This window comes from Crocodylus siamensis, chromosome 10 (genome assembly GCF_052110815.1).
Source record: "Crocodylus siamensis isolate JL-2025a chromosome 10, ASM5211081v1, whole genome shotgun sequence".
NCBI lineage: Eukaryota > Metazoa > Chordata > Crocodylia > Crocodylidae > Crocodylus > Crocodylus siamensis.
In genome coordinates, this window is record NC_143404.1 from 37,327,011 (window position 1) to 37,903,726 (window position 576,716).

Here is a 576,716-nt window from a genome sequence, read left to right on the forward strand (position 1 = left end):
CTTTCCTTCCCCACTTGCTCTGCAGCAACACTTCTTTATCTAAGCTAAAGATTCCTGTGAAGCCCTGTGACAGCTGAAAATTTTGTTTGTGTGATAAAGGTGCTCCCCACCCCAAGGGAGAAACTCAGATAAATTTTTCCCATGGTGATAACTCATTCAAGGCCACAAGGAGAGAATCCCCAAACAGAGCTGCATTCTTTTACCCATGTGGAAATTAAAAATATTCAAAAGCAGCAGAAGTCCAAGCCAGGAGAGCCAGTAATAATACACTGGCTAGTTCAAATGTATAGTAAAGAGGCCTCTGTTATATCTGTGAGTAGGAACAAATCACCACAAATTGTTCTGCTCCTTGAGCTCCAGTTAAATCAGTTTGTAGGAGGTGATGAAAATGTTACTTTGTTGTCTGCTTCTCTCCAAGGCACTGCAGCCACTTATAGTAATATGGGAGAAGCACTTAAACCTGCCCCTCAGGCGTGGGCCAATTTAGAAGAGGCTGTCCGTTGCTTGTATCAGTTAGCACTAATGGAAATTATTCATGCAGCAGTTTGGACTCACATGCCAGGTGCAGAAGTTGTGACAGCACCATTGTGAAGGAGGTTTTGCCAACAAGCACCAACAGAGTGCACCTCAGCCCTGTTGGCCTTGAAGCCAGAGGCGGTGAATCACCCGGCAAGAGATGTGATCTAGCTATTAGTGCAGCTTTTACCCATTTTGCAAAAGCCAAGGCTATGGCAATGGCCTCAGCGAAAGATAAATCCCCTGACCCCCACCCTGAATTGTTGAGAAAACCCGGGAAAGGCCAGCCGAAGACTCTGCAAGCAAAAATGTGGAAAGACTTGTTAGCTGCCTGTTTCAATAAGGTGCAAATTAATAGATTGCCCACCAATGTCTTGCGAGGGCTGTGGGGTAAACACTGTACCAAAAGGGCAAGCCCAAAAGCAAAGCCTTCTGCACCACAAACAGTGTCACCAGAGAGATTCTCTGCTCTGAGGGCAAAACTGTCAACATTTTCTCAGGCACAAGCGGGGCCGCCAGCCTTTACCCTGCCTGTCCACATGGCCTAGGGAGTCTAGCCAGCCCAACCCACAAAGAAAAGAGCCACAATGGGAGCAGTAGCAAGCTGGAGACCAGTATCTGAAGTTAATAGTAGCCCCTTAATTCATATACCTGTATGAATTCAATTAGGTAAAAGTGAAAAGTCAATTGATATGCTATTAAACATGGGTGCCCAGATTTGTATTTTAGATTCTGCAGATTGGAAGAGGGAGAAAGGAACCCCTTATCAAGTAACAGGAGGCACCAGACGACCAGAACATCTGGTCTGAGCAACTTTTGTGTTACCTAATGGCTCTAAGGTAATGGCAGCAGCAGTAATACTTACAGAGAGAACAAACTTACTGAGACTTAATGTACTAAGAAGACAGTGGTTTGCCCTTGAGCAAAAAAATTGGCAGTTTGAGTGCGCAGTGCCTCACCGAAAACCAGAAGAAACAGCTGTAACAGCTGTAACTTGATGTAGCATGATCCCACTAACCCTGTCTCCCATGAAAGGAGTACACAGACCCCAGTATCGAACTCCCCCACAAAGCCACGCAACCTATCCAGTGTATTATCAGCCAGCAGTTAAAAGATGGGACTATTATCCAAACCCACTATTTGTATAACAATCCAGTGTGGCCAGTGCATAAGCCAAATAGAGAGTGGCAGCTGACTATTAACTTTCAAGGTTTGAATGCTAATACTGACCCCTTGATGGCTGCCATCCCATCACTACCAGCCTTGACAGAAAGCATCCGGTGTTATAAGCCTGCATAGATAGAATCCATTAATATCAAAGACATGTTGCAACAGTATGTGTTTGTAGCCACAGAAGTTATCACGGGGATAACATTCAGCCATGCCTCAGGGAGAGCTACAGCCCAAGACACTTGTGCAGCACTGGAAACTCTGCTAGCTGTGTATCCACCACCTATAGAACTACAGAGCGACAATGGCCCTCACTTCTGCAATCATCTTGTGTATGACTGGACCGCGAAACATAGTATGTTATGGACATATCACGTCCCATACCATCTGCAGTCTAACGGATTGGGAGAGAGCCAATGGCATGCTCAAATGCAATTTGCAGTTGGCTGCTGCCCTGGCTCTTAAGGAGTGGAACTTGCACCTGAATCGAGCTATCAGTTGAGCCAATAACTGACCCCATCCGGGAAGTAGCCCTATGCAACAGGCCTTTGGATTAGGTGGGTCCCGTGAGCTGGCAGTAGAGTGACCTAGGGGTGGTGACCTGGGAAAGCTCCAGGCAGGAGATTTGGTGGTAGTGAAGTACCCTCAGGGAGATAAATGGGAAGGGACACTATTAGCAAAAGGTATGCATAATACATGGTGAATGTTTAAGTTAGATTCATCTAACAAGAGCCAAGCTCCTTGTTGTCTTGTTCCTACAGATTGGATCTGTCCACAAGTGCAGCCATAACCATTCCTAATTGAGCCTGCCGCTGAAGACAAGTCCTGCTCTGTCACTGGTCTGAACTGACTAGCACCATGAAGTGGTAAACTGTTATAACTGTACTCTTTTTATTAATGCCTTATTGTGTTTCCTGGGTAGGGCATGTCTACTATCCTTCTTATTACCCAGATTTTAATAAACTTGCTCCTGAAGACCTCAAGGAGTGGCCTGACCCTGAATAGCATCCCCTGGGAACATGCTCAGATGACCTTCATGTGGTCTAGCTGCAGTATCCATACTGGAAGAAACCCACCACCCCAGAGCAAGTGAACTCCTGGTCTCTGATTAGAAGAAACAGGATAGTTGACTGGCAAGGTGGTAACTGTCAGTGTACCTGTGGCACCAGTTATTATCTTGGGTACATTCCCTACCTGAAGGCTGGAATGGCTGCCTATGGGAGGGGAGGTTTATGGGTTTGTTGTTACACACTTCCTGAGGGAAACCCCATTGAGCTCAACGCCCCTGAGTTTGTGTCCCCAATTGTGCGTTCTGTCTCTCGAGCCGCTGCATTTATGGGAAAATCTTCCCTCTCCTATTCCTATGGCTGACAACACTCTCCAGCAATGGCATGAGGCCCACCAGGTGGGAGAGTGCATTACAGGTTGGAACAAAGTTATTACATGGTTAGTGAATCATACCTATACAGAGGAGTGCTAGAATACTACACACTTTAACACAACTAGAATCTGCAAGTCTCCACCACTTATCCCCATCCTTTTATACCAGTAGAGTTCCTAAAGAAAATTAGAGCTATGATTCTGCCAGGGCAGTGCCATTTTATCAACCCAGTACAGCATCGTCCCCATGAGCGACAGTGAGAACTCTTTCACTCTTGGGGAGGTGAAGCATAGTTACAAGCTCCCGAAAAGGGAAGAATAAATGTGATCTGTAAGAGAATAGGGTGTTCACTATGGTCTCTGGCTGTTCCCCCATGGGAGGCCCTGACACCACCCGTGAATGACTCCACACTCCGGTGGAGGTCACAGGTTAAGGTCCCTCCCCATTCCCTGATGTAGCACATATAATTTTGACATCTCAATTGTAGCTATCATAGTGCTTCAGCAAGCAAGGGGTGGAGTGTGACAGCTGAAAATTATGCCTTTGTGATAAAGGTGCTTGCTGAAGGCTCTATGAAGATTAGACCAAGTGTTTTTTCTGTATTTGTTTAAATATTAAGCTATATGTTGTTGCTAAGAGCCTAATTAAAGTTTAAGATGTAGTCAGGCCTTGTATAAAGTAAGGCCTAGTAAATTTAGCAAAGCTTTGAAGAAGTAAGGCCCTGTGGCATAGCTAAAATTAACTTTATCAAAGGAATGCAAGGCTTGTACTGCTATTGGTCAGTCTAAGGACAGTTGAAGTAAAAAGAATCTGAGTGGCTGTATGTTATCAATACTGTTCAGAAGCTATAAATTGACTGGAATATCTGGAAATCATTCTGAAGGAAGATACAGCTCTGTGAAAAGGATTAGTTAGCTGTTGGGCTGGATCAGTGGGCCTGTAGATCTCGAGGAGCCCATGGACTGAACTCCAGGGTCCTTCCCGGTACCTCTCAGATAGCGCTGATTGGGGACGCCTGACTTTGCTGAACTTTGTGGAAAGAGAAACTTGTTGTACATCAGGCATCAGAGGGGACTGCTGATAAGTTGCCAATGCAAATTATCCTTGTCTGTCATTGTTTGTCTTGTTACTACATTTAGCTGTGTTTTTGTTAAGTCAATAAACCTTTCTTACCTTTCTACTCCTGACCATACTTTCAATCCTGAACCCTCTGCAGGCAGCTAGGGACAAAGCCCAGAAAAACTGTGGGGACTGCTCATCAAAGGCTACCACTATTAAGGACAGTTAGGGCAAAAGATTGGGATGTGCTGAGTTTGAAACACATAAAGGGATCAGCTTGTACAGAGTGATTGACCCAGTTTGGCTCAGACGTGCTCTTATGAACTGAAACTGGCGCATGAGAGTGTGAGCTAGACACCCAGCTGGATTCAGAGTTATTCTGTTTACCTGTGTGCTTGTGTCTGACTGCATTTTATTGTTACCTTAATGAACTGATTCCTGGCATATGAGGTTGCCAGCCTGTCCATGCTGATCAACCCGGCCGGGTCAAGTGTGTCACAGGCCAGCTGGGCACAGCGAGGGTATCAGCCACTGGGCTGTTTGGTTCGGGATCGAGGAGGCAGAGTTGGGAGTGAAGCAAATGACAAATTTATTATAGCTTACACACACACAACAGTTAACAGAAAGATAAATGCAATAAGCAGATAATGCAGTATTAAAGCGCTAATAGTAAATAATAACAACAGACAATAACAACAGATAGCTAGAACAATTCTGTCACAGGCCAACTGGGCACTGCGAGGGTATCAGCCGCTGGGCTGTTCAAAACAACAGATAGACAGACATGGGTTGGCAACTTATCGATAGTCCCTCGACACCTAGGTATGCGTCAAGTGATTCTAGTGAAGTCAGGCATCCCCGATCGATGCTGTTGGAGGGATTACCAGGGAAGATCCCTTGATCAGGATCCGATCCTCCCTCACACCGGAAGTCCGGGGTCTGGGTGTGGAACAGAAATGACTGTTCTGTTCCTTCCTTCTTGCTGGTCAGCTGATGCACGCTCTTTTTATACCTAGTCTTACACTAATCTGTTGGCTTTAGAGCCACTCACAATCTTGCCCTATAGCTGTTACCCTATGGGATTGGAAGGTGTTAAAAATTATCATAAAAGGTTACTACCTAGACTCAGGTTTATCCAATAAGCAAATTACAATGCAGCACCTTTAGGTTTGAAATTGACATTGCTCCACCTAAGCCCCAACCCCTTTTAGGTTTCTCTGAATATGCTTTCCTGGGATGTGCTTTCCTGGAATGTGTTGGGTGTGCCAGGCAGCTGGATCCAGTTTTTTATCATCAAAGCTGAACTCTGGCCAGAAACCGTTAGGTCAGCTAATCTTGCAGCTACAGCTTTGCCTATGGGGCCCAGTCAGTTCCATGAACAGTTAATTTGATTATTTTGGTTAAACTTATGACAGACAAGTTACATTTGCGGGTTACAAATTTACAAGCTATATAGTAGCTAATGTCATCTGTTTAGGCAAAATACCAAATGCCTCCAAGAAGCACATATTTATTGCTTATTAATGCCTCTGGTTCTGGCTGTTACAGGCATGTCATGTTAATCTGTGTGTGTTTGTGTGTATGACTGATTTGGTGACTGAAAGAACCCAGCCCCATTGAAACTGAGTCCTGCAAGGTACGAGGCCCTGGCAACTCTGGAGGAGAAGGAAGGAGAGGAGGAAACCGGGGAGGAGGCAACTCCATGCTCTCCATGTCCCGAGCAAGCCAAAGGACATAAGCAGGCCAGGAGGAGAAAGCGTCGCTTGATCATCATAGGCGACTCCATCCTGAGAGGTACAGAGGGCCCCTTCTGTTGCCAGGACCCCTTGACACGCACGGTCTACTGCCTACCTGGAACAAAGATTCAGGACGTGAAGGGGATGAGCCAAGCCATGATCCAGCCCACCGATTACTACCCCATGGTCCTAATCCATGTGGGTACTAATGTTGCGGCCAGGAGAAGCCCTGATCGCCTGATGGCGGACTACCATGCTCTGGGGTGCGTGCTAAAGGAGATAGGCACACAGGTGGTTTTCTCTTCTATCCTACCAGTGAGTGGACATGGAAGACGGCACGAAACGTGCATCACAGAGACCAACTGGCAGTTTCGGGAATAGTGTCTTGAGGTGGGCTTTGGCTTCCTCAACAATGACCAGCACATCATGACAAGAGACATGCTCGGCTGGAATGGGCTCCACCCTTCCCCTAAAGGTAAGTGTGTGTTTTCTTCTAGGTTGGTGGGCCTTCTCCGGCAGGCTTTAAACTAGGCTCATTGGGGGAAAGGGAAGATGAGGGTGGAGGAATCATCGGACTGCCAGACCAAGCAACACCCACAAGTACAGCCCAGCCTAGACCAATAAGTGAAACATATACACAGGTAAGCGACAGGGGCCAGAGTAATGCTGAAAGTAGGGGGCCAGTACACACATCCCAGGAGGCCTCAAATGCCTCTACACAAATGCTCGTAGTATGGGAAACAAGCAGGAGGAACTCACCCTCCTGCTAGCTGATACCAACCCAGACATAGTGGGGATCACTGAAACGTGGTGGGACTCAACACATGACTGGGCGGTGAATGTCAAGGGCTATAGGCTGTAAAGGAGGGACAGGATAGGAAGGAAAGGTGGGGGCATGGCACTCTATATTAAGGAGGAATACCCACCCTCGTCAATTAATCAGAGGAGGGGCACTCTGAAGTGCTTTGGGTTAGAATACAAGGCAGTCAAGGGGAAAGAGACATAATGGTGGGGGTCTACTACAGACTTCCCAACTAAGGGGAAGAGCTCAACCAGAAATTCTTAAGTCAGCTTACGGAGGTAGCGAAGTCAAAGGATGTGGCAGTCATAGGGGACCTGAACTTCCCGGACATCTGCTGGGAAGAGCAGTCAGCCAGATCTGACTGCTCACGTAGCTTCTTAGCCAGAATGCAGGATCTCCATCTAACCCAGGAGGTGCACAGGGAGATGCCTTGTTGGACCTGGTGCTGGCCACAGGAGATGACCTGGTGAGGGGGTGCGGGTGCTCGACCACCTGGGCAACAGTGATCATCGCCTGCTGGAATTCACCATCCAGCTCAAGGTGGCAAAGGCCTGCAGCAAGGCAGCAGCCCTAGATTTCAAGAGGGAAGACTTCAATGAGCTAAGGAGAATAGTCGGGGAAGCACTGAGGTCCCAGAGGGGAGGGGAGCCAAGTGTCCAAGGAGAGTGGTTGCTTCTTAAGGAGACGATCCTCCAAGCCCAAAGGGAGGTAATCCCAACACAGATCAAAGGGAGCAGGAGGGCACACAAGCCCCTGTGGCTCACCAAAAGCATCCAGGAATGTCTCCGAGCAAAAAGGGAGGCGTACACCCAATGGAAAGGAGAGGCCATCACCAGGGATGACTATACCGAAGTTGCTTGGGGATGTAGGGGGGCAGTCAGGAAGGCCAAGGCAGAGATGGAACTGGAACTAGCTTCCGGGATTAAGGACAATAAGAAGTCCTTTTTTAAATACATAGGGGGCAAAAAGAAGGTTCCGGGTAATGTGGGGCCCCTGCAGGACACGTTAGGAAATTTGGTCATCACACCAGATGACAAAGCCAACATAGTTAATGATTTCTTTGCCTCCATTTTCCTAAGCAGGGACAGGAACAGTCCCCACCTGCTGGGCCCCCCTCAGGCCCCAGGGGAGGCACACCTAAGCCAAGGGTTAGTGAGGAACTAGTTAGGGAACTTCTGGAGGGACTGGATGTATTCACGTCAGCTGGTCCGGATGATCTCCACCCTAGGGTACTGAGGGAATTGGCTGAGGTCATTGCAGGACCCCTGGCATGGCTTTACGAGCACTCATGGTGCTCTGGTGTGGTGCCAGAGGACTGGAAGAGGGCCAACATGGTTCCCATCTTCAAAAAGGGGAAGAAGGAGGACTGTAGGCTAGTTAGTCTTACCTCGATCCTGGGCAAGCTTTTTGAGAAAATTATTCTGGCGCATATCCACGAGAGGTCAGCAGGGGAGATCATGCTTAGGGGCAACCAACATGGATTCATTAGTGGTAGGTCCTGTCAGACCAACCTGGTGGCCTTCTATGATCAGATCACCAAATCATTAGATGCAGGGGTAGCAGTGGACGTAGTCTTCCTGGACTTTCGGAAGGCCTTCAACACTGTCTCTCACCCTGTTCTCATTAAGAAACTGGGGGACTGTGGTGTCGACACTCACACAGTCAATTGGGTCGCCAACTGGCTGGAGGGCTGCACCCAGAGAGTGGTGGTGGATGGGTCATTTTTGAGCTGGAGGGATGTGGGCAGTGGGGTTCCACAGGGCTTGGTCCTTGGTCTTCATCAGTGGCTTGGATGAGGGGTTAAAAAGCACCCTGTTCAAATTTGCTGATGACACTAAGATGTGGGGGGATGTGGGCACACTAGAAGGGAGGAATAGGCTGCAATCAGACCTAGACAGGTTACAGGGGTGGGCGGATGGGAACAGGATGGGATTCAACACCAACAAGTGCAAAGTGATGCACCTGGGGAGGAACAACTGGCACCATACCTACGGGTTGGGGAACTCCCTTCTTGTCAGTACAGAGGCAAAAAAGGATCTTGGAGTCATCATTGATGCCAAGATGAACATGGGCCGGCAGTGTGGGGATGCAGTCAGGAAGGCCAACCGTACCTTGTCGTGCATCCACAGATGCATCTCAAGCAGGTCCAAGGAGGTGATACTCCCCCTCTGTGCGGCACTGGTCAGGCTGCAGCTGGAGTACTGAATCCAGTTCTGGGCGCCACACTTCAAGAGGGATGTGGACAACATGGAGAGGACCCAGAGAAGAGCCACTCGCATGATCCGGGGGCAGCAGGGCAGGACCTATGAGGAGAGGCTATGGGACCTGAACCTGTTCAGCCTCCAGAAGAGAAGGCTGAGGGGGGATCTAGTGGCCTGTTATAAACTAGTCAGAGGGGACCAGCAGGCATTGGGGGAGTCCCTGTTCCTCCGAGCACTGGCAGGAGTAACCAGGAATAACGGTCACAAGCTGGCAGAGGATAGATTTAGGCTAGATATCAGGAGGCGCTACTTCATGGTCAGGGCGGCTAGGATCTGAAACCAACTTCCAAGAGAAGTGGTGCTGGCTCCTACCCTGGGGGTCTTTAAGAGGGGGCTAGATGTACACCTTGCTGAGGTGGTTTGACCCCAGTACTCTTTCCTGCCATGGCAGGGGGTCAGACTAGATGATCTACTCAGGTCCCTTCCGACCCTAGAAACTATGAAACTATGACACTATAAGATAGCTCCACTGGGGTTGAGGACTTGCAGAAGGGAGAGATACAGCTCCATATAGAAACATAAGTAGCACAAGCAGCAGATTGATAAAATTACAAAGACCCTAGAATTGTATCCCTAATAAATGAGCGCACCCCAAAGTGATGGGAAAGTCTGGTAACAGGGGAACATGGCAGGGCAGGGGGACCTGGCACTAAATTTTGCGCCAGGTCGACACATGCAGACAACTACCCAAATTTGCTTACTTTGAATTAGCTGAATGCACAGTAAATCTAGTCACACCTAAATGCACATGTAAATGCACCCACTGTTATTGGATATGGTATGTGAATTAACAGACCCAATGCAATGTGAGGATGCATCACATGATAACTTGATAAGCACAATCAGTAAAAATGAACAAAGTCATGTGACCAAACTAATTTGTGGTTTGTTTTCAGCAAACAATTTAAAGGACCAACACAGTTGCTAGGTTTGGTACAAATCTACAGTGATAATAAATCCTAGAAAAGATCTAAGTTCTGAACAGCAGCATAGTGACATAGTTGGGTGCCCAGGGCACCAGGGACAGAGATGATCTCTGGTTGTGGCTGCACTCCTTTTTTTAAGGAGAGAAATACTAAAAAACAGCCTGCCATGTGGAATATATTTAGAGGGCACTAGAATCTACGCTTTGCATGGGACATTCACTGATTGAGGAAAGAACTGCTATGCAATTCTGTCTCACTAGTGGACACAATATGAGATGCTTTACTGCACAGTAGGCTAATTTGCTGTGCAGTAAAGTATCACCATGTACACATGCACAGTAGGGTGCAGTAGATTAATCTACTGAACTTTCTACTGCACTGCCAGATAGTCCTGTCAGATACAAGTGGTATCCAGCAGCATAGTAAATTAGTGCACTTAAATACACATGTAGATGGGACATTAGGATCAGTTTACACTGACCCAAATTGAGCTGGAGTATGTTCAGTTGTATTAATTGCATGTGTAGACATGCCAACTGTGTAAGTATTTTCATGCATTATTTGCAATGACAGAAGCTATACTTTATTTAGTGTGCACATTACTAAACCCTGGCATTCTCCATAGAGTGAACTTTCTGTTGAAATTATTTGGCAGAAAATGAAAAGTGCCCTGGAATACTAAGGAAAGGTGTTTTTTCTTTTCTTTTCTCTAAATAAATCTATTAATCTGTCTAAAAGAAATTTCCAGATGAAATAAAGAACAAAAATAGATTTGAGAGTAGAAATATTGCAAATCCAGAATATGTTTGATATTGACCACAATCAATTTATTAAAGGACACAATACAGTTGCTAGGTTTGGTACAAATCTACTTTAATAATAAATCATAGAAAAGATCTAAACTCTGAACAGCAGCATAATGACATTGCTGGGTGCCCACATCTCACAATCTTAACTTTTGCATTCTTCATTTAACAATCTTAACTTTTGCCATGGAAGGCTAAGGAAGATAAAAATGTAAAGGGGTGGATCCAAGGCCATACAGTGGTACAGCTGCATTTTCTCTTGATTCCTAGTCCACCCATACTTTAAAACCAACTGTCGGGCAAGGCAGCAGTGTAATGGTGGAAATTGGGGCTTAGCTTATTTAGTTTATGTTAAGTAGGTCAACAGATAACCTTCACCTGACCCACCCTCAAGAGACCCTGGAATAGAGTGCTGTGCGCGCACCACACGCTGTGTGCAGAGCCCTGGCGTGCCGGTACACTAACCCTATAAAGGGCTCTTGATTGACAGAAACTGTGTGTGTCTAGGTGTGTGTGGGACTCGGAGCACCTGATCTTGGTATGTAGGATGCATGTGTGTGGCTGAACTGAATAAAGTTCCCCTGTCCTTTATAATAGAGTTCAGTCCTCCTATTTTTGTTGTTGTACTTAGGATTTGATAGATAATTAGACTAAGCCTGTTCTTGTGTAATTCTATACTTACCTGTTCTTGTCAGTGTTATAATAAACCGTCTTGTTTACGTACTGTTACCAATTCTGTTCGTTATTTATTTAATAAAAGGATGATTAGATGAGCTGTGGGCAAAGAACCACCCCACCTCTCGGAGGGTTAATTTATCTACAGAGAGAGCCGCTGTTTGGGCTGGATCAGATAATTAAAGACTAAACTGATAATTAACCCCTAAGAGCAAAATTTCTATTCAGGCAGTGCAGAAAGAGTTAATTGACTTCATGGCTCATTATCACTACCTTGATGTTTTATAATTTCTCTCCACTCTGAAGGTGTTAAAGACCCTCTTTCCTTTTTAATGGTCTAGATGTTTCACTATTGAAACTATCCTTTCTTTTGCAATTTGGCTGTCCGCCATTCCTGGTAGTCTCTCTTCTATTTCATTGGCTTGCGGACTATTTTTAGCTTTAGTGAAAAAACTGTCTCCCAGGTGTGGTAATATTAACTCAGGTGTACAAACCAGGGACAGCGAAGTATTGGAGGCACTGTCAAGATGCTCAAGAAGGCTGAATATTGGGCAATGAATGTATGTCTGAATGTTTAACAGATATACATTTAACTATAATGACTACAGGACTTTTGACTATCAGTATTTTTACTATTTTTAACTTTTTAATCTAGCAAATTAGTGCACATTCCAATCATTATATTTGTTTTTCTTTGATTTTAAACTGAATATTAGTGCTAGCTGCCTAGTATATTACTAAAGTTTCTAATTTTTCTTCGATTGGAGAAAAATATGTGTTGTGTTATATGTAATGATTTTCCAAAGCATCTGCACCCCCCTTTAAAAATCCCAGTCTGTACCTGCATGTAAATATGAGCCGTCATGTGAACCCCAAGTCAGGAAATCTTCATTCATTTTGAAGAGACTGTTCAACAATGGAAATTACTGTTGGAATAAGTATGTACAGAAAGGAACAGCTAGTTATGGAAGAAAGAGGAACTAGAATAGAATCCAATTTCACTTTATAAACCCAGATGTTATATTTCCAGATGCATAGCTGCCATTTTTGGCTCTTAGATACACTGTCCTGAGCTCAGTCAGAACAAGAACTTTGGAATTCTATTCTCTGTGCACAAAAGAACTAGGAGCTGCCATTTACTGGGTCCATCCTGCCCAATATCCTGTCACATACAGTGACAGAGTGGATGCTGAAAGAGAGAGTGACCTGGGTATGACCAGGGAGACAGAGTTCTTTGGGCAAATGTGACATCTTTTATTAGACCAACGCCCCTGGGTATGACCAGGTTATTTTTCCCATTGTTCCTGTCGCTTGCAGCCTCCAGCATTTAAGCATTAAGGAAGTTCCGATTCAGAGACTGCAGTCTGTATTGCTAACTCCCGTTGCACGTGCCCGGTAGCTATGTGGATGCTTAGGCGGTGACACTGCGCAGTCACTGATCCTGCTCCAGGTGGAAAGGGCAACAAAACGTCCATTTAAGGTTAGAAGACTGACATTTGGGCGTGGGGAGGAAACAGGGTGGTGCCCTGATTGTCTCTAGTTTTTGCACTTGCTCGAGTCTCACGTGCAGCAGACTCAGAGCCTGGACAGGGCTCCGCTTCGTCCATCCTGAACCGGCGCCGAGTTTCGCTGAATTCCCGTGTCATTAGAGCTTGCCACCGCGCTGACTCCAGGTGTCGCTGTTGCCCAGGGAACCTGTGACGAAAGCAGTCGGGTTCCCCTCCCTAGCAACGCAAGCAGAAGGGCATCACTGGAGAGCGCGATGGCCGGGCGGAAAGGCGACGCGCGCCCGGATTTCAACCCGGGCAGGTCGCAGGCGCTCGGACGCTCCGTTTAAAAGCTGTTTTCAGGAGGAGAGTGGACGAGCAGCAGACGAGAGGCACGCGGGGTCCCCGCCCTAAGCGGCGGAGGAGAGCTCGGCTGCCGGCTCCGGGGCTGCTGGCTCGCAGCGCGGGGTCCTGTCGTCTCGGGGCAGGATCCGGAGCCCGGCGCCTTTTGCAGGAGCGTTGCCCAGGGCTTGGGGCTGGGTGTGGGAAGGGCGCCGGGGCGGAGGGCGTCAGGAAAGGGGAGGAAAGGAGCGGCTCTGCGGTCACTGAGGAGCCGGGGACCAGCGGGGACTTGCGTGGGAGCCCACCCGGCGGAGCTGGGAGCCAGGCTGGAAAAGCGGATTCCCGCCGCGTGGAGCTGGCGGGGCGTGGGGCGAGAGCAGGGCGCCGGCGGCTGCGCGCTCCTCACCCTGACGTTGATATTGGTCCCTCGGTCTCCGGCGGCCTGAGTTGAAAGTTGCCCTTAGAAGTCGAGCCGGGTGAGGAGCGGAGCGGGGCAGGCCCGGCGCCGGTGCGGGGAGCCCAGAGTGAGCTCCAAGCGAGAAGCAGCCGGACCCGAAAGGTGCGCCCTGTCCTAGCCGCCTCCTGCGGCAGCGTCGCTGCTCTGGATCCCAGCGCCAGGGCCTCCGAGTTTGGTCACAGCTTGGCGAAGAGGGAGCTTTCCAAATTAAAGGGTCCTCGGAGCTCTTCTCCAGTTAGATTCTGGTTACTCGTCGATCACTCCCCGCAGTCAATCCCGCCGATTCTGACGGCCCGCAGTGCTTTTTGGGGAACTCCTGGCTGCGGAGGTGCAGACCGCACCCTACTCACCCACTGCTCTGTGGCCTCCTTTGCCGATTCACACTTGTCGCTGCTTCTCTTGACGACACTCTTGAGAAGAGGAATTCACCAGCCCCTTCGCTGAGATTGTGGGCTCGTATTTGCCGTAAAACGCTGCAACACACGTACTCTAGGCCGTCCAGTGCCTCTCACTTTTGTGCGCGCTCCAGGTCACTTGGGATTTTAAAGCTGGTCACTCTGGAACCCGTTTGTGCGGGAGTCGGTCACCTTACGTCCAGTCCGTCCTGGCAGGGGAGATCTGCAGTCTGTGTCAGAGTCATCCTCGCGAAGACATCGGGGTTTTCCCAGGTGCCAGGTTTAGCCGGGTTTAGACAGATTCCCTGCCTTACTGGAAGCCCGAATTCAGGGCGCCTCCCACAAGGAAGGAGAGGTTTGGTATGAAGACCTGAGATTGGCCTTGTGCTTTCCAATGGGCAGATAATTCTGTTTCTTGGTCGGATGATATAAAGTTAAGTTTTGTGTAGATTACTAGGTTCTTTCAGCACAGGTTATATAAAATGCACAATATAAAGTAGGACTTTCTAAGGCTTACACCTAATACCTACATATGATGACAAATACTCAGTCGCTGTACTTAACCCCTAAAATAAATTGAAGGGAGGTATGTCTGTATCTTGAAAATATGCTTCCCTTCTTCCCTAATCTTGGTATGTGTTAACGACCCTGGTGAGAAGAAATACGTAGTTGGCTCCCGATCTCTCTCTTCATTTGGATTTACATCATTCCAGCACAAACACTCAATCCTCAGTGAATGACACATTCAGAAACCGGTAGCTTATCTTCCCATTCAGCGGTCTGGGGAGGAAAATCGGGAAGAAACGTTGCGGAATGTATTAATTCAGTTAGGCATCTGAGATTTACACCCAGATGTCCGGCAGCGGAGGCACGCTGCCTACAAAATTTACACATTCTTTGCCAATATTGTATTTGGGTTTCCGTCCAACATCTGGGTTCTGGGTATAAGTTTGCCTTCCTTTTCTGCAGAGCCCATCAGGCCGTGCTTTCAGAAGCTGGCAAGTAATTAATGTGACGTGGCGCAGGCTGGTTATGCTGTGCTTAGTCCTAGGACTGAGGCACAAACTAGATCGGCTACGGCATCTTGGCCATGAGCAGTTATTCGGTTGAGATGTCGGTGTTCTTGGAAGGACATTAACACGTGCTTTTAAAAGCGAAAACACTTAGCCCGTTTGAACAGGAATCGCAGTCAGATCGCAATCACAGCCTTTTCTTCAGTGCCAATTACCTTTGCGGAAACTGTCATTTCGGTAAGGCGGGGCTAGTCTTTCTAGGAACCCACGGGCCGGATACTGGGGTGATTTTTACATGTTTGAACTGTTTGCTGTTGACATTTTCGGCAGAGGGGCAGTGTTCGCGCCTGTGTCCGAGCAGTTTGAAAGGTGCGGGCTGGAGGTGCCCTTTGTTTGTCTGACTCCCGATGTCGCTGTTGTCCTCAGGCGGGACTCGGCCACGCTCCGCAGCAGCGTTTCTGTTCGCTGCACAGTCGGCGCCGGCCGCGGGACTGAGCTGGCGGAAACGGAAACGTGCAGCTGCTTTCAGAAAAGGATCCCCTGCCAGAAAAGGCAAGAGATTCCTTCATTCCAGTATTTGCAGTAAAGCGGTGCCGAGGAGCAGCAGCGGCACGCAGGATCCCCGCCCGGCCGCGCGCGGCGGCCCCGCTAGCAGACTCGTCGCTCCGCGCTGGAGGATCCGGAGCCTTTGCGGGAGCCTTGCCCAGGGCTTGGGGCTGGGTGTGGGCAGGGCGCCGGCGCAGAGGGCGTCGGGAAGAGAGAGGAAAGCAGCGGGCCTGCGGCCTGCGATCACGGAGGAGTCGCGGGCCGGCAGAGAGCTGTGCGGGAGCCTAGACGGAGACTCGGAGTCGCGGGTCAACACACCTCTCAGCTACCGACCGCGTCTCCCCAAGCCCCAGCTTCTCCCTCTCCTCCGCTGGCCCCCATACCCCTCCGTCGGCATCGCTGCACCGGGTCCCAGGGCCAGGGCCAGGGCCTCGGGTTGCGTTCGCCTGCACCCGCCCGGCCGAGCCTGAGTGAGCGCCGGGGCCGAGGGGCAGCGGCGGCCCCGGGCACTTTTGTCAGAACCATTTTGCACGAAGGTCGGAAGTGGCTCGCAGGGCCGCCGCGGCGGGGCGGGGCGGGGGAAAGCCAGGCGGGGTCCGGAGCGGGAAGGGTAGCGGGGCGGACCGAAGGCCACCGACTCCCGTCGTGGCACCAGCACAGGCAGGGCATCTCGTCCCAGCTCGAAAGCGGCCGCTTGTCTAGGCCGCCGCGTTCCCGCCCCCGGAGTGACGCGGAGGCGCCCCCGGCCCCCGTAGGGGACTGGCAGGTTGGTGCCTCGGAGCGGCTGCAGCGCTGGAGCTTCCAAGCCAAGCGCGGAGCGGCGCGGCCGTGGGTCACATGCCAAGAGGAAGGACCGCGTGGCTGGGCTTTTAAGCCCCTGAGCTCCGGGCTTAAGGTTTTCCGGCGGCCATCTGGGCTCCAGCGCGGTCTCCTCCAGCTGCTGCGGGCAATGCACGGCGGATGGTCCGTGGGGGTGCTCATGGTCTATGCCGATGCTGCTGTCATTGAGCTCGTAGCTGCGCTGATCGCACGGGGCCTTGGGGACGCAGCCAGATGGGCTCAAAGCCAGCTGAGGGGCCAAGTCTCCTCAGGCTTCTCTGCACTTCTGCATCTCCGTGGCTGGACAGCAGCATGGGCAACAGGTGAACTGAGTTTGTGACCCCACAAGTGGGGCGGGGATGAAAGGAAGGGGTTGCCTGGTCTGAGAGACCAGCCTTTCTGTGTGTGGTGTGCTGTGGGGATACCGTAATGGGTCTGGTGGCAGGGGGTCTTTGTACGGGTGTGCAGGCTGCGTGGGTGCAGTTTTTGTAATGGGTTAAGGTTTTTCTTTGTGGAGTGATACTGGGAGTGAAGATATATATAACCTTATCTATCTATCTATCTATCTATCTATCTATCTATCTATCTATCTTTACGGTTATATATATTTCCGCTCCCAGTATCACTGCACAAAGAAAAACCATAACCATCCAAAAATTCTGCATCTCTGTCAGGGCAGTCTGGTGCCCTGCCTTTGTTTAGAGTCATCCTAACTGGACATCTTTTCTGCCGAGCTCTCTCCATGCTTGAGAATCAATCAGCTGATAATTAGGAACTTGTTAGGGCCTTTTCTCCTGTGAGAAAGCCTTGTTTTGTGTCCAGGCATCCTTCTACCTCCGCGTTGGCTGCCTGGTCCCAGCTCGGCTGCTGTTTTGAATGCCAGTGAAGGTCTAGGAGGGGCTGTGACTGGGGTGTTCTGCCTCCCGGCCCCCTGGCCTGCACTGTGCTCGGCCCCTCCCTTCCTTTGGACGCCTATTGCTGTGTCAGGATTCCCTGGAGGTTTCACTGAGCGCTAGGTCTCCCCGGGAGCTAACAGGATCGGAAAGGAGCTTCCGAAGTCGGAACTGCCTCTGGCGCCTTCTTCTGGGTTTTTGTTTGCGCCTTCATCATGAATGCACTGCTTTCCTATTCAGATTGGTTGCCAAGTGGGCGCGTGTCTCTCCTTCCCATTAAATACAATGTTTTACCGATGTGATCTGTTTTCCCCCTGTCTTCAGTTGCATCAGTGACATGTTCGGCTCCTAAGACACAACCATCCATGTCTTTATCTTCTCTTGCTTCCTACTGCAGCAGGCTGTGCTTCATTCCTGTGTTGATGACCCCTGGGAATAAAGATCCTTTCCAGAATTTAGTTGGTCTTCGTATGAGTCGTTTACTTTATTACATACACATAATTTGCAGGTCAAGAATCTTAGTAAGGCCTCGAGGTCTAGGGTCTTCCTTAGGTTCACAGAGTCTGATGCAGAGATCTTTGAAGACAATGGAAGGATCCTTTTCTAGTCCAGTAAACTATAGATGGGGCTCAATGTTAGCACGGATGATTTGCTCTGATTAAGAAGGCATAACGGAATACTCGGCCTCTTCTTTTCATTACGATCTTATTTGAAGGCCTCAAAGTCTGAGATTTTCTCTACCTCTCTGATTAACTTCAGTGTCTCAATTTTCTTATTATGGGACAAACTATTTCCACTTTTTCTACCTAATATACTTGACAGAGATATGTTTTTTGACTGGTAATATAGATAATGAAAGGTTCTTAGGAAAAATGAAATATTTCTTGGCCTCTTTTACTATCCATGCCAACCATGGTCTCCGAAATATTAAACCATCAATACAACAATAATGGAGCTTATCGTGAGAGTTTCTAGGGTTCTTCTAGGGTATTTAATACAAATCTTGTCACCTGAACTCGAGCTCTTGTATCCTTCACATACTCGCCCTCCAATTCAAACAGAAAGATCATACAGGGAAATATTTGAAAGAACAAAATAACAGCTAAGCATAAGCGGACAGCAGAAAAATGTAATTTACAAGTTGATCCACATGATGTCGCTCCTCACAAAGAAAAAGATATGTGAGGATTTGAAAACAGAGATCCCCGTCATGTGACTGCAAATGCAGGCAGCCAAGGAGTCCGGAGAAGACAGCGTTCATGGCACCGGAATAAACGTACCGGTTCTTATATACTGGGAAGCTTTCCATTAGACAGAATTGTGCAGATCTGCGGCACATAGGAAAAGATGCCAGAGTTTGCCATGTCCACCTCCAGACTAGGAGGACCAGCGGCGAGGCAGCTGCTGCGGCTGGTGCTGCTGCAGGCGGCCTGGGCGGCGGGGAGCGGCCCGCTGCAGTACTCGGTGCCGGAGGAGGCCAAGGCCGGCACGCTGGTGGGCCGCCTGGCCCAGGACCTGGGGCTGGAGGCCGGGGAGCTGGCGGCGCGGAGGCTGCGGCTGGTGCGCAAGGGCGGGCGCGACTCGCTGGAGCTGAAGGCGGAGAGCGGGGCGCTGGTGGTGCAGTCGCGGCTGGACCGGGAGGAGCTGTGCGGGCAGAGCGCGCGCTGCGCCCTGCACCTGGACGTGCTGGTGGACAAGCCGCTGCGGGTGTTTCACGTGGAGGTGGAGGTTCAGGACATCAACGACAACGCGCCCGTGTTCCCCCGGTAAACGAGGAATCTTTATTTATTGCTGAATCGAGACTGCCGGGATCCCGCTTCCCGCTGGAGGTCGCGTCCGATGCGGACATCGGCACTAACGCTCTGCTCACCTACAAACTCAGCCCCACAGAGCATTTCTCTCTGGATGTACAGAGTAAAAATGACAAGCTTGAGTCCGCGGAACTTGTGCTAAGTAAGCCTCTCGACCGCGAGGAGACCCCCGTGCACCGTTTGCTGCTGACGGCGACTGACGGGGGCAGACCGGAGCTGACGGGCACTGTCGAGGTGGTGATCACGGTGCTGGACGTGAACGACAACGCGCCCGTGTTCAGTCAGGCGGTTTATGAAGTGAGTTTGCCGGAGAATGCGGCTAACGGGACCTTAGTCATAAAACTCAACGCCACCGACTTGGACGAAGGGATTAACGCGGAGTTTCGTTATTCGTTCAGGAGCTTGGTAGGATCCAGAGTAACAGAAAAATTCGGGATAGATTCGCTCAGCGGAGAGATCAAAGTGAAAGGAGCATTGGATTTCGAGGACACGGATCTGTATGACATTCACGTCCAGGCCGCGGATCAGGGCCAAGCTCCCCTGTCCGGACACTGCCGCGTTGTGGTGGCGCTTGTGGACGTGAACGACAACGCGCCGGAGCTGTGGGTGACGCCGCTGTCGGTGCCGGTGGCGGAGGACGCGGCGCCGGGCACGGTGGTGGCGCTGGTCCGCGCGCGGGACCGGGACTCGGGCGCCAACGGGGCCGTGACGCTGTGGCTGCGGCCCGAGGCGCCGTTCCGGCTGGTGTCGAGCTTCCGCGACTCCTACTCGCTGGTGCTGGCCGAGGCGCTGGACCGGGAGCGCGTGGCGGCCTACGAGGTGGAGGTGCGGGCCCGCGACGCGGGGGCGCCGGCGCTGGGGGCCAGCAGCCGCCTGGCCGTGCCGGTGGCGGACGTGAACGACAACGCGCCCGCCTTCGCGCAGGCCGTGTACACGGCGTTCGTGCGGGAGAACAACGCGCCGGGCGCGGCGGTGCTGACGGTGCGGGCGCGGGACGCGGACGCGGGCGAGAACGGCGCCGTGAGCTACTCGGTGGCGGGGGGCGGCGCGCAGGGCCTGGTGGCGGTGGAGGCGGCGAGCGGGCGCGTGCGGGCGCTGCAGCCGCTGGACTACGAGGAGGTGCAGGTGGTGGAGTTCGAGGTGCGGGCGCAGGACGCGGGCTCGCCGGCCTTGTGGGGCCGGGCCACGGTGCAGCTCTTCGTGCTGGACGCCAACGACAACGCGCCGGCCGTGTGGGCGCCGGCGGCGGGCGCGGCGCCCGTGCTGGTGCCGCAGTCGGCGGGCGCGGGGCAGGTGGTGGCCAAGGTGCGCGCCGTGGACGCGGACTCGGGCTACAACGCGTGGCTGCGCTACGAGCTGCAGGAGCCGCGCGGCGCCGGGCCCTTCCGCGTGGGGCTGTACAGCGGCGAGGTGCGCACGGCGCGGCCCCTGGACGAGGCGGACGGGCCGCGGCACAGCCTGGTGGTGCTGGTGCGCGACCACGGCGAGCCGGCGCTGTGCGCCACGGCCACGCTCAGCGTGTCGCTGGTGGACAGCGCGCAGGCGGCGGCGGCGGCGGCGGCGGGGGCGGCGGCGGCCGGGGCGGCGGGGGCGGCCGGGGCCGAGCGGCCGCTGTCGGAGCTCAACGCCTACTTGATCCTGGCCATCTGCGCCGTGTGCGGCCTCCTGGTGCTGGCGCTGGGGCTGGCGGCGGCGCTGCGGTGGCGGCCGCGGGCGGCGGTGCTGTGCGGGCCGGGCCAGGCGGCGCTGGTGTGCGCCAGCGAGGTGGGCAGCTGGTCGTACTCGCAGCGCCACAGCCGCCAGCTGGGAGTCGGCGAGGCGGCGGCCAAGGCCGACCTCATGGTGTTCAGCCCCGGCTGCCCGCCCGCCGCCGGCAGCGCGGAGAAGAGGACGGGAGGCGGCGCCGGCCCGGAGGGAAGCGCCATGGTGAGATGTCTTCATTCGCCTCTTCCCTTGCACGGCTCCCAGATTGTCGTTCCCCTCTCCCGGGCCGCGTGCCCTTTCCTTAGAAGAGATTTTGTCCTTAAGGGTTTCTTGGAACGAAGCCCTTCCAATTTTCAGCCTTGATCAGAGAGCCCCCATTCTTCCTGTGCTTTCTTTATGAATTCGTTAATTGATTGATTGCTTGATTTTTGCCGGAATGAGTGGGCACGTGGTGTGTCTTAGAAAGAGGCGATCACTCTTTGTACCTCGAGCAGAGTAATTACTCTTGTGGGTTCATTTTCTCTCATGAGGACCCATAACATACACTTTGAAGAAAGTTGCTTGTATTTAAGTAATGGGTTCTTACAATGAGTTGCAGAGGTAGCCTGTGTGTGGTCTAAACCTCAATTTTCTTCCTCAGTTTTTTGAATATCGCCTCCGGCCCATATTTCAGAAGACTTCTCTGTCCTTTGTGTGAATTGTGCATGTACCATCATCCTGCCTCCAATCCCCTATTTCCTTCCTGAACAGCCGTACTCATTTTAGTATTTCTTCCTGTGGAAATCTTTTCATGATGATGTATTATTTTCCCTGGGTTTTTGAGCCCCTTTATTTTACTGAATTTTCTCATTGGAAATTTGAACCAAAATACTGTTGATTAAAATCCTGCTTTCAGTTGTTTTGCTTATGTTTTGGGTAGTTGGAGCTATGGCTGAGAGGGTTTGTCAGCTGCTTTTAGGTTATGCTTGCATCTGTGAGAAAGTAGGAATAATTACCACAGTGAAATAGTTCTAAATGTACCTTTCCCTGGATAGTGTAAGTGTCAGAATAATTTTCTAATTCCACAAAGGCTGAAAAAGGTAACAGGGGCTGACACTTTTTTTGCATAACTGGTTTGCAAGACAACCAGGTATAGCAGAGAAACGCCTTTGAAGGCATTAAAATGAAATGACAGTTACTTTGGTTTTGAGCTAGTGCTTGAAGATGTAACCAAAGCATAAGTTTGCTATTGGTAGTGAACCAATGGCAGCATTATTCCAGGTTCAGCCACACAATGACTACTCTCCCCATCTTTTAACCTGTCTACTCCATCAACACATTTTAGGTAATAACAGTTGTGGAAGAAAGTATTAGAGATTTTTATGGTAATGGGTTTGAGTTTTAGAAAATATTGCAGTTCTCTGCCTCCTGTCAACTAATATATATGATAGGATCCAATATATAATGCTTCGGTGTTTGCCTTTTCTGTTGTCTTGGTCATTTAAAGCATAGCTAATTGGTCATTTTGTTTCCAAATAGGTTATTTAATTTAAGCCAAATTGAACTCCAAAATGCAGGTATCTTTTGAGACAGGTGTATATTTCTCCAGAAGGAGCAAAGGGGATCCTAGATGTATTATGCTGTATCTCTTCTGGGTAGTATTTTAGATATTGTTTAATTACATAAACTAGAAATTCTTTACTACAAAAGCTTAAGGGTAAATCCAAATATTTTTATACATTGACCTAAAACAGGCTACTCAACCCAGTCAAATGCCCCTTTCTATGCAGAATGAACAAAAATGATTTCTAGATTTCTGTCTTCAAAATAGGAAAAGAAATGCATTCTATGCTTATAGGTCTGGGATGATACGCAATTCTTCATTTGCTTATTACCTTTCAACTCCTGTAAGTTATTATGCTGGTATAAGTATTCAACAAAAATGGAAGACATTCAAGATTTTCCTTTTTTAGGCATCAACTTCACTAGAGCACCCTTGCTGGAGAGAAGCAGGACACTTAAAAGCTGGAGAAGCCCAGGCTAAGGGCAGCCTGTTTAAAACTTACAACATTCTGTAAAAAGTTACGTGCTTGCAACTGAGGCTGTACAATTCTCAGGTTGGCACTAATAGGCATTTCCCCCTGTGAAATACCAGACAACACTTTTAAGGAAGTGTTCCCCTAACATATTGAACAAGCTACCTGTGTCTTCTCACGTTTGTTATTATGCACTCCATCCTCTTTTGAACCCCACTTCAGGCAGGTGAAGGCTGCTATGAAGTCCTCTTTCAGTCTCCTCTAGAGTAAAAGAGCCGAGTTCCCTCAGCCTTTCCTCTTAATTCATGTCCCTCTGACCCCTCTCCCTTTTTGTTGTCCTCGCCTGGACTCTCTCCAACTTGTCCACATCCTTTCTGTAGTAGGGGGCCTAAAACTGAACCCGTGCTGAATAGAGGGGAATAATCACTTCCCTTGACTTACTAGCAATGCACCTACCAATACAGCTCAGTATGCCATTAGCCTTCTTGGCAACAAGGGCACACTGCTGGCTCATATTCAGATTATTGTCCACTGTAACGCCCAGGTATCCAGGTCCTTTTCTGCTCAGCCAGTCAGGCCCTAGCCCGTATTGGTGCATAGGATTGTTTCATCCCAAGTACAGGATGTTCTTGTTGAACCTCATGAGATTCCTTTTGGCCGAATCCTCCAATTTGTCTAGGTCACTCTGAATCCTAACCCTACCCACCGGCATATCTACTACTCCCCACAGCTTGGAGTCATCTGCAAACATACCGAGGGTGCACTCTATGGCATTTTCCAGGTTGCTGATGAAGACGTTGAACAAAACTGGCCCCAGGACTGACCCCTGGGGCACTGCACTTGATACTCTGCTGTGAACTAGAACTCGAGCCATTGTTTATTACTCACTGAGCCCAATGCTCCAGCCAGTTTTCTATCCACCTTACAGTCCATTCATCCAGCCCATACTTCCTTACCTTGAATGCAAGAATGTTGTGGAAGAGTGCAGTGGCAATGCACAGGGAGTGCATGGGGGTGTACATGTACCCCCTGAGAGCACTGGTACACTGCATGACAGCAGCATTCCTGGGCAGGGAAGGGGGCAGGCAGGCAAGAGTGCTGGTGCCCTCCCTGAGAGCACCGCCTGGGGAGTGCACCAGGAGAAGTGGTCCCCACGTGACCAATTCTGCTGACCCAAAAGTACCAGTGGCATGCGTGGAAGTGCCAGGGGTGTGCTACTGCCAGTTGTGGGTCATAGGTTCATGGATTCCTAGACGTAGGTTTGGAAGGAAACCTTGCAGATCTTCTAGTCCAACCCCCTGCCCTGGGCAGGAGAGAAAACTGGGCTCAAATGACCCCAGCCAGGTAGACGTCGAGCCTCCTCTTAAAGACCCCCAAGGTAGGAGCCAGCACTACTTCCCTTGGAAGTTGGGTGCAGATCCTAGCTGCCATGACTGTGAAATAGCGCCTTCCAACGTCTAGTCTGAACCTACTCTCTAACAACTTATGGTTGTTATTCCTTGTTACTCCAGGAGGCGCTCGGGGCAACAAAGGTTCTCCCATTCCCCACTGATGCCCCCTTGTAAGTTTATAGACGGCCACTAGGTCCCCTCTCAGCCTTCTCTTGTGAAGCCTGAACAGGTTCAGGTCCCATAGCCTCTCCCAGTAGGGTCTGCCCTGCTGTCCCTGAATCATGCAAGTAGCCCTCCTCTGGACCCTCTCAATGCTGTCCACATCCCTTCTGAAGCGCGGCACCCAGAACTGGATGCAGTACTCCCAACTACAGCCTGACCAGTGTCGTAGAGAGGGTCAGCAGGATTAGCTGTGGGCCCCACCTTCCCCCAGCCTGCAGGATTGGCTGCGGCCCCCCACGTTGGTTGCTGACTGTCTGCTGTGGGGGAAATGAGGAAACCCAATCAACCAGATGAAAAGCGTCCCCTGACTCAGAAGGCACCAGTTACCCATGGGAGACCATATCAAAAGCCCTGCTAAAATCAAAGTCCACCACATCCACTGGGCTCCCCGCATACACAGAGCCAGTCATCTCATCATAGAAGGCAATAAAATTAGGCAGGCATGATGTGCCCTTGATGAATCCATGCTGACTGCTCCTAATTTTTTTTTTTTCTCCTTCAAGTGCTTAGAAATGGATGTCTCAGGATCAGGGACTCAAGGAAAGAGATGGTTTCCATTTTGCACAGCCCTGATCCTCCCATTTCTTCTTTACTCCTGAAGCTAATGGAATTACACAGGAAGTGGCATTTCATGGGAGAAAACAATTCAGCCTCATGTTGATTTTAAATGTGACATAAACTAAGTAATCTATTTAAAATTACTGAGAGCCATTTTTAATCTTTTTAAATTTTGGTGCTGAAATCTTAGGAACCTGTCATGTGAGCGAGGTGGACTTTTGCTTTATTACTCTTTTAAAATGTAAGTATTAAAACTGACCCAATTTAAGAAAAAAGTATTCAAATATATGATGACAAGGTTTTATCAAGGATTAAGGTTGGAGTCTTAGAAGAAAGTTGGCCATTCAGGCCATGGACTAATACCGCTAGCTTTTTGGTAAAGGTTAAAATCTTCCAAATTAAAAAGGAACTTTTTTGTTTTAAATTAATCTGAGAAGAATACTAGGAACAGTCTTTCATTCTCAGTGACTAAAATTGCTTGGAACTGTTACTGAATTTAAAAGTATGCGTTTTTTCCTCCTTTACTTTGTGAAGGAGTGAGAACAGTAAAGGTGCTATTCCTTTATCAGCTTCTGAATAATTGTTGAAAATTACTTTACTGTCTGTGGCAGTGCACTCAGGTGCCCTGCGCCTGAGAGCAGAGACTGCTGTGGGGAGACCCCTGGTGGCGGAAAGGGGGAGGCTCAGCTGCCAGTCACCAGGGTTGCACAGGTGCTGGTTGCCGAGGCAACTGGTAAAACCAGCTGGCAGGAAGGGGCAGGGCTTATCCCTTCTTAAGCCCCGGTAGGAGGCCAGGAGGGCAATCCCTCTCCAGCAGCCGTGGGAGTAGGGACTCAGCTCAGACAGACAGAGGGTGTTGGGGTACGCCCTTACAGGCACCCCGTGTCGGGGCCACCTACCGGTCACCAAGTCCACTCACCTCAGGTTGGGCGTGTACCACGCGCTTACCTCGCCTGCCACGACTCTGATGTTAAATGGAGTTGATCCAGATGTATGGCGCATGTCGTCCAAAAATGAGACTCCTCAGTGTCCCACGGGTCCCGCGTTTCTGAGGGCTCCACCACCCCTACACCCTCGCCCGTTCCACCGGGAAGTGGCTGGCTGTCTTGTCAGGCCACGTATCCGTAGGTCCCACAGATAGTCGGCAAAAGAAATAGGAAAAAGCAACACAAGAACTTTGACCCAGGGACTCCCTTGATAGGAGCGGCTGCTTCAGCCATCAGCAGTCGTCCTTCAGTCCCCACCTTACCCCCTGTGGGGTCAGATGCTCCTCCTTTCACTCTCAAAGCGTCCCTGTGGAGGGCTTGCTCAATTGCCCTTTTACAGTTGAAGACTACTGTTGGGCTGTGCCCCTGTTACAGGAGCAACAGTCTCTACAGTGAAGTAGTGCCCAGCTATCAGGGTCATTACGGTACCCAGCTCCAGCCAGTTCCTGCCGCTGCCCGCTGGTAAACAAAACAGTTCTATGCCCCGCAAGGGCCAGCAGACTGAGCTCAGTCGCCCCACTGGGGCTTAGCCCTTCCCCAGAGGCTCCTACCGGCACTTAGCGCTGCTCGCATCCGCTGCAACGTACACCGGCCTGCTCCATCAACTCCACGCCCTCCTTCCGGTTCCGCATTGCCCACGCTTGCCTGCTCTGGCCTCCCTTTTATGCCAGCCAAGGGAGTACCGGCCCCTTCATTCCCCACACACCTGGGTAAGGGGAATTTTCGTCTGTCTTCTTGGGGCTGCGAGCCTGAGGCCACTGGCCCCCTGCTCAGGCTGGGGCTCAAGGAGCCTTTCGGCTCTTTCTCTCCCTGACAGAGGGGAGGCCTCTGGCAGTGAGAGCATCCCACGGTCACTGCTGGGGTTGGGGAGCCCTCCTTCCCCCCGCTCCCTCATTTTCTAGTAGGGAGTAGATTTTGTTTGACCGGACGGTCTAGTTTTTATGTTGTAGCCCAGGGGGTTTATGTTTTATGTTTACTGTTTTGACCGGAGGACCGGGTGAGGCTGTAAGGGTTGGAGGAGGCCTCATAGGGACTCCCCAGTAGTGTGGGGGTTCCTGGCACCAGAGAAGGGGCAGCATTTGCGGGGTGTAGTGGCCCTAACCCCAGCGCGAGAGGCGGGCAACAAGGAGCCCCAGAGTGAGAGAGGGGGCAGCGAGAAGCCCTAGAGCGAGAGAGAGGGGGCAGCAAAGAGCCCCAGAGTGAGAGAGAGGGGGCAGTGAGGAGCCCCAGAGCGAAACGGGGGCCAGCAAGGAGCCCCAGAGCAAGAAATGGGGCAGTGAGGAGCCCCAGGAGGGCAGAGGAGTGCCAGAACATAACAGGGCCCAGGTCAAACCACGTCAACTCCATCTGCGAGGCTTAGGCTGAGGTGTAGGGGAGGAGAAGGAGCCGCAGGTAGTGCTCCCTGTCACTGGGGCGTGAAAAAATGGGCAGCCTCCCGCTGATTAAAACCATCTTCTAATCAAGTAAGATCAAGGCATGGCAGACGAGTAAGCAGGTGGTTGGCCCATTACAGGAGGGCAGAGCCACCCTGGAAAAGCTCTGACAGTGATACTCCGGTCACACTGTCCTTTGGAATTTAACATCTCTTCAGCTTTTACAGTGCCAGTGCAGCCCTTATGTGAAAGGGCTGAGTAGTAGCATATTTTCAACTTGAGTGATTATGTTTTTTCTTCAGAGGGAGACTGGAAGCATTATTTTCTCATTACCTTTGTGTTATTTAAATATCTATAAAAATCAAGACTGCAGGTGGACAGAGGTATAGTTCCATTCAGATTTTCCTTTTTTAAGCATCACCACCACTACAGCAGCCCGCCAATGGCTCTGCAATCACATTAGCCAACTCCTTCAGCACTGCCAGGTGCATCCCACCTGGCCCCATGGACTTGTACATGTCCAGCTTTCCTAAGTAGTCCCTAACCTGTTCTTTCACCCCTGAGGGCTGCTCACCTTTTCCCCAAATTGTGCTGCCTGGTGTAGTAGTCTGGGAGCTGACCTTTAGTGCGAAGACCGAGGCAAAAAAGGCACTGAGCACTTCAGCCTTTTCTCCATCCTCTGTCATAAGGTTGCCTCCCCGACTCAGTAAGAGACCCACACTTTGCCTGATCCTCATTTTGCTACTGACATACTTATAGAAACTGTTCTCATTAACCTTCACATCCCTTGATAGCTGCAGCTCTAGTTGTGCTTTGACCTTCCTGACTTCATCCCTGTATGCCCAAGGAATGCTTTTATATTTTTCCCTAGTTTCTTGTCCAAAGGCTCTATACATTTGTTTTACATTTTTACATTTGTTCAATAGGTTGATTGTGAAAACACTTGTAGTGCCCTGGAGAGATGTTTATATTAGATTCTAGACCTGTTTTATTTTAATTCTCTAGTAATTTGGGCTTCTTTGTGATCCGTCAGTATAATCGAAGGATGACATTCCCAAGTTTTGAAGAAATAGACATTTTTAGTAAAGCAACTTCCTTCCTTCCATCCTGTCTGTCCACCTTCCCGCTCTTAGCTTACAGAGGAAAGACTCCCTGACTTTCCGGCTTTTTGCCTACCCTGTGCTACTTATTTTGACACTTCTGCATTCAGGTGTTGCTTCTCTGAGTTTGGGCATATGCTAGTATTTATTATGTTTGTGATAACATTAATACATTTGGTGTGAATGAGAAAACAGTGGCTGGACACTAACAAAGGAGAAGTATGTAAAGACTGTTGACATAGGCAAACCCACCTTTATATTTCCTTAGTTGTTGTAAGGCTGTGAACAATTTTAAAAGTTTGGAATATTTAAGCCATGGTTTGCAATGATGGGGTTGGTCATGCTGTAGCTTTTCCTGTATAAAATGTGGTGTTGATGCATGTAAGAAAATGTGCTTTATTAGGACAGTAAGAACGATGCTAAAACCTAGCTCCAAAATGCACTAAGATGTGTGAAGGTAAAGGAGAGAAGATGACTCATCTACAGAGGGGAAATAACATATGGATTGTGAAGAGTTGGAAGACGCAAGGAGAGCCGATGCAGGCTATACTGTATTCCTCATTTGCTGGGTGCTATGATTGAGACACCTGTGTTTGATTTGTAGAGCACTCAAACCTGGAGCTGAAGTCAGTGGGAGCCTGTGTAAAACTTATAAACAGTTAAACAGTATTAACTTTAAACAGTTAAATAATTGAAACTGAGATTGCATGCATCTCATAGTTGAACGCTAGTAGGCATTCTGCCTTGTGAAATATCAGGAAAATGCTACCATGGAAACTCATAGGGAATTCTAAAGATAAAGCCATTAGTGTTTCTAAAGAACTGAGTTATTTTATGGAGGGCTCTATGGAGTGTTAGGACCTTAATTTTGGCAAGTAGTTAATTCCGTATTTGTTGCAGGTTTTCATACTGTCCACTGAATAATTCATAAAGCACACACTGCAGAATGTGGGCAAGAATGCTGACTATTCTTCTGTCTTAGGCAATGTTCTGCAGTCACTGATGATTGTTTCCCATGATTTTCTTATCTGAGTGTCTGAAGATGGCTGCTGAGGTCTGGCTGGCATCAGCAGCCTTTACTGCAGCTTAGGTATCTGTTTCCATGTCAGGTGGGTGGTGCTACATTCTTGATTTGGTCCATAATACACTGTTTGTGCCACTCACACTTTTCCATCGCTTGTTGTTGTCATGAGGTTTCAAAGTACTCAGATCGTGGCAGCAGACTCTTCCTCCGTTTTGGGGTGGTCCTGGACAATAGTCTCCCATGAGTTGACATCAATGTTGCTTTTTTTTAAGTTGACCTTGAGGAAGCCACTGGAGCACTTCCTCTGCCCTCCTCTTCAGCATACACCTTGGCTGAGCTGGAATAATAAACCTTGCTCAGGAGTCTGGACCTAGATATCTGGATGACATGGCTGGCCTAATGAACATGGTAGTGCATGATCATTGCCTAAATACTCATGGTGTGTACTTGAAGGAGGACGCTAATGTCGGTGCATCTGTCTTTCCACTAGATTCAGAGGATTGTTCATGGGCAGCATTGATTGTACTTCGCAAAACTTCAGTTATCTCCTGTACAGTGTTCACATGTCATCTCTGTACAGCAGTGTGGAACATGACTGCTTGATGAACCATGAGCTTGGTTTCAATTCTGATGTCATGATCTTTGAACACCCATTTCTTCAGGCATCCAAAGGCTGCACCTGCACACTTGAGGCAATGTTGGATTTCTTCATCGATGTTACCCTTTTGCTACAAATGGCTTCCAAAGCAGGGAAATTCATAATGTTTCCAGTCGTACCATGGTTCTGGATTACCAGAGTTGGGGACTGTTCATTAGGATTTTGTTGATGGAGGACCTTGGTCATCTGAATGCTAAGCATCAGTCCTATTTTCTTATATGCCTCATTAAAGATGTCAGCGATTGTCTAAAGGACTGCTTCTGAGTAAGCACACATAACAACATCATCAGCATATAGGAGCTCAATGACTGAGATCAGGTTGGTCTTGGTTTTGGCTTAGAGTTGGTTGAGTTTAAACATTTGTTAGTTTAACTGCACTCTAGCTGGAAGTTTGTTGTTTGTCAGATGTAACATCATGGCAAGGAATAGTGAGAAGTGTGTTGGAGCAATGATGCAGGCTTCCTGATCTCCCCTCTTAAGTTTAGAGGGATCTGTGAGAGCTCCATTACTGAGAAACACCACTCACATACCATCAAGCAGCAGGCAGAGAATGGTGACAAATTCCAGTGAGCATCCATAATTTAGAAGAATTATCCAGAAGACTTTGTGTGGTCAAAGGAGGCCATGTAGGGAGACTGATGTTATTTGTGGCATTTCTTCTGCAGACTGAGAGCTGTGAAGATCATGTCAGTTGTGCGTCTTGATGCCCTAAACCCATACTGAGATTCTGGAAGGAGCTCTTCAGAAAGTGGAAGGTGACTTTTGCACTACAAAGCAGGATTGAAACCTGGTGCAGTTAAGGATGGACACGACACTTCATTCAAGTAATGGCAGAAAGGCTTGAAGAACAATACCACAGACAAGCTATGAAACTAAATGAGAAAAGGAGTGCTTCCTAAAATCCAGTAAATAATCTGTCACAAAAGTCCTAATATATATTAGCTTCAAAAGTGGTTTTCACCAGTGAAGGCAGGAAGTGGTTTTCAATCTTTACAGCTTTTACTGAGCATGGATGTATTTCCTGGGAGTGATAAGCTGGGTGCAGAATGATTTCTGTATGTCTACTGGAGTGCAAACCTAGCTGGCAACTCTGTTTTGTCTTCTACTGTTCATTTGTACAGCTTCAAAATATTCCTCTTTGATAGTTGGTTGATTCATGACCAATCAAAGCAGGTAGGAAGGGAGCATCACATTACAATTTTGGACTGTTCAGATGCTGTTTTGGAGCATCCAGGTGTGAAACTTGTTTTCGCAAGTTTTCGCTCAGTCTGGAGGTTAAACTTCAAACAACTGTGATGGGTCTTGTTTGATTGAATGAAATACCTTGGGGCATTGACCACAGGACACTGTCTCTGGGCAGTTGTTTTAATACTGGGGCAGTATAACCAGTGATGGTCTATGGAGACATTTGCAAAAACCCATACAGGCATTGAATGCCTATTGGAGAAATATGCCTTAATTAGAGGGGAATGTGTCAACCAGGGTATAGTCATAGTCAAGTATGCATGTGCATGGGGGTGCACAGGCATCCCCTGAGAGTGCTGGTTCACTACATGACAGCAGCTTTCCTGGGGAGGAGGGGCAGGCAAGAGTGCTGGTGCCCTCCCTGAGAGCACTGCCCGGGGAGCGTGCGAGGAGAAGTGGTCCCCCCGTGACCAATCCTGCTGTCCCAAAAGTACCAGTGGCATGCGTGGAAGTGCCAGGGACATGCTGCTGCCAGTTGTGGCTCATAGATTGATAGATGTAGGTTTGGAAGAGACTTTGTAGATCTTCTAGTCCAACCCCCTGGCCTGGGCAGGAGAGAAAACTGGTCTCAAATGACCCCAGCTCAGTAATCGTCAAGCCTCCTCTTAAAGACCCCCAAGGTAGGAGCCAGCACTACTTGGAAGTTGGGTGCAGATCCTAGCTGCCCTGACTGTGAAGTAATGCCTTCTACTGTCTTGTCTGAACCTGCTCTCCAACAACTTACGGCTGTTATTCCTTGTTACTCCGGGAGGCGCTCGGGTCAACAAGGTCTCTCTCGTTCTCTGCTGGTGCCCCCTAATAAGTTTATAGATGGCCACTAGGTCCCCTCTCAGCCTTCTCTTGTGAAGGTTCAGGTCCTGTAGCCTCTCCTCGTAGGGCCTGCCCTGCTGTCCCTGGATCATGCAAGTGGCCCTCCTCTGGACCCTCTCAGTGCTGTCTACATCTCTTCTGAACTGCTATACCCAGAACTGAATGAAGTACTCCAACTGCGGTCTGACTAGTGTTGCATGGAGGGTCAGCAGGGCTGGCTGTGGGCCCCACCTTCCCCCCGGCCTGCAGGATCGGTTGCGGCCCCTCCGCGTGGGTTGCTGACTGTCCCCTGTGGGGACAAGTGTCAAGTATGTATGAATGGTTAAGAATGGTTTTTATAAGTATGTCTGTATGAAAATGAGTATCAGGGAAAGTTTGGGTCCATTACCAACTGGGGGAGGCAACCTTGTGACAGACGATGCAAAAAAGGCTGAAGTGCTCAATGCCTTTTTTATCTCAGTCTTCACAGGCAAAGTCTGCCCCCACAGTGGGCAGTCAAGTATGTATGAATGGTCCAGCATAATAAAAGACTGGGTACATTAGCAACTAGCACAGGAGATGAAACGAACTGGGATTGCTCCATTTTGCACAGTCCCAGTCTTGATCTTGCATTCTTGTGCAAGAAGCACTGTTATTTTAATTTGGCCATTTAAATTACATGTGTAGGTCCAGCCAAGGTTTTTCAGTCTTCACAGAGACAGCTCAGGGGGTTTCTCACAAAGATCTTTCTGTGATGGACAGCAAGGTGCTCCCTTTGTAGATTCCATAGTCAGACTTGAAGATTTCTTGAAGACTGTCAGAATCATGGCATCCCCAAGGTCTTCTGGGATTTCCTTGTCATTTGGGATCAGTAAGATGAGGGCATGAAGCTGTGATGTGAGCTCCTCACCCCCCATATTTAAGATTCCCACAGGTATTCCATCTGCCTCAGGTGCCTTATCTTTTTTCATCTGGTTGATGGGTTTCCGTATCTCATCAAGGGCTGGAGGGATTCCAAGATCATCTCTGACTGGCTGCTGTGGAACAGAATTGAGAGCAACAGACTTGTCAACAACAGAATCTTGACCAAGAGGGCCTTCAAAATGTTCCTTTAAATGGGCAGTAATGGCTCCCCTTTACCTGATTAGGTCTCTTCCATTCATGGGTCTCAAGGGTGTTGGTCGCTGAGTACTTGGACCATAGAGAACTTTGGTGGCACTGAGGAAACTGTACGCACTGTGGATGTCAACAAGGTGTTGAATGTCCTTAGCCTAGTCTTCCTACCATGTGTTCTTCGTATCACAAGTCAGTGCCGTACCAAGGGTGGGGTGAGTGGGCTGACCACACTGGGCACCGAAGTGAAGCGGGCATCAACAGGCACTGCCCAGCTGGGTCAGGAAGTGGGACAGAGCCACGAGCAGCTCATTTGGGGAGAGTGGGGACAGCGGAAGGGCAGCACCTACTGCTGTGTTCACTCTCAGCAGTCATGGGGGGGTGCCCCCCCAGATTTGTGCATGGGGCAAGGGCAGGCTGCGGCTGTGGGCTTTGCCCCAGGTGCCAAGCTTTGGTGCTTTGGCACTGTCACAGTTACTTCTTTAGGGACCTATGTCTTGGCTTGTTGGAGGTTCAGTTTCTTTTGCTCAGAGTTGGCATCATTTTGCCAAGCATAAAAGGCCTTGCTCCTGTTTTTGATCAGCTATTGGATCTTCTGGTTATTCTCATCAAACCAGTCTTGATGTTTACTGGTAAAGAATTCAAGTACCTCTTCACAGGAGCTGATGACAGTGGCCTTAGGGGCCACTTACACACAGATGACGTTTTCCCATTGTTCTTGGTTGGAACTAGCCAGTTTTTCATTGAGGCACTGGTGGAAGTGGTCTCACTTACTTGGATCCTTGAGTCTCTCGACACTGACCTTCTGTCATGATTCATGTTGCAGCAGCTGTCATTTGGGAGCCAGTTTGAGTGACATACCTGAGTGGATGAATCGGTGATCAGTCCAGGAATCATCAGCTCTGAGCATGACTCATGTGATGTAGACATATTGGGATAACAGGGAGGATGATGGCATGATGGCACTCAGGTGTAATTGCTTAGATAACTGGTGTTGCCACGATGCCTTGTGCTTGTTTTTCTGGTCCAACAGGGTGTTGGTGATTGGAAGGCCCTGTTCTGTGCATTTGGTTGAGAGGAAGATGCCATTGGAGTTGACCTTTCCTTCTCCTTCCTTGCCAATTGTTCGATTCCAGAGGTTTGAGTCCCTTTTTATTTTGACATTCAAAATCACCAAGAAGAATAAGCCTGTCCCCCTCCAGGATGTCAGAAAGGACTTGGTTAAGGTTGGCATAGAATTCCTCTTTGGTCTCATGAATGGCATCAATAGTCAGGGCATATGCCCTGGTGATAGTGGCATATTGGCTCCCCACCAGTTTAAGATGGAGAGGTGCTCTTTGATCCTAATAGGGATCATGCAGTTGGCTTATCAGTTCATTCTTAATGGGAAAATCAACTCCATGAAGCTGTTGTTCTTCTTCCTGTTTACCCTCCCAGACGAAGGTTGGGTCTTGCTCAGTGCAGCTACACTGACATTGTGTCACCCGAATTCTCAGGCCAAGGTTGCAGTGCAGTACTCTTGGAATTCACTATTAGGGTTGTCCATGAGGGTCCATATTTTCTAAGTCCTGAAAATGATGGTATGTCTTCCCTGCTTTTCTCAACTGCAGTAAATGTGATGCCACTGGATGGAGTTACTCAGTCAGGAAGAAATACAGAATACTGTATTAGACATGCTACGTTTAGGACACCTTTTGTAGCCCCCTTGCCATGTGGCCTGAGCAGAATGGATCCTGAAGAGGGCCGCTCAGTCACAGTTACAGCTGCCAAATTGCACTCCTGTCTCATGCAAATCCTGCTCCCATCACCATTAACTATATACCAAAGGACTTTGGGAATGTGCTGGAAGAGCTGTTTTTGTGGAAGATTCCTGTGTGTGACTTACTTTATCATGGAGAAGCAGCTGAACTCACCTTCACCATGGCTTCTGATGGAACAAGACCTTGATCGAATGGCAAGGAGCCCAAGACAACTGGGGATCTTGTTCTACTGCAGCCTTCATCTGCCTTCATAGTCATTGAGATTCTCACATCTGCTCATGCCTGCTCTACCTCTGGGACCTGTAGACACATGGCTGGGGGCAGGGCAGGCTTATTACAGTGATGACCTGGACTCGCCATGATCAGTTGTTCTCACCACGTCCTGGTGGTGCTGCCACTGTTTGGTCTGTGACTGCTTATTCATCATAGCTACCCCTGCTTATTTCACAGGTACCCTTCCCTGAAGGTCATTTTACTATCTGCCACTTGTGGATGCACTGGGTAGCAGTACATCTTTGACACACAGATTGACTAGTAACCCTTCAGTGAATACCTTTCTTCTTTTGTAGTGAATGAGATAGGCATCATATGGAAAAATAATATGTGGTCATATCATTAAAGTTTATATCATAATGCCCACAAGCAAGGGAGCTGGATGCATGTTGCACGGACAACCTAAATGCTGACATTTGCTAAGTTTTCAGTGCTTTTCTCTGAAAACCTAATATGTATTTTGAAATTTATGTTGTGTAAGGAATTATGTTTTATGTATCATTAGGAATTAACTTTCCCATTCCATCCTTTCCGCCTGAGAGTAAAGCATATGCAGGGGTTCCTCTCCTTTTCCATTCTCTGCTCTCTCTTCTCCGTTTCAGGGACAAGACAGTTTACCTTGAGGTGGGCTACTGCCTTGTTGTGGTGCAATACAAGTTGGTTAGCGCCTAGTTCCTACCAGCTCTTGTTGGCATCCACTTTCTTGAGGTATGCCTTCAATGTGTCCTTCATTACACCCATAGGAAATTGTAATGCCTCTCCACAGCCTGTGTTGGGGTTCAATATAGATGAACAAGAAGGGCAGAAGAGGATATCTTCCTGAGATTGATACTAATACTATGTTCCATTCTAGTCACATCAGAAGATGGCATTGCTTGCACATGAAAACCTTCAATATCCCAGTAGGATATTGAAAGGAAATAGAGAAAGACCGGTGCAATTTCCAGATGACATTTACATGTCGGGACACAGGGTGTCGCTGTTCTCCGCAAAAAAATCTTTGGTGGGCAGGAAAATCGCAGCTCCGCCCCGACTCCGAGCTGACAGTTCAGTGCGAGTGCAGAGGACAATGGCGGAGGCCCCGGGTGCCGGAGTCGTGGATTGAAAGCGGCTCGGGGGGACTTATGCAAGTCTTCTGGTGTGTCACCAGCCACGCAAGTGCCGTGTGGAGTAACAGCGGCGAGATCTGCCATGCCGGCGCCCCGGCGCGGCGGCCCGGCGGCGAGGCAGCTGCTGCGGCTGGTGCTGCTGCAGGCGGCCTGGGCGGCGGGGAGCGGCCCGCTGCAGTACTCGGTGCCGGAGGAGGCCAAGGCCGGCACGCTGGTGGGCCGCCTGGCCCAGGACCTGGGGCTGGAGGCCGGGGAGCTGGCGGCGCGGAGGCTGCGGCTGGTGCGCAAGGGCGGGCGCGACTCGCTGGAGCTGAAGGCGGAGAGCGGGGCGCTGGTGGTGCAGTCGCGGCTGGACCGGGAGGAGCTGTGCGGGCAGAGCGCGCGCTGCGCCCTGCACCTGGACGTGCTGGTGGACAAGCCGCTGCGGGTGTTTCACGTGGAGGTGGAGGTTCAGGACATCAACGACAACGCGCCCGTGTTCCCCCGGACAGAGAAAAGCCTCCGTATTGCAGAATCCAGGCTGCCGGGATCCCGCTTCCCGCTGGAGGTCGCGTCTGATGCGGACATCGGCACTAACGCTCTGCTCACCTACAAACTCAGCCCCAACGACCACTTCTCTCTCGATTTACAAACTAGGGATAAGCAGAGTAAAGCTTTAGTGCTTGTGTTAACTAAACCGCTGGACCGCGAGGAGACCCCAGTGCACCGTTTGCTGCTGACGGCGACTGACGGGGGCAAACCGGAGCTGACGGGCACTGTCGAGGTGGTGATCACGGTGCTGGACGTGAACGACAACGCGCCCGTGTTCAGCCAGGAGGTTTATCGTGTCCAGGTGGTTGAAAATGTTCCGAATGGGACCCTAGTGCTGCAGGTGAACGCGACGGACCTGGACGAGGGAACTAACAAGGACATCATATATTCGCTGAGCAGGGCTACTCAGGTCAGGTCCGGGGCCCTGTTCAGAATAGATTCGACTACGGGAGAGATCCGGGTATATGGCGACGTGGATTTCGAGGACACGGATCTGTATGACATTCACGTCCAGGCCGCGGATCAGGGTCAAGCTCCCCTGTCCGGACACTGCCGCGTTGTGGTGGCGCTTGTGGACGTGAACGACAACGCGCCGGAGCTGTGGGTGACGCCGCTGTCGGTGCCGGTGGCGGAGGACGCGGCGCCGGGCACGGTGGTGGCGCTGGTCCGCGCGCGGGACCGGGACTCGGGCGCCAACGGGGCCGTGACGCTGTGGCTGCGGCCCGAGGCGCCGTTCCGGCTGGTGTCGAGCTTCCGCGACTCCTACTCGCTGGTGCTGGCCGAGGCGCTGGACCGGGAGCGCGTGGCGGCCTACGAGGTGGAGGTGCGGGCCCGCGACGCGGGGGCGCCGGCGCTGGGGGCCAGCAGCCGCCTGGCCGTGCCGGTGGCGGACGTGAACGACAACGCGCCCGCCTTCGCGCAGGCCGTGTACACGGCGTTCGTGCGGGAGAACAACGCGCCGGGCGCGGCGGTGCTGACGGTGCGGGCGCGGGACGCGGACGCGGGCGAGAACGGCGCCGTGAGCTACTCGGTGGCGGGGGGCGGCGCGCAGGGCCTGGTGGCGGTGGAGGCGGCGAGCGGGCGCGTGCGGGCGCTGCAGCCGCTGGACTACGAGGAGGTGCAGGTGGTGGAGTTCGAGGTGCGGGCGCAGGACGCGGGCTCGCCGGCCTTGTGGGGCCGGGCCACGGTGCAGCTCTTCGTGCTGGACGCCAACGACAACGCGCCGGCCGTGTGGGCGCCGGCGGCGGGCGCGGCGCCCGTGCTGGTGCCGCAGTCGGCGGGCGCGGGGCAGGTGGTGGCCAAGGTGCGCGCCGTGGACGCGGACTCGGGCTACAACGCGTGGCTGCGCTACGAGCTGCAGGAGCCGCGCGGCGCCGGGCCCTTCCGCGTGGGGCTGTACAGCGGCGAGGTGCGCACGGCGCGGCCCCTGGACGAGGCGGACGGGCCGCGGCACAGCCTGGTGGTGCTGGTGCGCGACCACGGCGAGCCGGCGCTGTGCGCCACGGCCACGCTCAGCGTGTCGCTGGTGGACAGCGCGCAGGCGGCGGCGGCGGCGGCGGCGGGGGGGCGGCGGCGGCCGGGGCGGCGGGGGCGGCCGGGGCCGAGCGGCCGCTGTCGGAGCTCAACGCCTACTTGATCCTGGCCATCTGCGCCGTGTGCGGCCTCCTGGTGCTGGCGCTGGGGCTGGCGGCGGCGCTGCGGTGGCGGCCGCGGGCGGCGGTGCTGTGCGGGCCGGGCCAGGCGGCGCTGGTGTGCGCCAGCGAGGTGGGCAGCTGGTCGTACTCGCAGCGCCACAGCCGCCAGCTGGGAGTCGGCGAGGCGGCGGCCAAGGCCGACCTCATGGTGTTCAGCCCCGGCTGCCCGCCCGCCGCCGGCAGCGCGGAGAAGAGGACGGGAGGCGGCGCCGGCCCGGAGGGAAGCGCCATGGTGAGATGTCTTCATTCGCCTCTTCCCTTGCACGGCTCCCAGATTGTCGTTCCCTTCTGCCGCAGCGCGGAACAAGTAGTATTTTCTGCTGATAAGTAAAGTACAATGTTGTTTACTTTGGTTTGTTGAGTGCAATTCGTGTGATCGCAGACTTTGAGATGCATCTTCACTGTATTGTACCCAGTGTTTGCACATCTATTGTCCTGGATGAGATATTGAGTGATCACAGTACAAGAGATTGTTCTATGTTCCTCTGGCTACTTATCAGTAATCTTACTGTCATTTTGCAAGGATCTTTATTTTATGTGATGTAGGTGCAGTGTCTTGGTAAGAATGATTTTCAAACCTGCATGTCAGCAGAGGAGAGGGCCAGTTTGGGTACAGTGGCTAGTTGCCAAGAATAATGTGCTACAAGCTGCATGCATTGTTCAATTGGGAGCTTCTTTCTTGTCTACCTTCTCTCTTTTTTTCATTCCTGTAAATGGGTCTTTTTTCCATTACAATTACTTCCAACTCTTCTCATAACAATGTACAAGAGTCGCAAGTCATTTATTTCCTCCGGTACATCTGTTACTGTCATTTTGACTACCCTTAGCTGTATTCACTAATAGTTGCAAAAACTCACCACACAATTATTACCTAACATGTCTTCTTTTACCTGTTCTATGGCTTCTACACTTACATATCCATGTTCCTGAATAAGCAAATGTTCCCTAAAGTATGAAAAAGTCACTTCTGTCTCCACATGCTTGTCATTATGCACTCATCCACGTTGACATAGGTGACATTAAGTGTTATTACCAAATTCCAGCGATACCTAATTTTGAATATTTTTTTATTGTACAACAAACAGAACTTGCCATATCCTGTTACCTTTTCCATAATGAACAGTACGGATTTTATACTTTTCCTAACTATTGACTGCTTCTGAGAGCCCGGAGTTGCGGCGCAAAACTTATTTTAAATCTCTGTACAGTCCATTCTTGTGCTCTCTAGAAAGGTAAGTCTATGAAAATTCCCATAAATACCCAAAATCCTTAATTCACAATATATTATCACTTATCTCCAATTACTTCCTAAAGGTCATTTGAAATGGTAAAAGTTTGGTGTCCTAACTTACCTGATGCCAGATCTTTACATTTGTTTTACATTTGTTACATTTGTTTAGTCAGTATATTATGACAATTCTGATACTGTACTGGAGAGCTTTTTTTCTATTAGATTGTAGTCCTGTTTCATTTTACTTCTCTAGTAATTTGGGCTTCTTCTTATTTATCGGCGTAATTTATGGATGGCATCCCCACATGTTGAAGAAATAGATGTTTCATGGTAAAGTAACTTCCTTCCTTCCATCTTCTCTGTCTGCCTGCCTCCTTTAGTGTTAATTCTTGTGCATAGGATTCATTAGTACCTTCTGCATCCTTGCCTTACTGCCTTTGGGGCTCCAGCTGCAATAGATTAGAAAGAATATTTTTGGGGATGGCAATATAATATTTTTGTTTTGTATGAAAGTTGGATCCAGATAGCAGGGAACCAATCCTGTCAAATATTTCTACCCAACCCTATCAAAAGCTTTTTCATGCTTCTAGTAATGGGAGAATTTGAAGATTTCTATTGTTCTGGAAGGGTTCTAGAGTTTGGCTTCCAAGCTGCTTTCTCTTCTTCATTCCAAAATGCTGGGATTATTCAGCTAGATGGCATATATTTCATTATGCCAAATAGTTGCTTGCTCTCTCTCATAGTTCCATTTATGGCCATAACAGAGATGTAAGTGGGCTATTTTTCCTGTCTTAATTACAGCCTGCCTTTTAGTGCCTTTCATATAGATTTCTAGGACCTGTTAATATAGGCTTTTTGCAATTATTTAAACTGAAGCTCAAGTGTGTTGTAAGTCTCCCCTTTGTGTACTTTCATCCATATTTTATAGAGGAGTAGTATTGAACTCTATGGGCAGATCTACATGAGACTTGCTCATGCACATTAGCCTAATTTAATTAGCATTAGGGGTGCATGTTTACACATAGGCACCCTTAATGCATATTACAAATGGCAAAATCAAGCTTATCACACTTAAATTTGATACCGGCAAATGCAGATATCAAATTTAGGCATGATTAGTTAAATCACACTAACGTACGTGCCGGTGTTACACTGCACTAAATTTAGTGCCAGGTCTGCCTAACTACTAGGGGGCCAGTATGAGCCCAGCCCCAGGGGTCCTGGCTGGGCACCTCTCCTCCCCCAGTGCTGGTCTGCTCTTTATATAGTTTGCCACTTGTAAGCTGATTTATTTTATTGGTTGGTGGGGATGGTGGTGGAGGAACAGTTTTTTGAAGGGGAAATAGGGAGGAATGGACGTGAGGGTGGTCTGGGTAATAGTTTTGGGGATTTTTGTTTCAACCAGGTACATGTCCTGAGAGTGGTACTGGGGGTGGGCAGGGGATAGAGAGTGTGTGTGTGGTAGGGCAGGCAGGCTGGAGGTGGGAGTGCAGGAGAAGGGGGTCAGCCAGGGCCTCCTGGACTTGTTGCCCTGGCTCATGCTGGCGGGTACATGGCTATCCTGGGGACTGGCTGAAGGGTTGATGGGGAGGTGGGGGAGGGACACAGCAGGGCCAGCCCAGCACCATGGCCAGCAGCAGTGTGGAGCTCTGGGCTGGCAGGGGCTGGGCTGGAGCAGTGGGGCACTGGGCATTGCGGGCAGGAGTAGGGGAAGCCCTAGTGTGGGGAGGCAGGATGGGCATGGGGAGACCTGGCCTGTGCTTTGTATTGGGCATACTGCTCCTAGTCAGGGAAGGAGCTGGCAAGGGTTTAGAGTTCCCAAGGTGTCTGCAAAGTGCTGACAGCTGGGTTTGCCTTCAGCATGGCAGCCAGGTTCAAGCAGCCATGTGGCCAAAGGCTGGTGCTCTCACCCCCCCCCCCCCAGTGGCCCCAGGGGCACAAGACAGCACTAGAAGGACTTGGGACTAACTTTAGTTGTAGGAAGAACCATAGTGATATAAACATTCTGAAGCTTTGTTGTTGAGTTTGGTGATACCCTGACTTTCTGCCGTATGTATCCTGCTTCTTTCCTATCTTGCTCTATTTATTCTGACACTTGTGTGTTCAGGTGTTTCTTATCTGAGTTTGGGAATACCTTAATAATTATTATATTTTAATGATAACAACAATCAAGTTGGTGTTAAAGGGAAAACAATGGCAAGACATAAAACACTAACAAAGAAAGAAATGTGTAAAAACTGTTGGTATAGCTAGGAAAAACACTTCTATATTTAGTTAGCTGTTGTAAGGCCATGAAGAGTTTTAAAAGTTTGGAATATTAATGTCATGTTTTGCAATCTTGGGCTGCAGATTTGCCTGTAAAACATATAGTGTAGCTGCCTGTGAGAAAATGTTCTTCATTAAGAAAGTAACAATGATGCTAACGCCCATAAGTGGGGCTTCACATGATGGGGATGATGATGAAAGGGGGAGAGACTAGAGGTAATAAATATAAAAAATTCCTGATTCAATCTGAATATTAATACAGCCAAAAATAACAATACATTTTCAGTGGTTCAGTGGACAGCCCAAAAAGTTGCTTCCGTTTTTCCTGGATTTGAACAGCAGTATTTGAGACCCATTGTTTTTGTCAATTTTCTGGTCACTACAAATATTTTTGAGATCAGCTAGTTTCTTATATGTTCACAATGCACTAGATTGTATGGAGGAAAAGGAGAGAAGGTGACTCACCTACAGAGGGGAGATGACATGTGGAAGGGGAAATAGCTGGAAGGAGAGCAGATACAGGCTAGTGTGTATTCCTCATTTGCTGGGTGTCATGGTTGAGACATCCGTGTTTGATTTTCAGAGCACTTGAAACTAGAGATGAAGACAATGGGAGCCTGTGTTCAACTTATAAAGTATTCTAAAAAGTTAAATTCTTGAAACCTGGATTGCATGCATCTCATAATTGAACAGTAGTTGGCATTTGCCCTGTGAAATATCAGGGAAACAGTACCATGGAAAGTCATCGGGAGTTTTCAAGATAAAGCCATTAGAATTTCTAAAGGGCGAAGTTATTTTGTAGAGGGTTCCATAGAGCGTTTGGAACTTAATATTGGCAAGTAATTACTTCTGCATTTGTTGCAGCTTTATTCATAGAGTCATAGATCCACAGACTGGAAGACTGGAAGGGACCTCAGAAGATTAACGGGCCTAGCTCCCTGCACCAGGCAGAAAAGACAGCTGAGGTCACGTGACCTCAGCAAGGTGACTTTCAGGTCTCCTTTTGAACATTTCCAGGATCGGCGATTGCAGAATCTGTGGAGGGAGCTTATCACACAGTATGCACACTCTAACTGTGAAGTTTTTGCTAATGTTGAGCCTGGAATGGTCTTCCAAGAGTTTGTGGCCATTACTCCTGGTTTTCCGCAAGGGTACCCTGGTAAGCAGTTGTTCACCAGCCCTTGATGTACTCCCCTGATGTAGTGGTAAGCTGCTACCAGGGCCCCTCTCAGCCTTCTGTTTTTTAGGCTGAAGAGTCCCAGGTCCCTCAGCCTTTTCTTGTATGGCTGGCCATGCAAGTCTTTGATCATATGGGTGGCCTGTCTCTGGACTCTCTCAAGCTTTACCACATCCTTTTCAAAGTGCAGTGCCCAGAACTGGACACAGTACTCCAGCTGCCGTCTCACCAATGCTGAGTTCAGCAGAGGAATCACTCCTTGGTTTTGCTGAAGATGCGTTGATTGAAGCATACCAGAGTATAATTTGCCCTGCTGGCTACAGCATTGCACTGCCGGCTCACATTCACAGTGTGGTCTATTATTACCCCCAGGTCCCTTTCATTAGTGGTTCTTGTCAGTTTGGCACCGCCAAGCCCGTAGGTGTGCAGGAGATTGTTTGTCCCCAGGTGGAGCACTTTACATGTCCCAATGTTGAACTGTATGTGGTTCCAGCTCACCCAACTTGCTAGTCTGTCTAGATCTGCCTGTATCTGCAGGCTATCTTTAAGTATGACCATGCTTCCCCATAACTTGACGTCATCCGTGAACTTGGCCAGTGAGCTCTTCACCTGCCAAATCCAAATCATTGGTAAAGAGGTTAAAGAATACTGGACTGTGAGGGCACAGGGTCCTACAGGATGGCCATGATCTCCCCAAGGCCCCCTTACCGTGCCAAGTTGGCCCAAAGGGCACCCTTCATTCTCACCCGCCACATCTTTGATGGAAATTATATATATATGGGAGGCTGTGTTTACGCCCTCTTGGTCATGGTTTGCTGTACGTTCTGACCCCGTGGACTCCCGGACCCCGGTGAGTCCTGCTCATAGGAAATTGTAAATTGTAAATTGTAAAGAAGAAGAGAGAGCCCAAGGTCACCCCTAATTCCATGTTTCAGGGGTACAGGTTGTAGCTGTGCTGGTCTAAGGATATAGGCAGACAAGGTTCTTTGGGTAAATGTGTTATCTTTTATTAGACCAACTCAAAAATTGGAAAAATTCTTCTTTGGAAACTTTTGGGTACAAATACCCTTTGTCAGCCTGAGGCAAAGCATCTGTGGTTGATCTGTGCTCTGCCTGGATTATTCATTTAATCCAGGAAGATCAGAGTACAATTGATGATACTTCCTCAGCCTGACAAAGGATATTTGTACCCAAAAGAAGAATTTTTGCAACTATTTGAGTTGCTCTAATGGAAGAAATCAGATTTACCCAAATAACTTTGTTTGCCTCAGGACACATGTTGACATCCAATGTTCAGGCTCCCCCCCACCACTTCAGTTTTCTGGACCAATTGTTCCGGGGTCCCTGCAGCCTGATCTCACCTGTGTTACTTTCCTTTTACATCTTCTGGCTGTATCCCCGATATAGACAGTTTCTTCATTGGAAAATGAAATACTGTAGGACAAGATGTGGCCTCACAGAAGTGCCAGTTTAACTTATTGGCTCCTTTTGTCTATATCGGAGTTTTCCATTTCACTGTGAAGTACAATACTAAGAAGCCAATATTTATGATGGCTGTGGTTGATTCCAGAACATGAGAAGACCTCCACATTCACTGTTACTGTCTGGCTCCTTCTTCTCGAATACAGTCATCAGTCACTAACGCAAATACTGATACTTTCCGGGTATCTAGTTCATTGCACGGTAGACTTCTTAAAGGATAAAAGGTAAGTGCCAATGTTGCGGGACAGTCTGCAGTGGAGTAGAGTTGATTGGGCTCGATGCTGAGGACCACCTGCTAGTTTTGTAAAAGACCTCACAAAACAGTTACAGTCCTTCAAAGTGCCGGGGTTTGGAGACAGATGACTTTGAACGATTCTGTCTGTCGCCACCATTCCTCCTAAGACAACATCTTCCCATCAGCTTCCAGTCTATTTCTGCGGTATCTCAGTCCCTTTAGGCACGCCGCTAGTACGGACAGGAAGGGCAGCACATCCCAGATTGTTGTTCCCCTCTCCTGGGCCACGTGCCCTTTCCTTAGAAGAGATTTTGTCCTTAAAGGTTTCTCGCAATGAAGCCCTTCCAATTTTCAGCCTTGATCAGAGCCCCTATTTTTCCTGTGCTTTAATTGCTTCATTTTTGCCGGAATGAATGGGCACATGGTGTGTCTTAGAAAGAGGTGATCACTCTTTGTACCTCGAGCAGAGTAATTATTCTTGTCGGTTCATTTTCTCTCATGAGGACCCATAACATACACTTTGAAGAAAGTTACTTGCATTGATGTAATGGATTATCGGAACTTCCTTTTTTGACAATGAAAAATTCACTTTTAGCTCCTTATTATTAGATGTCACTTGTTCCAAACAAGTAGGTTGTGTACTAGTTACTTGTGTATTATTTTCTCCTGTGCAGTGGTTCTAATGCAAATTGTCAGATACACGTCTTGTCCTTTTTTCTGTTTCCCAGATAGCCTATTCCTCCTTAAGATCTGGTAGCAGTGAGTTGCAGTGGTAGCCTGTGTGTGGTTTAAGCCTCAATTTTTCTTCCTCGATTTTATTGAATGTCGCTTCCCTCCCATAATAAAGGAAGTGGCAATTCTGAAGACTTCTCTGCTTTCTGTGTGAATTATGCACGTGACTTCATCCTTTCTCTTTTCCCTTATTTCCTCCCTGAGCAGCCTTACTCATTTCAGTATTTGTGCCTGTGGAACTCTTTTCATGAAAATATATTTCTTCCCCGGGGTTATTGAAGCTTTATTTAACTGAATTTTCTCATGGAAATATGAACTGAAATACTGTTGATTGAATTCCTGCTTTCGGTGGTTATTCTTATGTTTTAGGTACGCCATGTAGATTCGGTTAGGCTATGGCTGAGATACTTTGTCAGCTGCTTGTAGTTGCAGTTGCTAGGGAATACATACATGGCTAGTGAATAATAGTTTGAGTTGTAGAGCATGGTAATTTATGCTTGCATCTGTGAGGAAGGAGTAATAATTACCAAAGAGAAATAGTTCTAATGTTATCTTCCATTGGATAGTGTAAGCTTCAGAATAATGTTCTACTTCCATAAACACTGAAAAGGTAACACAGGCTGACACTTTATTGGAAAAAAAAAAGGTTTGTATGACAGCCAGGTGCAGCAGAGAAATACCTCTGAAGGAACTAAAGTTAGACAACTGCTTTTGTTTTGAACTGGTAATTGAGGATGTAGCCAGAGGGTAAGTGAGCAATTGGTGGTTAGTTTCCAGGAAGAGGTTGGACTTATTATTGTATAACTGTATGTTTCCCGGAAGTATGTATAGCAGAAAGAGTTTCAAATATCATGACACTGTATTTAAAGGAACAGAGTACTTTTGTGATACCAGGAGTACTCTGTTGGTGCAATTGCAATACTGGCTCTCTCCATTTGTCAGTATAACACATCTTTATAACGATCCTCAGGTTTCTTCTTTACTCCTGCAGCTAATGAAATTAGACAGGAAATGGCATCTCATGGGAGAAAACAGTTCATCCCCATATTAATTTTAAATGTGACATAAATCAAGAATTCTATTTAAAATAATAGAGAGTCATTTTAAAACTTTTAATATTTGGGTGCTGAAATCTTAAGAAATTGGGATATGAGAAAGGTGTACTTTTGTTCCTCTTATAAAAGGTAATTATTAAAATTGACCTAACCCAAGAAAAAAATTAAATCCAAAGTGACTATGTTTAAGGAAGTATTAGGGTTTGATACTTAGCACTGGGGGAGCGAGTGCGCAACCAAGCCAAGCGTTAATAGATATCTTAGAAATTAAAATATGACCATCGTTTCCACAATGGGAACCTGTTAATGATTTTTTTTCAACGTAAGAGTTTAGGATTCTCTCAGTGAAGTCAGAATCGGGATGGATACCACCATTCACCACAGCATACAAGGAAATAGAGAAAGACCGGTGCAATTTCCAGATGACATTTACATGTCGGGACACAGGGTGTCGCTGTTCTCCGCAAAAAAATCTTTGGTGGGCAGGAAAATCGCAGCTCCGCCCCGACTCCGAGCTGACAGTTCAGTGCGAGTGCAGAGGACAATGGCGGAGGCCCCGGGTGCCGGAGTCGTGGATTGAAAGCGGCTCGGGGGGACTTATGCAAGTCTTCTGGTGTGTCACCAGCCACGCAAGTGCCGTGTGGAGTAACAGCGGCGAGATCTGCCATGCCGGCGCCCCGGCGCGGCGGCCCGGCGGCGAGGCAGCTGCTGCGGCTGGTGCTGCTGCAGGCGGCCTGGGCGGCGGGGAGCGGCCCGCTGCAGTACTCGGTGCCGGAGGAGGCCAAGGCCGGCACGCTGGTGGGCCGCCTGGCCCAGGACCTGGGGCTGGAGGCCGGGGAGCTGGCGGCGCGGAGGCTGCGGCTGGTGCGCAAGGGCGGGCGCGACTCGCTGGAGCTGAAGGCGGAGAGCGGGGCGCTGGTGGTGCAGTCGCGGCTGGACCGGGAGGAGCTGTGCGGGCAGAGCGCGCGCTGCGCCCTGCACCTGGACGTGCTGGTGGACAAGCCGCTGCGGGTGTTTCACGTGGAGGTGGAGGTTCAGGACATCAACGACAACGCGCCCGTGTTCCCGGTAGGAGAGCGAAATCTCTTTATATTCGAATCGAGACTGCCGGGGTCGCGCTTCCCACTACAGGTCGCGTCTGATGAGGATATCGGTACAAATGCTTTGCTGAGCTACAAACTCAACCCTAGCGAATATTTTTTTATCGACTTGCAAACCAATGGGGACGAAAGCAAATCCGCAGAACTTGTGTTGAAGAAACCTCTCGACCGTGAGGAGACCCCCGTGCACCGTTTGCTGCTGACGGCGACTGACGGGGGCAAACCGGAGCTGACGGGCACTGTCGAGTTGGTGATCACGGTGCTGGACGTGAACGACAACGCGCCCGTGTTCAGCCAGGCGGTTTATGAAGTGAGTTTGCCGGAGAATGCTGCTAACGGGACCTTAGTCATAAAACTCAACGCCACCGACTTGGACGAAGGGATTAATAAGGATATTTCATACGCCTTCAGTAGTCTTGTTCCTCCTGTTGTCAGAAAATTGTTCAGTATAGACCCGGGAAGTGGCGAAATCCGAGTGAAAGGGGAACTGGATTTCGAAGACACGAATTTCTACAGCATTCAAATTGAAGCTACAGACAAGGGCGCTTACACCATGTCCGGACACTGCAAAGTTTCCGTGCAACTGTTGGACGTGAACGACAACGCGCCGGAGCTGTGGGTGACGCCGCTGTCGGTGCCGGTGGCGGAGGACGCGGCGCCGGGCACGGTGGTGGCGCTGGTCCGCGCGCGGGACCGGGACTCGGGCGCCAACGGGGCCGTGACGCTGTGGCTGCGGCCCGAGGCGCCGTTCCGGCTGGTGTCGAGCTTCCGCGACTCCTACTCGCTGGTGCTGGCCGAGGCGCTGGACCGGGAGCGCGTGGCGGCCTACGAGGTGGAGGTGCGGGCCCGCGACGCGGGGGCGCCGGCGCTGGGGGCCAGCAGCCGCCTGGCCGTGCCGGTGGCGGACGTGAACGACAACGCGCCCGCCTTCGCGCAGGCCGTGTACACGGCGTTCGTGCGGGAGAACAACGCGCCGGGCGCGGCGGTGCTGACGGTGCGGGCGCGGGACGCGGACGCGGGCGAGAACGGCGCCGTGAGCTACTCGGTGGCGGGGGGCGGCGCGCAGGGCCTGGTGGCGGTGGAGGCGGCGAGCGGGCGCGTGCGGGCGCTGCAGCCGCTGGACTACGAGGAGGTGCAGGTGGTGGAGTTCGAGGTGCGGGCGCAGGACGCGGGCTCGCCGGCCTTGTGGGGCCGGGCCACGGTGCAGCTCTTCGTGCTGGACGCCAACGACAACGCGCCGGCCGTGTGGGCGCCGGCGGCGGGCGCGGCGCCCGTGCTGGCGCCGCAGTCGGCGGGCGCGGGGCAGGTGGTGGCCAAGGTGCGCGCCGTGGACGCGGACTCGGGCTACAACGCGTGGCTGCGCTACGAGCTGCAGGAGCCGCGCGGCGCCGGGCCCTTCCGCGTGGGGCTGTACAGCGGCGAGGTGCGCACGGCGCGGCCCCTGGACGAGGCGGACGGGCCGCGGCACAGCCTGGTGGTGCTGGTGCGCGACCACGGCGAGCCGGCGCTGTGCGCCACGGCCACGCTCAGCGTGTCGCTGGTGGACAGCGCGCAGGCGGCGGCGGGGGCGGCGGGGGGCGGCGGCGGCCGGGGCGGCGGGGGCGGCCGGGGCCGAGCGGCCGCTGTCGGAGCTCAACGCCTACTTGATCCTGGCCATCTGCGCCGTGTGCGGCCTCCTGGTGCTGGCGCTGGGGCTGGCGGCGGCGCTGCGGTGGCGGCCGCGGGCGGCGGTGCTGTGCGGGCCGGGCCAGGCGGCGCTGGTGTGCGCCAGCGAGGTGGGCAGCTGGTCGTACTCGCAGCGCCACAGCCGCCAGCTGGGAGTCGGCGAGGCGGCGGCCAAGGCCGACCTCATGGTGTTCAGCCCCGGCTGCCCGCCCGCCGCCGGCAGCGCGGAGAAGAGGACGGGAGGCGGCGCCGGCCCGGAGGGAAGCGCCATGGTGAGATGTCTTCATTCGCCTCTTCCCTTGCACGGCTCCCAGATTGTCGTTCCCCTCTCCCGGGCCGCGTGCCCTTTCCTTAGAAGAGATTTTGTCCTTAAGGGTTTCTTGGAACGAAGCCCTTCCAATTTTCAGCCTTGATCAGAGAGCCCCCATTCTTCCTGTGCTTTCTTTATGAATTCGTTAATTGATTGATTGCTTGATTTTTGCCGGAATGAGTGGGCACGTGGTGTGTCTTAGAAAGAGGCGATCACTCTTTGTACCTCGAGCAGAGTAATTACTCTTGTGGGTTCATTTTCTCTCATGAGGACCCATAACATACACTTTGAAGAAAGTTACTTGCATTGATGTAATGGATTATCGGAACTTCCTTTTTTGACAATGAAAAATTCACTCTTAGTTCCTTATTATTAGATGTTACTTATTCCAAACCAGTGGGTTGTGTACTAGTTACTTGTATATTATTTTCTCCTGTTCTAATGGAAATTATTAGATACACACAGAACCATTGAAAGTTAGGACTGGATGGGACCTCAGGAGTTCATCTAGTCCAGTGTTTCCCAACCTTTTCCCGCCCGAGGCCGCGCCTCCATTAATATCAAGTTTGGGCAGCACACGTGTTAAGGCATTTTGCAGGCTCATACCTGTTCTAGCTTATTATAGCTCGTTGCCTTGGCAATATTTCCGGGCACACCTGTTCATTTCTGACAGCACACTTTTGTGCTGCGGCACACTGGTTGGGAAACACTGATTTAGTCCAACCCCTGCTCAGCGCGGGACCAGCCCCGACTAGATCATGCCAAAACCTAATATATATTTTAAAATGTATTTTATGAAAGTTATTTTGTTATATATGTCAATAGGAATTTCCTTCCTCCTTCCATCTTTTCTGCCTGAGAGCAGGCCATAGGTGGTGTTTCCTCTCCTTTTCTTTTCTCTGCTCTCACTCTTCTGTGCTTCGAGGACAAGGCAGTTCAACCTGAAGTGGGTTACCGCTTGGTCGAGGTTATGTTGCCATAGGAGCTGGGTAGCAGCCAGCACCTCCCAACTCTTGTGGTTGGTACCCATTTTCTTGAGGTATACCGTCAATGTGTTCTCCATTACACCACAGGAAACTGTAATGAGCGCCTCTCCCTCCACAGCAGGAGCTGGGGTTTAATACAGCTGGACCAAAAGTGCAGAGCACGGCATCTCACAGAGGTTTTTGCTAACACTACTTCCCCTTCTAGTCCCATCAAAAGACTGCGTTTCCCGCAGGTGGTGCGAGACCACGGCAAGATGGCGCTGTGCCCCATGGTCATGTTCAGCCATTTGCTGGTGAACAGCATCCAGGCCTGGACAACAGTGTTGGGGCTGCAGCAAGGGGTTGCCGAGCTACTGCAGAGAACAGGGAGAAGGAAAGGGAGCCCAACGACGTCTCAAATGCCTCTGGCCCCAGAGTTCGTTCAACACTGGCTAAACCCCACTGTCCAGACGGCCTCGGAAAGTACAGGCTGTCCCACCCCCCTCCTCCCCCCCGACTATGAACCCAGAACTGAAGGAGCGAGGGCGCTCAGCCTGTGGAGACCTCAAGAGCAGGGAGTGGGGGAAGGGTGCCTCCGCAGCTCTCTGGCACATGGATCTCCATGTTTGGAGCCGGCGGTCTGGAAGAGAGTGGACTGGACTTTATATTTGGGCACAGCCTCAAGAGCCCCAGCGAGTCAGCCTGGACATACCCTCGGGGCAGCGGAGTGTACTAATCACTTAATGGTACGGGAACAGCTTCAGCCTTCTGGCTCCCTGCAGCCTGATTTTGGCTTGTGTTGTGTTACTTTCCTTGCGTAGCTCCTGGCCGTGTCTGTATCTGGCGGTATCCCTAATACAGACAGTTTTCCCCATTGGAAATGGAATTATGTGGAACAAGACGATATCCTCAAAGAAGTGCCAGTCTGTTACTGGCCATATCTAAGTAAAATTAGTATTTTACCATTTTTATCATCATTTTATCAGAAAGCCAATACTTTATGATAGGTTTCGTTGGGGCGCCAAAATGGGAATACCTTTTAGTGCCTGGTCCCTTTTTCTCGACTATAGTCATCAGTGGCTAACCCATTCATACATCCTGGCTAGGAATTATGAATGTAGCTGGTTCATTACACAGTAGACTCCTTAAAGCATAAAGCTCCTATGCAAGTAACACAGTTCCTTAAAGGAGGAGGTGATTACAAAATGCATCGAAGTGCTCAGTCAGACTATGCCTAACCTAAGCGAGTTTTTCTGTTTCCCCTTCTAGTTAAGGGCCCAATCCGATGCCTGCTGAAAATAATAGAAAAGGTTCCCCACTAACTTACGTAGCTGTTGGATCAGAGCTAGCTTGAACACTTCTGGAACAGCTCTTTAGGAGATCCAGGTTCTCCAGATGTCATTTTTCTTTGAACGTCCAAACTCAAGACTAACAAATTTAAGATTTTTTCCAAACAACCTTATTTTTGAAACATAAATTCTTGCTTCTTCTTATCGTATATATACGTATAGTAAAACCCCGTGTAATCTTTCCGGTCACCTCACTACTGGACGGATGGAGACCTGTGTTGTATAAACAGGAGTTACAAGAACATCAAGAAGTCCGATGCATATAGTTTTCTTGCTTCAAATATACAGCCCATCCTGTAGAAAATAATATACTGTTTTTTATACTGCCATGTTAAATTAGGTGGATTATTTTTTAATGTTGGTGTCAGAGACTAAAAGCTTTTGGAGGCGGTTTTCTCTGCCATTGTTCGAGGAGGCAATGGCAGCATGCACGCATGTAAGAGAATTTCTGGCGGAAACCTTGTGCTAATTGAAGCATTCGCTTCCTTCTGCTGCGGGAGAAGGCGTGAGCGTTTGTTGGAGCTGGGAGAATCTTTCAGGCACAGAGACCTTTCTGTAAGTGCCAACGTTGCGGGACAGTCTGCAATGGAGTAGAGTTGATTGGGCTCGATGCTGAGGACCACCTGCTAGTTTTGTAAAAGACCTCACAAAACAGTTACAGTCCTTCAAAGTGCCGGGGTTTGGAGACAGATGACTTTGAACGATTCTGTCTGTCGCCACCATTCCTCCTAAGACAACATCTTCCCATCAGCTTCCAGTCTATTTCTGCGGTATCTCAGTCCCTTTAGGCACGCCGCTAGTACTGACAGGAAGGGCAGCACATCCCAATTATCACAGACAGCGGTCGTGAGGCAAACTCTACTCTTCCGGCACTACACATAGGAAGGCGGGATCATCGTTGTCACTTTCTAGAAGAATGGCAATGAAAGGGAATAATGATCAGGGAGAACAGTGGATATCAAATACTTTTTTAAAGTAGTGACCATGGAATATAACCCGACCATACGCCAAACTTTGGAAGATCTTACTGTCGGTGGGCTGTTTTTCAATCCATCCCAGAGCAGAGGAAATAACCACGCTAGGATAGGATTCCACCGAGATCCACCCCATGTAGTTGGTGCAGAACTGCGTCGCCGGGCAAGAGCTCCAAGACCTGGGAATGGAGAATTGGATCTGAATGGAGGAGAAGGATTCGGTACTGGTATGTTGAGAAATCTCTACAAGGCCTCGGAGCGTCCACATAGTTCCTCTCACTTGCGTCCCGATGCAGAACAATGCCGACTGGGGACAGATCCTAAAGCAATTTGCTGATGGAGGCCTAGCATGCGGTGGGAAAAGGATGAGGCGGAAGAAAGCTAGTGGCTTTCCATTGGGTAACACCGCCTTGTTGAAAAGGGGAAACTTCGTGAATGTTGAAACGTTTCCTTTCAAGAAAACAGCTGCTTCACGGGGAGGCTAGCATTGAAAGAAACATTGGCAGTTTTCCTTGTTAGCCGGAATAGGCGAAAGTCCAGGTCAAGAAGAGAAAATGGAAACAAGTGACCGGAAGCTGGATGCGGCAGGTGAAAAGCGGGGTGCCCAGAGTTGCGTCTTCCCACTGCCCAAGGAAACAGAAGGGAGGAGTCTTCCTAGGGAGGAATGAGAAGCGGTGGGGTGGGATGTTCCCAGTAAAGCCCGGCCGTGGGCAGGAAGAAGCAGCGGGCCTTTGCACGCCGGGCGGGTTGCCCTGGAAGGGCGCAGACGGAGTCCGAGTGAGGTGGAGAAAAGGCTGGGGGCTAGTTCTGGCAACAGCGTCAGAGCCTCCCGCGCCATCTGGCCGGGCCCATATTGCACAGCGATGTGCACTGCGCTTGCCCAGCCTGGGCAGGGAACACGCTGGAGGGGAGCGCCGAGGTGGCGGTTCTGCATTCCCGGGAAGTCCCGAAGCGGATGAGGCTGAAGTTGGTTCCTTATTCCAGGTTCCTGGCGCCTAATGAGAGCAGCGGGTGTTTGCGCTATGGCGAGCTGGAGGGAAGCAGGTGGGGAATGTTACCGTTTAAAGAGTCAGTTCCCGTCGTCTCGGCATTTCTACGCAGCCCCTTCCCACGCGCACAGCGCTGAGGTCTCACTGGAGGAGCCAGGGTCGGTCAGCCATCGAGTCCAATGCTCAGTCCCATAAAGAGGAGGGGAAAGCAGCTTTGTAGAGGGTCTGTACTAGTGCTTTTAGGGAAGGAATCCTCCCTCGGTCCCGGCCTTCTGGGCGTCCTTCTTCAGCCAGGCCCCTGGCTGCAGCCAATGGACTCCGCTGGTTTCTAGAAGCACGTGCCTGTTCTCTGAGAGCCCAAGAAAGTGGCGAAGAAGCCTATCTTTGCTTTGCCCCCCCACCATTGTTGTCGTCCCCGTGCCATCCAAAATCCTGCCTGTGAGATCCTCTGTCGTGGAGTCCTCCTTGCCCTTGGAGTCATTATGCTGAATGCCCCGTGTCCGGAACCTTCAGTTCCGTGGCACGTAATCCGCTGGTGCGTCGTGTGTCTGCAGGCGCAGCCGGAGGGCGGTCACAGCCGGGAGAGGCCCCGCCGGGAAAGGAAACGAAGCAACATTTCCCGTTCACGGGAAACGCGGCGGCGGCGGCTACTGCTGCAAAGTGGTACAAGTCGGGCAGCGGCGTCCTGCTGACTGCGGCCCCTGTAGGGCCCCGGCCGCATCCTCAGGGGATCCGGTCCGATGCGGTCCCTCATCCCCTTCTGCCGCCTCCCCCCGCCCGCACGCACGGGAAACTTCAGCTGTTAGAGATCTGGGACCGTCCTTCGCCGATGCCACTTCAGCACCTCGCGGGAAGGCATTACCGCTCCCCCGGCCCCACCAGGAGACAGCGCGGGGCACCTGTAAAGGGGCTGCATAGCAGAACGAGGGTCGGCTCTCTTTGCCTGCGGAACGGTGCCCACAGCCTTTCCTTCTGACCCGGGCTCTGCACGGCGCACGTGGAAAGGCATCCGCGGATGCTCCCAAGCGTCAGAGCTGCAGCGGGCGGGGAGCGAGTGCGCAACCAAGCCAAGCGTTAATAGATATCTTAGAAATTAAAATATGACCATCGTTTCCACAATGGGAACCTGTTAATGATTTTTTTTCAACGTAAGAGTTTAGGATTCTCTCAGTGAAGTCAGAATCGGGATGGATACCACCATTCACCACAGCATACAAGGAAATATAGAAAGACCGGTGCAATTTCCAGATGACATTTACATGTCGGGACACAGGGTGTCGCTGTTCTCCGCAAAAAATCTTTGGTGGGCAGGAAAATCGCAGCTCCGCCCTGACTCCGAGCTGACAGTTCAGTGCGAGTGCAGAGGACAATGGCGGAGGCCCCGGGTGCCGGAGTCGTGGATTGAAAGCGGCTCGGGGGGACTTATGCAAGTCTTCTGGTGTGTCACCAGCCACGCAAGTGCCGTGTGGAGTAACAGCGGCGAGATCTGCCATGCCGGCGCCCCGGCGCGGCGGCCCGGCGGCGAGGCAGCTGCTGCGGCTGGTGCTGCTGCAGGCGGCCTGGGCGGCGGGGAGCGGCCCGCTGCAGTACTCGGTGCCGGAGGAGGCCAAGGCCGGCACGCTGGTGGGCCGCCTGGCCCAGGACCTGGGGCTGGAGGCCGGGGAGCTGGCGGCGCGGAGGCTGCGGCTGGTGCGCAAGGGCGGGCGCGACTCGCTGGAGCTGAAGGCGGAGAGCGGGGCGCTGGTGGTGCAGTCGCGGCTGGACCGGGAGGAGCTGTGCGGGCAGAGCGCGCGCTGCGCCCTGCACCTGGACGTGCTGGTGGACAAGCCGCTGCGGGTGTTTCACGTGGAGGTGGAGGTTCAGGACATCAACGACAACGCGCCCGTGTTCCCGGTAAAGGAACATCATTTGAGGATACCAGAGTCAAGGCTGCCGAGCTCGCGCTTCCCGCTGGAGGTCGCGTCCGATGCGGACATCGGCACTAACGCTCTGCTCACCTACAAACTCAGCCCCAACGATCACTTCTCTCTCGATTTACAAACTAGAGATAAGAAGAGTAAAGCTTTAGTGCTTGTGTTAACTAAACCGCTGGACCGCGAGGAGACCCCCGTGCACCGTTTGCTGCTGACGGCGACTGACGGGGGCAGACCGGAGCTGACGGGCACTGTCGAGGTGGTGATCACGGTGCTGGACGTGAACGACAACGCGCCCGTGTTCAGCCAGGAGGTTTATGAAGTGAGTTTGCCGGAGAATGCGGCTAACGGGACCTTAGTCATAAAACTCAACGCCACCGACTTGGACGAAGGGATTAATAAGGATATTTCATACGCCTTCGGTAGTCTTGTTCCTCCTGTTGTCAGAAAATTGTTCAGTATAGACCCGGGAAGTGGCGAAATCCGAGTGAAAGGGGAACTGGATTTCGAAGACACGAATTTCTACAGCATTCAAATTGAAGCTACAGACAAGGGCGCTTACACCATGTCCGGACACTGCAAAGTTTCCGTGCAACTGTTGGACGTGAACGACAACGCGCCGGAGCTGTGGGTGACGCCGCTGTCGGTGCCGGTGGCGGAGGACGCGGCGCCGGGCACGGTGGTGGCGCTGGTCCGCGCGCGGGACCGGGACTCGGGCGCCAACGGGGCCGTGACGCTGTGGCTGCGGCCCGAGGCGCCGTTCCGGCTGGTGTCGAGCTTCCGCGACTCCTACTCGCTGGTGCTGGCCGAGGCGCTGGACCGGGAGCGCGTGGCGGCCTACGAGGTGGAGGTGCGGGCCCGCGACGCGGGGGCGCCGGCGCTGGGGGCCAGCAGCCGCCTGGCCGTGCCGGTGGCGGACGTGAACGACAACGCGCCCGCCTTCGCGCAGGCCGTGTACACGGCGTTCGTGCGGGAGAACAACGCGCCGGGCGCGGCGGTGCTGACGGTGCGGGCGCGGGACGCGGACGCGGGCGAGAACGGCGCCGTGAGCTACTCGGTGGCGGGGGGCGGCGCGCAGGGCCTGGTGGCGGTGGAGGCGGCGAGCGGGCGCGTGCGGGCGCTGCAGCCGCTGGACTACGAGGAGGTGCAGGTGGTGGAGTTCGAGGTGCGGGCGCAGGACGCGGGCTCGCCGGCCTTGTGGGGCCGGGCCACGGTGCAGCTCTTCGTGCTGGACGCCAACGACAACGCGCCGGCCGTGTGGGCGCCGGCGGCGGGCGCGGCGCCCGTGCTGGTGCCGCAGTCGGCGGGCGCGGGGCAGGTGGTGGCCAAGGTGCGCGCCGTGGACGCGGACTCGGGCTACAACGCGTGGCTGCGCTACGAGCTGCAGGAGCCGCGCGGCGCCGGGCCCTTCCGCGTGGGGCTGTACAGCGGCGAGGTGCGCACGGCGCGGCCCCTGGACGAGGCGGACGGGCCGCGGCACAGCCTGGTGGTGCTGGTGCGCGACCACGGCGAGCCGGCGCTGTGCGCCACGGCCACGCTCAGCGTGTCGCTGGTGGACAGCGCGCAGGCGGCGGCGGCGGCGGCGGCGGGGGCGGCGGCGGCCGGGGCGGCGGGGGCGGCCGGGGCCGAGCGGCCGCTGTCGGAGCTCAACGCCTACTTGATCCTGGCCATCTGCGCCGTGTGCGGCCTCCTGGTGCTGGCGCTGGGGCTGGCGGCGGCGCTGCGGTGGCGGCCGCGGGCGGCGGTGCTGTGCGGGCCGGGCCAGGCGGCGCTGGTGTGCGCCAGCGAGGTGGGCAGCTGGTCGTACTCGCAGCGCCACAGCCGCCAGCTGGGAGTCGGCGAGGCGGCGGCCAAGGCCGACCTCATGGTGTTCAGCCCCGGCTGCCCGCCCGCCGCCGCAGACGTGAGGACGCGCGCGGAGCTGCAACCCACTGTCTGTGGAACGGTTAGTTCATAACGCATCTACGTTTAATGATGTTGATGTATCCATTCAAGTATAGCATACTTGTTTTGGCTTTCCGTGTTTTGGCCACCTTCCTTTTATTTTTTTTCATGATTTACGTTGATTTCTTAATATTTTCTGTTAGACCAGCTTTCCTAGATACGTTTTGCCTTATTTTATTTATTGCATTTCCCGCCCCCTATGAATTTAATTCAGCGGTTTGGTTTCGGATTTCACGTTGGCTTCTTTTCTGTAAAAAGGGAGACTGGATCATCAGGCATGTACTATTATTTTAAGACACTTTAAAATCAGTGAATGGCTTAATTTTTACGTCTTTAAAAAAACCCAGAAGTTAGCAGGTAAAATCTGAAAATGTTAGATCCTCCTCTGAGAGACTTAAGATATTTCAGGACCTCCTTTACATCTACATTGTGGTTGCATCTAAGTGCTGGCGTCTGGATTCAGCGAGCCAGTTCCCAGCCAGTCCTATGTCCCTAAGAATTATTTTAGAAAGCTACTGTCCATTTTCTTTTCTTAATTTTAACAGCATTGCAAACTGATAATATTGAAAAGGGTTAACAGATCTTAATATGCTTTCTCTATTATTTCCCCCCCTCAATGTCTGAAATAACTTTTTTGGGTGATTTATAGATAACATTATTGAATTTTCCCACTTAGGTCTTCAGTGTCTTCAGTGACTGATTTCTTTGTTTATTACCTTCTCAAGAAAACTTTGTATGGTGATTATCTACATGTGTTAGAGAGATTTCCGCCAGGAGGGGACAAAAACTGTCGAAATCATTTCTCTTGACTAGACAGATATCATAATACCAGATGTTTCCTGGGGTTTTGGGAAAAGTTGTTTACCTACCGGAGGGTCTTTCTTGCACAATTAGAGGATGGTGACTGTTGCCAACCCCTTCCATTTTAGGGATGCCAGCCTAACGTACTCTGTTCTTGAAAAATTTAATGTATCTTTTACCTGTGTACTTTTTACACTGCAAACTTCTAACCTTGTTTTTGAAGTAGAAGGGCTCTCATGCATGCTCAAACTTTGAGTGTAAATAAACATTAAAAAATTGGGAATACATATCAAAGGAATGGGGTTGTGGCTGCCTTTCATGAAATTTGGTGTTAGGAAAGGCCTCAAATGTTAAAATGAAAAATTATTATTTATACTGGCTTAGTTTATCCACCTCATAATATAACACAATTTCAAGGACAGTTTTTGCTACAGTATAGTATATTACTAATACCTCAGTACCATTGCCTCCAGGATTTTATATATATATATATATATAAAACTATCTAGGAACATGTATTTTTAAATTTCCTATATTTCAGCATTTCTAAGGGTTTTCTAGTCCTTGAAACCATTTTCTAACATTAAACATTTGGGGTGAAGTTTTGCAAATTTATTTATCAACAATGATTTTTTAAAAAGATAATTGTAATATAGTCATTATAGTTGTTTTCAGTCAAATACAGACTAATATATTTTTCATCATAAAGAACATTTTTACCTTGTCAGCTTTTGTGCTTATAGAAACTTTACATTTAAATTATATTTGTATGCTGCTATCACAGCTGTTAAGAACATCTCATTCAAGCTGTGTTGTTGACAATTTGCTTGCATTCAAAAGAAAGTAGAGAGGAGTTTATATTGAGTGCACAGGCATAGATATAGGGTGATCTCTTCTTCTGGGAAGTGCTTTGCACATGAAGATATTTGGAAGTTGAATGCTCACACCGGTTGCAGGCCTGCTGGTAATTAATCAGTCCAGCTGCAGAGAGGCAAATCCTGCTGCAATGGTTGCACATGTATGGTTGACTGCTGCTACATGAAGGTGTGCCTTTCCTTGTTCTCCTCTTCCCCTCGATGCTGGCTCTGAGCTAACATTCAAAGAGAGCTGTTTCATTTTTTGATTTGGAGCCACCAGGCATCACAATCTACAGCCCGTGTTTCCCACAGTTTATAGTCAATACCTCAGGCAGAAAAGGACCTCTTCAGGGTGACAGTGAAATGCTTGTGTGGGGCTGCTCTGTCACATTTTCCAGTCATCAGTTCCCTGTACAGCATGGCCTTTGGTATGCAGTTGTCATCTATCTGTGTCATGTGGCTGGCCCACCACAGCTGAGTCTGCAGGAGAATCACCTCAATGCTGGTGGTATTGGCTCTTTTTAACACGTCCACATTGGTGACATAATTCTGCCAGCAGATCTCGAGAATGGTGCAGAAGCAGTCCTGATGAACATGCCCAAGGAGGCATTGGTGATGCATAGAGGGTGCACATGGGTGCATATACACTGTCTGAGCATGGCGGTGCACACCTGTGAAAGGCACTGCTGGTGGTGTTTGTGGGTGGTTTGTGATCACCACTGGCTGCCACCGACATGGCGCTTGGTCTGTACCAGGCTGTGACTGTTCCAGACCCACTTGAAGAGTCTGCCAAAGGCACCACTAGCTTTTGACGGTCTGTTGTCTACCTGCTTGTTGATCATGGCATCATAGGAGATGACACTCCCCAGGTAGATGAACTGCTTGACAGCATTTAGCTCAGTTGCTTCTACAGTAATCTTCAGTGGCACATAGCTTGGCATGGAGCTGGTTGATGAAGAACTTCAGTTTTCCTCAGGCTGATGGTGAGTCCAAAGAGTTGTGTTGCAGTAGCAAAGCAACTGGTGTATGCTGGTAATAGTGGTGGGTGTAGGTCACCAGGGCACAATCATATGCAAATAGAAGTTCATGGATGAGCTGTTGTTGCAAAGTTTTGTGTAGGCCTTTAGCCATCTGAGATTGAAAAGGTTTCCATCTGGTTGGAAGCAGATGTAGACACCTTCCTCACCTTCCCCAAGATTGTTTGATCCTTGCTGCAGTGTCATGATCAAGAAAACAGTGAACAAGGTAGGGGTGAGCCTTGCTTAAATCCACTGGAGATCAGGAAAGGACCTGAGAGGCTGTTGTTGTACTTGACCTGTCCGTGCTGCCTGTCATGGAGTTGTTTGACCATGGTGAGGAACTTGGGTGGGCATCCAAACATCTCAAGAATCTTCCAGAGCCCATAGTGGCTTATGGTGTCAAATGCCTTAGTAAGGTCCATGAAAGTAATATACATCCCCTTGTTCTGCTCCTGGCACTTTTCCTGTATTTGTCTGAGCACAAATACCATATCTATCATGCCTCTGTTTGCTCTGAAGCCACTTTGGCTCTCTTGGAGGGCCTCTTTTGCTATGGCAGGCACCAAACTGTTGAGGAGGATTCTAGCTAGAATCTTCCCAGGGATGGACAGAAGGGTGATCCCTCAGTAGTTAGAACAGTCTGATTTGTCACCTTGATTCTTATACAGGGTGATGATTGCAGCATCACACAGATCCTGTGGAATTTTCCCCTGTTCCCAGCAGGCTATGAAGAGTTCATGGAGCTTGGAGTATAGAGCAGGGCCACTGTATTTCAGGGCTTCAAGTGAAATTCCATCAATTCCAAGGGTTTTCTTGCTTTTTATCTGATCGATATAGCATATAGCGTGATATATGAAAGGATAAGCAGATAGAGGCAGGATTCTATACAGCTCTGCCTGTTCCCCTATAACCTTTGAATCTAGGTATGTAATAAGCTGATAGCCCTCCCCACCCCCATTCATTCTATGTGATCTATTAATCTGTGTAAGGAAATATGGAGGGGAAGCAGAGCCCACCTCAAAACACAAGAATAACAAAAATTGAAACAGCTTTCTTATTTAAAGAGTAATATGTATCCTATTCTATCATGGAACCATTCAGACATATACTGAAGGCTAAACCTATTTTCTGCACAATGTCTGCATCACTTTAGCTTTCCAATAGAATTAACTTGCTCCTCTAGGCTCTGAAATATAGAATCATAGAATCATAGGAAGAAGCACCCGAAGGAACCTGTAAGATCATCAAGTCTGGTCCCCTGCCATTGGCAGGGGATAACTGGGCTCAAATCAGTTCAATGAGGTATTTATCCAGCCTCCTCTTAAAGACAGCCAGAGATGGCGACTGCACCACCTCTGCTGGAAGTGTGTTCCAGATTCTAATTACCCATACAGAAAAGAAGCTTTTCCTTATGTGTGGGGGGAGGGAGGGGGGCTATTTTGAAAAGTTGTTCACCTAGGTCCTGGTGTTCTCCCTTGACCTTTTTGTAGGCAGCTATCAAGTCACTTCTCAGTTTTCTTTGCTCAGGCTGAACAGTCCCAGATCCCAAAGTCGCTCCTCATAGATCTGTCCCTCAGGCCCTTGATCACATAGGTGGCCCTTCTCTGCACCCTTTTGAGCATGGGCAACTGGTGCCACCTGAGTTAGGGGGCCATGTGCCCCCACAGGGCCAGTCAGCAGCCGGGGGGGGGTCCCCCACAGCTGATCTCACCAACCAGGTAGCGCAACCCCTGTGCACCCCTGTGTGTCACCACTGCTTTTAAGGTTGTCCATATCCTTTTTGAAGTGTGGTGCCCAGAACTGGATACAGTACTCCAGCTGAGGCCTCACCGATACCAAATGGAGGGGGAGGAGCACCTCTCCAGATCTGTTGGCAGCACACCTGCTGATGCATGCCATAGTTCTATTTGCTTTGCTGGTGATTTGATCACATTGGTGGCTCATATACATCATCTGGTTGATTGTCACCCCTAGGTCCCTTTTGGATGCAGTGCCAGCCAGTGGGCCACCACCCATCATATAGATATGGTGTGGGTTCTTCCTTCCCAGATGAAGGACCTGACATTTGTCCCTGTTGAACCTCATCTGGTTTTGTTCAGTCCATGACCATCCTGTCAAGGTCATCCTGAATCCTTGATCTGTCCTCTGATGTGCCCACTTGTTCCCACAGTTTGGTATCATCCATAAACTTAATTATTGTACTTTTCACTCCCTTATCCAAGTAATTAATGAAGATATTAACAAGCATAGGCCCAAGCACTGATCCCTGGGGTATACCACTGGAGATGCCCTTTCAGGATGAGGCCACCCTATCAGTCAAGACTTGTTGGGATCTGGGGCTGAGCCAGTTCCCAACCCACTTCACTGTAGCCTGGTCTAGGCCAGAACTCTCCAACTTAACTGAGAAGATTTAATGGGAAACAGTATCAAAGACCTTGCTGAAGTCTATGTAGATGATGTCCACCTCCTGTCCCATATCCAGGAGGCTAGTTACCTGGTCATAAAAGGACACCAGGTTTGTTAGACAACACCTCCCAGCTACAAAGCCATGCTGGGTGCTTCTCAGTACCCCACCAGATGCGAGCTAGTGGGTGATGTCCTTCCTTGACATTTTTTTAAAGATCTTTCCCAGGAACCAAATCAGACCTAGGGGTCTATAGTTGGCAGGGTCATCTCTAGTTCCCTGAGGCAGTCTTTTGCAATATTACATGCAATTAGGTAATTAAAAATAGTACCCAAATGTGAATGCACAAAGATGTTTGGCATCACCTGCGTGTAGAATACTTTTCTTGGGATCTTGATATCTGGACACGTTTTTCTGTGAGAGATGAAAATAGCTGGACAGATGATAAAAATAAAGTTGTAGGGGTGTGTGTGTATAGAAAGCATAGCAAAGTAGTTTAGCGTGAAATTATAACATATACCAATGTGAAAGGGAAGAATTTTATAGCTAAGGAGTTCCATCTGAATTTCTCCAACTCCTCTGGGCAGACTAAAACAGTTCCTACTTAAACCAAGACATTCTGCGAACATGATGAATACGGAGAAAATAGAGAACATTTCCGGGTTGTTCTGCAAAAAGAAGACGCCATACATAAACGGAAAATAGTTCGAGATAGTCACAAAAGGGGAAGTGGTGAGGCACAAGGTGTCGCTGTTGACTAAAGAGACATTTTAATAGGCAAGAAACGTGGACTCCTCCCTCAGCCAGACAGAGAGTCGTTCGCCAGCGTATCACGACGCTCATCTGTCCCGGATGAGACAAGGACTGGAAACAGAACATTTTCAAACAGGACGCAGGCACCTCGCTGAAAGACTCCGTGGCTTCGATCAGATGAACAGCCTTCGGATGGTCTCTTTTTGGCTAAATGCTGAAATACGTTAGAAAAAATTAAAGGGAGCATTGAGTGTAACGCCGTGTGCGGTATTTAACCACTGGAAAAGCCGAAGACACAAGATGTCGCTGTCCACTGAAGAGAAGTAGATGCAAGAAAGAACCACACAGCTCCTCTTCCAGACCCGCTGCAACTCCAGGTTCCCGGCGCATGCGAACGTTTCGCCTCCTCCGGATGTGACTATTGGCTGTCAGTGAGGTGCTTTCGGAGATACCAACCACCCTGTCCCTAAGACTCTGCGCCTACGATAAAAAACAAAGCAGGGACTAAAAGAAACAGCAGCGGCTTTCGGAACTGCCATGTTAGCGCCACTGCGAGGCGGCCCGGCGGCGAGGCAGCTGCTGCGGCTGGTGCTGCTGCAGGCGGCCTGGGCGGCGGGGAGCGGCCCGCTGCAGTACTCGGTGCCGGAGGAGGCCAAGGCCGGCACGCTGGTGGGCCGCCTGGCCCAGGACCTGGGGCTGGAGGCCGGGGAGCTGGCGGCGCGGAGGCTGCGGCTGGTGCGCAAGGGCGGGCGCGACTCGCTGGAGCTGAAGGCGGAGAGCGGGGCGCTGGTGGTGCAGTCGCGGCTGGACCGGGAGGAGCTGTGCGGGCAGAGCGCGCGCTGCGCCCTGCACCTGGACGTGCTGGTGGACAAGCCGCTGCGGGTGTTTCACGTGGAGGTGGAGATTCAGGACATCAACGACAACGCGCCCGTGTTCCCGGTAAAGGAACATCATTTGAGGATACCAGAGTCAAGGCTGCCGAGCTCGCGCTTCCCGCTAGAGGTCGCGTCCGATGCGGACATCGGCACTAACGCTCTGCTCACCTACAAACTCAGCCCCAGCGAATATTTCTCTCTGGATGTAGTAACTAATGACGATCAGAGCAAATCAATAGAACTTGCATTAAAGAAACAATTGGACCGCGAGGAGACCCCCGTGCACCGTTTGCTGCTGACGGCGACTGACGGGGGCAAACCGGAGCTGACGGGCACTGTCGAGCTGGTGATCACGGTGCTGGACGTGAACGACAACGCGCCCGTGTTCAGCCAGGAGGTTTATCGAGTCCACTTACGAGAAAATTCAAAGAACGGGACCTTAGTCATTAAGCTCAATGCGACAGATAAGGACGAGGGGATTAATAAGGAAATCCAGTATTCCTTTCACAGCCTTGTTCCAGAAAATATAAAAGCAAAATTTGGCATAGATCAAGGGACGGCAGAAATCAGAGTTAAAGGGGTAATGGATTACGAAGAGATTAATTCATACGAAATTCGAATTGAAGCAAATGACAAGGGTTTCCCGCCCATGTCAGGACACTGCCGCGTTGTGGTGGCGCTTGTGGACGTGAACGACAACGCGCCGGAGCTGTGGGTGACGCCGCTGTCGGTGCCGGTGGCGGAGGACGCGGCGCCGGGCACGGTGGTGGCGCTGGTCCGCGCGCGGGACCGGGACTCGGGCGCCAACGGGGCCGTGACGCTGTGGCTGCGGCCCGAGGCGCCGTTCCGGCTGGTGTCGAGCTTCCGCGACTCCTACTCGCTGGTGCTGGCCGAGGCGCTGGACCGGGAGCGCGTGGCGGCCTACGAGGTGGAGGTGCGGGCCCGCGACGCGGGGGCGCCGGCGCTGGGGGCCAGCAGCCGCCTGGCCGTGCCGGTGGCGGACGTGAACGACAACGCGCCCGCCTTCGCGCAGGCCGTGTACACGGCGTTCGTGCGGGAGAACAACGCGCCGGGCGCGGCGGTGCTGACGGTGCGGGCGCGGGACGCGGACGCGGGCGAGAACGGCGCCGTGAGCTACTCGGTGGCGGGGGGCGGCGCGCAGGGCCTGGTGGCGGTGGAGGCGGCGAGCGGGCGCGTGCGGGCGCTGCAGCCGCTGGACTACGAGGAGGTGCAGGTGGTGGAGTTCGAGGTGCGGGCGCAGGACGCGGGCTCGCCGGCCTTGTGGGGCCGGGCCACGGTGCAGCTCTTCGTGCTGGACGCCAACGACAACGCGCCGGCCGTGTGGGCGCCGGCGGCGGGCGCGGCGCCCGTGCTGGTGCCGCAGTCGGCGGGCGCGGGGCAGGTGGTGGCCAAGGTGCGCGCCGTGGACGCGGACTCGGGCTACAACGCGTGGCTGCGCTACGAGCTGCAGGAGCCGCGCGGCGCCGGGCCCTTCCGCGTGGGGCTGTACAGCGGCGAGGTGCGCACGGCGCGGCCCCTGGACGAGGCGGACGGGCCGCGGCACAGCCTGGTGGTGCTGGTGCGCGACCACGGCGAGCCGGCGCTGTGCGCCACGGCCACGCTCAGCGTGTCGCTGGTGGACAGCGCGCAGGCGGCGGCGGCGGCGGCGGCGGCGGGGGCGGCGGCGGCCGGGGCGGCGGGGGCGGCCGGGGCCGAGCGGCCGCTGTCGGAGCTCAACGCCTACTTGATCCTGGCCATCTGCGCCGTGTGCGGCCTCCTGGTGCTGGCGCTGGGGCTGGCGGCGGCGCTGCGGTGGCGGCCGCGGGCGGCGGTGCTGTGCGGGCCGGGCCAGGCGGCGCTGGTGTGCGCCAGCGAGGTGGGCAGCTGGTCGTACTCGCAGCGCCACAGCCGCCAGCTGGGAGTCGGCGAGGCGGCGGCCAAGGCCGACCTCATGGTGTTCAGCCCCGGCTGCCCGCCCGCCGCCGGCAGCGCGGAGAAGAGGACGGGAGGCGGCGCCGGCCCGGAGGGAAGCGCCATGGTGAGATGTCTTTATTCGCCTCTTCCCTTGCACGGCTCCCAGATTGTCGCTCCCCTCTCCCGCAGCGCCTCATGAGGAGCGGCTTTTCCCGCTTTTTCTTTTCTTGCTTTCCCCAGGTTGCATGGCCGCACCTCAGCCCTTCCCAGCTGCCTGCCCGCCACAGACGGCACAGAGGCAGCTAAGGGGTGCATGTTGACTCTGGTCTCGCTGCTCAGGCGGGTGTCACAGCCTCTCCTGTTTTCTCTTGCATTAAGAATTTGGATGACAGTGCTGTCCAGTATCAGAGGTTAAGAATTATTCTTTTCCTACCTCAAATCCTATGTTGCATATACCCAGCGTTGCTTCTTCCTGGGAGCTCTAGTGGTTTCTTCCCAGCCTGGTCATTGCCTATTGGAATGAAACCTTCATGCTATGTAATTTTGATCAGAGCAGTCACTATTTTGTGAAGCCATTTTCTGCGATGATGAGCAGGAAGTAAAGTGCCAAATGGTCATGACAATATTTGCAGGTAGACATTTAAGGGTATTTGAACTTAGTGGTAGATAGTCTGAAGCGTAAGAGATGGGAAGAGGACTCTAATGCATTTTAAATATAACATAAAACAGGACTCTTTTGTTTAGTTTTCTGCTGCCTGGTTTGTTTATTGGAAGGTTGAGTTGCTCCCTTTCCAGGGTGTTTCTTCTTCCCATCATTGTACATGTTGTAGGAAGGTGTTTTTCTTTATACTGTTGGTGACATCATCCACCAGTACTCACTGGTAAATGGGCATGTGGTCTTTTTGTGGTCCTAATTTAGTAAAGCCTTACCTATAAATATTGGTGCAATTGATATGATCAATGTCCTTGAAGGTTCAAAAGAAGTAGTAGCCCACTGAGGCCTTTTGGAATGGGAAGACCTTGCTGCTTTTTTTTTTTTTAAGGTAAACTTGAGATCTTATTGTATCATGTCCACATATGCTAGTATTTTTAGGATATGGCCCCCCCACCTGCTCCCCAGACCTGTTAGTGCCCCTTGCTCCCCACCCCCAGCCCCCCAGCCTTACTGGTGTCCCTTGCCAACCACCCACAGCCCCTGCTCCCTCAGCCTTGATGGAGGGGACCTCAAGCTGCCAGGGCTATGAACCAGACCACTGCCCCCGTTCCTTCCTGCTGTGGGCTCAGGTGGGGCAACTCCCCACTGCCATGTGTACTCCCAGAGGGCTAGAGGGACCCCCACCCCCCAGATCTGTATCTAGGGCAGGCACAGGCTGAGGCTGCTGCCCAGGGTTGGGCTTGGGGCCTCAATGCACAGCTGCAGGGCCCCAGCTGGGAGCAGGATGCGGCTGTGGGTGGCTTGGAGGAGGAGGGATAGGCCCGGCACCCCACTGCTGCATGCACTCCTGGGGGAGAAGGGGGGACCTGTGCCCCCCAGATCTGTACCTGGGGCAGACACAGGCTGCAGACTCCAGCTCCTGCCCCGCTTCCCTCCCCTGGGGCTTCTGGAGCCCACAGCGAGAGTGACCTAGCATGGCTGGGGACAGCAGGGCCATGCAGGGATTCCTCGATGCTTCTCACCCCCTGCTGCCCCAGCAATGTGCCCCCTGCTTGTGCCAGTGCTTTGACGGGCACAGCCCTGCTGTTCTCAGCCATGTCATGTCACAGGAAGCAGGGCAGCAGAGAACAGCGGGCCTCCTGCTCACTGCTGTTCCCTGCCACCTTGCTCCCTACCCCCATGACCTGGGAGAGGAGTCATGCGAAAAAGCTCCTCACCGCCACTCACTGCCCCCCACCCCCCAGTGCCCTGGCAATGCACCTCCAGTGTGCAGGACTGCAGTAAGGGCAACAGCATGGGGCTGTTCTCTTCAAAGCACTGGCATAAGCAGGGGGAATGTTGCTGGGGTGGTGGGGTGGGAGTAAGAAGCAGCAAGGAGGTTTTTTGCTCAGCTCCTCCACTGTTCTCAGCCATGCCAGGTTGCAGGTTGGGGGCGGGGAGGGTAGCAGGGTGGCAGGGAAAAGTGGTGGCTGGGAATGGTGGCAAGGAGCCATGGCCCCACTGTGCCCTGCTGCCCTGCTTTCCTCCCTCAAGACCCGGCATGGCTGGGAACAGCGGGGCCGCTCAGGGATCTCGTAGAGGCTGCTTATCCTGCACTACCCCAGTGATGCACTTCCTGCACACTGGGCTGCACTGAAGGAAGTGGATGGCAGGTGCAGGAGGTACATCACCGGGGGTGGGGGATGAGGAGATCCCTGCACCGCTGCACTGTTCCCAGTCACTCCAGATCATGATGGCAGGGCTACAGAGGCCCCGTGGAAAGGAAGCAGGGTGGGAGCTCGAGCTTGCAGCCTGCCCCATGGACAAATCGGGGGGCAAGGGTCCCCCCTTCCCCTGAGTGAAAGATATGGAGTGCCCAGCTGGGTGCATGTGGACCACCAATGGTACTATGGGCCTTAAGGGAAGCCATGCATGGAGTCGCCAAGCCTGGTCAGGCCAATAGCGCTGCTGACAGTTCACATGCTGCCAGCTGGGCACACATGGTTCACCAACACCCCCCCACTCCCTCAGCCCCCAGACAGCTCCTTGCAGCCAGCTTCCCCCACAGCCAGCTCAGCCCCCAGCCCTGCCTGCCCCCCCCCCCCCGCAAGCCCCACTTACCTAACTTTACAGGCTTCAGAAAGAAAGTGAGTCAGAGGTAAGCCTTCGGACTAACAGGCTCAGGCTCCTCCCTTCTCCCTCTCCCTCCCCCTCCAGGCAGAGCTGGGGGTTTCCTGCCCTTTTTGCAATCAGCTCCTGCAGGCTGGAACTCTACTCACCTGCACAGCTCTTTGCAAAAGGGGGAAATCCATGGGTTCATGGGCAACTGGTGCCTCCTGACTCTGGGGAGACACCAGCAGCTTATTGTCAATGGTGGGGGATGGGGAGTCCCTCAGCAAGCCAGTTGCCAATGGGGGGTCCCCCTGGAGCTCTCCCAGTGGCCAAGTGCCAATGGGGAAGGACCCTAGAAGTGCCGACAGCAAAACCAGAAGTGCCGCTGGCAAAACTGGAAGCGCTGCTGGTGCTTCTCAGTGGGTGGCATTGGCCCATGCTCCCCACTCCCTGGCCAGCGAGGGCCAATCTCAGTGGAGGGCACATGCCCATGTGCCCCTGTGTCCCCTACACATAGCCTGTGTGTGGGTTTCTCTGCTAAAAGAGAAAATCTGCATTTTCTCTGATACAAATGGGAAATCCATGGTTTTCTCCATTTTTCCATGGGAAATGGAAAACCTGGAACCCTGCTGATGAGATAGTTCAAGTACACTTTGGCCCATAGCTCTTTTCTTAAGAGCAGGCTAGTGAAAATTGTGATCAACTGCAAGACTTTTCAATCAGCATTTTCTTATTCCCTCCCTCCCCTTCTCCCATTCCAGTGCTGCATTTTCATTAATGTCTGGCATTGCAAAAGAGTATTGCAATGTGGATTCTTCAACTACCTTGATATAAACACACTTGATACTTAGCTCCTAACATTGAGCTGTGTAACACAGGCAAACCAATACACTGAATATTCCTTGCCTGGAACTTGTGGCTGGACTAGACATATTGCTTAATAATATGGTTAATGATAGGTCATCATCATCATCATCATCATCACCATCATCATTACTAGCGGCAATCAGTTTGTCTTGGCTTCCAGATGTTGGCATCCCTTCGAGTCATAAATGATGTGGTAGCTTGAACTGAAGTTTTGGGTGGGCTGCAGAAAGTATTGGGTGAAATTCTTGGGCTGTGTTGCACGTGACCAGATGATTGATAAGAACAACTTCTTTAGACTAGGAGAGTACACCGCCTCTTCATTTCAGAATCTCCACCCAACATTTGACGTTATGACGTTATGGGAATTTTGCTTTAAATACATGAATGTTTTGGGTGGGCTGCAGAAAGTATTGGGTGAAATTCTTGGGCTGTGTTGCACGTGACCAGATGATTGATAACAACAACTTCTTTAGACTAGGAGAGTACACTGCCTCTTCATTTCAGAATCTCCACCCAATATTAGACGTTATGACATTATGGGAATTTTGCTTTAAATACATGAATGTTTAATTATTTTGCATCACTTTAAGCTTTGTACTTCTGGCCCATTAAAGACTGTAAGAAATTAACTATCAGAGTTTGGGAGGGAGCTGCATGTATTAACTGTAACCTGTGAAAGAAAACATTTATAGTACCTTTGATTTTCTTGTTTCTTCCATCAAAAGGCAGTTACTGAACATTGACAGAGATGCCAAAATTTAGGTTCAGAATACAAAATACGAAGATTTTTTTTGTGCTATGTAATCTAGAAAATATATCACCACAAGTGACAGAATTACAGTTAAGAATTTATTTGCATAGGTAATAATAGCAGTGACAAATAGTGAGAAAGAAGCAATGGAAGAAATATAAAACCTCTTATTTCCTTTTGAGATATGTAACAACTTGACATGATGGAACCAGAGGTCTGACGAAAATTGATCTGTAGGTATAAACCTGGACATTGTAGGGAATGACATGCTGAATGAATGGACGCCGTGGAAAGTGTGGGAGAGGAGGTTCTTATGAAAAAGTGGACCAAATCTCTGGAAGATTTTAAAAAGATTTCATAGACATTAGGGCTGGAAGGGACTTCGGAAGATCATTGAGTCCAGCCTCCTGCCCAAAGGGCAGGAAATCAGCTGGGGTCATAGGATTCCAGCAAGATAAGCATCCAATTTGCTCTTGAAGGTGTTCAGAGTAGGTGCTTGAACAACCTCCGATGGCAGACTGTTCCAGACCTTGGGGGCTCGGACAGTAAAGAAATTCTTCATTATGTCCAGCCTGAAATGGTCTCGCAGTAGTTTATGACCGTTCAACCTCGTCATCCCTTGGGGTGCTCTGGTGAACAAATGTTCCCCCAGATCCTGGTGGTCACCCCTGATAAACTTATAGGTGGCCATTAGATCACCCCTGAGCCTGAGCTTTTCCAGGGTAAAGAGCCCCATGGCTTTCAGCCGGTTGTCACAAGGTCTGTTTTCCTGACCTCTGATCATGCAAGTGGCTCTTCTTTGGACTCTCTCAAGCTTCTCCACATCCTTTTTGAATTGTGGAGCCCAAAACTGGATGCAGTACTCCAGCTGCTGCCTCACCAAGGCCGAGTACAGGGGGAGAATGACGTCCCGGGATTTGCTTGAGAAACATCTATGGATGCAAGCCAGTGTTTTGGTCGCTTTAGTAGCCGCAGCATCGCATTGCAGGCTCATGTTCATCGTGTGGTCAATGATGACCCCCAAGTCTCTTTCTTCTGTAATGCTATCCAACGTAGCACTGCCGAGCCTATAAGGATGCTGCAGGTTTTTCTTCCCAAGGTGGAGAACCTTGCATTTTTCGGTGTTAAACAGCATGAGGTTCTTGTCTGCCCATTTGCTGAGCCTGTCCAGGTCAGCCTGGATCACCCGCCTTTCACCTGGCATGGATGCTTTGCCCCAAAGTTTGGTGTCATTGGCGAACTTGGCCAGTCCGCTCTTGACTCCAATGTCCACATGTCATTAATGAAGATGTTGAACAATATGGGTCCAAGGACAGAGCCTTGAGGGACCCCACTCTTCACAGGACACCATGATGAGTGACTGCCATCAATTACAACCCTCTGGGTCTGACCATGGGGCCAATTTCCCAGCCAGCGGATCATAGTGGATTGCCAGCTCTTTGAGTACCCTGGGGTGTAGATTGGTGTCCAGCTGCTCAAGGTGTTCCTTCATGAGATCGGCATTAATGGAGGGCAAGGGATTTCCCTCATCTGGACCTTCCTGTTCCCTAGTGGGCATGGGCGTTCCATGGGACTGATGAAAGACTGACGCAAAGTACCCATTTAATAGGTTGGCTTTTTCCTGGGTGTCAGTTGTCAGTTGTTTCATCTGGTTCAGCAGGGGTCCAGTGTTGCCCTTCGTTTTCCTCCAGCTCCCCACGTATCTGAAAAAGGACTTTTTATTGTCTTTGATACTCGAAGCTAGTTGGAGTTCAGTTGCAGTCTTGGCTTTCCTGGTTCACTCCCTGCAGGACTGGATCAGTGCAGAATATTTCTTCTTGGAGGTAAATCCCATCCTCCATCCCTTGTAGGTCTTTCTTTTTAGCCTCAGGAGATCTGCTGGATCACTGGAGAGCCAGGGTGGCTGCTGTGCCCTCTTGCTGCCTTTCCTCCAAGATGGAATAGACTTAGCTTGTGCATTGAGGATTGCTCCCTTGAGGAGCAACCACTCTTTGTGAACTCCCCTCCCCCTGGGGTCATGGTCCCTTAGGGCCTGACTGACAAGCCTCCTGAACTTGTCAAAGTTGGCCTTCCTGAAGTCAAGGACTTCAGTGTTGCTGACTGACTTGCCAGCTTTATGGCAGTTGGTGAAGGTGATCAGCTCATGGTCTCTGTCACCCAGCTTCCCATCGATCACTAGATCACCGATTAGGTCATCCCCAGTTGCCAGTACCAGGTCGAGCAGCGCTTTACCTCTCATTGGCCGGTAGACTTCTTGAGTCAGGTAGAGGTCATCCATGCACGATAGGAAGCTTTGTAACTGCTCGGATTTTGCTGAGTGATCCTCCCATGAGATGTCTGGGTAGTTGAAGTCATCCATGACAACCATGGTCCTGGAGCCTGTGGCGTCAGCCAGTTCCCGGGTGAACTCCTGGTCAAGCTCTTGACTTTGGATGGGAGGTCTGTAGCAGACTCCCACCGTTGTGTCCCCTGTGCCGTGTTCCCCATGGATTTTAACCCAGAGGGTCTCCAGTCATCCAGCCTGGTCACCAATAGCAGTTTGCAGGGATGTGTAGCTTTCCTTAACATAGAGAGGTACACCTCCCCCCTTTTATCTACTTGATCTGTCCTATACAGGGTATATCCATCTATACCCGTGGTCCAGTCATGGTGGAATCCCACTAGGTCTCTGTTATCCCTATGATGTTGTAATTATTTGTGTTAAGCAGGAAGGCGAGGTCCTCCTGCTTATTCCCCAAGCTCCTGGCACTTGTGTACAGGCAGGCAAGTGTCCCCTTGGGGGGCTCATGCCTTGCCCACAGATTGTTCCAGGGCTGGGGCAGGGGTGGGCTCCCTTAAGTGCCTTGGCCTGCTGGCTTTTGCAAGGGTTGTTCATCAGGCCAACAGTGGCAGTAGTCTCCCCATCCCCTGGTGGGCTTAGTTTAAAGCCCGGTGGAGCAGGTCAGCCAGTCTGGCTGAGAAGAGCCTCCTCCCCAGCGGAGAGCATCTCTTCCCAGCAGCTCGCTGCCTCTCTCACCAAAGAGCGGGCTATGGTCATGGAAGCCAAAGCCTTCCCGATGACACCAGCACTGCAGTCTTTGGTTAACTACCTGGATCCTCCTCTCCCTACTGAGCCCATACCCTGAGACTGGGAGGATCGAAGAAAACACCACCTGTACCCCCAGGCCCTTCAGCCCCACTCCCAAATCCCTGTAGCGCCTTATGACCTGGCTGGGAGCACTACGAGTTGTGTCATTGGTGCTCATGTGGATAAGAAACATGGCATAGTGGTCTGTGGGCTGGAGGAGCCTAGAAGTCTCTTTGGGTCTGCCTCTGGAAAAGAAAAAGGTGGAGCCACTCAGTGTGCCTGCAGATGACAGTTATTTGTGCAGTAGAGGAGGTCAGCAGTGCTGGGTTGTCCCTACTTGAATCAAGAGGACTGAGGTCAGGAAAGGGTGTAAAGGAAGGAATTCTCTTACTCATGGTGGGAAGGAAGGTGAGCTCTCCTGAGGTGGTCTGAAGGAATGGACTCCAGGTCATTCTGTGCCCAGGCACTGCGTGTGAAGGGGAAGGTGGAGGGTGAAGGATGGAAATCCCTGTGTTAAGTTCTATACCACAGCCCCCAGCACAGGGTTGTAAGTGGTATGTAGATACTATTCTGGACCTCTGGACAGGGTTTCATTTCATTCAGAAAGTGCAGAACCATTCTGGAAGATGGCCCCAGCTGCCCTCCTTGGGGGATGAGGGGACAGAGGAACCAGCAGGTACCCAGATAAGCCTTACTCAGTGTCATACAGATAATTTCTTTTCCTCTGTAGGACAGGTGCAGTTTGGTGTCTGCACTGCTCTTTTGTCTCAGCAATAGTGTATGTTATATCCCCTGTACTGAACATGTGTAGGGGTGTGCAGTTGTCACCTGGGTAGTTCTCTGTCTCTTGGAGGGGATATTATGTGAGGAGAAGGTCCCAGCAGGGCATATGTTCTTTCCCCATTTTTGTGCCTGTTGTTGCCATAGGGAATTCAGCCCCTGCTTTGTACACACCCCGCTGAGCTCCCTGTACCCTCTTGGCCTGCTCCTCCTGCATTCTTGGCATGAAGGAGGAGCTGGTTCTGAATAACCAGTACCTGAAAATGATTGTTTAGTATACTTGTTACATGGCAAAGAGCCCAAACGCCAGAAAAAAGAGTGATGGAGACATTTTGTGATCATAGCCAATCAAATTCCTCCGTCTCAGAATTGGCTCTTCCCATCTCACCCAGGACACATTCTAGTTCAGAGCTTCCTTTGGATGTGGGTGGATCAGACATGATAGTGAGGACTTAAGAAGCCTTCCATAACAGCTGAGAAAGAGGCGGTTTTTATCAGTGTCTCCAAATCACCGTGTTTACTCCGTAATCTGACATATAACAGCCATGGTGCAGGGATGAAAGGCTGTGGAGCTGTAAATGAGGCAAAGTGGTGGACAGGCAGGTGTAGGAACACTCATAAGGAAGTGCTGCATAGCAAGGGAAAGTGGTTGCAAGGAGCTAAAAGCAAGAACAGGGTGGGAAGTGAGGAAGCGCCTTGTTGGATTCTTCCAGATCTCATGGCATGCAAAATTCTACTGACCTTAGAAAGAGATGGCTAGGGCTAGTCAAGGAGTCCTTATGAGGCAGACAACTGTGTTGTTATTTGAAATGATAGCATCTGTTAACTGTACAGTAGCCTGATAATACTGTGTAGTAGTGCATCACAGCACAAACAGTGCTAATATGCTACTGAGCAGTATTATTAGGCTATTGGGCAGTACTGTCACTAAAAAGGCATTTGGCAGTGCTACTGCACAGTAACTCTGGTTACTGCATATTTAATTTAGTACTTTTATACAAGTACTATATTAAATGTGTAGTAATCACTGCGCATCAACACAGACAAGTGCAAGATGATGCACCGTGGGAGGAACAACCGGCACCATACCTACAGGTTGGGGAACTCCCCTCTTATCAGCACAGAGGCGGAAAGGGATCTGGGGGTCATCATTGACTCCAAGATGAACATGGGCCAGCCATGTGGAGAGGCAGTCAGGAAGGCCAACCGCACCTTGGCATGCACCCACAGATGCATCTTGAGCAGGTCCAAGGAGGTGATCCTCCCCCTCTATGCGGCACTGGTCAGGCCACAGCTGGAGTACTGCGTCCAATTCTGGGCGCCGCACTTCAAGAGGGATGTCAACAGCATGGAGAGGGTCCAGAGGAGGGCCACTCGTATGATCAGGGGACAACAGGGCAGGCCCTATGAGGACAGGCTGCGGGACCTGAACCTGTTCAGCCTCCAAAAGAGAAGGCTGAGGGGGGATCTTGTGGCCTGTTATAAACTAGTCAGTGGGGATCAGCAGGCATTGGGGAAGTCACTGTTTCCCCGAGCACCGCCAGGAGTGACCAGGAATAACAGTCACAAGCTGGCAGAGGGTAGATTTAGGTTAGATATCAGGAGGCGCTACTTCACAGTCAGGGCGGCTAGGGTCTGGAACCAGCTTCCAAGAGAAGTGGTGCTGGCTCCTACCCTGGGGGTGTTTAAGAGGAGGTTAGATGAACATCTTGCTGGGGTCATTTGACCCCAGTATTCTTTCCTGCCATGGCAGGGGTCGGACTAGATGATCTGCTCAGGTCCCTTCCGACCCTACAAACTATGAAACTATGAAACTATGTGTAGTTGCGCCCATAAGAGTAACAGAGAGGACAACTGTTATTACAGAGATGCCGACGATGGGAACTAAAACGACAGCGGGAACAGCACAGATGAAGGTAGATTTTGAATAGGGTTTGAAATCACTTTTCTGTTCATATTTTCTGAAGTATAAGGATTCCTTACATAACAATAATCATTTTTGGCGTGCATGGTTGGTTTTACTTTAGGCAGAAGGCAGGGTAGATGTGCACATTATGGCTTCAGAAGGAACGAGTTTGAAGTCTCATTCCAAACTTGCATTGATGTGTCTCCCCAGTTAACTTAGCTGTGAGGAGTTGGTCATTCAGGCTGGTGAGTACAAGGTAGCTGGACATAATGTTAGTAGTCACTTCTTTGTGTGAGGCAGGCTACAGAAACTGGCTCAGCATAACCATAGTAATTCTATGAACTCTTGGACTCTTGCAGATTTTAACCTTTGATGTTTACATTGTGGAAGGTATTGCTATACTGAGAGGTCACATGCCTGCTCCCAGTGGACTGGTGTAGGGATGCATTTGCTTATTGAGACAGGCAATGCCCAGCATTAGGGGGTTTATATTGCTTCCAGTTGCAACGCTTGCATAGTATACAAAGCCACCAGACCATATTGTCAGTATTCTGTTGAGATAAATGTTGCCACTATGCAAGGCAGCAAGTAAATGGTGCAAAAATTATTTTTAAGTTAATTCCGAACACAGGAGGAAATACATTTTCTCAATAGAATTATGCATTTTTGCTAAACAATTTTAATTTTAAATCTAGTAGGAGGCTTTAAAACTCCATAAATTTATTTAAACAGGGTAGTATTAAAAGAAGCTTACTCAACATGCAAAGCTACAGCTCAGTTGGGTAGTCATTTTTGCACTTTACCAGTCATTTTTCATCATTGAATGAAGCTTGTTTAGAAATTCAATCTGATTCTGTTTTATTTTATTTCTTGTTTTTAAGACTCTCCTCCCCAAGGAGCCAACACAGTCACTGAACTTAATTCAGAAAAATAGACACAATGAATGCATACGCATGCACAGGTTAAACCCAACAATATCAGTCATACTGTGATTGAAGAAAGTCAACAATTTAGCACCACTGATTAATTTTAGTCCACTTTTTGTAAGAGATGCAATATTCCTCCTCCATCTTGTTGGTGTGGGATGGCCCTTAAGTTCTCAGTCTATTGATGACACGTGAATGTGAACACTGATAACTTCTTCACTGCTAATCATTTTGGGCATAGTTTGCATAGTTTCAAAAGTTTTTTCTGGCCCTGTTGTGATCTTGATAATGAGAACATTTAGAGAAAATGTATTTGTAATAGACACTTTTGAGTGACATATTTGCATGTTTCATACTGAATTAACTAGCTTGTTTTCTGTTTTCGTAGATGGATAGGGTTAGAAGGGGCTTTAGTAGATCATCGAGTCTGACCCCCTGCCCTGGGCAGAAAAGAGTGCTGGGGTCAGGTGACCCCAGTTAAGTGCCTGTCCAGGATCCTCTGAAAGATCTCTGAGGTAGGGGAGAGCACCACCTCCCTTGGAAGCCCATTCCAGATTCTGGTAACCCTTCCATAAAGAAGTTCTTCCTGATGTCTAATCTAAATCTGCTCTCTGTCAGTTTGTGGCTGTTGTTTCTAGTAACTCCAAGGGGTGCCCTGGTAAACAAAGCATCTCCTATTCCTTGCCCCCCCCTCCCTCCCCCGACAAATTTGTAGATGGCTTTCTCTTGTTTTGTTTCACAGGCATGTATACATGCTTGACAGAAAAGGCAACAGTGGCATTAAACTAGTTTCATATTTTAGCATGACTAGCACCTGTGTTTAAAAATGCAAGATAAGTACACATCTTAAGTCGTATAGTAAAATCATTGTGGTTCAGAGAGCAGAAAATCTAGTCAATGTCTCACTGCAATAACTGTTTAGCACTGTTCTTTTAGCTCTGCAGAGATGCTTTAGGGCAGCAGGTAGACATGTTAACTGGAAGATATAAATAGAGAGGAAGACTGTCTTCACAGCTAGAATCTGTAATCCAGAGCTGACTTTAGTGCTTTGCTGTAGTGAGTCTCCAAGATGCTTCCAGCTAGGTTGCCTAAGCTGTCCTGGAAAGTTCAGGAACTGAGTTGATTTTTGGCAAATCCCTCCAGGGATCCAGGACTAGCTGGTCTACAAATGGCCTCCAGCAGAGATCTCCTGGCCTCCAAATGCTGCAAGCACTGTTTTCATATGTATGCTACAATGGGCATTTGCTGTTGAATGGCTGTATGGATGGGGAGTTGTTCTGGGAGTCTGAGAGCTGATGCCCTATTAACCAGAAGGGTGTGATGGCAAATACTTTGAAAGTTTTTAGGACAGGTGGGGAAATACAGGCTGGTCACTCTCTAGCATAATTACATGAAGATGGTTCCAGGTTCAACTTCCATAATTGCACCTTGCTCTTTCTCTTTGATAGAGGGGAACCCATTATGTTCAGGAATGACAAGCAGGGCCCAGTGGATTTTGGATAGATGTGGAGGACTCCAGTTATGATAGCAGTTCACTTAGCCTAGTGCTGGGGGCAGCCACTAGATCATGAGCAGCAGCCAAATCACTCAAGAATCCAGGATGCCCTGGATGCTGGCAGCCCCCTCATTTGGGGTCTCAGTGTGGTGAATGGTGCAGAGGCCAAGGATGCCACCCCTGAGAGAGTTCATGTGTGGGAGGCTCAGTGTGCATGTAACCTGCTGGGGTCTTACCAAAAGAGAGGAAGTGAAGTCCATCTCCATTCACCCACCACAACTTGATCACAAAAATAAATTAGATCAAAAGGGAGACTCCAACACTAGATGGTTTGTGACCCTTTGAAAGAGTGATTCTCCCTGTTAGCATATTTCTTTGGGCTCCGCCTCCCCTACACCCCATTCATATGCCTACCACATTGTAAACCAAGTGGTAATGTCCCATTGTGAGATTAGTGATGTAACCTACAGCCTTCAATACTAAGGTGTACACAGGACTGTCAGTCCAAATATTAAATAGTAAGGACTAGGCATTTATTCTTTGAAGTCACCTTTCTGTGACTGGGTCTAGAGTGACAACCCATCAGCAGCCCTTCCTGGGCTATTGTCTCTGCCTCCAGGTCCTCAGAAACAGTTTCCTAGGATGCCAGCCTCCTCACTGAGCCCCTGCTGAAAAACCTGCATTGATGGTGCCAGCTGAATATCAGTCCAGGTCTCTCTTAGACTGCTATCTGGTACCATGTACAACCTGTTCCATGGTCAAGCTGATGACTAGAAAATGGTATTTAGAGGTTTGCTTTTGGGAATTGGCTTGTAGGTAAAGTAGATATGCATTAGAATAATGGTCCAAGGGAACAGCAAGAGTCAATTGATTTCTAAAAACCTGTTTGTGACAAAGTTTCTTTCAAGGCCCAGTGTCTGAAACCAGCAGATAAACAGGCTGGGAAATTGAAGACATGAACACTGTTCCGTAACAGAGATAACGGACTATGCAGCATTGGTACCAGGTCACAGTGCCCAACTGCAGGGCCCTTGGGATTTCCAGTTTTGGTCGATGGACAATTAGGAGAAAACAGTAAAAGCCCAAATTAGAATGTGTGCATGTGATGGGTTTGTGAAACAAAGAAATATGCTGACAGGCCTGAATGTGGACACTATGATGATCACAGGGAAACCAATCAATGATGCCCAGAGACGAAGAGTCACCAGAGGGGGAGAAAGAATACCAAAGGAGGGATTTCAGAACAGCAAAGGGTCTCCAAGTGGTGAACCTGAGGCCACAATGGAGAGAGGGCACACCTCCACCCTGCCTCACCCACCCCACTGGGGGTGGGGGATGGGCCTCGGCCTTTGATTTACAGGCTGCTGACATCTGATATTGAAGAATCTCAGGATGCAGCTCACGTAGTGGCCAGACATAACTTCCCTCTCTGAACCCTGGGACTGGTAAATATAGGATTGTTTGTATTATTCTTGTCTGCTACCACTGTGTATCAATAAAATTAATCTGTTATCAAATGGAGAGATTATGGCCAGTCTGAGAGTTTGGGTCTGCCTGGAACAAGGCATCTGGGTCATAAATCCAGTGCCAACAGGGTTGTCAGTGACTAAACTGGCACCCCCCACATAGGTTAGCCTGGGTGAGAAGGGTGTGTGAACACCGAGCAGGATTAAAAACAAGACTTGTCAAAGGGCAGATGAGCTCCTTGCTGTTGTGTCCGATGACCAGTGTACCCTTGACCTGCGAACCTGGGTCGGCACGACCGGCTGGACACGGATGGGGTAAGGTAGTCGGACAGGTGGGAAAACGAGCGGAGTCAGGAGGTTTTAAGGCTTATGGTTATACAAAAAGTTTATTTTTACTTACACTACAGGAGATTGCAGCGTAGGAAGGAAGTTGTGGTTGTGCGGTGTAGAAAGAAGTTGAGCTATTCAGTTCAGCATGCGGATATTTTCGTTGCACAGATTACAAACTGCGTGGTGCAGATTTTAAGCAAAACATACAGGTAACTTTGATCTGAAGATTTTCGTGAGCTCTTGACGAGAATGAACGAGCCGGCAGAATGAATACACCTGAAAACTTTTACCATCGGCGGGGAGAGGTCAGCGACTGGCCAAATCGCTGACTATGTCTCCTGGGCGTGCGTGGAGGTCTCCACCGAAGGCGGAAATCTTTTCAAAGTTATAGTTTATAGGGTAGCCTATTACAACACGCCAGGCCTGAATAATTACAGGACTGCCAATCATGACTGTGAACAGACTCTGTGTGTTCTTAGGTTTCATGTGAGATTGACTGCGCATGTGTTTTACATTTAAGCTGTGGGGGGTGGTTTGGATACGGAACTATAATGATGAAATATGTTATGTTAGCCTTTTGACCTTTTTGCCATCGGCATCTGAAACCAAAGATTTTTCTTTGACACTTGCGACCCAATGGCCATACATACTTGGAGAGGAGATGGGCATCACCAGGTCACTCTGCCCAAAAATCACCAATGATGTAAAGCAAGTCAACTAATCGCATACTAGATCTGGAGGCCTGGATCTACAATAAATTCATCTTTCATTGGCATTAGCAGGATGAAGTCAAAAAGCATCCTACTGTTGAGCTGACCTCCTCTGCTAAATGCACCCAGGGTAGAGAGGCCAACAATGCTACTAGGTCAAGAATCAAACTCACCAAACAAGAAATCACAAACAGAACTTGGAATGTGAGAACACTGCATACAACACGTGAACTTGGAAAACTTGCTGTTGAGGTGAGCTGTTACAAATGGAATCTCCTTGGGCTTGTAGACATAGGAGACACATGGAGGGGGGTGGCATGTGCCCCCTGAAAGTGCTGGTGCCCCCCCCAAGAGTGAGTGCTTTAGTTGGTAGGTGGGCATGGAGAGTGGTAGTGCTCCCCCTGAAATTGGGTGGAAGTGCCGGTGGCAAGTGGCCACTGGGGAACCCCCTTCACTCAGTAGCTGGCTGGCCATCACCCACACTTGCAGAGGTTCAGTGGAAAAATTCAAGAGAGCTCCTAACAGAAGACAGACGCAAGTTTTGGCACAGAGGAGAGGAGAATGGTCATGAGAGGGGAATTGGATTTCTGGTACATAAAGACTTAGTCAAATGTAACTTAGTGTGCAAGCCAATTACAAGACAAATCCTTTCTATCCAAATGTCTGCCTCACCAGACAACTTCACTTTCATCCACAGTCTGTTGGCCAAAATCTGGAACCAACTTCCCAGGGAAGTGGTCCTCACCCCTACCTTGGGCAAATTCAAGAGGAGGTTGGATGATCACCTGTCTGGGGTCTTGCGAACCCTGCATACATTCCTGCCTGTGGCAGGGGGTCAGGCTAGATGATCTGTTCAGGTCCCTCCTGACCCTAGCTACTATGAAACTATGATTTACAAAACATTAAAGGTGGATTCACTCAAGTGATCAAAGAAACAGTAGAGCTAAGAAAAATAACCATGGATGAACTACAAAATCATGGACGTGTGACGCACAATGAGCACTGAAAGCTAAACATTTTGATTCAGACTCCAGCAGTCTCATTACAGAGAAGTAAACAGGAAAAGAAAATGAAATAAGAAAGGTGAAAGAAAACTAGATTGTAAACAGGTGTGAAGAAATTCAATGCAGTTTTGAGAACAACATCAAGAAAGCATTTGATAGCCTGAAGAAAATAACAAACACACCAAGCAAGAACAATGACACTAAAATAAAAAAAAATGAAAACTTCTTACAGAAAACAATATAATACACAAGAGATGGGCAGAGTATGTAAAGGAACTCTACAGTCACAGCATTCAAATGGGGCCCAAAGTACTTGACCAACTAGAGAAAAGAGGACCTGAAACAACTGAAGAGGGCAACCCAGACATCTCAAGAGAAGAAGAAGAAGCCAGTGGAAGCCTAAAGAATTGGAAAGCACCTGGGAACTCATACCTGTAGAACTCTTGAGAACAGGTGAAAACATAAGAAGTATGCTTTACAAAATTTGAAACATGATATGGAAGGAGAAAACTTGGCAAACTCAGTGGATGACATCAGTCATCATTCTGCTTCCTAAAAAGGGGAATCTCCACCAAAGCAAAACTACTGCACTATCAGTTCCATTAGCTATCCAAACAAAGTACTTCTAAGAATAATACTGAACAGACTCAAGCCTCAAGTAGAGCCCATGCTGGCAGAAGAAAAAGCTCCGTTCAGAGTGGGGAGAAGTACCACAGAGCAAATCTTCAGCATCCAAGTACTGTGTGAAAAGTACCATGATCACCAAAAAGAACTTCAGTATAACTTCATAGACTTCAAGAAAGCTTTTGATGGGGTGTGGCACAAAGCACTTTGGCTCACAATAAAGCAGCCTAACATCAACAGATCCCTGATAATTAGGGCTGTGCAAAATTTCACCGGCTGTTTCATTTCAACACTGTTTTGACTAGTTTTGAGCTTGAAACAGTGAAATCAAAATGAAACAGAGGGCTTCAAAACAGCCTCAAAATGAAACAAGTGTAGTCAAAACATTTTGAAAGTTTTGAAACATTTTGAGTTTCAAGGCAGCAGCTCAACCAGTTGGTGGAAGGCAGGGGAGAGCCAGGGCTGCACTCCCAGTGGCTCTGTGCAGCCCCATGTAGCTCAGCCCAGCAGGGAGCACAGCCCTGGCTCTCCCCACCTCCAGCCACCAGGCTGTGCTCCCTGGGCTGGTGGAGCCAATTGCAGTGCAGTGCTGGCTCTGCCTACCTCCTGAAGCTGGGCTGTGCTCCCATTGGCTCCACCAGACCCATGGAGCTCAGCCCAATGGTGGGAGGCAGTTAGAACCAGGGCTGTGCTCTGCCTCCTGCCACTGGGCTGAGTTCCACGGGGCTGGGAGCTGCTGGGTGTTGAGCCTAGTGGAGGGAAGGGGAGCACAGCCACAAGGCTGCGTCTGTTCTCCTTCCACCAGGCTGCAAGCTGCTGAGAACCCAGCCTGATGGAGGCAGGTGCAGCACAGCCCTGGGCTGTGCCCTGCCCACCTCTACCTGGCTGCAAGCTGCTGGGAACCCAGCCTGAGGCAGGGTTCCCAGCAGCTTGAAGCCCAGTGGAGGCAGACAGGGCACATCCTGGGGGCTTTGCTGCACCCGCCTGCACTGGGCTGGGTTCCCAGCGGCTTGAAGTCCAGTTGAAGGGGGGAGGGGTGCAGTGCAACCCCTGGGATGTGCCTCATCCACCTCCACTGGGCTGGGTTCCCAGCGGCTTGAAGCCTGATGGAGGTGGGCAGGGCATAGTGCAGGAGCTGTGCTTCGCCTCCACCTTTATTGGTTTCCAGCTGGTTGCAGTGCGATGGAACTGAGCCCAGTGAGGGGTAATGGAGCACAGCACCACTGTGCTCAGCCTCCCTCCACCAGCTCAGCTCCCAGGGAGGCAGCAGCAGCAGCCTCCTGCCTGCACCCCCAAAAGGGCTGCGGGGCTCTGCTGGACTCCTCCCTGGGGTGCTGTGTCTAATCTGCCTGTTGGTAGGAGGAGGCTGCTCCTTCTCCAGTTTCATGCTCCCATATTATAGCTTGGGCAAAACATCAAAACAGTTTCAAAACTTCAAAACTGTTTTGATTAAATGAAATGGAACAATGCGTTCAAAATGAAACTAAACTCGAAATGAAAGACTGTTTCTCACCATACCTTTTCAACTTCTTCCTTCAGCAAATAATGTCAGACACCTTAGAGAATTTCACAGGAACTTGTCAGCTGGGAGGTGGAAGATCAACAACTTGTGCTTTGCTGATGATATTGAACTGATAGCAGGGACATCTGAACAGCTTCAAGAATTTACAGAAATGCTAGGCAAAACTGCAAAGAGCTATGAAAAGGAAATAAGGACTGAGAAAAGCAAATTGGTGACAACCTCCAAGATCACCAAGGGCAATGTTGATGGGAAGATCAGCAATGAAAAACTAGAAAAAACAACAAATGTTAGGTATCTAGGAACCACCATCATAGAAGACTTAACATCTGAACAGGAATTCAAGACAAGAATAGCCATTGTCATGAGCCAACTAACAAAGCTAAAGCAAATCTGGACAAGCAGTGATATTACACTGAAGGTAAGGTTACTTCTGTGGCATGCTATGGTCATCTCTATAATGCTTTATGGATGTGAGGCATGAGAACCCAAAAAAAACTTAGAGAACAGAATTAAGGCATTTGAAATGTCCTGCTTCAGTAGACTGCTGTGCGTCTCGTATCAAATTTGCCTGTGAAGCAGCAAATCAGTTAAGAAATTGGAATCTATGAACTGTTGTTGGAGGTTGTGAGACAAAGGCAGCTGCAAGGGTTTGGACACATCACAACCTTGCCAACACCACAATGGAGGGCATAGGGAAGGGAAAGAGAAAAAGAGGCAAACCCAAGAATAGCTGAGGAACCAATATTAAGGACTAGATGGGGCTTCAACTAACAGAGTGCACAAAGCTAGCTAAACACAGGGCAGAGTGCAAGAAGGTTGTTACAGCACCTAAGGTGCTCCAACAATCTCAGCGGCCTAGGGACTGACCAGACCTGACTGGATGGTGCTGGCAACAGAGGTGTTCTGAGTGTACCAGAGGATATTCCTGGTCAACATCACTCATATTGGAGATCTTCTCAACTGTCCCAGGCAGAAGTGAGTGGTTCCCTCGGTGCTGGCCCAGCACTTGGAGCTGCCTATGCTGCATACTTCTTGCTGCTTACTCTAGAAGGTCAAGGCTTCCCTGCCTCACACTGCCCTTGCCTACCTTGACCAGGTCCTGCTCAAGTGCAGTCCCTGCCCCCCTGGTATCCCTCAGCCCTATGGAGCTAGTTGTGGGGCTGCTTCCTTGGCCCTGTCCTCACGTCCCACCCTGACAACAAGTGACAGTACACCCTAGGTGAGGGCCAGGGTACACAGTGGACAAGTGTGCATTTCATCTTTATCCCACAAGCCACTAGGGACCTCAGCCAGTGGCTCCTACATGGAGCCATCACCACAGGCATGTATCTAGTGTGCTTTATGGACACTCCCACCACCTTACCATTTTGCCAACAGAGAGAGACCCTGGGATATGCTTATCTCAAGTGTGCCAGGTTGCAGCCCCTCTTCCCCTTCTGCCAGAACCTTTTGCTGAGGTTCTGACTGTACTTCTTCCTGCACATTTTTTGTTATGCACTTCCTGTCTGTCTCCACATCAAGCCCTGGGACCTCCTAGTCAGCCTCCTCCTGGCTTTGGCCAAACTGGCTATCAATAAGACTAGGAAGAAAGCTCTAGCCAACGGGAACTCAGGCAAGTGTAGGACTATTTTTCTGTCACTCCTTTGCTTACATCTCTGGGCAGCATCCACAGGGTCTATCAAATCAGTCAGGGCACAGTGGGTGTGCTCTGCTTGGTGTCCCCTTCTGAATCCCTTGTTATTAACTTATGACCTCACTCCTACTCCTGTTTTCTTTTTAGTTGTCTCAAGAAAGTTGATGTGTCCTGTAACAGGGAACCTTTACCCTGTTATGGAAAAGTGGAATGGGACCCTTAATAAAAGAGTTTTTATGAACCAGACAAAAGCAGCCAGCAAGGTTGTGGTTAATAAGCAACCTTGCAGATAGGTCAGCTGATAGGTTACCTGACCAAATGTGGGCAGGGCTTGAGCGGGATATAACCCTGGGACTGAGCCAAACCAGGGAGTCTAGCCCTGCAAGCCCCTGGATGAAGAATTCCCAGCCAGGAAGACTGTAGGAGGGTGCTGGGCTGACTACTGAGGTGCTCTAAAGACTGCCAACAGAATACGGGTGTCCTGGGAAGGAACACAAACCTGGGAAAGGGAAGTCTTGTTGCAAGACAGTGAGCTATTGTCATCATTAGCTACACCTGGAGCAGGTTAAGTTTGTTCAAGCCAGTGTGCTATTTCCCTTTTGAGTTTTGAATTGGTGGTTTGAGTTTGGGACTACTAGGAGTTGTTAGAGTGCCAAATACTGACTGAGGCATGCAGGTATCCTGAGCCCACCAGGGAGTAGGAGCTCAGGACACAAGAGTGGGCTTTGGCACAGAAGCAGGCTTATTGCTCAGAACAGGGAAGAGACCAGGGCCAGAGGCTCAGCAGTGATAGAAGGGCAGAAACCAGGGCCAGGGGCCCAGAGTAAGAGACATAAGGGCTGGAAGCCCAGAGAGACTTACAGCTAAGGGCTAAGGCTGAGAAATCCAGACCTGAATCAGTGGCGCTGGGCTGGAGGCTTGCAGGTAAAGAAAAGGGTCAGAGGTTGAAAGGACTAGGGCCTCAAAAAGAGAGCAATTGTGCAGTGACATCTGTGAGGAATGGGCATGGAGTAAGGCAGTGATTCTCAACCTTTTTTGTACCAGGACCCATTTTTAAACATCAATGCCACTCCTGGCCTGGTAAATAGTTTAAGTAGAAAACAGTCCCCTGGCCTTGCTGGTGCCACTCACTCCCAACCCACTGTCCCTTGCCCTGGGTGGCAAGACTCATTCATGCCATTGCCACTGCTAGGACCTTTCACCAGCCATGCTGCCAGCAGCACAAGGAATAACAGATGGATGGGGGAGGGGGGCCATCTCCTTCTGCCACCAGCTGCTTGGCTGCTGGGCTATGGTTCTACCCCACTGCCATGGTCCAGCTGTTGCTGCCACACCTCTCAGGCTGCCTGCACTGCCCACCACTCTACCTCCCCTCTCAGGTAGAGCCACAGCCTGAGGGGAGAAGCAGCAGTGGCCAAATCATGGCAGCAGGTTAGAGCTGCAGCCCAGCATGAGTGGCTGGCAGTAGGAGGAGGTATGGGCAGGACAGCTCCCCCCACCCCACCTTCTCCCATGCATTACTCCTTACACTGTTGGTAGCACAGCTGGTGCAGGAGTCCTGGCAACAATAGGAATAAATCTTGCTGTCCGGCTCTGCCCTTCTGCACTGGGTTTTACCTTCTGGGCTGCAGAGGCAGCTTGTGCCTGTGCCAGTCCAGTCAGGCTGCAGCCCCATGCCCACTGTGGGTGCACAAATGTAGGGGGATGGATACATGTGCCTGTCCATACCTCCCAATATACTGTCTGGGGCCCCGCTATTCCCCCAGTGCATTGTCTATGCCCCCTTGCCCCATAGACTTACCTGTGGGGAGCTGCAGAAGCTGCCTTCCATGCTGCCTGACTGCCATGTGAATAAGTGCACGCATATGCACAAGTGGCACCCCCTGGCTGATTCCCCACCCCCTGCCGCTCCAGCCCCAAGCAGCCCATTGCAGGCTGGAACTCTGCCAACTTGCAAGGGGAAAATCATGGTTTCCCAAGATTTTATCCTTTGAAGGAGACTCCATTTTTAAAGTTGGCTCTAAACATCCTTTATTGTGATATGACCAATTATTACTATATATATTATAAACCTTATTTCTTTTTTACTGTGTTAATTGTGGACCTATGCGCAACATTTTTATAGATTCATGATCTGATTTATCACCATATTTGTACTTGATTTTCTTAGTTCTAGGTGTAGAAATAATGCTTTTATAATGGTTGGCCCGTTTTATTATTATAGTTGCATTTCTGTTATTTTTGTTTAAATTTAGGTTATGGTTTATGTGTTATGTTGTTTTTGGAAGCATGGCTTCCAGCCAGAATCCTTAATAATAATAAACTGAACTGAACTGAAAGCAGATCCATTTTTTAAGTTTGTTCGTGAACCTTTCATATACTCTTGCAACCCACTTTTGGCTCATGACCCACAGGTTGAGAAATGCATTTTCTTTTTCTGTCAGGGTGTGTTATTCACACTCAGAACCATGAAATCCCACACTTGCAGGGAAATCCAGGACCACAGCTTATCAGCTGTTCATAGATAGGCTAGCTGTAAGGTTGGTAAATATGACAGTTTCCCAATCAAACTGATCCTAATTTACCAGGAGGCTCTGCAAACTCTATTAAAAGAACTAGAGCTACAAGGTTTCATGGAGCTCAGTGCTACAGTGGATTCATTGCCTAGATCAGTGTCCAAAAGATTAATAAAACATCTTCTGAGATAAGATCCTCATTAATGTGAATGCTTATGCACAATTAGGTGTTGCATGTACATAAGTGTACATACTTATGCTATGTATAAGCAAGTAAAATCTACACGATTTTCTGCAGAGCCAGGAAAAATAAAACACCTTGCACTATTCCCTAGCCTTTACTCAATAATCCATTTCTGCTCATACTTACTATTACTTCAGCCACCCAAGTGATTTTAATCAGCAATTGTCTTTTTACATATTCACACATAGAAAACATTTGCTTTCTTTTCCTCTATCAAAATAAAATCAAACAAAAATTGTCTCCAAAATCAAAATATTTATTTCTGTGTGAGATTTATATAAAAAAACTGGAGATCTTGATTGCTAGAAACTGAACCTTATATTACAGGAAAGAGACATTTCCAGATTTCCAAGAAGTCTGGACATTCCAGTAGATCTAGAATGGCTCTTAGTAGCTTTCTTCCATGATTATAAATACTTTCATATCACAGCCTAATGAAAATATGTAGGACAAAGGGATTGAATGTTGGAGTAAGCCTGCCATCCTCTACACACAAAGTAAGACATATTTCTTGTTTTGAGCAATGATTTGCTTACCTATTTTTCTATTTACTGACCTCTACAGTATAGTATCCAAGGGTCACAACCATGAACTAATGGTAGAAGCATAGAAAAGACAAGTGAAAAAAGAAAAAAAAAATAGGTCCATTTTTGGAGAAAGAGAGGGTAGTGGAGCTTTCATAATGAAATGATGAAGGTAGGAAGTCTTGCTGAACATTTGGGGAAAGCGCAAAGGAAGATTGTGTTGTCACCTTGCCTTAAGAACCGGTGGTAAAGTGTTTCTCTTCCCAAATGAAGGGCAAGCAAGCAGAATCAATATTGCCTTAAATCTTTCTCCAAATGAGAATATTTTTTATGTCTCCAAACAAGAGTACTTTAGTTCCTTAATAAATTAGTTTATAAAGTATTACAAAGTATCACCTACTCGTATGTATAGAGACGCAGTTTTAGCAAGCAATCAAGCAATTTATTTTTATATGTATATTACTAGTCCTATAAACAGAGATGTGGGTTTTCCAGAAACTTTTGAATTGGAAAATTTTCCAATGCCCTAAATAGAGCATGATCTGATTTAGCCTATATGTTTGATTTATATTCAGTAAACAAAACTAAAAAAGTACCCCCATGTTAATTTTATGTCCCAATAGCACAAGTATTTGAACTGAAATATTTGATTAGGAAAAAAATTAAATACAGCACACTTAATGTGGTTTAAATGATATTTTCAAACAAATTCAAAGCTTTATGTGGAAATAAATTATTTTTATTGGAATAGTAAAAATGTAAAGACAATACACAAATAGCATATATTTCCCTTGCATTGTTTATTTAAATTTAAGAAAACCCCCCACAAAGGCAGTGGAAACTGTTGACACACTAATTTTAGTACACCCAAAGAACTGTGCATGATGTGCTGTGGTTTTCCACTCATCTACTTCAACAGAGTTTAACTCTCTTCCACTGAGGTCATTGTGGCACCTTCAGTTTCACTGTCACTATCTGTAGAATCACTTGCACTACTTATTAGTTCCATTTCAGAATCAGATTGAGGAATACTTGAACCACATTCTCTTTCCCTAAAGAATGGTTTTACCAATGAATCTATGGGCAAGGGCAACTTACCATCACACTGCATCTTCTTCAGTAATTGTGCTTCTGACTGTTTCTCCAAAAGCAAGAGAGTATAAGACATGGAAACAAGCTTAGCTGTGCTTTCATTTGTTAGTCAGTTCCTGTTTTTGTCTTGATTGAGCTGAAAGCCTTCCAGTTCTGTTCACAAGAAGCTGCTGTTGGTGGAATGCTTGGGATCCTTGAGCAATCCTGGACAACAGTCGGGTATTAGAGTATCCCTTTCACAATGTGAGAGGAAACATATTCTATGCTGCCTGCCAAATGATGCCAGTGGTTTTTCTTTTACATGGTACTCAGCAATGTCTGTTAACACAGTTATTTCATTGATGCTGGGGGCTGTAACATGTTGCCCTCTCCAGTGGCATCTTTTTGCTTGCTCTCTGCAACCTTTGAGGGGTGCCCTTGAAGTCCCTTAATTTTTCTCATGTCCCACTTTTACTCTCCTGCCACGTCTTGATGGAAATTTTATACAGATGTTCTTGTAAGTGGGAGACTGCCTATTGTATTTTTATGTTGGTGTTCTCAGCAGCCATGTGCCTTGACCCCTGTCTTTCTCTAGCTAGACCTCCCAGTCTAAACCGACCAGATAGGGTTTGATTCCAAAGCTCTTGCTCTTTGATTTTGGGGCTTGTGGCCCTCCTTTTTGCCTCCAATATGGTGCCCCGACTCTCTGGTCTAGAGGCCCCATCCATTGGCCCCCACAGCCAGGGGGCCGCAAGTTCAAAGCTAGGCAGCGGTCTCAAACCCTAGCCCAAAAGCATACACCCAGTGCACCAGGCCACTGTGGCCTTTTATGACTGTGCCCAAGGTGCTAATGAAGTCTTCTCTACCCCTACAGCCTTGTCTACAAACCACCAGTTTATCAAGCAACCAAAGTTAGTTAGTTAGTGAGTTCTAACCATAACAAAAAAAAATAGAAATTGAAGAAGGCAGCAATGCCAGCTTATGTTTTGCTTTGTGGCTAGATGCTTCTGCTTCCCCACTGCCTGTGATGCTCCTCCCAGTGGCGCTGCCACCACTTCTCAGAGGATCAGCAGCAGTTCCCTTTTTACATCAGTTGGACCAGTAGCCAAGCCTTTCTGGGGAGCTCCCATGAACAACTTTGTTCCCCTTTGGCCGCTGCCCCCTACTGCTGCTAAGCCCAGGGTTTTTATAGTTCTGGTCTGCCCCTTCCAGTCACTTGATTCACTGGCTAGGCTCAGCTTTTAACCCCTTCCCTGCTAGCAGGTTATGCCCAGAAAGTTCCGGTCTTAAAGGACCGACCTGCCTTCTGGTAACAGGGATAGGGTTCCCTGTTACAGGGGCATTCTTAGCTACTTCCGTAATTGTATCAAGAGCAGTAAATAATTCATTTTCTGATAAATGTTGTCCCCTGTGTTGAGGATCCAAAAGGTTTGCTGCCAGATGAACTGGATGAGAGCAAAACTCAGATCTCTTAGTAAACATTTGTTTTACTAATACTACTTTTTTGGATAGAGATGAAGAAGGAAAAAGATCAATTAGATTTTAATTCAGTTTTCTGAATATCTCTGGAATATTTGAAAGGCTTTGTGTATCTCCTTCAAGTTTCATGATAGCCACTGAAATTGGTAGTAGCAAATTGAATGGTCCTGGAACTCAAACCTAGAACACAACCTTGTTGAGAATCTGCTTCCGAATGTTCATGGGAATAATCTGGGATACTGTGTTATCTGTTGAAGCACACTGCAAACAGTTCTTTGTGTGCAGCAAACGATGCAAACACTTTGTAGCCAAGCCCTACCTAGTTTCTCCTGGCAATAAAAGTACACTTTCCTTCCCTTGTTTCTCTTTCTGTAATTTCTTCAAAGTCTGATTAGCAGCATGATGATTGTTGAATGCCTTCACAATCGCTTTGTCAATATTGTCTTAATTGTATTCACACTTACTATATCCTTGGCCAGAAGATTCAACCCATGAGCAAGACAGCCAAATACTATTAAATGAGGATACATACTTTGCCTTTAATATTTACCATGTAGCTCTCATGTTTGTGACTGCTGGGCTTCAACTACCTGCTCTCGGGTGACTCTGATCTCCTAGTGCTTGTCCCCACCCCTTCCGGGCTGGTTTGTCACTGGGGTAGTTCTTCCTCCTGCATCGCCAACCCCGTTCTCTCCTGCCACGTCTTGATGTTCCTCAGTTGGTGGGGCTAGTTAGCGGGTCCCTCGGTGGCCCGGGCTAGGCCTGACGGTTGCTCACGGGGCTCTGCCACCCCTACACCCCAGCCTCACACTGCCTTTGGTGCACCGCCTTGTAGTTATCTGTGGTCTTCCCCGCAGACCACGACCGCTGCTCTGTGTCCTGGAGCCAATGACGGGAGACTCTGCTTGCCCTGGCAATGCTACATGCCCTAACCCTGTCCCGTGAGGAACCTTCCCCACTGTTGCCTCTATCAAGGTTTCCCTACGATCCCCACCATGGGGCACACCTCTGGCCTCTGTCCCCCTAGTTTGGGGACTCTGGAACAATCACTGCAGCACCGCCAACCCACCACCTATTCCAAGTTCCCGGACCCTTAAAGGGGAGGGAGGGCACTCCCCTCTATCTGCCACTTCCTGACCAGTTCCGATCCCTCGTTCAACATCCTAGGTCCTGGTGTTGATTCCCACCCTGATTACCCTCCTTCAGGGTTGTCCCCAGCTCTTCACCTCTTGGCTCGGTGTCCTCCAAGCCCACCATCCCAGCACTCACTTCTGAATCCAGCGGCACCCCCAGGGTTGCTTCAGCTTTCCCTCACTCAGTCAGCCAGTCACTCCTTTGATGGTCAGCGGGGTCTTCATCGTGGTGTTTCTCTCCTCAGCCACCATTACCTCCTGCTCGCTGGATCCCCAGAGGCTTGCCTGTGGAGCCCACTCTGCCGCCAACATTGGCTGCAGTTTGGTCTCCGGGTTATCCTTCCCCTCCACAGCAGCGGCCACCATTTTTAACTTTGCTGGCCAGTGTCTGATGCTGACGTCACTGCCCAGCCGCATCTGTACAAAGAGGTGGCTAACAAGCCGCGTGGGTTTCTCCCTCCACTCCACACGTGATCCATCCCGGGCTGCAGGTAAGTGCCCTGCATTACTTCGGCTCCCAGGACAATGTTACTTACATTATCAGTTACAAGGGCTTGTACCCTGGAGGGACCTGCACTTTCAATCTCTTCACTCAGTAATTTGGCTATATATTCACCTGTATGACGAGAAGATTTGGTAGCAATTGCTTTTAGGAATATTGTTTCAGGTGTTGCTAACATAATGTTCAATAAGGGATTTCCTTGTATATCAGTCCATCCATCTGACATCAGAGTCAGTGATTCTGCTCAACCAATCCTTTGAATAACCATTATTTGAACTCTGTCATACTCTCTATCTAAGAGAGAATGTGATCAGCGATAATGTGACAGTAACTTATATGGGCGAATTAGTTTGTAATATTCCTTCCAGTATTAATTTTCAGTTATGGAAAGAGGTGTACCACTTGCAATATAGCTTGGGCTAAAATCTCATATGCTTTTTCTTGATCTTCTTTTGACATTTGGTCCACAAAGCTTGATAAAAAGCATTACTGTCTTGAACAGCTACTCATGGTGGATCACGTATCTGGTGATAGCGATCTTGAAAGCAAGAATCCTGCTTTTTCTTCCCCCAGACCTGTCAGCTCAACATTTTCATTTTCCATTTTTTTGAAAATCTGCTATTTCACTTGAGCTACCAAGTTCCTGCAACAAAAGAGGGGAAAATATATTTATTTTAGCCTATTCTAGTCTGACCTCATCCATCCATCAGAAGAAGGAGAAACGGCAGGGAGCTTGCTTCTCCCCTCCCTGCCAGAAAGAACACTGCTGCTCAACTTGCTGCTCAGTTGCCCTAGGACTGCAGAGCCAAAGGGAAGTATAATCTGGCCTCTGCCATTGGCCAAAGGACTAAGCGCACTCTGCTGGGTTGAAATAGTTAACTATTTATCTATTATGTAATTAAAAAAATATTATTAAGCCTATGCCACTTGGGGTGCTTAGTGCAAGCAGAAAAGCAGGATACAAATATTTTAAATAAATAAATAAATAATAGCCCAGAGTTGCATTAACAACTTTTAACATTATAATGTTTAAAAACAATATAAATGCAAGTCTATACTGTGTGTTGTTTAACATTAATTTGTTTACCTACATAGGATTGCTGAAGTAGACTTTTCTCAGATGATGTTGTTCAACCACTTTGTTGTATTAGCTTTCTGTATATGGCTTGTACTCTTTCAAGACAGTTTCTACACATTGTTAAATGTTTCTTCATTCTGGTTGCATTGTTAACATACTCCTGTCCACTGTATTTACATCTACCAACTTTCTTCCTTCCTTCAGTGGCTTGAACTTCACTATGATGATGCCACACACTATTTTTCTGATTAGGCATTATTATGACTAATTCAAACCAAAAGGACTAAAAACTAACAGATCTTATGCAAATACTTCTAACTTCTCCAACTCAAGAAAAGAAATGAGACACTGCTCTGTGTGTTTGCTGAACTGAAAGTGAAACAAAAATGAATCACAGTTTTAGTTTTGATTTTGCTTTCACTTGCAGTCTGAGATGAAATACAAATTTTAGCTTTGGTTTTGATTTGACCTGCATAGCCAATTAGGTGAATTTATAACTTGATTTTTGGTTTGGATTATTATGTTGAGTGTATTTACCCTCCTGTTTACAAATCAGTAAAACATATACAGGTGACCCTTACCATTCACAGGGGATATATTCCTATGATCCCTGCAAATGGCAAAATCTGTGAATAGGGCACTGCGTTCATGAATGCAATCTGTGTTCATGAACTCAAGTGCCCACAGTGCCTGGGGGGTGGTGGGGGCAGGAGCAGGAGCGTGGTAGTGATGGCGGGAGCCCAGCAGTGGTGGGTGGGAACTGTTAGCAAAATTGAGTCAGTTGCCCATACACTGAAGGACAACTCGGCCTTGCATCGTGGGCACTAGCCGTGATAATATAAGTCAAGAGACATAAGAGTGCCAGTAGTAAATTTATTACTTCTGCAGAAGGGTGGTCTCCCGTCTTAAGGACCAAGAGCTACCCCGATGGGTTTTTAACTTCCGTATTTATATGTTCCTCTTATATATGGTTAGTTGCATGCGCAATAAAGTTATTGTTATATAACATGTTTTTCTGTTAGTTATGATTATCTCTCGCGATTGAAGTCATCATAAAAGCGCCTTTCTTTTTCCAGTTGAATCAGCTTAGGCCCCAGAATAAATTTCTTCTGTATCAGCGCTTATGTTTCCTTACTTAAAATTATGCTCAGTATTACACATATATCTGAACTTACGAACTTATGAACTACTCATACTTAAACTTATAACCTACTCAATAAGCAAGCTAACCCATCATCTATATCAGAACCTGGCAGCAACAGTGGGAGCCTGGCGGCAGCAAGCACAGAGCTCCCAAGGAGCTCTGGTAAGTGTTTAAAATATATTTAAAATGCGGGTTTGGCATTTGCGAATATTTGAAACTGTGAATGCTGAACCCACAAATACCGTGGGTTTTCTGTATGTACTCTATCACACACTTCTTAGGGATAATCACCTGGAAAATATTAAATACAACTTTGAAACTACCAAGCTTGCCTAATATTGTATTGGCATCCATTCATTGTTACTAATTAATTTTATGAAAAAATGAATTTTTAGAAATGGAAAATTTCCCATGGAAAAATAAAGCTGTGGCCACCGGGCTTTGAATAACTGCTCTCAAGCAATCTTTGCTCTGTGGATGGATGTCAACCACCTGTTGGGATCGTGTCTGTGCCAGAGTAGCTCTCTTCTTCCCATGTCACCAAGCCCGCTCTTACCTGCCACGACTTGCTGTTCCTCAGTAGGAGGGGTTGGTTGACGAGATACCCGGTGGCCCGGGATTCACCTGGCGGTCACTCATGGGGCTCTGCCACCCCTGCCTCATGCCACCTTCAGTGCATCACTTGTCTGTTGTTCTTGTTCCCCACTGTGGGGCAATGCCTCCTGGCCTGCCTTTAAGTGCCCGCGGCCCCTAGCCACTGTGACCGCTGTAAGGACCTTACTAGCTACCCTCCTCACCTTTACCCCTTTCTTCAGGGGGGGACATATACAAAGAAAAAAGTAAACTTACAGAGACTTCTCTTCAGCCTTGGTCCCAGGGGTACACACCCCTAGCTCTCTGCCCCTTTGTCAGGGGTGACTAAATAAACAGAACAACAAAAATGCAAAACACCAGGTCCCTCCCTATCCTCTTATTAGCCTACCCCAAACACTCCCTGGGTTTCCTTCTGGTCCACCCCGGACCAATCACCTCCAGTGTTCATCTCTTCTGCCCATCTGGAACTGGCAGCGATGCCCGCCCCAACTGCACCCTCTCAGGGCTCTCTCGGGATCTTCCCTCCCTGGCACGGCTTTCTTCGTGCCCCATCATCCTGGCACCCCACCTGTGGGTCGCATCGCTCCCAGATGCTACTCTAGCCGTGCCTTCAGGTGCCGTGCCTGCAGTTCCCATGTTGTCTGGCGCGGGCTCCTGTCGGGAGGTTCGGCCTTGCTCTGCCCGTGTCCCTCCTGGCTTTCCTGGCTTTCCTGGCTCTGCAGGTCTTGTGGCGAAGGTTCGTCTTATCACCAACAGCAGCTGCAGCTCCTCGCCCATGCTATCCACCCCCTTTGCTGTTCTTATTGCTGCCAGCCGGTGTCTGACACTGACGTCATCAGCCGGCTGTAATTGAACAAAAAGGCAGCTAATGAGCAGCACGGGTTCCTCCTTCTGCCCTGCGCACATCCCATCCCAAGCTGCTGGTAAGTGCCACTCATTACTTTGACTCCCGGGACAAAAGCACTGGAAAATTTTCTACCCCACGTCTCTGCCTATGAATACACTCCTCTGTCAGACACAATTAGGATCAGGAAGAAAAAGACTATTCTTCTGTCTTTTCAAGGTAGTGATATTTATAGTCCTTTAGTCACATGGTCACCAATTAGACATGTTTCTGTTTTTCATAAACATACCAATTTCTGTCCTCTCTCCCTCCTCAATAACCAGGATCCTCCTGCTTCAGATATGGGTAGAATATACACCCATTACTAAGCCATTTTATCAGACTTTTTTGCAGAAAAACAAGTTATCTAATGGTATAACTTGTGCACAGGTGCTAACTCCATAAATGCATTCAAGTCAAGGCTAAGCCTTGTGGGCTTAATGGACAATTTGAGTCCTGTCAGGCATCAAGAGGCTGAACTGTCTCCACAGTGTTTACAAGCAGTGTTCATAAGCAGCATAATCTGTGCGCCATCTTTCAGGAAGATTCTAACGTTTTTTATATTATTTTTTCTCTTTATCATATCATGCTTTATGGGCCTTGTGCCCTGCAGTTTTCATTATTTATTCTAGTCCTGTGCTGGCCTTTTCAGGCTTTTGAGTATTATGTTGGTGGGTTAGGCTATTTTCTGTATTGTTCTCTCTAATGTTTCCCCAAGTCACCCTCTTTTTATCTCTCCCTGTAGCGTCCATCCTATCACTTGAGGAAGCCCTATTGATGACATTCTTAGCAAGGTCTACATGTCTATCATGTTCTTTATGCCATACCTAATTTTCAGGTTGGATTTCTCTATTTAGAATTTCTGATGTAAGAAACATTTTCTAATGGACTTCAGGGAATTTTTCGAAGCTATTTACTCTGGAATAAAATTGCATTAGGAAGCAGGGAGAGACGGAGGCACCAGTCCCTGGTGTTGACCCTGGAGGAATGGAAGGGCAAGCAAAAAAAGCAGCAGCTGTCCTGCTAGTCCAGTGACTGCTGTATCACAGGCAGCAGTCACTATCACTGCCTCATGTACAGTTGTTGTCTAGGGTGCTCAAGCATCCAGTGACATCTCTGAGTAAACTTATCATTTCACATAAATAAATTAATAAATAAACCCAACTCCCCCAAAATCTGAAAGCACAACAGAAACCAAAACAATAATATATGGTGGTAAGAAGGTAGAGAAAGAAGGAAATTTAAAAAGATAAAGGGAATATAATATAATTAAATATAATTAGATTAACAAGCAAAAATGAAAAGAAAAAAGGTTGGTGGCAAATTAATTAGTGTGGAGCTGCATAAATCAGCCAAGATAATATTAAGAGTTTTCCAACAATGGTATGTACAAAGTAAGAAAGGAATAAAGCTACAGTTTTTGGTCAGTATTCAATGAAAAGACCATTTAGAGAAGGCAGAAGAGAAGCAATGCAGTTGATAAGTAGCACTTTATATCCATCTTTAGTACTGATAACAGGGTTGTTTTGCACAAGTGGGATAATACAAATATGATATAAACAAGCTAGTAAAATATTAGCACAGTAAGACAAAGATCCTGGTCCAAGCAGGATGTATCTCTGCTTGTGAAAGCCAGCAAGTAAGTAAGTGACCATTTCCATTTATTTTGTTTATTACCATATTTTTGTAATATTTCTTTAGAAAGTTATCCAGAGACTGAGGAGTGGCAAGTACACTCACATTATATTTTTAAAAGGTTTTAAAAGAAAAACTTCTTTGGTTTGGGTCTAATGGTCAGTGTAGGGGGCTTAGGCCCAAGACTTCTCTGATCCATTGGGAACCCAGTCACTGATCCCTTAGAAATGATCTTAGAATCATACAAAATTAGGGTTGAAAGGGAGCACAGGAGGTCACTTAGTCTAACCCCCTGCTCAAAGCAGGAGTCCCCAGATGCATTGTCCCAGCCAAGGCTTTGTCTACTCAGGTCTTAAAAACCTCCAGGCTTGGATACTCTGCAGCCTCACTGAGTAACCTGTTCCAGTGCTTTACTACCCTCCTGGTGAGAATGTTTTTTCTCATATCTAACCTAAATTACCCTTGCTGCAACTTGAGACCATTTCTCTTTGTTCTGTCTTCTGGCATCACTGAGAACGGTCCAGATCCATCCTTTTTGGAACCACCCTTCAGATAGTTGAAGGCTGCTATTAAACTCCCTCTCAGTCCTCTCTTTTCCAGACTAAATAAGCCCAGTTCCCTCTGGTAGGTGATGAAATACAATTCAGAACTAGTGTGTAAAGGATTGACATGACAGCTTGTTCAATGATGACAAAAAGGCTTTATTTACGACAAATATTCACTGTTAAATGAGTCTAAAGCAGAGCAAAGCCCAGTATATTTAGCTGTAAAAGTGATAGTTTCTCACCAATACAGGCAAGAGGTGGTCTCAGTCTTGTCATCTTCTCAAGGCATGGATCTGTTCACCAGAAGATCAGCTGGGTGCAGTAGCAGTTCTTGTCAGAATGATTTTTCATTATTGAAGCATGAGCATGTGCTGTTAGCTGTTTCAGGAGCCACCTATCAAAGCCCATGTGGAGAATGTCTCTTCCTACATATAAACACGAGTTAATTGCAAAGAAATATTTACTATACTAATTCATCAAGGATAGACATTTCACATAGATCCATACCAGACAAATAGGAGTGTGCTTAAAATCATCATAAATATAGTAAGATAAACTGGAAGAGTAAGAATAGTAAGATAAGCTGGGCTGCAGTGAGTGCCTGCATCTGTCCTTGAAGCTACAGGGACAGTTTCATGTAAGATCCAGACTCTGGACAGAAAGACACTTTTCAGGCATATTGACCAGATGCAGGGTCAGGTTTCTCAGACAGTATGACCTCTGTAACATCAGAAGGTGTGGCATCAGCTGTTTTTTTTAGACCAGTTGTGGAAACTGCTCAAGAAGAGCCAAAGAAGCCTGCTGCTGTTGCTGGTGAAAACCTGGCTACCCCTCAAATGGGCTGCATGAGAAGGGGCACTGTCCAGCCCAAATACTTACAGGACAGTGTTACTTAGGGGAAAGGGTGTTGTGTGTTGAGTGTCTGTAGATAAGCTTTGTACTCCATCAACAAAGGGTGCTGCCTGAACTGCATTATCTTGTGTTGCTGTTCACTGTTTTGCTTTAGTGTTAAGGGTAGTTAGTTGTTGTGAGTAGTTCCCCTGTTCTTCCCTGTGTGATCTCCCTGGGACAAGAACCACCACATACAATAGCTTTAACTGGATGTGTTGATTGCTTCTTTTACTTTTTTGACTAAACTCATGGTCATATCTGCAAAGGTTCATTTTGTGGTCAGTAAGAACCAGGTTTTGGGAGTGTTTTTCTTTTACCACACTTCTCTAGGCTGTTCTGTCCAGGGGTGGATCCAGGGTTGGTGCAGCAATGTAGTCACACACCCCTTTCATAGATTCATAGATTTACAGATGCTAGCAACTGCAAGGGACCTCTTGAGATCATCAGGTCCAGTTCCCCTGCATTTGGGCAGGAAAGTCTGCTGGGATCAGATGACCCTAACAAGGTGTGCATCCAGATGTTTTCTGAAGATATCCAGAGTAGGTGATTGTACCTTCTTTGGGGGGGAGTCTATTCCAGACCCTGGACACTTAAGTTATAAAGAAGTTTTCCTTATATCTAATCTAAGGTGGTCTTCTAGTCTTCCCTTGGGGAGCCCTGGTGAACAGATGTTCTCCCAGTCTCTGATGTGGGCCCCTTAAGTACTTATAGACTGCCACCAAGTCCTCTCTGAGTCTTCTCTTCTCCAGGCTGGACAGACCCAAATCTCTCAGCCTCTCATTGTATGGCTTACTCTCCACACCTCTAACCATATGCGTAGTCCTCCTTTGGACTCTCTCAAGCCTCTCCATATCCTTCCTAAAGTGTGGTATGCAGAACTGGATGCAGTACTCCAGCTGTGGCCTCACCAATGCTGAGTAAAGCAGGAGTATGACATCCTTAGTCTTGTTTGAGATGCATCAGTAGATGCATGCCAGTGTTTTATTTGCTTTGCTAGCTACGGCATCGCATTGGTGACTCATGTTTATTCTATGGTCTTTGGTGGTATACCACACCCGCATTTTAGCACAGCTCTTTCTGGGTGCACTGCATGTGCTGCAAGCTCTATGAGCTCAGTGCTGGTTGGCATGGCCTCTGCATGGAGTCCCTGCTTTCATGCACCTCTGGAGCCTGGTGCTCTTCACATTCCCCCTCCCTTCTGTTCACCCCATGCTGAATTCAGCAGCAGGGGAAAAAAGAGGAGGAGCGAGCAGAGATGCTCAGCTGTTTGATGCACCACTGGAAGGCTCACTGCTTGTCTGGTTTCCACCTCTCCCTGCTGCTGAATTTGATGGGAAAGGTGGAGGGAGAGAGAGAGGGAGGGAGGGGAAGAACAAAGAGCAGTAAGTTCTAAGAATGGGTTACCAGCAAATTCTAAATATGGATTAGCATATTTCCAGCATCAAAAAAGAGGACACCTGGGAGGGGGATAGAGGAGGAGGGGCATATAAATGTGGGAGTCATATGCTCACGCCCTGTCCTTTACTCCTAAGCCCCTGCCCCCCCAGCCCTGCTGGTGCCCCTCACTCCTGATTGGCAGCCCCCTGCCCTGCCCTCCCAGTCCTACTGATGCTCTTCACTCCTGACCTGCAGCAGCAGCCCCTGCCCCCCAACCCTGCTGGTGCCCCTCACTTCCAACCCGCAGCAGCATCCTTGGCCCCCCAGCCCTGCCATTGCCCCAAACTCTCAACCTGCAGCCCCCTTCCCTGGCCCCCAGACCTACCAGTGCCCCTCACTCCCAACCTGCAGCCCCCTGCCCTGTCCCTGAGCCTTGCCAGTGCCCTTCACTCCTGACCTGCAGTCCCTGCCCCCCAAGCATTGCTGGTGTCCTGCACTCTGGACCTGCAGACCCTGCCCTCTCAGCCCTGCCAGTGGCCCTCACTCTTGACCTGCAGCCCCTCCTCCCCAGCCCTGCTGCCCAAGCAGCTCCCCCATTGCATGCATGCTCACACACACATTCTCCCTCTCTCAGTCTCTCTCTCTTTCTGGCTTGCCTGGGCCTGGGCAGGAAGCACGTGACCCCCGAAAGCCAATCGTCTTGCCTGCTGCTCCCAGCCCCAAGCAGCCAGGCCTGGAATGCAGAGGAACAGCAAAAAACCCAGACACTTTGCACTTATTTTAAAAACCTGCCTCGATGCAGAACAGGGAACCAAAAAAGAGGACATGTCAAGATATACGGTAACCCTACTCTGGGCAGCCCTTGCGCTAGGGAGCTCAGAGATCATAGGCAGAGCTCCAACAGGAGTTGCTGAGAGCTCATTGGCATCCAGGATCTAATGAGGGGTAGTGGCCACATGGCCTTCAGCTGTGTGGCACATGTACACTGATCTCTCTTCACAGCACATGGACCACACCTTCAAAGGGAGTTTGGTCACAACCCTATCACCACAATCCTGGATTTGCTCATGCCTAGGCCCTTTGAAAATGTCTAACACTGTCAACAAATGATCATATATTTTCACCTAACCATATTCAGTTCATAAGAACAAACTGTGATTTTAATTGAATTATAGGTGAATACACATAATCCAGTTTTCCTCATCAAATGATAAAATATCAAGTTACTGTAGCTGTTACTTTTCAGTGCTGCTAGAGCTTTCAAAAACAATTATTTTTAACAACTATTATTATTTTCCAACACTAAAATACCTGTAGCAGGCCTACCCCAACACTAATGGTCTTGACTAATAGATTTTATTCTATACATAAGACAAGGATCTTTGTAGGTGATATCTTTTTTTGGACCTACTGCATGGCTGGGATAGATTTAGATTAGAGGTATTCATCCCCAGAGGCTAAATCCAGTCTGCAGAACAACAGTATCTGGTCTGATGATCTCCCCATGTGTCAGGAAATTTGATACTGTCATGCCTCCTCCACGTGGCAGATTTAAGAGCCAGGTCACCCTCTGTGGATGGCCAGAAGTGAGTCAAGCCACATCTTTTCCCACCCCTACAGCCAGATTGAGGCCAGGCCATGCCCCCTTCCCCTTGAATGGCCTGGCTGGGTCTGGGCTATTCCCTTTCCTGGCCATCACACAGCTGGATTGGGGCTGGGCTTCCCCCTGCCTTCCACCATGTGGCCGGATCAGACCTACCACTGGGATTCAGGCCACGGATGGTCTGTGCACCATCTCTCTGGCCCATAGGCAAAAAGGTTGAGCAGTACTGATTTAGACAGAAATGCTTTTGAGTGTAGGACTGTCAGGATCAACTGGGCAAAGGTGGTTTCTCAGTGAATTATTGTAAGCAGGATGGGGTCACACCAGATATCTGTGTCTGGCTATCTGTCAAGGTTTGGGTCTTCATGCCAAGTGCTGAAGCAGTATCATAATCAGGGAGTAAGTTAGATAGATCATAGCTGGAGGTCCAGAGTTAGGGCAAGGACTGTGGTGAGGCTGGGATCAGGCAGGAGCAAAAGGAACAAGGCAGGAGCAGGGCAAAGGTCCAAGGAGCACACATACAAGCTGTGTTGCTGGGACAAGTCTCACAGGAAGTAGGAGGGGTTTTATAGCACTCCTGTCAGGGGCTCACAGTGCCTATATGTTTCCCCTGGTCATAGAATTATAGTGAAGTAGGGCTGGAATTGACCTATAGAGGTCATCTAGTTCAACCCCCTTGCCCGAAGCAGGATCATCGCTATCCAAATTATCCTATACAACCATCCTGATTCCTTATTAATATTATGGGAGGAACAAGGCTGGGCTGGGGCTGGTGTCTGACCAGTGGTACTGAGAACCCAGCCCTCTGTCTCTGGCCTGGCCACCCTGAGTTCAAGTCTCATAGTTCTAACAAAGCCACTTTTCTTCATGTCTGAGAAAAAAACAGGCACAGGTAGAGTTAAGCTCTGTGTAAAAACACATAAATAAATAAAACAGTCTTCTAAGATGTGAAACTGGAGAAAAGAAATATTACCAGGAGTAACTAACAGACAAGACAATTGCAGAAGAAAGGATAGCTTAATTGGTGGAAGATCAAGACTATTCAAAGGACAAGAGGAACTTCACCCTACAGATTGAAGAAAAGTTAGTAGGGATCAGGTAGATTATAATGAGCCATAAAGCCAATGTCTTTGTGTAGTCCTTGGTTCTGTGTGTCCAGCAAGCTTATGAATTCTTGTTCCTAGGCTCTCCTTTTGAAGCTGTTTTATAGATTTCCTTTGAGTGCAAAAATTATGAGGTCACAGAAAGAGTGGCTATTTTATGAAAAATGTTCTATTGGTGTTGATGTGTCTGTCATGTTATTCTTGTGATCATCCATTCAGGTGCCTAGTTTTTGTCTACTTTCAATAATATAATTTCCATTAGACTATTTGATGCACTGGATGAAATATACCATATTCTGGGTTAGATATGTGTAGGATCCATGGATTTTCATGGTTTGTTGTAGGGTCAAGGAGGGGGAGGTTGACTGATTGTACAATTAGAGGTCTGAAGAGTAAGTCATATGAGGAAAAGGCTGAGATATACAGGACTGTTCAGCCTAGAAAAGAGAAGAATTTGGGGGGATTTGGTGGCAGCTTACAAATATATCAGGGGAGAGCATGAAGGGCTAGGCGAACAACTAGTCACCAAAGCACCCCAGGGGGAAATCAGAAGCAATGGTCATAAACTCCTAGAAGAAGGCTTCAGACTGGATATAAGGAAAAACTTCTTTGCATTTCATGTGATCAGACTCTGGAATAGACTCCCAGCAGGTGTGGTGCAGGCACTTACCCTGAAGATCTTCAAAAGAAGACTGGACGTACACCTTGCTGGGGTTATTTGACCCCAGCAGTCTTTCCTGCCCAGAGCAGGAGGGGTGGACCCAATGATCTCACAAGGTCCAGCCCTAAACTTCTGTGAATCTGTGATTATTCAGTGGGAAGACCCCTCTATCTGTGCCATTCTTTATTTTTTGTCGAGGCAAAACATAATTTGTTCAGATGGAATCACCTTTCCTGTTGTGCAGTGAAATTTGGTGCTGTAGAAAATAAATGTCTGGGAAGGACATGAGTGGACTTGCTTAGAAAGAAGTATAATTTGCTCTTTTAGTATGACTCTTGGTGTTGAATGATTATTGTGAATAAAATACCAGTACTTGTTTGACAGCTCTAAATGCAAGAAATAGGTAATCCCATCGAAACAGGATCCATTGGCACAGGACCAGTGAACAAGCCATCAAAAAGGGGAGTTTGAGTGGGGAGTTTTTTGGGAAGTTTGCCCAGGCATTTTCTTTCTCATCCTTTCTTCATTGTAAGCTTGCTGAGTAGAAGGAGAAAGAGGATTTTTCCCCCCTGGACATAGCAGCAGAAGAGGAAGAATGAACTAGTAGGAGGATCAACAGGAGGACTAGAAAAAGCTGTAGTGCCAAAGCCCCGGCCACTGACAGCTCTTCTTCTGCCTATACCGGTGCAGGATCTGTTCAAGGTATGGCCACTGATCACTGAGGGCCTGGCCTAGCTTTGAAGAGACTGGGATCTGAATGTCTCTGCCAGGGACAGCCAAGTGCTGGAGTGCTTGTGGTGTGAGACATGCCTCCTGGTGGATTCTCTCAAGAATCTGGTAAGGGAGCTGCAGATGGAGGTGGACTGGCTCAGAAGCATCTGTGAGGATGAGGCCTCCATTGATAGGATGCACATAGAGACCCCCATCATCATGGACAAGGGACAGCCAGGGAAAGCATTGACACACAAGACACAGGTACTCTGCTGGAAGCTGGCAACTTGTCAGCTCTAGCAATACACATCCCTCCTCTTTTGCACCTTCAGCTGTTCACCTGGAGAACAGATATGAAGCCCTGGCATCGGATGAGAAGGAGCCCACTCCAGGGGCAGGAGAGGCCAGGTCACTGAGACGCTGCTGCCAAGAGAAAGCAGCAGGTGGTGGTAGTTGGTGACTCCCTTCTGTGGGGCAGGTATCCATCTTCCAGCCTGACTCGTTGGCTTGGGAAGTTTGGTGTCTTGCCAGAAGCCTACATCTGAGGCATCATGGAAAGGTTGCCAAGACTTACCAGGCTCTGTAACCGCTATTCCATGCTACATGTGGGTACTAATGATATAACCGGGGTGACCTTAAGCAGATCAAAAGTGACTACTTGGCTCTGGGCACAAGAGTGAAGGGAAAGGTGGCCCAGTTGGTGTCCTTGTTGATTTTTTCAGTCAAGAATAAAGGCCCAGATTGGAGCAAATGCATACTGGACATCAACACATGCCTGCATAAATAATTTTTGCCAGCAAAGCTTTGTTTTCTTTGACCATGGAGTGATATTCCAGGAAGATGAGCTGCTGGGAAGAGATGGGGTCCACCTGATGAAGGGAAGGAAGAGTGTTTTCAAGGCTTGGTAATTTAGTGAGGAGTGTTTTAAATTAAGTTCATTAGGGATGGTGACAAAAGCCCAGAAATAAGTAAAAATCCAGGGACCTGGAGGCAAACTTAGTAAGGGGAAGTGACACTAGAAGCCTTAGCAATGTTCTCAGGGAGAGGATAGGACAGTCCGTTAGATACCTGGAATGTTTATATGGTAATGCAAGAAGCATGGGGAACAAACAGAAAGAATTGGATGTTCTTGTACAAGCACGGTTCACTTGAGTAGAGTACAGTCATGGATGAGCTTAGCTCATTCAGAGAGCATAGGGGCATGGGAGAAGAAAGGTGTTGCTCTATCTTATAAAGTCAATGTACACATGTTGAGGAGGTGCAGTACAAGTTGGAAGATAGGCCTGTAGAAACCTCTGTGTAAAGGTCAGAGGAGAGAGTGGCAGGAGGAATGACAGTGTGGGTATCTTTTACAGGCCACCAAACCAGGAGGAAGAGGTAGATAAAACCTTCTTTTAACAATGGATGGAGGCTTCCAAATTGCAGGACTTGGTTCTCATGGGGAACTTTCATTATCGGGACCTGAGAGGCAAGACTTATGAAGAAAGGCTGAAAGAGCTGGGCTTATTTAGTCTGGAGAAGAGAAGATTTATGGAGGCTTTGATAAAAGTTTTCAGATAGTTGAAGGGCCATTACAGAGAGAATGGAGATGGGCTTTTTTTCTGTGGCTGTAGTGGGGCGAATTAGAGCAATGGCTTCAAGCATCAGCATAGGAAATTTAGGTTGGAGAAGAGGAGGAATTTTCTGACTATGAGGTAGCATTGGAACATGCTACCTAGAGAAACTGTTGAATCTCCATCTTCATAAGTTCTCTATAAGGTTAGACACTTGGCTAGGATCGTTTAGTCAGGAATGATCCTGCCTTGAACGGGGGCTGGACTAGATGACCTTGTGAGGTCCTTTCCAGCCCTATGATCCTATGATCCCCAGTCATTGAAATAAGATTAAATAAATGGCTGTGTAATTAATGCTACTGGATTAAGGGCCTGTTGAAATTCATGTTACAAATCACGTTCTATCTTTTCTCAGTAATATGATGATGGAATGCTCACTATTGATTTTAAGACAAACCTGCTTAACAGAAACATGAGTGTATTTCCCTATTCGATATTACTACATATTTAAAACTCTGTATCACTCTCCAGTTACAAAGAAAAAGAACTACAGTTTCATCCAGTTTACTTTCATTAAGGAAAACTCAGGCACGAGCCTCTTTCTGCTACTGTCTTTACTGCTTTACTGCTTATCTTGAGAGTCATAGCTATTGCATTATGCAGTTTCTTTGCCTTTTAAAATCAGCATCCAAATGTATAAGGCAGTGGTTCTCAGCCTTTTTAGACTCACAGCACCCTTTGGAAATGCCGACTTTTTGTTTCCCTTAACGTTTTGACTATGGGAAAATAATACAGATTTTTTCTGTTGTGAAAACTCAGAAAGACCAGAAAAAGATTTGACTTGCATCAAAACAAGAGTAAGACAGTCATTTACACAGGAGGCTTAAATGACAATTAACTCAAATTAGCCACAATTGTTCCAAGGCAAACTACAAATTCTGATATTTCACAAGTAGTTAATAGTGGGCTTGTCCCTCTGTAATGTCTTTGGATTGCTGTGAGACAAAATGCTCAAACATGTATTAAACCGGCAGTCTGTTTTTAGGGTAAAACAAGTGATTAATCTACCCTGGGACAAAAACTTTTATCCTCGGATCCTACACGCCTACAAACTCATCATCCCATTTTACTTTCTGTGAAGTACCTGAATTAAAACTTTGCCCCTGGATAATCAAGGCTAATTCTAATTATTGCCATTCATGCTGCTTATGTAAACAATTGTCCTGGCCTGTTTTGATGCAAGTCAAAATTCTGAACAATCAGCCCTGGATTGACTCAGCCATCTGTTTTTACCCTTATATATGTTGGCAGCACTGGAGGACCATCACAAAGTGCTGTCTCCTGTGTCATTTTCTTTTATGTTAGAGCTCATATTTCCAAGTATTTGCAATGAGCTTTGCTCATGAGCCCATCTACTGACCCCAACATGACTGGACTGCTTTACATCTTTGGTGAGCACTTTGGCACTAGATTTCATATGCTTCCTGAAAACAGATAAGATCCATCGTGGGCAACTGGTCTAAGGATTTAGAAATCAAGGGCTCCAGGACCCCTCAAACACAAACCAGTGCTGCTTTCACTTGACTTCAAATAAATTTTAGCATGGACTGAGAATCCACTTGTGACTCTGAAGTAGTCTGCCTCCCATACCTGCAAGTCAGAGCAGAACATCCCTTCAGTGTTCTGGCTGTTCCAGTGACTAGTATACTACAACAAAGGCCCTATTTTCTGCATGGATAGCGCTAGCCAATGCATTACTGAGTATGGTTCCAGCTTCAGGTTTTCCTTTCTAGCTACAGAGAAGCTGAGGACTCAGTAGTGAGCAATGACTCCCTGACAGCCTGTTAGGCCAGTGTTTTTCAACCTTTTTTCATTAGTGGACCCCTAAAAAATTTTGAATGGAGGTGTGGACCCCTTTGAATTGTAAGTGAAGGTATTGACATGCTTTTGATTGATCCTGGTCAACTTTCACAGACCCTTTAGATATAGTCTGCAGACCTTGCCCCCCCGCCCCCCAAAGGCCTGTGGACCACAGGTTGAAAACCACTGTGCTAAGCCAACTCAAATGAATAATCAGGGGCATGGCACTGGCAAACAGGAAGCACAGCAAGTATATTTCATGTTAGCAGTTGTGAAGACCCTGGACCGGAAAAAGCAATCAACATAGATGACATCTAAGCAGCACTACCAGAGAGTAACTCCATGGTAATGCCAACTGCTGTTGCAGTACCAGGTGTTAGTGACAGCCAGTCTGCCCATAAGGTCTTATCAGCTTGTCACAGAACCTGATTTGCACTCATTCCCAAGGGGCGATGGCAGGAGCACAGGACTCTGGGCAGTTTGCAGCTTGCAACCCAGATTCAATCTCTGGGACAGAGGAGAGGGGCTTTTGACTTTCCCCACTGTAACTGGTTGGGAAACAGTGAAAAAGGGGTGTCAGTGAGGTCTGTGTGTTGCAGAGGGGTGGCTAAGACTGCTGCGGAGAGTGGTGGCTCTCTGGGAATCCTGCTTTCATGACTGAGCATCAGTGCCTAAAGCATAGTCTGGGAAGGGAGTGGATTGCATTAATGTGAGGGAGAGTCCTTTGCATGTGTCTGTTGGGATGGAAGGCTCTAGGAAGAGGCAATCTTCAGCTCAGTGTGACATGCAGGACTATGAGGCCAAATCACAGGACAGAGACCCACTAGCCTGGGGGACCAATGAATCTTCTCTTCTGTCAGTAACATCCTCTCTGGGTGAGTCAGACAGATGCCCTGCAGGGCTCCAGTTTCTTTCCACACAGGGGAAGAGCCACTGCTGCAGGGCTAGAAGCCAGAATAGGAGGTATTGCCTCTTGGAGAAGGCAGAAGTGGCTCTGTGTTTATGTCTTGTGGGGGAGATCTATTCTCCCCCAAGCTGGAACCAAACAGTTACCCTTTTATTCCCAGCATCATTAAGAATTTCATATCCAAGTTAAAACTTGTGAGTGTTGACACATAACACTTTGTCACCTGTGTAACTTATCCTGGTTTAATACATGTCAGTTCTACTGGTGTCTCCAGCTGACAGACTCTCAGTTCTCTGGAGGTTTCTGGCCACAGTAGGAGCACTTGCCCAGTAGGTGGCAGGGAAATAATTTATCTGCATTGAGCAAATAGGTCCCCAGACAGAACTGACTAGAGCTCTGGACATAAGACATCCACTGGCATAATTTACACTATTTTCCCAGATGTGACTTTAATTAGCAGTACAGGTTATCCTCACTTTATGTGGGTTCTGTATGTGTAAATTCTCTCTTATGTGATGACCCTTTTTATATAAAAAATTCATTATATGCATGGTAAATTCACTCGTATGTGATCGGTGTGGTGGAAGCCCACAGTCAGCTGGTTTGTGCAGTGCACTGTGGGAGTGACACACACCAAAATATAGTCTTCTGTGTGGATCCATGCTCTTCGCTCATTGTCTGTGATACGTTTTTGTAGTTGCCCTCCCCATTATAGTAACATTCACCACTAGCCTGTGTTTGTGTGTACTGTCTGCTGTTGGCGAGTATCAAAATTGTCTTGTAAAAGTGGTAGAAATGGGCCTGGGGCTTAATACAGTCAAGGTCTTGGAACCTATTCCTATCTGTTACATTGTAAAGTGGGTTCCCTTTATGTGAATTTGAGTTATGTGCTTTTTCCAGGAACGCATGTACAGCATAAAGTAAGGGAAACCTGTAGAGTGACTTATATTATGATAGGGTTGTACTTTGTGTATTCACTTCACATTTACACAAGCGTGAAGGCAGATTACGTTGGTGTAATTTTGTCTTGTGTCCACATTTCCGTCTAATGCAGTTGTAATTTGTATTATCCAGTATTGCCATTTTCCCCTTTGTTCCAGAGTAGACAAAACAGATGGACTTCTCAGGGAAACAAATTGAGAAAATAGTGGTAATGGTGAACCTGTTGTCTCAGCCATAGTTTCTGCTGGCTTGTTCCTCACTGACTGGGTTCCTTTTGGATTTAAGGCAAGTGAAAGGAAATCAGACTCTACTTATTAGGCTGGCTTCATTTCTCTTGTGGTTTGATGGATTTTTAGTTATTTCTGCAGCAAAGGACCACTCTTAGAACTGGCTTTGTATAGGAGAAACTGTTGTCTAGGATATAGAGTCCAGTGACCACAAAGAGTTTGTTTCATCCTTTCAAAAATATTACACACCAGCTAGTTTCCTGTAGGGGAAGAAGTAAAGTTGTCTCTGATATCTGTGGCTGTAGGTTCATTATGTTGCATCCGTCAGGGCACAGGACCAAGTGCAATGTGAATGCAGCATTAGCAGGGGAACTTGAATATGTCTTATTTGAAAATTCACCTGGAGAAGACCAAATAAATAATACTATCTCGCCCATTAGTTGAATACAACTATCAGGACAGAGTTAGTTTTTGGCTGAAATATCATTTTTATTTTTAATAATCAGTTCTTGTTTCTGTTGTGCAATGAAAGAGATATTTGCTTTCAATGCCATCTTTAATGCTGCTTTCTGTTTAGATTGGTTTAGTTATATTGTTGCTGCCTTAATTTGAAATAAAAGAACATTTTTTTATTTCTATCAGGGCAGCTAATAGTCCTATTAACATGGGAGCTGAGCTAGGCTGGGACTAATAAGAGTGAGTCATGGGCTCATCATCTGACTTCCAGCAATTCTCAAACTGTTCATGACTGCAAGAGGTCCCTAGGTCACCCTAGTTAAACATACCAAGATAGAGCCATTGGACCCAAAAATTGTAGTTTGTCCATGTTAACTCCCAAACCAAACAATCAAACAAAGAAACGTTCCCATTAATATGGTAAGTGAGAGAAAGCCGGGTGGTTTGTGGAGGGGTCCGGGCCTGAAAACATGTTGCAGCAGTTCAGCTGTTTCCAATGGGATAGCAGGAAATTCAGACAAGGGGGAGCAGGAAAACCCTGCTCTGTGATCCTGAAGCTGCTTTATCTGTCCGGCTTCACAACATGACTGACATCCTCAGGAAGCACATGGGCAGGTCACTTCTGCAGTGCTTGTGGTGTAGGAAATTGGCTCCACTGCCGAAACTGTCTGAATCACTCTCCCTTTTAGCAGGGCATAGGGCCAGTTCTCTGAGATTTATTGTACCTTCAGTAAGCATATACTGTGGCACAGACTTCTGCTCTTAACCAGATGAAGCAGCTCACCCAAATAGGCTTCATCTAGTTCAGCGTATAATCCTGTGTCCACTAAAATCAATGAGAGCTCTCTAGTGGTTTAGGTGACCACATGATTAAACATTCAGTGAGCTGATCACTTCCCTTTCACCCCAGACCTCGGGGTTAATATACCCAGAGCACAAAAATCAACAGAAAAGGAAAAAGAAATGAGCAACATGAAGTCAAAACTGACCTTCCCGTTCTTCAGATGGCTTAAGAACCTGAAGAATGTTGTGCCAAGGGTGAGCTGGCCAGAGCTCTGCTTTAAAAAGCCTGTGGCTTCTCGGGTACGCCTCACTTCTATCCACACATGAACTGACAGCGCGGCTTGGGCGTTTTCCCTTGCTAACGCTGGTTTTGCTTTGACAGACCTTTAAGCGACAGGCAAGATCTCGGCAGGAAGAATTTCCATATCTTCCCGACTGTTTCATTTATGGAAACATATTCAGCCTCCGGAAATAGCTCGCACACGTTCCAAAGGTTTCCCTTGAGACATTTAAAAATGAAGATCGGCTAATTTTGTAACAGTTTTTACAGTTTTCTTTAATCCAGTGCTGTTATACAGACTGTACTTTCCTGGCTGGCTTACAGTTAGCCGTTAAGTCTCTAGGTGGCACTGTCCACCACTGAGGTACCCAAGAGTAATAGGAGCTTTTCCCATCCACATGATTACATATAGCAAAGGCAGCTGCAATAAAAGACCTGGCAGTGGCTGGCTCAGCAGACGATAACTCGGTCATGATTTCAGGGAGCACGAGAAAGAACACATGCTCTTTCCCCACATTTTAGCAAAAATGTATTGTTGTTTTTCGTTTTTTTAAGTTTTCTTTCTGACTATTTTACCAGTTTTCAGAGGTGGGATGACGTCAGCTATTTGCTGAAGTATTGGATTATGGTACTGTTGAACCGGTCTGCAGGGAGCTGAGCCAGGGAAGGAAGAATGCGGGTCTATCTAATGGTGCTCTGCCTTATTTCCTACTCCGTGGATGGGCAAATCGAATACTCCATCTCCGAAGAAACGAGACGTGGGGTATCTGTTGGGAATATAGCAAAGGATTTAGGAATAGATGCGGCTACACTTTCATCCAGGAAATTTCGCATGATCACCAGTTCAAGTAAGCAATATTTTAATATAGATGTAAGCACGGGGGCTTTGTCCGTTAATGAGCCCATAGACAGAGAGCAGGTTTGTGAATTAAAAACGACCTGTTTTCTGAATTATGAACTTGTTCTAGAAAACCCTCTAGAGCTGTATAAAATGGAATTTAAAGTGTTGGACATAAATGACAACTCCCCCAGCTTCCCTTTAAATGAATATCGCTTAAATGTAGCCGAGTTTTTATCACCCGGGGCTCGATTTACGCTCCCCGATGCCCAAGATCTTGACGAAGGCACCAACAGTGTCCAGATCTATACTTTGAGTCCAAATGAACATTTCCGTCTGGAAATGCAAATACGCGGAGACGGGAGTAAGTATCCTGAACTGGTACTGGAAAAAACCTTAGACAGGGAGCAACAAGCCCTCCACAAACTCGTAATTATAGCCAAAGATGGTGGGACTCCCGAGAGGTCCGGTGATGCCGACGTCGTTGTGACAGTTCTCGATACCAATGACAACGCTCCAGCGTTTGAACATTCAGTCTACAGGGCAAGTATCTTGGAGAACTCCCGCAGCGGCACGCTGGTAACCAAAGTGCATGCCACTGACTTAGATGAAGGTCAAAATGGAGAAATCAGGTACTCATTTAGCAATAGCACTTCTGCTGATCTACAGAGAATGTTCCTAATTGATCCCCAGACTGGGGAGGTAAAAGTGAATGGCATTTTAGATGTCCAGAGACCCCTGCTAGAGATGTTCATCGAGGCCAGGGATAAAGGAGCGTTCGGAATGTCCAGCACAGCTAAGCTGCTGGTGGAAATCACTGATGTCAACAATAATGCCCCCGAGATCACAATCACATCTCTTTCCAGTCCCGTCCCCGAGGATGCTTTGTCCGGGACTGTGATAGCTCTTTTGAGTGTTGTGGATAAAGACCCTGGAGAGAACGGGAAGGTAACCTGTCAGATCCCTGCTAACATTCCCTTTCACCTAAAATCGTCTTTCGACAATTACTATAGTCTGGTCACGGATGGGCCTCTGGATCGAGAAGGGGTCAGTGAGTATAACATCACCGTCACTGCTATGGACCTTGGGTCCCCTCCCCTGGCCACTCGGAGGACACTGTGGGTGCAGATCTCGGACGTGAACGACAACCCTCCCAAGTTTGCCAGCTCAGCATGCGACATCTCTGTGACAGAAAATAACCTTCCTGGGGCGTCACTGTACCAGGTATCAGCGTCTGATCCCGATGTGGGGGAAAACGGCCGGATTTCTTATACACTCAGGGACATGGGTTTTGAAGGCGGTGCTTTGTCCAGCTTTTTTGCTGTTAATTCAGAGAACGGAAACATCTATGCAAAAAGCACTTTTGACTTTGAACAGCTCAGGAGTTTTCATTTCCAGGTGGAAGCCAAAGATCACGGATCTCCAGCACTGAGTACGGCCTTAACTGTGAATGTCCTCATCGCGGATCAAAACGATAACATCCCCGTCATTCTGTATCCTGTGGCCAGGAACGGGTCAGTGGCTGTGGAAATAGTCCCCAGGTTAGCCGATGCCGATTACCTGGTGACTAAAGTGGTGGCGGACGACGCGGACAGCGGGCATAACGCCTGGCTGTCCTACCACCTCTTGCAGCCCTCGGACTCCGGCTTATTTCGGATTCTGGCCAACACGGGAGAACTCCGCACGGCTCGGTCCATGAGGTCCACGGACTCCATCAAGCACAAAGTGATTGTCCTGGTGAAGGACCACGGCGAGCCATCGCTCTCCTCCACCATAGCCTTGGGTATCCTGCTCGCGGACTCCCTACCCCAAGCTCTGCCGGACTTCGGCGAGGGGCTGGAAGTAAGAGGACAGCTCACCACTTTAAACCTTTACCTCATCATCTCTCTCGCCTGCATCTCCTTTGTGTTCCTTGGGTTTATCCTCTTCCTTGTCCTCATGAGGCTCCTCCATTGCAGAACTACTCACCACCGCAGCTGCTGTTGCTCAGGGTGCTGCCCCGAGGATGAGAAGTACGAGAAGTACCGCTACAATGTGCGCATGCTTCCGAGCTCTCACTTCCCTTCAGAGGTGGTGGAGGTCTCAGGGGTGGGCAAGCTTACCCACACCTACTTGTACAGGGCGTCTCTGGGCATTGGGCCTAGCAATAACAATTTATTGCTGAATGGAGACGCCAGAAATATCCCCAATGCTGCAGGATTACAAGCGCCAGCATCCTGTATTCAGATACAGAAGGTGAAAAGCGATCACTTCAACGCTATTTTGTTGGTAAGTAGTTTTCGTTTCAGTAGTTCTGTGTGCCCCACGGGTTCCCAGACTCCTTCATTTGTCATTTTTATACTTGATGGTAACAGCATTGATCTTATGCCAGCGTGAAGCCAATATATTTATTTACCTACAAGGTAGAGGGTAGCATTACGGCAACACGAACAAAATCTCCAATCGCTTATGTCCCCCCCTTCCCCCTAAGAACCGAAAGCGAAAGAGACATATCCCCCAGGAACACTGGAATGATCTGCCATATCTAAACGGGGGGGTGGGGTGCTCAGTAACTACAACTTAGTGTGTGTGACTAAAAGAAAATACTGCCACAGCGCCATTACACTACATAGGAAGCCACAAGAAAAGACGAAATGAAAAGAGTGAAGAATAAATTGACTAGCAAGTTCAAATACATATACACGCCTGTGCGCCTGCGTGTACGCGGGAGCCTGGAGGCTGCCCAGACGCTGGAATTCCCGGCAGCCGGAGCGGTCGCCCTCCCGGGTCTGGCCGCAGCCGCCGCGCGCTTCCAAACGGTGGCGCCGCACTTGGGGTAAAGCGCGGAACAGGAGCTTTCGTTCAGGAGCCCCGCCGCCGTTTTTAAGCCCCGCTTTAATTAGAGCCGCTCTAATCAAAGCGCTGCCCCACCCCAAGTGGCAAAGGTCACGAGAACAACAAATCTGCTTCATCAATTATAAAGTTTTCTACTCCTTGAGGTTTTCCTTTGGGAAAGGGAAAAGTGTGAGAAGAGAATTTGCGGTGGAAAGGTGGTATTTAAGTCGTAAGAATAACAGTTTCAAAGGATCCTAATAGTCCTCAATTTCCTTAAGTCCTTCAGAAATCGGTACAACATATTCCGTTTGAAATGAAATGAGATCTTTTAAAACAACCAAAAGAATTTGTAAACCTAAAAAGTTTTCAAGTCTCTTCAGCTAATGACTTCCTTTTTGGAAGGAAGCCTCTTGTTATGACTTCCATTTTGCTGTTTCAAAGCACTATTCTGTTTCATTTAATCAAAACTGTTTCGCTGTTTCAACACCTTTCGATGTTTTGCTCATAGGCTATAATGGGGAATTGCAAAAATGCCTATAACTTTGTCATTTCTTGCCTGATTTGGATGAACAGTGGGGAGATGGTAGCCCCATGTAAGGGTATGAAGTCTGCCAAGTTTCATGGAGATAGGTGAAGGGGTTTTTGTGACACTGCAAATCAAACTGTTCAAAGCAAAACCAGTATGGTTTGCCTGTAGCAGCATCCAGCTGTCATCCCACACGAAGATCCAGGGCCTGTGGCCCCTGGGAGGAGTCTGGCACAGCCGTGCAGCCCTCCCAGGGGGCACAAGCCACTGGATCTGCATGCAGGATGACAGCAGGCTGCCACTGCCAGTTGGGGCCAGGGCCAGCACTAGGTTCTTCCCAGCACTCAGCACAGGCTATGTCAGGTAGACTCAGGTGCTAGCTGGCCCCAGCCAGCAGCTGCAGCATGCTGTCATCTAGATGCTCTGCAGCCGGTGAGTGTGAAGCTTAAAAAAAAAAAGCCATGCACTTGCCAGTTCTGGCAGCAGCGACTGGGGCCTCTGAGGGTTCATAGAGCTCCCCATGCAACAGGGGGAGCAGGGATCGCCCACCCCCATGTGGCAGCTGCACCATCACACCGGTGCAGTGTGGGTCGGCAGGGTGGTGTGCACTGTCTGGTAGCTGTGGTGGCTCTACCTGTCAGCCAGAGCTCCTGGTTTAATTCCCCAGCTCTCTGATCATTCCCCCAGCTTTTCCCTGGGGCTGCAGCCCCTGGCTCTGCATGTGGTTTCAGCAGGCTGCTGCTGCTGGCTGGAGAAATAGGCCAGAGCCATCACTAACAGCTGGCAGCCACAGTCTCCTGTCATCCTGCATCATCTGGGGGCCTGTTGGGGGTCTCGTATCATCTGGGGTCCTGGGAAGTCAAAACAGCTTTGAAATGAAACACCTGTTGACATTTTGCACAGCCCTACATTTTAGCTCTTTTATCTATGATTGAATCAGCTTTAGCTAAAAGCACTGAAAAGCCCTGCTGAAGTGCCCAATCTATATAGATGCTGTAGAGCCAGGTTAAAATAAGTGCTGCTTCTTCTGGTGAAACACTTTTTTAAAATGTCTTCAAGCAGCCCATATGTGGTAGAATCCTCCCTCCAATATTTGCTGTTTCTGTACCATAAATGCATTGCACTTCTTCAAAAGATCTAAATATATTTTCTTTGAATAACTATGCAGATTATTTTACATGTACATACTCCCAGATGTTAATGTTTCCTAATGAATTATTATGGTTAAATTCAGTATTATTATGTATAGGTGCTAAAGGTGACGTTTTGAAGTTAATTTCTCAAATGTGTTATCCTAGGTTTTCATTGTTGTTTTCATGAAGGGCCGATTATATGCTGAATTTGGCCTGGAAGGTTTCTTTAGCCATAGTACTATATAAGGGTTGACTATCCTTTTATGGATTTTGAATTGCCATCTTTTAATTTAATCGATTGTGTCTGTGTGCTACATTATGAGATGGGGAGAACCTGATTTCTACAGGCTATTCATTATTTTATTACATTCCTTCGTATTTATTTCTTTTTATAAGGTAAATAACTAGTCTTTTCAATTTCTCTTTACATGAGAAATTTTCCATGCCACTAATCATTCTCTCACCCTTCCATGAACCCTCTCTACTACTGCAATTAAATCTTGACCTATAAATATATATTAGTTCTGGTTTGCAGTTTTCTGATGTACTCACCATTAGCTGACTAATTTTTACCAAAGCTAAAGCAGATTTAAAATCCTCTTACAGGCTACAATTCTGGGTGCAATAATTCTACATTAACTTATATAAACTGAGTAATAAGAAACCATGTATTGACTTTGATTTTCCCATCAGAGGTCACCAAAAAGTCATCATTATTTATTATTGGATATCAGTCAGTCACATGCCTTTAAATCAGAACCTTGAAATATGATATCCTTATTCTTATGGGATTTTGAGAATGGGAAAAACAACTCTCAGATGTGACCTTTGGTGATTTTATTAACACCCTTTAAACAGAAATTGTAACCTAGGATAGAAGCCTCCTGGGAAGGCCAAAGGACACATATGAATATAACTGAGCAAAGTTGGGCAAGTGAATGAAAGGCTTCAACATTTACAGCCACATCTGTCCTTAACAGTAGAGTACTGTCACTTGATTATTATTGCTGATTCTCTTGTTGCTGATAATGAGGATTAATCTGCGAAGGAATCAACTCTGCATGTATTTCCACAAACCTGCAGTCCATTAAAACAATATAACAAGTCAAACAGTACAAACTGGAAATCAGTACAAATTGGAAATATATATACAATCATTTGTTTGCTTTAATTTCTAGTGAATGTTAGATATACCAAATAAATTTAATATGACATCTAATCTAACCATAATAACAATGTACTAGAAGATTAAGTTTCCTCTAATCTGATATGGTATATAACAACATGGTTGGGGACCACAGTTTGAACTAATTTCTGCAAAATGATCCATGAACATATATTTAGACATAACCTATTTAGACATAACCTAAATAGCAGATATAAAAACACACAAGAGTCTCACCTGAATCATATCTGTTCAACTCAGATATGATTTCTGTAAGTCAAAGAATCACAGAGACCTCTTATTAATAAAGAAAAAAAGAAGCAAGATGAATAATTGACTACATTATGCACTTTAATGCATGCACACTGGCTTTACTGGCAGTTGGATATGTATACCTAAGAGCTGAATTTTAGCCCATATTTTTCTGAAGGGGACTGTAAAATTACTCCTGATTAATATTTAATAATGTGTTATTTAAGCATTGCATATTATTAAAACATTAGTAGCAGCTCCAAATGTAAGGTTATATCTACATTTTGCATACAGTAGGCTGTAAATCACTTTTTGAACACTTTTTGACATGCATTCATGACTTGTTAGTCCCCCCCCCAAATCTCAGTATTGAACTATACCAGTAGTTATGTGTAAAGAGGGAACATGAATAGAAGTGAGATTTAAGGGGAAATTGTTTTTGATGATGTATTTTTGTTTATTTGGTGGTGGTACATTTTTTACTATTGAATGAAGTGAGTGACTTGGATATTCTTTAGAAATACAGAGGCAAGACTCTTCTGTGTTTTTATATCTGCTATTTAGGTTATGTCTAAACTAGAACTACAGAAAGCTTCATGATAAAATAAATCTTAACTATATGTTTTTAAAGATTTTTCTGCTTTTTGTGCAATGTAGCATGCATAACAATTAAGTGAAAAGCATGTTATTCTCTGCTTCTATACTAAGTCTTGCTTCCAATAGACACTTTGGAGTGGGATTACTCAGGTGTGCAAAGTCTGTTTACCTGAATAAAGATTTCTAAGATCATGGTCTACCCATGCCATTCCATACATTTGTTCATTTTATCTTTTGTGCTTGATGAATGACATGCATTGTTGAGTGTAATGACCCTTGAGTGCTTTCACATCTAATATTTAGGTTACATCTAAAAATAGAACTAAATGACCTAGCAACAGAGAATATTTTTACTGTGTCTTTTAGACCTTCATGGGGTGGAAACATTTTATGCAATTTGGCATGGACATGAAGTGACAAATGTGAAATATACTGGCATTTTGACAGTGGCATGCCATTTAGATTATGCTGCCCCAGGCTAAAGCTTTAATAGAATTTCTCACATGAGTAAGGACTATTCATGTGAACAAGGCATTCCTGAATCATGCTTTCACAGTTGTATACTAGAGCTGTAACAGCATACCCTACTCAGAACAAAGAGTGGTATATGCTATCTAGGGCTTTTCTGTTCTTACCCTATGAGGTCTTCAGAGACTGCAATTTCATGTCTAATTCAGATTATATGACTTGACAGTGTTAGGCAAGAATTCTTGTGGGTGATAGCTTTGATATGGTTGGGATAGACATAGGCAAGCTTTTGGGTATCACAGTACCTTTCCTCAGGCCTCTGGGAGAGAAGCAGCAGAGCTAAGTAGTAGATGGAGTAAAAGTTGTGTAAAACTGCAGATATAGAGATATGGTTAGTGATAGTGTTAGTACACTGAGTTCAGTTGACTTCACTAAGTAATTTCCCAAGTTTATCGAAGTACATCTTCTGGCAATCAATAACCTCAGTTACAGGCCTATTTGCTTAAATTTCCAGTTCATTTAAATGGAACTAGCTTGTGATAATGTAATCTGAAGTTATCTTCTATGATTAGCTTGTATAATATCTTCAGTTCTACCCAAAACAAGCCTATAACCATATTCTCTTGGTTGGTTCACTATTTAGTGAAATCTTTAAGACACCACATCTAGGAATATGTGGGCCTGTACCATTATCGATGGTATTTGTTCTTTACTCTATACAGGCATACCTCATTTTATTGCGCTTCACTTTATTGCGCTTCGCAGACATTGTGTTTTTTACAAATTGAAGGTTTCTGGCAACCCTGCATTGAGCAAGTCTATCGGCGCCATTTTTCCATCGGCACCATTTTTCCAACAGCATTTGCTCAGTTCACAATTAAGGTATGTACATTGTTTTTTTAGACATAATGCTATTGCACACTTAATAGACTACAGTGTAGTCTAAACATAACTTTTATATGCACTGGGAAACCAAAACATTTGTGTGACTCGCTTTATTGCGATAGTCGCTTTATTGTGGTGGTCTGGAACCGAACCCGCGATATCTCCGAGGTATGCCTGTATTTGTTAAGTTAAAGGGTCTGATAATAGGTAAATTATGTAAATACAAGTACTATCCTGCTGTGGAGTGTTTTAGTCCACAGCAGCTCATGTTTAGATGCTGCCCTGGCTGGCTGGGGCATGAGAGTGCTTCAGTGTGGGGGCTGTCTGCTGGCTAGCCCCACACTGAAGCACCCTTGTGCCTCAGCCAGCCCCTCTGTAGCACACTGAGCTGGAGGGAGCAGCTTTGGGCTGACAGGCTGACCCCCAGGGACCCATGATGGCTGGGACTGCTCCGACCTGGCTGAGTGTGCTGCAGTCCCAGGCACATGTACAAATGGTGCACCCAGAGTGATAAACTCCAGTGCAATAAGTGTCAGCGTGTATTGCTTTACATTAATATGCACGTGTAGACATGTCTGCTGAGAACCCCATGTAAACACTGCATTGTGTTGGCTGATTAGAAATTGGACATTACAGTCATTGCAATGAGGATTGTCAGCATTTAGGTGGTAGACCAGTGTGATATGTATGTTTAATGATGGATAGATGAAAGTAAAAGGTTAGATGGCTTTGTGTGTAGGGATTGTAAAAATTAATGGATGGGATACTTCTAAAATGGAGAAGACTTAAGAGCTGGACCCTAGGAAAGGTATAAGGAGCTTTTCTTCAATTCAGTACAAAGGCAGAATGAAAGTGTTATTTTAATTGTACTGGAGCCTCACTCAGAGTATGGTTAAGTTTGTGTGCATCTTACTTCTTCTTTTCCTGGTTTTCAGGAGTTGAATTTTGTTGAACTCAACTTTTTGGAGCATAAGGTACCACTGGAAAACGTTACCTTTGTATTAATGAAGTTTTTCATCACTGCATTCCCTAGGCATTTTTTAAATGAAAGAGTCTTTGTAGGAGGTAGTGATCCCTCGCACACTTGAATTTATTGCATAGACTTGCATTTGAAACATTGCTTGTCACTAAGTAGAGATGAAGGATGCTGTGTCATTCCTAAGTGCTCCTCCTCTCTCCTGTACATTTTGCTGTAGCAGAATGGGAATTATCATCATGTACTTAAAGGTGTAGAGTGTAGCGTGCCTAACTGAAAGAACAGTTTGTGTTTCAGAATATTGAAAGTTTGGTTAGATATTAAGTACAGTACCTTAAATGTGTGAGAAGGCTGGCATGTCCCACTTCCTAATCCTCTCCACAACCATTCACCACAACATACATCCTGCCTTCATTTTCAGCTCACCCTCCTTTTTCTCTCATGAAGCCATATTTTAGAAACAGTAACATAAAAAAGTTGCTGTTTGCTGTCTTGTGCCCTCCGTTGTTGCATACATATATTGATAGTAGCAATTTACAAAATTATTATACATTTCCTTTGTTTTGTAGCCTGAGGTCTACACCAAAGCTTTGCAGTTCACATTGTGTTCTTCCTGCTTCAGGAAGATTTCCTAGTTATGGCCTTGGCCCATCTAACATCCCCATCATTACTGACCTTTTCTCTTGACCTGTGTTCCCCAATCAATCATGAAGATAACTTGTTTGTGTAGGTGAGATCTGAAACTAGAGAGGTGTAAGTTAGGTTCATTAGGTGCTATCTGTTCCCTTGAACTAGTCATGAAAACTGACAAGCTCAAAACCTTCTTGTCTCTAGTTTACAACATGATCTTTTAACCTCTTAAGTTAGGCGTACACCTATCTAGAGGCCCCGGCTCTTTCTTGCATATGGTATTCAGTGTTCTTTCCTTCAAAGGGACAGTGTGTGCCATGCTTAGGATGAGCAAAGTGTTGAGTAATTGTGTCCATTTTGGATGCAGTCAGGATAATGGTCTGATCTTCAGGCCTGTGCAAAAAATAATGGTAAAATCTGTCAACCTTCAGAAAGCTGATTTTTTTTTTCTAGGAGGCCTCTATCTCAGGAACCCCTTAACTCTAGTATGTAGCAACTATAAGTTACTCTTCTAAAACAGTGGAAAAACATCAGGAAGGTGTTAATTCTGTCTTTGGAACTGGTTTTAAGTAAGATGCAGTAAATATAAATAAATGTTCTCCATACTGGGTACATCTACATGAGATGCTTTACTGCTCAGCAAACTAAATTTGCTGCACAGTAAAATGCCACTATCTACACATGTGCAGCAGTTATGGTGCAGGAGATTAATTTACTGCACTGCTGCATAGTCCCACCAGATACAAGTGGTATCCAGCAGTGGAGCAAATTACTGCACTTAAATGCACATATAGATGTCTCCAGTTTGAGCTGGAGTATATTCAGTCACATTAATTGGATGTGTAGATGCACCCCTCAAATATAGGTCAATATATAATCCTTTACTACCAGTTCCATTTCTGGAACTGAAGACTGATAGGAGACCTGGCTTTTCTGATACTACAACAGATAATTTTAGTCATCCTACAATTATATAAGCAAGCATGGGTCACTTTTTAAAGGGAAATATTTCACCTCCCTGCCACAACATGTTTATTGCTAATATTTCAGCAAATTCTTAATCACTTTTATTTGAATAATATTTATGTCTTTTGTTAGTTTTCTTTTTTGCCACATTCATATTACTGTTTTAGATGGGGTAACATTATATGGACAAATGTGGAAGTGTAAGTCCATGGATAGTGAAAGCCTGACAAATGCCCATAAAGATTCATATAAAAAATTTTTGAGTAGCCATAGAGTAGGTCATCCAATCAGGAACAGCAACAATGCCATTTGTTGTCCATGTTCAATCAAACCATGTTAATATCATCCTGCTATTTTTAGAAAAAGTTACAAATAACATTCATGAGCAACCCTGAGGCAGAAATTTGTTCACACAAATATTTGACTAATAGCTAACAAATTAATGCATCACAATCTGTTCACAGAGAATTCACAAAACAGAAAAGGTCTATATTTGCTGGAGAGAATGTGTGTTACAAATCTTCACTCATCTTGAGTAATAAACTTTTAAAAATGGGAGGATAAAGTTTGCCATGTCATATCAAACATGATACATTTGTTGTTTGCTTTTGTTCTCTGCTGATTTCTTGAGCAGTATTCAGTTCCCAATAGGAACATTTCATCCTATGGCTCAAGTAGCTTATTTATGGCTATCTGATAAATATAGGTATAGCATTAATGTCTGTCCTACATGTGGAAATGGTTTCAATAGGTGTGTCTACATGAGATGCTATGGCAACACGCTACAGTAATGTAGCTCATCGCTACGGTGATGTAGGCACAAACCATGACGCTGACACTACATTGCTGTAGTGATGGGCTACTTCACTCTAGCGTATTAATATGGCAATGTAGCTGCTAAAAATAACTGTGCGCCATTGGGACGGTACAGTAATGCCTGTTACTGCACTGTCATTTAGTACTTCCTAAAGCAAGTACTACATGACGGTGCAGTAACAACTGCATTGTGGGTGGCACATGTAGATGCACCCACTGACAAGTAGTTAAATACATTTTGCTAATACAAAATAAGTTTGCAAATATTAGGGTCCCCAGTTACAGTGTGACTTTGCAATAAACCTTATATATGAGAAAGCACATTGTTGCACTGTCCCAGAAACAGACTGGGAAACAAATTATGAATGTGAGCCCATATGCAATAAAAGCATTTCCTTTTACTCACTTTAAATTTGCCATTTCTTAATTACAGTGAATAGCCTCTTCTTTATGTATGAGGAAAGGATGAACTTGTTTTTACCTCTTTGATACTATTATATTGATACATAGTCGTACAGAATAGCCTATTCTTTATATATGAGAAGGTAATTTTGATTTTTTTGTTTGTTTGTTACTATCTGTGGCTAGATAATTCTATCATCTTCTCCCATATTAGAGATGATCCTGAGCTGGTTCAAATGCTTTTAGCTTTGTTCCGTTTAATGGGACTATGTCAATTTTTATCGCCTAATGATTTTCCTCTTTACTTCTGAACTGTTGCATTCATTTTAATATCCCTCTCCTAGTCCTAGTCTTTGCATGTAGGCAGTTCCTTCACTCAAATATGGAGTTCTTCAATTTCTACTATGTCTTTTTATGACCAATTAATTAGAAATAAACTTAGATTCCAGTCCTTTTCATGTACTTTAATAATGTCACATATTACATGTTCTGGTAAGCTTCCATTGTGTGCATGTACCTGTAGTCCTAATATCTGTACACACTAGCTCCATCTAACACTGTTAATTACAAAATCATGAAGACTCCAAAATTTTCAACTAATAACTTCTGTTTGACCCTCTGTTAGCTTTCATCACCACAAGGCTCACCATGTGACCTACCTGAATCCATGTTTAACCTTAGCCACAGATCTTCCTAACCGAAGGTGTCCAGTATTGTCCCATTTGCTTTGTTAATTATACTGTTTGCAGATACAATATACAAATACTGAATTTTATATAACTTAGTAATATTATCTAAGTCAACTCAAACAAGTGACAGGAATGCTAGGTGTAGCCTGGATGGAGGACGCCTCCATCCCCTAACAATGCATATAATATATTTGGGGTTGTAGATATGTAAAAGGGCGGTGTCTTGCATCATTAAATTCAATGCATGTTTTTCCACTGATTTCAATAAGTAGTGTTCATAGCAGAATTTGGGATTATTTTTGGTGTAAGACTGGATTTATCTTATATATATTGGAGAAAAAATGTCCTTTCCATGACTGTTAGTAGTAAACAGAGTAATTTCTGGGAAAGTACTTTTTGGTGTTAATAAGATAAACATAAGTAGTGGTTCTTCCCTAATAATAATACTGTAAGGTAAACAGAGATGGGGGGAAGATGGAGGGACATGAGAACTGAAGAGAGAGAGTCTTCTCCAGGTAACTGTAGGCCTGTAAGCCTCACCTTGGTGCTTGGGAAGATCTTGGAGAGAATCATCAAGGAGCACATCTGTGGGGGGCCAGCAGGGGAGATCATGCTCGGGGCAACCAGCATGGGTTCATCAAAGGCAGGTTCTGCCTGACCAACCCGGTTGCCTTTTATGACTAGGTGACTAAATCCTTGGATGATAGTATCGCTGTGGATGTAGTCTTTCTAGACTTTAAGAAGGCTTTTGACACTGTCTCTCACCCCATCCTCATCAATAAATTAAACGACTGTGGCATTGATGCCTACACAGTTGGATGGGTGAAAAATTGGCTGATGGGGCGCACCCAGAGAGTAGTTTTGGATGGGTTGTACTCAACCTGGTGAGATGTGAGCAGTGGGGTACCCCAGGGCTCAGTCGTTGGGCCCGCACTGTTTAACATCTTCATCAGCAACTTGGACGACAGGGTGGAAAGCACGCTGTCCAAGTTTGCTGATGACACTAAGATGTGGTTGAGGTGGACACACTTGAAGGGAGAGAGAGGCTGCAAATAGATTTAGACAGACTACAAAAGTGGGCAGATGAGAATAGGATGAGGTTCAACACAGACAAATGCAGGGTGCTGCACCTTGGGAGAAAGAATCCACAGCATACATATAGGCTGGGGAGTTCCCCTCTTGAAAGCACAGAGGCAGAAAATGGGATCTTGGAGTCATTATTGACTCCAGGATGAACATGAGCTGCCAATGCCAGACCACAGCCAGCAAGGCCAGCCATACCTTGTCATGCATCCAAAGATGCATCTCAAGCCGGTCCAGAGAGGTGATATTTCCCCCTCTATGCAACTTTGGTCAGGCCACAGTTGGAGTACTGCATCCAGTAGTGGGTGCTGCACTTCAAAAGGGATGTGGCCAGCCTGGAGAGGGTTCAGAGGAGAGCCACCTGCTTGGCAAGAGGGCAGCAGGACAGGCCCTATGAGGAGAGACTATGGGACCTGAACCTGTTCAGCATCAGCAAGAGGAGGCTGAGGGGGGCCCTGGTGGCTGCCTACAAACTCATCAGGAGAGATTAACAGCAAATAGGTAGAGCCTTTTTCTCCCCCACACCACCTGGCATGACGAGGAACAGTGGTAAAAAGCTGATGGAGAATAGGTTTAGGTTAGAGATCAGAAGGCAATTTTTTACAGTTAGGGTGGCCAAAATCTGGAACCAACCTCCTAGGGAAGTGATCCTTGCCCCTACCTTGGGCAAATTCAAGAGGAGGTTGGATGATCACCTGTCTGGGGTCTTGTGAACCCAGCATTCATTCCTGCTTGTGGCAGGGGGTCAGGCTAGATGATCTGTTCAGGTCCCTCCTGATCCTAGCTACTATGAAACTATGAGTCACAGTGGTTTTGATTAATTTGAATGACTTCAAATTAGTAGGGCCTGAGAAAAGTCATTCTAGAACATTGAAGGAACTGGCAGAAGTGATCCCTGAAGCTGCTAGTGATAATATTTACAAAGTCATGGGAGAAGGGTGTGGTTCCAGAGGACTGGAAAAGGGTTAACATAGGAAAAGGGGGATTTGAGGCATTATAGACTAGACAGCCTGACTTCAATATCCTAACAAATACCGGAGTAAATTATAAAGAAGTCAATTTATAAACATACGGAAGAGGAAAGGCTGATCATTAGCAGTCAGCATGGATTTGTTAAAAAGAAATGTGCCAAACTAATTTGATCCCCTTTGACAAAAACTAGTTTAGTGGATGAAAGAAATGCAGGGGACATAGTGTTCTTGAACTTAAGCAAGGCTCTTGATGAAGTCTCACATGACATTCTTGTAAGGAAACTGGAGATACATGGGCTAGATAAAATTGCTACAAAGCACATATGTAATTGGCTTAATAATTATAAGCAAGAAGTTATTATAAATGGATAAATGTAAAAATGACTGGAGGTTTCAAGGGGGTTTCTACAAGGATCTGGTCCCACATGTGGGGTAAGTCTGCAGGCCTGATCCAGCTCAGGGTCAGTGCAACCCCACATGCTGGATCTGGCTATGGTATGACCACATGCTAATTCAATCTGGTGCATAGGATCATGTCATGCAGTCCATAGGGCTTGCCACTGTTCCAGAAATTTGACAGCAGGGAACGATGGCAGTGTTAACTGCTGCAGTTCTGGGTGCAATTAATGCTGCTAGTGTTCTCCATTTGCCAGATTTCTGGACCCATGGGAAACCCCACAGACCAGATGACACAACTCTGTAGGCTGAAGGTTAAGCACCACTGCAATGTGGCATTCAGTCTGTTTAATGCACCCCACCTTATTTGAAAACCTACAAGAAAAAATAACTTGAGCTAATGCAAAACATGGAAAGATGCCAGATTGATCAAGGTCAGAATGTAGTCCTAGAATGCAAATCATCATTTAAGTATATAATCATTCAGGAACTTTTCATTTAGTCCTGCCTACTCTACCAATGCATTTGTACATTGAAGTAAAATTATTTTCCTAACTTGTGTTGTATAAATATATAACAGATAATAGTGACAAAATTTTAAATTTTTAGTATCTGCATTCAAAACTGTCAACATTTAATCTTACTCATCCTAGTTATTTTTATTCAAATTGCAGGTTTTCTGTATTGTTTTTAATAGGGATTCTAGACTTACTGAAAACAGAATGGGGGAGATGTATCATGGCTTAACATCAGTGTTCAACAGAACGTGTGGACATAAGGTGCAGACAGAAGTGACAATTTTTGCCAGATTTGGCCCATGAAAGTGCTGTACAGCCATGACCAAACACGAGTGCATGGCTGCAGAGTACCTGGAAGATTCCTTCCTTTTATAGTCCAGTCTAATTTTCATTAATACATTTTGTTTCTATTTTTACCATCTTTGCTGGATGATATTGTTTGGGGAAAATGTTATTACGAGTACTCTAGAATGAGGAGCACTTATATATGTGGTAAATTCTTGCCAGACTAGAGATACTGCTGTTGTAGCTAGAAGCACTAGCAATTTTTTTTTAAAATTTAGATCAACTATAATTTAATTTAATTGCAGTATCCAATTTATGGAAAACATTGACATATTCCAGAGTGAACTCCTCACTTTCTGGAGTTGTATCTGTGTAACAAGTTGCTCATCCCAGGGGATGGCCGTGATGCCCCTGGTGGTTGCTCTGCCTTTGCTTGGTCTGATCTACTGGGGAACTCTCTCCTTCCCTGACTGCCACAGCTTTGAAGGATGGGAGGCTGCCCCAGAGCTTTCCAAGCTGGGTCTCACTCTCTGCCATCACAGGCTAATTATTTGCCTTGGGGTACCTGAGCCTAACCTGAAGTTGGGCCACATCAGGTCTTTATATCCTTGCTGAGACTTTGCCTGCCCAGCCTCATGCCCCTTTTTCCTCTGGGCTGGTTCCCATAGCCAGGCCCAGTGCGCTGGCTTCTGAGTCCGCCTTGTCCTGGCCTTCCTCAGGCATTAACCCTACTTTGGTTCTTGTTAGGCCTTTTGCCCCATAACCTGCCCTGCTCTGGGCAAATTAATACATGAGCCAGCTGGGCCCAGGCCTAAGCCCAGGCCTAGGCACAGGCACAGGGGCCCCTACCAAACACTGCATCTGCTTGCACCTATGAGGTTTCTGTCCAGGTGGGGCCACTCACCATCGAGGCTTCCACCCAAGTTCAGGTCTGGTACTGTTGGGACTGCGGCTTGCAGGTTCCTTCCAGTGAGGAACAGGTCGGGGACTGCCTGCGGTGTGAGTAGTGCCTCGTGGTGGTCTCTCTCAGAGAACAGGTAATAGAACTACAGGAGGAGGTGATGAGGCTCTGAAGCGTCCTCTGCCATGAGGAGTTCATTGCTGAGAGAGACCCAACTGTAGCTATATACAACAGACCATCAAACCAGGTGGAGGAGCTCGATCTGGAGTTCCTTCAAGAACTGGCAGAGGCCGTGCGCGCATGGGACACGGTCATCATGGGTGACTTCAATTACCAAGACATCTTTTGGGAGGAACACTTGGCTAAGTTGGATCAGTCGTGTTGCTTCCTGCCCTGTATCAAAGAGCAGATGCTGCTGGCTGTGCCACCCCACCACTGGCACCGCTGGCAGCATCTGCAAGCAGTCCATGATTGCCCCTGGCTGATGCCACTGCTGCCAACAGTGCTTGCGGGTGGTTGCCGACCTGTGGTTGGCACTCACCCCCCCTGCTGTCAACAGCGGCAACTGCCGGAGCTTCCTGCTCACCACCAACGGGCTCCTGCTGCTGTGCTCCTGCCGACACAGCCATGCCTCCCCATCCACTGAGGGCATATGCCATTCATGGCCTGGGGAACAGCAAGCACAAAACCATCATGTTCACTGTCCATTGCAAGGCAGGCAAATCATGTAGCAGAGTTGATTTTTTGGACTTCAAAAAAGTGAACTTCAACAGGCTCAGGGCAATAGTAGGGGAAGCGCTGTGGGACCAGGGAATGAAGGTGAAAGGAGTGCATGAAGAGTGGTGTTCCTCAAGGACATGATCCTCAAAGCACAAAAAAAGTTCATTCCCATGTGGATGAAAGGTAGTAGAAGGGCTGGTAAGACCTCTTGGCTTAATAAAGATATAATGGTCCTCTTGAAAAAGAAGAAAGAGGCATACAAACAATGGAAGCTTGGGACAGTCCCCATGGAGGACTACACAACAATAGCCCGCACTTGTAGGGAGCAGATTAGAAAGGCTAAGGCAGCAACTGAATTTAAACTAGCAATAGAAATCAAGGACAGTAAGAAGTCCTCCTTTAGATATGTAGTAAACAGGAGGTAAACAAATGGAAGCATGGGGCCAATGCTTAACAACTCAGGACAGCTGGTTACCAGCACTCAGGAGAAAACTGAACTCCTGAATGACTACTTTGCTTCGGTATTTCACCAAACTAAGAGGAAAATCATACTAGATAAGATTCAGAATGGGCATGGTTAGAATGAGCGCCTTCCTACTGTTGATGTTGAGCTGGTCCATGATCAGTTAGAAAAGTTAGACATTTATAAGTCAGCAGGACCAGATAAACTTCATCTGAGAGTGCTGAAGAAGCTGGCGGAAGTAATTGTGGGAACTCTGACAAAACTCCTCCAAAACCCATGGCACTCAGGGGAGGTCCCTGAAGAGTGGAAAAGGGCCAATGTTGTGCCCATATTCAAGAAGGGGAGGAGAAAGAACCCAGACAACTATAGGCCAATTAGCCTAACATCTATCCCAGGGAAAATCCTGGAAAAATTCATCAAGTAGTCTATGTGTGATATGCTTGCTGAAGGTAGGATTCTGAACAACAGCCAGCATGGCTTCATCATGGGCAGGTCTTGTCTTACCAATATCATTTCCTTCTATGACCAGGTAACTCACTACCTGGCTAAGAGAGAAGAAATCAACATTGTATACCTAGACTTCCAAAAGGCCTTTAATCTGGTATCCCATGATACTGTCATGGGAAAATTAGAGGATTGTGAGCTTAACTGCTTGAAAGTTAGGGGGTAGGAAGCTGGCTATGGGGTAGGACCCAGAGAGTTCTAATGAATGGATCTGTGTCGTCCTGGCAAGAAGTGGCCAGTGGTGTCCCTCAGAGGTCCGTGCTTGGTCCAGTGCTTTTCAACATTTTTATCAATGATTTGGATGTGGGAGTGAAGAGCTCACTGGCTAAGTTCGTGGATGATACCAAGTTATGCGGGAGCATGGTCACACTGGTGCCAAACTGAGTAGCACCATGACTGAAAGGGACCTAGGGGTAATAACAGACCATAGTATGAACCTGAGCTGTCACACATAGGCTGCAGATACAGGTGGACCTAGACAGGCTGGCAAATTGGGCTGATTGGAACCAGATGAAGTTCAACATTGAGAAGTGTAAAGTGCTCCATTTGGGGATGAACAATCCCCAACATACTTACATACTCACTGGCACCAAACTGACTAGCACCATGACTGAAAGGGACCTAGGGGTAATAACAGATCATAGTATGAACCTGAGCCATCAGTGTGATGCTGTAGCTAACAGGGCAAACAATAGTCTGGCATGCATCAACCAATACATCTCAAGCAAAACCAAGGAAGTGAATCTTCCACTTTACTCAGCACTGGTGAGATTGCAGCTGGAGTACTGCATCTAGTTCTAGGTGTTGCACTTCAACAAGGAAGTGGAAAAGCTTTTGAGAGTCCAGAGAAGAGCCACCCATATGATTAGAGACATACAAGACAAGCCATACAAGGAAAGGCTGAAGGACTTAAGTCTCCTTGGCCTAAAAAAGAGAAGGCTGAGAGGGGACTTGGTAGCACTTACTGCTATATCAGGGGAATACATCAAGGGCTTGATGAACAACTGTTTACCAGGGCACTCTTGGGGAAACCAGGAGTAATGGCCTAGAAACTCCTAGAAGACCATTTCAAACTTAACACTAGAAAAAACTTCTTCATAGTTAGGGTGTCCAGACTGTGGAATAAACTTCCTCCAGAAGTGATGCAATTGCCTACTCCTCTCTTCAAGAGTAGACTAGATGGTTACCTCACTGGGGTCACCTGACCCCAGTTGTCCTTTCTGCCTAGTGCAGCGGGGCTGGACCCAATAATCTTGCGAGGTCCCTTCAGCCCCTTACAATCTATGAATCTATGATTCAATGCTGGAGGAGACTCTGGGACTGTGGAGGAAAAATGCCAGAGGCAGTGCTAGAGAAAAGAGAAGACATGGACTCCCAAGAGGGTGGAAGCTGGAGGCTTGTGACCTCCTGCTGCAAGCAGAGATCTTCACCTCCACCTGTAGCAGTTCATCCGGAAAACAGATGTGCAGCCCTATCAGAAGAGAGGGAGGAGCACATTCCATTGGTGGAGGAAGACAGGCCAGGCCTCCCCAAGGTGGAAAGTTCTGAGATGACCACCACCAAGAAGAAGCAATGGGTGGTGGTGATTGGAGACTCCCTTCTTTAGGGAACAGAGGGGACCAGCTGCTGACCTGACTTGTTGTCTCAGGAAGTCTGCTTCTTGCCTGAAGCTCAGATTCGAGATGTTATTGAGTAAATACTGAGACTCATTCAGCCCTCTGACTACTATCCCACGCTGCCTATCTTTGTGGGCACCAACGATACTGCCAGGGAAGACCTTGAGTGTATCAGAAGTGATGACAGGGCTCTGGGTGCAAGGGTGAGGGGGTGTAGGGATCAGATTGTGTTCTTGTTGATCCTTCCAGTCAAGGAAAAGGACCCAGGCAAGAGCAGGTGCATCCTGCACATCAAGATCTGGCTGCGCAGGTGGTGTTGCCAGCAGGGGTTTGGCTTCTTCGACTATGGGATGTTGTTCCAAGAAGAAGGATTGCTGGGAGGAGATGGAATTCACCTTACAAAGAGAGGGAAAAGCATCTTCACAGACAGGCTTGCTAACCTAGTGAGGAGAGTTTTAAACTAGGTTTGCTGGCGGATGGAGACCAAAGCCCTAAGGTAAGTGGGGAAATGGGAGACCTGGAGGAAGTGCAAGCAGACGGGGGCAATAGGGGAGGTGCTTTCATACTTCTTGAGAAATCAGGGCAGTTGACTAGTTACCTCAGGTGCCTGTACACAAATGCACGGAGCCTGGGGAACAAACAGGAAGAACTGGAAGTCATTGCAGTCACAGAACTATGATGCATTTGGAATAATGGAGACTAAGTGCTCCAGCCATGTGAGCTATCCCACCAGGAAGGACAGGTAGGGGAGATGAGGAAGAGGAATCGCACTGTATATAAAAGAGTCATATGATTGCTCAGAGTTCCAGTATGAAGCTGGAGACAAGCCTGTTGAGAGTCTCTGGGTTAGGGTCAGAGGGGAGAGCAACAAGGGTCATTTTATGGTGAGGGTATGCTATAGATCACCAGACCAGAAGGACGGGGTGGATGAGACTTTCTTCAAACAGCTAGTGAAAGTTTCCTGACCACAAGCCCTGGTTTACATGGGAGACTTCAGTCAGCCTGACATCTGCTGGGAGGGCAATACAGCAGTGTGCAAACAGTCCAGGAAGTTTTTGGACAGGTCTGGAGTGACCATCTACAGGCCATGCTCTTCTTGGCCTGCTGCTCATAAATAGGGAGGAATTGGTGGGTAATGTACTAGTGGAGAGCAACTTGGGCAGCAGTGACCATGAGATGATAGAGTTCAGGATCCTGAGGAAAGGAAGGATGGAGAGCAGCAGAGTAAGGACCCTGGACTTCAGAAAAGCAGACTTCGACATGCTCAGGGAACCCATGGGCAGGATCCCCTGGGAAGCCAGTCTCAGAGGGAGAGGAGTCCAGGAGAGCTGGCTGTACTACAAAGAAGCCTTACTGAGAGTGCAGGAACTAACCATCCTGATGTGCAAGAAGACTAGTGAGTATGGCACAAGACCACCTCGGTTAAAGAGGGAAATCTTCAGTAAACTAAACAACAGAAAGGAAGCTTATAAGATGTGGAAACTTGGACAAACAACTAGGGAAGAATATAAGAGAATTGCTTGGGTATGCAGGAATGAAGTCACAAAGGTCAAAGTGTAACTGGAGTTTCAGCTAGCAAGGGATGTGAAGGGTAACAAGAAAGTTTTCTACAGGTTTGTCAGTAGCAAGAGGAGGATCAGGGAAAATGTGGGTCCCTTACTGAAAGGGGGAGGCAACCTTATGACAGAGGATTCAGTAGCAGCTGATGTACTCAATGCCTATTTCACCTCAGTCTTTATAGGCAAGGTAAGCTCCCAGACTACTGCACCAGGCATCACAAAAGAACAGGTTAGGGACTATTTAGAAAAGCTGGACATATACAAGTCCATGGGGCTGGATGGTTTGCACCCAGGGGTGCTGAGGGAATTGGCTGATATGATTGCAGAGCCACTGGCAATCATCTTTGAAAACTCATGGCGATCAGGAGAGGTCCCAGGTGATTGGAAAAAGGGCAAACATAGTGCCCATATTTAAGAAAGGGAAAAAGGAGCATCTGGGGAACTAGAGACTAGTTAGCCTTACCTCAGTCCCTGGAAAAATCATGGAGCAAATCCTCAAGGAATCCATTTTTAAGGACTTGGAAGAGAAGAAGGTGATTCAGAACAGTTAGCATGGATTCACCAAGGGAAAGTCAGGACTGACCAACCTGATTGCCTTCTATGATGTGATGACTTGCTCCGTGGATGCGGGACGACCAGTGGATGTGGTATACCTTGATTTTTAGCAAGACTTTTGATATGGTCTTCCACAACATTCTTTCAGGCAAGCTAAGGAAGTATGGGCTGGATGAATGGACTGTAAAGTGGATAGAAAACTGGCTGAAGCATTGGGCTCATAGAGTAGTAACCAATGGCCTCAATGTCTAGTTGGCAGCCAGTATCAAGTGGAGTGCCCCAGGGGTTGGTCCTGGGGTTGGGTTTGTTCAATGCCTTCATCAAGGTCCTGGAAGATGGCATAGAGTGCATCCTCAGCAAGTTTGCAGATGACACCAAGCTGGGGGGGAGTAGTAGATACACTGGAGGGTAGGGCTAGGATTCAGAGTAATTTAGAAAAATTTGAGGATTGGGCCAAAAGAAATCTCATGATGTTCAACAAGAACAAATTCAAAGTCCTGCACTTAAGGCAGAACAATTCCATGCACCAGTACAGGCTGGGGGCTGACTGGCTGGGCAGATCTGCAGAACAGGACCTGGGGATTACAGTGGACAATAAGCTGAATATAAGCCAGCAGTGTGGCCTTGTTGCCAAGAAGGCTAATGGCATACTGGGCTGCAGTGGTAGATGTATTGCCAGCAGGTCCAGGGAAATGATTATTTCTTTCTGTTCAGCACTGGTGAGGTCACATCTGGAATACTGTGTCCAGTTTTGGGGCCCCCACTACAGAAAGGTTGTGGATGGATTGAAGAGTCCAGTGGAGGGCAACAACAATGGTTTGGGGCCTAGGGCACATGACTTATGAGGAGAGACTATATTGAGGTAAGACTATAGGCCAGTTAGTCTTACCTCAATCCTGGGCAAGCTTTTTGAGAAAATTATTCTGGCGCATGTCCACGAGGGGCCAGTGGGGGAGGTTATGCTTAGGGGCAATCAACACGGGTTCATTAGTGGCAGGTCCTGTCAGACTAACCTGGTGGCCTTCTATGACCAGATCACCAAATCCTTAGATGCAGGGGTAGCAGTGGACATAGTCTTCCTGGACTTTTGGAAGGCCTTCAACACTGTCTCTCACCCTGATCTCATTAAGAAACTGGGGGACTGTGGTTTCGACATCCACACAGTCAAATGGGTTGCCAACTGGCTGGAGGGCAGCACCCAGAAAGTGGTGGTGGATGGGTCATTTTCGGCCTGGAGGGATGTGGGCAGTTGGGTTCTGCCAGGCTCGGTCCTCGGCCCGCGCTGTTCGACATCCTTATCAGTGACTTGGATGAGGGGGTAAATAGCACCCTGTTCAAATTTGCTGATGACACTAAGATGTGGGGGGATGTGGGCACGCTAGAAGGGAGGAATAGGCTGCAATTGGACCTAGACAGGTTACAAGGGTGGGCAGATGAAAATAGGATGGGTTTCAACACCGACAAGTGCAAAGTGATGCACCTGGGGAGGAAGAACCAGCAGCGTACCTACAGGCTGGGGAACTCCCTCCTCGTCAGTACAGAGGCAGAAAAGAATCTTGGAGTCATCACTGATGCCAAGATGAACATGTGCCGGCAGTGTGGGGATGCGGTCAGGAAGGCCAACCGTACCTTGTCATGCATCCACAGATGCATCTCGAGCAGGTCCAAGGAAGTGATCCTCCCCTTCTATACGGCACTGGTCAGGCCGCAGCTGGAGTACTGCATCCAGTTCTGGGTGCCGCACTTCAAGAGGGATGTGGAAACATGCTGAGGGTCCTGAGGAGGGCCACTTGCATGATCAGGGGGCAGCAGGGCAGGCCCTACGAGAAGAGGCTACGGGACCTGAACCTGTTCAGCCTCCACAAGAGAAGGCTGAGAGGGGAACTAGCGGCCTGTTACAAACTAGTCAGAGGGAACCAGCAGGCATTGGGGGAGTCCCTGTTCCCCCGTCCATTACCAGGAGTGACCAGGAATAACGGTCACAAGCTGGCAGAGGGTAGATTTAGGCTAGATATCAGGAGGCGCTACTTCACCATCAGGGCAGCTAGGATTTGGAACCAACTTACAAGAGAAGTGGTGCTGGCTCCTACCCTGGGGGTCCTTAAGAGGATGCTAGATGTACACCTTGCTGGGGTCATTTGACTGCAGTACTCTTTCCTGCCATGGCAGGGGGTCAGACTCGATGATCTGCTCAGGTCCCTTTCGACCCTAGAAACTATGAAACTATGAGAGGCTGAGGGAACTGGGCTTATTTAGTCTACAGAATAGAAGACTGAGGGTGGATTTAATAGCAGCCTTCAGCTACCTGAAGGGGGGCTCAAAAGAGGATGGAGCTAGACTGTTCTCAGTGGCGGCAGATGGCAGTCATGGAGCAAATGTCTCAAGTTGCAGCAAGGGAAGTTTAGATAAGATGTTAGAAAGAATTTTCTCACTAGGAGGGCAGTAAAACACTGGAACAAGTTACATAGAGAGGTTGTGGAATCTCTGTCCTGGGAGTTTTCTAAGAACCAGTTACACAAAAGTTTAGCTGGGATTATCTAGTTGGGGATGGTCCTGCTTTGAGTTGGACTAGATGAGCTCCTGAGGTCCCTTCCAACCCTAATTTTCTATGATTCTATACTCCAAATGTGAAAGAATGTGAGATGCTGTATTTTCCTTAAAGATAATTTTAATGCCCTTCAGCAAACCAGATGGTTAGGAGCATTTGGACGTGAATAATGAATCTTTCTACCAAAATAAATACTCCATTTGTGGTGATACTAGCTATGTCATAAATAGAATTTTTCATGCCATCTACAATCCACGCATTAAATTCTGTCTGGAATTACTATGTCCACCTAAATCTAATATGCTTCTGGTTATAACTACCAAAAAAAATTATAAAACTCAATCTACTGAAAAAAATATTTCCTTCCTTCCTCCTGATCTGGAATTACAATCCAAACCTTTACAGTGCTAAGGCTCTAAATAAGCAGATTTAAATCTTACATCCATTTCAAGGTTAAGGCTTGGTATCTTTTGAATCTTCAATTACTTTATTTACATCCTTGGATAAAGGACATTCTTCTTTTGGGTATGACACTGTACCTGCTTCTGTATTTGAAAGTCCTACTTCTGTGTTAGCCACAAGCCCGGCTGCATGGGGAAGGAGCCAGGGGGTAACAGTATGGAAGTTGTAGGGTTCTGGAAGCTAAAGACTCCGTGGAAAGTAACAAGGGGGTGAAGGAAGCAGGGGAGCGGGGCACAATTTATCAAACGGGGAACTCTGTAAGGATCAGAGAAAATACTATGCAATTAGGGCAACTGTTGCAGGGCACTAAGGTGCCTGCTCCTAGAAGAGCAGAAACTACCTGGGGAGAGGTCAGGAGACAGACAGAAGCCCAGATGCAGGTTGCCAGGGCAACAGGCTAGAGAGTAAATTAGCCTGCAGCTGCACTTGGTCAGCTGACCAGAAGGGGCAGGGCTGTGGGCCCATATAAACCCCAGGCTGGAGCAGCCAGAGGGGAAGGAGCCTCCAGGGAGGAAGTGTCTAGTGATGTTGCAATTGCCTGGTATGCTGCACCTAGGGCTAAGGGGAGTCTGTGAGCTCCACAGGTACCCTTGCCTACTAGAAACTTGGTGCCAGAGATGGAATCTGATTCTCTTAAAGGGTCAGAGCACACCCTGATCTTCTGTATTATGTTATAGCCCAGGGGCTTATGTCTTGTTTGCTGTTGTATAACACTGGTGGTTTGGGTGAGGCTATTTGGGAAAGGAGGAGGTGTCATTGTAGAGGGGCCCACTACAGCATGGGGACCCTGGCACCAGTGAGACAGGGTGTGGCATTTGGGGTGCACAGACCCTGGTGCCAGCGAGACAGGGCTTTGGAGAGCCCAGGTGCCAGTGAGACACAGAGACAGGGCTGCGGAGAGCCCAGAGAGGACAAGGGGGACCAACTCACAGCAAGGCCCAGACTGGACAATGTCAATGCCATCTGCAAGGCCTGGGGCATGGTAAAGGGACAGTCTGGAGCCCTGCATATAGCCTATAAGGCTGGGGACCCACGGGGTCCAGGGAAGTCCATAGGACCATGTCCAACTGGATGGGAAGGCAGCCTCCCTACATTACATTTTACATCAAGATGTGGCGGGTGAGAAAAGAAGATGCCCATCAGGCCAAATTGGCATGGTTGAGGGGCCTTAGGAGATCACAACCATCCTTAGGGACTCCATCCTGTGACAGAAACCATTTCTGGAGGAGGATCTGAGATCTTACCATGAAATTTGCAGTAATCCTAATGGTGTAAGACTCCCGACACTTCTCTTCCAAAATCTGTAAATTAGAAATGTTTTAATAAAAATAAATAAAAAAACCCTCTCACTAGATCAATATGCCATTTGAGCAATTGATATATGTAGACTCAAGGGAAAAAGGGTTTAGAAGCAATTTTAAGAGAGAACAATATGGATAGGAATATTTAGCAAATAAAAACATGGCAAATGAAACCTGGGGAAAGAAATTTAATTGGAGTAATAGAGACAAATATGGGAACTGAGTTATTTTTCTTCCATACATATTTTACACAAATAATTTTTTTACAAAATACTCTGCAGAAAGTATGCATCTCCAGCTAGGATCCAGCACAGAACAATCTTTCTCCATCCTCTTTGGAACTGCCGTTCAGGTAGTTGAGAGCTGTTATTAAATCCCTACTCAGTCTTTTCTTCTCCAGACTAAATAATCCCAGTTCCCTCAGCCTTTCCTCATAAATCATTTGCCACAGCCCTCTAACCATTTTCTTTGCCCTCTACTGGCCTCTCTCCAATGTGTCCACCTCTCTTCTGTACTGGGAGGCCCAAAACTGGACACGGTACTCTAGTTGTGGCCTCACAAGTGCTGAATAGAGGGGAATAATTACTTCCCTCAATCAGCCGGCAACACTCTTACTAATATGGTCCACTATGCTGTTAGCCTCTTTGCAACATAGGTGCATTGTTGGCTTCTATTCAGTTTATTCTCCACTGTAACCCCCAGGTCCTTGTCTACAGAGCTGCTGCTTAGCCAGTTAGTCCCTAGTCTGTACTGATGCATGGTATTGCTTAGAAATGAATTCCTTGAGTGCCTGCTCCATCATTTTTCCAGATCTGAGGTGAAGCCGACTGATTTTTTAGTTCCTCAGATCTTCCTTCTTTTTCTTAGAGATAGGCATTATATTGCCCTTTCCCAATCATCCTGGATCTCTCCTGATTGCCATGAGTTTTCAAAGATAATAGCTTATGGTTCTGCAGTCACATAGGCCAACTCTCACAGCACCCTGGGGTGCATCACATCCAACTCCATGGACTTGTATGCACCAAGCTTTTCTAAATAGTGCTTAAACTGTTCTTTTGCCACTGATGGCTACTCACTTTCTTCCCAAACAGTGCTGCCAGGTGCAATTGTCTGGTAACTGACCTTGCCTGTCAAGAGCTAAAAAAGGCATTGAATACTTCAGCCTTTTCCACATCATCTGTCACTAGGTTGCCTCCCCCATTCAGTAAGAGACCCAGACTTTCCCTGATCTTACTTGTAGAAACCCTTCTTCTTACTAGACCTATGTGAATTAGGGAACTATTAGATTCAGATTCGGCTGATTCAGATGCCAGCGATTTTTATTTGGAGCTCCGAATTGTTTTTCCACTTCAATTCAGACAGTCAGCCGTAGAGTATAATGGGGAGTCAATGAAATATCTATAACTTTGTGTTTAGTCTGATTTGAATGAAACCTGCAGGGTGGTAGCCTCTGCTGAGAGCATGAAGTCTGCCAAGCTTTAAGGTGATAGGTACAGGTCCATTAATTGCACCTCAAGCTGCTGACAAGCAAAACTCATGTCACGTGTGTGTTACGCCACAGTGGGGTGAAAACTGCAAGGATGGTAGCACCTACTGAGGCCACAAAGCCTGCCAAGTTTCAAGGAGACAGGTTCAGGGGCTTCTGGGAAACTGCACCTTAAACTGCTGACAAGCAAAACTTGTGACATAGGTGATGCTGTGTGTGTGTTAAGGTGCAGCAGGGTGAAAACTGTAGGCCTGCTAGGCCCTCCTGCAGCCACGAAGCCTGCCAGCTGTCAAGGAGATAGGTGCAGGGGGAGTCTGGGTTCTGGGGCCCTGCACCTCTGGCCGCTAACAGCAAAACTCGTGATGTGGGTGGGTGACACTGTGTGTGTGTTAAGGTGTGCCCTCACTGGCGTTGGGGCCTCTACACAACACAGTAGTATGCCCCAGTGAAGCCTCCTCCTCCCCTACAACCTGAGTCTGGTCCACCGCTTTACTTGACAACAGATAAAATAACTTATTGACTGACTGAGCACTAGCAGTAGCACCAGCAGCATCTCAGGTAGCTTGTTCCCCAGCCAGGACTGTGTGCATGTGTGCGTTAGCTGGAGGTTATGGCACCTCCTACCTGCCTTTCACCAGGGGATCATTGGTCCTGGCATTTATGGGGCTGCTGCACTGCCAGCAGTCCCAGCAGGCCTCCCTACCCTGGCAGGGTGCAGTTTTAGTGGTCATGCCCAGGACCTGGGGCCTCCTCCTTCCTCATAGCCCCATCTCATACCTCCAAGTTCATCCTGGCAAGGGAACAAGCTCAGCAGGGACATGTTCTTGCCCTGATGGCTGATGATACAGTTAGTGCCACCTCCACCTGAAAGCGGGGTATTATCTGTTTTTTTAAAAAAATCAAAAAAAGAAATCAGAGCAGATGGAGTGGGGAGGGTGGCACTCAGTCCATCTGCAGGTGATTCTTGGGGAACCCCAGCAACGGGAGGTTCACCTTCAAGAATACCAGCTGCTCCACCAAAGCAGGGTCCAAGCAGGTGTGGTGGGTGTCACAACCCCAGCAAGCTGAACACCCTTTTGCTTGGAACACTGGTTGGTGGACAGGACGGGTGCTGGGCAACCATGGCCAGATCATGCCACATCTGGCTGCGGCTTGCCCAGTAGGCCAAGAGCTCACAGTCCAGTGGTTCTACTCCTCAGTGAGATAGGTAGTACTGAGGCTGGGGTCTGGTGCATTTGGACCCCAGCATTGAAGCCATGCCCATGGCCCACATTGGTAGTGGATGGCATGGAGGAGACTGGCTGGTGCTGGGAGTGCTGGCATGGGAAAGTGGATCCCCCTCTTCCATATCCCCTTGCCTCTGCACTTCGGCCTCCCTGACTTTATGACCAGCACCTGTGTCCAGCGATAGAGGGTTTTGGTGCTGCCACTGCACACACTTCCCTTGACCCTCGGGTCGCACATGCCCACCATCATGTGGACCATACTAGACCACAAGGGATCCAGCCATCTCCTGATGCCCACCTTCAGCCACTTCACCAGTGCCTGCACATCTGGTGACAGCAGCCTGCCCCAGCCAAGAACACTGATCCCCTGGAACTTTTCCATTTGGTTCTCAAGTTCCTTCACTATGGAGATCACCTGGCTGAGGAGGGCATCACCAGTGCTGAGGGCCTCGGTGGCCTCAAGAAAGGGCTTGAGGACCACCAAAATCTGGGAGATGGTACCCCACTTAGCTGTGTTCAGGGGGCCACTGATCCCGATCTCCCCAAGCAAGGCCATCTCATGGATGGCTTTCTGTTTCTCCACCAGCCTTTTGAGCATCAGGTATGTGGAGTTCCACCAAGTTTCCACATCCTGCATGATTTTGTGCTGTGGGATGCTCAGCTCTGCCTGTTTCTCCTGCAGCATCTTGCCCCCCTTGATGCTGCAGTGGAATTAGCCTACCACCTTCCTGCATTTTGAAATAGCCTGCTTTGTAGCAGTAGTGGTGGCGCTGGCATCAACAGCAGCCTTGTCCCCCTCCAGGGCATCCCTGATTATGAGGTGCAGCCTGTGTGCCACACAGGAGATGCCAACAAAGTTGGCATCATGGACAGCCTTCACCATATTGGCCCTATTGTTGGTGACCATGAACACCACGGGTGAGCTCAGTCTGCCCATTGAGCCACCCCTGCACCATGTGGTTCATGGGCCCCATGATCTCTGCTGCCGTGTGGGACTCATCCAGCACCTCAGCTTGGAGGAGAGCCCACCAATGGCTTGACTGATTGCACCAGTGCCCTGTGAGAGAGACGCAGGTGTGAATGCCACCCCGCTGCTCCAGATGTCCGAGGTGAAGTGGAAGGCTACCTGTGGCCCTGGCTTGCGCAGCTCCTCCCTCAAATACTGCCTGCATACCTTATTAGGGAGGGCACAACCACCCTGCTAAAGGTGGTGTGTGTGGGTACTTTGTAAGATGGGGCCACAAGCACCATGAGCTGCCTGAACCCTGGCTGCTCAACTAGGGAGAAGAGCTGGCTATTCAGAGCAAGCGTCTCCCCAGTGCTCTGGGTGATCTCACTTGCCTTTGCAACTCAACCCCCTTTCCGTCAACCTTTTCCCCACTGTTCCAGGGTGACTTGCCTCTGCTTTGTGGGGAAGGAGGCTTTGGAGTGAGCAGGGGACTTCCCTTTCAGCATGCTTGCACTGGTGCCAGACTAAGTAGCAAGCAGGGCAAGGGGGTCCTGCCTCCTGAGAAGCAGCAGCATCGCCATGGTGGAAAAGTGTTTCATGTCCTTGCCTCAGCTGATGTGCCTTCAGCAGATAGCAAACCTGGGTTCATCTGCCAGCTCAAAATACTTCCAGACTACACTACTCACCCGCTTCTGGGTTGAGGGTGGGGATGCTGCCTTATCCCTCTCCTCAGCAGGCTGAGGCACAATAGCAGGAGGAGCTGCCTCAGCTGAGCCACTTGCCTGAGCCTCCACAACCTCAACCTCCTCCTAGGTGCTGCTTTCCAGAGAAGGAGACCTGGGTCTAGGGGAACTTTGAGGGCTGTGGAGCACAAACTCTGATTCACCCTCGGTCCCCAGAATTGCTTGAGCCAGGGCACTTGGCTCCTCCGGTTCCAACTCCAGCTCCTCCTCTGGCAGTGGGAGGTTCATGCTGGGAGATGACATTGAGGTGGAGGAGACAGTAATTCTGCTGCTGGTGCCTATTTCTAGACTTAGGGGAGGTGGTGCAGGTGCAGGGACATCAGGTACAGGTAGTGCTCCAACCTCCTTGCTTCTGCTGGCAGCAGAAGCATCATGGCTGCTTGGGAAGAGAATGCATCTATGTTTGGGGCCGGGGGGACTTGCATCTTTAGCTTTCCCCCTACCCCCGCTCCCTCCCCTGCCAGAAGACCTGCCATCTGCCTTTCCAGCATGCTTCATATTAATCTTTTCTGTGCTGCCAAAGGGGTATGTGTGTGACTCCATATGTGTTGTGTGTTTTCTTCTTTTGCATTGCGTGTATGCACTGAACCTTGGTTTGATTGTTTGATTCGCTAATAAGTATGAAGGCCTATGTAAAAAAATGTGTGCTGTCTGTCTTCTTTTTCTCTGCTGGGATGTGTTTATTTTTTATGAATTCTGAATGTGGAGTATGACTCAGTTGTGTGTTTTATTCCCCCTGTGTTACATGTGTGCACTGGACCCTTCTTTGATTATTAATAATTATATATGGTGTCTTCTTCTGTGATGTTCTATTAATGTGAATGAGTGACTACTACTGTACTTCTTGTTCTTCTGTGTTATAATGCATACCTAAAATTATATATTTCCTTCTTCTAAGACCCTGAGTTCTGTGTTAGTCTCAGTCTGAATCTCTGACTTCTGTGTTGTCTTCAGTTTCTATGTAAATTAATTATAATAATATTAATAACTAATAACTACTATATATAATCTGACTGTCTTCTTCTCCTATGAATATCTGATTTTTCTTCTTCTATGTGTGTATATTGTAAGTGTGTATGTTCAATCTGTGTGCCTCCCTGCACAGTGAAGGATCACATTGCCAGGGAAAACAGTGAGCTTTCTTTTTTTAAAGTTTGCAAAAAAAAAAAAAGAGGGAGAGAGCAAATATATATTGAAAGAAGTGAATTGGATAGTATTAAGTACAGAGATGCTAAACTAAGCTAAATCCTATCCAATCCTTTCTAAGAAAAAAAGGAGCAAGCAAATTGCAACTGAATGACTATGAAGCAAGCCAGGCAGCACAGTACCTTTCTGACACTTGCTCACTCAGAACCAGCTCACAAAAGGCACAGCAAGCCTGCAGATGGAGACTTTTATGTTGTTTCTATGTCCCTCCCCCAGACACTGTAATTGGAAGGGCAGTTAGAGAAAAATCATACTCACTGGCCAGTTAGACATGTCAGTCCTTCCCCCACTACTCCCCCTTGCCCCCTGCTCCTCCTCCTTCTTCTAAGTTTCTGTTTCCCCATAGAGACAGCCCTCCAAATTGCAAAATCTTTTCTGAATTGATTTGGAAGCTCTGAATCAATTCAGAAAGCCTAAAGACTTTAGTGATTCAGTTTGGACTCACAGATTCGGCCTCCAAATTGTCCAAATCATCTCCAAATACAAACCATGGTCTGAAGCTTTGCACAGCCCTACTTCTTACCTTTCATGTCCCTTGCTAGCTGCAAAACCAGTTGTGCTTTGGCCTTCCTGATTTCGTCCCTGCATGCCTGAGCAATACTTTTTTATACTCCTCCCTAGTCACTTGTCCTAGTTTCCACTTGTAGTAAGCTTTGTTTTTGTTTTAGCTCATTGAAGAGTTTCCTGCTAAGCCAAGCTGGTCTTCTGCCATACTTGCTAGTTTTCCTGTGCATCAGGATGATTCATTCTTGTGTTGTCAGTAAGGTTTCTTTGAAGTACAACCAGTTAATTGTGGCATAAATGTAACATGTAGGGGGGTTCAATGGCAGTTTTCTAGCTGCATAAGTAGAATTTCTGGTGTTAGCTCTCCTCTCCTTCCCCGGAGCAGAGTTGAACCTGCAGCTGTTTAATATATTTATTTATTATGTTTATATGCTGCTCTTCTCAACAAAGGCTTACAGTGGCATACAGAAGAGAACAAAACAACTTATAAAACAAATGGGTTTTCTAGTCAAGCAGTGCTGAGGGAGTCAATTGACTTCATGGCTCATTGTAATCAACCTGATCCTGTCTAAACACTTAATTCCATGGCTGTTAAAGACCCTCTCTTCTTGTTAATGGTCTTGATGTTCTACCAAATCAAGCTACCCTTTGCTCTTCAATTCTTCTGTCTCTTAGCTGCTCCTAGTAATGAAGCTTCTATTTCACAGCCTTGCAGATGTGTTTTTAATTTAGTCCAGTAAAGTTATATTGGTTATTGCTTCAATATTAAACTGAATAATAGAGTACTAGGATATTAGTAAAGCTTTTAGTTTATTTTTAACTGGAGAAAAATGTGTGTTGTGTTATATGTGATGTTGCACCTCATCATCTGCACCGCCCTTTTCAAAATTCTAGATCTGGCCATAGCTCTGTGAAACCTTGTTTTCCAGTTGGTGTAAATCAGTGTAGTTCCACTAAAGCCAATTGAGCTATGCTGATTTTCATCTATTAAAGATTAGGGCTGTGCGAGGCTTCAGATCCGGAGAAGCTTCAGATGCTTTGGTGTGTGAAGCAGCACGTCCCGGTAGAAGCGCTGCCTCATTTGGCTTCCCCAAGTGGTTTGGAGCCACCTCCAACGTCCAGCCATAGGGTATAATGGGGAAACAGTAAGATATCTATAACTTGGTTGTTTTAGTTTGATCTGGGTGATGTTTTCAGGGGTGGTAGACTCTGCAGAAAGGGTGAAACCTGCCAAGTTTCAAGTAGATTGGTGCACGGTTTGGGGGGAAAGGCATCCCAAATTCTTGAAGGCAAAACTTCTGTCACATGGAGATGTTACAGCACAGTGGGGTCAAAACTGCAGGGCTGGTAGCTCTTACTGAGGCCACAAAGCCTGCAAAGTTTCAAGAAGATCAGTGCAGAGGTTTGGTCCCCCAAACTGCAGACAAACAAAACTTGTGGCATGGGTGCTTGTGGGACTGACTGTGTCTGCCTTGGGGTGGGGAGGGGAGACACTACTGCAGGCCTGGCTGCTAAGCTGCTGTGTTACCAGTTACCAGTCAATCATGATTCACTCAGGGACCAGGGACTCAGGGACCAGCTCAATACACAGGACCTAGCTACTACATAATGACTTCACGAGCACCAATTGGCACCTATAAAACCAGGCTAAGGAGAGGAAAGAATCAATACAGACAAACAACTGCTCCAAGACAGTTTTGGCACCAGTTTTGCCCATCAGCAGCTACAGGTGCAGGGCCCCAGAACCCCCCTGCACCGACCTCAACAGCTGGCAGGCGTCATGGCCTCAGCAGGGGCCACCATCCCTGCAGCTGTTACCTCACTGCGCCTGAACATGCAGTGGCACCTATGTCATGAGTTTTGATTGACCACAGCTTGAGGTACAGTTCCCCCCAAATCCCTGCACTGACCTCCTTGAAACTTGTCAGGCTTCATGGCCTCAGTAAGGGCTACCACTCCTGCAGTTTTGACCCGCCCTGTGGTGTAATACACAGCCGTGACATGAGTTTGGCTTTCAAGAATTTGGGGTACAGTTTCCCCCAAATCCCTGCACCTATCTCCTTGAAACTTGGCAAGTTTCATGCTCTCAGCAGAGGCTATCATCCCTGGAAGTTTAATCCAAATCGGACAAAAAACAACAAGGTTATAGATATTTCATTGATTTCCTTATTATATCCTATGGCTGGATCTCCAAGGCGGTTCCAAAGCTCCAGAGCCGCTTCAGCCGGATCAAGGCAGAAACCCAGTCCGGCGCTCCAGATCAGATTGTGGCCAGATACAAAGCCAGATCAGATTGTTGCCAACTCGCACCAGCCTATTAAAAATCTGTCTCTACACTTGGAATATCACAGTTTTTCAGAGCTGATTTCTATGTTAGCAATTTGGCTTCATAAACTTGCCATGAATACTTTTAGGGTGGGAATTAGAAGATGACTTCTAACTATTACACCAGTATGGTTTGGAATAGCCTTTTGATCAGAGTGCTAAGAGAAATTAACATAATTACCTGTATTTTTAAGATAGAACTCAAAAGTTTATGAAAGAGATTTTATAAAGTGAGGTCTGCAATAGCAGAAGCTGGATTCAGTGACCTACAAGTTCCCTTAAGGTTCTATGCTTGTACTCTGCACAAAGTAAGTTAAGGTTGCACAGGTACCTTTATTTTACTGAACTTTTGAGTGATTGACTTTGCAATCTTTCTCATGTTCATTTAATGTATTTTATGTGAAATAATTATGTACAGAAGTACATAAGACCTACATGTTTGGATCAACATTTCAGATCACTTTCACTCAAAATGTAGTAATTGGTCTATAAACAGTGAAATGTTTGCTCCATCCCCGATTTGAGTCCACCATCCATTTGTTGTTTCTCTGATTTATTTTTACAAATGGAATTTCTACATCTAGCTTACTACAGTTTTTTGTTACAGTTTGAGAAGCTCATAGATATTAGGAGCTAGCTACAACTCTAAAGTTATGCCAAAAGATAATTTGATCTTAGACTTTGAAAATTTAACTTATAGTATTTCAGGCAAAAAGCTGATGCCAAGGTATCACTGAAAACATGTCAGAGAAGTATAGCAAATAGAGAACAAAAGAAGAGCGAGCAGTTTACAAATATCAAAGACAGAAGGCTTAGTACTTGAAACTTAGTTACTTAGCAACTGCGTGGCTAGGCAAGGTTGTAATAAGTAGGAATGGATATACCACACGAGGAAATTTAATGACAAAGGGTTGGATAGTTCCAAAATCCAATTGTTTATTTCCTGCAATATTTGGAGCCGAAACAGACCGTAACTTCTGAGAGCCTAAGATATTTTGTTTGGGAGAGATTAGGACAAAGTTGAAATGATTATAGGTTTTTGTTTTGCATCAGCCCTGAGAGAAAATTTAGAAGAATTGCCATTTGGCAGAGTACCAGATTTGGATGGTACCTATACCTTTCTGTCTTAGTCCTTCTCATCTTCTCTTCATTCCCTTCTACTTTCACCTTGCTCCCTCACACTTCCTGCTCTCCTGTTACATGCTACTAATCTTGGCTTCTGGTCCCTGATACCAAGATTATTTGTTCTATTCAACATCTGTTGAATAAAATAGAGAAAGAATCATAGGAGCAGAGACCAGAACTCTAGATGCCCTACTGATTGCTGTAACCACTAGGATACAGACCCATGTTCCATTTTAATCACTATCTTTATGGACCCATGCATCCTGAATTCCTTTCTGCATTGTGGCACAGTTGTTGCAGGAAGGGTAGAAGGTATCTCCAATCAAACAACCCTACTGCCTGGTGGTTAGGGCACTCTAACGGGAGATGTAGTTTTAAATCTCACTCTGGGTGAGGAGAAAATTGAACCTGGATCTCCCTCTTCCTTTGTGAGTACTCTATCCAATGGGATACTAATAAAATGAAGGTTGTGGCACAACTATAATGATGATGCTTTAAAAGAAAACACTGAGACCTGTTCATTCTTTGCAAATAATAGCTATAGGCAGGTACTCTTAAGAGAAGATTTCAGTTTGTAGACTACAGAAAGATAGAGGTGGCTACCTGAATCCCAGGATCAGACAGCTAAGCTCCAGGAAAGGTCAGAAGCTCAGATACACCTCTGTGTTTAATGTTTCTAATCGGCTAGTTCCAGGCTGTTCCTTGCTCAGGATATTATGTCTTTTGATTTCCATTCTGAGGTACTCTACTCTTACCTATGCGCTCAGGGCATATATTTCACTATAGGGACCAAGTGCCTAACAGGTAGGCATTGTGACACTTAAGTTGTAGGCTCATAAGTCCTTTATTAGATCTACCCCTATGCCTTTACCACAGTTTGGTGCATTATGAAATCAGTGAATTGTGGTTGCTTGGGACAGAGGTTTTCAGCTTCCCATGAGTTTCAGACTTTGGCTGTTAGCATGAGAGAGCTGACCCAACAGTTTATACAAGCAGTTTTGTAACCAGATGACCACTAAGCCAATTTTTAGTTTATATCCTGTGTATTCAACCCTAGTGAAAAAATTAAAGAAGGAAAATTAACCATTGAAGAAATAAGAAAAAATAATCACACGGAGACACTGCAGGGCTGTAAAGTTGTTAAGGACAAAATCGTAATGATTTTTCTGGTTTCATCAAGTGCACTGGATACAAGAACTCTGTGGAGCTTTTACAAGTACAAGTGCAAAGTCCTGCACTTAGGATAGAACAATCCCATGCACTGGTACAGGCTGAGGGATGACTGGCTGGGCGGTAGCTCTGCAGAAAAGGTCCTGGGGGTTACAACTGAGTATGAGCGAGTAGTGCGCCCTTGTTGCAAAGAAGGATAATGGCATACTGTTTTGCATTGGTAGGTGTGTTGCCAGCAGATCAAGGGAAGTGATTATTCCCCTCTATTCAGCACTAGTGAGGCCACAGCTGGAGTCCTGTGTTCCGTTTTGGGCCCCCCACTACAGAAAAGATATGGACAAATTGGAAAGAGTCCAGTGGAGGGCAACAAAAATGGTGAGGGCCTGGGGGAATTGACTTATGAGGAAAGCCTAGGAGAAGTGGGTTTATTTAGTCTAGAGAAGAGGAGACTGAGAGGAGACTTAAAAGCAGTCTGGAACTACCTGAAGGGGGTTTTGAAAGAGGATGGAGCTAAGCTATTCTCAGTGGTGGCAGATGAGAGAACAAGAAGCAATGATCTTAAGTTGCAGCAAGGGAAGTTTAGTTAGATATTCAGAAGAATTTTGTCACTAGGAGGGTAGCATAACACTGGAACAGGCTATTGAGAGAGGTTGTGGAGTCTCTACCTCTGTATATACTATATGTAGTTGTGCGAATTTTATTTTTATACAAATCCCACACTACTTAAGGAATTCATACGCACAGGAATACAAATATGAGAACAGATTTGTCTACCAAATGCTCATAGAATGTCTGACCACCTAGTGGCAGCCATGTTATGTAATACCTTATATTTTGCATTGAATATACCCTTGTATGGAACTGAATACACTTTACAGATATTAATGAATTAAGCCTTAATATAGCCATGTGAACCAATTATTATTTACATTTTACAAAAACAACTTGCTCAAGGTGGCAAAGCAAGTCTGAAAGACAGGTAGGAGTATAACCCAGGTTTCATGGCATATGGCTGATCCAAAGATCACTAGCATAAATAGGAGTCTTTCCATTATTATTACTATGTAGGAAATAGGAACATGTTATCGATACATCAAAACTGACTGCAGGATAAAATGCGGGGGGGCTTTCCATTTTTGCTCTCTGGTGGACTATGATAAACAAAAGCTAAATTGCAGTAATTTGCCCCTAATGCTAAACTACTATAGTTTAACTTCCATTCACCACAGGGTAAGAGCATGCACGTGGGCAGTTACTGTGAAACAGCTTATATCTGGTAAAGCCCTGTCCCTTTTTGCCCCTTGTTAAATTGTTCAGATGCCCATACCAGGAGACACCAAGTAGGGTGCTAGAAATGTCAGTTTCAGTGAAACTTTTCTTCTTGTTTATTAAAGACTTTGAGGAATTTATAATATTAAAATATTGTATTCACTAATAGCACTATTCACTAATAGCACTATTTTGAGAGAAAAAAAGAGAAAATACAGAAGATTTATAAGTATTTGAACAGATTAGGTTTGCCTGATGGAATTTCCTCTATAGAAACTAACCTAATGTATGGAAATAAAATAGGGGAAACACGCAGTCATGTTAGATAAAACCTATTAAGAAAAAAAAATGTATGTAGGTAAATAATGCTGATTCTACACAGAAAAAATGGGAGTTATATATCAAATCTCAATCATGTGCACAATACTTGTAGGCATTAGAAAGCAAAATTGTTATGGCGTTCATGTGACTGAAGTAAAAGGTACATGTTGCCAGAAGGTATTTTGGCACTCTAGCAGGAACTGCTTGTAAGTGCATATTAAGAATCCAATTCTCTGTTCTGCTCTGGCAATCCTATTAAAGAAAAAACATTGCTAGGATTGAAAAGGTCCAGTGGAGGGCACAAAAATGTCTTGAGAACATAATTTATGAGGAAAGGGGAAGAAAAACAGATGAACCAGACTTGGCTGGCATTTGCATTTTCCAAAAGGGTAGTGAAGAGGAGGCAAAGGATTTTATTAAGGTACAAGACTTTTAGAATAAATGTTAATGTACAATAGGGTCCTACAGATCCTATGAGTCAGACAATAAGGGGATAGGGATGAAAGGGACTTGGTAGTGGGGGGTCTGCCACAGACCCCCACACCAGGAGGAGGAGTTAGACCTAGAATCCTTGAGACTGTATGCTCAAAGGCAGTACGCTCAAAGGATCTAGTGGTCATGGGTGACCTAAATTACCTGGACATCTGCTGGGAGGAGCAGTCGGCAAGGTCTGCCTGTTCACATAGGTTCCTAACCTGAATACAGGACCTGCACCTAACACAGGAGGTATGTAGTTCCACTAGGGGAAATGCCTGACTTGATTTGGTGCTGGCCACAGGGGAGGACTTGGTGGTGAATCTGCAGATACAAGGTAACCTAGGAGATAGTGACCAACTGTTGACAAGATTCACTATCTGGTGTAAGGTGGGAAAGATAACTAGTAGGGCAGAAGTGCTAGACTTCCATAAGGCCAACTTCAATGAGTTCAGGAGATTAGTTAGAGTGGGACTGAGGGGTAATAACATCGGTGAGTTGGGAACCCAGGAAGAGTGGAAGTTCCTGAAGGGACTGATCCTGCAGGCACAGAGGAGGCAAAAGAGCCAATAAGCTGTCTTGGCTGAGCAGGGAAATCCAGGAGAGCCTACAGGAGAAAAGAGAGACTTACAGGCAGTGGAAGCAGGGAACAGCCACCAAGGAAGATTATACCTGCTTGCCTTGCACTTGCAGGGAAGCGGTGAGGAAGGCCAAACGAGAAAACTCAGGCTGGCAACAAAGATTAAGGGTAACAAAAAGTCCCTCTTTAAGGACATAGGGAGCAAGCAGAGCAGAAGGTGCAGGGTAACGCAGGGCTGCTACAGGATGGACTAAGGCAACTCATAACAGATAGGATGGACAAAGCTGAGCTCTTAAACGATTTGTTTGCATCTGTGTTCCAGGGCATGGATACAAACACACCTCCCAATGAGACTTTAGCCTGGCTTGAGAGAGATCCCAATACACCAACAGTTAGCGCTGACCTGTGCTCAGGACAGGTCCCAGAAGACTGAAAAAAGGCCAATGTGGTCCCTATTTTCAAGAAGGGGAGGAAGGATGACCTGGATAATTATAGGTCAGTTAGCCTCACCTGTATTCTTGGCAAGACCTTAGAAAAAATCATTAAGGATCACATTTGTGGTGGGGTCAGTGGGTAATACAATGTGGGTCACAAAGTGCTTAGATGCAGGAGTAGAGATAGATGTTATTTACTTGGATTTTAAAAAGGCTTTCGACACAGCGTTCCATCCGATTCTTACAAGTAAACCAAGTAGCTGTGATATGGATTGCACTAGTAGGTGCATCACAAGCAGGTCTAGGAAGGTGATACTTCCCCCCTATGCGGCACTGATGTGGCCACAATTTGAATACTGCATCCAGTTGTGGGTGTCGCACTTTAAGAGGGAGGTGGATGACCTGAAAAGGGTTCACAGGAGGGCTACTCATATGGTTGAGAGCCTGCAGGTAAGATCCTATGAAGACAGACTGATGGACCTGAATCTCTTCAGCCTCTGCAAGAGAAGGCTGAGAGGTGATCTTGTGGCTGTCTACAAATTCACCAGGGGCAATCAGGAGGGAATATGGCATACTGTATTTACCAGAGTGCCCCTTGGGGTTACTAGAAACAACAGCCATAAACTGAAGGAGAACAGATTTAGATTGGACATCAGAAAGAAATTTTTTATGGTGAGAGTTGCCAAAATATGGAATGGGTTTTGCAAGGGAGGTGGTGTTTTCCCCTACCTGTCATGCTGCTCCAAAAACCCACAGGCTTGTTCCAGTCTTGATGTGCACCCTCCTGCCCTGACCAGAGGCTTAATAGTCAGGTTTTGCTTTCCCCATAACCAATTAAAAGCTCCTTTGGGGTCTGAGCCAGTGGCACATGCTTGTTTCCTCTGGGTGAAGGAATGGCTTTTAACCAAGCCGTCAGAGTCTACATGTGCAAAAGGAGGTGGACAGAATTTAGGAACCCCAAGCGATGAATCCTGAGTGAAGACAGGTGCCCAAGCCCCAAAGAAGAGCGAGATTTAAGACATAGCCTTGGCTTCAGCTCTGCCTCCTGGGCTCTGTGCTGGCTGTTGAGATATACGACTCTTCCCGTGCGTTATATGTGAAGCCAGAACATCTACTGCAGGGCTGTGGGCTCCACTGTGGGCCAGGCTCCTAAAACATAAACACTGCAATACTGAACATCACAATGCTCAAGGCCCTTTGAGGATCTAGCCCACAGCTGGTTACTACATCTTAGTCATTGCTATTCCAGGAAGCAACAAAGCTGGCAAACTGCTTTCCCCAATGGATGCCATGACACAGGGAAGGCTCAGCTACAACCAAATGTTTTATCAGACCGATACTGAATGCAGCCTTTAGGGGATTTTCTTCACCCCCGGGTTGCTTCCAGTGGGTATTTTCTCAAAAAAACAAAACAAAAAAGAACAACAACCCCCCCCAAAAAAACCAACCCCCCCCCCCCAAAAAAACCCAGAAAGACCTACAGCAAAGCAGCAGCCCTAGATTTCAGGAGGGCGAACTTCACTGAGCTGAGGAGAACAGTCAGGGAAGCACTGAGGTCCCAGAGGGGAGGGCAGCCAGGTGTCCAAGGAGAGTGGTCGCTCCTTAAGGAGACGATTCTCCAAGCCCAAAGGGAGGTAATCCCAATGCGGATCAAAGGGAGCAGGAGGGCACACAAGCCCCCATGGCTCACCAAAAGCATCCAGAAATGTCTCCTAGCTGAAAGGGAGGCGTACACCCAATGGAAGGGAGGGGCCATTACCAGGGAGGACTATAGTGCAGTTGCTCAGGGATGTAAGGGGGTAGTCAGGAAGGCCAAAGCAGAGATGGAACTGGGACTAGCTTCCTGGATTAAGGACAATAAGAAGTCCTTCTTTAAATACATAGGGGGTAAAAAGAAGGTTCCGGGTAATGTAGGGCCCCTGCAGGACACGTTAGGAAATTTGGTCGTCACACCAGATGACAAAGCCAACATATTTAATGATTTCTTTGCCTCCATTTTCCTAAGCAGGGACCGGAACAGTCACCCCCCTGCTGGACCCCCCCAGGACCCAGGGGAGGCACGCCTAAGCCAAGGGTTAGTGAGGAACTAGTTAGGGAACGTCTGGAGGTAATGGATGTATTCAAGTCAGCCAGTCCAGATGATCTCCACCTAGAGTACTAAAGGAATTGGCTGAGGTCATAGCAGGACCCCTGGCACAGCTTTATGAGCACTCGTGGTGCTCTGGTGTTGTGCCAGAGGACTGGAAGAGGGCCAGTGTGGTTTCCATCTTCAAAAAGGGGAAGAAGGAGGACCCGGGAAACTATAGGCCAGTTAGTCTTACCTCGATCATGGGCAAACACTTTGAGAAAATTATTCTGGCACATATCCACGAGGGGCCAGAAGGGGAGGTCATGCTTAGGGGCAACCAACATGGGTTCATTAGTGGCAGGTCCTGTCAGACCAACCTGGTGGCCTTCTATGATCAGATCACCAAATCCTTAGATGCAGGGGTAGCAGTGGACATAGTCTTCCTGGACTTTTGGAAGGCCTTCAACACTGTCTCTCACCCTGTTCTCATTAAGAAACTGGGGGACTGTGGTGTCAACATCCACACAGTCAATTGGGTCACCAACTGGTTGGAGGGCAGCACCCCGAGAGTGGTGGTGGATGGGTCATTTTCGGCCTGGAGAGATGTGGGCAGTTGGGTTCTGCAGGGCTCAGTCCTCGGGCCCGCACTGTTCAACATCTTCATCAGCGACTTGGACGAGGCAGTGAATAGCACCCTGTTCAAATTTGCCGATGACACTAAGATGTGGGGGGATGTGGGCATGCTAGAAGGGAGAAATTTGGCTACAATCGGACCTGAACAGGTTACAAGGGTGGGCGGATGAGAATAGAATGGGTTTCAACACTGACAAGTGCAAAGTGATGCACCTGGGCAGGAACAACCGGCACCATACCTACAGGCTGGGGAACTCCCTACTTGTCAGCACAGAAGCGGAAAAGAATCTTGGAGTCATCATTGACTCCAAGATGAACATGGGCCGGCAGTGTGGGGAAGCAGTCAGGAAGGCCAACCGCACCTTGTCATGCATCCACAGATGCATCTCGAACAGGTCCAAGGAGGTGATCCTCCCCCTCTATGCAGCACTGGTCAGGCCACAGCTGGAGTACTGTGTCTAGTTCTGGGTGCCACACTTCAGGAGGGATGTGGACAGCATGGAGAGGGTCCAGTGGAGGGCCACTCGCATGATCAGGGGACAGCAGGGAAGGCCTTATGAGGAGAGGCTACGGGACCTGAACCTGTTCAGCCTCCACAAGAGGAGGCTGAGGGAGGATCTAGTGGCCTGTTACAAACTAGTCAGGGGGGACCAGCAGGCTCTGGGGAAGTCCCTGTTTCCCCAAGCACCGCCAGGAGTGACCAGGAATAACAGTCACAAGCTGGCAGAGGGTAGATTTAGGCTAGCTATCAGGAGGCGCTACTTCACGGTCAGGGTGGCTAGGATCTGGAACTAACTTCCAAGAGAAGTGGTGCAGGCTCCTACCCTGGGCGTCTTTTAGAGTAGGTTAGATGTACACCTTGCTGGGGTCGTTTGACTCCAGTACTCTTTCCTGCCGTGGCAGGAGGTCGGACTAGATGATCTACTCAGGTCCCTTCCAACCCTTGAAACTACCTTGGAGGTGTTCAAAAGGAGATTACACAACCACCTGGCTGGGGTTACTTGACCCAAGTGCTCTTTCCTGCGCAGAGCAGGCAGTCAGACTCAATGATCTAACAGGTCCCTTCTGACCCTAGAAATCTATGAAAACTAGGGTAATTGAAGGGGTCTGTTCATCAGACAGGGTCAGATTTTGCTACTCCTTTTCTGGCTGAATAACAGAATCAGTGGAACTACACTAGCAAGATAATACTCAAGAGAAGCAAGGATGACAACATTTTGCCAGCTGTAATAATTGTGATAACGTATTAAAAATAATGATTTTAAACAGAACTAAGGATTGAATCCAGTTCAGGTTGGCAGATGGACTTTTATTAGGAATTGAGGTAAAACCTAAACTCAGAAATACCTGCTGAGAATTAACAAAATGAACAAAGTATTATTTCTACCCTAGTTTTCCTGCTAAACCTTTTTATGCATCCTTGGATCTATAGAAAGCTGTTAACCAGCAGCCATTGCACAGATGGTGTCATAAATTTTTTCACAGAACTGATGTGTTTTATGGTACCACACTCTAAGCTACAGCAGCCTGTTTTATAGCTCTCTCTGGCTGCTGAAGGTAATGAAAGCAATGACATTTTCTATGAATGTATTTGAGACTACAATATGCATATCAAAATTGTGTGCAAAGAGCTACATTTGAGTTTATAACCATGGAGATGAGAAGAAACTGAAAGACTATTGGCTTTGGGAATAAATAATACAAGGCCAAATCACCCTGTATTGTGAACCACAAACATTCTCTTTTACAGATTTCTTCAAATCTTTTGGTTAGAATGATGGGGTTCCTCTCCCTCCTTCCATAGAAAATGCAAGCCTGCGGGGCAGAGGGGGGCAGAGGGGCATATTTCTGCAAGGAAGTGTGGGAAACAGGTTCATGAAGGCATCTTCCACATGCAGATTGAGTAGACATATCTGGCTCATATTTATTTTATATACTGCTGCTCAAATTATACTGTTGTTCTACTCATCAACATGTTGTTGAATTTTCCCAACATGGAGTAGTAGTGAAATGATTGATCATAAAGTGCCATCCTGAAATGAAAAGTTATTGCTCCAGTCCTAAGCCCTGCTCCACTCATGGCTAATTAAATGGTTTAAGCAATTGCTGTAGGTTAGGGACTTTCAATTTGGCACCTAGCATTTTGAATCTGATCCTGGCCTCAGTTAAGTCTGCCTTTCAAAACCCCATCACTATTTAGTGTACTTAAGTTGGACTATGATGATGGTGGCTAGTTATGGCTTCTCTTCGGATAAGAGACGATTCTGGTGATGCTGAACTAGAAGAGCTGCCCATGTGATATCCACCCTTACAATCTCCAGTATGGAAGACATGCCTAGGGATGTAAACAAAGGTAACATTTCTCCAGAGACAAAGCTTTTTTATCTGGGATCCACAGTTACCAGTCCATTGTCTGTACATTAAGTACATGTGAATTTATGTGAGATAAAATGTGCTAGCACTTCCTCCCCACTCCCTCCCTGGACAATGCTGTGTACCTCTCTAAATTAATAGCCGCTTCTTCTAGTTCATTGCTAATAATTGCAGGGATAAACCAGTCATGTTGTATGCTCTCCCTGGCTATCTACTGGCAGAGGAGCAGCAATGTGGCTTGGTAGGGCTAGGTGCGTAAAGCACTGTGCTGCTTTCTGTTGTCTCAGATTTTGACTCGATCAGGACATCCTCAAATGAGACTACTGTTTACAGCCTGGGAGAAAAGGGACATAGCTGTGATCCTTAGCTCCTGGGATTAATTGAAATCAGGGCTAAAGCTATTGTGAGTTATTGCATGGGCTGGATTGACCCTCTCCAGGGTATGCAAGTATATACACTGAACCACTAACATTTCCTCAAGATGATCCACTAATAGCTGCAGGATGAAAGCTGTTGAACACAATGGGTAAAATTATCTTTTGCACCTGTTTCCAGCCATCAGAATGGCACTGAAGTTGCATGTAAGTCCCCATGTGCAGGGGGAAATGTACTTGGTATTAGCAGAATGATTGAATGGATCATTACAGAGCCCACAATGGACTTTTAATAATTAAAGATTTTTAAAAATCAGTCATTAAATTGACTGGTAGGCAAAATAAAGAACCTGAGCGATGACTCTGCTCATTTTATAGGTTTAGTCAGCAGAAGGACTGCTGCATTCTGGGTAGACTGAAGGTGCATTAAGAAATTATTAGGCAATCCAATGAACAGAGTATTATAGTGAACAATTCCGCAAGTAATAAATGTATGAATTAAACATACAGTGTAAGTGGCAGTTCCATAATTTAAAATCTTAGCAGTGCCACTTTAGTGGGATTTCTATAATATCTTTTTATGCAGTTTCAGGGGTAGCTCTGAATCAAATATGATTGCTTATGTGTAGGTGTCAGTAAACTAAATGCTGAAATTAAAGTTAGTGATATGTTCATAGACCTCGTATGGCATCAGTCAGTATTTAGTATCTTTCTCACTAATGAGTAAAATCCATGAAGCTAGTATTAGGAAAGACAAAAACCTGGGAAGGTTGTAAGATTTGTAGTGGACCAAGAATGAAGACTACAAAGATGAAAGAGAAAAATATGACATTCCCCAAACCCCAAATTACAAAGCAGACTGTTTACACTTATATGGGCTATCTACTTCAAAGTACAGTGGAATAAAGGTTAAGAGGAAAGTAAAGATTTAAAAATGAAATTACTCCATGTGTTTTTGGAATGCTCTGGAGTGAATGGTGGTGTTTGCTTGATGGTATAGCAATGATGGTCCAGGAATTGTGCAAGAGGCAAGGATTTCTTAGGGTGATTTGTTTTACTGGACTAACTGCATAGTTAGGATTGAGTTAGACAAGCTTTTTACTGCAAGACATTCTTCTTCAGGTCAGACCTGAAGAAACATGTCTTATATTTGAAAGTTTGTGTAACTCTATGCCACTTATGCAGTTGGTCCAATAAAAGATGCCACCCTAAGAAATCCTTGCCTCTGGAGTGAATGCACTTAACTACTGTGAAAGGCTGAGTTCTTTGCTATGCAGCACTGAATGCTTTTGCTGATTAAGGAGAGACACCAATGGGCTGTTAGGAAAATGCTGTCCAGCCATTCTCTGGAAGAAGGAAGGTTACTGTTCCTCATATTACTTCTTCTCTGTACTTTTGACTTACAGTGACCTATTTTTATACTTAGGTCTCCAAGTTGCATTCCTATTTCTGTTGGTCCAGTGCCTTGGCTTGATTCGTAGCTTCCTACTTTACCTTAGATACATAGACAGAATGGAGAAAATGCACAGGTATGGGGCACTTGAATAGAATAGGCATCTTTCTCACAGAGGGCAGTAGTAGAAAATCCTAGGATAACGAAGAAACATATAATGCAGAGAAAAATAATGTGGAAAACCAAGGAAAAAGAGAGAGAAATCATTTAATCTATGTTTAAGTAAAGATGTATGAAGTTCTTTGGGAGCAAGGAAGGAAGAAAGGAAGTAGAAAAGGTAGTGGCTGAATTAGTCAGAGAAGATGGACACATATTATTACCTCCTTCTTGGACCACTCACCTTGCAGAGATATAGGGGCTGAAAAATGGACATCAGGGAAGATAAGAGGGGACAGGGGAGGATAAGAGGAGGACAGATATAAAAAAGAACAGGGAATGGGAGAAGACAAGAGAGGAAGGGAAAGAGATCAAAATGAAGAAAAAGGCAAAAGCAAATACGAGATGATAGTCTGGGGTGGAGTTGTATTGACAGATAGAAGAATAAAAAGTGTGATGTGATATAGAAGCAAGGACATAAGGTAAAGTTCAGGGAGCCAGGTTTAATATCAACTCAAAAACAAGAGTAGATTTGCACCTTAGAGACTTTTCTTTCCTTTTCTTTTTCATGTCTTTGTGACAAGGTATTTAGCAGAGTTCACGGATTCATTGAAATCTGACAGGCTGTGCTGTGAGCACTTCTATTATGGCCTTAAGTGTATGACCTGTCAACCATGTGCCTTGGTGCCCATGCCATCCCAGCCTCCACCTTAGAGACTAATTAAATTAGATTAACAGCACAAGCTTTCATGAGCTGGAACTCACTTTATCAGATGCCATTAAAGGAGCAGTGTATAGAATGCAGAGAGGCAGCAGCAGGTATTTAAGATAAGACACCTATCCATCAGCCATCACATCAGAAATAGTCCAGTCACTGATAAAACAGACAGATCCAGAGAGGGTGTAGTGGCACAGTCGCACCCTTCTTCTTGGACCATTCCATGGGAGAAACAGCCAGGCACTATTTTTAAATCCTGAAGAAGGTAAGAATTTTTCCACCCTTTTTTTTCCATGCTTAGTAGCATGTCCCCTCTCTCCCATTATCTACCTCCCCCACCCACCACTGCTACTACCCCTGGCTTACCTGGGGTGAGGGGGTGGGGCCGGGGGGGAATTAAGAGCTGTTTCTGCCTCGCTCCACTTAGACTGCATAGGGAGCTGGGATGAGCCAGGGATAACAGCAGCAGTGGCAGCAGTTGGCAAGTTCTGCCTCCTTGTCCAGTCTCTCTGGGTGTTCTCCATCAGCCCAGGAGCAGGTTCAGAAAAGAGGAACCTGCCTGCCGCCACTGCCATTGCTGTTGTCACTGGATGAGACCAGCTCTCTACACAGTCTAGGTGGCGTGGGGAAGGCGTGGCTCTGGAGCACACCCCGCCGTCTCTGGGTCAGCCAGGGACAGCAGGGAGAATGGCAGGGGAGACCTGCCCATGTCAGAGAATACTAATGAAGCAAAAAAGCACATGTGCACTACAGCCCTTCTTAGTCTGGCTGTGGATGAGCTGCACAGGCCAGTTTAACCTGGAGGCAGCAGCACACAACTGGAAACCACTGAGGTAATTTGAGACTGCACCAATGGTGGTTCTCAGTTGGGAGTGCTGCTGAATTAAAAAAAAATTATGGAGGGGTGCCTTGATCCTCTTACGTAAAACTAGCCAATTGCCCATCGAGAATAATAGGTAAGGGTGGGGACAGATCGCCACCCCCCACAGGCCTGGGCTGTCACCGCTCTGCCTCTGGCCCCATGTGCCGCCCCCTCACCCTGTGGTGCCACTGCCTCCCAGGTGCAGGGGAGGGAGGGAAGCTTGCATACGGCAGGCATAGCTGTCATCCAGTGTCCCGCGCTGCTGCTGCTGTGTGTCCAGCTGTGCAGTGCTGCCTCCCCATCAGCTCCCCTTCCTCCCTTCTGGCCACCACTGTGCCATCCCCCTTCCTGCTTCTATCTCCTCCCTTCTCCCTGCCACCTCCCCCGCCCTGCTGGCTTTTTTGGGGGCCCAGCAACGGTGGCAGCAAGGCCAGAGCAGAGGGGTGAGGCCAGTGCTGCTCTGCCAGCACTCTACACTGCCGCCTCCCAGGAGCGGTGGGGAGGGGGCGGAAGCTTGCCCTGCTATCCCCTGCATTTCTGCTGTCCTGGCGGCACTCCGCTGCACTACCACCACCACTTCCAGTTTGGAACGCTCTTGGAGTGCTCTGGTTGTTTCAGACAACCAGCTAGAATGCATGAACAAGCCTTGGAGCAGGGACTAGAACTTATGAAATCATTACTCAGGTAAGCATCCTGAGGTGGTGCATGTTCTACCTCAGAGTAGCCACCAGCAGGTTGTTTAGCATGTGAAAAGTGGTTTGTAAATTCCCTTTGAGGGTCAGGACTGAGAGACTGGAGACAGAGTGGTTTTCTTGTGAGAAATGTGCCCCTACAGATAATTGGGTATTTTTGTCTGTAATAGATTTTGGTGCACAGTTTGTGGGGATACTGGAGATATATTGGGAGGTTTTACATTTCTTGTCATGGCATGGTCTGGATCCATTTGGTGGGCTTTGGGCAGCAGGAAGTTGTCTTCTGGTGATGAGGTTAGTGAGATTCCATGTTTGTTTGAATTTACAAACCACTTTTCACAGATAGGCCTATGAATTTCTCTTCATCAACCTTTTAGATTGGTTGACTCATGGAATCAATATAGACATTGGATTTATGACACACTACAACCTGCCTGACATCTGACTCCCCAGGTAGCAGGTACTCCACTTTTACCTGCTATATCCCCTGATGCCTCAATTTACTTTTTCACTGACTGGCTTTCTTGTCTGCATTGCATGCCAGCCTCTGGCTTCTTTACTATTCCTTTCATCCAGGGAGAGCACACAGACACAGAGCGTGGATATCCAGGCTGGCCTGAGGGCAAAGAAAAAAGCATACTGGTGGTGGAAGCAGGGGGCAGGGACAAAGGAGGAGTACACCTCCCTGACCCAAGCTTGTAGGGATTTGGTGAGGAAGGCTAAAGCAGCACTGGAGCTTAGATTAGCTTCTGGGATTAAGGATAACAAAAAGTCCTTCTTCAAGTATATAGGTAGCAAGAAGAAGTCTTGGAGTAACATTGGACCCCTACGAGGCAGGGCAGGGCAGTTGGTGACGGATGCGCGAGAGAAGGCAGAACTCTTCAACAAGTTCTTTGCCTCCATGTTCCTGTCTGCTGACAATGGGGTGCTCTTGGGTTACAGCATAGAGAGGCCCGGGAAGGATGCCAGTCCCCCAACTGTTAGTTCAGACCTACTTAAGGATTACCTGAAGGGCTTAGATGTGTCCAAATGGGCGGGCCCGGATGACCTTCATCCGCAGGTGCTGAGGGAATTGGCTGGTGTCATTGCGGAGCCATTGGCACGGCTGTTCGAGCCAAGTCCTGGTGTTCGGGCCAAGTCCCTGAGGACTGGAAAAGGGCCAATGTGGACCCTATTTTCAAGAAGGGGAGGAAGGAAGAGCCTGGCAACTACAGGCCAGTCAGCCTCACTTCTATCCTGGGGAAGGTCTTTGAAAAAATTGTCAAGGGCCACATTTGTTAAGAGTCCTGCGGGGGAAGTGAAGTTGAGGGGTGACCAGCATGGGTTTGTGCAAGGCCAATCCTGCCTGACTAACCTGGTCTCTTTCTATGACCAGGTAACAAAGAGCTTAGATGGGAAGGAGGAAGTCGATGTCATCTTCTTGGACTTCCAGAAGGCCTTCGACACAGTGTCCCACCCAATTCTGGTGGGCAAGCTGAGGGACTGTGGCATTGACGAATGCACAGTCACATGGGTGACAAACTGGCTCCAGGGGCGCACGCAGAGGGTGGTTGTGGATGAGTCAATGTCAGCCTGGGAGGGTGTGGGCAGCAGAGTCCCCCAGGGCTCGGTCCTTGGGCTGGTGCTGTTCAACATCTTCATTAACGACCTGGACGAGGGTGTGGAGTGCACCCTGTTCAAGTTCACTGATGACACCAAGCTGTGGGGTAAAGTGAATACACCGAAAGGCAGGGACCGCATCCAGGCAGACCTGGATAGGTTGGAGAAGTGGGCAGACCTGAACAAGATGCGATTCAACAAGGACAAGTGCAGGGTGCTGCACCTGGGGAGAGGGAACCAGTATTATGATTATAGGTTAGGGGCTGACCCTCTCAGCAGCACAGAGGCAGAGAGGGATCTTGGAGTCAGGATTGACTCTAGGATGAATATGAGTCACCAATGCAACGAAGCAATAGGCAGAGCCAACCACACCCTGTCATGCATCAACAGGGGCATCACTAACAGGTCCAGAGAGGTCTTGCTCCCCCTCTATGTGGTGCTGGTCAGGTCACAGCTGGAGTACTGTGTCCAGTTCTGGGCGCTGCACTTCAAGAGGGACGTGGAGAACCTGGAGAGGGTCCAGAGGAGGGCCACTCGTATGGTTGAGGGCCTCCATGGCCAGCCCTATGAGAAGAGGCTGAGGGACCTGAATCTCTTCAGTCTCCATGAGAGGAGACTGAGGGGGATCTTGTGGCTGCCTACAACCTTATCAGGGGCCAGCAGCAGGGACTCGGGGAAAGTCTGTTCACCGGGGCCCCCCTTGGGGTGGCCACAAGCTGAGGGGGGATAGGTTTAGGTTAGATATTAGGAAGAACTGCTTCACGGTAAGGGTGGCCAGAGCCTGGAATAGGCTTCCCAGAGAGGTGGTGCTCTCACTTTCCCTGGAAATCTTCAAGAGGAGACTGGATAGGCAGCTCGCTGGGGTCTTATGACCCCTGCCACCCCCAGTGCTCCTTCTGGCCCAGGGCAGGGGGTCAGACTAGATGATCTGTCTAGGTCCCTTCTGACTCATTGATTCTATGATTCTATGACTCTGCCTGAAACCTGGCAGGCCTCTGTCATGCTTGCATGAGAGGCTATGTGACAGGACAGGTGCTAATGAAGGCGGCTATTTAATGCCCTGTTTTCAGAGCTGGAGGCAACAGTTTAGTTTCTCACCAGCAAGCAGGGGAAGAACATCTCCCTGCTGAGCTCCCATGCAAGGAAGAACTTGGAGGTATAAGGGTTGGGGCTATATGGGGAGGAGGAGGCCCCACAGCATCCTGGGCATGACCTAAAACTAAACCCTGCCAGGGTAGGGAGGCCTGGGTGGGACTGCTGGTGGTGTGGCAGCCCCAGGAAATGCCAGGACTGTGAACCTCCCTGGTGAAAGGCAGGTAGGAGCAGGAGACACCTGATAACTTCCAGCCACTGCACAGTCCTGGCTGGGGAAAGCCGAGACCTGTAAGATCTTTGACAGGCCTGAGGCTTACTGGTTGCAGTGGAGTTGTGAGGGTGAGAACAAGGGTTACCATCCCTCCAGTTTTCATCCCACTACACCTTAACACACACAAAGCCACACATGTCACAAGTTTTGCTTGTCAGGCTGTCAGCACCTTGAAGTGCAGTTTCCCAGAAACCCCTGCACCTATCTCCTTGAAACCTGGCAGGCTTCACGGCCTTAGAAGGAGCTACCATCCCTGCAGTTTTCATCCCACTGCACCTTAACACACACACACAGTCACACATGTCACAGGTTTTGCTTTCAGGACCTTGAGATACAATTTCCCAGATACCCCTTCACATATTGCCTTGAAACTTGGCAGGCTTCATGGCCTTAGAAGGAGCTGCTATCCCTGCTGTTTTCATCCCACTGTGCCTTCACACTTACACATCATGACTTTTGCTTTGAATAGTTTGAGGTGCAGTTTCCCAGAAACTCCTGCACCTATCTCCTTGAAGCTTGGTAGGCTTCATGGGCTCACAAGGAGCTACCATTCCTGCAAGTTTAATCTGAATCAGGCAAGAAATTACAAAGTTATAGGCAGTTTTGTGATTCCCCATTATAGCCTGTGGCCAAAACACCGTCGAAATTCCAAAATAGCTCTGAAACAGTTTTGGGCAAAATTAAACGGGACAGTGATTCAAAACACCAAAACAATCACTGTCCCTCTGAAATGCCGAATCCAAAATGAAACTAAACACAGCAATTTTGGACAGCCCTACGAAACACCGAAATGAAACACTGTCTCTCTCAAACAGCGAATCCAAAACCGAAATGAAACACAGGCATTTCACACAGCCCGATTCTTTAGGATCCCCTTTTGCATAATCTAACTTTCCTCATACATTGTAAAGGTCATATACACCTTAGTATGAAGTTGTGGATTCCACACCACAGTGTTGCAATGCTAGGGCACCACATGAGTGAGTTCCGAATTCCTTTTTAGTTCTAGCTTTAAATCCCTTCAATGAAGTAGCAACATAATGTCATGGAGGGAGGGGTAAAAAGCAGTGGCTACCACATTGGCTGACCACACTGCCACAATCATCAAGGCAGGAACCTGCACTTCCCATGTTGTCCTGGGCATGGACTTGCCCTGCTGTACCTCTGACTTTTACCATTAAAGGTCTTTCCTTTGTGTCTCTACTAGATTAGGTGTCTTCTGGCAATACTCTGGTTTATATACTCTAGGTGGAATTCTGTTTCCCTTTGTGCACCTAAATGATGGGTTTCTAGCCCTGTACCCATGGGCGGATCTAGGATTTTGAAAAGGGAGGTGCAGATGGTGTTGCGCATCATCACGTATAAATACACTACATATTTTTCTCCATATAAAGAGAAACTAGAATCTGTACTAATATGCTAGGGGGCTGACACTAAACTATTCAGTTTAAGATCACCGCAAAGACAAATAAAACTATTGTTGTGTGCACTAATTTGCTAGATTAAATTTAATATATATAAAACACAGCAAACTGGGGAAAAAGAGTCAAAATAGTCAAAAGCTATTGTGTCATTGGTCCCATAGTTATTACAGTTAATCATTATAGTTATTCAGATTCATAAAACAAAATCTAACTCTCTTGAGTGTCTTGACAGTGCCTCCAATACTGTCAGTCATTTTTACACATGAGTTAATATTACCACACCTGAGTCAAGGTTTTTAGTCACTATGCTAGGAAGTCAAGAGTTTCTAAACCTTCTCTGAGCAAGGGGCCTGAGAACCCAGGTCTTTGGTTTCCTGGGCAAGTGCCCTAACAGCTCAGTTTTGGGGGCTAAAACATGGGGATCTCCCTCTTCTTTCTCCTCCTCCCCTACACTCACCAGTTAGCCCTGGGTTTCTGGTTGGCTATGTTTTCATGATCTACATGCACTTATACATCCAGAATGGACATGTTTATATAACTGTGTACCTGCCTGATTTGTGCATATCCTACTGTGTATGTTCTGTCTTTGCATGCACACTTATACATCCACTGTGCAGGGGTAACAGAACTGCAATCTATGTGTGACTGTGAAAAATGCCATGTATGTGGCAAGAAAATTGCCTGTTAGGTGCACAAAGGGAAATAGAATTCTGTCTTCTGTGTATATATTCCTCTGCTCTAAAGGGTTATTTTTTCCCATGCAAAATAGATTCAGTTTTCCTTTCTGCAACATCATTTGAAAAGGGGAAGTTTGAACAGAATATTAGGTCATTAGGGCAGTATGAGGAAACCTTAATAGAACTGAATAGAACATAGAAGGAAAAGAAATGTTAGCTAATGTTCTGACAAAGGGAATAGAAGTGACATGGCTATAAAATACTTCACAGAACACCTGGTCATGTTGTTCTGCTTCTGAATATATTCTATTCCTCAGTTTTCATAAAAAGTTCTAAAAACATAACATTCCAAATAGTGACATGTGTGAAAAACACTGGTTTGGGGCAATAATAAGATGTAAGAAGAAAATAAATGAGGTCATAATTATCTGAATCTGAAGAAGAATGCTTTCACAATCAGTTAAATGAACTGATGATGGTTTGAGCTAAGGAATTATAGTCTGCATAAGAGCATGACAAATATCATAGCCTCTATGGAGATACATAATAGTGATTAGGGAAAATACTAGTATATTAAAGTCACCATAAAACATTTGGCAGTTAAATAATCACTTAAAGTCTTGTGGTGAATTCACAAAGGTGAAAGTTATTTTGGCATTGTCTAAGCTTAAGGCTTTCATGTCTTCTCATTTAGAATATTACAGTGTGTGAACTTATGGTTACTAAATAACTGGAAAAATGTTGTGGTCATCAGAAAAGTACAAGAGAATACAGAATGAGTCAGACATCTCTAGTATTACATTTTGAGAAAGGCAAGAGATATTTGAGCATTCATCAGAGACAAAAACAAAAAAAATAGTAGTCTGTGTCTGAATTGTACATATTATATCACTATGGGCATGAGACATTTGCTGTGGAGCTGATCAATTAGCTTCACAGTAAAACATCAGCGTCTACACATGTGACACTATTAAGCCAGAGTAAACTAATTTACTCTGCCACAGGAAAGTACTTGTATATACAAGTACTACCCTGTGGTGTGGAGTAAAGTACTCCATCATAATGCATGGTAGATGCTGACAGGGCTGGCTGGGGCATGAGGGTGCATCAGTACAGGGGCTGCCTGCCAGCTGGCTTCACACTGAAGCAACTATCATGCCCTAGCCAGCCCCTCCACATCACATTTAGTCTGGGTAGACCAGCCCTGGGCTGACAGGCTGGTCCCCTGGGTCCTCTGGCAACCGGGGCTTCTCCAACCCAGCTCCACATGCTGCAGTCCAAGGTACACAAGTAATTGTGGCACCCGGGAACAATAAACTTTGGTGTGATATATGCCAGAGTTTATTGTTCCATATTAATTACATATGTAGATGCACCCTGTATATCTGAATCTGTGGGTTTTTTAAATCTCTTTCTTGTGATATCATTTGCTAAAACAACTGCAAGTACACTAATGGGCATAAGGAAAGATATTCTGACCTAAATACAGAGAGCAGTTAGACTACATTTTGTATGATTGGTTGGCAGCCCTAGTTCTAGTAACAGCAGTGCTTAAAATAGTCTGGTTTGAGATGTTTTACAGATACAAAGGAAATTCTGAATCAATTAGATACATACCAATGAGAAATTCAGATTCACTGATAAATATGGAAGAACCAAGGAACAATGTTGTACATCATCTAGTTCAGATAAAGAGGATAGGAAGAATATCTAAGGTGATACTGGAAACAAGAAATTCACATAAGCTCAGGTAAGATCTAGGAATATTTTTAAGGAATGGGAGGGTCATGGATATAATAATAGATCATGCACCCAGAAAAATCCTATGAAGGGTGGCTAAAAAAGACTGGCTTCTGTGATAATTTTAGTTCAGGATTCATTGTTATTTCCAGTCTGATTCAAATGCCCAGAAATATTATAGGGTCAACAAAAAGGATCTTAGATGAGTAGAGTAAGGTGGAAGCTTATTAGACTGAAGACCCCTTTGTGATATTATGTTTCAGTCATCCCTCTTCATATAACCATATAATCAGAAAAGTAGGGCTGGGGGGGACCTCAGAAGGTCATCTAGGTTAGTCCCTTACTTAAGGCAGGATCATTCCAGCTATAAACTATGCCTGCCAAGTGCCTGTCTAACATTTCCAAGGTCAGTTTCCACAACCTCTCTAGGTATCTTGTTCCATAAATTCCATGATCCATAACTGGCATGTCTCTCTTTGAGATAACATGGACTCATGAGAGTTCACCCTCTACACTGTAACACCTCCCTTCTCCACAAACATATTGCCTGAAGGAGAGATGGGTTCTAGTAAGTTTAGGTAATACTTGTAAGAATTTCAGACTTTGGAATGATTTCAACATGTTTTAAAAAGCCATTTGTAAATTTGTCCCTCAGGGGAACTTACGTAGCTGTACAACCGCATTTTTTGGAACTTGTGTGGCTTTTAGTTTCTGTTTTCACTTGTGATGGAATAAGGTTGCCCAGTTATACACCTACCTATCAAAGATAAAATGGAGGAGGGACCTCCCACCTTTTAGTCCAATAGTTAAAACACTTGCCTGGGCAGACAGAAGCAGGGGAAGATCCAGGATTTGGCAAAGTGGTGGGGGAGGGGTATGGGAGCACTTCTGCTCCACACCTTGTTTCCTGCAACCCACCAGTGTGAACAGATTATGCTGTGGAAGCCTCTGGGGACTTTCAGAAGTTCCTATAGTAGGTAAGCATCCCCCACTCCACATGTCCCCTCCCCCCTCCTCCTCCAGTCACTGTTGCTTTCCTTACTGTCCTGGGGAAAGGGGAAATTTCAGAGCTCCTCCTGGCTGCCTCAGTCGCATCATGTGGGGATCAGGCTTAGCTGGGAACAGCAGCAGCAGCAATGGGGAGGGGATGGGTACTTCCACACTGCTCAGCCCCCTCAGGAGGAGGCACAGGAAGCCTCTGATGCTGTCTGCCCGTGAGGAGTCCTGCCCCTGCACAGCCCAGCTGGAGCAGTCAGGAGCAGCTCTGAAGCTTCCCCCACCCCAGGAAAAGCAGAAAAAGCTGCAACAACTGGAGAAGGAGGGGACAGGAAGGAAATGCCTCTGAATACAGAGGGAAGGGGGACTCTCTTCTGCTCTGGGAGCTTTTTTAAAGACCATGGATGCTCCAGTAGCATGGTTCAGTCTAAGAGGGGGGTGCAGCTGTGCCATGGGACACCCTCTGGATCTGCCCCTGGGCAGAAGATGCAGGTTTAAGGTGCCCCTTTATCCAGAAGGGGGTTGAACTTCTCTCTCATTTCTCAGCAAACTGCTATATCCACTAAGCCATGGAATAGACATTAGTCAGTATGTTCTGTAGCATTCTTGAAGCTGACTCACTGGCGAGCTAGCAGGTGAAGGTCATTGGTGCCAAGAGGAAGAGTGTTAGCTATAGAGAAGGTGGCATAGTAAAAGGAACTCTACCCTCATACAAGATGCCCTAGCTCCTGCCTGTAATAGTACAGATACCATCTTGCTACTGAATATCCATTTTCTGCAACAAATGGAAAATGCAATGTATAGAAAAGGAAGTGCAAAGTGAACATAGTTACATGGAATTCAAACACTGCATAATTGCCAAAAATTGAAGTTAGATCACTATTTAGGTGATGCCTATTAGTCATGTGAAGGTGAAATGGAGTTCAGACTTAAACATCTAAAAATTATATATATGTAAAATAAACTACAGAGAAATAATACATACAACATACCCTGGAATAAGGATTTTGAAACACAAAACAAAGAGAAAAAGATCTTTCCTTTTAGTACATAATTGAGTAGCAGGAGCTAAAGAGCCAAGCCTGCTCACTGTTTTGCTCCCTTCATGCAGTTACTTTCACTTTTGCTCAACAAAAGCTTCCATGACAGAAACTGCTATTACTGTATTCCCTTGCTTATAATGCTCACCCCAATTTCCAGCAATGCAGAGCACCTGGTTGCCTCTGATGCTGGTGGCTTGGGCTTTATGGCAGGCCCTTTCCCCTTCCCACCCCCAGGTGTGGAAGAGGTTCCTGAGAAGTCCTTGCCCTGGACCCCTTTGTGAGCATGGCCAGGGGGAGCCCATGGCCCTGCTGGCTCTCCCCTGCTTCACTGCCAGCCCCTGTTTGGGGACTGCCTCAGGGGGCTCCTGCCCTGCCATGGGATGGGGTGGGGTGAGAGGGAGAGCCGCAGACTGGGTCAGGTGCCTTCTTTGGCTGCACTATGGAGGAGAGGTGTTGTGGCAGTAGGGACTGGCAGGTGCTGGAGCAGAAAGGGTGGGGTAGGGGGGAAGGGACTGGGGGCTAGGGTTCTGTGATGGGCTGGGTAGGTTGGGGCCTGGAGGGTGTGGAGGGACACACAAGCAAGGGTGGGGGGCATGCCACTGACTTGCTTAGGCTGAACAGGGTGAGGTGAGGGCAGCAGGGCTTGTGAGGTGGGGGCTTTCACTCAAGGAGGGGTCTGGCCCTGGAAACAAGATTGCACTCTGTACTACTCTGTTGATGCCCTGGGACCAGCCCTTCAAACCTCCATACTCCTCAAAGGTCTCCCAAGCAGACCTAGTCCTATTTAGCTGGGTGATGCCCCCAGAGCACAGGCTGGCCTCTTGCCATCTCTGGGGCCTTAGAGCTGGTTCTGGAGGAGGAGGGGAATGAAACCAAAAGTGGACCAGAAAGAGGACCAAAGAGCCTTTTCTAAAGTCCAGGAAGGGGAAAAGGTTATAGAAGTTTCTGGCAAGATCTGAGTACTAGGGACCAAGTTCTATTCCACCTGTTAGGAGGGACCTACCTAAATCATGGCAAGAAAAAGTGTTTTTCATGGTACACAGATGCAATTTTATAGTTATTTTGCAGTGGCCATACCCCTTGGTGCCAATTGGCAGAGAGGCCCCTCCCCTTTGCACTGATTGGCAGAGAGGCCTGGGGAGAAGGGATGAGGGTGTGGCTGCCATCTTGATTGCTGTCCCTCCCCACCCCTTGGTCCTGTTTGGTGGAGAGGCCCTGGCATGGGGAGGAGGGACAAGGAGGTATCTGACCTGGAGTGCTGCCAAGGCTGCTGGCATGGCTGGAGCAGGTGTAGGGGCCCTGCTGGCGCAGTGGGCTGAGTGATAGTGGGGGGAGGCCCTGCTGGTGTTGTGGGTCCCCTCCCTCCTTCACAGATGCCCAGCAGCTCAGGAACTGGAGCAGGAGGCAGGAGCTGGAGCCAGGAGTGGGAAGCAGGACCTGGGGGCAGCAGTAGGCATACATGTTGGGGGAGGGAGTGGGGGCAGCAGTATCAGCACCTGGGGGAGGAGGACTAGTCCAGGTGGAGTAAACAGGGGGGCCTAGTCCCTTGGAGAGCTGACAGGAGCCCTCTCCAGGAGGAGTGAGGCCAGCAGGCTCTGCATAGGAGGAGGGAGCTTGGTGTGTGGCTCCTGCCCAGCAGCAGTGGCTAGCAGGGAGTGCTGGTGTCCCTGTGTGGCCACAAGAGACTGAGCAAAATGGACTTATGGTCTGATCCAGTAAATGGCAGTTCTTACGTTTTTGCCATAGGACCAGATTCTGATATTCTTGTTCTCGTCTAATAGTATATTAAAGTGAAGTCAATGGACGTGCTTATGGAATAAGATTACTCTAGAAGTGAATAAAGATTTCAGAATGCGGTTACCAAGTAGCCTAATAAAAAAGAACAAAAAGTTTAAAAAACACAATCAAAGTTAAAAGGCTGCTGCTCAGTGATTTGACTTCTATCTTTCGCTGGAAAAATCAATATTACTAGACGCTGACTGAATTCTGAAGTCCTTCCTCAATGGAAGTTTTTCCTGAATAAGAACTAAAAACTGCAGGACTGACTCAGCATTACTAAAGTACCTTATACAGATAACTAAAGTTGTTAGGGTCATGACAGAATTTTATATTGATTCAAACTGGCCCAGATGACATTTAATCAGATCAGACCACATTTCACTTTTTCAATAATAAATGTTACGTAGTCAGCATAAAATTGTGCAAATTTAATATTTTAAGAAAGGAAATATTATGTAGCATTTATGTACATACCTATCACGGTAGGCAGACAAGGTATAAGATTAATCTGTAAACTGGGAATAAAAATGCTGTAGTTATATAAGACTTACATTAAAATGTCAGAGTTTGGAGGTTTGTGGGAACTGTGGGTTCCCAGAGAATTCCAAAAAGCAGGGAACAGGTTTTCAGAGATCTTATCTCCCAAACATTCTTTGCTCCATGGGGAGGAAGATTCCTAAATGCATGTAAAAATGGTACCAGTAATTTATAGAATCGTAGAAAAATAGGACTGGAAGCGACCTCAGGAGATCGTCTAGTTTAGTGGTGCACAACCTTCTGGGATATGGGCCAGATCAGATCCTGTGCACCAGGATTGGGCCCCACACTCCATCCAGCCAGCACCTGCATACCCAGATTGGGCCTTGAGTCACCACAGCATGCCAATCCTGCATGTTATCAGGCCCAGGGGCTCCCCACAGGTCCAAAAATTTGCAAAAGGGGAGTGGAAAATAGAACAGCAAATATTTAGACCCATGGGGATGCCTGCTGGCTGGTGTGGCTCTGTGGGTTGAACATAGGCTGCAGGCTGGGAATTAAGTACCCCATATCTAGTCCAACCCTCCCCTCCACCTCCAACCTGCTCATCCCTGTTTAAACCATCCTATACAAGTATCTGTCTAACACAGTGGCATTACACTCATCTGGCCTTGTGGGCTGGACCTGGAACATGGAGCCATGCCATCTGGCCTCTCGGGCTGGAATTTGGTGGCAGCAGCATGAATTGCTGTTGCTTCTGGAGAAACAGCAGCCATTGCTTCTTCCGCTGGCGTATTTCCAACCTTGTGGGCAGCCCTGGAAAACATAGCTCTGTGCTTCAAATCTGGCCTGTGGGGCTACCTATTGGCTTGGACATTTCATGGCAGGATGATTACCAGTGGCATTAATTGCTATGGCAATGAAAGCTGCCACTGCTTGCCATGCTGCCAACTTTCCAGACCTGTAAGGAATCCTGTGGACCAGATCTGGCTGCAGGCTGGATCTTCACCACCTCTGACTTAACCTGTTTCAAACAAACCTGAGCAAACAACTCTCTTGCACAGATACCAGCCACTGTGCCCAAAACCATCAAAAACACCCTAATGCCACAAGTAAAGCAGGTGGACAGGGACAGTGTCAGTAAGTGTCTTATCACTGAAAAGACAGGAAATAGTTAATACACCTGAGGGATCCAATTTTGCATAATTCCTGCTTAATTTTAGTCTCTCCTGTGTCCTGCTAAACTTTAGATGGGTCTGGTACTAGTATCATTGATTAATTTAATGGTAATATATCATATTTATGTGGTCTAGTTAATGCTTATCTATTATTATAAAAATAACTTTCAATTCCAAAAAATATATATATAAGCACTAATTTGCATTTCTTACATGATATCACTTGAAAAGTCTCAAAACACTGCAGAATATTTAATGGAGATCTTAAAGGTAGGTCCCTTAAGATAGGTCCAAATTTATACTTTTGTGTTTCATTTAGAGATCAAGGACCTGATTTCAGAAAGAGCTCAGTTTCCACTTAGGTACCTCCATGAAGCGGCCAGATTTCTGAATGCACCAAGCACACAGCAGTTGGTTTCCAGGCCTGAATAAGCCTAATTATATTTTAAGCTTCAAAGATAAGCAGGTCTGTGTGGTGTCCAGTAATAGCTACTGAAATCTGTTTTGTGCACAGCCTTTTTTAAAAAGAGGTGACTTATTTAAGTCCTTATAGGTCCCTTCCGACCCTACAAACTATGAAACTATGAGGTAGGAGCCTAACTTGAAGCACTGATTTAAAAAAATCCTGACCTTAATGTTTGTCTATTTTATTGTTTCTCTCTGATTGCAAAGCCTGATGGCTAATGGGTTTTCAATATTTCTCTGCTGTGCCATGAAGGTAACTTAACATGGTTCTTTTTTCTTTTCAGCTCCCATTGTTTCACTGCTTTTTCATGTCCTGTGTGAATTAATAAAATGATCTAGTTCTTCAGTGCTTTTACTGCTTAAGACCCCACTCAAAGTCATCCCACATGGTAAATTATTTCACTGGTGTGGAGTCCCTTGAAATCATCTGGGTGTACTGTGCCAAGGAAAAGGATGCACCTACATTGATTGACTAGCAGCAATGAGGCCAATTTAGGGAAGTATAAATTAATAAATGACATAGTAGCATTTCAGTGAAGCTTTTCAGCTGAAGAAGAACATACTGCATTTTAAAGCTTCTCTGAGTCTATCCCAGCTATGCAAGTGGTCCCATAACAGATAATCAGTCACAAAAATCCTTGCCTCTCACCTGTAGGTAAGGGAAGAGGGAGAGAGATTTTTAAAAGTAAGGAAGAAAGGTGTTGGGGAAGCGTATGCATTTCAAGGGAGGATAGCTCATTTGAGCTGATTGATTAAATTTGTTTCTGGTTGGTTATTTAGCTTCTATTTTAATTAATATTTAAGTTCAGTGTTAGGGGGTCATGGAAATCTATACACCAAAACAAAATAAAAACCTTAGTTTACAACCATTGCACTATGGGCTGTGATTTTGTCAGATCTTGTAAACTACATAAATCTGAGTTTTACTTGTAATTTAATCTGAGATGTAGAGGGGAAAATGATTCTGTATAAAACAGATCAGACTGCAACTACTTTTTATCCCCTCCCGAGCCTCTCCCTCAGTTCTCATTGCACTTGTATCACCTTGAGCCTATAATTTAAAATGCAAAATCAACTGAAGTCCATAATATGAGATCATTTGATTCATGGGTGTGACTTGCAAAATTCCATCAGTGGAGTTAGTGTCAGACCATGGTATTGTAGCAGTGGTCAAATCTGGAGTCTTGAAGGGCTCATGGAGAGAAAGGAAGAAGAGAGGAAAAATTCTAAAAGTGTGGAGACAGCAATGCTGCTTTGGGACTAAAATCTTAGAGAGAGCAAAAAGGCATATCTCCATTAAGGAAGGCAGCAGATGGACTGCAGTACTACACAGCACCAGCCATAAACAACAGCAACAGAACTGACTGAGGGCGTATTTTCGGATTCCTGTGCTGACTGAACACTGATGGCTGATACATTCTAGCTTTGCTGCAACAGAAGGTTCAGAAATGAAGGCAGCTCTGCTGATTCCTCCTCACCCTACTGCGGTGATGTTGAAAGGTCGCTCTTTGATTTCTCCTATGGAACCTATAAGGAGGGAGGGGGGCAGGGGACAGAAAGGGGATTCACCCCCACCCTCTCTTCTCTTCTGACAAATGGCTGCCCTTCCTGCACCGTTTGCACTGCGGGCCTCATGCACAGCAAGTATCTGTGGTACCTTCCTCATATCATTAGATTGGACCAAGGACCTCTGCCTCTGCAGTGGCAGGATACAGCCCCAGAGCAAAGTGGGATCTGTGCGCATGCGGGGAGCATGCGTGTGGGTATAAATGCACTTGTAACGATGCATAATGACATAATATCATGTAGCTAAGCTGTCTTATAATTTGCTCTCTTATAATTATAAGCTTTCATTATTTGCCTATATGCTGGAAGGCCCAGCAGGTAAGGACGTCCCTGGCTGGGCCTCCGGGGCAGTGAAGGCGGCTATGCATGGTGTGGGCTTGTCCTGTGGCTGTGTTGGACACAGGCCCGGGGGGGAGTGGCCCCCGGCTGGCACGCTGGTGTGGGGGATGTCGTATGTAGGCTTGCTCGGTGAGGAGAGGCGCTGCGGTTGGGCCTGACAGGAGGGGTGGGGGCTTTCCCCCTCGCGCCAGGGCATATGTTGGGGCACTCGGGCCTCTGCGGGGTGCGCAGCTGGCCCCGCGGCCGCCTCCCGCGCCGTCTGGCTGCTGCTTTTGGCGGCCTGCCGCGGTGTCGCTGTTCTCTGCCCCGGTGCTGAAGCGGAGCCAGGCGGAGGCCAGCGCCCCTCCCCCGCCCACTCCGGGCCGTGGCAGCCGCTGGAGCGGAGGAAGCGGAGCTGCGGGTGCCGCTGGGCTGCCGGAGGAGGAGAGGCCGGATCCGCCGTCGCAGGGCCGCGGAGCATGGATTTGCTGGGGAGGCGGCCGACCGGGGAGCCTGAGGGGGCGGCGGCGGCGGCGGCGGCGGCGGCGCCGCGGGGGGATGGCGGCAGCGCCTGATAACCACCGATTGCAGGAAGCCGCTGGGTGTGGGAGCGGCGGCTGCGGGATGTGAGGCCAGCGAGGGCTGCGAGCGCGTCCGCTGAAAGCTTCTCGCGTCTCCGCTTCTCCGCCTCGGCCATGGCGCCGGCTTCTCCCCGCACCAGCTCCGGGGCGGCGGCGCTCGGGATCCGGGCTCTGCTGCTGCTCCTGTGCCTGGGCCCGGCCTGCGGGCAGCTCCGCTACTCGGTGCAGGAGGAGCTGCCGCTCGGCGCCTTCGTGGGGAACGTGGCCCGAGACCTGGGCGTGGACCCGCGGCGGCTGGCGGCCCGGGGCGCCCGCCTGACTTCGGGCAGCGGGCGGCAGTACCTGGAGCTGGAGCTGGGCCGCGGGGCGCTGCTGGTGAAGGAGCGCATGGACCGGGAGGCGCTGTGCGAGCTCAGCCTCACCTGCTTCCTGAGCCTGGAGCTGGTGATTGAGCAGCCGATCGAGGTGCACAACGTCGAGGTGGAGGTGGTGGACATCAACGACAATGCGCCCAGCTTCCCCCGGCAGGACTACCGGCTGGAGATCAGCGAGTCCGCCGTGCCCGGCGCCCGCTTCCACATCGAGAGCGCCCACGACCCCGACGTGGGCACCAACACAGTACAGACCTACCGGCTCAGCCCCAGCCAGCACTTCGCCCTGGACCTCAAGGGCTTCCAGCGCGGCAGCAAACTCCTTGAGCTGGTGCTGCAGCAGCCCCTGGACCGCGAGCAGAGCGCTTTGCAGCAGCTGGTGCTCACCGCCGTGGACGGGGGCAGTCCCGCCAGGTCGGGCACGGCCCAGATCTCCATCCGGGTCCTGGACACCAACGACAACTCGCCCGTCTTCGACCGATCCACCTACACTGTGAGCCTGCTGGAGAACGCCGCCCTGGGAACGCTCGTGGTGCGGCTGAACGCCTCGGACCCGGACGAGGGCTCCAACGGCGAGGTGCTGTACTCCTTCAGCAGCTACACCCCGCAGAAGGTGCGGCAGCTCTTCAGCGTGGACCCCCACTCCGGGGAGGTGCGGGTAAACGGCACGCTGGACTATGAGGAAGCCTCTTCCTATGAGATCTACGTGCAAGCCACCGACAGGGGCCCTGTCTCCATGGTCGGGCACTGCAAAGTGCTGGTCAACATCGTGGATGCCAATGACAACGCCCCCGAGGTGGTGCTGACCTCCCTGTACAGCCCGGTGCCGGAGGACGCCCGGGCCGAGACCGTGGTGGCTTTGATGAGCGTCATGGACCAGGACTCCGGGCTGAACAAGCAGGTCAGTCTGAGCATCCCTCCCGACATCCCCTTCAAACTCAACTCCTTCAAGAACTCCTACACCCTGGTCACGCAGGGGAAGCTGGACCGCGAAACGGCTTCCTCCTACAATATCACGGTTACGGCTACCGACTCCGGGAGCCCTCCCCTCTCCTCTCGCAAGGTGATCCAGGTGGACATCTCCGATATCAATGACAACCCGCCACAGTTCGAGGGGCCGGCGTATTCGGTTTACATCCCCGAGAACAACCCCCTTGGGGTTTCCCTGTGCACTGTCAAAGCCACTGACCCGGATGCCAATGAAAATGCCTACGTGTCATATTCTCTACTGAACGGAGACATCCAAGGGCTACCTGTTACATCTTACGTCTCCATCAAAGCTGACAACGGTAACATCTATGCTGTCAACTCCTTTGACTATGAGAAGTTAAGAGAGTTTCAGATTGTTGTCCGGGCTCAGGATGCTGGAAGCCCCCCACTGAGCAGCACTGTCACTGTCTACGTGTACGTGGTGGATCAGAATGACCACGCCCCTCAGATTCTGTACCCTACCTCAACCAACACCACAGCAGCCATGGAGATGATCCCTCGGTCTGCAAGTGCAGGATACTTGGTTACTAAAGTCATTGCCATTGATGCAGACTCTGGACAAAATGCATGGTTGTTCTACTATCTGGCTCAAGCCTCAGACCCAGGTCTTTTCAGAGTGGAACTACACAGTGGAGAAATTAGGACTACTCGCAAACTGGGGGATGAGAGCTTTACTACTTTCAATCTGACAGTGGTCGTGAGAGACAATGGGGAGCCATCTCTGTCTTCATCAGTAGCCATAACCATCGCTGTTGTGGACAGAGTTTCCAGAATCATTCCAGACACAAGACGGTATATCAAAAGTACTAGAAATTACTCAGAGATAACTGTCTATCTCATAATTGCTTTGAGCTCAGTTTCCTTCATTTTTCTTTTGACAATCATTGTCCTAACTGTTATCAAGTGCTACAGATACAATGTTTATGGTGACTCCTGTTGTGGAGGTTTTTGTGGGGTCAGAGAACGCTGTCCTGCTGAAATGTACAAGCAGGCTAACAACAATATTGACACGAGGATACCACATGGTTTAAAAGTACAGCCACATTTTATTGAAGTGAGAGGGAACGGGTCTCTCACTAAAACCTACTGCTATAAGGCATGCCTAACTGCAGGATCAGGAAGTGATACTTTCATGTTTTACAATACTTGTGGCCCAACAGGAACGGGTCCCCCTGCAGTGGTGGCCGAAAGACATCTGACAGGACAGAGTGGGCAGAGTGCACAAAATCTGATTTTATTTAAAAATGAGTCCATTACTCCTAACGAGGTGAGGATGAATTGCTAAATGACCAGAACCATGGTCTGAACAAAACAAAATACTTATTCAAAACTTACATGAAGGTTAAAATGAAATGTCCAGATTTAGGTAATACTCAGGGTTACTGAGGCAAAGGAATAATATTGTCTAAAAAATTCTAATCTGTGCAATGCATTTTATTTCTAGGAAAATAATGGGATCCATTTGGTAAGTTTATGGCTCAATATGTGAATACATTGTTTGAGATTTGTTTAATTTCTGGAGGCACTTCATTTTTGACAGCATCTGGTATTTGAAAGGTTCCCTTCTCCCCATTTTTTACGGATAGAAAAATGCACATTGCAGCAAAATATGGGAGGACACACAATCTTAATTTTTAACACAATACAGTAAAAACAATACTGTAGAAAAATAACATAGATTATTCTGGAAATCATTATGGTGCTTTAGGGCAATTAAAACATTTGACACTTTATTGATTCTCTACAAAGAGAACAATACCATAGATCACTATTTGACATTTTATTAACTGTATGCTTTAGTTGTTTGAAAACATATGATCAAAGCTTTGGTAATATTTGTATTTTGTGTGTTGCCTTTGTCTTCTTCCTGTCTATGACAATCTAATTAATTACATATTTTTAGGCTGTTGATCCAATTTGCCAACTATTGTCTTTGCAGTGCAACAACTTGTGACTTGCTGGTTTGCTGTTGAAAACTGTTTATTACCCATGTTTTGACCAGCAATATATTGATCTTTCTGATATTTTCCCACACAGGAATTAATGACTGCTTTCAGGCAGAACATAGTCAAACTGGACTTAGTATATAGATTATAATATTATATAGGATTCCTATGTTACAGAGTTTGAAATTGAAAACACACATTTTACCATGAATAAAAAGAGAGAATGTTACTAGAGACCACAGTGCTTTCAGTTCTGATTAATACAGGAAATATTACATTTACTGCACTTGTTTACTGAGATTATGGGAAGCACAAGGCTAGTTTATTAATACATAGTCTTTACACAGGAAAGGAGAAAATATTTTTAAATTCTTGTGGTTAGGTAGAATGTAACTTGGCTTTTTATTTATTTATTTATTTTTTACATTTACACAGAAATGAAACCTATACTTTTATGGCCTCTAGCTTACCAGTATTAGAATATCAGTCTCTTATCTTTACAATACATAATGCCCTGAATTTAATACTAAAGTTTTTTTTCTAAAAATAATGCTGACACTAAAATATGTTCCTTTGTTTATAAAAAATATGTAGCTGTTTTACTCTTTAAGAATTATGATGATATGATTTTGGTGATGATGTGATTTTCAAAGTCTTAATGGCCTTCATGTATGTAATATTCAGCTCAAAGAATCAGTGGGGTAGTTCTTACTATATATTACAAATATATTTTTCTGAAATATGTAGCCTCTATTGGCATAAGATAAGCTGTTATGCAAATAAATATGGGGGAAGAATCAAATTATTCCAAATATTCTTTAGGTTGGGACTTCAGTGAAATTAGATAGATGGCACTTGAAAATAAATTTATTTTATATGTGGAAGCAACAGGAATTTAGTTAACAAATTCCTATGATTTTAGGGAATTGGTCCTATTGCATGCAATGAATTAGCAATTTCTGAAGAACAGTGCAGGTCTAGCAAAGATAGTTTTTGGTGTACAAAAGCAAAGAGGCCTGATAAAAATTATTAAGCCATATTTCACATTTTAGAACAGAAACAATAACAGCCAGTTGGGGAATGAGGAATTCCAGTATGAGAAACTGTAATTTTGAAGATGAAGCAATTGTTGAAGAAGTCTTGCACAACTTAGAGGTGAAATTCTGTCAGATACTATTTGCAAGTCCAGAGAAATGTCCTAAAGCTTTTTGTTCATAAAAAAACTTGCCTAAAGTGTACAGTACAGTGAACCTATATCATTATCAGGTACTGATGAGGAAATAGCACAGGTTGATAACTGTAGCAGATTAGACATTGTGAAGTCACATATCTTACCCATTACTCAGTCTCCACGTGGTTCTGTGGTAGAATCCTTGTTTACCACACAGGAGACCTGGGTTTGATTTCCAGATACATATACAATTACAACTGTGGAGGGACCAAACATCTGGACTCAGTCTGGTCTTTGGATTCTGTCTCAGTGGCCTAAAGGGCAGATGGAAGGTCTAGGCAGTCTCCAGTCCTCTAAAAATTCCTTCCTAGGCATATACATTGAAGGTCTGGGTGGCTGTCATGCACACAATCCAGGAGGATTGATGATGGCCACATACATATCTTAACAAAAAAAACAATCCATTGAGGAACAACATCAACGTTAATTTTGTTTTAATAGATATGATTTACTCTTATTGACTTATTTGGCTTATTTGACTATGAACAGTAATTTGCTCCCCCTATAAAATATACTGGCAGTGATCACTGCATCCTGCAGCATCTTATAAAGTTGATACATGAGGCACCTGTTACCAGTGAGCAATTTATTCAGATCTTCCCCCTCAAAGCTTTCAGAGACAGTTCTTAGTATTATCCATAGAGTTATGAGAAATTGCACAGCTAATAAAAAGTTTTCTGTAGAGAACATCACAGGTGAATGTATTTCTTGGTTTTCCAAAATATTAACATTTTGTAAGCATTATTTTGGAGTAGGATAAAAAACTCCATTCTTAAGTTATGTGTGGGTGTGACAGAAGTTGACTCTAATTTAAAAAAAGTCAGAATTTTCTCTTGGTACTTTGGGATAAGCTAGGAGCAATTTTATTGGTATAGATGGAATTACATCACTGTAAAAGAGGGTAGAATTTAGCCTATTAAGTTTAATTTGAGGGATATCTTTGCATCTGAAGGTGTATGGCTTTGTAGATTTTTTTTGACACTGTTTTGCTAATGTAGTAATTGTGGTATGATAAAACCATGCCCCTTTTCTGCAAGGCAGCATATGCTTCTAATAAATGTTCATCTCACTGTACAGCTCTGCATGGTTATTTCAAACGAAGCTCAGTCTTCATAAAGGTTGTTTTCCGAATGAAAAAAATGTATTAGTGTTTTGTAAGGTGCAGCCCTTTGAAATAGCATTATTGGTTTTAAAACCTAAAGGGAGCTGACTGATTGTTCAGAGCATTGTAGGGTCAAGGGTCAGACTCTAGGTTTAATGCATATCTGGTTGTTCACAATATCCTCACTATTTCATGATCAGAGCAGACAATAAAGAATAACAACAGAAGGAAAAATAAGTCTGGCAGAATATTTTGGATTCATTATTGGAGTTCTGAAGGTTTAGTGGCCACATATTATTATCTACTGGGGTATGAAGTGTGCTTGTGTGTGGGAGAGAATACTGTTTTACCATTGGGCTCCTGGTCTGCCTGCCAATTTGTCATTTTTCTGAAATGATTTATCCATACTGTTCTAAAATGTTAATAAGTTAGTCAAGTATCCATTTCTTTCATGAATGCTTTGTAATGCAAAGTGACACTAATGTCTGTTCCCTGCTTTGTCTTTTTTTATCTTTCCTATCTTGTTCATAATCTGTCTGTAGCTAGACCTGTTCATTATGTCTCCAATACCATGTCAGCCCTTTCACTTTGATGCAGGATGAACAATCAGACTGGTATACGGGCTAAGTCAGTGTTCGTGGCAAAAATGCACTGTGGCACATTAATACTTTTCAGCTGGCATACTGGATCCTTCAGGGAAATAGATACCGTTTTGGATACAGGGCTCCCTTTGCTACCATTTTGTGCGCTTATAGGCTGGTCAGTAGAGGTAGAGTTATTTGTTATTCATAGATAAAGCATGCTGCCCAGTTTACAAGAAGAACTGAAGGTGTACATTAGTAAAGTTAAACCCCTGTGGTAAATTTGTATTATATGACTGTTTGCACACATTGCATCTTTCTCTGAGTTGGGCACTTCAGAGACCGCATGCTACTGTTTGAAGGAAACCAAACAAAAATGTGTAAAACCCATTTTGGTATTTTTTTTTTTTTTAGCTTTAGGTGTGCTTCCAAGTATATATAGTAAGCACATAGAATTGTCCAAGGGATTTCTCACAAGGGCTTTAAAGGTATTAATGTTAGAATATCTTATAATCTTGGTTCAAAGGCTTAAGCTTTTAAGAAATTCTTCAGGCTTTCTGACATTGTAAAGGTTAAATGTTTGTTCTTTTCTTTAGAAGGAGCTTCAGTTCCTTTTCTGGTATGCAGGGTCAATGCTCTGTGCTCCAGGAAGGTCAAACAGCTAATCTGCGAGTAACTGCTGTGCTGGCAGAAAGTTGCAGCTAGAGTTAAGCAGACAAAGCAGTTTTCACTGTACCAGAACTCACTGAATATGTTTTAAAGAAGCATTTGCTTGTTGATTTCACGTTAGTTTCCTTATTGTGAGGAATACAAATAGTCACTTTGGGTGGGAGGGGGAACATTTGGTTTACTGAAGTACAGTTTTGTTAGCTTTTCATTCTGAATTCCCGAAAGATAAACACATGCTAGAATAATAAACAATTGCTCCTCTACATTGAATTAACGGTGAACATTTTGCATAAATCACTGTCAGAATACAGTAGGAAATCTGAAATAGAAGTCTCTTGAATCTCAGTTGTTAACATAGTCTCATTAGAAGGGAAACAGATCTCTACATGTTTGAGGATTTTAAAAGGCTTTTTATTTATTAGTTAAGAAAGGATATCCTCAATAAGATGACATTTTCCTGCTGTGTATTGGTGTAGGTATAGCAGAGTGGGATGTATTTAGCAGTTTCATCATTTGGCAACTATTGATTGATTCAGTTCTTTGCCTCATAGAGGACCTGATCCAACACCACAAAGTCAGTGGAAGGCCTTCCATTGATTTCAGTGAATACTGGATGAAACATATTCATAATAAAAAAATCCTCATAATCTAAAAAAAAAATCGTTGAGTTGTCAAAATCTCAGTTAACATGAAAGTGTTTGCAGGAAGATATTTTAAAATTAAAGATTTTATTTTATTAAAATGTGTCTGCTTGAATCTGCCAAATGGTTGTTAAATTGGATATGTGCTATGCCACTTAAAAATATTTATGTGAAATTTTGCTTTTACTTTTTTTAGTAACGTTTCCTTTGTTACTATGACTGTATTTTTGAGGCAAATATTCATATTACTTCTCTAAGTGGCAAAATAGGTTGATTGGACACCTAAATCCTTTGGGTTTTTGCTAGTTTCCTGGTTGGCACAGTATAACTCAAGATCTTAGCAGCATTAGTGTTAGCAAGGTTCTGTGATGAAGTATTCAGAGAGTGCAGTGGTGACCACCAGTGTAAGCACCTGGACAGATTTTTGACTAAGTTTTCCAGAGGGTATCACAGTATTTTATATGCTGTCTTTTGGCCAGGCAGAAAAGTTGTTGTTGACAGAAGCAGCCAGTGGCTCAGTGAGGATGTATCCTATCATACTTAACTTCACATGCCTAAAGCATGTGTGAGGAAAGTATCCTATCATACTTAACTTCTCATGAGGACTGTTGGCAAAGGCAAAAGAAGTGGCCAATGGCTCTCTCTCAAGGCCTTCCAGAGTACCTAGCTATGTTTAAAGCAAAGATGCCAGAATGTGGTAGGTGGTCACAAACCTTTCCTTAGAGTGGAGCTTGACACTGCACAATCACCATCTACTCAACATGGCTTGTGACAGCCTTTTTAAAAGAATGCTACACTTTTATAATGTGGACACATGTCCACTGGAAAGTCTGCTTATTAGGCTTTGGACAGAACTTCAGATCCGGAGAAGCTTGGGACGCTTCAGTGTCTGAAACAGCATGTCTGGATTGAAGTGCTGGCTTCATTAGGCTTTCTGAAGCAGTTTGGAGCTTCCAAAGTGCTTTGAAAAGCTTCAAAGCTGCTTCGGAGATCCAGCCATAGGGTATAATGGGGAAACAATGAAATATCTATAACTTTGTTGTTTTTTGTGTGATTTGGATGAAACATGCAGAGATGGTAGCCCCTGCTGAAAGCATGATGCTTGCCAAGTTTCAAGAAGATCAGTGCAGGGGTTCATGGAGAACTGCACCACAAATTCTTGAAAGCAAAACTAATGTCACGTGTATGTGTTACATCACAGGGGATGAAAACTGCAGGGGTCATGGCCCTGGATGAGGCCACAAAGCCTTCCAAGTTTCAAGAAGATTGGTGCAGGGGTTTGTGGGGAACTGCACCTCAAGCTGTGGACAAGCAAAACTCATGACATGGGTGACACTGTGTGTTAAGGCGCAGCAGGGTGAAAGCTGCAGGGATGGTGGCCCCTGCTGAGGCCATAGTGCCTGCCAGCTGTCAAGGAGATAGGTGCAGGGGTTCTGGCTTCTGCGGCTCTGTACCCCTAGCTGCTAACAGCTAAAACTCATGACATGGGGGCTTGTGCAACTGTGTCTGTCTTGGGGCCTGGGAGACATTACTGCAGTCCTGGCTGTTAACCTACTGTGTTACCAGGTACCAGTCAATCATGATTCACTCAGGAACCAGCTCAATACACAGTAGCTAGCTAATGTAGCCAGTTATTTACCATCAATTAACACCTACAAAACCGGAGACTAGGGAGAGGAAATAATCAATACAGACAATCAACTGCTCCAAGACAGAGACAGTCAGTTAGTTGCACAAGCACCCATATCAAGAGTGTTGCATGTCACCAGCTAGGGGTGCAGGGCCCCAGGACTGATCTTCCCAACAGCTGGCAGGCATCATGGCCTCAGCAGGAGCCACCATTCCTGCAGCTTTCACCCTGCTGCACGTTAATACACACAATGTCACCCATGTCATAAATTTTGCTTGTCCGCAGCTTGAGGTGTAGTTCCCCCCAAACCCCTGCACCAATCTTCTTGAAACCTGGCAGGCTTTGTGGCCTCAGCAAGGAGCCACCATTCCTGCAGCTTTCACCAGCTGTGCCTTAACACACACGGGGTCATATGTCATGAATTTTGCCTGTCCGCAGCTTGAGGTGCAGTTCCCCCAAGCCCCTGCACCAATCTTCTTGAAACTTGGCAGGCTTTGTGGCCTCACCAGGGGCTACCACCCCTGCAGTTTTCACCCCCCTGTGGTGTAACACAAAGATGTGACAGGAGTTTTATTTGCAAGAATTTGGGGTACAGTTTCCACCAAACCCCTGCACTGATCTTCTTGAAACTTGGCAGACTTCATGCTCTCAGCACAGGCTACCACCTGAAAGTTTCATCCAAATCAGACAAAAAACTACGAAGTTATAGATATTTCATTGTTTCCCCATTATACCCTATGGCTGGATCTCTGAGTTGGCTCCAGAGCTTCGGAGCCGCTTCGGCTAGATCAAAGTAGAAACCTGGTCTGGAGCTCCAGATTGGATCCCTGGCATCTGAAGTGGCTGGATCTGAAGCCAGATTGGATCACTGCCGACTTGCACAGGCCTAGTGCTTATACTACCAGCTGATTTTACATTGTCCATCCCATATCAGTAAGATGGTGACAAACACAGTATCTACAGAACCAGGGCAGATTTGATTTTGTGATCTGTAAGTGTAAATGTCCATATCACATTCCCACATCCTTGACCATTTGATTTTTCGAGGATTAATTTTTGGAAATGGTACTGGTGTATCACAGGACCTATTGGGTGGAGGTGGATAATGTATGATACAGATATAGGACAGATGACGGTCAAACACTGTTTTATTTTGTTTGCCTAAATGGCAGTTTTGTAGTCACCGGGTGCATCTACGCAAGACACTACTGTGTAGTCATTACTGTGCATTTATATAGTACTTGTATTAGCAAGTACTAACTAAATGCACCATAGCCAGTTACTGCACAGTAGCACTGGAAAAGGTCTTTTAGGGGATGCTACTGCACAGTAGCCTAATAATACTGTGCAGTAACATATTAGTACTGTCAGTGCTGTGACACACTACTTGCAGTGTTTTTTGACTATTGCACAGTCAGTGTTTCATGTAGATGGGCCCACATAAGTGGCCCTGTTGGCTTTTACACAGTTTTTCATGCTGTTATCCCTTCAGTGTGGATATAGGTGTGTATGAGCATACTGAGTATAGTCAGTACGCTGTACGCTGCTTGGGTAAGTATATAGCTATATGTACATGCCTGTTGTAGATACGCAAGTCACAAAACTGTAGCTGGGCACAAACCTGTACATAATGTGCTAGATACTGCAGGACAGTGGCCCTCCCATGTTTTAGCCCCAGTAGCAGAGTAGTTAGGGCACTCATTTAGGAAACAGGAAGCCCAGGTTATAGGGCCCGTCACCCAGAGAAGGTTTTAAGCTCCTTTCTTTGGGTGGAAACAGAGGTCATCTGACATCTCGTTTGTGCCTCCATAAGATTTTTTATGGTTGCAAAAATGTTGAGCAAATAGATATTAATGCCCTTTGCTATATATATTGGTAATCAGTGGCACAACAAAAAGTGGTAATAGACTCTGTTGCTTAATTGTAGCAGATGTCTATTACCTCTGTGGCACTTTCCCCGCTCTGCCAGACCCATGCCTCAGGTCTGACTGGGCAAGGAAAACTCCACTTCCTCCACTCATCCAGACTTGTGCCAGGTTTGGCTGAGCATGGCAAATGGGGAGATCACATCACTCCTTGTCCTACACCATTAAGGATGGGACAAGGGGCAATGTGTTTTGTCCAGTAAAGTGAATCAGCTGTACCATTGACACATCACAGCACAGCTAATCCACTTCATTCAGAAACATCTATTTCTGCCCTTGCCTTCCCAGCACAATGCTTTAACTAGCACACCACAAGTTAGATATCATCCAAACTACTGTCTAGCATACCTTTTGAAGCAGTCTCCCTGAGCACCATGGAAATAGAAATATGTGGGTCCAGGAGGAAACAAGCAAGTGAAAGATTGTGTGGCTCACTAAGATGGCAGTTTCCCTAGAAGAAAATAGATTCTGTGTTCTAATCTTTACCCTTGTTCCTGGTGGGACAGGAACTTTTACGTTTCACTGTAGGCATTTAGCCAATAACTAGTAAATCCAAGGTAGATACAGTGGCCTGGCTTCAAGAGGAATACTGGATAATGCTTCATCTGTGGCTTGGTGGTTACAGCATTGTGTTGGAAAGTCAGAGAGATGTATGTTCAGGCTTCCTTAGGGTGATGGGGACCTGGAATGTGGGTCTTCTGTTTCCTGGAATAATGTCCTAACTACTCAGCTACTGGGGTTAGAACATGGGTAAGTTTTTTTTCTTCCTCTTGGCTTTTCTCAGGATGTATGCTCAGATATGCTGTACATAACTGCATACCTGACCAGCCAATGCATAGCTTACTAAGTATGTTAATATTTCATTTATGCATCCAATATTCACTTATGCATCCATACTGCAGGGATAATAAAATTGCACACTGTGCAAGTGCCAAAAAGCCCTCTTACCTGGTTAGCAAACTGCTGTTTAGGGTCAAAAAGAAATAGAATTCTGCCCCAAGCTTCCAAATTTTGAACCAGTTTGTTGTTAGCTATTGTTATGCTCACATGTCATTTTGATACCATGACTCTGATTTTATATACTGCATTTTATATCTAATTTGGCTGTATTAATACGGGGTTTGATTTTTTTAAACAACTAGTTCTATGTAGCCTTATATGGATCATACAAACCAATGCAGTTCTGCATCAATGATAGAATACAGAATACACATATCAAATTAGGTTTAAAATAATATGCCTGCTCAGCTGCCTTTTCTCATGGGACCAGAGGATGTAACTTATGGATGTAAATTCTGTCATAGTACCAGACTGCTAGCAGTGATGCAGCAAAACAGATGCCAGCATTGATTTCTTTTGCTTCTACTGACATTGCCAGCAATTGGTTTGTGATAAGAGGGAAAGATGACAGGAGAGAGATGAAGCTGTATTTCTTACTGAGCTTCTTCAGTAAACCCTCACCCAGTTCTCCAGTGGCCAATACAACTGAGTGAAGGTAGTCCTAGGCAATGGAAAGCTGCTGCCATGTGAGCTACTGCCTGGTCCCACGGGCTGCACTCCACCTGCCTCCACTGGGCTGGGTTCCCAGCAGCTTGCAGTCCGGTGGAGGGAGGTAGAATGCAGCCCCAGAGCTGCACCCCTCCTCCCTCCACCGAGCTCAGTGTCCAGTGACTCCCAGCCCCGTGGAACACAGCCTGGTGGCAAGAGGTAGAGCACAGCCCTGGCTCTGCCTGCCTCCTACCACCGGGTTGAGCTCCATGGGGCTGGTGGAGCCTATCAGAGTGCAGCACAGCCTTGGGAGGCAGGCAGAGATGGGGCTGCACTCCAGTTGGCTCCAGCACCCCCAAGGAGCACAGCCTGGTGGTGGGAGGCAGGGAGAGCCAGGGCTGAGCCACATGTGACTGGACAGAGCCACTGGGAGTGCAGCCCCAGTTTTCTCCTGCCTCCCACCATCTGGCTGGGCTGCTGCTTTGAAGCTTGAAATGTTTTGAAACTTTCAAAATGTTTCAGCTGGCCTCGTTCTGTTTCGAGGCTGTTTCAAAGCCTTGTTTCATTTTAATTTCATTGTTTTGAGCTTGAAACATGTCAAAACAGTGTTGAAACAAAACAGCTGGTGAAATTTTGCACAGCCCTACTTTTTAATGCAGCATAGAGCTTCTGGTATTAATTGCCAGAGGAGGTGATGGAGGAAGATAGCATAGCCAGGTTCAAGAAAGGTACTGCATAAATTCACAATGGCTAGTGAACAGATGTTCACTGGAGATGTTTCCTCTGGTATGGCAAACCAATAACGGTAGATGCTAGGGATTATATTGAATAGAAGACAGATCACTCTAGAGATATCTGGTTCAATGCTCTCCCTGGCATTTCTGACCCAGTATGGCACTTCTTCAGTACAGACAGGTGCAGCTCCCCACTGTAACTGAGAATGGTTTTTAGGAAGCATTCTGAGTTACAATAATCCCCTGGACAAAACAAAAGTTCACTGTTGGTTCCAGTGTGTAAGTGGAATCTAGCTGCTGGCTGGAGCCTGTAGAGAGTTTTCCCAAGCAATGGCTTCTCCTCTCTCCCAGCCTGTCCCTGTTTCAGAATGGGAGAGGGGAAAGGGAACAGAGGGAGCTCATTCTAGGGGTTCCCCAACCAGTTTTGGAGGGTGGGGTGGGTAAATTGAAGCCCCACCACCTCAGGGTAACTCCAATACACCCACCTCACTCTCCAGCAGGGGCTGAAAAAAGCCCAGACTGAACTCCTGCTCCCTTTCCACCCCCTCCCATTCTAAAAACAGTTATAGGCTAGCAGGCAGCACAGACACAAGTTACATAAGATGCTTTGTTTTGAAATGTCTTCATCTGATCTCTCATGCAATGAGGGTTCAGATTTTCATTCGATCGGCCATTTTTGGCCAGATCAGACACAAATTGCCACTTCTGTCTGCGCCCCTTATGTTCTTCTGCCCCTAGACCAGAATGATAACCCTTCACCTCCCCCTTACTAAGCACAGAGATTAGAAAATTTTGCATTTTATTCTGTATACAAAGGCTTTCCACTATTCCCTTAGTGCCTGTGGCATATAGTGTTCTAGTTCAGTGGTTCCCAACCATTTTTTAGCATGGCCTGGTAGAAGTGGGACAGGGTGCGCGGAGATGGTTGCTTCCCTCTCATCACTCCCCTGCTGCTGGACTTTAACCCTGGGAGCTCAGCTGTGACCTCGGAAGCTGCTTACCAGGGCACGCAGACAGGGGTCCAAGCTGGGGGCTCATGCCATGACCTGGCAGCCAGCTTTTCATGGCCTGGTACCAGCCCAGTACCAGGTGGTTGGGAACCTCTGTTCTAGTTGACCTGGAGCAGGGGGAAGATATGATGTACACTGTAGCAGGATGGAAGTCCTAGGGTCACTGTGCTGCCCGTAGGTCCCCTCCCTGTACCATGTCAAGCATGCTCCAAGCACCCTCAGAATCTCACCCACCATGTCTTTGATCTTCTAAATCATAGGGAGGCTGCCCTTTGTCCTCTTGGCCATGGTTCCTGTGGTACGCCGGACCAATGTTCAGTACAGGTGTTCAGGTACACCCCTGCCTCATGGGCTATGCATGGCTCCAACCATCCCTGTACCACACCCCAAGCCTCACTGATGGACCGGTCATTCATCTGTCTCTCTTGCCTTCTCTCTCACCGGGACTTCTGGCAGCCTGCTGCCTCGCCGGGCCTTCTGGCGGCCCACTCTTGGGGGCTCCCTGCTGCTCACTCTTGGGCTGGGGCTCCCACACTGTTGTGGTTCCCCTATGAGGCCTCCTCCATCCCCTTATAGCCTCACCCAGTCCTCTGGTGTAAACAACAAACACAAAACACAAGCCTCCGCATTATAACTTAAATTTAGGCCTCACAGCTAAAACATCCTCTGAGCCACACCACAAGTGCTCCCTCTCTCACCCATATCACCAGCTGCACCCACATTCAGGCTTTTCCCTTTCTTCACTCAGGGCAGAGCTCCTTCTCGTTTGATCACAGGCAGGGGCCCCTCCTGGCCTCCACCTGCAGCTTATATAAGGGCCAGGCCCTGCCCCCTTCCTGTCAGCTGACCATACAGGTGTTGGCTACTTGTTTCCCCTGGTTGCCCTGGCAACCAGCACCTGGGTCATGGTCCTGGCTCACCTAGTAGCAGGTATCTTAGTGCCCTGCTACACACACTCCTTGTTATACTAAATTTAGTTAAGGGGTGGAATGACTGGAAATGAATTGATTGGTGAAACTATTCCAGTCTCAAATTCCAATTTATTGAACACATAAGCAATACCAATATTTAAGCAAGGATTTAAATGCAACACTTAACTTCTAAGCAAACCATAGCAGTCAATACAGATATTCTTATTTAAGCCTTCCAGTTGGATACAGTGATTTCAACTGGCCAGGCAACTGTTACCACACTAGGATTTGCCTGAGCTGCTGTCTTCTCAGCTTCAGGCTTCTCTTCAAATTCATAATGCCCGTTTGCATTTTATATAGTTTCTTAGGGTGTTAGGCAGTTTTATAGTTGCTTTTTGTTCAAGTCCTGTGTTACATGTGTTTTCTTGACTTAGAGTTGCAATTGCTACGATTATAATTTTGTTTCACCATTTGTCTGATCAGCTTTTTCTGCTCATGTGCTTTTTTGTGCTCAGTTGTATACCTTTTAGCTGTTTAGTTTGCATCACTTGTGTTTAGTAAGTTGTATATATTTTTTTCATTACTTAATGCAGGGGTTGTCAACCGGGGGTACTTTGAAAGGTCCCAAGGGGAATGCGGGGGCAGGTGGGGATGCAGTGCTGCCACCCCGTGCCGCTGCCTCACAAGAGCAGGGCCAGGGTGGGGCAAGAGCAAGGTCGTACAGACGCTGTGCTGGCACTGCTCTGCTCTTGCCACAACCTCATTCGGCTGCTCTCCACTCCCCCTCCCCCACAATCCATGTCCATCCACTTGCCACGTCCCCCCCGCCCCCACACACACATACACAAACTCTGTATCCGGCTGCTCGCCACCCCCTTGTGCTCCACATCCGGCCACTCACTCCCTCACCCCCCACTCTGCATTTGGCCATATGCCACCCCCCCACACCCTACCCCGGTGGTATACTTATTAAAAAGGGGACCACTGGGTGTACACTTATTTTAAAAAGTTGAAAACCTCTGGCTTAATGGTATGTGCCTTTTCCACAAATACTCACCAATTATCTTTTACAGTGGTCGTTTGTTTCCTTGCTGTCTTGGACTGTTTAACCATTTCTTCTTTAACTTTCTGTTGATATGGGTTCCAAAAAAGGGGGCATGTCTACATGCTATTACTGTGCACAAATAAACTCTAGGGCTTTTTGCTTTGGAGTTTATTGCTCTTGGGCCTGCTGTTTGAATGTGTTCCCAGGATCAATTAACTCTGGAGCAATAAGGTCCAGAGTTTATTCATACAAAACACATGGAGCTGGGTCAGAGCAGCCCTGGCTGGCACAGGGCCTCAGTTGCTCCTCCTGGCTCAACGTACTGTGGTGGGGCTGGCTAGGGCATGAGAGAGCATCAGTGTGGGGCTAGCCAGCAGGCACTCCCTGAACTGAAGCACCTTAATGCATCAGCCAGCCCCTCCAGCATCTACTTATGCACTGCTGTGGATTTTTTACTCCACAGCAAGGTAGTACTTGTATTTACAAGTACTATCCTGCTGGGGATTAAATTAGTTACTCCACCCTACTAGGGGTGCAGTGGAGATACCAAGACATTTACTGTGCAGCTAATTAGTCAACTGCAGTAAACATCACGTGTAGAAGCACACTTACCTTAAACTGGGTGTGTCTACACATGCAATTAATGCAAAGCAATAAACTCAAAAGCAGTTTAAGTTAAGGTAAACTAACCCCGGGCACATCATCCATATGTGCACCTGGGGCAGCAGCAATTTGAGCTGGGGTGGAGCTGTTTACATCAGGGCTGCTGTTGCCCTGCTTTGCCCTGGGCGCTGGGTGGTGGTGTTGGGCTGTGGAGGGGCTGGATGGGGCACAAGGGTCCTGAAAGTATGGAACCATGAGTCTAGGTGGCAGGGAGAACTCTGGCCCCCTGCTGCCTGGGCTGACCAGGAGCAATTTATACCTGTAGTCAGCATCTACATGTGCATTGAATCATAATTAAATACTCCTCTATAAAAAAGTCCACCCAAAGCCCAGGGCAGAGCCAGTACTCTTACTGTGGTGTTAATTAGTTTACTGCAGACTAATAACTTTTCACATGGAGATAGTGATACTTTACACTGAAGTTAATTAGTCTACTCCATAGTAAAGCGCACGTGTAGATGTGACAACTGTAATCCACTGATCTGCTTCATTCAATTAATTATCTCAGGGTGTAAAATGGCATTGGTTATGCTAAACATTTTGCTAAAGAAGCTTTCATGCCTATTGGAACATCTGTCATTGTCATAAGTCCTCCATTTTTGTAAGGCGTAAGTTGAACAACGAGTCAGTTTTGTGTAACTGGGTGTAGACCTAAAAGTTTTAGGTTGTTCCAGTACAGCTCTTGGAGCAAACAACTTTTGTGAATACCAAACTTACATATGTTGTTAATGTAAATAATTAATATTACACTTAAATCAAAGGTGTTAACATCTGCCTGTGGATTAAATGCAGCCTATTTGATGAATTTACCATGCTTGCATGACAGATTCACAAGCTGCAGAACTCAAGCTTTCATATAAATAAAGGAAATTTCTGACTCTTATGGTAGGGAAGAAAAATCATCTATGGATGTATCAGTATGATAGTCTATCCCCCTTCTTCCTGCTTTTATTTTTCTCCTTCATTCTACCTCTGTGAGCTATAACCCTAAATCAATATGTGTTTTATTTGATAATATAGGAATATTTCTACTCCTTATGCAACTGCTTTCTACTCATATAACTCAAAGGCCCTGGTGCATTGACTCACTCCATTCCCAATACAAAGAGAGTAGAAATTGACTCCACTTCCCTAGCTAGGAATTCCTCTAATATAGGGGAATCCCCAGCCAGAATAGGTAGGTCTTGTATCAGCCTCCCACCCTCCATATTCCTGGTGTAAGAGGTAAGTAAAAACAGGGAAAGTTTGACTAATGTGTTGCTTTTTGACAATCCTTCTTTGGTGGATGATCCCTTGAGGACCACTATCAGCTGGTTAACTAGGGAGCAACCTTAATGTTCTTCTTTAAAGTATAGTAGGTTTGGGGCCAGGGCCAGACCAGATTAAACCACCAAAGCATACTGGAATCCACAAATTGTTACTTTACAAGATCCTTTTCTGCTAAACTTAGCAGAAACAGGCAAAACAGACAATCTGAGCCTGAATTGGAATGAAGTTTTAAACACAGATATTAAAAACATTGTTGCAGTAGGTGGAACTTCTCTTTTGTTTAAATCAGATTGTAAAGAATGCTAGACTACAGATTATCAAATAGTTACTCAAACTCAGAAGATGATGGGAGGCATATAAATATCGAGATAGCTGATTAGATAGCTAATAAAGCTGTGAGAAATTTTGCCTGGTGTTTCATTTCAAAGCTGTTTCAATGCATTTTGAGTTTTCAATTTTGCTGTTTCAATGAAACAACAGGCTTTGAAACAGCTTCAAAATGAAATGAGGGCACATGAAACATTTTGAAAGTTTTGAAATGTTTTGAGTTTTGAAACTGGGCTTACTTGGCTTCAGTGCCAGTCCCAGGCAGCAGCAGCAGCCTCCTCTCCTTTGGTGCACAGATCCAGGGGCCCATACCCCCAGGAAGGCTGCGGGGCTGTGCCAGACTCCTCCTGGGAGTGTGGGCCCCCAGATCTGCCTACCAGATGAGAGGAGGCTGCTGCTGCCAGCAAGTGTCAGGAGTTGTGTTTTGAAGAGTTTGAGGTACAGTTTCCCAGAAACCTCTGCACCTATCTCCTTGAACCTTAGCAGGCTTTGTGCCTTCAGAAGGGGCTACCAGCCCTGCAATTTTCATCCAAATCAGGCAAGAAATGACAACGTTTTAGGGATTTTCATGATTTCCCATTATAGCCTATGGGCAAAACATCGAAACACACCAAAACAGCAAAACAGTTTTAATTAAACGAAATGGAACAGTGCTTTGAAACTAAATGAAATGATGAAACAAAACACTGTCCCTTCAAAATGGTGAAATGGATGTTGAAACAAAACAGTGGTGTTTCGCACAGCTCTAAGGATATGTTAGTATTGTTACATTTCTATTTTTATAAAACTTATTGATTCAGAAGAAAACATACTATTATTTAGGGCTGCGCAAAATTTCACCTGCTGTTTCATTCTGACACTGTTTTGACAAAATTTGAGGTCAAAACAGCAAAACTGGAATGAAACAAAGGTCCTTGAAATAGCCTTGAAACAAAACGAGGCTGGTCAAAATGTTTTGAAAGTCGAAATGTTTTGATTATAGGCTGGGGTTGGGAAGTCAGTCCAGCTGGGCTGACTTCTCATCCCCTGTGCTAGATCACACTGGGGGTGGGAGACAGCCCAGTGGGGCTGTTTCCCTGTGCTAGATCACACAAGCTGGACTGCTTCCCAGTGCCCTGCACTAGACCACACCGGGGGTGGGAGGAAGCTCAGTGGGGCTGCTTCCCTGTGCCCCATGCTAAATCATACCAGGGGCAGGAGGCAGCCCAGTAGGGCTGCTTCCCAGTGCCCCATGCTAGATTACACCTGGGGTGGGAGGCAGGCTAGCTGGACTGCTTTCCCATCCCCCGTGCTAGATTACACTAGGGGCGGGAGGCAGCCCAGCTGGGTTGCTTCCTGGTACCCTGTGCTAGATTGCCCCAGGGGTGGGAGGCAGCCCACATGGGCTGTTTCCCGGTGCCCTGTGCTAGATCGCACTAGCAGGTCTGACTTCCCATCTCCAGCAAAACTGGAAACAGAGTTAAAACAGCCTTTCTGTTTTAATGGAATGGAATGGAACAGCTGTTTCAACTCAAAATGAAATTCAAGATGAAACACCGTTCCCTCAAACTGTCAAAACACAAGGCAAAATGGAATGGTGCCATTTTGCATAGCCTGACTATGAATCCCAGGAGGAAAGACAGAACTGGCTTTAAATATTTTAGGGTATCCAATACATTTTTAAAAAGTAATAGGGCCAATTTAATTTCTGATCTGCATTCAACGATTTCAGGACAATTACACTATTACTATCATATATTATTTGTGTATCTGGCACTGTAAGGGTGCATCTAGAAGTGAATATTAATGTGATGCAATAAACACCAGTGCAGTTTACACATATTTATACATGTGCCTGGAACCACAGCACATTGAGCCAGGGTGCGGGGCATCAGCTTGCCAGCTTGGGGCTTCTCCTGCCTGGATCAACATGCTGGGAAGGGATGGCTGGGGCATGAGGGTGCTACAGTGCAGGGCCAGCTGGCAGGCAGCCGTACACTGTAGCACCCTTATTCCCCCAGCCAGCCACTTCAGTGTGTACACGTGTGCTGCTGCAGAGTGAAAAACTCCAGTGTCCATTTACTCTTGCCTAATAGCACTGTATGCGTAGATGTGAGATGTTTACTATGGAACTAATTAGTCAACTTTGGAGTAAAAGTGTCATGTAGACGTGCCCACTGTAAATGAAGTCAATGCTCAGCCACCCTAGAAACTAACATACTTAGTTATTTCCTTAAATATGGATTTCAGGACTAATTTTAAGCACTCCAATTTTCAAATATTGGCTCTAGTTTTTAAAACTTATAAATATTGTTATTGCAGTAAAAAGAACAATAAGAAACTTTACATTAAAGACATCTGGAGTAACTTTTAATCATCTTGGAATTTCTCAGATAACCTTTATATTGCAAGTCATGCTTCAAAGAGTCAACATGTGCTGAGTTTTATTAGCTGAAATACTGCTATCTGTGTTTTTTTCTCTTGTTTCTATGCTTTTTAATCAGTGTGGAAAAGACAGCAATTCCTGATGTTATGAAAAGCTATGTCTGCTTTCAATAAAAACTAGGGTTGTGTGAAGCTTTGGTAGCCAATTCGATTTGGAGGAGATTTGGCCTGGTTTGGTGGCCAAATCTCTGAATCTGAATCAAACTGAAAGACCATTTAAAAGGTCTGAATAGAATCAGAAGGCTCTGAATTGATTCGGAAAAGATTTGGCACTACTTTGGAGATTTGGCCATAGACTAAACGGGCAGCAGTCCTTACCACTCTGGATACAGTTGCCTCCAGCTGGTAAGTCCGTTGTGGTGGGTGGAGGGGGGAGAGAAGGGGCATGGGGGGGGAGGGATGGGGGCTGTGGATGGGACAAGCGAAAGAGAGGGTGCTGGGGGGGCATGCAAGATGCAGGCAGGTCAGCACTGAGAGCAGGGGCTATGCCCTGCTGCTGCTTGCCCAGCCGGGGTGTGGGGGGTGCACAATGCAGCGCCTGCATCCTGTGCCCCCTGTTTCAGCTAGACAAGCAGTGGGCTATGCCCTGCTGCTGCTTGCAGGGGGCGGGGGGCACAGGATACCAGGCGAGGGGCATGGGATGTGGGGCAGGGAGCACTGCCACCGCTTGCCCAGCCGGGGCAGCTGGGCATGGGGTGCGGGCTCTGTCACCGCTTGCCCAGCCAGAGGAGGGGGGTGCAGGATGTGGGCACTGCTGCTGCTTGCTCAGCTGAGGCAGGGGAGAAATGGGATGTGGGCATGACAGCACTGGGAGCAGGGGCTATGCCCTGCTGCCACTTGCTCCCTTCCACCTGTAGCGAGCCGTGCCTGTATCACACCCCTGCCCCTCACCCTGGGCAAGTGGCAGCAGGGCATAGCCTCTGCTTCCAGCACTGCTGCACCCACATCCCATGCACCCCCCACTCCCCAAGTCCCTTGCCCCCCCCAGCTGGGCAGCTTGTCCCAGCCCCAATCCCTCCCTCCCCCATGCCCTTTCTCATCCCTTTCTGCCAACCCCAACAGACTTACCAGCTGGAGGCAGCTGTGTCCAGCATGGTGAGGACTGCTGCCTGTTTAGTCTATGGCCGAATCTCCAAGTGGCACTAAATCTTCAGATCTGATTCAGCTGAAATGAATCGGGATACAGTGATTCGAATCTCTGAATCAAATCACTGTCCCTCCTAATTGGCGGAATCTAAATCTGAAGCAAATGCTTTCTGCTTAGCACAGGCCTAATAAAAACCTGCTGCGGTCTGCAAAACTGCTAGAATCTAGTGTAGTCCTCTGCAGTCCACTAGCCCCAACAAGAAGCCAATATCAAGCAGACTGGCCATAAATATACCTTTCATGGGGGCTGCATTTTGTACATATCCAGATAAATGCATTCCAGGTGAGAGCAGAGGTAGTCTACTTTTACCAGCTAAAAAATGTGTGTATTTTTCAGTACTAATAATTTTCCTGTGGCCAAACATCTTCTGAATATAGAAAAAGTAACAGCCTACCAATCTGTGTGTTGATGTAAATTTTCTTAAGATTAATAGAAAGATTTAGTAGGTCTGAATGCATAAAGATTTTAAATAGCTTTATGGAGCCATTTGATATAATACACATGTAAGCATTTCAAAACCCTCAAGAAAAACTTGTATTCTGATGCATATATTATTAAATAAGTTTCAGAAACATTATAATGATTATTTTCCTTTTTTGTTTTTATAGCCAAAACAGCCCAATCCTGATTGGCGCTATTCTGCATCTCTAAGAGCAGGAATGCAAAGGTATGTGCTATGCTTCCCATATTATATCTATGTCCTTATATCTTGGCTTATATCTTTGTCCTTTTCAGAAAAGGGCTGTTTTCATATCACATCATATGCAGCACTGATACATTTTTCAGCCCACTGGGTGTGTCTACACAAGACTCTTCATCGCCGTAGGAATATGCTATGGCGATGTAGTGTCAGCGGGCACAAACCATGATGCCATAGCTATGTCGCCATAGCAACACACTCCCTCACTATAGTGCAGTACTATGGCGACATAGTAGCTAAAAATAACTGTGTGCCACAGGCACGGTGCAGTACGGGCTGTAATCCAAAAGGAAGTACTAAAAGGCAGCATAGTAACAATGACGCCATAGGGGCATATGTAGATATACCCACTGTCTCTCATGACCATAAAAGTATGCTGCTCATGCAGGCAGTTTATTAACCACATAGTGCACTTGAGGTGATTAAGAAGGTTAAAATAATATTGTCAAGCATGTAAAATTGAGAATTTCAAGGAGGCTTAAATGAGTTGGGTGTCTAGGTCTCTTTCTGAAAATCCCAATCTTAAATCTGAGGTCCTACTATAATTCTCTGTTCTGTACATCTTGGAAAGAATGAAAGAAAGGTGTTTTGTTAGCACCTAAATAAAATGACACCTTTGCTTTCTTTGCCTTAGCAATTAACTAACCATTTTTAGTCTTAGGTCTATTCTAACATCAGTAAAAAACTGGATTACAAATTTAAAGGTAAATAAAAGACCATAGTAATTTATGTGGAATTTGAAACTTGGAAGTGGGAGGGTGTAATTTGCAGAATACAGAAAGATACAGGTTTAGGGAAATAAATTATGTTTCCAAATTCATCTGGAGACTATCATAACAAATACAAACTGTAAATAACTGGACGCAGGGCACATCTACAAGTGCTAAATGACTGCATGGTACCCATTTGTATTGTGCAGTCCCGGTGGCACATGGGTCATTTTTTACCCTATTGCACAGTAGCAACAGCATCACAGTTAGTGCTTGCCAATGCTACGTTGCCGGAGTGATGAGCAACGTCACTGTAGCTCATCACTATGACTACATAGGATCTTGTGTAGATGCAGCAACAGAGGGTTACATCGTATTTCTTTTTGACACACTTAAGTAGTCATGGGATAGCAATTTTTGACATTTAAACTGTTTGAATTTTACTTTCACACCCAAATTTCTCTTCGGACTATTACCTTTAAGATGCTTTGGCATGAACAAGCTGAAACTAGTTATTAAGTTATACGGAGGTTCAAGTTATCCGATGTTTATCAACTAGAACATCAAATGACGCACATATTTACCAGACTCCTTGGCTTTAAATATTTACTAAATAACATGCATACTTTGTTACCTTTAAAAACCACTGTGCAACTATTTGCAACTTAAGGCACCTGAATGCCAGTGAAAGGCCATTAAAATATTGATTTGTATGCCTGTTGTTAGGCACCTAAACAAGGGGTCTGATTTCCATAGGTGCAAGCATGCAGCATCTCCCAATGAAATAAATGGAAGCTTCTGGGTACTCAGCACCTTTGAATAAGGCCACTGACTTAGCTTCATAAAGATGAACCGAGAAGCCTAATCTAGGGCACAAGGGGCATGTCTACATGTTGCCGTGTGGTGACACTGCCATGGTGCTATGTTTTAGTACTTCCTTTTAGAAGAACTAAAGCACAGAGCAGTGACTGCCTGTACTGTTGTGCACACAGCGCCTGGTTAGATTTTGTAGTGGTGCGCTAAAATGGGGGAGCATGCCACTATGGCAAAGTAGCTGCCAATCCCATGTAGACTCATGTGATCATTATGTCACTGTAACACGCCATACAGTGATGTAGCACATCACTATGCCAATGTAGGGCGATGTGTAGACATACCCAAGGTAAAGAGCACTCTGGTCCTAATGTAGCCAAGTCTTGAATATACATTTTGGTTTAAGCATAGGAATAGTTCCACTGACTTTAATGGGACTATTTACATGTTTCATATTTACTTTTTTGTTACATCAGAGCTAAGGTACTCAGCAAATTGCAGTGTCACACTGCCATTTTTTAAAGGGTCATAAATCATGAGAAATAAATTGACTGAATTTCAAAATTGTCCATCAATCCAAATTGAAATGAAACTCACTGTAATTAGTAGGAACTTGCTCTGCATACAGGGTGAATAAGGACTCCAGGATTTTGACTGAGGTCATCTTCACGATCAGGGAAAGGGATGATCTCATTTTTAAAAGAAAAGGAACAGGCCTTTTCCATCTTAAAAAACAAAATTACAGGCATATGCTTTCCCCCATCATCCACTTGTATGTTTATGATAGATGATATCCATCAATTAAATCATTTGGCCTCAAGGCAGAGTTTCCATCATGTGACACTATTTAAAACTTGACGTTCCTTGTAGTTTGAAATGTCTAATTTCTCTTTCTAAATTTCTTGCCAAAAGCATACTGTAATCAGTGCAAGGTACTACAAATGGCACTGGATTATGTGCTGATAAATAGAAGCATGCCTAAAGAAGCCCAGGACTGTCAGAAATAATTTATTTCAGTGCTAAGTCTTCATAAACACAATAGGGATTTGATGACTTACCTGCCATGTTACTGACTTTACATCACATTAATGAAAACAAACCATTTTGTAAAGACAGTATTTGTGTATTACATGAATGGCACAGAAATTGTGTATTGAAGTATTCAAATAAATAACAAAACCTTTCTATAGATCTTAAGAGGACTGAAATATTTGCTATAAAACACATTAGCAGAATGTGTTTGCATGATACATTATTACATTATCACCAGGGATTCTGGGTTTTTTTGTTTAAAAATCCCAAATTCTCTGATTTAAAAACCCCAAATCTGTGTTTTTGCATGCTTAAAATGAAACACCAGTCTGTGTGTGTGTGTATCAGTTGAACACAATGTTTTATTAATATCTTTACAACTTCAAAGTAATTTGGAATTCTACCTCAATCATTATAATGAAATAAATTCTAAATACCTATATATTTTGGCATTTGATTTTGTTTTTTTTAATCACAGAAAATCAGAGTTCCCCTTGACCCCTTTGCATACCAATATGTAGGTCCAGCTGCAGCTGTCCCCCCTGCTGCTTTGTGGTACTGAGCAGCCCTGATATGCCAGTGCTCTGCCACTTCCCATGCCTCACTCCAAGCCACAGCCCTCCCAGCCCTGCTGGTGCCCCTCACTCCCAACACACAGCCCCCTGGCCCCACCAATGCCCCTCACTCCCGACCTACAGACCCCTGTCCCTCCAGCTGTGCTGGAAGGGGCCTCCAGCTACCAGGCCTATGGGATCAGGGCCAGGGCCCACAGACCCCTGCCCCCCCCTCCCCACAGCAGCAGCTGAACCCCAGCTGCTGCACATGGGAGGTGGTAGCGGCTGCAGCCAGAACAGAACTCAGAGCCCACCCCACCTCCCTGCAGATGGCATGGCTAGAACTGGGCTGACTGGAGATCATGGGAGGTGGGGGAGGATATGGACTGGCTGCTGTGGGGTTTAGGGCTCCCTGTCCTGCTGCCCTCCTCCTGGGGGTCTCTGACGCCCAGCAGGCAGGACCCGACTTGGGAGGGCAGAGAATCTCGGTGCTGTTTCCACTGCCACTACCACTGGGAGCCCTGTGCTAGCCATACTGCCATGGTGTAGCACTCCCTGTCTGCCTGGCAGCAGTGGCAATGGCTGTGGTGGCACAGAGTTATGACCCCTGCTGCTGCTGGACAGCCAGGGGATCCCTCGCCATGGCAGTGCAGCTGATGTGGGGCTCTTGTTGGTGGCGGTAGCACCAAGCCATCTTCCCCTGCTCTGCCTTCCCATGCAGAGTCCTGCCTACTGGGGGATGAAGGCCCACAGGAAGAGGGCAGGAGAGTAGGAGCCAGGGGCCTCCCCCAACCCACACATAAATCTGGAGTGGCATGTGGACCCCCCATGCCTCATTCCCTGGGAGTGCACGCAGCAGTGGGGAGCCAGCCCCCTCATTGCCCCTGGATGAGCCACCTGTGGCTCCCTCCCAATCCACCAGCCAGGCCCCATGGCCACACCTTCCTGCCCTGGCCCCAGGACCCAGGCCGCACATACCACCCCAACTGGGCAGTGCCTCCAGTCACAGCTGCCAATCCTGCCCCACTCCCTCCTCACTGTGGGGGCCTCAGTGTGCCCCCTTGCTGGCCCCCATATTGCTTATGCCCTCTAGTAGCCCCAGACTTACCTGCAGGCAGCTGAAGAAGCTGTTTTCCACCACTGCCTGGCTGTATTGTGGGACATGTGTGCACCTGCATACATGCATGTGGCACCCCTTGTGATCCACTTCCCCCAGCCCCAAGCAGCCCCTTGCAGGCTAGAACTCCACCAGCCTGCAAGGGGAACCCCATGGTTTCCCACATTTTTCTTCTTTAAAGGAGAAAATCCAAATTTTTTGCAGTGAAAGGAAAATCTAGATCCCTGATTATCACTTATGCAATAATGAACAACTGTGACCTATGATTTTAGAGGAATACCCAGAAAAGCAAATGTTGTACAGAAACAGGACAGATAGGAACAGTATGATCTAATCAATATGTATATTTATTCAGTGCTGTGCATATGGAGGAGGCAGGAGTCTTACGAGGAGGACCAGGAGGACCTGAACAGCAGTGGCCAACAGTTTCCAGTGCAACACCAGGTTAGAATCTGAGAGTATCTGTTAATGGGATAGTGGGAAATATAATGGCTACATCCCTTTTAAAAGAGGTACCCTTGATATCTGAAATGTACTTTCCTCTTTCTGCTTTGAGGCTATGTCTACACATGTGCTTTACTGTGGAGTAGACTAATTAACTGCAGAGTAAAGCATCATTGTGAGTCTACACATGCTGTTAATTTGAAATAGGCTTACTGCGCAGCAGATTTTTTTTTTTAAAGAGAATTTTTCATGTTCTAAACCAAATCAGTTCCAAATCCATGAGTCAGTCAAGAACCATAAGTGATCCTAGCACCAACAAGCATCCTCCACCCCACCTGGGGCTTCAGATGTTTCTAGGAGGTAGGGGGCAGAGGGTGGGCCAGGGGTGGGGCAGGTGGAGGGGGGAGCGCTGGCAAAAAGTGATCTTCATCATAAAAAGGTTGGAGACCACAGACTTAGTAGTTGCTTAATGAAGTACTAACTAAATGCTCAGTAACTAGTTACTGCACAGTAGTGCCGGTACACAGTTATTTTGTGATGTTTATTGCACATTAGCCTAATAACACTGTGCTATAGGTGGTTAGCACAGCTTTTAGCCACCACACTAATGGACAGTAAGCATCTTGTGTAGATGCTCCCAGTGACACTTTACTGCACAGTAGATTAATCTACTGCATTGTAAAATGTCTTGTCTACATGTGCAACAGTATTAGGCTGCTGTAAACTAATTTATACTGCTGTAAGATAGTACTGTTGGGGACAGCACTATTTTATGCCTGGATTTTATGTGTAGGTGCTGACTGCAGGTGCAAATTGTGCCGAGTCAGCCCAGCCAGCCAGAGCCCAAAGTCCTGCCTGCTACCTAGCCACATGGCTCCTCAGTTTCAGCACCCTTGTCCCCAAGCCAGCCCCTCTGCTGTCCACTTCTGTTACCCAGAGCCCAAGGCTGACCCCCCTATTCCCTCCCAGTACCCCCTGTCAGCCTGGGCCTGCTCCCTGCCAGCTGAATTGCTGCTCCCCTGGTGACATGTAGACACTGCACCTGGGAGTAGTTTACTCCAGCTCAAACTGCTTTGGAGTTTATTGCTTCGCATTAATTGCACACGTTAATGCACCCTGAGGACATGCCTACAAGCAAGATTAATGTGCATGAATAAACTCTGAAGCATGTTGCTCTAGAGTTTATTTATGTGCAGCACATGGAGCCCAGTCAAAGCAGCCGTGGACTAGATGCTCTGACTGTGTTCCATGTACTGTGGAACAGTTGGCTGGGGAACGAGGCTGCCTGCTGGATAGGGCAACATCTCCACATGAACTGCTGCACACAAAAAATTCCACAGCAGGACAGTAGTTATATTTACAAGTACTGCTCTACTGCAGCATTTATTAGTTTTGTGTGCCCTAAAAGGGGTGCATGTATAGTTGCTGAGATGTTTACAGGAAATGCTAGATATTCATGGGTTCAGCATTCGCAGTTTCAAATATTCACAAATGCTGAACCCACATATTAAATACCCTTTAAACATTTACCAGAGCTCCTCAGGAACTCCACACTTGCTTCTGCCCTGCTCCTGCCATCACTGCTGGAGCTGTGCACCACCCCCCAGCAAGGGGTTCATGAATGCAGTGCCCTATGTGTGGATTTCACCATTTGCAGGGATCACGAGAATGTATCCCCTGTGAATGGCAAGGGTCACCTGTACTGTGCACTTAATTAGTCAACTGCACAGTAAAAGTCTCATGTAGATATGCCCTGAGTGTCTGAGTCAAGTCTGTATGAGTCATCCTTTTGTATATGAATAAAATGGTAACAAATACAAATTTTTATTCAACAGTGGGGGAATAGTAGAGATGAGACAAGGCCTCAAAGCTTTGATGCAGATCTGAACCTTATGTTATGGAGCAGTCAGAACAAGGAATTTGTTTTGGTTCACTAAAAAAAAGAATAGCAGTTTCACTTAATTATTCCAGAAAACAAAGTAATTATTCTGAATACCCATACCTTTCATCCTGTTGTGCTCTTTTTTTTTTTTTTAACTGTTTTTGTTTGCTAGAACACTATAAAAAATTATCATAAAACATTTAAACTAAGGCACTATTCACTTGTAAACCTGAATGATCTAGATCTATCTTGTGATGCTGTAGCCTTGATATTTTTAACTGCTTGCTCACTGCCATAATAAATCACAAAAAGTAGTAAGAATCACCAAAAGGGTCTTACTGAGTAATACATATTCAGGAAACAGGAAGAATATGTACACATTAAACATTGCTATGATTTCTTTTTATGGTTTAGTTCAGGGATTAGCTACATACAGCCCACAGGCTGGATCTGGCCTTCAGAGGTTGAGGGCTCTGCTTCTGTCCACACCCATGCATGAAGCAGCAAAGAGCTGTGCCGGAGCTGGGCGACTTCCAGCTGTGCCCTTGCAGCTGATACTTCTTCCTCCCTGCCCCCTAGACTCCCTCCCAGCTGCAGCATGGGTACAGCTTCCAGCCAGTGGGGAGCTGCACCAAGGATGGGCTGCTGGAAAGTATATCCATGCTGCTACTACTTCTCCTTAGCTCCCTACCCTCCTGCCTCCCAGCTGTGGCACAGAAGGAGCAGAAGTATGGATGCAGCTTCCAGCTGTCTGGCCCTGGTGCATCTCCCCACTAGCTGGGTGCTGTACCTATGCCCCAGCTGAGTAAAGGGGCTGGGAAGATGATAACAGTGCAGGCGCAGCTCCTAGTTGTGTGAACCCAGTGCACATGCAGAGAAATTCATCTGCATGCCATGGAAGTCACCTGGCCTACATCAGTCCAGAACTACTTGAAAAGCCTACCAGCCACTGGTTCAGTTTATTAAGTATACACCAGTTTTCATTTTTGTTACAGATATTTTACTGCTCATTTCAGCTAAAAATTGCATTGGATAATGAAAGCCAAAATGGCAAGCAATGATATTGGAAATAATTCACAAAAAAAGTCTTTTAGCCCTCTGATTAATTAAATATGGGATGAGCTTTAGGGTTTTAGCAGGGGACTTCAAGAAAAAAAATGAAATAAATTCCCACAGTCTGCTCCAAGTAAGGAACTGCACATAGCTGTACCATCCCAGAAACAGATAAGAAGATGAATTTTGACTGAGGCCACATACAGGCATACATTTCTACTGAGAGAACTGCTGCTCTCCCACTAGAAACCACAGGCTACAGGTATTCACACAATCTCTTCTGGAACAAAGTTGGTGGTTCTGGGAGAAAAATTACTCATCTCCAACCCAGTAGAGGTTGTTCCTGAGAGTCTCTTCTGGGAGAACAAACTTGTATATGCTTACCTGCTGTTTGACTCCTTCCAGGGACCATGAGGAATTAAGAAGTGTGGAAATGCCTGCCAGAGACCAAAGTCACTCTGGTCTTGGGGGCAAAGGAAGCAGCTAGTGCTCATCTCCTCCCAGTCCCAGGAGGAAGTGAAGTGGTGAACAAAGTCTCCTGTGCATTCCCAAGTCTGAGGTCACTCTGGTTAGAAAAAGACATGAGGTGTTGAAGCTCCTGCATCTCCCATAGACTGGGAGGGGAGGGATGAAGTAGCCACCTGCTGCTTCCTGCCAGCTTCCCAGACCAGAGACCCTGGTCTGAGGAACGAGGATTTCCTCATTGCTCCACTCCCCCTGGGAATAGGACAACTGGAGCAGCCACTGTTCATTATACTTTCCTCAGATCAGGATCACTCAGTCTTGAGAAGCCACACAAGAAATAGGAGAGAGAGGGCAGTTGCAGGTTGAATGCATTTATGGCTCTCTCTCTTGAAAACTTTTTTAAGGGTGGAAAATTGCTTGCCTGAATGCCTGTTTAGGGCCTGAGAGCCATCATTCCTTCCATCCTCCACAGACTTAAGTTATTTTACTTTTTCTGTGGAGAAGGATACTATTTCCTTACAGGCAATACCAGCTCTGAATAAATGAGGAGGGAGAGGCTTGGAAAGCCAGAGTTCTTCTCACTGTCCACCCCCTTTCTACCAACTACTTGCCTATTTGTTACAGTGAGGAATAGTTAGCAAATCTCTGTGTGTTGTCTACTACAGCCAGAGTCCAAGTCTGGGCAGTGTTAGGCAAATGAGCTGAATGTCCAAGCAAGGATGTGACAGTAGACCTTTCTCTAAATATACATATAAATATATGGGCAGATCCTCAGCTGTCAAATGCAATGGCTTCTTTGACTTTAGAAATTTTAAAACACCCTCATAAAAATAAAGGGTGAGAATAGAAAACCTGGATTCACTTTGAAATCAGCAGGGCTGCTCACTTGAGTGGCTACTCACCAGTCTTAGTGAGGGTTTCCTCAATTTAATCTCAAATAACTAGATAAAAAGATATTTCTGAAGGTGAAAATAAAGTAAGTCCTTCCTGAGGCAAAACATCCCTGCTGCTTCACTTAAATGCAATATTTTTTTGCTTGGATCAGGACCGATTAAAAACTGTAGAACTCCTACAGTTTGCTAACATGTACACCTGCAAAATATGAATGAACAATTGTGCTCACTAATTGTGCCTGCAGAATGATGGTTTGTGTTAGCAAATTGGGAAATCACAGAAAAAATTGGCCTTCGCTTCAAATTACTTAGTTTGCCTGTGCTCCTTTTTCAGCTGAAGCCTTTACAGGAATAGTGGGCATGTGCACATTGTAAAGGGTATGTAAACAGCTGAGTCTGCATTTGAAAATGTTGCTTCAATAAGACTTGGATATTAACAATCAGTGTGTTTCCCTTAGGCCTTCAGCTCCACTAGCCAGCCTTGACTGAGTGCTCAGATCATGACCTCATTTCTGACAATAGAGCTCTTCTAGTTGCTTGTGCAGCTTTGTATCAAGTTATTTTTTGGCTTGGTTTGGGCAATTTAGATTTCTAAATACCTGGTTGGTTCTTTCAAGTCAGGTACCTAGTCATCCCATAGGCAACTGGTAGGGGGTACACGGGGGTGCACGTGCCCCCCCGATGGGGCCAGTACCCCCCCGATGGCTGACAACCTCCCCAGATTCAGGAGGCACCAGTCACTCATGCAAGTATGCATTCTGTGCCCGTTTTGCACAACCTTAGTACAGCTCTCCCAGATGGTTGGTCACTCATCACTGTTGTTGGGTCTCAATCATGCTAGCCCAGCATGTTCCTGCTTTTCCCTTGATCTAAGCAGGCCACAGCACTTGCTGTTTTCTTGGGTTTCTGGCAGATTTTCTCCCTCTTTCCTTCTTTCCCAGTTGGTTCCAAAGACAAGCAAGACCCTTCTGCAATAAAAGAAAATTGCCTGCTAATTCCTTAAATCTGTTAGTAGGTTTCTGTGAATCCCCCACAGAGCACTGAGTCTCTAAGGCTTTGTGGTTTCAAAGCCAAGCATTAGCACCTGAACTCTTTGTCTGAGAAAGTTCACTGTTCCCTACAGACAAACTTGGACATACTGCTTGCCCTGTGCTTCAGCCATCCAATTGTCCCTAAGGCGCTCCCACTTAAAGAGCAGTCATGCAAATTTAATGTCCTTTCTTTTTTTTAATGTCCTGGATACATATGATACTGCCCTGGTATCTGACTAACTCCTCATCCCCTGTAAGTGATTCAACAGTGCAGCGATGTTATAACATCAGCCAGAATTCATTAGTTGTGACAATTTGGCGATTTTTTTTTTCTATTACATCCCCATAATAGTGGAGAAAGGGAAGTATAGTTAACCCCAAGCCTAATATCGGGCCTCAATAGCTTATATACAATCATTTCCAAGTAACTTAAATAAAAGAAAAGTTTAGTTGATTTAGGAAAGAAAATAGAGGCAAAATCTCATAAATACAGCTGTTAATCTGAATATGATTGTTGGGTTTTACAACTAGAATAAAAATGTTCTAGGTGGTCTTAAAAGAAAAGGGGTGCAATTTCTCTGTCTTAAAGCTCATATTCTAAAAATATAGTAATGGCTTGACTAACCTACTAGAGAGAACGTAGGTAGCAAGGATCTAAACTCTGGTAAAGGAATATTAGTTACACAATAGAGCAGTTTTAATATCCCAGAGTCCTTTGGCCTTTTTCAGTTACAGTTTGCTGTCTGTGTTTCACAGGCCAAGACACTTACATATATTTTGGCTCATATCCACAAGAGTACTTAAGGACTGCAAAGTTGAATGTTGTAAGGCGTAAAAGTGTTTGGCTCAGTGCCCTGAATTAGGCATTCAGCTCACTATCTAACAAGTAGAGAGAACAAGCTCCATAAAAGACAGCATAGTAGGTGGGAAGCTTTGCTAGTCAACAGAAAATTCAGAGGCCAGAACTTATCTTAAAGCTTGTCTGTCTCTGAGACTTATACACCTTGGGAATCACAGCCTAAAGCCCTCTTTTGAAGTAAGGAGTCTATGTAATTATTTTCCAAAAACCAAACAAACAAAACAACCTCCACCCCTAACCCAGCAAGGGTGAACTCTTTCCTTGAAAACACAGCTAGCTAAGGAGCTACTTTCCTCACATTTTTATATAATAGCTTATTGCATTAATCAATTAGGATGTGAAAGACCTGGGTTCTATTCTTTCCTCTGCCTGAAAAGAATCCAACCCACATTTTTTGGGAAGTGCCCCTATTCATCAGATTGTAGTGTGACCTGGCAGAGGGTATGGTTGGAAGACATTTTCTCATTCCCTCCTATAGAAACTATTTTTTTTTGCATGAAAGACTTAAAGGGTCATTGGGCCTGAGAAATGTGTAAGCCTGAGCATGACTTGCTCTTAATGCTTAGAATGCTCAGCTGGTATGGGAAGCCTGGGTTTCTATTATTTGAATTAAGGACAGTTTTTTTCATGTAAAATGAACAAGCTATCTACAGAGGACTTGAACCTTGGCCTTACCACTTCCAAGTGGGTGCCCTGGGCTGCAGCACCTCACTCTGTTAGTCAGCTTTAATAAAAGGCATACTGGATTATGACTCAAGTGTGTGAGAGAGAATAATCTCTAGTCTGTGGATCCTGAAGGGGTATAAGAGTTAGAGAAATGCTGAGATACTCAGCATTGGTAAGACTGAGACACTTCTGGCTGTGGCCACAAGCAGAGCTTTAGATGCCTGGGAAACTTTAATTTTTATTAATGTTGAAAGTGTTGGCACTTTTGACCTTTTAGGTGCCCTTAAGGTTAGGCAGCAGCTGAATGGGGGCTCTGAGGTTCTCAATTTTGGGCAGAGGCATCTAAATCCTGTCCAGATCATATATGTGTCTATATCTTTCTGTAATCCTGGGCCTTGCTCCTTAATGTCCTAGAACAACATATCTGAGACCAGTGAACTCTTTAGTTTGGTTTCTGAGTTAGAAGTCCAAGTTGCAGAAACCTTTAATTTTAGCTTCAGGAAATTGCTCAGCTATATAGGAAGACCAGCCCTTTAAAAAGCCTAGGGAAGGTAAAACTGGTTTGAAATCCATTTTAAGGAGATCAAGTTTCTTTGAGGTGAATATTCTTCCTGCACAGAAAGAATCTTTTGTTTTCTTTCTTTCTAGCTTTAGGGGATTAATGACCCCTGAAAAAATGTAAATGATCCTTGTTAGCAGGTCTCAGGCAAAATTCCTTCCAACTCTTGTTAACAGAAGATATGGGTTTCACTACTCTTGAATACTAAATAGGTTATGCATGTAGAAGTGTCCCTTAGGTTTAAAGATAACACAGTTTGATAGGTTTAGTACACCACATATATTTTCAAACATAGAGATTTATCACAGTATTTTGTAAGTATTTTACATCTTTAAGTTTCCATAAAACCTCCTATTTTGACTGTGTTGCCAATGTTCTGCCACTCAGCTTTGCAACTGATACCATTTTTGATCCAGTTAAGACTTTTTTTTCAATTTAATACCTGACTCACTTCAGAGAATGACACTGAAAAGACACAAGTACAGATCCTCCTTATGCGCCATTTATATTTTAACTGTATTACACCTGTACCCAGTTAAATTCTCAAATTAAATGCTCATTATCTCTATTATGAACAACATATGCTGCAGCTCCCTACATCACCCTACTCCTGCTTAGTGCAATCCACTTCAAATCCTGTTTCATAGACACAGGCTTCATGCAGTTGTTCTACTCAATTGATTACTCTCAGCTGTTTTGTCACTTAATCATTCATTTAATTTAAGTCCACAAAAGCCTCAGATAAAACTGAAGGAATCGGAGAGTTAATCAATGGAAGCATTAAAACGATGTCATAGGAATGTTTTTAGATGGATGAACAAGTCAAGTGTTACATCTGTAAATCTTTAATTCTAAGTGCATAGTAGCATTCAGACACCACCATGATGTATCAGTAAAATATGTTTCAAGTAAAATCACCTGTGGCTTTCAAGATAAACTTCCCATTGACTTTTGTGAAAATTTCACCCATGAAATTGACAACAGAACCTTGCCACTTTTTTTTTTTATTTCCTCCATGAATTCTTATGCAAATATGAAGATTATGCTATGACTTGAACTCATGCTTAGGGGAACAAAATGTCCACAAAATTTTTAACTTTTCTCCAGCTGCATCGTAACTGTAATGGTACTTAAAGAGAGGATGTTTTTGTTATATTTTGTTCCTTTGCTTGAGAAAATAATTAAGGAAGGCATAACAAACATACCCCTGACAAGGAACTCTTTCAGACACTCAGATAAGAAGCTATGTGCTGGATGAATATTTCATTGTAATGCTTTTTGTATGTATTTTGGCTTAAGTTCTCAGAGAAGACTAAAAGATTTAGCTACCTAATTCCAATTTCAATTTCAGTGGGAGATGGGCATGAAAGTGAGATCCTTAAAAGGATGTAGGGCATGTAATTCAGTAATGGAATGTTGTGGCAGGAACAGCCCTAAGAATACCCTGCCCACCTATGCTCAGAACTCACCTGGACACTGTAGGCTGCAAGCACAGGAAGTTTATCAAAAGCAGTTGCATAGCTTCCTGTTCCTTGCTTTCAGCACTTCATCATCCCACCTCCTCTCTCTACTGCCCATAATTAGTCATCAACAGGAGAGACAAATAGTCCACAGACAGATTCCTACAATGGCTATACTCAAGAAACAGAAAATATAATGAACATGCTGCAAAGAGTAATGTAGGCAAGGAGGGAAGTCTCATGTGGAATACTTCAGGTGAGAGTTCTATTTTGTAGCCATGTTGGTTTGAGACAAAGAGATACACAAAGCTCTTGGGTTAGCAGCAATAGCTTTTATTAGACCAACTAAATAGTAGCAGGAAAATTCCTCTCTTTGTGAGCTTTTGGACACATCCACCCTTCATTAGGCTAAGGAGAATTCAAAGATTGTAAAAGTCCTCCTAGGTAGAAAATAAACTCCATTTTGCACATGGGAAGAAGAGGATGGAAGTTTTTTCCTCTGGGTATCTGAGAGTCGTTTTGTGAGAGGGTGGCCCTCAGGGGTAACCTTAAACAGCAGCATGGCTAGACTATATCCATAAAGTGCAATCAAATACTAAGTATTCTGGAAAAATCAGCTCTGGGTGTCTCAAGCTGAACACTCAAAATTAGTGGATGCAAGAAAAAATAGTCCTTAATTGTCCTGTGCTTCAGAACCCTGTCTGAAAATATATAATAAAGCCAGTTTGCTCACAAGACTGTTACGAGATAGATTTGTTAATGTTTGTGAGCAATCAGATAAAGTGATAAATGGTCATGATGGAGGAAAAACATAAGGAAAATAAAAATTCTGTAGTGAGTGAAGTTTTTAAATTAAATGTAGTAAATAAGAGATGGGGTCAGGCATTGCATATGTTTGAGAAATACTGCTCTCCATTCAGAGAGCACTGTCCACACTGTGCAGTGAATAAGAGGAGGATCTGATGAAGAAATGAGTACATGATATATATGAGAATGTAAATGAGGGCTGTGGGTGAACTACTGGCATCTCTGAAATCCATGGCAATGGTCTCACTGAATTTTAAATGAGACAGAATTTAATTCTGTAAAATAATGGATAGACACAAGGGGCTGAATTGGTTGTATATGCAAACTTAATTCTGAGGTGGTATAACTTTTGAGAGGTTCATTTCATAATTCTAATGTTTTGTTAGTGTGAGGGGTTTCAGTATAGTAGCCTAAAGTGGCGGTGTCAGACTTACTCTGGGCCCTGCGCTAGTTCTGGGGCCAGCAGCAGCAGCTGGACTTAACAGCGGGGACAAGTAGTGGTGGCAGCAGGGGTTGGCAGTGGCATGAACATGCAGTGGTGGGGGTCTAGCAGCAGCAGGACCAAGCAGCAGCAGCAATGAAATCTACCAATGGCAGGGTGGTGGGAGAACCAAGTGGCCACAGGACAAAAAGGACTGTGCTACACAGATCTTGCTTACCCCCCTGACAACAATGGTCATGTTGAGCAGGCTCCAAACTCTGCAGCAGTCCATGCTCCCTGACCATACCCTCAACTTCCAATAGTCTGCTGGTAGCCTTGCAAGCTGTATAGAACAGCATTGAGGACTGGATCCATCCTTCAGGCCCTGTGGTTGATGTGCCTGTCATAATGGTTCCTGGGTAGAATAGAGGTATCTCTTGTTCTGCCTTATTTTTTCAGTAAAACATACAGGAAAAAAACCCACTAGCACATGGAACCATATTGATCTCAACATGTTTTGGCTTGGAAGGGAGGCAGCTATTATTCTTTAGATCTACTGCACAGACATCTGTCACTTGAACTAGGTGAATAGTTAGTAGGAGCAGGTTGCTATCACCTAGATCAGTGGTTTTCTACCTGGAGTCTGTGCCCATACTTACAATTCAAAGGTGTCCACACCTCTGTTTGAAATTTCCAAAGAGGTCTATACCTGCATTCAAAATTTTTTAGTGTTGTAGTCATTTTAGCAAATGAAAAAGGTTGAAAGCCACTAACTGAGGTCATGGCTGTCCAACTTCTGGGTGTGCAGGGGCCACATACCACATGGGTGCCCCTTGAGTTTTCCATCCCAGTGCACCAGCTGCCCAACACGTCCCCCCCTGTTGTGCAAACAGCTCAGCTCCCACCTATAGTCACATGCCCCCCTGCACAGCTAGCCAAGGTGCCCCCACGTGGCATGTCCCCTCCACAGCCAAGAGAAGGAATTACTGCATATGCAGCACACTTGACTGGGAGAGGGAGGAGCTAGGCTGTCTGTTACAGAGCTATGCATACTGCTCATACAGTGAGGAGGGCACTGGGCAGCCCAGCTCCCCCCCTCTCCCAGCCACATGCATGGAAACTCCCTCCATCATGGCTGTGCAGGGGAAGCCAGGCTGCCTTGGCTATAGAGCTGTTGTGAAAAAGGTGCTGGACAAGCCAACTGCTCCCCTCTCCCAGTGGTGCATGCTATGCAGGCAGCACTTCCTGCCCCAGGACAGGCCGCCTGGCTCCCTCTGTATATCTCCTCCCTCTCAACCCACTGCATGCACAGCCCAACAGCCCCATCTGCAGGATCCTTTTTTGCTATGTGTGCAGCTTGAGCAGGCCAGCCCTGGCCTGGCTTCAGTGGCAGGGGAAAACAGGGAGGCGGAATGGCAGCCCAAGGGAAGTCCACAGATCACATACTAATGCTTGGGGGTTGCATGCAGCCCACCGGTCACCAGTGGACAGCCTTGATTTAGGTAGTTCAAGCACTAGAAAAGGAAGAGGAACACAGTTTACCAGGGAGGTTTCCATAGCCATATGCTGATAGCAGATACATGTTATAGTACAAGAGACCTGGGTTCAGTTCCCAGTTTGAAAAAGAATGTACTTTAATGGTTATAAACCCTTCTGCTTCTGTGCCCTACACCTAACTCCAACACTTGTTCTGTCCAGTCTTTCCCTATCCCAGCCTCCTGTATCCTTGCTCCTGGCTCAGTCAGTTTCCCACTGTTCCTTCTCTGTATGTCAGTCTTCTTCTCCCCAACACCTAATTCTTTGATTTCTCCCTCATGCCAGAGAGGAATCTTCCTTCTTTATATTACATGGGCACCTGAAAGAAGAGCACTGAGGACACAGGACAGAGAACCTCTGTTCTTACCTCTGACATTTGGCACAATAGCCGCTTGTAGCTGTAACAAGGAAGTATTGCCAATAATGCCTTAAGACATTGCCAGATGAAGTGGATAAGCTGTTCTGGGATATGTTCTGGCACAGCTGAGCCTCTTCATTGGATGAAACATCAGCCATTGTCCTGCTCATTGATGCTGTGGAACAACTGGTGATATGTTCTCCTGGGATTTGATCTGGCTTCAGAATTCCCAAGGTGTACAGGATCAGACCCCTCGAGACCCCAGAGCACCTGCTGAAGGTGGCTAGAGAGCATGGGCAGCTTCAGACTGGTGGTGCTTTTACACCCTAAAGTAAACAGGCCTTTACCACTAAGTAGTGGTGCACATTGATGCCACCTTTGTCATGGCCACAAATTTGGGGCATTTGTGGTGTGACAAGAGGTATGGATATCTGTTTACTTGGCCTTTGTGCCAGCATAAAAATGTTTATGGCCAAACATTTTTATGGTGACATTAAAAGTGCTGAAAAACAGCATCTGCTTTCCCCTCACTCAGCTCCTGCAGCTCTGAGATATAATTTACACATTCACTTTGAAGGGATAGTTATGCATAAAGACACAAGAGCATCACAGTGTAGTACTTGTAAGAATTTTTGATGTGGGCAAAGCAGAATGTTTTACCTAGTTTAATTCTTGAATTTGATTGAAACAATTTTGATGAAACTTTCCAAAAAATTTAAGCATAAGGAACATATTAAACATAGAAAAATATATCCAAAATGTTTACATTTGACAAAATTGTAACCAGCTGAAAATAGGATCTCACAATGAAAAGTGTGATGAAATCTTAACTGTATATCTTAACTATAACCTACCACCTCTGTCTATAATAAGTTATGTCTTTTTTTTTTTTTTTGAAGAATTATATCCAGTATTGTGCAGTGATACTGTTCTATAACTGGAGAATAAATGGGCTATAAAACACTGTAAGATAAAAACAGATAATTGAAGGGAGAAAGCACTGAGGAAAGCAATCAGAAATCTTTGGAAAGGAGATAGCCCTCTACTGAATTATCTAAAATTCTGTATTGAAACTTTTATTTCAAGAAGAACTTTGCTGGTTTTGGCTAGTATATAAGAAAACATTGCTTGCTAAACAGGAGTGAAACCATACCTAACCTATTCATTAAAGTCATAGAAATAAATAGAATAACTTATGGAAAATTAACAATTAGAAGCAGCTATAAACACAATAAGCATTGAAATAGTCAAATCTGAAAACAAGGAACATTTATAGCAACATTTTCACTAATAGCTCTGTATGGGAGGTAGAGTACTGAGAATGGGATGACTGCCTGTGAAACTGTGAAGAGAGGAATGATTATAAGGAATGTTTTTAAGGAATGAAGGAACAATTGTAAGGCAGGTGTTTTCAACCTTTTTAATATATACCTCTGGCAGCCCCCTTTTTAATAAGTGTACCGCTGGGGGGTGTGAGGGTGAGCAGCCAGATGTGGAGCGGAAGTGGAGGGGTGGCAAGTGACAACGCAGAATAGGGGCACAGCAAGTGGAGGAGCAGCAGCAGTGCAGCGTCTCTGTGACCCTGCTGTCACCCCACCCTGGCCCCACTCCTGTGAGGCAGCAGCGCAGGGTGCTGGACCTCCTTCCCCGCCCACCCCTGCATATTCCCTGGGACCTTTCAAAGTACCTCCAGGGGTATGTGTGCCCCTGGTTGACAATCCCTGTTATAAGGAATCTGGGGAAGGTGGCGGAGAGCACTGAGCATACCTGAATACATTTGGGATGCATCTACACTAGATGCTTTGAGATAAAAGCAAATTACTGTGTAGTAAACATCACCTCCTATATGTGCAGATGCTTACTGCACAGTAATTTGCTGTAATCGCAAGTAAATTTGCCACCTGTAAATACAAGTAGCAAATTACTTGGGAGTAATTACTGTACAATATGGCATGTGTTGATGGCTGATTGGAAGGAAATGTGCTCCTGGTCAGCTGGGGGGTGAGAGATTGCTCACTGCCCTTGGGAGCTGTCTGCTGCTGGGGTGGGCTCTACTACCAGAGCCCGGGTGGGGACAATGTCCCCCTGCCATGGCAGCAGAGAGCTCCCAGCTCCTACTTCACAATTGCAGTGGGGGCTGGGAGATTCTTATCACTCAGCCCTAGATCCATATTCACAGAGCCGGGGCTATGAGATAAGAATCTTCCAGCCTCCACTCCATGGTCATGGAACCAAGGCTGGGAGAAAAGAAACTCCCAGCCCTGCCTGGCTCCAAGGTCAGAGAGCTGAGGCTGGGAAATAAGCATCTCCCAGCCTCTGCTCCACAATCAGAGCAGGGGCTGGGAACTCCCACCTGTTGGAGCAGGGGGACATTTTCCCTGCCCAGGCTCTGGTGACAGAGCCTGCCCCAGCAGCAGGCAGCTCCTGGGACCAGGGGCTAGGAGACAGCAATACACCTCTCCTCTATGTGGAGGCTGAAAAGGGGAAGTTTATTGGGCATAAGTTACAAGTGTGCCCTCTTGTGCAAAGGGTGGAAGAAGCGCAGTCCAGGTTGTGGCCAGTCTTAGACACCAGGAAGCATGTGAAGACACAAGGGTAGAGCGGGAACGCAGGTGCATTTAGCTTAGCATGGTGCCTAAAAATCAGTTCCTAGCAGAGAGGATCCTGGCATCTGTTGGTTTGGATAGTGGCAGGCAAGTCAGAAATACAAGGGTCACAAGAAAAGCTGGCAGGATATGGTAATCTGTTCTAGGTATCTGTTGGGAGGGCAGCTAGAAGCTTCCAGATCCTATTGGATTTATTTCTTTTAGTGGGCAACATGGATTTCTCAGTATACAGTACAAGCAAGATACCCCCCTTAAAATACATAGCAGATTTTCCTTCACAGTTTTTCCTGTTGGTGGCAAAATATTGCAGAGTACTTGTAATTAGAAAATTAGCAATTGGTAGTACTTCACGTTCACTTGACTTCAGTTTTTACTGTGGGCTCAGATGTATTTGACTGATGAGCTGCTGCCGTTTGATTGCTGCAGACCTGGGAGTGCTACTCCAGCTCTCTGGCCTGGAGGAAAGGGTCAGGAAGATCTTGTTGCCAAAACTTGCACCGCACTTCAACAAGGAAGTGGAAAAACTTGAGAGGGTCCAGAGGAGAACCACCTATATGATCAGATAAGCCATACGAGGAGAGGCTGAGGGACTTGGGCCTCTTCAGCCTACAGAAGAGAAGGTAGAGGGGGTACTTGGTAGTGGCTTACCACTACATCAGGGAAGTACATCAAGAACTCAGAGAGCAGCTGGTTACCAGGGCACCTCCAGGGAAGAGCAGGAGCAATGGATACAAATTCCTGGAAGGGGCTTCAGGTTCAATTCCAGGAAAAACTCCTTCACCATCAGGGTGCCCAGACTGTGGAATAAACTGCCTCCAGTGGCAATGCCTGGAAATCTTGAAGAGGAGACTGGACAATCACCTTGCTGGGGTCACTTGACCCCAGTTGTCTTTTCCTTCCTAGTGCAGGGGGACTGGACCCAATGATCTACAAGGTCCCTTCTAATCCCTAACAATCTATGAAAATTAGCTCCTGGGACCAAGGGCCAGGAGACAGCTCCTGGCCCCATGCACCTTGCCAGCCCCTGGGCTAGCACCCAGGGGGAGCTTAGAGGTCTCTATGGCTGCTGCAGGGGACCAGTGCTGGGCCAGTGAGGACAGGAAGAGACTGCTGCCATTACCAGCAAATCTGCTTCCACTTTCTTAATTGTGTAGACTCCTGCCTGGGGTGGATTTGCTTTAGAGAAAATTACTCTAGAGTAAATCCAGCCTGGAGCATTTTCACATGTAGACATGCCCTTGAATAAATAAAGGACCTTTGTGACAATCTAGTCTGACCTTCTGAATAACACAGGTTTAAGATTTCACACAGCAATTCTTGTACCTAACTAATAAATTCTGGTTGCACAAGAACATATTTTTTAGAAAGTTATTCACTCTTCATTTAAAAATTACAAGTGATGGAATGAAGTGAGGGGGACCCATGAAAGGGAGGAAGGGGTGTGAGGTAAGGTTGATAGAGTCAAAACAAAAGATTGAAGACCATAAGACTCAGATGTTTGAGGAACCACAAAAATAGAATTGAAAATACTGAGAATAGAATGAAAGAGAACCTAAGACATAGGGAAGCAGGGAAAAGATCTCAGGACTGGACAATAGAAACTCTAGGGTAGAGTTGGAGGGCATTTAAAATGGAATGACAGAGTTACAGACCCTGGAGTAAATCTGGAGACTAAGTAGGAGTCTTAGGAAAGGAAAGTAGACAGCACTGATAGTAAATAAGAAGCTTCTGAGAAAAGGGGAAGACAGTTGGCTCCAGATAATAACATTTCCTTTGTATAAAATAATTTAATCTCTCCAAGTCTATGAATCCTTTTAGCATCACTGCAGAAGGAAACAAATATATGTTTTTTAAGTTTGACCCTTTTACAGCTACGTTAGACACGGGTCTTGAAAATTGTGCTCTAATAACTGCTCACTGGGATCTATAGCTAGAAAAACCTCGTACCCATTATTCCTTCACTGTGAATTCTCACTGTGATTGTGTAAACTCCATTCCAGAGCTGCAGGGAGCTCAATGGGATACTACAATACCATTACATAGACCTAGGTTTCTGAGATTTTTTTTTAAAGATCAGTTTAAAGAGACAGAGTCTAAGATGATTTTCCATTAATGCACTGTATTTTCCATAGATTTGAGTTTTAGTTTTAGATGGAAGATACTTTCTTTGCAGTTGTTAACATTGCACTGCTGCTCTCCTATTTCAAAGCGACTTTTCTTAGTTGAGGGGACAAAAGTCACTGCAGAAAAACCTCAGGGCCAAGGGTGCTGCCTAGAATCCGATACTTATATCCCACATGCTAACTGAATCACTGATTCTTTGGGACCCCTAGTTCCTCTCACCTCTGAGGCACATCCAGTTTTACTTGTGCCTGTATCTTTACCCTCATTTCCCTGCAATTCCCAATGACCATTCCACTTTCCTCTGTATACTACTCCCTGGGCACATCTATATGGGCTATTAATTAGGGCTTGTGTGAAGCTTCGGCCCCTGATTCGATTCAGTGGAGATTCGGCTCAATTTGGTGGTCAAATCTCTGAATCTGAATACAATCAGAGCACCCTTTAATCTTTGCAAATTGAATCAGAACCCTCTAAATCGATTTGGAAAGATTCGGACAAAGATACAGGTTTAAATGTTTTTTCTACTTACCTCTAGGTAGTAGGGCTGTGCAAGGCATCGGACAGAGCTTCAAATCCGGAGAAGCTTTGGATGCTTTGGGGTCTGAAGCAGCATGTCTGGGTCGAAGTGCTGGCCTTGTTAGGCTTCCTGAAGCGGTTAGGAACTTCCAAAGTGCTTTGGAGCCACCTAGGAGATCCGGCCATAGGGTATAATGCGGAAACAATAAAATATCTATAACTTCATTGTTTTTTGTTTGACTTGGAAGAAATTTTCAGGTATCATAGACTCTGCAGAGATCATTAAGTTTGCCAAGTTTCAAGGAGATCAGTGCAGGAGTTTGGGGGGAACTCACCCCACATTCCTGAAAGCAAAGCTCATGCCACTTCTAGGTGTTATAGTATAGGGGGGCAAAAACTGCAGGGGTGGTAGCCTATGCTAAGGTCACAAAGCCTGCCAAGTTTCAAGAAGATCGGTGCAGGAGTTTGGGGGGAACTGCCCCTCAAGCTGTGGACAAGCAAAACTCGTGCTATGGGTGACACTGTGTGTGTTAAGGTGCAGCGGGGTGACAGCTGCAGGGATGGTGGCCTTGGCTGCTGCCATGAAGCCTGCCAGCTTTTGAGGAGATCGGTGCACGGGGGTTCTGGTGACCTGCAGACAGGCAAAACACCTGCCATGGGTGCATCTTGGGGCCTGGGAGACACTACTGCAGGCCTGGCTGCTAAGCTACTGTGTTACCAGTTACCAATCAATACACAGGACCTAGCTAATGTAGCAAGTTAATTGCCATCAATTAGCACCTACAAAACCAGACCAAGGAGAGGAAAGAATCAATACAGACAATCAACTGTCCCAAGGAAGACGCAGTCTGCCAGACCGGATTGCTGCCGACACACACAGGCCTACTAGGTAGCAGGGGCTCGTGAATGCTGTGATTCTGGGGTGCATGAAGCATCCCACAGGAGCATGGGGGGCTCCTCAGCGCGCTCAGCAGCAGATCCAGAAGTGGACCAGAAGCACTTCTGGTCCACTTCCAGGACACTGGGGAGTATGCAAGGGGCCTTCCCACATCCTCCTGGCTCAGCAACTAGTGCCTCCTGGGTCAAGGAGGCACCTGGAGTCACCCCACCATGCACTCTCCAGTGGACCCGGAAGTACTTCTGTCCACCCCAGCATTGCACCATTCACAAGCCGTGCCTGGTGCCTCGAGGTATGTAGAAAAAACATTTAAAGCTGTGTCTATGTCTGAATCACTGCTTCTCTGAATCAGCATTGAATCTTCAAATTCAGATTTGGCCAAATTGAATCAGGGACAGTGATCTGAATCAACAAATCAAATCGCTGTCTCTGATTTGGGCCAAATCTAAATCAAATAGGGCCCACTTCACACACTATTCATGCATTTTATGCTTACTGCTCTGTAAAATAAGGTGCAGTAACCTTTCCCCAGGAGTACATCTACCACCTGTGCATGTTAGAAGCAAATTTTCTCCCAACAGGAGTAGTTCAGTACAGGGCTACTCCTCCCCTGCTCTGCCCCCCCTATAGCACTTGGGGTCAGGCCTGGATTTTAGGGGGTAGGGGGAGTTATTCAGCCTCTGGGGCAGATACCTCCCAGTGCTGCATCCTGATTGGCAGAGGCAAGGGCTGGGAAGCAGGCAGCTGCCCAGGGGAGGGGACAGTATCCCATCCCCTGGTGCCTGGGCTGACCAGGGTCAATTTGCTCCCAGCCATCTGTCTACACATGCACTACTGTGCAGTAGCTACTGCGCAGTAAAGCTACCACCTGTATCTAACTATAGGTAGTAGCCAACTGCTCAGTAAACTAATTTACTGAACAGTAAATGCTGTGCACATATAGATGGTGACACTTTACTGCACCATAGATTACTGTGCAGTAAGGCATTGTGTGTAGACACACCCCCTTTGTTTCTATTTTTATCTTCTTCATGCTACCCTCTTCACTTCAAAAAGACTCTTACATCCATTCTATCCAATGTGCATCTGTTCTATCCTTTGTGTTTCTCCTTAAAACGCATTTCTTCTGTGAGCTTTGCTCACTCTGATTACCTCCCTGTAGGTCTCTCTACTACCTTCTCTATCTATTTTTTGTGTTGAAAAGAATCTCTTTTGACAAGTGCTTCTGATTCTGACAACACTGTGGAGGGTAGAAACAGCTTAGAATTTCAGATCTTCTTTGCTCTGAAGTAAAGCATTTTAAAATCAAAATGATTTTGAAATAATATATCATAAACACTTACATTTTTTTTATACCATTGATGTAAGATGACAGCCCAGATATTATTGTTTTTTTAAACATTAATGATCTTTTTAACAAGGAGCACACATTCACATACACAGCTGAACATTCTGGTGTAACTCTCAGTATTTGCAGTCAGGGATCAGTAACTGAATGCAACAATTTCTTCTTTCTTTAGTTGATTACTGCTGTGCGAAGCTTCAGGAGCTGATTCGATTTGGAGGCCAAATTTCCAAATCCAAATTGAATCAGGGGACCGATTAAAAGGTCGGAATCTATTCAAATCTATTCAGACAGTCCCCACACACTGCAGCAGGGAGCTAGAGCCAGACTCGGAGCTGGTAAATAGGGCCAAAAGAGGGGAGGCTGGAGAAGGGGGAGGGGATCATGGGGGACACCTGCCAGGCCCCATCCCGTGCCTGCTCCCCCAACCCCTACCCACTCCCCCAGCCCCCCATGGCTGCCCTGCCCACCCCAGCTCCCTGTGCTTTAAAAAAAAGCCCCAAATCACTGGGTGCTGCCAGGTGGGGGAGCAATCCCTGCTGCCCCACCCCTACTGCTCCATACTGCATGGGGGGGGGCTCTGCATGAGCACCCTGACCCCCATCTGCTCCCCCAGCCCCCCACATGGCTGCCCCATCTGGCCCAGCTCCAGCCCTTTAAGGAAAAAAAAATGAGAAAAACCCTAGGTCTCACCCCTCCTGCAGCAGTTGCAGGGCTTTGGGGGGCTCATGGAAGAGCCCCCATGCAGTGCAGGGCAGCAGGGGGAAAGGGGGGATCATCCTTTGCTGGGAAGAAACAGTGAGTCTGGGGTTTTATTGCTGGGTTTTTTTTTTCTTAAAGGGCTGGAGCTGGGACAGGCAGAGCAGCCATGGGAGGAGAGCTGGAAGAGTGAGGGAGGGTTGGGGGGCTCATGAGCCCCTCCACACAGTGTGGGGCAGTGGGGATCACCCCCCACCTGGCAGCACCCACTGAGTGAGGGCTTTTTTTTCCCCAAGTGCTGGCAGGTGGGGCAGCCATTGGCAGGCTGGGAGAGTGGGCAGCAGCTGGATTTCTGAATCAGATTCAGCTGAATTGATTTGGGACAGTGATTTGAATCACTGAATCAAATCACTGTCCCCTGAATTGGCCAAATCTAAATCCAAAGCAAATACTAGCCACTTTGCACAGGCCTATGGATTAGTGACTTGTGACTCCACAGTGGGCAGTCAGTGGAATGAGAAAATGCTGATTGTATTAGGCAAAAATTCTAGTCACTACATCACTAATATATCTCTATTATTGATCTGATTTTGGTCCCACTTACCTTCACCAGAGCCAAATTACATGTCTTTTTTTTTCCTGAAAAGTGTGAGGTCAATCATAGAATCATAGAAAATTAGGGTTGGAAGGGACTTCAGGAGGTTATCTAGTCCAACTCCCTGCTCAAAGCAGGGCCAGCCCCAACTAGATCATCCCAACCAAAGCAGTTTAGCTGATTTTGAAAACCAAAGATGGAGCTTCCACCACCTCTATGAGTAACCTGTTCCAATGTTTTACTACACTCCTAGTAAGAAAATGCATCCTAATATCTAACTAAACTTCCCTTGCTGCAACTTAAGACCACTGCTCCTTGTTCTGTCATCTGCCAATACTGAGAATAGCTTAGCTCCATCCTCTTTCAAAACCCCCTTCAGGTAGTTGCAGACTGCTATTAAGTCTCTTCTCAGTCTCCTCTTCTCTAGACTAATTAAACCCACTTCTCCTAGTCTCTCCTCATCAGTCGTGTCCCCCAGCCCCTCACTATTTTTGTTGCTCTCCATTGGACTCTTTCCAATTTGTCTGTGTCCTTTTTGTAGTGGGGGGCCCAAAACTGAACACAGTACTCCAGATGTGGCCTCACCAGTGCTGAATATAGGGGAATAATCACTCCCCTTGACCTACTGGCAACACACCTACTAATGCAGCCCAGTATGCTGTTAGCCTTCTTGGCAATTAGGGCACACTGCTGGCTCATATTCAGCTTATTGTCCAATGTGACCCCCCAGGTCCTTCTCTGCAGAGCTCCTGCCTAGCCAGCCAGCCCCCAGCCTGTACTAGTGCATGGGATTGTTCTGTCCTAAGTGCAGGACTTTGCACTTGTCCTTGTTGAGCTCCATGAGGTGCCTTTTGGCTCAATACTCCAATTTGTCCAGGTCACTCTGAATCCTAGCCCTACCCTCCAGCATATCTACTACTCCCCCCAGCTTGGTGTAACCTGTGAACTTGCTGAGGGTGCACTCTATGCCATCTTTTGATCATTGATGAAGACGTTGAACAAAACTTGGGGGAGGGACTCTCTCCTCCCCAGAACAGGGGCTATTTTAGACCTCAGACAAGGGCGATATTTAGACCTCAGACAAGCTAGAATGGAGATTTCAGAGCTTATAAAAGCAGTGATCTCACTTCTTGAAATGTTATGGAGATGATGGTTTATCTGGTGAAGAAGAGTAGTCAGGTTATCATAATTCTAAAACTGGTTCTAGAAATTCTAAATTTGTTTAAATCTAGCTGTAGTCACAAGGTTTGGTGCACTTCACCAAGTCAGCATAGGGTATGTACAGACATTTGGGGAGGTTAGAAGGAGGTTAGGTAAGGTATCTAAGGTAAGTTGAGAGGGGGGAGAAATTGTGGGGGTAGGCAAGCATCATCCTCTGGGGAGTTAGATTTCATAGATGTTAGGGCTGGAAGGAACCTTGCCAGATCATCAGGTCCAGCCCCCTGCCCAAAGGGCGGGAAGTCAGTTGGGGTCAGATGACCTCAGCAAGGTAAGCATCCAGGCATTTCTTGAACATGTCCAGAGTGGGTGCTTGCACCATTTCTGGGGGTGGAATCTATTCCAGACTCTGGAGACTCAAACGATAAGGAAGTTTTTCCTTATGTCCAGTCTAAAATGGTCTTTCAGCAGTTTGTGACTGTTAGACCTTGTTTTTCCTTGTGGTGTCCTAATAAACAGATGTTCTCCCAGTTTCTGATGCACACCCCTTATATACTTATAGGCTGCCACCAACTCACCCCAAGCCTTCTCTTTTCCAGGCTGAAAAGTCCCATGCCTGTCAGCCTCTCCTCATAAGGCCTGTTCTCTTGACCTCTAATCATGAGTGTAGCTTTCCTCTGGACTCTCTCAAGCTTCTCCACGTCCTTTCTAAAGTGTGGAACCCAGAATTAGATGCAGTACTCCAGCTGCAGCCTCACCAAGGCTGAGTAAAGCAGGAGGATGACTTCTTGGGTCTTGCTTGAGATGCATCAGTAGATGCAAGCCAGAGTTGTATTTGCTTTGCCGTCTGTGGCATTGTATTGGTAGCTTATGTTCATCCTGTGGTCAATCATGACCCCCAAGTCTCTTTCGGTCATGGTGCTAGTGAGTGTAGCATTGCCAAGCCTATACATATGATGTGGGCTATTTCTTTTGAGGTGGAGCACCTTGCATTTCTCAATGTTGAATGTCATGAGGATTTTATCCACCCATCTTGTGAGCCTGTCTAGGTCAGTCTGAATCCCCAGCCTATCCTCTTGGGTGACTGCCTGTCCCCATAATTTGGTGTCATCTGCAAACTTACCTAGACTGCTTCTGACACATGAATCCAAATCATTTACAAATACATTGAAGAGTACTGGTCTGAGTACTTATCCTTGGGGGATGTCACTAGTCACCATGCACCATGTTGACTCGGTTTCATTGTTTATCACTCTCTGGGTGTGACCACAGAGTCAGTTCCCCAGCCATTGGACCGTAAGGTTGTTGAGGCTGCAGTTCCCCAATTTTAACATGAGGACATTTTGGGAAACCAAATCAAAGGCTTTTTTGAAATCCAAGTAAATGACATCACCCTCTTTTCCCTTGTTCAGGTGATTCATCACTTGGTCATAGAAGGAAATGAGGTTGGTTAGGCAAGCCTTACCTACAATGAAGCTATGTTGGCTATCTCTCAGAACGTTGCCTTCCATTAGCCTGTTGTTGATGGATTCTTTGATAATTTTTTCCATGATCTTTCCAGGGATTGAAGTCCAACTGATTAACCTGTAGTTCCCTGCATCTTCGTTCCTTCCTTCCTTTCTTGAAGGTAGGCACCACATTGGTCTTCTTCTAGTGGCGATGCATAGGGGGTGCATGGCGGTGCATGTGCACCCCCTGAGCATGCTGGTGCATCCCCTGACAGCCAGCATTCCCCACTTAGGCGATGGGCAGGGAGCAGGCAGGAATGCTGGTGCCCACCCTGAGAGCTCCGGCCGGGGGTGGGGGAGCCAGGAGAAGTGCTGCTGGCCCTTCTGGGTGTGCCCCTCATCCTTTTGGGAGCACTGCTAGCACTTTTGGGTCAGTGCACATGACTGGCAGGGGGAACCTACCCCCCCCAGTCAGTGCGAGTGGCTGTGGAGAGACACTCCACCCTCCCCCTCACTGGTAGCTGTCTCAGGGAGTACCAGTCTCCCACGTCCTCTTCCGTCTTCTGGAACCTCTCCCAAATGCCACAAGTTCTCAAATATCCTCACCATTGGTTGTGTTATGATGTCAGCGAACTCTTTTAGCACTCTGGGGTGCACTCTGTACGGGCCAGCTGACTTGTGGATGTCCAGCCTCTCAAGATGTTCCTCACAAGATATTTAACAATTGTAGGTGGATGATTGCTCTTACCTTGGTAATCCTACCTGCTGTCAGGCAGGGTGATCCCTTTGGGCTGGTGGAAAACTGATGCAAAGTAATCATTAAGGAGATGAGCTTTTTTCAGGGGGCAAGTGGGGTTTACAGGGGTGGGTACTGGGGACCAAAAGAGTTTGATGGGATTGTGGGGGGCAAGCAGAGTCTGTGGGGTCTTGGAGGGTTTGGGGGGTTAGAGGGGTCTGTAGGGGACTCTGTGGGGATGGGGAGCTCTCTCCTCCCTGGAACACAGGCTGTTTTTAGACCTCTGCTCTCCCACCCCTAAATGAACAACCCCCACAAGAAAACCTACCCCCCAATACCACCTGCCCCTCCCCATACCCCTACTTACTTCAATCTGTTCCTGGCACTGGCACCAAGAGCAGCTTGCAAGATGGGGGGTTAGTGGGCTTGGGGGGAACTGCTTGGTCCCTGGGGGATGGGGTTGTCTGCCTGGGGGAGTGGAGAGAGGTTGTGGGGGTTAAAAATAGCAAAGTGACTGGAGGGCAGGTAGGAAAAAGCACAGTCCTGGAGCTGGGACCAGCAGCTAGGCTCTCTCAGCCCCAGGGCTGCACTGGGAACTGTACAGAAGTTGTTAGACTGGTGTCACCAGACCTAATCTAAGTTAGACTTCCTCCAAGGTAGGGCTAATTTAGATTGGGTTGGCCATTTTTAAACCAATGTAAATTTCTTGAACTTCTGTACAGTCCATGCTTGGATGCCTAGTTAGGTCAGTCTAAGTTTAAGGTCCACCCCAAGGTGAATTAAGTTAGATTACATGGCCATTTTTAATGTGATCTAATCTCCCTGAACATTTGTACTTAGCCATAAAATCAATCTAAGAACTCTTGCTCCGTGCTGAGATGCTAACTACACATAATACTTAATGAAGACTTTCTGCATTGAATAAAAACCTAGAGAAAAGGAGGCAATGGCTTTTTAGGGGCTGTATAGCATGGATGAATAAATAATAGGTGTGATTTTTTTCTAGATGGAGTGTCATAGTTTCATAGTGCTTAGAGTTGAAAGGGACCTAAAGAGATCATCAGGTCTGACCCACTGCCCCGGGCAGGAATGAGTGCTGGGGTCATGACACCCCAGCCAAATATCTATCCAGCCTCCTCTTCAAGCCCTCCAAGGTAGAAGAGAGCACTGCCTCCCTTGGGAGTCCATTCCAGACCCTGGCAGCCCTAACCGTAAAGTAATGCCTCCTGATGTCCAGCCTGAACCTTCTCTCTAACAATCTGTGGCCGTTATTCCTAGTAACCCCTGGTGGTGCCCGAGGGAACAGAGCCTCCCTCAATTTCTGCTGGTCTCCCTGCTGAGTTTGTAAATGGCCACCAGATCCCCTCGCAGCCTTCTCTTGTGGAGGCTGAATAGATTCAGGCCCTTTAGCCTCTCTTCGTAGGGCCTGATCCACTGCCCCTTGACCATGGGAGTGGCCCTCCTCTGGACCCTCTCAATGCTAGCCGCATTCCTTTTGAAGTGCGGCACCCAGAACTGGGCACAATACTCCAACTGTGGCCTGACCAGAGCTGCATAGAGGGGAAGGATCACCTCCCTGGACCTGCTTGTGATGCATTTGTAGATGCACGACAAGGTGCGGTTAGCCTTACTGACCGCTTCCTTGCATTGGCAGCTCATGTCCATCCTGGAGTCAACAATGACTCCAAGATCCCTTTCTGCCACTGTGTTGACAAGAAAGGTGTTCCCCGGCCTATAGGTGTGTTGCTGGTTCCTTCTCCCTAGATGCAGCACCCTGCACTTGTCTGCATAGAATTCCATCCTATTCTCATCTGCCCACCTCTGTAACCTGTCTAGATCTAGCTGGATTCTGCCCCTCCCCTCCAGCGTGCCCACCTCACCCCACATCTCGGTGTTGTCAGCGAATTCGGACAGCATGCTTTCCACACCCACATCCAGATCGCTGATAAAGATGTTGAACAGTACAGGCCCTAGGACCAAGCCATGGGAGACTCCACTGCCCACATTCCTCCAGGTCAAAAATGATCCATCCACCACCACTCTCTGGGTGTGACCATCTAGCCAATTTGCCACCCATTTGACTGTGTAGACATCAATGCTGCACTCACCTAGTTTTTTTATGAGAGTGAGGTGAGAAACAGTGTCAAAGGCCTTCTTGAAATCCAGGTAGATGACATCCACCTCAACACCCCCATCCAAGGACTTGGTGACCTGGTCATAAAAGGTTAGTCAGGTAGGATCTGCCCTCAATGAACCCATGTTGGTTGCCCCTGAGCATTACCTCCCCTGGAGATGATGTGTTCCTTGATAATTTTCTCAAAGGTCTTCCCAAGGACCGAGGTAAGACTGACTGGCCTATAATTGCCGGGGTCTTCCTTTCTCCCCTTCTTGTAAATGGGGACCACACTGGCCTTTTTCCAGTCCTCTGGTATCTGGCCAGAGCCCCATGAGCACTCATAAAGCTGTGCCAGGGCCCTGCTATGATCCCTGCCAATTCCCTCAGTACCCTCCAGTGAAGAGCATCTGGACCTGCTGATTTCAACACATCCAGCCCCTCCAAAAGTTCCCTAACTAGGTTGTCCCTGACCCTAGACATGGCGGTGCCTCCCCTGGGTCCATCTGTAATCCTAGTGGGGGAAATGTCCCAGTCTCTGTTCAGAAATGAGGCAAAATGATTTGTTAAAGAGGTCAGCTTTTTCATTTGCTGCAATCACCAGATTGCCAAGCCTATCCTGTAGGGGCCTTATATTACTTGGTGCCTTTTTCGTACTCCCTGTGTATTTGAAAAAGAACTTTTTGGTATCCCTAATTCTGGTCTCTAGCCCTAGTTTCATCTCTGCTTTGGGGTTCCTAACAACCTCCCTGCAATCACAAGCAACGGAAGTGTAATCCTCCTTGGTGATAGCCCCTTGCTTCCACTGTTTGTACACCTCCTTTTTTGCCCTCAGGCATTCCTGGATGCCTTTGCTGAGCCATGGGGGCCTTTTAGCACTCCTGCCCCCCTTAGTACACATTGGGACTAACTCCCTTTGAGCTCAGATGTAGATCCATCTCTACTGGACTTAAAATACATACAGCAGTTCTCAGACATTTATAAACTCTTACAAATCCTTTGTTAGTTGAACAAACATATGTTCCCCCATTTACTGAGACAGGCTATTCTGGCGAAAGGTAAGACTCAAAAAACTGAATGCAGAAGTAGTCCTAAGTATTTGAAAGACTAAGGTTTTAGTCTTAGATTTTATTCAGTATGTGTATCCAGTAGTGTAACTAGTGGTAAATGACCAGGGCATGAGCCTCAGGTGCTGAGTTAAAGGGGATGCCAGCAAAAGAAGGGCAGAGGGTGCCAGCACTTAGGAAGAGAAAGGAAGTTGGGACTATGAAGGGGCAGGAGAGTCCAGTTAATGGAAGAAAAAGGGGGTGGGAGTGGGGATAGCATTAGGGGAGGAGGGAGGAGAGGCAGGGCTTGCTTGAGAGTTTGGCCACAGGGAACAGAGGTAACAGTTAGTCCCTGTGGGAGACATAGTTTCGTAGTTTCTTGTACATCATTGCTACAAAAGGAGATGCTGCATAAGTTAGTGTCCCAACAGTCAGGATGAGATTCAATGGCAGCCCCCCATAGCACTGGCATCTGCTGGTAAGGGCATGCATGAGGATGGGCTATTAGCATTTGTACCCAGGGTACAGATATTACCAGTTAGACCCCTGGGTGTAATTTATGCTTTCTTCTGGTCCCTTCAATATGTATGTTAAGCCAATTTATCCTTCCTTTAAACAAAAACTCCCTTAGATCTGTTTACTTATTTAAAGGACATTAGATATGCAGGGCCAGTTTCAGAGACTATATGCAATTCAGATCTTTTCATTAATATAGAATCTCTTCTACCCACTATGGCATTGACCAAGGGAATTGAAGAGGACATAAGTTATGTTTTGAAGGACAAGGAGAATGTATAAAGCAAGACAACTCTCCACCCTACTTTTGCTTAGATTATGGGTCAACAGCCTTTTGCTGGACCAGGTCATAGCTTACAACCAGGCCATCACTGTGGACCAGAAATCTCTGCCCCCTTCCCTTTCCCTTCAAGGATAAGCTCAGATACTACAGCACAGCACACTCTGCAGAGGAGGGGGGTGCTACAGAGGAAAGAAGAAGCACAACACAGTTCCATGAGACCAATTCCCTTTGCTAGATTGGAACTTCATTGGTCAGACTGGACCAATTAGCTAGCTGGATTTTGCCCATGGGCCATAGGTGGCCAACTATGGAAACCTGGTTTATACTGTTGTCTAAATTCTCCTACCTCCTCAGTATGGAAATTACAGCAGTTGCAGGCATGAAAGATATTACCAATTTTATTTGTCATTTTAAGAATTGGGAATGTGGTGGAATAATTATTTTATTAATCTAAAAGTGTTTGATATTGATATTTGTAATTTTTAAATTGTTATACATCAAGGTCAAAGGTCCTTCAGAGTCTAGCAGCCCATTAATCTAGTATGGTTAAGGCATACCCATTTCATTAGCCAGTAGCAAAAAGAAGGTAGTGTTTCCCAGCCTAAATGACCATGTACCCATTATACAGCTAGCTTGCCTCAGAGCAACTTTTTTCATTAATCTAGAGCAAGGCTTAAACTGACACTTCTGGAGTTGCAGCAAGATGCTGTTGCCACCATGCCATCATGCTCTGTGCTATATTGTGAGGGGTATACTATGAAATGATTGCAAGATGTCTCCAATTAAACTATATCTAAATCTCAATTAAAACATATGGGTCTCTTTGCTAAAGAAGTTTCAATAGACAAGTTAGATATATCAAAAATGAGAGAGCACAAACAAGAGGACAACAGGGGGAGAAGAACAGCTCTTACAAAAACAAAATCACCTACTGGCTCTTGTTTCATGGACATTTATTAATGAGCATGGTTATATTTAATTAAATGTTCGATATTCAGTTACAAATCTTTTATAATTTTCAAAGCTAAATTTACACTGGGTAAGCATGCTCAGTATCTAGGTTTGTTGCTTCTGTGTGATAGCAACAACTAATGATGGTATGTGTTTGATGTCTCGTATACCTAGTAATAATATTCTGCACTTATATGCAGAAGGCATGCATTTGATGCCTGTACCTGTTATTTCCCAGGGGCTTCAGCACACTGAATCAAAAAAAACACTGTACATGAATTTTACTTCCTTGAATAGAGATCTTGTTAGAATTCATAAGCTAAGCAAATGTTTAACTGGCTAGTACTTGTGGGAAAGTTGTGAAAGGTTTGGCGCAAGGCTGCAGCTGCAGTTTGTTTTGCCTCCTCCTGCCTTCCTGATATGGTACTCCTTCTACCATTTCATTTATTTCCTTATTTTTACTAGTTTTTCTTTTGATTTTTTTTTAAAGGAAGCTATATTAAAAGGAGTGCTGTATTCCTGCATGTATACATGTGATATGCCTTTCTTTACTGGAAAAATACTGTATAATTTTTTCTAGTTCTATCTGTACATATGTAGTCTTTACATGGCTGCATATATATTGCATGAACATGTAATGATTTTTTTAATAAAATAAATGTGCTGGGGGACATATCCAAGGCATTTCTGATAGTTAATATTGTAGTATGGTAGCACATGGGGCACAAATGGGGTCACATTGTGTTAGCACACACACAAGTGGTAAGTGACAGCCCCTACCCTGAGGAATTTAAAATTTACATGCACAAGACAGACAAGGCCCAGGAAAGTGGGAGAAACAAATAAAGATCATCCCTGGTTTGAAGATAGAAAACAGAGGCACAGGGGATTCAAATCACAGAGTAAGCCTGTGCCAAAGCTGGGAATTGAACTCATATTTCCTGTATTCCATCAGACTACTCTGAACAGCACCAGAACTGGGCAAACAAGGATCTGTACTCACCTCCCTGGTGCCCTCTTGCCCTACCTTCCTATTTTGTTTAGGAGAAACTCTGTGTAGTAAAGAACCTGGCTCGTTAACTCAGAATTTTCTGAGCTTCATGTGATTAAAATCTCAGCCTCAACACTTCACTGTTGTGAGAGGCAGATGCTGCATAAATAATATCAAGCATTCCTTTGTACAGAAGTGCTTATTTTGCAGAGAAGGGCAACAGCTGCTTCACGCCATTATATGTTTCTTCGTTTAGCTCCTTCCTCCCTAATCCCCTATAATCCTGCTGTTAAAATGGGATAGGATAGCAGAGGATGGCTGGGCTGGGCAGGTCAGAGCAAGATCTACAGCTGCAGCTTCTCTTTATTTAGCACATAACCTGATTATTTACATAACACTGATTTAAAGATGGTGCATTGACTGTGTGATCTTTAAACTCTAAACTGTTCAGTCATTTCTTGTGTGCATTCTGAAGGGACAAAGAGGGATATAGAAAAATAATAAGAGCACTCAAATGCATACCCTTCATGATGAGGATTTAATTCTCAGAAAAATCAAGGACTTGGACATTGGCAATGCGTAAGGGGTGCACATGGGTGCACGTGCACACCATGAGTTTGGCAATGCACCCCCTGCAAAAAGTACCATTGTGGCTGCCCGTGAGAGCCCCTTGCTTGCTGCTACCATGCCCCCACCGCCAGCCTCTGGGGGCACTTGGTGTTCATGTTCCTGGAGGTGGACAAAATAGGAGTCAGGGTGCAGCTGCTCTAATGTTGTTTCATATATGGTTACCCATTCTTAAAAATATCCCCTTACGCATGTGCAACCAACAAGAAATAGGGTTGACTAGAAGGGGAAAAAAACAACTCCAACCCCTCTCTATGTTCATATTCAGAAATTTTGGAAATGTTTCTGCAAGTTCAGGTAGATAAAAAACACTTAGCCTCTGAAAGTTGTTGCTCAACCTTTCTTCACTCATTCACCATGTAAATTTTCCCAGATTCAGAAGCCAGTGGGAACTAAAAGCAAAGCTGTTAACAGCTCATTTCATTTCATACCTAACATTGCCAGGGAATGTGCAGCTAGAATGGAATTTACTGGCTGCATTTAAACAGTATTACATTAAATTGTTTACATTTTGATCTATTTTGTTACTAGGGGAAGATGAAGCGATTAATTAATTAGCACTAGTGGTCTTTAGGCTGCTTCACAGTTTTCTGTTTAATCCTTGGAAAAGGAAGTGTCTTGATATTCTCAAAGAAAACAATACATATTCAGTTAAGGGTATTTGTGGCTATGCAGCTCCCTTTGGGGCAGGACAAATGCTATTCTGTTACAAAAAGAGGCAGAGGATGACTAGCAAGTGAGTATAGTTGATTTCCTGGTGTGGATACTCTCAGTCTTTTCTCATGGGGGTTACTGCAGTGTACTTTGCTCTGTGCTTCTTCCCTGGTAAATTATTAGGGCTGCATGATGGCTTAAAGCCTTTGGCAGACATTCAATCAAAAGCCTGATAGGAACTGCAATCCTAACAATCATGGCTTCTGCCATGCTACATATACATAGCAGGAAGTGGAATTGTGGGATCAGATCCCCGTCATACCATACTGCCAGTGAAAGGGGAACCTGAAATCATGATCCTGGCAAGTAGCAAGCCAGTTAGCTGATTGGGACTGCCAGCCTCAGGAGTGGAGTGCATTGGAACCGTAAGTCTGGGAGTGGCAGTCCTCTGATCCCCATTCCTAGCTTTGGGGGTGCCTAAGTGTCAAAGGCTCTGATACACCACTGAGGCTGGGAACCCTGATTAGCTGATCAGCCTGACCACAGGTTCAATTTAAAGTGGGATGGCAACCACCCACAAAGTTGTTATACATATTTTGTGTAATGACTTTGTGGATTATTCCCTTTTTTATAGTGTCATTAATTGCATGAACATGTGACTGAGTTGCTACTTAAGATATGAATAACTGGTCAATCATACTTAAATGCAATGTCTGCCAGGGGCTTAAATTGCATATTATTGGCCAGTAATTGCTTCCTGATCATCCGGGTGCTTGGTCAGACGTATAAAAGCTGGCTTTAATTTTTTAAAAAGAAAGTCCTAACTAGTAACTTAGTATGTGTTGTTCACAAATGGCAAATTATGGTCTCTAGGGTTGACACTTTATTCTTTTTTGGTCATCTGTGTGCCCAGATTTGGTCATCTATATAGCAATTCTAAATTCCAAACCCCCACCCATTTATACACATGTTTGCATGCTAAATTAAAGTACCATAAGGTGGATACATAACTGGTTGGATTGTCATGCTTGAAGAGTAGTTATCAATGGCTTGATGTCTAGTTGGGAGAAGATATAGAGTGGAGTTCCTCAGGGGTCTGATATTGTTTAACTTTTTTATTAATGGTTTGGAAGATGGGATTGAGTGCACATTTAACAAGGCTGCAGATAACATCAAGCTGGATGGAGGTGCAGGCAATGGAAGTAGAACTGAGAATAACCATTCACAATATATCATATTGCAGCTTGAGGTGCAGTTCCCCCCCAGAACTCTTGCACCAATCTTCCTGAAACTTGGCAGGCTTCATCACCTCAGCAGAGGCTACCATCCCTGCAAGTTTCATGCAAATCAGACAAAAACAACAAGTTACAGATATTTCATTGATTCCCCATTATACCCTATGGCTGGATCTCCGAGGTGGCTCCAAAGTTTTTTTGAAGCAGTTCGGAAGCTCTGAACCACTTCAGAAAGCCTAAAGAAGCCAGCGCTTCAATCTGGACATGCTGCTTCAGACACCAAAGCGTCAGAAGCTTGTCCGGATCCAAAACATGGTCTGAAGCCTCACACAGCCCTACCTGATTATAGGCCCTGCTCTTGTGGGCACAAAACACATCAGCTGCCTAAAACATGCTTTCAGCCCTTCCATTTCGGACTACAAAGTTAATATGTAGGAGCTGACACTTGGGCTTCAGTTTATGCTCAGAAGTGATTCATTTTGAGCACATAAACATTTTTCTCACACTTAAGCTTTGTTATGATGCGTATTGCTGCTGGAAAGTCCCCTAAAGTCTTATTGCCCAGGTGGACCAGATCTATTTGGCATGCTCTATGAATGCCTAACATACATTAGCAGCATTGAGAACACAAACTGATTTAAAGAACATGACTGGAGATATGAGTGTTGCCCACCTTTTGAATACTTGCCTAGTGGTCCCAGCACTCCCTCAAGAAGTGAGAGATCTGGGTTATACACCTTCCTTAGCCTGAGAAAATTAAAACACATCTTTCTCACTTTTTAAGGCAGTGCCCTCACCAGCAGGCCATAAGTGTGTGCATACCCCATATCTTCTGTTGAAGCTGAACAGTTAGGTGCACAATAATGCAAGAATCTTGTGACCAGAAAAAAAACAAGTAAGAGGAACCATGACTCTGCAACCTAGTAGAGATAAGGAGACTCCTTTGGAAAGGAAGTCCTTGATTTTTGTCCCTACTTCCACAACTTGCTATGTATTTTACATTAAACAATCAATGGTTAAAAACTAGGTTGCAGAGAAGTGGTGTAACCACTAGGCTTGTGTGAAGGGGCTAGTATTCGCTTTGGATTTGAATTCGGCCAGTTCGGGGGACAGTGATTTGATTCAATGATTTGAATCACGGCCCCGAATTGATTTGGTCAAATCTAATTCAGAGATTCAGCTGTCGCCAAATCTCTGAATCACCAAGGCCCATCCCCGCCCACTCTCCCAGCCTGGCAATGGCTTCCCTGCCCGCCCCAGCTCCTGGCTCTTTGGAAAAACAAAAGCCCCGGCTCACTGGATGCTGCCAGGTGGGGGGGGGGAAATCCCTGCTGCCCCCCACTGTACTGGGGGCTCTGCACAAGCCCCCCAAACCCCGTTGCTCTTCCACTCTCCCCCCCATGGTTGCCCCACCTGTCCCAGCTTTGGCCCTTTAAAAGAAAAAAAATGAAGAAAACCCCAGACTCACTGTTCCTGCCCGGTGAGGGGCGATCCTTGCTGCCCCCTGCTGCATGGGGGCTCTTCCATGAGCCCCCTGAAGCCCCGAGGCTGCTGCAGGAGAGGTGAGTGTTTTTCTCATTTTTCCTGGTGTTTTTCTCATTTTTTCTTGCTTAAAGGGCCAGAGCTGGGCCGGGTGGAGCAGCTGTGTGTGGGGGAGGGGAGCTTGTGAAGAGCTCCCCATGTAGTGTGGGGTAGTGGGGGGAACAGGAATCACCCCCCTGCCCAGCAGCACCTGGTGAGTTGGGGCTTTTTTTTAAAGCACTGAGAGCCGGGCCAGGCGAGGTAGCCATGCGGGGGCTGGGGAAGCAGGCAGGAATGGAGCCTGGCAGGGGTCCCCCATGGTCCCCTCCCCCTCCTCCAGCCTCCCACTCTCCTGCCTCTACTTGCCACCTCCAAGTCTGGCTCCAGCTCCCTGCTGCAGCAGGTGGGGACTGTCCAAATTACCAAAGCTTTCCAAATCTTTTCCAAAGATTTGGAGAGCTTTGAATTGATTCAGACCTTTTAATTGTTCCCCTGATTCAATTCAGATTCAGAAATTTGGCCACCGAATTGGGCCGAATCCAAATTGAATCAGCACCCAAAGCTTTGCACAGCCCTAGTAACCAATAGGCTGTACTATAACTCTGGATGCATAATCTAACTTGGGTCTTTTTACCTTTTTGAATGCTACCAGTTCAGTAGCACTGTGACTGCTTAGTAGAAGAGCCAGAGATTATGTTCAGAAGCAGAACTACATTCCTGTGTTTCCAAACAACAAATCTATATATCTGACTTCATCTCTAAATTTTCAAAATAATGTCTGAGCATTTCAGGGATACAAGGTGACCAGGGATCCTGGTTTTCTCTCTTTAAAAATTGAAAACCATCTGATTAAAAAACCTAACATCCACAATTAAAATGAAATGCCCCTCTCTCTCGCTCTGTGTCGGTATCAATTGAACACAGTGTTTTATTGATATTTTTACAATTTTAAATCAATTTGGAAGCCTACCAGTCCCAATTTGGAAGCCCCAGTCACTATAGTAAAATAAATTCTAAGTACCTATAAATTTTGGTGTTTGATTTTGGTGTTTTTATCATGGAAAATCAGATCTCCCCCTGCTGCCTTTGCTCACCAGGATGCAAGTCCAGGCACCTCACTCCCCAGTCACAACCCTCCAGCCCTGCTGATTCCTCTCATTCCCCAGCCCTGCTGGTGCCAGTCACTCCCACCCCACAGCTCCTCCCCTTCCTTAGCCCTGCCAGAGGGAGCTGCCAGGACTATGGGGGCCAGGGACCTGGGTCCACAGCTCCTTCCCTCTTGCAGCAGCATCTGAGCCCCAGCTGCCATGTTCAGGAGATGGCAGCTGATGCAGTGGAGCACAGTGTGGAGCCTGGCTCCCCCTCCTACATGGGCAGCAAGGCCAGAGTGGAGCCCATGGTGGGAAGCAGGAACAGGGGACCTGTACGGCAGAGCACCTATGCAGCAGGGCAGAGCTGGTCCTGGTGGGTTAGCTCGGTGCCACCATTGGGACCTCTGCACTACCTTGGCAAGGCATCCCCTGCCCTCCCAGCAGCAGCAAGGGGCACAACTCAAGAAGGGGAGGAAGGAGGACCCGGGTAACTATAGGCCAGTCAGTCTCACCTCCATCCTTGGCAAAATCTTTGAAAAAATCATCAAGGCTCACATTTGTGAGAGCCCGGCAGGACAAATTATGCTGAGGGGAAACCAGCACGGGTTCGTGGCAGGCAGATCGTGCCTGACCAATCTAGTCTCTTTTTATGACCAGGTCACAAAACGCCTCGACGCAGGAGGAGGGGTGGATGTCGTATACTTGGACTTCAGGAAGGCTTTTGATATGGTATCCCACCCCATACTGGTGAACAAGTTAAGGGGCTGTGACTTGGATGACTGCACAGTCCGGTGGGTGGAGAATTGGCTGGAGGGTCGCACCCAGAGAGTCGTGGTGGATGGGTCGGTTTCGACCTGGAAGTGTGGGCAGTGGGGTCCCGCAGGGCTCGGTGCTTGGACCGATACTCTTTAATGTCTTCATCAGCGACTTGGACGAGGGGGTGAAATGTACTCTGTCCAAGTTTGCAGATGACACTAAGCTATGGGGCAAAGTGGACGCGCCGGAGGGCAGGGAGCAGCTGCAAGCAGACCTGGACAGGTTAGACAAGTGGGCAGAAAACAACAGAATGCAGTTCAACAAGGAGAAATGCAAAGTGCTGCATCTAGGGAGGAAAAATGTCCAGCACACCTACAGCCTAGGAAATGACCTGCTGGGTGGCACGGAAGTGGAAAGGGATCTTGGAGTCCTAGTGGACTCCAAGATGAACATGAGTTGGCAGTGTGACGAAACCATCAGAAAAGCCAATGGCACTTTATCGTGCATCAGCAGATGCATGACAAATAGGTCCAAGGAGGTGATACTTCCCCTCTATCGGGCACTGGTCAGACCGCAGCTGGAGTACTGCGTGCAATTCTGGGCGCCGCACTTCAAGAAGGATGCGGATAACCTGGAGAGGGTCCAGAGAAGGGCCACTCGTATGGTTAAGGGCCTACAGGCCAAGCCCTACGAGGAGAGATTAGAGAAACTGGACCTTTTCAGCCTCCGCAAGAGAAGGTTGAGAGGTGACCTGGTGGCTGCCTATAAGTTCGTCAGGGGGGCACAGAAGGGAATTGGTGAGTATTTATTCACCAAGGCGCCCCCGGGGCTTACAAGAAATAATGGCCACAAGCTAGAAGAGAGCAGATTTAGATTGGATATTAGGAGGAACTTCTTCACAGTTCGAATGGCCAAGGTCTGGAACGGGCTCCCAAGGGAGGTGGTGCTCTCCCCTACCCTGGGGGTTTTCAAGAGAAGGTTGGATGTGTATCTAGCTGGGGTAATGTAGGCCCAGCACTCTTTCCTGCTTATGCAGGGGGTCGGACTCGATGATCTATTGAGGTCCCTTCCGACCCTAGCATCTATGAATCTATAATCTCCATGCTGCCATCCCTGCTGCTGCTGGGTGGGCAGGGGCAGCCTCATCAGGGTGGCGCAGGGCTTGCAGTGGCAAGGAGCTTCCTCGCCCAGCCCCAGTCCTGCCCAATTCACTCCTTTCCTATCTGTCCCTATGGGGGTCTCAATCCCCCCTCTCTTCTGGCAGACTTACCTGTGGAAACTTCTTTCCAGGCTACCTGACAACTATGTGTATGTGTGAACACACACATGCACATGGCACCCCCTGCCTGATCCCCCTTTGCCCATTCCCCACAACTCATTGCCATCTGGAACTCTGCCAGCCTTCAGAGAGCTCTTTGCAAAAGTAGAAAATCCATGTTTCTGTGTTGAAATGAAAAATCTGTGTTTTTCTCAGTTAAAAGGGAAAATCCAAGATTTTTCCCCATTATTTTGTGGGAAATGGAAAATCTGGATCCCTGAAGATTAGAGGTGCACCAATACATTGGTCCAATATCAGATCAGCGCTGATATAAAAAAACTGTCTGTGTCAGATACTGGCCTGATGTGTCTGATAAGTTGGCTTATAAATGCTCATGTGTGCATGAGTGCATCTGCAGCACAGCACGCAGGCAATAAGGAGCACAGCCCAGCAGCTTGGAGAGTTGCATGTGGCTGGAAAGTCTGTTGTGGTGGAGGTGGGAGGTGAGGGAAGGGGCATGGAAAGGTGGATCAATGCCCCCTACGGTGAGGGAGGGAGTGGGGCTGCAGCAGGTGCTGCCCAGCCAGGGCAGGGCAGGGCGCGGGATGGAGCTGTGGCTCGTCTGAGGGACACAGGGAGTGGGGGTGGCTCCCACCACTACACGCACCCTGGGAGGGCATGTGCCCCCAGATCTGCATGGGGCAGGGCAGGGCAGGCTGCAGCTGAAGGCTGGCACCAGGGCGACGCTGGGTTCTTGCTGATGGGGAGTGGGTTGGGCTGCACTCAGGGTTGGGAGGCAGCAGCAGCACTGGGAGGGGGGTTATGATAAAACTTGGGGTGGCTACATAAAAATCAGTTATCAGCTCCTAAAATCTGTATCGGTGCACCCCTACTGAAGATGACTAAGGGGGCCATTAATGGAAAAAAAGAACATTTTATCTCTAGGTCTCCAGACAAGATGTTATAGTGACCTTAGTTCAGTTCCCAGTAGGCAGTGTACCACAACAGAGAAAACACCATAACAATTAACACTAATTGGCAGACTTAAAAGGGAGACCAGTTAGTCATAGAGTCTGAATCCCAAAAAGGCAAACACACATCTTTTTTGAGGCATAAGGGTTAGGCAGTGTCTGGAAACCTGCTGTGACTCTGCCTGTAATTGTACCTGTTACATTGCATAAATTGTCTTTATGAGTATGGACTTCTGTTTAATCATTTTGTGTTTACTACTTGAGGTTTTCTTTGTAGATTTTCACAGTGTAACAGCTATATAATTTTTAAAAAGCTATTGGGTTTATGATTAAGTTCAAGAATTTTCTGCATCTTATTTCTCCTAGTGTAGTTCACACAATGCAAGCACTTGTAATAGGAGGTGGGGAGTTGTGTAGCTGTGTTGGTCGAAGTACACAGGCAGACAAGATTCTTTGGGTAAATGTGATGTGTTTTATTAGATCAACTAAATAGTTGGCAAAATTGTCCTTTGTTAGCTTTCGGGCACACACACCCTTCCCTATGCTTGAAGAATGATGTTTATGCCAGAAAGCTTGCAAAGAACAATTTTTCCAACTATTTAGTTGGTCTAATAAAACATATCACATTTACCCAAAAAACAGTTGTAACAAACATCCAGATATGTGCATCTGGGTCCTTTGAACATTTGAGAGTTAGATCAATCCTGGCTGGAGGTTTGCTTTAATAACTTCAGTCTAAATCTGGGAATTCTTCCTGTTGTTCCCATTTTCCCAGATTAATTTTAATTACATCTGATTCTAAGAATTCTGCATAGCTTGTTCTTTCAGCATCAGAGGTTGAGCTACAGATGGAAGTACAATATCAGTGTTTTTTCCCTAGGTTAATATTTATGTGATAATAAGCAGGTCTTAGAATAGCATGACGTGACGGTATATGTTCCCTTTATTTGTTAAAAATGAGTTGGTTAAGACAGTTGGCATGTAGCATGGGCAGATATAAGATTTTGAAAAAGGTGGTGGTAGAGACAGTGTGGTGCATCATCACGTATAACACAAAACATTTTTCTCCGGTTAATGAGAAACTAGAAGATTTACTAACGTGCTAGGGGCTCAGTGCTATATTATTTAGTTTAAGTTCAAAGCAACAACACCTTTATTGTAAGGTATACTAATATGCTAGCTCATGTATGTTATGTTTTTTAAACTTAATAAACTAGGCAAAAATAATCCAAAATACTGTTTTTAGTCCCATAGTGTAACAGGGGGCCATCTGACGGCCAGTTGAATTGATAACCTGCCCACCTGTCTAGGGCAGTCAGTCCACCTGTCTCGCCTGCTATGCCTTTGATGTAACTTAATGGTAGTTGTTTATAAGGCAGGAGGGCTGCCCATTTACTGCCCAATGCCAAGGGTATAATACATGACTCTGAACCTCCCCATATTCCATGTCCCATGCTTCACAGATGGCATCACTATATGGCTCCAGCCCCACAATGGACCTCCTTCTCTGCCCAACTGGTATTTGGACCCCACCTGGATTCCTCCTTCTCAGGTGGTCTACTCCACCCTCATGCTGGGCTGCAAAGATCCCTAAGCCCTTCTCCCTCTTAGCAGTGCCCCTCTCCAGGACCTTTAGCTACACTGGCCTTGGCTTTGCCTCTAGGCCAGTTGAAACTCCAGGCCCCCAGCTCTGGCCATCCCTCCTGGTGGGTGCTCTAGCCTTTTGACCATTCTGGTCCTGGTCCCATCATTGACCAATCGAGGGTTTCTCCCATTAGGTTATTGAGGCACTTGTCCTCTCTCTCACATATAGATCCACCTTCTTGGACTCCTCCAAACCCAGGTCATTCAATCACCAAGGCTGGCCTGTGTGCAATCCTTCTGGCCCACCTGTGCAGATGCTGTTCTACACAGCCCATGTGCAGTCCTTCATGCCTGCCCATAAAAACCCTACTCTATGCAGCCTTCTCACTTGATCACTCTACTGCTTTCTCACACACCCTCACTGGGCCCACTACTCCACTCCCTCACTGGGTCTCTCAGCCTTACACCCCTTGCATCTGCCTAGACCCCTCACCTATCACCTCTATGGATAACCTGCCAGGTCATGGGGGCGAGGCTATACAATGCCTCATACTAGCCTTTCACAAGGGAGGCACTGGTGAGGCATTTCCTGGGGACCACCCTGCCACACGCAGCCTCACCACACCATCCAGCCCTAGCAAGGTGTAGTTTTAGGTCATTCCCCATGACCAGGAACCTCCTCCATTCCCATAGTCCCTACCCTTGACCTCCAGGTGTTCTGAAAACAGCAGCTCCAGCTGGGTGATGCTATCCCTCAGTTCACTGTGGCAACTGCCTGGTTAGCTCTGAGGGTCTGGGTTTATACTGAGGCTGCCCAGCCCCATCCTCCAATCCAGGCACCCTCTTGTGGTCATGTGACTACCTTGTTAAGCCACACTGGACCTGCTGGCTGCTCCACAGCCTGTTCAAGCCTCTTAAAGTGGCAGGCACCAAAGCTGCCCTGCCACACAGTCATTACACTTAAATGTACATCTCTAACTCAGATTCATTAAACAAAATCGAGCCTTCTTGAGCATCTTGACAGTGCACTGAACACTTCACTGCCAGTAATTTTCGCACGTGAGTTGACATTCACTTGAGTTTAGGTTACCATACCTGTGTTAAGTTTTTAGCCAGAACTTAAAACAGTCTGCAGGGCTGTGAAATAGAAGAGAGATATTACCAGGAATAGCTAACACACAGCAAAATTGCAGAAGAAAGGATAACTTAATTAATGGAACATCAAGACCAGTAAAGAGGAGAGAGGGTCATTAACACCTGTGGACTAAAGGGAGATTAGCAGGAATCTGGTAGATTGTAATGACCCATATAGTAAACTGACTCCCTCAGCATTGCCTAAATAGAAATGCTGCTGCATCTCTGGGGAAGTTGGTTTTAAAGTTTGGGTGGAGCAGGAATCAAAGTGGGGTGCAACTGTACCAATCCACCTCTCTCCCCATGGATCCACCTCTGTCCATGCCTCCCATTTCAAGAACTGTGATAATTATATGTCAAGTTACTGCTTTGCATAAGTGGCACCCAAGTTCGCCTGCAGAGTCACTGAGTAATCAGAACCTAAATCATTGCTTTGCAAAGCACACAGGGATATTAATTTGTGGATGATCAAGATAGCAACCTGATGGAACTTGGTGGGAGGAGTCTGGAGAAGTCACCAGGCAGAAGGTCTGTGTGCACTTGACTGGATGTTAGTTGCAGTTGCAGCTGCAATGAGCACATTTACACATCCAATTAATGTTACTGAATATACTCTGGTTCAATTTGAGCTGGAGTAAACTAATCCTGATGTCACCGTTTACATGTTTGGTTAAGTGTAGTAATTTATTGTGCTGCCAGACACCACTTGTATCTGACAGGACTAACCAGCAGCACAGTAAATTAGTCTAAAATGCCCCAGTTGCTGTGATGTGTAGATGGTGATGCTGATGATAATGCTGTTCATGATGATGTATGTGCTAAGGTACAGCAGGCTGAAAACTGCAGGGGTTGTGGCCCCTGCTCAGCCCACAAAGCCTGCCAAGTTTCAAGGAGATAGGTGCAGGGGTTTGGGGAGAACTGCACCTCAAGCTGCAGACGAGCAAAACTCATGATATGGGTGGCACTGTGTGTTAAGGTGCAGAAAGGTGAAACAGTGTTGATGTTGAACATTAAAGTCTGAGATATCCTGAATATTGGCTATTAAGCAGATAATTTTTTAACTGATGCCCAAGCATTCTTACTGGAGATCTTTTGATTCTGGGATTTGCTTCTTGCTCAAACAGAATTTGAGTCTATTAACCTTTAGGATACAAGACAAGCTCATCTTTTTCCACCAGGAAGTGAAACAGTTGAGTAGGCCTGTTTTAAGTTTGAAGAGTTCACTATATGTGATTAGAATGAAGGGAGACAAATATGTATATTTTTCTTACGTTTTGTACATGTGCTTTCAGACATGCATTTTTATAAAGTTAAAAGTGAATAAAATGTGGAGACAGTGAAATGAATATTAATTTAACTGAAATAAATTTAGTCCTGGTAAAAGGCTGATGAACCTGACAAAATAGGCCCCATGTTTACCATAGAATAGGTATAGCAGAATAAAGGTTTTCTTTCCTCTTAGAGCCACTACACCTGATCTTTGACTTGGAGAAACCATGTTGAGTGGGCTGTTCCTTGTTCATGGGCTAATCCAGCTTTGGTTGTCTGCTAAGACTGTAAATACAGGGATAAACTGTTTTTAGTAGTTATGGTGCTCTTTGCCATATAGAGGTTTATCCACTGGCCACAAAACCCCATGACATAGCACTAACTTTAAGCTGTGTTCAGACCAATGATTTAACAGTAAACAACTCCATATCATAATTAAGGATTTGAGGTGAGGGGAGGGTAAATTTACATGTGCAATTGATGTAACTGAATAAACTCTGGCACAGTTCACACCAGAGTTTATTGCTCTCAGGTGCCACGTTTACATGTATGCCTGGGGCCACAGCATGTTGAGTCAGGTCAGAGCAGCCCCAGCTGGCAGGGAGCTCCAAAGTTCAGCCTGCCAGCCTGAGGCTGCTCTGACCTGGCTCAATGTGCTGCAGAGGGGCTGGCTGGGTCATGAGAGCATTGCAGGGTAAGGCTAGCCAGCAGGCAGCCAGACAGAACAGCATCTAAATGTGCATTACAGTGCACCAAATAAAACTGCTGCAGGGTACTGTCCTACAGTGCTGTTTATGAGTTTACTGTGGTCTAATAGGGCTGCATGTGTAGACACTAAGACTTTACTGCAGACCTAATTAGTCTACTCATATAGACATGCTCAGGGAGTGTAAGCCTCTAGCAAGTTCATGGCCACAGGGTGGCCATGACATCCCTGGTGGCTGTGCAGTTCCTACCTAGCTCAGGCTCTACTGCAGCCCTCTTCTCTTCACTTGTCCACCACATCTTGCTCTTATTGAAGGTTATAAAAGGGAGGCTGTCCATGGGCTCTGTGTGAGCCTGAGCTTGAGGCAATACCACTGGGCCTTTCCCAGGTCCCCTCAGTCACAGTCCTACACCCACATGCTAGCAAACCCTCTCAGCCTGCCTGTACCCCACCAGGCACCTTTCACCTTAGGGACTCCTTGTGCAGCTCCATACCTTTCCTACACCACTGTTAGCACATAAAAACCCAGAATTCCAGACCAGCCCAGGGACTGACACAACATCTCGTTCGATGAGTGACAGAAAGGCTTTATTTACTACAAGTATTCAAAATCAAGTGAGCACAAACCAAATCAAAGTCCAGTAATTAGCTATAAGGTGATGATTTTTCACCAGGCAGGCAACAAAGAGGCCTTCTGTTTCTCTTCAACTTCTTGAGTAAGTCAGGTGCATCAGCAGCTGGTGTCAGAGAGATTTCTCACTCTTGAAGTGCATGCATGCTGTTTGCTATTTTACTACCTTTTTATGCCCTTAGTTCAGCATCTTCAAAGCATTCATTTAGTTGTGTAAATCAAGAGAGAGTCCCAAGCAGTAATTGACAGGAAAATCCTGTTAATGAACCTGCTCATTATTTGTTATCAGAAATTTCTAATTGGGATGAGTTACCTTCTTCAGTGACAAGAGGTTATCCAGCTTGGAACATATCAAGAAACTGATTAACAACCAGGAAAAACATGTGCCATTGGAAAACAAGGTAAATCATGAGAGAAGAACAAAAACAAAACTAAATCAGGAAGAGAGACTTATCACGTATGGAGAATGTCTCTTCCTGAATATAAACATGAGTTAATTGCAAAATAAATCTTTACCATACTAATTAATCAAGCATAGACATTTTACATGGTTACACACCAGACAACTAGGAACCAGCCTGAAATCATCCTGAATATAGCAAGATAAGCTGGAAGAGATACGTCATTATTCCTTCTCAGATGGCCTAGCCATGAACTCGCATCCTCTTGCATTATGCAGTTAGAATTAGTATTCTGTATTTTATCTTTTGTGAGTAGGCCTGAGCTCAGTCTCATCAGATCTCCCCTTGATGCCCATAAAGTATTTATGTAGCATCACCTAGATGTTCCAGCATTACCATTAAAGGCAGATACCTCTGGTATCTCCAAGGTCACGTCTTCTCGCCAGACACCCCTGTGAGCCTGCATGTATGTTCACCTTAGGAGAGCACACAGCACAGGATTCAACTCTTAAGTGCAGCTGCTGGGTCCTACATGCTAGAATACATTGTAATATTGCTAGCGGTATGCCAATAATTAAAGTCACCACAATGGGGTAGAAAGCCTTATTGAGGATGTTAGTCACAGTAGGGGACCATCCAAGTAGGCTTTCCCACCAGCGATGTTGCGTAACTTCTTTTGCCTCATCTAATAAGCTGATAACTGTCTTGCTTATATGCTATACTGTGACAACAGTGTTCTTTTCTGAATTTTGTACCTCTTGAACCTTTTGATATAAATCTGGATGGTGAATTAATTTTTGTAACTCTTCTGGAGACATCCCTAATTGGACATCACTTAAATCTGTTTTTATCAAAAATACAAAAACCCCAAGTGAAAGACTGTTGACTAAACATTTGTCTACTGAAATTAAGGTCACATCCTGAAATGTCAACAACATTACAAAAACAGAACTTTCTTCTAAAGATATATTTTGTGAGTTAACTAACACTATACCACACATGGTTCCAAAGCATACACATCCCTCCCTTATATCAACAATATTACTTTGGTTAGAATAATCTTGGTACATAGAATACTGACATTCCGCTTGATCATTACTCAAGCAAACATCTTTATAATACAAAACATAGCTTGGACATGCCTAAGCTTGTTGATTAACTCTTTCACACAGTTGCAAGTTGATTTCTTTCCAGCAGCCTTGTACTTTAGCTGCCCATTGAGAGAATATTATAGGCAAGAGAACTGTTTCATTAATGAAAACACCTAGAGGTATTATTGGGCTAGGTATTAGGATTTGCTGTGGCTGATAGCCAAGAATGGTGAGGCTCAATGTTTGTGTGGTGATATTGAATGCTGATGTAACCAATTTGGCCCAGGGATTGGTTAAATGTTTTCTTCTGATGTCTTCAGGTATATCTCCCTTTAAGGCCTGATCAACTATGTGCTTAGCAATGATATATTGCCATAGTTGTGCTTGTATGCATGTAAGGGCGGTTGAGGTATTCACTCCTAGCCACAAGATAGCCTTTGCCAGGGTGGCACTATCAGCAGTAAGAGTATTACTTAGGCTTTGGCTTAAGTCTGCCACCTGTAGTTGTAAATGACTAACTGACTGTAAACTTTTTTGCAAGGGCGTGCCAATTTTCTGCAGGAACAATCCTAGGGTATTGCCATTACTTCTGAACTGATGGAATTAATCACTCCCATTCCAGTTCCTGCAGCTCCAAGAACTGTGTCAACCAATCTGTTCTTTCTTTTTTCTGTGGTGACAAGGATTTCGCCTTTTAATCATTTTTCCCAACCCTTTTGTAAGGGCTGCGTAAAATTTATACACATGGGTTTCTCCTGTTTGATTAATACAGATGACAAATTGATCAAGATGCTAAAGGCATGGACAGTTGGTTGAATTCCCACATCCAATTGTACATCTGTTTTTACTACAACTGGACCCACTGTCATTTTGCATGCTTCTCCACACATCTTAACTAGTTGTGTTTTTGTCATACCATTGGGACCCCAAAATTTTCAAATATCGCTGTCTGGGCCATCTACAAGGAATGTCTTTCCAAAGGTAGCATCGCTTATGTTGTAAGTGGCAGTGTGTCGAGCCCGGGGTGGGGGTATAAATTTCTCAAGTAAAGTTGGATTGAGAGAAATTGGTAGTGATTGTGAGACACACATTGAATTCACCATCTGGGAATTAAGGACCAATTTAGTTGCCAATAATCAGGATTTTTAATCACAGGGGATAGAGAGGGATCAAATTTAAACTGTAAAACCAGAATATTATTTAGCTTTTTTTTCGATTGGTCAGCATCGAGGACAAGGTCTTGACTGTGCTTGCTGTGGGGATCATTTCGATAGTCAAAAAGGTGGCACAGGATGGTTCATTATTTAGATTTGCATAGACTCCTATGTCAAGACCTGGATAGTAGTCAGTAAACATCAACTTAGCGTAAGCACAATTTCCATTACACTGAGCCATCATTCCTAAGCACCTGGTAGAATTATGCTGAATCAGGTAATCAGTACTCTGTATGTCAGTTCCTTTGACTGGTTTACACCACCAAGGAACTTTAGTTATGCCAATCCAGAAGTTATGAAATATACTGCCTGGAAGTTAACTGCATCACACTGCATTTTTTTTGGTAATTTCTAACAATAATGGAGTACCACACAACAATGACAGCTTCGCTTATAGAGTGGTACACCTGAGTGGAAGTCTCCTCTGCATTCTCCTTATCAGGTGTCTCCTTGCACCAGAGGTACAAGCATCAGCAGTAGCATGAGAATTTTGAATCATAGAGTCCTTAATATCTTATTTTAATAATACCTGAAAAACATAACACAAAAGCATGGGCCTAACAGACCAAATTAATAATCCAGCATAATCACAATGTTTCCTTTAGCTTCCCTTCCAGTCTTTTAACTGTGAGGAGTGGAACCGTTTCTGGATTTTTCTTTTTGCCTCACAGATGTCTACTTGATACACAATGGGGCTAGCCTAGCTGTTGATATACACTGGACCCTTGCAGATGGGAGCAAAGGTAACTGTATCTGGGGATCGATACATGACCTGGTCTCCAAATTCTCACTCCTTGGGTCACAGCAATGAACCTAATTGCTTGTCCATTTTCTGCTGATTTTGCTTAGGCATACTGCAATTTGTTTGAGAGTTGCAGAAATCACTCACCTATAACAAATTTCCAATCCATTTGTCATTTAAGACACATGGCTGTAAGGAATCAGGGATGGTACCTCCTAACCACCACAGTTCAGGCATTTTCATCTTCTGACCTGTGAAAGTTTCAGATGGGGAGAAGCTGTGAGCAGCCATAGATCCTCACACAGCCATTAATACAAGAGGAAGTTTGTCATCCCAGTCTGTTCCTTCCTGCTCAGACACCTTTTTCAGTGCTAGTTTCAATGTTCAGTATGTTCTTTCAACTTGTCCTGAGGATTGTGGTTGGTGTGTGATATGAAATTACTGTTTGATGTTTAGGGTCTCACACAGGATTTTAATGCATTCAGCAGTAAATTGAGGACCCTGATCTAAATCAATTTCATCAGACAAGACAAATCAGGAAAAGATTTCATTTACCAGTACCTTGACAGTAGTCATGGCATCATTTTTCCAAGTGGGAATTGCTTGGTGAAGGCATCTACAGTTACAAGGCAGTATTTGAATCCTCTTTTACTATGGGGTAGTTCTATGTAATCAACTTGCAGTCAGTGCCATGGTCCTTTAATAGGCTGATGCCCTAGTGGCCCCTTTATTCTTCATGCATCGGGGTTGTTTGCAACACAAGGTAAGCAGTTATAGATAAAATGCTCTATAACCTGTCTTATGCTGGGCCACCATCCTGCTGCTTCTAATCACGCAAGTGTCTTTTCAATCCCAAAATGTCCATCCCTGTGTGCTAGTTCAGTCATTTCTTTTCTTACCCCCTGTGGAACTACCTACACAGCATTATCATCTCCTTCCTTTTTGGCTAGCACTAAGCCCTTGGTATCTTTCCAAACTTCCCAATTTCTGTGCTTGCCTTGCTTTGTCAGTTTTTGAACTTGGGCATCACTGTCCTGTAGAGTTTTTAAATCAGGAAGCTGTGTCTGTTTACTTCGGATTGTAGCTATGGGTGGAAAATCACTTGGGACAGTCCATATCAGGCCTGTTTTGGCTCCTGCCTTTGCTTATTCATCTGCTTGTGCATTATAGTGGGCATCAAAACTTAGCTTTTTCTGGTGTGCTTTCACCCTACCAAGCTCTGTATGCCCTGTTCTTTGTTCTGCTAGCTTCCAAACATAGTGTAATTTCTTTCCATGTGTAATTGGCTTGCCATCAGATGTTCTCCAGCCTTGTTTTTCCCATAAAGGGATCCAATCCAGCAATGCCCTAAGGACCCAATTTGAATCCGAAAATATAACCACATCTCGTGATTTTTCAGTGTGTTCCAAGGCAACTGCTAGAGCCATAACCTCAGCAGCCTGTGCTGTTGTGAATATGGTTCACAACTGCCCTGTATCTTTTGGCCAGTTTTAGGATTTGTGATCCCAAATCCTGTGTGGGGCTTGCCCTTGTCAGAGAAACAAGATCCATCTACAAACCATACTATGGTGTCCTCTGGTTTGGCAAGTACAAACAATTATTGAGGGGGCTCAGTTTTTCTGGTGTTATTAATATCTTAGGTAACAAAATTGCAGACAATTATGAGTGCCCTATCTCTTCATCCTCCCCTTGTTCCACCAGCCATGCCATAAGGGCAAAAGGGATATGGCACGGGTGGGGGATTTTCTCTGTGGTGATATTTTTGTTCACCGCATCCAGTGGGCTAAACATGGATTAGAAACCCACCTTCATTAACTTTTCCAAATGAAACAAAGTTAATGGGAGTATGACTGGTAGGTAATATTATAGGGCTACAGCCTATAAGATGCTCCCAGTGTTGGAGTGCCCATGTTAAGGTGAGCACTTCCTTTTCACATGGTGTATATGATTGTTCCGGGGGGTGTTAGGACCCAGGAGGCATAGGCGATTGGTCGGGGTTTTGTGCCATGATCTTGCAAAAGCACTGCACCCAGTCTGCGGTTGGTGGCGGCAAGCCGCAGCTCAGAAGCCAACTTGGGTCATGGATATGCCAGTGCTGGAGCCTGGGTTAAAGCTTGTTGCAGTGCATAAAAGGCTGACTGATGTTTGGGGCCCCATTCCCATCCTTCCCCTGCCTTAAGCAGGTGATATAAAGGGGAAGCATTGTGGGCTGGTGCATTGTGGAAGCCTTGAGGAACATGGGTAAAAGTATACTGCCTGCCCTTAAAGGTAAAGGAAAATTTATACCAGGAGTCAGAGTCAAGGGGAATTGCAAAAAATGCATTGGATAGATCCAACACAGAAAACCATTGTGCATCCCCGGCTATGGAAGCCATAACTTCAGGATATTTGGCTACTACTGGTGCCCGGGCAGGGGTAAATTTGTTAAGAGCGCAGAAATCAACAGCCAAGTGCCGTGTTTTTCCATCTGCCTTTTGAACTGGCCAAATAGGGCTGGTATTAGGGCTGGCTTGTTGCACTAAGATGCCTTGCTGGAATAGACTACTGACAGTTTCTTCCAGGCTCAGCTCTGCTCCAGCTGGGAAGCAGTATTGTCACTGAGGAATGGTGTCTAGTCTTGTTACTTTTTCAAGGGCATTAATCTTTCCACAATCTAATTTTGATTGGGCCCAGGCCTCTGGAATGGCGTTTGCCATACTTTGAACATCAGTGGGCCATTTGGGTCGGTTCAGAATTTTGTGAGCCTTAAGGGCCAAATAGCGAGTCACTGCATGGATAAATATGGTCTCTGTGTCTTGCTCTCATGCTGCACCCAAGCTGAACATGAACTGTTGACTTAGAAAGGTCTACAACAGCCTGTAGGGTCCTTAATGCATTCATTCCTCGCATCCCAACTCCTCCTAGTGGGGCTAAGGCAAACTCAGCCTTACTTGTGGGCTTACCGACCTAGAACCGTAAGAGAGTGGAAATTGAGGCAATGGTCGAATGGCCATTAAATCCCTCAAGGGTTATAACCAGGGGATCTTTAATCTGGAAAGTCTGGAGTCCCTCACAACCTAAAATGGACAAGGATGCACTGGAATGTAAAAGCATTTGCTGCTGCCTCAGTTTCCCCAGAGATCCTGGATCTTTCCAAAAGACCTGGATCTCAGGCTGTCCCTATTGATCATGGGTTATTGGAGCAAAGGTGGTTACGGGATGGACTGGGGAGATGGGGCTGACCTAATGTTCAGTGTGAGTGGGAGCATTTGGTGAGGTAGCATTAGCATTGCCTTGTAGGCTGAGCTCCTGGTAGCTAGCCAAGCAGCAAAAAAGCTCATGTGGGCAGTCCATCAATGGCATCTCAGGATTTGTACTGTAGTAACCGGAGCCATACCTCTGTCCTAAAAGAATCAGTAGTGTTAATTCTGGATCCATCTCTATCAGTGGGGCAGCTGTACCCATGCCCATCATGATATGTGACAACCTTAGCTTTATTCTTTTGATTGTGACCTTTCCAATGGCTCATATCATGGGCATCACAAAGCAATGTCTGTATACTGGCTAGGGAGAGGCCAAGTGGAAAGTTAATTGCCACTAGCCTTATGTCACTATTTAGTGACTGTATTACTGCTGTTTTAAAATTGGAAGCATCATAATTGACTGGTTGACCCAGAGTTGGGGGTAGAATAACTTCTGATTAATGGGCTAAAATTTTTCTTTCATCAGGAAAGAAGTCTGGGTGTTCTCTGTACAGGCTTTTGTTTTTCAGAATAAAACAAGCCCAACATATCTTCTGGCCGAAAATACTGAATAACTCACTTCAGAGCTTCTATGGGATCCGCACTTAGTCCAAATTTAATCTCGCTGGGAAGTCCAGTGTAGTCAGTAGGTTGCATAGATTCTCTGAGTAAAGCAGGTAAATCAAACTGGAAATGGAAGGTAGGCATGTTATAGAGAGTTGTTAGCCAGTCTAAAACAGTGGAGCTATTTAAAGGGCCAAGTCATTTAGCTAAGGCAGCTGCCTGAGCACACAGTATGGGGAACTTCATTTTCAGCATTTAGGACTTGTGTGGTATGGGTAATGACAGGTGCCACTGGTACACTTGGATTTATAGTTGCAGGGGGAGCCAAGGGAGGAGAAGATGCCAGTGGCATTTGAGATCTGTGATCCATGGTTATTGGACACAAAGGGACTGGAGGATCTGGACTATAGGGAGGTGGAGATGATTCTAGGATATTATTGGGATAGGTTTGAACCACGCTGGGATGAACTGCTGCGATAAATATCCCTGGAGGCTTTTAATTCCTCCTTAAGGGCAGCAATCTGTTGATTGCACTTAGTATGATCAGCATTCTGATGCTCTGCCTGACAGTTTTGTTCTAATACTTGTCTGCCCCATCTCTCTTCTGCTGCTTCTGCCTTAGATTTCCAGTGATCTAGTTCAGTTTCCAGTTCCTTAACCTGCCTCTCTGCTTCCTTAATGGTGTTAATAAAGCCAAGATTCTAGGCAGTAAGTATTCGTTTTCCAACTGTCAGCCTATTTCTCTGCCTCCTTCTGTTTGTCCCCCTCTCTCTTAATAGAATCCATGAGGCTAACATTTTGGGTAGTAAGTGATTGGGCATTAGTTTTCTGATTTTCAGTATCCTTTGCTGCAACCACAACCTCTAGCTACCAGTTTTTAATGTCTGTCTGTAACTGAACAACTTCCTTATGCAGAGCCTGACAGACTTGAAACATACCCTGCAACAATGCCTTCTTTTTGGCTTTTTTGCCAACTTTAGGTTTTAAATTGTTGTGGCAAGGACCTCCCATTGCGAGCATAGATTTTTCCATGACACGGGGCCAGTGAATTTGTCAGTCTCCCAAGGACCATTGTCCAATTTCTGTTCCTGTATAAATTGTTTCAAATCACAGCCCCCATGAATGAATCAATCAGTGCTACCATGGTTAAGCAAGCAGGTTGTCAACCTCTCTTCCTCCTCCCACCAAGGGAATCAGAAATCACCCCTGAAGATAGTCCTGACTGAAGAGGGTAGCAAACTAATACTTGGACTATGATATCTGGATGTGGGTCATGAGTCTACACCCTGATACTGGCTCAAAACAACAAAGCAACAAGAACAACAACTTTTCCCCCAAGTGTTTCTGTTGTTAATCCACACTAGCCATCGATTCCCAGAGGTGCCTCCAGTTTTTAGTAAATAAAAAGCTAGGATTCCAGACTAGCCCAGGGATTGACATGACACCTCATTTGATGAGTGACAGAAAGGCTTTATTTACTACAAGTATTCAAAAGTTGAGTCAAGTAAGTCCAAACCAAATCAGAGTCCAATAATTGGCTACAAGGTGATTTTTCTCACCAAACAGGCAATGAAGAGGCGGTCTGTTTCTCTTCAACTTCGAGAAAGTTGGGTGCATCGCAGCTGGTATCAGAGAGATGTCTCACTCTTGAAGCAAGTGTGTGCTGTTTTACTGCCTTTTTATACCCTTAGTTCAGCATCTTTAAAGCATTTTTTTTTTTTTTTTTAAAAGTTGTGTAAAAATCAAGAGAGAGTCCCAAGCAGTAATTGGCAGGAAAATTCTGTTAAATCAACCTGCTCATAATTGGTTATCAGAAATTTCTAATTTGAATGGCGTTAACTTCTTGTCATTGAAGAAGGTATCTAGTTTGGAACATATCAAGAAACTGATTAACAACCAGGAAAAACGTGTCATTGGAAAACAAGGTAAATCATGAGCGAACAAAAACAAAACTAAATCAGGAGGAGACACTTATCACATGTGGAGAATGTTTCTTTCTACACATAAACACAAGTTAATTGCAAAAGAAAATCTTTACCATATTAATTAATCAATCAAGGATAGACATTTTACATGGTTACACAGACAACTAGGAGCCTGCCTGAAGTCATCCCGAATGTAGCAAGATAAGCTGAAAGAGATGCATCATTATTCCTTCTCAGATGGCCTAGCCATGAACTCGCATCCTCTTGCATTATGCAGTTAGCATTAGTATTCTGTATGTTAACTTTTGTGAGTGGGCCCAAACTTGGGGCTTGGTTGATGACTCTGAAATTCATGCCAAGCCTCATGGGTGTTCTCTCTCTATGATGTTCCCTATTCACAAACTCAGCCCTCTTGGGCCTTATGACTCCCCTGGTCCCTTACATAGTCTCCTCCTGAACTCTTGGCCCTCTGGTCCCACACACAGCCCCCTCTCTGGGCTCCTAGACCGCTGGTTCTGCACACCACCCTTTCTCCAGGCTCCTGAGCCCCTGATTTGACTCACAGCCCTTCTCCAGGCTCAAAGACCCTCTGGTCTGGCTTAACCCTTCCCTGGGCACAAGGACCCTCTCTGGGCTCAAAATAAAACAAAGGCTACTTGCCTGTAAAACTCAGTCCTTCTCTGCCCAAGAGCCTTGCCTTTGTTCCCAGGCCTTCAGAGTTGGTTATAGAAGGTCCAGTCCTTTCAGAAGTGCTGCTATCCAGAGCATCTCATCCTATGACTGCCAGGGAGAGACTACCTGACCTGCTCAGGCTCTGGGCTTATATAGCTCCAACCTGAGCCTTCCTCCAGTTAAGTGAATCTCTCATTAGCTCTGCACCACTTGCAAAGAGTTTTGCAGGCTGCTAACTCCTTTTAAGGAGCAGGCACACCCCCATGCCCTGCTACAAAACTCTAGAAGATGTTCAGGCAATATTTTAGAACAGGAGTACATACTCCTTGCTGAGTTAACAGTTTGCAATGTACAAACTGAGTTTTCAGATGAGAATGTCACTGCCTAATCAGGAAAAACATATTCAGGTCAAGTGCCAGATATAGTTACGTTGGATAACACTGTAAGTCTTTGCAGCCTTTAGGGAAGAGACATAATACTGGAACACTGAAAAATGAATCATAATCTGCAGGAAAACATCATAAGAGATTTTTTTTTCTGTTTTACAGACTGTAATTATTGATTACTCAGTTCTGTGACTTTGAGATATGAGCTCTTCAAGTAATGAAATGGCATTTAGCAAGGTTGTTGCTTTCTCTGTCATGGTACCACATAGCATATTTTTCACAGAGGTCTGCATAAAAGAGAACACCTGCTATTAAATGCATCATTACACAAGGGAGAGGTAGAATAAGTTCCATGAAATTGCATTGAGTGTACTGTTTACTTCCATCTATTCCCAAGATCTATTCACATCTCCTACAAAGAGACTACTTTAAAATTCAAGGCATTTTAAAATATATAAATATTAGGTTCTTGTGATTTCTTTTTTGGTGCATGAACCCATAAGGTGTCACAGTTTTAGTGTTTTTTCTCTGCAAGCACAAGGGCTATATAATTATTTTAATAATGAAAGAGATTCTTACTTAAGCATATAACAGAAATTTTAGGCTGCAGTTTGTATTTTTTCATAAATATTATATAATCATTAAACCAAATTAACCAGAAAGAGAGAGGTTTAACCTCATGCAGAGTGTGTAGACTTTACTCAGAGCAAATGCCATCTGCTCACAGTCTCTCTTTATTGATGTATATTTTGTACTGAACCCAAAGCAGAATTTACTGGGCAAATAGGTGAAGAGATATGGATGTACTTCTTGCATTAACAGCTGAGGATTAGGAGTGAAAAAAAACAATGGTTCAATTTGACTTCTAAGGACAAGCAGTTAGCATTACAGATTTTCGGAGTGGAGCAGTAAGAATAATACTCTGAAGAAATCTCAAAGCCATGTTATTGATGCTAGTATTTACTTTCTAAAGAAAAGCAACACTACATTACTTTTTAAACAGAGAGTAAATTTGAAGGCCAATTGCCTTTAGTGCCTTATTCCTTTCTTATGCAAGAGAAAATAGGTGGATAGCTGCCTTGTAAGTGGGGGGCCTGTCTATCCCACCTCTGTGACATACCTTGGAACACTGCTGTGAAGCATGCATTGTCTACTTCCTCCCAGTCCATGCAAACTAACTTCCAAAACAGGGATTATGTTGCTGCCTCAGAGTATTGATGAATATAGTAGGCCTGTGTGAGTCAGCAGCAATCCAATCCAGCTTCAGATCCACCCACTTCGGATGGCAACGATCTGATCTGGAGCTCTGGATTGGGTTTCCACTTTGATCTGGCCAAAGTGGCTCTGAACCTTCGGAGCTGCCTTGGAGATCCGGCCATAGGGTATAATGGGGAATCAATGAAATATATATAACTGTTGTTTTTTGTCTGATTTGGATGAACTTGGAGGGATGGTAGCCTCTGCTGAGAGCCTGAAACCTGTCAAGTTTTAGGAAGATCAGTGCAGGGGTTTGGGGGGAACTATACCTTCAAATTTTGAAAGCCAGACTCATGTCACGACTGTGTGTTACACCACAGGCAGGTTAAAAATGCAGGGCTGGTAGCTCTTGCTGAGGCCACAAAGCCTGCCACATTTCAAGAAGATCAGTGCAGGGGTTTGGGGGGAACAGCACCCCTAGCTGCTGACAGACAAAACTTGCTACATTGGTGCCCATGGGACTGATTGTGTCTGTCTTGGGGCAGCTGATTGTATTGATTCTTTCCTTTCCTTAGTCTGGTTTTGTAGGTGCTAATTGATGGCAATTAACTGGCTACATTAGCTAGGTCCTGTGTATTGAGCTGGTCCCTGAGTGAATCATGATTGATTGGCAACTGGTAACACAGTAGCTTAGCAGCCAGGCTTGCAGTATTGTCTCCCACGCCCCTCTAATTAGCTCAAATGATGAGCAAGACCTTATGGTGTGGATAAGGCAAGATGTCATGTTTATTGATTAAAATATTCAAAAGAGCGCTCATACATACACACATTCATTCCCAATAACTGTGCAGATGTTATGGTTACTAAAGTTTGTTGCTCAAATGCTATATACTAGGTGGCCAGCCCAGTTAGTATGAGATCAGGAACTGGGGATACAGATGAGTCTGTGTTCCAGTGAAGTTCGCAGAGTATTACCCCATCTCTTGCTGCTAAGTCTCTCTCCTTTATAGGGGTTATCAAGTTGGTGTTAGGTGACTGGTCTGCCTTTCCTGACTCTGTAGCTTCTTTGTCTAAAATCTCAGTACTTTTCCATTCTGACAAGTAGTTAGGCTCATGTAGCATTGTCCTTAGGTGTTGCTCTTCAGTTACTCTGTTTACAACATTCTTCATTATCGCTGGTGTAGGATGTGTCTGCCACAAAGGGAAATCCTTAGTTTTGAGATGTTCCAGGCCTTTTCTTCAATCTTGTCTTTTCTGTTAATCTTTATTCATCATCTGATACAGATTGGCTTCAGCCTTTTACAGCATGATCTACCATTTGGTAACTTGTTTGTTAACACAAAAAAAAAGTTTACTCTGCTTTTACTACTCACTCTTTATTCATTCATCCATACATCCAAATATATATAAAGACACAATAACAAACTTAATTCGTAATAGCAACTTAAAATCATGAACTTAAAATTGTTACACCTTTTCCAGGGATGGGGATCGGGGGACGGGATCCCAGCAAGATAGGCAACAAAATGTTTCCTGAAAGTATCTAGAGTAGGTGCTTGCACCATTTCTGGGATAGAGTCTATTTCAGGCCTTGGGGGCTCAGACAGTAAAGAAGTTTTTCCTTATGTCCCACCTGAAATGATCTTCCAGGAGTTTGTGACCATTAGACCTTGTCTTCCCTTGGGGTGCTCTGGTGAGCAGCTGTTACCCCAGATCCTGATGCACACCCCTCATGTTCTTACAGGCTGCCACTGAGGCACCCTTGAGCCTATCCTTTTCCAGGTGGAAGAGTCTCATGGCTCTCAGCCTCTCTTCATAAGGCCTGTTCTCTTGCCCTCTGATCATGCGTGTGGCTCTCCTCTGGACTCTTTCAAGATTCTCCACATCCTTTCTGAATTCTGGAGCCCAGAACTGGATGCAGTACTCCAGCTGTAGCCGCACCAAGGCTGAGTACAGCGGGAGGATGACTTCCTGGGTTTTGCTTGAGACACATCGGTAGATGCAAGCCAGAGTTTTGTTCACTTTGTTGGCTGCGGTATTGCGTTGGTGGCTCATGTTCATCTTGTGGTCAGTCATGACCTCCAAGTATCTTTCAGTCATGGTACTAGCAAGAGTAGCACTGCCAAGCCTTAAGTGTGATGCAGGTTTTTTTTCCCCCAAGGTGGAGCACCTTGCATTTCTCCGTATTGAATGCCATCAGGTTTTCATCTGCCCACCTTGACAGCCTATCGAGGTTGGCCTGGATCACCAGCCTATCCTCAAGTGTGGGCACTCTTCCCCATAGTTTGGTGTCATCAGCAAACTTAGCCAGTCTGCTTCTGACACCAGAGTCCACATCATTTACAAAGACATTAAAGAGCACAGGCCCAAGAACAGAGTCTTGGGGGACACCACTGGTCACTGTGCACAATGATGATTCGATTGTACCACTCTCTGGGCCCAATCTCGGAGCCAGTTCCCCAGACATCAGACTGTAGGGTAGTCAAGGCCACAGTTTCCCAAATTCTTTGTGAAGACCTCATGGGACACAAGGTCAAAAGGTTTTTTTAAGTCCAAATATATTATATCAACCTCTTCCCCTTTGTCCAGGTGATGTGTCACCTGGTCACTAAAGGAAATGAGATTGGTCAGGCAACATCTGCCCACAGCAAACCCATGCTGGCTGTCCCTTAGAATGTTGCCTTCTGTTAGCCTGTTGATAATGGTTCCTTTGATAACTTTTTCCAAGATCTTTCCAGAGATTGAGGTCAAACTGATTGGCCTGTAGTTTCCCAGATCTTCCTTCCTCCCTTTCTTGAAGAGGGCGCCACCACATTGGCCCTCTTCCAATCTTCAGGTACTTCACCTGAGTGCCACAAGTTCTTGAATATCCTTGCCAGTGTCCTCACTATGATATCTGCCCACTTTAGCACACTTGGGTGCAATCTATCTGGACCAGCTGTTTTGTGGGTGTCCAGCCTCTCAAGGTGTTCCCTCACAAGGTCAATGCCAACAGTGGGTGTATATTCATTCTCACCCTGGTCATCCCACATCTTCTCAGGCAGGGTGATCCCTTTGGGCTGGTGAAACACTGACACAAAGTAATCATTAAGCAGATTGGTTTTTTCCTGGGTGTTGGTTGTCAGCTGCCCTATTTGGTTTAGCAGGGGTCCAATGTTGCCCTGGTTTTTTTTCTGACTCCCCACATATCTGAAGAAGGACTTTTCATTGTCTTTGATTTGTGTAGCCAGCTGAAGTTCAGTTACAGCCTTGGGTTTCCTAATTCACTCCCTACAGGTGTGGGCCAGTGCAGAATACTCCTCCTTAGTGGTGTTTTCTGTCTTCCATCCTTTATAAGCTTTTCTTCTTAGACATAGGAGGTCCATGAATTCCTTGTTGATCCAAGGGGGGTTGCTGAGCCCTTTTGCTACCTTTCCTATGGGTTGTAATGGACTTCCCTTGTGCTTTTATGATTGCTTCCTTAAGAAGTGACCACTCATCCTGAACTCCCCTACCTGTCAAATCATGGCTTCTCAGGGCCTCGACAACAAGCTTCCTGGGCTTATGAAACTCAGCTTTCCTAAAGTCAAGGACTTTTGCATTGCTGACTGACTTGCCAGCTTTGCAACGGATAGTGAAAATAATCAACTCATGGGCACTGTCACCTAGTTTCCCTTCAATTCTTAGGTTGCTGACTAAGTCATTCCGTTTAACTAATATCAGGTCCAGCAGTGCCTTAGCTCTTGTTGGCTCAAAAACTTGGGATAGGTAGAGCTCATCCATGCAGGTGAGGAAGCTTTGTGACCAATTGGATTTGGCTGAGTGCTCTTCCCATGAGATGTCTGTTAGACCCCAACACCATGTGATGCCCAATGACTAGGGAGACAACGGATCAATGCCATCATGCATCACCTGTACACATAGCTCGTCAACAGTTTTATTTAAAATGGAGACAGCTTTGAACTAGCTCCAACAAACCAGGGATCTGCCACGAACATTAGTTCTTCCCATATATATACACCTTGGTTTATGCTCATTAACATATACTCCATCTTGGTCCCTCCTTTGTTCCACCTATATTCTCTCCAATCTTAAGCTCCGCCTTTGTTTACTGTTTACTTCATTAGCATGGAATTGCCTATGCATTTCACTTATTTGCACATCTTTTTGCTATGAGTGCATGCTTAAGACCCTGACCCCGGCTTCTTTCAGTCACTTGCGGCTTCTTGCCAATTTCTTCACCATCTCCAAGGTCTTGCTTCTGCTTTATCTCCTAACAATAGCTGGTGCTCTGCATCCTGTTCTTCTTACACAGTGAGCTATATATCTTACAACACTACTACATTTTTAGGAAAATGCTTGCCTAAGTATCTTGCAAGGTAACTTTTAACATACTATTCTGTCTTGTGGTTAGCAGCTTTGCTAGGCCACAGGTTATAGCCTTCTATTCAGCCACAAATTCAATGTTCCCCATGATCCAAATACTGTCACCCTAACAATGTCCAGGTTGTTGAAGTCTCCCACGACAACCATTTACTGAGAATGTGCAGCCTCAGCCAGTTCCCTAGAGAATTCATGGTCAAGTTCTTGTCCCTGATTTGGAGGTCTGTAGTAGAGGCCTACCATTGTATCCCCTTCACCATGTTCCCCTTGTATACTAACTCAGAGGGTTTCCAGTCATCCGTGGTACCAATCTCTGCTTGTAGGGAAGTGTACTGCTCCTTCACATAGAGGTGGGGATATAGCTCTCTTTTTTCAGCATGAATTTCTCTTGTACAGGGTATAGCCTTCTATACCTATGGCACAGTCATAGGAGGAGTCCCACCAGGTCTCTATTATCCCTATAACATTGTAGTCACTTCTGCTTAGCAGAAGGACCAGTTCCTCCTGTTTATTTCCCAAACACCTGGTATTTGTGTACAGGCAAGTAAGTGTGTTGTTGGAAGCTCTAGGCTTCTTTGCACTCTGGAAAATCTCCATTCCTGGGCCTGGGCTAGGGCTCCATTCCTGGGCCTGAATGCAGCCCTAGCCCTGACCAAGCTGCCCCCGCTGCAAGATCCCAGTGGCTTTGGAGCAGCCCCCTGCACTAACACATGCCCCGCCAGCAGACGTGGGGCAAATCTCCAGGGCAACCCCAGTCTTGCTCTATCACAGTGCAGCTGTGGCAGGGGTCTCTGGGGAGACTGGCCCTGGCCATGCAGGCATGTGCTTCTGGGAAATAGAATCCAGGTGCTAGTGTATCTGCCATTTTGCCCATCCCTGCCATAGCAGCTTCCCAGGTGTTACTGCTGGTTCCTATCAGGGCCTGGGCTTATATCCTGCTTAAGCCCAACCTTCCTTCAGGGTCAGATGACTCCAGTAATCATCCCTGGCCCCACTTGCAAGCTGCTTCAGTCCTTGCCTGCCAGCTCTTAAAGTGGTAGGAGCACCAAGCCTCCTGCCACAGACAGCAGTAGCAGTGGATGGGGACAGGGGGAGTGGAAGAGGAGATGGTGCTGAGCACAGAGGGGAAGGGAGGTGGAGCTAAGTGGCGGAGATTCTTTTCTGATTTTCAGGGACTAAAAGGCTCCATCTGTTGTTCTCACAGCATGGTCCAAAGTGTGTGTGTCGCCATGCCACCATACTCCTTCTGGATCCACCTTTGCACCCAGTACAAGACTGCCAATTTGCATAGCTTTGCATGCATCAGTGTCCCAGGATTAATAGTGCCTAACATTTCCAGGAGCCTTTACCCTAGGGCTGTCCAAATTCTAAGCCACCTGTGGCCACACAGTCCTGTGGGCTATGATAGGGCAAGCAATGGGCCTCCAGGCCACATGCTACATGGGTGCTCTGCCCTTCCACCACTGCACCATGGGCCTATGAAGCCCCAGCCTCACCCTCAACTCCCTGTGCCATACTTCACTGTTCTGCCTCCTGGGAAAGGTGAAGAAAATAGAAGTCAGAGGAGGGATGGGGAGGCTGGAGACTCCAACTGCACCAGCAGCCAGAGCAATGGAGGGAGTTGTGACCAGGCAGGAGCCCTGAGGCTTCAACTTAACTCCTCACTTGGACAGCTCTACTTTACCCAATTTCTGTCTCCACTGTACATTCACAACTATCTTCGGACATACGTATATGTAGATATTACAGTATCTCTCTTCTATACAAACATTGATTTGCTAGTCATTTGCTTCTTTTACGGTCAAAAGCCAATTCAGAGAAAATGAACCATTTATAGAATTCTTTTACATAGGAAAGAGAAATAAGTAATTTGTCACCTTTTAGTCTCTGAAGTTATTAGTATGTTTTATATTTAAGTATTGTCTATCAGTCTGTTCTAGCTATCTGGCTACAGTTATAGAAAGAAAATAACTAGAAATGTCGATCCTGATATAATCTATTCCAGTTCTACTCCCAACTTTTGATTAAAAAAAAACCTGCAACTGCAAAACATGAACTCCTTGAAATTGAATCAGTATTGAATATTCATTTCTAAACCATCCTTCCATTTGTAATTAGTAATATAAAAAATAAAATACAATGTCCTTTGTCTAGCATCAGCCATACATTGCATTATTTTTACACTTGCTGCATTTCTTCGATGTATATATGTACCTTCCCCAAAAAGGTCAGGGTGGTTGTAATAATTTACCATCTAATTTTGTCACCTATTTCTGCTTCAAATGAGCTCTTTTGCTGTTCATTTGGGACAAATACAATTTTATGCATATTCTTCAATTACCTTCCTGATGTGTTACCAAAGAGTGTTACCATCCTTGGAGCCAATTGTGTGAATATGCAAATGAACAACTCGTTTATACAAAGTAAAGCATAATTTTCCATGCAAGACAATGCCTGATTTATTTCTGTAATGAAGGAACAATTCTTGATGTGGAAGAGACTATTCAAATAAAATATAAACAATTCAAATGTGAAACAAGCTATTATTAACTGTCAAACAGGTAGTATGAGGAGTCTGATGAATCTATTGCATTCCAGAAAATTCAGTCAGTCAGTAAGTGATAGGGAATGGCTCTTGCCGTAACCATTGATTTGTCCAATATTCAGCAAATACTGATACCTGTGTATACAGAGGAAAGGAGGATTGAGGCAAAGGGCTTGGGAGTAGATACAGAAGAATGTATAAAGGGAGCTGTAGTTAACTTAAAATGGCTGCTACTGTATGCTGCCAGCCTTTATAAGCATCTGATCATTCAATTTTGGTTTTGGGTCATACTTACTAGAAAAATAAACTGAAAATGCTGTATTTGTATGTTTGCCCCTGAAGCAATATTGTAAGCAATAATTAAGTAGTTTCTCCTCTAGATAAGAGTTGCATAGTTTGTGTTTTTAATTTTAATTTGTGCTATGGATTTTTGTATCTGGTGTAAATAAGCACTGAACAAATTAGTAAATAAATACATTTAAACTGGCTGTCAATAAAGGGCCAGACCATGAAGTGAAGAGATCTGGCATAGCTCTAGTGAATTCCATAGAGTTATGTGAGTTTACAATTTTCAGGCATCTGGCCCAAAACATTCATCATATGGGTAATATAGGTTTTATCCTCCCAAGCAAAAAGTGACCCCTCCAGTTTCAGGAAAAGGGAAAGGAACAATATTGCTTGCCTGTGCTGGCTTTGTGTGTTCTAGATTTGGGGCTCTTAGGCTGTCAATGTGGCTTTTGTCATCAACATACAAATCAATTGCTTTTAAAAGATTGAACAATACATTGTAATGTAAAGTCACATGATATTTGACTTCACATAATGTTACAATGCACACCAAGGGGAGGTTTGAGAGTTTAAGGCCTGAAAGCATTTTGAAAAGTAGAACATTTTGGTAGCATAGGAGGAAATAGGATTGGGGTTTTTTAGAGGTCATGTTTATTTTCCTTTGAGTCGTTTTTTAAGAGTTTGGAAACAATGGAGAAAGTGCCTAGTATTTTTATCCTAGGGGCTAATCATATTGAGTTAGCAGTTACTCATCACATATAATTATGAGACCGTTTTTGTCAGTGTAAAACATTACAATATTAGCTCTATTTATAGTATAGAAATAACAATATAAAGAAATAACAATATAATGTGTTCCTAAAAGGAGGTGACAGAATGCTATAAATGAGATGCATATTATGGAGGACTAAGAATGTTACTGCTACTAGTTTGTGCTTTGGGTAGACAGTCTCTGGTTTCACAGGAAAGGTGAAGAAGCATTTATACTGTGAATTAAAACAGTTCACCTGTTTTAGAACAGGCCTCATGCTAACAGCAATATCTGTGAGAATCAAAATAGAACTAGACCACTATCTCATTAATTGGCTTTCTGCGAAAGATATAATTAAAAGTGATGCTGTGATAGGCTTATCAGCATGATGTTAGGTCAGCCAAGGGATTTTGTATGCTTACCAATGTTGAATGTATGCACCTTTGTGGTACAGTTTATTTTTAAATACAAACATCTGTGTAACCCCCCACACACACACTTCTTGAGCTATTATGCCACAATACACATTTAAAAACTGTATCTCCAGCCTTAATCCCTGAAGTACTAATGAAATTACATCTTTGCTTTCAACCAGAAGCAAGCAGGTAACCGGTGCACAGCACAGCACTCTGATGTTACATGTTTATACCATCGTTCAAAAGAGAAGCTGCTGTGTTTTGCACCAAGTGAAGCTCTGTGTACTTTTTAAAGGCAAAACCCCAATAACATTCACATATCCCATTTCAGTCATCTAGCCTGGAGATTGCAAAGGCTTGAGAACCTCATGAGAGGGGGAATATTTGCAAGCCTGAAGGCTATACATAGATGGAAAAAGGCATTATTAATTCACACTGCTGGTTGAAGTCCATGAGCAATGGTAGATTTTATATGATGACAGTTTTATAAACTGAATTAGCGAAACTTGGACATACACTTTTAACATACAGTATTGTCAAAACCCTGGCATTTTAATCATGGAAAAACACTGACTCTGAGTTTTTTAATCAGAGAATTTGCAATTTTTGAACAGAGACATCCAGGATCCCTGGTCACCGGGGGCACATATTACTTACACCCCCAGCCCTAGGGCTGCACTTTTCCTATCCCCGCCCTGGCACCAGGCTAATTTTAGCCCAACAGCCCCTCACCTCGTAGAATCATCGAAAATTAGGGTTGAAAGGGACCTCAGGAGGTCACATCTAGTTCAACCACCTGGTCAAGACAGGACCACCCCTAGCTAGATCATCCCAGCCAAGGTTTTGTCAAGCTGGGTCTTCAAAACCTCCAAGGATGGAGTCTACAATATGCCTGGGTAACCTGTTTCAGGGTTTTACTACCCTTCTACTGAGAGAGTTTTTTCCTAGTATCTAACCTAAACTTCCCTTGCTGCAACTTGAGACCATTGCTCCTAGTTCTGTCATCTGCCACCACAGAGAACTGTCTAGCTCCATCCTCTTTGGAACCACCCTTCAGGTAGTTGAAGGCAGCTATTAAATCCCCTCTCAGTCCTCTCTCCTCCATACTAAATAAGCCCAGTTCCCTCTGCATCTCCTCAAAAGTTATGTCCCCCAGCCCCTTCACTATGTTTGTTGTCCTTTGCTAGACTCTCTCCAATTTGTCCACATCCTTTTTGTAGTGGGGAGCCCAAAACTGGACACAGTGTTCCAGATGTGGCTTTACCAGTACTGAATAGAGAGGAATAATCACTTCCCTTGATCTGCTGGCAATTCTCTTACCAATGCAGCCCAGTATGCCATTAGCCTTCTTAGCAACAAGGACACACTGTTGGCTCATATTCATTTTATTGTTCGCTGTCACCCCAGGTCCTTTTCTGTAGAGCTGCTGCCCGGCCAGTCTGCCCCCAGCCGGTGCTGGTACATGGAATTGTTACACCCTAAGTGCAGGACTTTAGATTTATCCTTGTTGAAACTCATAAGATTCCTTTTGGCCCAATCCTCCGATTTGTCTAGGTCATTCTGAACCTAGCTCTACCCTCCTGCATACCTACTACTCCCCGCAGCTTGGTGACATCTGCAGAGTTGCTGAGGGTGCACTCTATACCATCTTCCAAATTGCTGATGAAGACACTGAACAAAACTGGCCCCAGGAATGGCCCCTGGGGCACCCTACTTGATACTAGCTGCCAACTAGACATTGAGCCATTGATTATTGCCCTCTGAGAAGGCAGTGTTCTATCCACCTTATAGTCCATTCATCCAGTCTGTACTTCCTTAGCTTGCCTGCGAGAATGTTGTGGAAATCCATATCCCTTACTAAAATCAAGGTATACCACATTCACTGGTCTTCCCACATCCATGGAGCCAGTCACCTTGTCATAGAAGGAAATTGATTCCTTAAGGACCTGCTCCATGATTTTTCCAGAGATTGAGGTAAGGCTGACTGGTCTGTAGTTCCCTGGATCCTCCTTTTCCCCCTTCTTAAATATGAGCACTATGTGTGCCCTTTTCCAATCATCTGGGACCTCTCCTGATTGCCATCAGTTTTCAAAGATGATGGCCAGTGGTTGTGTAATCTCATCAGCCAACTCCTTCAGTACCCTTGGGTACATCCTATCTGGCCCTATGGATTTGTATATGTTTAGCTTTTCTAAATAGTTCCTAACCTGTTCTTTCACCATTGTTGGCTGCTCACCTCCTCCCCAAACTGTGCTGCCCAGTGCAGAAGTGGTGACATGTAGAGGGTGCATGGGGGTGCATGTGCACCCCCTGAGAGCACTGGTATACCCCCTGACAGGTCGCACTCCCCGCTTAGGCGATGGGCAGGGTGGGGGGGGGAGTGCCAGGGCCCCCCCGAGAGTGCCAGCTGGGGAGTGGGAGCACCAGATATAGCACCACGGCCACTTGTGGGAGTGCTGTGGCTGCTCCCTGGTTGGTAAATTTTTCTGTGGTGAGATTGTCTGTGGGGGACCCCCTCCCCACCACAGTCGCTGACTGGCTGCTGAGGGGGCATGTGCCCCCCCGACTAAGGTGGCACTAGCCCATGCAGTGCAGTAGTCAGGGACCTGAACTTGCCTGTGAAGAATGAGGTAAAAAAGGTATTGAGCACTTCAGTCTTTTCTGCATCCTGGGTCACAAGGTTGCCTCCTGATTCAGCAAGGGACCCACATTTTCCCTGATCCTCCTCTTGCTACTGGCATACTTGTAGAAACCCTTCTTCTTATCCTTCACATTCCTTGCTAGCTACAACTACATTTATGCTTTGGCCTTCCTGATTTTAACTCTGCATGCCTGAAAAATGCTCTTATACCCCTCCCTAGTAATTTGTCCAAGTTTCCACTTCTTATAAGCTTCTTTTTTTGTGATTGCCCACTCCCCGCAAATGGAGAACCTTTTCCCCTCCGTGGACTAGCCAAGCCCCACAAACCTCCATCCCAAAAGCTGCTCCTAGTGCTGTTTTGACCAGTGTTCATAATGCCAGGATGTGAGCAAGTGAGTGTGGGGAGTGGGGCAGGCAGGATGGAGGGAGGTAGGTTTGCCAGGGTGGTTATTTGTCTGGTTTCAGGGGTTGGAGGAGAAGCCTGCTGTCATCTCGTGCACAGATCCAGGTGCAAACACACAACAGGAAGAGCCCGGCACAGCCCCCTGGCCTGCAGCCCTCCTGTGGGGCGTGGAACAGCAAGAAGCACTCTGCCCTTCCCTGCACCTACTGACAGTTCCCTTCACAGCTGGCACCAGCTGCTTCCAGGGCTGCTGCACCAGGGGTTGGGGTGAATGCCACGCCCTGTGCTGCCCGAGGCTCTGCTTGTTCCCACTCATCCCAGCCCCTGCTGCAGCAAGAGCCACTCCCCCCCACCCCGCACCCACTGACAGTTCCCTCTGCTTTCCTCCCTTGTGCAGCCCTGGGAGTGGCACCCCTCCCAGCCTTTCTCCTGCCCCTTCCTCGAGTCCCAGTCTCACTTCCTCCTTCCCTCACCATCATGGGAACCTATCCCTATCTATTACATTATAAAGTGGGTTTGCTTTATGTAAATTCAATTTATGTGCCATTCTCCGGGAATGCATGTACCGCATAAATGTAGGGAAATCTGTATACTATAAATGGAACTAATATTGTAATGTTTTACACTGACTAAAAAGGACTCATAATTATATGTGATGAGTAACTGGTAACTCAATATGATTAGCTCCTAGGATAAGAATACTATGCATTTTCTGTATTGTTTCCAAACTCTTAAAAAACTACTCAAAGGAAAATAAGGAAAATGACATCTAAATAAAACTAATCCTATTTCCTCCCATGCTGTAAAAACCCTAGGTACTATCAAAACCCTGCACTGGGAACTCTGCAGAAGTTCAGGACAGTTAAATTGGTCTAGAAATGGCCACCTTGATTTAAGTTAAGTGTACATCAGAGGTAGGGTTAACTTAGATCAGTTTGGCCATTTCTAGACCAATGTAACTATCCTCAACTTTTGTATTTTCACTTACCAGGTCTGTCTACATGTGTACTTTAATACACAGTAATTTATTTTACTGCAGTAAAAATAGATGACTGCAAATTACGTGTTATTAAAAAGTGCACTTTTGCTACTGTGCATTAGGTTAGCCTAATGTGCATTTATTTAGTACGTCACATTAAAGGGCATTTTTTACATGTGGTCTGGGACACGGTGCCAGGCGCTTTAATTAGTGAGCTGCACTAATTAGAAGTGCCTATGTGTCATGTGTATCAGTGTCCCTGTGCTGAAAAACGTGGTGGCAGGGTGTTCTGAATTAAAGCTCATTGAACATGTTTTATTTCAAAGTGCCCCTCCCCCCTATTTTTTCATTGCAAGGGTGTATGTGGTCACTGATACACATGGTGTGGAAGTCAATTTCCATGATCCATCAGACTCAATAAATTGAGTCTGCTCTGGCACACTGGATTTCCACAACATTCAAGAAGACTCCACACACATCTGTAGGAATCCAGAGTTACTAAATTTAATGCACAGAAGCAAAAGTGCATTAATGAACATGTAGGCACACCCACATCAGGATGCCTTGGAACTAGGGATCCAAGGGCACAAACAGAAGTGACAATTGTCACTGGATCTGGCCACAGAAAACAGTCTATAGCGTGGTTGCAGACTATTTAAAAATGGCTGACTGGGTGAAGATCTGAACCCTCATTGCATGAGTGGTCCAATGAAAACGTTTCAAAACAGAGTGTCTTCTGTAACTTCTGCCTGCCTGCCAGCCAGCTTGTCTGTTTTCAGAATAGGAGGAGGGGAAAGTGAGCAGAGGAAATTTGGTCTGGGGAGTTTTCAGTCCCTGCTGGAGGGTGGGTTGGGTGTACTGGGGCCTCCCTAAGGTGGGGGGGCTCCAATTCACGTTCCCCATCCTCCAGCACTGGCGGGCAGACCCCTAGAGTGAGCTCCCTCTGCTCTCTTTCCCCTCTCCCATTCTTAAAACTTTGCAGCCTCAGAAGGAAGAGGGGGCTTTGCTAGGGGAAAACAGCTGCAGGATGACATCCAGCAGCTAGATTCTCTTCCCCCCAGAACCAACAGTGAACTTCTGTTTAGTCAGTGGGATTGTTGTAACTCAGAATGCTTCCTGAAAAGCATTTTCAGTTACAGTGGGAAACTGAACTTCTGTCTGCACCCAAAGTGTAAGGTCTGCACCTGAGCAAATTAAGTTAGATCAGATGGCCATTTTTAATGAGATCTAACCTCCACCTAACCTCCCTGAACATCCATGTGCATGATAAAGCTAGCAGATAAGACTCTAAATACACACTTGGAGCAAGTCTGGAGAATTTGATGGCTTTTTTACTAGCTCTTTGTTGCACCTCAAATCATATCTCAAGCATACAAGCTCCATTCAAGACATGAATATTTCTTTTTCTTAAAAAAATTCACTTTTTAATTTATTTTCTGTATTGCTTCCTTGTACATTTAAAATTTATTTTCTTTATAGATTGAAACAAGATGGCTTCCTATGCTCTAATGTTCTATATCCCTTTTGAATTTCAAACTGATTTATACAGCTAAACTACACGGGGCGCAGAAGACAGTTAGCCAAGCCATCAGGGGCAAGAGTCTCTCAAATGTACCCCAGATCAGGAGAAACCAACATTTTCCTTCTCATTAGAGCACCAAAATACTGAGGAAGGAAGGTTAAGAAAAATAAATCTTCATGTCTTGAATGGAGCTTGTAAATCACAGCAATTAGGCGAACTGCTTTGATAACAATTTTAATGAACAAGATATAGTTCTCATGAATTAAAATATAACTGCCTTTCATGTCCATTATATTTTTCCCTCAAGAGTTCTCTAAATTAACTATTTTAATGTGTGGATTTGTTTCATAGTTATAAGTGACAGCAAGTAATATGTGCTCCTGATGATCCGGGATCCTGGTTTTCTCTGTTTAAATATTGCAAACTCTCTGATAAAAATTGCACATTCTCTGATTAAACCCGAAGTCATTTTTTTCCATGATTAAAATGAAACACCACTGTATATATAGGTATCAGTTGAACACAGTGTTTTATTGTTATATTTACAATTTTAAAGCAATTTGGAAGCCTAACAGTGCCTCAATCACTATAATAAAACACAGTCTAAATGCCTATACATTTTGGCATTTTATTTTGGGTTTTTTATCATGGAAAATCAGAGCAAGATGGGGAAGCTTGGTGCTGCTGCCAGAGCTGCCATGATAAGGCACTCCCTCCCTGCCTGCCAGTGGGCATGGATCCACGCTGCCACACCTGCTGCTGCCAGTCGGGCAGGGGGCACCTCACCATGGCCGTGTGAGACTTCCAGCAGTGGCACCTATCTTCCCCATCCCATTCTGCCCTGCTGTGCTGGGTTCCACCCACTGGGCTGTAGAGGCCCCTGGGGCGAGGGCAGCATGGCAGTGAACCACAAACCTGCAGTGGCCAGTCTACCTCTGTCCCTGCCCTGAGCACATGCCCCCCCATACCTCCTGGAGCCACCTGTGGCTCTGTCCCACCTAGGACTTGCAGCAGCATGTTCCTTCCTCGGGCCTCAGGCCCCATGTACCACTCCAGCTGGCCAGTGCCCCCAGCCTAACTCCCTTTCTCCCTCCCTCTTTATGGGGCCCTTAATTCCCCCTGCTCCTCCTACTTACCTGCAGGGAGCTGCAGAAGCTGCTCTCATGTTGCTTGGCTGCTATGTGCCTGATCGTCCTCCTCCTGCTCCCCCCAGCCCCTTGTAGGCTGGAACTCTGCCAGCGTGCGAGGGGAAACACACTGTTTCCCATGGGGTCTTTTTCATTAAAGGAGAAAATCTGTGTTTTTCTCCTTAGAAAGAGAAAATTCACATTTTACCATGTTTTTGCACGGTTAACAGAAAACTTGGATCCCGCTAATGACCATGAAGAAGCAATGTGGCTATACTGGAACCATGAATAATTCACAGGGCAAATTATAACAGTTCAGAAGTATGATGATGTCTTGTCAAAAGACTCATTGCTTTATAAATAGCAACAAAAAAAATTATAAGAATGCATGTAATACCAAACTAAAATTCATAAACTAAAAGTCTAAAGTAAAAAGTAACTGGAAGTACAGATAATTTAAGACTGGCTTTTTGTCTCATTGGTTATTGTAGAAGTTTTGGTTACGGTAAGCCCTAGTTATGCTAAACTATAATTAAGCTATGGTGCCAAAAAAGGAGCTTGGGAAGAAAAGGCCTTACTGGTCTAATTGGTAAACACACAAATGAGCAAAAACATTGATTCAAAGGAGGGATGAGGGAAAAAAAAATAAAACCCTGTAGCTGAACAACATAAAAAGTAAGAACTAACTAATGAAAGAGATAAACACCCACAGCTGCAACTGTGCAAATTTCGCAAATAAGCAAGTAGAAATGGGCAGCCGGACAAAGAAATAGATACCAATTGGCACAAGTCAAGAGCATTTCCAGTATAAATACAGGAGCTGTGAGAGGTGTTTTTCATAGCAACCTTAGGGAATGTGAGTACATAACAGAAGTCACTACTAATCTTTCTAACAGGTTCACTGAGTTGAGCTGATCACCAAGCAGACCAGCTTAGTGTACTATTTAAGAGAACATAAGCCTCTCTAAGATTTTGCCACCAAACATAAATATGAGTAATTCTTCCTGCATTTTACCAGAGCTTCAGGAGACTCTTGGGAGGCAACAGCCTTTTTAAGCACACAAACCCAGTGGACCAGACCAATGCACTCTATATTTAGAGTACTTAATTGACCACTCTACTGTGCAGCTGGAAGACATCCTTTTCTTTAGTAAACATTATTAATCAAGACAAGCTTTCACTGCCCTTTTGAGCAGGGAGGCAGGAGGCCTCAAAGGCTCTAGAGCAGGTGTAGGCAACCCCTGGCATGGGTGCCAGAGCATGGCACACAAAGACAGTTTTTTGGCATGTGCACCTTAGGGTGGATGGCAGGGAAGGGGCTAGAGCTGCACCACCACAACAAAGGTCAGGCCCCTCATAGCTGCCCTGTAGTCTGCCCCTGGTACATCAACATCTTACAAGTCGAGGTTGTGGGTGTTGCCACTTCTGCTCTAGAGTGTCTGCAGACCTGTCAAAGAAAGATTTGGATTAGTGGGATGTGATGCAGGATAGAGGAAAAAGCAGGAAAAAGAAGCTACAGGGTGGATAAAGCAAAGAAGAGCAGTATGGGTTAAGAGAAGACAGGAGGAAGTGGATACTGTAAAAACATGAAGAAAATGAGGAAACACAATGAAGAAAAAATGAGGAAAGAGGGAGGATGTTTTAAGCTTAGTTAAGAAAGAGAGGGGGAATAGTGAAAGGCAACACAGAGGGCAAATGAAGTAACAGAATTTTCTGCTTCTGAGGCTAATACCATAGCCATAGGATATGGACAACTCCATATTCAGATGTCTAAGTCTGCTATGGTCAGTTCTACAGATACGTAGTTGGCATGACTATGTAGTCACACATACTTGTCTATGTGCACAGGACTAGAATCCCTCATGCCATGTAAATACCAACAATGCCTTTTAGACATCCCAATAAATGGCAGTTTAGATGACTTAGAAAAACAGAATGCCACATGCTATAATTACCTAGTTTAATGTTACTGTATTTAAATTCTTTAAAAAAATAAAATGGAGAGAGAGAGGTGAAATGTACAAATAACATTTCAGAAATTATTAAATATTAAAGAAAAATTAGAGAAAAATGGGGCTCAAAAATGTAAAGATACATCAGGATGCATGCTGTAAGGCAAGAGAACAAGTAGTGTGAAGAGACAGCAGAGGGAAAAAAGAAAGAAAAGATTCAAGGAAGTAGCATAGCAATTTATTTTCTAGATGTGTTATAGGATTGTTGCTGAGATGATGCACTTTAATGTGGGATTGCAGAGAATTCCTGGCTGGCTGCATCCCATGCAGACTATACACAACTGTATTTCATTGCAAGTGTCAGTTTGTTATCCTGCTTGGACATTGCACAATAATTTATTTGAGTCTGCATAGATTTTGAAGGGAAAGGTTGCTGGCAATTACAACAGATGGGTTAACTCCCTAAGGACTTATTAGATTCCTTACCTGCCATCCCCCTGGGCAAAAAAGAAGTTTCCATTTAATGCGGACAGCTGGGTGGGCTGTAGCCCAAGTGCAACCACCAGAAGAGTGACAGGGCTATGAAACATGAGTCCCCATGACTCCAGAGTTACAAGTCCTTGACTGATAACCTGTTCAATTTGCCATGAAGCTACAGAGAAAAGAATGGAAATGATCCTTCTCCTAAAACAAGATTGCCTTCTGCTCTTAATCTTCATTTAATGTCCCCAGGATCATGCTATTTTCTGCTTTCCTCCCACAATCCTAGCTCCTCCCATCAAACGCTAGCTCCTGGATGGATTAAGGAAAAAGAATAGATCATGCTGCACTTCCCTTCTTAATGACCTAAAACAGAATCCCCTCTTCACACCAAAGCAAGAGGTCTGAGGAGAATGTTAGGAAGTATACAGCTTGGGAAAACCCAGTGTTTTAGAGGGGGAAACCATAGGGGCCACACAGAGATGCAGATGCAGAAGAGGCATAATATAGGTAAATGAGCTGAAGAAATAGCAATTAACATAGGGCACAGAAGTGGGAACTCACTGGATAAAATTCCCATGAGTAGACACAGAGCTGAGAGGCACAGTAATAGGTGGGGGTGAAGGATACAAAACACATGGTGTGACAGTGGGGCATAGAGAATTATCAGTGGGGAGGACAGACACACACACACACATGCCAGCATAATATAAATGGGGTAGTACGTCTTGGGGGTGTGGTAGTAGTCAACTTCTTGTCCCTTCCCCAACTTTTGGGTATAAAAATGAATTCCACTCTTTTCTCTCTCACATTCTTGCTTTTTGACATCTCTAATACTAGTAGTAAATGCAGCTGTGCTTAAAGTATGGTGGAAACGTGAGCTGATTGGGAATTATTTACATTCCAGACATTTAGTTCACAAAAGAGTCCTTAACATAGGTTCAGGGGTATAGGTTGTAGCTGTGTTGGTCTAGAGACATAGGCAGGCAGGGTTCTTTGGTTAAGTCTGATGTCTTTTATTAAACCAACTCACATAGTTGGGAAAAAACCTTCTTTGCAAGCTTTCGTACAAACCCTTTGTCAGGCCATCTGCAATTAGATGCTTCCTCAGCCTGACAAAGGGTGCTTGTGCCCAAAAGCTTGCAACAAAGGATTTTTTCCAACTATGTGAGTTGGTCTAATAAAAAACATCAGATTTACCCAAAGAATAGCTTAAATTAAGAAAATATCTAGTGAAACAAGATCACAAACAAGCTAAAGAATTATAGGTTGGATGAATAGACTGTAAGGTGGATAGAAAACTGGCTGCATTGTTGGGCTCAAAGGGTAGTAATCAATAGTTCAATGTCTAGTTGGCAGCCAGTATCAAGAGGAATGCCCCAGAGGTTGGTTCTTGGGCTGGTTTTCTTCAATATCTTCATCAATGACTTGGAAGATGGGATGGATTGCACCCTCAGCAAGTTTGCATATAACATGAAGCAGCAGATAAACTGCAGATACACTGGAGGTCAGGGCTAGAATTCAGAGAGACCTCAACAAATTCAAGGATTGGACCACAAGAAATTTCCTGAGGATCAATAAGGATCCTGCACTTAGGACAGAACAATCCCATGCACCAGTACAGGCTAGGGACCAACTGGCTAAGCAGGAGCTCTGCAGAAAAGGACCTGGGGGTTACAGTGGACAATAAGCTGAATATGAGCCAACTGCATTCCTTTGTTGTGAAAAAAGCTAATGGCATACTGGGCTGGAGTATTAGAAACATTGCTAGCACATCCATGGAATAAATTATTCCCCTCTATTCAGCACTAGTGAAGCCACATCTGCAGTACTATGTTCACTTATGGGCCCCCCACTACAGAAAGGATGTGAACAAATTGGAGAGAGTCTAGCAGAGGGCAATGAAAATGACTATGGGGCTGGGGCAAATGACTTCTGAGGAGAGGCAGATGGAACTGGGCTTGCTTAGTCTGGAGAAGAGAGGTTTGGGAGGGGATTTAATGGCAGCCTTCAACTACCTAAAGGTTGTGTCCCAGGAGTACAGGAATTGGGGAGAAAGGAGCCCCGCCCACTAGGGAACCTGGGACAAGGGGAACCCAACCCCAAAAGAAAAACTCAGTAAAAGAGAAAAACTTAACCCTTTTAGGACATTGACAACCTGAAACAACATGCCAAGAAGAAAAGTCCACATGGTTCATTAGCCATGCTTATCTGCAGCTGGAGCCAGATGATGTTAGTGGGAAACGCCGCCTGGCGGTACAAAAGCCAGCTCTGAGAAAGAGCAAGTAGGGACGCTGGGAGCAGTAGAGGCTCCAGGGATCTCCATGCTGGGTGCACCCAGCAATGGCAGAATCAAAGAGATCCGATGTGGAGGCTGGCGTCAGCGGAGACTGTAAGCGCATCCTGCACTAGCAACAGATGGCATGGGAGCGTGGAACCCAAGACAGCTCAGAAAAGAGCCAAGGAAGACCGCGGCTGGGACAAGGACATGGATCCGAGTTGAGGAGATGTGCTAGGTTCAGGCTACAGTTGGAGGGCTAGAGGGGAAGAGGGCTGCTCAGCTCGACACCCCTCTCCTTTTTCAATCTTTTTCTTTACTTGTCTGTGTTTATAGTTGATCAGGGTAGTTCCTCTTTTTTTTTCCTTCTTTTACTTTGGTGCAGGCCCTCGCTGATTACTTTGTTGTAGATGGTTCTTAAGGTTACAGTAGCAGAATTTTGGTAGTGAAGGAGGGCATCTGTAGCATACAGCCCTGGATGGAACCACCAGGCTACTGAGATGCATCTCTGAGGGCAGAACATCCAGAGGCTCCTGGGTCAAGACGAAATGAAAGTTGGACCAACAAAAGCATAGGGAGTGTGAAGATCTGGAATTGATATCAATGGAGGGCAAGCCACACTAAGATCTTGAGGCTCGTTTCAAGGCCTGGTGCATGGATGGGGTGTAGGGGAGGTGGAGCCCCATGTACATCCGCCAGGGGACATGACAACTCTGAAGCTACCCTCAACGGGAGTTCCCACCACTGATGATCTATTTGAAGTTATGGCAGGTGAGTTTTGGGGTTCTCCCTGAAGTGACCGAGGGCCTCAGGGATCGCACAAAGTCCCATTGCATCAAAACCAGGTGCACACTCTAACGCTGCACAGGAGCGGATAATCAAACTGAGACAGGCACAAGTTAGTTCCAAAGAGAATGGAGGTAGACTCTTTTCAATGGTGGAAGATGACAGGACAAGGAGCAATGGTCTCAAGTTGCAGCAAAGGAGGTTCAAGTTAGATATCAGGAAAAAACTTTCTCACTAGGAGGGTAGTAAAGCACTGGAACTGGATACCCAGAGAGGTTGTGGAATCTCCTTCCTTGGAGGTTTTTAAGACCGGGGAAGACAAAGCCTTGGCCAGGATGATATAGTTGGGATGGTCCTGCTTTGAGCAGGGGGTTGGACTAGATGACCTCCTGAGGTCCCTTCCAACTCTAATTTTCTGATTCTATGAAACCCCAGATGGAGACAGGTAAAAGTGGGGGAAGACCTCAGGCAAGGATGCATATACCCTTTGTGGATAAAGAGGAAAGGCCAATTTTAGGAATGTAATCTGTGATCACAAGGATAAGAGAAAAGAATGCCAATCAGAAACAAGGTCAGTGAAGGAAAGGAAGGTAAACACCATTATGGAGTCCTTTAACTGTATGTGAGAAAATGGGAAAAATCATTATTAATAAACTTCTTGCTTGGAGCTTCTAGAATCTCTTTCCCGTATTCAAGGCTTGTGTCCTTGTGCAGAGGCCTTCTTTGTGTGTTTGAGGAGTGGGGAGGATGTGGAGTGGAAGTAGAATGACTAAGAGGCTGAAAAGAAGAGTTTTAGGAAATGAAGGAAGCATTCACAGGGAAAGGTTTCAGGGAGTTGCTCTTAAGGGCTTGAGTTCAGTGAGCCCACTGATACATATGAACAGCTTCTTGAGGGATTCATAGAGCAGAATTGTTCTGCCAGTTATCTTATTGTTTTCACATATGTGTAAAGGCTGCTTGCAGATTTTAAAAAAACAAACCAAACCACACTTTACCAGAAGCAGCAGCGTGTTACTTCAACCTGGCTCTGTAGTGTCTGTAAAGTTTGGGTGCTTCAGCAGAGCTTTTTGGCACTTTTAGCTAAAGATCATTCAATCAGCTATTAGATAAAAGCACCCAAAAAGCCCGACTAAAGCATCTGAACTTAACAGACATTGGGTGAGCCAGGTTGAAGTAACAAGCTGCCTCTTCTGGCCATGTGTGGGGTTCAGAGCAGATATGTGCTGAGTTTAAAATGCCCGTTTTTCTTTTTGACATCTGCAAGCATCCAAAATGTCTATGTATATGATATTTAATTATACTGTGTATTTATATATGAAATGCAAAATTGCCTGTGATTGCTTTCCAAATTGCCACTATATATAGTTTAAGAGTATATATGCATTATATTTGTGTAACCCTTCTACTGGTCACTAGTCAGCAGCAAGAAGGGCCAGGTTCACATTTCTGGGTACTCCATAAATTATACCAGTGGCTCAACCCCCCACCCAGAAATCTGGGAACACTAAATTTGTTGGGCCATCCCATATAAATAAAACCCCCTCTTCGCAAGCAGTGTAAACACAAAAAACCCCAAATTTATTACAGAGTACAAAAACAAAACTAAAAAAGAAAAAAGAAAACACTAAATATAATTTTAAACCACTATTAACTACAAAGCAAAGTCTATATGTGGCACCTATTTTGTCTCTCTGATGCTATAATGGGTCTTATACGAGGCAAGGAGACTAAGACATGGTAGTCCTAAACTAAAGGCAAATTTATTGAACCTTAACAGATAAAACTCTAATTAGAATTGAAACACCATTGGCAGTTAAAAATCTTAGGTTTGTAGCTAGTCAAAGCAGATGCTTAACATCCTGTAATGTTGTGAATGCACCTTAACAGGTTGATCAGGCTGTGAAATCTTGTCTGGGTACACTCTCTCACTTTTCTTTATGTACCATATAGCTTGCACTTCTTAATACATAAAATTAACTTAAGCCTTCCTCCTAATGCGTATTAATTATCTTGCTTCTGTTTTCCAAATATGGTTACCTTTAACTGAAATTTTCTATTCTGAGGTAATTGTTTCATTCTTAGCTGGGGTAGATTTTGCTCTGACTGTTCCTCTTTTGCCCAGGTTATATTTATTCAATTTAATTTGCCAACTTCCCAATTCATTTCAAGTCAGGGTCAGTATTTTTCCATTTGCTCCTTTCAGTGGGTGCATGTCTCAACCACAATTCAAGCTAAGCATGCTGCTTAAGCTAAGCACAAAGATCAAACCCAGGCCTGAAGGCCTTTGGGTTCCAATGCACACTCTTGGGGGAAGCTTCACCCACACCCAGGCAGTCTAGGACTTGGGTCTCCCCAGTGGGTAGTTCTGAGGGCCTGAACCCCTATATCTGCTCTTCAGCAACGGGCTGGAGTGGGGGACTGCTCCTTGGGTTCACTGTGCCACAGGAAGCTGCTCAAGAGCGTGGGTCCTTCTGCATTGCAAGGGGCTCTGTTGCTCATGGAGAAGTGGTAGAGTACTGATCTTTGCTCCCACAGAGAGGCTGTATGTGTGTGGGGGGAGTGGGGGTTGTGATTGCAGGTCCAGCCAGCATGCACACACCCCAAAACTTCTGAGCTGGATTATATGGCCTGTTGAAATGGAAACTGAAGGACAAACTCAAAAGGGAGCCAGATTAATTACTGGCTACAGCTGGCTCAACCACACAGCTTGGCTATAGCGTGGAACCATCAAAAGAAACAAAGGGGAAAAGCAAGGCCTACCCTCTAGGCCTGGGCTGCAGGTAGTCTGTCACACAGCTCCACTGGGAGCAGAATGTTGAAAACCTCAACCCTGGCCCAAAGCTGACAGGATTAAAAGCTCCCAGGTTTCCAACCTGTTTAGAGCTGCCAGGCCTAATTCCTGGCCAGCCAACCCAAGGAATCAATACCTTCCTCCCTGGTATTAATCTTTTAAAAGCTCAGAAGGGAGAAAAAAAGAGGAGAGAGGAGTTCCCAGACACTGGGACAATTCCCCCCCCTCCCCTTCTAACTGAGTTTCCTCTTTTGCTGTCTACAGATTCCTTCTCCCTTGGAAGAAACTTCAGTCTTCAGCAGCCCTAGCAGCTTCCTCTCCTCCCCAAACCAGCTTAGCATACCTTGCAACCCTCCACATGACATCACTCTGCCCTTGTCCAGCCAGGGAGTGCCACATTCCAGTCTTTCTCTTAACCAATCTTCCCGGCAAGGCTTTGCTCCCCAGCCAATCAGGCCAGAGGATTTTACATGTTTTGCCCAGATACAAGGCCCCAGCTTTTCATATGCATAGCACATAGCCAGAATAGCAGGGGCTATCTTGTTTACATAAAAAACACATGCACACACAAAATCCACAATAAACAACAACCAAAAGCACACACTTAGCTATACACAACTCAAATATGTGTGGGAGTTACTATATAAATAAAAATATGATATAAATAATATAATATATAAATAGAATGTAGTTTAACAGTATAATGTATAACTAAAAACTTATATAACAAAGAGATTCAGAATCTGTGAAGCAGTTAGTAGCAAAAATTGTGGACTAAGTAAACTAAGATATTTATTCTATATTCATGCCAAAATCCAACATACTTCTAGTTGTGTAGAGGAAATAATAAGTAGCCTACAATGCACACATTGCAATTATGATATATTTTATACAGATGCTGTTCTTTAGTTGGTGAAAAAAAGTTATAACTCTTGACATACAAGGAGAGTGTCAGGTGCTTTCATTCACTACAGGATGCAACAGGAAATCAGCTACCATGGAACAGGACTGTGCATAGGCATTAGGGCTGTGCAAAATTTTGCCAGCCTTTTCATTTCAATACTGTTTCAACCAATGTTGAGGTCAAAACAGCCAAATTGAAACAAAACAAAGGCCCTCAAAATAGCCTTGAAACAAAATGAGGCTGGTTGAAACATTTAGAAGGTTGAAACATTTCAACCATAGGCTGCGGATGGAAAGTCAGTCCAGCTCGGCTGGCTTCCTATCTCCAGTGCAAGATCCAGTAGGGGGTGGCGAGGCAGCCAAGCTTGGCTGCTTCCCTGTCCCCTGCGCTAGATCATGCCAGGGATGAGAGACAGCCAAGCTGGGCTGCTTCCCTGTCGCCTGCAGTAGATTGCACCAGGGGCAGGAGGCAGCCCAGCTGGGTTGATCTCCCATCCCCCATACTAGACTGCACTGGGGGTGAGAGGCAGCCCAGCTGAGGTGTTTTCCCGTCCCCCATGATAGATCACACTGGGCTGCTTCTGCATCCCCCGTGCTAGATTGTGCAGGTGCAAGAGGCAGCCCAGCTGAGCTTCTTCCCTGACCCCACACTAGATCATGCCAGGCACAAGAGGAAGCCCAGCTGGGTTGCTTCCCTCTCTCCCACATTAGGCCACACTGAGGGCGAGAGGCAGCCCAGCTGGAGTGCTTTCCCATCCCCCATGCTAGATTGCGCCGGGGTGAAGACAGCCCAGCTGGGCTGCTTTCCTGCTCCACATGCTACACTGCGCAGGGGGTGATAGGCAGCCTAGCTGGGCTACTTCCCCACCGCTGCGCTAGATCTCGGCGGAAATGAGAGGCAGCCCAGCTTGGCTGCTTTCCCACCCCCATGCTAGATCGTGCCAGGGTGAGAGGCAGCCCAGCTGGGGTGCTTTCCTGTCCCCTGCACTAGATCGCACCGGGAGTAAGGGGCAGCTCAGCTAGGCTGATTTCCCATCCCTTGTGCTAGATTGCACCGGGGAGTGGAAGGCATCCCAGCTGGGGTGCTTTCTCATCCCCACCCCATGTTAGATCATGCTGGGGGTGAAAGGCAGCCCAGCTGGGCTGCTTTTATGCCTCATATGCTAGATTGTGCCGGGGTTGTAGGCAGCTTAGCTGGGCTGCTTCCCCATCCCCCACACTAGATCATGCCAGGGGCAAGAGGCAGCCGGGCTGGGCTGCTTTCCTGTCCCTCGTGCTATATCGCATGGGGGAGTGAGAAGCAGCCCACATGGGCTGCTTCCCCATCCCCCATGCTAGATTATGCTGGGGCGAAAGGCAGCCTAGCTGGGCTGCTTCCCAGTACCCCACACTAGATCACGCCAGGGGTGAGAGGCAGCCCACCTGGGCTGTTTTCCCTTTCCCCGTGCTAGATTGCACCAGGAGTGAGAGGCAGCCCAGCTGGGCTGCTACCCTGTTTCCCATGCTACTTCACACCAGGGCAAGAGGCAGCCCACCCACCTGGGCTGCCTCTCATCCCCAGCGTCATCCCACGCTGGAGATGAGAAGTCAGCCCAGCTCGGCTTTTCTCCCATCCCCCCACTCTAGATCGCATCGGGAGTGAGAGGCAGCCCAGCTGGGCTGCTTTCTGTTCCCCATGGTAGATCACGCCGGGGTGGGAGGCATCCTAGTTGGTCTGCTTCTCCATCCCCTGCACTATATTGCTCTGGGCTGCTTCCTGTCTCCCACACTAGATGACTCCCCATCCCAAGTGAAAGTCAAAACAGCGTTGTAACCGCCTTTCTGTTTTGACAGAATGGAATGGAACACCTGTTTCAACTTGATATGAAATTTAAGACAAAACACTGTTCCATCAAAACCGAAGGCGAAACAGAATGGTGGTGTTTTGCACAGCCCTAATAGGCATTACACCAAAAGAAGGCACCAAATGGGGGAAAGGATTGTTGGATGGCTTTATGAGTTGAACTATCAAAGAGAAGACTTTTTTCTCTGATAAAGGGAGCTAGGAGCTGTAGGTACTTTATTTCAGTTGCTTTTTGGTCAGTGGGTATGAAAGGACTTTTATCCTGTGTTGTGCTTTGTCCACAAGAGATCTGTTCATCTCTGGTAACAGGAAAATCAATTTCTTTAGTTATGTAGTCCAAAATATACTGGTAGTATTACTTCAGTGCCTAAGTACATCTCTGTGTAATTTTTTCTCTTTTAAATTAATCTTTATTTAAATTTTGTGTCACAGCACTGATAACCACAGAGTTAGAACATGCAGTGTGCCCTTATACACTTCCTCCTGTGTTGTGCTTGAGTATTGGAACAGTGTGATATTGGAGATATTCTTCTCTATTGGTGGCATTCTGTTCTTTTCCAGTCATCTAAGTGGGTATTTCTCTGGATGTTTATAGAGCATGTTTGGTATGTATGCATCCAGGTGCATTCTATTCCTGGACATATAGTATAGCTCTGTGCACATGGACAGCTAAGTGCACACCCAAACTGGCAGCAACAAAATAAGAGAGATCAACCACCTTCTCCCTCAAAAGGACTGAGTGGCTAGGGCACTGTTGTGAAGCTGGAGGTCCTGGCCTTTCTCCCTGAGGGGGGTTGAATCTCTATCTGCTTTGACATGCTAAGCAAAGCACTCTGGCCAGCATACCACAGCCGAGCTTTTTGCCAGTGTTTCCAACACTTCTTTTGAAACTGTGAATGGGAGGTTTATATTGCCAGGGGAAAGGAATAAGCTAAAGGGTAAATGGCCCTATAAAGAGGATGCTGCTCCTGTGTTTTAGTGAGGTAAAAGCTTCCCACTGCACAGCCCTCCACCATTTGTTTCAATAGCAGTATTACTGGCTCATCTTCAAAAGGAGAAGCAGAGATGGACAGAAGGTTGCTTGACCTATGGTAGGGTCATTAGCATATTCTGCTAGCAAGCAAAACAGTTTCTGGTTCAAACTTCCAGAAACTTTAGAATCTGAGGATCATACCTGAGTAACCGGGATGTGGGGGCAAATGAAAAACACAGACACAGACCTTTTCTGCTCCTCAGGCTAAAACCATAGCCACAGAATATAGGCAACTCCATCTTCAGATGTCTAACTCTGCTCTGATCACTTCTACAGATGCTTAGTTGGCATGACTACATAGTCACACATACTTGTCTATGTGCAGAGGGCTATGTGTAGGGGTGTACAAAACGGGCCCTATTCAATTCAGATTCAGCCCAAATCAGGGACAGTGATTCAATTTGTTGATTTGGATCACTGTCCCTGATTTGATTAGGCTAAATCCAGATCTGAAGATTCAATTCTGATTCAGAGAATCAATGATTTGGACATAGACACAGCTTTAGAAGTTTCTTCTACATACCTTAAGGTACCAGGCATGCCTCGTCAATGCTGGAGCAGATGGAGCATCCCATAGGAGCATGGAGGAGGTCCCCGCATGCTCAGTGGTGAACCTGGAAGTGGACTGGAAGTACCCAGAAGTGGACTGGATTGGCCACAAGGGGACCCAGGGTCCCCCCCACCCCAGACCTAGGAGGCACCAGTCACCGAGCTGGGGAGGCATGGGGGGGCCCAGTGCATTTCCTGGTGGACCGGATGTGGACCAGAAGTGCTTCTGATCCACTTCTGGGTCTGCTCCAAATGTGCTGGAGAGCCCCCCGTGCTTCTGTGGGACACTCTGTGCATCCCCAGAATCACAGCAGTCACAAGTTGCCTGCTACCTAGAGGTACATAGAAAAAACATTTAAAGCTGTGTCTATGTCTGAATCACTGAATCTTTCTGATTCTCTCTGAATCGATTCAGAGGGTTCCAATTTGATCTGGAGAGGTTAAAGGATCTTCTGATTTGATTCAGATTTGGAGATTCAGCCACCAAATCAGGCTGAATTTCCACTGAATCAAATCAGGGACTGAAGCTTTCCACAGCCCTAGCTATGTGTCCATGACTAAAATCCCTCATGGCATATTTTAACAGGTTCTGGGTGTACCTGTTTCTTTAAGGGAGAAGGCTGTGGAAGGAACTGAGTCAGCAGACAGGATAGCACCTGGCTAGAAAGGGTGAGTCCAGATATAAGACAAGGGACAGAGCTGAGACAGGCAGTCTTGCCCTAGGTGCTGATATGGAAGGAGCTCCTGGGCATGCAGCATACAGAGGGAGATTCTGCACTCCCCATGGTTAAGAGAAGGCAGCCTTAGAATTGAGGTAGGGATTAGTGGTTTAAAGTTTGAGACAAAGGGCAATAGTAATCTTTAGAGGCCCAGGGACAGGGACAGAGCTCAGGGCATAGAGTAAAGATGGGACCAGAGGGACCTGGTGGGGACCAGGAGGGACTAGGTACCTGAGAGTAGCCAGAATGGGTGAAGTGCCCTGATGCAAGCAGACAAAAACAACAGCCTGAGCCCAGACAAGGGCTGGAAAAGTTGATGTCACAGGTACTGCAAGTCCCAGCAGTGGTGGAGACTGGTTCCCCTTATAGGCCTAGGAGTGGTGCTAATTGAGAACATCTGCAAGGCATGTGTGTAAAGGGGCAGTTGGAGCCATGTAATAAGCCCTTAAGGCACTGAGTAGTGACACCTGGACAGCAGCATGGGATCAAGGATCTCTAGGGGCAGCTTCCTTTTTCAAGGATCTAATAATAACAAGTCATGGCAGAAAAGGTGAAAGAGAGCATGTCTGAGAAGTGAGGGCAGACCAGGGGCCAAGCAAACATGAGGGGTTGTCACAGCCACCCCGGGACAGGTCCCTGCTTCACATGAAACTAACAAAAATGCCTTGTAGACATCGCAACAAACGGCAGTTTAGATGACTTCAGAAGAACAGAATATTATGTGCTATAATTACCTAGTTTAATGTTAGTGTATTTAACCCCAGGTATGGAATTAAAGCAGTGGAGTCAGGTTATGTGATGCGGGGGGGGGAGCAGTGGCAGCTGTCTTTCATGTCACCTAGAACAGAACAGGTCAAACAGAATGTAGGGCAAAGAGCAACAGTTTGTTTGCATACAACTGACGGGACCCCAGTGACTGACCACCTGTAGAAATCAGGGTTAGGTTTTTGCGTTTAATGCTTTACTGTCTGCATCATTTTTCCATTTCTAAACTCAATATATGCCTTCTTTTATCTAAAAAAAAATTGAAAATCTTCATCTGGGAAAATCTTGGGGAAGCTCAGTGAAGCTACAATATCTGCACAGATTTCCTTAATGACATGAGATGCTTCACTGCACACTAGAGCAGTTTACTGCACAGTAAGTGTGTACATCTATGTGTGCACAGTAAACTGCTGTACTTACAAATAAATATGCTACCTGCAAATGCAAGTAGCAGATGTATTTGTGATTAGTTACTGTACAGAAGCACTTCTGTAGAAGCCTGACAGGGAGCAAAACTGCTCCAAGTCAGCTGGCCAGCTGGGGTGGGAAATTGCTCCTGCCTCTGGGAGCTGCTTGCTGGTGGGGTGGGCTCTGTCACCAGAACCTGGGTGGGGACTATGTCCCCTTGTTCCAAGATGATTGAGGAGTGAGGGCTGGGAGATCCTTATTTCCCAGCACGAGGTCCATGGTTGCAGGGCTGGTACTATGAGATCCTTAACCCCCAGCCTGAGCTCTGCAGTCACAGGGCTCAGGCTGGGAGATAAGTCATCCAGTGCCAGTCCTGTGGCTGCAGAGCTGGTGCTGGGAGCTCCCTGCTGGCAGGGGCTGGGGAACCTGTTCCCTGTCCAGGTCCATGATTATGAAGCTAGGCAGGCTCTCCAGCCCTCACCCTGTGATTGCAGAGCAGGGGCTGGGAGCTGCCCCAGTCAGGGGCAGGTTCCATCCCCATGCCCCAATCAGGAGATCAAGGCATGGGGCTTGAAAAGAACCACAGCCCTTCCCCTGCAGCTCTTTCCAAGTCCCTTGTCCCTAGTCATGGATTGGGGGCCAGGAGCTCCCTGCTGCCAGGGCAGGAGGACATTGTCTCCACCCTGGCAGCAGGCAGCCCCCCAGGGAGCAGGAAGTATTTTCCCATCCCCAGCCAGGAGGCAGCTGTCTCCTGGCCCCATGCTCCCTGCCAGCCCCTGGGCTAGCACTCTGGGGGATCCTCGAGCTCCTCCTGGTGGCAGCAGGAGTCCATTGCAGATCCCCAGGAAGTGGGGGCACTTTACTGCCATTAGCAGTAAATCTGCTCCCACTTCACTGTATGTGTAAACACCTGCTTAGGAGTGTTTACTTATGAGTAGTTTACTCATGAGTAAACTTCTCCTGGATTTAATGAATATGTAGACACACACATACAGTAGTTTTTTAAATGCACAAATGTTTGCATTTGATGTGCTTTTTCAAAATTTGTGTGCAAAATGTCACGCTCTTTATAACCATGAATATTCATTATGCCAGGCAGAAGTACAACTTCAGTCACTGCAGCATCAGTAAAGGGGGTAAGGAAGAAAAGAATTAAGTTAATGTCTGGCTTTCTTACCTTTTAGCTCAGTGGCCTAATGGCTACAACACAGGCCCAGTAAGCAGGAAACCCATTCATGCTGAAAGAGTTTGAACCTGCATCTCCTGCTTTCAAGCAAAGTGCATTAACCACTAGGTAACAAGCAAGCTATTGTGCAGTGCACTTTCCAACTCTCTTGAAGCTGGCCTATTGGTTAGCCAAAAGGGCCAAATCAAAAGGAAGGGAGCTCAGTGGGATGGGCAGTGCTGTGGCAGGGAGAAGGCCCTGGTTTTAGGGTCTGCCACCTGCCTCCACAGAAACAAAGAATTATTCCACTGCTACTTATTCAGTGCTTATTAAATGCATGATGCAGAATAGCTGTTGGGGACTAGCAAGGGAATGACACATCTCACTCAGACTCCATCAGTGTCTCCAATGTGCTTCCTCCTAGGCCTGTATGGTTTGAGAGTGCTCAGAGTAGCATCTAGCTCAGTGGTTTTCAAACTTTTTAGTTGGGGCACTACTGCCCCCCTCCCCCTCAGCTTTTTAATTGTGGTAGTCTCCTCAGTTTCATAGATTTCATAGACTTTAGGGCTGGAAGGGACCTCAGAAGATCATCAAGTCCAGCCCCCCACCCGAAGGGCAGGAAGTCTGCTGAGGTCATAGGATCCCAGCAAGATGAGCATCCAGTTTACTCTTGAAGGTGTTCAATGTAGGTGCTTGAACCACCTCTGATGGCAGGCTATTCCAGATCTTGGGGGCTCGGACAGTAAAGAAATTCTTGTTTATGGCCAGCCTGAAACAGTCTTGCAGTAGTTTATGAACATTCAACCTTGTCATCCCTTGGGGTGCTCTGGTGAACAAATGTTCCCCCAGATACTGGTGGTCGTCCCTGATAAACTTACAGGTGGCCATCAGATCACCCCTGAGCCTGAGCTTTTCCAGGCTAGAGAACCCCATGGCTCTCAGCCTGTCATCGTAAGGTCTGTTTTCCTGACCTCTGATCATACGTGTGGCTCTTCTCTGCACTCTCCCAAGCTTCTCCACATCCTTTTTGAATTGTGGAGCCCAAAACTGGACGCAGTACTCCAGCTGTGGCCTCACCAAGACTGAGTACAAGGGGAGAATGATGTCCCAGGATTTGCTTAAGAAACATCTATGGATGCAAGCCGGCGTTTTGGTCGCTTTACTAGCCTTAGCAAAGCATTGAAGGCTCATGTTCATCTTGTGGTCAATGATGACTCCCAATCAAGTCTCTTTCTTCCGTAGTGCTAGCCAGCGTAGCACTGCCAAGCCTACAAGGATGCTGCAGGTGTTTCTTCCCAAGGTGGAGAATGTTGCATTTTTCAGTGTTAAACACCATCAGGTTCTCAACCACCCATTTGTTGAGCCTGTCAAGGTCAGCCTGGATTACCCCCATGTTCTCAGGTGTGGATGCTTTACCCCAAAGTTTGGTATCATCGGTGAACTTGGGCAGTCCGCTTCTGACTCCAGTGTCCACATCATTAAAGAAGAAGTTGAAAAAAATAGGTCCAAGGACAGAGCCTTGAGGGACACCACTGGTCACAAGGCATCATGACGATTGACTTCCATCAACCACCACCCTCTGGGTCTGACCACAGAGCCAATTCCCCAGCCAGCAGATCATGGAGGACCCAAAGCCACAGTTGGCCAGTTTTGCCAAAAGGTGATCATGGGATACCAAATCAAAGGCTTTTTTAAAGTTGAGATATATGACATCAATCTCTTCCCCCTTGTCCAGGTGATAGGTCACCTGATCGTAAAAGGAAATGAGATTGCTCAAGCACAACCTACCCACAACAAACCCATGCTGGCTGTCTCTCACGGTTTTGCCATCGGCCAGTCTGTTAAGAATGACCTCCTTCACGATTTTTTCTAAGACCTTCCCCAGGATAGAGGCCAGGCTGATGGGCCTGTAGTTTGCTGGATTCACTTTCTTCCCTTTCTTGAAGATAGGCACCACATTGCCCTTCTTCCAATCATTGGGCACTTCACCAGAGTGCCAGAAGCTCTCAAAGATTCATACCAGGGGCTGAGCTATGATGCTAGCCAGCTCCTTGAGTACTCTGGGGTGTAAATTGTCAGGGCCAGCTGACTTGAAGGTGTCCAGCCTCTCAAGCTGTTCCTTCACAAGGTCAGCATTGAGGGAGGGCAAGGAATGACCCTCACTTAGGTGTCCCTGTCCTGTAATGGGCAGGGGCATCCCATGGGACTTGTTAAAGACCCATTTATCAAGTTGACTTTTTCCTGGGCATCAGTCATCAGTTCTCCCTTTTGGTTTAGCAGGGGTCCAATGTTGCCCTTGCTTTTCCTCTGGCTCCCCACATATCTGAAAAAGGACTTTTTATTGTCCTCGATACTTGTAGCCAGCTGGAGTTCCGTGGCAGCCTTAGCTTTCCTGGTTTGCTCCCTGCAGGTCCAAACCAGTGCAGAGTATTCCTTCTGGGAGGTGAATCCCATCCTCCATCCTCTGTAGGTCTGTCTTTTTAGATGCAGGAGGACACCAGTTCTCTGGAGAGCCAAGGGGGCTGCTGTGCTCTCTTGCTGCCTTTCCTCCAAGATGGAATAGCCTTAGCTTGTGCATCTAGGATCACTCCCTTGAGGAGCAACCACTCTTCCTGGACTCCCCTCACTTTGGGGTCGTGGTCCCTTAGGACCTCACCAACATGTCTCCTGAGCTTGTCAAAGTCAACCCTCCTGAAGCTGAGGGCCTCTGTACTGCTGACTGACTTGACAGCTTTTCAGCAGATGGTGAAGGTGATCAGCTCATGGTCTCTGTCACCCAGCTTCCCTTCAATCATTAGGTCACTGATTAGGTCATCCCCGGTTGCCAGCACCAGGTCAAGCAGCGCTTTGCCTCTTCTTGGCTCATGAATTTCTTGAGTCAGATAGAGCTCATCCATGCATGTGAGGAAGCTTTGCAACTATTCAGATTTGGCTGAGGGCTCTTCCCATGAGATATCCAGGTAGTTGAAGTCCCCCATGACAAACATGGACTGGGAGCATTCAGCCTTAGCCAATTCCCTGGTGACCTCCTGGTCAATCTCTTGATTCTGGGAGGGAGGTCTGTAGTAGACTCCCACCATTGTATTTCCTGTGCTGTGTTCCCCATGGATTTTAACCCAGAGGGTTTCTAGTCATCCACCCTGGGTGCCGATGTCAGCTTGTAGGGACGCGTAGCTCTCCTTGACATAGAAAGCTACACCTCTGCTCCTTTTGTCCACTCGATGCCTCCTGTACAGGGTATAGCCATCTATACCCATGGTCCGGTCATGTCTGTTATCCCTATGACATTGTAATTATTTGTGCTGAGCAGGAGGACAAGTTCCTCCTGTTTATTCCCCAAGCTCCTAGCATTGATGTACAGGCATGAAAGTGTCCCCTTGGAGGCCCTTGCCTTGCCTGCAGCTTGCTCTAGGGCTGGGACAGGGGTAGGCTCCCTTAAGTGACTTGGATGTTGGGTTTGTGGGAGGGGGTGCCACATGCCCACCCCCTGACTTTCTGGGGTGCCAGCCATGCTGTGCCAGCAGCAGCACTGCCGGATCTGTGATCTATGCAGGGAGAATGGGCCCAGACGGACCTGACCCAACCAGGCCTGGCATGGGCTGCTAGTGCACCTTTGCATCGGACCGGGATGCATATCTCCAGCACATGCGGCTCCTGCCCAAAGACATGTACTAGCTGGGTGGGCCAGGCCGGTTGACCTCGGGCCAGCCGGGTACATTCTCCATGAGGATCAGGCAATGATGCACCATGGCCCACTGTAGGCACAGTGCCAGGGCCACACATCACCACCTAATCCTCATGGACAACGTGCCCATTGTGGTCTGGCTTGCTCAGCTAGCATTCTCCATTCTCCATGAAGGTCAGGCGGTGATGCATGGCCCTGGTGCTGTGCCTGCAATGGGCCATAACGCATTGCCACCTGACCCAGCACGGAGACGGAAAAGGATCTTGGAGTCGTCATTGACTCCACGATGAACATGGGCCGGCAGTGTGGGGAGGCAGTCAAGAAGGCCAATCGTACCCTGTCATGCATCCACAGATGCATCTCGAGCAGGTCCAGGGAGGTGATCCTCCCCCTCTATGCGGCACTGGTCAGGCCGCAGCTGGAGTACTGCGTCCAGTTCTGGGCGCCACTCTTCAAGAGGGACGTGGACAATATGGAAAGAGTTCAGAGGAGGGCCACTTGTATGATCAGGGGTCAGCAGGGCAGGCCTTATGAGGATAGGCTACGGGACCTGAACCTGTTTAGCCTCCACAAGAGAAGGCTAAGGGGGGACCTTGTGGCCTGCTACAAACTGGTCAGGGGGGATCAGCAGGTATTGGGGGAGTCCCTGTTCCCCCGTGCGCTGCCAGGAGTGACCAGGAATAACGGTCACAAACTGGCGGAGGGTAAGTTTAGATTAGATATTAGGAGGCGCTACTTCACAGTCAGGGTGGCTAGGGCCTGGAACCAGCTTCCAGGGGAAGTGGTGCAGGCTCCTAGCCTGGGGATTTTTAAAAGGAAGTTAGATGAGCACCTTGCCGGGGTCATCTGACCCCGGGGCTCTTTCCTGCTAAGGCAGGGGGTCGGACTAGATGATCTACCTAGGTCCCTTCCGACTCTAGCTACTATGAAACTATGAAACTATGAATGTTCCTGGCTGGCTTGGCACAACCCAGCCTGGCCCATCCAGCTAGTGCACATCTTTGGACAGGAGTTGCAGGTGCCTGAGCCATGCATCCTGGTCCGTGCAAAGGTGTGCTAACAGGTAGTGCCATGCCAGGTCAGGTCAGGTCAGGTCCAGCCGGGTCCATTCTCCCCCCACAGACTGAGGGTCCAGCAGCACTGGCACCAGCAGAGCCCAGCTGGTGCTTCAGGGGATGGGGGAGGTGGGCCATTGGCAGCCCCCACCCTACAAACCTGACATCCCCCACGCACCCCACACCACTGCCACACCATCCCCCACCACTCCCCACACACCCACCTACACACCCCATACCCACAACCCCCCCCAAGAAACCACACAGCCCCCCACCCCCATCCCCATCCCTCTCCCTGCTTACCTTGGACAGCACCTGAGGCCAGTTCCCATTGCTAACTCATCTTGCTTCTGTTTGCCCCACATGCAAAGGATATGTGCTGGGGCAACAGAAGCGCTATAGAGATGGCTGGATACCAGAGCATCCCTGGAGGTCCCACCACCAGTTTGCCTGAGAGCACAATCCTGGATTGCCCCACTTTTTTTCCTGAGGGTTAGTTTTTTATACCTGGATTTCCAGGTATCAAATTTAGAGTTGTTGCTGCAAATATGCAGTGTGGGGAATGATTTTGTTCCCAGAGTGCCTTTTGCAGCATCTCAAACTTCTTTGAGACGCCACAAGAAACATTTGTGGCCTCATCTAGATGCACCCATAGGGTGCGTCTAGATGAGCATCTCAGAGCCCTTTGAGACACTTCAAGAGGCATGTGTGGAAACAAAAAAACATTGCCCATGCTTCAAATGTGCAGCACAGGGGCAAAACTAGACCCCTGGATATCCCAGGGTCAAAAAATACCCCAAGGGAAAAAAAATGAGGCAGGACACAGCCCGGGACTGTGCCTTGAGGCAACCAGAGGCTCAGTCCTCCACAGAGACACTCTGGTATCCAGCCAAAGCATCTCTCTGGCTGGCCCTTGCCCCAGTGCTGAATCATGCTGCCTGCCCATGCTGACCTGGACCTGGCTTCATGCCAGTAAGTAGGGGGCTGGGATGGGCTGGAAATGGAGGGGAGGGGGTTATGGGGGGGCCCTGCCCATGTTCTCCCCATCCCCTGTTCATTCCCCCCAACTCCCCACTACAGGTGTGCTTCAGGGGAAAGTAGAGGTGAAGGTGGGGGGTGGCCTACCAAGACAGCTGGGGCAAGCAAAGCATCTTTAGGCTCCAGCCTCCAGGCCCAGAGGAGGTCCTGGTAGAACTCTGGCAGCCCTCACAGGTCCTGTAGGGAGAAGCCCCACAGGTTGAGGAGCTGCCAGTTGTATCAGAGCTCCTGGAAGTGGTAGAGGAAGGTGCGCCCCAGGTGGTCCCACGTCACGTGGCTACCGACACTGTATACCAGTCACTGCAGGGCCTGAAGGCAGAATGTCAGGACCTGGCTGTGCAGGCAAACCAGGCCATGGCTGCCCTTCTGCAAGGGAAGGCTCAGGACCTCCGCAGTGACCCAGTGGTGTCCTGGCCAGAAAAACTCCAGTGCCCATCTCTGGAGCCCTGCCAGGACCTCATGGGGCACAGGCAGGGTCCCAGAAGCTCCTGAGAGCAAGTAGCCCTGAGCTTGAGCTTGCTAGGGCAGCTTTTTTTACTGATGGCCCCAAGCTCTAGCTCCCCCTAGCTGCATATCTAGGAGGAGCCAGGAAGGGGTTTTTTTGCCTCACGTGGCACAACTTGCACCACACAAAAGTTCATGTCTGGGGACGTGCACGGAGGCAAAAAGCCCCTGCTCAAATTTGCACCACTTCTATTTGAACTGCTGCAAGTGCATGTGCCTACATGTATGAACATGCCCATAGTGTCTATTGTATGTGTGTATTCTGGTGGCTAGAAAAGTGAAATAATTCAAGGAGTGATATTATGTCCATGATGATCTAGAGATTATGTGCAGGGCAAGGATTTCTTAATGTAATATATATTATTGGACCAAATGCATAGTGGAGTTAGACAAGCTTTCAAATGCAAAACATTCTTTGTCAGGTCATCCTGAATTACTTCAAAGTATTTCAACAGCATTTTTAAAAAACTGATTTAAGCAACAGAAGATTTTGTTGAAAGCTTTATTTGAATTACTTCTTGAATCCATAAGCCACCAAAATCCTTTCAGGCAAGGAAAAAATGATGAATAGGAAGGGGTGGGATGGAATGGAAGCAAGCTGCTGTCTCAGCTAAGTGTGTCATATAGTTAGGGACCTACCAAATTCAGCATGGCTGCCCCGATTTCATGGGCAGAACTTGGGGCCTAGCAGTGATTTCATGGGTAGAGCACAGCATCCCACCCCCATGCCTCTGATAGACTGAAGGGCCGTGATGGCTTCAGCACTAATTGGCTGAAAGTGCTGCCTGTCTTGTGCTCCGACCCCTCTCTGCTCATTGGGGGTGGGGCCACTTGACAGGTAGCCCTTGCAGCCAATCAGTAGTGAGGGCTGGGGCAGCAGCCTTCTTGTGAGCAGCCCTTCCAGTGGGCAGACTCCCCTCCCTGATTCCCCACCCTGCCAGGCTGCTACAGCACCCTGAGGACTGCTGTTTCTCTCTGGAGAGTGAGAATTTTCTTTTCAGTAAGTTTTTTTTTTCTGTGGATTTGTAGATTTCATGGGCATTGCCAGGTTTTGTGAAATCTGTGAAATTGCAATTTCAGTAGGTGCCTACATATAGTCACAAATGACTCTGCAGGGACATAGAGCTGCACAAAAACGCCTCTGCCCTTGCTTCCTTCAGCAGGGGCACATGTAACTCTGCCCACTTCTAAAAAAAATTCTCTAAGCAGAAGCACTGGAAGGAGAGATAAAACACTATGCTCATAATACAGGGACAGTTTTCGTTATATAGAATGAGTGCCACCTGTTCCTAGTAAACACCACATTGTAGCTTTTGGGCTATGTAGGAATTGCAACAGTGTGCACAGTTCCCCAATAAAATGCCAGTGAGATAAAATCCCTGCTTTCTTTGACCACTTTTAATGGATTATTGAGTTCTTGGCTGAGTGACATAATTTTTTGTGTTCTTTGAATAGGCATTATATCCTACACTTAGAAGAAATCTCAGTTCCAGACTATTTTTACCTGTCACACTGTGTTTCAGCTTTGTTTAACTTGCATATAATTTGAAATGGATTGCAAGGCAATGAAACCCAATTCCTCAGTTGAATGAATTCACAAATATTGCCTTCCAAAAGACAACCCTGTAAATCTGGGTAATGGGCATTTATTAGAGTCTTTTATCCAAAGACTGCCAAACCCACAAACTATTCAGGTGTCTGTATTCTCATCACTGAAATGCAGCCTCTTTGGAGTGGGATGAAACTGGTTTTTAAATAATGCAAACTTCTACAGAGCAGTTCAAACCAGAAAGTAACCACGTCCCTATTGAATTAAAAAACTGAAGCAGGAATTACAGGCTGCAGAAAATTACCCTATTGTAGTGTCTAATTCCAATTCTTCTTACAAATAATTATGCAAAAATTTTAATGAAGGTCACTGTTCAAGATTTTGGTTTTATATTTTATATTTGAAAGTACTCTGGTATGTTCACAGGTACAGTATCCCCTAAAGCCATGTGGAAACATGGTTCAGCACTAAGGGTGTGTGTACACATGCATTAGATCCAGGAGCAGTTTACTCGCAAGTAAACTACTCATAAGTAAATGCTCCAAGGCAGACACCTACACATGTAGGGAAATGGGAGCGGATTTGCTGCTAATGGCAACAAACTGCTCTTGCTTCCTGGGGCCCTGCAATGGGCCCCTGATGCCACGAGGGGGAGCTCTAGGCTCTCCCTGGGTGCTAGCCCAGGGGCTCGCATGGAGCGCTGGGCCAGGAAGCAGCTGTCTCCTGGCCAGAGCTGGGATGTTGCTCCCTGAGTTCCAGCCTGCAAGGGGCTGGGGGGGAACAGGAGGAGGATGGTCAGGCAGGGGGTACCATATGCATGTACACATGCATATGGCTACCAGGCAGTCTGGAGAGCAGCTTCTGTAGCTCCCGACAGGTAAGTTGGTGTGGGAGGAGGAAATTGAGGCCCCCATAGTGAGGGAGGGAGTTGGGCAGGGCTGGGGCTGGGGCTGGGGCTGTTGCCTAGCTGATGTGGAGCATGGGGCCTGGGGCCATGTGTAACTATAGGTCCCAGATGGGGAGCAGGACAGGATGGCAGGTGGCTTATCCAAGGGTTGCGGGGAGGGGTAGGCACCCTGCTACTGCATGCACTCCTGTGGGGCATATACTCCCTAGATTTCTGTATGGGGAAGCTGCAGGCTCTCTGCTGCGGGCTCAGGCTCCCTGCCCTGCTGTCCTCCCCCCAGGGCCTCCACAGCTGGTTGAGCATGGCAGGGATGTTTGATGCCACTGCTGCAAGCCCCACACTGCCATTGTGATGTGCCCCCCTGCCTGCCCAACAATAGCAGGGGTGGTGGCATGGAGTTGTGCCCATTGCTGCCACCACATGGCCAGGGGGCACCTTGCTAAGCCAGTGCAGGGTTCACAACAGTGGCACTGAGCTTCCCCACCCAGCCCTGCTCTGCCCTGGGTCTCACCTGCTGGGCCACCGAGGCTCTGGGGAAGGGGGGTGGGCAGCAGGGTGAGGAGCCCTGAGCCCACAGAAGGCAGCCCACACCTGCCCCCACCACAGACTCCACTCTGGATACGCTCCCCATGGGAGAGGGGGAGCCAGGCTCCATGCTCCACCCCCTGCTCAGTTCACACCAGCCGCTGCCTCCTGTGAGTGGCAGCCAGGGTTCAGGTGCTGCTGCAGGGGACAGGGAACTGTGGACCTGGGTCCCTGGCCCCATAGCCCTGGCAGCTGGGAGTCCCCTCTGGCAGAGCTGGAAGGGGTGGGGGCTGCAGGTGGGGACTGGGGGGCACTGGTAAGGCTGGGGGATGTGGGTGGGGAGTGAGGGGCACTAGTAGGGCTAGTGGGGCTGTGGCTTGGGAGCAAGGAGCAATGGCATGGGCAGGTCACTGGCATATCAGAGCTGCTCAGTGCCACAAAGCAGTGGGTGGGGCAGGGGGTACAGCTGTGGTTGGATCTGTGTCCTGATGAGCAAAAAGGGCAGGGAAAACTCTTATTTTCCATGATAAAAAGCCCAAAGTCAACGGCTAAAATTTATTTAGAATTTATTTTACTATAGTGATTGAGGCATTGTTAGGCTTCTAAGTTGTTTTAAAATTTAAATATATAAATAAAACATTGTATTCAACTGATAGATACACACACATATATATATAATGGTGTTTCATTTTAATCACAGATTTTGGGGTCTTTAATCAGAGAATTTGTGACTTTTATCAGAGATTTTTAGATTTTTAAACAGAGAAAACCAGGATCCCTGATCAGGTCTGAGGAGCAAAACCCAACACAGCACAGAATAGTTGATAAGAGGGGGAAGAGAAATTCCCAGGGATAGCAAACAAACAATTAACATTAAAATCTAATTCAAAACAGGGCACTGACCTGCTTGCACAAATTCATTCACCAGAAGTCAGTAACATACATCACAAATCCATCTGACATAATGTAACCCAGTTCCACAAACCTACAATAACTCTCCTAAAATGTCAGGACAAAAACTAAGGGAGTGATTCCATTTGTCTGTGTTTATCCCAGTCTTTGAATATGCTTTGTTGCCGTTAGTCATTAAGCATATTAATACACTAAAATACTCTCTAAGCCAGAGGAAACTAAGGATCTCCCAGCTGTCAAAAGAAGTGACATGCAAGGAAAGGATACAGTCAGAACACAATGAGTTAATAAACGTAATTTCCTAGATGTAGGGCTGCAGCAGCCTTTTCAGGAAATTTCACTTCTGCTTGATTCACCTGATAACAACTGAATTATCTGTCAGGTTGAAAGGCCACAGTTCAGCTGTACCAACATCGCATTTTCAGACATTTCAGATCAGAGCTCAATGTCAGTTTTATCCTTGTTTTCTAAAGCTTCCATAAAAAGTCCTTATTTTCTTTTAATCAACAAGCATTGAACACATTTTCCACATCGATGCAGCGTTATATATAACAAGATTAGTTGTGCTGTCCTTGCATTTTTTCTAGATTCTAATAAATGCTTTCAAGCTGCTTAAAAGTGCCTAAAACCCCTAACAATATTTTTCACACTTAATTTTGAGCATTACATTCCTTTTCCCTACAGCTACTCAGGATCTTGTCAGAAATCTAAACAAAGAAATGCCGGCCCAGCTGCTTCTTAGCAATAGTTAAGTGTTATTTGAAGTGGATTTGGTTCAGTAGACAGTGCTCGCTTGTCTTGTTCTCAAAGAATCAAGCAGACCATGTGTTCAGTGACCAAATCATTCCTTGTTAAAATGAGTACATAAAACGGAAACCAAAATGCAGGTTGTACCCATTGCTCCTTGATGCTACATGTGAATACTTGTATTCTAAAATGGAGGGTAAACTTTTGACCTGTTCAGCAGCCTCCCACATGTTCCCACAGAAGGGCAAACTTCTCAGCAAAGCTCTGACCTAAAATAGATTTTGTAAAGGGTTTAGTGCCTAAAAACAAGGTTTAGCTGGACTTCAGTGACAAAATCCAAATTGGCACCTTAAGTGCCTCTAATTTAAACTTCAGCATGAAAAAAAATAGGTGGCTGGCCTCTGAGGAAATGATTCAAAGAAACAGGTTAGGTGCATCAACCAGCCTGAAGTTTCTTGTTCTCCAGTGTCTCCGAGGCTTCACTGGAATGGACTGTCACAGAATCATGGAGAAGTAGGACTGGAAAGGACCTCCAGAGGTCATTTAATCCAACCCCCTGCCAGAGGCAGGATCATCCCTACTCAGACCATCCTATACACACCATAATCTAAATCCTACATAAGACTACCATCAACCCTGACTCAGCATAGATCTAACACCCTAACCTGCCATAGGTAAAACAGGGGATCCATGGCAGCCAACATCCTGCTTCCATGAAATATGAGGAGACCACTGGTAGAGGGCCATGCCCCCTGCTACAGACAGTGTGACCATGGGGTAAAATTCCTTCCTGACCCCAAATATGTCAGTTGGTCTGACCCTGAGCAGAGGGGCAAGAACCCTTGCCAGGAATCCTCAGCTTTGATCCCATCAGGAGCATTTGCACACCCAATCAAAGTCCCCAGCCTTGGCTATAGTCAACATCAAATGCCTCTGAGGAAGGCTTAAAAACACCCTGACACATGTAGCAGACATGGAGGATGGGGGGCAACTGGCAGAATTCAGAAATATAGGAAATACCTATAGTAGAACATAATCATAGCTGCACCTAGATCATCCCTGACCAGTGTCTGTCCAACCTCTTCTTGAACACCTCCAGTGATGGAGAGTCCACAGCTTCTCTAAGCAATCTATTCCACTGCCATGCAGTCATCCCATACCTGAAAAATTAGTTCTGAATTGGCACCACGCAGTGTCCTGCTGGTCAGCTGATTGGCCATAGACTGGTCCTGCCTGTTTCTGCAGCCTACCTCTGGAAATGGAAGAAGACTAGTTTTCTTCACATGGCATTGTGCCAAGGTTAATTAGCTTTGCCTCTCAGCACTGCAGAAATATAACAATACTAACTCTGCTAATGAGCATACTAGCAGATTAATTATCCTAACTACAAGATCACACTATGGTGCCTATACTAATAGAATCTGGGAGTAGTATGCATCACCTCTTGGTTCCAGAGGTCTGTGGAGCATCCAGAATTATGTCCTGATTTTTCCTTCCCGTAAGTTTGTTACTTTTGATCCCTTCTACTGGTCTTAGGATCATGGGAGAAACAGGGGGACAAGCTGAGCTGCAAAACACAACCTCATGTCTCCCATGTTCCCATTTGCCTGCAAGATACAGTGCTGCTCAAGTGTGGGAATGGTTGGTGTGGGGATTGCCAGGGCAGAGGTGGAAGGGGTGTATGGGGAACAGCAGCAGGAAAAGGAGTCCCCAGAAGAGCAGCCAAGCTGATGCTTGTCTTCAGGTCACTGGGGTGAGCATGGGGTGACTGGGCTGCAGGAGGAGTGAGTGCTTACTTCCTCACACAGGAGCCTGGCACTGCAACACCTTTAAGAGACTCTAATGGCACCCCAGGGTGGGGCAACACACCAGTTGAGAATCACTGCTCTAGCAGGTGATTTAGTGATCCCAGGTGCTGGGACAGGCATCTCCAGGCATATCTATGTGAGATGCTTTACTGTGCGGTAGAATTAATTACTGCTTAAGAAGCATCTGTGTGTACAGGTGCAGATGCTTACTCCACAGTAACTGGCTCTAATCGTGAGTAAATTTGCTACCTGCAAATGCAAGTTGGAAATTTACTCAAGATTACTTACTGATGTCACATGTAGATACCTGACTGGAAGCAAAGTACTCCCAGTCAGCTGGGCAGCCAGGGGTGGGAGATTGCTCCCTGTCCCCAGGAGCTGCCTGATGCCAGGGTGGGACTCTGCCACCAGAGCCTGGGTGGGGACTTTGTCCCCCTCACCTGGCAGCAAGGAGCTCCCAGCCCCACTTCATGATTGCAGGGCTGGGAGATTCTTATCTCCCAGTGTCAGCTCCATGGTCATGGGGCCAGAACTGAGGAATTCTTTTCTCACATCCTGAGCCCTGTAGTCACAGGGTGAAGGCTGGGAGATCCTTCTCTCCCAGCGCCAGATCCATGGTTGTGGGGCCAGCACTGGGAGAAATCCATCTCTCCCAGCGGCAGCTCTAAGGTCACAGGGCTGGCACTGGGAGAATCTTCAGGGCAGCAGAGGCCGTTTTCAGGGCTGCAGGGAGCAGAAGCAATCTGCTGCTAGGAGCAGCAAATCTGTTTCCATGTCCCTGTACATTTGGACATGTTCCTGGGAAAATTTACTCTTAAGTAGTTTACTTAAGAGTAAACTACTTCCAGATTATTTGCACATGTAGACGCCCCCTCCTAGTATTAGCTCTGCGCTCTGTGTCTCCTGTTGGCTATCTGAACAGGGAGAATGCTCCATGGGTAGATCTAGAATTTTGAAAACAAGGGTGCAGATGGTGAAATGCATCATCATATATAAAATGACATATACTTTTCTCCAGTTACAAATAAAACAGAATCTTCATTGGAATGAGTTAAAACAATCTGCAGGGCTGTGAAGTAGGAGCTCAATTACCAGGAGAAGCTAACAGAGAGCTGAACTGCAGAACAAAGGATAGTTTGATTGGTGGAACATCAAGACCATCAGAAAGAAGAGAGGGTCATTAACACCTGTGGAATGAAGACTAGAAGGGATCAAATAGATTATAATGAGTCATCAAGTCAGTTGATTCCATCAGCACTGCCTAACTAGAAATGCTGCTGCCACTGCCGGGCAGTTGTTTTTAAACTCTTGGTGGACTAGGAATCAAAAGGAGGTGATAGTGTTTCAATGCAGCCCCTTGGATTCACCTCTGGATAGCTCCTCAGGTATCTTAGGCCCTGGACTGAGGGCTGCACATAAGGTGCCACCATCTCTTAGAATTCAGAGTTTTCATTGTGGGTAAGTGCATAATCAAGAATTGTCACCCACTTTGTGTATAACTGCCTAGTGGTTAAAGTACTCTCTCAAAAAGTAGTAGACCTGAATTGTATGCCTTCCTCAGCCTGAGAGAATTCAAGCTCACATTTGCTACTTCACGGACAGTGTCCTAACCACCATAGCCATATACCTGTTGAGACTAGAGAAGAATGCAGAAGTCATGGATGGGCAGAAGGCAAGCACAAAATGAGACTGTGACTAGTCTAAAGATGTAAGCACTCTGTAGGTGGTCCAGTCTCTGGTCGTCAGAATTTTTTTTCTTTTCCAATGACCTTCTAGGGGAAAATACATAAACAGACCTGAGAAAAGAGACCAGAAGCCAGATCTTCCAGATACATGCCCTACATGCTAGGCTCCAAAGTCATATTTTCTTTTGCTTGCAGTTTTTCTGGACCCATGACTCTTGCACTCTTGGCTATCCAATAACCCCATTGCACCCAGAATCTTCTATACCATAGTCGGAAACAGAAGTTGTTGATTTGAATCACATTAGACTGAGGAGTGTACAATTGCTTAAGTTTAGGCATCTAGACATATCTGCAGTCCAAATGGTGAGACTGAATAAATATAGATGTCTTATGAGCATTCTAAGCACTGGAACATGGGTATCTGAGATTGCTTTGTGTGACTTAAGTGCCTAAATGCTGCACTGAAGTTCTACTTAAGTACCTATTTTACTAATCTGGATCTGGCTGTGAGTACTGAAGTCCAAAACTGTGATTGAAGAAACCTCTGCTCACTGCCTATCCCTGAAAGTTCCTAAATTCACTAGGTACCTTCATGTTTGAGCAACAAATTCCCTAGAGTTCTATTTTTCTGCATGCCCTGAGCTACCTCATTCTGAGTATCTCAGCACCCAGCTTCTTCCTAGGCCTATCAGGATCCAAAAAGTAGGCAGAACTGTATCTACCTTCCTTGAGGGTCCCAACCTGATAAATATACTCTGGGCACACTTTACACATACTGTCAGGATTGGACCTCTCATACAGCTATGGCCACAACCCATTTAAAAAAGGCCTGGTGGATCTGCTGTTGCTACTCATGTTTTATATAATAGCCAAGTAGTTAAAGCACTCACCCAGATCTAGGTTCAATGCCTTTCTCTGCTTGTGGGAGTTCAAAAGCACTTCCCCCAAAAGAGTATCCTAAACATCTAGCTATAGGCTAAGCTGTGAAGGGGTACTTTCCATGCCCCTCAGTAAGATTGTGCCACTGTACAAAAAAAAGAAAGAGCACAAGAGAGTACAGGCATCTTTATCCTAGTGGTATGGCACTCAATAAGGAGGGGGAATCCTTAACTTTGCACACAGCCTGGGGAGCCAAGGGGGAGGGGGCATTCTCCCCTCTCAGCTCCATCGCGCCACACCCCTGGATAAGCTGTTGGATTCTGATTGCCCTATGACCCAGCCTGGCCGGAGTCCCATTCACGGTGAATCAGGCCCCGGCCAGGCCAGATCGTGGGACAATCAGAGCCCAGTGGTTCCTACAGACAACCAGTACTGGCCAGACAAAGGGGGGAGAGGGGGAACATGTGGTCCCCTGATCTTTGCACTGGACAAGGGTGGGCTGCAGCTGCAAGCTGCACTCTGCTTCTTGTCTCTGCACCTCAGTACCATTCCTTTGAAAGCCGCATGGCATGGTGCCTTGCTGCTGGGCCACCCAGTGGCAGGACGCCCATGGCAGTGCCCGCCACTTTCGAAGCAGTGGGAGCAGGGAGGCACAGAGGCAAGGAGCCCTCTGGCCTGGCAGTGTAACTGAGGCTGGCCCTCCTCTGGCCCCCGGCTCTGGACCCCCAGTGCATGGCTGGGGCTCGGGCTAGGGTGGGGAAGCAGCCGGGGCCAATGCAGCTGAGGCCAGGGTCTGGGGGCCAGGAGGCAGCCAGGGCTGGTGCAGCCAGGGACAGGAGGCAGCCGGGGGAGAGCACACCCAGGGTTGGGGACCACCAGGGCTGAGTCCAGTGCAGCCGGGGTCAGGGGCTGGGGCCACTGGGGCTGGTAGGCAGCTGGGGCCGGCACTGCACGGCACCAGGCAATGCTGCTCCTCCCTGTGGCTCTTTCTCCTCCCCCTGTGGACTTTCCCATGGTGGGGGGTATGCACATGCATATACGTGTTTAGCCCTGCCCCCCCATTTTTTTTTCTTCTTCTGCCTATGTTCTCCCTAACCACAGCCATGCCTTCTCTTATACTCTTTTTTCCTCATACCATGAATCTTTCATTTTGTTTCTGCAGTGGTCCATCTTCCATGGGAAAGGTGGGAACTGCTTTCACCCAGCCAGCCTATAGCCTAGTGGTTAGGGCACTCTGCAAGAACAAATAAGTTTGAAATCCCCTCAGAAAGGCTGGGATTCCAGGTCTCCAATTTTCTAGACAAACGTTTTAATTGCTAGGCTATTATATAAAAGTGGGCACCACTGCCTCTTGTGTTTAAAAATAATAGTGAACCCTGCTCAGCTTCTCTAACAAACAGTTGTAGAAACTTCTTTTACTTGTGGCAAGTTTTCCAATTGTTCATATCCCTAGGATGCATCTACACAAGATGTTTTACTGCAAAGTAGCATAGTTTATGCACAGTAAGCATGTGCTCAGTAATATGAGTAAATTTGCTACCTGCAAATGCAACTAGCAAATTTACTCACAATTATTAACTGCAGTAGTGCTCGTGTAGATGCCTGACTGGGAACAAATCTGCTTCCTGTCTGCCAGCCACCATGGGGTGGGAGTTTTCTCCCTGTCCCCAGGAGCTACCTGCTGTTTGGGCGGGCTCCACCACCAGAACCCAGGCAGGGACTATGTGCACCTGCTTTGGCAGCAGGGAGATCCAAGCCCCCTGCTCTGAAATCATAATTGGGGAACGAGGGCTGGGAGATCCTTATCTCTGAGCTCTGGCTCCATGGCTGTGACCACAGAGCCCATGCTGGGAGCTCCCTGCTAGTGGGGCCTGGGGAGCCTGTTTCCTACCCAGCTCCACAGTCATGGAGCTGAGCAGGGAACAGGCTCTCCAGTCTGCCCCATAATCGGGGCAGGGGTCTGGGATCTGGCTCTGCCCTATGATTGTTTCCAAGTCCCCTGCCCCAACCAGGGAGCCAGGTCTGGGAGCTCTCTGCTGCTGGGGCAGGGGGACATTGTTCCCATTCTGGCAGCAGGCACAGAGAACTCTTCCAGCCTGCAAGGGGAAACCTGCCTTAACCTTCACTTTTCTCCTTTAAAAGAGAAAATCCAGGTTTTTCGTCTTAAAATGAGAAAATCTGGGTTTTACCATGTTTTTCTGTTATGAACAGAGAACCCAGATCCCTGCTGATGAGGAATATCTTGCATATGAAAGGCCTGTCTATCTCAAATATGCAGTTAGTCCAATGAAAGATACCACCATAAGAAACCCTTACCTTTTGCATAGTTCCTGGACCATCATGGCTACACCACTATCATTTGAGTGCTACACATGCATGTGTTCATTTGGTATGTCTGGTAAATGTTTCCAGGCAAGACAGGAGAAACATTTATAGTGTGATAAGGGATCTTAAATAAAAACATGCTGTCCATATGGTGAGATCTTTGAACAACATAATGCCAGCATAAAGTCCTCTTTCCCTATCCCTGCTATAGGGTCAGGATGACAGGAGGTGAAAAGGCAGAGTGGTCCAGCTGTTCTGTGCTGGTGTAATGGTCAATGGAGGATCTTTGCAAGTCAGCACACTACAAATCACCTTTAGGACTATTTTTCTTGCGCTGATACAGGACCCTGACCCTGTGGTACCAAAGTGGTTTGAGATCACATCCCACTTCACCCATTCCTGTGCCAAATACAGGAGTCAGCATTGTTTGGAAGGCGTGATAGATGGAGACTATTGGGAAGGAGAACACTCTTCTTTGTCAAATTAAACTTAGTTTCTTGTCTAGATCATGTAAGTTTCCATTTTCTATATTACAGAAGAGATTGGATCAATTCATAATTTGGAAATTGTCCAAGACACCTAGGTTTTAGTTCTTTCTTTATTATTTATTTATTTGGGTTAATTTATGATTTCATGGAAGTGAAGGGGAAAGACCTTGCCAGTATAGTGACATTTAAAAAAATTACAGATGTCAGAAGTTAACATTTCTTTACAGCCATGCACAAACTCCAGGACAATACTTGATTTTCTATTTTTTGATTATATATTGCATACTGAAAACAATAACTCTTCCCTGACCACCTATTGCACAAATGTCATTAGAAACATCTCTAAAGCACTAAGCTGGGAAATCTTACAGGACTTAGAATGTGAAAATATAATATTTGTGTAAAAGCAAATATCAAGAATCACACTTAGCAGAGATATGTATGCATGCACCCAGGTTTAAAGAGACTATGTCAACTGGCAAAGTGTATTCTTTATATTTGAAAAAAGAAAATACTTATCTTAAATTCATGAAAATTAGGTTCAAGATGTCTGGCTTATTAAGTCTGCTTGATTCCTTCTGCACCTTAGAAATTGTGGAAAAGTTCTAAAACTAGGTCATGGTTATATAGATCTACAAATCTAGCACCACATCTGCTAAGGACCTCCCTAAATACTGGAAGACCTGAAATGTCCACAACATGCTCACACCATAACTTTCTTCTATTTTTATTTAGAAATCAGCAGCTTCAGTAATATGAAGATCTACATATTATTCAAAATGCCCAAATGTAATCACCAAAATCTGATGTTGTGATGATACAATAAAAACCCACATAAGGAGCTCTCTGAAATTTTCTGAAATATTTATTTTCCTTTCTAAATCACCTTTGCCGTTTCATCCCAGACTTGGTACTGATCATGCCCTTCAATTCTTAACTTTCCTTTCCAGTTCTTAGCCTATAAAGACTTTCACTTTTTTCTGAGTCTTTTAGAACAAGAGTTGGCAATTAAGGATACATTGGATCCAGCCCATGGAGCCCCAGCCTTTGAGGCCAGGTCTTCTGAGGAGCTTCAGTAGTAGGGAGCTTTGGCTGGGTAGTAGGGGATGGATTGGAGGGGCTAGTCTGCCTGAGACCAAGTTAGGTAATTTTGGCCCACTGCTCCTGATGCATTGCCAGTCTGTTTTAGAGGAGTAACCTCATTTGTCTTTAAAAGGGAAAAAAGACTGTAATAACCCCACATGTAAACAAAATTATCAGTAACAAGGCCAGATTCTAAGCAGGAATTAAAAATATCCCTTAAAACCATAGCTTGCAAAACTTTCACTAGTATTAGTTAATTAGTCATATTTAATGGTTCATTTTAATGTTGTTTTGACTTTTTCAGAACCTGAGGCAGGAGAAGTATCCCCCCCAGTTGGAGCTGGTGTGAACAGTAACAGTTGGACCTTTAAATTTGGACCAGGCAATCCCAAACAAGGTGGTCCCGGTGAGTTGCCAGACAAATTCATTATCCCGGGATCTCCTGCAATCATCTCCATCCGACAGGAACCACAAAACAGCCAAATTGACAAAAGTGACTTTATAACTTTTGGCAAGAAGGAAGAAACCAAGAAAAAAAAGAAAAAGAAGAAGGGAAACAAGACACAGGAGAAAAAAGAAAAGGGAAACAGCACCACTGACAACAGTGACCAGTGAGGGGTTTATATTCAAAGAATCCACTTAGCCAGTTTTTGTAATAATGGCTGATCTCTCCTATGTAGCAACTCCCAATTTCTTCCTACTGTTAACAAATTTCCTATATGTACAGACTGCAAAAATCAGCAGGAAATTCGCAGTCTCTGTCTAGATTGCTTAACAGATTTTGTCTTAAAAGCTTTATTAAGTCTGGTGTTAACTCTTTTTCTCCACTCTGGCTTGTTTTCAGAATCTAAAAAGCAGACACAAGTTTCCTTTCTCCTACGCCGAAAAGGAGACTCTTCACAATACAGCCAGTGAGAGGTTGGACTCTCTGCACTGTGGTTCCTGTGATCCTGTCTTGATGACACTTACAGGACAAGTTTAAAAGTTTTAATATTGTGCACTCTATATCTGATTGCAAACATTTGTGTGCAGATGTCACCTAGGTGATGCAAGATAAATTATAAGATGCAAGAAGAGCTGGTAAAAAATGAACAAAAAGACATCTAATGAACAATATCATTCAGAGATGTTTGGGCAGGGGAGGAAATATCTTAAAGGAGATTACCAGACTTTTCAAATCTAGAAACCTAACTGGGTAGAATACTTAGTTATTTTCATATATACACTCCAGCAAGGAAAAACTCACATTTACAGCTCTTTAAGATATAAAATATCGCTCTCACTAAGCCATTGAATATACTGTCATTTCAAGCCCTGCATTATCCTGGCAAGGATGTCCCTCAGATTGTTACAAGGGCAGGGTTGACATCTTGGGAATGTAACTGAATGCAATGATTCTTGTATATCCGTTTCCACTCTATTTAATATTATTTTGCACACAATATCTCTGAAAAAGTCAGAGTATTTTCCACAACACATATGCAAAAGTGAGAAAAAAGAAATGTTATCTATGCTATTTGTTATTTGATATATTTATTTATAAAGAAAATATAGCTGTAAATGTTAAAGAATATGATGCCCTTAAACCCAAACAGAAGTCAGTCTAGAGCCATTAGAAATGATAATTGCTGCTATTAAAGTGCTTTAGAGAAATTGCCTGAAACATCTGTATTTTATCGGCCACTTGCCAATCACAGCTTTATTCTGTCAGGTCACTTGGGGGCTGCCTCTTGCATGTATTAATAAATACAATAATATCTTTTTTTTTGCATTAAGCTGCACTTTGAATACACAACATTTGCAAACAAACTTCCCTATTATAAAGAAGCAGAAGTAAACTATTTCTCACACAAGCAGGTTTACTAACCTGCTACCTCTGTGCAGTATCTTGGTGTTATCTCCCACACAACTTCTTTGTTTTCAGTTTTACTTTTCTATGAAGTTATGAACTGCTGACCCTACTAACACTCATTATGTAAAATTCAAGTACTGTATGTATGCTGTATGTTCCTTAAAAATCCTGAAATATTTATTCTGTGCTTGTGTATGTGAATGCCAATGAAACTACTATTAGAGTGGACTTTAAGCTTTGCTGTTGAATGTAAATCCATTATTTCTTTTTTGTACACTTGTGAAAAAGTGGAGTAGTGTTAATTTTTTAAGCCACGGTTGATTATCAGTTTTTGTGTATGAAACACAAGTAAAATAACTTTCTTAAATCAAGAATCAGTGAATTAATGGGTTTATTTATGGATAATTATGAAGCAATTGTATATTGCTAAAATTAAGAGGACAGTTGGTACAGGGAATCCTCGTACTTACAACACAATTGGTTCCTGAAAACCGCATCTTAAGTCAAAATGTTGTAAATTGGAACTGATTTTCCCATAGGAAACAATGTTATGAATGGGGGGGTTGGTTCCTGAACCAAGGCCCAATACCCAATTTTCACCAAAAATAACCCAAAATTTTGTATTCAGTCAATTATAGATGAGTGATATAGCTACATTAATGCATTTATATTGTAAATAGCAATCATACTGATTTGGAAGAACTTCTTTAAGGTGACTTTGCTGGACTTTTTGAAGGGCTCTTGGTTGGACTTTGTGAAGGGTTCTTGACTGGAGTCTTCTCAGGAGTCTTGGCTGCAGGTTCTTCTGGAGTCTTGTCTGCTTTCTTAAAGAAAGTGTCCAAGGAAGTTTGGACAGATGTTCTCCAGCGAGATGAGCGACGCAGCGAACCTGTTCACTGGTGTGGTGTGGCGTAGCGTTGGATCAAGCATTGTGAAGTCGAAACTGACATCAGAAAGTTGAAACAGGGTGTCAATTTATAAATGTTGTAAGTGTGAAACGTAACTCAAAACGTTGTAAGTCGAGGACTGCCTGTATATTGTTTGTGTCAGTTCAAACTAGTACCAGGATTATTAATATAAGAGAAATGTATATATTTTAAATAGCGTCTTGGTCTTGAAGGAATTGTAAGGCAATTCCCACAACATTTGACATTTAAAGCTCCAGGTATGTGAGATTCCACATGTTTCTTAAAAGTTTCTACAGCTTATTGTAATCACAAATTAGTATGAACATTTTTGGTCCTTGTGATATGGCTGATATGTTCTAAGTTCCCAAATATCTGACAGTTCAGAGCTCGTCAACTAACAGCACCTCAAGCTACAGACAAGCAAAATGCGTGACGTGGGTGACACTGTGTGTGTTAAGGCACAGCAGGGTGAAAGCTGCCGGGATGGTAGCCCCTGCTGTGGCCACAATGTCTGCCAGCTGTCAAGCAGATAGGTGCAGGGTTCTGGGTTCTTGTTGCTCATTAACTCATTAGCACCTACAAAACCACAGACTAAGGAGAGGAAATAATCAATACAGACAATCAGCTGCCCTGAGACAGAGACAGTCAGTTGCACAAGCACCCATGTTATGAGTTTTGCTTGTCTGCAGCTTGAGGTGCAGTTCCCTCCAAACCCCTGCACCTTTCACCTCGAAACTTGGCAGACTTTGTGGCCTCACCAGGGACTATGACCCTTGCAGTTTTCACCCACCTGTGGTGTAATACATACACATGACATCAGTTTTGCTTTCAAAAATATGGGGTGCAGTTCTCCCTGAGCCCCCATACTGATCTTGAAACTTGGCAGACTTCATTCTCTCTGCAGGAGCTACCACCCCCGCAAGTTTCATCCAAATCAGACAAAAAACAAAAAAGTTATAGATATTTCATTGATTTCCCATTATACCCTATGGCAGGATCTCCGAGGCGGCTCCGAAGCTTTTCTGAAGCAGTTCAGAAGCTCCAAACTGCTTGGGAAAGCCTAAAGAAGGCAGTGCTTCGATCCGCAAGTGCCGCTTCGGATGCCAAAGTGTCCGAAGCTTCTCTGGATCTGAAGCACAGTCCAAAACCTTGCACAGCCCTAATGATTATGCAGACACTCACAAAACAGAAGATCCAAGTTATCAGCATCCAGAGGGGATAATACTATCTCTCTCACTTGCTAGCAAGGTGCTCTAACCAGGTCATGGACAAACTTCAGTGCAGAATACTCTTCAGCGCTCTTCTTAAAGCTGGCCACTAAGCAACCAAGAGAGAAGGATATATGAGGCCAAGAGGGAAATATTAGAGCAGCAAAAGAATAGATCAATAAAATGAATACTGGTCTGGAAGGTAGGAGGACCTGAGTTTTGTTTTGGTTTTGAATAATCTATTACAATTTTAACTGATTTTGCCCTCTGAGTAGGTCGCCTCCTTAGAACAATGTCTTCACATAAAATTGACTCCAATTCATAAAGCATGATAAAGGTTTGGACTAGCACTGATCAGAGGTCAGGTTACCATGCTCAACATTTTGGTAAATATTGGATTTTGGGTGTGTACAGAAGTGCTCTTTGCATGTTATACTGTGCTGAAATTTAGAACAATTTTTTATAGCACTCTAAAGTCCTCTTAAATACAGCACAAGTGCAGTGTTTCCTGGGTGGGAGGAAAGCATGGGGGGGGGGGAAGGGTGGTCTTTGAGCCTCCCTGCACTTTCCAAACTAAGAGGCAGGAAGCATTCTGTAGCCTCCTGGGGTTTCTCCACTGGCCAGTAATTTGACCAGCATACAGAAGCTATTTAAAGCACTGTAGGTTTAAAGTGCTGTAAAATACAGCATTCAAATTTAATACATGATGTAACAAGGGTTAATTTAAAGTACTGTACCCATTTGTAAAGTACTGAAAAACAGTGCATTTTGGTTAAGTCACAACAATAAAGTGCTTTAAATGGTACAAAAAGCAACTTCTGTACATACCCTTTATTATTACAAATATCATAACTTTATTTCCAACATGTATAGGTAAAAAAACCCAGTATCTGGGTTTCTTTCTTATCTCATTCCAACATGATCTACAGTTTTGACTTCCATTTCCCAAAACCTAACTGTGAAAAATCATGCTGGGAATGATATTGGGGTGGCTTACAAAGCCCAAACCTCTTCTTCTGTGTGCCTGCAAGGTACAGACTAGGTTTTGCTCTTGGGTTAACTTCTTGCACTAGCAAGTCTATGTTTCTCTAGCTGCTAACCAGGCCTTGCAACTCCACTAGAGGAGGTCTGCCAGCTTATGGACAGCCTTGGTTTGCAAAATATTATAGCTCCTCACCTCCTTAAAAATGAAATACTTGCACCTGTCAGTTCCTCCAGAAATCTGTCTTATCACAGTCAGTGATGTATTAGAAAAGTAATAAGATTAATTACACATGCAAGATAGGTCATATAAGAAAAAAAACCTAATGTTAGATTTGGGAGACAGAATGCATAAGAAACAATGGGAAAATAGCCTGTTTCTCTATTAGAAATAACTTTTGAGAAAGCACCTGCAGCCAGCAATTCTATTCAAATGCCCTCAGCCAGAAGACCTGCCATTTCATGAGGTTAGCCCAGCTTTCCTAAGTCCTGGGACCCCTAGATAGCCTCTCCTTGCTAGAGGAGTCTCTTGAATGTTTTATTATTCCATTCAGTTCTTGGGAAGCATGTGTATTATGCAAATAACTTCCTTTTCCCAGTTATATAATTGTCTGTCAAGTCAGGCATCTTTTCTGATTCGATATTGTATTCAAAGATGGCAGAAATATTTACATCTTTTGCATAAGATTTCTTTTCTAGCTAGAAATCAGTTTTCCAAGCTGAGACATAATAGCAGTTTTCAAATATAAAAAAGAAGAACAACTTTTCTCCCTTGCTCAAGGGGACAGGAAATGAAGCAATGGTTTCAAGATACAGCAAAGAAGTTTTAGATTTTATCTCAGAAAAAAAACCTTAACTGTAAGGACCATAGAAAGATGCAACAAGCTGCCTCAGAAAACTGTGAAATCACCTTCTTTGGGGTTTTTTAAGAAAAGGCTGATAGAGATTTGTCTGGAATGGTTTCACAGTAGCACAACCTTCATTTCTGCAGTGGTTTGGATTAGATGACCCTGATGTCCCCTTCAATCCTGTGATTCTGTGATTCTCAAATGCTTCACAAATCAAGCTGAAAATGATAAATGCACTTATCTTTTGAAAAGAAGGCTGGTTTGGTCTGCCTGTAGACTCTAATGGTCCTTTGTGTCAAGCGCACACTTAGAAATAAGCAGCTCATATTGTCTGTTGAACTGTCCGATACTCTGTTAGGATGACTGTATCTATTGCTCACCTGAAGTTGCTCCTACTGTTTTATCTAAGCGAAACTAAGTATTATTGGGTGTCTCCTTAATCCCATATTCTGCACATCAGATTCCTACAGTGAACATGCCATGCATCTAGGCTTCTGCATTCATTAGCATGCAGATGGCTGACATAAATCATTCTCTAAATAAATCAACATGCAAGTTACTGGATACTGCAATTATTAGCTCAGCAGCTTATTCTCCTCAGGCCTGTGACTTTAAAAGCTGATCAATGTTGATGCTGCAGTTAGCTGTCCATTGATGAACTTGCAAACTAAGACCTCTGCAGCAAGTGAGTTTACTTCAAAGCACTGGGTGCCACAAAGTCTACTCGAACCATGCAGTAAAATGAAACAGTAAAGGTAAAGCCTACAAAGGTAAAACTAACCATTTGCAGCCTGGTAGATAGTCTCTAAAAGGCACATTTACAACTACAGTATACTCTATGCAGCGTAAGTTTTATGGAAAGGATTCCGAGTTTGGTGCCTTATTGAAAACAAAAATTTGACCTTAGAGGATCATGGGAAAATCATTAAAGCCCAGCAGTTCAGAGGGCACCTCTGTTCTCACCATGCCAGGCAGTGCTGTGCTGAAAAATTCCAAGATGTTCTGCATATGCTGCCTCCTCAACCAGCACCAGTGTATCTATGTCTGTAGGATGCTGTGACCAGGTTAATTAGCTTTGCCTCTGAGAAATGCTAATGAGCCTGCCTGCAGTTTCCTACTAAGGTGGCAATACTGCTTCTGGTTCAGATAGTAGCTTGTACAGAGCTGAGGGGTATGTTTCAGTGCAGTGATGGCTGGCACAAGTTAACAATGGGTGCATCTACACATTCATTAATGCGCCTTAGATACTGTGCATTTAGTTTATTATTTCCTTAATAACTGAATGCACAGTAACTAGAGTTACTATGTAGTAGTGCTGGCACAGTTTTTTAGTGATGCTTATTGCGCATTAGCCTAATAACACTGTGCAGTAGCGTGTCAGGGCAAAAACGGTGCTAACAGCCTACTGCACAGTGTTATTAGGCTAATGTGCAGTAAATGGCTCGTGTAGACGTGTCCACTGTACTCCAATATCCTTCTGCCCTGCCTTGCAGCTTCTGGTTCCTCTGCCCTCTTCTACTCTAATACCTCAATGCCTATTTCAGGAAAGTACCATTTAAAGTGGTAAAAACACCTCTGCCTTAATCCCACAGACCCTGCTAACAGGGACACAGCTGGCTGGGCTATATTACTGATAAGAATGTAGCAGGTTCATAGATCATAGACTCAACATGAGCCAGAAATGTGAAACCATTACCAAAAAAAAGTCTGCACTTTTAAGCTGCATCAACAAGAATATTCAGAGGTGAGATAGTACTGTTCTACACAACACTGGTGAGTTAAATCTGCGCTAGAGTTTTGCAAGCAATTCTGGCTAAACATTCTAAGAAGGATCCGGGGAAACTAGGGTCCAGAGGTGAATGAAAAAAATTATAAAAGGGTTGAAAGCAAGCTATACAAGAAAAGGCTGTGAGAACTAGATATGTTTACCTTGGAGAAAAAGAGATTAAGGGGATACACAATATCAACTTTCAAATATCTGGGAGGCTGCCACAAGGAAGATGGAGAACAACTCTCCTTGCAAAGGCAGGAGACAAAGCTATGGTTTTAAACTACAGCAAAGCAGATTTAGATTAGGTTTCCAGAAAAAAAATGTACTTTTAGAATGGTAAGGCAGTGAAATAAACTGGCTAGAGAAATTGTAGATTCTCCTTTGTTGGAGGTTTTCAAAAGAAGGCTAAATAAGTATTAGACAGGGATCAGTTAAGAATAGCATTTTTGCAGGGAACTGGAATAGATAACCCTTGAGGTCCCTTCCAGTCCTATGATTCTATCATTCTACCACAGTCAAACGTATGAGTATTGATGAAGAAGGATGGTCTTAATGTTGTGGTACTGGACTAAGCATCAGAGACTTGGGTTCACATGTTGACTCTATCACAGATTGCCTGTGTATCCCTAGAGAAGTTGCTCAGACTCTCTGGAATGTTTTTTTTCTATTAACAGAAATGGAAGCAGTATAAGGCCGCTCTGTGCTTCAATGTCCCAACTTTAAAATAGGACTAAATATACTTTTTTCCTGCCACACTTTGTCGAGGGCACACACCACAGTTGGAGCCTCAAGGCATTCTATAATCAAATAATTATAATAAGTAATGAAAAGGTATACAAACTAGGAACTTGTTCAAATATGTATTAGTTTTTTCCCCATCGGTTTTTGACACATAAGAGGGCTGTTGGAGACTGTTGGAATTATAGGATAAACACATTAATTGGTTATTTCTGCTGAAGTAATCAGAAATTAAAGTTAACAGTACTGGCATTTAAATTACTGTCTTTGAATTTCAGAACGTTCACCCCTTTGTGATGAATGAGGCTTGTTACATCTCTCAAAGTTACTGTCTCAGATTGCTTGAAAACAGGAAAACCACTACTGTAGCAACTTACACCAGATTTGTTTTGTCCGGGTTACCTTCACTGTAAAGGCTACAACTTAAAAAAATGTAAGTTGAGATCCTGCAGATCTCAGAGGCAGAGCTTGTCACCAAGCTTCTTGAGTTTACTGTTAATAAAATATAGCACAACTGCACTGGTACCTCTTTGTGTACTTGAATTTTACAAATACTTTTTTCAAAACATCATTGTGAAATAAGCATAACTTTGGCAACTGGATTTAAGACACTTCCCACTATCCTGATTAGTCTTTTGCTGCAATACCTCCAGCAAGGTGACTGGAAATGTATCATGGCCTTTGGCTATGCTGTCTTCTACAATGACAGAGGATAATCTGTGATAAAGAAGAAGGTTTAGTCAGTGAGTTTAGATGGAGCATAAGAAGACACAAGGCAAAAATAAGCATTATTACTTTTCCTATGCATTATTACTAGAGGCGCACCAATATACCAGTTGTCTATCAGATTGGCACCGATAAAAAGGAAATTTATATTATCAGCTATTGGCTTTTTTGGGCTGCTGTAACCAATAATATTTTCCAATAATTAATTATACCTTCTGGCTAGGGCCCCCCATCACCTGGGTTCCCTCCCCCAAGCCAGGGTGATTCTGGATACATCCCCATCCCCTCACTGCTGGCTGGGCTGGAGCAGAGTAGCTTCTGCAGTGTTCTAGGCACTGGTGCAGCGTGGCGTGGACTGCCAAGGTGGGTGCTGTAAAAGGCACTGAATGCTACAGACATGAGTGAGGCAAGGAGGTGGCAGGCAGAGCTGAGCTGCCTGTCCTGGCCCAGCTCAGTGTGACTCAACCTACAGTGCCCAGGGGTCTGCATCCCAGGGGCCAGAGGCAGAGCCTGGCAGGGATCAGGGCAGCTGTTCCCCCATGCTGTGTGCAGCAGGGTCCTTGCCCCAGTGGGAAACCTGACCCAGAAACCACCCAGCCCTGGGCAGCCTCAGGCTCCAGCAGCTGCCTTCAGGCTGGGGTTGAAGGGCAGGAGCTGCAACTGGCACAGGGCACTTTTACATATGTTCTGGAAGTTGTGGGGGCAGTGTTTTAATTAAAGCAGCTTGGAGAGCCATTTTGATTAAAATGCTGCCATGTCTCCTGTATCAGTGGTCCCACACTTAGAAATGGCAGTGGGGGCACTTGAATTGAAGCTCATTCAACAAGTTTTATTATTAAATATCGGTTATTGGATTGGTATCAGCTAATACGGTTGGTTAATAATCAGCTACTGGTATTGGCCAAGAAAATCTTTATCAGTGCACCCCTAATTATTACTTTTCCTTCTATTCAACATCAGTGGCTAACTATATAGCATTATTTATTTATTTATCTATCAATACCAAGTCTATACTCTTGCCTGAGTGTCAGCAGCAATCAGCCACACCAGCCCTTCCCCATATATTCATCCAGTGAGTACAGTCAGTATTGTTGGCATCTGCACCACTCTAAATAGGAACAGGAGAAACATTTTCCATTTCTTCAGAGGACGTGAGAAATCACTCCCATGGATCACTGCAGGATCCTAAACTTTAGAAGAATGAAATTTTGGAATGGTATTTCCAAAAAAAAAAAAAATAGTAAGGGAAAGGAACCTGAATTGTTTTAAGATGGAGCTTAGCAATAGGAGGAACAGTATGATATGATGAAGGTGTTCTTGGAGTAGTAATTGAAACAGATGATTGAGGGGTTCGGGTGTTTGGTATCCCTCTGATGGAGTTTTAAAAAACTTGATCTTCATGGAAGTTTCTTGCATATGTGAAGTGTTTGGTAATTCTAACACATGCATTCAGGGTTTCTGCTGAGGTCAGGAAGATTTTTTTTTTCTCTTAAATGAATTATTTCATTTCTGGCATTTTTTGTTCACCATCCTCTGAAGCACTGGGCACTGGCTGGAGCTAGAAATAGGAGCTATACTTGCATATCCTAAAAGACATATATTAAGTTCCATGGCTGATGTATCCAGCTTTTATGTTCAGACTAATCACTAGATAATCTGGACTGGAGTCAGGAAAGAATCTTCCCCTAGTCCAGATTGTCGATATAAGGCATAGTTCACTTACTTGAATCTTTTGAGCATCCTGAATCTAAAAAAAATCTTACCAACTAATGCCCTATACTGTGATGGTTTACTTCCTTCTTTCATGGTGCTTCTGAGGCATATGATCAGGTTTTGATCTTTTTTTTCATGAGGTGCTTTGCAGTTCTGGTGTATGAGAGGGCCTGGAATGAATGTTCTTGTGGACTCTGTTCTTTTGTCCTTAAAAATTTTGATAAGAATCTAAACGAGTAATTTGTCATCACCTGGGATCCTGGTTTTCTCTGATGAAAAGTCACAAATTCTCTGATTTAATAATCCCCCAAATCTTCAATTAAAATTAAACTCTGCTATATATATAGGTATCAACTGAACACAAGGTTTTATTGATATATTTACAATGTTAAAGCAATTTGGAAGCCTCCCAGTGCACCAATCACTATAATAAATAACTTCTAAATATCTATAAATTCTGGTATTTGATGTTGGGTTTTTTTATCGTGGAAAATCAGAGCTCCCCCTGCTCTTTAGCTCAAAGAATGTAGATCCAGGTCCTTTACTCCCCGCTCCTCTGGCCCCCTGGCCCTGTAGGTGCCCCTCATTCCCCCTCCACAGCCATGTGCCTCCCTACTCCTGCCAGAGGGAATCCGCAGCTGCCAGTGCTAGAGAGGCAGGGACCCCGGTCTGCAGCCCCCTGACCCCTACAGCAGTGCCTGAGCCCATGGGAAGTAGTGACTGCTGCAGCATAACAGAGCACAGAGCCTGGCTGCCCCTTGCCTGTGAGTGGCCTGGCCAAAGCGGGTGGGGGAGCAGGTGTGGGTTGCTCGCTGTGGGCTCAGGTGTGGGGAGGGGCTGTTTTCCTGCTGCTGCACATGTTCCTAGACAGGTAGAGAGGGACCCGTTCCCCCAAATCTGTTCACAGGATGGAGACAGGGACAGAGGCAGACTGTCTGCTGCAGTCTTGCGCTGCCCTGCTGCTTTCTCCTAGGGCCTCCGCAGTCCAGCGGGGGGACCCAGCATGGCAGGGCAGGTCAGGGCAGGGCAGGGAAGGGAAGTTCCTTGCCACATTGCCCTGGCGATATGCCCCCTGCCTGCACTGCAGCAGTGAGGGGCACAATCCAGTGCTGCCACACACACTGCTGCCAGGCAGACAGGGTATGCATCACCAGGGTGACATGGGGCTCACAGTGGCATGGAGCTTCCCGACCCAGCCCCACCCTGGCCTGCTATGCTGGGTCCCACCCACTGGGCTGTGGAAGGCCTGGGGGAGGGCAGCAGGATGGAAAGCCCAAGCTCGCAGCAAGCAGCCCACCCTCAGCCTATGCACAGATATGGGGGGCATGGATCCCTTTCCCCTGGGAGTGCACACAGTGGCAGAGAGCTAAGCCCCCATCCTGCTCCCTGCCAGGGCCCTGCAGCCATGCACTGAGTGCCAAGCCTCACGCATCAACTGGCTGGGCAGCAGCCCCAGTCCCAGCACTGCCCTGCCCTGCCCTTCCCTTCCCTTCCCACCTCCTTCTCTCCCTCCCACTCTGTGGGGGGCCTCAATCCCCCATCCCAACCAGACTTACCTGTGGGAGCTGCTTTCCAGGCTGCCTGGCAGCCATGTGCATGTACACCTGTGCCCCCTGCACAAATGTGTGGTGCATCATCACATATAAGAAAGGATATATTTTCTCCAGTTAAAGAGGAACTAGAAGATTTATTAATATGCTAGCCACTCAGTGCTATATTATTCAGTTTAATATCAAAGCAAAAACAAGTATAACTTTATTGGAAGGTGTACTAATGTGCTATCTTATATATTAAGGTTAAAAACACAATGAACTAGTAAAAATAATCCAAAATATTGCTTTTTTAGTTCCAGTTAAGAGTCATTATAGGTAAATGTACATCTCTAATTCAGTTTCATAACAAAAACTGGCCTTCTTGAGCACCTTGACTGCATTCTACACTTCACTATCAGTCATGTCTTCACAGGAGTTAATATTCACTTGAGTTAATATTATCTCACCCAAGTTAAGGTTTTTAGGTAGAAATGAAAACAGTATGCAGGTCTGTGAAATAGAAGAAAGATATAACCAGGACTAGCTAACAGAAGCAAAATTGCCAGAGAGAGGATAACTTGAGTAATGGAATATCAAGACCATTTTAAAAGGAGAGGGTCAGTCACACCTGTGGAGTAAAGAGAGATTAGCAGGAATCAGGTAGATTGTAATGAGCCATGAAGTTAATTGAATCCCTTGGCCCTGCCTGCCTGGAAATGCTGTTGCTTCTCTGGGGCAGTTGGTTTTAAAGTTTGGGTGGAGCAGGAATCAAAGAGTGGGGCAACAGCACCACTGCACCTCCCCTGAATCCATCCCTGATCTTGACTTCTTCACACTGGCAAAATGTAATTGAAACCATCACTTTCTTAGAAGACAGGCCTTTATTTGGAATGTAAGAATCAATAAAGATTCATTCACCTTAGAGAACACTGAAACTTTCAGGAAAAATATGACAAAATTAGTTTTTCATTTCACACATCTTTTGCTTATAAATTTGAACTGGTTTTGCAATTATCAGATCCTAGATGAACAAAATTGTTAGTAGTTATGCAGTGTCTTCATAACATTTAAAAAGTAAAAATAAATAATAGAATTTGATAAATTAATTTATCGGAAAGATCTCACTGTATAAAACATTAAGTTGTGGCAGAATGAAAAGACTTCTCTAGTAATAGAAGTTGAAATTTAAGTACTCATTTCTTTCAAAACAGCAGGCAAGGATACAAAAGGATTTTCCTATTCCAAGGCTTTATTCGGATGAATGTATAGAAATGGAAGGTCCTGGATTTGTTTTCTGGAACTCCTTCTTGAGCAGAAAAAAAAAAATTCTTTGCTGTACATTTATTTACATGTTCTGAACTATGTGTTTGTTGAATAAACTGATCAAATCAAAATAAAATCTATATGTTGTCCATCTAAATATTCTAAAATATGGATGATTTTTTCCTTGTAGTAGTAATAAAGTATCAGATTCATGATCTTCAGCTACAAGGTAGTTAACACAGGCTTCTGCACCTGTGTGGCATCCCAAGAAAGTTAATTTTGATTCTGGAAGAATTTCTTAAATTACACCTATGGTGGGACCTTGTTACTGCTCTTGTTATCACCATTTCTTGAGTTCTTATTAACAAGATATCCTTCTCCTAATGAGGGGATTTTATGTGAGCAAACAGAAAAGAGTACCAAACAACAACTCAAGCTTTTTTGAGTGAATAAAATAAGGATGATGCCAGAATCTTCCCTAAAGACTAAAGATGCCAAGACATCAAAAGCAGCCTTGACAAGGGAAATAATTAACATGCCTCAGGTAAACAGAAATCGGCAAAAGTAATATGAGGGTTAATTATATGCATTTTCTTTAACTTACTATTTGTAGCCTGATTTAGGTCCAGAACCTCAAATGTTTACACAGTCATATATATGAGAATAATGTGATTGCATTAAGTGATTCATGTGATTACTTTGCAACTGCAAAGTCTGACATCCCCTGTCATGAACAGAAGCTGACATTTGTGACTGTGTGCATTATGTAACAAAAGAAGGGTTAAAAACGGAGGAAGAGGGTGGATTGGAATTCAGTATAAGTTTAAAAGAACTGGATAAAACCAGCTAGAACTGGGTTGGTGGTCTTGCAGAAGATGAGCCAAAGAATAACAAGTTTTGTTAGCTTTATCAGTTAGTATGTTTTGCAGTAACTGCATGCCTGTAGATAGACTATTATTTTAATTAGCATAATAGATGGCAGAGTAGACCAAAATGGGTGGTGGTTCTGTGCCTCCACTTCTAATCCTCTTCCCTTCAGTAATCCCATTTACTTTAGTGCAGTGCTGTCATAGGTCTGAAATAGCCAGAATCTGGTGACCTTTCAAGCAAAAGGCATCTGTTTGATAGGGTTCTTGGAGAAAGCTGATTATATTCCTGGAACAATGAAGAGCTGAAAAGGAGCCTTTTTCTATGGAACCTTTTTTTGTAAGTGGTTGACCATTTGGGCTCTTGTTTGAAAGATTATTTTAATGTTTTTAAAGTTAAGTTTTAGGAGTACTTTTTCCCCTAAAGACTAAAGATGACAAGACCCTAACTGTTGGAGTGCTTTGAGGACTACTTAGGTATATTATTATTAGTAGTAGTAGTAGTAGTAGTAATATCAACAAGATTTCTCTTGTATGTAGAAGTAAGTACGTACACAAGTGATTGCAGGATCAGGGTCTCAGATAATACAAAACAACCAAAAAGAAGAAAATTAAATGCTAGCTTTCAGTACTCACATCCCCAGACATATATCTCACAGGGCAATATCACAGGAGGGCATGGCCTATGGCACAGATCAGACTAATTAGCCTATATTGCACCAGCTGCCCTCTGAATTCAAGTCCCTAGGGCAGTCACAGAAGACTCTGGCATCTGTTCCAAATAGACTTTGAATTGCCTGCTACAGTGAATTGAACTGGGTAGAGAAGGGATAATTCCCACCTGCTACAAGTTTTTGGCAGGAAATAGGGTTTTTTGCAACTCTTTAAGAAAATACCAGTGCACTGCTGTACTGTGTGCTAGTTGTATCTTGAAAATGGCAAAACAAATTCAGGTCTGATCATGGCCTTGGTTCCACATAAGCTCTTATCCCCATGCAGAAATCCTGTTATAGGCAAATTATGAAATCAATTTATCAGAAGAAAAGGAAAAAGATCTTTCATTTACATTTGTTAAAACTTTGGATTGAATGAAAAATGGAGAATTTATCACTTACCATTTTACCTAATTTTTACCATTTAAAATATTTTTATCTAATTCCATAGAACAGATAAAACTATAGCCAACACTATCCACAGGGACAAGACCAGGGCTTACCAGTTGAACAACATGCACATTTAAACTGATGAATCAGTTATGCTTATTCTCCAATTTTCATCAATTACTGATGCACCTAAGGTAAAACTGGAGATAGCATTAAGCCAGAAGAAGGAAAAAGAATGTCCATTATTGCGTTATAATCAAGAAACTATTCCTGAGGAACCCACTTTGTAGTATTACAGAAAATGAATGTCTTGAAATAAAATCAGCATTAGAAATACTGATTGAGCTCTACCACTATACTGGTAACCAGTCATCATGTTCTTCCTAGATTAGATACAACAAAAAATAAGAAACTATCCATATAGTTAGCTTTATAAATAGATTGATTTGAGGCAAACAAAATAGAAAAATGAATGATTAAAAGTGATGTGAATAGAGTACAAAACAGTGTCTTTTATTTGTTTCCCTCTGTTTCATAGTTGCTAGGGGCTGGAAGGAAAGACTGCTTAATATCTGATTATGCTGCAGCATTTTTCTGTTCTGATTCCTTTCTCCTTCCCTTTTGGGAATCAAATTAAATGAGCAAATGCTGAGCTCTGGGAACATTTGTATCACTGTAACAATTAGCCAGAAAAGACAGAGGATAAGTACCCTGCTTTAATCCTGAAAGTCTAGATGCTATTGCTAAGAGAAAGTAAGATTTTTAGGCAATCAGGATAGAGGTGCCAAATAAAAACACCTCTTCTGAATTTGAGGCTGGTAATTTTAGCTCATGATGGTTATGAGTGTGCAGAACGTTCATGCTGAGGAGAATTCTTAGCTAGAAGCAGGAATTTGAACGTTGAGTTTTAGTCTTGGGTTGTTTTTGTTTGTTTGTTTTTATTTTCCTTTCCCAGCTTTGGGAAAGATAAATAGATCTTTCATTTTTTTTTTTGCAAGAGAAGGCAGCTGTAATGTTGTTTTATTGAGGCACACCCATTACTTGAGATATTTCTGTGGAGATCCAGTGAATATGGCTGAACTACATGTGGACTCAGGGTCCTGCCTAAATGGCGTAGAGTTTCATAATCTTGCATAACATGGGAACTATTTGTGAACCTCCTAAAATCATGGAATAAGTTTTGGGTTTGTTATTTCTGTGGAGTAATTTCTCTGTCTGTGGGATACTACATTATGCAGGGCTGATCTCAGTTTCCTCTGTCCTCCAGTTACAAGCTATTAAAAGTTTTTGGGTCTAGAATTGAGACAGACCCAATTCTAGAGGTTCCCTTTCTTGCTGTCACAGGAGAAGGTCAAAACAGATCAATTTAAATTCCATTCTCCTGACAATATTTTTCTGTGTGCAGAGTTGGGAAGGCAAAGGAAATAAGAAAATACTGTGATGCATTGCAGCCATGTAATTCCCATAATGCACTGCCTTGCTCACCAAGAGGGGAGACTAGGATACTTCATAGGAGATGCATTCTGTCTAGGAAGCCCTCTCTACAGAGGACCATCAGGTATCAGTATTACAACTCCTCTGGGATAATGCAGCAACACTTCAGAATAGAAATATTTTGGTTTTCTTCAATTTTCAACTAAAATGGGGGGGATTTAAACCTCATTTTTTCTGCAGAAAGACTCCATTTTCCAACAGCTTTACTACAGAATCTGTATGCATTGCACTGATATATATGAAAACGATGTGCTGCGCACAAAAGTTCAGTGTTGCCAAAAGGTATCAAGTTAACATTCAAGAAACAAGGTCCTCTTTTTATGAACAGACCAGACAGTAAATTTTTCCCCTGATAAAGAAAGTTTAAAGGATCATATCATATAGCAAGCAGTATAATTTACATTTTTAAGTCCAGCACTCTGTCTCATGTTACTTAGTCCAAACATGAAAGTTTGATTGTTACTACTTACCTTAATATTGTCTATTCTAACCCAGAACCCTGGATCATGTCCAGATGCAAAACTTGGCAGCTGCAGAACCTAATGCAGAACATTATCAAATTTAGCACTTTTTGTTGGTACACGATGTTTGGTAGCTGTAAATTCATAATTGATGCTGTTGATAGTCTTGCTGAGAGCACATGCCCTTGGATTCACACTAAAATGACTGCCAAAGAAGAGGAGAAGCAAATTTAATTTAAAATGACACAAGCAGAACTCAAAGGCAGGAAGGAGTCTTGGGGAACTACTCTGAACAGCTCAGAAGGATGAGAAGCTTCCATTTATAAAAGAAAATGTTCAAATCATTACAAATCCCAGAACAAAAAGTATGTAGAATATTTTAAAAAGTCACTCACTCATTGCTATTGTTAGACCCATACACTTCTTAGAAGTCCTGCCTTTGGTTAAGTGAAAGGAGACTATGAAAATTAAAAAACTATGTACCTCATTATCACAATTGAATGTAAGCAGATTATTTGTCTATTTTAATTTAATTTATTCAAAGCAATTGTCCAGCACTCAAGGCGTATTTACAATCTGTATACAACACAAACATCCTATTAGATCAGTATCTAAAAAAATTATATTCAAAATTCTTCAGTTTACTTCCTCATTTTCTCAGCCTGGGGAAACAAACAGGCCACTTAATATCCTCTGAAGCTCAAACATGCTGTTTATCACAAAAGGAAGGAAGTGAGTTTAAAATTAAGTTACTCCATTAAAATTGCCTTTCACCATCTCCTTCCATTTGAATCATACATATACACATCTGAGCAGAACTGCCACGGTATTATATCAGGGATGCACAATTATTCGGGCTGGAGGGCCATTTAAGGAGTTTTGGTGAGCTGCAAGAGGGGTGCTGACCTGGCCTCCGCCCTCTGTCATGCCTATTTATATTGTCTTGTGCAGGGCAGGGGGTAGAGGCGGGGAAGATGCCAGTTGATCCTATCCTGTCCTAGCCTATCCAGCCCAGGGCCTATCTGCCCTGCCCCCACCACCAGGGGTGCCAGATGGAGCAGGCAGGTGAAGTCTCCATGGGGGTGCTGAAGGGATGGAGCTGTGGGTGGGTAGAAAGCAGTGTCAGGGAGCAGTATGGGTGGGCAGGGCCAGGGGCCAGGATCATGGAATAATGACAGCATGGGGTGAAGGCCTGGGACAGATCTGTTATCTTCTCTGCGCACATCCCTGTGATGGCCACCAGTTCCATAGGCAGGGGTCAGCCGGGATAACAGTGCGGTGACCATGCAGGGCCGGGGTCCAGGGTGGAGCCGCAGTCCACTCCCTGCATGTCCCTGCAATGAGCACCAGTTCCATGGGCAGGGGATGGGACCGAGGCTGGGATTCTGGGGTGGTGACAGTGCAGAGTCAAAGCCAGTGGCACCAGGAAGGAGCCACCTCCACTGCACTGCCTGGTGCCACAGACTACAGCTCTCCAGTGTGTCTGAGAGCCACATGTGGGGATAGGGTAGGCAGTGCTGTGTGCCAGATGGCACCTCCGTGCTCTGGGGTGGCACATCCACATGTGCCACAGCCCTTGCTGCCTCCTACACCTCAACTGGGTGGATCCAAGGGACTTGCTGCAGGCTGGATAAAGTCACTTGGCATGCTAAATTTGGCCTGTGAGCTGTATTTTGCCCACTCCTGCATTATATAGAAATGAGGGTGGTCTCTAAAGTAGGAAAGACCCCAACAACTTTGGGCTTTATAAGTACATGCCAGCAGCCCTTAACAAATCTAAGTTTGACTCTTAAACACAGGTGTTGTATGTGCCCTATTAGAAGTAACTTAACATACACGTAGCTTCTGAAAGTTTGTACCTCTGTAAGTTCTAGCCCCAGGTGAAAAGCACTGTATTATTTTAGTAGCAAGATTCATATTTCTTTTCCAGAGGCCTTAAACAAACAAAATATGCAGTAATAATCACTGTTCACTATATGTGCTAACAGTCACATATGCTAAGAAAGATGATTGACCAGTAAGAAGAATGAGATATTTTACCAATATAATCATTATGAATTAACATTACTTACACAAGTAGCCCTATTGAATTCAGTGTGGCAATTCATAATTAATTTCCCATCAACCTGCATTTAGAATGTATGATGCAGACCAATGTAATTTTAAATACACACATGCACAGGTGGATATGGGTGGGTTGCACCCCCCTTTGGTTCCTACTCCACCCAAACTTTAAAACCAACTGCCCCAGAGGCATCAGCATTTCTATTCAGGCAGTGCCGAGGGAGTCAATTGACTTTATGACTCATTACAATCTACTTGATTCCTGCCAATATTAATATCTCTTTACTCCACAGGTGTTAATAACCCTCTCTCCTTTTTAATGAACTTGATGTTCCATTAATCAAAGTATCCTTTCTTCTGCAATTTTGCTGTGTGTTAGCTGTTTCTGGTTATATCTTTTCTCTATTTCACATCCCTGAAGACTGTTTTTAGTTAGAACTAAAAACCTTAACTCAGGTGAGGTAACATTAACTCAAGCGAACATTAACTTGTGTAGAAATTCATAGATTCATAGATTATAGAGTTGGAAGGGACCCAATGGATCATCGTATCCAAACCCCTGCCCCGGCAGGAAAGAGGACCAAGGTCAGATGATCCCAGCCAGGTGATTGTCAAGCCTCTTCTTGAAGATCTCCAAGTTAGGTGATAGCACCACCTCTCTTGGAAGCCCATTACAGGCTCTGGCCACCCTTACTGTAAAAAATTTCTTCCTAATGTCTAATCTAAATCTACTCTCCACTAGTTTGCACCCATTATTCCTAGTTACTCTCTGAGGCACTCTGGTAAACTGTGCATCATCAATTCCCTGCTGTCCTCCCCTGATAAACTTATAGGTGGCTACAAGGTCACCCCTCAGCCATCCCTTGTGAAGGCTGACAAGATCCAGATCTCTCAACCTCCCTTTGTAGGTTCTTTCATGGAGGCCACTAATCATGGGAGTGGCCCTCCTCTGAACCCTCTCCAGATTCTCTGTGTCCCTCTTGAAGTGCAGCGCCCAAAACTGGACACAGTACACCAACTGCGGCCTGACCAATGCCACAGAGAGAGGGACCATCACCTCTCTAGATCTGTTGGTTATGCACCTGCTAATACATGACAAGGTGCGATTGGCTTCATTGATGGCCTCATTACACTGCTGGCTCATGTTCATCTTGGAGTCAACTATGACTCCAAGATCTCTTTCAGCCTCTGAGCTGCTGAGGAGGTCATCCCCCAACCTGTAGGTGTGCTGCGGATTCCTCCTTCCTAGGTGGAGTACCTTACATTTATCTTTGTTGAATTGCAAATTCATGACTGACAGTGAAGTGTTGGATGAACCATGAAGATGCTCAAAAATGCCAGATTTTTTTATGAATCTGAGTTAAAGATGTGCATTTAACTATAATGACTACAGGACTAATAAAACTATATTTTGGATAATTATTGCCTAGTTTGTTGTGTTTTATAACCTTAATATGTAAGCTAGCAAATTAATACACCTTGCCATAAAGTTATATTCATTTTTGCTTTAATCTTAGGCTGAGTATTATAGCACTGAGCCCCTAGCACATTAGTAAATGTTCTGGTTTCTTTTTAACTGGAGAAAAACATGCTGTTATATGTAATGATGCACCATACCATCTTGGCCCACCTTTTCAAAATCCTAGATCCACACATGCACATGTACACACACTACTAAAATCTATGTAAAAAATCACAGAAGTGTAGGCCTAGAAGGGACCCCAAAAGGTAATTTAGACCATACCTGTGCTTGGTGGTAGGGTTGGTGCGCCTTGATCATTCTCCCAAAGAGATGTTCAAGGCAGGGGCCTTTACAAGTTCCAGTAGTGATTTATGCCACATTTTAACAATACTGATTGTTATAAAGTTTTTCCTAATACATAATCTAAATCCTCTTTGCTGAAAATTAAGCTGATTATTTCTTCTCCTACTCCCAGAGAATGTGGAAAACAAATAACAACTCTCCTCTTCATAATAACCTTTTACATATTTAAAGACTGCCCTTAGTCTTCTCCATTTTAAACTAAAAAACCTCAGATCTTTCAACTGTAAGTCGTGTTTTTTGTACATTTCATCATTCTTTTTACTCTTTTATCCAAGGGCATATCTAGTGGTGGTGTGGGGATTCAGCTGCACCCCCTTTGGCTGTTCTGTACATGTTCAGTGATATCTCTGAGCTCACAGACTCATCGGCATGGCTTCTTGCCTGAACCAATGCTTTGCCACTGTTCTCAGAACCCAGAAGTGAACACTAAAATGACTTTCCACCTCTGGATATCCCCTAATGCTCTCCAATAAAGAGGGGGAGAAGGTACCTTACTGGGACCTCTCTGGTGGGGCAGGGTCCCACAAATCCCTGGGAGCAGTGTGGTGCCAGCAGTGGGCCCACTGTGCATGCACACAGTTTAAAAGGGCCCGCCAATGGAAACCCGCCCCCCCCCATTTTGGCCCCAAGAGTGGTATGAGATGCACGGGTGAAGGCCCATTGTGCCCCCACACCCCAAAGCTCCCCCAGCGCCATCAGGGATGCTGAGCAGGAGATAGACTCCTACTGCCAGTAGGCCTGTGCAAGTCAGCAGCAATCTGATCCAGCCACTTTGGATGCCAAGGATCTGATCCAGAGCTCCAGACCAGGTTTGTACTACAATCCAGCCAAAGCAGCTCCGAAGCTTCGAAGCTGCCTCAGAGATCCGGCCACAGGGTATAATGGGGAATCAATGAAATATCTGTAACTTTGTTTTTATTTGTATGATTTGGATGAAACTTGCAGGTGGTAGCCTGTGCTGAGAGCATGAAGTCTTCCAAGTTTCCAGAAGATCAGTGCAGGGGCTTGGGGGAAACTGTACCACAAATTCTTGAAAGCAAAACTCATCTCACGTCTGTGTGTTACAACACAGGGGGGTCGAAACTGCAGGGGTGGTAGCTCCTGGTGAGACCACATAGCCTGCCAAGTTTCAAGAAGATCAGTGCAGGGGTTTGTGGGGAACTGCACTTCAAGCTGTGGACAGCCATAATTCCTGTCCTGCGGACAGGCCACCATCCCTGCAGTTTTCACGCTGCTGCACCTTAACACACACAGTGTCACCCATGTCATGAGTTTTGCTCATCCGCATCTTGAAGTGCAGTTTCCCTCAAACCCCTGCACCGATCTTCTTGAAATTTGGCAGGCTTCATGGCTTCATCCAGGGCCACCACCCCAGCATTTTTCACCCCCTTGTGATGTAAAACATACACGTGACATCAGTTTTGCTTTCAAGAATTTGGGTTGCAACTCTCCCTGCACCAATCTTCTTGAACCTTGGCAAGCTTCATGCTTTTAGAAGGGGCTACCACCCCTGCATGTTTCATCTAAATCAGACAAAAAACAACAAAGACATAGGTATTTCATTGTTTCCCCATTATACCCTATGGCCGGATCTCCGAAGCAGCTCCGAAGCTTTTCCAAAGCACTTCAGAAGCTCTGAACCACTTCAGAAAGCCTAATGAAGCCAGCGCTTTGATCTGGATATGCTGCTTCAGACGCCAAAGCATCCGAAGCTTCTCTGGATCCGACACCCGGTCTGAATCCTCACACAGCCCTAGCTGCCAGGGACTCCACCCCCTGGAGGTGGAGGGTAGACCAAGATCACCTTCCAGGACAAAGGAGGACTCAGGGATTTCCCAGACTGTCCAGCCAGGGGTTTGGACCAAGGTGGTCAAGGGCTCCAAAGCCCACTGTACCAAGATTCCCTCCCCTTTGGGGCTTTGCAACAGGTACAAACCTGTTGCAGCTTCAGTAGAGCCTGTGGAGATGCCAGCTTCTGCAGACAAGGGAGGATCACCCACCCCTACTCTCCCTAAGACAAAACACAAAGTGCTTATCATTGGAGACTCCTTCCTGAAGGGGAATGAGGGGATAATCTGCCTCCCTGACCCCCTAGCCCAGGACGCCTGCTACTTCCCGGGGGCCTGCATCCAGGCGATAGCCAAGAGAATCCCAAAGATTCTCCCTCCCTCCGACCACTACACTATGCTCCTTATCCATGTGGGCATGAATGACATGGCTCAGAGCAATCCCAGCCAGTTCATGAGAGACTACAGGGCTCTGGGAGTGGTGCTTAGGGGGTTAGGGACACAGGTATTCTTTTCCTCTCTCCTTCCAGTTGTGGGGCTGAGGAGGAAGATACGAGTTGAGGTAGTCAACCAGAGACTGTGGGACTGGTGTCACCATGAAGGATTTGGCTTCCGTGATCACAGCCCACTCTCTGGTGAGGAAGGCAGTGGGCTGCTGGGAAGAGATGGCCTCCACCTCACTCGACTGGGGTGGAGGCTTTTCTCAGCTAGACTTGCTGACCTGCTTGACTGGGCTTTAAACTGAGCCCACTGGGGAATGGGGGGGAGTACTGCCATTGCAAGCCCACTAGGCAGTTTTTGTAAACCCAGTAGGCTAAGGCACTCAAGGGAACCCACCCCTACCCCAGCCCCAGAATGATCTGTAGGAAAGGCAAGGGTTCCCAGTGGGACACTTATGTGCCTGTACACTAATGCCAGGAGCCTGGGGAACAAACAGGAGGAACTGGTCCTCCTGCTAAACCAAAAGGATTATGATCTCATAGGGATAACGGAGACCTGGTGGGACTCTACCTATGACTGGGCCACAGGTATAGATGGCTATACCTTGTACAGGAGCGATCATGTGGGCAAAAGGGGTGGGGGGGTAGCTCTCTATGTCAAGGAAAGCTATACATCCATGCAAACTGACATTGACACCCGGGGGGGTAATTGGAGACTCTCTGGGTCAAAATCCTGGGTGAACAAGGCACAAGGGACACAATGGTCAGGGTCTACTACAGACTTCCTAGCCAGGATCAAGAGCTTGACCAGAAATTGACCAGGGAACTAGCTGAGGCTCCCGGTGCATGGTTGTCATGGGAGATTTCAACTATCCTGACATCACATGGGAAGAGCACTCAGCCATATCTGAATGTTCGCAAAGCTTCTCCATGTGTGGATGAGTTCCATCTGACTCAAGAAGTCTATGGATTGATGAGAGGCAAAGCTGTGCTCAACCTGGTACTGCCAATGGGGGGTGACTTAATCAGCAGCCTAACAATTGAAGGGAAGCTGGAAGACAGTGACCATGACCTGATCACCTTCACCATCCACCATAAAGCAGGCAAGTCAGTCAGCAAAGCAGAAGTCCTCGACTTCAGGAAAGCTGAAGGACAAGTTCAGGAGGCTTGTTGGTCCTAAGGGACCATGACCCAAAGGGGAGAGGTGTTCAGGAAGAGTGGTTGCTTCGCAAGGGAGAGATCCTGAAAGTAAAAGCAATGTCTATCCTGTCTTGAAAGAAAGGAAGCAAAAGGGCATTGTAGTCCCCTTGGCTCTGCAGGGAACTAGTGGACTTCCTGCATCTAAAAAGAAAGGCCTATAACGAATGGAAGACTGGATCCACCCTAAAGGAGGAGTACTCTGCACTGGTCCAGACCTGTAGAGAGTGAACCTGGAAAGCTAAGACAGTGACTGAACTCCAACTGGCTATACATATCAAGGACAATAAAAAGTCCTTTTATAGATATGTGGGGAGCTGGAGGAAAAGCAAGGGTAACATTGGACCCCTGCTAAACCATATGGGTCAACTGACAACCAATGCCCAGGAAAAAGCCAACCTGCTCAACAGGTATTTTGTGTTGGTTTTCACCAGCCCCAAGGAACAGCCCTGCCCAATATGGTATGAGATGGCCACGGTGAGGGAGAACTAGTACCCCACATAAACGTTGACCATACGAAGGAACACCTTGAGAGGTTGGACACCTTCAAGTCAGCTGGCCCAGTCTGCTTACACCCTAGGGTACTTAAGGAGCTGGCAAGCATCATAGCTCAGCCACTGGCATGGATCTTCAAGAACTAGTGGCACTCAGGCAAAGTGCCCAAGGGTTGGAAGAAGGCCAATGTGGTGCCTATCTTCAAGAAAGGGAGGAAAGTAGATCCAGGGAACAACAGACCCATCAGCCTGACCCTGAGGGATGGCCAGCATGGCTTTGCTGTGGGTAGGTCTTGCCTGACCAATCTCATCTCCTTCTACAACCAGGTGACAGATCACCTGGACAAGGGAGAGGAGATTGACATCATATATCTTGACTTTAAAAAGCTTTTGATCTGGTATCCCACAATCATCTTACAGAAAACCTGGCCAACTGCAGCCTCAGCTACATCACAGTCCACTGGCTGGGGAATTGGCTTTGAGAGTGGACCCAGAGAGTGGTATTTGATGGAAGTCAATCATTGTGGTGTGCCATGACCAGTGGGTTCCCCCAAGGCTTCGTCCTTGGGCCTATTCTTTTCAACATCTTCATTAATGATGTGGACATTGGTGTCAGAAGTGTACTGGCCAAGTTCACTGATGACACCAAACTTTGGGGTAAAGTGTTCACACCCGAGGACAGAATGGTGATCCAGGCCGACCCTGACAGACTCTGAAAATGGGCGGATGAAAACCTGATGGCCTTCAACTCTGAAAAATGCAAGGTACTCCACCTTGGGAAGAAAAACCCGTAGCACACTTATAGGCTCAGCAGTGTTACGCTTGCTAGCACCATGGCCAAAAGGGACTTGGAGGTCATGATTGACCGCAAGATGAACATGAGTCACCAATGTGATGTTGCACCTGGCAAAGCGAGCAAAACTCTGGCTTACATCCATAGATGCTTCTCCAGCAAATCCCAGGATGTCCTCCTCCTTCTGTACTCAGCCTTGGTGCTCAGCTGCAGCTAGAATACTGTATCCAATTCTGGGCTCCACAATTTAAAAAGGATGTGGAGAAACTTGAGATAGTCCAGAGGAGAGCCATGTGCATGATCAGAAGGCAAGAAAACAGGCCTTATGATGAGAGGCTGAGAGCTATGGGACTTTTCAGCCTAGAAAAGTGCAGGCTCAGGGGGGACCTAGTGGCTGCCTATACATATATAAGAGATCTGGGGGAATGCCTGTTCACCACAGTGCCCAAACAGATGACAAGGTTAAACAGTCACAAACTTCTACAAGATGATTTCAGGCTGGACATGAGGAAGAACTTCTTTACTGTCCAAGCCCCCAAGGCCTGGAATAGACTGCCCCCAGTGGTGGTACAAGCACCTACTCTGGATTCCTTCAAGAGTCAATTGGACATTTATCTTGCTGGGATCCTGTGACCCCAGCTGACTTCCTACCCCTGGGGCAGGGGGCTGGACTTGATCATCTTCTGAGGTCCCTTCCAGCCCTAATATCTATGAAATCTTTGAATCTATGAAATGTGTCTACATCTTTCTTAAAATATAGTGTCCCAGTCTGACAATTAACTATTGATGACTACTCTTTAATTGTGGCTTTTTCAACTGCTAGTACATACATCTTATAATGATTTCATAGTGCACACATCCACAGGAGGCCTCAAATGCCTCTACACAAATGCTCGTAGTATGGGAAACAAGCAGGAGGAACTTACCCTCCTGCTAGCTGACACCAACCCGGACGTAGTGGGGATCACTGAAACGTGGTGGGACTCAATGCATGACTGGGTGGTGAATGTCAAGGGCTGTAGGCTGTACAGGAGGGAAAGGATAGGAAGGAAAGGTTGGGGTGTGGCACTCTACATTAAGGAGGAATATACATCCTCGTCAATTAACAAAGAATCAGAGGAGGGGCACTCTGAAGTGCTTTGGGTTAGAATACAAGGCAGTCGAGGGGAAAGAGACTTAATGGTGGGGGTCTACTACAGACCTCCCACCTAAGGGGAAGAGCTCGACCAGGAATTCTTAAGTCAGCTCACGGAGGTAGTGAAGTCAAAGGATGTGGTCGTCATGGGGGACCTGAACTTTCCAGACATCTGCTGGGAAGAGCAGTCAGCCAGGTCTGACCACTCATGTAGGTTCCTAGCCAGAATGCAGGACCTCCATTTAACCCAGGAGGTGCACAGCCCCACTAGGGGACACACCTTGTTGGACCTGGTGCTGGCCACGGGAGATGACCTGGTGAGGGGGCTGCAGGTGCTCAACCACCTGGGCAGCAGTGATCATCGTCTGCTGGAATTCACCATCCATCACAAGGTGGCAAAGGCCTACAGCAAGGCAGCAGCCCTACATTTCAGGAGGGCAAACTTCAATGAGCTAAGGAGAATAGTCAGGGAAGCACTGAGGTCCCAGAGGGGAGGGGAGCCAGGTTTCCAAGGAGAGTGGTTGCTTCTTAAGGAGACGATCCTCAAAGCCCAAAGGGAGGTAATCCCAAAATGAATCAAAGGGGGCAGGAGGGCACATAAGCCCCCATAGCTCACCAAAAGCATCCAGGAATGTGTCTCCTAGCAAAAAGGGAGGCGTACACCCAATGGAAGGGAAGGGCCGTCACCAGGGAGGACTATACTGCAGTTGCTCAGGGATGCAGGGGGGCAGTCAGGAAGGCCAAGGCGGAACTGGGACTGGCTTCCCAGATCAAGGACAACAAGAAGTCCTTTTTTAAATACATAGGGGGTAAAAAGAAGGTTTTGAGTAATGTGGGGCCCCTGCAGGACACGTTAGGAAATTTGGTTGTCACACCAGATGACAAAGCCAACATATTTAACGATTTCTTTGCCTCCATTTTCCTAAGCAGAGACCAGAACAGTCACACTTTGGGCCCCCCTCAGGCCCCAGGGGAGGTGCATCTAGGCCAAGGGTTAGTGAGAAACTAGTTAGGGAACTTCTGGAAGGACTGGATGTATTCAAATCAGCTGGTCTGGATGATCTCCACCCTTGAGTACTGAGGGAATTAGCTGAGGTCATTGCAGGACCCCTGGCAGGGCTTTATGAACACTCATGGTGCTCTGGTATGGTGCCAGAGAACTGGAAGAGGGCCAATGTGGTTCCCATCTTCAAAAAGGGGAGGAAGGAGGACCCGGGAAACTATAGGCCAGTTAGTCTTACCTCGATCCTGGGCAAGCTTTTTGAGAAAATTATTCTGGCGCATATCCACGATGGGCCAGCAGGGGAGATTATGCTTAGGGGCAACCAACATGGGTTCATTAGCAGCAGGTCCTGTCAGACCAACCTGGTGGCCTTCTGTGACCAGATCAACAAATCCTTAGATGCAGGGGTAGCAGTGGACATAGTCTTCCTGGACTTTTGGAAGGCCTTCAACACTGTCTCTCACCCTGTTCTCATTAGGAAACTGGGGGGGCTGTGGTGTCGACACCCACACAGTCAAATGGGTTGCCAACTGGCTGGAGGGCCACACCCAGAGAGTGGTAGTGGATGGGTCCTTCTCAACCTGGAAGGATGTGGGCAGTGGGGTTCCGCAGGGCTCGGTCCTCGGGCCCACACTGTTCAACATCTTCATCAGTGACTTATACGAGGCGGTAAAAAGCACGCTGTTCAAATTTGCTGATGACACTAAGATGTGGGGGAATGTGGGCATGCTAGAAGGGAGGAATAGGCTGCAATAAGACTAGACAGGTTACAGGGGTGGATGGACAAGAATAGGATGGGATTCAACACTGACAATTGCACCTGGGGAGGAACAACCAGCGCAATACCTACAGGTTGGGGAACTCCCTTCTTGTCAGTACAGAAGCAGAAAAGGATCTTGGAGTCATCACTGACCCCAAGATGAACATGGGCCAGCAGTGTGGAGATGCAGTCAGGAAGGCCAACCGTACTTTGTCATGCATCCACAGATGCATCTTAAGCAGGTCCAAGGAGGTGATCCTTCCCCTCTATGCGGCACTGATCAGGCCGCAGCTGGAGTACTGCATCCAGTTCTGGGCACCGCACTTCAAGAAGGATGTGGACAACATGGAGAGGGTCCAGCGGAGGGCCACTCACATGATCAGGGGGCAGCAGGGCAGGCCCTATGAGGAGAGGCTGCAGGACATGAATCTGTTCAGCCTCCACAAAAGAAAGTTGAGGGGGGATCTAGTGGCCTGTTACAAACGAGTCAGAGGGGACCAGCAGGCACTGGGGAAGTCCCTGTTCCCCCATGCACTACCAGGAGTAACCAGGAATAATGGTCACAAGCTGGCAAAGGGTAGATTTAGGCTAGATATCAGGAGGCGCTACTTCACGGTCAGGGCAGCTAGGATCTGGAACCAACTCCCAAGAGAAGTGGTGCTGGCTCCTACCCTGGTGGTCTTTAAGAGGAGGCTAGATGTACACCTTGCTGGGGTTGTTTGACCCCAGGACTCTTTCCTGCCATGGCAGGGGGTCCAACTAGATGATCTACTCAGGTCCCTCCCAACCCTAGAAATTGTGAAACATATAGACTGTATTTTCTTAGCTTCCCGATAAGAGTGTCATGTGGGAAGTTTATAGAAAGTTAGTAAATGCCAGATTAAAGACTGACAATTTAGGGGAAACAGGGCAGAAGGAAGAAAGAGATCGATGAGTTTGACAAAAAAGATGCTTGTAGAAGCCATGTGAAACAATGAAAGAGAGAGAGAATAATGAGGGCTCAGTCGAAGGACAGAGCTGTCTAGGACTTCTGTGGAGATTTGGAGAAAGGTGGAGTAGATGAGGGAAAGGTAGTTTTAGCAGGGCCCATCAAACATATCTCACCAATTTTAGGATTGAAAATGGTAACACTTGTGTTAAGGAAGATTGGCAAGCTCTAAAGAAAACCATCCATGAGGCTTGCATGGAATCAATTAGCTTAATCACCTGATGCCATCAGGACTGGTTTGATGAAAACAACATTGAGATCAAAGCCCTTCTCAGTTGGAAGAGAAAAGTTTTCTGTGACTGGCAAAACCATCCTACATCCAGTTAGAAACAGGGAATTTTTCCATGGCTTAAAGCTAAAGCCCAGAGGAAGTTCGAGAAATCAAAAACAAGTGGCAGGGAGAGAAAACAAAGGTTATCCAACACTTTGTTGACAGTCATGACATGTGGAGCTACTCCAGTGCAATCAAGGCTGTGGATGGACCAAGCTCATGTGGACTAACCCTGCTTAGATCTGAAGACAGCAGTACATGCCTCAAAGATGATGAATACAGTAAAAACTGCTGAAAGAAGCACTACCAAAGACTCCTGAACCGAGACTCAATGGTGACTGATGAAACTATGGAATCTATCCTGTAGCCTCCAATAAGGGAAGCACTTGCCAGTCCACCATCCTCTGAAGAAGTCCACCAGGCAATAAGATGAAAAACAAGAAAGCATCTGGCCCTGATGGCATGCCAGCTGCGGTCTTCAAAGTTGGTGGGAAACTTTGACCAACAACCTCCACACACTGGGTGTGTCTACAAATACATTAGATCTAGGAGAAGTTTACTCATGATTAAACTACTCACAAGTAAATGCTCCCAGGGAGGCATCTACACATGCAGGAAAGCAGGAGCATATTTGCTGCTAATGGCAGCAAACTGCTCATGCTTTCTGGAGGTCTGCAAGAGGCCCCTACTGCCACCAGGGGGATCTCTAGGCTCCCCTTGGGTGCTAGCCCAGGTGCTGGAAAGGAGCATGGGGTCAGGAAACAGCTGTCTCCTGGCCAGGGCTGGGACATTGCTCCCTGCCCCTGGGGGGACTGCCCACTGCTAGGGCAGGGATAATGTCCCACTGCCCCAGGAACAGGGAGCTCCTAGACCCAGGTCCCTGATCAAGGCAAGGGATTTGGAAAGAGCTGCAGGAGAGAGGAAGGTCCCAGCCCCCTGCCCTGATCCACCAGTGGGGCAGATGGCAGCAAGCCCCTGACTGGAGGGGGATTCCCTGCCCAACCCAGGACTCACGACTAGCTGCCCACTGACAGATGGGGCAGGGGGCTGGGACCTGCCCCACCTTTGCAGCTCTTTCCAAGCCCTGTGCCTCAATCACCCGATCAAGGCATGGGGCTGGGACCTGCTCCTGACCAGGACAGTTTCCAGCCCCTGCTTTACAATTGTGGAGCAGGGGATTGTGGAGGTGTGTGGGGAACACGGTCCCGTCTCCCCCTTCCCCCCTCCCCCTCAGTACGGATCTCCCCGTGCTGGCTCCACAATCACAGGGCCAGTACTGGGAGAAAAGGATCTCCCAGTTCCATGCTCCCCATTTGTGATGACAAAATGGGGGCTGGAAGATTAGAGTCTCACAACCCCCACTCCCTGATTGTGATCTCAGAGCAGGGTCTTGGAGCTCACTGCTGCTGGGAAAGGAGGACATAGTCCCCACCTGGTCTCTGGTGGTAGAGCCTGCCCCAGCAACAGACAGCTCCTGGGGGCAGGGAGCAATCTCTCACCCCCTGCTGGCTGGCTGACAGGGAGCAGATTTGCTCCTGGTCAGGTATCTACAGGAGTGCTACTGCACAGTAAGTAATCACAAGTAAATTTGCTGCTTGCATTTGCAGGTAGCAAATTTACTCGCAATTAGCAAGGTTTCCTGAGCAGTAAGCTTGTGCACATTTTTGTGCAAGCACCTACTCTGGACTCTTTTAAGAAACGTTTGGATGCTTATCTTGCAGAATCCTTTGACCCTTGCTGGCTTCCTGCCCTGGGGCAGGGGGCTGGACTCGATGATCTTCCGAGGTTCTTTCCACTCCTAATGTCTATGAAATCTATGAAAAACTATCCTGGTACAGGGCTACATGGTGATGCCTTTTGAGAGAATGTACATCTTACTTGGAGGCAAACCATCTCACCCTGGAAGCAGAAAAACTAGAGAAATGGAAGGAAAGGAAACAAGACTGAGAAATCTGTGGTCCAACCCTCCCTTTAACCACCACCCTGTGGTTTTTGTCAGAGAGTCTGCAACTCTAGAATCAACCTTCTTAAGCATCAGCAGACTCATTTACAATGCTTTATTAGACCTGTGGGAGTGATCACCCTCGACCATATGGGATTGCTGACAATGATGATGAGTGGTGGGAAACCAGAGGCTGGTACAAGCCCTTCAGGGTCAGTGAGGGAGTAGTTCTGTTTAGTGAGGAAAGTATAAATTGAGGAAGAAAATGTATTTTTAGTAAAGAAAATGTATGGGCCATTGGATTTTCTCAAGAGGCACTTGATCAAGAACAGATATTGGATATTGGGGATGAGCCAGAGTTAGATAATGGTGGGTGGATTTTGTGCTGAAAGAAAGGGGAATTTTTTTCATGGCTGATACAGAGTATAGAAGGATAGTGGACACCAGAATAAACTGGAAACAGCAGAGAAGAGGAAGTTGTAGAAAAAAGTTTGGATAGAACACAAAACTATAATGATACAGATGGAAAGAAGTTCCCACTATTTTACAATTTGGCTAAAGCTAAATAATGTTGGTTATTAATTATCATATGTACCTAGCTTATCCGTGTGTTCTTCACAAATTGCCATCTTACGGGTACTTACAGCTTGGCACCAGTGACTGACTGCTCATCTACTATTGTACCATCTGGCCCATCCCAAAGAGGAAGCCACCTTATAAAATAAAATCATAACTTGATTTATCAGTGTCAACACAGATGCATTTTCTTATTGACCTTTATTTCATAGATTTCATAGATTTCATAGACATTAGGGCTGAAAGGGACCTCGGGAGATCATCGAGTCCAGCCCCCTGCCCAAAGGGCAGGAAGTCAGCTGGGGTCATAGGATCCCAGCAAGATAAGCATCCAATTTACTCCTGAAGGTGTTCAATGTAGGCGCTTGAACCACCTCCGCTGGCAGACTGTTCCAGACCTTGGGGGCTCGGACAGTAAAGAAATTCTTCCTTATGTCCAGCCTGAAACGGTCTTGCAGGAGTTTGTGACCGTTCGATCTCGTCATCCCTTGGGGCGCTCTGGTGAACAAACGTTCCCCCAGATCCTGGTGGTCATCCCGATAAACTTATAGGTGGCCATCAGATCACCCCTGAGCCTACGCTTTTCCAGGCTGAAGAGTCCCATGGCTCTCAGCCTGTCATCGTAAGATCTGTTTTCCTGACCTCTGATCATGCGCGTGGCTCTCCTCTGGACTCTCTCAAGCTTCTCCACATCCTTTTTGAATTGTGGAGCCCAAAACTGGACGCAGTACTCCAGCTGCAGCCTCACCAAGGCCGAGTACAAGGGGAAAATGACATCGCGGAATTTGCTTGAGAAGCATCTATGAATGCAAGCCAGTGTTTTGGTCACTTTACTAGCTGCAGCATCGCATTGCAGGCTCACGTTCATCTTGTGGTCAATGATGACCCCCAAGTCTCATTCTTCTGTAGTGCTATCCAATGTAGCACCGCCGAGCCTATAAGGATGCTGCAGGTTTTTCCTCCCAAGGTAGAGAACCTTGCATTTTTCGGTTTTAAACACCATCAGGTTCTCATCCGCCCATTTGCTGAGCTTGTCCAGGTCAGCCTGGATCATCCGCCTATCTTCTGGCATGGATGCTTTGCCCCAAAGTTTGATGTCATCGGCGAACTTGGCCAGTCCACTCCTGACTCCAATGTCCACGTCATTAATGAAGATGTTGAACAGGATGGGTCCCAGGACAGAGCCTTGAGGGACCCCACTGGTCACAGGGCACCACGATGAGTGACTGCCATCGATTACAACCCTCTGGGTCCGACCACGGAGCCAGTTTCCCAGCCAGCGGATCGTGGTGGAGCCAAGGCCACAACTGGGCAGTTTGGCCAAGAGGTGATCATGGGATACCAGATCAAAGGCTTTTTTGAAGTCAAGATATATGACATCAATCTCTTCTCCCTTGTCCAGGTGATAGGTCACCTGGTCATAGAAGGAAATGAGATTGGTCAAACAAGACCTACCCGCAACAAACCCGTGCTGGCTATACCTTAGGATGTTAGCCTGGGCCAGTCCATCAAGGATGGCCTCCTTAATAAACTTTTCTAAGATCTTCCCCAGGATAGAAGTCAGGCTTTAGCCTCAGTGTTGCACAGTCCCCTCTTTACATTTGCTGTATGGACAGTGTATCACAATACAAGTTATCGGAGGGAGTTTATGTAGTAGGATGCATTTGTGGATTCTAAAAGACACAACACGGTAATGTGTATGAATAATACTCTTTTTTGGCTCATAGTTCTATTCACGCATTTCCATTGAAAGTGGATTTATCCTTTTTTTTTTTTTAGTGAGGCAAAATACCAGCAAAATGAGTGTGTGGTGCAAAACAACTTATTAAGCTCTTACAAATATGGGGGGGTTTATGTGTATTTATATACATTGAATCCCCGAATTTGGCTCATGAAGTTTGTAATGAAACACATGATTCAGAAAGACCAAACTTTTAGGGCATTGTTTAAAACATGTAAATTGATTTTTAAATTTTCTGAGTAGTTTAACATTTTATCTTCCTTGTCTCTCCACAATATGACCACAATATCAGTATGACAGAGATGAATGCACTGTTGTCTGGGTGCCAAATTGAAAACCAAAAGATTCTGTGAACTAAAGTGAGAGTTTTATTACAGTGAACTAATATGTGGGCTTCTAACTATGATCTTCAACACAGATAAGTGTCTAGGCTTACTTTTAATTTCCTCCAAAATATTAGGCTGTTCTAGAGTGACCATTGTAGTTGGTTATATTGTTGTGAACATGTTTTTGGTGAAATAAAGTGGACTAACTTTCTAACTTTCTTGTCCTTCATTTATTTACTTGGTGTTATCTGGAGTGACTGAATATGGTTTTTCAACATTAGATATCCTTTAACAAACTTTGGGTGTGAAAATTAATTTTAGAACTATATAAACAACTTGAAAGTGCTGATTATTGCATCATTTCAAGGTAAGATGTCTGTGGAAGAAGTATTTGTTGGTTCTTAGGAGCAAGAAGATTTTCTAAAGAAAAGAAGTGGCTGAAAGAAGATGCAAAAATTAAAATGGGAGGAAGATGAAAACAAAATAGCAAGGAGGAAGTTTTTTGCAATGACACTACTCAGGGTGAATGCAATTAGCATAATCTATTATTCAAAGAATAATAATAAAATTGAAATTGTATTTGTTTATGAGTGTCTCAGGGCACTAAGGTGCCTGCTCCTTTAAGGGCAGAAACTGCCTAGAAAGAGGGCCATAGCAGCCAGGCAGAAACCTCACAGATTACTGTGGCAGTAGGCTAATGAGGGAATTAGCCTGCACCTGGTCAGCTGACAGGACGAAGGCACATATAAACCCCAGATCTGGGACCAGAGAGTTAGTTCTCTGGCATTAGCCAAGAGGGAAGGAACTCTCATTGAGGAACCTAACTGGAGATGTCTGACTGCCTGTTCTGCTTCTGGTAGGATTAAGGGGCTATAGGAGCTCAGAGGTACTATTGAGAGAGAAGCTTGTCTTCTAAAAGGGGCTAGAGTGTGGACCCTATGTTATGGTTGTGTTGTAGCCCAGGGGCTTGTGGTTTCTGTTGTTATTTAAACTGGTGGACTGGAATGAGACTACTGGGGGAGGAGGAGACCTCATTGGGGCTCACTACAGTGTGGGGACCCCAGCACTAGAGAGGGCACAGTGACAGGGGGTGAGCAGACCACAGTGCCAGAGGGCGTAGTTACTGAGGATGGACTAAGCTAAGGCCTCAACACAAGAAGACAATGTCTACATAATATCTGTGAGGCATGGGACATGATAAAGGGGCTGTTTTGGAGTCACACATCTAGCCCATAAGGCTTGGGGGTATTGTAAGGCATCCCCGAGAAGGTGGGACCCAATAAAGGGATCTAGCAACCCACAGGGTTTAGAAGAGACTGTCAGGACTGTGACCAAGCAGCAACACAAGGACAGCCTCCCAATCCATTATTTATAACAGCAAGATGTGGCAGACAAGATTAGTAGGCCTCCATAGGGTGGAGCTGGCAGTCACGGTACCCTAAGGACATCATGGCCATCCCTGGGGTGGCAGTATCATGACAATGAGTTATAAAATTTAGCTACAACAGCCTTCTAGATACAACTAGGAACAATTTTATAAGAGTACAAGAATAATTTTGAATTGATATTGATGATAACACTCTGTGAGGCAACTGAACATGGCCTCCAACTGCACAGCTTTAACACAATGTAAAATTCCAGGAAAACAGGTAAGCCTTTCATGAGGCCATTAAAGCCAACAAACTAAGTGTGCCTGTAGATGTGTTGTGAGGCTACTCCAACATACTATAATTACAGTGTGTCAGAGCAGACTCAATCGAGTCTGCTGAAGCATGGTAATTACTGTGCTCCAGCCAGCCTTCAGCATTCCCAGTGCTTCAAAACAGTGGTGGGTACACGTGACTAAAGTTCAAACGAACTTTAGTTTAAGCACCCCACCACCATTTTGAAGTGCAGGGACATGGATACATGATATGCTATGGTGCTTTAATTAGAGTGGCTCTAATTAAAGTGCCCCCTCCCCCTACCCAGGCCTCAGAACACATGTTAAGGGTGTCAAATGAGAGAGCCATAGCCAAGACCACCACTGAGGAGATGAAATGCCAGATATTCAAACTGTAGCTACGGGTAAGCGATGCCAAAGGGCAAGCAGACCATATGTGATAGAAGTAGAAAGAAGAGCACTGTGGCTGCAAACAAAATGAGGCTGAAGTAGCCTCCTTGAAGTATAGCATAAAGGTAGTGGAGAAGGAAGATTAAGAGAAAGGGCTGAAGCACCTGATCACAGCAGAGTGAGAAAAGAGCAGGAAGCTGGAGAAAAGGCTGCAAGTACTCTAGACAGCAGTGGACACTGTCACTTCCTGAGCTGCAGAGAAAAGTTCATCCCTGAAGGCCAAGGTGCAGAACTATCAGAAGGAGGAAGAAGAGGCAGAGAAGAAGAGAATGTCTGGAGAGGCCCTGAAGAGTCAGCTGAACTCCCAGAGTAAGCACCAGGAGGAGCTCCCTTAACAGTTGGAGACTGACAGTTGAAGTACTTTCAGAATTAGCAGTTGGTGTCTTTGCCGCAGCAGAAACTCACCAATATCAATGAAATGCCTGAACCAGCAACAACAAATCACACAGTCCTTGCTGGCAAACAAACTGCATGAAGAAATGGAGCAGAGACAGACACACTGGGGGAGTGGGCCACAGGAAGATGAGGAGACACCACCTGAGCAAGACAGGTAACAAATGCTAGGAGTGCCTAGGTAAGAAACAGGGGTCCAGACAGTCTCCCAAATCGGGGGGTGGCACACGCAGGTAGGCAGGGCCTTAAATATCTATATACCAATGCTCATAGTATGGGGAATAAGCAGGAGGAACTTGCCCTCAGAATAGCCAGTTCAGACCCAGACATAATAGGGTTAACAGAAACTTGGTGGGGTTCATCCCACAACTGGGCAGCTAGCATTAGGGGCTATAGGCTTTACAGGTGGGATAGAGAAGGAAGGAAAGGTGGGGGTGTGGCAATCTATGTCAAGGAGCAATACATATCCTCTGCCAGCAAAATGGGGTCAGAGGAGGGGCAAGCTGAAGTGCTCTGGGTCAAGATACAAGGGGGCCATGGGGAGAGGGATTTAACGGTGGGAGTCTACTACAGACCCCCCAGCCAAGGGGAGGAGCTGGACCAGGAGTTTTCGGGCCAGCTTGCAGAGGCACTTAAGGCAAGGGATGTAGTTGTCATGGGTGACTTCAATTACCCAGACATCTGCTGGGAGGAACAGTCAGCCAGGTCGGACTGTTCCAGGAGGTTCCTGGCCAAGATACAAGACCTCCATTTAATTCAGGGGGTGCACAGTCCCACCAGAGGAAATGCCCTGTTGGACCTGGTCCTGGCCACAGACAACAACCTGGTAAGGGGCCTCCAGGTCCTTGACCACCTGGGTGATAGCGATCATCGCTTGCTGGAGTTTACCATCCAGTGCAGGGTGTCAAGGGCCAGCAGCAGAGCTGTAGCCCTAGACTTCGAGAGGGCCAACTTCAACAAGTTGAGGAGATTAGTGGGAGAGGCACTGGGGTTCTCAAGGGCAGGGGAACTCAGTGCCCAAGATGAGTGGTCGTTCCTTAAGGAGATGATACTTGGGGCCCAAGAGGTGACCATCCCAACAAAAAGCAAGGGGGGCAGGAGTGCCCAAAAGCCCCCCCGGCTCACCAAGGGCACTTGGGAACGCCTGGTCACCAAAAAGGTGGTGTACACCCAGTGGAAGGGGGGTGCTCTCTCCAAAGAGGAGTATACCTCCTCTGCTCGGGCCTGTAGGGGGGCTGTCAGGAAAGCTAAGGCGGACATAGAGCTAGGACTTGCATCCAAAATCAAAGATAACATGAAGTCCTTTTTCAAATATATAGGGAGGATGAAGAAAGCACCGGGAAATGTGGGGCCCCTGCAAGATCCTCTGGGCAATCTGGTGGTTGCACCAGATGAGAAAGCAGACCTCTTTAACGAATTCTTCACCTCTGTTTTCTTGGGCAGGGACCAGGACTTCCCCACCATGATGCAAGACGGACTCGAGGGGAACACCTCCAGACCTCAGGTTGGGGAGGACCGGGTTACAGAGCTTCTGGAGGGGCTCGACATGTTCAAATCAGTGGGTCCAGATGCTCTCCACCCCAGGGTGTTGAGGCAGCTAGCAGGGGTTATTGCAGGGCACAGCTTTATGAGCGCTTGTGGTGCTCGGGCCAGATGCCAGATAATTAGAAGGTAGCCAATGTGGTCCCCATCTTTAAAAAAAGGAGGAGGGAGGACCCAGGCAACTATAGGCCCATCACTCTTACCTCAATCCTAGGGAAACTCTTTGAGAAAATCATCATGGAGCACATCTGTGATGGGCCGGCCTCAAAGATGATGCTCAAGGGCAACCAGTACGGTTTCATTAGGGGGAGGTCATGTCAGACCAACCCGATTGCCTTTAATGATCAGGTCACCAAAGCCTTGGATGCAGGTGTTGCCATGCATGTCATCTTTCTGGACTTCAGCAAGGCTTTTGACACCATCTCCCACTCCATCCTCATTAAGAAATTGGGTGACTTTGGCACTGATGCCTACACAGTCATATGGATTGCAGATTGGCTGAAGGGTCGCACTCAGAGGATGGTGGTGGATGGGTCATATTCAACCTGGGGAGAAGTGGGCAGCGGAGTCCCCCAGGGCTCGGTCCTTGGGCTCGCGCTGTTCAATCTCTTTATCAGCGATTTGGACGATGGGGTGAAAAGCAACCTGTTTAAATTCGCTCATGATACCAAAATTTGGGGTGAGGTGAGCACACTAGTAGGGAGGGAAAGACTGCAGCAAGACCTGGATAGGTTACAGGGGTGGGCTAACAAAAACAGGATGCGTTTCAATACTGACAAGTGCAGGGTGCTGCACATAGGCAGTAGGAACCAGCAGCACACTTATAAAATGGGAAACTCCCTTCTTGAGAGCATGGAGGCAGAAAGGGATCTTGGAGTCATTATTGACTCCAAGATGAACATGGGCCGACAACGCAAGGTCACGGTTGGCAGGTCTAACCAGACCTTGTCATGCATCCACAGGTGCATCTCAAGTAGGGCCAAGGAGGTGATCCTCCCCCTCTATGCGACACTGGTCAGGCCACAGCTGGAGTACTGTGTTCAGTTCTGTACGCCCCACTTCAGGAGGGATGTGGACAACATTGAGAGGGTCCAGAGGAGGGCCACCCGCATGATCTGGGGACAACAGGGAAGACCCTACAATGAGAGACTGTGGGACCTGAACCTGTTCAGCCTTCACAAGAGAAGGCTGAGGGGGGACCTGGTGACCATCTATAAACTCACTAGAGGGGACCAGAAGGGTTGGGGAGTGACCTTGTTTCCCCTAGTGCCCTTTGGTGTAACAAGGAATAACGACCACAAGTTGTTGGAGAGTAGGTTTAGATTAGATATCTGTAAGAACTACTTCACAGTTAGGGCAGCCAGGATCTGGAACCAACTTTTAACGGAAGTGGTTTTAAGAAGAGGCTTGATGCCTACCTGGCTGGAGTCATCTGAGCCCAGTTTTTCTCCTGCTCAGGCGGGGGGGGTCAGACTTGAAGATCTACAAGGTCTCTTCTAACCCTACTTCTATGATTCCATCCCTGATCTGGGGCTGGAATCTGTACACTCCAAAATGCTGCACCCACTCTGGCACCAGGGTCTCCACGCTACCGTGGGTCCCCTATGAGGCCTCCTCCAACCCCTAATAGCCTCACCCAAACCACCAGTCATACACAGTAAACAGAAACCTCAAGCCCCTAGGCTATAACATAAACCTAAGCCATCTGGCTATAACAACATTTGAGCCACTCCAGGGCTTCTCCATCTCTCACCAGTATCGCATTGTTCAGTCATTCAGGCCTCTTCCTTTTCCTCATTCAGGCAGAGCTCCTACCCCTTTGTTTTGCCAGCAGGGAACTGCCTGTCTGGCCTCAGTCTGGGAATTATACTGGAGCCACGCCCTGCCCCTTCCAGTCAGCTGACTCCCATCGATTACTCTGGCAACCAGCAGCTGGGCTCCTTACTTACTGCTTCACAAGTAGCAGGCATCTCAGTGCCCTGCTACAACTGTACGTATTATTTAGTTAATATGCGTTAAAATAGGCTAATGTACATTAAGCGCCACTTAAAAACCTTGGGGTGCCTATACATGAGTGTGGAGGCTGCTCCAGTGTGCTGTAATTACAATGCATCACAGCACACTCAATTAATCTGGTAAATACCACATTCCAGCCAGCCTCTGTGTGATGGGGCCACATCTGGGGACATTTAAAATATTGACCTGCCCACCCATCCAAGGCAGTCTGCCCCCCTGCCTCTACTGCCACACCTTTGATGTAACTGATAAGTTGTTTCCAAGGTGGGAGGCTACCTGTTTACTGCCTGATGTCAAGGGCATAACACACTGCTCCAACCTCCCCTTTACTGTGTCCCATGCCTCACAGTCAGTGTCCAAATCACTACCCTGATCCCTAACTCTGACTGTACTCATTGGGCTCTGTGCCCCTCACTCATACTGGGCTTCTTGCCCCTCACACACACTCTAGGCTCCTTGACTGGATTCCTTGCCTCTTCCTAGACTGCATGCTCTTCCCACAGACTCTGGGCTCCTTGCTCCACTCTGGACCCCTTAGTCCCACTGACCTCCTTTCTGGGTGCTCTTCTGTTGGGATGTCTCCCCTAGCCTTTCCCCTCCACAGAGTACCCAGAAGGCAGTGCGGGTTGAGGATTTACAGTGCCCCATCCTCACCTTTCACTAGGGAAGCACAAGTGTGGCATTTCCTGGAGACTGTCCTGAGGCAGGCAGCCCCACCATGCTATCCAACTCCAGCAGGGTGTAGTTTTAAGTAATTCCCCAATGGACCAGGAACCTCCTCCATCCCTAGAGTTCCTCCCCTTGCCCTCCAGATGTTCTGGGAGTAGCAACTCCAGCTGGCATTATTCTCTCTCTGGCTCCCTCCAGCAACTACCAGCTAAGGTCTGAGGGCCTGGGTTTAAATTGAGGCTGCTCAGCCCCTTCCTCCAATCCAGGAGCCCTCCTGCAGTCATGTGACTTCCTCACTAGGCTGCAGTGCACCTGCAGGCTGCTCCACAGCCTGCTTAAACCTCTTAAAAGAGGCAGGCACTGAAGGTGCCCGGCCACACTCTGTGATGCTTTAATTAGAGCAGCTTTCAGAACCTCTCTAATTAAAGGACCCCTTCCCCCACGCCATCGCCACAGAATGTGCAAAAGTGCCCATGCTCTTTAGTTAATGCACATGAAGACAGGCTAACGTGCATTTTCATAATACCTCACAATGGAAATACATGATTTAATGTGTATTAACTAAAGTGCTTTAATACACATGTAGATGTGCCCAGTTAGAGGCTTTTTGGGCATTTCTACACTTACCTTTTAGTTCTTGGACATGCTGGAGAACTGCTGCTTGCAGTTGTATAAGTGGCAAAATGTGCATCAGCGAGGAGAAAATAGCACTAGTACACTTTTGAACTAAAGCACCTCCAAGGTGTGTCAGCAAAACCCGAGTTAGCTGCCCAAACAGGAAAGGATAGCTTGGTCTTGCGTCGTGGACACTAGCCGTGATAATATGAGTCAAGAGACACAAGAGTGCCAGTAGAAAATTTATTGCTTCTGCAGAAGGGTAGACTCCTGTCTTAAGGACCAAGAGCTACCCAGAGGAATTTAACTTCCATATATATGTGGTTCTTTCTACATATGCTTAGTTGCACGCGCAATGAGATTAGTCATAACATACTTTTTTCTGTTAGTTATAATTATCTCTTGCGATGGGAATTACCACAAGGGCATTTTCCTTTTTCCAGTTGGGTCAAGCTGACCTCAGCGTCTTCCTCTTTCCAGTTGGGTCAAGCCGACTCCAGAGTAGTTTTCTTTCTATATTAGTACTTATGTTTCCTAAAATTATATTTAGCATTAGTTATTCATGCATAAGTCAAACTGCTCACTAAACAATTTGTTAGACAGATATTAAAATACTTGAACTTATTGTGGCGAAATGCCGGGCTAGCGGCTCCGGCACCGCTTAGGGGAGCCGCGGGCTTTGCGGAGTTGTGCAAGCGCGCGGCTTGTGGGGCGGAATTGAGGTAGCTCTTAGCCACCCTCGAGGTTCGCCGAGTTGGCACAAGTAGACGACTTAGAGTAAGTTGTTAGTGTCTCTTAATTTATAGGGTGTCCGTTGGTTCACGAGGTTCCAGAGCCAGCCCTTGCATTCCAACAGTGGAGCTAGTCCAAAGCTAGGTGCGGCTGCCGACTCCTTAAGTCCCAGAACTGGTCAACGGCTCATTGATATGGAATGTTAGTAATAAAAGTTATTACGGAGCAGATATAGAGTAAAATAAAAAGATTTATTCACTCACCTGGCCTCACCCTCTTACAAGTAAGAGGGGAGGCCGGTTGGAACGAAGTTGCAGTAAATACAAGTATAGCGAGCGTAGGTATGCTGTCTAAGCTACGATGAGAGGCAGTCGAGAAGCGGAGTCTCCGATGTTTCTTCAGTTACAGTATGCTGGATACTAAAGGGGTCTGTTGGTTCACGGGGTTCCAGAGCCAGCAGTTGCCGACTCCGTAGTCCCAGAACTGGTCAACAGCTCATGAATGGGATACTCTATAGGGTGTCCGTTGGTTCACGAGGTTCCAGAGCCAGCCCTTGCGTTCCAACAGTGGAACAAGTCCAAAGCTAGGTGCGGCTGCCGACTCCTTAAGTCCCAGAACTGGTCAACGGCTCATAATTGGGAAACACAAAGCAATACTGTAACACAGTGAATCGTTGTCAGTTGTCGGATTTCTGAGGCCTTTATCTTCGCTGGGATACGCCCAGGCGGGGAGGCTGAGAACCGGTCTGCGGGGTGATCAGGCCCACAAAGTTTTCCAGTTGTCGTCTCTGCTGCTTCCTGCTTTTTTGCCTCTTTTATAAATGTTTGTTGGACTGCCTCTATGACACTAACTATAGTATACAGATAGGATAATTTTCTTTTACATAATTATTGCTAGGCAGATTTTCTACATAAGTTTCATTTCTGCAGAAATGACACTTTTAGATAAGAAATGAAATTTACAGAATGCGCATGTGTAGCTTAATGCCAGTGGAGAAAAGTACAAAGCGTTCATTTTGATTAACAGTCCACTTCAAGGTTACATAAATGTGAGAGTGCCGCGCGGCAGTTACACAAAAAAGAGAAAATAATATAGTCTTTGCTAAAAACTATAAAGACAGTTGCACTTATAAACTTCTGAACTACTTGTACTTATTCTTATGACCCACTCAATTAATCAAGCTAACCCATCTTTATATCAACTCCCCCCTTTCAGCCTAGGTTGCAGTATGTACCTTGGCTGACGCCTAGGTCATCGTAAGTACCTTGGCTGAATGGTTTAAGTTCAACATAGACTCTGACATTTAGTATTTTGAGGATGAAAGGCTACAAAATGCACCATAAACATGAGTAAGCAGGTGTTTTAGTTCAAAAGTGCACCAACACCATTTTCTTTGCACTGGTATGAATTTTGCCACTTATTCAACTGCTAGCATTGCAGCACCAGGTGCTTTTCGAAGTGCCCAGTGCTGCGGCATTTACACATGGAATGTGTAAGATGTTAGGATTTAGAAATTAAGATTAAATTGCCTTTAAATATTTAAATTTTAATCATTTGTTTGATATACCCTATGTAATGGTTAGTCAGTTATCTTTTCTGTATTTTGTTATTGAATTTCCTATTAAAAATTCAGACGTTATGAATTTTTGTATTTAATTTGGTGACACTGGCTCTTCAAACCTTTCTTGGTTCCCAGAATCCATCTGAGGGTCAACACCAAAAAGAGGGCCTAACTGACAACAGGACTTTAGAAGCAGAGAGCAGTAAACTATCTGGGTAAAGACTGCCATATTATGGTCCTACTCACTTGAAGGGAGAAGCCTTCACCAGGGAGGATTATATTACAGTTGCTTGGGGATGCAGGGGGACAGTCAGGAAGGCCAAGGTGGAGATGGAACTGGGACTAGCTTCCCGGATCAAGGACAACAGGAAGTCCTTTTTTAAATACATAGGGGGCAAAAAGAAGGTTCCGGGTAACATGGGGCCCCTGCAAGACACGCTAGGAAATTTGGTCATCACACCAGACAACAAAGCTAACCTGTTTAATGATTTCTTTGCTTCTGGAGCAGGGACCGAAACAGCCACCCCCCCTCAGGGCCCCCCTTAGACCCCAGTGGAGGCGCACCTAGGCTAAGGGTTAGTGAGGAACTAGTTAGGGAACTTCTGGAGGGACTGGATGTATTCAAATCAGCTGGTCCGGATAATCTCCACCCTCGAGTACTGAGGGAATTAGCTGAGGTCATAGCGGGACCCCTGGCACGGCTTTACAAACACTCGTGATGCTCTGGTGTGGTGCCAGAGGACTGGAAGAAAGCCACTGTGGTTCCCTTTCTTAAATATGGGCACTATGCTTGCCCTTTTCAAATCATCTGGGTCCTCTCCTGATTGCCATGAGTTTTCAAAGATGATGGCCAGTGGCTCTGCAGTCACATCAGCCAACTCCCTCTGCACCCTCAAGTGCATCCCATCCACCCCCGTGGACTTGTATATGTCCAGCTTTTCTAAATAGTCCCTAACCTGTTCTTTTGCCACTGTTGGGTGCTAACCTGGCAAACTGTGTTGCTAGGTGCAGTAGTCTGGGAGTTGATCTTGCCCGTGAAAACTGAGTGTCACAGAGTGGGGCCTGCGAGCGGCCGTGTACTTGCTAGTGTCCCCTGCCGTGTCAATTAGGCAATCCTGCACCCTCGACTCGCCCACCACGTCTTTGGTCTTAGGTTCAGTATGGGAGGCTGCCTACTTGCACCTATGACACCGCGCTGGTATTACCTCCGTTCCAAATGGGGTGCTCTCACCCCAGCCTTATGGGCAGTGCGTGCCTCCTACCTCCCCTGTAGCACGCCCCAAGCCTCGCAGCTCTTCCTGGACGTTGTCTGGTCCTTAACCTTCTGCGCCCTACCTGGCGCCCCCTGGGCTGGCCCGCCCCAACGCCCCTTCTCTGGCGTCCTTAGGCTTAACCCGCAACAAGCTCCCCTTCTCTGGCACCCCTGGGCTTAACCTGCAACCAGCGCCCCTTCTCTGGCACCCCCCGGGCTTGGCCCCCCTACCTGGATTAGCTTTTTACATCAACTGGGCTCAGGCGGCCTGAGCCCTACCTGGCCCCTTCTGAGTCCTGTCAATAGTGATCGTCCGATTAGGCTCAGGTGGCTTAAGCCTTACCTGGCCCCTGCTGGATCCTGCCAATGATGATCGTCCAATTAAGTGTGTCCCGGTAGGCTCAGGCGGCCGGAGCCTTACCTGGCCCCTCTGGTTCCTTGGGCTCCCCTGTTGCTGCGGAAGCCCTCTGGAACACTCCTTGGCCCGCACCTGTCTTGGGTGCCTGTCAATGATACATGCCACCCGCCTTGGGGTGGCTTGATGTAGTACGTGGCCCGCCTAGGGCCTGTTGCCCCCTCTCTGGGGTCTAAGCCATGCTTCCCTGTGCTCATGCCGTGCCTCCTGCGCGTCTTCACCCCCTCTGTGGCCTGCGCTGCGCTCTCCATGCTTCCTCGCCACCTCTGGAGTCTATGCCACGCTTCCCGCACTCGTGCCGCGCCTCCTGCGCATCCTCACCCCCTCTGTAGCCTGCACTGCGCTCCTTCACCACCTCTGGGGTCTGTGCCGCACTTCCTGTGCTTCCTCGCCCCCTGTAGGGTCTAAGTGCTCTTTCGCAGCCACGCTGAGCACCTGTGCGGCACTCGGCACACTGTGCCCCTGTGGCACTGCTCGCTGTGCCCCCCCACTGGGCACCGGGAACCCCCAAGCTACTGGGGAGTCCCCGTGAGGCCTCCTCGCACTCCTACAGCCTCACCCGGTCCTCCGGTCTAACCATAAGTAAACCAAAGAGTCAGCCAGCTGGCTACAACATAACATAAGCACCAGGCTTATAATACAAACCCCACACAATGCTGACTCTCACCCATACGTCTGTCCGGTCTCTCTCTCTCCCCTCGCATCATTGCAGCCAGTCAGACTGCCACCATTGACTCTGCTGCTCAGCTCTCCCACAGAGCTGCAGCTCCTACAGCTGCCAGAGGGGAACTGCTAGCTAGGCTCCAGCCTGGGCTGTTTATGAAGGCCCAGCCTTGCCCCCTTCTGGTCACCTGACCTGTCTGGTTGCTGCGGCAACCGGCACCTGAGCTGCCCCTAGTGATTGGCAGTTCCTTAACCCTTTATTAGTCAAAGGACATCTCCTTGATCCTGTGACACTGAGGCAAAATAGGCACTGAGTACTTCAGCCTTTTCTGCATCCTCTGTCACTAGGTTGCCTCCCACATTCAGTAAGGGACCCACATTTTCCCTAGTCCTCCTCTTGCTACCAACGTACTTGTAGAAACCCTTCTTCTTGCCCTTCACATCCCTTGCTAGCTGCAACTCTAATGGCACTTTGGCCTTCCTGACTTCATCCCTGTGGGCCTGAGCAGAATTCTTATATTCCTCTCTAATTGTTTGTCCAAGTTTCCACTTCTTATAAACTTCCTTTTTGAGATTTAGTTTACTAAAGAGTTCCCTGCTAAGCCAAGCTAGTCTTCTGCAAAGCTTGCTAGTCTTCCTGTGCATTGGGATGTTTTGTTCCTGCTTTCTCAGTAAGGTGTCTTCAAGGTACAGCTAGATCTTCTGGACTCCTCTCCCCCTCAGACTGGCTTCCCAGGGAATTCTGCCCATAAGTTCCCTGAGAAAGTTAAGATCTGCTTTTCTGAAGTCCAGGGCCCTTACTCTGCTGCTCTCCATCCTTCCTTTCCTCGGGATACTGAACTCTTATGATCTTGTGGCTGCTCCTGCTGCCCAAGTTGCCATTCACTACTACATTCCCCACCATTGCTTCCTGGTTTGTGAGCAGCAGGTCAAGAAGGTCATGCCTCCTAGGTGGCCATTCCAGCACTTGCACCAGGAAGTTGTCCCCAACGGTATCTGAAAACTTTCTTGATTGCCAGTTTCATACTGGAGCTCTGAGCAAACATATGGTTCTTTTACATAAAGTGCTACTCCTCCTCTTCTCCCCTGCCTGTCCTTCCTGAACAGTTTATATCCATCCATGACAGCCCTCCAGTCATGCAAGCTATCCCACCAAGTCTCTTATTCCAATCATGTCATAGTTTCATGACTGTGCAAGGACTTCCTGCTTGTTTCCCAGGCTCTGTGCATTTGTGTACAGACACCTGAGGTAATTAGTTGATTGCCCTGATTTCTTAGAAAGTATGAGACCACCTCCCCTGGTGCCCCCTCCTGTTTGCTCTTGCTCTAGATCTCCTGCTTCCCCACTTACCTCAGGCCTTTGGTTTCTATTCCCCAGTGAACCTAGTTTAAAGCCTTCCTCACTAGGTTAGCAAGCCTGTCTGTGAAGATGCTCTTTCCTCTCTTTGTCAGGTGGATTCATGAATGCTGCATGCCCCTGGAGGCTGAGGGGCATTGTGAGCTCCAGCAGGCAGCGGCAGCGCTGTTGGGAGCAGCAGCATGGTAGTGGCAAATGGGGAGCTCACATAGATGGCTGCGGCACTGTCAGCAGCAGGGAGGGGGTGCGTGGCGAGTGCTGACCAGCGGTCAGTGACCACCCTCAGATGCCGCTGGCAGCAGTGGCAGTGGCCAGCAGCAATCATGGACCTCCCACAGATGCCTCTGGTGATGTCAGCAGCAAGGGGAGTGGGGGGAGGTGGTGAGTAGCAACCACCCACAGGCACTGCCAGCAGTGTTGGTGGCACCTTTTCTCACTGCCACACTCAGGGGGTGCATGTACAAAGTGACTTCCTGGGACAGCAGCTGATATGCTGATGTAGCAGCATCACCTGCAGACCCAGGAGGATGCCCTGATCTCCAGGGGGAAGCTACCACCTCAGTCTGCAGCTGCTGCCAGTGCCCACCCAGCACTGCTTCTGATGCATGGGCCAGGAGCTGATGTAAGCTGTGGGACCATGTTGGAGGTGCAGGATGGTTATGGGGGAGGGAGAGAGGGAAGAAGTGAGGGAGAGGGAGACAGAGAGAGTGGTTCTGTCCATGATGATCAGCAGTTGCTGTTGCTGGATTCTGGGGAAAAGCAGGACCTGGCAATGTGCAGTCACCACTTCCAGGGCCTTTCTGACTGTGGCTGCCTGGATCCCACTCTGGGGCAGCCCTGCAGCTTCTCCCCACTTCTGCCACTGCTGCCACCCCTGAAAAGGTTGCACAGGGTGGCTGCAGTAGGGAGAAGCTACAGAGCAGCTTCAGCACAGGGTCTGAGCAACTGCTTGCCTAGAAGTGGCAAGTGTGCCTGCTGCCATATGGTAATGGTCACAAGGTTTGACATGGATCAGCTAAGGGGCAGGGGGAGAGGTAGGAAGTGGAGTGGGGGAAGAGAGAGACAGAGAGGGGTGGTCTTGCCCATGATGGGTGGCATTGGCTGGTGCTGGGGACCAGGAAAAAGCAGGACCTGGCAGCATATCTTCACACAACAGCACTGTGAAGTAGTGGCTCTGCTGTCCTGGTCATTACAGAGTCTTTGCTTACCTGGTGTCAGAGCAGTTAGGGTAGGGTCATGGGGCCTGCCGTTCTGTGACCGATGATACTGTACCATATGGATGCAGACTTACCCCAATCTTTTTACACAGCTGTGGCTTCCTGATTGTCTCCTGACATGTCTTGATGTCAAACTTGTTATCGTCGGGAGGTAGTTCTCTTTGGCTGTACGTTATTGATGGGGAAGTGGGTCCGGATCTTCTTTGGGGCTCCAACCTTCCCTACATCCCATCGTAGTGCCACCCTGTTGGTATCACATCCATCATGCCCTCATTATCAATGGGCGGTAGCTTTTGGTATGATTCTTTAAAAAGAAAAATAATGTATAAGTAAAAGATGGTGTGAAACCCAGTTAAGTCCTGTCTCTTGTATGCTGAGCCTATAGGCCAGGAATCAGTTCTGGGTTGCGGGTCTTACTATACTGCCCTAACCTCATGAATATATCCATCAAAATCATAGGAAATAAGGTGGGCCCTCCAGGCCCCTTATCGTCCATAGCTTGGGTGCTTCCACCTCTGTTCTGAGAAGGCCTTAGCAGTGCCTGCCATTTTCCCCATGCGTTGGGGCTATCCTCCCACCCTCCACTACTAAACTCCTTGCGAGCTTGGAGTCAGACTCTCCCACAGGCTATCCTTCCCTGGTGGTAAACCCTCAGCTCCCTTTTCTCCCAGACTTCTGGGGCCTTTTAACAATAAAGAAAGACAACTGAAAATAAACAGGTTGGGCATGGTGCTGTCAGCAGTTTGGCAGCTGAATCTTCCAACATGTATCTCTGCCAGAGCCCTGCCTTCCCCTACCACCCCTCCTTCATCGCTTTTTTTTTAAACTGTTGGAGCCCTTCCAGACTCCAAGCTGTCCCACAGGTCTCCATCTGTCCCCTGCTCTCCTCTTCTGTCTGGAGCCACCTTGCTGGCATCCAGCTGTCCCGTTCTCCTCCCAGCCTTGGCAGCAGGCTGGAACTCCCTACCCTTTCTTGGGCCTGATGAAACAGCTCTTCCCAGTCATCTGGGCATCTCTCCCCTTCCCCAGCATAGCAACAGGCCATAACTTCCTGCGCTGACTTGGACAGTGCTAAGCCTGATTAAACAGCTGCTTCTGAACCAGCTCAGGCCCTGGCCTCTCCCCTGGCTGCTCCATCTTCGTCGGTGAACCTCTTCTCCCTGCAAACTTGGAAAGGTTTTTTTCTTATTTCCTTACACATCCTGCCCCCAGCGTCCCCCCCAGAGATGTTGCTAGGAGCCATTTCTTTCCTGTCCTTGCTTCCTGGTCTTAGGCATTGGGACTCACCTGCTTGAGGTCCCTTGTCCTCAGTGTGAACGCGTTGACTAGCCTCGTTGCTATGCCCCATCAAAAGATCTCCTCGGCGACACCAGGTGCCCACTGTACAGACCACACGCACCGAACTCTCCTGCCACGTCTTTGATGATTCCCTGGTTCAGTTGGACCTTATGGCGTGTGCACGTCCAAAAATGAGACCTAATGTCTGCTGGCCGCGGAGCTGTTGAGGGCTCCTCCACCCCTACACCCTCACCCGGGCCTCCGCTAGGAACAGTACCACAGTTCGGTCCTCTGGACCCACTCTCCGCAAAAATAGTGGAGGAAAAACGTGGCTCCTGCCTGGAATTGCCGTCTCAGGAGCACCGGTTTCAACTCAGAACGGGGTTTCGCTCATCCCTCTGGGGACTTCCCCGAATGGGCATCTTCAGCCATCCCCTGGGCACGCCTGGTGCCCTACCACTGCGGCCTCGCCACTAACAGTCCATCCGCCCCTTTGTCCTCAGGGCCTTTCTCTGCCTTACTCCCTCCAGAGCCTGACGCTCCTGGGTGTTGCAGTCTGACCCTCCCAGCTGCAGTTCGCTGCCCCGGGGTCCCGCTTCTCACCGGAGCCTTACCCCTGCTCCAAAACATGCGGGTACAGCCTCGGGCAGCGCGCATCCGCACCTCTGCGTTCTCGCCAGTGTCCACCAATTGAATCAGTCCTTCCGGTTCCGCCTCTTTGATCTCCCATTCCGGCGGGGTTTTTGAGCCCGCGTCTCTCTCTGCACACCTGTAACCGGTAAGTATTTGCCATCTTCCAGGGTAGAGACAGGTGTGTCCCTGTGGGGGGTCCAGGCCAGCGAGCCCCGAAGCCTGGGGGTTCGTCTGCCCCTGCACACTCAGGGAGCTCCTTCTTTGACTGTCACTATGACAGGAAGTTGGCTACCACATTGGTCTTTCCAGGTCTATATTCAATATTAAAGTGAAAGGGTTAAAGAGCCAAGGCCCACTGAGTTATTCAAGTATTGTCTGTTTGAGCCATCTTCAACCATTTCAGCAGGGCATGATCTGTAATTAAAGTGAATTCTCGCCCCAAGAGATAATACTGGAAGTACTCCTCTCCCATTTGATGGCCAGGTACTCCCTCTCTATCATGGCATACCTCTGTGCATGTTCAGCTTTCAGCTGGCATAGGCTAGTGGTCTCTTCACGTCGTCCACCTCCTGAGAAAGTACTGCCTCCATGATCTTGCTGGAAGCGTCCATCTGGAGGACAAAAGGTTGTGTGAAATCAGGGGTTTGTAGGACCATCTTATGGCACAAGGATTTCTTGGTTGTCTTAAAGGCCTGCAGCTGAGAATTGTCCTATTTCACCAGGCCATTGTTTTTTCTCTTTAACATATTAATCAGGGGGGCTGTTACTTCCACAAAGTGGGGAATGAACTGTCAATAATAGCTCGATAGACCTAAGAAGTCCCACATCTGTTTTCAGCATTGGGGCACTGGATAATCTTGAATGGCTTCTATTTGATCTGTTCAAGGGTGAATACAACCTTGCCCTACCAAAAACCCCAGATATTTGGTTTCTGCCTTCCCCAACATGCACTTCCCCAGGTTACCTGTCAGCCCTGTTAATCGCAGTTCTTGCAGGACCACCTGGAGAGTCTCCATATGTTGTTCCCAGCTTTCAGAGTAAATGATGATGTTGTCTAGGTATGCAGCTGCATAACATTAATGAGGTGTGGGCCAGAACTCAATCAATCAGCTGTTGAAATGTTACTTTGGCTCTGTGTAGACCAAAAAGCATCCACTTAAATTTGTACAAGCCCCAGGGAGTGCCAAAAGCTGTTTTAGCTTGGTCCCCTTTTCTGACAGTCACCTACCAGTTTCCCTTAGTTAAATTGAGAGTAGATATGAATTTGGCACATGTCACCCTCTTGAGAAGAACACTAATTTGTGGCATTAGGAAATCATCAAAGCAGGATATAGTATTGAACTTTCAGAAGTCTACGCAGAGGCGGAGGGACCCATCTGGTTTGGGAATGGCCACAATAGGGCTCTGCCATGGGCTCCAGGATTCCTTGATGACACCCTGTTTTAACATTTTCAGCCCATATGAGGTGATAGCAGTGATACAGGATCTGTCTTCACTTCTCCCTCATTATCTTTCCCTCCAGCATGATGATGCTGTGACTTATACCCCTGGCACATCCTGGAGTCTTGCTAAAAACATCTTAGAAGTCCTCCACTAGGTATTTTAACCACCTTTGCTGTTTATTTGTCAGCTGGGATCCCAGGAGGACTCCTCTGTGGGTTCTCTGTTCAGAGTCAGGGCCATCAGTCTCCCTTCCTAAACTCTTCTCCACCTGAGCAGAGTCTCCCAATAAGTCCTCTGGCTTCTGCCATAATTTAAGTAGATTTACATGGAAAACCTGTCTTTCTTTCTTATGCCTCAGGTGAAGCACCTTGTAGTCTGTGGGACTGAACTCTTTTACTTATTTCAAGTGGGCTTTTCAACACATCAAAAACTTACTTGTAATGCTGGGGAGGAGCACCAACACTTTCTGTCCTACCTGCAAGTCGCAAACTCATCCCTCCATCATAGTGTGTCTTTTGTTTCTCTTGGACCTGTTTTAAGTGGCCCTGAGCCACTTCTCCTGCTGCCTGCAAGCTGTATCTAAGTTTGCATACATATTCAGCAAGTGAGAGCCCTGTGGGTTCTTTGTTTTCCCACCCTTCACGCAACAGGTCCAGCAAACTACGAGGCCAGTGCCTGTACACCATCTCAAAGGGGGCAAAAGACAGAGATGACTGAGGGGCCTCTTTGATAGCAAACAATACAGAGAGTACCAGCAAGTCCCATTTGTGGGGTTCTTCCTGGGCACATTGGCAGAGCAAGTTTTTTAGAATGCCGTTGAACCTTTCCACTAGTCTGTTCATCTGGGGGTGGTAGGCAGTGGTTCACAAGTGTCAAATCGTAAGGACTCTGGCACAAACTGTGCATAACATGGGACATAAAGTTGGAACCCTGATCCATAATGATCTCCTTAGGTATACCAACCCTAGACACCCACATCAGGAGTTCTTCTGCTACCCATGGGCCTGTAACGGTGCATAGTGGGATGGAACTGGGAAACCATGCGGTGTAGTCAGTTATGACCAATAGGAGCTGATGACCTGTTGAATTGGGCTGTGTGAAACAGCATCGTTCTGATTCGACTTCCATTTCAACGATTGAACAGAACAGTGTTTCATTTCGAGTTTCGTTTCATTCTAAAAGCACCATTCAGTTTCATTTCATTAAAGCAGTTTTGCTCATAGATTGTTATGGGGAAACATGAAATGCAGCAGGCAGGTAGATTGAGGGCTTGCCCGCACCCCTGGGAGGACTGCCGGGGCTGTGCCAGAGACACCTGGGGGTGTGAGCCCCGATCTGCCTGCCAGATGACAGACTGGCGCTGGGCATAGCCCTCACTGAGTGCCGGGAAGATCAGTGCTGCTGCTGGCCTCAGGAGGCAGCACTTGGCTCCTGTCAGCCAGAAGGCAGATCAGGGGCACACATCCCCAGAAGGACTCTGGCACAGCCCCCACAGCCCTCCTGGGGGTGTCGGTGGGCCCCCAATTTGCCTGCTGGCTGACAGGAGCTGGGTGCTGATGCCTGGGACAGGGGCAGATCAGTTTGTGTGGGGACCCACTGACCCGATTCTGGGGTGGGGGAGGGTCCCTATACCAGCTGATGCAGGCCCCCAATCTGCCTGCCAGATGACAGACTGGCAGTGCTGGGTGCAACCCACACCCAGTGCCAGGAAGATCGATGCTGCAGCTGGCCCCAGGTGGCAGCACCCGGCTCCTGTCACCCAGCAGGCAGATTGGGGGCACGCAGCTCTGGGAGGAATCCAGCACAGCCCCCACGACCCTCCCAGCAGTGCCAGCAGGCCCCTGATCTGCCTGGCTGGCAGAAGCCAGGTGCTGCCACCTGGGGCCAGTAGGGCCAGGGCAGATCAGTTGGTATGGGGACCTGCCACCCCAATCCCAGGCCAGGGGAGGGTCCCCACACCAGCTGATCTGCCCTGGGCCCCCACCAGGAGCCGGCTGTGCTAGAGTCCTCCCAGCGGTGTGTGCCCTGATCTGCCTTCCAGCTGACAAGAGCTGGGTGCTGCTGCCTGGGACCAGCAGCAGCACCGATCTTCCTGGGACTGGGTGTAAGCTGTGCCCAGTGCCAGTCTGTAAGCTGGCAGGCAGATTGGGGGCCTGCACCCCCTGAAGGACACTGTCACAGCCCCTACAACCCTCCTGGGGGTGCAGAAAGCCCCCAGTCTGCCTGCTAGATGACAGAAGGTGGGTGCTGCTGGCTGGGACCGGCGCTGAAGCCAGTAAGCCTGGCTTTAAAACTTGAAACATTTCAAAATTTTCAAAACATTTTGAGTTCCCTTGTTTCATTTCGAAGCTGTTTCAAAGGCTTTTATTTTGTTTCAATTTCACTGTTTCAAACTCAAAACACTTTGAAACAGCTTCTAAATAAAATGCTGGGCAAAATTCTTCACAGCCCTACCACTGAACTCTTGGGGAGCAGGCCAGCTATGTTCAACGCAAACCAGGAGAAAAGTTCTGCCACCATTAACATAGGCTGTAAGGGGACCCGGGGAGCAGGGCACTTCTGAAAGCTGACCCATTGACAATTGAGGCAAGCATTAAAAAACTCTCTACCTGCTCATAGAGGCACAGCCAAAAACACCACCTAGCCAATCTTGCTTTGGTCTTGACCCAACCTAGGTGTCCCCCACAGGGGGTTCTCATGAGCCAGCTTTAGTAAAGGGATTTGGAAGGGGTTGGGTATAAACAACTGAGGGACTTATTGTCCCTCCTACCCTCCCTGTTTCATGTGGTAGAGTAACCCCTTCCCTATGTCATACCTTAGAGGTAGCATGCTCTGCTTGGGGAAGATTACCTGATTGTCCCAATTGGCCAGTTCTACCTCAACTATGGCCTTGAAAGTTTCCTCTTCTGCTTGGGCCTCTTTTAAATGGGTACTGCTGGACAGGTTCTCTACATTGAAAATATCCTGGGAGACAGCTTCCGTTTCTTTGCTGACCTAGCCCAAGCTGATCCCACCTTGTTTCTTAGTTTCAGGTTGGTAGATCAGAAGGGACCTGAACAGATCATCAAGTCTGACTCCCTGCCATGGCAGGAAAAAGTACTGGGGTCAAAAGATCCCAGCAAGGTGTTCATCTAGCCTCCTCTTGAAGACCCCCAAGGTAGGAGCCAACACCTCTTCTCTTGGAAGTTTTTGGTTCCAGATCCTAGCCGCCCTGACAGTGAAGTAGTGTCTACTGATGTCTAGTCTGAATCTACCCTCTGCCAGCTTGTGACCATTATTTCTAGTCACTCCTGGTAGTGCTCGGAGGAACAGGGACTTCCCCAGTGCCTGCTGGTCCCCTCTGACTAGTTTGTAACAAGCCATTAGATTCCCCCTCAGCCTTCTCTTGTGGAGGCTGAACAGGTTCAGGTCCTGTAGCCTCTCCTCATAGGGCCTGCCTTGCTGCCCCCTGATCATGCGGGTGGCCCTCCTCTGGACCCTCTCCATGTTGTCCACATCCCTCTTGAAGTGCAGCTCCCAAAACTGGATGCAGTACTCCAACTGTCACCTGACCAGTGTTGTACAGAGGGGAAGGATCACCTCCTTGGACCAGCTTGAGATGCATCTGTGGATGCATGACAAGGTATGGTTGACCTTCCTGACTGCACCCCCACACTGCCGGTCCATGTTCATCTTGGCATCAATAGTGATTCCAAGATTCTTTTCTGCCCCTGCACTGATGAAAAGGGAGTTCCCCAACCTGTAGGTATGCTGCTGGTTCTTCCTCCCCTGGTGCATCACCTTGCACTTGTCAGTGTTGAATCCCATCCTATTCTTGTCTGCCCACTCCTGTAACCTGTCTAGATCTGATTGTAGCCTATTCCTTCCTTCTACCATGCCCACTTCTCCCCGCATCTTAGGGTTGTCAGCAAATTTGAACAGGGTGCTTTTTACCCCCTCGTCCAAGTCGCTGATGAAGATGTTGAACAGTGCAGGCCTGAGGACTGAGCCTTGGTGGACCCCACTGCCCACATCCCTCCAGGTCGAAAATGATCCATCCACCACCACTTTCTGGCTATGGCCCTCCAGCCAGTTAGCAACCCATTTGACTGTGTAGGTGTTGGCACCGCAGTCCCCTAGTTTTTTTAATGAGAATGGGATGAGAGACAGTGTCGAATGCCTTCCGAAAGTCCAGAAAGACTACGTCCACTGCTACCCCTGCATCTAAGGATTTTGTAACCTGGTCATAGAAGGCCACCAGGTTGGTCTGACAGGACCTGCTGCTAATGAACCCATGTTGGTTGCCCCTAAGCATAACCTCCCCTGCTGGCTCCTCGTGGACATGCTCCAGGACAATTCTCCCAAAAAGCTTACCCAGGATCGAGGTAAGACTAACTGGCCTATAGTTTTCCGGGTCCTCCTTCCTCCCCTTTTTGAAAATGGGAATCACATTAGTCCTCTGGCACCACACCAGAGCACCACGAGTGCTTGTAAAGCCCTGCCAGGGGTCCTGCAATGACTTCAGCTAATTCCCTCAGCACTCTAGGGTGGAGATTGTCAGAACCAGCTGATTTAAATACATCCAGTCCCTCCAGAAGTTCCCTGACTAGATCCTCACTGACCCTTGGCGTGGGTGCGCCTCCCCGGGGGCCTGAGGGGGTCTCAGTGGGGGGGCTGATCCAGTCCCTGCTCAGGAAAATGGAAGTGAAGAAATTGTTAAATAGGTTAGCTTTGTCATCTGGTGTGACTACCAGATTTCCTAGCGTGTCTTGCAGGGGCCCCACATTACCCAGTACCTTCTTTTTGCCCCCTATGTATTTAATAAAGGACTTCTTCTTGTCCTTGATCTGGGTAGCTAGGTCCAGTTCCATCTCTGCCTTGGCCTTCCTGACTGCCCTGCTGCAGCCCTGAGCAACTGTGGTATAGTCCTCCCTGGTGATGGCCCCTCCCTTCCATTGGGTGTACGCCTCCCTTTTAGCTAGGAGACATTCCTGGATGCTTTTGGTGAGCCATGGGTGCTTTTATGCCCTCTTTCCCCCTTTGTTCCGTGTTGGGATTACCTCCCTTTGGGCTTGGAGGATCATCTCTTTAAGGAGCGACCACTCTCCTTGGACACTTGACTCCCCTCCCTTCCAGGACCTCAGTGCCTCCCCGACTGTGCTTGTATGACCTTAAGAAGTTCATAAATTCTTCCCAATCTCATCCCAACACCATTGGGTATGGCAGATCTGGTGCCAGAACCACCAACAACTCTTATTCAACATTCAAAACTTTCACTCTGAACCTTCTACTCGGGTAGGTGGAATGTTGCCCATGCATACAAACCATCCAAACTGGACTGGTATCTTGAGTTCAGGTCAATGGGGCCAAATCTATCTGCATCAATGTCTGGTGCAGCCTGCTTAGATGGTTGGTTTCTCCCAGTGGCCCTCTTGTTCCACTACCCCAAGCTACAGTCCATGAGCTCAAATGAGTTACCATCTCTTGTGCCATTCCAGGCTCCTTTTATTTTGAAGGGGATCTCTGCCATAGGAGGGCTTGTCTGGGGATTGTTTGCACAGTCCCTCACCATGTGCCCCTTTCTTCCACACCAAAAGCAGACCACTGTTGCACTGGGATGTCTATGGGATTCTCTTGGCTCCTTCTCTCATCTTTTCTCTAACTCTTGGGAAGTGGAGTTTAATCCCCCTTTGGGGCCATGCTCTCTAACTCCTTCTCCCTGATTACTGTCAAAGTCTTCTGCCAGCTGTAAAGCTTCAGTGGAGTATTTTGGACAGCGGCACCTCATCCATCATTGCATGTTGTCATCTAGGTCCATGAGGAATTGTTCTAGCAGAATCCAGTGACACAGCTCTGTCCTAGATGTTTCAAGTGGCTTCAGCCATTTGTCCAGTAGGTCTGCCAGATGGTACAAGAGAACCATGGGAGACTTGTCTTCCCTCTTTTTTTTTTTTCCTTGGAGGGACTGTCAATACTTCTGAGGGTTTATATCTAAACAATACAGGATTTCTTTTTTTACTTTGTTGTAATCTAAAGCATCAACCTGTGACATGGCAAGGTATGCCACTTGGGATCGCCCAATTAGGAGGACACCCCACTGACTTGCCCAGCAGCCTCTATCCAGCCCAGATGCTAAGGCTGCCTGTTCAAAACTTTCCAGGAAGGCCTCTGGATCAACCCAGGGTGTCATCATGGGGACCTTCAATTAAACCTGGTTCCTCTGGGCCTGGGCTTGTTGTTGTAGCCATTTCATTGTCATGGTGATCTGGAATGCCACTTCCTGTTGTTGCTGTTGTAACTGCTGTCCCACCAAGTGAAGCATCTGCTGTATCACATCTGAACCTGTCATCATGGTGGCAGAAAGATCCATGTTCACTGCTCTCCCAAGGCCATCATCAGAGTTCCCAGCCAATGCACCAGTTTGTCCATGCAGTATAGGTTAGGGTCATGGAGCCCACCAGCCCTTTGACCGATGAGACTGTGCTGTATAGGTGCAGACTTACCCCAATCTTTTCACACAGCCATGGCTTCCCGATTCTATACTGCCACGTCTTGATGTTGAACTTGTTATCATCGGGAGGTAGGTCTCTTTGACAGTACATTATTGATGGAGAAGCAGGTCTGGATCTTCTTTGGGGCTCAAGCCTCCCCTATGCCCCATCCTAGTGCCATTCAGTTGGTATCATGTCCATCAAACCCTTCTCAATGGGCAGTAGGTTTTGGTATGATTCTCAAAAAGAAAAAAGGTGTATAAAACTAAAAGAGTGAGAGGAACCCAGGTACATCCTGCCTCTTGTACACTGAGCCTATAGGTCATGAACTGATTCAGCTCTGGGTTGCGGGTCTTACTATATTATCCGAACCTCGTGAAGACATCCATTGAAATCAAAGGAAATAAAGCGGGCCCTCCTCCAGGCCCTTTATTGTCTGTAGCTTGGGCACTTCTGTCTCTGTTCTGGGAGGGCCTTAGCAGTGCCTGCCATCTTCCCCATCTGTTGGGGTTGTACTCCTGCTCTGCACTGCTAAGCTCCTCACGAGCTTGGAGTCTGACTTTCCCACTGGCAATCCTTCCCCAGTGGTGAGCCCTCAGCTCTCTTTTCTCCCAGACTTTCATAGATTTCATAGATTTCATAGACATTAGGGCTGGAAGGGACCTTGGGAGATCATCGAGTCTTTTAACAATAAAGAAAGAAAACTGAAAATAAACAGATTGGGTGTGGTGCTGTGGTGATTTGGTGGTCTCTATCCATCCTCTGTTCTCCTCTTCTGTCTGGAGCTGCTATGCCAGCATCTGGGCATCCTATTCTCCTCCTGGCCCCGGCAGTGGGCCAAAACTCTCCACCCTGTCTCAGGTAGGGCTGAGCCTGATGAAACAGCTGTTTCAGTCATCCAGGCACCTCTCCCCTTTTTCGGCACTGGCAATGGGCTCAAACTCCCCGTGCTGACTTGGGCAGGGCTAAGCATGATTAAACAGTTGCTTTTGAACTGGCTCAGCCCTGGCCACTCCCTGCAGCTGGCTCCAGCTCTGTCAGCACTTTTTGTCTCCCTGCAACATCGGAGGGTTTTGTTCTTATTTGCTTACACTGGTCATAGTTACTACATGGATGAGGGAATACTTTCACAAAACAGATATTTCTTGGCTTCAGGTGGTGTTGAGCGAGTGGATTCATGAGGGTGCACCACACTTGAGAAGCCAAGTTCCCTGGGTAGTGATCTATAAATGGTGGAAATGGCATGTCTCTACACCTTCCTTTAAAAAGATGAAGTCACATGTGAGACAAGGACTGTGATGCAGGGCAGTGGAGTTAGGAGTGAGTCACAGAAGGGCCACCTCAAGGTTGTGAGGGGCAGAAACCAAATGCCAACAGATTAATTAACTTCTTAGTACCCTCTGTTGGACAGTACAAATGTACCATGAAGTGTTTCACAGTAAAACACAACAAAGTTCTTATTTATCCAGGGTCATTTTTGATACAGTGAGGGAAAACTTCTGTGTGTTAAAGTAGGGTTTCTGTATATTGGATATTTTTTTCTAATGACTTGCTGCATTTTAATTAATTCAGATTAGATCTGTTCCTTATATAAATTATTGTATATTTTTCTGGCAGCCTAACAAACGTTCCCTAAAATCAGAGTCAAACTTGGTTCTTACTGGCTTGTGTATATATGTCTAGTAATAACTATCCTATCATTAAATTTATGCTCCATCCTCCCCACTGCATCCTCATTATTTTCAGGATGTATGCTGGATTTGATATAATAATATGCTAGAATTTTGCCTGTATATGGCTCTTAATGTACAATTCTGTGAGCAAGGTATGAGTCAGAAAGAGAGAGGAGATAGAAAATGTAAAAACAAGGACAAATACCTCTTGAGCTGGAAGAAGCTATTTTTAACGAATCTGAAAGTGATGGCTTAAAAATAATTTGGGCGTTTTCTATCATGCAGCTGATCAATGATAATAGATTACCTCCCCATTCTCCCAGATGTATTCCAAATACAATTTTACTCTTAAGTCATGTCTGACAAAATAAAATTACCTTATATTTATTCAGAAGTATGAGTTTCCATTTTGGAATGGAAAGGAGGGATTCTGCTTGCACAGGTAGCAAGGCTTTTCAAAGATATTCCTCCTGAAAATGATTCAGAATTTATTTTTTTTTACATCACAGCTAAATTTTTTCACTCCTTGTAGAACCTAATACAAGTGAGAAGTTTAAAGAAGTGAGCAACACAGTGAAATCTGGTTAGTTAGTTCCTGGGATAACTAATCACTATGGACTTATTCACCAGTGTTCTGACTCCCTGTCAGAGTTATAATGATCTGCCTGCAAAACATCTGACTAATTTGTAATCCATGAAAGTACAATCATTTCCAAGTACACACACCTACTAAATCAAAATGGAACTTCCTCCTGACAGTTTTTCAGCTTAAAAGGTACTATGCTATGCCATTGACAGTATCCATTTTACATCATTCCTTTTGCAATTTAGGCACCTAAGTAACATCTAAATTATAATTCTGACTGTGAATTTTTTCCCTCAAAAAGAATGATAAAAATATCAGTCAACTTATAGGCAAGGTTGATCTATAATTGGAACAATGTGGTATTAATATACAAAACAGATGTCCCTGCTTAGCACCCATAATGGCAGTAAAGCACATTATTCTACAAGGGCTGGCCCTTAAGGGTGCTGTCCAAAATCACCTGCTCTGCTGCCACTATGCTGAAGCAAAAGACCCTGCATGGCATTCTTATAAGGGCCATTCAGTGTGACCCCTAAGGATATCTGCACAGGTTCCACCAAGCATCTGCTCTGGTGTCCTTGAGCTGCCACTCAAGGTCATCTGCTTGGTCATCATGTTGGAGCAAATAGCCCTGCACAGCACCCTTAACAGCCACACTGACGGATTTTATTTTTTCTTATCGTGCACCGTACATTCACTATTTGACAAAGACTAATGCACATAAAAAAGTAACTAAAAATATCAGAGTCAATTTTAAAATATTTAACAGACATTATGTTTGTATGTTTCATTCTTCCAACATATGCATTAGGTAGATGCACTTTGCCTACATTTTTAGACTACCTTGTAGCTTGATGACAAATAGCTATAGAACACCTTGAGATTATCACAGGCTTATTATGTTCCCTCCTAAAAGCAGCTTGTTCCCTTGGGAGAGATGGTATAGTAAGCAGAGTCTACAGAATATCTGTGTGGCATGGCACTTTTGGTGCCTGCCACTTTAAGGACTGAACCAAGTAGCCAGCAGGTGATTGATTATGGTGGCCATTTTAGAACTTTGGCCGCCTACATAAACAGGGCAGTTTGCTTGGCTGCAAGGCTGCATGCAACATCCTGGAGGTAAGGGCAGGAAATGTAGGGAATGGTTTAGAGGCTCCTGGTCCTATGGCATGACCTAAAACTGCACCCTGCCAGGCACAAGAGATAGTGTCCCCAGGTACCAATTGGCTGGGCCCCAGAAGCTCCTGTCTGTTTGTATCCTTCAAGTATCGTGGGCTCTGAGTCTCACCTGGCTAAGTAATAGCCCCTACCGTGTGGGGCCAATGGATGAAAAATACAACAATTTTTGGGACAAAAAAAGGCAAAAAACAGGATAGGAGTGTTGTATGGGGCAAAGGATCAAAACATGAAAATAAATGCGTCTGAGGGGGACACCAAGCAGACCCCCCGGGCCATACCCACCAGTCCTCAAAGGCATCCAAGCAGCCGCTGGACGCCACCCACTGGTGCTCCATCCAGAGACGTGCACAGATAAGCAAGAAAAAAGTGGCCCCACAGTATCTGGGCACCTTCCTGGCCAGAGCCTCCTTCCTGGTCAAATACAGGGCCCACCTGGCCAGGGCCAGAAGGAGGTTGACAAGGAGGCCCCGGGACTTGGTGGGGCCGCAGATGGGGTGACCAAAAACAAAAAGGTGGGGGGTGAAATTCAACCAGAACTTCAAAAGGAGGTTCTGAAGGTGGAGGTGGAGGGGCTGCAGCCTGGCGCACTCAAGAGTCATGTGCGTCAGGTTCTTCCTCTGCCCACAGAAGGGGCAGGACATGGGGTGTCTGTGAAGCTTGCCACATACATGCCCATGGCAATGGCTTCATGGAGGAGCCACCAGCTGAGGTCCCCAAGGCCTCGTGGGATGAAGGTGGAGTACAGACTCAGCCACTGAGGTCCCCCAGCCATGCCCTCGCTGAGCAGGTCCTGCCATTTAGTGTCTGGGTGGAACACAAGGGAGGCATGATGGACAGTACAGTGCACAAGCATGTAGAGGAGATGGTGATGGAAAAGCGGACTGGTCTGGTGTCCAGACCAGGTGGTGGAGCAAGGAGTGCCATAAAGCCAGGTGAGGCATGGGCCCCATGACAAATTCCACTGAGCTGGAGGACAGGGGGGTGGGGACCACCATCGCGCAGGACCTGGTCAACAAAGGCAAGGGCGTCAGGAGGTAAGGCAGATTTCACCTCCTGGACAAGATGGCAGGTTGCATCTGTCGTGGATACACCCATGCACCAGGCCAATGCAGAGGGGTCCACCCACTCCTGCCTATCATAGTCCAGGAGGACTCTAATATGGATGATACCAGCCAGGATCAACCTCTGTCACAACCAGGGTGCCTCTGCTGTTGGCACCTTCAGCTGGGGGTTCCAGAGCAGGGGCTCGATGAGCAGGTTGGACCCTGGGCAACTGTTGCAGGGGACCTGTAGGTGGAGACCAGCCTCCAGGCCCGGAGGAGGTCCTGGTAGAACTCTGGCAGCCCTTGCAGGTCCTGCAGAGAGAAGCCCCGCAGGCTGAGGAGCTGCCAGTCATATTGGAGCCCCCAGAAATGGTGGAGGAAAATGCACCCTAGGTGGCCCTGTGCCACGTGGCTGCCGACACTGTACAGCAGTCACTGCAGGGCCTGAAGGTGGAATGCCAAGACCTGGCTGAGCAGGCAAACTAGGCCTTGGCTGCCCTCCTGCAAGGGGAGGCTCAGGACCTCTGCAGCAACCCAGTGCTGTCCCAGCCAGAACTCCAGCGCCCATCTCTGGAGTCCCACCAGAACTTCAGGGGGCACAGAAAGGGTGTGTAAGCAGTGCCAGAGCACAGACAGGACCAACTGGTTCAGCCCTACCTCTCTCCTGCACAGGGAGAGACATCACAAGAGCCCTGCCCTTGCCTGGAGCCATTCCACCACCCTTGCCTCCAGCTTGTGCCAATTATCTGGTGGGGAGGGGTCTGTAGGGGACAGGTAGACCCCCAAATAGAGCAGCGAGCCCACACCCCAGCAGATTCTGTGGAGGATGGGTGGGAGTGAGCCCACCTGCCACCCATCACTCACCGCCAGGCCAAAGCTCTTGACTCAGTTGACCCAGGCAGAGGAGGCCGCCAAGTACAATGCCTGGCAGGCCTCCACCTGCACCAGGTCACCTGAGTCCTGGACCATGAGGAGTACATTGTCAGCATACACTGACAGGACCAGCTGCACTGCTGGTTCCCAGAGCATCAACCCCACCACCTGCTTCTGCAGGAGAATGAAGAAGGTCTCCAGGGCCAAGGCATACAGCTGGCCTTACAGTGGGCAGCCTTGACGCACCCCTCTCCTGAATGGGATGGGCTCCACCATGGTCCAGATGAGCTTGACCAAACATTCTGCAGAGGTGTACAGCACCAGGAGAGCCCACACAAAGCAGGGCCCAAAGCCAAAGGCCCGCAGTGTGCCTGTGAGGTACCTGTGATCCACTCTGTCAAATGCCTTCTCCTGGTCCAGGGATAAGGTGGCAAAAGACTGGCCCTCCCAGCACGCTAGCTCCAGGAGGTCCCAAACCAGGTACAGATTGTCAAAGATGGAACATCCGGGAACTGTGTACATCTGGTTGGGATGGATTACTTCAGTCAGCATGGACTACAGGCACAGTGAGATGGGCTTCACTACCACCTTGTAGTCCATGTAGAGGAGGGACACAGGGGACCAATTCCTTAGGTCACGGAGATCTCTCTTCTTTGGCAGGAAGGTCAGCACAGCCCTCCGGCATGACAGGGGGAGCTCCCCACTTCCCTCAGATTAGGCCCAGACCACAGCAAAGTCCAGGCCGAAGACATCCCAGAAAGCCCAGTAGAACTCTGAGGTCAGCCCGTCAATGCCTGGAGCCTTGTTGCCAGGCATTGGGGGAGGGTGGACAAAAGCCAGAGTGAGAGGGGCTTCCAGCCAGTGCCGGTCACCCATGCTGACCTGCGGGACTCCCTCCCACAGGGTCTGACAGGCTTTGGCATCAGTCAGGTCCAGGGAGAAGAGCTGGAGAGACTCTAGAAGGCCCACGTGCATTGCATCTCACCTGGATCTGAGGGGGGTGCCGTCACCCACCAGAAAGCAGGTGATGTACTTCTTGGCCCCTGCCTCCTCTCCAGGGCATAGAAGAAGTTGGAGACATGGTCCATCTCCTGAAGGATCTGGACGTGGGAGTGGACAAATGCACTGCGGGCAAGGTGATCGTCCAGAGCATGAAGCTGCTCCCTCCTCACCCGACACTCTCCACAGAGGGATGAGTAACTTGCATTGGTGACCAGGTGCCTCTCCAGCTCTACCACTTCCCGCTCGAGCTGCTCCCAGACCACCGCCCTCTGCCAGGTGCGCCCCCGAGTGTATCCATGGCAAAAAAGCCAGATACATACCTTCCCTACATCCCTCCATCTCCAAGCTGAGGGGAAAGCTGCCCATTGCTCCCACCAGGCCAGCCAGAACTCCTGGAAAGCCTCCCTGAAGCCCACATCCTCCAGCAGACTGGCATTGAAATGCCAGTAGGCCAACCCTGGATGCCCAGGCCCCAGCATGTCCTGGGCTCAGACAAGGTGGTGATTGCTGAAAGGGGTCGGCCAAATGCCAGAGGAGTGGGCCAGGGCAAAGTGCAGCAAAGAGATATAAGCCTGGTCTAACCAGGAATGGCATGCCTGTTCCTTCCCCACCCTCACGTAAGTTAAGGCAGGGGGCTTGGTGGGGTGACAGGTATGCCAGATGTCCACCAGGGAGTAGTCCATCAGGATCTCCCTGAGGACGCCCACAGCAGCCTGGTTCTGCTCCTTGCCTGACCAGTCTTGTGCATCTAGGGTGATGTCAAAGTCCCCACCAAGGACCAGGCACTCATGAGGGTTGAGGGTGCCAATGTATGTGGCCACCTGGTGGAAGAAATCCGCCAACTCTGGGTCCTTTGCAGGGGCATACACATTCAGAAGGTTCAGAACCCAGAGATGCAGCAGGCTGCCGCCAGCACCACCTCAGTGTCCTGGAGAACCTCCAGCTGCAGGCCTGAGTGGCCACCCCAGATGAGGTGGCTGAGAGGTGACTAAAAAGACCTTGCCTCCCCACTCCAGCCACCAATTTGGTTAATCAGCTGGAGTTGTCAGGGTCTCCTGCAAGAATACCATGGGGTACCCCCCTCCTGAAGGAAGGAGAGTACCCATCACCTCCAGAGACCCTTCCTGCAGCCATGAATGTTGAGGGTCACAATCTTAAACAACCTCATGGCTGGGGGTGTGTGGAGGAGACAATTCAGCAGGGGCCTCACACATCTCAACGCCCAGTGTGGGGGGTCCGCTGGTTCGCGTAGTGCCTTCCCATACGTATAGAGAATATCTATGAAACTGCAGGCCCATCTATAGATCCAGGTGTTGCAGCTTTTGGGCCCCTTGCCTTCTCCCGCCAGTGCCCTCACAGTAGCAAGGATGCTGTCAAAATCTGCCCAGTGGTCCAAGGCTAGCTGTACCTTGCTGGCAGACTGGCAGGTGTAGCACAGTCAAGAAATGGAAGTAGCTCATCCCTGGGGACCACTGGGACTGAGGTCTGCAGACTCCATGGAACCTGCTGGTTCTTGGGCATCCTCCTCCTGGTCCTGGAGCTCAGAGGGCTCTTCCAGCACCATCTGAACACCCCGATCCACTAAGACCCTGGACTCTGGTTGGGATTGGGAGAGCTCTGCAGCCCCCTGGGATAGGGGGGTGGTAAGGGTGGGGGTGGGGCTCCTTCACAAAATGGTGGAGTACAACTGGAGGGAAGAGACCCACCAGGCACCAGGGTGGCTCTGGTGTCTGCCTTAGGGTCCTGGAAAGGGGGATCTCCTCCCTCACAACTCACTGGGGTTAACCCCAGGGCTTCTGTATCCCCTAGATCAGGAGGAGGAGGCTCTGCTGCCAGGCATTCATTTGGGCAGGCCTCAGCCTTGGCACCCATGGTTTCAGGGTGTAGGCCTTGGTCAGCAGAATGAGGGGCTTTCCCCATGGGCTCCTGTTCGGGACTATGTAACAGCCCCAAAACCTCCTCCATGGGGATCACCTGTTTGATCTTTCTGGGGGGTGGGGTGTCAGGCACAGCTGGGGAGGTCCCTGGGGGCTGGGCTGCTCCTTTCCCTCATGAAGGAGGGGGGAAGGAGTGTTCCTCCTTCCCTCAGAGGAATGGAGGGACCATCCACTGCACGGACCCCAATGTAAGAGAAGTGTACAGTCTCCCACGAGCCAAGATTGGAGACATCACAGGGAAGATCACTGACCTCATCCGGCCTTCCAACTACTATGGTCCTCATCCATGTGGGAACCAATGATGCGGCCCAGAGTAGTCTGGACCAGATCATGGATGACTACAGGGCTCTGGGGGCCAAGCTTAGAGAGTTGGGGGCCCAGGTGGTCTTTTTGTCCCTCCTCCCAGTTAGTGGAGGCCATCAGTGGCAGAGTGCCTGCATCTGTGAGTTGAACCAGCACCTCTGGAGTTGGTGTTGTCATGCCAGATTTGGCTTCCTGGACCGTGACCCACGCTTCAGATCAGAGGGAGTCCTGGGGCATGATGGTCTCCATCTCTCCCCCAAAGGTAAGAGTTTGTTTTCTTACAGGCTAGTTGACCTCCTCCGGTGGGCTTTAAACTAAGTTCATCGGGGGATGGGGATCCACAGGAGCAAGAGAAAACTCAACCAGGTGTAGGACCCACCCAGGTAAGAGCTCAGGTATATACCAAGGGACCAGTTGTCTCTCAGGTGGGGGGGTGCCCTGGGCTCCCTCAGGAGGATTAAGGTGTCTCTTCACTAATGCAAGAAGTATGGGGAACAAGCAGGAGGAGCTTGCTGTCCTGCTTGCAAGTAGTAAAATTGACCTGGTTGGCCTAGTGAAGACATGGTGGGATGAAACATTTGACTGGGCATTAGACATAGAGGGCTATAGGTTGTTTAGAAGAGATAGGAAGGGGAAAAAAGATGGGAGGGGGTTGCGCTGTATGTTAGGGAACAGTATACCAGTTCTACCTTCCAAATGGGACCAGAGGAAGGCTTAACTGAGACCCTGTAGGTCAAACTTAAAGGAGGGCAGGGGGAGAGGGATCTGGTGATAGGGGTTTACTACAGGCCACCAGATCAGGAGGAAGAGCTGGATCTGGAATTTTCCAAGCAGCTTGGGGAGGCTGTGCATACAAAGGATGTTGTGGTCATGGGTGATACGAATTACCCTGACATCAACTGGGAGGAGCAGTCAGCCAGGTCTAGCCACTCACAAAGGTTCCTGACATGCGTACAGGACCTACACCTCGTGCAGTAGGTATACGTCTCCACTAGGGAAAACGCCATACTGGATCTGGTGTCAGCCTCTGGGGATGACCTGGTGGGGGATGTGCTAGTACAAGAGAGGCTAGGGGACAGTGATCATGAAATGATCCAGTTTGCTATTCAGAGAAATGTGACTAGCAGGTAACTAGCACAGCGCGAATGCTTGACTTTAGGAAAGCCAATTCCGATGTGCTCAGGGCAGTAGTCAGGGAGGCACTCGGAGCCCAAGGTGTAGCCAGTATGGGGGTCCAGGAAAGGTGGTCCTTCCTCAAGGAGGCTATCCTTGGGGCACAGCAGGATGCAATTCCTCTATGCAGGAAGGCAGGAAAAGGGTCCAAGAAACCTTCATGGCTGAGCGTGGATATCCAGGCTGGCCTGAGGGCAAAGAAAAAAAGCATACTGGCAGTGGAAGCAGGGGGCAGGGACAAAGAAGTAGTACACCTCCCTGACCTGACCTTGTAGAGTTTTGGTAAGAGAGGCTAAAGCAGCACTGGAGTTTAGATTAGCTTCTGGGATTAAGGATAACAAAAAGTCCTTCAAGTATATAGGTAGCAAGAAGAAGTCTTGGGGTAACACTGGACCCCTACGAGGCAGGGCTGAGCAGTTGGTGATGGACGTGCAAGAGAAGGCAGAACTCTTTAACAAGTTCTTTGCCTCCGTGTTCCCGTCTGCTGACAATGGGGTGCTCTCAGGTGATAGCATAGAGAGGCCCAGGAAAGATGCGAGTCCCCCGACTGTTAGTTCAGACATAGTTAAGGATTATCTGGAGGGCTTAGATGTGTCCAAGTCGGCGGGCCCGGATGACCTTCATCCACAGATACTGAGGGAATTGGCTGGTGTCATTGCGGAGCCATTGGCACAGCTGTTGGAGGACTCCTGGTGCTTGGGCCAAGTCCCTGAGGACTGGAAAAGGGCCAATGTGGTCCCTATTTTCAAGAAGGGGAGGAAGGAAGAGCCTGGCAACTACAGGCCAATCAGCCTCACTTCTATCCTGGGGAAGGTCTTTGAAAAAATTATCAAGGGCCACATTTGTGAGAGCCCTGCAGAGGAAGTGTTGTTGAGAGGTAACCAACATGGGTTCGTGCAAGCCCGATCCTACCTGACTAACCTGGTCTCTTTCTATGACCAGGTAACAAAGAGCTTAGATGTGAAGGAGGAAGTCAATGTCATCTTGGACTTCCAGAAGGCCTTCGACACAGTGTACCACCCAATTCTAGTGGGCAAGCTAAGGGACTGCAGCATTGACGAATGCAGTCACATGGGTGACAAACTAGCTCCAGGGGCGCACCCAGAAGGTGGTGGTGGACGGGTCGATGTCGACCTGGGAGGGTGTAGGCAGCAGAGTCCCCCAGGACTTGGTCCTTGGGCCAGTGCTGTTCAATATCTTCATTAGTGACCTGGACGACGGTGTGGAGTGCACCCTGTTCAAGTTCGCTGATGACACCAAGCTGTGGGGTAAAGTGAATACACTGGCAGGCAGGGACTGCATCCAGGCAGACCTGGATAGGTTAGAGAAGTGGGCAGATCTGAACAGGATGCAGTTCAACAAGGACAAGTGCAGGGTCCTGCACCTGGGGAGAGGGAACCAGCATTATGGTTATAGGTTAGGGGCCGACCCTCTCAGCAGCACAGAGGCAGAGAGTGATCTTGGAGTCAGGACTGACTCCAGGATGAATATGAGTCGCCAGTGTGATGAAGCAACAGGCAGAGCCAACCGCACCTTGTCATGCATCAACAGGGGCATCACTAACAGGTCCAGACAGGTCTTGCTCCCCCTCTATGCGGCACTGGTCAGGCTGCAGCTGGAGTACTGTGTCCAATTCTGGGCACTGCACTTCAAGAGGGATGTGGAGAACCTGGAGAGGGTCCAGAGGAGGGCCACTCATATGGTTGGGGGCCTCCATGGCCAGCCCTATGAGAAGAGGCTGAGGGACCTGAATCTCTTCAGTCTCTGCAAGAGGAAACTGAGGGGGGATCTTGTGGCTGCCTACAACCTTATCAGGGGCCACCAACAGGGACTTGGGGAAAGTCTGTTCACCAGGGCCTCCCTTGGAGTCACCAGGAACAATGGCCACAAGCTGAGGGAGGATAGGTTTAGGTTAGATATTAGGAAGAACTACTTCACGGTAAGGGTGGCCAGAGCCTGGAATAGGCTTCCCAGAGAGGTGGTGCTCTCACCTTCCCTGGAAATCTTCAAGAGGAAACTGGATAGGCACCTGGCTGGGGTCTTATGACCCCTGCCACCCCCAGTGCTCCTTCCTGCCCACTAGACTCCACTAGACTTGGTTGAGGGGCGGGGTCCCTTGAGCTCACAGGTGGGCTTGTACTTGTGGCTGGGGTGCTGGGGGGGCCTGAGGTGGGTGGGGCATTCCTTTTCCCAGTGGGACCTGCAGATGTTCTCCCCACCTGGCCCATGAGGCATGGCACTGGAAGCACCGCAGGTCCCCCAGTGTATAGAAAATCCTCACTGGGGTCCCCTGATAAGGAATTACCAGGCACTCCTCAGCCTTCAGCTGTGCTCCCACTGCCAGCTAGATCATGACCTGGTGATGGAAAGGGCACACAAAATGGAGGCCAGGATCTCGGCACCCCAGTGAAAGGGCCACCACCAGGGAAATAACTCTCTCCAGGGTTTGGAGCTGGGGGAGCAGGGCCCAATTTGGGATATAGGGAGGGATGGAGTGGAGGACCATCCTGGTCCCCAGCTCTTCTAGAGGCTCGGGGGGAGGTACTTGCCCTCCACCCTGACCCCCCTCTCCACTGCCTTTTGTACAGCGGCCTCTGAGGCAAAGAAAAAGACCCCCTTGCCATGAAAGCGGGAAGCCGCCATGATCTTGGGGGCCCCCACTACCCAAGCCAGGGCCTGCACCCAGGTCTCAAAGTATAGGTTCTCCTGCTTGGGGAGTTGGTATTTCACCCCATGCCTGTAGGTGAGTGCTGGACAGGGGGCCCTGCTGCAAGAGCTAGAAGGGCCAGTGGTGGAGGGTCCAGGTCCTCTGGCTTTGGGTCTCCCCACAGCTGCCTGTGCATAGCTGTGGTTCCTTCCCGGGGGGCCATGTTGGTGGACCTGAGCTAGGGACAGTGACAGGGACAGGCTGAGTGGGTGTGCTAGCTGGTGTAGTGCACCTGGTTCCCTCAGGCATTGGTGGTCTAGGCTTCAGGAGGAGGCTGAAGAGAAGCCCTTCCCACTGCCCTTGCCCTTGGTCCCCGATGATGGGAGAGGGGGCTTGGGAACCCCTCAGGGGGGGCCTGGCCAGGGGTGACCCCCTGGTTCTGTTGGCTCCGTACTCGAGTCCCACCTGCCCCTGCAGCAGACTTTTCAGGCTTCTCCACCCCTGGAGGAGGAGGTTAGTTGGACTCTGCCTCCGGGGTGGAGGCTGCAAGGGCATGCATGCCCTTGGGGGCTTGGCTGGGATCCACCTCATAGAGGGTGCTGCAGGAAGCTGTATGGGGGGCATCTGCCCCCCCAGAAGGTTCCTGTCCTGCCATTGTTTCACATGAAGGCAGGGAAGACAATAAAGAAAAACAAAATATCCTGTGGGGCTGGTGAATCTAGTAGGGGCAGGCTGGGGTTGTGGGGCAGAAGGGGGATAGGGAGGAAGGGGGTTGAATCTCACTGAGCCACAGCCCACAGGAAAAAAAATGGGAGGGCTATGCTATAAGAATGTGTGGGAGGAAGGAGGGAAAAAACAAACAAACAAACACACACACATAATAAGGCTGGGGAAACTCAAGCTGGCTTACTCAGCCACACAACAAACCAGGTCAGGGGCAGTGGACCACAGGACTTATCACACAAGAGCAAAAGATAGACAGGGAAGGCTGCTGAGACAGGCAGGGTTATTTTGCCCCAAGTGACACAATTTTCTCCACAATAAAGTGCATGTCTGAGCATGTGCACTGAAGCAAAAAGCCCCAGCTCAAATTTGCACCGCTTCTATTTATGCTGCTGCAAGCACATGTGCTTGCATGTGTGGACACGGTCTTAGAATTAGAAAGTTCTTCCTAATATCCAACCTATATCTTCTCTGTTGTGATGTTAACCATTACTTCTGTTCCTTCCCCTGTGGATAAAGAATAGTTGATTCTTTTTTTTTAACAACAATTGCTATACTTAATGACTGTCTGTTACAAAATCTTCTCAGTCTTTCCAGTTCTTCCACTCTTTCTTGTATGTCTTGTTTTCTAAATCTCTAGATATTTTTATTTCTCTCCTCTGGACTCACTCCAATTTTTCTGTGTCTTTCTGGAAGCACAGTGGCAAAAACCAGACAGTTCTCCAGGGAAGAATGCACCAATGCTGAACAGAGAACTTCCTAAGGCTTTCAATCAACATCCCTGCTAATACATCCTGATGTGCTATTCACTTTTCTTGCAACATTACTACACTGTTGAACTACTGGTATCTTTATCTTGAAATCTGCCAGAATCCTTGGATACTTTTGCAATACTGCAGCCTAACCACTTGTTCCCAAGTGTATATCTAAAATGCAATGCAAAAGTCATTTAGACTTTTATAAATGCGGTCCTCCATGGGTTGTGCTACTCCACCCAGCCTGGTGCCACCCACAAATTTGTTAAGCATGCACTCATTTTCTTCAGCCAAGTCATTAATGAAGTCATTGAACAGAACCAGACCTAGGATAAACCCTGGGGGGCCCCCAATTCATGCCTCTTTCATTAGACACTGAGCCAATGGTGACTGCTCTTTGAGCAAGATTATTTAACCAATTAAACATCTATATTAATGTAGTTCAATTTCAGACATTTGAAACTGGTTAAAGATAAACCTGATTAAATGCAATATCAGACTTAAACTAATTTGGGTCAAACCGGCTTATGAAACTTCTTCTGTCCCAGACCCCTTCCTAGTTCAAGTTAAATCACAGTTCCCCAGCATCCCAGCATGCTTTCCACCCCTGGGTTGTGCTGTGCCATCTACCCCTCCCCGCCAAACCAAGGCAAACCCCAACTGGGGTCTGGAGCCAGGGAGGGGTGTTAAACTTCCCTTCCCTCAAGCACAGAGCTACCCTGCCCTGCTAAAAACTTACTGGTGGCTGCTACTGTGGACTACAAATTCCAGAGGCACCTGGAAGTAGGAAGAAGAAGTTATGAGCAACCCTGCAGAGTCCTGGTGCTGTTCTTGTGGATTGCAAATTCCAAAGACCTTGGGGGCAGCAGGAAGAGGAAGGGAACACAACCTACGCTGGCTATATGCCAGACAACCATGCTCTAGTGCTCTCTGGCTTCTGGCCTGAGCCACTGTAGATATGTGGCTGTATTTCTAGAATCAGAAGTAAGTGTGTCCAGTTTTTTTCTCTGTTTAGTCTCTGCAGCCTAGACTAGCCTGCAAAGACTGACTCAATTCAGCCTCAGGCTTTTTGACTGTCTGTACTTACCTCACTGTTCTCCTCCCAGCCACAAAGTCTATCACTTTGTTATAGAAGGAAATAAGGTTAGTTAACATGGATATTTAAGTCATGCTTAGGCCTGAGGGCTATGGTATCTGTGTGTGGGAAGCAGCACTGATACAAGGAAGTGGTGTTGTAGTGGCAGCAAAGCAATCCGGGACCCTATCTATTAATCTTTCTCCTGGGACTCTGCCAGCTCCACCAAGGCAAGGGTTGCCACTTCAAAATCGGGTAGCCATCTCAAACCCCCATTTCTGAACCTTGGCAGCCTAGGTGTAGGCATCCTCCAGCCTGAGGATACCTGATAGTGTTTAACACTGAAAAATGCAAGGTTCTCCACCTCGGGAAGAAAAACCTGCAGCATCCTTATAGGCTTGGCAGTGCTACACTGGCTAGCACTATGGAAAAAAGAGACTTGAGGGTCATCATTGACCACAAGATGAACATGAGCCTGCAATGCAATGCTGCGACTCCTAAAGCGACCAAAATGCTGGCTGCATCCATAGATGCTTCTCAAGCAAATCCCGGGATGTCATTCTCCCCTTGTACTCAGCTTTGCTAAGGCCACAGCTGGAGTACTGCATCCAGTTTTGGGCTCCACAATTAAAAAAGGATGTGGAGAAGCTTGAGAGAGTCCAGAGAAGAGCCATGTGCATGATCAGAGGCCAGGAAAACAGACCTTACGACGACAGGCTGAGAGCCATGAGGCTCTTTAGCCTGGAAAAGCGCAGGCTCAGGGGTGATCTGATGGCCACCTATAAGTTTATCAGGGGTGACCACCAGGATCTGGGGGAATGTTTGTTCACCAGACTGCCCCAAGGGATGACGAGGTCGAACGGTCACAAACCACTACAAGACAATTTCAGGCTGGACATAAGGAAGAATTTCTTTACTGTCCAAGCCCCCAAGGTCTGGAAGAGCCTACTATCGGAGGTGGTTCAAGCACCTACATTGAACACCTTCAAGAGCAAATTGGATGCTTGTCTTGCTGGGATCCTATGACCCCAGCTGACTTCCTGCCCTTTGGGCAGGGGGCTGGACTCGATGATCTCCCGAGGTCCCTTCCAGCCCTGATGTCTATGAAATCTATGAAATCTATTCTGTATTAATGTGGTATCCTCTAAGACAGGGTTGTCAAATATAAAGCACATGCTCTATATTGGACCTGAAGAATTGCTGTATCCACCCTGCTTGGCTACCAGCAGACGAGTGGAAGTTGAGGGATGTGGTGGGGCACCTTTGGAGCTTGAGTAGGCTGTGGAACAGCTGGCAGGTGCAGTTAGGCCCAATTAGGTGGTCACATGACCACAAGGGGGCCATCGGATTGGAGGAGGGCTGGACAGCTTCAGTATAAGCCCAGGGCCTAGGAGCAGAGCCAGAAGTTACGTCTAGGGAGTCAGAGGAACAACATCATTCAGCCTATAGACTGCAGCTCCCAGAACATCTGGAGGTTAGGATAGGATAGGAGCTATGGGAATGGAGGAGGTTCCTGGTTCTAGGTAAGACCTGAAGATGCACCCTGCTGGGGTTGGATGGTGTTGTGGGGCTCCAGGAAATGGTGATGGTGTGGAGGGCAGTCTCCAGGAAATGCCACACCTTGGCCTCCCCAGTGAAAGGCGAGGATGGGGCACTGGAAAGCCTCAGCCCCTGCTGCCTTGTGGGTACCCTGTGGAGGGGAAAGACTAGGGGAACCCACCCCAAAAGAAAAGCAAAGAGTCTAGGCCCATACAGGCTCCCTGGTCTAGGCCTGAGGCAGGGTCCAGGCCCATACAGTAGGGCTTGAGGCCCAAGAGACATAAGCCCCAGAGGCCCCCAATGGGTGGGGCAGAGTTGTGCTCCCAGTGAGGGGGGCAGAGAGGCCAAGGTATGTCTGAGGACACCTGAGGCAAAAGGTAGGCTAGAGGCTGTGTGTGGCCCAGATAATGAGCCAGGGCAGTTGAAAGTGATTTTTGAGATGCCATCTGTGAGGCATGGGACATGGCATAGGGATGGTTTGGAACCGTGTATTATGCCCTTGGCATCGGGGCATTAAATGAACAACCTTCCACCTATGATCAACTTTTTAGTTCCAATAAAGTTATGGCAAGTGGGTCAGGTGGGTGGGCCGATGTTGTGATAGGCCTCATGACAGCCCCCCATCACAAGGGGAATAGCCACAGAGAAAAGTGGCCTGCAGCAGAATCCAGGGCCCTTGTGCCCTGGTGGACCTGGTAATTGGGAGCATTAGGGTAAACAAAAACTGATACAACCCCAGTTGCTCTCCAGCCCCTTCACCTGTTACCACCACTGTGGCCCACTTCCTTGACCACTGGCCCCGTCACCTAATGCCAGAGCTTTTGCTACATCCCCTAGGCTGGAATTACTCTGTGCTGTGGATTGGATCCAGCCTGTAAGAAGCCCTACAGCCCAGATCTAGTTCAGTGCACAAGTTGAGTTTAACACCTTTGCTCTAAGAGCTTAGAAATTGATTATTTAATGATGTGCTGCAGTATCTTTCCAGGTATCAAGGTCAAACTGACCAATTGGTAATTCCCTGAATCTACGTTTCCTTTTTAAAAATGGACACTGTATTTCCCTTTTGTAATCTTCTGGAATCCCACCCAATATCTTTGAGAATTTATGGGCAACAGGCAATGGCTCTGCAAATGACTCAGCTAATTTCTTGAGTACTCCAATATGAATCTTGTATTCCCCTTACTAAATCACCATCAAAGGATATCTACATCTAGCCCTTTTAGAAGATTACAAGTTTCCTGAGGTCAAAAAAAAAAAAATGCTATAGTGGAGAGACGGTGAGTCATGACCAGGGATCCTGGTTTTCGCTAATTTAAAAATTGCAAATTTTCTGATTTTAAAAACCCCAAATCCATGATAAAAATGAAAGGCCCCCCACAGCCCCTCCCCATGCTGCTGGTGCCCCACACTTCCCAGCCCCACACACCCTCAACAGCCCTCCTGATGCCCCTTGCAACAGCCCCACAGCCATAGACACTGACACCCACCCCAGAAGGTAAGTATGTGTGGGGAGAAGGGAAGCTGCTGGAGGAGTAGTTCAAGAAGTGGGGGTGTGTGCCCCTTTGCCAACTTCCAGGAGCAGGACTGGGAAGTGAGGGCAGGAGTGCCACTCTGTGGGCCACACACATGCCAGCCATCCTGACAAGAGGTTTGAACATGGACTCTGCCACTGCAGCTCTGCCACTGTACCCTGTGCTACCACCCCATGAGGGCAGGGCTGAGGAAGAGGGTTTAGGGGCTGAGGGAGTGAAGGGTGCTGCCAGCCCCAGGCAACACATCGCAGCTGGCAGCAGGGCCAGGGGGTGAGGGCAGGGGTGCCCCTCTGCAGGGGGCTTTGCGAGCAAGTGATACGGGGAGCAGTGTGTTGGAGCTTGCCATGTGTGGCCACACACATGCCACCCGGCTGGCTGCCCAGGGGAGGGGGAGAGGGAGGCTGGCATGTGGCTGGAGCACAGCACCATGGCCGGCTTTGCAGTTGTGGTGAGGGATGGGGGCATGGTGGCGGGGACGCTGCCACTTATCTGGAGACCCATTATGGCAGCCACGGCTGCTGCCTCCAAAACCTCCCATTACCACCACAGAGCTGTGCGGCTGACCCTCAGGCAGCAGCAGCAGTGTGGTGGTGACAGAGTGGCACGCAGCCATTCCCACCACTACCCCATGCCGTGCTGCTGCCTCTGGCCACACAGCTCCATGGCAGCAGTGGGAGGTTCTGAAGGCAGAGGCAGTCCAGCGGTGACTGTCTCTGCCTCCAAAACCTCCTGCCGCCACCGCGGAGTCATGCTCAGAGCTGTATGGCCAGAGGCAGAGGTGTCCAGTGGCAATGGGGATGGTTGCATGCCGCACGGCCACCACCACACTGCTGCCCAGTGGCTAGCCGCACAGCTCTGGGCAGAGCTCCACGGCAGCAGTGGGAGGTTTTGGAGGCAGCAGCCATAACAGGCCTCCAGGTAAGCAGCAGCACCACATGCAAGCCGAAGCCCCGCCCCCACATCCCTCGCTGTGGCTGTGCTCCAGCCTCCCTCTCCCCCTCCCCTGAGCAGCTGGCTGGGCGACGTGTGTGGTCTGCACATGGAAGGCACCAACTCGCTGCCCCCATATAACACTCACCCTCCGGCCCTGCTCCCAGCTGCGATGTGCTGCCTGGGGCCAGCAGTAACCCCTGTTCCCTCAACCCCCAAACCATCTTCCCCAACCCTGCCCCAAGCCCCACTTACCTCCATGCTCCGGGATCGAAGGGCGAGTGTGAGCCTAAGCCCAGCTTTGGCCGTCTCAGAGGCTCAAGCCCCACCCTCCCCCCTCCAACCAGGGCTGGGGGTTTCCCGCCCTTTTTGCAATTGGCTCCTGCAGGCTGGAGCTGTGCCAGCCTGCAAGAGCTCTTTGCAAAAGTGGAGAATCCATGGATTTCTCTGCTAAAAAGAGAAATCGGCGTTTTCTCCTATTAAAAACAGGGAATCCATGGTTTTGTCCATTTTTCCATGAGAAACAGAAAACCCAGATCCCTGGTCATGACTATTATGACCAAGCTGAAATGTCAGGTGTATATGTGGTGGAGAGTTTTATCCTAAGGCCTGTAATTTGCAAATATAACTGAAGGTATTACTGTGTGCTGTAGTCTCAGAACAGAAGTCTACAACTGATGAAGGAAAACAGGTTTAAGTTCTTCATGGAAGGAAAAACAAATTCCTATGAAAGCCCTTAAATATTAATGATGGTCATGAATAAAATATTTACCCTTCCTAGACCAGTCCATAATTTCATCAAACAGTGGTTCTTCAGTTTCATGCAACTTGGTATCATCTGCAAATGTGCTAAGTGTGCACTCAAGCCCCTTTTCCAAATTATTAATGAAGGTATAAAACAATAATTGACCCAAGATAAACCCCTGAGGAACCCCATTCAACATCTCCTCCCTAATAGACACTGAGCCACTGATGACTACCCTTTGAGCATGATGATTCACCAGATATCTGCCTTACAATGCTTTCATTTAAACTGCATCCCTTTAGCTTACTAATGGGTATATCTACACAAGATGCTGACTGCACAGTAGCGCTGCATGGCAAAAACCATACCAAGACACTAGGCTTCTGTACAGTAGCGTCACTTAAAAGATGTTTGCTGGTGCTACTGCCTAGTAACTCCAGTTACAGCACATTTATTTAGAACTTGCTTATACAAGTACTAAATAAATGTGCAGTAACCACTGCATAGTAACAACTCTTGTAAACACACCCAGTGAGAATGTAGTGGGAAACAATTGTTGCACAAAGGCGGTTCATTTCTTTGGAGGCATGCAGAGATCACAGACACACATACATTAAATGGCACAATGGTGGTATTTGTTTGCAAACAAAGGTCAGAGTAGAGTCAGGTACTCAGATTACTCTGACCAAGCATTGGTGTTTGCAAGCAAAATTTATCTTCTCTGTCCTGGGCACGTGTGCAGAAACAGGTACTCTTACAGCTTACTTCTGTTTCATACAAGCATACATGTAAGTTACATCACTACATACATCGCATGTATAGTATAATTAACTACTTAAGTATGCAGGGCGGAGAGGTAAATATGCATCAGCTAATTAAGCATGCTCAGAAACTACAACAGGTCACCAAAAGTTTACTTTCCCCCACCCGCCTTCAAGGACACAGATAATTGAATTTTGGCTCCTGCAATCCAAATGAGAAAGACTTAAGGCAGGTGAGGGGGAGAAACTGCAATTAGCATGAGAAAGGCTGTGGCAACACTAGGAAAGAAAAAAGTCCTTGGCAGTATTTTTTTCTTATCAGGTTCAAGATGCAAGCTGCGCATTTCTAACAATATTCTATTTCTAACAATATTCCCCCCTCAAGATGCTTTCTGCTCCCCACTTTCGTTTGGGTAGATCAAGATAATTACGAGGAATTTTTCTGAGTACCATGACTTTTGCTACAGTCTGCGCTTTGAGGGGAACTGTTGCAACTTGCATTCCTTCAACTGTGGTGGTTATCAATCTCATGAAACAGGGAATAAGGCAGGGAATAAAAATCAATCCAGTCAGAGAACACGGAAATACAAACCCTGCCTTTTTCCACCAGGGTCCTCCAAGCAGATTAGACCACCAGTCTCTATCCCATGTGTTTTTCCACGTTTGTATTGGTACATGGGCTATTTTCCTAATCTCTTTGGCAATCTCTAAGACTACTTTCCCGTTATCATCTATTTGGACGCAACAATTAGAAAGGTTGAACTTTCCGCAGACTCCGCCATCTTCTGCCAGTAAATAGTCTAAGGCCATTCGATTTTGGTATATGGCTTCTCTCATCTGAGAACTCTGTCGGGCCAGTAACTCGAGAGCAGTGGCAGTCTGGTTAGTAATTATTTCCAAGACTGCCTGCAACCTGATAATTCTATTTAACATGTATATTGGTGTCCGGTATCCCCAACTCCCATCATCAGCCCATGTAGCCAGTCCATAGTACTCAATAATCCTTTGAGGAGGCCACTCATCCTCCTTCCACTTTTGGGAGCCACCCTGTGTCAAACTTACATCAATACTTCTCTTGGTCCTTTTCCAGTCATCATACAAAGAGACTCCCAACTTATTTCCAACCTCAGACGGTAGCAAAAAGAAAGCTGGTGCAATCACCCCAATGTAGCAGGTTCCTACCCACCCTTGTGGTAGTATTGTATAGGCCCGTCGTCCGCAAATCCAATAGTATCCTCTTAAGGCCCTATTTTCTCTATTAGTGGCATTTGGAGGGGCCCAACCATAGGGCATCTCGGGAAACCCCAAGCCTCCTTCTGGACCCAAAGGACCAGCGGCTGTGAGGCCTCCTTTCATGGAACATTCCCATAGCCCATCCTGGTTCTTGTTTGTACAATCTGTCCAATCATTACTTTGATTTGTGGCACTCCAATACTTTTTAAACCATGCAATTGTTCCATTAGGATGCTGCCACACTAGCTGATTATACCCTGGGCTGTTAGGATAATAAAGCTGTTCTAATTTTGTAAGGTTCATCCATCTCACTTTTAAAGTCCATATGCAATGGCTATGTCCCAAACTTTTTCCTGTACCATTATTACTGATGCAATACTCTCCCAATGCCACTTGGGAAAGCTCCCAGCTGTGGTTCTCATCCCATTCTTGACTAGTACTCTTAACATCTGCCTTACTACTCACTAGCCACTTTGGGGCCAAAGGAAAAGCCCTCCAAGGCCACCAGCCTCCGGCCTCTTGGAGTCCCCCACAGGCCCAGCAGTTGGTGAGATTGAAGGTACCTGCAATTCTTTCCATCATGTCAACATACAAATTTGCTTCTGGGGGAGCAATTGGGGGAAATGGGGATATAGGGTGGCGGCTAGGGCAAGTCAATCCTGCCTCTTTTACCACATAGATAACAACAAGGCATATTAAGATTCCCACCATATTCTCCCTTTCTTGAGATCAAATACAGCCTAAACTTTTTCTTTGTCACTTCCTTGTCTGATTTTCTGAACTTTGATTAAGCCATTTCAGGCGCACTTGGAGATCACCAGTAGGTTCACAGCTCCACCTGCTGGCTTCTTGTTCCGAGGACGGCTCAGCTTCCGGAGTGAGCCCGTCCTGGGAGTTGGTGTCCTCTGACGCTCATGGATGTCATTTCACACAGGTATGGTGTATCCAACGGTCATGGCCAGCAATCTTTACAGCAGTGTGGGTTGTTAGAAGTACCTGGAAAGGGCCACTCCACCTCTCAGTCAAAGGTTCCTTTTTCCACCGCTGCACCAAGACCCAGTCTCCTGGGCAGAAGTCATGTACCGGAACGTCTAAAGGCAGACGCTGAAAGGAGGCTGCATACCTGTGAAGAGAAGACAAGACAGACTGCAAAGCAATAACGTACATATGAAGCTTGCTATTACCTAATTCAAAAGTTACATTTCTCGCATCCCAGGGGGTAAGACTCGACGGGGCTTGCCAAACATAATTTCATATGGGGTTAATTTAATGCCCTGTCAGGGAGTGTCTTGAATGCAAGTAAGAGCTAGCGGCAATGCTTGAGGCCACTTAAGACGTGCTTCAATACAGATCTTGGTGAGTAGAGTCTTTAAGGTCCTATTCATGCGTTCCACTTGTCCTGAACTCTGTGGTCTCCATGGTGTGTGTAGTTTCCAAGTGATCTTGAGGGCTTGTGCGACCTCTTGAACTACCTTTCCCACAAAGTGTTGTCCTTGATCCGACTCGATGGATTCAGGCAGAGAATACCAGGGAATGATCTCCTGCAACAGATACTTCACTACTGTAGCCCCAGTGGCAGTCCTGGTGGGCGAAGCCTCGACCCAACCGGAAAGCTGGTCTACTATGACAAGTAAAAACCCATGATGTCCGGACCGTGGGAGCTCGGCAAAATCAATCTGCCATGCTTGTCCAGGGTACGCTGCCCAGGGTCTACCTCCCATTGCCACAGGGGGTTTCCTTCAAGGGTTTACTTTCTGGCATGTGATGAACCTGGTAGCAATACGCTGAGCTTCTACATATAGCCCTGGGGCTACTGCTTGGCGGATCATTAGATCACCCATAGCCAAGCCTCCCATATGAGTACTTGCATGGAGCTGATGCAGCACTTCCCGAAGCAATGGCCTGGGTATCATGACTTTCCCTCCTGGTACTATCCACCACCCCTGGGAGTTCTTTTCTGCACAAGCCTTCTGTGCAACTCTATCTCGTTCAGGGGAATACTGCGGGACTAGATCCTGGACATTTGGCCATACAGCATGGAACAAGGCCTGCCTGGATACTTCCTCCGCCTCTCCTCCAATAAATGCGGCTATTTTGCTGCCGAATCAGCCCTTGCATTTCCAAGCTTATGCTTTTCCACAGCAGCCTTCCCATGGGCCTGCACATGAATTACTGCTACCTCTTTAGGCTGGTGGAATGCCTCTAGCAGCTTGATAATCTGAGGGCCGTTAGCAATTTTATTCCCAGAAGCCGTAATGAAACCCCTTTCTTTCCACAATAGTCCATGTGCATGAACCGTAGAAAAAGCGTAGCGAGAATCAGTATATACACATTAACCTGGCTGCCTGTCCCCAGCTGTAATGCTCGGGTGAGCGCAGTGAGTTCCGCGCCTGTGCCGACCATGAGCTTGGCAATGACTCCCTCCATACTACCTTATCCATGGTTACCACTGCACATCCTGTTCGTCTTTTTCCATCGATGACAGAGCTGGAGCCATCTATGAAGTATTCAGCATCTGGTTTTTCAATTGGGTCCTCAGCAAGATCAGGTCGCACCTGTGTGGTTTGATTCAGGACCTCAAGGCAGTCATGCGTTGGTTTCCCTGGTTCCGGCAGCAAGGTTGCAGGGTTCAAGGCTGTAGTATGTTTGAAAGTAAGTCCTGGATTAGAGAGCAAAAATATTTCATACCGTGATTGTCTGGAGGGGTTAAGAAATTTCCCTCCCTCAGTCCCTAGGATCTGGGGAACTCCATGAGGAGTGAGTATTTCCATATCTGCACCCATGACTATCTTCTGGGCTTCTTCAACAACCACTGCTGTGGCTGCCACAGCCCGAAGACAGGCTGGCCACCCGAGCGCAACTGGATCTAGAACCTTTGAGTAATATCCCACGGGTCTCCAGGTTGGGCCTGATGGCTGTGTCAGCACCCCTGATGCAACCCCTCGATTCTCATGAACATACAGTCAATATGGCTTTTTATTATTTGGGATGGCCAGGGCAGGGGGCTGGGTTAATGCTGCCTTCAGCAGATCAAAGGCATGCTGCATTTCTTTAGTCCATTTCCATTCAGTGAGACTCTCCTTAGTCAGGGAGTCATACAGTGGTCTAGCCTTTCCACCATAATCTGGTATCCATAGTCAACAGAACCCAGTTAGCCCTAGGAATGCCCGCAGTTCCTTGGGTGACTTAGGTGAGGCTAGACCTTGGATTGCCTGTATGCGATCCACACTCAGGGCTCTGACTCCTTTTGAGAGCTTATATCCCAAAAATGTAACTTGAGGCTGACATATTTGGGCTTTGTCTCTAGAGACTTTATATCCTTTTTCCCCTAGAGTGTTTAGCAGTGATCTGGTGGCTTCCTCGCAGAGCTGCAAATTTGGGCTTGCAACTAGCAGGTCATCCACATACTGGAGGAGAGTCACTGAGGGGTGTGATCCCTTCCACTCCTCCAAGTCCTTCTGAAGGGCAAGTCCAAAAATATGGGGGGCTGCTATGAATCCTTGTGGGAGAACTGTCCACATGAGCTGGGCTTTATGAAAAGTATCTGGGTCCTCCCATTCAAAAGCAAACAATTTTTGACTCTCTCGGTGAAGGGGAATGGAGAAGAAAGCATCTTTCAAATCTAGCACTGAAAATATTTCAGCTTCCCCCGGTACTTGTGTCAAAATTGTGTGAGGGTTCTGGACTACAGGATGGTCTGAAAGCTCGCAGGTCTTGGACCAGTCTGTATGAGACCCCATCTGCCTTCAGCACTCCAAGAATGGGGGTATTATATGGTGAGGATCCTTCCACTAGCCATCTGTACTTTTTGTATTTCTCTATTAATGGCTTGAGTCCAACTCTGGCTGCTCAGCTGAGTGGATACTGCTTTACCCGAATGGGCCCCTCCCCATCCTTGAGTATGATCCTTACCGGGAAGACCGACTTAGCTCACGCAGGGGTTCCATCAGCCCATACCGAAGGGTCTACTCCAGTCATGTGATCTTCAGAACTTACTACAGGGCATCGGTCCTCCAGGAGAGCCATCTGATAGTTCGAGCTCTGCTTGACAGGTAGCTGGACCACTATCTGGTCATCTCTGAAAAATATCTCAGCTTGCAGTTTTGTGAGTAGGTCCCGCCCAAGGAGTGCAACCGGGCAACTTGGAGAATATACAAAGGAGTGCTCAAGCAAATGATCCTCCACTTTGGTGAGCAGTGGCTTACAAACAGGGAGTCGGGATTGCATTCCCTCAATCCCTTCTACAAGAACATGCTGTTCACTAGCTCTTACACAGGGGGGGTTTCTGGAATCATTGAAAATGTAGCCCCAGTATCCACCAAGGCTTCAAAGTTTTTGCCACCAACCCTAATGGTTACCATGGGATCTTCTCGGGCTCCAACCCGAAGGGTAGTGGCCTTAGATCCCCGTCCCCTTCATTCTGTGTCCTCACCCTTTTCCTCTGCCCACATGAGGTGACCTCTCGGTTCCCTCTCTCTCTTCTCCTTCAACTTTGGGCATTCCCTCTTCCGGTGTCCTTTCTCTTTGCAATAAGCACAAACGTCTGCTCCCACTCTTTCTCCTTTCCCTTTCTGCATCCCAGCCTTTCCAGGGTTACCTCCAGTTATAGCAGCTGCTAGTGCTGCCATCTGTCGCTGAGGCTTTTTATCCTCCTTGCGCTCCTGCACTTGCTCACGATTCCCATATACCTTATATGCAATTTCCACCAGCTCTGAAATCGGTTTCCCAGCACCTCCCTCAATTTTCTGTAGCTTCTTATGAATATCAGCAGCAGACTGACCAATAAACATAAGATTTACCATGCGTTGATTTTCTGGGGCTTCTGGATCTAGGTCCGAAAACCTGCGGAATGCCTCATACAGCTTCCCGAGGAAAGCTGAGGGATCCTCTTCTTTTCCCTGTCTCACTTCATACAATTTAGACAGATTAGTAACCCAAGGCACTGCCTTCCCCATTGCTTCCACTATAATTCCCAGATACCGTGGACTCAGTTCTCTTCCTTCTGCGGTATGATTATCCCATCTCGGTTCCTCAACAGGGCAGGTATCATTCAAGGTACGACCAGCAGCTCCCTCCACTTCTACCCTGGCTGCTGCAATGCGCTCTGCTGTCCCCAACACTAATCTCTCCTCCGGGGTCAGGAGGGTTTGGAGCATCATCTGGACATCAGCCCAAGTGGGTCGATGAGTCTGCCCAATAGATCGAAACAGGTCCCTCATCTTTTCAGGGTCTTCACGAAAAGAGGGGCTCTGATTCTTCCAGGTAAATAAATCTGAAGTACTAAATGGGGTGTAGACAAAAGTTGCATTGCCCCCCTCTCCCATAACCTCTCGCATCGGGCAATTCAGCACCTGCCGTGATTCTACAGTCTTGCGCAAATAATAGCCCTTATTCTCTGATTCAGATGAGGCACTTGGCTGAAGCACACGCTCTGAATTATTAGGTATGCTTTGATACGCCGGTGGTGGTTTCCCTGAGGGAGGGAGCGGTGGTGCAGAGGGACTGGATCCCGAGGAGGCGTCTGATTCATCCTCGCTACCTGATAGGGTGACCGGAGAGCAGGTCCGATACTCAGCCAATTCAGAATCCCCCCCTCATTAGACTCAGGGAGTACAGGCAGTCCTCCTCGAGTCTTTCCTTTAACAACCATCACATGAGACTTTACAAAGCATTTCTTAATCCAAGGTGGCTGATTTTGAACCACTTCCAACCAACAATCTATATAAGGAAATTGATCCCAATACCCATTCTGCATAACTATTTCATGGATAGCTATCACTTCTTTTACTACAAAGGATCCTTTCAGGGTCCAGTGGACCCCAAATGTTGGCCACTCGAGTTGACAAAACTTAATTAAATCACCCTCTCTCGTCTTCACCCCATAACCTGCCTGCTTTGCAAATTTACTAAAGTTTTGTAATATATAACCTAAAGGCATACCTGAGTTTTCTACACAGGAGCGACCCGCACCCATATTAATGCCCACAAGAGTGCGCTCAACGCACACCAAATACCAAAAGATCCTAGTCACAGACCGTTCACAAAAGTACATCTTACACACACCAAATACCGGGCCAAAAATCTCCCAGTATGAAACTGAATCGAACACGTCTTTGTCCCCGGATCCAGACCAAATTGGGCACGGGAATTCGTATACTCACTCAGGTATCCCAGAGATCTCGATCAGAATGCCGGAATGTGTGTCTGGCGTCCTCAGGAACCAAAAATTTTGCACAGGCAGCTTTTAACCTCCCGGATACCCCAACTCACGTCTCAAGCCCCCTGGGCGAGCCCAAAAAGGCGGCTCGGTGCGCACTCCCCGTGGTGGCAGGGACGATCTTGTCACTGAGTTCTGGGGTGGTCCAAAGAATGTCCCATCTGGGTCGCCAGATTTGTTGCACAAAGGCGGTTCATTTCTTTGGAGGCGTGCAGAGATCACAGACACACATACATTAAACGGTGCAATGGTGGTATTTGTTTGCAAACAAAGGTCAGAGCAGAGTCAGGTACTCAGATTACTCTGACCAAGCATTGGTGTTTGCAAGCAAAATTTATCTTCTCTGTCCTGGGCACGTGTGCAGAAACAGGAACTCTTACAGCTTACTTCTGTTTCATACAAGCATACATGTAAGTTACATCACTACATACATCGCATGTATAGTATAATTAACTACTTAAGTATGCAGGGCGGAGAGGTAAATATGCATCAGCTAATTAAGCATGCTCAGAAACTACAACAGGTCACCAAAAGTTTATTCCCCCCTCCCCCCTTCAAGGACACAGATAATTGAATTTTGGCTCCTGCAATCCGAATGAGAAAGACTTAAGGCAGGTGAGGGGGAGAAACTGCAATTAGCATGAGAAAGGCTGTGGCAATGCTGGGAAAGAAAAAAGTCCTTGGCAGTATTTTTTTCTTATCAGGTGCAAGATGCAAGCTGCGCATTTCTAACAATATTCTATTTCTAACACAATGACAAATCTTTGCTAAAAATCAAGGAATACCACATCTACTCCTTTCCCCCACACCTTCTGCAGAGCTCATCATTTTTTTTCATAGAAGTAAATTAGCTTGGTCAGGAATGATATTGATGAATTCATGTTGACTGTTCCTGATCACCTTGATGTATTATTCTCCAGGAGCTGCTATTTGTAATATGTACTTGCTCAGTAACAAAGGTTACCAGACACCAAGAAGAAAATTACATACTAATGGGTTCTAATATCAGAAGCAAGTCAAGAGGGGGTACAGTGGTGCAGCTGCACCTCCACCCACACCCTCCTTTGGTTTCTGCTCTGCTGTACAGCTGTGCTGAGGGAGCACAAATGCCCAGCAAAGGGTGGGACTAAGTGGGAGGGAGAGAGATGGAAAAGGAGAGAGCCAGTAAAAGAGAACATAGGGATTAGCCAGGCAGAGACATTTAAAAGGGATACAGCAGTGATTTTCAATGCCCAGCATGGGGAGAAGGGGACCCCTTCCTATTCCCAGCCTATATCTGAGGGAGCAAGCAAGGCCCCTACTGCCAAAGTCATCTTCAGGGCTCTCTTCATGATCCAGGATGGAAAGCTTAGTTTTGTGTTTGTGTGTCCCCTGCCCATCCAGAGAAGAGCAGAGTAGCCAGCGTAAGGGCTGCTGGAGAGTGAAGGACATAAGCACAGCTCTTGCTCCTCCCTGGGTACCCAGGGCTTCCCCTTTCCACCCACTGTCAGCCCCTGCGCTGGCTTCTCTAAGTACCTTGCTTTGTTGTGGGTGGGCAGGGGACATGCAGACACAAAGCTTCACTGCACTCTTCAGCCTGGCTCATCCCTCTGCTTCTTGCAGGTTCCCAGAGCTGACTGGAGGGGCCATAGTGAGTAAGCCCCAGGAGGATCAGTTGTGACAGTAGGGGCTATGCCTGCTCCCCCAAGTACAGATGAGGGGCTGGGAAGTATTCTATTTCTCGAGCCTCATGTGTTCTGTGTCCCCCCCATCCAAACTCTGCTCCTCCAGCCCCTCAGTACCTCCCATGTGCCATGTGTGTGCCATTTGGCAAGTGATCTGTGCCAGCCAGGTGTCTCTGAATGCTATCTGTTTGGCACCAGGCCTGGAGTTCAGCTAGGACTGCCCTGGGGATAAATAAAGCCAGATATTGCCTCCCTACTTCCCAGTCTTCAGTGGTGACCTGGACCCTGGTCCAGGTGCTACACTGGGAACAAATAGGCACAGAGCCATGCAGAGCCAGGGGAACAGCCTGAGAGGGGTACTATTATATTTATATTATAGCTTATGTTAGATCAGATTATGTTATAGTCATACAATTAATATCACATTAAATGATAAATGGGTATATTATATCATATGAACATTACATTTTTTTTTTAAATGGAAAGTAATATATAGGGCACACATCTCATCAGTTTAACAAGCCCTTATCCCTGCCACCATCTTGGAACTGGCCACCATATTGGAATGGGAATTATGCCCCTGTCCCCTTTAAATGCTATGTGACATCATAAGTCCCACCCCTTTTCCCCTTATACAGTGTGTAACATCAGGAACCCCAACCCCCCGGCACATGGTGCATATCAGAAACCTTGTTCCCCAAGCCACCATTTTGGTGGCTATTTTGACCACCAAGTTGGTCCCAGACTGGATGTCTGTATCACATGGTGTGTGACAACTTGTCACATGACCTGTGATATCAGAAGAGTTACTCATTAGGTGCCCAAGCCCTCCCCTCATACTGCACAGCCTTCCCTAAGCCATATGACACAGGTACAACATATCAGGCAGCATGGGGTTGTGATCCCACTAACAACCCAGACTACCACCCTCGACCAATCACTGGGGGGATTCAGAGGCCTTGAACCTCCCCAAAAATGGCACCAAGTCAACCAGAGTGAATACAGAGTTGGATCTAGGCTGGAAGCCCCCAGTATATCTTGTTTTCCAAAGCAAACCACATGTTTTTCTGAGACCTCACTAAAGCAGACAGAAGCAGATATGGATTCTTACACTATGCTGGTAAGACCCCTTGTCACAGAGTGGGGTCCAAGGGGTGACCGTGATCTTCCCTAGCGCCCCCTACCATGCCAAGTTCACGTTAAAGCACCCTCGTTCTTGCCCACCACGTCTTGCTCTTTTATACATATAAGAGAGGCTCCCTTTTGTCCCCTTGGACACGGTATCCTAGCTCTGTTCTGTATTGTGTGACTCAGCGCACCCCAGCCTTATGGGCTAGGCTTGTCTCACAACCCTGTGCCCCACAGGTGCTTGGGCTTGTCTCGCAACCCTGTGCCCCACAGGCGCTCATCAATCACTGCCCCCTTTACTCTGGGTGCCCTCATGCCACCCCCTTTGCCTTGGGGCTTCGCAACACCCCCTTTACTCTGGGGCGTTTATCACACTACCCCCTGCTCTGGGGTTACTGCACCCTTGGGGCTCAAGTGGCCATAGCAGTGCCTGGCCCCAAATCTCCTCCTCGGGGTCTCAAACCCCCTGCAGGGCTCAGGCAGCCTCGGCCTTACCTGGCCTCCAATTCTCCACTCCCCATCTCAGGGCTGGGGTCAGTGTGATATGAAAATCGTGGTTCGTTTCTTTGGAGGCTCGCGAATAATAATTCCTCAGGCACACATTGTTAGTAACACAAAGGCTATATTTGCAAATAGGGTCAGAGTGAAGACAAAAGACCACTCTGCCCCCGAGGAAAACTCTTAGCTGGCTTTTATCCCTTCCCTCCTGGGCATGTGTGCAGAAGCAGGAACTCTTACAACTCATTTCCGGTTCATACAAACATACATGAAATGACCTCATGTCATCCGTCGCATGTGCATTATAATTAACTACTTAAGTATGCGGGGCGGATAGGCATATATGCATTAGCTAATTACACATGCTTAGAAAGCTCTCCAGGTTACCAAAAGTTCAAACCCCTCTCTCCTTCAAGGACACAGCCAATTAAATCACAGTTTCTGTAATCTACAAGAGTAGAGGCAGAGGAGTTTGAAGGTATGTGTGATTTAGTGTAGGAAAAAGATAGTAAATTAGCGAGATGTCCTTGGTGGTGTTTCTTCTTATCAGGTACGAGATACAAACTGTGCAGTTCTAACAACACTCTATTCATTATACATTTTTAATAATTTTTCTAACAAGTGCACCCCCAAATGCTGTGCCTTCTCTGGCACCAGGGTTCCCACACTACCGTGAAGCCCCTATGAGGCCTCCTCCAGCCCCTAATAGCCTCACCCAGTCCTCTAGTTGTAAACAGTAAATCATCAACACAAACTCAAGCCCCTTGGCTACAACATAAATTCAAGCCATCTGGCTATAACCACATTCAAGTCCATCACAAGATTTCTCCCTCTCTCACCCATAACAACTGCCTGAGTATCCTGGCCTCTTCCTGTTCCAGTAAAGTTCCCACCCCTATGACTGCTGGCAGGGAGCTCCCTCCCTGGCCTCAGCCTGGGTTTATATATAGGTCAGGCCCTGCCCCTTCTGGTCAGCTGACTCACCGGTTCCCTGGGCAACCCACAGCTGTGCTTCTTTATTACTACTGTGGCTGCCCTGGTAACCAGCTGTTGAGTTCCCCACTCCCTGCTAGGGCCCTCTGCCTAGCTGTTTCCACCTTAAGGAGCAGGGCACCTGCATGCTCTGCGACACCCCTCATCTTTGTTTCATGACCAAGACTTGTCAGACACCTGCAAAGGAAGTGTTACTATAGTGTAGTTCTGATGAGGAGGGGGAGATTAAAGAGAGCAGCCCACTAGCTCCAAGACTTCCTGAGACACCTGAACCTGGTCAGGAAGCCCATGCAAGCTTGCAACAGGCCTCTGAACCAGAGGCCCAGACTCCTGGAGCAGACATTAGAATTCAGGAGAAGAGGGATGCCCTGTGCTGGACCCTGAGTGGGAAGAAGATGTCAACAAGGGATCAGAGACACTGGTAAGAGGCTTGAAGCATGTCTATGGGGGAGGGGCACTTAGGGTTTGGTGGGGAAGAGGGGGTTTGAGACCATGACAGGGTAGGAATTAGATAAAGATTAAACAGTGACCAACTAAGGTTTTGGGGGTTTTTATTTCAATCCCTTCTGCAGTTAGATGAAACCTTTTTAATGACCCCAGAAAGCCCACACACCTGTCAACTTGGCACTGGAGAAGCGAAGGTGCTTTTGTGAAGAAGAAAGACCCGTGTTTCAGAAGATGATTCCGCCACTTTTAGAAGAAAGTTAGGAATAGAACTAACAGGTCCTGTTTTGTGTCAAGAATGTAAAATCATCATGAAAGCCCTTATGCATGCTTCTTTTTATGGCACAATGAAATTTGCCATAAAAAGGTTTGACGCCTTTTGACAAATGTTTGGGATGTGTTTTTGATGAGGGTGGTCAAGGTAGTCATGAATGTCTTCCCTGGTTAAATGAAGATACAAACCAGACAATTTGGGAACTTTACAATGAGCTCTGCCTGGAAAGTGTTGTAAATGCTGTTATCGCCATAGTCTATACCATGAATTGTCTGCATGATGCAAAAATGCTGCGGTTCGTTTCTCGGGAGGCGAAGAACTCTCAGACACACTCTATTAGCAACACAAAAGGTATATTTGCAAATAGGGTCAGAGCGAAGACAAAAGACCACACTCTGCCCCCGAGGGAAACTTCTCAGCGGGCTTTATCCCCTCTCTCCTGGGCACGTGTGCAAAAGCAGGAACTCTTACAACTCATTTCCGGTTCATACAAACATATATGAAATGACGTCACGTCATCCGTCGCATGTGTATTATAATTAACTACTTAAGTATGCGGGGCGGATAGGCTTATATGCATTAGCTAATTACGCATGCTTAGAAAGCTCTTTAGGTCGTTAAAAGTTCAAACCCTTTCTCTGTCAAGGACACGATCATTAAAAATTGCAATTACTCTTATCTGCATGAGAAAACTAAGAAGTATATGCTTTACTGTAACAAAGAGATAGTAAATTTGCAAAACAAAGAGAGTGATACCTTAATACAAAGAGCCCTTGGTAGTTTCTCCTCCACCCCCTCCTCCCACCAGGGAGAGCTGCCAGCTGTGCTGTTCTAACAACACTATTCATAATACATTTTTAATAATATTTCTAACATGCACCTCACAGAGAAACATTTATCCCAGCATATAGAGCTTTTAAATGCAGTTCATTTTGTAGAAAATCCTAATGCTACTCTTTATGGGTTGATTAGTGAAGAAGATAAGTCTTTGTTGTCTTATATTGGATGCTTAATAGGCATCTATAATTTATAGAAATATTAAAAACCTGCTTAGGAGAAGGGTTTAACAAAAACCGTTTTAAAAAAGTAGTTTTATTGGTGTTACTTTTGCCTTTTGGGAAGGTGAGGGGTTTTTTTGTAAGCAGGGGGAGGCATGAATTAGCCCTGTGAGTGTGTTGTAAAGATAAAACCAGCAAGACTTAGCTGTCTCTAGAAACGATAAAATCCCTTATTAGGAGAAAGGGTTTAGCAAAAAAAAAAAGCAGTAAATGTACAGATATGATAGAAATAAAGAAGAATTCGTTCTCACTGGTGTCATGTTTCTTGGAGAGAGGGTGGGATCATGTTGTAAAAAGAAAACCAGCTTACGTAACTGGAAGCAGGCATGGGTTAACTCTATGTAATGCCCACACACACATTTGGGGTTGTGTGTGGTCAAGTGTGTTCTGGTTTTATTTTACTGTGTATCTTGTTTGTGCTGTATATTTTGTTTCTTCTAGGACTGGAAAGGACCACCTCCCATCCCCTTTAGTGTCCAGACCCTTTGTTTCAAGATTCCTCAACAGAACCTGTAAAACCAGTTGAGTGATTCTGGCCTAATCCTGGAGTGCTGACAAACCTTTGAATTCATTGGTCTGTATTAACAGTGTTCCCATGAGGCTGCTTGTTGGCTGGGGCCCTGGATGAGGTCAGAAAAGTTATTTAAGGTTGAAGCCACCTGGTTTGGCCCTCTTTTCTTCTTCCTTCTGGGGCTGCTGGAGCCTGAATGCTGATTTGGGAGCCAGAGGGACTTGCTTCTGTGATGGGCTAGCTGGCAGTGACTTAGCCCAGAGGTTTTGAAGGGATAAAAGATGATTGGAGGACTTGGGATTCCCTTTCCTCATCAATCATGCCCCAGAGACTCACCCTCCATGTCCCCTGATTGGCCCCTTGGGTCACCAGGAGAGGGATAAAGGGGCAGCACAGCTGACTCAGGAGAGACCAGCGAGGGACCACAAGGAAGCAGATTCAAAGAGCTAGCAAAGAGCTGAGCCAGCGGGGTGGGAGCAGTTGCCACAGAAGAGCCTGAAGGAGCAGGACCTGCAGGCACCAGTTGGACCCTCAGCAGCGTGGTGTGCAGCCAGCAGGAGAGGCTCCCTCCCGGGCTCCAGGATCCCCTACAAGAGGCTGCAGCCAGCAGGAGAAGCTCCCCAGCTCCGAGCAGCAACTTGAGAAGTTCCCAGCTCTGCTTCCAGCTCCTCCAATCAGAGGCCAGGCAGTGCCACATGAGGCCTGGGCTCAGGGAAAGGCAAGACCCCTAGCAGCCTAGTGCAGTGCCAGCACTGGTGACTGTGTGACAGCGTTTCTGCCTCTGCCTACTAGGTGGGAGATCCAAGTTCAAGTCTCAGCTTGGGTTACTTGGGGTGAGTGAGCTAACAGGGAGAAATTCTTCTTGCAGTGGAAAGGGGCCATTGTGTTTTCTCCCCCCGCCCCAGCTACCTAGGCCCTATTTTCCTTGTCATTTAGCATTTTGTATTTTGTGCCTTTTATATTTCAACAACAGTATTGTTTGTTCTGCTGTTTGTGTTTTACATTTTGGTTAACCCTGTCTTTTGTCAACCGGATGAATATGTCTATGATTGTAAGTGTCTAGCCTTTGTTGAATCCTGCCCCTTGGGGAATTGTAGTGTCCCCTATACCCCCTGGTTTATGCTGGTTATGTTCCCAGTATTGTTCTCTCATTAAAAGGTATATGGTTACGTCCCCATTGGAGGTTGGGCTCTGCTCTATAGGAGGAGAGTCCCTACACCTCCCACAGAGCTTGTGCACCTGCTTTGATCCCTTCATTTGGAGAGGGGGTACCTCTTGGAGTACAGCCCAGGTTACACTTCTTATGGGGGGTCACTTACTCTTACTCTTCACTGATGAGGCATACTGAAGGTATGTGAAGGGAAAACCTTAGGTACAGGGAGAGAAATTCTGACTCCGGGCTTGAGACTCCTATTATCTCCCTCTCTATTCCCCTTTTGTTTTCTGGGTTTTTGAGTGGGATGACGCTGTGTGGTCAGTATCAATCCCCTCAGCTAACTGGCCAAGGATGGAGGCTGGCAGATTTGCTGGCATGCTCTGGCCCAGGGCTGAGAGTTTGGCATGTTTTAATTGCGGTTGCAACTTTTTTTGGTTGTCTTGCTAGCTGTTTTGGCCACACAGGCCTTGGAGTGGAATGATGCCATGAACGTATCCTCCCCTAGTGCAGGCTGCCCAGGAATGGGGTCCTGGCAACTACTGTATTGGGGATTGTGTTAGACCCCGACTCCATGCAGAGCCCAATGACTAGGGACCCCGACTCCGTGTAGTGCCCAGTTGCTCATGGATCCTGGGACTCATTAGCCAGAGCAAGCAGGGAGCAAACACTAGGACTATGTGAGGCTTTGGACAGAGCTTCTGATTTGGAGAAGCTTTGGATGCTTCGGGGTCTGAAGCAACATGTCCGGGTCAAAGCGCTGGCCTCATTAGGCTTCCCGAAGCAGTTCAGAGCTTCTGAAGCGCTTCGGAGCTGCCTCGGAGATCCAGCCATAGGGTATAATGGGGAAACAATAAAAGATCTATAACTTTTTTGTCCAATTTCAATGAAATTATCAGGAGTGGTAGACTCTGCAGACAGCATGAAGCTTACCAAGTTTCAAGAAAATCAGTGCAGGCCTCAGTGCTGTATAGGCTTGGTCGGCCTTGAAATGAAATAGGCCTGGGCCTTCTTTTGTCCTTTTTGAAGTTTGTGCGCAAACCAAGTGCTGTGCTTGGGCGCTAGCCCTAGTTCAGGCCCCAGCCAAAATAGGCCTGGCCCCTAGGGCTGCACAGAATGGCACCATTCCATTTCAAGCTGTGTTTTGATGGAATAGCATTTTGTTTCAAATTTCATTTCAATTCAAAACTGCTGTTCCATTTTGTTTTGTCGAAAGTTTTGCTGTTTGACATTTCACTCAGAGGCTATAATGGAGAAGCTTGAAACAGCCTATAACTTTGTCATTTCTGCTCTGATTTGGATGAAACTTGTAGGAATGATAGCCCCTTCTGAGGGCATGAAGCTTGCCAAGTTTCAAGGAGAAAGGTATAGGAGTTTCGGGAAACTGCACCTCAAAGTCTTGAAAGCGAAAAACTCATGTCACATGTATGTGTTAAGCCACAGTGGGGTCAAAACTGCAGGCATGATAGCCCCTGCTAAGGGCATGAAGCTTGCCAATTTCAAGGACACAGGTGCAGGGGTTTGGGGAAACTGCACCTCAAGCTGCAGACAAGCAAAACTCATGACATGGGTGACACTGTGTGTTAAGGCACAGCAGGGTGAAAGTTGCAGGGATGGTAGCCCCTGCTGCAGCCACAAAACCAGAAAGCTTTCAAGGAGATAGGTACAGGGGCTTCTGGGTTTTGGGCCCCTGCACCTCTAGCTGCTGACAGGCAACACTTGTGGCATGGGTGGATGACACTGTGTGTGTGTGTTAAGGTGCGCCCTCACTCAACTGACACCAAAGCAAAAAGCAGGGCAGTTCAAACAAAGCTGCCTTTTATGCAGCTTTTCCATCCTCCCCCAGAGCACTGGGATTGGAAAAGACCTCAGGAAAGGATGACAGTCACTGGCCAGCCACACAGTCAATATGAAAGCACTTCTTCCCCTCCCCTTCCCTCTCCCTCTCCTTACTTTAGTTTCTGTTTCCCTGCAGGCAAGCCCAGCTTGAGCCTCAAAACTCAAAACATCTAGAAAATGTCAAAATTTTTTGACTTGCCTCATTTTGTTTCAAGGCTGTTTCGAAGCTCTCTGCTTCATTTCAATTTTGCCATTTCAAGCTCAAAATGAGTCGAAACTGTCAAAATGAAACTGCTGGCGCAATTTCACACAACCCTACTGCCTCCCCGCTTTTGTTGTTTCCTAGCTGTTATGTCACCACCTACCAGTGTGGCTGAGACTGCGTCTAGGCCTGTGCCACATAGATGTGGTACTCTTTTGCTGTATATTCAGGCCTGGGTGCAGGACAGGCCTGAGTCCCCTTTTTATTGTTATAGTTGTTGTGTCTCAGCATAGCTGTATTGCTAAGATCTGCTGTACATTTGTGTGCTGTATGTCAGGGCCTGGCACACATTGCTTTTGTGGCTCCATGCCCTAACCAATGCCGTGCAGTTAGCGCTGGTTGCTAGTCAGGCCCTTTTGCTGTTTGGCTGGCTTTTCTTTGAGTTCTCTTGCAGTTTCCTACTGCAGCAGAGCTTGGATTAGAACTAAAAACTTTGGGGTGGGATAAGCTGATGAAAACTGCCATTCTTCCCTCAAATCCACCATATGGAAGTGAGGATCTGTGCTACAGTTTCACAGGAAGCAATGAGGGGCCATTTTCAATGCAGAAGGACCTATGCCGTCTAGCAGCTCCCTGAAGTGCAGTGGACCCATGGAGCAGCTTATTGGACTCTCGGGTGTGGCCCCCCCTTTTCCAGCCCTTTGCTGAAGGGCAGGTATAGGGGTGCGGGCCTCCAGAACTACCCTCTGGGGAGTCCCAAGTCTCAGACTGCCTGGGCATGGGTAAAGACCCCCCACATTGTAGGGTGTCACCTATAGACATAGTTTTGTAGTATGTAGTTTTAAAATTATAGTTAGTAATTACTTCTGGTTTTCTTTATGCTTTGTAATAAATCTGGGTTTTGTGTTTACACTGCTTTGCGGGAAAAAGGTTGTTGGTTTTATTGGACAGCCTAGTAATCTATTTAGTGTTTCCCAGGTAGATTGGGTGGAGGTTCAAGCCAAGGTGAAATATATTTAGTATCCCCAAAATTGAACCTGGCCCTTGTTGCTGCTGACAGGTGTCCAGCAGAAGGGTTACATATATAAGTGTTTTAAAGATAAAGCTCACTTATGTAACTAGAGGGTCTTAAGTTTCTGAATGCAGTTTTTAATGGTAACTTTGTTTTAAAACAGAATTTGATATATTCATATATGGAGATAAAGTGTTTAACTTTATGAAAACACTTTTTAAAATGGTAACTGTTTTTAAAACAGAGTTTGGTATATGGATATGATTTGGAAATAAAGGGTTTAATTGATAGAATCATAGAATCGAAGGACTGGAAAGGACCTTAAAGGTCATCAAGTCCAGTTCCCTGCCATGGGCAGGAAGTTATTGGGCTCAAACAAGCTCAACATGGTACTTATCAAGCCTTATCTTGAACACCTCCAAAGATGGTGACTGCACCACCTCTGCTGGAAGTGTGTTCCAGATTCTAGTAACCCTTACAGAAAATAAGTTTTTTTCATATGTTCAGCCTAAATTTTCCCTCTATTAGCTTGTGCCCATTTGTCCTTGTCCTCTCTTGAGGTGCCTTCCTGAAGATTTATTCCCCTAGATCTTGATGCTCACCCCTAATGCACTTGTAGGTGGCTATCAAGTCACCTCTCAGTCTTGTCTTACTCAGACTGAAAAGGCCCAGGTCCTGGAGTCTTTCCTCACAGGGCCTATCTTCCAGGCCCCTAATTATATGGGTGGCCCTCCTTTGTACCCTCTCGAGGTTATCCACATCCTTCCTGAAGTGCTGTGCCCAGACCTGGACACAGTACTCCAATTGGTTGCCTCACCAATGCTGAATAGAGAGGGAGAAGCACCTCCCTGGATATATTGGCAACACATCAGTTGATGCACACCAGAGTCCTATTTGCCCTGCTGATGACTTCATCGCACTGTTAACTCAGGTTCATCTTCCAGTCAATTGTGACCCCAGGTCCTGTTCAGATGCTGTGCCAGCCAGTGTATCACCACTCATCATGTAGTTATGGTGTAAGTTCTTCCTACCAAAGTGAGGAACCCTGCACTTCTTCCTGTTAAACCTCATCTGATTCCATTCCACCCATAAAACCAGTCTGTCAAGGTCATCCTAGATCTTTATTGTATCCTCTGGTGTACCCATGTTTCCCCACAGCTTAGTATCATCCATAAACTTAATCACTGAGCTTTCCAGCCCCTCATCCAAGTCATTTAATAAATACGTTAAAGAGCACAGGTCCAAGCACCGATCCCTTGGGGACACCAGTGGAGACGGCCCTCCAGAATGAGGCCATCCCATCGCTTACAACTCTCTGGGATCAGCCTCTAAGCCAACTGTCCACCCACCTCATTGTAGACTGGTCCAGCCCAGTAGCCTCTAAATTAGTCAAGAGAATCCCGTGGGAAACAGAATCAAAGGTTTTACTGAAGTCTAAGTAAATGACAACAACCTCATGTCCCTCATCCAGATGTTTAGTTACCTGGTCATGGAAGACCACCAGGTTTGTCAGGCATGATCTACCCTTGAAAAAGCAGTGCTGGTTACTTCTTAATACCCCACCAGTTGCCAATTTGTAATTGATGGGCTCCTTAAAAAAATTTTCAAATTTTTTCCCAGTATCAAAGTCAAACTGACTTGTCTCTAGTTTGCATGGTCATCCCTCTTCCCTTTCTTGAAGTTAGGCACCACGTTGGCCTTCTCCCAGTTGTCTGGGACCACTTCCAAGTTCCACAACTCTTCAAACAGCTTCACCAGTGGCCCTGCTATAAGCTCAGCCAGTTATTTCAGGGTGCTTGGATGCAGGTCATCTGGCCCTGCAGACTTGAAAACATCCAAGTGTTTTAAAAGATGAGATCCCTCACCTGTTCAGGACTGATTTTCATATAGCCTGTTATCTACCCCATATTTCCTGGGTCTCTAGACAGGTGAACAGACTGTTTGATTTCAGGAATACTGATATAAAGTATGTATTTAGTAGCTCTGCCTTTTTGCAGGGATCAACTGTGGGCTGCCACTCTGTATTCAGTAGGGGGTCCCACAGTGGAGCCCGATTTTTTTTTTTTCTCCCTTGCTCCCTATGTATCTATAGAAGGACTTTTTTTTGTCTTTTATTTCAGTTGCCAGCTTGATCTTCATGCCTGCCTTGGCTTTCTGTGTTTCATACCTGCAGTCCCTGGTGATATAAGTGTACACCTCTCTGGTTGCTCTCTGGTTTCTTCCATTGCTTGTAAGCTTTTTTCTTTTTTCAACAATTCCCTAAAATTGCTGTTGAGCCAAGTAGGTTTCTTGGCTCCTTTCCCACCTTTTTGTCCATGTGGGGGATGACCTTTTTTTGAGCAGTGAGCATTGCCCCCTTAAGGAAGTACCACTGTTCCTGAACTTCCAAATCATCCAGTCACTGGATGCAGAGGGCCTCTGCAACTAACCTCCTGAGTTTGCCAAAGTCTGCCCTTCTGAAGTCTAGGACTTCTGTTCTACTGGCTGATTTTCCCAGCCTTTTGGTGGATGGTGAACCTAATCAAGTCATGATCACTGTTGTCCAAAGTACCTCCAATTCTCAGGTTTCCTATCATGTCCTCCCCTTTGGTCAGCACCAACTCCAGAGTGGCCTTACCCCTAGTAGGCCGTCCCACAACATATGTCAGTTACAGATCATCTATGGCTGCCAAAAAGTTGGCTGACCTGCTGGAGCTGGCCAATATCATAGTAGTTGAAGTCACTCTAGACAATCATGTCTTTAGTGCTAGCTGCCTCAGTCAGTTCTCTGGAGAATGCCTGATCACTGTCTTCTTCTCGGGAGGGAGCCCTGTAGTAGACTCCCACCATCAGGTCTCCCTCTCCTGATACCACTTGTATCATGACCCAGAGGGTCTCAAGGGACCCTTCCCTGCTTGCAAATGTGACCTGAAAGGAAGGGTACTTCTCTTGCACATAGAGGGCCATACCTCCTCCCTTCTTCCCAACTAAATCCTTCTTGTAAAGCCGGTAGCCCTCAATATCCACTTCCCAATCATACGTGTCACCCCACCTGGCCTTCATCAACCCAGTGAGATCAAATTCCTCATATACCAGAAGTGCCAGTTCCTCCTGTTTATTTCCCATGATTCTGGCATTTCTATAAAGACACCCAAATTCTCCCTTAGTCACCTCAGGATTTCTACCATGTTGCCAGTGTCTCAGGATGTTGGTACCTATCAGGATGTCCACTACGTGAACGCTGTCCCTTGCGTCATCATAGTTAGAGGATTCACGTACAGCAGTGGAACCTTCTCCCCATCCCTGGACATGTCTAGTTTAAAGACCTTCACAACAAGTCAATGATTCTCATAGAGAAGAGCTTCTTCCCTCTGCTTGTTAGGTGAATACCATCTCTTGCATGTAGACCGCTGTCATTCAACTGCATACCAAGATTGAGGAATCCAAAGCCTACATAGTGACACCATCTTCTAAGCCTTCAGTTGACTTCCACAATGCACTCCTCCCTCCTACAGCCACGGCCTCTGACTAGGAGGATTTAGGAGAAAACCACTTGTGCTCCAGTTCCTTGAGCTTTGCCTCCATGGTCTTGTAGTCTCTAATGATTCTCCCAGGGCTATTTCTCACCTTGTCATTGCTGCCCATATGGACAAAGAGCATGGGGCAGTGGTCATTAGGGTGGACCAGTTTAGGGATCCTAACCATGACATCTCCAGTCCTGGCTCCTGGAAGGCAGCAGACCTCTTGAGCAATGGGGTCTAGATGATGAATGCCTCCTTCTGTGCCCCACAGCAGGGAGTTTCCCACAACAATCACCCTTTGTTGTTTCCTTGCTGGGGTTGGCTGCTTCCATCCTGTCTTCAGTGGAAAAGGCACAAATGCACTGTCCAGCAATAGTGTGAGGGCTTCATAACTGTTGTGCAGGGCTATTGGTGGAGCAACTGATGCACATTGTGGCTTTAGGCCTGATGTGACCAATTTCCACCCACTGTCAGTTGGGGCATCTTGCTCAAGTCCACTATTCTGCCTGGTCTCTCTGGTTTTCTTCTCCAGATGTAGGACCTGGCAATAAATATCAATCTCTACCCCATTTCCCTGATGATTCTTAGCCTGTTCACTTCTTCCTGGAGGTCCCTCACTTGACCCTCCAGAAACTCCACCAGGGACCATATCCTACAAGTGGGAGCTCTTGTGGCCCCTTTCCCAGTATCCAGCAGACATGCCAGGCAGCCCCCACAGCCTAGAGTCAAGGGCTCCATCTGCTTGGAGGCCAGAACCATAGGCTTTGTCTAGGTGGAGGCCTCCAAGATACCAAGTGGGGGATGGTCCAGCCAGACCAGGAAGCCTAGGGGTATGGCATGTACTCATAAGCATATTGCAGGATGGAACTGTGCCTGTACCACCACCAAACTTGTACAGTCCTCTAAGGCGCACTGTCACAGCAGCACTGCAGGCCCCTTTCACCCTTCCACATGAACTCCCACACTAACTTGCATGCCGGGGCCTAGAACATGCCTGGTTGTGTGCTCTGTTTGTACAGCTCCAGTCATGCAGCTCTCTGGGGGACTAGGCTAAGTAGAAGTTGGGGGGAGGCGTGACCCTCCTTTGGCTCCACCCAGCTGCTGCCCACTCCTGCTCCTGCCTACCCACTGTTACCAGATTTGCCCATCACTTCAGAGTGTGCTCATTTATTAGGGGTACGTTTCTAGGGTCTTTGTAATTCTATCAATATGCTGCTTGTGTTACTTATGTTTCTATACAGAGCTGTATTTCTGCCTTCTGCAAGTCCTCACCCCCAATGGAGCTATATTGCAGGGCTCAGTTTCAGTGGGGCTGGGTTCCTCCAGCCACCAAATCAGTCAAATACATACACACATACACAGATTAATGTGACATGCCTGGTTGATCAGCATGTACAGGCTGACACCCTTATATGCCAATAATCAGTTCATTAAGGTAACAATAAAATGCAGTCAGACACAAGCTCACAGGTAAACAGAATACCTCTGAATCCATCTGGGTGTCCAGCTGACACCCTCATGGGCCAGAATTCAGTTCATTAGGGCACATCTGAGCCAAATTGGGTCAATAAGCCTATACAAGCTAATCCCCTTATGTGTCTCAAATTCAGCATGTCCTGATCTTTTGCCCTAACTGTCCTAGCAGTGGTAGCCTCTTGATGAGCAGACCCCACAATATTTCTGGGCTTCACAGGATCTTTGACTTATGTAAAAGAAGCGTTGCTGCAGAGCAAGTGGGGAAGGGAAGTAGAGAAGGGAAAATACACCAGGTTACCACCAGTTTGACTATAAAAGTTATTCATTGCTAAGTATATGAAATGTATAATGGTACTAGTAGTAATAGACATGCAAGGAAAAACAAACAAAACAATTACAATATTACCCTGGTTTAATTGAGTATTTGGGGAAACCTAGCTCAAGTTTAACTAACACAATTTAGGTTCAGATAGCTATACCTAGAGAGAAAAAGAAAAAGAGAAAGAGAAACAGCTGGGATGTCACCATTCCAAAGCACTCGGGTGATTTGTTGAGAAGCAAAGTTCCCAGCATGATCGTTGAAGGGAGACTATCTGTTTCTCCCAGCTTCTTGAGAGCAACAGTGGATGGCATCAGATAGATTTTTCTCTGTTGAAGCACACTGTTTGCTGCGTTACAGCTTTCTTATACCCTTAGTCCAGCCTCTTCAAAGCATTCTTTTAATTGTGTAAATCAAGAGGGTACCAAGTCATAATTGAGAGGGAAAATCCTGTTATAGAAACAGTTTCAGTTTAGATGAATGACCTTTTTCAGTGACAAGGGATTATCTGGTTTGGAACATCTCAAGAAACTGATTAATAACCAGGAAAAACATTAAGTTTTAAGGAGTAACCAGACACCTAGGAGCCAGCTTGAAATTATTATGAATATAGAAGATATTGTTTCTTCTCAGATGGCCTAGCTATGCTTGCACTGTGAAGTCAGCATCAGTGTTTTGTATTTTACCTGTTGTGAATAAGCCTCAGCTTAGCATGACTTCCATATTTTACTGTAGTCTTTTAACAGACTTAAGGTGATTACTTGGAGTGTTCACAAACTTTGTGGGGAAGACTTCTACAGCATTTGTGGTCAGGGCTCCAATGGGCTGGATGCTATAATGAACCCTTAACCATTGTTCAAATGTTGCCCATACCCGCTCTGACTCAGTCACTTGCCTTAGCATTCCCTAACCTGGCAACTGAATTTTAGTCAATCAAGTTTAAATAGGCCTCACATACTGGGACTGGGGTATGTGTGGTAACACCGCTGTGGTCTCTGCTTACCTCCTGCTTCCAAGCTGGGAGGGTCAGAGCCCACCAGAGGGTCTGCCAAGGTCTTCTGCTCTCAGAGGTGCAACGGACTTTCACCCGTGCATCTCCAGTGAGAGCTGGTTCCAAACTGAAAACATTTTTTAATGGTGACTGTCCCAGGGGAAGGAGCCCTGAAAAGAAAAAACGCTTACTTCCAGCAGGGAAGAATGAGCTGGGCCAAGGATAACCGCCAGCACAGTTCATCAGCCACTTTTATTGCTAGCTGGTGTTGGCACCAGCAGATGACATCATAAGAAACCACTGCCTGGTGGATTTAAAAGCCAGTGGCAGGGAAATGGCAGCAGAGACGACTTAGACACTGAGGAGTGAAGGTGCTCCCCAGCCAATCTTCCAGGGAAGCCAACAGCCCCAGCAGGGGTGAGACAGAGATCTCTTAAAAGGGGCTCACCCCACTCTAGTGAGGCCCACCACATTGACCGGCAGGACAGCCGAGAAAGAGAAGGATGAAGTCTGAGGAACTGAGACGGTCTAAGACAGTGGACCCATGAGTGGGGTGGGCAGAAGCCTACACCTAGACCCTTTCATTATTTTTTTTCTCTTTTTTTTTTTTTGTTCTTGAACTATCCCATCTTGGAGGGCACATGGAGGGTGCCTCCCCAAAAAGACCCTCCATGGGTCTAGGGCCATGGAGAAAGACCGAGGCCAGTTTGGGCAAGAGCCTCAGAGGAGGGGTGAGAGCAAAAGCAGAGACAATTTTATGCCCCACGATCATTGGGAGTACCAGAGCTGAGGAGCAGGCCGAAGACCCATCATACAGCAGCCCGGAAGATTGGTGCTTGGTTGGGGTGTAGGGGAGGTGGAGCCCCAAGAATGCCTCTGGTGAGGGATACCAGGAGTAGCGAGCAATCACAGGAGGAACCCCACTCCAGGAACATACAGAGTCAACCTGCGACAGATGATGGTCAGGGCTTCCCTCAGAGTGGAGTGTTACCCAATGCCTAAGACACACCCCTCAGTCGGGGTCAGGAGAATGCTTGAAGGCTGCCCATGATCACCTATTCAAAGTCCAACAGGGACAAAGTGGTGCCGTTGACAGGATTTTGCAGGGGGACCTGTGGGATACTGACTACTCCACAATGCAGCCAGCACCAATGACCCCCTCGGATCTTCTGGAACAGAATCTACAGACTTTTATCCAAATAAGAGATGCCCAGCAAGAAATGATAGATAGACAACAGGATTGGCTGTGACATAGCGTAACCACTTTCAAAATGCCCAAAATGACCTGGGACAATGACCCAGAGGCATATATTGAAGCATCTGAGCATCATGCCTTGATGACAGGGCTGGAGAAGGAGTACTGGGCTAGCCAGCTAGGGGCCTTCATAGTTGGCAGAGCACAGGCGGCATATAAGGCTCTGGCACAGGATGAAGCAAGGGACTACAAGCAAGTGAAGAATGCCATACTGTACCAACTAGAAATCAACCCGGAGTATTACAGAAAACAGTTCCAGGCAAAGAAGACCACTAATGAGAAGCGACCCCGGGTGCTGATGCAATTACCGCAAGATCTCTGAAATAAATGGGTAAACCCAGCCAAGTATAATTGGGATGCACTGGCTGATCAAATACTTTAGGAACAGTTTCAAAATGACTTGGATGAGCGCACTCGGAGGTGGATCTGCCAGCACACACCAACTAGTTGCAATGAGGTGTTAAGGTTGGCCAAAGCCTTTGCAGCATCTGAAATTCTATTTAAGCAGGAGAGGCTGATGCAGAACCCAGGGAATACTCAGCCCCGTGAAATCAAAAGGAAATGGCCCCCTTTTAGGAGCAGACCAAGAGAAGTGGTCTGTTTCTGGTGCAGAAAAATGGGACATCTGTCACAAGAATGCCCAAACGGCCCTGCAGAATGATGGACACCTGATAATGCCCCAAAGAGAAGTGCGGAGAGACGGAGAGAAGCAAACAGTGGTGAACCTATGGACTGCATTTATGCCGCCGGGGGAGAGGGCGCCATGTGGAGTCACCCCATTGTTAAGGCATGGATGGGAAACCACTCCATTCAAGCCACCTTAAACTCAGGGTGTGCACAGTCATTGGTTCAGGCTGACCTTATTCCCACCTGATGGGGCAACTGGGCAACACCAGTGAGGATGGCTTGCCTCCATAGTGAGACTGAAAGAATTGAGTGTCATTGGATTCACCTCCGAGTTATGGAACACCAAGGTGAGCTGTTAGTGGGGATCATCTTGCATCTGGCATGCGAGATGCTACTGGGACATGTGGAAGAAATCAAACCTTGCGTTGTGGTTGAATCAGAACTGACAGAGCCAGCTTTTCTTTACTTAGGGCTATACTGTGATCACAGAGAGAATTCCATACAGCAAAGGGAATCACCCACTTCTCTGTTTCAAAGGATTTCTCGGACTCTCTCAGTTTACAAGCATATTTATACTTAGGACAGAGAGAGAGAAAAAAAAATACGACCTTGGACAGTAAATAACTGATCTAACATACACAGACATACAGGCTGTTTACTTAAAGAAGAGTGAAACATTATGTTTATAGAAATAGTTATGTTTCTGGTTTCTCAGAGAGAAAAATAAACTTAACATCTGTACACAGGGTAATATATCAAGACAAAAACAAGGCATGCAGGATTCCTTATCTCAGAACATTTAACTGAAATAAGCAGCATCAGCACCTCTGGTCTCTGTCTGTTTTCTTAGTCAAGCTGGGAGGCGGAAGCCTGACTAAATATACTACCACATTCCCTGGTGGTTTTTGTTGTTGTTTTTTAACAAGTTAGATATTTATAGCCATTAGCCTTTCAACTTCTCGTTTTTCTTTCTCTTTACTTTCTGCTATTTCAACATACAAATTATATACTTTGTTTCTGGTTGATGGGCTATCTCGCATTTGCTTTGTAGCACAACTTAAGCAACATTGTACTATTATAAACACCAGGCATACTCCAATAAAAGCAACAAACAATATCAACCAACTATAAATGACGGGAGAGCCTAAGGAACTGAAAATAGAGCTAAACCAAGAACTCAAATTCCAACTATCTGTATCATGCAAGTTAGCTGCTCCTTTCAAATATGTTTACTTAAGTCCTGGATTTCTTCCGAATTATCGGGAATATAAGTACAACATTCTTTACCTATTAAACCACAGACTCCTCCTTTTTGGTGAGTATATAATCTAACACAAGTCGGTTTTGCAATGTCATTTGCCTTGTTTCCTTCATTTCTGTATTTATTTGATCAAAACTATCAGCAGTAGCATTAGCAATCTTTTCCAGAGATGCTGCAAATTTCTTTATCTTGGACATAGCTGCCTGCGCCATAGCTGGTGAACATTATACCCCAAAACCTTTGGTTTTCTGTAATTTCACAAACATTGCAAATTCTTCCTTTAGGTAAGTAAGATCTGATAGTAAGGCAGGATATGCTGCAGAAACATAGCATGTTCCTCAACCGGAGGGAAGATTTTTATAGGCCTTATCTCCACACACACAAAATAGTGACCAGCTAATGCAGTAAATCCACCTGTATTACAGTTCATCATTTTTGGATAATAACCTGAAAATCCTTTGATTAATGACATAACAGAAAGAATACCAGTGTCCCAGGAACCGTTGATCCATGCACCTTGGGTATTAAATTCTGCTTCACATTTACTGACTCCTACTGCAACACGAGATCCATTACAGGTCCAACAAAACTTTCCGGGGTGGCATACGCTAATTGTACATAGACCAGTTGCAACTTACATTCTGCCAGGTTTCATTCCCATGAAAATCTGAATAGTAAGGGGCTAACATCTGAGTTGCATTCAAGGGTACCAGTATCATGGGTATCCCTCTGGTAGAATAGATAGGGACATGACTACATATCCAACAACGAGAGACATTTAAATCTATCCCAATTTGATTAACTAAAGACTAGAACATATTTTCATGAAATGATGTTCTTTGTCCAGCAGAAGTGTAGTTTGGTTTACAGAGTTTCTTATAACTGATGAGTCAAGTTCATATAAATTGGCCCAAAAAGAAATACTGAGAACTACCCAAATCATGACTAACCAACTTCACCTCGAGAACCAGGAACTAGGTAGAAGCCTTTTTCCTGTCCTGAAGGGCACAGTGGTGTTGTTGGGGCACATCCTCTTCGCTCTGTAGTGGCAAATCCTCTTCACCAGTAGGCGCTTGGCTCACTACCAGTCTGTGGAGGCTGATTACAAGATTGATATGGAGGAGACTCTGTGTCTAATGGGGCTGATGTTTTCTTACTGTGTGAAGCGTGGATCCATGTCTGGAGTCCTTGACATTTTATTGCAGTGCTGGTGGTCAGGAGTACCTGGAATGGGCCTTTCCAGAGAGGTTCCAGTGATGACTTTCGTTGATGGACTTTTATATGGACCCAACCGCCAGGCAGGATAGAATGGCATGGCTCAGCTGGTTCTTTGGGGAGAGCTGCCTGTACCTGTGAATGAAAAGCCTTAACACACTTCATTAGTGCCTTACAATAGTTCAGAATGGTATTATCAATTGAATGTATATTGCAAAAGTGGGAGGCAACAGGTGGCAAGGCGAGGAGCCTCATGGGTCTCCCCATTAGAATTTCATGTGGGCTAAGCCCAGTCTTTCAGTTGGCAATAGATCTTATGCTCATAAGGGCTGTGGGAAGTGCATCTGGCCATTTTAGGTGAGTCTCAGCACAAACTTTGGCCAGTTTATTTTTCAGAATGCTATTTTGGCATTCCACTTGGCCTGAGGCCTGTGGATGGTATGGGCAATGAAAGTTCTGTTGTATCTGCAGGACTTTGCAGACTTCTTTCATTATCTGTCCAGTAAAATGAGTTCCTCTATCAGAGTTTAGGGATAAAGGAATACCAAACCTTGGAATAAAGTCTCTGAGCAACTTTTTGCTTACAGTGATGGTGTCAGCTTTTGTACATGGGTAGGCTTCTACCCATCCAGAAAACATACATACAAATCAGAACATATTCATAAGAATAACATTTCTGCATTTGAATAAAATCTAATTGCAAATTTACAAACAGTCCCCAAGGTGGAGGGTGTGCTGCCTTCTTTGTTTTTACAGGCTTCAAGGGAGGTAGATGCCAAGAGCAAATCATCAACTTATTGCACAAGCACAGGAATTTTTTTTGAATATCATGTCATCTAGATTTTTCTTCAGAATTTGAGAAAAAAAGAGAAGGGTATTCAGAATAGCTCTGGGGAAATCGCGTCCAGGTATACTAAAGTTCTTGATAAGTAAATGCAAAGAGAAACTGGCTATCAGGGTGTATAGGAATAGAGAAAAATGCAGAACACAAGTCAACAACAGTAAATAACAGGCATTAGGAGGAATACAGGACAAGATAGTAGCTGGATTTGGTAAAACAGGAATGTAGGTAAAACTGCAGAATTTACCACACAGAGGTTTTGTACAAAGCGATAGATATTCTCTTCAGGTTTTTTTACAGGAAGAATAGGAGTATTACAAGGGCTCTTAGTCGGGACAATGATACCTTGCTTTAAAAGGGCAGTTATAACAGGGGGTATCCCAGAGAAACGGAGGGTCAGCTTTTATGATTTCTTCTTGCAGCACAGAAAGATCAGGGAACTCAGGCTTAGGAGGTGAGCTAGCTAAAGTGGCAAGTACTGCTATTTCATTATCACAGGGGACATCTAAATAAACACCATTAGGAGAGCAATAGATAGCACAGCCGAGTTTACAAACCAAATCTCTGCCTAATAAATTAACAGGAGAACAAGGACTAAGGAGAAAGGCATGTTGATCAGAAACAGGACCAACAGAAACATGTAATGGTTGGGAAACAGGATGAGGAACTATTTGATTTGAAATTCCTACAGCAGTTTACAACAGCAGAGGAGAGGGGAGTTGTGGAAAATCCTTCAGCTCAAAGAGTAGAGCGGCTTGCACCTGTGTCTACTAAACATTTTGTAGAGATGCCATTTGTCACGCAGGAAACAAAGGAATCATCTTGATTAAGTGGCAGAAGCGGAGCTGAGATGATGTTACTATTCCTCAAGCTGGCCTAACAGGATGCTCCCTGATTTGGGACAGAGAATTGAGTGAGAGGAGGTGGTGGCGGGTTAAACGTCATCCCCGGCTGGCCAGGCCGATGAGGACATTGAGCCTTCCAGTGTCCTGGTTGGCCACAATAATGACAACTGTCATTATTTTGGGATTGAAATCCTCCTTGTCCCATCCCACGACCACGTCCCCTGCCTCTGAACTGTCCTTGATGGAAACCTCGGCTTCTGCCCCTGCCTAAAGTCTGTAATTGTAATGACATTAGCTTAGTTTCCATGGATTCCTTTTTCTTTTCCTGGCAGGTTGTACAATGATTTGCAATGGTGACTGGTTCAGCAAGTGGCTTAGTCTGCCAACCTACAGCAATTGTGCACAACTGTTCCTGGACTTTAGAAAGAAGTCTGTGGACAAAAGCGAAAGCAACTGCTTCTGGGGCAGTTTCAGCTGCATTTTCAATACCAGAATGTCTTTCAAATACTAGTTTCAAGTGGTCCATGTAGTCTGCTGGGGATTCTCCTTTATTTTGTTTACAGTTATGTATTTTGGCCCAGTCAGTTTTCCTGGGGCAAATTTTAAGCACAGCCTCAAGGAGGCATCTTCGGGCATCTGCTAAGTGATCTCCTATTCCGGGGTCTTGAGTAGGCCAAGTAGCCTGTGCAATGAGGCGGTTGCGGACCTCAGAGGGCAGAACACTTCTCATTAATTGGTTCAAATCTGCCCATGTTGGATCATAACAATGGATTACAGTTTCCAATTCATCTCTAAATTTCTGGGGTTCCTCCCTGATGTTGGGAAATTGTTTAACAATGTTTAGGAGATCTCCTGAGGTCCAGGGGACAGGGACTGTGATTGTAGTTTTCCCATTTGCACCTTGCCCTGGAAGTTGGCATAAAGGCATAAGCTGAGCCTTCTTATATTTTAAAGAAGGGGCTGGACCATACTGGGTACCAGACCTTAAACAAGAGGCGGGGGTTGAGATTTCAGGAGACAGACGCCATGCCTCCGGTGGATGTGGGCATGCCCTGGAGGCAAGAGACGGTTGTTGAGTGATAGTTTCCTGGTGAGGTGGGCTAATCCTTCTGGAAGAGTCTATTTAGTTACTTTGGACTTCTTCAGGTTCAGATTGTGCCTGGGATTGATATGGGGGTGGCACATTAAGAAAATCAGTTATATCTTTTGCAGATTTATTCTCAGTTATTTGTGGATAAAGTTGTTTTGGTGCTGATGGTACTATTGATGGGGAGCCCCATTTTGGTGCACCTTTCTGTTTTAATTCCTTTATCTGCGATTTCAGTTTCTCTTGGGAGTCCTTAAGACTCCAAACTTGAGATTCATGACATCTTTTGAAAGCTTCTTCATACCAATCAAAAAATGTGTACAACTGAGTCTGTGGTATATTACTACCTCTTAACTCAAGGTCTCTGTGGAGATGAACAATTTTACTTAAATCAACTGTTCCCTCCAAGGGAAACTGCTGGCTAAAATCATCTCTGGTATACCAATTCCATTTGCCTAGAAACTTACAACTTTTATGGCCATAGTGTGTGTACATGTACCATGCTGGAGTCCCTTCTGGCAGAGCCGGTACATCTTTTAGACTCTCCACTCCCCATATCTTTAAGCTCAATTCACACAGGTCTTTCATACAGGAATGGCTTATTGAGGGTGTCTGGTCAGGTTGTGAGATCTGCTAGTGGCACAGAGATGCTGTGTCTAATGTTCAAAGACAAGTCTCTATGGCAATAATGGCACACAATGAAGTTTTACTCATGGTTAGACATGGCTCATTATGAGGGTGGGGAAAGGGTAAACCTTTCCACTGGGTCATGAGTTTCCAGTTGGGCCCCCTTGCATTCAAAATGCCCTTCTGGACAGTCTTGGGGTGGCTGAACCCAACGTTAGTCTCAGACCTGGTCAGTGGCTCATATTTCTCAATTCATACTCTCAATTCACACAAGGGAATTTCTGTGTTGAGGCACAAGGTTCAAGAGCATTTCCTTAGTCTCAGCCTTGGTCAATGCTTATCGTGGAAAACACTCACACTCTAAGAGTTTCCACCTTGCACCCTTGCTTTCGAAGAGCACACAGAACAAATCTGTTGTCTTCAGGGTGGCTGCATAAGGCTTCTACTTCTGGCCTCAGAGAGACCTCATAGTTCTTTGCAGAACTTAACTCAATTCACACGGGGAAATACTTTCATTGACAACAGCAACAGAGAGTCTTTAACCTTCACTCTTTCTACTCACAGTTACTACTTACACAGTGGGTCTGACAGTTCTGGCAGAAAAAAAAAGTTTGGATAGGGTGAGCCTTAAGGAGTGAATCAGGAAGACACAGAGACAGCCTCTCACTGAAAAGCCTCAATAGAGATTTCAAAAGGTCTCTTACCTTGGTTTGCCACCAGGGCTTCAGTGAAGAGATGTCTGTGTCCCAACTGATCACTCTGGGCATCTCTGTCCAAGTCACGGCACCAAACTGTGGAAGAAATCAAACTTTGCGTTGTGGTTGAATCAGAACTGACAAAGTCATCTTTTCTTTAATTAGGGCTATACTGTGATCACAGAGAGAATTCCATACAGCAAAGGGAATCACCCAATTCTCTGTTTCAAAGGATTTCTCGGACTCTCTAAGTTTACAAGCATATTTATACTTAAGCCAGAGAAAGAGAAAAAAATACAAACTTGGACAGTACGTCACTGATCTAACATGCACAGACATACAGGCTATTTACTTAAAGAAGAGTGAAACATTGTGCTAATAGAAATAGTTATCAGTTTCTGGTTTCTCAGAGACAAAAATAAACTTAACATCCATACACAGGGTAATATATCAAGACAAAAACAAGGCATGCAGGATTCCTTATCTCAGAACATTTAACTGAAATAAGCAGTATCAGCACCTCTGGTCTCTGTCTGTTTTCTTAGTCAAGTTAGGAGCTGGAAGCCTGACTAAATTTACTACCACAGACATGACTGGCCTCCAATTTACAACGTCCTAGAGAGAGTACAATATGCTGAGGTCAGGAGACAGCAACTAAAGGAACGCGGCAGGTGGCTTGGGAAGCTCAAAGCCAGAAGAGAGCCAGAAAGAAACACAGAGGAGTTGGACTTGTGCAAAATTATTAGTGGGCCCCAGTTCAGGGAAGCTCAGCAGGAGGACAAAGAACTATCAAACAGCTATCAAGGGGCCACTCCTTGAAACTGAAGTTGATCAACCAGAGGCAAACCTCAGAATACTGTGGTAAGACATAAGAGCACAGCTATTGTACTGGGTCCAGAGGGGAAGGCTGGGGGTTCAAGAAGAGGCCTAGTTGGTAGTACCTGCTGGACTTCGTCAGGTGGTATTCATAAATTTCATAGACATTAGGGCTGGAAGGGACCTCGGAAGATCGAGTCCAGCCCCCTGCTCAAAGGACAGGAAGTCAGCTGGGGTCACAGGATCCGAGCAAGATAAGCATCCAATTTACTCTTGAGGGTGTTCAATATAGGTGCTTGAACCACCCCTGATGGCAGGCTGTTCCAGACTTTGGGGGCTTGGACAGTAAAGAAATTCTTCCTTATGTCCAGCCTGAAACAGTCTTGCAGGAGTTTATAACCATTCAACCTCCTCATCTCATGGGGAGCTCTGGTGAACAAATGTTCCTCCAGATACTGATGGTCACCATGATAAACTTTTAGGTGGCCATCAGATCACCCTTGAGCCTGTGCTTTTCCAAGCTAAAGAGCCCTATGTCTCTCAGCCTGTCATTGTAAGGTCTGTTTTCCTGACCTCTGATCATGCGTGTGGCTCTCCTCTGGACTCTCTCAAGCTTCTGCACATCCTTTTTGAATTCTGGGGCCCAAAACTAGATGCAGTACTCCAGCTGCAGCCTCACCAAGGCTGAGTACAATGGGAGAATGATGTCCCAGGATTTGCTTGAGAAGCATCTATGGATGCAAGTCAACATTTTGGTCGCTTTACAAGCTGCAGCATTGCATTGCAGGCTCATATTCATCTTGTGGTCAATGATGACCCCCAAGTCTCTTTCTTCTGTAGTGCTACCCAGTGTAGCACTGCCGAACCTATAAGGATGCTGCAGGTTTTTTTTCCCAAGGTGGAGAACCTTGCATTTTTCAGTGTTAAACACCATCAGGTTCTCATCTGCCCATTTGCTGAGCCTGTCAAGGTCAGCCTGGATTGCCCTCCTGTCCTCAAGTGTGGATGCTTTACCCCAGAGTTTGGTATTGTCGGTGAACTTGGCCAGTCTGCTTGTGACTTCAATGTCCACATCATTGAACAATATAGGTCCAAAGACAGAGCCTTGGGGGACCCCACTGGTCACAGGGCACCATGATGATTGACTTCCATCAATTACCACCCTCTGGATCCGACCACGGAGCTAATTTCCCAGCCAGCAGATTGTGATGGACCCAAGGCCACAATTGGCCAGTTTGGCCAAGAGGTTATCATGGGATACCAGATCAAAGGCTTTTTTGAAGTCAAGATATATGACATCAATCTCTTCTCCCTTGTCCAGGTGATAGATCACCTGGTCATAAAAGAAAATGAGATTGGTCAAGCAAGAACAGAATAAACCCATGCTGTCTATCCCTCAGGATATTGGCGTCAGCCAGTCCATTAAGGATGGCCTCTTTAATGGCAATTGGCACATGCAAACCCCACAGGGGGCACCTAGGCCAAGGCAAAACCACAGCCAGGGTGGCCCAGTGGCTTTTGGTCAGGACTTGGAGAAGATATTGCCTGCTAGTGCATGGCCTGCCCAGAATGTCAGCAGGCACGCAAAGATCACCCCGCTCAGGGCCCCATTCCTACCATTACCTGTGATTGACGTACCTTTCTCTCAGGTAGCAATGGATGTGATAGGACCCCTATCCTGGAGTATTGCAGGGCACCAATACATGCTAGTATTTATTGACTATGCTACCTGGTACCCAGAGGTGGTCCTACTCAGGGCACCAACAGCCCCGTGAATTGCCGAAGAAATGATAAAGTGGATTGCATGAGTAGGCATACCCAAAGAAATCTTGACCGACCAGGGGCAAAATTTTATCTCAGGAGTACTGCAAGTCATGTGTCAAATACTGCAAATAAAGCACATACAAACCTCAGTATATCATCTGCAAACCAATGGCCTTGTTGAGCATCTTAATGTTACAGTGAAGAGAATGCTATGACGATGCATCCAAGACAGCTCCCAAAGGTGGGACCCGCTGCTCCCTTTGATTCTGCTTGCAATCCAAAATACTCTGCAAGACTCCCTGAAGTACTCACCATTTGAGCTTGTCCTGGGGCACTGACCTCGCGGTCTGTTGGAAACATTACAGGAAGACTGGGAGCATGACGCAGAGGCAGCAAGAACCCTGGCTACTTACCAACAGGAGTTCCAATGACACATCCAGATAGCACAAGGCTTGGCCAGAGACAACCTCAGAGAAGCACAGCAGCAACAGAAAACCAGATATGACAGCCCGGCAAGGAAGAGGGAATTCAGGCAGGACAGAGTCCTAGTACTCCTCCCTACATCTACTAGTAAGCTATTGACGCAGTGACAAGGCCCTTTTGAAATAATTCATAGGGTTGGGCCAGTAGATTATGAGGTCATTAGGCCAGGACACAGGTGGGAAAGACCGATCTACCATGTTAACCTGCTGAGAGAGTGGCACAAACCTGAGGGATGGGCTACCTTCTCTGAGAATGAGATGATGGATTTAGGACCAAAAGGAGGGACAAAAGAAGGACCTGCGGCCTGCCCGGAGGACTAAGTTCAAATTAGCAAAGAACTCTCAACCCCTCAGAGAGTTGAGATGAGGACGCTGGTGCAAAGCTGTAGAGGCATCTTCCAGGAAGACCTGGGGTGGGCCCAAGGCATGTATCATAGGATACACACACCACTGGGGAAGATAGTACATGAAAAATGGTGGCCCATGTTGCATCACCTCCTTGGGAAATCCAGGAAGAGATCACGCAAATGTTAGAACAAGGGGTGATAAGACCATCACAAAGCCCTTGGCGGAGCCCCCTGGTCCCTGTCCCAAAACTGGATAAGTCCCTCCGCTTATGTATGGATTACCATCACCTCAATGAGATAGCCATCTTTGACGCCTTCCCAATGCCCCATATAGCTGAATTAGTGGAGCACATTGGGAATGTGCATTACATAACAATGCTCAGTTTGACCAAGGGATATTGGCAGATACCCGTGGCCAAGAGAGACCAAGCAAAGACCACTTTTGGGACCCCTTGGGGCTTATACAAGTTTGTGAAGATGCCATTTGGACTCCACGGGGCCGCTGCCATATTTCAATGCTTAATGGACCAAATCCTGGCCCCACATGCTGAGTACACCACGGCCTATGTCAACAATATCGTCATCTTTACCTGGGACCAACATCGGAGAGCACTACAAGCTGTTCTGACAGATCTCCATGAAACGGGGGTGACAGCTAGCCCACGGAAATGCACCCTGGCCCAAAGACAAACAAAGTACTTAGGCTTACTGGTAGGGTGAGGCATCATCAAACCACTAGAAGATGAAGTTGAAACTATCCGCAACTGCACAATGCCTCGAAACAGCAAACAGATGTGATCCTTCCTGGGATTAACTAATTATTATTGGCGATTCATGCCATGGTTCTCAGAATTGGTAGCTTCACTCACCGAAGCCCTGAGAGGGTGAAAAACAGGGACCATAAACTGGACCCCAGTGATGAAACTTAATTTTGAGCTCCTAAAAAAGGCATTATGTGAAAATGTAGTCATTCACACACCCGACTTTCACAAACCTTTTATCTTGCAGGCAGATGCCTCAGAAACAGCTATAGGGGCCCTCCTGACACAAGAAGATGAAGGGATAGAGATACTGGTGGCATACACAAGCTGTAAGCTACTCCCCACTGAGACACCGTATGCAGCAATAGAGAGAGAGTGCCTGGCAATCCGGTGGGCCATAGAACATTTCCATTACTACCTAATAGGGAGGGAATTTAAGCTCATAATGGACCACACACTTCCACAGTGGCTGAGCAGGGCCAAAATTGATAACGCATGTATAACCAGGTAGGCCCTGGCCCTGCAACCATTTAAATTTCAAATAATACATCACCCCAGAAAAAATAATGTGGTGGCGGATATTTTATCTAGGTGCCACAGTACAGAAGAGTCACCAAATGCTGAAAACCAAACTACGATGGGACAAGGAACGCAAGGTAGGCAGCCACATCAAAATCTTAGAATGCCCCAAGGCATTTGGAGTTGGGGGTTGTGTCCCAGGGGAAGAAGCCCTGAAAAGAAGAAACACGTACCTCCCGCAGGTAAGAGCAAGCCATGCTGAGGAGAACCACTGGCACAGTTCATCAACCACTTTTATTGCCAGCTGGTGGCAGCACCAGAAGATGATGTCATAAGAAACCACCACCTGGTGGATTTAAAAGCCAGTGGCAAGGAATTGGCAGGATGACTGGGATGCTGAGGAGCAAAGGTGCTCCCCAGCCAATGTTCAAGGGAAGCCAACAGCACCGGCAGGGACGAGACGGAAATCTCTTAAAAGGAGCTCGCCCCACTCTGGTGGGGCCCACCACATCGACCAGCAGGACAGCCAAGAAAGAGAGGGATGCTGTCGGGGGACCTGAGACTGTCTAAGACAGTGGACCCATGAGTGGGGTGGGCAGAAGCCTACACCTAGACCCTTTCGTTATTTTTTTCTCTTTGTTTTTTTTTGTTCTTGAACTATCCTATCTTGGAGGATGCATGGAGGGTGCTCCCCCCAAAAAGACCCTCCCTGGGTCTACTAGGGCCATGGACAAAGACCAAGGCCAGTTTGGGCAAGAGCCTCAGAGGAGGGGCAAGAGCAAAAGCAGAGATAATTGTATGCCCCATGATCATCAGGAGTAGCAGAGCCAAGAAGCATGCCGAAGACCCATCGTACAGCAGCCCGGAAGGTTCGTGCTTGGTTGGGGTGTAGGGGAGGTGGAGCCCCAAGAATGCCTCTGGTGAGGGATACCAGGAGTAGCGAGGAACCCCACTCAAGGAACATAAAGCGTCGACCTGTGGCAGGCGATGGTCAGGGCTCCCCTCAGGGTGGAACGTTACCCAACACCTAAGTTCTGGGGACACATCCCTCAGACAGGGCTGGGAGAACACTCAAAGGGTGCCTGTGATCACCTATTCAAAGTCTGACTCAGGCAGTGACTTTGTTTTAAAGCAGAGTTTGGTATATATTTATTGTTTTTACATTAGATGTATATACCCACTATTTTACTTACTGTATTATTTGATTTTTATTACAGGGGGCTGATTTAGTGGAAAAACCACAAGCAATTTTACCACAGCAAAGTAAAAAAAAATATTTAAAAAATGGTGGGGTTATTTGTGATTGTGTTAATGTAATATTAAGTTATAATACTGCTTATACCTGTTTGTTTTCTTCTAAAATAGAAAAACAGAATAAACATATACACTGATGTCTTTATCTGATATTGAAAGATGCATTTTATGAAATAAGTTTTTGAAACTTTGTGTGCTTGTATGTGTTTGTGCTTCTTGGGGAGGGGAGTTTTAGCTGGAGAGTGAATTAGCCCTGTAGAAGTAGAAATTGAGGGGGTTAAGTCTTTTTTAAATTCATAGTGCATTAAGTTTAGCCATATAAAAAACTAGAACTCTTGGTTCCAAAATGATACCTTTTATTAGACCAACTGGAAAATGCAAGCTTTTGGGATTAAAGTCCCTTTGTCAGGCTCTGGGAAAAGTATAGATGGTACAAGATGATAAGAAGTCCACATAGGTAGGAAATTTTTTCCTTCATTTTTGCACAGAGGGAGCTGAAGATGGAAGGCTGTCCCTCTGGGTCCATGACAGTGTCTTTGTGAGCTGTGTTGAGTAGCTCTTTGATGTGTTGATCAGGTAGAATTCCTTCCCTGGAGGTGTCAGATGGCAGGCAGGGAGGTAAAAAAACTTCCTTGTTGTTCTGCAATGAAGTTTAAAACCCAAAATTGGCTAAAAATTGGCATCTTCCGTGTTTCAGGGGTGTACTTCATAGCTGCATTGATCTGAGAAAAAAAAAATCATTTTGGAACCAAGAGTTCTAGTTTCTTGTATGTCTTTTTGTCTCAGACCAACATAGCTACCAAGTGCCTCCTTAAACTTAGCCATTCATTTGTGGAAAGTGAATTCTTAATGCTGTGACATAAATTTTATATTTATATTTACATTTAAATTTTATATTTAAATTTTATATTTCCTAACTGATCACATGCTGTACACCCAAAGAAGGGAGCTCTGCTTCAGAAAGCAAATTCCTAAAAATACCAAAAGGGTGAGAACTGGGTCAAAGGCCTCTACAAATACTGCCAATAAACCACAGAAATGCTCAGCCTGAGGATCAGAATGCCATAAGGACAGAACAGGATATGATTAAAAAACAAAGAAGAAAGAAAGAAAGAAAAGACAGTATGATTCTTCAGAGAAAAACACACCACCTACCCCTGAGAGAACCACATGCAAAAACACAAGAATTCACACCCCCAAATATGGTGATCTGGGTCCTGTAAATAAGAAACCCAGGACTGATTGCTCACACACTTTAAAGAAGCCTGGGGAGGAGGAGAGTCTTCATCTGTTTTTGAAAGATCATGATTATTGTGAAAACAAAAAGAAGGGATCTTTGTGGGGTTCTGGCAGGTTTGAATATTGCAGAGTGTTCACAGGACCCAGGGGGCACACTAGCCCTGTCTGACGCTGTTAAGATATATTTAACCTCATGGTTGTGTTTGAAAACTGCTGCATATCCACCAAATTTGCCTGCCATTGCACATCCACATCTGAAACAACATTCTTATTTCTTTTTAAACATCTCCTCACTGGCTTTTGTAGAGCTTAATCATCCTGATCTGAAAGCCAAATGACCACCTGGCTTCTGTCAGAACCTTATTCTGTCTTTTGGCCACTTCAGAAAGTAATGAGTTCACTCTGCTTAAACTCCTGGCTTCTCTAGAAGCGTAATAAATTCCCTTTAACAAAGCCTCCTATGTAAACATGGCTGGTAACCATAGTGCCACCCTTCATAGGCAACATGTAGAGGGGGCACGGGGGGGCATGTGCCCTACCCACAGATTAGCCCCTGCCAAAGCCAGTGCCAGCTTCTGCAGGTGGTCACTGCCTCCCCCTTACTGTCGACGTGGCTGCAGGCAGTCCCCAATCGCCACCACCAACAGCATGGACAGTGGCTGCAGGCAGTCCCTGCTCGCCACCCACCACTTGCTACCCTCCACTTCGCTGCTGCCACCACCTGCAGGCAGTCCCTGCTCACTGCCACCATGTCTCCACCACTGCCACTGCTGTCACCACTTGCGGGTGGTCGCCATGCCCTGCCAGCCTCAGGAGGCACACGTCATTCATTCCCCACTCACTAACATCCATGTGGTAAATTCAAATACCTGACAAAAAAATTAAACCATGGTAAAATGAGGTTTATTAATCAGGTAATGAAATATAATATCTACAGCAGTCTTCAACCTTGTCTTGAACAGGAGTTCAAGGCCAGGTTATGCAAGATACCTTTTCTGAACAGGGGGACACTACTTTTTCATTTTAAAATAGCTCCCCATATTACCTTGCTTGGTGACCTCCATAGGTTTGTAGCCCTTCTCAGTGACTTGCATGGGCTCTTAGTCCTGCTCAATGACCTCTGCAGGCTCAATGCCTTGGTTGGCTGCCATTGTTTTTGAACAAAAGTACTACAACAGTCTTCAGTCTTGTCTTGAACTCCTCTTTTTCAGGCATGAACAAAACCAATCCATGCAAAAGACTTTTACTCTTGAAAGGCTACTGATGTGTGGGTTTTGAAAACTCTATACAGACATCATCTACCTGCAAAAAGATTGTACCTGCAAAAAGATTGTCTACCGGCAAAAAGACTGTCTGGGCACAGGCCCAGACAGTTACAAGAGAAAGTCACCCCCCACAAAAAAATAATCTAAATTAGTTACTTGGGAGGAGTCCTTGAAGCAGGATTATCCAACACCTCCACACTCTCTGCTGGAAGCTCTGATACAGGCTGTTGGGGTTCTGTTATGATCCCCAGACCTGTTTCAGGAGTCTGGGAATCCATCTCAGATACCTGAATCTCACTTATATTTGCTCCTGCCTGCCTTAGTGTGGTCTCAGAAAAACTTATGGTCCACTTTGGAAAACAGCTAGATGGAGCTAGAGAGAGAGAGAGGCTTAGGGAGCAGCGCGAGACGCACCCCAGAGCCCCCCAGCGACCCCCAACTGCTGCAGACCATCCCCCTGCTGATTCCCAGCAGCAGCCAGAGGCCGTGGTGGGAGAGGACTAGCCCAGCTCATCTGCGGGGACGTGGCTGATTAGGAACCAGGGAGGATCTCACTACACCCTGGCCCCTACTTCGCCCAGCTCCTCAGGGAGCCACACAACCAGGCCACACAAACAGGCACACTTGTCTGCCCAGTGCATGAGTTAGCACAGAGTTTGTGCAGGAGGATGAGCAGGAGGGCCCAAAGCCCTGCCTGTGTGCCCCCACCCTAAGGAAGCCAGTCCCAGCCGTAGCCAGCTCACCAGCAGCATGACATGGATGGGCATGTGCTGCACCCTGAGGGTCCCCTCAGGGTCTGCGGCCCCTACCTGTGGCATCTCAGAGGCCTCCACCCAGATGGAGCCCATGGTTCCAGACTCCACACAGACGGAGCCCCTGGGTCTCAGCTGCGGGGGCTGCCTGTCACTTTTTCAGGCTCTGGGGCCTGGGAGCATAGCTATTTCCCCTTGTAAGATCTGCTCCCTACTGGGGTCTCTGGTGCACCAGCTGGAGGAGCTCCAGGCCACAGTCCAGAGACTGCATGCCATCAGAGACTGTGAGCAGGAGATTGACTCCTACTACCAGGCCCTTCTCCCCTGGGAGCCGGAGGGTAGACCACGGACTCCCTCCAGGACAAGGGAGGACTCATGGACCTCCCATTCTGTCCAGCCAAGGGGTGGACTAAGGTGGTCAAGGGCCCCAAGGCCTGCCACACCAAGGCCCCAGCCCCGCTAGAGCTATGCAACAGATACAAACCTCTTGCAGCCCCAGCACAGCCTGCTGAGTTGCCAGCTCCTGCAGGCAACATGGGCACTACTGTAGCTACCACCCCTGCTCTCCCCAAGACAAAATGCAAGGTGTTTGTCATGGGACACTCCATCCTGAGGGGGCAATATGCCACCCTGACCCCTTATCCTGGAAAGTCTGCTGCTTCCCAGGAGCCCTCATCTGAGACATTGTGAAGATCCCTAAACTCCTCCAGCCCACTGACCACTATCCCATGCTCCTTACCCATGTGGGCACCAACAACACAGCTTGGAGCACTCCCAGCCAGGTCATGAGGCACTACAGGGATTTGGGAGCGGAGCTAAAGCACCTGGGGGTGCAGGTGGTGTTTTCTTTGATCCTTCTAGTCTCAGGCTATGGCCTGAGGAGGCAGAGGAGGATCCAGGTAGCTAACCAAAGACTGCGGTGCTGGTGTAATCAGGAAGGCTTTGGCTTCCATGACCACAGTCCACTCTTTGGTGAGAGAGGCAGTGAGCTGCTGGGAAGGGACAGCTTCCACTTCTCTCTGCTGGGGAGGAGGCTCTTCTCAGCGAGACTGGCTGACCTACTCCACCGGGCTTTAAACTAAGCCCGCCAGGGGATGGGGGGACCACTGCCACTGCTGGCCCACTGAGCAACCCTTGCAAAGCCAATGGGCCTACCCCTACCCCAGCCCTGGATCAATCTGTAGGCAAGGCAAGGGCCCACAAGGGGACACTTGCCTGCCTGTACATGAATGCCAGGAGCTTGGGGAATAAGCAGGAGGAACTCGTCCTCCTGCTTACCACAAATAATTATGATGTCATAGGGATAATAGAGACCTGCTGGGACTCTACCCATGACTGGACCACAGGTATAGATGGCTATACCCTGTACAGGAGGGATTGAGTAGATAAAAGGGACAGGGGTGTGGCTCTCTATGTCAAGGAGAGCTATGCTTCCCTACCAGCCAATATCGGTGACCAGGGTGGATGACTGGAGACCCTCTGGGTTAAAATCTGTGGGGAACACAGCACAGGGGACACAATGGTGGGAGTCTACTACAGACCTCCCATCCAAAGTCAAGAGCTTGATCAGGGGTTCACCACAGAATTGCCTGAGGCCGAATGCTCCTGGTCCATGGTTGTCATGGGAGACTTCAACTACCCAGAAATCTCGTGGGAAGAGTAGTCGCTAAACTTCCTCTTGTGCATGGATGACATCTAGCTAACTCAAGAAGTCAACGGGCCAATGAGAGGTAAAGCACTGCTCGACCTGACACTGGCAACCGGGGATGACTTAATCAGCAACCTAACAATTGATGGGAAGCTGGGTGACAGCAACTATGAGTTGATTACCTTCACCATCCACCGTAAAGCTGGCAAGTAAGTCAGCAATATAGAAGTCCTTGACTTTAGGAAAGCTGACTTTGACAAGCTCAGGAGGCTTGTCAGTGGTGCCCTAAGGGACCACAACCCCAAGGAGAGGGGAGTTCAGGAAGAGTGGTTGCTCCTCAAGGACAACTAGCTTTGAGCATCAAGGACAATAAAAAGTCCTTTTTCAGATATGTGGGGAGCTGGAGGAAAAGCAAAGGCAACATGGGACCCCTGCTGAACCAGATGGGACAACTGACAACTGATGCCCAGGAAAAAGCCAACCTATTAAATGGGTACTTTGCATCAGTCTTTCATCAGTCCCATGGAACTACGGGACAGGGAGGTCTGAGAGAGGGAAATCCCTTGTCCTACGTTAATGCTGACCTCGTGAAGGAACACCTTGAGAAGCTGGATACCTTCAAGTCAGCTGGCCTTGACAATCTACACCCCATGGTACTCAAGGAGCTGGCTAGCATCATAGCCCAGCCCCTGGCATGGATCTTTGAGAACTCCTGGCACTCTGGTGAAGTGCCCAAGATTGAAAGAAGGCCAATGAGGTGCCTATCTTCAAGAAAGGGAGGAAAGTGGATCCAGCAAACTACAGGCCCATCTATCCTGGGCAAGGTCTTGGAAAAGATTATCAAAGAGGCCTAGCTGACAGATTACCTGACAGCAATATCCTGAGGGATACGCAGCGTGGGTTTGTTGTGGCTAGGTCTTGCTTGATCAGTCTCATTTCCTTCTATGACCAGGTGACCTATCACCTGGACAAGGGAGAGGAGATTGATGTCATATATCCTGACATCAAAAAACCCTTCAGTCTGGTATCCCATGATCACCTCTTGGCAAAATTGGCCAACTGTGGCCTCAGGTCCACCACAACCTTCTGGCTGGGGAATTGGCTCCATGGTCAGACCCAGAGGGTGGTGGTTGATGAAAGTCAATTGTCATGGTGCCCTGTGACCAGTGGGGTCCCCCAAGGCTCTGTCTTTGGACCTATATTGTTCAATGATGTGGACATTGAAGTCACAAGCAGACTGGCCAAGTTCACCGACAATACCAAACTCTGGGGTAAAGCATCCACACTTGAGGACAGGAGGGAAATCCAGGCTGACCTTGACAGGTTCAGCAAATGGGCAGATGAGAACCTGATGGTGTTTAACACTGAAAAATGCAAGGTTCTCCACCTTGGGAGGAAAAACCTGCAGCATCCTTTTAGGCTTGGCAGTGCCACACTGGCTAGCACTACAGACGAAAGGGACTTGGGGGTAATCACTGATCACAAGATGAACATGAGCATTCAATGTGATGCTGCGGCTAGTAAAGCGACCAAAATGCTGGCTTGCATCTATAGATGCTTCTCAAGTAAATCCCAGGATGTCATTTTCCCATTGTACTCAGCCTTGGTGAGGCTGCAGCTAGAGTATTGCGTCCAGTTTTGGGCTCCACAATTCAAAAAGGATGTGGAGAAGCTTCACAGAGTTCAGAGAAGAGCCACATGCATGATCATAGGTCAGGAAAACAGAACTTACGACAACAGACTGAGCGCTATGGGGCTCTTTAGCTTGGAAAAGCGCAGGCTCAAGGGTGATCTGATGGCCACCTATAAGTTTATCAAGGGTGTTCACCAGGATCTGGGGGAAGGATTGTTCACCAGAGCGCCCCAAAGGAAGACAAGGTCAAATGGTTATAAACTACTGTAAGACCATTTCAGGCTGGACATAAGAAAGAATTTCTTTACTGTCCGAGCCCCCAAGGTCTGGAACAGCCTGCCATCAGAGGTGGTTCAAGCACCCACATTGAACACCTTCAAGAGAAATTTGGATGCTTATGTTGCTGGGATCCTATGACCCCAGCTGACTTCCTGCCCCTCGGGGAGGGGGCTGGACTTGATGATCTTCCAAGGTCCCTTCCAGCCCTACTGTCAATGAAAGTGGGTTTGCGGCCTAAACTGCATCCTTCTACCCACTCTTGTTGGTTTGGTGTCATTGTCAGAGAGGTCCAAGGCCTCTGAAACCCCCCAGTGGTTTGTCGAGGGTGGTGGGATGGACTGTTAGTGGGGTCACAATCCCCCGCTACCTGGTATGTCATGCCTGTTCCATGTGGTCTAGGGGCAGGCCATGCAGCATGAAATCTGGGGTTTGGGGCCAGATGGGCAGTCCTTCTGATGTCATGGACCATGTGACAGGTGCTGTCATACCCAATGCAAGGGGGGTAGGGAATTCTGGGACCAACATGGTGGTCAAAATGGCCACCAAAATGGCTGCCTGGGGAGAGAATTTTTGATGTCATGTACCATGTGAATGGGGGACAATGAGTGGGATTTTTGATGTCATGCATCATGTGGCATGGGGAAGTGGTGGGAAGATGGTGCATAACATCAGAAACCCCACCCCTTGGCCACCATGTGACAGGGAGTTTGGGGTAGGATTTCTGATGTCATACACCATATAAGAGGAACAGGCATGGGTGACTGGTGCCGCCTTAGGGGAGGATGTGCCCCCATGACCAGTCAGCGACCAGGGGGCAGGAGTCCCCCCTGTAGCTAATCTCACTGACTGGGGGGGATCCCCTATGGCTGATTCTGCCAACCAGGGGAATGGGGTGACTGCGGCTTCTCCACTCCCCAGCCAGAGCTTGCAGGGGGGGCACTGGCCCTCCCACCTGCCCCCCCTGCCCATCACCTAAGCAGCAAGCATGGCCAGTCAGGGGATGTACCAGTACTCTCAGGGGATGCACATGCACCCCTATGCACCCCCTATATGTCACCACTGGGAACAGGGGTGGACTTCCCATTCCAAGACCACGGCAGGGGGCAGGGCACCTGTCAAGATGCCCAAGAAAAGGCCAATCTCCTAAATGATTGCTTTGCATCAGTTTTCCACCTGCCCAAGGAGTCACACTGTCAGACAGGACACAAAACATCCAGGGAGTGGGAGATGGGCCCACAATTGACATAGATCATGTAGATCAAGTGAAGGAACACCTTGAGAGGCTAGATTTCTGTAAGTCTGTGAGCCAGAATGGAGAGTCTTGAAGGAGCTGGAGGACATTATAGCATGCCTTATGACAAAAATATTTGAGAATTTGTGGTGCTCAAGCATGAATGACAGTGACTAGGTGGGGATGGCGATGCTGGTGGCAGCCAGAGTGTGGCAGTGGTAAATGGGGAGCTGCCACAGATGCCACCGGTGCTGTTGGGGGGGAGGTGGCAAGCATCAGCTGGGGTCAGCGACCACCCGCAGACTCCACCAGCAGCAGTGACAGCTGCCAGTTGAGATCGCTGACCGCCTACAGATGCTGCTGGTAGTGGTGGCAGCAGAGGGGGGGCTCATGGTGAGCAGTGACCACCCACAGGTACTGCTGACAGTAGGGGGTGCACCGCCATGTGCAAAGGGTACACATGCACCCACATGCACCCCCTAAAGTACACACTACTTTAGCATATGCTACTTTAAGTAGAGAATGCAACAGGCCAAGTCTGCTGTGTGGGGCTGCAACAGAGGACCACAGACTGGCCCTTAAAAAGGGGAAACCCAAACCCCTGTTTGTAGCTGGGGAGCCACATGGCCAGAAGGGGTGTGGCTTAGAGGCATCTAAAGTCAGGGTCTAATGCAAAGTGGGCAGTCTGGTCCTGTATGCTGCTGGAGGAGGATCTCCCAGGAGAGGGGGCCTTCAGGAAACAGGCCTACAGATACCCAGGCTTCCCAGGGGAGCTAGATGAGCAACTATAGGAGAAGTATCACTTGTGGTGGGACATTGACCCAAACTGGGAGTAAAGTTTAGTTTGGAAAGTGATTTACTTATATTGTGCTATGCTTAAGTGTAAGACTGGAGGACTAGATTGTAGCTACAGGGGCAGTATGGAGACCACAAGGGCACCTGAGAGGCATCCAGAATGGAGTCCTGCAAAGATTGGATACCTGAAGGTGCCATGAGGCATGAGAGTAGCCCAGCCTGGGTCAGGGACCCCAGGGGTGTAAGACAGCTGCCTTGCCTGAGCCAGGGACCCCAGGGAGCCATGCAGCCCAAGAAGGGTTGGACCAGAGCCAGGGGACTAAGCAGCTTGAGAAGCATGAGATGGGGCTGGTGCCCAGGAGCTGAGGTTTGAGGCAGTAGACCTAGTCTGATGGGGCAAAGCTAGAGAAAAGGGGCTAAAACCAGAAAAACTGAAACCCTAACAAAGATTTGAGGCATTACAGGTGCAATGTTTATGTTGGAGCCAGAGTGCCCCCTTGAAGTAATACCAAGTACTATCTATAAGACATGGATGTAGCTACAGGGGAAGACAGAGGCCATAATTAATTTTTAATAATTAAATGTCCGTAAGGGGATTTGGTTTCATGGTTTCATAGTTGGTAGGGTCAGAAGGGACTTGAGCAGATCATCAAGTCCGACCCCCTGCCATGGCAGGAAAGAGTACTGGGGTCAAACCACCCTGCAAGGTGTTCGTCTAGCTTCCTCTTAAAGACCCCCAGGGTAGGAGCCAGCATCGTTTCACTTGGAAGTTGTTCCAGATCCTAGCCACCCTGACCGTGAAGTAGCGCCTCCTGATGTCTAGTCTGAATCTACCCTCTGCCAGCTTGTGACCGTTATTTCTAGTCACTCCTGGTAGTGCTCAGGGGAACAGGGACTCCCCCAATGCCTGCTGGTCCCCTCTAACTAGTTTGTAACAGGCCACTAGATTCCCCCTCAGCCTTCTCTTGTGGAGGCTGAACAGGTTCAGGTCCCTCAGCCTCTCCTCATAGGGTCTGCCCTGCTGCCCCCAATGCTAGTGGCCCTCCTCTGGACCCTCTCCATGTTGTCTGCATCCCTCTTGAAATGCGGCACCCAGAACTGGATGCAGTACTCCAACTGTGGCCTGACCAGTGTCGCATAGAGGGGGAGGATCACCTCCTTGGACCTGCTTGAGATGCATCTGTGGCTGCATGACAAGGTGCGGTTGACCTTCCTGACTGCATCCCCACACTGCCAGCCCATGTTCATCTTGGCATCAATAGTGATTCCAAGATCCTTTTCTGCCTCTGCACTGACGAGAAGGGAGTTCCCCAGCCTGTAGGTATGCTGCTGGTTCTTCCTCTCCAGGTGCATCACTTTGCACTTGTCAGTGTCGAAACCCATCCTGTTCTCATCCGCCCACCCCTGTAACCTGTCTAGGTCTGATTGCAGCCTATTCCTCCCTTCTAGTGTGCCCACATCCCTCCACATCTTAGTGTCTTCAGCAAATTTGAACAGGGTGCTTTTTACCCCCTTGATGTGGTATGACAAGCAGAGTTCCTAGCCTGTTTTGCAGGCCAAGGCTTGATGTCTGAGGCCACGGCAGGTACTGCTCCTGTTGGCTACAAAGGACCAACTCACAGGATCATCATAAAATTTTAGTTTATTGGACGGATGCAAAAGTCAGATTATAAACCTTGGGGCTGATCCCCTCAAACATATACACATTCATGCACATACACACTCTCACAGTAGCTAGCTATGAACCCTAAGCACCAATGTCAAGATATGCCTATCCCCAAGTGCTGAAGTCCTCCATCAATGGCCAATTGAGGCTTCTTTCAGTGTGATATTGCTTCAGAAGCGGGTAGCCAGCTGGTCCTTCTGGCTGGGCAGGCAGGGTGCTGGTCAGGTCAGAGAGGGCATCATCAGGGGTCATTCTTCACTGCCTTTTATCCCCCTCTGGCAGACTTTGGTGACTCCACAATTTTCGGGCTTACCCAGTCCAGGGGTCATTGACCTCATGGGACGTCCCCCTTGGTGGTTGCTGGATGGCAGCTGTCAGCCCCAGGGGTCACATCTGCAGGTACATGCAGTCTTGGGAGTCCATTGATAAAGTTTAACTAATTCACTGCTGTGGTTAGTTGAAACCAGGGCTTCTGTACCTTTAACAGTGAAGTTTCAGGGAGTTCCTGGCTCTGTACTGATCCTTTCCACTCCTTAGTCTGTGGTTTCCTAGGTGTTAATTGCCACTCATTAGCTTGTTATCCTGTCTAGCTACTGTGTTATGCAATCAATCAAGATTCATTCAGGGACCTGCTCCATACAGAGAAGCTGTGGTTTGATTTCTGTCCTTGCTAACGTTGTTACATGGTACAAGTTACTTTAAACTTAAAGTACATTTGTTACAAATTTAAAAAGCATAGAATATAAAACATAAAAGGGTGAAATGCCATGGCAACAAATAGACCAGATACAATGGGAGGGAACACATAATGGTGCAGAATACTATTTTATACCCATAAAAGCATCTACAAACTATATTTTATTACAAGTACACCTTATATTCTATAAAAATAATAACAACATGATAAAAGAAGAGGAAGGAAGGAAGAAAGGTAGAAAAGAGAAAGCATCCCCAAAAGGGGGCAAATACTGCAAAAGGGGCTTTTTGCCATATGAAGAGGCTTCACATTGGAGGGGGAGGGCAGGCAAAAAAAAAAGGTTTCTTGCTACACTTCAGCACATGGAAAACAAGACAGTTGAGAGATGGAGGCTCACTCTGGGACCCTGGGACAGCCTCATGCAATACTGTATATTCCATTAATGTGTGCATAGCAGACTGCTGGTTTGGAGGGGCTGGGAGTAGGCTGAACACATCGGGCTGCTGCAGTAAATGGATGAGGCAAAGAGAGGTAGCAGAACTAGAGTAAACACATGGACCATACTGCTTTCAGGGAATGCAGCCCAGCTGGAAGCAGGCAGAGGGTGATTTATGACCCTTTCTAGACAAAGGAAACCAGCTGATGTGGTCACAGAAAGTTAAAAAGCTCTTACGGAAAGGAGCCAGAGCCAGGAGTCAGAGAGAAGGAATTTACATCAGAGGGAGAGAAAGAAGATAGCTATCCTGAGAGCACCAGGGAGCCAGAGCCACTTTCTCAGGGCCTGGAAGAGCCCCTAGGACTGTGACTTAGCTCTGTATGGACTGTGTTACATTTGTTACTGTTCAGTGATTTATGATTAAGAGGTTTCCTGTGTGCCCAGGAAAATAAAGGACTGAGCTGAGTTTTAAGATTGTCTTGAGCTAAGTGAATCCCCAGTGCATGACAGTGTGTCAGGTGAGTAAGAAAAGGAAGGGTACACTGAAAAGCTGGAGTGGGACAGGAGTCACTGGAACACTAGGGGGCATCATGGCTTCCCTTGTGGCCAAAACCTTTGCGACACTTGTGCACTGGCAGGGAAGGCCATGCATGAGGGACTCAGGTTCCCTAGTTAGAAAACATGAACCTGTGAGCTAAGAAGGGCTCCCTGTTAAAAGGCTCCCCTGCCCAGTGAAGGGACTAGGCAAAGGGAGGTAGCAAAACTAAAGTAAAGACAAGAACCAGAGATGAGATGGAGCCCCTAGTGCAGTTTCTGACACAACTACATACTGGAATACAAGAAATTCAGGCCCTGGTAGAATGGGGCTACATGGACACAACCAACTGTGTGATATAGTGAACTTCCTGCAATTGAAAGGGGCCAGCATTCAAACAGATGTGGGCATAAAGACAACAAGTTATGCATAAGCATCAAGAGGAGAAATAGTTAAAACCTGAAGGTAGGGAAGTAAAGAGTGGGTTACAGTAGAGGCTACCACCATTGAACAGTTGAGAGGTGAATTTCTGGAGGTACAGCTCTTCTCAGACAAGGTAGTAGGGTGAGTGGAATACCTCCAGTGTGAACTTGAAGTTGAATGCCATAACTGCCTGCAAGCAGAGGCTGCAGAGCTGTCACTGAGACAATGCTTGTAGGCAGAAGGAAAATAAGTTAAGAATAAGGAACTGAAGTGCCTGGTTGTGACTAAAGCAGAAAAGAATAAAGAACCAGAGCAAATGCTTGTGGCTGAGTCATAGAGGAGCAGAGCAAGATAAGAGAAATTGCAGAGGTTATAGAGGGAAGTAACCAATGCCCTCCTTGAGTAAGGAAAAAAGACTCTGGGGTGAAGGCCAAAGTAACAGACTATTCAGAAATGCAGATGGAAACAGTGAAGCAGAACACCAAAATTTGGGAAAAGAAATATGTCCAAAATGAGCAGCTTGCAGCTATGTTGAAAGAGGAGCATAAGCATGACCAAGCCCTTACAGTGGAATTAATGCCAATGGCATATCTATACCAGCACTGGCAGGCAGAATTATGCACTCTATAGGACAATTTTTTTGAACAGCAGAAGAACCAGAGGGACGTTAAGACCTACAGGAAGAGCCTGCTCAAATCAGGCAAGAATTGGTGGCAGTCTGTATGAAGAGGCTGCAGGCTAAGGGCATCAGCCAGGACCAACAACCTGTGATGCTTCAGCAAGCCCATATTCATCTGGCTAAGAAGAACCAGGAGGTCAGTGAAAGGCTGAGGCAGGAGCAGCAGGAGTCAAAGGCTGAACTTATCAGTTGGAGAGAGAATCATGCCCAAGAAGGGGAGTGTCTCATGAAAGAAACTGGGAGCAAGCAAGAAATGAGGAATCAGATGAAAGGGCTGGAAGTAAAGCTCAGTAAACATGAAGCAGCTCCTAAGGAATATGAAAGACATCAAAGAGACAGAAGACTAAATCTTGAACGGGAGTGAGGGAAAGAAAAATCATTAGCAGAGCTGTACCCTAAATCTACTACCTTACTCCAATGTTCCCCCTCCTCTGAAAGAGGGGTCCCTGAGAGAAAAAGATTAATATGTATGGTCCATTTCATCCACTTTTCCTATTAAATCAGGTTGGCTTCCAGCTCTTGTACTCTTGTCTCCACATGGGCTTTTGATAGCTTTCCTTAGTCTCTAAATCTGTGAGCACCTGATTTACAAGCCTCAGAGATTTCTAGTAGGGAACAGAACAGCCTGTGATGAAGGAATATGAGCTGATTCCTGCTGTTACTGATGTTCATGCCAGCAACTGCCCTTGTCTTGGCAAAAGATAGAATCTTGTGCAGATACCTCAGATACAAGCCAGCCAGAGGGTGCCTCTCCCTTACCAGGTTCATTCCGAAGTTTCTGAAGTTGTGGGCCCCTCTAGACATTCATACCTGTCACAGGTGCATGACAGGAGGCCGGGTTATAGGATTCAGCATCAGATCCCATCATACTTTATTGTCCCAGCAGGAGGAGGCTTAGATTAGGATCCTGGGCTTCCTTTGCACCTGCATGCTAGTAGCAAGCTTTGGGGGCCAGGAGTCCTGTCAGCTATTAGGACTTCCAGCCAAAGAGCTTGTGGTCAACTGATGGGGCTCCCAGTCATCAGGGCAGCTACTTACACACTTACAAACCCAGGCAAAATCGCAAGATGGGTTGTATTTTGGAGCAGTTTCCTTGTTTGAAGACCATATTTTTCCTTCTGATACTACCAGGTGTCAGATCCACAGTTTATTCTGCCCTCTGCTGGTTCAAAACAGAATTTGCAAGTGAATAGGACCACAGTAAGAGAGCACATTATTTTCCCAGTTGGAACAACCATGTGAATAAATGCAAAAATCTGCTAATCCTGTTTTTCCCTTTTTCCCCCACTCTTGTACAGCATTCTCAGGACTTTGTTCAGACTCTCCAGGTGAAGTTTAGAGTAAATCTGAGTTTGTTTTATTCTTTTTAACATTGTTAATTATAATGATTAGAGAATTTCCCTCTCCAAGTTAAACAAAAAGTCAGCTTTAAATTTCAACTCCATCAGTGAAACCTAAAAGGACAATGTATTAAATTGACCCTTTTACCTTATGTGTTAAATCTACAGAGGTGTATTTAAATAAAATAAAGTAAATAGGGGGACAGTGCAATAATAGTAATAGGCTGTGTTATATCCACATTTAAAGCAGGATTCATCACTTATACAACCAGTGTCTTTAATCTTACAAGTTAAAATCTTTCATATTTCCCTGCCTGATGGTAAAACACTCCTGAAATAAGAGGAATTCTACATGCAATCAAGATCCATACAGTGTGAGTCTTTTCAGAAAAGGAGTCTCTTACACAGAGTTTCAATATTGGTTTCATGTAATATGTCCTAATAATAGTGTTTGTGAGGACCCATACTTGCCCACAAGCGCATGAGCTGTGTGTATGAAGAGTCCAATGCAAGTAAGGTTTGATGCAGAAATCAATGGAAAGTTTTTGTGATAAGATTGACTGAAAAAAGAATAAGGATATAGGGATTTTGTCCAATAGGATTAATAATTATTCTAGAGTAATGCTGATCCTTTTTTTTCCCCATGAAAGCTACCTGCCTTCCTGAAAATCTATCTGTAAGAGAGATTCTGGATGAAGGACATTACTTTTGAGGATTCTTGAAGAAGTTTTTAGTATAGCTCACTTTTCTTCTATGTAGGGTGTAAAAATAAAATACATAAGAACAAACCAGAGTGCCCCAAAACCTTGTTTGGTAATAAACAGAAAAGTAATATAAGGCCAGTTGAACAGCTATAAGTAGATTAAAATAGTTATTTTTTATTGATTTACAATGTTTGCCCTTCCGGAAATGGAGTTAGATGCCAGGGAAGAGTTAACAGGACAGGAGCAGAGTTGCTCACTGCCTATGACAACACTGAAATATAATACAAGATGTCTTTGCCATGACTCTAGACTCAGCTGGGTATGGTTCTTCCTCCAGAGGAGAGAGATGGAAATGATAAACATTTTCTTTAAAGATCAGCACATGAAAAATAGCCCTGCCCCTTGAGGTAAGGGTTGAAAATCAGCATGATGTCTTCTGAAGTCACCATAACACAGATTTCCCTGGTTTGGAGATACTTTACAATCTGAAGGTCCAGAGCTTCCAGGTGGCATTGTTTTAGTTGTGGAGATGATGACCCAGAGGGTACAGCACAGCTAATGGCCTCTGTGGTCCATGTTCTCTGATCTCCACTTGACTAGTCTGTGACTTGTGGAAACGAAATGGTGGGTGTGACAGACTTTCAGCCCATAAATCGTTGTCTTAATCCAGAAATGTCAGCTATTGTGGCAGGACACAGAAACATAAATACTAGACTTCTCTCAAAAAATATTTCTTTCTACAAATATTTTATCAAATAGTTACCCAAAGGAAAAATTTTCATCAATATTCTGGGTATTCAAAAAGAAGGAGCTTGTTCCTGTAGGTTCCCAAAGTAATTTTCTTGAATTTAAGTTGAACAATTGGTTATTGTCTTGAGAGGAAAGGAGTTACTGCCCTGCATTTTGTACCAGAGTGATGTAATGCATCTCTAAAATGTAGAGAATGCCTTGACCCTGGAGAACTCATTAGGAACAGGAGATGCTCTTGCCTTTCCTAAGTTGTAAATCCTCTTTGTTGTCACCTCTGCACATGACTGGCCTCACAATGACCTCCTGCATACTGTTGCTTAGAGCCCTTTGAACTATATTAATCACAATCTTGATTTTCTTATCTATGTTCTCAACTCTCCTAGCATGTTGCTAGAAATCTCTCCAGACAGGAAATGCTGTTTTTCTCAAGGGTTCTTTAAAACACTGGTAACTGGAGTGACAGGAAATACATAGAACCAATATTAACCTTTTACTTCAGAAGCCTTTCTTAAGATATGTATTTTCTGTGGCAATAGATGCCCCTTCTGTTTCTTTGGTTAAAGAGCTAGCACCCTTCTGGATTATTTTTCCACATAAAAGTTACACAAAGTAATTCCACAAAGTTACAAGGTCTCCTCATAAATTGGCTCCCAGAAACAGAAGTGCTATGTGCTTGGGTGTTCAGAAAAGGAAGGAATTCATGCAAGCATCTTGTTTAATCGTGACACTTTTTAGAGCTGCTTAAGTTCAAACTGAATTACCAAGTGTTCCCCCTGTTAGTTTGACCCTTTCCGTGGCCTTTCAATAATAGTCTTCCCTTGAGGCATCTGGTAAGTCTCTCAGCATCTCCCCTTTGCATTTTCCTACCTTCACTTGAAAGAAGGAGTTGTCTTTATCATCTCTGATTTTAAGTGAAGACAAACCAGCAGCATTTAAAAGTGGCTCCTACCACATGTGATTTAATTGGTCCTCTCCAAGGACTGCCATCTTGATGGGGTGGAGGGGGTTGCCAATAACCCTATGAACAACACAATCAGGAGTCTTGTACTCCTGGTAGAGCAACCCATGATGGTAAGCTCAAAGGTGGGGTATCAGATGAAGAGCAATCCAACACAACACAAAGACCTCCATGGTGGAGCTGGTAGATGCAGAAGGCACACTTCTCAATGGCTGCAAAGGCAGAAAAAGGCTGCAGTGGAAGAGTAGCCCCAGTTGCCTTGTATCTCCTTGCCACTGGACACAGGTTTGTCCTCTGTCAAGATCCATGCAGTTGTCCTCCCAATGGCCTCCTCACATAAAACAAGTCATAAGCTTGCTTCTTCCACTAGTCCAACATCTACTACAATAACCAGTACCAATATCTATAATATCTATAACGTCTACAATGTCTTGTGGTGATGGACAAGTGGCAATAGAGACATGTGAAGGACTCCGTCCTTGGGCTTATCTCTTTAACATCTTTATTAATGATTCATAGATTCATAGATGTAGGGTCAGAAGGGACCTTGTAGAGCATCAGGTCCAACCCCCTGCCCTGGGCAGGAGAGAAAACTGGGCTCAAATGACCCCAGCCAGGTAGATCTCAAGCCTCCTCTTAAAGACCCCCAGGGTAGGAGCAATCACCACTTCCCTTGGAAGTTGGTTCCAGATCCTAGCCACCCTGACTGTGAAGTAGTGCCATTGGATGGCTAGTCTAAACCTACTCTCTAACAACTTGTGGCCGTTATTCCTTGTTACCCCGGGGGGTGCTAGGGGAAACAAGGTTTCTCCCAAACCTTGCTGGTCCCCCCTAGTGAGTTTATAGATGGCCACCAGGTACCCCCTCAGCCTTCTCTTGTGAAGGCTGAACATGTTAAGGTCCTATAGCCTCTCTTTGTAGGTTCTGCCCTGCTGTCCCTGGATCATGTGGGTGGCCCTCCTCTAGACCCTCTCAATGCTGTCCACATCCCTCCTGAAGTGTGGCACCCAGAACTGAACACAGTACTCCAGCTATGGCCTGACCAGTGTCACATAGAGGGAGAGGATCACCTCCTTAGCTCTGCTTCAAATGCATCTGTGGATGCAGGACAAGGTACAGTTAGCCCTACTGACCATGACCTCGCATTGTCAGCCCATGTTCACCTTGGAGTCAGTAATGACTCCAAGATCTCTTTCTGCCACCGTGCTCTCAAGAAGGGAGTTTCCCAGCTTATCAGTGTGCTGCTGGTTCCTACTGCCCAAGTGCAGCACCCTGCACTTGTCAGTATTGAAACCCATCCTATTTTTGTTAGCCCACCCCTATAACCTGTCCAGGTCCTGCTGTATTCTGTCCTTCCCTACTAGCGTGCCCACCTCACCCCAAATCTTGATATCATCAGCAAATTTAAACAGGCTTTTCACCCTGTCATCCAAGTCACTAATAAAGAAATTGAACAGTGCGGGCCCAAGAACCGAGCCCTGGGGAACTCCACTGCCCACTTCCATCCAGGTCAAAAATGATCCGTCCACCACCACTCTCTGAGTACAACCCTTCAGCCAATTTGCAATCCATCTGACTGTGTAGGCATCAATGCCACAGTCACCTAGTTTTTTAATGAGAATGGGATGGGAGACAGTGTCAAAGGCCTTCCTGAAATCCAGAAAGACTACATCTACCGCGACACCTGCATACAGTGATTTTGTGACTTGATCATAGAAGGCAATGAGGTAGGTCTGACAGGAACTGCCCCTAATGAAACCGTGCTGGTTGCCCTTGAATATTGTCCCTGCTGCTGGCCCATCACAGATGTGCTCCTTGATAATCTTCTCAAAGAGTTTCCCCAGGGTTGAAGTAAGAATAATGAGCCTATAGTTGCCTGGGTCCTCCCTCTTCCCTGTTTTAAAGATGGGGACTACATTGGCTTTCTTCCAGTCATCTGGCACCTGGCCAGAGCACCACAAGTGCTTGTAAAGTCATGCCAAGGGCCCCTCAATAACCCCTGCCAATTCCCTCAACACCCTGGGGTGAAGAGCATCTGGACCTGCTGATTTGAACACGTCCAGCCCCTCCAGAAGCTCTCTAACCCGGTCCTCCCCGACCTTAGTCTGGCAGCATTTCTCCCAAGTCTGTCTGGAATCTCGGTAGGGGAGTCTTGGTCCCTGCACAAGAAAATGGAGGCAAAGAATTTGTTAAAAAGGCCTGCTTTCTCCTCTGGTGCAACTGCCAGATTGCCAAGCATATCCTGCATGGGCCCCGCATTACCCAGTGCCTTCTTCATTCTCCCTATATATTTAAAAAAGGACTTTTTATTATCTTTGATCCTTGACGCTAGCCCTAGCTCGATATCTGCCTTAGCTTTTCTAACAGCCCCCCTACAGTCCTGAGCGGTGGAGGCATACTCCTCTTTGGTGATAGCCCCTCCCTTCCACTGGGTTTACGCCTCCTTTTTGGCAATCAGGCATTCATGAATGCCCTTGGTGAGCCAGGGGGGCTTTTGGGCACTCTTGGCCCCCTTGCTTCTTGTTGGGATTGTCACCCCTTGGGCTCTGAGTATCGTCTCTTTAAGGAAAGACCACTCATCTTGGGCACTGAGTTCCCCTACTCTCGAGGACCCCAGCACCTCTCCCACTAATCTCCTCAGCTTATTGAAGTTGGCCATCTTAAAATCTAGGGCTACTGCCTTGCTTCAGGCCCTTGACACCCTGCACTGTATGGTGAATTTCAGCAAGTGATGATCACTATCGCCCCAGTGGTCGAGGACCTGGAGCCCTCTTACTAGGTCCTTGCCCGTGGCCAGGACCAGGTCCAGCAGGGCATTCCCCCTGATAGGACTGTGCACCTCCTGGGTTAAGTGGAGGTCCTGTATCTCAACCAGGAACCTCCGTGAGCTGTCTGACCTGGCTGACTGCTCCTCCCAGCAGATGTCTGGGTAATTTAGATCACCCATGACAACTACATCCCTTGCCTTAAGTGCCTTCACAAGATGACCCACGAATTTGCGGTCCAGCTCTTCCCCTTGGTTGGGAGGTCTGTAGTAGACCCCCACCATTAAGTCCTTTCCCCATTACCCCCCTGTATCCTGACCCTTCAGCCTGCCCCTCCTCTGACCTCATCCTGCTGGTAGAGGTCGTGTATTGCTCTTTGACATAGAGCACCACACCCCGACCTTTCCTTCCTGTTCTATCTCACCTATAAAGCCTATAGCCCCTAATGTTAACCTCCCAGTCATGGGATGAATCCTACCAGGTTTCTGTGAGCCCTACTGTCTGGGTTTGAACAGTCTATTCAGAGGGCGAGTTCCTCCTGCTTATTCCCCATACTACAAGCATTTGTATAGAGGCATTTAAGGCCTTGGATTGCTGCACGTGCCACCCCCCAATTTTCAAGACTATCTGGACCCCTGTTACGTACCTGGGTACTCCCTGCGTATGTCACCTGTCTTGGTCAGGAGGTGTCCTTAAGTCTTCCTGCAGCCCCATCCCCCAGCAAAACTAGTTTAAAGTTCACCGCATGAGATCCGCCAACCCAAAAGAGAAGACATACTTGCCTTTAGGAGAGAGGTGTAGCCCATCCCGCCCAAGCAAGTCCCCTGCACGAAAGCATGGGTCATTATTCAGGATGATAGTAGATGTACCAAAGATGTGGACATTGGTATCAGAAGAAGACTGGCCAAATTCGCTGATGACACCAAACTTTGGGGTAAAGGATCCACACCTGAGGATAAGCTGGTGATCCAGGAGGAATGCCTGTTCGGCAGAGCACCCCAATGGACGACAAGGTCAAACAGTCACAAACTCCTCCAAGACTGTTTCAGGCTGGATGTAAGGAAAACTTATTTATTGTCCAAGCCCCCAAGGCCTGGAATTGACTGCCTCCAGCGGTAGTGCAAGCACCTAATCTGGACTCCTTTAAGAAACATTTGGATGTTTATCTTGCTGGGATCCTTTGACCCCAGCTCACTTCCTGCCCCTAGGGCAGGGGGTTGGACTCAATGATCTTCTGAGGTCCCTTCCAGCCCTAATGTCTATGAAATCTATTACATTTCTGGGAGTCCCTAATCACAGATCCACATGTAGGTGACAGTTGCATGATGGTCGCTTCACCCTTGATATGGGACAGGAGGGTGATTTGGGGCTAAAAAAGGTACCACAAACATAGGTTGTCTCACTTTATCTTTCCCAACTGGATAGCTGCTTCTGAGGGATCACCCTAATTGTGGTTGAAATACAATAATATCTTCTGCATCCTGGAATGTGCAAACCTTACTAGGTGACCTGAACTGTGACAGACCTGATCTCAGAACAGCTATTGTTGCCTGAAAACTCCTGTGGTATAATAACACTATCCCTGCTGTCAGTGAGATCAAACACGCAGACAAAGGCCAACCCAACTGAGGAGGAGAGGGATGGCCATGTGTTCTTCTGGAAAGGAAAACCTGCAAACAATGGGTGAACACACAGCACTGGTTTTGCCATTAAGCTTGTCAGCCAAATGACCAAATTCTGTGTTGGCATTAACAAGCACCTCGTGACTCTCTATTTCCAACTGACCAACATTTGTTTGCTACCATCATCAGTGCACATACCCCAGCACTTAATGCCAAGGAAGAACAAAAAGAACAGTTTTGTGCTGACCTTGATGAAATCCTGACTATCATCCAAAAAGAACATAAGAGATTTCAATGTGAGAGGTGGCCAGGACTTTAACATGTGGCCCATGACTGGACCACGGGTATAGAGGGCTATACCCTGTACAGGAGGGATCGTGTTGACAAAAAGGGCGGGGCTGTAGCTCTCTATGTGAAGGAAAGCTACATGTCCCTGCAAACTGTTGGCGACCGGCATGGACAGCTAGAGACCCTCTGGGTAAAAATTCGTGGGAAAAACGGCACAGGGGACACAACGGTGGGAGTCTACTACAGACCTCCCACTCAAAGTCCTGAGCTTGACCAGGAGTTCACCCGGGAACTGACTGAGGCCCCTTGCTCCAGGACCTTGGTTGTCATGGGTGACTTTAATTACCTGGACATCTCCTGGGAAGATCACTCAGCAAAATCCGAGCAGTCGCAAAGCTTTCTCTCATGCGTGGATGACCTCTACCTGACTCAAGAAGTCTATGGGCCAATGAGAGGCAAAGCGCTGCTCGACCTGGTACTGGCCACGGGGGACGACCTAATCGGCGACCTAGTGATCGATGGGAAGCTGGGTGACAGCGACCACGAGCTGATCACCTTCACCATCTGCCGTAAAGCTGGCAAGTCAGTCAGCAACACAAAAGTCCTTGACTTCAGAAAAGCCGACTCTGACAAGCTCAAGAGGCTTGTCGGTCAGGCCCTCAGGGACCGTGACCCCAGGGAGATGGGAGTTCAAGAAGAGTGGTTGATTCTCAAGGAAGCGATCCTCAAGGCACAAGCTAAATCTATTCCAACACGGAGGAAAGGCAGCAAGAAGGCACAGCAGCCCTCCTGGCTCTCCAGGGACCTAGCGGACCTCCTGCAGCTAAAAATGAAAGCCTACAAAGGATGGAGGATGGGATTCACCTCCAAGGAGGATTATTCTGCACTGGTCTGGTCCTGCAGGGAGCAAACCAGGAAGGCCAAGGCTGCAACTGAACTCCAACTAGCTTCAAGCATCAAGGACAACAAAAAGTCCTTTTTCAGATATGTGGGGAGCCGGAGGAAAAGCAAGGGCAATGTTGGACCCCTGCTAAACCAGATGGGGCAACTGACAACTGACACCCAGGAAAAAGCCAACCTATTAAATAGGTACTTTGCATCAGTCTTTCATCAGTCCCATGGGACCCCCATGCCTGCTATGGGACAGGGAGATCCGGGTGATGGGGATTCCCTACCCTCCATAAATGCTGACCTCGTGAAGGAACACCTTGAGAAGCTGGATACCTTCAAGTCAGCTGGCCCTGACAATCTGCACCCCAGGGTACTCAAGGAGCTGGCAACCATCATAGCCCATCCCCTGGCATGGATCTTTGAAAATTCCTGGCGCTCTGGTGTAGTACCCGAAGACTGGAAGAAGGCCAATGTGGTGCCGATCTTCAAGAAAGGGAGGAGAGTGGATCCGGCTAACTACAGGCCCATTAGCCTGACTTCTATCCTGGGGAAGATCTTAGAAAAGTTTATTAAGGAGGCCATCTTTGATGGACTGGCCCAGGCTAACATTCTAAGGGATAGTCAGCATGGGTTTGTTGCGGGTAGGTCTTGTTTGACCAATCTCATTTCCTTCTATGACCAGGTGACCTATCACCTGGACAAGGGAGAAGAGATTGATGTCATATATCTTGACTTCAAAAAAGCCTTTGATCTGGTATCCCATGATCACCTCTTGGCCAAACTGGCCAGTTGTGGCCTTGGGTCCACCACGATCCGCTGGCTGGGAAACTGGCTTCGTGGTCGGACCCAGAGGGTTGTAATCGATGGCAGTCACTCATCGTGGTGCCCTGTGACCAGTGGGGTCCCTCAAGGCTCTGTCCTGGGACCCATCCTGTTCAACATCTCCATTAATGATGTGGACATTGGAGTCAGGAGTGGACTGGCCAAGTTCGCCGATGACACCAAACTTTGGGGTAAAGCATCCACGCCAGAAGATAGGCGGGTGATCCAGGCTGACCTGGACAAGCTCAGCAAATGGGCGGATGAGAACTTGATGGTGTTTAACACCGAAAAATGCAAGGTTCTCCACCTTGGGAGGAAAAACCTGCAGCTTCCTTATAGGCTCGGCAGTGCTACGTTGGATAGCACTACAGAAGAAAGAGACTTGGGGGTCATCATTGACGACAAGATGAACGTGAGCCTGCAATGCGATGCTGCGGCTAGTAAAGCGAGCAAAACACTGGCTTGCATCCATAGATGCTTCTCCAGCAAATCCCAGGACGTCATTCTCCCCTTGTACTCGGCCTTGGTGAGGCGGCAGCTGGAGTACTGCATCCAGTTTTGGGCTCCACAATTCAAAAAGGATGTGGAGAAGCTTGAGAGAGTCCAGAGGAGAGCCACGCGCATGATCAGAGGTCAGGAAAACAGATCTTACGATGATAGGCTGAGAGCCATGAGACTCTATAGCCTGGAAAAGCGCAGGCTCAGGGGTGATCTGATGGCCACCTATAAGTTTATCGGGGTGACCACCAGTACCTGGGGGAACGTTTGTTCGCCAGAGCACCCCAAGGGATGACGAGGTTGAACGGTCACAAACTCCTGCAAGACCGTTTCAGGCTGGACATAAGGAAGAATTTCTTTACTGTCCGAGCCCCCAAGGTCTGGAACAGTCTGCCAGCGGAGGTGGTTCAAGCACCTACTCTGAACACCTTCCAGAGTAAATTGGATGCTTATCTTGCTGGGATCCTATGACCCCAGCTGACTTCCTGCCCTTTGGGCAGGGTGCTGGACTTGATGATCTCCTGAGGTCCCTTCCAGCCGTGATGTCTATGAAATCTATGAAAGTCATCCACCACAACGATATTCAGTGTATTAGGAAGATACAAGTGGTAATCATTAAGACTGTCTGGCAGTCTCTTCACAAGTTTGATAAAAGAATATTTACGAAGAAGTTATTTATACAAAGGTTGTTAACAGCTATAGGACCACATAATATTCTCAGGCATGACAGACAACATTCTATAAGCATTACCCAACCGGCTTTTTTTATAAAGTAACTTTTACCACAGTCACTTGGTCCTGCAAGAATCACAGAAAAGGTGTGCTTCCCATGTACATCCATGTTCAAAAACCATAGGGGAGGCTGTTGAAGTTTTCTGTGAGAACCCCCTTATCATAAATGACTTTTTGTATTTTGTTAAAGGTCTTGGTTTCTATCATCTATCTCTTTTGTTCCTGACAACAGAGAGTGGTTGTATCATGATTGTTTTAGGGGTGTCCCCATTGAGGTTCACCCTGTAATCTAGAATGAGGTGTCTTAAGCTCTCAAACTTGACCTTTTCACAGTTGGCCACATTCAGGGTAATCCCTTTGACTTTTGTGAAAGAAAACAAACTTCGCGTTGTGGTTGAATCAGAACTGACAAAGCTAGCTTTTCTTTATTTAGAGCTATACTGTGATCACAGGGAGAATTCCATACAGCAAGGGAATCACCCACTGGTCCATTTCAAAGGATTTCTCAGACTCTCTAAGTTTACAAGCATATTTATACTTAAGACAGAGAAAGAGAAAAAAATATGACCTTGGAGAAACAAAAGAATGGTGAGTCACACAGACATACAGGCAGTTTACCTAAAGAAAACATCTGTATACACGGTAATATATCAAGACTGAACAAGGCATGCAGGAAGTCTTATCTCAGAACATGCAACTGAAATAAGCAGTATCAGCATTTCTGGTCTCTGTCTGTTTTTCTACTCAAGTAGGCCAGAAGCCAGACTAAATTTAGTACCACATTCCCTGTTGGTTTTTTTTCTTAACAAGTTAGATATTTATAGCCATTAGCCTTTCAACTTCTTGTTTTTCTTTCTCTTTACTTTCTGCTATTTCAACATACAAATTATATACTTCGTTTCTGGTTGATGGGCTATTTTGCATGTGATTGGCAGCACAACTTAAGCAACATTGTACTACCATAAACACTAGGCATATTCCAATAAAAACAACAAACAATATCAACGAACAATGAATGATGATAGAGCCTAAGGAACTGAAAATAGAGCTAAACCAAGAACTCAAATTCCAAATATCTGACTCATGCAATTTAGCTGCTTCTTTTTAAATATGTTTACTTACATCCTGGATTTCTTCTGAATTATCAGGTATATAAGTACAACATTCTTTACCTATTAAAGCACAGACTCCTTTACTGGCTAGTATATAATCTAACGCAAGTAAGTTTTGCAATGTCATTTGCCTTTTTTCCTTCATTTCTGTATTTATTTGATCAAAACTATCAGCAGTAGCATTAGCAATCTTTTCCAGAGATGCTGCAACTTTCTTTATCTCGGACATACCTAAGCCTCCGCCATAGCTGGGGAACATTCTACCCCAAAACCTTTGATTTTCTGTAATTTTGCAAACATTGCGAATTCTTCCTTTAGGTAAGTGAGATCTAATAGTAAAGGCAGGATATGCTGCAGAGGCATAGCATGTTCCTCTCCAACCGGAGAGAAAATTTTTATAGGCATTATCTCCACACACAAAATAGTGACCAGCTAATGCAGTATATCCACCTGTATTACAGTGTGGGGACATCATCCATTGTGAATAATAGCCTGAAAATTGACCTGCAGGGGAGTAGTTAGATATCCAGGAACCATTAGAAAACCAAGCACCATTTATCTTAAATTCTACCTCGCACTTACTGACTCCTACTGCAACACAAGATCCATTACAGGTCCTACAGAACTTTCCAGGGGTGGCATACGCTAATCGTACATAGTCAGACCGGTTGCAACTTATATTCTGCCAAGTTTCATTTCCATGAAAATCTGAATAGTAAGGGACTAACATCTGAGTTGCATTCAAGGGTACCAGTATCATGGGTATCCCTCTGGTAGAATAGATAGGGACATGACTACATATCCAACAACGAGAGACATTTAAATCTATCCCAATTTGATTAACTAAAGACAAGAACATATTTTCATGAAATGATGTTCTCCGTTGATGCGGAAGTGTAGCTTCATTTACAGAGTTTCTTATAACTGATGAGTCAAGTTCATATAAGATGGCCCAAAAAGAAATACTGAGAACTACCCAAATCGCGACTAACCAACTCCACCTCGGGAACCAGGAACTAGGTAGAGGCCTTTTTCCTGTCCCGAAGGGCATAGTGGTGTTGTTGGGGTACATCCTCTTCGCTCTGTAGTGGCAAATCCTCTTCACCAGTAGGCGCTTGGCTCACTACTGGTCTTGAGCTCTCCTGCTGGCAGGCACTAGGCTCACTACCAGTCTGTGGAGGCTGATTACAAAATTGATATGGAGGAGACTCTGGGTCTAATGGGGCTGATGTTTTCTTACTATGTGAAGCATGGATCCATGTCTGGAGTCCTTGACACTTTATTGCAGTGTTGGTTGTCAAGAGTACCTGGAATGGGCCTTTCCAGCAAGGTTCCAGTGATGACTTTCGTTGATGGACTTTTATATGGACCCAACCGCCAGGCAGGATAGAATGGCATGGCTCAGCTGGTTCTTTGGGGAGAGCTGCCTGTACCTGTGAATGAAAAGCCTTAACACACTTCATTAGTGCCTTACAATAGTTCAGAATGGTATTATCAATTGAATGTATATTGCAAAAGTGGGAGGCAACAGGTGGCAAGGCGAGGAGCCTCATGGGTCTCCCCATTAGAATTTCATGTGGGCTAAGCCCAGTCTTTCAGTTGGCAATAGATCTCATACTCATAAGGGCTATGGGAAGTGCATCTGGCCATTTTAGGTGAGTTTCAGCACAAACTTTGGCCAGTTTATTTTTCAGAATGCCATTTTGGCGTTCCACTTGGCCCGAGGTCTGTGGATGGTATGGGCAATGAAAGTTCTGTTGCATCTGTAGGACTTTGCAGACTTCTTTCATTATCTGTCCAGTAAAATGAGTTCCTCTATCAGAGTTTAGAGATAAAGGAATACCAAACCTTGGAATAAAGTCTCTGAGCAACTTTTTGCTTACAGTGATGGTGTCAGCTTTTGCACGTAGGTAGGCTTCTATCCATCCAGAAAACATACATACAAATCAAGAACATATTCATAAGAACAACATTTCTGCATTTGAATAATTGTAAATTTACAAATGGTCCCCAAGGTGGGGGATGTGCTGCCTTTTTTGTTTTTACAGGCTTTCCCACATTATGGGCTTGGCAAATAGGACAGGTATGGTAGTACTGTTGAGCCACAGATGGAAAAGTTGGAGCAAACCAATCAAGCTTAACAGCTTCTATCATCCCCCCTTTGCTCACATGTGCCATGCCATGGTGTTGTCAAAGAAAAATCTTTGATTTCAGCTGCCGATGGCAAAAAGGTCAAAAGATTAACATAACATATTTTGTCATCATAGTTCCGTATTCAGCCCTCCCCCAGCTTAAATGTAAAATACATGCGCAGTCAATCTCACATGAAACCTAAGAACACACAAAGTCTGCTCACAGTCATAATTGGCAGTCCTGTAATTATTCAAGCCTGGTGTGTTGTGATTGGCCACCTGAAAACCTTTAATTTTGGAAAGATCTCCGCCTTCTGTGGAGAACTCCACGCACACCCAGGAGACATAGTCAGCAATCTGGCCAGTCGCTGACCCCTTCCCACCTGTGGCAAAAAAATTTCAGGTGTTGTATCCGATTTTGTCGACTCGTCCATTCTCACCAAGAGCTCACGAACGTCTTTAAACCAAAGTTACCTGTACCCTTTGCTGAAAATCTTCACCAAGCAGTTTATGATCTGTGCAATGAAAAAGCATCTGTAAGCTGAACTGAACTTCTCCTTTCTCACTGTGTAACCACGACTTCCTTCCTACGCCGCAACTCTTCTGTGGTGTAAGTAACAATAAATCTTTAACCAAAACGCATTTAAACTCCCTGACTCCTCTCACTTTTCCACCTGTACGACCACCATATCGTACCCGTGTCCAGCCGGTTGTGCCAACCCAGGCTCGCAGGTCAAGGGTGCACCGGTCCTCGGATGTGACAGGTATATGCGAGCAAGATGAGGAAGAAGGACCATTCGGGACCACCAGGCAGCCGTCCGGGGAGCACCACAAATGGTCAGGGTGTAACAAACACCCAGCTAGTCTCCATGTATGTTTCTCTGGTTCTGGAGCCTGATCTTGGAGGAAGGCAACATCGTGAAGACTTGCCAATGGAGACTGGTCAGTTGGAATAGACAAAAACACAGGTGTAGCCTGAGGAGTGGAAATAGCTGCAGCTTTGGCAGCGGAATCTGCCAGAGCATTCCCACATGTAAAATCATCATAAGGTTTCCGGTGAGCTTGGCATTTAATAATAGCAACAGCGGAAGATAATTGTAAAGCATTCAACAAGGCATTTATCTATGAACATTACTAACCTTGGCACCTCCTGAAGAGAGGAAGCCTCTTTGTTTCCAAAGTTGACCATAATCATGTACAAACCAAAAGCATAGCGAGAATCAGTAGAAATATTAACAGAGGCACCAGAGGCTAGGGTGCAAGCCCTGGTGAGGGCCTCAAGCTCAGCAACTTGAGCTGAATACACATTAGGTAAGTGATGGCTTTCTATAACATCATAGTGGGAACATACTGCATATCCTGCAACAAGGGAACCTTTTGAGTTTCTTTGACATGATCCATCCACATAGAATACTAGATCTGGGTTTTGCAAGGGGTTGTCCTTTAGATCAGTGCAGGGCATTGTTAAATGCAATCATGGGGTTCACCACCTGCAGGGGTAGGTAACAGAGAAGCAGGTTTTAAAACAGGGCACCTAGTGAGGGTGACATTTCCAGCAGAGAGAAGCAAGATTTCATACTTAGTTAATCTAGCATTTGAAAGGTGTTGGGTTTTTGTTTTTAGTAAAAGGGCTGCTACAGCATTTGGGACAGCAACAGTAAGGGGGAGAACCTAATACAAGGGTAGAGGAAAGTTCAACAGTGATGGCGGCTGCAACTACACCACGGAGACATGGAGGAAATCCGGCTGCAACAGGGTCAAGAGCAGAGCTATAATAAGCAATGGGATGGTGCTTGTCTCCATGTGTCTGAGTAAGTACTGCAAGTGCAAATCCGTCCTTTTCATGACAAAAAAGAATAAAAGGTTTAGTATAATTGGGAAGGCCTAAGGCAGGAGCTTGGAACAGAGCTTGTTTAATATGAGCAAAAGCGGCTTCGATCTCTGAAGTCCAGGGTAAATGCTCAGGGGTATTAACAAGAGTCAGATTTTGCAACAGTTTGACTACAGAGCCATAGCCTAGTATCCACTGGTGGAAGTAGCCAGCCATGCCTAGGAAGGTACGCATTTGGGACACAGTAGCTGGTCTAGGGATTTTAAGAATACCTTCTATTCTGGAAGAGGAAAGCAGTCATTCTCCACAAGAAATATCATGACCTAAATAGTGGACACAAAAAAGACAAAGTTGTAGCTTTTCTTTAGATGCTTTATGGCCTTTTAGGGCAAGAGAGGTGAGGAGAGTTAAAGAATCAATATTACAGGTTTCAAGGAGGTAAATGCCAAGAGCAAATCATCAACTTATTGCACAAGCACAGACTTTTCTTTAAATATTATGTCATCTAGATCTTTCTTCAGAATTTGAGGAAAAAAGAGAAGGGGTTTCAATATCGCCTTGTGGCAATCGCGTCCAGGTATACTGAAGTCCTTGATAAGTAAATGCAAAGAGAAACTGGCTATCAGGGTGTATAGGAATAGAGAAAAATGCAGAACACAAGTCAACAACAGTAAATAACAGGCATTAGGAGGAATACAGGACAAGATAGTAGCTGGATTTGGTAAAACAGGAATGTAGGTAAAACTGCAGAATTTACCACACAGAGGTTTTGTACAAAGCGATAGGTATTCTTTTCAGGTTTTTTTACAGGAAGAATAGGAGTATTACAAGGGCTCTTAGTCGGGACAATGATACCTTGCTTTAAAAGGGCAGTTATAACAGGGGGTATCCCAGAGAAACGGAGGGTCAGCTTTTATGATTTCTTCTTGCAGCACAGAAAGATCAGGGAACTCAGGCTTAGGAGGTGAGCTAGCTAAAGTGGCAAGTACTGCTATTTCATTATCACAGGGGACATCTAAATAAACACCATTAGGAGAGCAATAGATAGCACAGCCGAGTTTACAAACCAAATCTCTGCCTAATAAATTAACAGGAGAACAAGGACTAAGGAGAAAGGCATGTTGATCAGAAACAGGACCAACAGAAACATGTAATGGTTGGGAAACAGGATGAGGAACTATTTGATTTGAAATTCCTACAGAGTTTACAACAGCAGAGGAGAGGGGAGTTGTGGAAAATCCTTCAGCTCAAAGAGTAGAGCGGCTTGCACCTGTGTCTACTAAACATTTTGTAGAGATGCCATTTGTCACGCAGGAAACAAAGGAATCATCTTGATTAAGTGGCAGAAGCGGAGCTGAGATGATGTTACTATTCCTCAAGCTGGCCTAACAGGATGCTCCCTGATTTGGGACAGAGAATTGAGTGAGAGGAGGTGGTGGCGGGTTAAACGTCATCCCCGGCTGGCCAGGCCGATGAGGACATTGAGCCTTCCAGTGTCCTGGTTGGCCACAATAATGACAACTGTCATTATTTTGGGATTGAAATCCTCCTTGTCCCATCCCACGACCACGTCCCCTGCCTCTGAACTGTCCTTGATGGAAACCTCGGCTTCTGCCCCTGCCTAAAGTCTGTAATTGTAATGACATTAGCTTAGTTTCCATGGATTCCTTTTTCTTTTCCTGGCAGGTTGTACAATGATTTGCAATGGTGACTGGTTCAGCAAGTGGCTTAGTCTACCAACCTACAGCAATTGTGCACAACTGTTCCTGGACTTTAGAAAGAAGTCTGTGGACAAAAATGAAAGCAACTGCTTCTGGGGCAGTTGCAGCTGCATTTTCAATACCAGAATGTCTTTCAAATACTAGTTTCAAGTGGTCCATGTAGTCTGCTGGGGATTCTCCTTTATTTTGTTTACAGTTATGTATTTTGGCCCAGTCAGTTTTCCTGGGGCAAATTTTAAGCACAGCCTCAAGGAGGCATCTTCGGGCATCTGCTAAGTGATCTCCTATTCCGGGGTCTTGAATAGGCCAAGTAGCCTGTGCGATGAGGCAGTTGTGGACCTCAGAGGGCAAAACACTTCTCATTAATTGGTTCAAATCTGCCTCAGATTACAGTTTCCAATTCATCTCTAAATTTCTGGGGTTCCTCCCTGATGTTGGGAAATTGTTTAACAAGGTTTAGGAGATCTCCTGGGGTCCAGGGGACAGGGACTGTGATTGTAGTTTTCCCATTTGCACCTTGCCCTGGAAGTTGGCGTAAAAGCAGAAGCTGAGCCTTTTTAGATTTTAAAGAAGGGGCTGGACCATACTGGGTACCAGACCTTAAACAAGAGGCGGGGGTTGAGATTTCAGGAGACAGACGCCATGCCTCCGGTGGACGTGGGCATGCCTCAGGGGCAAGAGACGGTTGTTGAGTGATAGTTTTCTGGTGAGGTGGACTAATCCTGCTGGAAGAGTCCATTTAGTTACTTTGGACTTCTTCAGGTTCAGATTGTGCCTGGGACTCATATGGGGGTGGCACATTAAGAAAATATATTATATCTTTTGCAGATTTATTCTCAGTGATTTGTGGATAAAGTTGTTTTGGTGCTGATGGTACTATTGATGGGGAGGCCCATTTTGGTGCACCTTTCTGTTTTAATTCCTTTATCTGCGATTTCAGTTTCTCTTGGGAATCCTTAAGACTCCAAACTTGAGATTCATGACATCTTTTGAAAGCTTCTTCATACCGATCAAAAAATGTCCCACTAAGTCTGTGGTATATTACTACCTCTTAACTCAAGGTCTCTGTGGAGATGAGCAATTTTACTTAAATCAACTGTTCCCTCCAAGGGAAACTGCCGGCTAAAATCATCTCCGGTATACCAATTCCATTTGCCTAGAAACTTACAACTTTTATGGCCATAGTGTGTGTACATGTACCATGCTGGAGTCCCTTCTGGCAGAGCCGGTACATCTTTTAGACTCTCCACTCCCCATATCTTTAAGCTCAATTCACACAGGTCTTTCATACAGGAATGGCTTATTGAGGGTGTCCGGTCAAGTTGTGAAATTTGCTAGTGGCACAGAGATGCTGTGGCTAATGTCGAAAGGCAAGACTGCATGGCAATAATGGCATACAATGTAGTTACTCATGGTTAGACATGGCTCATTTATGAGGGTTGGGAAAGGGTAAACCTTTCCACTGGGTCACGAGTTTCCAGTTGGGCCCCCTTGCATTCAAAACTGCCCTTCTGGACAGTCTTGGGGTGGCTGAACCCAACGTTAGTCTCAGACCTGGTCAGTGGTTCATATTTCTCAATTCATACTCGCAATTCACACAAGGGAATTTCTGCGTTGAGGCACAAGGTTCAAGAGCATTTCCTTAGTCTCAGCCTTGGTCAACGCTTATCGTGGAAAACACTCACACTCTAAGAGTTTCCACCTTGCACCCTTGCTTTCGAAGAGCACACAGAACGAATCTGTTGTCTTTGGGGCGACTGCACAAGGTTTCCACTCCTGTCCTCAGAGAGACCTCATAGTTCTTTACAGAACTTAACTCAATTCACACGGGGAAATACTTTCATTGACAACAGCAACAGAGAGTCTTTAACCTTCACTCTTTCTACTCACAGTTACTACTTACACAGTGGGTCTGACAGTTCTGGCAGAAAAAAAAGTTTGGATAGGGCAAGCCTCAAGCAGTAAATCAGGAGGACACAGAGCCAGCCTCTCACTGAAAAGCCCCAGTAGAGATTTCAAAAGGTCTCTTACCTTGGTTTGCCACCAGGGCTTCAGTGAAGAGATGTCTGTGTCCCAACTGCTCACTCTGGGCATCTCTATTCCAAGTCACGGCACCAAATTGTGGAAGAAATCAAACTTTGCGCTGTGGTTGAATCAGAACTGACAGTGTCAGCTTTTCTTTATTTAGGGCTATACTGTGATCACAGAGAGAATTCCATACAGCAAGGGAATCACCCACTTGTCTGTTTCAAAGGATTTCTCAGACTCTCTAAGTTTACAAGCATATTTATACTTAAGACAGAGAAAGAGAAAAAAAATATGACCTTGGAGAAACAAAAGAATGGTAAATCACACAGACATGCAGGCAGTTTACTTAAAGAAAACATCTGTGTACACAGTAATATATCAAGACTAAACAAGGCATGCAGGAAGCCTTATCTCAGAACATGTAACTGAAATAAGCAGTATCAGCACTTCTGGTCTCTGTCTGTTTTTCTACTCAAGTAGGCCAGAAGCCCGACTAAATTTACTACCACACCTTCAAGTAGATTTTCCTCTTGACAGTTTGTACCCATAGGTTTTCAGGCCTACTGACACAAACTCTTTGTGATGTGTTCATCTGGTAGAATCTGTCTTGTGAACTTGCCTAAATAATCACCTAGCAGAGGGTTCCAGTCTCCCTCAGCTCACAAATATCACAGAATCTGTGTTATGGTACAGGCACTGGTTTTTCATCCTTTCTAGCAGCTCATACAGCTGTAAGTACTCAGGGGTACACAAATGATTGGCGATCTGGAGAACAACCTATAGGAGGAGAGGCTGAGGGACTGTTCAGCCTGGAGAAGAAGAGACTTAGATGGGACAGGAGGGGCAAATGTCAGGGGCTAGGAGAACACCTGTTCACCAAGGCACCCCAGGGGAAGACTAGGAATAATGGTCATAAACCGATAGTGGATCCCTTCGATTAGACATTAGGAAAAACTTCTTTACAGTTGGTGTGTCCAGAGTCTGGAATAGACTGCCCCCAGAGGTGGTACAATCTTCAAAAGATGACTGGACGTACATCACGTGGGGGTTATCTGACCTCAACAGTCTTTCCTGACATGAGCAAGGGGGCTAGACTTGATGAGCTCTGATCTCCCTTCCAGCCCTTAAATTCTATGAAGCTATGAATCTATAAGCAGTGGTGAAACAGGCTATAAAGATATTAGTGTTGCCTGAGATCATGTAACGCTCTTTGGCATACTTCCAAAATACACAGTCTGTCTCATCATCAGTAAAGTTGCAAAAGGACACATCATAGGCAGGAGAAAAAAGATAGCCAAAGAGTTCTTTGGGGTGCTTCATGATGGTGGCATTGGGGAGGCTTGTCCTCTGGACAAATTTACCCCACAAAGAATTTAGAAACAATTTTGTTATTTGCCACTTTGCAGGGCTGGGTTTAATATGCTGTGACCATAAAGGTACACCTTTACTTCAGAAAAAATTGGACACGTATCTGTTTTACTGTTCTTTGTCAGTTTACCAGATGAGATACCCCGAAGCTTCCTGTTTCTGTCGAAGGTGCAGTTTTATGTTCTCTGAAACAGGGTGTTAGTCATCTCAGCAAAATGCCAGACTTCATAGATTTTAGCCACCTTGCACCCTTTTGTTATAGCTTTGTTTATTTCTGGCATGTACCGTGTGTCCAAAAGGGCCCTCTCCTCATCAGTGTGGGTGCAATTTTGCTGTGTTGTTTCCCCACAGATGTGGCATAGCAGAAACATAAGTTTCCTGTTCATTCTTACAGGCAACTCAGGGAAAAGCAGGTCTTGATGGTGGTGTAGTTTCACCTTTGCCAATCCAAAATTGCTCAATAGGGGGCCAAAATTGTCATGGAGGATTTCAGGGTGTCTGACAGGGTATTCCTTTATTTTGTTTACAAATGGGTAGAAGCTAGTAAAATCATAACAGTGTATTTGTTCATTGGGGTTAATTCTGTATTACAGACAGATGGCATTAGTTCTTCCCCCAAAGAGAGGATTCCTAGGCAGGAAAGGAGAAGGCAGCTGGGTTCTGCTTAAGAAACCTGTGAGCTCCCTGTCTGATTCAAACAGAGTCCTGCACTCACGCTCCCAAATGTTCCGGACAGTAAACCCTGCTCTCTTTAGATAATCAGCCTTGTACTGTGTCTGGTAATGCAAAAATCCATAGGTTGTCTCCTGAATGTGTTCTATTCTTTTTCATTATAGCAAGTGACATAGCCATGGAAAATCAGCCATTAAATGCAAAGGCAATGGGTTTCCCATCAATGATGGCATACCCATCTAAAAAATAGGTCATCACCTGAAATTTCCCACTTTGTAAAGCATGCTAGATTTGAATATTTTCTCTCTGACATGTACATTAGCTACTGGATAAATGGGGTCAAAAATCTTTTTCTGCCTGTGATAGCTGTCTGGTGGGAGAAGCACTATAGTCTGGTATTTCAAAAATATAAACCTATGCACAGCCATACACTGGAGGCCAGTGTGATATACTGGAAAGGGTATATGCAGTGATGTCATGAGTTTTGCCTGTCAGCAGCTTGAGGTACAGTTTCCCCCAAACCCCTGCACCTATTCCCTTGACAGCTGTCAGGCTTTGTGGCCTCAGCAGGGGCTACCATCCCTGCAGCTTTCACCCTGCTGTGCCTTAACACACACAGTGTTCACCCATGTCAGAGTTTTGCTTGTCCGCAGCTTGAGGTACAGTTTCCCCCATACCCCTTTACCTGTCTCCTTGAAGCTTGACAGGCTTTGTGGCCACAGCAAGGGCCACTAACCCTGCAGTGGCTTAATACATACACATTACATGAATTTTGCTTTCAATAATTTGGGGTACAGTTCCCCCAAAACTCCTGTACCTATCTTCTTGAAACTTGGCAGGCATCATGCTCTCAGCAGAGACTACCACTCTGACAAGTTTCATCTAACTTGGACAAAAAACAACAAAGTTATAGATATTTCATTGATTCCCCATTATACCATACAGCCAAATCTCCCAAATCAGCTCTGAAGCTTCATAGCCAATTCGGCCGAATCAAAGCGGAAAACCAATTCAGAGCTCCAAATTGAATAGCTGGCATCTGAATCATCTGAATCCAAACCCGAATCAAATAGTTCCCTATTCGCACAGGCCTACTCTTCAGCCTCCTCAAGAGAAGACTGAGAGGTGATTTTGTGGCCACCTACAAATTTATTAGGGGGACGCAGCAAGGGATTGGAGATGCTCTGTTCACCAGGGCACCTCTTGGGGTAATAAGGAACAATCGTCACAAACTGAAAAAGAGCAGATTTAAGTTAGATATCAGGAAAAACTTCTTCACAGTAAGGGTGGCCAAAATTTGGCTTCCAAGGGAGGTGGTGCTCTCCCCTGTCTTGGGGTTCTTTAAGAAAAGGCTGGATAGGCATCTGGCTGGGGTCATCTGATGCCAGCACTCTTTCCTGCCCAGGCAGGGGGTCAGACTTGATGATCTGTTGAGGTCCCTTCCAACTCTAGTATCTAGGAATCTATGACCTGATACCAAGCAGGCAGTAGGAAGGAGACCCCCCAGCCAGGGGGAGAGATGGTGATTAGTAGTCAAGTGGTTGGAGTACTGTATATAATTGACACAGAAATTGCTTATGGTGACAGGTATAGATGTCCTCAATGAAGGATGTTCTCTGCTAGGCTTTGTGGCCGGCACCAATTCCAAAATTACAAACTAAAGCCTTCAGTAATGCTTCAATAGAGGCCCAGACCCAACCAGGAATTTGGGAGAGAGAGGGAGGGAAAGGGCCATCCCTTGATGGGAATGTTGCTCATTAGAAGCATGTAGGCCCTGAGACCAAGCAGGCATTAGGAAGGATTTATACTGTGTAATGTATGTATATATATGCATCTAAAAAATGTATAGACTGACCAGAAATGGTTGTGCTCCACAAGCTACAAAGGAGCACAATCATTACTAAGACATGGTGGCTAGAGTATTGTTATTATCAGTGACAATTACTACTAGTATAATTATTAATTTATTCATTACTGTAGACAATTACTTGGGCTCATTGTCCTCACAAGTTACAAAAGAGCACAATCTTAGGAAATAGGCACCTGGTCCAGCACCACAGATCTTTGGACAGTCACCTGAGGAAGGCAGGCAGCAAGGGAGGGTGGCTGACAAAGGCAGACACATGAGCCATTATTATTATTGTTGTTGTTACTGATTAACGTTAGGAAAATACATTACCCTAATACCAATACTTCATTCTAATTATTTAGTTATATCTACTAGACAAAGTGAACACAGTGTCCAACACTCAGACTTTTCTCGCTGTGCACCCATAAATGACTTTGTGCTCCTTTGTGCCCAAGCTGTGAAATACATTGAAATTTAAAAAAAAATGGGTGTAAACCAAATAAAAAGAAAAAGGAATATTGCATCCAGAATCTTTCAAACCAGTAATGAAGCATATTTGGTTGGATTACCTGAATATTTGTAATTTTTCACCATTTCAAAATCTTGTACACTGTAGGCCAGTAGGCTGAGCGACAGTCAGCCCTGAAAGCAGGGCACAGACACACAGCATAGACTATTCTTACCCTGACCAGAGACAGAAACATTTTAATAATTGATAAATATAACATATTAATATTAAAACAAAATATATTTTTTCAAATTAACAATCATTATATCGTGCATTTTTAGTTGCTGCTGTAGTCACAGAATAAAGTTCCTTTTTGTCTATGTTTATAAACTCTGTACGTCACAGCAGAGAAAGTGTTAATTTTTATACCTGCACTGTTTACTACCATTATCAGGACTAAATCATACTGCTCCTCTCTCACACAATTCTTTTTTGAGTATTGTGAATCTAAGGATAATACCAGTAGTGATAGGAACCCGGCAGTGAGACATTGTCAGCATTGCCAGTTGAGACCATGCAGAAGGAAGTGGTGTCAGGCGTCCTTCTCAGGCTTCTTAAGTGGGTTCTTCTCTTCTGTCTATTGTCACCAGTGGGAGCAACATGCAGCATAGAAAATGGGAGCTAAAAATAGGAGGAAGGGAGCATAGAAAGAGCATAGGAATTTTTATTGAAAAACCACCATGTAGTACCTCCTACCTGGACCTCTGGTACACCTCGTATACCTTCCTTCACAACAACAACAACAACAACAACAACAAAAATCCACCAACCCAATTTACATGAAAGTTGAAAGTAAACAATGCACTCTACCACCACCACCTCTAGGGCACAGCCAACTGTCAGGTGTCACTTACCAATGCATAAAGGTGCCGGTTTTGGAGCATGTTGTGATGTCCTCTCTCAAGTTCCACGTTGCACAGCGGCTCTCATCCTGCACTCAAAGCTTCACTGCACCCAACTTCAGCAGTCTGTGCTCTTCTTGAACACTGTATTTGCATTCTTGTGCCCCCCAGGGGCAACTCTCCCCTCTGAGAGGAGTCCTTCTGCCTCTGATCTGTTACCATCTCTCATCTGCCTCCAACCTCTCTCATCAATACAGTGTACATGCACCCCAACCACTGCTCCCCTGATTTATAGGCCTTAAGCAGGGCAGGAACACCCCTCCCTCCACCCTCATTTTCATGTAAAACTCCAGACAGTCTGGTGCCAGGATGGAAAAGAGCACAAAAAGTGGAAAAAGTGCTTTTGCAAATTGGGTGCCTCGGCAAAATGCTTGTGGTGCCTTTGCAAACTGCTTGTGTGCAAGCCAGACTTGTGAGGGGAGATTCAGTCAGAACCCCTGGGGTACCTTTGCATGAGATATTAATTACCCCCTCCTCCCCACCCCATGAAGCAAACACCCAGAAAAAGCGGCAGGCAGAAAAGACTCGGCGCCGCCTCAAAGATCCAGTCATAGGGTACAATGGGGAAACAATAAAATATCAATAACTTTGTTATTTTTTGTCGAATTTGCATAAAATGTTCAAGGATGGTAGACTCTGCAGAGAGCATGAATACTGCCAAGGCTCAAGTAGAAAATTGTGCAGGGGTTTGGGGGGAACTGCACCCCAAATTCTTGAAAGCAAAACTCCTGTCACATCTATATGTTACAATGCAGGGGGGTCAAAACTGCAGAGGTGCTAGTTCTTGCTGAGGCCACAAAGCCTGCCAAGTTTCAAGAAGATTGGTGCAGTGGTTTGAGGGGAACTGCCCCTCAAGCTGTGGACAATCAAAACTTGTGCCATGGGTGACACTGCATGTGTTAAGGTGGAGCAGGGTGACAGCTGCAGGGATGGTGGCCCCTGCTGCTGCCACGATGCCTGCCAGCTGTGGAGGAGACATGACCAGATCTCTGAGGCAGCTCTGAAGCTTCAGAGCTGCTTTGGTTGGATCGAGGTGGAAACCCAGCCTGGAGCTCCAGATTGGATCACTGCCATCCAAAGCAGCCAGATCTGAAGCCATATCAGCTCGCTGCCAACTCGCACAGGCTTAATGTCTACCAACTGGTCCTTCTCACAGAAGGCATCTGTGTTTTCTGCAATTTGTTTCTTCTGGACCTCATCAAAACGCAGACTCCCAGAGTTCTTCCCACCAGCCTTCTGCATCTGACACACTGGCTCACGATGACTCCACCAAACCTCTATCATGCTTTTCTAGGGACTGTCACTGCTTGTGGTGCATAACCCTTGAGACCTCTGCTGTAGTGCAAGCTGGGATCCAAGGTTTGGGGGCACGTGTCCAAGCAGCATCTGGTGCAGTAGTTGGTAAACAAATGAAAAAGTCTTCCCGGTTTGGTGACATTTCCTTCCCTCAAGAGGAGGAAACTCCAACCCCTCACCCCTCCAGCTAAAGTGAAGAAAATGCCTGTAGCTACAGAAACAAGCCCTGCAAGAATGGGGCATCATTCGTATTCCCTTCATCCCTCCTCCACATGCCCTTCATCCACTACCAAAAGAGCATGGTGACCCACCTCCAGCAATACCTGCATTTCTCCCCCCCAACAGAAAAACCCAACCCACACAGATCTGGACAGTGCCTGCCAGTGGCAAGAAGCACAATCCAAGATACTTACAAGACACCAGTCACACATCTTCTTGGGTCTCAGGAACAGAAAAAGATGTTTGAGTGTAGGGAAGAGAAACCGGTTTCTTCCAGTTTGTCTTCTTCCACCTCATCATCTGTGGAATTAAAGGGGGACACTGCTCAAGTTCAAGGCATATTGCTCTTCTTGGCAGTCCCCATCATCCAGGAACACGAAGCAGTCTTCCCACTGCTGTGACACATTCATGATTTGTGACTCAGGAGGAGCTGCTTCTCTCAGAGTGCTCTCCTCCAGCACAATGTCAGTCCTGAAAGACAGCAGACAGGGAGCTGTTACCTCTTAGCTCCATGTTCCTGGGGAACCCTGACACAGGACACAGACTGTCTGACTCACAAAGAATCCCCCTCCCCTCCTCTACCTAAACAGAAACTGATTAAGATGCAGCAAGAGACACACCTAAAACCCTCCAGATAAGGGTGACAAGAGTGAAACAACTGCCCTAGGTCTCATTTGCATCTGAGATGGAACCAGATGACCTTTCACTTCCATGACAGATGGAGAACAGAAAGCCTGAAGCAGAGATGGCAGTGAATTCTGGGATCCGAGGAGCAGGGGAGCACTGCATGATGGGGAATCTGTGCTCCAAATGCTAATCAACCCACACACCCAGCTCAGCATTTATCAGAGCAATTCTAATCTGGATTTACAAAGGATTTTTCTTTCGCCCCCCACACACACACACCTCTAAACAGAAGTAAGTTTACTAGGCATCTCAGGCCGTACATTTCCCGGTCCCATTATGGGAGGCCTATTTAAACTCAATTGGCTAAAACTCGGTTACCGGGTTAGGGAATGCTGAGGCAAGACACCGAATCAGGGGGTATGGGCAACATTTGAACAATGGTAAAGGGTTCATCATAGCATCCAGCCTGTTGGAGCCCTGACCACAAGTGTTATCATACTTTTCCCATGATGACTGGTGGAAGTCCTCTCCACAAAAGGTTATGAACACTCCAATAATTGCCTTAAGTCTGTTAAAAGACTGTAGTAAGATCTGGAAAAGTCATGCTAAGATGATGCTTGTTCACAAGTAAAAATCCAAAACCCTGATGCTGTAAGCTATCTATTGTTTCTGAAGAAACCAGGAGATATCCCATCAGTACATCTGCTATCCATAGGAATGTCAAGCTGGCTCCTAAGCATATGTTTCCTGAGTATCAATCAGTTTCCTGAAATGTTCCAACCAGATAACCCCTTGTCAATAGGAAAGACAATTTGATTTACACTATTGAGAATGCTTGAAAGAAGCTGAACTGAGGGTATAAAAATCTGTAAAAGAAGCAGCAGTGTGTGTGCTGACACCACCCGCTTTCTTCTGGAGAGGCTGAAGGAGGCAGACCGTCTCCCTTCAAGGATCATGCTGAGAACTTTAACCTATCAGCTTTGCAACCTGAGTGCCTTGGACTGGTGAAATCCCTGCTCTCTCTCTAAGCGTAGATTTCTGAACCTGAACTATATTAGTTAAACTTGAGCTAAGTTTCCCCAAATACTTAACGAAACCAGGGTAATACTGTAACTGTTTGGGTTTCTTTTTCCTTTGCATGTCTATTACTACTAGTATCATTATATATTTCATATACTTAGCAATAAATAACTTTTTAGTCAAACTGGTGGTAACTGGGTATATTTTTCCTTCTTTACTTCTCCTTCCTCACTTGTTCTGCACCAACGCTTCTTTTACCTAAGCCGAAGATCCCTGTGAAGCCCAAAAATACTGTGGGGTCTGCTCATCAAGAGGCTAAAAGATTGGGACGTGCTGAGTTTGAGGCATGTAAAGGGATCAGCTTATACAAGCTGATTGACCCAGTTTGGCTCAGATGTGCCCTAATGAACTGAATGCTGGCCCATAAGGGTGTCATCTGGACACCCAGCCAGATTCAGAGGTATTCTCTTTAACTGTGTGTTTGTGTCTGACTGTAGTTATTGTTGCTTTGATGAACTGATTCACATTAATGTGTGTGTGTGTGTATGACTGATTTGGTGACTGGAGGAACCCAGTCCCATTGAAACTGAGTCCTGCAAGATAGCTCCATTGGGAGTGAGGGCTTGCAGAAGGGAGAGATACAGCTCCGTATAGAAACACAAATAACACAAGCAGCACATTAATAGAATTACCAAGACCCTAGAAATATATCCCTAATAAATGAGCACACCCCAAAGTAATGGGCAAATCTGGTAACAGAGCCTTGCCTGCATCCTTAGAGAGAATGGTGGACACCTGGTTATAGAAAGAAGCTATTGTGCACCCTGCCCCAGAACGAGAGTTTGCATCCTTGACGCACATCTCAGAGCCTTGATCTTGCACCAGCACTGGATCCAGTCCCGGTTATGCCCTCACGCCTGCATTGCTTTTGCAATGGCTACATACAAGCTTAAGGTATCAGGCTTATTCCTCATACCTTTCCCACTGGTCTATGATCTTTTACTCTGACTAAATGTCGATTAAGTCTTGCAATTCTTCCCGGGTTCAGTTGGGTCCATCAGTGTTGAAGGTATCAGCCTCCTGCTCCATCACCTGCATATTGCTGGGCTTGGTTTTCTGAACATCAGGAAGCAGTTCGTGCCCAACATCAACTGGATTCATGAAAGGTCATTGGCGAAATTTGTGGGTCAGCTTTATACAAATGCCTTGCATGAGCAGTTTGGAAAATTCCACATACTGTTGTGAAGGTATCACCTGTGTCTCTGTGGCAGAACGGCCCCTAGGGGTGCCGTGACCTCCCCTAGTGTCCTTGCCTACCATGCCAAGTCTGGGTCTTTAACACATCCTCCGTCTCGCCCGCCACGTCTTTGATCTTATTAGTTCAGTTAAGGAGGCTGCCTTCCTACCCTTCTTGGCACGGGGCCTGTCTTACTATGCCGGGATTTTCTCCAAGTCCCAGTGCTGGTCCTCTCCCGGGGCCAACTCAATATACGCGCCCCCTCCCAGGCTTCGTATCTCATAGGCAGCGCCCCATTCGAGCCTGCCTCCCTTACGTTCCGCGGCCACTCACGTGCTGGCCTGCGCCCCGCGCTCCCCGCGGTCTCTATGCCTACACTTGAGCCTGTGGTCACCTCTCAAGCTCCGCTGCCCGCACTCGGACCTTCTATGCCCCCACTGGGCCCTTGCTCACACTCCTTGTGCTCCACTGCCCGCACTCGGGCCTTCTATGCCCCCACTGGGGCCCTTGGTCGTGCCTCTTGCACTCCCCGCCCGCACTCGGGCCTGTCTATGCCTCACTCGGGCCTACGCCCCACTGGGGCTCTTCCCAATTGGGGCTTCCAACTGGGGCCTGTCCCGGTAATGCCCACACTGGGCTGGGGGCAGGACTCCCCCACTGCTTAGACCCACCTTCCTGGGCCTACATCCTACTGGGCTTCTGCCTCTACTAGACTCTTCCTGAAGTTCCCCAATGTGTTGGGGTTGGGACAACCCCACAACACGGCACCCTGTGGTGCCAGGAACTCCCCCACCTTACAGGGGAGATCCTGCTGAGGCCTCCTTCACCCCTACAGCCTCGCCTGGTCCTCCGGTGTATAATCACAACTCCGCAAAACTATGCTGGCTCTCTCACATACCTCTGTCAGGGTTCTCTCCACCCCTGCATCATTGCAGCCAGTCAGAGTGGTCAGGCTGCAATCACTGACTTGGGCTGCTGGGCGGCTGCGGCTGCGGCTGCTCCTGCTCCTGCTCCTGCTCCTGCTCCTGCTCCTGCTCCTGCTCCTGCTCCTGCTCCTGCTCCTGCTCCTGCTCCTGCTCCTGCTCCTGCTCCTGCTCCTGCCAGAGGGGAACTATCCCTGGCCTCAGCCTTCCCTGCTTATGAAGGCCAAGCCTGCCCCCTGGCGGTCAGCTGATCTAATCAGCTCCCAACAACTAGCACCTGCTGCCTTAATAACTGGCAGCTAAGCCATTCCCTATCTTCAGCAGCAGGCAACTCAATAGCCCTGCTACAGTCTTGCAACACCCAAAACTGATGGAGCACCATGTTTAGCAACAAAGAAATGGTGATGGGCTTGAGCATGGGTCAAATAAAGCCATTGTCCATTTGAATGTCTGATTAATGCCCCATAATGTTGCAAAAATTAATCACACCAGCTTGTGTTTTTGTCTGTCTCCCCCAGTCCCACAGAATCAAGCCCAAATTTTTATTGCTTCAACTAGAGAAGCACAGACTGTATTTGCTGACCTGCAAAAGTATTCAGTTTGTCTGGTCCTACATTAACACAAAAGCACTATGGCAAAAAAATCTCTGTCTCATTGAAGAATTAAATATTTAAAAGCTTGATAACATTTGTCTTGAACACAGACTCAATGCATCAGAACATTTCCATTATAACTTTTTTCTTATCTCAGGGTAGAATACCAACAACACCCCTCACCAAACAAAGGTTGCGCAAATGCTCAGTGCCCCGGGGTTACTTGTTGAAATGCAGATAAGAATTAAAATGCAGTGGTGAACTCCAGACCACAACCTCCTCCCCCCCACCCCCTTGGTAGAGTGGAATGGAGTGAAGATGCCTCTGACATGGAGAATTTGGAGGAGATGAGTGAGCAGGAAGAGGAGGAGGAGGTGATAGTGCTGTTGATTGAACTGCTGCTGGCCTTGAAATTAATATAAGATATGCAGGACAGGATAATGATGATAGCGTATGCATCATTAGCATTTCTCCAAGCTTCCGATGAGGAGACAACTGCACATACATGTGCCTCCCAAAAAGGGGGCCAGATATATTCTGAGGAGTGGAACAACCAAGAGGCATGTGAAGAAATGGAAGTTGACTGGGCTCTTTTGAGAAAACTCAGGAGCAGCAACCACACGTTCTGGGCCACTTGGAATGATTAGCAGTGCCTGGAGATATTCCAAATGACCAAGGAGATGTTTTATCATATCATCTCAATGCTGGGGCCACAAATTATGAGGCAGGACACTAACATGCATCCGGCCATCCCACCAGACAAGAGAGTGGCCACATCCATCATGAAACTGGCCATCCCATCCAGCCTCTGTTACATTGTGAACCAGTTCATTATGGCTCCCTGCACGGTTGGGGTAGCAACTCACAAGGTATGCCAGCTGCTGCAGGACATCACTGCAAACAACTTTATTTGGGGGGGACGGGACTTAGTGTGAGACTCCCGGCTGGCGCTTTGCCAGTGAACATGCGCCTCCTGCCATTAGGAAAGACATTACTGGGGGTAGATTAGTATTTGGCTCCCCCTGCTGGAATCTGCTGGGAATTACACACGAGACTTAAGTCGTTTGAAAGCTGTTTGAAATAACCCAGGTTACATTTTTTAAGGCATGGCTGTTGAAAGGGTGTTGAAATTAATAAGGATCAAACACTGTGGCATGTACAAATGCCCCAGGGACTCCTTTCCCCTCTCAGACTTGCCTCCCAGGGAATCCTGCCCATCAGTTTCCTGGGGGAGTCACAGTCTGCTTTTCTGAAGTCCAGTGTCCATACTCTGCTTCTCTCCTTTCTTCCTTTTGTCAGCCTCCTGAATTAAATCATCTCATGGTCATTGCTGCCCAACTTACCATCCACTTCTACATCCCCCTCCAACACTTCCCTGTTTGTGAGCAGGAGGTCAAGAAGAGCATGACCCCTAGCTGGTCTCTCCAACACTTGCACCAGGAAGTTGTCTCCAATGCTCTCCAAAATCTTCCTGGATTACCTGTGCACTGCTGTATTGCCATCTCAGCAGGGTGATTGAAGCCCCCCATGAGAACCAGAGCTTGTGACCTGGAAACTCCTGGAAACTTGCTGAAGAAAGCCTCATCTACTTCATCCTCCTGGTCAAGTGATCTATAGCACACATCTGCTGCAACATCACTCTTATTGCTCTCACTCTAACCTTAACCCAGAGTCTTTCAACAGGCCTATCTCCAATTTAATACTGGAGCTCTATGAAATCCTGCAGCTTTTTTACACACAGCTCAACTCCTCCTCTTGTCCCCTGCTTGTCATTCCTGAACAGTTTGCACCCATCCATGACTGTGCTCCAGTCATGTAAGCTATCACACCAAGTCTCTTATTTCAGTCACATCACAGTTCCTTGAATGCAAGAACTTCCAGTTTTTGCTTCTTGTTTCCCTGGCTCCGTGCATTCATATACAAACGCCTGAGGTAACTAGCCAATTGCTCTACTTCCTCAGGAAGAATGAGGCCTCCCCTGTAGAAACTTCCTGCTGGCACTTCCTCCAGGTCCCCCACTTCTCCACTTACCTAAGGGCTTTGTTATCCATTCCCTGGGAAACCTAATTTAAAGCCCTCTTCACCAAGTTAGCAAGCCTGTCTGTGAAGATGCTCTTCTCTCTTCATCAGATGGATCCCGTCTCTTCCTAACAATCCTTCTTCTTGGAACAACATCCCAAGGACATGGTGTATACCCCTGTGCCCTTTACCCTTGTACCCACAGCCCTGTAGTCATTCTTGATCTGCTCAAACCAAGATCCTTCCCATCCTCTAGCTCCAGCCTGACATGCCAAATTCAGTCTTTACTAAACACTTTTCAGCATTCTTTGGAACACTTCTCCTGTGAGGTTTTTTCTTTTAGTTGAAAACTCCATTACCCTTCCTGTCTGGCAGGCCCCATATCTCACCATAATCTCTCACTGATTCCCCAGTTTTCCAACATATCTTGATAATGCTTTCTTTCTGATACTACTCACTCCTCATTTGGGCCCATTGTTGAAACATTTTTTCTTATGCTAGTAGTTTCCTGTCTTGGTTTCTGTAATGTTCTATGCAATCTTATGGTTCTCAGAATCCACTACTAAAGCCTATACAACCAGTCACTGACCAAACCCTTTTCTCTCTCTTGTCATCTTTGAAACTCACCTTCAGCTGAGAAAGGACTATGTCACCTGGTGAGCAGGTGAAAAGCAACAGATAACAAAGACATTAATTCTAAACACATTGGGCAAGTCTACATGAGATGCTTTACTGCAAAGTAGCATAGTTTACTGTGCAGCAAGCATGTGCACATGTTTAATGTACAGTAAACCTTGCTAATCATGAGTAAATTGCAAGTAGCAAATTTACTTGCAATTAGTAATGGCACAGTAGCATTTGTATAGATGTTTGACCAGGAGCAAACTTGCATGAAACTGGCTGGTCTAAGGGAAAGGCAAAAGCTGGATTCCCAGCCCCATTCACTCCCCAAGCAGTGGGTACCATGCCATGCAGGGAAGCTGCTGGTGAGTCCCAGGCCACACCCTCACCTGGCAGGAGGCATACCCACAGGTGCCCCACACCCTGGGCAGCTCTTAGGTAATCTCTGCCTGGCAGAGGGCTTGCTGGCAGCTGTGTGTCCAGATGAGCAAAGGGCCAGAAGAGCTCTGCCTGCTGCAGAAGCGGCTTTCTCCCAACCCCATGCATATCAGGTCCTCTCCCAATGTTCACAGGGTCAGGAGACAACTGCTGCTGCAGCCAACAGAACTCCCCAGGCCCCATGACCACTGGGACCACCTCATGCCCCTTGCCAGCACCCAGGCTAGCACCAGGGGGAAGGCAGAGAGGACCCTGGAGCTCCCTCTGGCTTCTTCAGGGTGATAGAGCAGCATGGGAGCATCCCTTTACCAGGCTGTTCTGGGGTGGGCTTACTGTGCAGTGTTTTTTGCTGCACAGTAAGCCTACTTTGAATTAATAGCACTAATAATGGCGTTAATAAGGCAAGTTGATTAGCAAGAACTCAGATACATAGCTTGAGAAGCAGGTCAAGGTTATAAATAAACAGAGAATGGAATTTAGATTCGAATGAGCAAATGCCATTTTTGGTACAGAATATGTCCATTAAAAATTGGAGAAAGAAAAAATCTTTTTGGTCTTGGAAGACTTTCAGAGACCTTGCAGTAGAAGAAAACTGATTTTTTTTTCAGGGATTTATGGATAATATTGTCTAATATTTGCATGTTCATCCTCCTGATTAAATTATTGAGGGAAAAGACAGCCCATTGAGGAAAAAGACAGGAAAGAGAAGGCCTTTGATTTGGTCTAGTAGTGCTAATGACTGTGATAACAGAACATGAAAATTGTATCCGAGAAATGAATAGCTACCAATAGCATGTCATGACTACAGAAAGGAGTTAGAGTTATGATCTCCAAAAAGTGCAGACAGGAAACGATATGGTCAGCTTTAGATGGATAGTTATAGAAGATGAATTGTCCACTCATCCAGCTGATTGTCACTAACACAGTAAAGTGGGAATAGAAGACTAGATGAGAGTGCTATGACTAAAACCATACATGCTCAATTCTCACAACTGGGAATGATATCTGAGGACAGGATACAAGGGAGTTCCTTCATTTTCCAAATCTGGAAGTGCTATTTTGTGGCATGAGCTATCCATAAAATTCTGTAGCTTCAGTACCAACAAAAGATTTTTGTCTGGCATGATCTAGGGGGCTGGTACTGCTTTGAGAAGGGGGTTGGACTAGATGACCTCCTGAGGTCCCTTCAAGCCCTAACTTTCTATGATTCTAAGATAAGATTCTCCTGAAGGTTTGTATTAACAAAATTATGCTTATGTTAAATGTTAAATAAAGTTAGCAGGAAAATGTTACTGATATGTTCTAAAACAGAAAAAGACACAAGGTTCTCAGCCTTCTGTAACTTCTTGTTAAATGAAACGGCTGTTTCTTGACTTGGTTTTAGACCTGCAGGCCAGATCAGAGTGTCTGAGCAATGTCTGGTACAGCTGGTATGTCTCAAATTATGTTAATATGTCAATAGAATGTCTCAAATCCTGAAATTAAAGTTCAGCTGTTTGAGGAGAGCCGAAATTCTTTCCAGGGAAGTGAGTGAATCAGTCAGTACAAGGAAGACATTTATTTTAAAATAAGAAATGTATGAAATAGCTAACTTTGAAAATAGCTTTCCTGAGAAATCTGTGCTGAGATGCAAAAAGTGGATTTATGTCAGCAATTCTTCGTTTGAACACTATGTGTCGTTGTTGGCCAGTGCTGTGCGTTATTGCTGCTGGTGCGCAAGGAAATTTCAGTCGGGAAGAAGCAAGCTGGGAGCCGCCATACTGAGCAATCTGAGGTTCGAATTAAGTCTGCAATAATATGCTTGTATTCGACTGTTACCCTAGGTCAAGACCCTTCGAAAGGATGCTCTAAGAGTAGCTTCATTGCGGAACGAGAGGAAACCTCTTTTCCGGAAAAAGGAGAGGACGAACGCACTAGCAGTTCTCACACAGACGGCCGGGGCTCCTTTCTCTTCCTGTCTCTAAGCAAATCTGTTTTTTCACCTAGCCATTAGTCAGTACCCGGAGAAGGTGAGAGAAGGCTGCAGAAGATCTGTAAAGACTCATGCACAGACTCTTGGATGGTAAGAACCGAGTGAATTCGGGTCAAACAGTTACATTAGAGAGTATGATCAAAACAAGAAATAAAAATGTTTATTTCTGAATCAATAGAGGTGAAAAAAAATAAGTTTTTCTCACCTCTGGATTATCCAGGCAGACCGGGGAAATGCACTCCGTTTATTTACAGTGAAAATGGAAACTGGGGGTGAGGAACAATTCTCATTTTCCTGCAGGCTGGTGGATCACGATGGGAGCTCGCATTTAACTAGGGAGCCTGTGAATTTAGTTATTTATAGCTACCATCTATTTTCCAGCTGTGTTCTTTACAGGGTTTTTTTTTTAAATTAGCGCTGTAGACAGACAAAGATGGAAGCCCATTCCTACAGGTAATAAGGAAAGAGAGAAACAGAGACATTATAGGCACTTACTTCCTGCATTTAACGATGTCAATGCACAAAGACCTGAAAATGCAGCTTCTGTTTTTGCTCTGGATTTGAAGAAAGTTATGGCAATTGTGAATCAAGATGCCTACGGATCCTGGCTGGAGAAGAATGTGTCAGAAACGTGGTTTTCACAATATGAACTCGATAAGATCAATATGAATTATGTGGGGAAGGAATAATGGCGAAGAAAAGGAATGGGCAGAAAATAGAAGCGTTCTTTCCAAAGAATTTAGGGCAAAAGGAGGTTCTGCTAAACGGGAGGTGCTAAGAAGCTGAGTTCTTTAGTTTTAGAAAACTAAAAAGATAAGTTTCCTTATGATGCAAGAATCGATGTGGAATCACGGTTTTTCACATAGTCTGTCTTTGGGGTTCTGGATCTAAAAGAAAATGAGCCAAGATATGGAGTGATATGAGACGACGAAACACCAGGAGCTGTTGCAGCTCTTTTTAGTGTCAGCTCCTTATATCTACTCATACCTCATACACCTTACGCCTGAAGGAAAACAACTCGAAGGTACCAAGCAAATTGTGATCAGAATGCCACGGCGGGGCATTCAATAGTACAGGGCAAAGGAAGAATCTTTATTTCTACAAATTCTGAAAACAATAACAGTGGTATTATAAAAACAGCTGATTACGATATTTTAAAACCTAGGTTGGGCTCAAAACTTCCTTAAATTCTATAATCATTGCAGAACTTGATATGACTGAAGAAAATGACAACAGTCTCGTAATGTTATAATGTCTGGAAATCATCCTCTCCCCAATCAGCTGCAAGTTAACTAGTTAGTAGATAATTAATTACTGATAGAAACTGCTCAGAATCGTTGGCTTTTCTATGAGCTATTGAGAACTCTCCCCAAGATCTATTTATAATACGGTCTTCATGGAGAAATCATGAATAAATTCATAGATTGTAAGGCTGAAAGGGACCTGAGAAGATCATCGGGTCCAGCACTCTGCACCAGACAGGAAAGACAGGTGGGGCCAGGTGACCCCAGCAAGATGACTATCCAGTCCCCTCTTGAAGGTGTCCAGGGCAGGTGATTGCCTCACCTCTGGAGAGAGCTTATTTCACAGTCTGGACACACTAACTGTGAAGAATTTTTTTTCCTAATGTTGAGACGGAAATGGTCTTCCAGGAGTTTGTTGCCATTACTTCTGGTTCTCCCCAGGGGCCCCTGGTAAACAGTTGTTCACGGAGCCCATTGGCAACGGGTAGGGGGTGCGCGTGCACCCCTTGAGCTTAGCGGTGCACCCCAATCACCACTGGCCACCGCCGATGCTGCCGGCAATGTCTGCGGGTGGTCCCCGACCACCGGTCAGCACCACTCCCCCCCACTGCCGACAGAGCTGCAACTGCCTGTGGGAGCTCACTGCTCACTGCCACCTTGCTCCTGCTACCGACAGCGCTGCCGCTGCCCGTGGGAACTCACCGTGCCCCCCACCCCCAGCCTCCAGGGGCATGTGGTGTTCATGACCCTGCCCCTGATGTACTCCCCTGACCTAGTGGTAAACTGCTACCCAGTCCCCTCTCAGCCTTCTCTTTTTCACGCTGAAGAGTCCTAGGTCCCGCAGCCTTTCTTCGTATGGCTTTCCGTTTAATCCTCTAAACCTACAGGTGGCCCTTCTCTGGACTTTCTCAAGTTTTACCATGTCCTTCTTAAAGTGCGGCACCCAGAACTGGATGCAGTAGCTGGGGTCACCAGTGCCAAGTAGAGCCAAGAATAACCTCCTTGGTCTCGTTGGAGATGCATCATTCGATGCATGCCAGAGTATTATTTGCCCTGCTGGCAACAGAGTCGCATTGCCAGCTCATATTCATGCTCTGGTGTACTATTGCCCCCAGGTGTTTTTCATTCGTAGTGCTGGTCAGGCTGGCATGGCCAAGCTTGTAGGTGTGCAAGAGATTGTTCATCCCCAGGAGGAGCACTTTACATTTCTCAGCATTGAACTTCATCTGGTTCTGACTCGCCCAATTTGCTAGTCTGTCTAGATCCACCTGTATCTATAGCTTATCTTCAAGCGTGACCACACTTCCCCATAATTTGGTGTCATCTGTAAACTTGGCCAGTGAGCTTTTCACACCCTTATCCAAATCACTGATGAAGATGTTGAAAAGTATAGGACCAAGTACTGACCCTTGTGAGACTTCTCCCCAGGATGACACAGATCTGTTCATTAGGACTCTCTGGGTCCTACCCCACAGCCAGCTTCATACCCACCTAACCATCTCACAGTTAAGCCCACTATTTCCAGTTTTTGCAAGAACATCATGGGATACCAGATCAAAGGCTTTTAGGAGTCAAGGTATACAATATCTACCATTTCTCCCTTATCCAGGTGGCAAGTCACCTGATCATAAAAGGAAATGAGGTTGGTTAGACAAGACCTGCCCGTGACAAAGCCATGATAGCTCTCATTCAGAATCCTGCCTTCTGCAAGCCTATCACACATAGACTCCTTAATGAATTCTTCCAGGATTTTCCCTGGGATAGAAGTTAGGGTAATTGGCCTATAGTTACCTGGGTCCTCCTTCCTCCCATTCTTGAAGATGGGCACAACACTGGCCCTCTTCCAGTCCTCAGGGACCTCTCCAGAGTGCCACGAGTTTTGGAACAGTTTTGCCAGTGGCTCCACAATGATGTCAGCCAGCTCCTTTAGCACCCTTAGATGGAGTTCAGCCAGTCCTGCTGACTTACTTATGTCTAACTTCTTTAAACGATCACACACCGGTTCTATGGCAACCCTAGGGAGGCAGTCATTTCTACCCTACTCATTCTGTACCTTGTCGGGCATGATTTTCCCCGTGGCTCAGTGAAACAGTGAAGCAAAGGAGTCATTCAGGAGTTCAGGTTTCTCCTGAGTGTCGGTAATCAGCTGTCCTGAGTTGTTGAACAGTGGCCCCCACACTCCCATTTGCTTTCCTCTTGTTCCTTATATACCTAAAGAAAGACTTTTTGTTGTCCTTGATTCCCGTTGCTAATCTAAGTTTCTAATTCGTTTCCCTACGAGTGCGGGTGGTTGTGTAGTCCTGCTTGGGGCCTGTCCCCAGCTTCCATTGTTTGTACGCTTCTTTCTTCTTTCTAAGAAGGACCGTGATTTCCCTGCTTAGCAAGGAGGGCTTCCCAGCCCTTTTGCTGCCCTTTCTGCATGTGGGAATGGACTTCCTTTGTCCGTTCCCATCCAAAGACATCCATGTATAGGCAGATACTTCTGACTTTTTCTAAACCAGCAAGAAACTGATTTTCCCAACAAGTATGGCTACAGTGAAAGATTTTTTACACTCATACATTAATGCATATATGAAAGAAGAGAAGAGCTGTATTCCAGTGTATTTAATAACTTGGCTGTGACTTCATTTATTTTCAAGCTTCTGTCCTGATTATGATAACCTTTTAGCTTTATAACACAAACGCTCTAAAAATGGACATAGCAAAATCAAAGATTTAGCTATAGCACCCTAGAAATTCAGTGTTATGCATGATCTATTAAATAGTGTATTTGCCCTTGATATACTTTTTTCCTTTTAGCTCCCTTTATGGGAATAACAGTCAGGAAACTTTCAAAACAAGAAAACCAAAAGAGACAAATTTCTGGACACTATCTGCTAACAATGCACAGTTTCCTGACTCACTGTATATACGCAGTTACTCCTACATTCATGCACCTTTTCCAAAAGGAAATATGGGCAGAGATTAATGTAAGTGTCTCAGACTTTTCCTACAAAATTTACTTCATGAATATCGTCTTACTGGGGTCCATCTTTTGATTAACTAGAAAACATTTCCTTTAAAGGAGAAGAAAAATGTCAGAGATAAAAGTAAAAAGAATTAAAATTCGTGGAAGAGGTGATATCTTTTATTAGACCAACTAGAGATTTGCAAACAAATTACTTTATCTATTTGCAAACTTTCTGATACACTTGCCCTTCATCAGGCATAGGAGAAAGCATAGATTGTAAAAATTCTCCTAGGTGGAAATGAAAATTCATATTTTACACGACAGCTGAAGGCGTGGTAAAGTCTTCTGTTTGGAACAGAGATAAAAGTAATGCATTTGAAACCCTATAATGTTGTTCTACCTCAATAAAAACAACGTTGCCCTTTTATATAAAATAAATAAAATGAAGTATAATGGAACTACTCAACTAGAGAAATTAAGACTATTTGTTACTGTTTCCGTTCATGTTTATATAGTTTTATGTCAATTTTTATTTTTATAATGTAAACAACCTCCATATCAAAGGCATGTGTCATATAGAAATGTATTGTGCATACATTTGCAGCGGGAATGAAAATTGACTTTGATCTTCTATGTATGTGGTTTTCAAAATCACTCCAGCTTCTGCAGTTGGTGGTTCAACACCTAGTGACGCTGTTGGCCAAGGTGCTGCAGAAAAGGGGTTTCAAATCTTCTACCTTGCATTGGTCTAAGGACCTCAGCCGGAGGAAAAGGAACGGAATAATTATGTGTTTGAGAAGACTAATAAATAGCTTTATCTTAATAACCGTATAAGGCAGCCTCTTTTTGAGTATTGCTAGCAATTATTCCGGATCCCTGGGAATAGTTCTGTTGTGAAACGGCTGGCGAAGAAGGGACCCACAGCAAGAAAAGGCAAGTCCGGTCTGCTTTTCTGTTCCTTTGTACATGCGGGTCGGTAGCGGATACAATTCGGTGTTCGGTGCTGGAGGAGAGGGACAGATGGTCTTTTGTAGGCAACATAGCAAGGGATCTAGATTCGGACGTAAGGCAGATCCTTCCCCGTAGATCCAGGATCATTTCTTACAACAGCAGCAGAAAGTATCTACAGCTCGTCTTAAGCACGGGAAATGTAGGGATAAAAGATCATAGACCGGGAGAAGCTGTGCTGGCCCCTAGACCTTTGTACTTTGTATTTCGAATTAGTGCTACAGCACCCATTACAGCTCCACAGGATAGAAGTGCAGATTGAGAATAGCAATGACAATTCACCGAAATTCCCCAAAGAAACGCTGATCTTAAACATTAGGAGCAATCTCACCCCGGAATCGCTTTCCGTGGGAAAAAGCCCATGATTCAGACACAGGGGCAAACAGTACGAGTGGTTGTTTTGGATGCCAACGACAAGGCTCCTCAGTTCGGCCAGTCGGTCCATCAAGCAAAGGTAATGGAAAACAGCCCGCGCGGCACTTTGGACACTAGGGTTGAGGCCAGGGATGAATGCAGAAATAATCTACTCCTTCAGCCAGGTGCTCGACAGAGTCCTCCGGCTGTCCACCTTATGGGTAAAATTACCGCTTGTGGCCAGATCGATTATGAAGAAGCAACGATGCATGAAATGGACGTTCAAGCCACAGATTCTGGGAGCCTGTCTGCTCACTGCAAGGTCCTCGTGGAGGTGACAGATGTCAATGATAACTCCCCGGAGGTGACAATTACCTCCGGGGAGGTAACTAGCCCACTGCCCGAGGACTCCTGCTCAGTGTCCGAAACTGGGACTCTGGGGACAATCCAGGATGACACCCCTTTCGGTCTGAAACAAATTTTACATAATTACTACGAACTAGTGACACAGGCCCCCTGGACCGAGGGGCGGTACCGGAGTATAAAATAACTATCACAGCCAGAGGCTTAGGACACCCACATCTAAGCGCGGAGCAGGTTATCAACATGCAAATATCGGACGTTAAAGATAAGCCGCCTGGATTTAGTAAGACGTCTTATGTCATGTACCTGCAGAAAAACAGTCAGCCCAACCACCTTACTGGAGCGGTGCACGCTGTTGACCTGGACAAACAGCAGAATGGCGAAGTGAGCTGCGCGGCTGCGCGCTGTTGCCTGGAAGGGTGGGAGGCCTCCAGTTGTCCTCAACTCCAAAACGGGAAGGTGTATGCTCTACAGCTCGTGGGCTTTGAGCGCATGAGGGAGTTCCGTGGTGTAGCGAGAGCAGAGGACGGCGGGTCGCCCTCCTTGAGCAACAACCGCACACTCCATTTCTTCATAAGTGATGAAAATGGCAACGCCCCCTTATCTTGCACCCTCCGCAGAACAGCGCCTCCCCCAGTAATGAGCTGGTTCCTAGGTTAGCGGATGCTGGTTACATTGTCACCAAGGTGGTAGCGATGGATGCAACCGCAGGCCAAAACGCCTGGCTTTCCTTCCGCCTGCTGAAGGCTATGGCACCGGATCTCTGCCCCAGACCGGAGAAATAAGGACCACGAGGCCCGTAACAGAGACAGACCCCTTGAAGCAGAAACTGGTAATCCTCGTTAAAGATAACGGCAGGTCACCTCGGTTCACAGCAGCGATGATCTAGGTACTCCTGGTAGGCGTGTTTTCCGATGCCTACCTGCAGATAGAAGACACTTTCCAAAGCCAAACTTTCGGAGGATGAACGTAAATAATTCAGAAAAAGAGTCCAACTTCAGGATGCTCCCTGAGTCCAGAAAATTGGAAAGAAGCCACATTCCTGTGTTTTTTTCATTGCCTGTATCAAATCTTTTCCTAAATGTATATAAATCACTCCAGTGCGGTGCTGAAGTCACTCTCACTGTTAACTACTAATCATAGCAAGAGATCATTTCGTGAGCCGGGAGATCACCAGCTCCCTGCTATAACAGGCAATCACATAATTTTAATCCCCTCCAAGGATGTATTTGGTACCTGGGTTGGTCTGAGACAAAAAGAAATGCAAAATCTAGAACTCTTGGTTCCAAAATAATACCTTTTATTAGACCAGCTAGGAAATCGCAAAAAAACAAACAATCCCCCCCCCCCGCTCCTCCCCCCACAAAAAACAACTCTTTTTCTGCAAACTTTCGGGCTCAAAGGAAAATTAAAAGTAAAATTAAAGATGGTAAATAGTCCCCATAGGTAGGAAATAAAATGAATGTTTGCACGGAGGGAGCTGGAGATGGAAAAGCTGCCCCTCTGGGTCCATGAGAGTGTCCCTGTGAGAGTGTCTCTGAGTTGTTCTGAGTTGCTCTTTGTTGTGTAGGTCAGGCAGGATTCCTTCCCTGGAGGTGTCCGATTGCAAGCAGGGAGGCTTAAAAATCCCCTTCACAAAGCCTGTACTGGTGAAGCAGCTTTCCGTTTTAGTAATCTAAAATAACGGGCTTTGTGCATCAGAAATAAGTATTAAAAATAGGCTTATTTTGGCTTCCACCTAGATAATTTCTTCTGCTCTTTCTGTTTTCAGAATATAGACCAGTTCTCCCTATTAAGCAGTGATCCCAAAACTGTTTAAAAATGGCATGCTCTGAGCAAAAAGGGGTATATCTGCTTTCTCCTTAAATTCAGACTGGTAAACTACGAAGTCTTCCCTGGAAACCTCAGGGCATCTAGCTTCCTTCTCCTTTCCCGCACTGGTCCACGCCTGTTCTGATTTTTACTACCAATGCTAAAACCCATGTATCAATTAATTTTGTGCTGAGGGGAAGATAAATTCGATTAACATGTACAACATAAGTAATATGTCTTTTTGCAAGGGTGGACTGATTATTATCCAGTAATTAATAGCAAGCTATGATATTATCTGTAAAAAGTTCATAGTTGAGAAATACGCTTAAAGAAGCAGTAAGCATAGCAACATCATATTTTCAAGTAACAATGTTATTTACGGAGGAGATATTTCCATATAATTTCTGCAGCTTCACTGATCAAAGTATTGCAAAATTAATACGTTAATCCATTCGTCCAATCAATTTATCAATTAGTCCATTAATCAAAATGAAAACGCTACAGAAACAAAGGCCATTTATTGGGATCAAAGGTTTTTTACTTTTTAGTAGAAACGCTGAGTGGCGCTGTTGGCCAAGGACCAGCAGACCGTTTCACTGTATAAGCTTTTCAGGCAGGATCACTCATATTCACGGAGAAAGGAAAGCCGTATTAGCTGCTGGGAATGAACGGCTGGACACAGTGCAGGGATGTTTTAAGTTAATTCCATGTACAATTAATAGCAGAATTACTGGCAATTAAGGTGCAATATTAGGCACTAAGGACATTTGCGGGAAATCTAGGCAAATACTTTAAAAGGACTGTTTTGCTGGAGAAAAATGGCGGGTTGGCTACGGAGCAGCTCCATCCAAAGGCAAGTAGTCTTTTTAATTCTCTCTCTGTGCGCTTGTCAGGCGGGATGCGAGACAATTCGCTATTCTGTACCCGAAGAAATGGACAGGGACTCCTTTGTCGCCAACATTGCAAAGGATTTGGGTGTGACAGTAAGCGAGATGGCTGCTCGTAAAGCCCGAGTCATTACTGAAAGAAGTAAACAGTATTTTCGGCTGAATCTAAGTACTGGAGATCTAACAATAAGGGAGAAGCTTGACCGAGAGGAAATCTGCCCGCAGAGTGAGATCTGCAAAGTATTTTTTGAAATATTTTTTGACAACCCCTTGCAGTTAATTCGAGCGGAGGTGGAAATTTTTGACATAAATGATAACTCCCCCCTGTTCCCGGAAAATGAAATTATATTAGAAATTCAGGAAACCACCTCTGTTGGGTCTGGGTTCCCTCTGGAAAGTGCCCAGGATATAGATGTTGGAAGCAACAGCCTTCAGAACTACACACTCGGCCCCAATGACCATTTCTCTTTAGTTGTCAGGGCGAAAAAGGATGGGGATAAATACGCAGAGCTCGTGCTGCAGAGACAGCTAGACCGCGAAGAGAAGCCAGAGATGAGTTTTACACTAACAGCGACCGATGGGGGCTCTCCGCCCAGGTGCGGTACAGCCCAGGTCCGCGTCATAGTTCTGGATGCCAACGATAACATCCCTGTCTTTACCCGAGACACGTATGAAGTTCACCTCCTGGAAAACAGCCCCGTGGACCGCCTGGTAGTCAGAGTAGAGGCCATGGATCCTGACGAAGGATCCTCGGGTGAAGTACGCTATTCCTTCACACAGAAATCAGAGAGACATCACCGGCTATTCCAAATAAACTCTGTCACCGGAGAAATACGAGTCGTCGGAAAGGTGGATTATGAAGAAGCTAAAATATATGAGATGGGAGTTAGAGCCACGGATGGCGGGGGTCTGTCAGCCCACTGTAGAGTCCTCGTAGGTGTTTTGGATGTAAATGACAACCCCCCAGAGGTGGTACTCACAACCCTCACCACATCTATAACAGAGGACTCTCCACCCCAGACAGTAGTGGCCTTGTTCAGTGTCAGAGACCGAGATTCTGGAGACAATGGGCGAACAGTGTGCTCCATCCCGGCCGACTTGCCTTTCAGTCTAACACCAGCCATGAGCAACTACTATGAGCTCCGGACAGAAACGACTCTGGACAGGGAGAGAATCTCGGAATATAACATAACCATCACGACCATGGACATGGGGACACCCAGTCTCACAGCCCAGGAAACGATTTCCTTAGAAATATCGGACGTGAACGACCACGCTCCTGAGTTCGGCCAAGGCATCTACAGCATGTCCGTGCGGGAGAACAACAGTCCGGCGCTGCTGATCGGCAGCGTCACCGCCGTGGACAAGGACGCAGGGCAAAACGCCCGAGTGACCTACTCGCTCCTGCGCGGCCCGGGCGCCGCCGCGTCCTCCGTCTCCATCAACCCCGAGAGCGGCGACATCTACGTGCTCAGGGCGACGGATTACGAGGAGGAGCGCGAGTTCGAGGTGGGCGTGAGAGCGGCGGACAGCGGGGCCCCCGCGCTCAGCTCCGAGGCCGTGGTGCGCGTCGTGGTGGTGGACGAGAACGACAACGCGCCCTTCGTGCTGCACCCGCTGCAGAACAGCACGGCGGCCTGGAGCGAGCTGGTGCCGCGCTCGGCCGAGCCGGGCTACCTGGTGACCAAGGTGGTGGCGGTGGACGCGGACGCGGGGCAGAACGCCTGGCTGTCCTACCAGCTGCTGCGCGCCACCGAGCCGGGGCTCTTCGCCGTGGCGCCGCACAGCGGCGAAGTCAGGACCAGCCGGCCGCTCACGGAGCGCGACACGGTGAAGCACAGGCTTCTGGTGCTCGTCAGGGACAGCGGAGACTCGCCCCTGTCGTCCTCCGCAACCCTCAACATCCTGCTCGTGGACGGCTTTTCCGACGCCTACCTGCAGTCTGCCGATGCCGCCGCCGCCGCCGAAGGGGCCGAGAACGGCGCTTTAACCATGTACCTAACCGTCTCCCTGTGCCTCGTGTCCTTCCTCTTCCTGCTCTCCGTCGCGACGTTTGTCCTGGTCAAGGTGTGCCGGAGGAGAGGGGGCGGGGAGCAGTACAGCACTGCGCCCGGCACGGTGTATGGCGACGGCAACTTGCCGAGAGACTGGGTGGATGTGACGGGCACCGGCACCCTGTCCAGGAGTTACCGCTACGAAGTGTGCTTGAGCACGGGCTCGGGGAGCAGCGAATTCCGGTTTCTGAGGCCCCTCGTGCCCTGCCCTCCGCAGCAGGGGGGCGGCGCTGTGACAGGCCCCGGCAAGGACGGCGATCTTCTCACCGGCTCTCATCCGCCCACCGACTTGGGAGGGGCCGATCAGGTAAGGGTTGAGTGGGCTCTTCCGCCGTTCATTCTGGATGTCCAGGTCCTCATCTGTTTCGACTGGCGAATGTTGTTCATGTGTCATCCGTTTTCACATCTACTTTCCTTTATAGTGAACGTAGGGAATGATTCTTTCACAAGTGACTATGTTTCGATTACATTAAACATCTGCAATCAACAGATGTGAGATGTGCCTGACAGCATTAATTTCTCATTAAAGCAGCCTTACTTTTTGGAGTACTGATGCGTTGTATAGGGACGTTTGAAGGGAATTATTGGTCCGCTTTGTTAGGAATTATTTGGAACCTTCCAGGAGGGTCTGTTTCTTGTTGACGAGGAGAAAAAGTCAGGTTTCCTCATCTTATTTCCAGCGTAATTACTACCCTGAAAGCCTTGGATAGAAATGAGAGATGATACGAGCAATATCCAGAGTCCGTTATTACTTAATAAGTTGTAGATTTCCTTCAAAATAGCAGTCAGTTGATAGTGTGTGTTTTAGGAGAAGTGTACAATAACAGAGGTAATTTTTTTCAAGGGGATGTTTCAAGCACTCAATATACATATGACTAGAAAATCCTATTTGGCTACAGTTTTCAGAAAGGATGAGACTGCTTTTCCCTGTGGCTTTCTTTCTCGTCACTGACCTCTATCATAACCGTTTCCAGGGCAACTGCTCAGCACTTTCTCCAGTGTCCTTCCAAGGCCATTATTCTGCATTCCTTTATGACCCCTGTGCTCATTATAGGTCTGTTGCTTAGGTCTCCTACGGTCCATCAGCTCCTATCAGACTGAGCATCCTCTTTCTCATCTTCCCTCGGATGTTGAAAAGCTGATTAGACAGTACTATCGTTTCATTACACTTCAGGAGAGGGAAATCGAAGCCTGTGGAGCCCATTTGATGCCCGCCTTGATGTTTTTTACGAACTACTGTCTCCTGGAAAGACACAACTGCTTTTGTTCTCTACATTTCTGGTAGCTTTCACTAACCAGTTTATGCCGTTCCACTCGCAGCGATTTATTAAAGCGAAGCCTAAAGGACAGCGGTACAGAAGGAGAAATCCCATCAGGATATTACTATCAGAATTTAGGTCCGGAGTTTTCAGTATCCTCCTTGAAAGATTATTTCTAGGCTCTCGCTTACACGTTGAAGACCTGGATTGCATAGTCGATCGACTAGGAATACAAACTGCTCTTTACCTACAAAACAGTTTCCCCTGTAGCGCAGGCACGTACTAAATGCACTGCAGAGGGATGTGAACTACACTTTCTATAAAACCGGGTTGTTGTTTTTGTTGTTCATAAGATAATGATGATTTTTTTACATCCAAATAATACAGATCTCTGGATAGAATCGTTCACTGACATAATTAAAGATGGTTAGCTGCAAGGTGCGAATTTACTGCAAGAAAAGTGTGAACTGAATTAGGGAGTCAAGTTTAACATTGAACAGGACACAAGAGAGGGGTTGAGGTTGGTGATTTTCACCGATAACATTTTGCAGACACTGCAGAGCAGGGGCAGGGGATTCTTTTGGGCGGAGGGCCGCTTACTGGGTTTTGGCAAGCCTTCGAGGGCTGCATGACAGGCAGCCGGGGGAGATAAATATTAATTTTCTAAATGTTTTAGGGGCCCCGCGGGCCGGCTAGAATGCCCTGGCGGGCCGCATTTTGACCACCCCTGCTGCAGAGCTGCTGTCTAAAACCAAAGCCTGTGAAACACGCATTGCACTCGCACGTGTGCTTTTGAAGGGAAGGGGAATCTGTAGGAAGAAATGATGAGCTCTGTTTTTCAGAATTTTTTAGATCCGCGGCTTTTTGGCCGAGGAAAGCATTCCCCGCGCCAGGCCGCCAAGATGGTGGTATAATCCTAGTAGCGAGCCCTAGTCTAACGCGGGGGCGGACGACTGCCTTACATCTTGCATTAGCGCAGCCAGGCCCAAGCGGTCCTATTTTAGCTGAGGCACGAGGTGGCGCCATTGGCCAAGCTGGAGCTGACAACAAGAGATTCCCGGATCCGGCTGCTCTCTGCACTCAGGCAAGCAGAGCTGGGTGCAGACAGCAGCGGCTCCTTGTCGGGATCTGGGGGCTGCTGATTGCAGGGAAAGGGGCTGCTGATTGAACGGAAAGCCTCCACCCCGGAGGTCAGCCTTTTGCCCAGCTCTTGGAGGTGAACTGTGCTAGCAGCGCGCAGAGAGGAGGCCTGTGCTTCAGCCCCGCCCCGGGGATGGCCGGTGGGACTGGCAGCCGCGCGCGGAGGAGGCAAGTACTGTGTCTCTTTGTCTATGTGTGCATGTCCGGGGCGGCGGGGGGCACGATTCGCTACTCTGTGCCCGAAGAGAAAAAAAGCGGCTCCCTCCTTGCTAACCTTGCCGAGGATCTAAAAGTGGACACGGGCGAATTGTCCGCTCGCAGAGCTCGGCTGGTGGCCAAAAGCCCCAGGCAGTACCTGCAGCTGAACGCTAGCTCCGGGGAGGTGCTCGTAAAGGAGAAATTAGACCGGGAGGAGCTGTGCAGACAGACTGATCCCTGCTTGTTGCAGTTCGAAATTGTGTTGGAAAACCCGCTGCAGCTGCACAGGATGGAGGTGCAGGTGGAGGACGTGAATGACAACTCCCCTACATTCTCTGAAGGGGAATTCCTGTTAGAGATGCCCGAACATATCCCCGCAAACACCCGGTTCCCGTTGCAAAGGGCTCATGATTTGGACATTGGCATAAACGGCATCCAAAGCTACAGCCTCAGCACTAACGAGCATTTCGGGCTGGAGGTCCAGACTCATGGGGATGGCAGGAAATACGCGGAGCTGGTGCTGGAGAAGCCCTTAGACCGGGAGGAGCAGGCGCAATTCCTGCTGGTGCTCACAGCTGCAGATGGTGGCCTTCCGCGAAGAACCGGCTCGTCCCAGATCCTCATACACGTACTGGACACTAACGACAACTTCCCCCAGTTCAGCCAGTCAGTGTATAAGGTGCGGATAATGGAAAACAGTCCCCGCGGCGCCCTCGCGGCTACGGTGGAGGCCAGGGACTTGGACCTCGGTTCCAACGCCCACATAACCTACTCCTTCAGGCAGGCGCCCGAGGAAATCCTGAAAGTCTTCAGCCTAGACGAGCTAACAGGGGAAATCAGTGTTGCAGGGGCAATCGACTACGAGGAATCGAGGGCCTACGAGCTGAACGTGCAGGCGACAGACGGCGGGGGGCTGTCCGCGCATTGCAAAGTGCTGGTGGAGGTGGAGGACGCGAATGACAACGCCCCGGAAGTGACGCTAACATCGCTCACGAGCCCCATCCCCGAGGACGCCCGCCCCGGCACGGTGGTAGCCTTGCTCAGCGTGTCGGACCGTGACGCGGGCGACAACGGCAGGGTAGCGTGCGCCATCCGGGGCCGCGGCCCCTTCGCGCTGCGGCGGACAGTGCAGAGCTACTACGAGCTGGTGACCCAGCAGCCCCTGGACAGGGAGGAGGAGCCCGAGTACAATGTCACCATCGCGACCACGGACGGCGGCTCCCCGCGCCTCTCCTCGCTCCAGACGATCCTCGTGGAAGTCGCGGACGTGAACGACCACGCTCCTGAGTTCGGCCAAGGCATCTACAGCATGTCCGTGCGGGAGAACAACAGTCCGGCGCTGCTGATCGGCAGCGTCACCGCCGTGGACAAGGACGCAGGGCAAAACGCCCGAGTGACCTACTCGCTCCTGCGCGGCCCGGGCGCCGCCGCGTCCTCCGTCTCCATCAACCCCGAGAGCGGCGACATCTACGTGCTCAGGGCGACGGATTACGAGGAGGAGCGCGAGTTCGAGGTGGGCGTGAGAGCGGCGGACAGCGGGGCCCCCGCGCTCAGCTCCGAGGCCGTGGTGCGCGTCGTGGTGGTGGACGAGAACGACAACGCGCCCTTCGTGCTGCACCCGCTGCAGAACAGCACGGCGGCCTGGAGCGAGCTGGTGCCGCGCTCGGCCGAGCCGGGCTACCTGGTGACCAAGGTGGTGGCGGTGGACGCGGACGCGGGGCAGAACGCCTGGCTGTCCTACCAGCTGCTGCGCGCCACCGAGCCGGGGCTCTTCGCCGTGGCGCCGCACAGCGGCGAAGTCAGGACCAGCCGGGCTATCACCAACCGTAACTCCGTGAAGCAGAAACTTATCATCCTTGTTACAGACAACGGGGAGCCCCCCAGATCCACCACCTCTGTGGTGAGTGTTGTTTTGGTGGACGGCTTTTCAGATGCGTATATGCAGCTCGTGGATGTGACACTTGCAGAGGACCAGGAGGACACATTGACCTTATATTTACTTATATCTTTGTCTTCGGTTTCATTTATTTTTCTGGTGTCAGTAGTTGTAATTATCGCAGTTAGGGTGTACAGAGTCTTGCATTCTAAGAGGTGTCTCCCACAGTCACGGAGTACCTACTTTGACCCCAATTCCCATGCTAATTCGACGGACACCGGCGGTACCGGGACACTTTCTCAGTGTTATTGTTATGAAGTGTGCTTGGCAACTGGGTCCGGGGCCAACGAATTTAAATTTCTTAGGCCTCTGTTACCGCCTCCACCAACTGTTTTTAGCGCTGGGGAAGCGTCAAGCCCTGATTCTCCTCAGATTCACTGTGACATTAGGGAGAAGACAGAATCTCTGAGACGGGTAAGTGATCTTCTGCCTCTATTTCCCCTGATCCCAGGCGTGGATATGGTTTTTTATTACTTATTTGAAGAAGACATTGAATTATTTATGTTACCTAATTCGCAACAAAAATATAATCTGTTGTTTACCCTCCTCTTTTATAATATTCAGACTAATATACTTGCTCTTCAGTACTTCTTTCATATGTACTATCAGGCCACCTTTTTCTCTAAAAAAGACTGCCAAACCAAGGAATCAGTGATCTCAGGAAGGCTGAATGAGCCATCTAATCACCTCTGAGTCATTCTCTACAGAACTAATTTAGGTGGCCGCTCATTTTGTATTCTGGGTTGTGTTTGTTCTCTTTTTTATTTTTGTTTTTATGCTCTGCTAGCTAACTACCCATGAGTTGTACAAAAAGCCTGCATGACTAATTAAAAGGAGAGGATTCCAGTAGAGAGCAGGACATTTTGGAATCAGGCATGGCAAGGTAGATAATTCTCCTTCCTATGTTTAGTACTCAGGGCCCAGCTACTTAACTGCTCCAAACGATGTCAAACACAACTCAGGCACCGTACAATTCTGAATATTAGATCCAAAATGTCATGAATGGGGCACCCAAATCTCAGACTGCTTTCCAAAATTTTAGCTTAAACAAAACAACGCCATGAGGACCTCTTTGATCTACTCACCTAAATAAACATAAAAGATTTTTCAGATTTGCAGCAGAAAATATTGCATTCAGGGTATAAAATATTCCTGACTCCTTTGAGGGAGGTAGGATGGAGTGGGGGAGAGGAGGGAGCCGAGTGAGAACTACAACTACATATTGGAATACAATGGAGTGCTACATAGCAAATAGTTACATAAAAGTATATTTTTCTCTCGGTCTTTGCATTACAAACTTCCCCTCCAAGTTACATAATTCTACAATACCACCTTCTGGAATATCAGTAATCACAACCATTTACACACCATAGGCTATAGGGTCCTAATGACAACTCCTACTGAGTTTAGAAAGGACTGATCTCATTCAGAGTTCAGTTTGTAAACTGAGGTCCTGATTGAATTTTCTCTGCCGTTCATTAAAGCCAGAACTTTTCATCGAAGACGAACCCAACTTCACATCATTCTTTGTTCTTTGCAGGGCACAGCCTCTTTCTCTGAAGACTTGGTTCCCAGATCGGGAGGCCCGAGTTGTGTTGTTAACAAGCTAATAGGGGTGAATGAGGACTCTGGCCAAAATGGTTTGCTTTCTTATCAATAGTCGGGGACAACCAGCTTTGATCTGTTCACTTGCAGACAGTGTAAAGGGGACATGAAAACAAGGAGACATATCCTCAAAATATTACCAAGAAGGGACTGATCAGTCTTCTGAGACCAAGGACATGCATGCATCTAACTTTTATTCTATATATTCTGATTTAGGAAATTTAAAATACCTTCTACATTTCAGATATCACTATTAAAAAAGAGGGGAGATAATACTACTTGCTTGTTTTGTTTATTCCAACCAGCCCTTATTGTGTGATTATAAGAGTTGTGTTGCTTCAGGCTGTTTACATGTAAAAGGAAATATAGAAGTGATTTATCAAAAGTAAATTCTGATAAATTCAAAAGTAATTTATCAGAAAATACCTTCCTTATAACTTTTTCCTAAAGATATGAGTGCCAAATATTGTCTTGACTTCCTGCAACTTTTCCAGTGCCCAGTCTAAACAGCTTAATTATGGGAGGGGTTTTTTTTAAATAACTTCTAGACTATTTAGATATTATCAGATAAAACTGCTTAAATTAGTTAGTTGGCTATAATATACATTACATATTTTGGGGGAAGGTGGGAAGATCCTTATACTGTGAAAATGTTTTGTTTTTAATTGTATTCTTTTTTTCTAATCATGTGAAACTGAAAGTGCTGGTTACAGAGCTCTTCAAGATCCTTGGATGTAAGAGTACAGAAGTGAAAATTTCATTTACATTACCTTAGTGGTTTTATAGTAAAATAGATGAAAGTCATACAATAAAGTTCAGACCCTGTAAAACAAAATGTGTCAAAAACAATTCCTTCCTTCTTTCCTTTATCTGCTTTGGATGCCTGAGACTGGGCTCACTTGGAGCTGCGTGGGGTGATCCTGAGTGTAAGATTCCCCAGTTTCTTATCTCTTTTCTTTTCTGACTCCCACCTGTCTAAAGGTCTACTGCTTTTGTCTACCTCCCTTTCTGATTTTTTTCTTGCATTTTCACAGGGTTTTTTTTCCCCTTTTTCTCGGTTCTCTGTCCCCTCCCCCTTTTACTTCCAATTTCTCTGTTTGCAAGTTGTATTTGTCTACTTTGCAACTTCTCTCTTACTATTTCTCTTGCTTGCTTGCTTGTCTGCTGCAGGAAGTTATCTTATTTTATCATTTGCCTTTTGAGGGGTGTTCTTAATTCACCCCTTTTCTCATTTTCTTTTACATTCTTCCCCTCGTCCCCCCCTCCCCCGTCCCTGCCTCTCAATACACCCCTCTCTCTTTTTTACTTTTCTTTTCTCCCCTCCAGGCACTCACCCACCCCCCTCCCTTTTTGCTTTTTATGGCTGCATTCCCAGACACTTATCTTTGCAGTTTACATATACGATTTTTTTTTTTTGTTTCCTTGGTTTTAACTTTTGGGATTAACACTGTCCTAGAAGGAATGGCCACTCCTACACCCAATGGCTGGCATGGTGATGCCTCTCAAGACCTCCCTCTTAACCATGGCTTGAGGGTTCATACCCCTCCCTATTTTGCGGTTGAGGTCTGAGCAGGTGCCGTAGCTGATCTCCTGGGACAATGTTACGCAGCTCATGTTAACATAGTCCTGGTGATTTACCTGAGTGCTCCCAACCTGGTCAACAGGGTGTGCACAGAGGGCCTGGACATCGCAGGCATACACTATCTTGTCACGCCCCTAGACACCCAGGCAGTGAGGGTTGTGATTTCCAGCATCCTCCCACACCTGTCAGACTGGGAGCTGGCTAAGGGACTTCAGTCCTATGGGGATCCTACGAGTCCCTTTCACCGACTGACAATCAGAAGCAAGGACCTGAAGCTGAAGCATGTCCTGTCCTTTCGAAGGCAGGTCTTCATTCAGGGAGGGTCCCTTGTCTCTACCTCACTCTTTCAACCTCAAGCTCAATGGGTGGAGGTTTGTGATTTACTTTTCTGTGGGGGAGACCACGTGTTTCCAGTATGGTAGCTCTACCCATCTAGCAGCCCAGTGTCCGCAGGGGAAAACAGCCGAAACATCAGTGACTGCAGTGGTGCTGAAGGATGGTGCATCTACTTCTGGGGCACAGGCCCAGCTCAATGAGGTCAGGATCTTTTCCCGAATTCCTTTCACCCCCAATCCATCTGGGATGGCTGGGGTCTCTAGCATGACAGCACCATCCAGTGGAGGGGCTGGGACTACTACCCAGCCCTCTCCCCAACCCATCCCACCTACAGTGCCTACTCCTCCCCCCCACAGTGCAGAGGCCCCACCAGGTGGAGGGGTTGATGCCTTGTCTGCGTGCCACTGGGTGATGCACCCCACTACACTCTTCTGTCCTTTGGTCTGCTTCAGAAAGTTCAGGAGACCCCCATAGTTGGGAGTGACCTGGTGGGGGGGTGCGGTTCTGCCAACATGGGCTGGACATTTCTGGCTGAAGATTGGTGAGGCTGGACCTCAGGTGTGAGCTCACCCACAAATTCAATGTCTACCCCCTCAATGACCAGACACAGCAGCCTCCTCTCATTGTCCAGGTTGAGGACTGGCTTCAGGAGAGCGATCTCTGTCTTCTTGTGGGGAAAGAGTTCATCCTGCTCTCAAGGTCACTTACAACACTCAGAAAGCTGGATCTTCATCTTACTAGCTTCCCCATCCAATCCAGTAGGCTGGGATGTGACCAAGAGGTCAACAAACCCCTCTTACATCCCCTGGCTCAGGCCTCCAGAAGGAAGGCATTCTGTATCACTTGCACATGACTCTGGAAGCTGGGAGACAGGTGAGGGGTTAGTGACCCCTGCCATTGCCTCCCCTGCCACCGAGTCATCCCCACCCATGGCCATGTGCAATGGTGTCACCAGTGGGACAGCTAGAGAGGGGTCAGGCTCTCCAGTGGGGGTCCCCCGGGACCAGCAAAGAAGGGTCCTGGTGAGGAGGGGGTGTCCTGAGAGGCCCCCTTCATCTTCTTCTCCTTGTTCTTCTTCTTAGTGGTGGGCAGCCCCCCTTTTGTAGGGCACTGGCCAGACAACTCCCAGCTGGTCCCACCCCCCAGGGCTGGCCACCTCAGAAAAGGCAGCGGTGGAGAGTGGCTGGGAGGAGGCCTGAGCCCCATCATCTGACAAGGTCATGATGCCACAGTCACTGGCGTTCCCTTGGGCCTGTCAGATCATGGCCTGACCTGCTGTAAACTGAGCATGCCTGGGAAAGCCTGCATTCAGGCACCTTATTGGTGTTTCAGTGTCAGCCTGCTCCAAGACTCATACTTCCAGGACCACTTCACCCACTTTTGGCAGGGCTGGGAGGCCACAAGTGTGAGTTACTCCTCCTGGAAGCTATGCCATGATGTGGGCAAGGTACTGATCTGGGCTTTTTACCAGCAGTACACCCAGCTGGCCACGAATGATCTGCACCACTATATCCAAGAGCTGGAGGAAGATGTGTGCTCCTATCCGTACTGGGTGGCTGAGCAGGGCACCGTCTGCCTGGCCAACTTTCTGCTGAGTCAGGCCAAGATGGCTGTTCTCAAGAGCTGCTGCAACCAGCTTGCCGGGACTGGGTCAGACTATGCCCTGTGGCTTTTTGGCCCCCTGGTGCAGGTGCACATCTTGCTGGAGTTTGAGTACACTGTGCTCCAGTGGGTGGTGCATGCCTTTGAGGGCCCTCAAAGGCCCTTGAGGGGGTGCTGTGCCATGTGGAGGATGGCCGTCTTCAATACACACTCTGATGTCATGACCAGTCTGGGTGACCAGGTAGGCTCAGAGGCAGACTGTGATCCCAAGTTCGCCCCATGCTCTGGGTCCTCACCAAGCTGCTTTTTGCTTTTTTTTCTCCTTTGTGTGGGAAGTTGAAGGTTTTGTTATGTGGACTATTGGATAGAGCACAGTGGGAATCATTTGTTTATAGAGGGCTTTGGTCTGTACGACTGTGTGGCTGGATGTCCCAACCACATAACGGCATGTTAGGCACGACGTCTAATACTACAAAGGTGTCTGTCATGGTGTGATGTTATGAATGTAATGGCATGGTGCTTTTGGTTTGATGGTGATTTGTTTGTCTTTGCTTTGCATATTGGGCCTGGACCTCCAAGGGGGCAACTTTTTGTACCCTGAGCCCCTGAATAAAGTAGCTCAGAAGTCCTTCCTTCCTTTACTTTCACTTCATCTCCAGTGCTATATTTTTTTAAATCAAAGTGAGTTTCTAGTGATCATAAGAAATGAAAACAGTTTCTCATCATGATATTAGATTAACTTTTTATGACTGGAATCTGTCTGTGACTAGGTGGTCAGTTAAGATTCTGTGAAGGTAATGCATCTCGGTCTCTCACTGAACATCTTTTCACACCATCCATTTCTAGTTCCATATTTTTGGGTCTTGTGTGTGAAGTCTCTGTGATCTGAGTGGCTGTACCTACTACACTGAAGAAGAAGGATGTTTATAAAAAAAAAAATCTGTCATCCTGATCTTCTTGCCCTAACTGGCTATAAACTCTGATTCCACTGCTTAACAGTAAAGAGGAAGGAGGATGAAAACATACATGTTTCTAGGCATGTCCTTTTTATGAATCAGTCCTTCCCAGACAGGGAGATACAATTCCCACTTAAGTCTGATGGGCACTGTTTTTTCCTCTAAATCTTCCTCAGATGAGAGGCAGAGGAAGTTTCACTTACTATTTTACTGAGAGAGTATGCAAGATCCTTTGGAGACCAAATCTAAGTTCTTAACTCCATAGGCATGCATCTGAATAAAGACCTGTTTTTAAAGCTTCACTGGACATTTCCCATCAAAATCAATGGAAGCAGTGCATGTCTGGCACTTCAAAACACTAGACTAACCTTACTTATGCACTTCAAAATGGATTTAGGTGTCTGGCGTTAGACCAGCACTTTTTAAAAATTCCCCTATGTGCAGAATTGCCCTATAATGAACTCTGCCCCTTCCTGCTTTAGAACCTCTATTGGAGAAAAAGTACCTTTTCAGCTACTGAACACAATGGATCTCCTATATATCAGGAAAGATCCTGTATCTATAAATAATTATCTATGACCTGGGCCCTGGAGCACTTTTGCTCTTGAGCACTAGTTTTACCAATGCTAATGGCCTCTGGCAGGGATATATGTTCCTGTATTGCAGTTCTTTTCTGCGCATGTAATAGAAGGTTGATTTCCTAAAATTATGAATAGTATTATAATTACAATTTCTAACTAGCAGAGCAGTCATCACTTACCAGGCATATGTCCCACTGTGCTTGTAAGAATTAGTCATAGGATTCCTTCTTTATTGTGAGCCTCCATCTATTACAGACATGTTCTTTCACATGGGCATTTTCTATGGTCTTTCCACTCTCTGTTTTCCTTTCTGTTAGTTCTTGGAATCGGTGGTGCTGAACTGGTGTTCAATCCCAGATACTTGCAGAAGCATATTTCTCAGCCTTATGGAGAACAAAAGCGGGCACCATTTCCAGGATACAGATCAATAATAATGAGTCCCTGAATTTGTGGAGAATAATTGTGTGAAAAGGTTGTGAAGAAGACTTTGCACTGTGTTATCATTAGAATATTTAAGTGGCTATGTACATAAAATGTCATAATATCTAATGCATAGGCTGTTTACGTATAGAAAAGCCGTTTCAGATCCTTTCTATTGACTTATTGCTGCTATGTAATAATGTGACTGGTTTGTGTCGTCTTGCATAGTAAGGATCTCTACAATAGGAATTGGGTTTTGATAGCAAGTATAATTGAGGCGCTAGGTGGTGGTTACCAAAGGTGGGGTGGAAGACAGCTGCAGAGCAGCTTGAGACAAGTCACCATGACAAGAAGCAGCTTAGAGATATGAGACGAATATACATAAAGACTAAAGCCATAATTAATTGTTTTACTCGAAGGATCTCTGCAAACTGCACTGTCACTCAGGGGCTGCAGGAGCTACTCTCAGGGCTACATGGGAAGCGCAGCTTTTCGGATTTGAGCTGGAATGGGGACTCACGACAGGAAAAGGCAAGTTCTGGTTTTCTTTCTGCATCTCTGCGTGTCTGGGGTGGTGTGCAAGACCAGCGGCTACTCCGGGCCTGAAGAACAGGACGCTGGCTCCATTGTTGTCAGTACTGAAACGGCCTTGACACTGGATGAAGAAAAATTGTCTGCTTGCAGGGCCCGGGTGGTTTCTGAAAGCAGCAACCAGTATTTCCAGCTCAATCCTTGCTCCAGGGAGGTGCTCATAAAAATGAAAATAGACTGTGAGGGTCTGTGTGGACAGACAAAACGGTTTGTGCTTCAGTTTGAAATTGTATTGGAAAATCCACTGCAGTTGCACGGCTTTGAGGTGCAGCTAGAGGATGTGAATGACAATTCCTCGGACTTCTGAAAAAGAAAGTGTGCTAGAAATTGCAGGACTGATCCCTGCAAATATCTACTTTCCCCTGGAAAGAGCCCATGATCCAGACATAGGAGTTAATGGCATCCAGTCCAGAGCTATGCGATCAGCCCCAAAGAGCATTTTTGGCTGAATGTGTAGAACCATAGCCACTGCACTAAATACGCAGAGCTAATCTTGCAGAAACAGCTAGACCTGGAAGATGAGCCAGAAATTAATTTGGTCCTCACTGGCTGCTGCCGATGGGGGCCTTCCGCAGAGGACTGGCACAGCTAGGATACAAGTAATTGTTCTAGATGTCAATGATAATTTCCCTCAGTTTAGCCAGTTGTAGCAGGTCTCTGGCAAGCTGCCTGGAGCAAAGTTGTCTCCCTATAGATAGTAGTGTTTCATCTTTGGAAAAATCGCCTGCCACGCCTTTGGGTGATACAGGAGATGGATGTTGAACCACTCTTGGGGAAACAAAGGGTTAGTCAGGGGCTCACAGCATCAGCCAGTCTACGCAGGGTTCCACCATCCTCGTACCCTGCCCTAACCACTCCAGATGTCCCGAGCCCTTGGTACTGGCCTCTGATGTTGGTACTCCAGTCTTGGTCTTAAGGACCACTGATAGGAACCTCCCTCCTCCTTCGGCGGCTTGTCTGGTTCTTCCCTGCATGGGTCCCAAGCCAGATACTCTTGCTTCTGGTCCCCCTTTACCCTCAGGGTCGGAAGGACTCACTCCCCCTTAGGGGGAAACCCTTTCTGGTAAGTTGAGGAACAGGGGTTTCCCTTTGAGCTCTAGGACCGGTCCTCTATCCCAGTCTCCCTTGCATTCTCTCTCTCCACTTCTTCTCCTCTGCTGCCCCCGGAATGCCCTCTTGACATCCCTTAAATTTCCCTCTTGCCCAGCTGGGTCCATCCAGCAGCTTTTCCATTCGCAGTCTGCCTGACCCAGCTGTCTCCTCTCTCCTCCTCCATTGCGGGGTTTTTTTTTCCCCTTTTGCCTGCACTGTTCTCCTTCTCCTGGGCTTGAGTCCCCCAGCAGCTGGGTTTGCAGCGGCAGCCTTTGATCTGACAACCCCAGCTGGTCCCTTTAACTGCTTGGAGTTCGGTGTTTCTCCTGGCCAGGTGATTTTCCCTGCCTCTTCAGGTAAGTTTGTTTTTCTCTATTGTTCCCATGACAGGATGCCTCAGTCACACTGTCACAGCTGTCCTTGTATAAAGTACGTCTCTTTAAAAATGCTCCAAAACATCAAGTAGTTTTCAAGGTATCTGCCACAGATACTGACGAGGGAATAAACAGCTAAATATCATATTCTATAATAACATTTTGGAAGAAACTCAAAGCAGTTTTGACACAGATTCTACAACAGGAAAAATCAGGGTGATATGGACGGTAGATTTTGAAGAAGACCAAACCCATGAGATGGAAATCAGAGCCCAGGATGGAGTGGGTCTCTCTGCGCAGTGTGAAAGACAGACTCAGGAGAAAACGGGAGAACACTTTGTTCTATCCCAGACAGTCTCGCTTTTAATGTGAAACCAACACTGCAGAATTATTGTTTTGGTGACAGATCAGGCCGTGGACAGGGAGAAATCTCCAGCATATAATATCATGATCACTGGTCAGGATTTGACATCCCCCAGCCTCAGCAGCCTGGAGACCATCTACATAAAGATATCAGACATTAATGACAATGCACCGGTTTTTAATCAGGTTTCTTACACTACGTCGCTCAAGGAAAATAACAGGCTGCTGGCATTGATTGGAAGTGTAAAGGCCATTGATTTAGAGTCAGATCAGAATGCCAGAGTGAGTTATTGGATGCTATCTGATCAGACTAGAATCTTTCCCTCTTCCTCTTACTTTTCTATCAGTTCTGGTAATAGCAACATCTACTTCCTGAAACCCATAGATTATGAACAAAGGAGGGAGTTCCAGATGGTAGTGAAAGCTTCAGGTGGCGGGGCCCCTCCAATGAGCTCCGAAGTCACAGTCCGGGTGGTCATAATTGACAAAAATGACAATGCGCCCTTCGTGCTGCACCCACTGCCGAACAGCAAGGCGGCTTGGAGCAAGCTGGTGCCGCGCTCGGCCGAGCCAGGCTACCTGGTGACCAAGGTGGTGGCGGTGGACGCGGACGCGGGGCAGAACGCCTGGCTGTCCTACCAGCTGCTCCGCGCCACCGAGCCGGGGTTCTTCGCCGTGGCGCCACACAGCGGCAAAGTCAGGACCACGAGGTCAATAACAGGATGTGACACATTGAAGCAAAGGCTTACTGTGCTCATTACAGACAATGGGGAATCCCCCCTCTCCTTTGCAAACCTATATATCCTCCATGGGTCAGAAACCATGGGTTTTCAGACGTCTATATGCAGTTTGCTGATTCAGCTGAGGAGGACAAAGAGAAGCAAAACAGCACTTGACTCTGTATTTAGTAATTACTTTGTGTTTAATGTCATTGCTTTTTTATTTCAGCAACATTTTTTATAATTATTAAGAAGTATAAGAAAAAAAATGTTAAGGACAAATATATCACAGCTCCTGGCAATTTTTATAGCGATGGAAATTTTTGGAATAATTTGGTGGATGTAAGCAGTACTGGAACTCTGTCCCAGAGCTATTGGTACGAATTTTGTTTAACTACTATACTGGGAAACAATGAATTCAAATTCTTCAGACCCATCGTTTCCAATGTTCCAGAACAACACGTTAATGGTGATACATTACTCAGATTTTCCTATGAAGTCAGACCAGAAAAAAAGAAACTGAACTATGAGGCAGGTAAGAATATTCAATTACCTTTCTTAAAATAATTTGTGTCTTACTAAGCTTATACAGGAATTATTGAAGGAAAGTCATAACATTTTAATATGAGGAAACCCCTTTCTATAGTTACATTACTCACCATGTATAATGATGACCAGTCACCAATGCAATACCACAGCTGGCAAAGCGAACAAAACTCTGGCTTGCATCTACCAATGCATCTCAAGCAAGACCCAGGATGTCATTCTCCCACTGTACTCAATAGGGCTGTGCGACGCTTCAGACAGAGCTTCAAATCCAGAGAAGCTTCCGACGCTTCGGGGTCCGAAGCAGTATGTCCAGATTGAAGTGCTGGCTTCATTGGGCTTCCCAAAGCCTAACGAAGCTTTGGAAAAGCTTTGGTGATCCGGCCATAGGGTGTAATGAGGAACCACCTTGGGGGAAACTGCACCTCAAGCTGCGGACAAGCAAAACTCGTAACATGGGTGACACTGAACGTGTTAAGGTGCAGCAGGTTGAAAGCTTCAGGGATGGTGGCCCCTGCTGAGGCCACAATGCCTGCCAGCTGTCAAGGAGACAGGTGCAGGGGTTCTGGCTTCTGCAGCCCTGCACCCCTAACTGCTGACAGACAAAACTTGTGATATGGGGGCTTGTGCAACTGTCTATGCATCTGTCAACAGGTGTCGGAGACGCTACTGCAGGCCAGGCTGCTAAGCTGCTGGGTTACCAGTTACCAATCAATCATGAATCACTCAGGGACCAGCTCAGTACACAGTAGCTAACTAATGTATCCAGTTATTTACCTTCAATTATCACCTACCAAACCAAAGACTAGGGAGAGGAAATAATCAATACAGACAATCAACTGCCCCAAAACAGAGACAGTCAGTTGCATAAGCACCCATGGCACAAGATTTGCCTGTCAGTAGCTAGTGGTGCAGGGCCCCAGAACCCCCCTGCACCAATCTCCTCAGAAGCTGGCAGGCGTTGTGGCCTTAGGGGCCACCATCCCTGCAGCTTTCACCCTGCTGCACCTTAACACACACAGTGTCACCCGTATCATGAGTTTTGCTTGTCCACAGCTTGAAGTGTAGTTCCCCACAAAACCCTGCACCAATCTTCTTGAAACCTGTCAGGCTTTGTGGCCTGAGCAGAGGCAACCACCTTTGCAATTTTCACCTTGCTGTGCCTTAACACACAGAGGGTCATCTGTGTCATGGATTTTTCCTGTCCACAGATTGAGGTGCAGTTCCCCCCAAACTCCTGCATTGATCTTCTTGAAACTTAGCAGGATTTGTAGCCTCACCAGGGGCTACCACTCCTGCAGTTTTGACCCCCCTGCATTGTAACACATAGACATGACATGAGTTTTGCTTTCAAGACTTTGGGATACAGTTTCCCCCAAACCCCTGCCTTGATCCTCTTGAAACTTGGCAGGCTTCATGCTCTCAGCACAGGCTACCACCTGGAAGTTTCATCCAAATCAGACAAATTAAAACAAAGTTATAGATATTTCATTGATTCCCCATTATACCCTAAGGCCGAATCTCTGAGGTGGCTCCGAAGTTTCAGAGCTGCTTTGGCTGGATCGAAGCAGAAATGTGGTTTGGACCCCCAGATCGGATCCCAGGCATCCAAAGCGGCTGGATTTGAAGCTAGATCAGATCGCTGCCAACTTGCACAGACCTAGTACTCAGCCTCAGTGAGGCTGCAGCTGGAGTACTGTATCCAATTCTGGATTCCACAATTTAGCAAGGACATGGAGAAGTTTGAAAGAGTCCAAAGGAGATCCACATGCATGATCAGAGGGCAAGAGAACAGGCCATGTGAAAAGAGGCTGCAAGCTATGGGACTCTTCAGCCTGGAGAAGCACAGGCTCAGGGGTGACATGGTGTCAGCCTATAAGTACATAAAGGGTGTGCATCAGTATCTGGGGGAATGTCTGTTCACCAGAGACCCTGGGGGATAACAAGGTCCAATGGTCACAAACTTGTGCAAGAATGTTTAAAGCTGGACATAAGGAAAAACTTCTTGACTGTCCAAGCCCCCAAGGCCTGTAACAGACTCCCCCAAGAAGGAATGCAAGCACCTACCCTGGACACTTTTAAGAAACTTTTGAACACTTGGGCAGGTGGCTGGACCTGATGATCATATGAGGTCCCTTCCAGCCCTAATATCTATGAAATCTATGAAACAACCACTCTTTGTGCACACCTTTTGCCTTCGCTCCCTGAAAAAAAAATTGAATCCCCCCCCACGTATCTGAAAAAGGACTTTTTATTGTCCTTGATATGTGCAGCCAGCTGGAGTTCAGTTGCAACCTTGGCTTTCCCTGGTTGGCTCCCTTCAGGTGTGGACCAATGCAGAATATTCCTCATTAGTGGTGTTTCCTGTCCTGCATCCATTATAAGCCTCTCTTTTGAGATGTGGGAGGTCCATGCTTTCCCTATTGAGCCAAGGGGATTGTTGAGCCCTTTTATGACCTTTTGTATATGGGTTGGGGTGGAGTCCCTTGGTGCTTGTAGGATCACTTCCTTAAAGACCAACCACTCATCATGAACTCCCCTCCCTGTGAAATCATGGCCTCTCAGAGCCTCAAGATCAAGCCTCGTCAGCTTATGAAATTCAGCTTTCCTTAAGTTCGGGATTATCGCATTGCTGGCTGACTTGCCAGCTTTGCGAAGGATAGTGAAAGTGATCATCTCATAGTCACTGTCACGCAGCTTCCCTTCAATTCTTAGGTCACTGATTAAATTATCCCCTTTGGCCAGTACCAGGTACAGCAGCACCTTATGTCTTGTCAGCCCATAAACTTCTTGAGACTGGTAGAGCTCATCCACACATGTAAGGAAGCTTTGAGACTGATTGGATCTGGCCAAGTGCTCTTCCCATAAGATGTCCAGATAGTTGAAGTCTCCCATGACAATCATGCACCGAGAGTGTGCAGCCTCAGCCAGTTCCCTGGTGAATTATTGGTCAAGCTCTTGTTCCTGGTTTGGAGGTCTGTAGTTGACTTCTACCATTGTATCCTCTTCACTACTTTCCCCTTGTCCTCCTTTGGTGCCAATCTCAGCTTGTGTAGCTCCACTTCACATAGAGAACATTGCACAATTTGTTTCATAGAAAATGGGCTGCTTAGTGCTTAGAAAGACTGACAGGACAATTCCATCGACAGTTAACAGAAAGGCTTTACTAATTAAATAACAGGTACTTACAGGAAAATGACAGGAAATTGCAAAAACAAAACAAGCTATAATCCAGTCCAGTACTATTAGCCATAATGGTGGTTTTCTCCCCAAAACAGGCAAGGAAGCGGTTCTGGTCTTTGCAGCTTCTCACCAGGCATAGATTCGTTGCCAAGGGTGATTAGTTGGGTGCAGGTTATGGTGGCTCAGCATGGCGTTTCCCTTCTGGGATGAGTGCTCCTTGAGGGCAGTTTCCTTCTTCTCTTATACACAGTCTTCAAAGCATATTTCTCTTAATGGTTTGAAGATCAGGGTCCAGTCAAAGCTGGTAGGGTGGAGGGTTATTGTTCTTTGGTTGTGATATGAATGTTAGCCTTTTGGATCCATCTCTGTTTGTTGTGGGTGAAACTGATATGCACAAAAACCCTTGATTGCTCCAGGGGTTTATCATTTGCTTAACTATAGTATGGTTTGATTGCTCTAGCCCAAAACCCTAAACCAGAGGTACACTACTTGATTTAATTTCAGTACAACTTGGTTAGTCATATTGAGCACCTTAGACCCTTAATTGTAAGACGCTGTATAGGTTATTGTGATACCAGGATGGAACCTCAAATATTTTCCAACTGGCAGAGACATCTAGATTGACAAGGAAAGTGATAGCAAGGGAGAGGTAATCACTCTGAAAGGGGAGCTTGTTCATAACCAAATTAGAGTAGTGGGTCATGGGTTGTACTTGATACTAGAGACAGAGATAAAATTAACTGTATTGTTATGCTTCAGGTGGTCCCAGGCATGAGTTTGTATTCTTGTTCAAAAAGGCACTGATATTATAATTTAGTTATTTAAATTTCACATAATTTAGTTATTTAAATTTCACATGTATGTCCAGACAAGCTCTGTGTCCAGCAGAGAACTACACCTCCGCCCATTTTTTCAGCATGATCGTTTCTGTACAGGGTACAGGCATTTACACCCATAGTCCAGTCATAAGAAGAGTCCCACCAGGTCTCCATTATCCCTATGAGAACATAGTCATTTTTGTTTAGCAGAAGGACCAGTTCCTCCTGTTTATTCCCCAAACTCCAAGCATTAGTGTACAGGCAAGAAAGTGTGCTGTTGGAGGCCCTAGGCTTCCTTGTACACATGGAGAAGCTCTGTTCCTGGGCTGGGGTAGGAGTGGGTTCCCTTGAGCATCTTAACCTGCTGATTTTGTGGTTGATGCTTGGTGAGCTTGCTCTAGTGGGTCCACCCATGCCTCAGTGAGCTTAGTTTAAAGCCTGATAAAGCAGGCCTGGCTGAGTAGCGCTTCTTCCCCAGCAGAGTGAGGTGGAGGCCATCTCTTCCCAACAGAGCATTGCCACTCTCTTTGAAGAGCAGACTATGCTCATAGAAGCCAGAGCCTTCACAATGGCACCAGAGCCACAGTCTTCTGTTTACTGCCTCAATTCATCTCTCCCTCATTAGCCCGAGACCTGTAACTGGGTAGATCAAGGAAAAAAACACCTGCACCTCCAACCTTCTGAGCCCCAATCCCAGAGCCCTGTAGCCCCTCATGACCTGGTTGGGATTCCCTGAGCCGTGTCATTTGTGCCCACATGGATAAGGAGCATAAGGCAGTGGTCGGAGGGACAGATAAGTTTTGGGATCTTCTCAACCACATCCCAGATACAGGATCTCAGGAAGCAGCGGACCTCCTGGGCCAAGGGGTCAGAGTGACAGATTGCTCCCTCTGTCCCCCTCAGAAGGGAGTCTCCCACAATGACCATTCTGCGTTTCACCTTAGGGATGATAATTGGTCATGTTTCTTCCTCACTTGCAGTAGCTGGCAGCTCTGAAGGCTCTACTGGTACTGCAAAAGGTTCATACTTGTTGCAGAGATCTAGGGGGGTGGTGACCATGGTACACTGAGCTTTGGAGTCGGAGACAACCTTTGCCTGGCTGGACAGTATGGGAGTGCCTCTTGGTCTCCCTGGTACTGGCAGGTAACCTAGGTCTACCCTCTTCTTTCCTGGGGCAAAGGGCCTGGCAGTAGGAGTCAATCTGCTGTTTGTCATCATGATACCACACAGCCTTTGCACCATGGTTTGGAGCTCCACTATCTGGGATTCCAAAAATTCCAATACAGAGCAAACCTCACAAGGGGAGGTTGCAGTGCTCCTGATCCCATGTGCCTGGAGTCATGCCAGGCATCCCTCACAGCCAAGAGCCAGGCGTTCTGTCTGAATGGAGGCCAGAACAATGGGCTCCATCTGGATGGAGGCCTCAGAAGTAACAGAGGGGAGGGATCCAGCCACAGGGGGTAATCTCGAGGTATGACACATCCCACCCACCATTGTACAGGTAGTAGTTTTGCTACTACTGTGCCAACTGTTCCTGTGAGACTCACTGCCTAGGGCCTCATGCCCCTCCTGCTTGCCATCCTGTGCAAACTGCTGCACTAACTAGTGTGCCAGGCCAAGAGCATACCTATCTGCACGTTCTGTTCATAAGGCTCTGGTCGCATGGCTCCCTGGGGGCTGTGCGAAGTAGGAGATGCAGGGGTGGGGGGCTTGAGTTCTCTCAGCTGCCTCACAGCTGAACTGACTCCCACCCATCACAGATCCCACTTACCTCCTAGCTATGCAGGAGGTTGATGGGGGTCCATTGGGGTCCTGATGGAGGTACTGGGGGTCCCAGGGTTCACAGGGGTGCAACAGGCTTCGGCCCGTGTAACTCACTCTGGAGTTGAGCCAAACTGAAGGACATGATCCTTGAAGCACAAAGAAAGGGAACAGAAGGGCTGGGAAGTAGGGCTGTGCAAAATTTCACAAGCCATATTGTTTCTATGCTTTCAACTCATTTCAAGGTTGAAACAGCAAAATCAAAATGAAACAAAAGGCTGCAAAACAGCCTCAAAACAAAATGAGGCTAGTTGAAATGTTTTAACCATAGCGCTGGAGAAACAACTCAGCCCAGCAGGGCTGACTTCCCATCCCCAGCAAAACATCGAAACAGCGTTGAACCAGCCTTTCTGTTTTGGCAGAATGAAACAGAACAAAGCAGCTGTTTCCAATCAAAATGAAATTTGAAACAGAGTGCTGTTCCCTCGAACCGTCAAAACTCAAGGCGAAACAGAACAGTGCCGTTTCACACAGCTCTACTGGGAAGCTCTCTTAGCTAAACAGGGAAATCATAGTCCTCTTAAGAAAGAAGAAAGAGGCTTATAAATAATGGAAGCTTGCAGGAGGCCCCAAGGAGGTCTATTCCATGAGGGCCCACATTTCAGGGAATAGATAAGAAAGGCTAAAATGGAAATCAAACTTATATTAGCAACAGGAATCAAGGGCAACAAGAAGTCCTTCTTCAGGTACATAGGACACAGGAGGAAAACAAATGGGAGTGTGGGGCCATTGCTCAACAACTCAGGAGAGCTGATTACTGGCACCCAGGAGAAAGCCGAACTCCTGAATAACTACTTTGCCTTGGTCTTTCACTGGACCAAGGGGAAAACAACACCAGGTAGAGTATAGGATGAGCATGGTAGGAATAATTGCCTTCCTACTATTGCCAAAAATTCACGTATGACCAATTAAAAAAATTAGACATATACAAGTCAGAGATCTAGGGCAGGGATGGGACCAGATGATCCAAAGTCATTGCAGAACCCCTGGAGAAACTCTTCCACAACTCATGGCGCTTTGGAGAAGTCCCTGAGGACTGGAAGAGGGCCAATGTTGTGCCCATCCACAAGAAGGGCAGGAGGGAGGACCCAGGTAACTATAGGCCAATCAGCCTAATTTCCATCCTAGGAAAAATGCTAGAAAAGTTCATCAAGGAGTCTATCTGCGATAAGCTTGTGGAAGGTAAGATTATGAATGACAGCCAGCATGGCTTCATTGCAGGCAGGTTTTTCCTTACCAACCTTATCTCCTTCTATGACCAGGTAACTCATCGCCTGGACACAAGAGAGCAGGTTGACATTGTATACCTTGACTTCCAAAAGGCCTTTGATCTAGTATCCCACCATGTCCTCACCAGAAAATTGAAGGATTGTGGGATTAACTCTGAGATAGTCAAGTGGGTGAGAAACTGGCTGCAGGATAGGACGCAGAGAGTCATAGTGAACCAATCTGTCTCATCCTGGCAAGAAGTGGGCAGCGGTGTCCCTCAGGGGTTGGTGCTTGCTTCTGTACTTTTCAACATCTTTAGTAATGATTTGGATGTTGGAGTGTAGAGCTCGCTGGCCAAGTTTGTGGATGACACCAAGTTATGGGGAAGCCTGGACATGCTTGAAAATAGGCTACAAATACAGGTAGACCTAGACAGGCTACCAAGTTGGGCAGATCGGAATCTGATCAAGGTCAGTGTTGAGAAAAGTAAAGTGCTCCACCTTGGGATGAGGAACCCCCAACCTACATACAGGCTTGGTAGCACCAAACTGACTACCACCACAAATGAAAGAAACCTGGGGTAATAATAGACCTCGGCATGAATATGAGCTTGCGGTGTGATGCTGTAGCCAGTAAGGCAAATAATACTCTGGCATTCATCAATCAATGTATCTCCAGCAAAACCAAGGAGGTGATTGCTCAGCATTGATGAGACCACACCTGAAGTACTGCATCCAGTTCTGGGCACCACACTTTAACAAGGACATGGACAAGCTTGAGAGAGTCCAAAGAAGAGTCACCCATATGATCAGAGTCTTACACAGCAAGCCATACGAGGAAAGGCTGAGGGATCTGAGACTTTTCAGTCTGAAGAAAAGAAGATTGAGAGGGGACCTGGTAGCAGCTTACCACTACACTAGAAGAGTACATCAAGGGCTCGGTGAGCAACTGTTCACTAGGGGTAAACTAGAAGTAATAGCCACAAACCCCGACAGAGCTTCCATTCCCCTTCAGTGGGAAAGGAATCTTCTTCATTGATGTCTTCCAAATTCAGCCACTTGTGTCACTGAACTGAGAGGTCACGTACAGTAAACTGTGTAGATTTGCTGTCTCCCTCTTACAGGAAGAAGAAAGTATTGTAAAAAGCTAACATTCAAATTATTTATATAAGTGGGTCAAGGCATCACTGAGACAAGCAGATGGTATATTTCAGAACTATTTCTTTCAAGATTTCTACAAACTCACACAAACATTTCTGCACACTAAATTCACAGTTCTGAGGTTCAATTGACAGACATAACAGCTAGAGTTTTTCTTTAAATGAAAGCTGAGATTTTGGAGAACAAGATGGTGGTTTGAGGGAGAGGCAGCTCTACTTTAATGATCCTTCTCACCCCTTTCTTAGAGCTTGTTCATTAGTTTGTGATTTATTTCTAGGATACTGGCTGGCTGACAACACTTTCTGTCTTTGCTGAGGTTTGAATCATTGTGGGGGTGTCTAGATGTGCATTAAGGTGCTTTAGTTAATGCACATTAAATCTAGTACCTCCATTGTGAGATATTAGGACAAGGTGCATTAGCCTGTCTTAATGCACATTAACTAAAAAACAAGTTTTAGTGACATGTAGATACATCCTTGAGTGTTACATTATTTGTGAAGAAAGAGAAGGACTAAGAAAGAATATGAACCTTTCTTGGGTACAGAGGGGGTGCCTGCCATGTCAATGAATGGCAAATAAGCAGAGTCAGTGAGTGCTTCTACATAAGATGCTAACTGCTCAGTAGCCTAATTCTACTGTGCAGTGGGATCATCTACACATGCACCAGACTGTACAGTTGTTACTGTGCAGTCATTAATACTTGTATAAGCAAGTACTAAATGACTGCACAGTAACAGGAGCTACTGCACAGTCCCAGCACCCCACGAGCTATTGCCAATGTTACTGCTCCTCACAACTGTGCAAGTTTCATGCCAGCTGATGCTGCATCACTACATTGTCATAGCTTGTCACTACCACAATGTAGTGTCTTGTGTAGATGCACCCTGTAGTATGCAGGGCAAAACTCATGCTAATACACTACTGTACAACTAGGCTACTGTGCAGTTAGCATCACTAAAAAGCTGTGCACTGAAACAACTGCATAGTAGCACCGGTTACTGTGCAATCATTTAGGACTTGTTTACACACATACCAAACTTAATGTGCAGTAACTGAGGTACATTAGTGGACATGTAGATGCACCCACTTAGAAATAACAGCATGCCAATGTCCAGTATTGCCCTGTAATTACCGAGCATTAAATTTAGTACCTGTAATAACAGTTATTAACTTAATGCTCTGTTATTGGTGCAACTGTGCACTAGCACAGATTAAGTGTTTTTTTGTGCACACCCAATGCACATTGGACTAAAGCTACTGTTCATTATCGCATTAGCACACTTTTGCCAGCCGGACTAATGCACAGTAGAATTAGTCCAATGTACCTTAAGCGTCTGGTGTGGATGCATCCACAGCCTGTTACATTTGACAAGTTTTAGAGATGAAAAAGAAAAACCATAGGTTTTAGCCATAGTGTGAGACAGTCATCCTATGTAATCTGACAAGGGAAATACTTATGATGAGCACAGAAATGTAGAACTCCTTGTCTTCCCTTACGAATTACAGAAAGAAACCATAAAATAAATCATACTTCCAAATAAATTAAGTTGACATTAGGAACCCTAACCCTTAAAGGGAGATACATTTTTTACTATATCACGGCTAGTGGTATATAAAGGTATCAAACTGTACTGTACTTTAGTGTTTCGTATTAAATATTTTGCTTCAGTGTTTTCTTTTTAGTAAAGTTTTGGGGATATTAAAGAATAGTAACTCCGAAAGCAGTTTTACATGGACAAGTATCTCAGAGATATTGAATCCAGACGCCTGATGGCGCTGCTGACTGCAAAGGGGAAGAAAGAACTGCAGATCCCAGACACCATTACAAAGCAGACACTGAATCTCAGCAGACCAGCTGTTCCTAATCGAGCTATCCTGCACAGTGACTACGCTGTCCGAAAGGGCATTGGATCAAAGCGGTGGATGTTGAGGAAGCTTTTCTGCACTCGTAGATAAGAAGTGCTGTGGCCTTTGTTTTAAACAAGAACAAGAATATATTGAAAGGAGGAAGATTTAGTCGGAGGGGAAAATGGCGACTAGAAACACCGAAAAGTGTTGGAAAAGGCGGGTTCTGTCCCTGATCCTTCTGTTCTGCGCGTCGGGTGTGAGAACCGCAAATGTTCGGTATTCCGTGACTGAAGAAAGCGAGAGAGGGTCCTTCGTGGGGAATATCGCTAAGGATTTGGGACTGACCCCTGAGAAACTCTCTGCTCGCCAGGGTCGGATCATTTCTGAAGGGGAAAAGCAGTATTTTCAACTCCAGCTCAGCACCGGGTATTTGTTTATTCAGGAAAAAATAGACCGAGAGGAGCTCTGCGGGCAAATGGATTCCTGCGTGATGCATTTGGAGGTTTTGCTGGAGAAGCCACTGCAGTCCTACCAAGCCGAGGTAAGCATTAACGATATAAATGATCATTCCCCGGTGTTTTTAAATAAAGAATTGCTCTTAAAGATCCCAGAGACTGCAGTGCCGGGAACCCGGTTTTTACTGGAGAGTGCTCTGGATTTAGATGTAGGGGATAACAGTCTCCAGAACTACAGCATTAGAGCTAATGACTACTTCCATATTTACACACGGGACCGCAGTGATGGGAGGAAGTACGCGGAGCTGGTGCTCGATAAATCACTCGATCGCGAGCAGCACCCGGAGCTCAGATTGACTGTGGTTGCTGTAGACGGTGGTTTCCCCCAGCGGTCAGGATCGGCACAAATCCGCATTACTGTTTTGGATATCAATGACAATATCCCAGTGTTCGCTCGGCCTCTCTATAAAGCCCAGATTTTTGAAAATAATATTGAAGATTACTTACTCGCTACAGTCTCGGCAACCGATCTGGACGAGGGGAGCAATGGGGAGATCTCCTACTCTATTATTCAAAACTCAGAGGAAAATCGCAAAACGTTTATGATAAATCCCATCACCGGGGAAATTCGACTCCAACGAGTACTGGATTTTGAAGAAATGCAAAATTATGAGGTAGACGTGCAGGCCACAGACGGCGGGGGTCTTTCTGCTCACTGCAAAGTCCTTGTGAAGGTTCTGGATTTGAACGACAATGCCCCAGAAGTTACAATCACATCGCTCACTAGCCCCATCCCCGAGGACGCGCCCCCCGAGACGGTGGTGGCCTTATTCAGTGTCAGGGACCGCGACTCCGGCGAGAACGGGAGAACATCCTGTTCTATAGAGGACCACGTGCCTTTTACTCTTACACCATTAGGAAATAGGAATTTTTTGGTAAAGACAGAAATCTCGCTGGACCGCGAGAGCGTGTCGGAGTACAACATCACGATCGTGGCGCGGGACCAGGGCGCCCCCAGCCTGTCCGCCGAGCAGAGGATCACGGTGAGAGTGTCGGACGTCAACGACAACGCGCCGGTGTTCAGCCAGGCGGCCTACACCATGCACGTGCGGGAGAACACGGCGCCCGGCACGGCGATCGGCTCAGTGCGCGCCGCCGACGCGGACGCGGAGCACAACGCCCGGGTGACCTACTCGCTCCTGCCCGCCGGCGGCGGCGCCCTGCCCGCGCTCGCCTACGTGGCGGTGAACTCGGCGGACGGCAGCGTGTACGCGCTGCGCTCGCTGGACTACGAGCAGACGAGGCAGCTGGAGGTGGGCGTGAGAGCGGCGGACAGCGGGGCCCCCGCGCTCAGCTCCGAGGCCGTGGTGCGCGTCGTGGTGGTGGACGAGAACGACAACGCGCCCTTCGTGCTGCACCCGCTGCAGAACAGCACGGCGGCCTGGAGCGAGCTGGTGCCGCGCTCGGCCGAGCCGGGCTACCTGGTGACCAAGGTGGTGGCGGTGGACGCGGACGCGGGGCAGAACGCCTGGCTGTCCTACCAGCTGCTGCGCGCCACCGAGCCGGGGCTCTTCGCCGTGGCGCCGCACAGCGGCGAAGTCAGGACCAGCCGGCCGCTCACGGAGCGCGACACGGTGAAGCACAGGCTTCTGGTGCTCGTCAGGGACAGCGGAGACTCGCCCCTGTCGTCCTCCGCAACCCTCAACATCCTGCTCGTGGACGGCTTTTCCGACGCCTACCTGCAGTCCGCCGATGCCGCCGCCGCCGCCGAAGGGGCCGAGAACGGCGCTTTAACCATGTACCTAACCGTCTCCCTGTGCCTCGTGTCCTTCCTCTTCCTGCTCTCCGTCGCGACGTTTGTCCTGGTCAAGGTGTGCCGGAGGAGAGGGGGCGGGGAGCAGTACAGCACTGCGCCCGGCACGGTGTATGGCGACGGCAACTTGCCGAGAGACTGGGTGGATGTGACGGGCACCGGCACCCTGTCCAGGAGTTACCGCTACGAAGTGTGCTTGAGCACGGGCTCGGGGAGCAGCGAATTCCGGTTTCTGAGGCCCCTCGTGCCCTGCCCTCCGCAGCAGGGGGGCGGCGCTGTGACAGGCCCCGGCAAGGACGGCGATCTTCTCACCGGAGGGGCCGATCAGGTAAGGGTTGAGTGGGCTCTTCCGCCCTTTATTTTCTATGAATAGGTCCTCAGTTGTTTCCACTGGCGAATCTTCATGTGTTTTCCTTTTTCCAAGTCTACTTCTTTTTTCCAAGTCTACTTTGTTTCCTTTATGGTGTAGTAGGTACTGATTCTTGCAACCAGGACTGTATCGATTACATTAACCATGTGCAACCAACAGATGAGCGTTAACATCTCATATAAGCAAATGAGAGATGATAGGAGCAATATCCAGAGTCAGTTATGACTTCGTAAGTTGTAGAATTCCTTCAAAATAGCAGTCAACTGAAAGTGTGTGCTTTAGGAGAAGAGTATAATAATAGCGATTTTTTTTCAAGAGGTATTCTGGAAATATTTAGTGACTTTCCAAAATGTAGTATGTGTTACGTTTCAGTGCATTTTTTTTCTAATTCTTACCAAGCTTCCTTGAAAAAAACATCAAGAGTATATATTCCCCGCGAATCGTGAAGCTGCCTCGCAGAACTCAGTGAGATGACCATGTTCGTTGTCAGAGGCCTTGGTTCCGGGGTTCAATGGGAGAAAGGGCCACCATGTTAATGTTAAAGCGTGGTGCCAAATTGTCTAAGTCATAGTAGCCGCTGAGCTCATGCTGAGTAGGATGTTATGTGCTGCAATCCCTTGGACTAGGAGTAGATGAGTGCAGCACGGTTTCCAACCCAAGAATTTTTTTGATGACCATCTCAATCTTTTTACCAAGAGTATTTTTTTTACTGGCACTTATTCTTAGGGATAGGTTTTACATACTCTAGACTTAAAAACTGCCAAGTCATGCTCTCCTGCTGGAACCCAGTTAGAAAGGCACTAACAGTTTTTTGTCACTAAAAGAGCTGACAGAGAAAAGTATTTTGGGGGTGTTGACAACTTGACTGCAGTGATGGTTTTATACTGTGCTGCCCCCTATGCACCCCATGCATTGATGCCCCCAACTGCACCCGGTGCCAAGCTGCTCCCCAGCCCTCCCCCATTTTTACCCTGCCAGCTTTGACCCCTGCCCTCCCAAGAAGTCCAGCTGAGACACAGCAGCCTGGGATCCAGAAGCAGAGCTGGTGGCTGAGAACACTCCCTGCAGGGTGCTTCACACCCACTGGTACACCAGGATGTCCTGCTTTTCTCTTTCTGTCCCCGCGGCAGCTGCTTAGCATTTTTACTGGTGCTAAAGATTCTTTTACAGACCTTACTGACAGCCATTTTAGCCTGCTTTTTAATGAAGTTCAGTAAATTTACTGACAGTTGACAGTGCTTCTAGAGCAGCAGAGGGTGGGTTCCTGCACTTTGCTTGGGGGCAGGCATGCCTGTTCAGGTAGCAGACAAAAATGGTAATGTGCCATTTGTGTCACACCCTCTGCAGAAGAGCATGTCAGCCTTCGGCCAATCATTGCCCTGCTCAGCCAAACCTGCCTACCTCACGGCCATGGTTATAGTGGTGCAGGACGGGGGATGCCTGACTGTTCTACCAGCTGCTCAAGGCCACAGTCCCAGGTATCTTCATCATAAGGCTCCAGCCAGGCTAAGTCAGGATCACAAGGCCAATAACAAACAGGACAGGATGAAGCAAAGGTCTATTGTGGTGTCTTTCTTTTTGGGTAGGGGTCAAGCCAAGCTTTCTCGTTTTATTTCTGGCCTGATTACTAGTGTGTAAGATTAACATAATATTAATACGAGATGTAACAGGTATAATCAAGAGTTATTTATCCCCAAATCTGTAGACGGGTAAGGAATAATAATGGCCGTATTTTTTTCAAACGGAAACTTTAAACAGCTAACATAGATATTACTGGGTCATCCTGTTTGTTTACGGTTTTCAGCATGGAGAAGACTTTGCCTTTCCCAGTCTTTCCCTGTGGCTTCCTCTCTAGATCTACTGCACGATGACAGGGGCAACAGAAATTTAGAGAAGACTGGCTGCTTTGAGTGAAAGGCAAGAATTGAAAATGCTTAAAGTTCCTGAAAGGGAGTTCCCTTTACATTAAGTATTTAACGGCTACTATCATTCCGTGGTTATAGCCCATAGTATTCCTTGTTTTAAAGACGTTGTAATTAAAAAAACAATGTAGAAATGATACTGAAGGCTTCAAGACTGTTTCTCAAAAAGTCAACCAAATTTTCTCTTAGAAGTGATTTCAGAATATCAGTGCAGCTGTAGGTTTAGTCAGCATAATAACTTTGTCCTGAGTTTTGATACTAGTGTCAAAATTGTAATGGTTCCAGAAGTATCTGCAACTAACTACCTATCCTGTATTACAATATAAGCAACCAATTGGAAGTCTCAGATTATGCCTGAAGTCACTGGTAATAATTACTCTCCCTTGTTGGGACCCAAGGCCTGTGGGCCTGGGTTTTCCTTTTCCTAACTTTTCTTAGCATGACTCTTTGAGCTGGGAAATTTAACTCTGGTTTCAACCAAGCTGCAAAGCTGCATCTCAGCTACAAGAGATTATGTGTGGTTCACTTTGACCATGATTAATTCTTGGCAAAGACAAAGAAGTCTGGAGATATCTTGTGTGGATGACCAAAATCAAACCAAGAAGTGGACCAACCAAAATGAGCACATTAGCCTCTAGAAAACAGGAACAATTGAAATCAAATGTGACCCCCAACTAAGAATGTGATAAGTATCTAAAACTGGGACATTTAGTTAAATTTTGTTAGATATGGTAAGCTGAAATAGGCTGATTAATTAATATGTATTACAGGGATGTAAGCTCATTATATGATAAAAAAATGTGGTATATAAGTACAACACAAGCTTGCACCTTGGAGCCCCTCCCGAAGAGCACCTGACAGTGATCCAAGAAAATTGTTCCCCACACAGACTCCAGACATAGGAGCCAGGAGTTCCCGTTGGAGACTTCATGGACTGATCACTCCGTGTCATCAAATTCATTGCGCTTTGGGGTGGTGAGCATGTTGTATTGCTCTTGACTAACCACAATAATAGAATTGTAACTGCTAAAGGCTTGACTGATTTGTCATTAGTTAAGGAGTAACCATGTCATAGTCTTAAAATTAACACCTGGCACAGGCCTAAATTAAGTCACTTAAAGTAAGAGGCCTCATGCTGTCAGTATCACCTAGGCATGAACTGTGACCTGCATGCTTATGGTAGCTTCCTTGGTACAGGTAAAAGTGTAATGTCTGAACCTGACTCTAAATGTTGTACTTATATTTTCCACGGACCAGTTAACATTACAATAAACATTAACCTCTCATGCAGGTATACCATAATACATTGTGTCTCACCAGACAGAGGCAGGTCTTACAAGGAGCTAAGCTGACATTAAAAGGACTAGAATAGTATGTGCTATTTTGAAGTTGGTCACACCACCATAAACAATCAGTATTAATATTGGTGCTGATTGTTTCTGATGGTGTGACTGGTTGCCGTATTCAAGCTGCGGCACCAAGATATCATTAAAGACAAACCCTCCACATATTTCTAATAAAAGAAGGAACACACTCTTCCATTTGCTCCCTTTGGGTGAGTTTGTTACAAGTTTTAACTGTGCCAAAAGGTACCATTTATATATTTCTTTTATGTGCATAAAAATTAGATATGCAGTAGGATTTATCTTGTTGGTAATTACATAGGAATTTTTCTATCTGGTTGTGTACATGTGTTCTTCACTGCAAATTAATCATTAGTTGGTTCCTCACCTGTAATTCAGATTCATGGTTTTCTGAAAATCATTTTTCTATCCATTTTTGATTGAGTCTTAGCTACTGAGAAACTAGTTTGCTTACTTCTGTAAAGGTATTCAGTTAACCATTTCAAAATCAATTGCATTGTGCAGTATGGTGCCAGTCTTCAGATATATGAGCAAGCCAAGTTTTAGATCAATGTATTATTTTCCTACTTGTCATTGGACTGGCAAGGGATAGGGGAAACCGCACCTAGAGCCTCATCCCAGAGTCATCTGGAAGCCACCCCCATCTTTTCTATAGGTCCTCATCCGAACTAAAACTTTAGTATCTGGAAATGGTTAATCTAAGTGCACAACCTTTCATCAGCAGCAAGGTGAATGGTTAGGGCTCAAATGGGCAGAAGAATCCTAATATGGATCAACAGACACTAAGGTCCAGGTGCCTGGCAGAGGACTGTCTTTGGACCACGGCAGGAGCCTCATAGCTGAGTAAGAAGGCATGGCGGGGCAGACCCAGAACCCTCCAGACATCAAGCATCAGCTCTCTGCTGGGTAAAGGTTGCAGCATCCCAGTGTGCATACCTCACTACTACTTACCACAGCTTGCACATGATATTAATTTGCGGGGATAGTCTTCTGGTACCAACAGTTTACACCCCCCTGTACTTCACCATTATCATACACTAACCTTTCACAAAAAGACTCAAAGCGAGAATTTCCTATTTGCTGCTGACAGGCCTAAGAAGCTGCAAGCCAATGGACAATGATCTCGACACTAGTGGCCTAGATGTGCTGGTCGCATGATTCTCACTGGGCATTGGGAACATGAGGTTCTACCTAAGTGTCCAGGCAGCCCTTTTTAGGGAGGGCCTGCCTGGCTCAATCCGAGGAGGTCCCAATAAAAGTCGGGTAACAAAGGCTCGCTTCTCACTGACTCCTCGTCGGTTTCCCACAATCAGCAGGATTTCCCTTTTAAGTGGGAGAAACAATCACGAAGATGGACAGAAATTGATAATCGGATGCTGGGGTATCCGTACATTACTTGACTCAACGTTAAATCGAGACTGCAGAAGAGCTGCGTTAGTTGTGAAAGAGCTACACAGCAGGGCTGTGGGACAGCGCTTCAGATCCGGAGAAGCTTCCGACGCTTCTGGGTCAGAAGCAGCACATCGGGGGGGACGCGCTGCCTCGTTCGACTTCCGGAAGCGCTTCGGAGATCCGGCCGTAGGGTATAATGGGGAAAGAATAACATACCTATAACTTTGTCAAAACTCGTGTCACGTCTATGTGTTACAACACAGGGGGGTCAAAACGGCAGGGCTGGTAGCTCTTACTGAGACCACAAAGCCTGCCAAGCTTCAAGATGATAGGTGCAGGGGTTTGGGGAGAACTGCCCCTCAACCTGCTGACAAGCAAAGCTCCTGCCATGTGTGCTTGTGGGACTGACTCTCTCAGTCTTGGGGCAGGGAGGGGAGCTTCTGTGTTACCATTTACCAATCAATCAATCATGATTCGCTCAGGGACCAGCTCAATACACAGGACCCAGCTACTACATAAGGACTTAATGAGCATCAATTAGCACCCACCAAATCAGGCTAAGGAGAGGAAAGAATCAATACAATCGACTGCCCCAAGACAGACACAGTCTTGGCAGGAGTTTTGTCTGGTTTGATGCAAATGACAACAGTATTCAAACACTCCATGTGGCGCATCCAGCCATGCACCAACTTAAACCGAACAACCTCTCCTCTCCCAGGGCTGCAGAAGCCTTCAAGAAATCAAAATCTGAAGTGCAGAAAAAGCTGTGGGGGACACTTGGTAGAGAAACAAAGCAAGAGAATTACAAGCTGTTGCTTATACAAATAACACCCAAGTTGTTTTTTTTTCAGGAGTTAAAACCCATTTATGGACCACAAAGAGCCAATACCTGTCCAATCCTATCTCCTGACAGCACCACTCTCTTGACTGAGCACAGTATGATATTAGAAAGATAGGAAGAACATTTTGCAGCCCTCCTCAATCATGAGTCAAACACAAATGGTCAAACAATAGAATAAATCAAGCAAAGACCAGTTCAATATGAGCTCAAAGGTCCCCCAGGTCTGGAGGAGATTAAGAACGTGCTGTTGGAAATGACAAATGGAAAGGCAGCTGGAGCTTATGAAATCTTAACTGAAGTTCTTAAGTACGGTGGTCCTACACTTCACAAAGCCTTGCTAGACCTATTTACTTTCAGCTGGGAAAACCAGACTTTACCCGAGGATTTTGAAGATACCAAAATTGTAACTATCTAGAAGTGCAAAGGAAAGAGACAGGACTGCAGCAACTATTACTCCTTTTCATCGCTGGTAGCCCCTTGGTAAGCTGTTGCTGAGAATGCCCCAGGTTATTGCAGACGATGTATTCCCTGAATCCCAGTTCAGTTTTTAGTCATCGAGCAGCACTGCTGACATATTTGCTCCGCATCAGTTACAGGAGAAAGCGAACAACATATGTCCCTGAACATTGTAATTGTCGACTTTAGTGAGGTGTTGAGCTCTGTTGGATGCTGTGCTCTCTGATGCCTTCTCGTAAAATTCAGGTGCCCAGACAAATTAATTAGCCTCATACACTGCTTCCATGACAACATGCAGGCCCGTGTATCAGTGCGCGCCAACTCATCTGATGCCTTTCCTGTAACCAATGGGTTACACATGGCTGTGTGCATGCCCCTACATTATTTACTCTGTTCTTGGATGGAGTGCTGGAAGTCACTGCATGTACGACCACTACTGGTGTCACCCTAACAACATGATTTCATCACAGAATTCTAAACCTCTTCCGATTCAAGGCAAACAGCAAATCCCAACACAGTGAATTAAAGGAACTACTGGATGCCAGTGACCTTTCTGAGAATGATCTGCAACATTCACTGAATTTCTTTGCCTATGCTGCATCCGTTTTGGGCCTCTGTATTAATGTAAAGAAAACCGAAGTCCTGTACTAGCCACCTTATGGCAGAAACCTATTACCTCCATTACCACCAGAAATAAAATTGAATGACAGCCAACTAAACAATATCCTAGGTAGCACAACTACTGATGAGACCAGCATTGGCAAAGAACTTTCAGTATGTTTAGAGTCAGCTGCCTCAGCTTTCAGACACCTACAACAAAGACTAGGACAAAATGGGTGGCCACATCATACACCTTGACAACAATCGACTGCCTAAGAGAGATTTGTACAGTGAATTTGAAAAAGGCAGTAGGAAGGCTGGCTGTCCCAAATATAACTACAAGGATTGCATTTAGCAGCACATACAGTCTACTGGGCTGGACGCAAGGTTCTTGGAGGATATAGCCCATGACAGGTGAGCTTGCCATTTTGCTATGAATGAAGCGCAAAGAGCAACAGAACATCATTGTGCCACCTTGGCCAACAGTAGGAGGGAATGTAGACACCAACTTGCCCTGGCATGTCTTCTGAACCCCACACGAGGAAACTGATGTCCAGTATCAGCAATACTCATACTCAAAAACAGGTGACAGTCATGCAGCTTCCATTGGGTAGAACTGTGACAGGTAGTTCAGAAATGCTTTCAGTTTCCTGCTCTGTGAGAATTTCTTTAGTTCTTTTCAGTTTATTTTCAGTTTATTTTCATCCTAGATTCACACCTGATTGGGAGCCTGGTTTTTAATTATTTACCCTGGTGTAGGTGCCCTCTCCACAAAACACTGAGCATTGGCATTAAGCAATTCCAGCATTTTGTGCATATTGTATAGTGAGTGAGCTGCTTCCTGCCCATGAGTAACACTGCAAGGAGCATCTCTGCTGGGTGTATTCTTTAGAGTCCTTCCATGAGCTGATAGGAAACGGCATCTCTTTCAATGATGGATTCTTATTCTGTGCCCTCCATATTCCTGCCACCAAGCCTGCCCACAGATAATTTGGGTCTAGCTATCAATAACTTTACCTGACAGATCAAGATTTGCCTTCCAGGATTTGAAAGCATTACCTTTTTCTAATTTTACAGAGCTGAATGAGCAAGTCATGTGAATTCTCTATTAATTGGCAGGGAAAATATCAGACTGGGGGTTTTTACCCTCAGGACCCTGTTATGATCAGAGAGTAGTGGGGTTGCAGTAGACACCTGAAGAGGAAATTTCAAACTTGACTATTCCATTTATTACTTCTCTTTATGATTTTTATGAACTATTGTCTTTTGGAAGGAAACATCCACTCTTTTCTCCTTATTTCTGGTATCTGTGGCTATCCAGTTTATGCCAAACCACTCAAAATGAATTTTAAACTGGAAGCTGAGAGAAGAGTGGTACAACAAAGGAAAGCTTCCATCAGAAAATACTTATAAGAACTGGGTCCAGAATTTACAATCTGCTCTTTGTAATTTCATTTCTACATTGTGGCCTTTCCATTGCTTACGATATGAACTAGGAACACAAAGATTTCCTTACATACAAGACTCCCACATAGTCCCACCCGGGTCCCTGCACTCTGCTTTGAGGCAGTCATGCCTGATAGTGTAATACACAAAAATGATAATGTACCAGTTGTGTTACACCCTCTGCAGAACAGTACATCAGCCTTCAGCCACCAAGTATCCTGCCTGGCCAAACCAGGTGACCTGTTGTCCAAGGTAGTAGTGATGGAAGCGGACGTGGGGAAGAATGCCTGGCTGTCCTACCAGCTGCTCATGACCACAGATGCAGGTCTCTCACCATGAGGCTCCAGACAGGTTAAGTTAGTATCCAAAAGCCAATAACAGATGAGGAATAGGTGAAGTAGTGGCTTGTTGTGCTTATTAGAGAGATAGGAGAGTGACACTATTGTTCCTCCTCAACTTTTCAATATACTTCCAGTGGATGGGTAGAATGGAGGGCCAAATGCTCCTCTTACTTTAAGGGTGAAGGAGCAGCAGGGAGAGCGTTAGGCAAGGAAAGCTGCCCATTATGAGCTGCCAGGGAATAGGTACCTGCTACAAATACTTACCTCTGAGGAAGCTGTACTCTGGTAGCACGCTGGACTAGAGCCCTGTATGGGACACAAGTTATTATTACAGCAGTGGGCAGCATCAGTAAGTTACCCTAGGGTTGAGCTGGCAAGCAGAATCAGGATGCACCTGTGGCTCCTCAGGTAGGCACCTGAACAGAAGGGAGGAGGGCCATGGTGGTATATAAAAATATAAAATAAAATATAAAAAATAAAAATGTGGCAGGAGGGGGGCAGTCTGGCTCTGGAGGTTGCAGAAGCATGACCACCAGATCAGGGGGGTTCAGGAGAGCTCCTAGGTGGCATGTCTGGAGGAAGGTAAATAGAGTGCTTCCTTGCAGAGGAATATTGCACGGGGTAAAGGGAATTCTGGTTGTGGAGGAAGGTAGTCATTGTTTATCTTCAGGCAGTTTAGAGGCTGAAAGAGCGAGGCACGTTCAGCGTGTGGAAAGGGCAGCTTAGCGGGGACATGGTAGCGGTCTTCAAGTATCTGAAGAGCTGCCATGAAGAAGAAAACCTTTCCTGTTTTGCTGCAGAGACTGGGACATGATCCAATGACTTGAAGTTGCGGCAAAATTTAGATTGGATATCAGGAAAAATGGCAGTGGCAGAACAGTGAAACAGTGGAAAAGACTACCTAGGGAGGTAGTAGAGTGTCCGTCGCTGAGGCGTTCAGGAAAAGATCGGATAGCTACTGGTTGGGGATGGTTTAAGCTAGCCATGCAGATGCCTCATTACGGATATTTCCTATGCTTCTGGGTTCTGCTTATTGCTGCATGGGGTTGGGAGGGAATTCCACCCCTACCACAAACACATATAGCACCCACTTTTCTGCAACGTGTATCAGTGTCTTTAAGATTTCCTCAGACACGGGGTGTCTCCCCAAGGCTGGGGATTTTTACAGGAGTGTTCCACTGCTCCTGCTGGGGCATAATGCAGGAAGTTCCTTGCCCTTCCCTTTTGTGTCAGGCCAATTCCCAAATTGAGATGTGGGAATTTTACCCTATGGTCATATTGCCCTGGCCAGGGAGGCAGGGGAGCCGGGTTGGACTGAGGATTGCCTGTCCCTATACCGAGGGCATGGCCTGAGTTATCCTGATTGCTTATTCACAGTCTTTTACGAAATTGGGATATAAACTGCCATGACCTCGCTGCTTTACATGTCGCTGGAGAGAGTGCAGTGGCGACGTGTAGTGGGTGCACGGGGGTGCCCCGCTGCGAGAACTGGCATGGGAGCGGGGCCACTTTTTGCTGAGTGAGATCAACAGCGGGGGAGCCCTCCTCCCCAGTCAGCGCTATTGGCCGCTGCCCCCCGCCTTCCCCGTCGCTGACTGGTATCTGGGGGAGGGGGGTATGTCCCCCCACAACTCGCACCAGTCATCGACGATAGGGTGCTTTGCCATTTATTGTATCAAGTTTAACAGTAGTTTTACTACAAGGTTAAAAAAATGGATATTTATAAGGTTTGACTAGGAAAGCGAGAGGACGTGACCTCTGGAGGGGCATTCCAGCCCTATTTTCTTTTGATTTCTAAATCAGGTAGATTGGGTTTTGACCTGATCAACGGGATGTTTTCTGTGTTCATACGTTCATTTAGGGAAAGGAGAAAAGGCAAGTGGAAAGAATGACTATATATTTAGAGGAGCTACTTCCCAGCAGACATAGGAGAGTTCGTAAAGAGAATAGAAGAGTAGCTCACTGAGGAAAATGGCTAAACTTCCTGTGGACCTTGATAAACTATTTTGGGAAAACGATGTCAAACGTTCAGGAATTAGAAAGGACAAGATAGTATAAGAGAAGACGAGTTCAGAAAAAAAGAAAAGGGGAAAAAAAGAAAAGTCAGGTAGAAAAGAACAATTGTTTTTTCAAAAGGCAGTAGTGGTTTGAGATCTATTCTGCTGAAACCGACTGAAACCTACACCTGGCTTAGTATGAGGAGGGCTGTTCGGGATAAAGTGTACTTTAAATGTTTTTGTTGCTACTGTGGAAATGAAATAGCATTTCTGTTTCAGACGGCTGCTGGTGGTCACTAGATTCACCGCTGGTCACAGATACAAAACAAACAACAGGTGGGCAACGGAGGCAGCCCAGCAAACTAGTGGTTTCGGCAGTGGCCTGCCCCAGAGGCTTGGTCCAAGAATGGAAGAAATCCATGATTCTTGACCAGCAGAGCTGAAGGCAGGAATCTGATATGTCAAGCAGTGACCTTGGCAGTTCATCCTATGATGCTCAAACGCACCTGCAACTGTGGGTTCTTCCTCCCCCTCCCGAAACGCATATAGCCGCCCTTAATTAGCCCTGTCCCTCAGCAATCCTTCCGGCTCCCCGACAGGCTCCGGCGAATCCTGCTGCACTTTTCACCAGTTAGGGAGGCAGCGGCGACAGAGCAGCTTACTGTGTCGGAGTTTCTCCTCCTCTTCTTCTGATACGGTGACTTCTCCGTGTATTCTGCCCTTTGTTTCGGAAAACTGTTAATCAAATTACACATCAGAAAGCTGAGTGTCAAGGGATGTCGCAGCTTAGCTGTACTACACATTTGAAAAAAAGAACAGCAACAAGCAGAACGTCCTGCCGCTTGGTGGCGCCGTTGACTAAGACGAGGACAGCGCGACCAGCCGCAGCCAAAGTCCCGGCTCTCCGGCAGGAAAACACTGGGTCTAGGAACCGGGAGCAGCAGCTGAAGCGGCTCTCTCGTCTCTTGCCTCTGAGAATATCACAGAAGATATCGGCACAACTCGCCCTCTGGCCTCTCAAGCGAAGCCTTAGCAGATCGGGCTGGTGGGATGAACCTGGGCTAGCGATATTTCTCGCGGATCGCCCCGAGCCGCCTCCGGCAGAGACATGGCGGACACGGAGAGCAGAACAAAGCGGAGCAGGCAAGCCGCGTCTGTCCTTGTGCTCCTGTGCGTGGGGGCGATCGGGTCGGACACGGTGCGGTACTCGGTGCCCGAGGAAATGGAGAGCGGGTCCTTCGTGGCGAATGTGGCAAAGGACGTGGGGCTGGAGCCGAGGAGCCTGTCTGCTCGCAGGGCCCGCCTGGTGTCGGGCGCCGCGAGCCGGCATTTCCAGCTGAATGGCAAGACGGGGGACTTGCTCATCAAAGAGAAACTGGACCGAGAGGAACTGTGCGGGCAGACGGAGCCCTGCCTTGTCCGCTTTGAGATAGTGCTGGAGAATCCCTTGCAGTCGTACCGGGCCGAGGTGCAGGTTACTGACATAAACGACCATTCCCCAATGTTTTCAGAAAATGAATTTACCATACAAATCCTTGAAGCAACTCCCCCGGGGGCGCGGTTTCCCTTGGAAAAAGCCGAGGATTTCGATGTGGGGAACAATAGCCTCCAGAACTACAGCCTTAATACTAACAGTTATTTCTCCCTCTATTCTCGCGTTCAGAATACCGGTATGAAGTACGCAGAGCTGATCCTAGATAAACCTTTAGACAGGGAAGAGCAGCCAGAAATGAACTTGTTACTCACAGCGCTGGACGGCGGCTCCCCGCCGAGGTCCGGCACTGCGCAAATCCGCGTCGTCGTCCTCGATGCCAACGACAACCTCCCCGTTTTCTCCCGCGACACTTACAAAGCCCAGGTTTTGGAAAACAGCCCCAGAAATTACCTGGTTGTCACTGTTTCTGCCGCCGACTTGGACGAAGGAAATAACGGGGAAATCTCCTACTCCTTCAGCCAGAAATCCAAGGAAAATAGCAAGGAGTTCGATATCAACACAGTCTCAGGGGAAATTCGGGTGACAAGGGAACTGGATTTCGAAACGAGGGCGACCTACGAGCTGTACATCCAGGCGACGGACGGCGGGGGGCTGTCGGCGCACTGCAGAGTCGTGGTGGAGGTGGTGGATGTGAACGACAACGCGCCCGAGGTGACCCTGACCTCCCTCGTCAGCCCCATCCCCGAGGACGCGCCCCCCGAGACGGTGGTGGCCCTGCTCAGCGTCACGGACCGCGACTCGGGCGAGAACGGGAGGGCAGCCTGCTCCGTGGAGGACGCGCTGCCCTTCTCCCTGAAGGCGACGTTCCGGGACTCGTACGCGCTGGTCACGGAGCGGGCGCTGGACCGCGAGAGCGTGTCGGAGTACAACATCACGATCGTGGCGCGGGACCAGGGCGCCCCCAGCCTGTCCGCCGAGCAGAGGATCACGGTGAGAGTGTCGGACGTCAACGACAACGCGCCGGTGTTCAGCCAGGCGGCCTACACCATGCACGTGCGGGAGAACACGGCGCCCGGCACGGCGATCGGCTCAGTGCGCGCCGCCGACGCGGACGCGGAGCACAACGCCCGGGTGACCTACTCGCTCCTGCCCGCCGGCGGCGGCGCCCTGCCCGCGCTCGCCTACGTGGCGGTGAACTCGGCGGACGGCAGCGTGTACGCGCTGCGCTCGCTGGACTACGAGCAGACGAGGCAGCTGGAGGTGGGCGTGAGAGCGGCGGACAGCGGGGCCCCCGCGCTCAGCTCCGAGGCCGTGGTGCGCGTCGTGGTGGTGGACGAGAACGACAACGCGCCCTTCGTGCTGCACCCGCTGCAGAACAGCACGGCGGCCTGGAGCGAGCTGGTGCCGCGCTCGGCCGAGCCGGGCTACCTGGTGACCAAGGTGGTGGCGGTGGACGCGGACGCGGGGCAGAACGCCTGGCTGTCCTACCAGCTGCTGCGCGCCACCGAGCCGGGGCTCTTCGCCGTGGCGCCGCACAGCGGCGAAGTCAGGACCAGCCGGCCGCTCACGGAGCGCGACACGGTGAAGCACAGGCTTCTGGTGCTCGTCAGGGACAGCGGAGACTCGCCCCTGTCGTCCTCCGCAACCCTCAACATCCTGCTCGTGGACGGCTTTTCCGACGCCTACCTGCAGTCTGCCGATGCCGCCGCCGCCGCCGAAGGGGCCGAGAACGGCGCTTTAACCATGTACCTAACCGTCTCCCTGTGCCTCGTGTCCTTCCTCTTCCTGCTCTCCGTCGCGACGTTTGTCCTGGTCAAGGTGTGCCGGAGGAGAGGGGGCGGGGAGCAGTACAGCACTGCGCCCGGCACGGTGTATGGCGACGGCAACTTGCCGAGAGACTGGGTGGATGTGACGGGCACCGGCACCCTGTCCAGGAGTTACCGCTACGAAGTGTGCTTGAGCACGGGCTCGGGGAGCAGCGAATTCCGGTTTCTGAGGCCCCTCGTGCCCTGCCCTCCGCAGCAGGGGGGCGGCGCTGTGACAGGCCCCGGCAAGGACGGCGATCTTCTCACCGGAGGGGCCGATCAGGTAAGGGTTGAGTGGGCTCTTCCGCCCTTTATTTTCTATGAATAGGTCCTCAGTTGTTTCCACTGGCGAATCTTCATGTGTTTTCCTTTTTCCAAGTCTACTTCTTTTTTCCAAGTCTACTTTGTTTCCTTTATGGTGTAGTAGGTACTGATTCTTGCAACCAGGACTGTATCGATTACATTAACCATGTGCAACCAACAGATGAGCGTTAACATCTCATATAAGCAAATGAGAGATGATAGGAGCAATATCCAGAGTCAGTTATGACTTCCTGAGTTGTAGCATTCCTTCAAAATAGCAGTCAACTGAAAGTGTGTGCTTTGGGAGAAGAGTGTAATAGTAGAGGAGATTTTCTTCAAGGGGATATTTTAAGCACCGGATGTATTTTTACTATTAAATCCCATTTGTTCACACTTCTCAGTGGGGACGATTCTGCTTTTCCCTGTGCCTTTCTCTTTCTCTTGGATCACTGCTATTTTTGCATCCCCCGGGTTCATAACCATGTTTCCAGGGGGATTCCTCAGCACTTCCTTCCAAGGCCATTATTCTGCATTCCTTTATGCTCTGGGCGCTCATTCCAAGTCTGTTGCCTGGGTCCCCTACTTTGCCATCAGATCCTATCAGACCGAGCATCCTCTTTCTCTTTTCATCGCCCTGCTCTGGCGAGACAGTACCATCGTTTCACTGGACGTCAGGAGAGGGACATTGAAGCCGGTCGCGTCCATTTGATCCCCGCCTTGATTTTTTTTTATGAACTACTCTTTCCTGGAAAGATACCTCTACTTGGATTCTCTCTACTTCTGCTGGCTTTTGCTAACCAGGTAATGCAGTTGAACTCGCAGCGATTAATTAAAGGATACCGGAGAGGACAGCGGTACAGGGATGGAGAGATCCCGCGAGAAGAGAGCTGTTCGAATTTAGTTCCGCAGTTATCTATATTCTCCTTAAAAGATACTTTCTAAGTTGGAGACTTGGATTGCATGGCTTGGAATACAAAGTCCTCCTTACCAACAAAGCTCCCCCACATAGTTAACTGAATGTGTTAGATTCACTGCAGAGGGAAGGGATGTGATATTTCTATGAAAAAGGATTGTTGTTTTGTTGGTTGTCCCGGGGGCCGTGGTAACGCGGGACACTTGCAGCCCGGGATGAAAGTCGTGCAGCAGAAAGAGGAAGCCGCGCGGCTTGTTAGCCACCTCTTTGTTCAGCGGCGCCCGGGCGGTGACGTCAGCGTCAGACGCCGGCCGGCAGAGTTAAAAATGGCGGTCGCGGCTCCGGAGGAGGGGGTGGTAGTCCGCAGAACAGGCTGCAGCCCGCGCCAGCAGCAGAGCGGGCTCCGCGGGCAGGCCTCCGAGGATCCAGCAATCCGGAGAGGCTGGTGGCCGGAGGAGGCGCCGCAACCAAGATCTCGGCCGATCTCCAGAGGAGCAACGGGCCAACCAAGTGAGGGAAGGCAGGAGCAACCCCGGGAGCGCCGCGGAGTCCTGAAGTGAGTGTTGGGACGGCGGGCGTGGAGGACGCCGAGGAAAGGGGCGAAGAGCCGAGGACAGCCCGGCAGGAGGGTGATGGGGGCAGGATCGCCACCGGGACATTTGGACATTGACTGAGGGGTCTGAGCCGGTGGGGAATCAGCAGTTAGAGGGGGGTGCCCTCCCCACCCGTGAGGGTCCAGGGACAGCGAGTTGGTGTTGGGTCGGTGATAGGAGCAGTAAGGACTCCAGAGTCCCTGAGTTAGTGGAACGGAGACCAGGGCGTGCCCCATGGTGGGGGCTCGTGGGGAGACTTCGATAGAGGCGACAGCGAAGGTCCCTCACAGGGTAGGGTTAGGGCATAGGGCACTACCAGGGTTAGCAGCGTTCCCCGCTATTGGCCCTGAGACATAGAGCGGTGGCAGAGGCTGGCGGGGAAAACCACGGACAACGATAAGGCAGTGCCTTATCGTAAGTGGTGTGAGGCCGGGGTGTAGGGGTGGCGGAGCCCTGTGAGCAACCGTCGGGCGTAGCCCAGGCCACCCAGGGACCCGCGAACTAGCCCCGCCCACTGAAGAACATCAAGTCATGGCAGATGAGAATCGGGTTGGTGGTGCGGGAGGAAGAACTACCCCGGCGACGAACAGGCCCAGAAGGGGCAGAGACAACTGCAAGGAGATCTAAGCCACCCCAGGGCAGCTGGGGGAAGCCTGGCAGTTGTATTATTTGGATGTTGTAGAAATACCAATGCAACTTTCCAGGTAAGTATAGTAGACTAACATAACTGAAGATTTTAATATGCGGTCATCTAAAAGGTCAGCTGCAGGATGCAAATATGGAAGTAGTGAAAGCGGACCACGACATCTCTGAAGTAAGAGTACATATTTCTCACCAATCCCCGAAGCTGCCTCGCAGAACTCCGTGAGATGACCATGTTCGTTGTCAGAGGCAGAGAAAAAGGGTTTCTACCTACCAGGACACCTTGCTTTTGTCTTAAAACCAAACTTTAGCATTATCATGCCTTAGTGATGTGGGGTCCATTGCATAGACTGAAAACATCTTCCCATTATTCATTACCTGATGCTGTAGATTTCCGTCTCGCAGTATTACAAAGGGGACAATAACCTCGGAACAGCCAGTATCCTTCATGTTTTTATCTCGGGGGAAACGAAAACCTGGTTGTAATGATGCACAAGGCCACTATCTTAATGTTACAGCACAGTGCCAAATTGCCAAAGCCATAGTACCCGATGAGCTCATACTGAGTAGGATATATGTGCTGCAGTCCCTTGGACTAGAAGTAGATGAGGGCAGCATGGTTGCCAACCCAAGAATTTTTTTTATGACAATCTCAATCTTTTTACCAAAAACATTTTTTTACTGGTACTTATTCTTAGTGATATGTTTTACATAGGCTAGACTGAAAAACTGCCAAGTCATGCTCTGCTGCTGGGATCCAGGTAATAGGGCACTAAAAATCAACCATCGTAAGAAAAAAAAAAATGTAAAAGGTTGTTTGTCACTAAAAGAGCTGGCAAAGAAAAGTAATGTTTGGGGTCAGCAACTTGACTGCAGTGATAGTTTTGCACTATGCTGCCCCCTATGCACCCCATGCACTGATGCCCCCTGTCCCTTTGCAGAAGTCTACCTGACACCGAGCAGTATTACAGGCAGCCTTTGATTCGGAAGCAACAGCTGGTGGTTGAGAACACTCCCTGCTTCACACCCACTGGTACACCGGGATGTGTTACTTTTCTCTGTCTGTCCAAGCTGCAGCTGCTTAACATTTTTACTGATGCTAACAATTTTTTTACAGACCTTACTGACAGCCATTTTAGCCTGCTTTTTAATGAAGTTCAGTAAATTTACTGACAGTTGACAGTGCTTCTAGAGGAGCAAAGCGTGGGTTCCTGCACTTTGCTTGGGGGCAGGCATACCCGTTCGGGTAGTAGACAAAAATGGTAATGTGCCATTTGCATTGCACCCTCTGCAGAACAGCACATCAGCCTTCAATCACCCATTGCCCTGCTCAGCCAAACCCACCTGCCTCATGGCCATGGTTATAGTGGTGCAGGAGGGGGAATGCCTGACTCTCCTATCAGCTGCTCAAGGCCACAGTCTCAGGTGTCTTCACCATAAAGCTTCAGCCAGGCTAAGTCAGAATCACAAGGCCAATAACAAATCAGGACAGGATGAAGCAAAGGTTTATTGTGCTGTTAGATACACTTGAGACTCATTCCATTCTTCCTCCTCAGCTTTTCAATATACCTCCAATGGACGGGGTTGCAGTATGAAGTTTGAACAATATGAAGTTTGTTTCTGTATTTAAGGAAGCAGAGGAAAAATAGGATAGTACACAAACTCTAACTAAAGCAGTATTCTTGTCTTTAATTTATTTTATTTTTCTGACTTACTGATTACAATTATTAGTTGTAAGGACTGAATGGGCCTGAATTTAAGAATAGAAGGATAACAACAGACTGGAAAGCTGGTTGGGAGCCAACAGGGTGAAGTTGAATGCTGAGAAATTCAAGGTGCTGCACTTTGGGAAGAATAATCAAAAATACAAATACAAAATGAATGACACCTTGCTGGAGGGCAGCACAATGGAAGGGGACCCGGGAATCTTGGTAGATTTCATTCTCTTTATGCATCTTCGGTATGATGCAGATGTACAAAAGGCAAATGCAGTTTTGGGATCCATCAATAAAATAATTAGGTGCAAGACATGGGAAAGTTAGTGCCTCTCTACTCGACCCTGGTTAGGTGTCACCTTGCATGTTATATGAAGATTTGGGGTCCTTATTGGAGAGAGGATGTGGGGAAATTAGAGAGGGTCCAGAGGGCAGGCATCAAAGATGATAAAATACTTAGAAAACAAGTCATACAAGGACAGGCTGAAAGAGAGAGGCATGTTCTGCTTGTGGGAAAGGTACTTCACAGAGGACATAACAGTCTTCAAATACTTGAAGGCTGGCCATAAACAAGAGGGGAAAAAAACTTTTCTTTCTTGCTGCTGAGACTGGGATGGTGTACAAATGACTTCAAGTTGCAGCAGTCTATGTTTAAATTGGATATCAGGAAAAATTTCTTCACTGTTAGAATAGTGAGACGCTGGAATAGACGTCCCAGGCAAGTTGTAGTCTCTGTCACTGGGAGTGTTCAAGAAGAGGTTAGACAGCTACTGCTTGGGGGTGATCTAGGTGTAGCTATGATGATGCCCTACTCTAAGTATTTCTCATGCTTCTGAGCTCTGTTGATTCCTCCATGAGCTGTGGAGGAATCCTGCTCCTCACCACCACTTTTTCTGCTACAGATGTCTTGGGGTAGAAGCCTTGCTTAGAGACATTGGTTGTTGACTGAATGAAAAGCTGAGGATTTTGATCCTAATGTTCCCCTGTGGGGACTTAAAGCAAGGATCCTGGCTAAACAGTCTTGCCCCTATACACAGGATCAGACTGATTGCAAAGTTTGAGGTCAGGGAGACATTTACCCCTTGGTTAGATTGGTATGGACTGTGGTGGATTTTTGCCTCTGTAGCCCAGGGAATGGCCTTCTATCTGTGATCAGTGTGTGTGTGTGTGATCTGTGTGTGTGTGTGTGTGTGTGTGTGTGTGTGTATTAATAACCTTTCACAGAAACAGCAGTTGGCTGCTATGGTCTCCCTGTTCTACACATGACAGGTTAGGGGGTTATGTCTTGTATTGTGTTAGCCTTGATCATATTTTTACTAAGAGGCAAGAAAATGGATTTATCTGGGAAGGTTTCCATAGGGATGATCTTGCCTTAGTCAGCAGGTTGGACTAGATGACCTGTGAACATCCCTTCCAGCCCTACTTTTCTGTGATTTGTAATGAAGGCACACTGAACTTTTAACCTCATCGCTGGACTGTTTTCTGTATTCATATGTTTGTATACTGAAAGGAGAATATGTAAGAGGAAAGAGTGACTATAGATTGAAAAGTTATTGCCCAACAAACATGTAAGAGTTGGTAGGGAACAACAGTAGAGCAGCTCACTCAGAAATAAGACTAAACTGCCTGTGGACCTTGATGAAATATTTATTTATTTTTAATCAAGTTTGAAAGTTCAGGAAGTGGAAGGAAAAAAAGAAAGAAAGCAAGGAAGGAAAGGACTTTGAGTTTTTAACTACTTTATTAAGGGGTTCCAGGTACAAAAAGTTGGCCCCTCTGGAGTCCAGGTCCAATATACAAAGCAAATACAAACCAATTACCATCAAATGAAGAGTACCATGTCATTACATTCATAACACAGCACACCGTGACAGACACTTTTGCTGTAATACACATCGTGCCTAACATGCCGTTATGTGGATGGGACATCCGGCCACATGGTCGTGCAGACCAAAGCCCTCTATAAACAAATGATTCTTACCCTGCTCTATCCAATCATACACGTGACAATACCCTCAATGTCCCACACACAGGAAAAAGCAGAAAGCAGCTTGGTGAGGCCCCAGGGCATGGCACAAGTTGGGAGTCCAGTCTGCCACAGAGCCTGCCTGGTTGCCCAGACTGGTCATGACATCAGAGTGCATATTGAAGATGGCTGTCCTCCACCTGGCACAGCACTCCCTCAAGTACCCAGCATGCCTTAAAGGTGAGCACCATCCACTGGAGCACATTGTACTCAAACTCCAGGGAGAAACACACCTGCACCAGGAGGCTTAAAAGCCACAGGGCTTCATCTGAGCTGGTCCCGGGAAGCTGGTTGCAGTGGGTCTTGAGGACAGCCATCTTGGCCTGACCCAGTAAAAAGTTGGTCAAGCAGGCGGCACCCCGCCAGGTGCCCAGTACAGATAGGAGTACACACTGGTGGTCTCCGAGAGGCTCCTGCCCAGTGCCCACAGTGGTGGCTAAAGGGTGACAAAGAGCAACTGCAGGCAGGGACAGTCAAGGAAGGAGTGAAAGAGGTTCTCCTCAATGCCCCTGTGTCGCGTCCAAGGACCGGTGTACCCTTGACCTGCGAGCCTGGGTCGGCACAACCGGCTGGATGCGGGTGGGGTAGATAATAGGCAGGTGGGTAAGCGAGAGGAGTCAGGAAGTTTAATGTGTCCTGGTTATACAGAAAGTTTATTTTTACTTACACTACAGGAGACTGCAGCATGGGGAAGAAGTTGTGGTTGCGCGGTGTAGAAAGAGAAGTTGAGCTATTCAGTTCAACAGGCAGATGTTTTCACTGCACAGATTACAAACTGTGTGGTGCAGATTTTAAGCAAAGCATACAGGTAACTTTGATCTGAAGATTTTTGTGAGCTCTTGACGAGAACGGACGAGCCAGCAGAATGGATACACCTGAAAACTTTTACTGTAGGTGGGGAGAGGTCAGCAACTGGCCAAATCGCTCACTATGTCTCCTGGGCGTGCATGGAGGTCTCCGCAGAAGGCAGAAATCTTTCCAAAGTTATAGTTTACCGGGTAGCCCATTACAACACGCCAGGCTTGAATAATTATAGGACTGCCAATCATGACTGTGAACAGACTCTGTGTGTTCTTAGGTTTCATGCGAGATTGACTGTGCATGTGTTTTACATTTAGGCTGGGGGGGGTTGAATATGGAACTATAATGACGAAATATGTTATGTTAGCCTTTTGACCTTTTTGCCATCGGCATCTGAAACCAAAGATTTTTCTTTGACATTCCCCCTTGCCAATGGCAACTTTGGTAACATCGTTTAGAATTGGTTGTCTTTCTCGTCAAGTTCATAAACAATTGGGAAGCGCGTATATACAAAAGCAGAAAGCGTGGTTATGCGTCTTTTGATTACGTTAAAAAGGCAAGAAAATATACATAATATTATTAATATGAAAATAAAACCACTTAAAATAGGTATAAGCGTAGGAAAAAACCATTTGGAGATATCAAAGCCAAACTAATCGAATAGATCATTTAACCAACTATCTTTTTCCGTGGTCATTTCTTGAAGTTGGGCGGAAAGCATTTCAAGACTATTTAAGACTTGGGTCAAATTACCTCCATCCTGGGGGGTAAATTCAAGGCAACAGTGTGAGTCCTTTTTAAACATAGCACATAAGCCTCCGTGCTCAAGTAAAAGATAATCTAAGCCTAATCGAGTATAATACACTGCTGCTTGAACTTTTTTTGAATGACTCGTCAATATTTCGGAACCCTTCAGTGATTAGGTTGGTAAGGTTGGCAACAGTTTCAGTTAAAAGGACAATTTTGAATGTATTCATTTTTGATCCATACGTCCAGGGAAAATAGATGCCTACTTTGTCCCAAGAATCCATTAGAGTCCAGGCGTAATCAACTTGTTCCTGTGTGAGGGAGGCTCGCTTTGTACGGGAAAGATTAGACTTTTTATGAATAGCGGTGGTGGTTTTCTTCCGACCTACTTGGAGTCCTTTTAGGCTCCACAAAGAGGTTACAGGAGTTGGTTTCATCAGAGGTAAGAACGGGGTATATGCTGGTAACATTGGTTTTGAGGTTAAACCAAACCCAACCGGGGGGTAAGTGTCCATTTGGTACGGGGTAATTACAAGAGGGTGAGTCTCCTTTAATGGTCGTTTTAATAAAGTTATTGGAGTTTTTGAAGTGACTCCAAAGACAAGGAACGGCTAGGTCTGTATAAAGAACTCCTGGCCGTGGGATGGGAAACTGGCAAGGTTTAGGTCTGAAGCGCTTGCATGCACCGTTACAGCGTTGAGCGTAATCAAGATAATTTGGTGTTATTAGCCAAACTGGGGTTGAACTGTTAGTTTTATGACAGTTTGGGCGGTTGTTTTACTTGGGATTTAGCGGATCATAAGTAGGACACTGAGGTCATAATGCATGAAGAATATTACATAATATGTGTATATTGTGTTGCATTTTTGGCTCTGTTAGGGAACAGTTTCGGCCGGCAGTCCAATTAACTTGAAAAACATAGATACAATCTGCAATTTGTGAAAGGGAATTATTAGTTAAAGTAACGTTGAGCACCTCAAGAATTGTTATTATGGGGGTAGAACAGTTAATGGCAGGACAACGTGGTCCAATACAGATATATGGCCATTTAAGCGTGGGGATAAACAGAGAAGCACTAATAGTAAAAGGTAATCCTGAAACATCTGCTGAAGGGAGATTACAGCGAAAGAGATTAAGATAGTGAGATATATTAAAACTAGAAGATGGTCGTCCAAGATGGGTGACAATGCCAATGTCCGTCGCTGCTGTGAGTTTCGGGAAACAGACTCGGTAGTTTATCGTTGAGTTTCTGGTTTCTTCAAAGTTATGGCATTCAGTGGTAGAAACAGCCAATAGCGTTAAAAATTAGTTGTGTTGAAGCATACATGAGATGGAGTATACGACACAGCATATGATGAGGGTCGCAATGGTGTTTACCTACAAAAGATAACAAAAACAGCAGTATCAAGAATATTACATAGTTCATGTAACTTTTTGCTCAGCACGCCTAGATAACCAATTGTGATGCGCTAAAAGGTGTGGGGGTCCTGTAGGGCCGTCGACATCCTTGATGACCCAATACATGTTCGGATACTGTCCAGGGTGAACAACTTGGCCTGGGTTTTCTAGGTAACAGTGGGGCCACGCTGTAGCTTGCTGTAATATTGTTAAGTTCAAAGGGTTCGTAACTGGATTCCATTGGGCATAGGATGCTCCAATCACGGCATGGATCAAATGGACAGCATTAGGTTGTTTGGAACCATCATCATGCCAGACATGTGTTTTTCTCATAATTGCGTCCACTACTAAGGCTGGCAACGCTAGTGGCCATTGGTCATTTGCTGTTATGGATTGCGGATCTGTAACTATTCCTCTACTCCAGGCTGTGTTTCAAACGAGGTGAATAGCTTCCTCTGCACTGATGAGATCGTTTGCTACTTCTATTACAAGGCAGCCCATCCAAACAATGGGGATTTCATCGGGTTGGATTCCCATTTCCTTGCGAAGATCACTCATTTCTGCTCGAGTTCTGGTGTGGACTGTTATTGTGGCCTGGGGCTGTCCACCCCCTGTTGCAGTATACTTGACTATGCTGACAGGGAGTGCTGAAGTTATAACTTCCTCTTCATCCACTTTACTTCTACTTTTAATTAACCGCATACCATCAGGTTCCTCTGGATACGGAGGGGGTGGTGCAGTGGCTAGGGTAGGCGGAGTAGGAGGATGACCCGGCCAAGGGGTAGGCATGATCACATCTGGTGACATCAGATCGCTCTTCATCAGTGAGGTGGTGACAGGAGGATAGCCCTGCCCAGAGGTAGGTGTGGCTTTATTCCATGACGTCTCATGGTTCGCCATCAGTTCCTCCAGGCTTGGGTACAGCTTCCTCTTCAGCTCGGCACCAGTTTCAGAGCATGGCTGCTTGTTGTCGACGCCATTTTCATGCGTTGGCTTCCCCTTTTGTTCAGCACCATTTTCTAGTTGTGACTTCTGCTTTTGCTCGGCGCCATCTTTGGGCGGTGGTGAAGTGCTGCATTTTATCACCAGTTCCTCAGCATTCTTACTGGCTGTACTCAGCTGTGAGTCGAAGTTCGCAATCTCACACAGCAAGATAGACACAGTACAGAACAAGACATTAATCATTTTCCCTTTGTCCCATTTGGGACCAGTCCACTTTGTCACCGTACGACCCTCTAATTCCAAAGTTTCACGGAGTTGCGTTAACAGTTCGTGTGTGTGTGAATCAGGTCACAAATTTGGACAGTTAAACTTATCGGGTGGGGTGTCCTCTCCCCCTTCCCGTACATGCCGGATGCAGTGAGCAAACTCTTGGGCGGGTGTCGGGTTCACCGCGCGGTCAGGTTTCACTCGTGCCAGAGACAAGTTCCCGACCTCATCTCTGGGCCGGAAAGTGACTCCTTTTCGGCTCATAAAGCATCCGAAGGAGCTCGGTGCCAACTGAATGGCCCATTCCCTGCCCCCTTTATCTCCGGCAAGAGACATATAGCCAGTGATTAATGAGTTAGCGAGACCATCTGCTTGGTGGTAAGCGATGTGTGCCCATAGATCATCTGAGCTTGCACAATCGTGGTCTCCTGCATGCCATGGGCAGTGGCGGATCAACTCTGACTCCATTTTGCCTCCCCTGGATCCTGTTCGTGACGCCATGTCGCGTCCGAGGACTGGCGTACCCTTGACCTGCGAGCCTGGGTTGGCAAGACTGGCTGGACGCGGGTGGGGTAGATAATTGGCAGATGGGTAAGCGAGAGGAGTCAGGAAGTTTAACGCGTCTTGGTTATACAGAAAGTTTATTTTTACTTACACTACAGGAGACTGCAGCATAGGGAGGAAGTTGTGGTTGCGCTGTGTAGAAGGAGAAGTTGAGCTATTCAGTTCAGCAGGCAGATGTTTTCACTGTACAGATTACAAACTGTGTGGTGCAGATTTTAAGCAAAGCATACAGGTAACTTTGATCTGAAGATTTTCGTGAGCTCTTGGCGAGAACGGATGAGCCAGCAGAATGGATACACCTGAAAACTTTTACTGTAGGTGGGGAGAGGTCAGCAACTGGCCAAATCGCTCACTATGTCTCCTGGACGTGCATGGAGGTCTCCGCAGAAGGCGGAAATCTTTCCAAAGTTATAGTTTACCGGGTAGCCTATTACAACATGCCAGGCTTGAATAATTCTAGAACTGCCAATCATGACTGTGAACAGACTCTGTGTTTTCTTAGGTTTCATGCGAGATTGACTGTGCATGTGTTTTACATTTAGGCTGGGGGGTGTTGAATATGGAACTATAATGACGAAATATGTTATGTTAGCCTTTTGACCTTTTTGCCATCGGCATCTGAAACCAAAGATTTTTCTTTGACACCCTGGAGCAAAAGGGGCCAGGCCGCTGAGGCAGCTGGGTCAAAGTGAGATGCAAATGTGCCAGTGGCTAGGATGCCATGCAGCAGCAGCCACTGCAGGTCGCCAGTTTTCTTCGCGGTTGGTGGCTTATACAGTATACGCAACGCCAGATGGGCTGGTGGGGAATCTGGCAGCCCTAGGCGCCATCGCCACAGTGTATCGGGGCAGCCCACCAGCACTTGGGCATGGCGGACATGAACCACACAGGTGTGTAAACTTCTACACAACAGAAAAGCAAAAGGGCAACCCGTGTCACTGTCAGGAGGCACAGGGAGCATCAGCAAAGTGCCAGGGCCACCGGCCAGATCGTCAGCCACGGCTGGGGTGACTGGTAAAGCAGGAAAAGCCTCACTCAGGGCATTCTCAATGTAGGGGACCTGGCCCGCCTGGAGATGGTCCTCCAGGGTGGCTGCTGCCTCCAATGGAAGGGCAGCCTGGATGTCACACAGGAGACGGCCCGCACTGCGAACAAAGCGCATGCCCAGCGGGGTGGTCAAGGCCTCGGGCGAGAGCCAGGCTGATCGAGCGGCGTCAAGGAGATGGCTCAGGCGGAGAACACACGCCTGAATGAGAACGGCCGTGAGACTGGCAGACGCCAGGCTGGGCACGGGGTGCCTCAGCGCTGGGTTGTGCACCAGGGGTTCCCTCAGCAACTGTGGGAACTGCAGGTGATGGGCCTGGGACTGGAGGTGGAAAGTGGTTTGCCAGGCTCGCACCACACCATGGTAAAACCCCAGAAGCACCACCCAGTTCAAAAGGATAAGGTCCAACAGGAAGACCTCCCGGTCGAAGCCAAGGGCCCCCCACCCTCTGCAGAAACTGGAATGCCAGGTGTTGCCAAGGTAGGCGCTCCTTATTGTACAGGAGTCTCTGAAGGGCCTGCAGGTGGAAGGCGACCACCCTGCTCGCAAGGTCAACCAAACTCTGGCCCCCCTCAGTTACAGGTAGATAAAGAACAGGTCGTGGGAGCCAGTGGCACCTATCCCAGAAAAAATCAACCAGGAGTTGCTGGAGTCTCTCGAGTAGGTCCTCTAGCGGATTGAGTACAGTGCACCGGTGCCACAAGGTTGCCGCCACTACGTTGTTCACGATGAGGAAACATCCATGGTAGGAGAGACTAGGTAGGCGCCAGTGCCACCTTTGTAGGCGGGCCTCCACTCCTTCCTCGAGGCTGTCCCAGTGGCGCGCAATGAAGGTCAATGGCCCCAGAAACACGCCCAGGATTTTAAGGCCCTCGCAGCACCAGCTGAGGCCCCCGGACAAGTCCGGGGGAGTCATGGTAATCCACTCACCAAGCAACAGGGTATCGCTCTTGGCCCAGTTGATACGGGCCAAAGAGGCGTGTTCATAGGCTCGTTGGCAGGCTGTCAGGGCCTCCACGTCTTCCTGGGTGTTAAGGAAGATGGTCACATCGTCTGCATAAGCTGATAGCTGGATCGGCAGGGCAACGGACAGGCCCACGGCTGGTGGCAAGGCCACACTACTCAGGCGGCGCCTCAGTGCATGCAGCAGTGGCTCAATGGCCAGGGCATAGAGCATGGCCGACAGGGGGGCAGCCCTGATGGATGCCTCTGTGTGCGGGGAACGGGGCACAGAGCACCCCGTTCACCTTAAGCAGGCTGGAAATGTCTCAATACAAGACCTGGAGGGCACTGGTGAAAATGGGCCCAAAGCCAAAGGCCTCCAGGGTCTGAAAGAGGTAGGCATGGTCCACCCAGTCAAAGGCTTTCTCCTGATCCAGAGAGATAAGGCCAATGTCTAGGCCAAAGAATTCACTGGCTGTAAGTAGGTCACGCAGCAGAAACAGGTTGTCTTGGATGGTTCTTCCACGGCACGCAGTAGCTCTGCTCAGGCCCAGTGACGGAGCGCATGACAGTGCGGAGGCGGGTGGCCAGCGCTTTGGCCAGGATCTTGTAATCTGCGCACAGCAGGGAGACCAGCTACCAGTTCTTAATGCAGCCAAGGTCTCCTTTCTTGGGCAGCATCGTGAGTACTGCATGGTGGCAAATGATCGGCAAGACCTTGTCACCAAGACTCTCCTGGAAAATACGCAGGAGGCGGGGGCCGAGAAGAAGCCAGAAAGTCTTGTAGAACTCGGCAGGTAACCCTTCGAGGCCTGGGGCTTTGCCGGAGGCGAGGCCAGCTGTGGCCACTGCCAGCTTCTCCAGAGACAATTCCTTCTCAAGCTCGCCGGCCTCCAGGGCACCAAGGTGTGGCAGGCCCACATGGAGTTCCCGCGTGGCCTCAGGGCAGGACGGCTCAGCTGCAAACAGGTCACGATAGAAAGCAACAGCATGCTCACGTACTTTACCAGGGTCAGAGATGTCCTGGCCCTCAGAGGTTTTGAGGTGATCTAAGACTTTGCTCGCTGCCCACCGTCACTCCAGGTTGAAAAAGAAGCGGGTCGGGGCATCTGTTTCGGCCAGTTCTTGGCAGCGGGCACGGATCCTTCCTCCACGGGCCTCACTCTCCGCCAAATCACGCAAGCACTTCCTGCGGAACCGGAGGCTCTCGCGCAGCACCACATCACTGCCGGCTGCCAGCAGTGCAGCCTCGAGCTTTACCACATCCTCCTCCAGCTCTCTGATACGGCAGCGCAGTTTATATGTGGCCAGCTGAGTGTACTGCTGGCAAAAAGCCCAGATCTGTACCTTGCCCACATCCCACCGTAGCTTCCAGGAGGAGTAATTCAGTCTTGTGGCCTCCCAGCCCAGCCAAAAGTTGGCAAAGCAGTCGCGGAAGTGAGAGTCTTGAAGCAGGCTGGCGTTGAAACGCTAATAAGGCGGTCGTGCACAGGCTCTCCCTGGCAGGCTCAATTCACAATAAGCCAGGCTGTGATCTCACAGGCCTGAGGGAATGATGCGGCCGCTGTGTAGGAGTGGCAGGTGGTGCCTGGTGACATAAATGTGGTCGAGGCAGGCCATAATGAGACCCCCGGCGCTCATCCTTGCCCAGGTGTACTGGCGCGCATCAGGGTGCATGGCTTACCAGACGTCAACGAGGCCTGCAGTCTCCAAGATGGACTGCACCTTGCGGGCTGAGGGCAGGTGAGGCTCGGGCCCCGTACGGTCAAGCAGGGTATCAGTGGTACAATTAAAGTCCCCACCTACAAGAAGCAGGTCGTCATCCTCGCTGATGTCGCGCAGAATGCTGGCCAAGGTCTCAAAAAAAGTGACCCTCTCCTGGCCATCAGAAGGTGCATAGATGTTGACGAACAGCAGATGGTGTTGCGCTAGGGTGACATGGACCGTAAACAGGCAGCCGGGGACAACCTCTTGTGCCATGGCCACGGCATGCTGTTGTTGTGATGATAGGAGAGTCGCAACCCTGGTGCTAAGGTTCGTGCTGTGACTCAAGAACACCTGGCCTTGCCAGGCAGTGTGCCAGGCCAACTGGTTGTGCCTGTCGGAGTGCCTCTTCTGGAGGAAGGCAACAGCCAGCCACTTCTGGCGCAGGAGCTCCAGGATGGCCTCTCGCTTCACCGGATCTCGACAGCCATTGATGTTGAAAGTGCCAATAGTTGTGGCTGCCATGGGTGTGAGTATGGGAGAGGAAGAGCGAGGTAAGGCGTAGATAAAAAAGCAAGCCCCCAAGAGCCGAGCAAAGGCAGAGACAGGTTGAAAAAAAAAGACCTCTCATGTCCTACTGTAGTCCAGGGACCCCGCCAGGCTCCACTCATCTCTTACCCACTGGGCGAGCTTCTCCAGACGATAGGCCATCTGCCTAGTGCCCAGATCTTGCTGCATGTGCTTGGCCGCAGCCCTGGCAGCCTTGATGAACACTTTAGGGTCCGCGCACCATTGGGTGATGCGCGCCGCTATGTTCTTTTGTCCTTTCGTTTGCTTTAGAAAGGTCAAGAGCCCCCCATAGTCAGGACCGACCCGGGGGGGGTCTGCCAACATGGGCTGCACATTTCCCACAGAGGAGCGGCGAGGCCGCACGCTGGCTGGGAGCGCTGCATCCACACCCTCAATATCCAAGCCCATCAACCTCCTCTGATTGTCTAGGTCAAGGTCTGGCTCTTGAAGAGCAAGCCCCACCTTCTTGGGTGGGGGGAGAGTTCATCCCACTCTCGAGGTCACTTGCAACACTCAGAAAGCTGGATTTCCATCTCACAAGCCTCCTCATCTAATTCAGTGGCCTGAGACGTGACCAAGAGGTCAGCAGACTCCTCTGCTGCTCCCTGGGTCAGACCTCCAGAAGCGACACATTGTGCATATGTCTTCTTGCCCCCCATCTCCGAGAGCTGGGAGATGGGCGAGGCGTTAATGACCCCTGTCTCCGCCTCCCCCACCTCCAAACTGCCCTCATCCCCAGTCAGCAGGGTCGCTGACATGACAGCTGGAGCAGGGCCGGGCTCTCCGGCAGGGACCTCCCCAGCACCAGCTGAGGAAGGCCTCAGTGGGGATGGGGAGTCCTGAGGGGTCCCTTTCACTTGCTTCTCCTTGTTGTTGTTCTTCTTCTGCTTTGTGGCAGATGACCCACCCTTTACAGAGGATGGGCCAGACTGTGTCTGGCCTGTCTCCCCAGAGCCAGTCATCTCAGCCAAAGCCGTGGTGGAGGACAACTGGCAGGAGGCCTGAGCCCCATCATCCGACAGGGCCTCAGTGCCACAATCGCTGACCACCCCAGCCCCTAGTGGGGAGGTCAGGACAGGCAGGGCAGAAGCGGAAGCATCCGCCTCTCCCCCGGTGGCATCTCTGCACTGGTGGGGGTGGGCACCTAGGTGGAATGAGTGGGGGGGAGGGTTGGGGCCTGGCCCCAGCCCCTCCGCCGGACGACACTCCCATGCCAGAGACTTCAGCCCCCTCAAATGGAACATGGGCAGGAGGAGGTCAGGAAAGGCTCCCAGCCTCACAGGGTGGGGCCTGTGTCCTGGAAATGGATAGGCTGGCCATCGGTGTCACTGTAGTTGCCGACGTTTTGGCCGATCCCCACCCGTGGGCACTGAGCTGCTAGGTGGGAAGAGCTCCCACACTGAAAACACGTGGTCTCCCCACAAGAAAAATTAATCCCATACCTCCGCCCGTTGGACAAGAGGCTCAAGGACTGAGGCAGAGACCGTGAGCCCTCCCTAAAGAGCATGAAAACCTGCCTTTGAAAAGACAGGACATGCCTCAGTTTGGGATTTTTACTCCCTATGGTCAACCGGCCAATGGGACTCGTAAGCACCCCGTAGGGCTCGAGTACCCTGGCCAGGTCTCGATCGGTCACGTGCGGGGGCACATTAGAAATCACCACCCTCATCGCTAGGGTGTCTAGGGGGGTGACAAAATAATGTGCGCCCGCAATGTCCAGGCCCTCTACGCACACCGTATGGACTAGGGTGGGGTCGCTCAGGTAGATCATCAGGACCGTGTTGACACGACCTGCGTAACGGATGGTCTGCTGTCCCAAGAGACTAGCCAGAGCATCCACACACACCTCCGCCCCAACAAAGGGAGGGGTGTGCACCCTCAACCCATAGGTAATGGGGAGGTTCTGGGAGGCATCCTCATGCCAGCTCCTGGGTGTAGGAGCAGCCATTCCTGATAGGACAGGGTTAATTCCCAACTCTAGCTAAGCAAAGCAACAACAAAAAAAGTTTATAGTAATTAAAAAAGATAAGTGTCCGGGAAAGCGGCCACAAAACTCTAGATGGGAGGGGGGAAGGGGGTGGAGGAAAAAAGCGGCTGGGGTTTGAAAAAGCGAAAAACAAAAGTGAGGGGGGAAAAGGGGTAATTTAGAGCACCTCGCGGAAGGCAAGCTAATGGAAGGTGACTCCCCGCTACAAGCAAGCAGAAAAGAAAAGAAAAGAGAGAAAGAGACAGTAAGAAAGAAGGCTGCGAAGACAGAGACCGGAAGTACGGGAGGATGGGACAAAGAGGAGAGAAGGGGGGGGGGAAGCTGCAAAACAGCAAGGAAAGAAAGAGAAAGCGAGATAAACAGAGGCTAGAGACCTTTAGTCAGGTGGGAGTGAGAAAAGGAAAGAGATAGGAAGCCGGAGAGTCTTACGCTCGGGATCGCCAAAGCGGAAGAAAGGAAGCATAGTAATGGTAAGGAATGGCAACTAGAAAAGAAAATTTGTTTTCCTGGAGATGGTACTGGTTCTGGATCCATTCTGGGGAAACTACCTGAAACTTCCACCTCCTTTGGAAGGAAGAGGGCTGTCTGGGATAATATGGGCACACCTTATTAAAAGGGCACATCATCATAAAAACAACTTAAATGCTTTTGTTCCTGCTGTGGAAATGAAACAGCATTTCCGTTTCAGAAGGTCTCTAGATTCACCGTGGTTACAGATAAAAGGGAAGAATGGCAAGTAACTTATGCTGCAACCTGGTTGCTTGGGCAGAGTTCTGCCCCAAAGGCTTGGTCCAAGAATGGTAGAATCACCCGCTTCATGACCAGGAAAAGAGAAGGCAGGAGCCTGCCATTTCAAGCTTTGTTTTTGGCAGTCGGTGTATCTACATCTTATCCTGCAAGATCGAGTAGATTCTGTAGCTTTAGTATCACCGACTAGTATTGTGTTGGGATGGATTTTGGAGCTCTATTTCTGGAGATCTAAGAGGGTATTGCATTCAGGCTCTGAAACTCCTCAGGAAACTGCAGCCTTGGGGGAAGCGTCCTTATGTACTCAGGATTACGTTGTCATTTTTGCTGAAGCCTAAAATCAGACCCGATCATGTGATACACGTACTTGGATTTTGGTTAAAGAATGAGTTTCTCCAGGTGTGCGGTAATGGGTGTCACAAACAGGGAGGAGATTGTTCAAGTGTAGGGGAAATGGAGCATTACATATAGGTAACACTTTTAACCAGAAAACAAAAGCGGATAGCTGTGACCCGAGGAAAACAAGTCGACAATTTACTCCAGGAAATAGTTTTCTACTATATGCACTTTTTCCTTGAAACTCACATGGCATGCGTCCCTTTTGTATGGAAATATACCAAGTAATAACATTACTGGAAAATATGTGCCTCCTTATGCTATGGCTATTAAAGCACAAAAATTAGCTATATTTTAGAAACAGAGGACTTCTGTCAGTATTAAATATCATTTATGTGTTACATGTTGAGCTTATTAATCACAACACACCTAGGCACTAAAGATACCAAAAACCAATTTAAGAAACGGACAAATAGAAATAGTTATAGTACCGGTTATGGACCTTCACATCAATGAAGCCAGAGAAGCCATCAAAGAAGGATTTTCCAGACCTGCTATTGTATGGAAATTTATGATCCCAAATGTATTTTAAGAATTCAAGTTTTGATATCTTGCGGCATATGAAGTTGCTTTCATACGCACCTTCAGGAAAGGACATATGAACAAACTCAAAAAAAAAAAATAGGCACCGGATTGAATCCCTCCATTTCTTTTATATTCACTCTCAAAATATAGGTTTTACAAGATATATTCATAATGTAAAAATAAAAAATAAGCAATTCTGCCATCTTGGTTTTATTTATAACGCATATAAGAATTGAAATGGATTGAAACACACTTACTTTGCTTTAGGTAGCTGCTCTGTGACTATAATGCTTTTCAAGACACTATTTTCGTTTTTTAAAAATAAAGCATTAATAAACATAACGTCCTGCCGCTTGGTGGCGCCGTTGACTAAGACGAGGACAGCGCGACCAGCCGCAGCCGAAGTCCCGGCTCTCCGGCAGGAAAACACTGTGTCTAGGAACCGGGAGCAGCAGCTGAAGCGGCTCTCTCGTCTCTTGCCCCTGAGAATATCACAGAAGATATCGGCACAACTCGCCCTCTGGCCTCTCAAGCGAAGCCTTAGCAGATCGGGCTGGTGGGATGAACCTGGGCTAGCGATATTTCTCGCGGATCGCCCCGAGCCGCCTCCGGCACAGACATGGCGGACACGGAGAGCAGAGCAAAGCGGAGCAGGCAAGCCGCGTCTGTCCTTGTGCTCCTGTGCGTGGGGGCGATCGGGTCGGACACGGTGCGGTACTCGGTGCCCGAGGAAATGGAGAGCGGGTCCTTCGTGGCGAATGTGGCAAAGGACGTGGGGCTGGAGCCGAGGAGCCTGTCTGCTCGCAGGGCCCGCCTGGTGTCGGACGCCGCGAGCCGGCATTTCCAGCTGAATGGCAAGACGGGGGACTTGCTCGTCAAAGAGAAACTGGACCGAGAGGAACTGTGCGGGCAGACGGAGCCCTGCCTTGTCCGCTTTGAGATAGTGCTGGAGAATCCCTTGCAGTCGTACCGGGCCGAGGTGCGGGTTACTGACATCAACGACCATTTTCCGGTCTTTTCGCGGCAAGAAGAACTAGTCTTCAAAATTCCCGAAACGACCTCTGCTGGGTCGCGATTTCCCCTGGACAGGGCTCAGGATTTGGATGTGGGAAACAACAGCCTTCAAAGCTACAGCCTTGGCTCCAACGGGCATTTCCATGTACATACGGAGGAACAGAGCGACGGCACGAGACATGCCGAGCTAGTGCTGGACCAAGCCCTGGACCGAGAGCAACAGCCGGAGCTTAGTTTGCTCCTCACGGCCCTGGACGGCGGCTCCCCGCCGAGGTCCGGCACTGCGCAAATCCGCGTCGTCGTCCTCGATATCAACGACAACCCTCCCGTTTTCTCCCGAGCCACTTACAAAGCCCAGGTTCTGGAAAACAGCCCCAGACATTACCTGGTTGTCACTGTTTCAGCCACCGACTTGGACGAGGGAACCAACGGAGAAATCTCCTACTCCTTCAGCCAGCAAATCCAGCCGAAAGCAGTAAAGACGTTCCATATCAACGCCATGTCGGGGGAAATTCGGCTTCTCGAAGAACTGGATTTCGAAACGAGAGCGACCTACGAGCTGTACATCCAGGCGACGGACGGCGGGGGGCTGTCGGCGCACTGCAGAGTCGTGGTGGAGGTGGTGGATGTGAACGACAACGCGCCCGAGGTGACCCTGACCTCCCTCGTCAGCCCCATCCCCGAGGACGCGCCCCCCGAGACGGTGGTGGCCCTGCTCAGCGTCACGGACCGCGACTCGGGCGAGAACGGGAGGGCAGCCTGCTCCGTGGAGGACGCGCTGCCCTTCTCCCTGAAGGCGACGTTCCGGGACTCGTACGCGCTGGTCACGGAGCGGGCGCTGGACCGCGAGAGCGTGTCGGAGTACAACATCACGATCGTGGCGCGGGACCAGGGCGCCCCCAGCCTGTCCGCCGAGCAGAGGATCACGGTGAGAGTGTCGGACGTCAACGACAACGCGCCGGTGTTCAGCCAGGCGGCCTACACCATGCACGTGCGGGAGAACACGGCGCCCGGCACGGCGATCGGCTCAGTGCGCGCCGCCGACGCGGACGCGGAGCACAACGCCCGGGTGACCTACTCGCTCCTGCCCGCCGGCGGCGGCGCCCTGCCCGCGCTCGCCTACGTGGCGGTGAACTCGGCGGACGGCAGCGTGTACGCGCTGCGCTCGCTGGACTACGAGCAGACGAGGCAGCTGGAGGTGGGCGTGAGAGCGGCGGACAGCGGGGCCCCCGCGCTCAGCTCCGAGGCCGTGGTGCGCGTCGTGGTGGTGGACGAGAACGACAACGCGCCCTTCGTGCTGCACCCGCTGCAGAACAGCACGGCGGCCTGGAGCGAGCTGGTGCCGCGCTCGGCCGAGCCGGGCTACCTGGTGACCAAGGTGGTGGCGGTGGACGCGGACGCGGGGCAGAACGCCTGGCTGTCCTACCAGCTGCTGCGCGCCACCGAGCCGGGGCTCTTCGCCGTGGCGCCGCACAGCGGCGAAGTCAGGACCAGCCGGCCGCTCACGGAGCGCGACACGGTGAAGCACAGGCTTCTGGTGCTCGTCAGGGACAGCGGAGACTCGCCCCTGTCGTCCTCCGCAACCCTCAACATCCTGCTCGTGGACGGCTTTTCCGACGCCTACCTGCAGTCCGCCGATGCCGCCGCCGCCGCCGAAGGGGCCGAGAACGGCGCTTTAACCATGTACCTAACCGTCTCCCTGTGCCTCGTGTCCTTCCTCTTCCTGCTCTCCGTCGCGACGTTTGTCCTGGTCAAGGTGTGCCGGAGGAGAGGGGGCGGGGAGCAGTACAGCACTGCGCCCGGCACGGTGTATGGCGACGGCAACTTGCCGAGAGACTGGGTGGATGTGACGGGCACCGGCACCCTGTCCAGGAGTTACCGCTACGAAGTGTGCTTGAGCACGGGCTCGGGGAGCAGCGAATTCCGGTTTCTGAGGCCCCTCGTGCCCTGCCCTCCGCAGCAGGGGGGCGGCGCTGTGACAGGCCCCGGCAAGGACGGCGATCTTCTCACCGGCTCTCATCCGCCCACCGACTTGGGAGGGGCCGATCAGGTAAGGGTTGAGTGGGCTCTTCCGCCGTTCATTCTGGATGTCCAGGTCCTCATCTGTTTCGGGTGGCGAATGTTGTTCATGTGTTATCCGTTTTCACATCTAATTTCCTTTATAGTGAATGTTAAGAGTGATTCATGCCGAAGGGACTGTGTTTCGATTACATTAACCATGTGCAACCAACAGATGCGATATGTATCTTATAGCATTAATGTCTCATTTAAACAGCTTTAATTTTTAGGGTATTGGTGCGTCTGAAGGGAATTATTGGCCCGCTTTTCTAGTAATTATTGCGAACCATCTAATAGGGTCTGTTTCTTATAGACGGCGGGAAAAATCAGGTTTTCCCATTTTATTTCCGGCGTGATTACAAACTTGAAAGCCTGGAAAGAACTACTTTTGTTCTCTATATTTCTGGTAGCTTTCACTAACCAGTTTATGCCGTTGCAGTCGCAGCAATTTATTAAAGCGAAGCCTAAAGGGCAGCGGTACAGAAGGAGAAATCCCATCAGGATATTACTATCAGAATTTAGGTCCGGAGTTTTCAGTATCCTCCTTGAAAGATTATATCTTGGCTCTCACTTACACGTTGAAGACCTGGATTGCATAGTCGATCGACTAGGAATACAAACTGCTCTTTACCTACAAAACAGTTTCCCCTGTAGCGCAGGCACGTACTAAATGCACTGCAGAGGGATGTGAACTACACTTTCTATAAAACCGGGTTGTTGTTTTTGTTGTTCATAAGATAATGATGATTTTTTTACATCCAAATAATACAGATCTCTGGATAGAATCGTTCACTGACATAATTAAAGATGGTGAGCTGCAAGGTGCGAATTTACTGGAAGAAAAGGGTGAACTGAATTAGGGAGTCAAGTTTAACATTGAACAGGAGACGAGAGGGGTTGAGGTTGGTGATTTTCATCGATAACATTTTGCAGACACTGTAGAGCCTCTGTCTAAAACCAATGCCTGTCAAACACGGATCCCACTCGCACGTGTGCTTTTGAAGGAAAGGGGAATCTGTAGGAAGAAATGATGAGCCCTGTTTTTCAGAATATTTTAGACCTGTGTCTTTTTGGCAGAGGAAAGTGTTGCCGGTGCCTGGGCCCCAAGATAGAGGCATAATCCCGGTAGCGAGAAGAACAACCTCACCTGCAGGGAGATTCTTGCATCTGTGTTAGAAGAACGGGGCGGCAGAGGAGAGAACGGGGCGGCACAGGCGAGCCCCGGGTCTGGGTCTTCCCGCTGGGGTGCGGGAAGGAGAATCGGAAATGGTGCAGCTTTAAGGTGCGTAGCCACGTTTGTGGGGTGATAGCTCAAGACCACATTCTTCTGAAAGCAAGTTTTCCTTAGTGTTAAGCGTTTAATGGCTGTGGTCACTCTATGGGTATATCCCGTACTATTTCTTGTCTAAAAGAAGTTTTAAATGGGAAAAGAGGAGCGGAATGCATTGAATACCTGGTTAAAAAAACTAAAGTAAAAATGATATTGGGAATTTCAATGGACCAAAGAATGCTTCTAGAAAAGTGAAACAAATGTTCTCTTACCAGTAATTTCAGGATGTCGATGCTGTTGTAGGTTTCGCATAATAACTTTGTCCGGATTGTTAATACTAGCGCTGAAAATCTAACGGTTCCAGTAGCGTCTGCAACCACCGGTCTCTAGTATAACATAAACAACCAACTGGAAGTCTTTTCATACTGTTCCTCAAATCACTAATCACAGTAGTATCTACTCTCGCCCCCATGCCGGCAGTAGTGCCTAGGCATGAACTGTGACCAGTGAGGTTTACTGTAGTTTCCGCTGCCTGGAGCACTAACAAGTTGTTGGCAGTTTAATAGTTGTTATGGGCTGCAAGGGACCTTACAGATCACGTGCCCAGCCCCCTTGCACTTGGGCTTGGAAATGCTTTCGCTTTCTCCCTCTGTGTTTTCATGGCAGTTAATTTTGTCTTAGATTCACACCTTATTGGTAGCTTGGTCTCTGCTCATTACCCTGGTCTGAATACCCGTTATGCAAAACGCTGGGTATTAACATAAAGCAATTCCAGCATTTAGGGTATAGCGCCGCTTCCCGCCCGCTAGGGAACATCACTTCTGGGGACATCTCTGCGTGCATTTACTGTTCTGCGTCCTGCCATGAGCCGATAGGAAATGGCATCTCTTTCAGCGATGGCTTCCCATTCTGTGCTATCCACATTCCCGCCGCCGAGACTGACAGCTAGCTCCGAATTACCTATGGGCAATAAATTACCCGAGTGCCAAAAAGGCGCCTTCCAAGACCTGAAAGCATTAACTTCTTCTAAATTTATGAAGCTGAACCAGAAAGACGGAACTCTCCAGTTGTTCTCAAGGGAATGCTCTATCAGCCTGAGGACTTCTACACTCGGGGGTAAAAAGCAGAACCATGTTGTGATCATAGAGCAGAGTGATTTCAAGAGACACCAAGAGAGGAAATCAAGAGAGGAAATTCCAAACGGGTATTCCATTTGATACCTCCGTTTCTGTTTGTTGGTTTGTTTTTAAACGAAGTACTGTCTTTTGGAAAGAAACATCCGCTCTTGTTCTCTGTACTTCGGGTAGCTGTGGCTATTCAGTTTATGCCATACCACTCGAAATGATTTATAACATGAACGCGGAGAGGATAGCGGTACAACAAAGGGAAGAGTCCATTTACTAAGGGTTGGTAATCTAGAAGACGGTGTTCCAGGTCTTCCTAGAGCAGCAGGGCATGAGTCGCCGGACTCTGCTTCCCAGAAGCAATGCCTATTACGGTAATACCCAAAAATTATAATATGCCATTTGCATTGCACCTCTGCAGAACAGCATATCAGCCTTTAGCCACCCAATGCCCTGCTTGGCCAAACCAAGCTCCTGGATGTCCAAGGTCGTAGTGGTGGATCAGGACATGTGGCAGAATACCTGGCTGTCCTACCAGCTGCTCAAAACCACAAACCCAGGTCTCTTCACCATGAGACTCCAAACAAACTAAGTCAGGATCACAAGGCCACTAAGAAATCAGTCACAATAAAGCAAAGCCTTTTTGTGCTTCTTAGAAACATCAGAGACTAACCATGTTCCTCCCCAACTTTTCAATATCCTTCCAGTGGAGGAGGTGTTGGTATGTTAATGTTCGGTTTCTTTATTTCAGGAAGCAAAGGAAGAATAGGACAGTACACGCACTATGCCAGTAGAGGTATCCTTATCTCTAACAATTGTTTTTATTAACTGATTTCAATTATTGGTTGTAAGGACTGAAGGGAATTGAACTTCCTGTGTTAGTAACTGAAGGATCACAACAGACTGGATGAAGTTGAATGCTGAGAAACTCAAGGTGCTGCACTTCGTGAAGTATAGTAAAAAAATACAAATACAAAATAGGTGAAACCTGGCTGGGTGGCAGCACAATAGAAAAGGACCTGGGAATGCTGAATGTGATTCACATTCACATGCTTTCAATGTGAATCTTCAGTGTGGTGCAACTGCACAAAAGACAAATATAGTTTTGGGATGCATCAATAGAAGAATTAGGTGCAACACACAGCAAAAGTTGTCCCTTTCTACTCAGCCCAGGTGAGATGTCATCGAAAGTATTGTGTGTAGTTTTGGGCTGCATGTTTCAAAACGAATGTGGAGAAGCTAGAGAGGATCCAGAAGCAGGCAACAAAGATGAAAGGACTTGGAAAGCAAGTCACACGAGAAGCGGTTTAAGGACCTAGGCATGTTCAGTTTGTGCAAAGGGCATTTTAGAAGGGACATGACAGCTATATTCAAGTACTTGAAAGGTGGCATGTAAAGGAGCTGGGCCTCCGTACTACAGGAGGGAGGGTGTCTGAGCCGCCTGCAGCCGGAGACTACTTCCCAACCCCGTGAAGACAGATGCAGCTGTGCTTGAGCCACATGGACCATCTGAAAGCCTGCACAGTAAGTGCAGCCATGACAAGAAGCCCCAGCTGGGGTAGTGCCCCCAGCTGCCGGTAACTGGAAACCTGGCCGCCCAGGCAACATGGAAGGGGCCACCCCACAGAAGCGAGGAGTTCAAGGCAGGCAGGATGCCTGCAGCAAGTGGAGCCTTCTATGTGAGGAGCATGCCTCCGCTGCTGGAGACATGTGGATTGTGTGATCCCTGGGCAGGCTTCCCTCACTCAGCCAAAGCCCTGTTGCCCACCCCACACCCAGACCCGGGCTAGTGGCATACCAGAACCACACTGCAGCAAGTGGATGACAGAGACCACAAATGACAAGAGCAACCTTTTTCACTTATTATTACTATTGATTTGTGTTAACGGTCAGTTATGGACTCTTATGGAAAAGCTCGTAAACCTGGAGCAAGCCTCAGGCCAGCTGCCCTGGGAGCCCAGGGTCCTGATCCTTCGTCAATCTTCCAGAGTTGGAGTACCAGGAGAAGTGGTACAGCTGATTCAACAAGCCAAGCAATGTCCCTGAAGGGTTGCACTACCTGGGTGGCTCTCACTACCATAAAAAGAGAGAGAAAACCTTTTCTCTTTTGTTGCAGAGACTGCGATACTATCCAATAGCTTAAAGTTGCAACGAAATAGATATAGGATGGATATCACAAAAAAACTTCTTCTCCGTTAGAACAAGGAGGCAGTGGAATAGACTGCCTAGGGAAGTTGTGGAGTTTCCGTTACTGGTGATGTTCAAGAGAGGCTGGACAGCTACTGCTTGGGGATGGTCTAGGTGTAGTCATGCGGATACCCTACTACGGGTATTTCCGATGCTTCTGGGCTCCGCTGATTCCTGAATGGGGCTGGGAGGGAATCCAACCTCTGCCACATATGGACAGAGCCTCCACTTTTCTGCACATGTGTCAGGGCTTTTAAGACTTCCGCAGAGGCACTGGACATTTACTTCCTCCAAGGCTGGGGATTTTTACAGGGGAGTGCCACTGCTCCTACAGAGACATCATGCGGGAGATTGCTGCATAGAGGACCTTGCCTTTCCACTCAGTGTCAGATCGATTTCCAAACTGGAGGTCAGGGGGGAATTTTACCACATGGTCAGTTTGGTATTAACCATGTGGACGGGCCGGGTGGGGTGCCTTCCTCTAGCCTGGGGCATGGCCATGTACCTGGGATCTCTTGAGCCTGTATTCATAACATTTCAAAGAAGCAGGACATTGGCTGCGGTGGTCACCTTGCTTTATGTGTGGGAAGTGAGGGTGCTCTGTCTTCTGTTGTGTCAAGCTTGGTAGTAGTTTTTCAAGAAAGACAGAAAATGGATATATGTAGGATGGTTTGGATCGCGATGATCCTTCCTCAGGGAGGTGGTTAGACTAGGTCTGTGTTTTTCAGCCCATGGTTCTCAACCTAAAAGTGAGTTGCAACATTATTTCAAAGGGTTGTGAGCTGCGGCAGTGCAGAGGGGCGGCAGGAAGGCACCTGTCCCTTCCAGGGGCAGAAGGGTCTGGGGAAGAACTGCATGGCTGGGCTGGTGCCCGTGCTCACAGGGGTGGGGTGGCCAGAAGACGTTGCTTTGTGGGGCAGAAGGGGCCATGAGCAGACTCTCTGGCGTGGTGCAGCAACCCCAGCACAGGAAAAAGGGCATGGCACAGACCTCTCTCCTCCTTCTCTGTCCAGCCGATGCCAGGTCTGAACTGGGCCGGGCTACTGCAGCCACTGCACTCTGGCGCAAGTGAGACGGGGTCAGCTGGAGGCCTCTCCAGCAAGGCTGGGGGGAGGGGGCGGGGAGCAGGGGGTTGCAGGTCAGGAGCGAGGGACACCAGCAGGGCCAAGGGTGTACGAGTCAGAACAGGCCATGGATTTCTTGCAAATGGGTCCCGGTAGGAAAAAGGTTGGGAACCACTGTTTTCCTCTTATTTCTACGGGAGATACACTGGCTTTGGACCTGATTAGTGGACTGTTTTCTGTATTCATGTGTCTTTAGTGGAAGCAGAAAAAACAAGAGAGAAGAATAAATATAGATTCAGAAGGTATTTCCCAGAAAATACGTGAGAGCTTGTAAGGTACAATGGTGGAGAAGCTCATTAAGGAATATAGCTAAACTGCTGGCGATTTTGATAAACTACATCTCTTTTCAAAAACGATGTCACAAGTGCAGGAAGTATAAAAAACAGTAAAGAAAATAATATGAAAAGAAAAGAAAGGAATGGCATCTAGAAAAGAATTGTTTTCCGTAAGGTAGTAGTGGTTCGGGATCCATTCTGGGGGAACCGACTGAAACATGCGTCTGACCAAGAATAAAGAGGCTTTTGGGGGGATAAACTGTGCATCAAATGCTTTTGTTCCTCCTGTGGAAATTAAACAGTGTTTTGGTTTCAGAAAATCACTAATTCACCGGGGATCACAGACCAAAACGGAAGATCGCAGGTACCATACCCAGCACCCTGGTGGCTTGGGCACAGTTCTGCCCCGGAGGCTTGGTCCAAGAATGAGAGAATCCCATGAATCTTGACCAGCAGAGCTGAAGGCGGGAGCCTGACACGTCAAGCCGCGTTCCTGAAAGTTAGCGTGTCTACACCTTATCCTGCGAGAGTCAAACGCAGTCAAACTGTGGGTGCTTCCCCCTCGACTGCATTTAATGTAGCCGCCCTTAATTAGCCCTGCCTCTCAGCAATGCTTTTGGCTCTCCCGCGTGCTCCGGCCCATGCTCCTTCACTTCTACCAGTTTGAGAGGCAGCGGGGACAGAGCAGTTTACTGTGTCGGAGTTTCTCCTCCTCTCCTATCGGGACACTAATTTCTCTGTGTATTTCTCTTGTAAGCAAATGAACCATGCCAAGGCTGAGTTTCAAGGGAGATGGAGTAGATTCTGGAGCCTTAATATCACCTTTTACTAATGTGTTGGGATGAATTTGCGAGCTCCACATTTAGATCTAAGCAGACAATGAATGCAGACTTTGAAACTCCTCGGGAAACCGTAACCTTTGGGGACGCGTCCCTCTTGGTGTAGTAAGGATTAAGTTGTCGTTTTAGCACAATTTTAGCACGATAAAAGAAGATGCATCTTAAATGTATGGAGAGTGATATATAATATACAAAACCCACTTTTAAACAAGAAAATAAAGGAGGGTAATCGTGACCTCAGGAGAAAAAGCGGAACATTACTGCAGGAAATGGTCGTCTAGTATATCCCCTGTTTGCTTGTAACTAAACTTACGGGTAGCCTCGCATGTATACGAATCAACCAACAACAACAACAACAATATCGGATATTCTGTTTCTCCTCCAAAATGGCATGATACAGTCAGGGATATCAAAGAGCATAAAAAAAGCGACTTTTCGAAATCATTATCTCTAGTCTGTTAACTATAATTTATGTATTCGATGTTGAAAGGTTTCATCTTGAAAACACCTCTTGTCCAATAATAGCAGAAAACAAAATGAGGAAATGTAGACAAGACAAATGGCGATAAACTTTCTATACTTGTTATAAGCTTTAACATAGGTGCACAGGAGGAACAGTCAGCTAAAGTTTTCTTAAAGAGAACTTTATTATCCAAAGTCTATTGGGACTGTTAGATTTGAAGTTACTTCTAAAATGTATTAACATTCTAGTCTGTTTAACTCTTCAAGTTTTCTCAGTCACAATTCACATTTGACCCACTTCCTCATGATATAACAGGGAAATAGCAATAACCCTGTCGTCTGCATCTACTTATTACAATGCCAAATATATCAAAGTAGGTTCAAATACGCATAGCTTTGTTTGGCTTAACACAGAACAGCGATGAGCACAAAGTTCTGCCGCTTGGTGGCGCCGTTGACTAAGACGAGGACAGCGCGACCAGCCGCAGCCAAAGTCCCGGCTCTCCGGCAGGAAAACACTGTGTCTAGGAACCGGGAGCAGCAGCTGAAGCGGCTCTCTCGTCTCTTGCCCCTGAGAATATCACAGAAGATATCGGCACAACTCGCCCTCTGGCCTCTCAAGCGAAGCCTTAGCAGATCGGGCTGGTGGGATGAACCTGGGCTAGCGATATTTCTCGCGGATCGCCCCGAGCCGCCTCCGGCAGAGACATGGCGGACACGGAGAGCAGAGCAAAGCGGAGCAGGCAAGCCGCGTCTGTCCTTGTGCTCCTGTGCGTGGGGGCGATCGGGTCGGACACGGTGCGGTACTCGGTGCCCGAGGAAATGGAGAGCGGGTCCTTCGTGGCGAATGTGGCAAAGGACGTGGGGCTGGAGCCGAGGAGCCTGTCTGCTCGCAGGGCCCGCCTGGTGTCGGGCGCCGCGAGCCGGCATTTCCAGCTGAATGGCAAGACGGGGGACTTGCTCGTCAAAGAGAAACTGGACCGAGAGGAACTGTGCGGGCAGACGGAGCCCTGCCTTGTCCGCTTTGAGATAGTGCTGGAGAATCCCTTGCAGTCGTACCGGGCCGAGGTGCGGGTTACTGACATCAACGACCATTTTCCGGTCTTTTCGCGGCAAGAATTGTTCTTCAAAATTCCCGAAACAACCCCTGCTGGGTCACGATTTCCCCTGGAGAGGGCTCGGGATTTGGATGTGGGAAACAACAGCCTTCAAAGCTACAGCCTTGGCTCCAACGGGCATTTCCATGTACATACGGAGGAACAGAGCGACGGCACGAGACATGCCGAGCTAGTGCTGGACCAAGCCCTGGACCGAGAGCAACAGCCGGAGCTTAGTTTGCTCCTCACGGCCCTGGACGGCGGCTCCCCGCCGAGGTCCGGCACTGCGCAAATCCGCGTCGTCGTCCTCGATGCCAACGACAACCCTCCCGTTTTCTCCCAAGCCACTTACAAAGCCCAGGTTCTGGAAAACAGCCCCAGACATTACCTGGTTGTCACTGTTTCAGCCACCGACTTGGACGAGGGAACCAACGGAGAAATCTCCTTCAGCCAGCAAACAGCCGAAAGCAGTAAAACGTTCCATATCAACGCCATGTCGGGGGAAATTCGGCTTCTCGAAGAACTGGATTTCGAAACGAGGGCGACCTACGAGCTGTACATCCAGGCGACGGACGGCGGGGGGCTGTCGGCGCACTGCAGAGTCGTGGTGGAGGTGGTGGATGTGAACGACAACGCGCCCGAGGTGACCCTGACCTCCCTCGTCAGCCCCATCCCCGAGGACGCGCCCCCCGAGACGGTGGTGGCCCTGCTCAGCGTCACGGACCGCGACTCGGGCGAGAACGGGAGGGCAGCCTGCTCCGTGGAGGACGCGCTGCCCTTCTCCCTGAAGGCGACGTTCCGGGACTCGTACGCGCTGGTCACGGAGCGGGCGCTGGACCGCGAGAGCGTGTCGGAGTACAACATCACGATCGTGGCGCGGGACCAGGGCGCCCCCAGCCTGTCCGCCGAGCAGAGGATCACGGTGAGAGTGTCGGACGTCAACGACAACGCGCCGGTGTTCAGCCAGGCGGCCTACACCATGCACGTGCGGGAGAACACGGCGCCCGGCACGGCGATCGGCTCAGTGCGCGCCGCCGACGCGGACGCGGAGCACAACGCCCGGGTGACCTACTCGCTCCTGCCCGCCGGCGGCGGCGCCCTGCCCGCGCTCGCCTACGTGGCGGTGAACTCGGCGGACGGCAGCGTGTACGCGCTGCGCTCGCTGGACTACGAGCAGACGAGGCAGCTGGAGGTGGGCGTGAGAGCGGCGGACAGCGGGGCCCCCGCGCTCAGCTCCGAGGCCGTGGTGCGCGTCGTGGTGGTGGACGAGAACGACAACGCGCCCTTCGTGCTGCACCCGCTGCAGAACAGCACGGCGGCCTGGAGCGAGCTGGTGCCGCGCTCGGCCGAGCCGGGCTACCTGGTGACCAAGGTGGTGGCGGTGGACGCGGACGCGGGGCAGAACGCCTGGCTGTCCTACCAGCTGCTGCGCGCCACCGAGCCGGGGCTCTTCGCCGTGGCGCCGCACAGCGGCGAAGTCAGGACCAGCCGGCCGCTCACGGAGCGCGACACGGTGAAGCACAGGCTTCTGGTGCTCGTCAGGGACAGCGGAGACTCGCCCCTGTCGTCCTCCGCAACCCTCAACATCCTGCTCGTGGACGGCTTTTCCGACGCCTACCTGCAGTCTGCCGATGCCGCCGCCGCCGCCGAAGGGGCCGAGAACGGCGCTTTAACCATGTACCTAACCGTCTCCCTGTGCCTCGTGTCCTTCCTCTTCCTGCTCTCCGTCGCGACGTTTGTCCTGGTCAAGGTGTGCCGGAGGAGAGGGGGCGGGGAGCAGTACAGCACTGCGCCCGGCACGGTGTATGGCGACGGCAACTTGCCGAGAGACTGGGTGGATGTGACGGGCACCGGCACCCTGTCCAGGAGTTACCGCTACGAAGTGTGCTTGAGCACGGGCTCGGGGAGCAGCGAATTCCGGTTTCTGAGGCCCCTCGTGCCCTGCCCTCCGCAGCAGGGGGGCGGCGCTGTGACAGGCCCCGGCAAGGACGGCGATCTTCTCACCGGCTCTCATCCGCCCACCGACTTGGGAGGGGCCGATCAGGTAAGGGTTGAGTGGGCTCTTCCGCCCTTTATTTTCTATGAATAGGTCCTCAGTTGTTTCCACTGGCGAATCTTCATGTGTTTTCCTTTTTCCAAGTCTACTTTGTTTCCTTTATGGTGTAGTAGGTAGTGATTCTTCCAACCAGGACTGTATCGATTACATTAACCATGTGCAACCAACAGATGAGATACCTATCGGAGAGCGTTAACATGTCATATAAGCAAATGAGAGATGATAGGAGCAATACCCAGAGTCAGTTATGACTTCGTAAGTTGTAGAATTCCTTCAAAATAGCAGTCAACTGAAAGTGTGTGCTTTAGGAGAAGAGTGTAATAGTAGAGGAGATTTTCTTCAAGGGGATATTTTAAGCACCGGATGTATTTTTACTATTAAATCCCATTTGTTCACACTTCTCAGGGTGGGGACGATTCTGCTTTTCCCTGTGCCTTTCTCTTTCTCTTGGATCACTGCTATTTTTGCATCCCCCGGGTTCATAACCATGTTTCCAGGGGGATTCCTCAGCACTTCCTTCCAAGGCCATTATTCTGCATTCCTTTATGCTCTGGGCGCTCATTCCAAGTCTGTTGCCTGGTCTCCTACTTTGCCATCAGATCCCATGAGACCGAGCATCCTCCTTCTCTTTTTATCTCCCTGCTCTGACGAGACAGTACCATCGTTTCACTGGACGTCAGGAGAGGAAAATCGAAGCCAGTCGCATCCATTTGATCCCCATCTTTTAGACGACAGGAAAAGTCAGGCTTTCCCATTTATTTCTTGCATTATTGCTACCGTGAGAGCCTTTCATAAGCAGAGATGGCACGGGCAATATACAGAGGCAATCAGTACTAAGTTGTAGACTTCCTTCAAAATAGAAGTCAATTGAAAACGTGTGTTTCAGAAGGAGGGGTACAATATCAGAATACATGTTTTTCAAGGGGACGTTTTAAGAACCTAATATATTTATTATTAGGAAATCCTTTTTTTCTGGGCATTTGCTATACACTTCCTCCAGTGTCTTTCCAAGGCCATTGTTCTGCATTCCTTTATGTTCCATGTGCTCATTTGAAGTCTGTTGCCCAGGGCCCTTACAATGCTATAGCCTACCAGATCACAGAATTATAAAACCATAGAAAAGGGAGCTCAGTAGTTGATCTTGGAAGGGGCCGATCAGGTAAGGGTTGAGTGGGCTCTTGCGCCGTTCATTCTCTACCAGTACGTCCTCATCTTTTCAATTAAGAGTGTAAAATGTCAATTTTTTAATCACTATTCAAAATCCTCTCTCTGTCTTTTAACGTGGTCATCACAAGAAATTAGTGATTCTTGTAGATAACGATGTTTTCCTTTAGATTATTTTCAATATTTTCACTGAACTAGGGAACGTGTACCCCAGAGCATTAATCGCTAAATTAAACAATGCTAAATGTTTTGTTGCTTGTGGTGCGTTATGTAGTTATCAGGAAACAGTTAGCGGGTTTTCGTTGGAGTACATTAATGCCTTTTATTTGTGTTGCTTTCTTTCCTGGAAGACGTCAAGCCAAGTTTTCTATTTCTGACCTTATTTGTAGGGTGAAGGCTAAACATAATATTAATACGAGATAATACAGGCAGATTCCAGAGTTAAAATGTTATAGACTTCTTTCATTTGAATGTTTTTCCCAAGGGGGAACTTAAAGCAGTTAAGTCATATTTTATTAGGAAATCCTGTTTGTTTACAGTTTTCAGCGTGGAGAGCACGCTGCCTTTCCCAGTCCTCCCCTGTGACTTCCTCTTTCTCATGGCTTATTCCCATGTTTGCATCCATCCGGTATATACCCATCTTTCTCGGGTGATTCCTCGTCACTCCATCCAAGGCCATGTTCTTCTCACCTACTGCCTCACTGTACATGTCCTAGGTCAGGGGTCAGCAACCCCCTGCACGCCAGTCGAGCATGGCACCTGAGGCCATTTTCCTCCCCACGTGCTGGGGCGGGGTGGGGCAGGGAGGCAGCTGCTGTTTGCAGCCTCCCAGCTCTGGGTAGCTGCCAGCCGGGAGCCTGGGCTGCTTCCTGCAGGTGGCTGGGAGGCTGCAAGCAGTGCTGGGAGCACCCCGGGCACCACGGCTGGCAGCAGCTACCCCAGAGCCTGGGCCGGCTACAGCAGGAGCAGCTACCGCCCGCCCCCAAGGAGCTGGGGGCAGGGAGACAGCTGGGCTAGGGCGGGGAGGCAGCAGCTGTTTGTAGCGAGGAGTTTTCCATCTGTTGACTCTGTGAAATCCTATGAAATATGAACTTCCATTTCTACCCAGAAGAACTTTTACAATCTTTACTCCTGTCACGCCCTGATGACCGGCGTACCCCTGACCTGTGAGCTTTGGTCGGCACGACCGGCTGGGTGTGGGTGGGATAGGTGGTCGGACAGGTGGGTAGTAGCGGCGAGTCGGAGTCAGGAGATTTAAAGCGTATTGGTTACACAGAAAGTTTATTTTACTTACGCTACAGATAGTCCCAGCGTAGGAAGGGAAGTTGTGGTCGAGGCACAAGAAAAGAACTCGTGGTCTCAGCATAGGAAGAGAGGTTGATTTATTTAGCACAGCATGCAGAGGTTTTTCTACCCAGGTTACAAGCTATTTGGTGCAGATTTTAAGTAAAGCATACAGGTTACTTTGGTCCTTAGACCTCTGAGAGCTTTTTACAAGAAGGACGGATGAGCCGGCAGAACGAATACACCTGAAAACTTTTAACGGGGGCGGGAAGAGGTCAGTGATTGGCCAAATTGCTGACTGAACCTCTTGGGCATGTACGGAGCTCTCCACCGAAGGTGAAAATCTTTCCAAAGTTATAGTCTGCAGGGTGGCCTATCACTGCATGCCAGGCATGAATAAATGAATAATTAAAGGATTGCTTATCCTTGTCTGCTCAGGTTTCATGCCAGCTCGGCCGTATAAGACTGAGCATATGTTTTGCATTTAAGCTATGGGGGAGGGTTTGTAATGAAGCAGAACTGTAATTACAAAGTACGTTGCGTTAGCCTTTGACCTTTTGCCATCGGCATCTGAGATCAAAGATTTTTCTTTGACATGCCCCCTTGCCAAGGGCAACTGTAGTCAAAGGCGTTAGGCTCAGTCCTCCTTCTCAAGTTCATAGATAATTGGCAAGAGGGTATATACAAAAGCAGAAAGCGTGGTTATTCGTTTTTGATTACGTTAAAAAGGCAAGAAAAGATACATAATACTATTAAGATACCAACAAAAATACCTAAAATAGGGATGAGTATGGGAAATAACCATTTGGAGATGTTAAAGCCAAACCAACTGAAAAGTTCGTCTAGCCAACTTTTTTTCCATACTCATTTCTTGGAGTTGGGGGGAAAGTGTTTGAAGACCATGTAAGACTTGGGTGAAATTACCTCTGTCCTGAGGAGTGAACTCGAGACAACAATGCGAGTCATTTTTAAACACAGCACATAAGCCTCCATGTTCAAGTAAAAGATAATTTAAGCCTAATCGATTGTAATATACCGCCGCTTGAACTTTTTTAAATGACTCGTCAATGTTTTGGAATCCTTCAATGACTAGGTTGGTAAGGTTGGCGACAGTTTCAGTTAAAAGGACAATTTTGAACGTATTAATTTTTGAACCATACATCCAAGGAAAATAGATGCCTACTTTGTCTCAAGAATCCATTAGGGTCCAGGCGTAATTGACTTGTTCGTGTGTGAGGGATGCTCGCTTTATGCAAGAAAGACTAGACTTTCTTTGAGTAGCGGTGGTGGTCTTCTGTCGACCTACTTGGAGTCTTTTTAAGCTCCATAAAGAGGTTACAGGGGTTAGAGTTTCACCCAAGGTAAGAGCAGGGTACATGCTGGTAGCATTTGTTTTTGGGTTAAACCAAACCCAACCGGGGGGTAGGTGTCCATTTGGCACGGAGTTATTACAAGGGGTTGGATTTCCTCTGATGGTTGCTTTAGTGAAGTTATTGGAGTTTTTGAAGTGACTCCAAAGACAGGGGACAGCTAGGTCTGTATAAAGAACTCCCGGCCGTGGGAGGGGAAATGGGCAAGGTTTTGGTTTGAAGCGTTTCCATTCGCTGTTACGATGCCGAGCATAATCAATATAACTTGGTGTTTTTAGCCAAACTGGGTGCTTTGTGGGAAAGGCAAGAACTGAAGATGCTTAAAAGAGTTTCTGAAAGGAAGTTCCCTTTAGTGTTAAGTGTTTAATGGCTGCTGTCATTCTATGTGCAAAATCACCGATCAGTTTGGAGGTGAAAGGCGGTCCTCCATCTGAGTGGATGATTTCTGGGGCTTGCCAGTGAGCGATTAACAGTCTTAATGCGGTGACAACTGATGGGCCGGTACTTTTTTGCAGTGGTATCACCTGCACTTGTCGTGTACCAAGATCGACAGCAACGAGTCCTTTTGCATGTCACCGTGCCCCTGCCAAGGGACCTAGCAAATCAATCTGCCACACTTTACCAGGTTCAAAGTGTTCTTTAGCGAAGGTTTCTCGCTCTACTGCGGTCGGGTGTTTCTTTTCTTTGGCACACTGTTCACAGGCTTGGACTATACGGGTCCAATCTTTGTGAGTTCCTTCAGACCGAGGTTGGGTCGTAGCTTTGCACCAGCGTCTGTGGGAAGCACTTACACCGGGATGCTCCCAATGTTCATGTAGCCAATGAAGGAAAGGATCTTTTTCTGAAGATTCGGCTACTTGACTGACAGACACTTGGGACTGTTTTCCTTCTTGCTTTAACTCATAATATTCCTTGGACCAAGGAATGCCTGTATACCAGTGTTGGGCAAAAATGTGCGCCTAAAACAAGATGGTCTTGGTCATGCACTGTCGCCCAAACATGCATATCTGTGTAGCCAACTGTAACAATTAAGTCATTGTTTAAATTGACCACATGGAGTTTGGTGTTTTCACACTGTGTAATTAGATCTTGGATGGCTTGTCGTCTTTGGAAGCCCATGGATCTAAATAAGATCAAAACTGGAAGTGGCGTAGGTGTTTTTGGAAAGTATTACAAGTTTTGGACATAATGTCGAAGCCAATTGATGCGTCCCATCATTTGTTGGAGTTCTTTTTGCAACGGGTCACTGTTGTGACGACTAAGAAGTGGCGAAATTAGTTTGTTTGGTGGTTTGTGACTTTGTCTCCACGGGCCTTTAAATTTGGTTCCAAGAAAGGTGATGTCAAGGGTCGAGGCATGATTTTTGTGGGTTTATTGTCCAGCCTGCATCTGTAAGGTGTTGAATCAGTCATTGTGCCAAAGATGCAACTGTGGAGCTGTCCAGGCTGAGAATAGCGATGTCATCTACATAACTGCACAGGAGGACGTCGCTTGGGAATTGTTGATTTTGCTTGAATTCACTTAAACATTTATTCATAGCTTCTGTGGCGAGGGCAGGAGAGTTACAGTAGCCTTGTGGACAAACATTCCATTTGTACATTTTTCCATCGACGCACATATTAAGTACTCCCAAGTGATTGTCAATGGGGATGGAGAAGAAAATATCCTTCATGTCAATGGTTACTCCTACCCATGGTTGACTTTGGTACTTGGCTATGCTGCACAGTTGTTGCGGGAGGTCTGAAATATTTGGTTGGATAAGTAATGCACAATGTTTGTTCACCATGTGATACTCAATGATGAGCCTGGCTTCGTCCGGGTGTCTGGGCTTGGCTATGCCCCATCCAGCTGATAAGCAGATACTTTCGGAAACGGGTGTAATGCAGCCTTCCTGCTCTAATAGAGATAGCAGGGTTTGAAGAGAGGCTTGTAACGTTGCTTTAGTCAGGATGGGTCGGTATCGCCAGGCAGTTTCATTACGTTTAAAAGAAGTTTTAGTTCAAAAAACAAAGTAAAAACGATATTCTGGACTTCAAAGGACCAAGGAATGCCTGTAGAAAAGTCAACAAAATTTTCTTACAAGTAATTTTGGGATATTGATGCGGTTGTAGGTTTAGTCAGCATAATAATTTGTCCTAAATTTCAGCACTAGTATGGATAATTTAAAATTTCCAGAAGCATCTGCAACCACCTATCCTGCATTATAATGTAAGCAACCAGTTGGAAATCTCCTCATACTATGCCTGAAGTCACTAATCACTGTAGTAACTACTCCCACTTGTTGGGACCCAGAGGCCTGTGGGCCTGGGTTTTCCTTCTCTTTGCTTACCCTGATTTTCTGAGCTGGGAAATTTAACCTCGGTTTCAACTGAGCTGCAAAGCTTCCCCTCAGCAACAAAAGATGACAGGAGAGTTACTTTGACCATGATCCCTTCTTGACAAAGAAAAAGAAGTCCTGAAATATCTTTTCTGGATGACCAACGTAAAAAGAAATGAACCAACCAAAAAAGGGAAATTTGGCTTGTGAAAACTGGGACAATTGACAGTGACACTGACATCCACCTAAGAGTGACTTAAGTATCTAAAATTGGAAAATTGAGTTAAGATGAATCATATATGGTAAGGGTAGGCTTATTAATATGCATTGGGGGAACGGCTTAACCTAATTATAAGAAATGTAGTCTATAAGTAGAAAACAAACTCACATGTTGGAGCCCTTCCTGAAGAGAAACTGACAGCAATCCAAGAAAATTATTCCCTACACAGACTCCAGACATAGGAGCCCTGGCTTAGACTTCACAGACTGATCACCTGGTGTCATCAAGTTCACACTGTGTTGGAGCGGTGAGCGTGTTGTATTGCTTTTGACTAACAACAGTAATAAAATTGTAACTCCTAAATGCTTAATAAATGCTTTGTTATTGGTTAAGGAGTAACTGCATCCTAATCCTGGAATTAAAACGTGGCACAAGGCCTAATCTAATATTAGTGTACGTAACACGTTCCATGGTGTCAGTAGCGTCTAGGCATGAACTGTGACTAGTAAGGCTTATGGTAGCTTCCGTTGGTACAGGTAAAAGTGTAATGTCTATACCTGACTCTAAGGGTTATAGTTCTATATTCATGATACCAATTAACATTACAATAAACATTAACCTCTCAGGCAGGTATACTATAATACATAGTATGTCACCAAATAAAGGCAAATCTTACAAGAAGGAGCTGCGTTGGCATTAGAGAGATTAGGTTAGTAGAGTAAAAGCTGTGTTAACTGGCATTTTACTAATTGGAATATTCTTTTACCTGGAATTTTCAATATTCCCCAGTACAAATCCTTACTTTAGCAACCACAGTCTTTGCTGAGTCTATCTGGTGCATGCATGCACATCAAGTATTTACACTACAAGTATGGCGCTGTCTTCTGTATATCTCTCAGATAACTGGAATTTTTAGATAACCAGCACCCTACTTATCCCCAGCAAAGCTTTTACTGTATTGGCTCTTTGGCAGCTGGTCACACAATGAGGAATAATCAATATTAATATTGGTGCTGGTTGTTTCTGCTGGTGTGATTGGTTGCCAGAGAGCCCATATTCAAGTTGTCCATCAAGGAATTAAATATAAACCCTCCACATATTCCTATTAAAAGAAGAAACACACTCTTCCATTTATTCCCTTAGGATGAGCTTGTGACAAGTTCTAACTGTGCCCAATGGCACTATTTATATAGTTCCTTTCTGGGTATAAAAACTAGGTATGTAGTAGGACCTACCTTTTCGGCAATTACAAAGGTGCTTTTCCATCTGGATGTGAATACCTGTTCTTCACTGCCAATTAATTGTTACTTGCTTCTTCTACTGTCATTCAGATGTATGGTTTTCTGAAAAACATTATGAATATTTCTGAGTGAGTCTTAGCTACTGAGAAACTATTTTGTATACTTCTGTAAGATATTCAGTTAATCATTTCAAAATCAATCACATTTTACAGTATGGTGCCATTCTTCAGATAAATGAGCTGGCCAAGTTTTAAATAACTGTATTATTATCTTACCTGTCATTCAAGTGGCAAGGGGTAGGGAAAACCCCACCTAGAGCCTCATCCCAGAGTCATCCCAGAAGCCATCCCTGCCATTTCCTTTGAATCCTCATTTGGGCTAACCATTCAGTATCTGGATTTAGAACTGGTGAATCTAGGTGCACACCTTTCATCAGTGGCAGGGCTAATAGTGAGTGCTCAAGTTGGTGGAAGAATCCTAATATGGATCAATGGCCACTAAGCTCCAGGTGCCTGGCAGAGGATCCTCTTTGGAAAATGGGTGGAGTCATAGCTGAGTAAGCAGGCACTCTGCCACAAACTCTGTACCCTCCAGCCATCAAACCTCAGCTCTCTGCTGGGTAAAGGTTGCGGCATCCCAGAGTGTGCACCCTGATACTACTCACTGCAGGTACCAACAGTTTCCACCCACCCAGTACTTCACCATCATCATCCACTAACGTTTCAGAAAAAGACTCAAAGTGAGAATTTAATAGGTGGTGCCAACAGATCTGAGAAACTGGAAGCTGGTAGTCAATTGCCCCCTTGCCCCGCAAGTCACCTAGGTGTGATGGTTGCATGATTCTCGCTTGGCAATGGGAACATGAGGTCCTACCTAGGCATCCAGGTGCCCCTATTTAGTGAAGCCCTACCTGTCTCAATCTGTGGGAGCTCGATGCTGAATTATATAGGACTGAATTAAGCACAGGCTCAGACCTGTTCAATTTAAAACTTTGATTGTTTCACAAAGTCATAAACTAAAGGAGGTCTGTTGGTTCACGAGGTTCCCAAATCAAGCCCTTGCTCTCTAACCCGGAGGCTAGGTGCGGCTGCCTGATTCAGTAGTCTCAGAACTGGTCAACAGCTCATTTAAAAGGAGTCCCTTATCTTTTTTTAGGCAAAAGATACAAAACTGTCCCCATGGTGGAAGTGAGGCATCTAACATAACTTTACTATTAGTTATATATGATAACACTTATACATATGCATTTTCTAATTCTTACTTCTATTGGTTATTTAGTTAACTTATCTGATATTATAATATCAGGTGATACGCTTTGTATTATAATCATTACACTTCTTATGTTAATCCTTAATGACCTTTATATTTCTTATGCTGATTTTCTATAACCTAAATACATTATTCAGCTATATGTTTTGCTGGTTTTTGCAGGGTTAAAATGTCAAAACAGACATAATATGCAGTTGTTTTTTCATCATTGCGGTTTAGCCATGCAGTTTCCTATTCTTAACAATGTAAGCGGCATGTGTGCTATTTTTATCATTTGTTTAAAGGTCAGAAGTTCAGTATTTTCATCTAAGGGTCAGAAAGTGATTACCAGAATGTCAATCGCTGACTCCTCAACCTCCTTGAAGCATTCTGGGAGTTTTAGTGCATTTTTTTTTAATGCTAGGCCTTGCTTAGCATAAGCACTCTCTCACATCACCTCTTCCTCCTTGATAAAAATAGCTACTTCTGATTGAGAAAGCTTAACATATCCTTGGAAATACGGATAACAGTATTTTAACAAAACTGCAACTGTATTGCAAGCTATAAGAAGACCTAAAAAGATAACAAAAATCCATACGCTATATCCCATTTGCCAAATAAGATTAGACATTTCTTCTGTAACTCTATTTGAGGTCTGCATATGTTTAATAATTGTTTCCTTAGCCTGGTGGGCAATATCACCTAACCAATTCAAAGGTTTACTAAGTCCTTTCAAGACAGCTCTTAAGTAGTCAGGAACTTGACCGTTGGTGGAAATATTCTGATAAACCACAGAAATAAACTTAGTCCTCTTTAATGTATTTTCCGGAAAAGAGCCATATTTCTATTTCATTGCCCAATCTTTGCAGTCTCAAAACATCAATACCTTGTTTATGTAAAGTTAAATTTAAATCTTTTAATAAGATGTGCCAAAAACCTGCTTGAATGGAATTAGGTTCCTGTATTAGGATATGTGCCTTTTCATGATGAATATAAATACTCTGGTTTTGATATGTAAGCAAGGAACTTCCCTGAATAACAGAACAATTAAAATCCAGACATAGTACTGTGCCTGAAGTAAATTTCCAGGTACGGACCCCTTTTTGTTTTAAAATTAGAGGTGTTTCTGGTATTTTTAAGAGAAAAGTTACATATTTAACACCTTTTTTCTTAATGGTAAATTAACAACTTTAACAGTAATATTGGCTTTTTGACACTATTTATGAGATAATACTTGTTACTGAATTACTGGGACTGAACATTGATAAAATGTCCAAGGTGGAATCTTCTAATTTTGAAGAAGTGCATCGGTTGTATGACATTGGTTCATAGTCCAAAAAACTGTAAGCTTCCCAATGGGTGTATTTAAAGTCAGTTCATCCATTCCAGTGAGGTTATAGATCAGAGTTCCATTCCTGTCCAACTTGCAGTAGAAATGTTCAAAACATCCAGCAGGAACGCTTGAATTATTAACTCCTTGAGTATAGAAGTCAGTAGTAAACTTAGTTTCATTGAGGTAACCCAACATATCGAATCTTGTGTGTAATCTGTACACTCATCTTCAGCATTCATTAGGACAAGCAGTTCCAGGATACATAGAAATATCTTGATGCCTTCTATAGTGACAATATCTGTTTTTTTCCTGCAAATTAAACACAAGGGAAGCGCTTGCTTCTCGATTAGTTTTGGATGAATTTACATTTGGTAATCTGTACTAAATGTTTTTTTTTCTGCATAATTTTTCAGTTGCACTATAGTCAGTGACAGCTATTTTAAGAATTTTTTCTGATTGTCTTGCCTTGACTGAGGAATATGAAACCAAGTCTCAGTACCAGGTGGAAATTTTACTTAATTTTGATGGCTTTGTACCATTACTGGAGGAGAAGGTACATGTTGTAAACCATAAATAATCACACACTGCAAATAAATTTTGGTTCACCCTTTAAAATTTTCAGAATTTAATTCTTTTTGCAGTAAGGTTTTAAAGACTTTATTACTTAGTATTATTTAATAGTTCTTAGGTAAGGGTGGAATAAGACAAATTTATTTATTCAAAATCATTTTCTGATGGTCTTTGAGTTTATACTATGACTTTCAAGGAAAATGATACTTCCCCCATCCATACTTAAAGTAAAAATAATACTTATAACTATTTCAATTTCTATACCACTAATGATACTTATTCCTATATGAAGTTTATTTCACTCCCAATTTTTCTGTCGTCTTTGTTTTTTTCATTTATCAATTAATTGACAATGGAGACAATCTCTTTTTTTTTTTTTTTCATTTCTTTGTTCCCTTTCCAATTTACATTTTTCCCCACTAAACCTATAAGGTAGTATTATTATTATTATTATTATTATTATTTGTTTTCTTCTTCTTCTGTTTTGTATTAATTATATATATCTGTAAAAAGATTTCTTACAGGCTTTGATCTTTTACTTCCAGTGTAATTGCGTCTGTCCTAACCACTCAATAAATTCAACACTTTAGATAATTATCAGGACCTTGAGTATTGCCTGAATACACCTGAGTAGTGGAATTATAATATGAAATTTGTAATAATTGGTGACAATAATAACTATTTTGTTTTTAGTAAATGAGACCTAACCAAAGTATCGTGCCCACAGCACAGCTCCCAGTTATTAGATGAATACACAACCACACTCCACAAAACCAATCCTGTGTGTTACAACGGGTTCTTTGTCCTCTTAATGGACAATCAGGATTATCAGGATTGTGACAACAACACTGAATTTCCTCTTTTTAATCTCCATGTGGGTTCTGAGCGGGTTTTTTTTTCAGTGACTTCCTCCAAAATTTGTACCATTTAGCTTCTTTTGGGGCTCTAGATTCTCATGCTATTAATCTAAGCAATCATGTTATCAATTTAAGCAATCTTAACACAACTAGATTGTTATATTATCAACCCCCTTTTTCTTTCTTTTAGAATTGATATTCCCCTTCTTCTTGAGGTCTATACACTGTGGCAACACACCGTTCACCTGGTAATAAATAATTGTTTACCAGAGCGGGGTTACTATTTCTCAGCCAGACTATTCTATATGGTCCTGAGGTTGCCAATAGACAGATTAAACTGTCCCCAAAACTATAATTTGAGTGAAAACTAATCACCCCTAAAAAATAGGAACTGATTTTTTTTTTTTTGTGGCTCTCTGCTCCCGGTTCCCCCTATAATTACTTACAGATTTTATCTAGAGACCACTGTTTAACCCTACTCACACTCCTGTGACTAGGCTACTCTTACTGCCCCTCTCACACTCCCGTGATTAGGCTACTCTTACTGCCCCTCTCACACTCCCGTGATTAGGCTACTCTTACTGCCCCTCCTGCTATTTCTGTGCCCTTTAGGCTATTCTTACCTGGTTGATTCCGAAGTCCAAAGTCTGAAAATCCGAAGATCCCTTGCTGTCCTCTAGCGGAAATCAGGATGCTCCTTCTTTCTTCGCTTTGTCAAACAGACTTTTTGGGTACCACTACAACCTCTTTGGGGTTGAGGGCACCCTGCTCGCTGCGCCAAATTGTGGGAGCTCGATGCCGAATTATATAGGACTGAATTAAGCACAGGCTCAGACCTGTTCAATTTAAAACTTTGATTGTTTCACAAAGTCATAAACTAAAGGAGGTCTGTTGGTTCACGAGGTTCCCAAATCAAGCCCTTGCTCTCTAACCCGGAGGCTAGGTGCGGCTGCCTGATTTAGTAGTCTCAGAACTGGTCAACAGCTCATTTAAAAGGAGTCCCTTATCTTTTTTTAGGCAAAAGATACAAAACTGTCCCCATGGTGGAAGTGAGGCATCTAACATAACTTTACTATTAGTTATATATGATAACACTTATACATATGCATTTTCTAATTCTTACTTCTATTGGTTATTTAGTTAACTTATCTGATATTATAATATCAGGTGATACGCTTTGTATTATAATCATTACACTTCTTATGTTAATCCTTAATGACCTTTATATTTCTTATGCTGATTTTCTATAACCTAAATACATTATTCAGCTATATGTTTTGCTGGTTTTTGCAGGGTTAAAATGTCAAAACAGACATAATATGCAGTTGTTTTTTCATCATTGCGGTTTAGCCATGCAGTTTCCTATTCTTAACAATGTAAGCGGCATGTGTGCTATTTTTATCATTTGTTTAAAGGTCAGAAGTTCAGTATTTTCATCTAAGGGTCAGAAAGTGATTACCAGAATGTCAATCGCTGACTCCTCAACCTCCTTGA

At 47.0% G+C, this 576,716-nt stretch overlaps 10 protein-coding genes and 1 pseudogene across 16 annotated transcripts; all 11 read left to right on the forward strand.

Moving 5' to 3' along the window:
- The first annotated feature begins 18,532 nt into the window (after positions 1–18,532).
- Positions 18,533–21,687, forward strand: LOC149856450 (protocadherin alpha-13-like). The gene is given in 2 exon segments (XM_090064337.1): positions 18,533–19,051; positions 19,054–21,687. Coding segments are annotated over 2 exon segments (2,529 nt in total). The 5' UTR covers positions 18,533–18,631; the 3' UTR covers positions 21,163–21,687.
- Positions 21,688–36,358: 14,671 nt separating this feature from the next.
- On the forward strand, positions 36,359–39,815 carry LOC149856451 (protocadherin alpha-13-like). The gene is given in 2 exon segments (XM_090064340.1): positions 36,359–38,511; positions 38,514–39,815. Coding segments are annotated over 2 exon segments (2,472 nt in total). The 5' UTR covers positions 36,359–36,497; the 3' UTR covers positions 38,972–39,815.
- A 7,535-nt stretch (positions 39,816–47,350) lies between these two features.
- LOC149856452 (protocadherin alpha-6-like) lies at positions 47,351–50,529 on the forward strand. Its single transcript, XM_090064338.1, is given in 2 exon segments — positions 47,351–49,498; positions 49,500–50,529. Coding segments are annotated over 2 exon segments (2,511 nt in total). The 5' UTR covers positions 47,351–47,483; the 3' UTR covers positions 49,996–50,529.
- A 4,575-nt stretch (positions 50,530–55,104) lies between these two features.
- LOC149856453 (protocadherin alpha-C2-like) lies at positions 55,105–312,537 on the forward strand. Of its 5 annotated transcripts, none has more exons than XM_090064332.1 (5): positions 55,105–58,027; positions 201,220–201,278; positions 205,893–205,981; positions 311,047–311,353; positions 311,587–312,537. In XM_090064332.1, the coding sequence occupies exons 1-5, from the start codon at positions 55,661–55,663 to the stop codon at positions 311,591–311,593; spliced, it is 2,829 nt and encodes a 942-aa protein (XP_089920458.1). In that variant the 5' UTR covers positions 55,105–55,660; the 3' UTR covers positions 311,594–312,537. The 5 variants fall into 5 exon arrangements, 4 of the variants coding, with proteins under 4 accessions (XP_089920458.1, XP_089920455.1, XP_089920454.1 ...); XM_090064329.1 differs by lacking the exon at positions 55,105–58,027 and adding an exon at positions 64,377–66,773; XM_090064328.1 differs by lacking the exon at positions 55,105–58,027 and adding an exon at positions 178,549–181,135.
- A 174,860-nt stretch (positions 312,538–487,397) lies between these two features.
- LOC149856454 (protocadherin beta-15-like) lies at positions 487,398–496,686 on the forward strand. 3 transcript variants are annotated; one of them, XM_090064334.1, is made up of 2 exons: positions 487,398–490,016; positions 495,783–496,686. In XM_090064334.1, exons 1-2 carry the CDS (start codon positions 487,587–487,589, stop codon positions 495,900–495,902), a joined length of 2,550 nt encoding a protein of 849 aa, XP_089920460.1. In that variant the 5' UTR covers positions 487,398–487,586; the 3' UTR covers positions 495,903–496,686. The 3 variants fall into 3 exon arrangements, with proteins under 3 accessions (XP_089920460.1, XP_089920462.1, XP_089920461.1); XM_090064336.1 differs by lacking the exon at positions 487,398–490,016 and adding an exon at positions 491,938–494,206; XM_090064335.1 differs by lacking the exon at positions 487,398–490,016 and adding an exon at positions 491,943–494,656.
- Positions 496,687–501,832: 5,146 nt separating this feature from the next.
- LOC149856455 (protocadherin beta-16-like) lies at positions 501,833–502,565 on the forward strand (annotated as a pseudogene).
- A 210-nt stretch (positions 502,566–502,775) lies between these two features.
- LOC149856456 (protocadherin beta-17-like) lies at positions 502,776–505,697 on the forward strand. Its single transcript, XM_090064062.1, is given in 5 exon segments — positions 502,776–502,791; positions 503,587–503,682; positions 503,685–503,772; positions 503,774–504,556; positions 505,664–505,697. Coding segments are annotated over 5 exon segments (1,017 nt in total).
- A 9,406-nt stretch (positions 505,698–515,103) lies between these two features.
- Positions 515,104–517,732, forward strand: LOC149856457 (protocadherin beta-16-like). The gene has a single exon (XM_090020606.1). It carries the CDS (start codon positions 515,230–515,232, stop codon positions 517,687–517,689), a length of 2,460 nt encoding a protein of 819 aa, XP_089876732.1. The 5' UTR covers positions 515,104–515,229; the 3' UTR covers positions 517,690–517,732.
- Positions 517,733–528,942: 11,210 nt separating this feature from the next.
- LOC149856458 (protocadherin beta-16-like) lies at positions 528,943–531,670 on the forward strand. Its single transcript, XM_090020498.1, has one exon. The coding sequence runs from the start codon at positions 529,154–529,156 to the stop codon at positions 531,611–531,613; it is 2,460 nt and encodes an 819-aa protein (XP_089876624.1). The 5' UTR covers positions 528,943–529,153; the 3' UTR covers positions 531,614–531,670.
- Positions 531,671–550,509: 18,839 nt separating this feature from the next.
- On the forward strand, positions 550,510–556,347 carry LOC149856459 (protocadherin beta-16-like). The gene is made up of 2 exons (XM_090064063.1): positions 550,510–553,176; positions 556,330–556,347. The coding sequence occupies exons 1-2, from the start codon at positions 550,732–550,734 to the stop codon at positions 556,345–556,347; spliced, it is 2,463 nt and encodes an 820-aa protein (XP_089920189.1). The 5' UTR covers positions 550,510–550,731.
- A 4,586-nt stretch (positions 556,348–560,933) lies between these two features.
- LOC149856460 (protocadherin beta-16-like) lies at positions 560,934–563,666 on the forward strand. Its single transcript, XM_090020505.1, has one exon. The coding sequence runs from the start codon at positions 561,174–561,176 to the stop codon at positions 563,649–563,651; it is 2,478 nt and encodes an 825-aa protein (XP_089876631.1). The 5' UTR covers positions 560,934–561,173; the 3' UTR covers positions 563,652–563,666.
- Positions 563,667–576,716: the final 13,050 nt, after the last annotated feature.

Coding starts and splice junctions, on each gene's coding strand:
- LOC149856457 (XM_090020606.1), top strand. CDS start 515,230: ATGGCGACTAGAAACACCGAAAAGTGTTGGAAAAGGCGGGTTCTGTCC.
- LOC149856460 (XM_090020505.1), top strand. CDS start 561,174: ATGGCGGACACGGAGAGCAGAGCAAAGCGGAGCAGGCAAGCCGCGTCT.
- LOC149856454 (XM_090064334.1), top strand. CDS start 487,587: ATGGCGGGTTGGCTACGGAGCAGCTCCATCCAAAGGCAAGTAGTCTTT. Junction 490,017..495,782: donor ACTTGGGAGGGGCCGATCAG/GTAAGGGTTGAG, acceptor TGTTCTTTGCAG/GGCACAGCCTCTTTCTCTGA.
- LOC149856458 (XM_090020498.1), top strand. CDS start 529,154: ATGGCGGACACGGAGAGCAGAACAAAGCGGAGCAGGCAAGCCGCGTCT.
- LOC149856453 (XM_090064328.1), top strand. CDS start 178,622: ATGGCGCCGGCTTCTCCCCGCACCAGCTCCGGGGCGGCGGCGCTCGGG. Junction 201,279..205,892: donor CTAAGAGCAGGAATGCAAAG/GTATGTGCTATG, acceptor ATATTTATTCAG/TGCTGTGCATATGGAGGAGG. Junction 205,982..311,046: donor AGTTTCCAGTGCAACACCAG/GTTAGAATCTGA, acceptor TGACTTTTTCAG/AACCTGAGGCAGGAGAAGTA.
- LOC149856459 (XM_090064063.1), top strand. CDS start 550,732: ATGGCGGACACGGAGAGCAGAGCAAAGCGGAGCAGGCAAGCCGCGTCT.